The sequence below is a fragment of the Patagioenas fasciata genome, chromosome 4 (genome assembly GCF_037038585.1).
Source record: "Patagioenas fasciata isolate bPatFas1 chromosome 4, bPatFas1.hap1, whole genome shotgun sequence".
NCBI classification, from domain to species: Eukaryota; Metazoa; Chordata; class Aves; order Columbiformes; family Columbidae; genus Patagioenas; species Patagioenas fasciata.
Genome location: NC_092523.1, coordinates 23211059 through 23787774, shown reverse-complemented (window position 1 = coordinate 23787774; position 576716 = coordinate 23211059). Strand labels below are relative to the sequence as shown.

The 576716-nt window shown below is 36.1% G+C and overlaps 2 long non-coding RNA genes across 4 annotated transcripts; both read left to right on the top strand.

Moving 5' to 3' along the window:
* The first annotated feature begins 66119 nt into the window (after window positions 1-66119).
* Window positions 66120-72249, top strand: LOC139827907 (uncharacterized). 3 transcript variants are annotated; one of them, XR_011739034.1, is made up of 3 exons: window positions 66120-66293; window positions 70525-70630; window positions 72119-72249. It is a non-coding gene; the product is annotated as an uncharacterized lncRNA (long non-coding RNA). The 3 variants fall into 3 exon arrangements; XR_011739035.1 differs by having other exon boundaries at window positions 70525-70634; XR_011739036.1 differs by having other exon boundaries at window positions 66123-66191.
* Window positions 72250-193263: 121014 nt separating this feature from the next.
* LOC139827906 (uncharacterized) lies at window positions 193264-439885 on the top strand. Its single transcript, XR_011739033.1, has 4 exons — window positions 193264-193384; window positions 307554-307593; window positions 336152-336246; window positions 439805-439885. It is a non-coding gene; the product is annotated as an uncharacterized lncRNA (long non-coding RNA).
* Window positions 439886-576716: the final 136831 nt, after the last annotated feature.

Sequence of the window (576716 nt, the reverse complement as noted above, 5' to 3'; positions counted from 1 at the left end):
TTGAAACCATATGAGAAATAAAAGTGCCATGGGTATTTAACTGCATACAGATAATGCTCATCATTTTTGCCAGCCTTGAAATGAAGTACAGCCAGTTTTCGAGATCTAATAAGATCTGACATATTAATTACAGGGTTGTTTTTGTTTTTCAGTTTTAATTTCAGGGCAATTGTAGTTCAAGCATAGATTTAACTACTAGCACTATTTTGGCAGATACTATTGCTCCTGGCACATCAGTGTAATAAAACTAGATCTTAATGAAACTGGAGACAACTTGGGCAACAGTGCCACATTCGATTTTGAAATGGTTTGAAAGTGAACAGAACAAAACCAGTTTTTCTAGGGAAATGTTGGGAACTTACCCATTTCCATTATTTTATGATTTTAACTCTCTTTTTGTGGCACTAGTACTTTCCTTGATGCGGTGCAATTATGCAGATGCTACCCAATTATTTCCATGTCAGGAAAAGTTGTAGCAATTCTTGCTGGTACACTGAGGTGTACGACATCCCTTTGTAGCAACAGTCACAGGATTTAAGGCAGAGCAGAACAAATAAACTGCCACCATTATGTGACCCAAAGGGAAAACTTAATGTAGTGTAACTCAGAGGAGCTTTGGCTTCTTCCATTAACATGAAAGTTCTACCTATCATTGGCTAAGGTTCAATTTTCAAAAAAATAAAATAGGGGTCCTTTTTACTAAAAACAAACAGGCGCATTTCCTCAGGCTACTCTCATATTAGAATATAGTTTCAATACAGAAATGTTTTTGGCTCAACACTCACTTGGGTTAAGACAAAGTAATTGCTGATAAGCTTTGAAGTTTTCTTAGATTGCAGTGACTGTTCATCAGGAGATTAAGATAAACAGCAAATTTGTAGCTCAAAAGTTTGAGAATACCTCACTCAGTTCTGCTATAATTAAAGCCACTGGGACTAAAACTTCCAAATAGCCTGGGTATTTCCTGCAGGTTATTTTATGTGGGTTTTGTTCAGTGTTTTACTTAAATTTTCTGTGGAATTTTTACAGTTGTGTGAGCTGTCTCTATTGAAGACTAGAAGAACTTATGTGGAATTTCAGTGCCAATTAATGTACTTCATCAGTTGCATCTAAATTCACCTGCAAGTACATGTTGCATGTACCCTGTCATTCTGGTTAGCAGTTAAAATAGAGCAGAGGACACACAGTCACACTTCAGCTCTTATCCGGGTCACCTTCTTTGGTTTTATTTCTGGTCAAAACCTAGAAGAGAGTTGTTCTGTGGCCAGATCAGGTCCTCATATAGAGGCTGAAGCTTATCAAAGCCATCATCAGCTAGATCTTCAAATAAGGATCTAAAGCTAGTTTAGAGTTTCCTTCTTGCCCTTTCCATGATAAATCTCATGATATGCACATGCAGACCTGACATGACAAGAATAAAAGTGGCATTCTTCAAGAAAGCTTGCAAAGGAAGATGACATTTACCCTCTGTGGACCAGAAACAAAATACGACATAAGGGAATAATTTTGGAAGATCTGTTGGGCTTCAAATCCATAGCCTTTGGAATGGGGAAAGATGTTAAATAAATAATCATAAGAAGATGTCAGTAGCAATATATCTGAAACAATAACAAATTCAATAAGAATCTTTATTTGCTGAAAGTTTTGAGTCTCATAACTACCAAATTTGTCTCATGTTGATTATTTGTCATTGAAAAATGTGTGAAAGAGATCTTAAAATGTAACTTACAACTTTTTCTCTCAGTTCTGTACTGAGTGTAGAAAGATAGAGCAGTTAAAAAACATGTTCCATCACTGAAATTTCATGGTTGGAATTTAAATTGGATTTCAAAATTGGGGAAATAATGTAATAATGATTGTTAGTATGCAGAAAGTCAGAGAAAGTTAATGAACTTTAAAAAACTGACACATTGCTCTAGAAGAGTCATTAGTACAGTCCTTGGCTTCATAAGAGAAATAACTAAAGATAGATGCATTGAATTAATTAAAGGAAGGAACTCAGCACAGAGATGTGTAGGTAAGAAAAAACAGTGATAAACTATGGATTAGAGGAAGAAAATAGACTTTATGTTAAAAAATATTATTGAATTCATTGTACTTCGATAAAATTGCAACTCTTTTATTTAGGTTCAGAAGATTTTGACATTCATTTTGGAACTTCTTTGAAATTTTCATTTCTGAAATTAAATGACAATATATTGAAGCATTAAAAGTTTTTCAGTTGTCCCTGAAACCCAATTTGAAGGAAGAGATGGCGCCATAGTAATGTATCTGCATATTTAATGGCAGTGTTGCCCAAACTCAAGAGATTTCAATAATATGCCTGAAAGAGACAATTACTTCACTGTAATATTGCTCTTTAAAAGATGTCATTATACTGGTTCTCATTATCAAAGTTCAGAATTCTACCATGGGAGCTGGAAGAACCATACCTGTTCTGTTAATATAACTGGAGTAAATGGGCTTTGAAAATCAAAGGTGTCAGTATCATCCTAATGTTTTATAGTATGAAGCAGTTTAACCTGATTTGGGAGAATTAATGATAAAATTTGAAGTTTTGTTGTTTGGGATTCATAAGGCAACAATAAATAGAATATACAACATTTGGAAACATAAGGCAAACAATCAAAATACATAAAAGACAGTCATTAGTCCGTTTTACTCACAGACACTTCTTTCAGATAAGGTTGGTTATTTTCCTAATTTTAACAGAGGGAAACATAAACACATTTTTTATCAATCCCACAACTAATTTAGTTAATGGCATCACAGTCTGTTACCAATCAAATTATTTTACATGTATAGAATTTACTACCGCAACTGCTGTCTTCAGAATGAATCTTGACACCTGGTAAGAATATGAGATACAACTCTAAATCAGAAATGTATATATCACATGCATGAGAAATAAGCACAGTCATGGTATGAGCATTAAGATTTTCATGTAAAAAGAATCTGGTGGATTAAAGATAAACCATCAGGTAGCTCAGATAAGGACCAACCTGACATTTTGCATATTCTGAAATCCAGAGCAAGCTAAAAAAGCAAAGAGAATGCACAGATGCTGTAAAACTCAAAATAGAGATCCATGATGAAATTAGATAAGAGCAGTCAGCTAAATAGTCATGTCTTGATTTACATTTAGATCTCTGTTCAATATGTCAATGTTACCTCTCACAAACAGAGAGGTTTTAGATAGATGTTACAGGAACATAGTTGATCTGGTCAAAGTTCCCAGCCCAATCAGTTACAATTTTCTGACTGTTTCAATAACTGAAAGTAAAGTTTATGGTTAGAGCAAAGCAGATGCAAAAGTCTCCAATTCCTCTTAGTCAAGAAGCTCATTGACAATGAAGAAGAAAATTATCTGGTGCTTCTCTAGAAAAATTTGCAGACTTGCTGAAGACAGGTCCAAAAGGCCAAGGTAAAATTCCCAGGTAAGCCATAATACTTGGTGGCTACCTTAGAACAGATCAGTTACATAGATGCTGAGTGATGCAACTTTGGTCAAATTTCTTCAACTTCTAGAGACTGGCATACTCATTACTGGAATCACAAGCTCTACAGTGTGCAGATATGAAATAAAACTGACCACAGGATTTCTGATCTCCTTTCAGAAGGAGTAGTTACGGCTGATCACAGGACCAAAAAATTGTGATTCTTGTGTGTTAAGCAAAAGATAAAGGCATGGATGTTGAACTCTGTTGGATTATATCCCTCTCCCAGCAGGCCAGGAATACAACATCAACCAGTTCCCTATAAAATTATATCTTTGGGAGCTGCAGAAAGTTGTATACTAAAAACTGAAAATACAGAGTAATATAGTTTTGACAGTGTATTTAAAGTAAGAGCTCTCTCACACTATCTGTGTGTTAAATAGTATGAGATAGTGTCACGATCTGGGACAAAGTGAATGTTTCTGATCTTTTACATAGTTTCTTCAATATATCCTCTCATTCTTCTATTATAACTCACCTCAGCTCTCTGATTCCATCCATCAGTGCCAGGACTTGGTGTGAAAGTCTGACACTAGAGCTTTTGTCTCGGTCTGACCCTTGCCAGTATCTATCACCTACAATCACATGAAGCTTTTTTGTTCATTTCAGAGTTTGTACATCTTGCAGTCCCTGAGCCTGGTTAATCTGATTTTATGTCTGTTACTTAGTAGTGTCAAAAGCAGATTTGGATTTGTGGATTCACTCCTTAGGCAATTAGGCTGCTTATCGGCTACCTTTCTTCGCTGGAAATCAGTTAACACTTTCCATTCATGAGGGAAACATATGAATCACACAAGCAGAGATGTGTTCACTACTTCATAAAGTTCTGCTGGTATTTCTTATTCTTCACAAACTTGTTTTTCTGTCTTCTGTCTTCTTTCTACAGAAGAATTCTGTTTCTCATTTTAACTAAGGAATTATGTGCCTTTAAGCTGTATTTTTCTGCTGGAAACAGACAGAAAAAAAATATGCGAATGAAAAAAAAATAAGGTCTTTTGTCACAAACATAATCATACTTTAGAATTTTGTAAAACATGCAAGTTTTGTCAGATTCAGTAGTTGTTCTGAAACTACCTGAATTTTGCAATAGGAATGACAAGTTCAGATATATGTAATTGAGAACATAATTTTCCATGCAAGAACACTCCACAAGTGTACACCATGACCATCATTCACTCTGCCAAGGAAGGAGCTGGACAGTGTTCCTGCATTCTGTATAACCAGTGACATTCAGGTCCTCCAGAAATGAACATAAGGTGTCTAGGGACTGTAACAAAGGAGGTGTCACTGAAGGAATGCATTAAAGAGTATTAATTCTTACATTGCATGATTATTTTTTAAGAGTTAGCTGCAATAAAAATTACCAAACAGAAGATTTTTATCACTATCTCAAAGTGGCCAGATGTACATATTTCATATGAAATACTTCAAGAAAATATATTTGAAATAGAGTATTCTCATTCTCATCTACATGTTTCACAGAAGAAAAATCTAGAATAAAATAATTACGGCAATATCTAGATATGGATTTTGTCTCAAATGTATAAAACCTCTTTCCATAAATAGATTTGGCTAATGAAGACCATTCAACATCTGCAGTAACAAAAGTTAGTTAGGGAGCCAGGTAATGTTATGTGGGTTGTTTTTTTTTTAAACAGTGTGGGTAATTTTAGTACAGACTGCATAATTCAACACTGTTGCCCACAATTGTGAAAGCTTGGCTACTATATCGATTGCTTAGAGTTATGCTGGCAATCAATTCACAATGGCTCATCCACACCTCACAGCAGGATCCCAATTTAAGGTCAGTCATGCATAAAGAGTAGAATTCTGACAACAGGAGCACAGTCTTTTGAAAAAACTGGCAGATCAGCAGATTCTACTTGCTCAACCTTCATAAAGACTCACAGCAGCAACTCTGTTTAACCAGCAGAGTTCAAAATTCAAAACCTCGTCCTCTACAGAAATTGGTCCCAGATTGCTCCAGAAGCTGGCCTGGTAACACAATAACCAATCAGTTCCTACAAGCACTATTACCTTGGTGACCCATATAATGACTGGATATTATAAGGTACTTTTTGGTGCAGTGTCAGTCAAAGAGGTCAAACAGGAGACTAATTTGTAACTTTACAATTTTGGAAACCTGTCACTGGAAAGGCTTTTGCATGTGTATGATATTTTCATGTAAAGATAGTCATAACAGTAAGGGAAATAAGACTTAAAAAAAAATTTGGTTGAAGACATTCCAAGCATCTCGAACTCCTTTATTTGGTATTATTCCATGTAAATATTGTCAGTGCACTGGTATTTTTAAAGTATATTTTTGTGAGAATGTCACTGTTCTTTATTTTAAAAGAAATGTACATAAAATTTAAATGCAACTGTAAGGCTGTGTTTTTATTTTTCTCCTCTGTTTGTATCATATTTCTACAATTTAAAACTGTGTTTTAAACCAGGTTCTATTCAGAACTGTCCAGGTAAAGAAAGAAAAAGTGAGATCTCTAAAGTCCATTACCGCTACCCAAAAGTGACTCACAGTAGCATAAAACAACTCATCACATTCCTTTTTAATTTCTGACCAAAAACTGAATGTGTGACATAAAATCACATTTCAGAGACTGATAATTATGGAAATGGAAACTTTTGTTCATGCCTTTCTCTAGCAATAGTTACAATGATGCAATCATGTCTAAATCATTTTAATTTTATCATGATGAATTACATATTCAATAGGCTGTACACATCCTCGGAAGAGTTTCAGAAGATTAAACAGAAATAGTAAGCATCTCTTACCGGTGACAAAGCTGTAAGTTGTAATATTTGGTACTCTAAAGGAGTACAGTACACGCAAAATAGTGATACCAGATGAAGAGTGTGCAGTTTTTCTTAGAAGACTATTGAAATACATGGTGAGGCAAGCTGGACAAACAAGGCAACAGAAGGGATTGGGGAAAACATAATTTGTTACCTGTCATGGTGATCTTGGAATAAAACCAAAGGGAAGAATGCATCTGAACAGAGATTAAGAACTTTGCACAAAAGAAAATTAATAATTTTGTATTAAAGTGATACATACAAGGTAGGACTCACATTGGTAATACCTGTCATGTATTAGAGGTGGTGGGATTTTTTTCATTAATTACAATATAATTAACCTCTATTGCCTGAAGAACAACAGACTACTGATAATGAAAGGTCTGCCCTACCAAATGTGTTTAGGGCAATGCTACAGAGGAACAGACAATATCTATACTCCACTATAGATATTGAAAAATATAGAAATCTGTACTTCAGTGGTCATGTTTAAGCATCTTAATTATACAAAATGACTGAAAGTATTCTATTTTCTTGGACAAACTGTATTGCACATAAACTTAATTCGAGCTGTGGGATTTTCAGAAAACATCTAATGTCATTGATGATAATTATAAGAGTATACCATACATGAAAAAAATACAACATGATATATACTGTGCAGAAACTATATTTTAGTAGTTTTTAAATGGGAAGGCTTCTTTTTATTCAGACTTTTTAAAAATACTTGTAATCTTAGGCATCCTTCTGTTGAGGAATGAATATCAATTTAAAATAACTAAAAGTGAATAAGTGATTCTAAACAAAATAATTCTCTGGTTGGCTATAATCAATAAAGTTACAGAACTCAAGTTATAAGTTACGGCACTACTTAACTGTAACAGGATGAATTGATCCTACTTTAGAGTGCTGCAAAACACTTCCATGTTAACATCAAAAAGTGACAGATAATTTATTTTTTATAGACTTGATTATCTTCTCACACTTGTGTAACTCAAGAGTTATTCTACTGAAACAAATTGTAATAACACTGTAAACATGTTCAAGGTGAAGAAAACAGAGGTAGTATCTCTCAAGGGGACTATCAGAAAGGTTTACAATAAAAAAATGAGAACATGGAGATGTATATCATAGATAGGAATAAATGTAAAATAATCCTCTTGCTCATCATCTTAGTATTCCCATATGTCTCAGAATTAGAGAGGACAGATGAAAAGTGCAGTGCTATTTTGTTAAGTGTAACAGAAAATTCTAGGTAGGAAATGTTCCAAAGGTCAATTCCCATAGAACAAAAAGTATAAATATCCTAATCAATAGATTGCAAGCTAACTGATACGAGTAGCAGGAAGCAGCTAGCAGAACCAGACAGTATGTTATTGCTTGTATAGAATCTTCCTCAGAAGAAGGGTAGTGGAAGGGTTTTCCTAAATATCAAGAAACATTCAGAGACAACAAAAATGCTTTTCTGAATGAAGGTAGACCGAAGGCGTTTTCAAGAAAAGGAGCGAGACTTCATGAGAACAAATATTCTGATCTGGGAGATTCCTCTGGCATGCAGAAAATGTCTTAGAATTTCAAATTGTTTATTCCCATTTGGTTTGATATAAACTCGTATTTGGTCTCATAAACCCTAAGAGAACACACAGACCATCGAATATTTTGATAAGTTGTGTTGAGAGTTTTTTTCATTGTAGTCTTTTTAGCCTACTGAATACTCTGCATAGTTTGGAAATGGCACACAAGTGAGCTACTAAAACCTAGGTTAAATTCCACTAATTAGTACATATTTAATACCTAGATTGTAAAAGGTTTGGCAGAACTCTGACCTGCAGTAACCATTTGTTGGATCAGGACACCCAGATGGTGAGAACTGTGTTACTGAGGCCAAAATTTGAACAGACCTCAAACAAATGTCTTCTGTACGACTTTTGAATGTCCTGATCTCAGAGCTGTTTTTGATTGCCTGACAAGAAATTTTGTCCTTATTGCTTAGACTGATAGAAATTCTGTTGTCAAGTTGAAAAAACGTGCTTTCACACGTAAGTTTTTTCAAGGTTCCTACACTAAAATAGTCTGACAAAAACCTCATTGTTCTTAACATCCTCTTGTTCAACAAAAACTAATACTAGGGTTGACTACAATATTTTTTCCAAATAGTTGTAAAGATTGATATGTAGCTAAACGTCACTGGAAGATGTCTAAACTTCAGGGTTTCTTTCAATTCAGACATATTTTCTGTTGTGGGCATATTTGAGCCAAAGAAATACCAATAGTGATAATAAATCATAGAATCCCAGGTTGGAAGGGACCACAGAGATTATTTGGTCTGACCTTCCTTGCCAAAGCATGGTCTAGACAAGATGGCCCAGCACACTGTCCAGCTGAATCTTTAAAGTGTCCAGTGTTGAGGAATCCAGCACTTCCCTGGGGCGATTATTCCAATGGCTGATGGTTCTCATTGTGAAAAATTTCCCTCTTCTGTCAATCAGAATCTCACCAGGAATAACTTGTACTCGTTGCCCCTCATCTTTTCCATGTGATTCCTTAAGAACTACGACAGCATAGGTCTCTAGTTTAGCATAAGCAACTCTTTCATTACTTAACTTGGTCAGGTATAATTGCTTAAAATACATGCAGATAAGGTAATGAAACTACTATACTGTATGTCTGTATCTTAATTTACTCTTAGCATTGAAGCTATGCAATTGAATTTATTCTGAAGGCTGCTAAGTATTTTGCAAGCTTTGCAAATAAAGTTTGTGTATAATGTGGTAATCCACACTCTGTTACAACAGACTTCTAGGCTTTTCTGATGTGTCTCTAAATTCTAACTATACAGTTTATATATTAGATGGGATTAAATAATGACTAAATCTGAGGATCTGTCAATCAAATTGTGACACTACATGTCCTTAACTTTAATGGCCTTTCTTTCTTGTAGCTGTGCAAACAGAACAGCAAAATCTCTTAGACACTTCTTTTCTTCCTGCAGGATGTAAATATGTGAAGAAATCTTTTCAGTTTCTTTCTTATCATTGAGGAAGAGTCAGTGTCAACTATATTTGGCCATCACTTCTTCTTTAAAGTTAGTGAGCACTTTGAAATTCACAGTCTTTCCCTCAGAGACAGGAAGGTCTTGGCATGTACAGAGACCCACCAAATGTATGGCTCATGGTTACTTTGCCCTGTATATGACTTTCAACATTAAGGAAATTCTGTTAAATGTTCTATCCCACTTTGCCTCATGCTTCATGTAAATGTTTTGAGCCTATCTGTATTTACTATAGAAACGGGTTCATTATTACAGGGTTAAGAGACTTCGAGTTTTTCTATATCATGTAACAGAGGATAGGATGGTAATGTTCTCCTTTGTAAAGAATATGGTGATGATACTACTGTTCAAAATAGCTGCTGGGAGGAATACTCATCAGATAGGATGTAGTATCACTTTAACATGTATATCCTGCCTTGTATGCCTGAAGCTGCATTGTATCACTGGCTGTATATAACCTTGCTTGGATGTAGTGCAAGGATCTAACTTGCAATGGCCAGACATGCCAGATTAGGTGTTATATGTTAATTCTGCAAATACATTAACGTCTTTTGAGTCAAAGTGTGAGTATTCTCATTTGTGAACAGTACCATATACCTAAGTTTTTATAATAATGAAATGGTACTCAAAAAGTCTAGCACACTGTGTTCAAGTTTTGGGATTTTGTTTTTATTTTCACAGTTTCACCCTTTCTTAAAATTGTGAAGAAAAAAGTGTAATTCTGGAAAAAGCTTCACTGTTATACTGAAACTTACAAAGCCATATATTAGATTTTTACTAGACTCATATTACATGTAATTCATGCCAACAGCCCTAGCTTGCAGTTAGCTGCTTGGAAGTATGACTGACACCACTGTCACTTTTTGCTGAACAGAAAACGGTGGCTCTCACTTCATTTTGTAGAGAGCTTCTATTGTTAGGTAAGCTCTGAAAATACCTACTAGATTTAATTACTTGTGTGATGTAAGTAGAGTCGATCGAGTGGTGCCAGTGCTTAATATAAAGATTTGTCTGAAAAAGGGGACAGAAACTTCCCCCCCCCGCCCAGCTCTGAGGATATTCGAAACAGCCAGCTAGTATGGAGTTCAACCCTTAGTGTTAGTGAAAGCACCCTTAATCTTATCTACTGAACTTTGTCTAAATTTAGCTATGTAGCTCCAGTCTTGGACAGCAAAATTGTTTGGATGTGGCCTCTGGTGATCCTGAAATTCTGACTGGGAGAATGAAGTCACTGATGTAGATTCAGGAGGCCCTTCTGGCTGTCTGGATCTGACCTTTGCTGTGTCTGAAGCTGTGGCTGTTATCCTTCAGCCAGTGTTAAGAACAAGCAGTCACAGTGTTTAAACGCAGCTGAGAGATTTTGCATACGTTTCTCATTTGAGAAAATGTGAGAGGTAAACATCACATATACGATGGCAGGACAAAACTCTTGGTAATGCTGCAGAAGTACAGATCATAACTGCTATAAATTCTAGAATGAAGTGTGCAAAGGAAAGGTCAAAATGTTTTTCCTACAAAACTATGAAGATGAAACATAGATAAAATATTTGAGGAAGATGTGTTTGATTTCTGTCAAATTTCTGTGAAACTCATTGAGATCAGTCTCCAGCACTGATTGTGTTACAGTTACATACTGGTCTTGAAAAATTATCTGGTAAGCAAAGAACCCGGAGTGTTCTCTTTTGATGGAAAAATATTGCTGTGCTAGCACTCTCAAGTTTCATTTTATTCACTTTCAGACAGATTTGTGTAAACAAGAGGTAGAGCACAAAGTGTCATCTCCCTCTTTTTCACTTTTTCTTTTAAAGAGTTCTAAGGTTATGCTCTTCAAGCTGCCCATTATGAATATGACCAGGTGTGCCTGATGTTTGTCATTGTCCTTTTTTAATATCAGCTGGCTTTTATGGCTTCCTCTTCTATGTTCTAAGTCATAACTGTGCTTCAATTAACACAAAGCAATATCAAATGCGTTAGCTGAGTCTTGCCTACTCTATCTTAAAAGTGCATTAAGAACACTGATGATCACACAGTTTCAAGCCTAATAAATCTGAGGGCTTCCTGGGGCTAGATTGGCATTCAGCGCAACCCTGGTAGAATAAGCATATTGACAAGAAAGTTGAACTGTTTTACAGAACTGCTGAAACTGGAAGCAAAGAGGCCTCTGATAGAGGCTTTTAACTCAGTATGTGACAGAAATCTGTAATGTAGTGGACAGATCTCTCTGAAGCAGCAACTTAGAGACTATACCAGGTGAATACTGAATCTAATTATTGAACAATGACAATAAATCCTGGAAAATGGCAAAAAATCTTATATGAATTTCCTAGATTTATTCTGTAGGAGTCTTATAACGGGCAAGGTGATAGACATTGGAAGAAGGAAGGAATGTGAAACTAAATATTTTACCAAGAGTTATGGAGAAATAATTGTTTGACAACACATGCAATCTGCAGGTAAAATGTTCATGACATGTCTGGCCCTTGCAAGTTAGATCCTTGCACTACAACCAAGCAAAACTATATATGTAAACACACAAGCCAGTGTAACTTCAGGCAATATAAAAGTATTAAAAAAATGTATCAGAACATTCTGTGTGACAAATATGTGAAAGACTGCTGTGAGACTGTCCCAACAAATTTGCTAGGTTATAAAATAGTTCTGTTTTCTGGTAGTCATTTTAAGAGTATGAAGAAATCATTTTAGTGAAAACTTTCCTTTACAGGAAGATCCCCCAATATCTATCTAGCAGTTACATGAAGAGAAATGGAAATACAGAAAAAAACAGATATATACAGAATGTTACTCATATAATAAAGGAAAATAAAGAGTCTGAGTAGCTAAAAAGCTAACGTTCATATGACGGATTACATGTCTTTTGAAAATTCTTGTTACATACATAAATGATGATTTTCTGCAATTGACATTTAAAGTTATATTTTGAACTTGATTTCAACTTGATTTTATTAAGACCCAATACTCTAATTAAAATTTGTTGTCCTTAATCAATTGGATTTTCCTTTTTCAAGCCTAAATTACCTCCAGATATCAGGTAGGTTTTTATTTTGGTAGAAGGCAATTGAATATATTATTTTACTGGGGCTTGGAACCCCTAGAACATCTATTTGGATATTTGCAATAAGTTCTACTTAAATTACTTTTTAAGGAATCCTGCACTTCTCTCCCTTTCTTTACCCTGTCTTTCTTTTCTGTAATTCATTGGGCCCTCCAGATTATTCATCTCTGGTGATGCTGTTACTTCATGCAAATGACGGAAAAGACAAAGTGCTCTGTAATAAAAATAGCACCTGAATAGCACAAATCTTGGTGCAGAAGTCTTTGTGTGAAATTTTTGTGACATCTTATCATAAGCAGTGTACTTTGTTAGGTTGTTGGACAGATAGTTGTATTTTAGAATTAACAGAGGGACTACTAGTGGCAACTTGCTAACAGTCCTTATCCCTTGGACATCAAGCTGCTTCAAGTATGAAAACTAAGTAATTTTTTTCCTCTGATATCAGTAACAAAGTGACCCCACTGCCTGTGGCAGTTGCACACCCTCATGAGATCATGAGCTTTCAATAAGGGAGTTGATGCCTCTTTAGCACCTTTTATGCCCCACTGTGCCTGCCCTCAACTCCAGGCCTTAGTTGATGCTGAAAGTCATGTCTCCCCACCCCTGGGCACGTGATTTCTCATGTTCACCTCCCCTGGCTGGAAGAGCAGGAGGGGTGGGACCATCAGTCAATAGACAGGGTTGTCAGCCAAGGAGGTCTGGAGAAGTTGAGAAGTTTCTGGACCATGCTCGTAATGACCACAGCCAGGCTGTAAAACGGGGCCCCTGCCAAAAACCCCTTTTGAGTGGTCTTCTCTGAGCAGCGAGACTGTGAACAGACTCCTTCCCTGAGATCAGGGACACCATGTAAGGAGACTTCCCAGGACTGAGTGCCCTCACCTGCTCTCTGGTGAGTGATTATTTTCTTCTGTATATATCCTTGGGTGAGCCCTTGCCCACACCAGGCAAGTGATTATTACTGCTGGGTAACCTTGGGTGAAAGAGGCCTCTGTTTTTTGTGTGTGCACACTGTGGATCGTTATTCTTGTGTTGTTGTATGGTAATAATATCCCCAATAGGCATATTCAACCTGCAGTCTCTTAAATGTTGCTTCAGTGCTGAATAATTTTGTATAAGCCTCATTTCCGGCTGGTTCTATACTTAACAGTTCAGGTTAGGATAAAGCTTGTTTGGAGCTCATCACTTGCCTAAATTAATTTCTGGGGTGCCTCAGAGACATTGATTTACCTATATAAGTTTCAGAGACTAAATTTGGTAATACATGGATGATTGGAGAAAATACTGGCTTCTGTGCAAAAAATGGATTTGTCAAAGATTTGAATAGAACTTAGCTTCTTGCTTCTAAATTGCACTTCAAACATTTGTTCTTTTCACCTAAACTTAATTCTTTTGAGCTGGACTCCAACAGATTCCTTTGTTTCTCTACATAGATGTCCTCAGTAAACAGTGGCTGACATATATTCCTAGTCCATAACTCTAAATCTGTGCAGTAATATCTTTGAGCCAACAGGCAGCCGGTATTTGCTCTAGCTGAGAAATGAAAAATGTAATAATGATTATCAGTGGAATAATCTGAGCTAGTGAATTCTCAGTTCCCTTGAAATCTTCAAGAACAGAGAGATTTCTCTTCTGAGAGAGATGTTTTAGTCAAGTTACTGAGATGGCTAAAAAGCTGGATTAAAATTGGGCAGTCTTTCACAGAGAAAGCCACACTAGGTTAAATGTTGAATTATAGATGAGCAAACTTGTATGATGAATTATGGCAATCGATATCTTCAAATAGGACTGCTTTTGGATGATTTTCCTGCAGTTGGGTTATTATCTGATTATCTGATTATTTTCATTGATTATTAGTAAGCATCTTACATTTTTAGTTCATGTCAACTGATATTCTGTGAAAACATCTGTAGAAATCTCATTCACACTTCTATTGTCATTATGCCTCCTTCTTTCCCGCGCCCCCCCCCCCTACAGCTTCCAAGCAAACACAGGGGTTTTTATCCCTAAATGTGACCTTTCACTCTTTTAAAAAGGCTGGGTTTTTGGTTTTGTTTTGTGGTTCATTTTGTTTTGTTTCGAAATTCTCAATAGTTGATATTATTGGTTATCTTAAATACTTTCTGGATATGTTCTCTACCAATAAATCGAAGCTTTCTACCTTTCTTCTTACTATTATATGTCCTTTAATTGAAGATTCTGCTGCTCTGTGAACCTTGATGCTGACTTCAGGATCTCAGGGATAGTACCATGGCATAAGCATTCACAGATTGTAGAGCTTGGATGCTTATTATATTACTTCAAAATTGGAGCATTTTAAAACAGCAGCTCTGCAGTTATGTCAGAGGGATCTAATGTTAACTGTTATGGAATTCTGTGAAGGCTCAACATTTTTCTTTTTTCTCTTAGGTTATTGTAGAGGCACTTGATGCAAGAAGACAGGGATATAAGAAATCCAGTTCTAGATTAAGATGATGAGAGTTGGTATTGCTGTTGAAGGAGTAACTTATGGAAACCACAACAGCCTGGGGTTCATCACCTTTTGCAACAAAGCTATTAATAAATCAAGACCCTTGGGTGTGTGGTTTTTTTTTGTTGTTGTTGTTTGCTTGTTTCTGTGTTTTTCTGTTTCATTGTTGGTTGGTTTTTGTTTGTGTTTGGGTTTTTGTTTGTTTTTTACTTTAGGACACTGCAGTTTCTATTTCATTTATAACATCTCATGAACACATCTCTGTTGCTTCATGTTTAGACAACTGTGAATAAAAACACCACAGGGAAATATATTCTGTAATACATTATCCTAATATTCATGGAAATAACTTCCACCACTAGACACTAGCCCTTTTGTAAGATTTTTTTCTGCATACTCCCTGTGGTTTCTGAAAATGATGTACATATGCCATATTTTCATGTATGTGATTGCACACAGAAATACGTTTTTGAATACTATCTGTCTTTAAACACCAGCACATATTTAAGATTCTTAAGAAATTTATTCCCATTTCTAGAAATATTCTGCAATGTGTGTTCTGTGAATTTTGTTCGGTACAGTGTCACAGTCCCAAGCTGCTTTAATTATTAATAATTATGGGCAGAACGTGCTGTGTGAGGTGGAAAAAAAGAGCATTCCTATCTTTGTGTTTCTCTTTCTCTCAAAACAACTACTGAGCACTGTGTGAAATTATCATCTCATGAAAAGAATCTAGAAGTTGATCGGTAAATAATAGTACTAGCAGCATGCGTTGCATATTTTAGTTTTACTGTCTTCTGTGTTAATTCCTTTCATGCTAAGGTTCTAATGGTAACAAAATGTTTCAAGGTTGATTAGAAATGTTATTAATTATTTCTCATTATAAAGACCACAATTCACTGCAATTCATTTTTTTGAGAAAAAAAAGTTTGTTTGTTTGTTTGTTTTCTCTTTTGATGGCAAATTTGTAAGTAGTTTATTTTCATACATGTGTATATATGCATATACCTGTAAGCAGTACTAAAACCACACAGATCAGTTTGCATAAGCTGGTTGAAAACTTGCAGAGATATTAATCAGAGCTTGAAATTCAGACAGGACAGGAGAATACACTGTAAAAGCAAAATCACCCTTTTGGGAACTCACAGCTGTCTGGCTGGAATTTCTGATCCTTTGCTGGCTTTTGGGATGTGAAACATGGTATGTTCAGCAGTTAAAGTCTTTTCAGTTTAGGATGATGAATTTCTGAATAACCTGACAAAAGTTAATGCAACTTTTCCGACTTACATTTTAGGACTGTTGATTTAAGTGATGTAAATACCACCTGGAACATTTATTTCCTTTATAAAGAGACTTATTTTCCACCAAAAACAGTGAACAGATGGGCATTCAAAGAGATAGACGAAAGTTCATACACTCTGTTTACAACTGAGCATGGCATAAATCTGGCCTGCTGTAGTTTCACTGAAGTCCCGACAGCCCTGTGTAATCTTTGTAGTATAAAGAATGTGTGGATTAATGCTGGAGAATTAGATGTTATCCTTACCTTGTAGCAGCTGTAATATCACTGCTTCTGGAAGATAATAGTTTTGAGATCAATTGCTTAAACTTTAGACCACAGGTATGGTGATTTAAAGCTTGTATTTTATGATGGCTGGGAAATGTACATTTAGTTTAAAAATTTCACACAATCTGTCTGTATTTTCTGTCATTGGGTAGTTAGATAGATAGAAGACAAAACAAGGATTTAAAATAACTAGCATAGAACAGTGCTTTGTTTTATTTTAAACTCATGTTTGAGGAAGTCATGCAGTGCTTGCACTCAAGTCACTTTATTAGGTGATTTTTCAGTCTTTGTCAATGTCCTGGTTTTGTTTAAAACAAGACCAGTTTCTCTTTAGTGGATTTTCCTTTCAGCTCAGTTCTTCTAAGTAACTGCGCTTTTCTGAATTTGTTTTTCAGACAGTGTTAGCTCTGGAGCTGATAACTGTAGCAATAGTATGCAGGAGAGGTCCAGGTTTAGACTTATTGCTGTGGCAGCCAAGGTTACTGATAAATTTTGTACATCCCATGAGTGAGAGGGGTGTATTTGCAAGGAAGGGCAGACAGAACAGGTGACTAAAATTGACCAACTAAGTATTCCATTCCATCCACGTCATACACCCTATATAAGTGGGATATCACGAGCGTATTGCTCTCTTTGACCATGGCCAGCATCTGAAGAGGACATTGCCAGTTCTGCTTGTCATCCCAGGCCTAGTTCTGGACCCTGCATCCCTGCATCCCTGAATCCAGTTCCGGTTTATTGGAGGGTCCAGCCCAGGACTTGCAGGTACCTGCCCTGTAGCTGCTGGAGCAACCAGCTCCGCCTCAGGCAGTGCTGCGCTACTCCAGGAAATTCAAGATTGGTTTTGTATATTTTGTATTATTTTCTCTATTTATTAGTATCATTTGTTAAACATTTTAAACTTTTTCCAATTTGTAAATCCCTTTTCCTCCTATTACCTTTCCTTAGGGGAGAGGGCAGGGGGTTAACAGAGAACATCTGCCACAGTTTATTGTTGCCCTGCAGCAAACAGTTGCAGTCAAAACACTCAGTATTTCTCAATTTCACACCTGTGAATAGTGTATGAGGCAATTTTTACATGCATATCTAACAGTATACATGATGTGTACAGATATATTCATACCAGTCAAATACAAATTAGGTAAGAAGACAAATGGAGAGAAAAGGAGAAAACAAAAATCAGTGCAATTTGTAATAGTATATAGTGATATCTCCCATAGAATAGTCATTAACAACTGCTAGGAACATGGAGAAACTTCTTCAAAGCAAAGTGGATGACACTGGAAACACACTTAAGCTTAACTGGTTCACTTCAATCTTTCATGGAAGAAGAAAATGTGAAGTGCATTTCTTTCCTCTTTTTTGCAGCCTGACATGACCATTCATATGTTTCATTTGGCAGGTTGCACTGCAACTATGGGCCAAAGAACTATGCTCTAGGGGTGAATAGAAAAATCCCAATTTTTGAATTCACGGAGGAAATATCTGCGTACTGGTGCCTACCTACCTTTATAGGTCATCTCCTATTCTATAGAAATGTTTCAAATTCTTTGAATCTTATGCTGTGCGCTAATATCAGCCTCCTTTGTAGTTTATTGGAAGTTTATTTGAAATGTGTTGGCATGTGTAAGTGAATTGTTTTCCAATTGTATAAATAGTGTTAACACAGAACCTCTGGAAGAACTGAAGAACATTGCCTCACTTGGGTAATCTGAAAATTTTCTGTTTGTTGACATATGTGTCCCAGTCAATCTGATTTTCATTAATCAAGTTGTTGTAGTAAATACTTCTATACAGTATTTTACTTATGAAGTATTACACTCACCTGCACATCTAGCTGGTAATTACAACAGTATTCAAATTTATGCAGAGATTTTCTACCTAGAAAATATAGTCTCATAGAATCTCATGACTGATGTTGAAATTACCTATTGTACAGCTAAAGCCCTCTTAATATCCTCTAAGAAGAAAATTGGGCTTTTTTTGATACATTTTCTGTGTAGTAGTAGATTGTCAGCTGACAGAGAAACAGTACTTTGAACTGGTGGCTTTGTGTTTCACACAGCTAATGTCAGGCTAACTTAGTTTTCCCTTAATTATATTCCTTCTGAATACTGGTACAATATTCAAAAAGAACCTCAACCCTTAATATTGCTATGGTGTGGCCAGATTGGCTTTCTTGATACAAGGCATGGGCTGTTGCAGGTGCTGCTATGGTTGAAAATATATCTAGCCCCTCTATACTCTTAACTTTTGTTCAAATACCCTCTCCTTTTCCTTTGCATACATGTATCCCTGCAACTCTTGTATTGTTCAATTGTTCCAGAATTTCATTGCTATCTCTAATGTACTAAAACCAGACTTCAGTAAGTTTAGTATTCAAATGACTTAGTGTATTGGAACTCTGAGGTTTAAGTTGTGAAAGGGTGTTACATGAAACAGGATGTCCTTCATAGTGCTTAATGTCTTATCTGGATATGGTTTAGAAAAGGTACTAGTCATATGACACAAATAAAAACCATTTACTGCAAACCTTCTTTTCTGTATCGTTATGAACAAGTTTAACATACATTTCTCTGCAATTATTTTAAGAAATTTTTGTTCCTCATGCATAGACCTCTTTGTATAGTGCTAATGCTGCCCGTCACTGATTTTCTTTCTTTCACGGCTCTCTCTTCTTTCCGTATAGATTTCCTACACTTAGCAGCTTCTGTTTTCTTTTTGGTACTACATACTTCCTTTATTGTCTGTTTGTTAAAATATGTATTCTTGCTTTCATTTCTTCCTCAGACTGGGCTTTTACTCACAGTTATCATCTTTCTTTGTAATAAAAATGTTAAAACTCCCACTTTTATTCACAGCTATATCTACTTTGCAATGAATTTCACTAGTAATTTTCCTTATTCTTGAAAAACGAGCTCTTTGAAATATTAGCACTGTGTGGAGACTCTTTATCTGTAGTTAATGCAACCAAGAGAGGATTTCTGATCCTTGGGCAAGAACCAATCTAATCCTTCTTCCAATCTATTCCTTAAAGAGTGACCATTACGATATATGGTTAGTGAACCAAACGAAAGTTAAACTGTGAAATGTGATTTGGCTAGAGTCTCAAACCAAATAAGCTGGAGTTATAAAATCAAGGACATTTCAAGATACTTTTTGAGAACCAGGTGGAAAGAATCTAATCTCTGCAATTCAGGGTTTTTTTGTGTCATGTTAAAAAATTGTGCTGGTCATAGTGACTCTGATGACAGAAAACACAATCTTCAATGCCTACCTCTGATCATTGAGGATGCCTTCTCTGTATTTCATATAGCAAGATACACCCCCATGCTTCAGTTTTCTCTTTCTTTTATATGAATTCACATGCACATGTATGCAAACACAATGTGGACATCCAGCACCTGGTGTGAGAGTTTGCAGAAGCCATATTAGCTCCCTGTTAAAGATGCAAGGAGAAGTGGACACTGCCATAGTACTTTTTTTTCCTGTTTTGTGGATCACCTTGGTTGGCTAGATTGGCTGGGTTGTTTGCAACAACAAACCCAGCAAGTTAATTTAGGAAATCTTATCTAGAGGTAACATAGGTCAATGACAAACTGCAACTGCTGCAGTTGTCTCAGCAAGAGAAAGAGTTTTGCGTTCCTGAAGCATGTTTCTTAAATCCAATGCCACCTAAAGCTATGACCTGAGTGAGAGAGCTTTTAAATTTCATCTTGTTGAGGGCTGTGCTTTCAAGCACTGTCTCTAAATACAGACCTATGGTGGTATGACCACTAGTGCCCCTGGCGGTATAATTACCTGTTTGTATTCATCTCAGCAATTTTTTTAGTGCTGTAGAAACTTTTTGGAATATTCTTTAATGTTTGGGATCAAACATGAACACCAAAGATAATGCGGGGAGAAGAAAAATTCGCAGTCAGGAGAGAATGATACTTGTTTAGTGCATGACTGATATAATTAATTTTCCTATTACTGAAAATGCATGCCCTCTTATAACACCTTACTGAATGTCCCTGACAACAGAAAGGTCAAGTTATAAGATGTGACTAATACTGTTGTCAAAGAGCTCATATATTTCAATGCCATTTTTATCGCGCCTTTTGTTTGTCACCTATTGGGTGAGAGCAACATGATTTTTCATCTGTTTTTAAAAGCAGATAATGGATGACGCTGGTTTAGAGGCACAATGCTTTCATTAAAAGCATTCTGTGCTAGATGTGTCATACCTATCTGTTTTTCTTCTTCTTTTTCCTTTTTTTTTTTTTTTTTTTTTTTGCAAGTTGCCTAGGGACAACATACTAGTGGCAAAGAAAGATTTCCCAAACAAGGGATGTACGGAAGCCTGTGGGTAAGTCAAGTAGTTATTCCCTACTCATTCTGTTTCTGAGACAGTTATGTATTGCTTACTGTATTGACAGGCCTCTTTTCTAAAAGTACCCTGAAGACAGTACATCAGCAAAAATCAGGTCATGTGAGTAGCCCCTTCAGTATGCTAATTGAAGGGGGTTACTTCATAATAGTAGTGTCACGATGATTGATATAAAGACACCTTCTATGTGAAGGCAAGTATTTGGAAGATGCCTACAGGTATCTACTGCAGATAAATCATGTCCTTATTTCAAGCAATTTTTATTGAAGAACAGGACTAGATAACAATTTGCTGTAGTGTTCAATTACACAGAAGTGTTTCTTTGTGAGATCTGCATTAAACTATAGAAGACCTAAAAGAGTGAAGAAAGAGCAAGTATTCTGCCATGGAGAAATACAGGGAGTCTTTTGAGATTAGAGATTCCACAAGGAGTACTGGATGTACTCTTATCACAGAATCATAGAATCGTTTGAGTTGGAAGAGACAACTTCCACTGGACCAAGTTGCTCAAAGCCCCATCCAGTCTGGCCTTGAACACTTCCAGGGATGGGACATCCACAAGCTCTCTCTCCTGCTTACATCTTAGACAAAATTCTCTATGGATTTGTGTGCGTTTTTCATGTGCAAGATTTTTCTCTTCTCCATTATTTGTTTTGCTTATATCTATTACCTAAAGCAATACATATGGAGAGTATGATCTGTAGAAAGTATTGTAACATTTTACAATGATACTTACAAACACTATCTGTTATATTCCATTTAAATTATTGCTGCAGTACAGTAATTCCTTGAACTGTCGCTACAGTAGAACAGTAATTGACGACAATGCAACCCAGGACTTTTTTAAGGTCATCTCTTCTATGACCATTGAGGATTCAGCTGTTTGTCTAGTGGGATGTGGATTCAGGTACTTACTGACTTAATTTCCAAAATCACTTTTTTCCCCCTTTTGATCGTTTCAGACATCCAGACACATCTGAAAGGCAGGAAAATGTGGGAGCACAACAAAAAGAACTGCAATTCACATATAGGATTATCTTTTTGTTTTGAAAGTCATACTATTCTTATATTTTGATAACAGAGAAGTTTAGGATGAAAACGCTGTTCTGCCCCAGGGAGACCCTGTTGACATTACTACAATAAAGTGATCCTAACTATAATCATGTTATTATCAAACTAGGCACTAAATATGAACTGTCATTTCTCTAAACCTCAATATATTTAGTTACCCAACAGTAATAACAATAAAATAGGATTATTTTCCTACTTAAAAAATTGCAAATTCAGTTTTATACTTCTGTTAACTCAGTAAATATTACACTTTGTATACTAAACCGGTTTTCTTGGTACGCATGTGTAAGAATTACAGAAGTGGCTAGTACATTAGGGAAATCCAGGAGACTAGATCTCATTTCGAAACTGAACAGGAATAATAATCTTTGTCACTGTTTACTGCAGGGTGACAATAAACCGTGGCAGATGCTCTCTGTTAACCACCTCCCTCCCTGGCCAATCCTCCTCACCAAGGAAAGGCAATAGGGAGAAAAGAGAGAGAGAGATGTGCAAGTTGGAAAAAGTTAAAAATGCTTTACTAATGCTACTAATAAAATAGAGAAAATAATACAAAATATACAAAACTAGTCTTGAATTTCCCCGGGGCAGCTCAGCTTTGCCTGGCAGTGCCGACTGCTCTGGCAGCTGCAGGGCAGGCACCCGGAAGTCCTGGACTGGACTCCGCAGCAAACTGGAACTAGATTCAGGAATGCAGGGTCTGGAACCAGGCCTCGGATCACAGGCACAACAGGCGTCTTCAGATGCCGGCCATGGTTGAAGAGAATGAGACCCTCGTGATCTCCCACTTTTATAGGGTGTATGACGTCGATGGGATGGAATACTTACTTGGTCAATTTTATTCACCTGTTCTGTCTGCCCTTCCTTGCAAATATGCCCCTCTCACTCATGGGACATGCATTTTTATCAATCACCTTACATACCATTTACGTTATCAGCTCCTGTCTGCAAAAACATGTAATCAAATTCAGAAAAGTGCAGTTACTTAGAAGAACTTGGCTGAAAGGAAAATTCACTAAAAGAGAAACTCATCTTGCTTTTAACAAAACCAGAACATCTTTTATGTATTTTTTTTAAACTAGGAACCCAAACATCCATGAAGCTGACCTCAGTTTATTGAGAGAGGCTCATACACCAATTGGTAAATCAGATTAGAGTAAATTCAGATATGTCTTCTCACTTTCTTACAACTTGCTCTGGATCTGTCTTGGGGCTGTCCAGACAAATCTGGAGTGAATTCTGGAATTAAGCCACAAAGTCAAAATTCATCTTTTTAACATAGAAAATTTCTGAATAGGTTTATACTCTTCTGTAATGAATCCTAATGATGATTGGAAGGAGGTGTTAATGAGCGTGAAATGGAGCCTGGGGCAACAAGTGAGACTCCCTTGTTAATGTGCTGAAGTGGAAGCTACTACAGTAATGGAAATGGCTGTTAACTATACAATGCCAGGTTTGAGGTCTGAACTAGTATTTAACTTTTCTCATCCACCCTAAACTTCTCTGTTGTTATCATTCCTTGCTGAGAAATATTGTATACTCTGAGTGCACTTTTTGGAATTGTCTCTTCTGAAAGTAGTCTTTCAAATCAAGAGGTATCATAGGAGGTTACAGGTAAACAACCAACCAATCAACAACAACAACAACCACCAAAAACTTTTACCCATGGAATTTGGAACATTACAATCCATATGACTGTTCAAATTAAATATTACACAATGTGATGTGCTGTGGATTACTAGGAAACAAATGGAAACTTCTGGAAATGAATCCTTTTTGTGTGTTTACTTTTAACTGAGTTTTAATGGTTCAAAGAGAAAATCAGATTCTTCTCATTGTTTAATCCCAGCCAGAAACTGAGCATCACCCAGCTGCTCATTCTCTTCCCCTGGTGGGATGGGGGAGAGAACTGGAAGAGTAAAAGTGAAGAAAATCCATGGGTTGAGATGGAGACAGTTTTAAAAAGTAAAGCAAAAGCTGTATGTGCAAGCAAAGCAAAACAAGAGATTCATTCATTACTTCCCACGGGCTGGCAGCTGTTCAGACATCTCCAGGAAAGCTGAACTTCATCATGCTTAACGGTTACTTTGGAAGACAAATGCCCTAACTCTGAACGTTCCTCCCTTACTTCTCCCCGCCTCCCCCCCAGCTTTATATGCTGAGCATGACATCATATGGTATAGAATATCTCCTTGGTCAGTTGGGGTCAGCTGCCCCAGTTGTGTCCCTTCCCTGCTTCTTGTGCACCCCCAGCCTACTCACTGGTAGGGTGGTGAGAGCAGCAGAAAAGGCCTTGACTGTGTGTAAGCCTGGATCAGCAACAATGAAAACATCCCTGTATTATCAGCACTTTCCAGCACAAATCCAAAGCATAGTACCATACCAGCTACTGTGAAGAAAATTAATCCTGCCAGATCCAGCACAATTCTATAAAAATAAAATTGAAAACAGAAATAGAAAAACTGCATTCTTCATTAAGATAAAAAAGATTATCCGCTCATAAATGTGGAAGCCAGACCATTGTGGTCTTCTATCTTTTGTTGAAAGCAGCTCTGGTTTACCCTCTCTGCTTTTTTCCATTCTATGCAACAAGTCAACTTCCCTAAGGTATTTGACCAAACAGTGAAAAACATGACTTTTGTTTTGCCACTTATCTTTAGGTGAGCGTTTTTCCACATAAACTTTACTCTTTTCTTAACCAGCACTGCTCATTTCTGGTAACTTTATTTTTCCTTTGCAGCATATAACACTGAAAAATCTGAACAGTTAATTTCAGAATAGTTTGTGGGAACAGCTCTATCTGTGTTTCATCCGTGTGACCATCCTTCAGCCCCCTTCAGTTATATTTCGATTGAACAAACTTACACTGTCAAAACAAACCTGAAACTATCAGATGTTATAAACAATTGTTTTAAATTAATATTTTTTAAAAAATCAGTGAAAAATAAATGCTTATTAATAAAGATATTGATTGGCTTAAACTTATCTAGACTTTTTTGCCTGGAGTTGGATTCAAATGGAATGATTGACAAAGGAGTTCTATGTTTGAGTTTTAAAAACTTTAATTCTGCAAAGGGTAGATTCTAAGGAAAATTTTTCTGGTACTGTGGAACATGAATCACTTACAAAATAGGAATCTTCAGAGGGGTGACAGCAGAGAGACAGGAAAGCGAAAGATTGTCCCAAACATACTGTATCTGCATATTTTAGCCCAGATTAAAGATGCTGCTGCCATTTCAAAAAGACCAGCTACAATTTTTTCCAACATCTCAAAAGGATTCAATTACCTTTGATCGGCAAGGCCATTTCAGTATGATGCTTCTACCAGAATTAGTTTTCCCAGATAGGACAATGGAATTTGGTTATTGATGGAGGGTGTAGATATGTTACCAAGAAAAAACAAACAAAACAAAACAACCCCACAAAAACAACAACAAGCAAACAAAAACCAAACAAACAAAAAAAAACCCCCAGAAAAACAAAATATTCCCATAGATATTAAATCACTGGTATATCAGTGCCAGAATTCAGTGACAATGAGAAATTTTTACTGCTCATCATTTTCACCACTGAAACATTTGTGCATAACCGCATGACACAGAACTGGCAATCAAAGATATCTAAGCACAGAATTACTTTTCACTTTATAAATAGTTGTGGCTTTTTTCTGCTTCTGAGGCTATTCCTCCCATCTTTTAAATGAATCTATAATTTTTCTTTTTTTTTTTTTTTTTGCTTTGCTGTATGTATACTTCAAATCAAAGTCTCTGCCATTACTTTTTGCTGTATCACAAGGTTCTTATCTCAGTTTCTGTGTTATTCAATACTGATATAATATATTATGTCACTTAGAAAGATCATTCAGTCTTTTTATGACTTTTATGCATATGATAAATCACTCTGGATGGCAGTTTTTCCCTGTTTAGAGCAGCACTCTCTTCCATCTCTGCCTAGCTTATTGATAACTACCACTGGATGAAGAGCTTGCAGAATCCCAACCTGGCTGAAACTGAAATAGTATAAATGAATAGTTCAAAATACAAACTCAATACTGAAAATACATTTTTAAATTGCATTTTCTGTTCAATAACTGAAGAAACATGTCATAAGAATATGAAAATATCATTTACTTTCAGCTCTGGAGAAGTTTAAAAGACGTATCATTCGGTGACAAACATTGAATGAAATATCATTTGCAAAATCTTCAGAATTTCAAAAATATTTTTGCCTGATGGATGCAAAAATTTATCTTATTTACCCTTTTTCTTCTGTTTCTTGTAATCTTTGATATAATATGAAGAAACAATTAATAAGAGAAGTGAGAAGGGTGAACTGGAGTGGATTAAATTTAAAATCTTTAAATCTTTAAAATTTAAAATTAACTTTGCTTGGGATTTCCTTTTTCCTTTTCCCAGTTCGAATACTGAGACAGGATGTCTTTTTTTCAGTGTATTTCAGCTTAAACCTAAACCTTCTTCCCTTTTCTTGTATGTCAGAATCAGACAGCGACACTGAAAATACAACTAATCCAATCAGTGGCAAGTTGTCTCCCTTTCCCTGTCTGTTTCCTCCCATGTGTTGTCTCCATTACACTGTTGAATACCTGAGCTGGAGGAGGAGATAATTTAATTAAGAAGGTACCTGGCTGGGCATGATAATCACCTGCCTGCCTTTCCAGTCACCAAAATCCCCTTCTCTCTGCATGCACCAGAAAGGATCAAAATACAGAGAAGTGAATTGTTCCAGCTTTAGTTAAGAAGTGTAAGTCGTTAAGCAGATCTGTTTGGGAGCCAAAAAGGAATACCAAAATGTTAATGTTATTTTTAACCCATGACAACAGTCATTCATTTTCAACACGAAACAGTGACGTCTTCTCAAAAGCACAAAGGTTAAAATAGCTGCTGTCTCAGTGTTGACTATATTAATATGCTTGCAATCAGGAGGTCAATCATTAGCTGGTATGTCAGAGACAAGTCAGAAATACAAGATCACCAATCAGAAAAGGCCCTGTGAAAAAGCTGGAAATCTTGGAAGACAGTGGTGGCATTTGCTCAGAAGATAGGTTTCTGAGAAAATAAAAAAGTGGTGCTATGATACAAGCGTTGTGGTCTTTCATGAATTTACCATAAACCGGAGGCTTATCAGCTGCTAGATATTTGCACATACCTTGTTTAATACCCTTCTCAAAGGCTCCAGGTAAGCTGTTAGCATGCACATCCACACTCAAATGAAGGATTTCAACTGTGGCCTCAGCAATCTACTCCCCCCATCCTGTTTGTGACAACAAAGGCACTAGTGTCTGGTTATTGGCTAATACTTTGATCTAAGGAAACTGCAAGTGTCTTTACAGGGAGCACAAGTACTAACTAAGCTGAGCCACCTGGAGAGGAGGTCAGCTTTCAGCATAAGGGCAGGCAAGAGAAACAGCAGCTACTTACCTGTGAACTGTGATGCTGCTCAGGGAGCAAGGCATGCTAGTGTAAGTAATCAAATCTAATTCCCTCTCAGATTTTGAAGGCATTAGGTTAAGAAAGTAACCAGAAACATTTGACCCACCACAGCTATGTGATGTATAGATACAGTATGCAATTACTTGGTGTAGCCACAGAGTTTTTAGTGTTTCCTCACCCTAAACTCCCTTATGCTGTTTCCCTCCAGTTACCAGGTTTCTGGTTTGTACAAATGTGCAGAAGAAGTGTAATATCTGGACAGGGATAGGAAACCAATTTTATGGTAAGCTTTGTTTAATATTGTATTTTAACCTGTCTTTCTGAGTCCAAATCTATCAACAAAACCTTAGCATGGAAGGTTTTCTTGATTAACACACTTAAGCACTGAGGTTACCTGTCTGTTCTAGGAACTACCATCAAAATGGCTTTAGTTTGAACACCAAATCTGGGAGTTTCTATATTTAAATTTAAACATTTATAGCATTTCAATAATTTCTAACATTATTATTAAACTAATAAATGTTTTAGTAGCTTGAAATATCTCCAGACTTAAAATCCAGTGTTAGGTCCATAGATTACAAACAACAACAACAAAGGAGCTGACAAGTAGTGAGTTAAATAGAATTAATTTCATCACAGTTTCCCAGTGAAATCATAAACCAATCAGATTTTTTTTTTCCTCATGTTATATGATATCACCAACTCAAAGTCCCTCAGTGAAATTATTTCCTTGTAAATCATTGCAGTCCATCCACTATGCTCAAGAAATATGACTTTTTTTTAAAGTGGTTAATATAAAGTAGAAGAAATATGTGCTGCTTTGTCTCCTGATATTTGCAGGAATAACTGGGCTGATCTAAGGCTCAGAGCTTCTGAATACTAGATGAGTTTAAAAAGCTAATGAGTATTTAGTATAAGAAAATATGAAAAACTAATTAAAAAAAAAAGAGGGTACAAAGCAGAGATATAATAAAAAGGCTTCTCTTTCTCTAGCTGCAGATGATTGCCACACAAATAAATGTTTTACCAGTAATTAAAGCTTACTTATATTTATGAGTAATCCCCAAATAAAAATATAAAGATAATTTGTCTCACTGAAGGTTAGAGTGTAGGTGTTCTTGTTCCTTATCAGAAACATCCAAATTAAGTATGGAAGGAAAGGTACTGATCCATTCAATCAGGCAAGTAAACCTGCAGTCCTTACTACCGCAGTTTAGTATTTTCTTTATGAGTGTAGATTATGGAAATGAAAACACATTCTTGTCCTGGTCACTTGAAACAGGAATATTATTATATTTGATCTTTTGATTAGATTTTTTTTTTTTTTAATTTGATCAAATCAGAGGAAAGATGGGAAAAGGAAACCGTGGGAGTAAGGAAGAAAGAAAGTTAATATGTTGGTTCAGCTACATTTCCTTTAACAAGCCTCCAAATCTTTTACTGCAAGTGACAGTTACTTCTTCACATCTTGATGGTCAGCTGGACACATGGAAACACTATGTAGCCATGTAAGAATCTCTTTCTGGTTTCTCGTTTAAATTTGAATAGTGACTGAGAAGTAGCAGATGACAGTTCTTGCTCTCTGAAGAAATTTTTATCTCCCGACATAACTAAGAGTCTCCAGAATGAAAAGTCTGTCATTCTCATATCCATGTATAACATCTGCAAGTTCTTTGATTTGATTAATACATGCAGATGTTCCTTTTAAATACTGTGGCTAGGTTTTTAACTGGTAATGTGAGGTGATTGTTGCCACATCAGAAAAGTTTCCTGGTTGTAAACAATATGTTTTGCTTTGTGCAATGACACATATACAGCAGCTCATAAAATAATTTAATATTCTTTGAAGATCTGATAAGAATTATTGAAAGGTAAATGTTCTCCTATCTCCTTTTGATACTTTATTAAATTCATGAGAGATAATGTTGTTTCCCTGATAACCTATGTTCATGTTTGTTCCAAAGTTTAATTTCCTAATAATTTCTGAGAACATGAAGAAAAGCCTGAACAACAAGAATAATTTCCTTTTATTCCATTGTTGCCTATAGTTTTATCTTACTTGGAACTGCACTACAGCAACAACTTTGCTGCTGCCCTCTAAAGAGGGCAGCATGCAGGTGTCTTTTCCCAAAAAATAAGGTTACTAAAATTGGGTCTTAGAAAGTGACAGTCTTCCTGACAGTGTTGCGTAGAGAAAGATTGATGAAAATAAAATAATTAAAAAAAAAAAAAAATCTCCAGCTATTGAGCTGAAACATATAATTCTTTCTGAACATCTAGCTCTTCCACCTGGATTGGTGGGAGGGGATTTACTGAAGATCTGCCTCACCCACCCATATGAAATCCTTTTCCCCAGACACTATAGAAAGTGATTTCCCAAAAGGTTATAACATAATGAGAAAGACTTCTGCTTCATCTTTTGTGTGCCCTTCATCTTCTTTGTGCACGCTGCAGTGCATTAGAATAATCTATAATCCAGTTCAAAACTGGATTCAGAACTGCTCCTGTTCAATATTAGTCCAAATAACTTTGTGCTCATTAATCTTGCTTATCTTGTCCATCCATTCACTGAGCAGAGCTCCCTCCATACGGTACTAAATATTCCTCACTGCAGAACGGTGAATAAACTCACTGCTAATTTGTTCAGTTTCAGTTCCACAATGATGAGATATTCTGTTCTTTAATTTACTTATCAAAGCTGGCTTGAGTATTTCTCAGAGCTGTAAAAATGATATAGGTCTTTCTGAAAGCTAAAGATGGTGTTTGGTTGCTGGACATCCTATTTCAATTTTTTCAGGATTTTAATATACTTCACTCATACTTTTTGGTATGTCAGAATTTTGAATATTGTGCATTCTGGTTATCTCAAGAAAGGATTTAAAGTTTCAGTTTATCGAAGAATTAAAAAAAAAAAAAAGATTCTGGAGAGCTAATACAGAATTACGAAAAATAAAGTTAATACTTCCAAGGTATCTATGGACTATCATACTTGTCTAGCTGTGATATCAAGCAGTAATTTGACCTATGAAGCCAAAAATGTTTGTATTACCAAAAGCTACTGGACATCATTTAAAAACACACTGCTTTATTTCTAAGGGAGAAATTTGGACATTGTTTTTAAAGCTTAATAGCATGTAAAATACATTGAGTGGGATTTCTTTTTCTAGCAGTCTGCCTAGTGAATTTTCATTCTTTTTGATTGTCAGACATCTCACTACCTCATAAATTATTTGCAAGGTGCCTGCAGGTGCAGTTAAAGAGGGCAAACTTATGTTATGAATACATGTTTCTTAAAGCTGCACTAATGAATTGGTTTCCCTGTTGGGTACAGGAGATAGTACTTCAGTGTAATGAATGGAAAGCATTAAGCTTCAAGCATCTTTTTACTAAGAATAATACCACTTTTTACACAAAATTTAGAAGAATAAGAAAGCTGAGAAACGGGTCTGATCCTGTGTTGCTCTACTTGAAAATGAAGAAAATAGGAACACTTTCACCTTTAAATGTAAATGGAAAGGAGGGAGGCTGTTTTATATCTGGAAGCAGTGATATCTGTTACTCAGATGCTGAGGTCCTCTGGCTGTTGACTTCATTTTGAGCTCTGCTGTTGTAGTGGCCTCTGGTAGTTCAAAGGAGGCCTCCTGGAAACAAACAAACGAAAAAATACCCAAAACAACAACAACCACACCAACCACATTAAACCCAGACAGGAGAGTATGGAAAGGATTCTCAGAATTTCATAGAGAATTCCTTTCAGTTGGTGGGTTGTGCTAATTAAGGATAAATTTTCTGTAGCTGGATTGTAGTGGTAAGACTAGCATCTGGTCTCATACTCCCAAATGAAAAGCAGTATCATTGATAAATGCTTTCTTCCATGATGTAGCATTCATAATGGCTTCACATACACAGTTTTCCGCTGAGGATTCAGTGACTCAGATATTTATGTCCCAATTTGCTCTTATTTAAGTATTTTTTTTTTTTTTTTCCCACTGAGTGACTAACTATCCTCTTTGATTTGGGATTTCTTCAAGTCTGCTTTATTAATACTTTGAATAAGTCAGTCCCTTAGCTTGCACATGCTTATCAAAGTTTGTCAAGGTGTTCAGTTCTAAACAACAATCTTGCTTAGTACTGTGACACATGTGGTAAACAGCTGCATTTATGCAAAATCAGATCACATTTTTGTCCGGATTGCTGAGTTATTCTTCCCTATCTCTTTCACAGACAGAAACATTCAGAAGAAAATCAACCATGCCCAAACTGCTATCCATTTTTTCTTGGATTCCCCCACCAATAAATCTTTGTTTCAGTTTCCTCCTGTTGTTGTTTAGCACTTTTTCCTATACAGCTTAGTTTTCAATTCTTCCATTTGTTTGAATTTCCATTCCAAACTGATAACAGCTAGCATTCATAATGTCTTTTCTTATAAAAACTTTGATATTAGTGTAAAGTAGAATAGCTTTACATGTATTACTGAAAAAGTAGGTATATGGTTAAAAAAGTTGCAAAACAAAGTGCACAACAGCATAGAATATGCTTGGCTGGATCTTGGAGGCAGAAGTCATGGGGAGTAGCTCAAATAATAGGAGGCTTAAAGTCAGAAAGGTATCAATGAAAATGGCTAGTAAAGAGTGCAGAAAACAGAAAGGAGAAAAGAACAGTTGTCATGGTATATGTAGAATTCAGTCCTCATTAGTTAGTTAATGAGACAGTTTATTCTGCATATGTAATTCCATTTCTTTTTCTTGCTTACGTGTCAGAAAGACTCTGATTTGTTCTAATAACTCTATGAACCTAAAATATGAGTATGTGATAAGTCACTATCATGTGTGATAACTCACTGTCTGGTCAACAGGGAGTCCTAGAACCTCTCTGCATGTAATAGGAACTGTATGATTTTGAATCAGTCTCTGAATATTTATTAAAATTTGGAGATTACTCAAAGTTCCATCCCTCATTTCTGAACTGGATGGACTAAATCCAAGCTAAAAGGGTCCATGGATGTCTTGCATCTTCATAAAGAAAATAGAACACAGAATGAGTAGAAATTAAGGGAAAAAATACATTATATAAACTCATACTATTGTTTCAGAAAATCTTCTAAGTGTAATATTTAATTACAGGATATTACTGTCAGAGTGCAGTTCTAGTTAACTGATTTTTAAAATAGATACAATAATATGAAAAATTCTAGCAAGTTTTCAGGATCATCAAGGCAAAGATAAGGCATCAGACACCACTTCAAAATGGCCATGTGCCATTTCATTCTTGGTTTTTTGTCATTTATATTTGAAGCAGAAGAGCAACAGAGTGTGGGGCAGTTTAGAGGCAGAAGTCCTAACACAGCTGAAAGGAACCAGGCAGCAGCTTCACAGAATCATAGAATGTCCTGAGTTGGAACAGATCCACAAGGATCACCGAGTCCAGCTCCTGTCCCTGCACATGACAACCCCACAGTTCGTATCATGTGTCAGGGCATTGTCCAGTCTCTTCTTGAACACTGTTAGGCTTGGAGCCATGACACCTCCCTGGGGAGCATGTTCCAGTGCTCCAGGACCCTCTAGGTGAAGAACCTTTTCCTAATGTTCAACCTAAACCTCCCCTTCCTGCCATTCCTCGGTTTCTGTCATTGGTCACCAAAGAGAAGAGATCAGAACCTGCCCTTCCTCCTCCCCTTGTGAGGAAGCTGTAGACCACGATGAGATCTCCCCTCAGTTTCCTCTTCTCCAGGCTGAACAAACCAAGTGACTTTAGCTGCTTCTCATATGGCTTCCCCTCCAAACTCTTCACCAACTTTGTAGCCCTCTTCTGGACACTCTCCAGTATATTTATACCTTCTTTATCCTGTGGCGCCCAGAACTGCACGCAGTGCTTCAGGTGAGGCTGCACTAGTGCAGAGCAGAGCGGGACAATCACCTCCCTCGCCCAGCTGGCAGTGCTGTGCTTGATGCACCCCAGGACATGGTTGGCCCTCTTGGCTGCCATGGCACACTGTTGGCTCAGGCTCAACTTGCCATTGACCAGAACCCCCAGATCCCTCTCTGTAGAGCTGCTTTCCAGCATCTCGTCCCCCAGTCTGTATGTACAGACAGGGTTGCTGTGTCCCAGGTGCAAAATCCAGCACTTGCCCTTGTTAAACTTCATGTGGTTGGTGGTTGTCCAGTTCTCCAATTTGTCCAGATCCCTCTTCAGGGCCTCTCTGCCCTCAAAAGTGTCAACAGCTCCTCCCAATTTATGGCCATTGGTGAACTTACATAGTATTCCCTCAAATCCTGTATCTAAGTCATTTATGAAGACATTAAGACATTAAGCTTTAGAACAAGCTTCCAAAAGGTAACACTCTAGGAATGCAGATGAGTGGTTTATTTGGAATATTAACACATTTTTGACTGACTTTAAACAATGAACGATCTCCAACTGTTTTGTGAGCTCAGTAATATTCTGAGATCATCATATGCTCCAAAACTACTTATAACTCTTCTTCTTGTGCAAGCAGTTTCTCACTGAAGCCTCTTCTTCCTCTTTGTCTCTAACAAGCATGTTTTGATTTCCCCTACAACCGCTGCTTACACTGGATATACCTGCAGTCTGGAATAGCGTATGATGCAGACATAACTGAGCTATCCAAGACCTAAGCAGATACTATGCAGAAATTTTTAGCTCATCCCAGACATAATTTGCCTTTCTAAACTGACTTTAGACAGACTTAAATACCTTTCTTTTCGTTAACTTGGTTAGACTGAATTTAAACTGTGATGGCAACATCTGCGTGCATCTAAGTGGATTTAGCATTTCAGATTTTGACTAGTTTAAGAATTTGTGTAATACTCTGTTTCAGTGATACTTTCAGTGTGTGATCTATGGCTACAAGAAACAGCAAATCAATTTTGAGGATAACTTGTTTTCAGGCATCTGAGGAGAAGTGAGATTCCAATAACTCCATCAATCACCTCCTGAATCGTTTTCCCCTTAGGAATGGTGAAATAACTTGGTGTCCTGATAGATGCTTAGGGCCAACACAGAAATAAACAGATGAGAAAACCCAGAACAAAATATTTTTGTGGTCACTATTATTGTAGGAAAAATGACTCTTTAGCTTTCTGATCCACATCTAGATTTAGAGAGTATTTTATCTATACACACATCTACATATATTTATCTGTCTTTCAAAGAAAATAAAGCAGGGGCACACATTTTTTTCCTCACATTTGTGATGTGATCTGAGGTAATGTTGGCAGATACCACATATCAGTTAGACTTGATAATCCAGGATTTTTCAGGATGTGTCTTGTGCCCTTCGTGTTTACTCATCTTTAAGCATGGTGCAGCACAAAGCCTATGCATTGCTCATGTCCTATTTAAGTCTTGCAATTTATATGTATCATAAATTTCTTATTAAAATTGCTGACTTCTATGTAAAAATAGAAGTGATAGTTGAATGTGTAACAGTTTAAGATACTGACTTTATCTCAGATATGTACATAATAAGATTCCTGCATCTAAGCAGAGCATATTTTTCTTCTTTGTTATTGTTCTCTGGTAGGGAGAGACTATTCATAACCTCCTCACAAACTACTTCATCACAGGTGGCTGTCATTGCATGGAGAGAGGAGAGACGCAGAAACAAGAATGATTCAGATGTCTGGAAAATGTAGTCTATTATTAACGAAAAGGACACTTTTACTTCTGCATTTCAATGTGATCACAAAATTACCTTACAGGAGTGGAAAAAGTGATATCTAGAGATGGTCTCAACTTGCACTGAAAACAAGAAGCAATGCAAGTGAGTGAAAGAAAAGGAGCATTTCTGCACCATTTTATTTGTTCGGATAGTATTTTATGCATAAAGAGATGACTCAACGCAGAAGTAGAGGCAACAGGAATAAATATTTCTAATAAGCAAAGTTTATAGTAATTATCTCAGAGGACTGGAGTGATGTAGACATGCTGCCAAGTTTTCTTCCACTATATTTCATATGGTTTAATTTCTGAATTATATTTTCACTTGCCTACTTTTCTTGCATTTTGCTGATTAACCAAGATTAAATTAAATAGATTTTTTTATTTGCAAGCATATATTTATAATAAATGCAAATATATTTTTCAGAGCAATATGTGTATAAATTGCAAATGCCAATAATATACATAAAGTGATACTGCCTTTCTGCAGTGATAAAACAGGAAAAAAAGTGCAAAGTTCCATACTACCACTCAATATAGAGGTAATGTCCAGATTTTTTAGTAGGGTAACTTTCACACCTTTCTATTATAAAAGAAATAGAGGAGAATACAAAGTTAAAATATGGGAATGGTCAATGACTTACCAATTACTACAGAGCTTAAGGTTTTCTGAATTGTATAACTTGACTTTATTCCAAGCAAAACATATAATAATTGATAAATCAAGCTATCTATGTGAGGTTAGCACCCTTCACAGAAGATTTGCTGGAGAGATCAGTGAGTGACTGGTTAGGAGTATGGAAATTACTTTCTTTTTTTTATAATAACCAGTCGCCTGTTTTATATTATCTTTTCCGCTTATCTCAGCTCCCTAGTTATTTCTTCCCCTTTCAAGCATGATATTACTTTCTTCCTCTTTCAACACAGTCTTATAACATTCCGTCTGTGCTTCAGCATTTTTCCCATTCTCCAGTACCATCTGTTGCCTTCTTGCTTGTCTTGTTTCCTGTTAAGTATCAGACATAGTTCAGTGCTGTACAATAAGTCTTTTACCACATACTGTATTCACCCTGACAAATCTACTACTGCTCTGCATATGTGAAGAGAAGGATACCAGGAGCTGGGAAGTAAGGTTACAAAGAAAGGTTAGAAGCCATAATTCAGCTTACAAAACCAACCAAACAGTATAGTTAAGAAAAATATTAATGAAAACAGAAAACCAGTGCAGCAAAGAGATTGACCTACTATACAGGTACTGAATATCTAAATAATCAAATGTGAGATTACAGTATTTTATTTGACAGGCTTATTGAAGAGGTAAGTTTTAAACAACTGCTTCATATGTCTGTAAATCAGTAAATTGCAGATAATCCAGAATGCAAACTGCAAGCTAAGGAAATTAATAAACTACTGAGTTAATTTCCATGACTGCAATTACAAGTGGATAAAACTTCTGTAAAAGTGTAAAAACTTCTGTCACTGAAGTTATTCCATGTTACTTCAGGGGTAAACCATACTTCTTCACTTTCATGTCTTTACCTTCTTTCTCCCATACCCAATTTTCTCTTATTTCCTTCTGACATCTTTTTTACATTCTCTTTTTTTTTTTTTCTCATGAGTTCTTTATATGTAACCACAAAATGCCCTTTTGTCAGAATCCCTCCTCCTGAAGCAGCCCTTCTTGCTCACAGTTGATAAAATTCACAGCTGTTTCTTCTGAGCCATTTACCCTGTATCTTGCCTGTATTTGCTCTTTAATTCAGTTGAGGACAATGACCATATATGGCAAGTGTTACTGGTCACACAAATGGAGTCAGTGTGAGATGGAGTTTGGACTTTACCTGCTGTTTGTTGACCAGAGCAGCTCACCAGTTTGGTAGGGGTTGCAGAGCATTCCTTTAGGATGAAAGTGTGGTAACCATTTAATATTTGTTTGCATCAGCAGAGCTTCTGGAGTTGCTAACTAGAATGCTGATATGCAGGGAAAAATGGTCATACTCAGTGTAAAGTATGTATGAGTGATGAAAGAAAAGGCATTTTGCCAATAGCATGAATCAGCAAAAGGTTCCCTTGAAAGACTGAAAGAGCAGTAAAATTGTACCTATCAGGAGAACGTGGAGCATGCAGATAGAGATGGCAGCGGGATGCAGAAATGTAGAATATTGATCTTTGCAGGAGTGACATAGCAGCTATTAATATGTGAGTGCCTCTTTCCACAGAATGAATTTTAACATGTCTAACCCTTCACTTGGTCCTACCTTTGTGTCAGTAGAACTGTACAAAGCATAGGTAAGACACTGACCCAATTATACTTTGCACATACATAATACCTAAGGAATTCTTTTATGATAGAGAAGAATAGATGGCATATATCACACCTTACCTAGGGCTTTGTCACAATCACAATACTAACCTCATTAGCAATCTAGGGCAACAGGGTAACTGTCAAGCAAGTGTAAAACTGCTTGGATACCAACAGTCATTGACTAGATACCAGGGGGCTCCCTGTCAAAATGGAAAAAAATATATCGAATAACATTTGATCCTTGCCATTCAGGAAGTATGATGCAGAGGGCATGCAGAGTGTTTAGACACCTAGATGCAGCAGTGATGACAAGGAACAGTGCAGTTAGTGTTGTATCACTATGAAAGCAGCAAGGGCAAGATAGCATTAGGTGGCTATCATAATATTCCCTTTGCAGTTTTATTGTATGTTTGGTTCTTCCTCACAGCAAAAGGTGACAGAGATATTTGGCTATTAGTCCACCAGCTGCAGATGAAAAATAAAGACACATAATTGAATGTGTTCATCTTCAGTACCTCTCTAGTATATGACTAGTACATTATGTATTTTGATTTTCTTTTAACTAGATGATATTTTGTTCCTCATTGCAAAACTAAAGTTGAAATGGAATAAATAGGAGCATCAATAAATAGACATTAAATGACATAAAATAAAGTAACAAAACATACTCTTTTCTCTTTTTTATAGAGCATAAGTGGAACTGAAAACCTAAAATAAAGGTCTGGATTTTTTGCCCTATGATGTAAATATTGAACAAGTTTGCAGCTCTGTAAGGCTGTCTTCTTTTCTTTTTTTTTTTTTCCCCCTTCTTTTTCCTTTTTTTTTTTAATTTAATTATTATTTCTTTCCACTTTTGCAGTCTCATAAAAATAACTGTCTCTTTCACAGTTACTTGTTCTAAAATTTGCTGCTAAGTGCACTGATTAGCTGAATATGGCTTTATATTAACAAGCAACATATGTCCAAAACATGATTAAATTCTGCTGTAGGTCTTGGATTTCCAACAATATAATAGACTTTCTTTGGTGGTCCTAAAATGCAGTCAAAGTCAGTTTCCAAAAGTTTAATTTTATTTTGTAAGCTGTATGAAAGTTTTGTTGAGTGTCTACAGTGTGTCATTAGTGAGGCAGGATGTGCAAGAGGAGGTATGACATGAAAACAAATCTAGCTTTCATCATGTGACTCCATTATGGAAGTAGTTTTGGCTGATGGATAAGTAAATGATGATTTAAATGAAAGTAGAGCTTGATGAGTGAGGAAATAAAAGGCTTTACTAAAATTAGAACCATACAGAGATTATGTTTTAACATGAAGTTAATTGTCTAGTTGGAATAGCAAAATAATCCATTAGAACAAAGATTAAAAAGAGCTTTTTTAATTTGGCAAGCATGACAAAAAGATGATGAGATATCAAAATATTGTTACTGAAACAGGAGGATGGGACCAAAGATTTACCTGGATTATAGTAGGAAAAAGGCTGAATTATATAAAGTGGAATAGTACTGCTTAGAAGTTTTTGTCCCATAGAATTTTGCATACACACTTTTTCATATACCCAAAATTCATTATTTTTTCTACTGTTTAGATAGAGGTTTGTGGAAAATAAGGATGCCATCACAGAAGGTTTAAGTGTACCTTACCACCTCAAACTGAGTTGACAAGACATAGAACAATACCTCAAAATGGTCGTCAATACCCAAACAGCAACCAGATGAAGTCATCTCTTGTTTGATGGAACGCTATTGAATAAAGCACAGATAACCTCTGTACAGGTACAATATTGCACTAAATCTTACAGAATCCAGTAAGGATCCACTGGAATTCCTGGTGACAGTTAAAAATGTCTGGTTTTATCTTTCACGAAGTATTAAAAAAATCTTTGCATTTTTATTATTCAAAATGAGTTAATAGAGTCTTCCTCAAAATTTTGTTTTTGCACAAAAGTATTCTGAAAGATACATTATTTTCCAACAAACCATTAGGCCAAGGTCAGGTGGATCCTTGTAGAGGTGCAATAGCTCCTGGTTTTAGCTCTGAGCATGTCTTGGGAGGTACCTCTGATCTAGATGTTTTATCAGTTCCCTCGCAGAAGCTGCATAGTGAGGATCTTTCTTTAGAGAAAACAAGTGATGGGGAGGAGTGGTGAGGAAAGAGACATGCTGAAACAGTCAGGAAGAAATGAGAGATTACCTGACAGTCATATGATTTCAAAGGCAACTGGAAAGTAAGTGATTGTGTTTGGTTGGTTAGTCATTTTTTTCCCTTCAGCTGAGAGGCAAGACTAAATGCCTGGCAACTGCCACCCATTTTGCTCAGAATTTGTGCTATGTCTTGTATGACTTCATCGATTTTCCTATTTGAACTCCTGAGTTAGAGGTCTGAAATAGATTCTGGCTCAGAGAGGAAAGTCATTAGTTTAATACCAGTTTACTAACGTGTGGATGTGTTTTTTTCACCAAGGCCAACAGTGGCAAAAGCACCATCAGTTTTGCTTGCCCCTTCACCCCCATTCAGTTTAAGAATATAGATAGGGCCATTGATTCACTGTATTATAATTGTGTCCTAATCCCCTCACAGTCTCAGCCTTCACTCTGAACTCCTGGTGCTCTTCCACAGTCCTCTGCATTACCCGTAAAGAAGTGTTTTCTCTTTGAGAATTGTACTGAGCATTTCATGCTGCTGTTCGCTTGTAGCAACAGCATCCAAAATGTGGTTTTGCATGTAAAAGATTTCTTATTTTCATCAGTTGTAATTGGTATCTTGTCAATTTTGTTAACTATATTCATTAGGGGAAAAAAAAGTAAACAAGATAATCTGTTCATATTCTTCAGAATATTTATTACTTTAGGAACGTATGAGAATAATACAAACTAAAAAAATGCCATCTTTATTTCTATTATGTCTTCTAGAGATTCTGATACTCCAGAAATCACATCCATCTTATTATACAGTTTACATATAGGAGCCTTTCAGAAATGCAGTTATTGAATCCATAAACTCAGAAACCTCATATATTGAAGCCTTCTTGCAGTTGCTGTTTCCCTGCTAGTTACTTCATGTACCTTTTACAATCATTTTAACTGTCAGAACAAAACCAAACTTACTTCTGCAAATCTAGCTATGGTCCTTTGAGAAATAATTTCTCTATGGGTGATTGTACACCTGAGGACTCAAATCCTTCTGTCTCCAGGTGTTTGATTCAGAAGTCTTATCTAGAAGAGGTCGAAGTTGTGTTCATAAACATATATGAAACTAGGCACAGAAGACTTGACTATACTATGTCTATGACAGTTTTCTTTCAGCAAAAATTCTTAGAAATGTTTTGAAAGTTCATTTTTTAACATAAACTTTCAAGATGCTAATACATAGTAAGAATACGAGATACAGTCATACTGTGCCTTTCAGAACAACTCTTCGGAATGTCAAAGGGGACATTAAATTCAATGCTATATGCAAATGTTTTTACTGGAACTTTTGACATCTCTTACAACTAGTCTTATTAGCATTAGTATACGTTAGCATGAAATTACAGAATAAGTCCATTTTTAGCATGATTCATATGACAGTAGGAGTACAGATATAGATTAATGATACTTTCAAAAATATTACAAAGCACTTACATAGCTTTCCACATGTGAATTGGGGAATAAGATTTGTTTGTTCTGCCAAGTAGATAGATGCCGAATATAGTGAATATTAAGCATACAATATGTGCAAAGATGAGTACTTCTCCCTCTGGAATCCATTTTCCAAATACCTTGAAAACTAGTAAAGAAAAAGACCCTACATCATAATTTAAGAGCTACCATGTATACTGTTGGAAAGGCAGAAGACTGAAAGTTTTAATTATTATGGAAACTGAGAACAGACCAGTCACAGAATAACAATGCAATTCTCCATTGTACTTGTTCCTAAGATTTAAGCCATTTTACATTTCCAAGGCTAGTAGTGGTTAACTCCTTAAATACATTGCTATAAACAACTGCAACTAAGCCAGGTTGTAATTCCCTTGGAAAGGACATATAGAACAAAGAATCTCAGAAACCCTTAAAAAGAACAGTTAACTTCATAGCTTCTCCCTGCAATCGAAGATCCTTTTGTAAGTCCTGAAATCTGCAAAATTTTGATGGGTCTGACAGTGATGATGTAATTGGGGAAAAAGTTCCATATAATTTCCCTTTTCTTCATCTTCTTTGAGACCAATGTGAAGACAAATCTGAAACAGAAATACTTAGGTAAATGCATCAGCTCAACTGCAAGTATTTGTCAGTTCTACTTCACTGTGGTCTCAAATTATATCAAGACCTTGCTGTGCTCAGTGTAAGTAGGCGAGGGGAGGGGGAAAAGAAACGGCCTTTTCCCCGGATAATTGGCATTTTACAGGCAGGTCTGAATTGCTGTTCACAAACAAACACCAGTGTGAGCGCTGTTCTAACAGCAAGGCACTCCACTGAACCAGAGGCTCCGTCAGTGTGCTGGCCTCTCGTTGTGCCTGGCGGAATAACCCTCACTGAAACCCCATCTGAGGAACATTCTGCATCTTACCCTAAGAAAAAGATGAGAGAAAACATGCTTCAAACAAAAGCTTCCAGTAGTCTGGAATGGCAGTAACAACTCATGTTATGTTGATCCAATGATCTGTTACAGAAGCAGAGTTTTGTAAGTGGCTCATCAGACAGATTTTTTAATCCAGAGATTAATCCTATATTGGTTTGTTTGTTTGTTTATTTTGAATGCATTTTTCTGTTTCCAGAGAATAGACATGATCTAGCATCTGGTATTTTACTATACTATATACTAAAAAAAAAAAACTGATTGAAAGTTTTATTCATGTAATATATATAAAAAAGTAAAAACAGGAAATGTTTCATGAATAAGATTAAACCAGTCATTATACAATCAGGAGTATAACTCATCAGGTGTATAAAAATTAATCACAGTACAAAGTGCAGTATCATTCCTTAATTTTTGCAGATAAAACAAAAAATCTTTGTAAATAAACGAGGCAAAATTACATATCACCTTAATAAAGTTCTTTGTTTCTAGCTCTGAAGTCTAAGTAATAATTCTAATGGAACTGGAGCTATATATGGCTTATAAATAACATTTTATTTTCATTTTTTTTTGTACCCTATTTATCTTCACAAGCATTAAACCAACCCTTATAATAGTAATAAATTAAGACATGGATCAAGTAATGCTTGTATTCTTAATTTAAATGATTTTTCAAAGCCAACCTGTTTTAAACCTTGCTTCCTAGTAAATACAGTAGTATATATAGTACCAGTTACAAAACAAAAACTTGGATGATAGTAAAAAGTGGATGTAATGACATTTTTGTGAAAAAATGTAGCTCCTGTCCAGGGGCGGATGAGGAGCGAGTTGAGAGTCTGTGGGTGAGAATTAAGGGGCAGGCTGGCAGGGGTGATACTGTTGTGGGTGTCTATTACAGGCCACCAGATCAGGGTGTGGAAGTTGATGAGGGCCTCTACAGGCAGCTGAGAGCAGCCTCACAGTCACAGGCCCTGGTTATAGTGAGGGATTTTAACTTCCCTGATGTTTGCTGGAAGGACTACTCAGTCAGCCAGCCAGCCACAGTCCGGGAAGTTCCTCTAGTGTGTTGATGATAACTTCCTGATGCAAATGGTTGGGATTGAAATGGACCTCTGGAGATCACCTAGTCCAACCCCCCTGCTAAAGCAGGTTCACCTAGAGCAGATCACACAGGATCATGTCCAGGCAGATCTTGAATGTCTCACGAGGAGACTCAACAACCTCTCTGGGCAGGCTGTTCCGGTGCTGTCGCCCTGAAAGTAAAGAAGTTTGTCCTCATATTATTAATAATTTTAATAGGGCTAATAGCTTGTAAACTTACACTCTGGTATCCATGCTACAATTTTAAGAGACAAGATCAGACATGTTTCGAGTGCCACTGACCAGAAAAAAGTACACACTGGGAGTAGATTGTTTTGAAGTACCACAGCACCATTTAAAATCTGTGGGACAAAAGCAAGGTTCACTTATTCCTTTTATGGTGGTAGCACTTATTTCAGAAAAGTGAACATAAAATGCAATTTGTTCAATTTGCACTGTTAGGATAGGATACCTGCTGTCACCAATTTGTAACCTGCTGTCACCACTTTGTTATCTATTTCTTCTAGCTAGCACACACAGTCTTTCCTTTTTTTTCCAAAACCAAATATTTTCAATGTAAGAGAAGTTTTTATATGCCAACTCAAGTATTAATTGGATAAATTGAAAGTAAAAATCTTCCAAAGCCAAATTAACAAAATTGTGTTTATTTCCATTCTCAGTTTCATCTCATTCCTTCGCTTATTTCTGCACTTTGCCGTTATCTTGTGTCTTGCAGTTTTTTAAACCAGTATCTCCTCTGAGACCCAGACCAGGGAATCCTTTATAATATCTGCACACAAATCCTGACAGGCTGCTGAAAATATCTCCACTTCATGCTGTTATTTTAGTCTCATGGTTAAAACGTGAAAATAACTGTAGGTACTTAGATAGGCTGATGGACCAGAATGGGGTTACAGTCAAGAAGAATTCCTTACATGTTACCAATAAAACTATTTTAACTATTCCAGTACTTGCAGGGCAGACTTTTAAAGGAGCAACAGTTATTACAACAGCAAATACTATCTTCATATTGTATATGATGGGAAAACATAAAAAGGTCTTGTGAGGGAGGGGATTTCTGGCAGTATTGGAAGATGCTAGATGTGCTTAACCCTGCCCTTATCCAGCACAAACTGGTGTCGCTCATGTCACATGCCCCAGCCACAAGAGCTCAATTCTAATGCTTCCCCAATTACAAGTGTGGAAGATGTCATTTCTCTCCCCTTGCCATCCCTCCAAAAGCACCAGCCAATGGATCACTATGCTCTCACACACACCCCTTGGTTGACAGACAGGGCTCTTGACAAATGAAATGCCTTGATTGAGAGATGTTTCTAGACCACCAACTTAGATGACTCCATCTTAAATTCAACTAGGGTGTAAATGGAGCCTGCTGGAGATTCATGTTGAGTTGGTCTTCCTTGAACCCTCCCTGGGCTGGCAGTTGGAGACTCTCCTGATTATATTCAGGATGCTGTCAAGGAAATTATCATAAAAATTGGTGAGTGATTATATTTTCTGAGTACCCTTGAGAGTCCACACTTTTTGTGAGTGAATGAATGCACAGTTTGAGTCATCATTCTAACGTTTCGAGATCCCTTGAGTCTGAATCCACTATGTAGTCTAAACTCTTAACCAGTATCCAAATCAGTGTTTTATTATGTTGTCGAAGTGCTGAATAATTCTGGTTAAACCTCATTTCTAGCCGGTTCTCTGCTAAACAGTTCTGGTTAGAATAAAGCCTGTTTGGAGCATAAATTGATTTTTGGCGTGCTTCTGTGATGGTTTCCACATGCCTGCCTTTGCCACTTACATTGTATGGTTAAGCATGTCATTCTGAACTCTGCATTTCTCACAATATTTTCTATGATCGTTGTATTCAAAGTTATGTCACTTTCCTTCTTGATTTGCTACTTTTGGTTTTAGTGACATTTGGTTTGATTGGTTTTTTCCCAAAAATATAGTACTAATTGTAAAATAAAAATTTATGTGGTAGTAAAAAGCAGATGTAATGACATTTTTGTGAAAAAAAATGTAACTTTGAGAAAAGGTTGTAAGTGAACTTATTTAAAATAAAATATAAAATTATTAGCTTCACTAATTTTGCTTTGAAAGCACTTTTTGTAGCTCTTATTCATGCTCGAGGCAATATAATTCATTAGGAAAAAATAAAAGATCAAGAAAGAAATAAAAACTTTAAATCCTCCTTTTCGATTTCAAAATGGATAGGAATTAAAACCACAAGTTCTACATCTGTCTTTGGTGATGACATGTAGCACAGCAATTTGATAGGTACAGTTCATAGGATTAAGAACTTCATTAGACAATATAATTGCTGCACCAGGAAACCTGCCCACACAGGCTTGTAAAATCAGGAAACGCTGCCAGAAGTGACTGCTTTAACCATGCCGTAACAATGATGCATCACATCAGCCACTGTGGGAAAGATTCTGCTTCTCTACAAAGAACTTTACTTCGTTGCTACTAGATTATAAAAATAAAAGCCCCTTCATTCTCTATGTGCCTAATTTACCCCCTAAAGCACAGTTTATCTCACTGATGTTACAGACTTCCTTGTGTCCCAGGGTATAATACATTCAGTTAGGGATAACGGGGAAGTGTATGCGATGGGCCTGCTGGTGACACTTCAAGGTGTGTGACAAGAAAGAATCTTTGAATTGGGATGCTATTTAGTAGAAATTCTTTATTGTGGGTAGCTGTCGTGTGTGTGCGTGTGGTCAGAGTAGGAAAAAGGACCTCTGAAGCTAAGATGCAGCAAGAGAGAAGTGTGAGGTGGAGCAGAAACTATTAGTAATAGCAACTAAAGATATGAAGCACCCAAAAGATATAGAGCATGGAATAAGAAATAAGATTTATATATTCCTTTCAGCCACTATATTGCTTACTGTTGAAATGCCCATACACCATAGGCTTTAAACTCAGACTGCAGGAGGATATCACAGGCAGATAATAAAAAACGTTTCATACTTTATCAACCTTGTACTCACTTTGTGCTTCGTTATCAGTTATACTGTTGCATCAGCATATCTGTCACTATTCCATACATTTGGAAAGCTATTTCTGCCTTAAAACTGACAAAGTGAGATTACACTCTCCTGTAACAGAATCAACTCACTGTGGGTCGAATAGGCAACGGGACATCTCTCTCTCTCCCTCCCTCTTTCTCACACACACACACACACACACACACTTTAGTGGGTGAGTTATACCAGCACAATATTGAAAAAAAAAAAAAAAATTTTACTTATTCAAGTTGAAGTTTAAAGAGGATTGTGGTTTTAACAGAACATCTATGTAAAGATATCTTTACACTATCTGAATTACATGTAGTCACATAATCTAACTGAGTAGTGAGTTATAATGAAACATTTTTTTGTAAGTTGCATAAATTACTCTTATATCTGAAGACCTCTGAATGCTTAATATATATCACCTTAAAGAATATTATTAATGCCATTATTTGTAAGACACAAAATGATTCACCTAAGGTTATTTTGGCAAAACAAGGACTGATTCCTGATCCCCAAATCTCGGCCCAGTGCCTAAACATGGACATTTCTTTCTACTTCAGGTTATACAGATGTTGTAATCAGAAATGCAACAATATTTATAAAGGACACGGGGAGAATTTGGGGGAGACTGTCACTGAAGTATGGAGAGCCAGAGCTTCTGTATTTGGCACATTCAGTGCAGTGGTAAAGGTAATGTCTTACCCTTCATTTGAACCTGCTGTCCTCTTTAAAGTCCTTAACTGAGGTCTGAAATGAAAAGAAATGTACTGAGATAAATTGAGTGTCTTAAAGTACAGTGTAATAGGCAAAATTTTAATCCCTTTTTCCTTAAAAGGTCAACTAGGCTACCGTGCAAATTGTGTGTATATGTACGTATATTTTTAGATCTACATATACACACATATCTATTTTTTCTGGTGAATACATACATCTTTATGGAGATCTGCATGTGTGAATTTCTGAAGGTAGATAATTCGTGCTAGTGGTAAAAAAATGTAATTAATATGAAAATTGTATAACATCTTTATTTTGCTTATGTGCATATGTACATAATACAAGCACTTTTAATTTTTTTTTTGTGGAAAACAGAATCTTAAAACCAATCTTTGCTATTTTTAAATATAATTTTCCACTGGAGAAGTTAGAACTATTTGCATATTTATTAAACATATTTATTTTACCCAGAAAATCCGTAACTATGATGCTGCACCTCATTGAAAGTCTGTTTCTACAAGCAGCTGAGGTCATTATGTAGAAAATTCTGTATAAAAATATAATATATATTGGCTAGATTTAGAATAAACTATAATAGGAGCTGGTAGAGATTTTGAGCCTTAGGCCATAAAATTCAGCAAATGCAATCATTCTTCTGGCAACAGTAACATTAACTCACTTTTGGAAAACTGAGTAACTAGACACACTCTTAAAATTCAGTATATTTTGATAGTCATCACATAATTGAATCTGAAATGTTTCATTTATTCTTTCTTCTGTGTGGATGGTGTGTCAAATCAGTACGATTTGACTGTACATAAATTCTGACATTTTAGGGACAACGACTATGGAAAAAAACTTCTGAAACTTTATGGAATTTTTCAAGTTTGGTAGTAGCCTCTTCCAGGTCTGATTGCAGACCTGTGGATGGAATAATGCCATGGTAGCAGATCAGCTGGTGGAAAAGGTGAGGAGACAGAACATCATACTAGATTCACTGGAAATATTCTCAAAAGGCACAATTGCTCAGTTGTTCTCTCAGGAGTACTTACGTCCTTTTCGTCAGTCGGGCACAGATGTAGAAGGCTACAAGTTGATAGAGCAATTTGACTAGCTTCCCTTTCCTGCCACTGTGGCATCTGGAGCCAGGTTTTTAAAAGATTTATGTCTGGAAATGAAGATACACACCTGCTGGAATGGTTAAAAGAGCACACTAACCCTGAAGGACTCATAGGCAGAACTGCTTACCTCCCCATTCTGTACCGGTGGCTTTCATTACCCCACTTGGATAGAATGTGGATTTTGAATGAAGGAGTTGCGAGAAAAAGGAAAAAAAAAAAAGAGTTGCAAAGAGAGATAAAGAACAGAGATGGATAAAACACAAAATCCTACCTTTTCCTTCTTCCTTGACAGAAAATCTATGCAAAAACAGCATAGCATGAGATAAAATGAGAGTGGATAGCAGAAGAGAAATACCTCAGGACACAGCAGAGAGGGATATTGTCAGGAACCTGCCTATTCCAGAACGAAGATTCAAACCTAAACGCACAGGGTGCATACATCACTGCAACAAGTCAAATATATTTGTACATTTTCAAACATATGACTAGATAACTTGCAACCAGCTAAATAATTAAAAATAATCAAATGGCTAACTAAGGAATAAAAGGTGGAGAGTAGAAAGAGCAGTATGTCAGTTTTATGTAGTGGTTTCAACCAATATACCATTTACAAGGATATGAGGCCACTGTAATACAACAATGTGAGTTAGATCAGACCCTGACTGAGCACGGACAGGAGAAACGGATGTCTTGACTTTAGCCAGTAGCTAAACAAAGGGAAGGCACCAGCATTGTGGGAACAAGTTTGTCAGCCACCCTTTGCAGCTGGTTGTACAAAGATGGGCTTGGCAGTAAAGATGCACCTCTCCCCAGCCACTGTTCTCCATGATTCAGTGCACTTACTGCAGACATCCCTGTATCTCTGGATGCATTAGCTGGAAGAATAAAATTTGACTTTATGACTAAGATATTTACAGTCCTGTCAAAATCCCGACTTTCTTTTGTACTATTAGGAAGAAGTACATATCCTTTGGGAGGCTAGAGGTCTCTATATGAAAACGGTTAACCCAACAGAAAGATGCAGAGATGAAAAATGGGCAGTAAAGAAGGAATTATACTGGTGAATCCTGGTTGTCTATTGCAGAAACTGATAGCTGTCAGGTTGATCAGTGGTGATGACGATGGCCACAGGTCTATGTAAAGGAGTCCCAGAGCTTACATCACTCTCAGTATCTCAGTGACTTGACAGGTATGTGGTTTTTGATACATCCCTGAGTATGACTCTGGAGGTAGTTGAAGAACTTATTTGAAACATCAATCTTTAATGAACACTGGGAATTTTCCAGCAGCCTAGAGAAAGAGAAGTTTTTATTTAAGTTTTCCAGGTTCCTGACATTACACATCAAAGTTGCCCTAGTAAAGGTATTTGTACCTTTTCAATGTATTTTTGAATGTTTTAATTGACTTTTATTCCTATATATAAGAAGAGAAGCTAAAAATCTTTTAATTGCTTCTGAAAAAAAGACGCAAGTCAGCACATATTAAACCTTTTTTCTTCGACTGCATCATATTCCCCTTGAACATCTTTTCTGTCTAATTTTTCTGAACAAGAAAAGGTTTTAACTTGACCAGTCCTGCCTGGGATCCCCATCCCCACCCCTGGGCACCCTGCCTGAGCTCTGCCACAGGCATTCCTGCCCCTCGCTCAGCCTCCAGCCCTGCCTCTGCCCCGGTCCCATCCTCAGACCTTGTTCTAGTCCTGTCTCCTGCTGGTCCTGGGCTGGAGTCCCAGGAAGGACCCTGGACCTGACTCTGTTCTGCTTGAGACAATCTGGGATTGTCAGGCAACTGTACTGTCAGCGTTGTGCTCATCCCAGTCCCCACACCATGGGGCTGTGCCCCGGTCTGGAGGAGCACTGCCCCTGCCTGAGCTGGCAGCTGGCTTGTCCTGCTCTGGGGAGCAGCGCCACTCCTGCTGCTCCCTGGCCAAATTTGAGGTGTGACAGAAAGGTGTTTGGAATGCAATAGTCTGATGCTATGCTGTGCTGTGGTGTTAAATTCACCTCATTTCAGTGCAAGTTAAGTAGGGGATGCTTTTAGCATCAGAGAAAACTAGATAAAATATCTGCTATATTCCCATCTTTCAGCACTTTTTGTAGCTACTTGGAATTAAACACAGTAGTATCTTACAGAATTCCCTGGATTTTATGAGACAGCATTTTTTTAAGAGATGGAGTTAACTTTGGGTGACCTACGTCCAAATTTGTACAAGTGCGGAATTCCAAGAAGTTTCCAAAGAGTGAAATTTAAAGAGGGATTCTGATTTTTGCAGTAGAACTATAATCATTCTTTTTAGTAAGATGAGTAAAATCTTCTTGGGAATACCTTCAGGAATCACAGAATATTGTCTATGTTGTGGTATATTATTATGCAAACATGAATAAAACTCCAGTGTAGGAAAGTTGTTGGATCAATGTTAAAACATTCTGATTTCATAAGACATGAGAGGCTGCTGCTTTAAGAAAAGAACAAAAACAAAAGCATATGGGCGTGTAGGTATCAGTTGAGAGACCATGACCATGTGTACATGAACTGTCAAGGAGTCTGGAAATACTGCCTCTCATCTTGGGGCCTCCGATACAGGGTTAACATTCACTGAAGTTAGTTCAGTGGAAGAACCCCAAGACGGCCAGGGGCTGTAGCAGTTGACCTACTAACAGTACCTGAAGGAGCTGGGCTTGTTCAGCCTGGGGGAGAGCTTGGGAGGGACCTAACAGCAGCCTTTCAGCATCTACAGGGGGTCATCAGGAAGACAGAGGCTCTTCACAGCAATGCAGAGTAGAGGGCCAAGAGACAGCTGGCACAAATGGAAACAAGAAATATTCAGGTCAGATGCAAGGAAAATCTTGTCCTCCACGAGGACAGCCATACTGCAGAACAAGCTGCCCAGAGGGGTTGCACACTGTCCTTGGCAGATTTTGAGATTGCCCTGAGCAATCTGGTCTGACCTCAGAGCTGGCCATGCTGTGAGCAGGAGATTGGACTAGAGACCTCCTGGGGTCCCATCCAGCCTGGATGCTGCTTTGGTTACACTTCACTTCTTATTCAATGCAGTAATAATATTATAGCTGGCAATAAGATGGTTGATAATATATTGTTCATAATAAGATGACTCATATAAATGAAAGAAATTGATGTACACATCAGCAAAATGTTACATTTCAGAGAGCACTCCACAAGACTGGTTTAAGCCAGTTGACCTAACATGGGGCCAGAGAGTGAGCAGGAAGGAGATCATATGAACAAACAAGGAAGTACACAACCAAATGCCAGGTGGAGATGAAAAAAGACTTTGTATCTTTTATCTTATGTTTAAGATAAAAAAATATTTTTTGAGTCTCAGGACAGTACTTTTCAAGACATGAAATATTCCCTTGAATTTTCAAAAGAGGTATCTTAGATTTAAAGCAAAGTGGCTGAAGTATCATTTTAGATTTAAAATAAGAACTAGAGCAAATCATTTTATTGCAGAAACAAGATGGTTTACACAAACTGAATAAACAGTGTGTGCCAATTTAACGTCTGAAATTTCTAAGAAGTTGTTTCCTGAGAGTTATGCCAGGGACAGCAATCAAACATTTTACTCTCCCTCTAAGCATCTGATATATATTTAATGTATTTACAGATTTGATGAGTTCTGAAAAAGGGCTGGCATATTTAAAAAAAATATTTTTGTTAACATCCTGCCTGCAAAGTTGGCAGCAGTTTGTTCATTCACAACTCCTAAGAGATGAAAAGCTTTTATTTTCCTCAGTGCCCCTTAAAGCATTAATTTGCTGCTTTGGATGACTTTCTGAAGCTTATAATTGGACCATCCACAGGAGCTAATCAGCTATCACGAAAACCCATGCACACGACGATCAGGGAGACAAGTTCACGGCTTAGAAGCATACATTTAAGAAATCTAAGAAATCCAGCTCCTTTTTTTTTTTTTTTTTTTAGTAATAAAAACAGCAATTAAAATTATCTGAGCAGTTTATCTTTTTGAAAAGGCTTTGGACTCCGTGGAAGGTGGGGTTGGGGGAGAAAGAACAACCCGGCTCCTTTTCCCCGAAGAAACCCCGAGCAGCGCCGGCCCCGCAGTCGGCCGGAGGCTGCAGGGGGCGCTGCAGCACCGCCAACGGGCGCGGCCGCGGGAGCGTTCGCTGCGCTGGGGCTGCGGCTGCCGGCGGCACCGCTGGGTGTTTGGCTGTCGGCTGTCACATACAGGCCCCCAACCCATTTGATTTCTTACACCGTAGTGCCAGGAGCTTGAAAGAAATGCGCTTCTGAAATAATTATTTTTCAAGAATCAGCTTTCCAGCTTATTATGGCTTTCTTGTCCTCACATTGCTGATGCTTGCTCAAATTTAAGAGGTAGAATTAAATTGAAGACTTTTACTGCAGCTACTGACATGGCTTGCCTTATACAGTGCAAATTTTTCTGGAACCATAGGACAAAGATTAAAAGTGGCATGTTGATTTATTTATATCTTGATTTAAAAAAAAAAAATATTTCATTGTGGCGCGGAGTGCATTCTTTTCTGAAGAAAACACAAAATAATATATTTTCATATAGCGCCATTTGGCTGAGTCTACCTTTTCTATTTCTTTCTATCTTAAGACATTGTTAATGTAAAAAAAAATACTGTGCAGAAGCTAAATTAGTACGATTGACAAAGAAGCTGCTATACTATAACCTTTTTTAAAGAAGCTCTTTTGTTGAATTTCTGCCTCATGAATAAGTGGTGTATTTGCAAACCACTTGTGATTGCACCCCTGAAAATAAATTGCTGTTCCAGATATTCTGTCCTTTCAAATAACATAGTATGTCTATACATTTGTCAGATAGTGTTGCGTGTATCCTTGTGACCACTAAAGAAGTAGGAGGTTGTAAGTATACAAAATTTCCATAGATATTATCTTTTTCCATTTTGCCTTAATGCCAGCCGTCTTCATTTTCTTCTCAGTTTGCCTCACAGCTGTAGGATGTAACATATGCAGTGGACTTAAAATGTGGCATATTCCAGCCTGGATGTGATCTGATTCAGGTATTTTCATGTTTTTTTCAAATACCTTGTGTTGCAAGGAATGGATGTTAAACACCCATGGCTCTCAAGCAGCTCTGTGCAAAATTCTTTATTCAGATCAGTAAAATGGGCTCAAAATATATAAGATTACTGAAATGTAACAATACAGATTAAAATAAAAATCTAATTTTCATCCAACGTGCCTTCCCTTTACTTGTCTTTTGCTACTCAAATGCACTGCCCATATGTCAGCTTCTGGATTGCCTGATTTAATTTTGCAGCTTCACTGCCTAACGGAGGCTAATCTTCCATGTGGAACACCGTTCCACATTGAGGTGGTGCCAAGAATACAGAGATATATAACACTAGTTCCACAGTCACACCATCTTCCCATGCACATATCAAAAAGGTCCATCATAGAGCCTCTGCTGGCATTCACCCACACTTACAGCAGAGAGCATCAGGGCTTACTGGATGCTAGATAATAACAAATGGAGGTGAGTGCCACCTATGATGCCAAACTAATTACTATGCTCTAACTTTTTGATTCAATATCAGCACTGAAAACTGGTATTGATTTATGTATATGTTCCCTTAACATTTCAACAGTCATTTTCTGTGTGCTAGTACTAGTAACAGATGTTAGGAGTTCAGCGTAGTCTTTTAGAAACCAGGAGATATAACCAGCATCCTTCATTTACACTAGTTACAAGAAATTTTTCAAGCTTACTTGCTAAACTATTTAGATTAAATACTACCAGCTTCCACCTTCTGTGTTAAACTGGACACTCATGAGCTGGTGAAGTCATATTCACTCATTCATATGAAACTTTGAATGTAGAAATGCACTCCTGGGAAAAACAAATGTCTAAGATAAGAAATATAATACATGGTTACTAAGGTTCTGGAGCACAGGAGAATGGCTCCAAGTAATAAAAGTCACAGAAATTAGAGCCTGAAATGATCTTGAGTTGTTTATCTTTTTCCATCTGATAAATGTTCGTTTTATATCTAAGAAAGAAAACTTGCTCTGAATGCCAGCTTGAAAGATTTTTGGAAGAATGATCAAGGAAACTGTTGTTTGCTTTCTGCAGCAGTTCAGAAGCTTCCTCATTCTTTTTAAGTAAATAGATTACATCAAAGACATCTGACTCCATCACCACCTTCCTCCTAATCGAATCAATACACAGTGCCCTGAGCTTTGACCGAGTACTCTGGTCAAAGACAGTAAAATTACTCTGTGAAATTTCATCTATACCTTGACTCCACCAGATGACAATTTCAGTATTTTTCTGTCAGACAAAGGTCATCTTCACATCTCAGGAGAGATGTCATAGTTGCAGTTCATGGATAAATGAAAGCTACATTGTGGTGATAATTCCTGACATTAACTAGATGCTGATTGTGGATCAAGATCCTTCAGCTTAATCTGTCTTGCACAATGAACAACTTAGAACTGACTGTACTTTGTAATGGGATATGCAGAGGTTTTCCTTGATGTTACTGCTTTTAGATTAGGTGACTTTTATTTATGTAAAGGATACACCTCCACTAGCGATTGCAATGGAAATTGTCTGTGTGTCTCTTCATCAGACAGTGATGAATACTGGGAACATGTGAAGCTAGTATTCCACACGTGTTAAAAGCAGATGGGAAAACTTCTGTCATGATTCTAACAAAAAAATATGTTTTTAAATTCTGCCTTCTCTATAGAGGAAAAAAAAAAAGGAAAAAAATGCTGTTTGGTAAATAGGACCTTTTCTTGATTCCACAAAACTGCTTTAAAAATTAATCTGACAATGGTCTCCCATTTCTGTACTTATTTCTTTCCCTCTTTCACCAGAGTAACAACTTGTACCGATAACGTACTCACCTGGTGCAGCTGGCTAAGCTTTTCATCTCTGCATTGCTTGCTGTTGCTGATATCTTTTTTCTCTTGATATAGCTGCAGTTTGCAAAATACTGATATTCCTCTATTAACTCTCCCCCTCTTTAGAATGTGACAGTTCCACAAGGTATCCTGATTCTCTTGCAGCCATTATACCCCTTTGGCTGCTGCTTTCAGACACTCGTGCTCTTACATACAGGCTATAGTAGGTGTTGTTTCCTATATGCCACGACTGTTGGTGTGATAGAATAGCTTGGCAATATCTTCTGCCAGATGGAGCACTGCGAGCTGCTGATGAGCAGCGTTGCTCTCTATTTTGAAGATGCATTCTTCTGAACATATATTTAATGTTAAAGGACAGAAAAAGCCTCAGATTGAAATTCCAAATGGTGAAGTGGTACTAATTTACCCCAGTGGGGCATCAAATGCTGCGGGCTTTTCTTTTGTTTGTTTTTAACATGCATATATTTACAATAATCTAGTAACCAAGATAAACTTACCAGACTGTCGGGTATCTAATAAAATTTGCAACTTCCATTAGTGTCAGGAAGAGATGTGGTTCTCAGCTACAACAGATCATGGTATAAACTACGCAGAAAATTCCTCCTGTAATTTTTTTCTATTCTGTGAAGTATAACATCCACAAATCTGGTATTATGTTTTCAAACATAAATATAACAAAAAGGCAAGCAGATTCTAGGTAAAATATCACTGTCCTTAGTCTGCTATATTTTATGTCAGTTGACAAAAGTAGAAATTTCAGAATCCAAAGAGTGATGCCAGGGGTAAAATGGTGGGAGAGTATCCTGTAACATACAAGCCTATTACTTATTAATATAATTTAAATAGTGGTGACTTGTTCTGTCATTGTCACATATTATCTTTAGGGGAGCTGTTGCTTCACCTTTATTGTGGGCTGCCTTTTATAGCATATCTTACTCCCCTTCCTGTCTTGGTTCATTTTTATGTGTGAAGCAAAATCACTGTAGATGATCCAAGCTAATTATATCTTCATAAATATCAGAAAACATATCGTAATAACAAACAGAACAATCAGGAGATTTAAATAAGAGGAAAGATAAAAAGACAATAAAATAGTATTTTTTTAAGAAAATTTGCATTCCCAGAGGAAAAATCAATAACTATATATACTTTAATCTTTGTGGGTTTATGCAAATTAGGGTAAAAAAAATCTTACAAAATATAAATTAACAAGAAAGACCAGGTGTCGAGCATTAAATAGCTAATTCCAAAGGAGCTATGCTGATACATACTCCAAATATAGCTAAAAAATATTTGCACAGATGTATACAATTTAATTTGGCAAATAAGTAAGACATTTGCCTCGATCTGTTTGCTGCCATCGGCATAGACAGCTTTTGTGATGCGGAGGGCTAAAGTTACCATTATTGATGATTCTGAAAATGCAGTCTGTGTGCTGATACATAGTCTGTGAAGCTGTAATAAATGGTCTGTATTTATTCTGTACATGCTAGTCTTCAAGAAATTTTAAAACTGTAATTGATGCCTGCTGTTGTTTCAGAAAGTTTTACTGATCTAACCTGATTCCTTTCTGCATATCCTGGACTATGACATTTCTCCAAAATTCGTTACTTGATACATTGTGTTAAGGCATGTCCTTTAAAAAGACAACAACTGTTATTTTGATGATTTAAACTGAAGGGCAGCCATCATATCGCAAAGTCATTTGATTCAGCGTCTAATTATCCCCACAAGTTTGAACAAATCACCAGGGAAATTAACCCATGTTATGCACAAAGTCCATTGTGTATTTGATAAAAAACATTAGTCACTGAGAAAATGATGTGATTTAAGGAGTAAGAAATGGAAGATGCAATCTGTTTTATACAAAATACTTGTTCATTGGTACTAACTGATCCATGCCATCTTCTTATTATTTCGGTGGATAAAATACTATCAACACATTGATTGTGAACTTTTTAAGTAAGAGCACTTTCTAAGTGCTTGTAAGTAAGGCTTATGATTATACTGTCTTCAGTGATCCTTATTATTTTACTATATATATTGAATGCGTATATTGTATTTTTATATATTTTATTTATACTGCATATATAATTTAAGGAGGGGAAAGGAATGGAGGGAGAAAAAGGTATGTCTCATGTGTTGAAGTACAACAGGGAATTCGAAGCAAAGAGTAAAAGTTGCGTCCCTAACTATGGTGTTATGATGTTTCTGAATTTGCTGTGCAGTTATCTGAATGTTACATATACCTTTGTTATCCGCATGTAAAATATTTTGCAATTGGAGGAAAGGAGTGGATGGTATTTTCTTTTCCAGCTTGGAGCCTTATGCTACTCTTAGGACTCTTGCCATTTATTACTAAATGAGCAAAACAAGGATTTGAGCTGTTCCTAATCAGCTAAAATGGCTCTAAATTTATAACTATGCTATCTCACGCAACAGATTCTGGAAAACAAACCAAACCAACCAACCAACCAAAAAACAAAATACCAAACCTCTTTAAAGTAGATACTTCGTTGCTTAAGTGGCTTAAAAATCACCCAATGTATGTTAGTACTGATCCCATGACTGGGACCATCTCTGGCTTTTTCATTCCTTTATTGTTTTCTAATAAATTCCTCCAGAGTTCCTTCATACTTTTATAGTTGATCTGTCTTAAGTATAAGTGAATCAGGATGTCCAAGGGCACCTTCACAAAACTATATTAACTCCAAAAGTTAATTTCGTCTTGCAAATACTCAGAAACTTTTCAAAGTATCTATTTTTAAATATTTCTTAGTAGGGATGGAAACCGTAAAATCAGTTTTACTGACACTGTGAACAGCCTACATTCAATTTTTAAAGGAATCACTAACTCACTAAAATATGGTATTGGCAGCATATTTTTAATAAAAGCTTTTAAATATGCCAATATAACTCTGCTCTTCTTGCTGACCATTAGATAAAGTCATTATTTTGTTGTTTCTGAAACACTATGAAGTTACAGGAGAGGTTTCCCTCAATATGTAATAAGCAACACAAAATGTAAAAAATTACAAAAAAGCTTTTTTATAGTTTGTCAGCTGAAAAAACAGACACATTTTCCAATGTTTTAAGTTTTTTAAAGATTAGAAATTCAATTAAGTTATTGTGGATGAAAGGCTGCTGCACAGCAGCTGGGCCACGGTATAAATTTGTTAGTGTGCAGTGGCAAGTGCAAGCAATTCAAGTTTCTCTTAATCTTTCACTGTAGATTGAGGTAACTCCAGTTACTTTGTTTCTCATGACAGGCTGACTGTTCTTCCGAATGGCATCCTGAGGGAGTAAAGGTGGAGACTGTTTTTTCCTCAGTATCAAAGCCAACCACAAGTTTCCTCAGATACAGCACACAGTTCCTGTACAAAAATGCATGCAGCATGAGGAACAAACAGGGCCATGATCTCTTTGGGGTCATGGAGATGTGGTGGGATAACTCAGATGACTGGGGTGCTTTGATGGATAGATACAAGCTCTTTATGAAGGGCCAGGAAGGATAGTGAGGAGGGACATCTGTCCTGATGTGAGAGAGCAGCAAGGGTGCCTGAGTTCTGCCTGTGGGTGGATGATGAGCTCATCAGGATTAGTGGGTAGGGCAACACAAGCAATGTTCTTGTGGGTATCTGCTATCGACAGTTTTATACAGTTGATGGGACCTTCTTCAGACAGCTGAAAGAAGCCTCTTGGGGGACTACATCCCTGCTACCTTAGAATGTGTATCTCAAAATACCATGTCACGGGAGCATAAAAACTTCTTTTAATGCATCCAGTATAAATGTGTAATAGAATATTAGATCTGAGGAAGCTACATTTTGAAATATATTATTCCACAAGTGAATTCAGACTCTTCTCTGCGAGACTGATTCCCTTTATGACAAAGAGTTTAAGGCACCTTCTTTATTGTCATATGACCAAATAGAGTGCAGAGACTTGCAGAAATGGGGTTAAGCATTATTAAGTACTATACATGAAACATCAGCTATCACTTGTTACCCCAAATTTCATTCAGCTTGAATGGTTGTAGAAAATTTTTTTCCAGGCAATGAGAAACCAATTGAAGTATAGGAAACATGCAGTAAGGACCAAGAAGTCACTAGTAAAAGTCATGTTACCTTTCATACCAGTTGTGATCGTTAGTTTCCCACTAAAATTACTTCTGCTTATTTCTGATTTTTTTGTGTATTGTTGTTCAGGCTGTTTCTTAGTCAATATATTCTCTGGTGGTACAGTTTCTGTTTTCATAGGTGGTCAGGCTGAAAATTCATACTGGACTTGAATATTTTCAGCTAGTACTTACACTAGAGGCAAATGTCATTGACCGTTGTTACATATATTTTCTGGTGATAAGGACGCAGAATAGCATAATGCTTTATACCACTTATTTTTATTCTGTAGGCAGCTTGGACCTGTGTGAAGGCCATTTGGAAAAGTACAAAAAGTAATATGGGTCAGCAGCTGCCTTAGATAAACAGAAAGATTTCTAGAATCAAGAGCAAACAGTAGCATACTGCAATGGTCTGGTTTCCAAGCTTCTGCAGCCGAGTGATTTTTGAGGCTATTTGATATTTATAGGCACTGTTCCTTGCAGTATGATTTGATGTATACAATGCACTATTGCACCTTTATTGAAAACTGACCTGTGTTTTGTCTGTTTGTTTGTTTGTTTTTCACATTTTAATATTACAACAGTTTTTTGTTCGCATGAGAAACACAGAACGTGGGGACAGGACAGCTGTAAATAGTAATTACATTTTTGGCGAAATAAATAAGTTCTGCTTGAGTTTTCTTGAGGGATGGGAAAAGATCACATTAACTTGCTAGAATGTTGTAATTCTGATTCACTATGAAAAGGCAGCATTACAAGTGAATGTTTCAGTTACTGTAACCACATGCATCTTTGAATTTGTTTCTATATCTGGGGAATAATTTTTTAACACATTTCACATGCAGTCCTACAGCATGGTCTCCAGCTTAGACCTCTAAGGGACCTTCCATACATCCCAACATTATCTTCTGGCATAAAACTCAAGATTGAACTAGATCCTTTATGATTTTAGACCTCTGTTTCAGATGAGGTTATGTCCTTTTCACACTGTCATGGTAAAGGTGAAATTCTTTTTACACACCCTGAAATAAATTTGATTTCACTGAGTCCATCATAACTGAGCAATCTAATTACTTGTGTCTAAGTCATGAGACAAAATCATGATGCCATGAGGCAGGACTTGTATTATTCTCATGAAGTTAAAGAAAAAAGAGATTGAAATTAAGGAGAAAATGTCTTGTTCCATTTCACACAGGACATAAATGTAATATCAACCTCAAGCTATTAAGTATTGGAGATATTTGAGAAGAACAGCAGTTTAACATAGACTTTGGTACACATTGGCTCTGTGCTTCCATTGTAGGTATGAATAGAAAATCTTATACACAAAATCCCTGTACAAGTAAACAAGCCATTTGGGTTCCATTCCTAAATGGGATGCAATTTGCTGAAAAAGAACAGTCCTGACTCATCCTTGCAATGTTTGTAGTGATCTTGTTGTAAACTTCTGGTAGCAAGAAATATCTGTGGCTGTAGGATTTTAGCCTCACCTGAGCCTAAAGGTACCATCTGGGATAGAAGCAACCAACAACACACTCCATTCAGAACCAGTGTCTACAGGGAGATGAAAAATGGGCATATTTTGTCATGGGAATCTTCCCTGACATATTGTATATCTAATGTGTGTACTACTTTGTACATTTTGGAAGAATCTGTGTTTCTTTTCAAATTGACCTTATTTTCAGCAAACTGAAAGAACGGAAATGAGTAAATGAATATTAATTTACTTGGAGCTTAAGGAGCACTCCTTTGTTTATTTGTTTGCATAGCTTCGGTCTATCGTGCTCCAAAAAGCACAGTGGAAATTATTCAAGGACTCAGGGAGAGACAATAAAATTAGCTTCTGGGCTGTTGATAGCACCTGTAACTTTCACTGAAAATTTCAATAGAAGTTGCAGGTGCTCAGCACCAATTTGGATTAGTCACTAAGAACATGCGTGGCAAATCTTCAAGGTGAAATGGCCAAGTAATAAATCCCTTTATAAAAATTATGAGAGAAGTTTAATGATGGTGGAGTGAATACTGCTGCTGTTTAAAAACTTTATGCTGCTTTCAGATTGGTGTATACACTTAGGGCAAAATGTATCTTTTTTATTTGACAAATCACATGATTTTGTGATGGAAAATATGTATTTAGTTATTAATTGTTCATACCCCTTTGGACTGATACTGGCTAAATTAACTAATCCTTTTAACCTGTGATTGAATTAATTTCTCTTTCACTTAATAAAATACACTCACCAATAACAATGATAAAATATGTAAAGAAACTTCTGCTTTTCCAGTGAATTAGTCTAACTAGCCTATTATGTTAATACAGAAGTTATTAAGTCACTCATTAATTCTGTCTGAAAATATGACACCCAAGGAAGCAATTTCTGTTTGGTGTAATTGCCGACATTTGAAAAGCCATTTTTATGGAGCAAATTATTTTTTAACACATTCACTTCCTTATTATCAATCTTATAACTGATACCATTTTCTACTTGCTCAGCCATTTCATCTCCCAGGTTCAAGATTAAATCATGCTGAGGTATCACCTAACTCCTTTCCTTGATCTATAGCTTGCCTTCTGATATTAAATCAGCCTCTGCACCACTATACCATTTGCATGTCCTTGCCATGCTGCATAGCATTGCAAGCTTAATGTTATAAAAACATAAAATCATTCAGCACCAATTACAGCATTGCAGAGGTGCCATTAGGTAGCTGTCACTGATCAATAAAGACTTTCTATCTGGTGTTCCCCTTGGCTCTTGACCTTGCACTTCACACTTCATTCTGTGATATATTATATGTCAGGATATAGCAGATGGTGAGAGAAGCAATGGGAGGTGACTACATTATAACCTGTTCTTGGCTGCCTTTGACTTTAATTGCAGCGTTTACATTACTCTGCCTTTGCCTCATCAACTTGAGCATTGAAACATTGTGACTGTCTCTCTGTCATCTCTGATCATAATTTTTTGCATTAAACTCACTCCTCTGTCTTTTTATACTTTCCTTTCACATAGCATTTCCCTACTGCATTTTCCTTCTTATATGAATACATATTCCAGTTTCTTCCCACTTAAGGGAATGTTCTTTGTTGTGAAATTTGGTTCTTTTAGCAAATCAGCAAATGAGACTAAGAAGTGCGTGACTATTGCAAATTGCATTAAGTGCAAATTACTGTTTTCACAGACCACACTTTTGTTTACATTGTTGTTTTCTAAAAGTGAAGTCTCTCTTTCTCTTCCTGTTAATCATAACTAGGTAAGTAACCAAATGATATTCATTAAACATGCTGCAGGGTGAGGGTTTTCAAAACAAAGTCCTAGGATGTGGTTATGCTACCTCCAGTAATGTCATTGCAACTGCATGGCTGAATCCCCAGTTATCGCTTTGAAAATGTACTAGCTGGTGTCAGACGTATTAGCATGATTATACATGAGGTACTGAAGAGGGAAGATAATCATACAATTGCATAATTGTTCTTCTTTAATATGGATAGCACTGGGTTTCCAGTCAGACATTGAGCAAATGCCTGACGTATCCCCATTTAAAACAAAAGTAAAGCTTCATTAAATTCATGTATTTTTTCACTGGTTTTAGAAGAATTAGGAATACAATTCTAGTAGCACTGGTAAACACACCCACAACAACAAAAACCATAAAACAGCACTTTGGCCACCACATTTCAAAAATCCTTAAAAAAATCCTTAAAAATCCTTTAGAAGCCCTCAACAAGAAAGAAGTGGAATATGATTATACTGTAAGATGTTGTAATCTGTAGGGGGAGAAAAGAGATTGTAACAAAACTGGTCCCTATTTAACTAAAGATTAAGAATTTGCTTAAATTTGTGTAGGCAAAGTGGATGCCATGCTTAAACACCTAGACAAAGACATCAGTTTAGTTGACATAGTTCAAAAACCAGCCACTGCTCAAAATCGTGACAAATGCTCGACTCAATTTGCTTCTGTTCATAAAGAATTAAATATCTAATTCTTCATAAATGTCCTTAGAAGTAACAGAAATCTGTGAAAACATGCATGAGCCCATGAAACTGAACTGAAAACTGGAAAATAAATTGCAGAAATTTGAGACTAAATATCTAAGATTTTTTAATCTTTACAGAAGAAATCTCAGACCTCCAGTCAGAAACAGGTGCAGTTCTGTATTACTAAACTGACACAGAAAAAAAGAGCAGAAAAGATAAAATCCTGCCCCTTTGAAATCAAGAGCAAAACTCATCTTGACTGCGTTGGAAGAAATATTTCCCAGTGATTAACTGAAAACCATACTATGTCAAGCAAGCAACATGTATATATTGAAGCAGATACACTACTGTCAAAACTAGCTACAGGTAATCAAGGGCTAATCACAGGTAACAAATGTCTGTAGGAAAAAGAAGAGCAAGGGAATAAAAATTATTCATTACCCCTCCAATGACTTGTATCCATAATAAATGCTCTCTGAAACAAGGTCTACGAGCACGTGAAGGAATAAAAAAAAAACCCTTTTCCAATTCTCAGTTCAAAAATCTAAACATAAAAGTAAACTTCTTGTTAAAAACTACTTCCTCCTCCCTGCCCCCTAAACAAAAAAAGTGACACATTTCTTTCTTCAAAAGTACTTTTACATTATAAAACAAATTCTGGAAAGTAAGATTTTACATGCATTGAATATGAATGTTCCACTTATTTCACTGGGAATGTCCATAGAATATGCTACTTAAAAAAAGCAAGACTGACAAAGAAAACCTAACTTTTAAGTATGTTTAATTATGTATCTGTTTCTCTCCTTGACTTTCTTCCTAGTAACATTTTAATTGTATAGACATACAACATTTTATTTCGATATAGAAAATACATTTGATATAATGGTGTCAAAGATGAGAGCACTGTAGAGATAATGACACATTTTCACCTAGACCGCTGCCATTCTCACACAAGACTTAACGATTTGTTATACACACTTGTGTGCTTTATATTTGACCATACCTAATTAACCCTTGAAGAATATATGATTGCCAAGGATTCCTTTAAGATGTACTTTCAACCTATGAAGTCTAGCGAGCCTTCACAAATTATAGGAACATTCATGACATTTACTAACCGGCAAAATCAGAACTGAAACAAGGATGTATGCACCTCAAAGAAGCACATCACCTTGGAATGAAAGTTGACTTTAAAGTGAACTTAAGCAGCACTTGATCTTGTTTTGACAGTGTGTCTTTGATGGTATTCAAGTATATATACTTCAGGAAGTTAATGTAGGGTACTTACTTTCAGGTAAGCAGTGAATTTAATATGTAGGAATTATCCTTCCTTAAGGATCTTGCTTGCAAAGTTAATCTCCAGTCACTTACAAAAGCCTTTGCTTTAGGCACTAAAAACAAGTGACCTAACAGCCAACTAACTTTAAAAAAAATAATTTCCCAAAGAAAATGTAGCACTCTGATTGCAGTGAATGTAGAAGATTTCTCATTGATTTCATTAGAACTAAGCTTAGATGCTTTGGGACCAGTACATCTCAAAGGGAGTATGTTCCAAACTCAAACTGGGAGTTATTATTTCTGTATATGTTTGAAGACTTGGCCATTTGGATTGAGGTGACTCTGCTTATGATCTTACACATATTGTTTTAAGTCTGCTTGAACAAACTATGCAAAAGGTGTTTCTACTATATATTCTGTTTGAATTAAAATATACCAGTGCTAAATTTACTGACTCATGTTACAGAAAAATAAATAATTGCAAATCTAACAGAATTACTGGTCCTGTGAAAGGATTTTTGAAGAGTATATGGATGTCTTCTAAGAGGTAAGCTATCTTTAATGTTTCTTCTCTTCTTTAGCACAGGTTTTAATGTTAGTCTTTTTAAAAAGCAATTGTGACATAATTTTTTGCCAGTGCTTGTCAGTCAGCATTCTGTTTTAAGATGATTATTGCACATGGCTCGAGCTTTTCAAACTAATCATTACAGACATTTGGGAGGAGAGAAAAAAATCTCATCTAATTAATTCTCAAAATAGTGAGCATTTAAGGGACTGGTATGTATTTACTTTAAAATACTTGTGCTTGTGGTATGCAATCCAGGGCCAAAACTGGCGTGTAATAAATTGTTAACTGTGGAAAGCAGGCCTGTTTCCTCTTTCACTGCTCTAAACTGTTAGAGTGGGATCAATCTGTGCCCTGTTTTGCTAGTAATTTATTTTTAATAATACAAGAAATGCTCCCTCAAGTCTCTGATGCAGATTTTCTGGAGTCAGGGAAGGAAGTTAATTTGAACACATCTGCACCATCAAACGTAATTGCTTCATAACACACTTGCATGCTGATTCAGTACATCATTCTGTCATTCCATTTATGTGAAATAGGTGGTAGCATACCATGCCATAGCAAGCTATAGGAATGGACATTTGCAGCAGGGGAAAATTCAGAATGATTGGCAAGTAATTACAAAGATCAGTAGATAACAAACACTTTTTGTAGAACAAACAGAAGTGTTTAAAATAAAATTATTACTAAAATAATTAAAGTTCAGTTAAAGTTGATTCAAGACATCAATTTCTGTATGCATACATTTGTAAGATTTCTTTATATTTCTGTATGTTTTGGGTTAATATTTCTGCTGAAGGTCAGATTCGACCTAGCTTGAAAGAAATTGCAGATACTAGAAAATATTTTTCTCTTGCAATTCTTTGGTATTCCTTGCTTCCCTGAATACAGATGCAGATTTGCTGACCCTGAAGGGGCAAGCTTATTATCTCGTCCTGTACATACCTGACATGTACTATGGAGTACAACTAAAAGGATGCAACAGAGAATTTATCATGATCTAACCTGTAAATAGCACAATCCTTGCTAGGGATTCTTTTCATATAAATTCCCAGAGGAAATAATTAAGATAACAACGTAAATATCACTTTTCCGTGTCTTTTACTATGTAGTTGATAATTCCTTTAGAGACTGATTTTTACGTCACACTCTCCACTTGCATTTTCCAGGCACAGCGTGATAATACTATTTGGTTTCACATCATGAGCTGACCTTTAGTAACAGAAAGATTATTGTTTACATCAGCCATAAAAACAACAAACAGTGTTTGGATGCTGCTTTCCCATGGAATTGTACTGTCCCTTCAAAGTGCTGGGGGATCATCCCTGGCACTGCTGCAAATGGCATCATGATGTCCAGATGTTTAGATGAACCCTAAGTGTGTGACATGGATTGCTCTTTGTGTTTTGAACTCTTTTAAGCACAGATGGAATTAACTGGCTCAGTGAGCATGAGTTACCTGTAACTGTGTGGGCTGCTGGAAACCTACGCCTGGCTTGGTAAGTCATGACAATGTGATGGTGAAGCTGCCCAGGGTGTCAGTCCATCCAGAGAGGTCTGTACTGCTAAGTGGATGCAGAGGAGTTTGACTCTCATACCAGGTAAGAGAGGTGTTTTGACTGCGCTACCTTGCAGAAAAGAAGTTGCTTTTTTTAAAGCATAGACTTCCAGCTGAGTTACCTATTGGAACAGACTTTTCTATGACTCATGTAGCCAGTTGGGGTTTACCAATATTTTACGGGGTTATAGGTAACTAAAGATCACCAAGCCATCTGTGCTTAGCACATTTTAGTGGTATCAGCCGGTTCAGTGAACCTGTATACTGTATTTAAAAAGCCTCTAGCCAGTTACCTAATTAAGGCATGAAGGAAGAAATACAGAAAGGCTAATACATAGAATTATTTTCTACTCTGTGATTCACCTGAACCTCCTGTTTCCTGTTTAGCTTAAATAGCAGACTAAGTTTCTGAGCCATGAGACCAAGTATAGAAAAAAATAAGAAATCTATTAAACGCTTCTGAGAAAAAACAACTAAGAATATGGGTGGGAAAAGATCACATCGTAAAATCTCAATATTCAGGAATTTAGTAAATACATAGCATAGAATCATAGAATGTCCTGAGTTGGAAGGGACCCACAAGGATCATCAAGTCCAACTCCTGTCCCTGCATATGGCAACCCCACAGTTCACACCACGTCCCTGAGGGCATTGTCCAGTCTCTTTTTGAACACTGTCAGACTTGGGGCCATGACACCTCACTGGGGAGCCTGTTCCAGTGCTCCACCACCCTCTGGGGTAAGAACCTTTTCCTAATGTCCAAGCTAAACCTCCACTGGCACATCTTCCTGCCATTCCCTTGGGTCCTATCATTGGTCACCAATAGAACTGTTAGGTTGGTATATTTTAACACCTGTTATACAAGAAATTAACTTTTAGAGAAAAAGAATTCGGTCTTTAGAAATACTATACTGAAGAACTTTTCAACCATTTATGTTTTTCCCAAATATCACAGTCATGAATCTTGTGGTAGCAACATCCATTGCAGGCTATAAATTACTTTTAATTCACAGAGGAGTGCGGGTCAAGTCAATACACAAGGTTAATATCAACTTTTAGCAAGTAGCAAAGTATTGTAGGCAAGATGGCCTCTTTTGAAATATGAAAAAACAACACACTGGATTCCAAAACATCAAGCTAAACCTCTAAACTAGGTTCAGCTGCCATAAAAAACCCACAAATATCAGAGGGTCCAGCAAAGAAATCTTGTATCAGACACAGGATAAATTCAGTGCAAGACCCTTATCTATCTGGAAAATTGAAACTCTCAACAAATGGTAAACTGGAGATGATAGAATATGATTTTTAACAGTTCTTTTATGTAATTTTGTATATAGATATTCAGTATCATCTAAATCCTTGCTTTTACCTTTCATTAACCTATTAGTGTTTTCTGACGCTGTATTGCTTGAATTTATATATCCGCATACACATGTGTGTGTTTACAGAAATAGTCAGAATTTTTCGCAGCCAGGTTCTGAGTGCTGTATATTGGCATTCTAGCAATTACTACTGAGAAATACACCCTTGGAAACAAAGCACTTAGTATCCACACATTTAAAACTCAACTGAGAAAAACCATGAAACCTAGGGAAAAGCAGATTCCTTTCATCTAGGCTGATGCCTTTGAATTACCATATGTACTCTATAAACTAAGCAAAGAAGGCTGAAGAAGGTGGGTTACATAGTAATATCTGGTACTAATGGTTGAGTTCAGCCCTGACAAAAAGACACTGTATGGATAATGCCACCTTTTAATAGATTGTTTTTCCTGGTAGTGACTTGTCCTTGTGCATTTCAGATACGGAGTTACACAAGCTAACACCCACACTCACTGGCACCATTGTAGCTGCATATTTTGCACTTTCAGTAGCTTCTGTACAGAACTGCAATCAAAGAGTGCATATTACACTACGTATATTCTTTGTGTCACCTCCATTCAGTTATTTTTTATTCACTTTTTTGTATTTCCTGACAGAACCATGAACACTTTTTTGTTTGTCTGATTTTTCATTTGAAATTAGGCCTATACAAGTGGTAGAGGAAAAAATGGAATGAAAATGAACTACATAGTGGGGGAAAAAAAACTCTGATAGCAATTTTTCAGATATTCTGCACTTCAAAATCACATCCTAGCACTCACATTTAATTCACTGTAACTAATTTTGTGTTTTCCTGGTGTACACTGGAGGAAAAATCAGGACCTTGGAGACAATCTAAAGCATATCAATCAATATTGGCAACTTTAAAAGTCCTCAGATAGATTCTCTGAACTTAATTTTCTTCTATAAAGCTTCTATTGGCACAATTTGCAGCATAGCTTTCTAACTACTGATACATTATGTTGCTGGCATGGATCTGTAATTTTTCATTAGCTAGTGATTCAATATTCCCAGTTTCCTTTACACCAAAATAGAAGGGATGTTCTTCAGTTATTATACTGAAAAATGCTCTTGGGTATATTGTACCTAAAGGGAACAAATTCATTATATATCAGCACAGTACAAAACTGCAGTTACTCCAAGCTGATAATTATATTTTGAGATATTAAAGTTTGCTGTTTTGATGATGGCTCTAGTTCAACAATAAAAAATTCTTGGTAGTATGCAAGATACTCACTTCACATTTCTTATTTGCATTGATTTTATAGTCACTCTTCAAAGGAGATCAAATATAATAAAAGGAAGATGTTAAACAATATTAAAGTCAATGGTACTTCTGGATATTTGCTGAGTGTAACTTCAAAATGCTAATATTTTTAATAGAAAATTACCTTTTTCATCTAAGTTACAATCTTACACAATATATATAAATTGTATACTGGGATCGTCATGTGTTTTACTAGACAGGAGAATGGGAGGGATCAAAACTTTTCAGAAAGCAGGAAAAAACATACAGCAGGGTGCATGAATTGGAAGGTCTTTAAAATCCCTGGAGGTGAATGTGTATGTACATCAATACATACATACACATGTATGTGTATCAGGTAATTAGAAATTTATGTGGTGGGAGTGTTTAGGAGACTGACAACTTTTGAATTTCCAAGCGAAGCCTGACCTTTCCAGGCTGCTGACCTGCTCCCGATGCCACTTCTCTAGGTCTCTTGTCCCCTCGCCCCTTCCCCACACCCCACAATTGCCGCTCCGGTTTACAGCCCCGCCACTTGCGCGGGCCCCACCTGCTTATGCTTGCTTATGCTTAGGTTCAGGGCAAGCCAGGATTAATTGTACAGGTGTCACAGCCCTCTGTTTTTTGCTGTGTAAGAGTTTATCTTAAAAGAGACTCCATATGAGCCACTTTCAGCTAAGTAGCAGCTAAGTACTGTCATAATGTAAAACAGATTAGCATCCTGTTACTGAATGCCAACTGCTGGAGATAACAGGAGAGAAGATGCCTATCATAAAATGTGTCTTGTTTTCTTTCAATAATGTATTCCCACCCCCATTCCACCACTTCACATGAAAATACCTCCCATCATCTACATGCATTCAGCTCTACAGTCATGCTGTAGCTTGTAAATGTTCTCTCTGTCTGTCTCTCCTGGTGTAGCTGTTCAATTTTTTTATAAATGACTGCTCACTAGCTTAGTACATAACGTTATGCAGATGGGTGGTATGGCTTTTATTTCAGAAACACACCTGGAGTGTAGACTTACAAGGAAGGAAGAGGCCTAGTTTATAAAGCTGTAATAGCTACTGATTAGGTCACTCTTTATGAAACTGAGAGCCTCCAGCTCAGTCACCATTCTGACTGGACAATAATAAAATTTGAATCTGAGGCTCCTGCAGCCTGGAAAGTATATAATCATCAAACTCTAAGGTATGTAGAGAAATCTCTATCTGATCAATGGCAGTTAAGCCCTTTTCAGGGTTTAGTAATTGTAAAAATGTATCTCCTTTTCAGGAAAAAAAGTTATTTTTTAGAAAAAAGGAACTATGAAATAACATTTCAACTTGTAATGCCATATTCTTCCTCTGTCTCTCCCCTACCCCCCCACCCCCAATATTCTGTTTCAAAATGTTTCAGGGGGGAAGTAATTGTCAAAGTATGTGTTAAAATCAACATCTACCTATTACAAATTTGACAATAATATTTAACAATTTAGATTTCTGTACAGTAGACAATTATCTCTTGTTAGTACACTTGGAGGTAATAACTCCCAACTTCTGTTGGTTGTTAGTTTACATGATTAGCTCTTCTTGTTGTCATATACTTATATCCAAGATAGCATGACCCCAAAATAACTGTGGTTTGTTGGATTTGTTTTGATTCAGGATGTTACGATTTGCCTCTGAAACCTGAAGACACACAATATGAGATTCATGGAGAACATGAAAAAGATACCAGATGATGCATGAATTAGCAGCCATATTTTCAAGTGTAGGTCTGCATCATTTATCAGATATATTGTTGGTTTTACCCCCAAGATGGTCATCATAAAATGAATAAAAGTTGTTGGAATGCAAGGATACAGCTTTCTCTGATGAGATGACCAGATTGGTGAATGAGGGGAGAGCAGCATACGTTGCTTATTCTGACTTTAGCTTTTGATGCTGACTCCCATAACATCCTTGTAGACAAGCTCATTAGAAATGGGCTAATTAAGTAGGTAGTTAGGTGTATCAAAAAGTGGATGAACTGCCAGGCTGAAAAGCTTGTGATGAATGGGACAAAGTCCATCTGGAGGCCAGTCACTGCTGTTATACCCCAAGGGTCAACACTGGGTCCAGTCCTGTTTAACTTCTTCATTGATGACCTGGGTGATAGCACAGAGTGCACCCTCAGCAAGTTTGCTGATGATACAAAATGGGGAGCAGTGTTTGATGCACCAGATGGTTGCGCTGCTATTCAGAGGAACCTTGAGAGGCTGGAAAAATGGGCTGACAACTACCTCATGAAGCTGAAAAAAGGCAAATGTCAAATTCTGCACTTGCAGAGGAATAAATCCATGCAGCAGTACACGCTGTGAGTAGACTGGCTGGAAAGCAACTTGGCAGAAAAGACCTGAGGTTCTGGCAGACAACAAGTTGAACATGGGTCACCATTGTGCCCTTGCTGTAGAGAAGGCCAACAGGCTCATGAGCTGCATGAGGCAGAGAGTCACAAGCAGGTTGAGGGAAGTCCCCTGGTGGGACACAGCTGCAGTGCTGTGCCCAGTGGTGGGCTCCCCAGTATGAGAGAGACATGCATGTAGTAGAGCAAGTCCATTGATGAGCCACAAAGATGATCAAGGGACTGGAGTATCTTTTATACTAAAAGCTGAGAGAGGTGAGACTGTTCAGCCTGGAGAGGAGAATGCTTCACGGGGATCTTATTAACATGCATAAATGCCTGCTGGGAGGGTGCAAAGAAGGTGGAGCTAGGGTCTTTGCAGTGGTGCTCAGTGGCATAAGAGGAATTGGGTACAAGTTGAAACACAGGAAATTTCATCTGGACATAAGAAGAACTTATTGTGATTGAACACTGATATAGGTTGCCCAGAGAGGCTGTGTTGTCTCCATCCTTGGAGATACTCAAAAGCCCATGGGGCATAGCCCTAGGCAACCTACTGTAGGTGACTGGTTGAGAAGAGGGGTTTGCCTATCCAGGCTTTGTGCCCAGACAATTTAAAATACAAAAAATGCTTTCTGAACTTGAAACTGTGACCAGTTCATCTTTTTTTTTTTTTTTTGTCCTCTGATTGCAAGATTGATTATTTCCACTTATGCATAGTAGTTACCCTGTTTTGAAATTCATCTTCATTTTTTTTTCAGAACATCTCTTCAAGCTCACACAAAAGAATAATTTTGAATTTTTTCTTTAATGTTCTGACATGTCCGCTTATCTTTTTGTTATGCACAAATAAAATTAGCCTATTTCATCACCCAGGTCATTAACAAAAATACTGATGAGAACAAGACCCTGGAAATGTTTGAAGATGCATCTTGAAATATCCTGTACTGTTGACAGTAAGCCAACAGCAACTACTCTTGTGCAGAGTTATGCCAACTGGTCTTGTAACTTCCATGTAAGTCCTCTCTTGTAACTGTTACTATCCTTCTGAGTTTCACTTTTTATCTTTTCTAACTTTGCCAGGTTTTTACAGAGAAGGACATACTGTCTCTTATGCGCCTTGGCAAGATAAAGAGATACTGAATAGAGATAATGTTATACAGCTTTTCAGTATGTCCATCTCTCTTCTGTGAATGACATCCAAATCCAACCGTATTCCATTCTTGTGTTCTCTACTAGTTGAATTGTGGGTGTGTGCTTCATATGCATGTGTGTGTATTTAAAGAACGCACACATGTACAGAAATGACGATACTTCTAAACAGAATTTCATTTTTCAGTTTAGTAAATTTATATTCAAACTTCCATACTACCTTCACATTTCTAATTTAAAAAGCAGGCATTGTGGGGGAATGCATTTAATTTATATTTTTTACAAATTAGGACATATAACAGTGAATTCAGTTCACTGTTTCTCATTTCAGTGTAGCAGATTGAAACAACAGAAAATTTCATTTTCTCAACTGTAATTAATTTCTTTATTATCAATCACTACTTGGAACTGAAAATTTGTAATGTGAAAGCAATGTCTCCCAATGAAGTGTTATGGCAAGTATTTAAGAGATTATGTCTTGTAGTAATGTAAGTGATTGATTTTCTTGAAGTGTCATCTTTCTCATACAATATTCTATAAAAATACTTTCATTCAATAAATACCAGTAAGAAGATAAATAATGTATTTTCATCTGTACTGGTATTTTGAAGGGGTTTTTTCCTGATAGGTTAGTCAGGAGTTAAACTATAGTTAAAAAATAAGACAGACAAATAACAAATGTATTTTAGCTCTCTCTTCAGATACACACTTGTTTTCATTATTATGTAGCTTGGAAAGTCAGATTTTCATTATCCTGTAATGAGGCGATATCTGGTTTTTATAAGACAAAAAAAACTCCAAACCAGATGCCTGTGATATAATATGGGAAACGAATGAGTTTATTATTTTTTGTTTAAAAATGGAATATAGCAAATAAGCCAGCATTGGTTATATATGTATCTGATTGATGTTCTATTTTTTGTCACAGAGATACAGATTTACTTTTAAACTCAACATAGAAAAGGTGATACATTATAGGCATCCAAAATATAGAATATATGCATCAGATAGAAGTATGTTGCCTGCATAAAGAAGGTACAGCAGATGCAAAAGAACTGTCATTTTGAGCACCTGAAATACAAATTCCATCTCATTAGAACATTGAAAATGCATTTTTTATTTTTACCGCAACTCAGATCTTACTGTAATTTTTTAGTACTTCAACACGCACCAGAGACCGTAGTTCTATCAAATTTCTTTCCTTGAGAAATGTTTAATCTTCATGCAATATGCTGAAAGGAAAAAAAAAAAAATCTTAGTTTTTATCAGTGAAGAATATAGGCATAAAATTGAGATCTTGCAATGTACAATGATTTTGGTTTTTTAAAATTTTCAAAAACATTGACATTATTTTGCCTACCACAGTGTGTTGGTTTTGGCTGGGATACAGTGAATATTCTCCATAGTGGCTAGTATGGGGCTGTGTTTTGTATTTGTGCTGAAAACAGTGTTGATAATACAGGGATGTTTTCGTTATTGCTGAGCAGGGCTTACATGTGGTCAAGGTCTTTTCTGGTGCTCTCACCACCCCACCAGTGAGTAGGCTGGGGGTGCACAAGAAGCTGGGAGGGGACACAGCTGAGACAGCTGACCTTAACTGACTGAAGGGATATTCCATACCATGTGACATCATGCTTAGCATGTAAAGCTGGAGGAGGAAGAAGGAAAGGATGGGATGCTCAGTTATGGCATTTGTCTTCCCAAGGAACTTCATGTTACGTCATGGACCCCAGTTTTCTTGGAGACGGCTGAACAGCTGCCTGCCTGTGGGAAGTAGTTAATGAATTCTTTGGCTTGCTTTGTTTGCATGTGTGGCTTTTACTTTACCTCAACCCATGAGTTTACTTTTACTCTTCTGATTCTCGCTCACATCCCACTGCGGGGTGAGTGAGTCGATGAGTGAGTGGCTGCATGGGGCTTAGTTGGCCTGCTGGGATTAAGCCATGAGACACAGTTTCTGAAGTTAACAGTCTGCAATGGAACATGAATCTTTCATTTTTATCTTACCACTGCTCACCATAATATTCAAAAGCAGTAGCAGGTTCTGCTTGCCCATAACAGAACATGTTCTCGTTCACTAGGTCTGGTTGGGATGTTATTTTTCTCCATAGCAGCCCATATGGTGCTGTGGTTTAGATTTTTGACCAAAACAGTGTTGATAACACAAGGAGTTTTAGCTATTGCTGAGCAGTGCTTGCACAGCATCAAAGCTTTCTCATCTCTGTGCTCCCTCATTGAGTAAGCTGGGAGTGGGCAAGAAGCTGGAAGGGAACACAAGCAGGACAGCTGACCCAAACTGAGTAAAGGGGTATTCCATGCCATATGACATCATGCTCAGCAATGAACCTGGGAAGGTAGTTTATCCAAAGTAGCCTTTGTTTGGAGCCTGGCTGGGGATTAGTTTGCTGGTGGGAGATGTTCTTGCACTGCAGCAAGTCCATGTCACACTTTTCAGTGGGATTTTAGGTTATGGCTCTGTGTAGTCTAACCACACAAAATGCATTAACATTTCAGTGTGTCAGTTACTTTCTCATATAGTGAGTACTAGCTATAACAGACAGTCTTTGTACATGGTCTGAGGTTCTCAGTCTTGATTCAGCATCTGTTTTGCATCTTCTGAAATGTGTGAATTTAGTGACACTGACTTTCAAAGTTTTCTTTCCTCATTTGAACAAAACCAAAACACCTTACTCCTTAATTTTTACATCAGAGTTTACTGACCCTTTCAAAGTAGTCTTGTAACTGTTAGTTCTTAGCAGGAAAAATCTTAAAAAAGTTCTGTTGAACCACAGATTGCCAGTATGTCTAAGCAGAATAGATCACTAAGGTGTGATGTTATTTGTATCTTTATCTCACCATTTCTGCCAGTTCTAGGCTCTGTCTTTTCTAGCTTTCCTCCTCCATAGGATTTATGAAAATGACTATTGAAGTGTATTAAATGATTTCAAATAAATGTATAGTCTTCAAAGTGCCACAGCTCTTTGCAGTTCAGAAGCCTAAACACAATCATGAACTGTGAAGCAGGCTTCTTTTGAGCAGCAATGGGTAGTGTACCCATTTTTGATACAGTCTTGGTATATACAAGGTACAATCAAAGGTAGTAAGAAAAATGAGTTTTGATTAATGCTTCTTACTGGAATTGTGGCAAATTTGCAAAAATGGTCTTTGTTAATAAAATCTGAATTATTAATTTCTAATAGTCTATTTTTAATTTTAATGTTCCCTTTGTAAATGTGCACTTTTTTTTTTTTTTTTTTTAAATTGGATAACACATTTCTCATTCTGTGTATTAGGGAATTTGTGTAATAATGTTCCATGGAAATTATCAGATTTCCATAGCAATCAAAATACAGGATCACCTGCATGTATTGCACTTCAAGAATCTAAGTCATTATTTGGTTTTCAGCCAATTATTCAACAGATTTTTTTCGATGAATAAGTTGAACTTAGTGAATACCACAGTCACATTGTTCTCATTTAATTTTGTATATTTTACTCATTTGTATACCTCATTAATTTATATTCTCTATCTTGCTTTTGTAATTCAGGTACAGATAGCTAAAAATATAGTTACATTCAAGGAAAACCTTAAAAATTACTTTTGTGGCTTGCTTCTAGTAATGTGAAGGGCCATCTACTCTGTAGTTTTCAGACTTCTCTAATACAGAAGTTCGAACAAATAGCATGTGAGCTATTATACAGTATTTCTCTTTGCATAGTCTTTACAACTATAGATGCATTTGAAATCGGGATCTTATTTTCTTACATTTTGATACATTTTGTTCTTAAGTCTGTGCCTGCAACTGTTTTTCCCTGCAATGCTTGTGAGTTAACGCAATCAACTCTCATCTTCTTTAGACCAGCATTCACCTTTTGTCTTCAGGATAAGAAGAGCATTCTCATCTTGTGATGTATACTGGATATATTTAGATATTTGTGTTTACATAATAAATATATACAAATACATAACACCAAAAATGGAGTAGCAGAGGTGATGCAGGAAACAATCGAGTTATTTACAGAATATTGCCTAGTCCTTTATTCCTAGTACACTGTATTCAAATCAGTGATGTATGATTTTGTTCATGTCAATATTTAATTTAATTTTAAGATAAATGGTTCTTTACTTCATCATAATTGGTACCTTGTGGGGAGAACAGAATAGTAAAGTATTGAAACTTCAGAAAGCTATGAACAGTGTAGGAAACAAAGATTAACTGGCTTAGAAATAAATAATAAGGTTAAAGAAATACAAAAGAAATCTATAATAGACTGACGTTCAAAGTTTTGTGTAAGGCATGATCAGTAGTGCTTTTCTTCAAAACGGTATGCAAATGATTACTGCATTCTAAACCTCCCTTCCATAATGTAATACCATTAAAAAGATAAAATGCTGTTCATAGGTGTGATTTACATATTAATACATGTAAATTATGAATCAAATCATAACTCAGCAAATGAAAGTATATACTATTTACAGTTCATTGTGTGTCGTGCTAGAGCAACTAGACAGGGGAGTTGATTAAACTTAGGCCAACTCCTGTGGTCATCTGGATTATACTATTGAAATTTCTGAGATTAATTAACCTGAGAAGCCTAATTACTGTCAACTGAGGATTTTAAAGTGATATATTTAAGAGGAAGAATAAAGAAGTTTGAATTAGAAAAATGCTCAAAATTCCATACTGTGAGAGTCAGTCCGAAGATTTGCCTGAACATTGTCATCAAGAAGTTAGAGAACCTGGCCTCTGGAGGTGGTTCACAGAGATAGGAAGCCAAATAGCCCCATTGTATTCCAGGAGGAAATAGTTGGTTACTTACTGAGCCATCTGGATCCTCACAAGTCTATGGGACCAGACGGGATCCATCCTAGGGTGATGAGGGAGCTAGCGGAAGAGCTTGCCAAGCCACTCTCCATCATCTTCCAACAGTCCTGGCTCACTGGGGAAGTCCCGTACGATTGGAAATTGGTGAATATTACCCCAACCCACAAAAAGGGCTGCAAAGCTGACCATGGCAACTACAGACCTGTCAGCCTGACCTCGATGCCTGGCAGGGTTATGGAGCGGATCATCCTGAATGCAATCACACAGCACATTCAGGATGGACAAGGGATCAGACCCAGACAGCATGAGTTTAGGAGGGGCAGGTCCTGTCTGACCAACCTGATCTCCTTTTATGATCAGGTGACTCATCCAGTGAATGAGGGGAAAGCTGTAGATGTGGTCTATCTAGACTTCAGCAAAGCCTTTGACACTGTCTCCCATAATATACTCCTTCAAAAGCTGGTAGTCCATGGCTTGGACAAGTGCACTCTCTGCTGGGTTAAGAACTGGCTGGAGGGCCGGGCCCAGAGAGTGCTGGTGAATGGGGCCACATCTAGCTGGCGGCCAGTCACTAGTGGTGTCCCCCAGGGGTCAGTGTTTGGTCCAGTCCTGTTTAACATCTTTATTGATGATTTAGATGAGGGGATTGAGACCATCATCAGCAAATTTGCTGATGACACCAAGTTGGGAGGGAGTGTCAAACTGCTGGAAGGCAGGAGGGCTCTGCAGAGGGATCTGCATAGACTGGAAAAATGGACCGATTCCAATGGGATGAAGTTCAACAAGGCCAAGTGCCGGGTCCTGCACTTTGGCCACAACAACCCCCTGCAGCGCTACAGGCTGGGCACAGAGTGGCTGGAGAGCAGTCAGGCAAAAAGGGACCTGGGGGTACTAATTGACAGGAAGCTCAACATGAGCCAACAGTGTGCCCAGGTGGCCAAGAAGGCCAATGGTATCCTGTCCTGTATCAAAAATAGCATGGTCAGCAGGACAAGGGAAGTGATCCTTCCCCTGTACTCTGCATTGGTGAGGCCACACCTGGAGTATTGTGTTCAGTTCTGAGCCCCTCAGTTCAGGAAAGATATTGAAGTGCTAGAGCGGGTCCAGAGAAGAGCAACAAGACTGGTGAAGGGACTTGAGCACAAGACCTATGGGGAGAGGCTGAGGGAGCTGGGGTTGTTTAGTCTTGAGAAGAGGACGCTTAGAGGTGACCTCATCACTCTCTATAACTACCTGAAGGGAAGTTCTAGCCAGGTGGGAATTGGTCTCTTGTCCCAGGCAGTTAGCAATAGGACAAGGGGGCGTGGGCTTAAACTCTGCCAGGGGAAATTTAGGCTGGGTATTGGAAAGAAATTCTTTACAAAGAGGGTGGTCAGGCATTGGAATGGCCTGCCCAGGGAGGTGGTGGACTCACCGTCCCTGGAGGTTTTTAAACTGAGATTGGACATGGCACTTAGTGCCATGATCTAGTAAATGGACTGAAGTTGGACCAAGGGTTGGACTTGATGATCTCTGAGGTCTTTTCCAACCCAATAGATTCTGTGCTTCTGTGCTTCTGTGCTTCTGTGCTTCTGTGATTCTGTGAACTGAGGCCCTGACAAAAAGAATGCAGGGACAGTGGCTTGGAGAGAGGCCCAAGGAGAAGCATTGTGTTGCACCGTTTCTCTGATTCGGGGAGGCTGCTACTGACAATGGCTGCTGTGTGGACTTTGCCTGCTGCTTCAGCCAAACAAGCCCCAGCCTCCTGAAAGCTATTGTTATGAGGGTCTCTTCAATCCAGGGACAATAGCTGCCATCCAGAAGAATGTGTTCTCACCTGCAGCCTCAGTTACACGTGTCCCTCACCTGCTCCCTCAAACAATGGCCAACAAAAAGGAGCATGTCCAGAAGTTCGCCAAGGGTCCTGAGGTCACCCAATGGACCAGAAAAAGACCCCTGAATGCTGGACATGTAAGCATTGGCAAAAGAAAGTGTGAATCTTCCGGGCCTGCGCAGTACGAGTTTGGGTTGCTAAATCAAGGCGGAGACTGGCCTAAACGATGGGAGCAAGGGGAGGTGAAGAAGCACAAAAGATGACTTCAGAATGAACACCATTGAAGATCTTCCCACCAGAGTATCCCGAACCATGACGGAGGACCGGTAGGACTCCACGGGACCCAGAGACCAGAGGGATGCTTCTGGAACTGGACTGGTGATAAATGCAACCTTCTCATCTTTACTTTTACTTTTCCCCATTTCTTTTCCCTTTTCTTTTTCTTTCTCTCTCTCTATCACGTGCTGCTTTACAGACAAATTAATGAAGTAACACTGCTTGATTGAATTATAACCCCTTGGCATTCTGGTCACCTTAATTTTGTGCTCTGAGATCAAGGTGAAAGAACCATCACGAGTCCATCGCTGAATGGACCGTGACACATATGTATTCTGAGTATCTTCAACAACACTTGTCTTTTCATCTTTGATCCAGTGTAAACCCTTTCTGTGCTGCAGCTTTTAACTATATAACCACCAAATAATGAGAAATATAGCTTGCTCTTACTGTCTTTTTGCTGCTAAAAACCTGTAACTACCATGTCATACTTCCTAAACGTACTTACATCAGTGCATCACTGACCCTGTTAGAAGGTCCATAAGAAGACCTGGAAAAAATGACTATGTGGTTTGTTCGCAGTAATACCATATATGGCTGATAATACACCATGTTACCATATGTGGGTATGGACATCAAAAATGTGGGACCTATAGAGCAAAAGTAATTACAGATGGGTTGTTGACTTGGGAAGAAACTGAGGCTGAGAAAGGAAGGTACAAGGATGTGAAGAAGTACAGGCAGATAATGCAAACCTTGTGTCCAGGGTTGTCATGGGGTACTAGTCAAGCAATCTTGTGCTTATTGATTGCAGCTGGAGCAGGTCAATAAATTGTAAGAGTTGAGCCTTCTGTTTTTTTGGCAGGAGAACTGGTGTGGAAGTGGTGGGAAACTGCTGCCCCGGACTAACAAGTTTACACACAGAGAAAAGGAGCGAGCACCCCAGTATCACTGTACTGATGACTGTTCCAGACCATCAGCTACCCACCACTTCATAACTGCTAAGCGTATTTCTGTGAGATGAGTGTTAAGTGGTATCCTTTCCTCAATATTTCCTGCTGCTCCATTTAGGCAGCTCCCAGCCATGCAATTACGCGGCAGCTGGTAAATCCTTCCTTCTCCCCTGGCTCTGGCTTTCATACATTTCATTAAGCAATGACTTTATTCCATGCATTTCACTGAGAATACAGCTATCTAGTCTGGACTTACACGTCATACTAACAGGACTTTAAGCAACCATAGGTGCTTTCAAACGAAGTGCTAAAGAATACCCACTTTCAGGACAATCAGAACAAAAGGAGCCCTGGTTGCTGCAAGGTGTTGAGTCCTTCCTAGGATCTCCAGTGAAAAATAACTGGAAGTACTCACCAACTTCTGGTATGCGTTGCTCCTGCCCTGTGTACTGTCTCCATTCCACTTTTCCACATTTGAACCTTCACTGCTGTTTTTCACCCTACCATTTAGTTCAGTTTTTATGTCTGCCCCTCTCCAGTGAGGCTGCCAGTACAGGAGTCTCCCTGCTATGTATCCACAGACCACAACCCGTCATTGGACACAATAGACTTCACTGCAGCCTCTGTTACCAGCTCCCACTAAACCTCACAGGCTGCCAACAGCTTTATCTAAAGCACAGACAGTTTGACAGGGGTTCCCTGGGTCACGTTCCACCCAGAGTGTCTTCCTCAAGCCCACCCATGGTAGATTTTTTTATCAAACTAACATCTCTCAGCACTGATAATAACAAATGCATGACTATATGTAAATGATAATAAGTAACTGAAGGCAAGTAACTTCGTAGACCAAATTATGTTTCTAGGTTGAGGTTGACTTCTTGAAAATTATTTGGAATGGGTAAAGCTTTAGCCAGGATAGTCTTCAAAGTTACTACAAGCATCTTCTATAGAATAGTGTAAAACACTCTGTGAGGGTTCTGTAAAGAACATGGACATACGACAGTGTAGTTAGGTTTTCTCACATCAAATCCTAAATTATTTTTTCTTAGGTATCAGTCTTCTGAAGAATTATGCACATGATCATCTTTAGGTAAGAGTATTCTTACCAGAGGCATAACAAAAATTAGTCTACCGGGTTTTTTATGAAAGTGGAAACAAAATATGTCCTAAAAAATATTGGCTGGGAATAACTTTTATTTATTTTAATATGTTTACAATATAAAATTATTTGGCATGCCTACATGTATGTGTTGAAGGAATAGCTACCTCTGTTGAAATGCCTTTCTAAGATCTTTAATGAACTATACTGACCAAATAACTAAAAAGAGAATGAGATGGAAGGAAAATAAGTGCTGTGTATTGTTGGTTCCTTTTGCTTATACAGAATATATCTAGCAAAACTGGTTTTAATAGAAGTTCATTATACAAAATCAGTTATTACTGCCAAATTATCCACCCGTGATATCATCACTTCTGCTGTAGTAATATACTGTTGTGGTCACTAGGTGATGGTTAGCCCCCCCAAAAGAAGCTGATATTAGAAACTGTAGGATAGCCTGCTTCCCTGAAATGTACAATACAAAGCATAGCTTTCTTTAAAGATTTTGGTTGAGTATTTTTTCTACTGCAAAATACAGAGATGAGGTTAGTGAGTTAAGGGCACTGCTTCAAGAGCTGATTAATAGCCTCTGAGTGAGTGAATATGTGTCTGCCATCCTACAGCAAAGGCCATATGTTACACTATCACTTTCATTCCAAACTGCATCTTAGCCTAGTGACAAGAATAATTTCTGACAAGCAAGGAAATCATCTAATACAAGAGATACCATAATTTGCAACAGCAGAATTTCTGAATGACCTATGGACCTAAGACTTACTCTTAGGCAATGTACTAAGGCTTCATCTAATAGTGCCAGTGTTTGTCATCTCTGAAAGGAGCTGAAGAAAATGTCATTCAAAGTCAGTACTTCAGAGTGCTGATTGCAAGATTTAAATTAATGTAACTTCTTCCAGATCAAATAAGCTCATAGTGGATGTTTAAGAGGCACAATAGGTGATGAAAATTGTTTTCACTGCAGAAATAATAATATGTCATAGAAAGTGTTAGAAAGTGTATTACTTTTAGAACTAAACTACAGGTTTTAAGATGTCAATATGTTGTTGGAAGCAAGTAAGGTCTGTTTACGCTGTTATGCATGCAAATGCTTTGTTTTGCTTTTAAATCATATCTGTTAAAATAATAAATTTTATTTCTGAATGCACAGTTCTTCAGATAAGTTACCTTGTTATTATATTTCTTTCTTTCCCAAGTGGCATAATATTAAATTTAACAAATCAAATAGAATTAGTAATCTTACATTTTTAAAATGTTACAAAATCAAAACTGATCAGAGAGGCTGAAGTTCTGCTTATTGCAGTGAATATGGTCACTGTATTCACTGCAAAACTATCTGAAACTGAAAGAGACAGGTTACCTGGTGTTTCGCTGAATTCAGAACCTAGTTAGTGAATTCTAAACTTTTTGCATTAAGTTAACCCAATAGTTTGGTTCTGGTCCTTTTGTAACGTTCAATTTATTTTGTGTGCTTCACAGCACTTTTGATATTCAGAAGCTAATTCTCACAAGGGCTTTGACATCTGCGGGATTCTCTGGAAACGCAGACATTAAAAGAGAGAGAACTAACCAGAATTTCTGTAACCTGCTAACCTGTATTACCTGTGTCTCAGCAAATATTTTACATAGACTAGCTGATTCCGAAATTCATGAGAATGTCATGGTTAGAACACAATGTTTTGATCAGAATAAGGAGTGTTTATTAAAAATTCTGTTTCTACTCTTTTTTTTTTTTTTAATTGGATATCTTTGTGAATCCCAGTGTATCTGAAGAAATACAAACCTTTGAAGAAAATACACATCTGCAAGGCTATTACTTTGCTTTACCTCCTCTTTCTTGCTTCCCATCATCTTGTGTGTTAAAAAATTATTACTTGTATCCAAAGTAGAAAAGATTCAGATCCAGGAAGCATTTTTTGCTGATTTTATCGTTGAGAACTGAAGGGAGAGCGGTAGCAGAATGGAAAGGAAAACAGTCTACTGGAATCTTCCATCCTGAGCTGAATGCCCAAGTTCCACATAACTCATGGTTAATTCTCCACCAAAGGGAAGCATACCCTTCAGGCTGGTAGGAAACTGTGAAAGTTAGCTAGGCATTCATTAGAAAGAAAAGAATTGGGCAGATTTCAGAGACTGACTGGAGAGAAAAAGGCATCTGCTCATGGCCAGTCAGGAGCTCCCCATCTGTGTACCATCCTAGGTTTTTGAGCCTGTACTTGTTTCTACCATGCATGAAGTGAGAGCAGGTGTGCTATTCCCTGAACAGCTATAATGGCTGTGATTTATGGGATTTACCTTCAAAGCCAAGCTCTGCTTAATTTGGAGTACGAACTTGCACTATTTCTTTGTCAATTGCTATACAGGAGACATCCTGACAAACTTTTGTGCCAGTGCATGTGCCTTCAGTGATTTCTGCAAATATCAACTAGTAAATGTTTCAACGCTGTATGAGACCAAGATGCCTATGGCCTAAGGTGTCAGCTAGGCTGGTCTTCAGTACATACGTGGTGGATGAATTCCCCCAAATACATTTGAAAAGCTGGACTTCATAGGTACTCCAGTTCCCATTTGTAAAGCAGAAAGTAACACTTCTCTGCTTATCTCAAAAGACCATTCTTAGGATAAATAAAGCATTGCAATCAAAAGTAAAGTGTTTCAGTGCAAATCAATATAGGCTGAACAAAACAGAAACTACAGCCCTCAAATTCAACATTGCAGTCCTTAGGGAATGTTAAATGCTTGGAGAGTGAAGCACTAATACCCCAAGCAAGAGGTCAATTGCAATAGCTCCCAGGAAAAAGTCATAGGCAGAAAACATCTTTAATTTAGCCTGGCCCTGGACCCCTTTAAGCTCTATCTGCACTATCCACACAGGACAGAGAAAACAGCTTCTCTATAGAGCACTTGCCCTAAGGGTGGGAAACATGATACTTCTAAACCAAGTAGGAAACTAAAGAGTTTTGCCACATCTCCTCTCTCATCCTGCCTCTAAATCTGTGCTGTGCTCATGCATCCACCAGTTTTTAAGCCTCTTTTTTATTAAGCTGTTGGTTTTTTTTGTTTAATGGCCACACAGCTCACATGAGCTGCTTTTGTGATTGCAGCATGATGCACAGGGCAAATATACCCATACACACACCATCCTACCAGATCTAGGTTAACGGTTGGACTTAATGATCTTAAAGGTCTTTTTCAACCTAAATGATTCTGTGATTCTGTGATTTTACCTGCAAGGACCCAGCCTCATGAGATCAGCAATCTGACTGTTGGAGCTATGGTGTCCAGCCTAACAGTGGAAAATTCATATGTTTAATCAACATTGCTGCAAGGCAAAATACATGAAAAACGTATGGAAACTGAACCTTTCCCTGGAATCTTTGTCCTAGTAAGCATGGGTATGGTGTTCACTTTTTCTCTGCAAGATGACTACTGACCCCTTCAGATCTATTATTAGTAAGGTTCCTTCAGAAAACATATTGGCTTGTGGGTCACATTTACACTTTATATCTTTAATAATCTAAAACAAATTGACAATATTGCTGGCATATTTCTAGCCTGTAGAGGAAATCTCCTTCAATAAGGCTTTGCCTGTTTAAATACTTGTCATCAGATTTCATGAATGCAGAATGTATAGAAAGAAGTCTTTATATTTAACTTTCTATCATACATATGCTCAATGAAGCAGCATGAAGGATCTTATTACTATACCAAAATAAATAATTTCCTAAGAGAGTTCTCTAATTTCATATTAATTTATTTCCCCTCTGAAACACAGTGATTACTGCACCAAGTGATACATAAAAACGGGGAAAACAGCAGGCTGCATCAGTTTCAAAGGAGTCAGCATTACTGGTGTTCTTATTTGGAAAAATAAGTGTCAGCAATGACACTGAGTAGGACAGGAAAAGTATATATTTCATATGCACCTAATATTTATGTAGTGCACAACTTCTTTTCAGATTATCTGTATTTTTCTTGAATTTAAAAAAAATGTATCTTGTCTTCAAAAAACAGCCTGTAGCTAGCTTTCATCTCATCTGTAATTCTGAGTTTCAGTGCCATCAGCTAAAGTAATAAACATTTCTGCCTGAAAGTGTATTATAAAGAGAATCTTCTCAAAAATCATGCCTTTAATTTGGGAAAGCATTGTTCAGGGCTTAAATAAATCTTCTGCTGATTTGAGTGGTAGTTACATGGATGAATTCACAAACAATTCTTTGAAAACACAGAAACCAGAAGCTTCCCAAAGAAAAACAACAATGAAAAAGAAATATATGTAAAGCAGATACATTTCTTGAAACAGGAAACTCACTTGTTCCCCAAGGCACAGAAAACATTTCTTTAAAGCTCATTTGCTTACTCTTTCCAAAACTCAGAATAAACAAAATGGTTATAATTAAGACAATTATCTAAGTCTATTCTGATGAATGAAATATCTGCAAGCAAAAACCACTTTTCAGTCACGTGGGACAAAGTTAGTTTAGTAGAGCTAAGTAGAAATCAGAATTTCTACATTTTCTTCAAATCAGGAGAAAATGTTGAACTATTAAGAAGGTGACGAAACAAAAACATTGTGAAAAATCTTGCTTTATTTATGTCTCCTGTCATGCATTATGCATTCTAGACAGAATTCTTTAGATCATATGAAATATATTATGTCTTGAAAGCAGAGAATGGGGACATTTGGTATCCACATGGTCTAACCTTGTTTAGGTTATAGCTGTAAACAAATGTAATTAACTGGGGATGAAGAAAAAAAACAACAGCTGAACAATATAGTGTTGGAGAATGTTTTTTCCATTCAGCTATATGCATTAGGAATATGCCTATGTTGTAGTGTAGTAAACTGAAGAAGGATATATTCAAATGGTTATTTTTCATTGTATTTGATTTGGTTAATCGAATATGGTTAATTCCTCTTTCAGTGGGAGATTTCCGCATTCTGTGTTAAGGTGTATTTTCCTAATAAAAGAATGTTCCTTTTCAATTCTTATGATAGATGAAGTAGCATTCCTTAAGTCATTACAGCTTTAGAGGAACCTATTCTAGCTGTCTAAAGAGATAAAAATGCCTTCAATGGCAGGCATAGTCAAAGTAATTGAAAATTAAGCTCTGTTGATGACTTATCCACAGGTTTAGCTTTGTTATAAATTTGTTTAACTAATATATCTCTTCTGACTTGCACTTCCTGGCCACTTGCACTTCCAAATCATAGCTGTTCAACTTCTTATTTGAACAGCACTTGTTTCAGCTCTGTAAGTTTATAGATCTGTTAGTTGGAAAGATTCCACATTGAGAAGATCTGTTAAGAAATTAAAAGATTATTTGAACAGAACATGGATGGATATTCTGTTGCACAGGTATACTTGTGCTGTATATTAATCAGAATTTCATTACAAATTAAGGCCAGATCTAGACAGAGTAGTTCAGCAGGCACTTAGTGCACTATACGCATTATTTTTGGTCACACACAGCATGATAGGAGATGATTAACATTTAATTGTTAGTTTATCACTCTCCAGAGTCAAGTAAACACCTACATTTTCTGTGTTTGTGCTAGTTTGTATAGTTAAGTTCAGTTTTGTGGTACTGGATTGAAAACAGCTACTGTGACTTGCAAAACAAATAGCTATTAGCATGCAGTATTCAAAAATTATAGCAGAAAAATTTTATTCCCAACCATCACAGTATCTTCATGTTTTACAAGTCAGAAAAATTGTCTGTGACCTTTTCTGGATAATGATGTCCCAATGTTTGACCATGTTGTAGGAAACTGTTAAATCCTTAACAGTTAGCGAAGGAAATGTTTTTGTGGTATCTTCAGAGAAATGCAGCTGCATCACGATCTTAACTTTCTGAATTTTTTTCTCTCCTTATGTAGTGAACTCTTAGAAAAATGGGAAATGTTTTACGTGACATAAGATTTCCAGTCAGAACACTTCAATAGAAATGTATTTACACAAGGTCAGCCATAAGAAAAGTATTTTCTTACCCATGTTGTTGTTTTTCCTGTATTCAGATGTAGAGCTTCTTGTGACTGAGATAAGTTCTTGGGCAAACTTTTGAATTATAAAGGGAGAAGATCTGTTTTCATCCTGACTCCTGCAGGATAGAGAAATCTATAATAAAACTAATTTTTCATTGTCTTAGTATATTGGAATAAAACATTGTAAAACTATTTTTTTCTAATTTAGAGTGATGTTGAACTTTTCTAGAAGAAAGGTAATCTTACAGTGGATGTAAAATATATGAGTGTTATTCCTGATTGTGCCAGTCACCTTGACTTGGAAAAATTGCGTAGGGCGAGGGTAGGTGTTCAGGGTGGAAACACTATTTCTAACTGACAAAAGTTTTCACGACACAGAAGTCTTTTCTCATGTGGAATCTATATGAGAAGTTAAGTAAGAGTTAAAAAAAAAAAACAAAACGGTCTTTGAAGTGTTTCCTCAGATATTGCTTTAAAGTTTTTTTTCAGTCTTAGTTATTTTCATCAGATTGTCAAAATATAACTGAAATCAAGTTAATTTTCATTATGCAGTTAGAAACTTTTAATTTTTTGTAGCTAGCACAGTCATTGTTTGGATTTAGTTTGAGAATAATAAGATAATACCCCAGGACAGAATTAAAGTTTTTCTTCAAGTAACTTCCCAGTGTTTTTGAGTTGGAACGAAGAGAATGTAAGAATTTGCTGTTATCTTACTTCTTGTCTGGGAGACCAAGGTCTTTCTGGGCTACCTGCAGATGTGAGGTAGCGAGGAAGGGGGACATGGATGGGACAGTCCTTGACTGACATCCAGGCTGATCAATGAGAATATTCCATGCCATTAGCATCATGCTACATATTTAATGAGAGTTGGATTTCATGGCTCAGGAGACCTGTTCTAGTCCTGCTCTGCTCCAGTTCAGTTCTATTCTGGAGTTCCTTTAGCTCAGCTTTTTGCCGTTCTTCTGTTTTGCAGTGGCCTCTGGGCCTTTCTACCTTCTTGGCCTTTTCGCTCTTTCTCCCCAGGATCAGCTGTTCAGGACCAGGGTACTCTCTTCCCAGAACTAGCTGCTCAGAGTGGATGGAGTTCATGAGGAATTGCACTATCACTTATTTTCTTTTTTATTTTTATTTTATATATACATACATATATATATACATATATAAAAGTAGTAGTATATTAGTATAATTTTATTATTCTATTAAACTATTTTTATCTCAATCCATGAGTTTATTCCTTCCCTTTCAGTTCTTTCCCATACTTGGGCATAGCAGGGGGGAGCAAGTGAGCAGCTGCTGTGGTTTTTGTTGCTAGCTGGGGTTAAACCATGACAAATCTTTAACTACAAAGTTGTCTTTATAGTAAAACTGGGCATTTAATTTTGGAAACAACAAAATAAAAGTTGTTTCCATGAAAAATACCAACCTGTTATTTTGGCAAGCTTGGAATTATCATTGATTCAGATGGACCTCTTTGGGGGATGCTTAGTCACTGACAAAATCCTTCACATAAATCCACGAAATTATTTCAGTGTTCTTTAAGCAGTGAGAATTACATTTAAATTAATTCTGGTACCTGTTTGAGAAGAACAACTTTTTATTTTTTCCTGAAGTAATGCCTGTGTGGAAATGGTGAATGTTAAACTGATCTCTCTTTGCTAGAGCAGGGCATAACAATATATCATCTGTATCTAATTTGCCATGGTATTGTAATGATTCATTATCACATAAAGCTCCCTTTATGTTTTAGATGAGATCTTTGAAGAATGTGAAAAATTTTAATTGGCCAACTCTCCTTTGTGTTACAGTTAGTCTGGCATAGGTTTTACATGGGTCAATCAATTACTCTAGATCCTAAATGAACAAATTTAGTACTACTTTCTGCAAAGCAGGGTTAAAAGTCTTCCCTTTACTTGATTGGAATTTGCAATATTAACAAAAGTAGTGAGAAAAGTAATACAAGTAAATTGCTTTTTATTAAGAAGTAATGTCTAGAGAGATCAATGACCATACACACTCATCTGTGAACATTTAATACAATGTACTTGGGTACTCAATGACCATAACTCCATAGAAAAAAAACCTATAATGCAGAAAATTGGCTGATGGGTCAGAATAACATACCATTCTGTTCATGTTTTAGCCATAGATCAGAAAGAGCATGCAACATGTGAACACCATAAAATGTTTTTCAAGACAGTTTTATGTATGTTAGAGACACACCAGCAAAGAAAAAAATATAAACCATGTCATTTAAAATTGAAGTCCACAGAGGAAATATTTAAATTAATGCAAATTTTTGCATATTAACTAAATTTTACTCTGAGGTATAAAGCCATTGAGTGTGTTTTGCTGGGAAAAACAGTTTTATTTCCTCCTCATAAAACTCCTGAAATTTCAACTCTATTTCTGAATTGAATGCAAAAGTTTCAGTTCAGTTAATTCTCATCCATACTTTGTAGCTTTTCAGGACCACAAACCACTATTATTCTGTTAAGCTCTCGCAATTAATTACAATTGTAGTGATTTTTATATTTTTATGTATATTATTCTTATATTTTCATTTTGTAAAATGGAAAGTAAGAAAAATAATTATATCTTCATCCTTTTATTACATGCAGAATTTTAGAAATTAAGATGGAAAACTATCAATCCCATTCCGAACTAAAAGCAGTAAGAGACAAAAAGGGAGGAACTGAAAGAACTGTGTGTGAGAGCTATGTTCATACTGGATTGTTTACATCTACAAATCATTGATAAAGCTCATAACTTTTTTGTTACAAGTACAGAATTCTCCTTCCAGGTTCCAGATATATTTATTTGTTTGAACATACAGTCCAAAAATACAATTCTAAAATTAAGCCAGTATAATTCAGTATCATAGGAAAGAACATAACCTTCATATCTTAATTTTATCATTGTAGAGGTATTCTTGCAAAATTATTTAGAAATAGAATTTATATTTCAGTTTCAATTAAGATACAAGAGCAGTAATTAAGATACAAGAGCGTGTGATTCATACATTCTGTGAAATTATTCAAGGGGAACAGAAGTGTTTACTATTTGCCCCTTTACAATAGTGTGTGGAAAGTAAATGTAAAACGTTACAAAGTCCAAAGAGAAGACTGAATTCTCAAAGTGACACTTTTAATCTTCATTTAGGCAGTAATATCCAATAATGCAATTCCTATAACTGTTATCTGTCCTTCTAAGAACTTCTAAGTAACTTAAAACTTCATTTTAAATCCATGAGTCTTTCAAATCACAAAGATCTCCTTCAGCTCAATAACCATTTAGGCTTTGTTATGTATTACAAGTTGCATTAAACTAAGTGCTTTTCATATAAATTCTCTGATGAGTTTGACTTGGTAGGGGTGAACACAGCACACATAATATCAGTTACAGAACTGAGTTTTACAGAAAACAGAAGGACTAACATCTTCTGCCTGTTTTAGCAAACAAGCTGTAGGAGGATGCTGCATCTCCTTTCAGAGGAATCTTGTAGACAGTAGAGCAATCTGGCAGGATATTTAAGACTCTGATTATGCATAGTTCTATCATGAGTTCTGCAGTTCCATGTGTTAGGGAAAAATGGTTTGTATATACCAGATTTTATTATGCTTACTCAGAATGAGCTGTAATTTAGTAGTCTGGACTATAACTGTATAACATGTAATAGATGGTGAGTTATGCCAAACAAATGGGATAATTCTACAAATACATAGTATGACACATCATCTTTACTAACTTGGCTGCTTCATTTTAAAATAAATGCAAACAGTTTCTTTGTTGCCAAATACAGGACTTGGTTCTGTTATACTCATCTTACTGGATGCAAGAATAAGATTTCTTGGATGGGTAAAATGATGAAGCTTTTAGGCATATATTACAAAAAAAATTGGGTTTTTTGATAGTGTGGTGCATCTCTAAATTACCCTCACCTTAGCACCTCTTATGAATATTTGAATATGGCAAATATGAATTATCTTTTATTTAGACTCTTGATGTTAGAGAGATCAAAGGCCATACAGCTTCTTACAAAGTAAGTTCCTTACTGGCTTATAGCACAAGACCTGTGTGAGACCTGTGCTTTAGCAGAGCAGCTCCTTGTGCCTGCCTGTCACTGTTAATGATGTCTAATTTATGGAAATACTAGATAGCAATTCCTAATCAGCAAAGCTGCAGCTAATAATGCCAGAATGTGTCATATAGAATTGATGTCAGATTTATGAAAAATTGAATTGACAAGTAGATTTTCTCCTATCAACAGCTGTAAGACCTTGCTTTAGAAAAGCATTCAGTATATTCAGTAACACCTTTAAAAGATTAGTTTAAATCTTATTCTGTTTCTTATTTATTTATTAATACAGGCAGGTCCAATATTGAACAACAAAATATTTAGTAAGTGAAAGCTTTGCATTAAATTTTAATATTTTAAAATGTGTCTTTTAATATTTTAATTCTTAATATATGAACTAAGATCCAACTTAGAGTAGTTATTTATATGGAGTAATTAGAAAGGAATTTTTTTTTTTTTTAATTTACGCCTTTGATTTTCATTATGATCTAGTCTAATCATTCCAGTGACCAAAAAAAAAAAAAAAAAAAAAAGAAAAATAATCGAAGAATCAGTTGGTATTTCAGCTACACCTTTCTGTGAAGGTTATATGAATGGAAGTTGGATATAGGTTATTTTTTGAAATCAAAAGAAAAGGCTTCTGCATTCTCACTGATTTTATTCCTTAAGCTACATTAAATCAGTATACAAACACAAAGTTACGAACTCAGCTCTGCACTGTTATCTGCTCTTCTGTGTTATCAGATTGCCTGTATTATTTGAGGGCCACTTTATGATACACAAGTCGAAGTATTTGGGGGACATGACATTGTCACATGAAAACCCCGATTCAGCCACTCTTCCTTCTTCAGGGTGAAATGTTTCTCACTGAACTAGGTTACTTATCAGATTTCTAATCTTCATTTCCTAACTACTACTTATCAACTTTATAATAAAAAGTTGAGTACCATCCTAGAGGCACGATGCAAGAAAAATTACATTTCTCTCTGCAGTGTATATTGGATAGATAAAGACAATACTTTGAATACCTCTCTCATTCTGAATTTGACCACATTACAGAAATGTCTAGGAATATTGGGAACTTGTGTTTACAAAATGTATTCTATTTACAAATTTCCATATATGCTTGTGTATCATTTGAAGTTTGTTGTACATACCTGCATGGAAAATGGCTGAGGTAAAACTCGCTTATAGCTTATCAGAAACCCTTCAATTAGATTATGTCTATCACATTATTAAATATTCACGACTAACATATGTACCCAAACTGTGCAAAATACGGGAAGTAAATAAATCATGGTAGTCATTATAATTTTGGGCTGCATTGAGAAGATGGCAAATGTCTTCAGTGATGGCAGTGAAATAGACAAAATATGCACTGACGAAGTGGAGCAGATTGCTCAAGCAGCTTGACTGATTGACTATATCAGATATCACTAGTCTGGAATAATCTTCAGAATCAACACTGACTGAAAGGAATTCCAATATTCATCTGGCTTCTCTAGAGCTCAGCTGTTTCATGACTGAGAATCTGAAACTTTTCAAAGTTTGACTAGAGAGGGTGATATTCATAGTGTATGTAGGTGTATTAAGATGAAATAAAAACCTAAAGCTTTGATGTGTTTTTGTTGTTCCTGTTGTCTTCTTGCTTGCTTTTGGAAAATATAAATTGCCTTTAGAACCATGCATGAAGAGATGGGGAGATTCAAAAGAAGTCAAAGCTGGACACCTTTTGAAAAATGTGTTCTTGGTGTGACACAGAGAGAAACTAGAGGGAGTTCTATGGCTTGTAATATTGTATCTAGCAAAATAATGTAATATCCCGTCTGGTCCTGAAATTTCTTAGCATAGATGTATTTCTGCTAAGTTTTTTGTATTGTTTACTTAAATCCTTCTTTTCTTTGTCTAGTTCTGTCTCTGAGTTCTGTGTGTTTGCAGACTGTCCAAGGGTCATGAATGAAATTGGCTATAATTTACATTTAAGTCCCTTGAGCCCAGGCATAGATTTTTTGTGTGGTCTTCAATGGGACAAATGGAAGCTTAATTAATAGGAGTGTAACCTACACCTCTCACATTAGTGAATCTTTCTTTATTTTCTGCTGCTAACATCATATTCAAAATCTATACCAATACTGGAGATATAGATAGTGAGTTAACATATTATTCTTAGGCTGTACCAAAATCAATAGGAACTTGCTGACTTGAATGAGCAAAGCATCAAGTCTGCAATGAATATCTCTAAAGGCTTAAAAGCCTCTTTAACCTTTATTGCAGAAGCTCTGTTTTAAAATATGTGCTGAAGGAATAAAGCACGGTACTTTTTATAGAGTGATAATCTTCTGCAGGTCTTCAGAAGAAGGGGGTTATTTTTAGGGGGGGAATAAGAGAGCAAGATTTCATAGCACTAATTAACAATGGTTTAGATCAAAGCTTAAATAAATCAAGTACAGGAATCTGTATAAAATGCTGTCTTCTTCCAAGGCTTTAGTAGGAGATTACACTGTCTGAGAGATAATTACAGATATGAAACTTATCCTGAAGGTAGAGAGATATAGAGAGAATGATAGTGCTACTTTGTCTTACACAATGGCCTAGTTACTGGAATACTCACCTAGAAATGGAAAATCTGGGTACAGCTTCCATTGTAGCAGAAGGGAGTTCAAAACAAACAAGCTCTGTTTTCTTGATAAGAACGATTACTTTATAAGCGATTGGAAAAGAAGGACTTCCAGGGTTAAGCAACACAAGCAAAGGGATTTGACATCTCATTTTTGGATTTCTGTATCTCTTCTCTATTTCAGCACCAGTTTAGGCAATTTAGGTTCTTTCACCAGCTCAGATCTTCAGGGCCTAATTTTATATATTTATACAATACATGCCAAAACTCATGGTTAACATATTTTCTTCCAATATAGTACTAACTCCCTGGTTTATATCTGGGCATGTTTTATTTTCCTTGAAGCTGAAGAGTAGGCTTATTCTGGCAGTAGATCACAACACTAAGGTTCTGAGCTCTGATTTGTATTAGGCTTTATCCAGTACCTACCTTCAGAAGGATATTTCTACAGCTTTACTGGTTTTTAATATCTGCCAAAGAGCAAGTGACAAATGCATCATCTGTGCACTAAGCCATCAATCAGAAGTGTAGTGTTGTTGAAGCTGTAAGTGAAGTAAGTTTCCAGAGGGAGATAATAACTTTAATGGAATGATGGGGAAATAGATTTTTTTGGGGAAAAAAGCCATACAATACTTTGGCCTCAAAGTGGCTAACTGCCTGTCTCTGCCTCTTTCTCACAAGGCCAAGAATTTTAACACCTTATCTCTTACTACTATTCTCCTCCAGTAACTATCCTATTTTCTAAAATTGTGTGGTTGCTTAACCAAATGCAACTGAAAGTATTTGTTCCAGTGTGTGCTGGCTGGAATTGTTTGACTCTATTTCAGACGTCTGCTAAGAGTTTGTTTCTTTTTTTCCAACTGTACCAGCTGGTCCAATAAATTATACCACTTGTCCCTAAAAAATCAAAAGTTTGACTGCTTATTAACCAAACAGACTTGTAAGTGATTGCTAGTCACTTTGCATGGAATAATTAATATCTCCTTTGTACTTTTTACTGTACTGAGGCAAAGGCACTTTGTGAGACTCAACAGGATGACTTTTATGCAAACAAATCAGAATAACCAGAGATTCTATTTGTTTTTGTTTTCTCAATAGTATTTTAAACTGCAGAAACTCAATATACCTTAAGTTACACTTACATAGTTCATGAACTAACAAGAATGGGACAGCAGCGTACACAAGACATTTCTGTTTAGCATGTAAAATCATTACCCCAATAACCTTGTTAATTTGTAACCTATCTAGAGTTATGCAGATGAAGTAGTGCAATTTGAGACAATCCTGTTCACTCCTTCGTGATGTGTGATGGATTTTCATTATATGAACTTTTTACAAAATTTAGTGAAAAACAATATGTTGGTAGAATTGAATTTATGTCCTGTTAACACAAAGGAAGATACGTTGAGAGTCATTAAATCGCCTGTGCACAAGTTAGAAGGATAATGACTGTCTTAAGAAAGCCATTTATTGTTCTAATCTTTTTTTTTTTTTTTAAATTCAAACATAAAAGAGCATTTAGTGGGAACTGATGCTGATGACTTTGAAATATCCTTTATTCAAAACACCTATGTGCAAAGATATTTGTTATGTGTTTGTAAAATTTGTTACTAGACATTTTGTGTATTACTTAGAATTACTTAGAACAAAATATTCTCTTAGAAGAATAGTTTTTAGTATAGCTCACCAGAGGAATTGCAAACGGAAACATAAGGCAGGGCTGATACGTAGTGACAGAGAAGCCTAGGAACAGACTTGGTGGACTTAGTATGAATAATACTTTCAGATGTGACAAGTTACGGTCAGGTGTTCTCCAGAACTGAGTATAGCATGTAAATGGAAAGACTGTGAGACCCTGACAGTGGTTTATGAATGTGATGAGAGAAGGAAGAACCTATGACAACCTTTTATTACTCTGTGTACCCTAGTAGTGTCACAGTGCAACAGTGAGAATAGCTTCCACAGAGTTTCTTCTTGCGCTGCTAAAGTAAACAAGGGCAAGGAGTCATTACACCTTCCTGCTCCCAACTTCTTACTTGAGTTGAAAACCACATGACTTTCTTTCAAAGACAAAGAGGAGGACTGAGGCATAGAACTGGCTTGCAAGTACCATTCACTCAAGATCATCAGACTGCAAACATTTAAAAATTGCATTACATTGGAAAGGTATTTCAAAGGTAGATGTAACATTAATAGCACCTGTATAAGTAGTTAAAACAGCAAGGCTATCAAAAAAGTCTTGGTTGTATTTCTAATGAAGCTATTTCAGGGAATGTCTGAAAGTTATTTTGGAAACACCATGCTTATTCAATAAAACAGTATTGTGTTGTCAGGCAGTAACCCAGCTCCTTGGTGAACAAACATGAAGACAATTACCTTATTCTGAAAGGATTATTGCTTTATGGAACAATATAGTGATGCTCTTTATAAAACAGGACAGCAAATATTTGTGCTGCTAACTTTTCCTGCAGCTTGAAAAAGCACTATAAAGACCTGGTTGGAAGTCAAAAATTCTTTGTCATTACAAAAACTGAGCTGAGAAACCATCTGGGAGGAACACAGCATAGTCTAGGCTGGGGTAACTGAGCATCTGTTCTGGAGTTCTGCCCTGTGCACAGTGTGTAGGGTTTGAAAACACTACAAGGAAAAGTAAAATGATACTTTTAGAGCTGAGTTTTGTCAAACACGCCTAAATGTTCATGCAGGGGAAAAAAAAAAAGTTTGTTTAGAGACTGTTACTCAACATCCTCTGGCACGCAAATAAAACAATGTTGTAAGTTAGTTTCCACGTTCTTTCTTTTCTGTAAATCCCCAAGGCCCAAAATGTCCAAAACGCCATTGTTCTGAAAACCCCCATGAACAACTGTACAAGAAACAACTTATTTGAACACTTTAAAAACAAAAGCAAACAAACAACAACAACAAACTATTAGCAAAACCAGAGCATTTTGGGTCAGGCTAACATTCATCAATCTTCTAGAAGCATGGAAATGTCACACTTGGTTGTAAGACAATCCCAACTACTTGTCTATCAAGTACAGCCACTGTTTCAGTTATATATTCTTTTAGACAGCGTGGCACAGATTGTCAGCCAGTTCTCAGTTCTGTAGTGGTCCACAATTCCTGACATGTTTACTGCCAGGCAGATTTCAGGCCTACACAGATTCAGAGCTATCTTCTCACTCTTTGCCTCTTTACCTTTCTACCTTTCTTTGTACAGCCTGCTTTTTGCAACTTCCATCTCATTGTTCTGTATGGCTTGGCTCCGTGTCCAGAGCAGATATTTCTGGTTGCATCTAGACTTACAGATAGGGATAAATATAACATTTTACAAGATCCTGGTCTTCATCCAGATCACAAACAAACTGAATCACAGCATGGCTCCTGTGTGGTCTGTGTAGACTATTTAGGGAAGTAGAGCATTTGGGGTGACTGGTGCATTCCAGGTTTCACCTCATTAGAGCTCTAGTGCATATCCCTGGTCTTTTCACCTTGTCCCATGTTTTAAAATCACCATTTGCAAAGACTTTGTTTCTCCCTTGTACTTTTCTGTATTTTGAAATATCATCCTTGATTCTATAAAGCAGACAACCTCTTTTCTCTTTTAAAAAATTTTCTTCAAATTTTGTTCAGTTAGCATTAGAGTGTTGATCTCTATGCCCTTCTTTTTTCTATCTTACTACACTCCCAGGACCAGTGCTCTTCCTGTAACTTTGTAGAAAGGGCTTATATGCTGTTTTACATGCCAGGTTGCAAGTCCACATGCTTCCTAATCTACTACTGACAAGTATTGTGTTCCCATTTGACAGCAGATGTCCTGCCACAAGCCTATGACAGAAATAGGCTGAGGCATGTTGCTTCCCAGGAAAACAAAAACAAAACAAAGAGAAGTTTTGTCACAGCAGTCTTTGGGTTCACCAAAGGGCTAACCAGGTGAAACTAAAGGTCCAGTGCATCCAGGAGAGATTGACTTAGGCTGCTTATTTTAATAGATCTTTCTTTTAAGTTTTTTTTTTTTTTTTGTCGTACTTTGCAATGTTATTATGAATTGCATAGTATCTGCAACTTCTAGCAGCATATAATTGAGTGGTTATTCTTTATTATCTAAGGAGAGTTCCTAGAATTCATTGTTATAGAGAATAATTGATCTTGGCATTCTATACATGCTGAACAAGAACATATGTCATAGAAGAATTAGGAACTCTAAAAACTAAGGAGACTGACTTCTTTTCCAGAAAATTGCTTTGTAACATCCCACGTGCATATGAAGACTGCAAACAGTCATTCCTTTCTCCTGGCATGACATGAACAGGAGTTGGAGGACTTCGTTGTCTCTGTTGAACTGGTCCTCTGATGTGACAACAAGAGGTATATATTACCAATATCTCTGGTTTGGGGCATAACACAAAGTGAAGTGGATTATACTTATAGAAAGTTTCTGCTACAAACAAAATTCCCTTGTATATTGAAAGGCTGAAGATAAAGGAAAACACTTCCATCAGTATTGTTACTTACTGCAACAATCTATGTATTTCTCTTGTGTAATAATAACAACATATTCATCAAACTTTTCCAGGCAGTGCTTAGGTCCTGTTGTGCATTTACACCTATTTCTGATTCCTTGTGTAAATGTCACTGAGACTCACTTTTCAGGGTGGTGCAGACGTCTAACTTATCATCACAAACTGGATACAAGCTAGTGGCCATAGCAGTAGTAAATGAACCAGATGAGAAAGAAAGTGTTAACTAACAAAGTCTCAGGTGAAATACAGAGTCCAAGGAATTACCAGTACAGCAATTAAAAAGACGAAGAGCAAGCTTAAATCACATGGATGTAATTTTAACTCAAGTACTAATGAACAAAATATTTCCTAGGATAGGCAAATAGGAAATATAGGCCAGCTTGAGACAGGAGAATACCAGTGCTAAAATTTATATTCAAAAGGCATTTTTTTTTTACTAATAGTTTGAAGATGATATTGTACTCATAAATATAGAACAGATAAAATAAATCTTTCCAGAACTAATGTGCTTTAGGATTGATGAATTGGCAACAATTAATGCTCACACACATTGTAGTAAAATGTTAATGAAGTTTATTATTTGCCATTCTTATCAACTCATTAAAAACATCTTCAGGGTCGGATGTGTAATAAATGGGTTAGAGAAAAAGACAGAATGGATATAAACACATTTTCTTCCCCTGAATACCACAATGACTGTTTACTTGTGGCACATTAATTCATACTACAGAAAAGACCAATAGCAATTTTAAAAAGGCCATATATCATAATATGAACTCTGGGTATATTAGGTGCCCTGGCTGTAAGCTGATTTTATATGTTGAAATATTAATATAATGAATGTGCTGAATTACACTTCTAATGTGGAGTCCACATGAAACTACTTGGTATCGTTGGCTAACAATGAAAAGTGAAAGTTTATTTTACTGCTTCTCAGCAAAACTGAGAGACTGAAGCTTATTATCTTGTCTATTTGTGTAATAAACTAATGAGCTCAGAGATTTCCTACCCACAGAGCCTTTATCATGTCTTTGGGAGCTATTTTCTATGGTGACGCCTGCCAAGTAAAATAGCTATTTTCAGGGCAAGCTTTCCAGTGATGTTTAGAGTAAATAGAAATGTGCAAGACAGAAGAACAAAATCTGAATGAGTCATGACATCCATTAGTTCATCTTATCACTATGAGGCAAAGTATGCACATGCATTTCCCCGATATGGTTTTCCTTGCTGAAACAGACCTCTTGTGAACTTTTGGAGATTAGTCTAGTTAAGGAATTAAAAGACAGTTTATCTATTAAGTTATACCTGTCTATGTGTGTCAGGGTGGGGATGATACTAGTAACATGTTTACTTTTGCAGAAATACAAGGGGAAATATAATAACTAAAAGTTATGCAAAATAATAAAATTGCTTGTTTATACAGAATTATTATCCAAAAAGTTTGCAATTATCTTGCTTACTTCTGAAAAAATGATTTTTTTTTGTTAGAATATTTGTCAAAAATCATGGCTAGTGACAAAATATAATGTTAACATAATATGACAATATGTATAAAAGCAATGTTTTAGATGTGGTCTGATACAGAAAGGAATGTTTTCATGTAGTAGCTAATAAGACTGAGATACTTAGAAAATAAACACATAAACAAATGAGATACAAAGTTCATTTTGGGGAGTAACTCCTAGAAATACTCACAAAGTTACGTTCCTCTTTTGCCGTGCTTCCGAAGAACTGTAGGGCATGGTTTGATTTTCAAAATAAAAACATTCCCTTTGCTTTTCAATTAAAGATGAAATACATTTGAGACAAATTTGGTAAAAATTTTGGTAAGACTTGTCAGAAACACACTGAACAGTAACAATTGTTAGTAGGCACTCATTTTATTTGAATTTTGTAAACAGCATGGTTACAGACAATGGTTCTAAAAATTACAACCTGCTATTTCCAGAGGTCATAGAGGTTTTTCTTTTACTCCTGTGGTAGGCAAAACATGTTTCAAGTAGACTTCTGGTGTACTTGTTACACAATCCGTTTTATATGTCCTATTTCTGTTCCAAATGTGGGAGAAATAGTGGGTAGAATCAGCAAGACAGGAATATATACAAGATACATAGTAAATTAGGGATTACATCCCCCTAATCCCATCCTCCAAAGTAAAGTGTGATATTATGTCTCTAAATGTTTGGGCTTGATTATCACTGCTCATGCTTTCCCTGCTAAAGTAAACAGGCCAAGGGAGGGTGTAATTAAGTTCTAAGAACAATAAATTATGCAGTTGGTAAATATAAAAACACACCACTCCAAAAGAATTCTTGAGCAAGTTAAATGTATGTCTTTTGATGAAGCAAAACTTAGTAAGGATTTTGAGAATAATACTTCGATTGTATAAAAAAATACTTTACCAGAACTAGTCCACTAGTTACAAACGGAATGTAAGTATAAAAAGGTTTATAAAGCCAAAATATCCTTCTGGAGAGATTACCACATTGCTGAAAAGGCCATTAAAAAAAAAAAAAAGAAGAAGATAAAAAGGGAAATGAATCAGACCTCAAAGGTAAAGTCTATAAGCTTGTTTCAGTTCTTAGATTTTTAAAGACAGAAAGTAATGAATTATCTTCAAACAGTGGGGGAAATACATTATACAAGTTAAAAGATTTTGAGGAGAAGATGTATTAGCATACAGGGAGGATGTCAATTTTACATCAGCTTAACATAAAAAAATAGTGAGGGAACAAGAACTAATGTGATTGAATACCAGGTGTCTTTCTTGAATGCTGGATGAGTAGCACAATGCGAATCATTAGAAAATCAGCACTTATTAAGTTACCTTAAAGAAATGCTCAAGAGAGTAAAGTTGCTCACTAGCATAGAAATGAATACTTGCTGAATAATGATAACTGTAATTGATGACCACTGTATCCTTTTACTGTGTGATAATGCTTTTGGTCATATAATTACATTTATATTGTTAGATCTTCTGTTCAAACTGGGGGAACACTATATTTGAAACCACTATGGTTTTGCTTCAGAAATGATTGTGGGATAAATCCTGATAAAACTTATGCAACTACATGAATAAGTCAGGGCTCTCAGTTGTTCATTATTGGGTTACAATACAAAACATGTACATTTTAAAGGACTTGTGTTTCTATAAAAGAGGAAATAAAACATCCTTCTTTCAGGTATCTAGAAATTTAAGTCTCAGAAAAGTTTTCAGAACAAGTAGTAGGTGAACAGGGATTTAGTAAAAAATAAACAGTGCATGAATAATTATTACTGTTGGTTATTTAGACATCTGTGTTGGGAAATAGCTACTTGGGTGTCAAGTTTTAGAATTTTTGTTCTGAGCATTAATATGTACAGCCCTTCTATAAAATACAGAACAGGTTCCAGTCTATGAAAATTTCAGAAATTACTCTGCCATGGAAACACTTGAATAATGGCTTGAAATATTTACAGTTTATTTTCCCTCTTAAATCCATGGAATCAAATTCATACCCTCCAGTTCTCAAGAACCCAGTTACCTGATTATCTAACAGTAGGATTGTTTTCTCATCTTGATAAAGTTGTGGCATGGCCAATAGAAACTACTGTTCTCAGCTGGCGATCAAGGATCTCACCTCTCTGAGAACATCTGTTCTTCAGTTCACTCCGGGCTTCCATGGTTACTTATGTATTTTAATCCGTTTAAGATACATATTTATGTAGGGAATGTCTTCATTAGACAAACTGGTATGGGCAAACTTCGGGGATACAAGAAATTCTATAGATCAGAATCAGAACCAGCAAAGCTCCCAACATTTACCTAACACAACAGTTGAAGTTTCTGTTCACACTTTTAAACTATCCAGCTACAACAACATATGTTACATGTTTAATAGCAAAGGCATGATCATTCCACAACATGTTATGCAACAGAGGACCAGTTGTTGGTTTTTGTTCAACCATCATCAACATGTGCACTGAGCATTATTTGCAAGCTCAGAGGATACTGTGGCAGACTTCATGCTTTTTTTTAAAGCTTTCTATGTACTGTCTTACAAGGTCCATCTCTGCAAGGCTGCACTTGCAGCCACAATCCTTGTGTCTGTTGTCTTTAATAATAACAAGATCGCCAAGGGGTTTTAACTATGTAGCTCATATAATGACAGTTTTCAGTAATGAGAAAAAAAAAGCTTTTTCTCCCCTTTAACTCTTCTTTCTGGTTTCTTTTTAATGACTCATGCATTCTGTAACTCCCTGAAACAATGAAACAAGTAAGTTAGATTTTCATACTTGTCACCTGCTAGGTCAGGAATAAATAAAACAAACTCCACTCATCTGTGTTCTTTTATGAGCCACTTGGTTGAATTGAGTGTAATGAACAGCATTGAACAGAACATAAAAGAAGGTCCTTCATGAAATGCTTTTCACAAGAACACTAATGAAAATAACATATCCTTCCTTTAAACTAAGCATGACTGACAGAAAATGAACTAGAGGTGTTTGTGTGTATTTCATTTGAAATCTATCTAGAAGTCGATGCATATGTAAATGAAAACCTGCTTGCTCCATATAGTACTACTTACCTATGTTATAGAATTCTATTTTATGGAATTATAAAATGTCATCCTTGTATCTAATTGTAAGTTTGCCTGTTCCAAATTCTGTCTTTTGTGTCTCATCATACCATCATGCACCTCTGAGAAAAGTCTTCTGAAGGGATGTGATCTGCTGGTAGAATTTCATGGTTGTCCACTAGCAGCATATACAGAATTTTCAGTTATTAAGAGCCACCTCCATTATTCTTTATCAAACTGGCATGCAGGCTTTCAGACATGTATTATGATGCAATTAAGTTCTGAAATTTAAAAACTCTATGTAAATGTATCTCCCTCTCTGTGTTTTGAACCTGCAAGTTCCTCCCATGCTGGATCATTTTTGTTATCTGGAACATTACTGACAGAGGTGTTCAGTCCAACAGTGCAAAACAAGTATCAGGAAGTTGTGCGGGCATAGAGACAAGGGACTAAGGTCTGCACACCTGTGATCATTGTGGAAAACTTGCAGGGTGAGAAAAGGCCAGCAAGTACAGGCAATAGGAGCAGGTACTGCATGTCTGCTGGAGAATAGCTTTTGCTTCATAGCCTGAGTTATCTGACAGATAGCCAGATGACAGTCTGCTAATTAAAATGTTCTCTGAAAACCAACTTTGGCACTTCAAATTAGTGGAGCTTATTATATGTGCTTGTGGTAGAGTTGTCGTGGTGCGTATAGATCATGAGTCCCAAACTTCCTTCTTGCATCAGCCCAGGGTCCCAGAGAGTTGGTACCCATCAAATCAACTCTGACTCTGCCAGTCCCTGCAGAAGGTCCTTCCCTGGTACTGTAAAGTCTGTAGGTAGGGAAGCCAGAGGACAGTAGACATAGCTTTAGCTAAACTTAATCACAGGATCTGGAAATATTTTACTATGTGTAGTCCAGTCACAGGCACAGATGTTTGCCCTAGCCTGTGGTCAAGTCATAGAAATCTGAGGACTACCATAACCTTCATGTCTGACTATAAATCACTATAAAGGCTTATACTACTGAAAGGGTCACCATCCCAGAATTCTACAACTCTTTGGTTCTATGATTTCTTTGCGATGAGAAAGGCTGCTCTTTTAGCAGCCAGTTTCTTCAGTGGGCTTCTGACAAGGACTGTCATTCACTAAGAAAAATTTCCATTGATTTTCAAATATACACATATTAGAATGAAAAGCCTCTTCAAGCTGTTTATTTTAAGATCTATAAAAAACCCACAAAATAATGTTAGTTAACTAATGGCAATGGTAAAGATTACAATGGTGATCATGGTATATTGAGTTGCATTGCTTATGTACTTGTTAGTATCAGTGACGGTCATCTATGAAAAGGGAAAATAAACTATCCAATGGTTCTGCAAGAAAACAAATTTTAAGTAGAACAAGACTAAAATAAGCGCAAGAGGGTTTTTACTTTTTTTTTTTAGTGTTTACAAAAATAACTTTTAACTAGAAGAAAATTCACAAATATCTGCTGAACAAGATGTGAGATGAAAAATTATGTATGCTGTAAATTGGACATTCTGAATGTAACTCATTAAATGAAACCATTAGTGAGACACCAATTGGATTCAGTATTATTATATTGTTGTATCATAGATATGGTTGATTTAAAAATTCATTCCTAAGACTGATCTAAATGTAAATTAGGCCACTTGTCCTCTGTTACAATTGGTTTTGTTAATAATAATAAATATTTACATAAGAAATGAAGATGTGACATGTAGACTGTTACATACTTTTCTTAGTAATTTCAAATTTGTACATGAATTCAAAGGCAAATTAATATCCAATAATTTAATATCCAGTATAATATCTGTACATTAATTTGAAAGTTGATAATATGGAACATCATGTAGTATTATTGTTCTTATTGACATCGCCAGAAGTATCAACCACATATACGTATTTTTAAAATTAATCCTTGACTGCCTTGTGATTGAACTTTTACTGACAGAGGGAAAATGCATTGTTGGATGCCTCACTTTCATTGTTGTTTTAAGTCAAACCACTACTGTCTCTACATTTCTAACACTTGCACTATCACATCTCAGCCTAGAATATCAACTCTGGGCTTCACAGTAAGTGTATTGTTTAGCAGCAGCAAAGCAAGAAGGATTAGAAAGTCAGGGACATATTTCAACGCTGACTGACTTGAAGCATTTCCTCTTAAATCTCTGTCACTTCAAATTTACACAAAAGTTGTTTTATTTAGTTTTTAAGGGGTAAAAGAAATGACGAAATATTCCTCTCTAGGTAACAGACGTTTACACTCCCTTACTACCTCTAAACTGATGCAAATCCAGGCCTTCCTGTTCTGCTGATGAGAGGAATTACTAGGTAGTTCTCCACTCTTTCTGTAATAATTATCTGAAATTAAATCTTAACAACCTAAACAGACTATGAAATTTACTGAAAAAATACTATCAAATTTTAAACTCTGAATGTGCTGTCTTAAAAATCTGGCTACACAGGAAATAGATTTTATTTCTTTCAGCCACTCTTTTGCCAAAAGAAACAAACAAACAAAAAAGATCTTTTTTTTTTTTCCCAGTAGGATTTGCTTGTCCTTTTCTCAGACATGTTATTTTCTCTAATCAGTGGTATGCCAATTATCCTATTCAGCTATTCAGGGAATACAAAAATTATTTCTTTAGGTCTAAGACAGACATCTGCTTCTCCCAAAATTAAAGGTATTAATATTATGGACTTTTTAGTAGACAATGTAAGTTATTACTAAACAATCAATTTTTCTTTTAATTTCTCAAGATTTGTTTGAAAGATTTTTAGTTTTGGAGGGGAGAGGCAAATTCTCATTTTTCATTGTTCTGTCATGTAGGAATTATCATTGGAGGATGTATAACTGTGTGGAAAACTAGTTGCAGGACTGGAGCCTTCATCTTTTTCACTGTGAGTAGTCTTTTTGAGTCTAGTGAGTAACTCATCATATATAAATTTTAGTGGCTGTGTCAATATTGGAGCTAGGGCTATGGCTACATGTGTAAGTTACAACAGAGTGAACTAGAAAGTAGAGTAATAATGCATATTCATTTCCTTGAAATATTTGTTCGTAGGTATAAATGTGTTTGTTACAGCTGACACCAGGATATAAACTGTCATTTAGCATTCATTAGAAACATGAAATGGTTAATGTTGATCTGACAATACATACTGAAGAACCAGCTTCAGGGTTCACTATTGAAAATGCATGGCATTGAATAACACTCATGTCAGTAGCACTTAAAAGCATTACAAAAGCATTCAAAGAATTTTTTGATTAAAAAATGCAGAATTATCACTGAAATGTATATGTATGAGAATTTGAGAGGACTTTTCATAGGAAAGGTTTCTTAAGCTACAAACCAAATAATGGAAAGATCATTTTTTGGCTCTTTTTAAGAGCTAAAGAAAAGAATTCTACACTTTCAGAAATGTTCTTTCAAACTCAAAAACTGGTCAAAACCTACATGTTCAACAAAGTTTGCCCCTGTAGTAAAACAAAGCTTTCTGACACAGACTCTACCAGAACAAAAGATTGTTTTATGTCTGCCAGTTTCTCAAGGGAAAAGATAGTTTCAGCAGTGATTCTGCTCAAGCTGGTTTTTGAAGAAACTTTAGTCTTACCAGGTGGAACAAAACAAAACAAAACCCCACAAAACCAACTAAAAACCGTACAGAATTTTCTAGGAGTCACTGACTATTCAGGTCTAATACACTAAGAAAAATGGCTAGGTAGGCATACCAAGATTTGTCTCCTTGGCAAAACTGTCAACACAAACTGACACAAATTTGGCCATCCTGCCAAGTTGTAATTGTACATATGACATACGTAAGAGCACCAGAAGCTAGTGATGTGTCAAGTCACAGGTCCAACTAGTCCAGCACCCTGTCTTTGATATGATCAAAACTGGATGTTCAGAGAAGGGTATGTAGAAAGGAGGAGGGATATACAAAGCATCCCCAAGGGTCTCTTCTGGCTGCCAATTGTTTGAGTCCCAGGAAACACCTGAGACTCAGGCACACTTTTGAGTTCAGAAAACCTCAGTTGCTCCCTTCTCTGTGGACATGTCCAGTCTGTGAGAATTTTTAAAATCCACAGCAGGTGCTTCCAATGAGGTCTTTTGAAGCAAGGACATAGTGCAACATTCCCATCACCTATTTGTGAGCAATATTGCCTTTAGGTGATGATGGATAAGATAATGTATACATATAATGGTTCCCACCAAAAAGTAGTGCCACCTGCCAAAAAAGCACGCACTACTTTTCTATTATTATTTTATTTTATTCATCATTATAATTTGGAAATATACAATATTTCCATTGTAATAATTGTAAGGCTGTAAACAAGCATTTAGGTGAATGCAGAAAACTGCAGTTACAAAAGATCATGTTTATTAATGGTGGTTTCTGTTCAGCTCAGAGTTCCATGCATTAATTACTTCAGTATCAAAGGTTTAAGGGTCCTTAATTTTCTTCATAGTAAGCAATAAAAGTTTTGCTTGCCCCCTGTAATGTAATGTTCCAAGTTTCTTTTCTCCTATAATTTTCATTAAGTATTGTGCCATTAATTCCTTATCAGTCTTTAACCTAAATTGAAGCAAAAAGATTTGCCTTCAGTGTGTAACACCAACAAGTCTGTTACAGCATATTTGTCTTTATGGGTAAAAACTTTTTGCTATTCATTTTCATTTTCTGTGTTAGATCTAAATTAAATCTCTTCTGTGCTCTAATTTTTCTATACTGCCTGATTTTTAACACACAGAATATACCTGCTAACCAATTTTATTTCCATTCTTCTTCTCCTCTCATTTTAAATAACCTGCTTATGGAAGGAGCTTACAACTCCAACCAAATCCTTCCTGACCATTTTGCCCTCTCTTACCAGGAATCGAAGTCCCAAACAGTATTTGCACTTTTGAATACAATCAATCCATGCCTCCTCTGCATTCTGTCTTTAATTCAAGTATTGTTTGCCTCATTAATTTTTTGGTTTCTCAAAGTTAGCCTTTGAAAAATACCAGTTTTAATTAGTGATCAGTATTTTGTTATTCCTGCAATTTAGCAAGACCTGAGTCTGTTCATGACTTCATGGTCCAACACTATCTTCTACAATGCACATTTTTGCCACATTTTTGCTATTGCCATTTGACAGGTCACTGATTTTTTTAGATGCATCATGTTCATCATGTCTTAGGACATGCAACACATCTCAGGAATATTATTTCTAGTTTATGTCTGGTAAATAAAATGGGCACTAAATATGTAAAGTATGGCATAAATGGCAATTCTACTAGTTTATCAACAGATTTTTCAAGATACTTAGAGATTAGTTTACCTGATTTAAAATAGTTTTATGTTAAATTGCAGGAGGATTGGGGGATGACACACCTAACATGATGCTCTTCAAGGAACCATGCTGTATTATACAGAAACCAGATACGATTCTTTTCAGTAGTAACTTGACACTTGATATTGAAAATTACCTTATGAAGAAATCAGAGTAGATTCTCCATGTCAATTTATTTGTAGCATCAGACCTCAATTTTTTATGTTCCCAAAATGCTAAGTTATAACTCATTGTCAATTACATTGCTCTATCAGTATAAAACAAAATCTACAGTATGTATGTAAATGTCTTGCTACGTGCAATCTCTCTTTGATTTTTTAAATAAAGGCTGTGAAGTAATCCCTGTTCAGCATTAGGAAGGTCTTACCTGGAGTATTGTGCCCCATTTTAGTTAGAAGATTTAGTTTCTAGTGGTAAAGATAGTTAAGCATTGAAATAGACGGCCTAGAGAGGTTATAGACTCTCTAGTGGTGGAAGTTTTCAGGTTAGATAGACCTGGATCAAGAATTTGTACAGCTGATCCTGCCCTGCAGTGGTGGATGAACTGGATGAATTTGACTACTATCTTCCCAGCCCTATTTTGTGTAAATACTACAAATTCTACATAATGTGAATAAAACATGCAGTTCTGATAGAATGTTGAAATATAGGAGAAAGTACAGAAAAGCTGAAAAAATTGTGTTGAAAAACTCATGTTTCAGTAAGACATTTAAAAGAGCTTGGGCTACTTCTCCAAAGAAAAATTAAAAAGTATCTTGATTATTCTGTTGAAGGTGAAAAACACTTGTAGAGAAAATGCTAATTCTGAAGCCATTGTTAGGTAGGTAGAGAAACAGAACAAAAAAAATCTGTGTCTAGAAGCCAGACAAGGCTGAAAATAATGCCAAGGTGTTAACAAGGCGTTAACCACTGAGACAAATTAGCAAAAGCCCACACCAGGATTTGATGCAGAGACCTTTCTGAAAGGTATGTTTGGGGGAAGGAAATACATACATTTTGGCATGCTGGAGGTCAGATTACATTAAGTTATCTAATGGTCCCTTTCAACTTGATAATGAACATATAAAATACTTTTCCTGTGAAATACATTGTTGTATTTAAAGTTTGATTTTCAATTTTCTGAAAAGTCGTTTAAGACTATATGAATATCAACAGCACTTCGAACACTAGCTTTCTGCTAGGAACAGAAGAAAAAATTAGCTTGAAAATTATTTTTGCCAGACATATAACAGTCTCATAGTTTCTGGCTTTTAATGATGCAATATCTCAATTCTAATTCGCAGATCATGAAAGAACTGTTTGCAGGGTGTGGAACAATTCTTTCTGTTTTGGGAAGAAAAAAATAATCCATATGCTTGCAAGGCAAAGTATGTAACCTGCTTTGAAATTGCACATATTTAACAGATTATATTTGAACTTTTATTTTTTGTCACAGCATGGGCCACATTGTAGGGAAGATGAAACTGGGCACAAAGTGAAAACAATAAATAAGCAAATCCCCTATTACTGGCATTAGTTTCACTGGCATTGCAAGTTTTCAGTGTTTCTCTAGATCAGGTATCTACATTTTATGTTCTTCTTCCTGGAAACACCTCTGTAAGTCTAATTAGTCTTTACTAGGAAATGACAGCAGGGGAGTTATTATTTCTAAAAAAAAACCAGAAAACAAGTTTGTATCTGTTTTACTCTTTTACTTGAGTAAAAATAAATGATGAATTTCATGCCCTCAAAAAACCACAAACAAAAACCCTCCAACAACAAAAACCTTGCTGTTTCAGTGCATCACAAATGAGATACCTTTTCTTGCCTGGAAGATATCAGAATTTTTTAGGAACAGAAATTCCAGTGGGATGGGATGGTTAAACCCCATGCTGTATTTTCCAGTTCTATTGTCATAAGATATATCCATTTGCAGTCTCCTCACCTTTTCCATTTTAGGCATGGTCCACATTTTCCTCACTGTTTGTTCATGTGGGCACAATTGGAGGCACAGTCTTTCAAACCAGATATTCTACTGTAGTATAGAGTAAGGAGAGATATGATTTTTAAATGAGAATTTTTCACAAAAAGCTTATGAATATATTCATAAAGTCAATATTCCTATAGACTTCCTAACCTTCAAAAAAAATCTGAATACTGTAGATTAAGAATTCAATGGACACTTAGGGAAAGAGTGTAATTGAGATTCCAACCTTGTTAGGTAATACAACAGAAACACTGGGCAGAGGAAGAATAGTTCCTATGAACTGAAAGAAAATACATATACGGACAGCATTTGACAGAAGGGAGAAGTTATGAATGTTTATGGAAGATAATGACACCTGCTGCCATTCCATACAGAAAATAGATATCTAAAAAAAAATGGGCAGGATCTCCAGGGAATAATAATTAGATACTTTTTGGCTTTGCCATTTTTGACAAATAAAACCCAGTATTTAACTACTCAGAAAAACCTAATACTACCTTCACAGGTTAACAATTTTAGGTCTCAGCCTTAATTAATCTGCACAGAGTACATCTTTCCTTACCGTATGTTATTTTTTCTTCCAACAATAATTTCACTGTTTCTATAGCTCTGTAGAAAATACCACTCCTTAAATTTGCCATGACAGATTATTCACACTGCACAGATATTCCTTCGAAAGCATGTCAAACTGAAGTCTGAAGAAATTCCATATGCATACTTGACTCAGAAGTCTCCATTAATAGCAGGAAATTGTTTTTGGTAATTTAGAAGCAATATAACCATTGTAAACCCAGAATAAATATTTTTATTTCTCTATAGTGCCTGCTATACTTTCCTCACTGCAGAAAAGGATCCAAATCCAAGACTGTGACTGATCAATAAACCCCTACAATGAAGAATGCTCAGAGATGGGCAAGGGAGATGAGGCTTTGAGCTGTGGGAACAGTGCAGGCTGTGGCTGACCACAGCTCTTGCAAAGCAGCTGATTGCATCTCAACACAAAGGGGACTGGAAGATAGCCTTTGTTTTCCCTGAACAGCTACCCACAGCTGAGGGGCTCAGCAGGTGGTACCCATGATGGAGTGTGATGTCTCTGGAGTTGGCCAGACCAGCACCAGGGAGGGCAGGGAACGGATACCTTGCTGCACCCTGCAGGTTTCTGTGGGACAGTATGCTCACAGTGGGGGTGAAGACAGGTTTGCATTTGTAATGATGGTGGTTAATATTGTGTAGGAATTGGCCATCATCAGTAAGTGTGCTTGTCATGAAGGAAGTAAAAAAAAATGTTTTGTGTGTTCTAACACAGATGCTTTGTAGACAGTTGTATGTCTTGCTCCTATATACTTCACACCATCACCAAACACCTGCTGAGCTTCACTTTTCTGCTAATGTGAAATTACGTAGAACTCAGAGTCCTGTGCCCAGTTCTATGTGTGAATGGTAGTTATGGCCAAGACACCTAAACTACAGCTGCAAAAAGCTTTGTCAAACGTGACACATGATGTGAAAGGATTCATACAATTCTGAATAGGTGTGAACAGGGATCCAAGTGGTGGTGCTACAGGTTTGGGGATTTTTATATTTTCATAAGCGTGGTATATGTTTATTTGAACTCTTAAAGAGAGAACTCAGTAGTCGGCTCTCTCTTCTTTTTTTTCTTTTTTTTAATAGTTTTTCTGTAAGAGTTAAGAACTCTCTTTGGAAAGCTCTTGTGGATAGATTGTCATACACTGGAGATTTTCTGTTGTGGTTTAAGCTTTGTCCATTGTAAAGAAAAAACTTGCAATGTGGACACTGAGTGTCCAGCTGGAATAATAAGCCTTAGGGGAAAAATAGCTAAGGGCATTTTTTTAGTTTAGGTAGCTCTTTATTGTTTCATCTGAATGGAAGACCATGTCATCAAGGCCTGATTTCCCTCTTTACTAGAGGTGAAATCTCATAGTGAACTGAGAATGAAAGATTTGTCCAGGCAGCAGCAGAACACGAAGAAGGGACTGAGGAGCTTGACTGGACTTAGAAACAGGATTCTGTTATTCAGCCACTCTTTCAAAGTACCAGGTCTGCCTTCCCAAAGTGCATGGGGACTGGAGGACTAGGAGAGGAGATGCAGTAACATGCTACAAAACTGAAAAAAATTTCTAGGGAGGCCCCAGATTCTGACCTCTTGCCAAACAGGTAATTAGCCCTCTGGAGTAGTGTAATTAGCCCTCCAGAGCTGTTGAAAGATCTACTATGGCCTTACGTCTTCTGCGGGGGACACAAATTGGTTCATTCCCTCAAAGCAGGAATCCCTGGTGAACTGAAATGTGATTGGAGTGCCTGGGTAGGCAGTTTGCAGTATTATTCCTGGGTCCAGGCAAACGACACGAAGGGGGATTTGGCTCCTCGTGTTTTCCAGTTGCACCCACCACTTGCCACTTCAGTGTGTCAGAGCGACAGCACGAGTTTCCAGCCTGAGGAACCCGGTTTTGGCTGAAACACGATGTGGAGGCAGTTTCTCTTTGTGGCATCATGACCACCTCCTGTGTGGGACAGGCCGGGGGCGGCAGCTGCTCCCCATCTCCCCTTGTCTGGGCAGATGGTAGGTGAGGGAGAGCCGGCGGGGAGTGGGGGGTATAGCAGGGTGAATCCCACCACCTTCTGCTCTCTGCTTGGTTTTGAGGACTAGTTTTCTAATCCTATGGTGCTTAAAATGTGCTGTAAGAAGGAAATTATTATGAGGACATACTGCGCATGTAAATTACACTGCCTGAAAAAGGAGAATAAATGTGTGGTCAAAATGGGAAGAAAGTTCCCCGTTCTTGAAGGCAAACTGATTTTGAAACTTTAGAAGTTTTGTATCTCTGTTCTGCCAGGGCACCTGTGTGCTTCCTTCCACTGCAGGACTTGCATGAGTCTGCCTTAAGATATATCTTGCAGTGGTGTGCTAAGCATGTTTTCCTTCTGCAGGCTGAGATAGCATAATATACTGTATTTTTAAATACAAGTTGCAGTTGTAAATAGAGGAGTCTATAGCTAGTGCAAATGACAGTATTTGCTGTCCAACAGAAAATGCAAATTCTAAAGAGCAGTGTGGCAGATGCACTGCCCTGTGCCCATTTCACCCCCTCCCCCAAAACTTCAATGCTCATCGACAGCTAGGCCCCTTGGTGGACAAGTCATTTGACCAATGAGATGCCTCAGTTGAGAGAAGTTTCTGGAGAACTACCATAAGTGGCCGCAGCACAGATTCAACTAGGGTATAAATGGAGCCCGCCAGAAACCCACTTTGAGTTGGTCTTTCTCAGAGCAGAGGGTGGGCAGTTGAAGTCTCTTGTCCTTAAACTGGTTATCTATGGAATATTCACTGGGGCCTGAGACACTTTACCAACCTGGTAACCAGTCATCTGGGTACCCTTGAGAGTCCTCACCTTGACACAGACTGGGAAGATGCCTATTTTGAACCATCACTCTAGAGTTTTGGGGTCTAATCCTCTTGAGATTTGAGTCGGTTGTGTAGTAATTGAATTCCTAACTGGTATCTGAACTTGTGTTGTATAATGTTACTGGGGTGCCGAATAATTTCTGATAGACCCTGTTTGTAGTTGGATTCTATTCAAGAGTTCTGGTTAGAATAAAGTCTGTTTGGAGCTTGTTGCCTGCCTGAATTGACTTTTAGGGTGCCTCCATGTCAAGTAGTGAGGAGGAAAGATGTATTTTTAGTTTTATTAGTCTTATGTTTAAAGTTAGAGTTAGGTAGTATGAGAATTATGTGAATGTTACTGAACTTGAGAAGGCTGTTCAAATACTGTCAAACTGGATTATCATTAATGAGATACTAAAAAAGGTGCTTATACCTTTATGTATTGTATTAGCCTTTTCTATTAGCATGTACTTAAATTACATTTTAAACCTTTTGTCTGAAATAAACAGGGCTAAATTTTTGTCTTATGTAGTGATAATATATATTTGTGGAATTCCATGGTGAACTGCTCTTCAAAATACACTAAATATTACATGAGTTGTAAAGACTGTATGCCATTCAGATTTTTAAATGAGGATTCATGTGGTGTAAGTTTAACAACTTTTAAGTGGTGCTTCATAAATTGCAGAATTGTTGTCTCTTTGTATTTGGATTACATCCAAAGCAGGCAGAAATTCTAGATGAGCAATAATGAGGTTTTGATGAAAATTGAGTGTTTCAGAGCCTTATGGTGAGTGGTTTATGGGGAAATTCTAGTTTGGTTTTGCTTTTTTTTTTTTTAAGCTTGTGGTAAGTAGCAGTAAAGTATGTAATTGTTTATATTTTAATTCTTCCTTTTTGTGACCCATGCAGATGACGCTTCTTGATGTGCCTACATTTTTTTGCCCTTGCCAGTCTGTCAATACTCTGTTCCTGCTGCTGCTGACTCAGAGATGCAGGAGTAGATTTGATCGATCTTCAGCAGGTATTGAACACTAAGGCTCAGCAACTTCAGCACAAATTCGATGTAGGGAAGAAAAGGCTACCTACAAGACATGGACTGTAGTGCTAGAACTAGAATGCTGTTGCTGGAAAGTTAGTTGGGTAATGTTTTAATTAATGATGAAGAACAAAGGCAGGGTTAGCTCTGAAATGTAGGAGGAGACTGGCATTAACTGGGAAATCTGTGGACTGCCAAGACACTGGCATTAATTTCTGAGAAAAGTAGAATCTGTTTCAATGGACTAATGAGCCATGCTGTATAGACATGGCAAAATTTCAAGATACTCAGTGCCAGCAGGTTTTTCAGATCTTGCATTCCCCTTTTTTTCTCAGCCTGGGAAAATTCCCCTTTTTTTTTCTCAACCTAGGAAAATCTGCAGCTGCCACAGCTCAATCTCAGTGATGGTTGGTTGGGTAGCTTTGAATGGATAAAGCTTGCTTGTCACCTAGAAAGAGCTGACAGTTTTCTAGGAACCTGAACACTGCAGACAGTGGAGATCATAGTGAAGTGAAGGCAGTAATTTTGCAAGAGGAAAGTGTCAGCATGGAGAAGCAGCACCAGCAGTTCAGACAGTTCTGCTTCCAGTAGGTTGTGCCTAACTGTGGGGCTTATATGCAACGAGAGTTATAAGCTGAAGGTAGACATACAAAGAGCAGGTCAAAGACCTGCATATGCTGTAACAGTTCCTGCATCTCTTGCCAGAAGAGCTGTGTCTGGGAACATGGTCCAGGTAGCTGCACCAAGGCAACCGTTCCAGCACCACTCAGAGGCTGGTTGTGAGTTGTTTATCCCTAAAGCAGGAGGGAAACTAGAAATGTCAGTCTTTCGACTCCTTACCATGATAATAATTTACCTATAGCGGGCCTTTAAAGTTTTGACATCTTAGTTTTTCCCAAAGTGCAATCACCTGCTGTTTTTCATGGAGACAGCTCAGAGTTTTAGGGGATGATAATTCAGTGAGGGATTTTATGAAGGAATGAATGATGATGAGCTATGAAAGTATCAGGAACCCATGAGATCCCCATGACTGTTTCACAAAGTGAAGTAGGTCAGCCTTAGTACCTATAAGAGGTCTTTTTCCTTTTACCTGCCAGGTGGGAACCAGAGGCCTGAGCATGCCATGAATTATGCAGAAATGTGGAAAAAGATTCACAGAATGAAAGTGGGAGGCTTAAGGCTCAGACATAGAAGTTTTCATGAAGTCACAAGCTAAGTAACTCAAATCTATAAGTGCACTTTGATGAAAACTTAAATATAATATGATTAATTCTACTTCATCAACTAAAAAAGCAAAAGTCTGAAGGAAGAAATAGAAATGAAACTTTTTTCTAAAATTCATGTGGAAAACAAAGGATTATTTGTACTGGTTTGAGTACTATACTGTTTGTCCTTACCAAACTGCAGTTTCTGTTAAGTATTTTCATTGGACTATACATTATGACCTTTCCTGATTACAAGTTTAAGATACTACTAAATCTATTTTCAATCTCCTGCGTTAAACAAATGCATGCACGGATGATGGATTAGTTATCTATCATAACTACACTATTTGTGAACATTCATGCATTTTGACATCAATGTCATTCTAAAAGTAAAAGGAATGTTACCTCCCTTTCATAAGTGGAAGCTAGAAGCTCAGAAAGGCTGAGGGCATGTTATAAAGTAACTTTCATTGATACTTGGAAGTATTTTGAAATAAATTTTCATACTAATTCACCAGTGTACATGGGAGGAAGAGATTGGAAGTACAGGCTTAGAAACCAGTATTGGGTCTCTCAAAAACTGCTGAACATTGCTCACAGTAGGTCGAGGAGCTACTACCAGGGTCTTAAATGCACCACTCTTTAAAATTTAATTCAAATTTGACACAGCAGACTGAGAAAAGACTTGTATTGCAGTGTAGATTCAGTTGAAGAAAAGCAATATGCACTTCTTTGTGCTGGCATGAAAGAATACTCCTCCCACGTGGCATTTTAAAGTCTGTTATTTCAACTCCATAGTCAAGCATCTGTGCCTACATCAAATTAGAGTACAAACATATGTGACAAGTGGTGCTCTTTGATCCGTTCTGTAGCACTACAGCAATGTGAAGAATCAGGGTGAGGTGTGTGCTTATTTTTCAAGAATATCTGCTCTGACTTGTGATGATTGAAGGCCATATCTATACAGTATTTAGTTTATTTCCAGGTTAGAGAGCCTTTAAAGGCTCTGTAGTGACCTCTGTGAAGATGGCAGCTCCTGGGAAATTATGGGAATCATCCAACTCTCTAGGCCACAGCCTAATTCTGAAAAACCAACTCAGAGGCAAGAGAAAGCAAGCAACCGGAACTCAAATACAAACTGCTTTCAGTTGTTAAAGAACTGGAGGTTCCTCAAGAAATGGCTAGTAAGCTATAAGTAGTCTTGGGAAGAATTTCACCAGGACAGAGCCCTTGTCAGTGCGCTGTGTGCAGGAGAAGCTTCAAATGCAGCTCAAACCTTCTGCACCAGTGTAGCCACACGGCAACGAAGTGTATGCAGTTTGTGAAGAGCTTCAGATACATCTCTGTGCTGACTCAGCACCAGATGATACACTGTGTGGAGCACATGTTTGAGTGTGCAAATTATGGTGACTGCTTCACACGCAGCTCCAGTCTCACCATCCACTGAAGGATTCACAAAGCAGAGAAGCCCTTTATGTGCACATCCTGTAGTCAGCATTTCAACATGGCTCCTGAGCTGGTGGCTCACATGGGGTTAGACGCATTACTTCAATGTGGTCCTTTGTGCCTCAGCAAACTGGAACCACATGCTTAAGGAGGAAGCAATTGCTCTATAGGACCACATAACCTCTAAAAATTCTTGTTTATCCTGTGTACCTTAAGCCTATGGGCAGGTAAGGCGTAATAGTGGCTAAGCAAAAAAAAATCCCAAGGGCCTGGTTGGAATATCAATTAATTGCTGAGAGTCCAGTGGCTGAGGAATGAATCCATTCTTTTCTAGTGCATAAACCTCTGTTGGGGTGGAAATAGAAGTTTGTATGTGTTGAAAAACAGAGAAATAGGATAGGTTACTGTCTGAGATGAGAGCTAAGAACTTTAATGATACAGTTTTGGTTCTGTGTTCAGGTAGAGGATGACCTTGTGCTTATTACTTTGCCTCTCTGTCTTTATGACTCATAGTTCAAAAAAGAAATGTCTATTTTAACTTAACTTTCTCAGCGTAGAGTGCAGACTAATATGTGCCCAGATACTACAGTCATTAGAGACAGATAAGTTTAGTAGCTTAAAGAGCAACTTGTTCTGAAAGTCTAGGTATCTCTGTCCTTTGCTTTTTAAAGGAAGATTTTTTCTAGAACTCTGGGCTTTAGAAGTTATTTCATCTTTAAAGGGAATTTGGGTTCCTAACTTCCAAAGGCACTTCTGAATATTATTCTTTTGTAACCATCCAGGATGTCTGAAGGGATCTGTACCACAGTGATCCATTCTTTTCTGCCCATTGCTTATGGATCTGCGTAACTCCTTGGCATCAGCAGAAGGATTGGTTTCTTGAGTTAAGAGACTTCTACTAGAAATCTTAATTTGCTAGCTTGTGTAAATAACATCTAGTGGGAAGAAAAGGAATTACTTGAAAATGAAACTTAAATCTATAGAAGTGAGAGAGTAGTGTCTGCTATTATGGTAAAAGTCAAGATAGTCATACTGAAGAGGACTTCCATTTTGTTGTACAGTTATGCATTAAATGGAAAAATGGGCAGTTACTGAGAACTGAGGTGATTGCCGCATCTTCCTTGTTAACTCTTAACTTTCACAGAGTAGTTTCTGCACTGAAATTAGACTCCATCTTATGAGTCCACAGAGCTAAAGGCATTGATTTAAATTTTTCATTTGTTGAAGAAATTTTGCTTTTTTCCACTGAGATTAAAGGATGAAGAGAGAAAACCTAGGGTAGCAAAGCATGCTAGAGAAGTTGCCATTATTACAGTCTATTTTTAATGTGAGTCCTCGTTCCTTTAAGGCTGTGTTGGCTTTTTTTTTTTGGTGGATGCAATTATAGTATTAATGCCAGATGACTATTTTTGTATATTAATAAACACAAAGTATTTTGAAGTTCAAGATGTATTTGCTTTTACCTCCTTTCCAGAGCTTGCCATCCAAAGTACCTGGAACAAGGATCTGAATAAGGAGATCCTGGTATTTTTAAAAACTGATTTATAAGAGACAATGTTATCTCTGACTCACCAGTCACTTTATGCATGTTTTAGAAGCCTGAGTTCACTTAACCTTCTAGTGCCTATCTGTCTCCATGTTCCTATTTCTTGTGACAGACTCCTAGTAAGTTGAGTCCTTTCATCTTATTCTCAATATTCTCTGACCTGACAAGTCTCCTTATAAAAATGAGAGACAAATCCAGAGGTTGGAGCACCTTCAGGGCACCCTCCTATTGTTTCCTTTCTATGTTTAAATCCTTTCTCTTCTTTTTTCCCCCCAAATCTTCCGTATATGTAACTGACTGTCAGATATAAAATTGGGTAACAGATAACAGAATATTCTTGGAGCAGAAGGAATGCAGGTCTTTGCAGCTGTTTTAGAAAGTAGGTAGTTAAACTGGTACTACTTGTGGGAAGGTTAGATATCCCAGGTTCCCAGTTTTAGGATGGTAGGTTTAACAAGGTTCAAGACTCCCTTTTTTGTTCTTGAAATATCTTTGATTCCTTAGTGCTCAGTTAAGCTTAAGTAGCAGCACAGAGGCAGAGAGAAATCCTGGTTGATTTGGACCAGTGAGAGAGCATCTTTAAAAGTCCATCTAAAGTCTGAAGTCCTATATTCAGACTCCCAAAGGAGAATGCAGCATGAAACTTTGAGCATGTTGTGGATGTGAATTTGCTGTGTGCTGAACTGGAATTAATATTTTCTTAGAAGTAGACACATTCTAGGTCTGAAGGCAGAAGCAATGCGAAGCCTTTTGCCAATTTCAGAGGACTACTCCTCTTTCTCTTACTCTAAACCATGGATGTAGGAGTAGTTACATTTGTACAGTCCTAAAATTACATTTGACACATTGAAGGTGACCGTGAGGCTGATGTGGCCCCCAGTGAAAATGACACTCCTGCTCTAAACAATGGACTTGTGCAGCAGTTACTTTATTGCTAATTTAGTTCAGTTAATTCCAATATAGATGGTTGACAGGTTGCCAGTTAACATAGACTATGTAGAGAGTTTGAGTAGTGCTCAATATTTCATTATAAAGAGCAATTAGGACAGAAAAAAAATGCCTACTGATGGTAGGTGCTAAACCTTAGAAAATACCAATTTTAAACTAATGTCTCATAAGCCGTGATAGATTTCTATACAGATTTGTTCAATGCTCAAGAGCAAAGGCTGTCTGAGTTCCAAGTTGCATTTTGTCGTAAAGCAACACCGGGCACTGGGTGAAGAGGGCATGAATACACTCATGCTTGAGACAGAGGTCAACCATCAACTGCTACCTGTTCTCATCTCAGCTGGATTACCTGCTGTCTGAGGTGATTCAACAGTTTTCTAAAGGAAGTTACAGAAGTGTCTGAACTTATTCTTACTGGTGTGGATGATGTTATCTGTCTTTAGTTACTCAGATCATCTGTTCAGAAAAAGAAAAAAAAAGGACAAAAGAATTGTCATGTCTACCACCCAGATAATTTTCTGGATATTTCATTTCTTATAGTGTGCTGTCAGTTGCTGGGATAAGATGTAAATTGTTGCTCACTGCTCAGGAGAAGAGTTCTAAAACTTGAAGGCAAATATTGAGGAGATGAACTAATTTCGGACTGGAAATTACCTAAATACATTATTTAGAGTGGAGACAATTGTACTCTTAGGTCAAGAACGATTCTTCTTTATCTGTTCGTGCAAAGTCCTGAAGAACAGTGCAACCATGCTTGACGGATTTCAGAGCAGAGAGTGAGAAGCATGAGCAAGTGTGCAGCTCTGGACATTTCTCTGCGTGGTATCAGGGAGGGTAAAGAGACATTTGTTTGGCAATGCCTCTCTTCTCCTCAGCTGTGGTCTCACGTAGGTGTCTCTTAGCAGTCAGGTTTATCACACCCAGTGCCTTACACCAAAACATGCATCTCTGAACATCTGAAGGTGTCATTACTCCTAGAATCCTCCTAGTTGGGCTATCTACTTCTCTTCCTAGTAGTTTTTCCTTCTAAACCTTAGTTTAGCATTTTATGTTACAGGGAATGTGTAGACCATAATGTCCCTCAGGATGGAGAATTAGATACAATATGGAAAATGAAATAATTCTAAGTTTCACCAGTGTTTGAAGAATGCTCATCTTTTGATGTTTAACCAAATGGCAAGGACAAACTGAACAGTTACTAATTCAGTTAAACAGACATCAGCTCTTACTAAGTAGAAAGTATTTTTGATATTTTTAGGTGTTGGAGTATGCATCTCAGCAACTTTTCCTAAGTGTTATTTTTTTATTTGATTTTTTTCATTAATAAACATACTGGGACTAAAAAGTCTATTTCATGAAAGTGTATTGATTTAAATTCCTGGTAGACATTGCATACCTTTGACACAAACAAACAGAAGCAATGTTTTGTCACCCTTTTGAAATCATCCCATATAACAATGTGCTTTTGTGAACACAAATGCTCCATGTTTAGTGTAGATAAACCGTGCATGAATTCAGGCTCTAAAATCCAATGTCTCTAAATCTCAGTATTTCCCCCCACGAAACAGTGTGGAAGCTGTTGGAACCATTTTATTTTCTATTCAGTGTCAGACAAATAACCCTCTCCCAAATAAGCCTGGCCTGTAGAAAAACTCTCAGTACCTGAAAAAGCATTTTACACAAGTGTTGGAAAAATAAGGAAGAGCTACAACCTGTTCTGGCCTTAACCATGTGAGCAGCAAGCAAAGATTCGTTAATAGTACAAGGAAAAAAGCACTCCCACATGAAAGGACTTCCATCTTTCTATGCAGTTCTTCAGTGGTTAAAAAAATATTTCCTAATATATTTTCTGATTACTTAAGTATTACTTTTTTCTTTAATATAAAGCTACCTCTATTACATATGTACATTTTAATGACTTGCTCTTCCAAATGATATTTATCAAATTAACTTATTCTAGAAAAAGAGGCCATGAAATGGTCTTGCGCAATCAGCCTTGTTTCTCAAATTACTTCCTTATCTATGAAAATGCAGTTATCACTTTTGATTACTCTTAGATAATTAAATAATGACAAAAATGTTTATATTTATTAAGCAGGTTTAGCTTATACTGCCTTTTGATATACAATCTTAACTCCCATTAATGCAGCTTTTGCTTCAAATATTGCAAGCAAATATCCCTTTTTATTTCTGTATTATGGAGTAAATGCTAAAATAGTATAAAGCATTTAGATTACTAAAGGAGATTTTGCAATCAGCACTTTTGTAGATTTTTAAATCAAATGTATATTGACGTAAATATACTTGGGTATTAAAACTTCCCAAATAATTGTCTTTTTGCTTCATTACACTGCTGGGGAGAAGATGTGATCTGGGGCTGTCCCCTTCCTGAAGTGTTTGCAGATTCCCTGTCAGATAGGAGGGAGGATGAGAGGCTGATGTTTCTGGCACTGAATGTTAATGACTGTTCCCTGATAACTGCACTGTTGCTTGGCAGGTCCTGACCTTCCTGTCTCTGTTTGTGACTTTTGCAACTGGATAGGAAATGGGAAGTCAGAAGTTTTTGATTTACAGATAAATTATTGCCAATAATTCATTGCCGCACCTGGAATATTGTGTCCATTTCCAGGCCCCTCAGTTCAGGAAGGACAGGAAACTGCTGGAGAGAGTCCAGCACAGGGCAACAAAGACGATTAAGGGAGTGGTGTATCTCCCTTATGAGGAAAGGCTGAGGGAGCTGGGTCTCTTTAGCTTGGAGGAGACTGAGGAGTGACCTTATTAATGTTTATAAATCTGTAAAGGGTGAGTGTCACAAGGATGGAGCCAGGCTCTTCTCGGTGACAACCAATGGTAAGACAAGGGGTAATGGGTTCAAACTGAAACATAAGACATTCCACTTAAATTTGAGAAGAAACTTCTTCTCAGTGAGAGTAACAGAGCACTGGAACAGGCTGCCCAGGGGTGTTGTGGAGTCTCCTTCTCTGGAGACATTCAAAACCTGCTTGGACACATTCCTATGTAACCTTATCTAGGTGTTCCTGGTCCAGCATGGGGATTGGACTGGATGACCTTTTGAGGTCCCTTCCAATCCCTTACATTGTGTGCTTCAGTGATTCTGTGACAAGCTTACTGGTTTTCACATGCCCACTTGAATTTCTTAGTATGCTCTTAGCTTTAGAATATTGATGATTGTAATTTTAAAATCAAAGTTATTAATCTTGTTTGATTTGAAGGAGTGGATTCAAACAAAATACTGAGTTTCTTTCTGGTTTAGGTTTTGGAAAAAGAGAAGAAGGGAAAAGGAGTGAAATACCTATCTGGAGAAAACAAAGAACAAAATTGGAACTCCAGTAAGAAGAGAAAAGATAATTAAAAAAAGGATGCAAAAGAGAAGATAAAGGAAAGTGAAGTAATTAGATTGAACCCTCCCCAATATAGATTTTCTTCTCATTTACATTAATGGAATTCCAGTGGATATGCTTATTTACAAGTGATTTTCGAATGGCTGTGTGAGTATTCTGTGCATCAGATTTGAGATATGTGTGGTCCTGGATGGGCCATGGGAGAGGAATGCCTAAAGCCTGAAATCCTGTACATCCTTTTTGTATGAATAAATCAGGTCCTTAAAGGGAGGAAAGGGAGTACTCACTACCATTTTTATAAAATAGAAATAATAAGAATAGATGTTTTCTGTCTTAATTTGTTTTAAATTACTTCTGAGTAGTCTATTGAGGAACAGAAAACAATGACCTTACTGAATGGCTACATATTTCTCAGTGTTGACAGTACGTACTTATACAAATGTATTGCTGGAGATTAGAAGTTGTGATTGAAGTCTGTGGAAATACCATACTGTGGAACTAATATACTGAAGATGAAGCCCAAAGGATCTCATCTCAGTGTGAGTTTTGTTACAGGGAATTTAACCAAACTTGAGCTTATTAAAAACAAAACCAAATTATCTGTTCTGTGAGCCCTTTATGTTGGTTGTGTTCTTTGTACTGGAAGTCCTCTCTTTTGCTGCTGTCCATTTTTTTCAGAAGCTACCCTGTGGGAACACTTTTTTAGCATTTGCTAGCATCTTTTTTCCTTTTTCACCTTTCTATAGCATTTATGACTAGCCTACCTGACTTTTCCGATTGCAACAATTGTTGTGAGACTGTGATATGGTGACTTACTATGTTACTGTACTTGCACTCTGTTTTTGTTACTTCTTTGTTTCCTTGAATACAAACAAGATGCAAAGTCTATATTTGTGAAACTATGGTCTCTATTTTGATAACCAATCAAACGCAAAAATTAGAGTCAAGGTGGAACACAGTTTATTAATCAAAACTGGATAAACCTTAAATATTCATTGCTTGATTAATTACATACAATTTTAGTTAGAACAACTTTACAATGGGTGTGCATGCAGTGGAGATGACTAAAAATAGCATGTAAGTAGTGTCGATGTATCCGACTTAAAGTTTTCTATATCTGAACTATCCAGATGCTAAGCACAGATGTATCTGTCACAGCATAGAGATATTAAGGCCTAAATTATTACCAGCATACAATCTAAATAATAAAAATCTAGTTCAGAAATTTCTGCTCTGGCCTATGGTCAAAGTAATATAGAGCCACTTGACACTGGATAGTGGCAGCTGTGCACAGGACAAGAAAATTAAAGTTGGATAAGCTGCTGTAATTCTGATGTGTTTGGATTTTTTTGAGCACCGATTTTTGCATTATTAATATTTTGTTAAGTGTGTGAAAACTGTGCATTAGCTACGTATACTCACAGCAGAAAGTATTCTCCTTGTATTAGCAATATAGAAAAGAGAGGTGTTCATCATGCTAGACAGATCTGGACATCTTTACAGACATACTCAAGAAGTTAAGTTCTATTCTGCAGCAATATGGATCAAATTTGGCTGTCAGATGATTCATAAATGAAAGTGCGTCTCCGAATCATAACATCATTTTCCATAGTTTTCTCTGAAATCGCCTTAGATCTGATTAAGTTACTGCCAGAACAAAGTACCTTTTCTATGCACGAATCATCAGAAATAAACTTATACTTTTAATTTATTCCTTATAAGTAATACATACTGTGAATGATTGTTCTTTGTTTATGGATGACTGCTGGAGCAGATTGAATTTTGTAATAATTCATGAGAAATTAACAAGCAGTCATAATGAATAAACTTAGGGACAGTTTAATGACTATTCATCAGCAGTTCATGCACAACAAATCCAAATGTTTATCAAAGATGTTAATAAACATAGTGCACAGGCAGCTTTAATGAACTGATAAAGAACATGAATGAACATTCATTATGAATTTCCCTTTGCTGAGATCATATGACATCCTCAGAGGAGACCTAATATTACAAATTATTTTCCTTTTAAAGAAAAGAAATGTTTATGTTTCAAAAAACCCTGAGTATTTAGGATAGAGGTGAAAATAAAATAGAGATGAAAGTTTATATTGAGACTGAGAATGAGTTGTGGTGGAGTTGACTAGTATCTGTTCTTGTTGTGTTTCATGTGAGAGATCTTTGAAGACCATTTTACCAGTAGTCCGACAGATATTTACACAGAGTCATCATTTACTTTGTGGGTTGGTACCTTCACTGTGGATATCATGATTGTCTATTTTCCACAGATTATAGAAGAATAGAAATGTGGGGCTGAATTCTAGGAGCTTTTTGAAGAAGAGATTTGAACATTAAGCATAAGAAAAAATTGTACAGGTGTGAAGAAAGGGAGTGATAAAAGGGAATAATATGCAGCAGCTCAAATAAAGGGAAATGTTTTCTAGAATTTCATCTAGATACCAAATGATAAAACCGAGTTCAGAGTCGGACTGCACATTCATGGATAAGAGATCCATAAACACGGTTGCTGAAATGAATATGCAGGAGTGTACCCTCTACCATCTCAAACGGGTTGTGATTGCTTAGAGGATATGAGGGAAATGGCTCTTGTGTTGTCCTTAGATGGAGTGTCCTGTTGCTACTGTTAGAGACAAGAGATTAATCTAAGCCAGTATAATTTATCTTACATTCTTGGAAGATACAATCAGTGAATAAAGAGGTTAATTTTTGGGAGGTTTGCAAAGGATGTTCAAGTTAGGACATGGTGAGCATTGGAGACTTCATGGTAGAGAGACTGTGATTAACATTGTTTTCACACTCTGTGATGCTGAATGGAGGATATGCATTGACATGTATCTCTCAGAAACTAGTACTGTTTTTCTTTCAGATTTCAGCTTCTTGTAGTAGACCATTTGTAATCTCAATAACATATAATTATAGCTTACCATTTGGAAAAACAATGTTGAACTTTCAATTCTGTGTTTCCGTATTGTCAATATACAATGATTATGTGCTTGAAAATTGTATATTATATCTACAGAAACTTGTTTCAGTTCACACTTTCATTAATAAAGTTGTTAACTTCTCCACCTAGCCACCACCACCACATTTGTGGAGGAGTTACTGGGTACTCACTGGTATTTTTGCTGCAACTTTAGCAAGTTTGTGATGGCAGAATATCAGCAAAGAGTCATCAGAGATCCAAACCTATGCTGCTGCTGAATGCTAGCTGGAAAATAAAGGTCATGAAGGAAGAACTGTGGAACAGCCTCAGATGCCAGCTTGGGGTTTCAGAATTGTGTGAAGAAAATGCTTCCTTGTTCCAGTGGGGCAAAAACAGACCAAAACAGTTCTATAACGTAAGAAGACCTTTGAGAAAGACCTGTGAGCGTAGAGACAACCCTGTCTGAACTAAGAACTCCTAAGCCGTTTTTGTTTGTTTGTTTGTTTTCCAGAAAAATCTGTGCATTAAATTCTATCTGAAATGTTATTGGAAGAAGTTTCATTCCTTCTTACCTGTCACAGAAACCAAATGTTAAGTAGTACTTCAATGCAGCAAATGAAAAATCATACATTCAGGAAACCAGCTTAACACTTTCTCAGTTTATGATTTTGGTTATGGATATGTCCTACATAAAAAACATCCTTATAGTTAGAAGCTATACACTATTCCTATTGGTTTTCATTTCACTGTTGAAAAAGGACTGTGTAGCTGTTATATTATTCAAATTGCATTCATAATTTAAAGTAAAAAGTGTATTTATTTATCATGGTTCATTTTCATTTGAGACACAGTGAGAAGTAGACTAATCTCTGTTCATATTCACAAAATACAGTTATGGATTCCATGTTATTTCTAGTAACTTACTAAAGTTTCACCAGCACAGTGATGAAGGTACAGATGAAAGACTTTAACTGGTTCCTTTTCACAGCAAGTTAAAATGATATTCACAGCAAGGTAAAATCATATGCATAGCATATTAATCACAATTTCATTGCAAAAACATTGGAGGTCAACTGAATAAAATCACATTTATCTACAGAGGAACAAAACATTTATTCCTTCAATTGGGATATGCTTTTTTATCTCTAATTCATAGTTACTGGAATAAGATGAAAGCTGTACTAATCATTGTGCTGAATTTGCCTTGCATACAGAGTAACTAAGCTGCTTCTGGTTTCGCTAAGAACTAGAGATACTCATACAACTTGTTATGCTCGAAATAATGTTATGGAGAAAAAAGGGAATTTACATCTATAAAACCAAGAACGTAGTATAATAATTTTAACGGCCTGATCAAGGGCTCGTTATTAGTCCACATCTAATTATTACAATAAAGGAAAGAAAAATAGAATGGAAAAGTCTCAGTAATAGCTATCTAGTTAAAACTGTTACATATAGACTTTCTGGTAACTACCCTTGTCCTGCTGTTATGCTCATCCGGCTGTTGGAAAGTAAAATGTGGGAAAGCAAGATGTGCGGTTCCAGCCACCTGGATGATAAAGAAAGGTCAATACTAACATGACCATTTGGATGGTCGAAGACATAATACTAACATAATAAAATATAAAGGGCCTTGGACAGATTACTTTGAAGTACGTTTCTCGTAATTGTAAAAAGTTATAGCCTAGACTTGTAAGAATGGTATCTCAGGCTGGATAACCGCCCCCAAGTGCATGGGATGTGTGAATGTCCTTGGGCCTGGTCTGTGAATGAGTGGAAAAACAAGTGAGACAAATATCACATGAGTTTAGTGTGTTCTTAATAACAATCAGTGGAAAAGTACCTTTTTGTAAACATCTTAGTCCATGCCTGTATCTGTAAATCCTATAAATTGTCAATGGTGAATAAAGAAAGCAGCCTAAGCCTAGACTTAAGTCAGTTCTCTGCTAGACCAGGCTCTGCGCTGCTTCATAAACAAGACCTCTGCCTCTGTGTGAATTTCTGTCTGCATCCCGGTATGCGTTGTCTCTAATCGCCGCATCTGGCTGCTGCATTTCTAGGTCCTAAATTTAATTACTTCAGCCTGATGTATGTTTGTTGGTGGAGGCGGGGAGTACAGTCAGTCATTAGCAGCAAGTCCTTTCCTGGGAGGAATGTGATGTTGATGGCTCCTTTGTTACTCTGGGATCCACTTGTGGTCATTTTTTATGTTTTCTAACTTATTCTTTGTTCTCTTTATTACCTCTAAAACTTTTTTTTTTTTCCCCAGGTCCAATTCTTTAACTGACCAGTGATGAGACCCCCTCCTTGGGTTCTCCGGTGTTAGTTGGGTCTCCATCTCTTGTCATCCCATGCCTGTAGTCCTGCACACCATGGCCAGTGTTCCTACTTCCCAAGGCCTCTGTCAGGCCTGTGTTTCTGTTCACTGCATTATTATGTTGTAATCATAAGTATTCTACACAAAACATCTGCTTATTACTATCTGTGTAAAAACTATGGTTGTACCATAACAAGTTAAGCAGAAACAGAAGTGGTGTATTCATAAAGGTCCAGCCCAGGTCAAGACAAGTTCAGAGAGAACAAGTCCGGCAAGTCTTGCAGCATTTCTGCTATGGTCTTGCACCACAGTAGAACAGAACCCTCTGTTAGGAAGAGGGGGTAGCAGTGAGGGAAGCCTCTGGTACTGGCACTCAATTAGATATTTAACACTAATTGGTATAGTTTGGTGAAGGAGGTTACCAATATGAAGCTGAATTATATCCTTGAAAAAATATTTTGCATTTCAGAAGCCACAGAGGTACCTCAACTGGAATGCAATTTCTGGTGCATTTAAATCTCTTGGTTCAGTTGAAAGTAATTGGAATTTTTTGATGGAAACAGGTATGGTTCAGAACGTGTAAACAGTGTGTGATATATTTGAGACCCTGACTTATACTTCACCTAAGACAGTGAGTTCTTCCAAAATCTTCACAGAATCATAATAGGATAATGCAAATTGTAAGATATGTCAGGAGGGCCGTAGTCCAACCTCCTGCTCAGAACAGGATGAGCAGCTATGAGGTCCTCCTAGGTTACTTAGGCCTTGATCCAGTTGGGTGTTAAAAACCTCTGGTGTTGGAAACTCCACAGCCTTTCTGGGCAGCCTTTTCCACTGTCCAATTTCTCCTAGTATCCAGTCTCAGTTCACAAAATTTTTCCTTTGGTCCAGTCACAATTTCTCTTGCTTCGACGTCTGTTGTCTCTCAGTCTCCCAGCACACACTACTGCGAGGAGTCTGCCTCTGTCTTCTTGATAACCTCCTTTTCATTATTTGAAGGTTGCTATTAAATGGATTTTTAAAGTTTTTACATTCATATTGGAAGAGGAGTAAAAATATGAATTAAATTTTAATGTAGCAATTACCACTATAAGCATGGAGCTGATGATGCTTTTTTTCACAAACTGCAAATAAGTCTTTATTCTTGTGTAGATATTTTATTTTCCTGCATGGGAAAAAAAAAATAAAGAAGAGAAGTTTTACCCTGGAAGGGTCATTCTTGCTTTTTGTCAAGCTAAGTTGAATATCTGTGGTTCACTTTCTTAATATAATGGATGCACACTAGATGGAAAGGCTTCTCAAGAATACCATTGTTTAAGAAAACAAGTCTATTGTGCAGTTCAGATTCCAAGTTTGGTAGGGTCAGATCAATAACATAATAACTGTTCATTTTTAATTTCATCTAGAAGATCCTGACTATCTACCACAAAATGTTGCCTGCCATACATATCATTGTTTTTGTCTTTGGCACCATGCCTGCAATAAAACATGTCAAAAAGAATTTTTCCCTGAATTGTAGAACAAATCAGAGGTAGACAAGCATTTAAAAGCAGATTTGATTTGCTATATTTTGCAGGCTCTCTGAGGCAAAGTGATAAAGCATAGCAGCTTGAAGTAATGTGATGAGAGCACTCTATCACTCTGTATACGTTTAACTCCATTTCACTATCATGCTGCCTTTAAAGTGTTTGTGAAAATTAAAAAGGACTATCAGTTTGATACAGATTTGTAACATCAGAAATGCTGAATCATGGCTCCAAATAAGCTATATGTATAAAAGCATTATACATTGATTGAGCTAATTGTATATTACATAGTAACATCTACAGGTTGTTATTTTTCCCATTGATGCTCCTATGAAATACATGTGTTGGACTAGATTTTATTGCACAGTGCCTTTTTTACTGTTTTCAGCTCTAAAACTGAAGGCTTTTTAAAGGAATCTCTTAATTGAAAACAGTTGTCAGTGAACTTTCCCTTTTTACCCATCTGTGAGGGAAGAACAAGTGTTTTAGTAAGATTTAAGTTCTGATGGATAAAACCCATAGATTTTAAGAATCAAAGTAGGAAATAATTAAGTGGAAGGAAAACAACATCCAGACCATGGTACTCAGTTCTCCAAGACCCAGGTGCCTAACACTGAACTTGTGTTAGGAACACTGAATGCGTATGACAGAGGCACAGATAAAAAGACACAATAAAACTACATAGAAAGAAATCTTGAGATTCATTATTTGAACACACAAAACTTCATAGACACACAGATGCATATTTCAGCATAACTAATGCTAATAATTTGTATTAATAAAAAACAACCAAACAAAATATCCCAAACAAAAAAATGGAGTGGGTTCAAGTCTGCATTTTTAGCTGGGGGTTAGAAATGAATAACACATCAACGTTAAATCCTGTTGGAAATATATCCTCTATAGATTAGATACTATAAAGAACTTTATTTTTTTCAGGTCTGAAAAACATGCATTATAATATAATTTAAATCATAGAAACCCCTTGTATTACTCAGTGTAGAAGTACATTTATTAAGTAAGGGCTGATAGCAATAGACAGTGAAGAGGCACCTTTCTTTCAGATATGATGAAACTACATGAGCAAAACCTCCAGGTAAAAATACAGTAAACCAGAATAAGCTCTTATCCACTCAAAATAGGATTGGGACTCTCTATTTTTGGGGTGTGAGAAATATATGATAAGTGCTTCTGAAGAATAAATCCACATACAACATAAAATGGGCAGGAATGCGGGCTTTCTGATAATCTCAAAGGGAATTAGTGAAAATCCCTGTAGGCTGCAAAAATTAGGCCACCTCAAAGGTGATATGAAAGAAGAAAGAAAAAGTAAAGTAGCTCATCCCAAAGAGAAAGAAGAATGGTTGCAAAGAAAACTCTGTCCTCAGAGAATATGCTTTAAAAAGATGTCTTTTCAGGTTTAAAAAAAAAAAAAAATCAGATTTATGCCTCTTTGGGCCAAAACAGTCTATTCAAAATCTTTCAGCTTATAATCGCCGATTCAAAAAAAAAAAAAAAAAAAAAAAATCTAAGGGCAGTATCAATTTTGTGTAAATTTCTGAAGTTTCAAACATGCTTGGATTTCGTGAGCTTTTGTGAGCTTTTTGTTCTTCCCTATTCATAATTTAAATGAAACATTTTGTCATTATGGGATATTTTGTTAGTTATTAACTTGCTTTTCTTGTTCCTTAGCCTGTTTTTTCTGCTAATATACACTGAAATTTTAAGGATGTAAGCTGGAGTGAACCACAGTGCACCAACTGGAATTCAGGCAGGCAGAAATTACCAGTTGTGGCAAAAGAAACTTGCTTTCTTCCATGTCTTTCTTCCTTAATAAAACAGTGAATTCCTACTTATAACAGGCAGCAGTATGGCACAGTTGATACTCTTCCCAACAGCATGCTCCAGAGGTAGTAATTGAGCCTGTAATGACAGGTAAACTTGTTATTCTGCCTGTTACCTCATCCCACAGGCCCACTTTCTTGATCTGAAATGTCCTGATAACTGCTTTATTGCAAAAGTGAGGGAGTATCCTTTTGCTTCCTCTTGACATCCAGACTGCCAGATTTTCTAGTGAGAGCAAGTTGTAACCTCTCATATATACAGACATTCACACTTCATTTGGTTTATTGGATAGTTTTTTGCTGTGTGCTGAAGCTTCAGCGAGAGAAGTCAAAGGATGCTGGAAGAGTGTTCTTTGAGGTGATGGGAGATGCTGGATCAAATGCCCTCAGAGAGAGGAGTGAACTGATCCTGAGTAGTGCTCTGCTTTCCGATCAGTTGTCTAAAACAATCTAACCACTTGTTCTGTAAGTAACATCTTGTGTAAGCCTTTATCTTCGCAGGAGGGTTCAGAGATATAAAACCAATTGATTCACTCACTGATTGCATCATTAAAATTGTACATTTTCCATCTTTTTTCTTCTTCATAGTGTTTTTAGAAGTATGCAAGATACAAATGAAGGGCATGAAAAAAATGAGCACTAATAATGATAGACAATTACTATATCTTAATGAACTGAAGGAAGCACAGTTATGCTGGTGAAGCCCATTATTTAATGGAAGACATTGCATTACACAAATAATGCTCTATGAACAGAAGATCTTTTATATGTTTCTATTTGAATCCTTTTCTAACCTCCTTGATAAAATTATTGAATTCTGTAATCACTGTTGGGTGGTGTTGAGGGGTGGGTATGTGTAATCTCAGACTTCTGTGAATTCATTTCAATGTAAGATTTTGCTATTTCCTACAACTAACCAGTGGATAGAACTGTAAATGTCCCTTGATTGGTCTCAAGGTTATGTTTTATCAGGTTGATAGGGGAAAAAAAAAAGAAAAACAATAAGAGCACAATGACATTGCTCTCAGAAAGATGCCATTCATTCACCTTGAAAAAGCAATGCCAATAATCTTAAGTGAAATGATTTTTTTTTTTTCTCCATTTAAAAATCTTTGACAAGGGTTGACTGTGAGCTTTTAAGCAGGTCTGAGGAACCATTCACATGTTCATCACGTTCTTGGCCTGTACTAATACCCCCTGGAGAAGCAATAAGCAAATCCAGGAATGTTTGATGTGATGTCAGTGCTCTTGAAATGAATCAGAACTTTCATCTAAACCCTCAGCCTTTAGTAGAGATTAATAATAAAGTGACATGCTAAGGGAAAATGGTACAATTTCTCTAGACATAATAGAGTGTTCCCAGTATTTAAATATATACAAAAATAACGTTACAAGCAATTAATATATTAGTGGGATCAAGTAATAGCTGTGGACTTCCCTAAGAATTAGCCTTTCCTTGCAGTTCAGAATACTCCCTGATGCCGAGTACTGTTTCTGACTTCTGCCACCTGAAATTCCTGGCACTGCTGGACTGGTTGTGAGCTTTCAGCAGAATCCAGTTGCTTATGAGACCAAACTATTCCACAATATTTCCTAGCATAGTCCAGCTGCTTTTTGTTTTGTTTACTAGGGAGATGCTCTATTCTGTAATGTTGTTTTTGAAGTCTCTCCTTCAAAGACAGCTATTTGGGTCTGTTGATACGTGACCTTTGGTTAATCTTGCTAGATTTTGGTGTGTCCCATGCTTTTGCCAAGTTAATAGTAACCAAACCTTTGATTTGTGGTCTAAAGATGATATCCCTTTCCTCTCCCTCAACCTTTATCAGCTATAAAAATTCTTTGACTTACTAGTCCTTGAAGAACATACCCACCCTACCCATTCATTCAGTCAGCAAATGGGAAAAAGCTGGAATGTTCCTACCTCTTTTGCCGAGACTGACCAACTGTGGCATGTGAGGGTGGGCCTCTTCCACTGTAGAATCTAAAAAATAAATCCCTTAATGTAAAAATAATTCAATTCTCTAAAACATCAGAAGTCTTAATTGGAAGTTATGAAGTTTTCCAACATTTCCATGCAAATATGACTTGATCCTTTTGCTTGGAGACCAATTCTAGGAATCAAAGTTTTTTTGTTGTTTTTCTTTTTTTTTTTTTCCAACTTCTGTAATTGAATTTTTCTCCTCATTACTGAGCCTAAAACCAAGGGGATCAATTAATTCTGATGGGCTTTTTTAGATACCTGCCCACAAAGGAAGGGATTGATGTCATCACATCATCCCATAGAGCTCACAGAAGAACCTAGTAGATGATGAAGACTGAGTTTCTACTGACCTGTGAGGCAAACACAAAGATACCAAAAATAGTCACACGAAAATGTGGTACTTAAACAGCCATTCTCTGTCCTCTTTTCTACTGTTTATGCCGTATGAGTTTAAATGAGACTTTTCACCATCCTACTTTTCCTGCAGTTGAGTCTCAACTTTGTGCTTTTGCTACTTGAGGAAGGGGCAAAACCTCTTTGTCACCAGTGGGCATATCAACCTACTTACTTGCAGGTTTTTTGTATTACAACAGAGGCTGTGGAACTTACATGCAGGGTGTTGCAACAGACCCATTCTCTTAAAGCTATTTTTTACCACTAGCTGTACTCACTTATTGCCTTTTTTTTTACAGTGCATGTAAAATAACCTATTTTTTTTTGTCAACTCATTGTCACTTCTAAAGCATCCAATGTAGTAAAACATAACTGCTATATTTCTTGTGGATTTACAGAGTTGCGTCACCTCTAGCTCTGGTACAAGCCATATTGCATTTAAAGGACTCGTTGCCTGGGATGTGGTTTAAAAAGAGTGGATCGTTCTTTTGAAAAGCTTTGATCACTGCAGTCATATTGTTGCATCTTTTATCTTGCTGATACATTGATTTTAGCCAAAGATTGCCTTTCATGAAACTCTGAACTTTAGAAGCACCTCAGTTTCAAGCAAAAATATTCTGTGAAACATCTGAAGGCTCCGTTTTGATCTTTTTATGTGCATATTACTTCTAACTTATTTTCTGTGGGACAGTTGTATAATGCTTGTGCTTCTAAAAAAAATTGATAATTTTAAAGTGTGTAACAATAATCATATAGTTCTGCCTTTCAGTTTTGATCACCTTGTGTTTTGTTTGTTAATTAGTTAATTGGGCAAACAACCTGTGGCTTGATGTCATTATATATATTGAAACACAGTATTCAAGGGGTAAATTATTTCATGTGTAGTTTTAATTTGTTTCTTTGAACTGCCAGTAAGGAAAGGAAATGTCTGCGTTTAACTCAAGGTCAGTCTATTCTCCCAGAACACTCCCTTGTTGACATTAGATTCCTTCTGAAAATTATATCTCAGAAGTTTTCATTTTAGCCAGGAAAGTTTTCCAAATGGTAGCTGAATGTGAGGAGTATATGGGACTTTCTGGGGCACTGAAACTTCATATATTGGCTGTACTGCAGCATGGACAATTAATGCCTTGATTTTATATTTCTGTATAAACTAATATTCTCAAGACTTTATTTTCTGGGAGTGCCTGAACATATACTTACTGATGTCCAGAATTAAATGAAGGAGATACAATTTTGCTTTGTGTCTCAGTTGTCTAAGATTCCTTTAGTAACACTGGACATAACTGTTCAGTGTCAATTTCTTCATTGAAAGTAATATCAAATAACTAAGATAAATTTCATTTGGATAAGATGCTATAAAATGTGTTACTCCAAATATAGTTGAGACAATTATTTCTTCTATTACCTTACAACAGTACCTTGTGTGTGACTATCACAAATGCTCTATAATAGAGGGTGTCCTGAATCCACCCTCTTCCTGGTAAATCGTGGCCCAAATGAAATGCACCTGAGGATGTTCACTGCTCCAGCTTCGGCAAAGTCACCTGGCTGCATGGGGACGTCCTTCAGTTGTTGCAAAGCACAAGATCTGTCAGGCATCTTCAGGTCAGTGGGAGCTGTTAGGGAACATAACCACCATGTGTGAGGAACTAGAATGAATATATTCAATCACTCTATTAATTTCTTTGCTCAATGGACTTTCTTTTCCATAAAATCAGAAAATATTTCTGAAAAATTGACATCGGTGAAGACAGTAAAAGTAAGCAAGCTGAGAAGAACACTTCCTGATTGCGTGGTGTTTTGTACCTGAAATACAGGATTTTTTTTTATGGGAGGCCCGAGAGGTTAAAGAAAGTAGTTGTAATAGAAATTTTTTGGAGGATAACTAACTATAGTTAATTAGCAGTATACTCTTTTCTTCTTGGGAACAATGAGAAGCAGTTGAAAGGAGGTGAATCATCTATCTTCCAATTGTTAAAGAATTTTTGAAATACAGCTCTTTAATAAGTGGATCTCACAATCACAGGATACTCGTCACATACTGAAATTTTGCTTGTGCTATAAGTTCATTTTGCTGTAGTTTCATCTACCTGTCTCCAGTTTCATGGTCTGTACAGTTAAAGAATTTTCGAAAGCCAATGTATCACTAAGAAGTACGTGCCCCTCTCATTTGCCCACTCTATTTAATGTCAGGCTAATTAACCTTGTTTTTGTCAGAAAGTATTCCAGTTTTCACTAGTGTTTTCCTGGGACTTGCATTTTGTCTCTGTTCTTCAGTCATTTTACATTCTTATTTGCAGGTTTGTTTTTTATTCATTAGACTTGTAACGAATGAATTTATTTCTGCAACTCTGAGATGTAGGTTAGTTTGTCATTATTTTTTAGGAATTAGCTGTTTAACGCTCTTTGAAAGCTCATGAACAAATAAAATCTCTGACAAACTCATGTTAAATAATTTTCCCATCATAGGATTTTACCTGTAAATTGCACAAAAATTTTAATTTTAATTTCTTCTTAGTTATGTTGTTTAGCCCTGTAGGTGAGGTGAACTTCAATGTCAGAATCAACCTTACGTTCCAAGCCAGTCTTGTAAGCACCTTCAGTTATACAGACAGTAGAGATATGCAAGACTTCTTGATAGAAATTACTCTCTTATTTCTTAGAATTCTATCTTAAAATGGATGGAAAAGCATTCCTGGGATATTCTATCATAGGTGTGTATCTTGTGACAGAAGAAACAGTTCTTCTGCCTGTGGTTTGTGTGCTCCAACACACAGTCTGTTTGCAGAGACAAATTCCTTGTTTTCAGAAAAATTTTATAAAACAGGTGATTTTTTTTGAGCTTTTAAAAAATAATTAGTGTTCCCTGTTTATTCTAGGAAATAATTGATTTAGTAGTCATCAGAGTGAAGTGTCACACAATCATTCCCCACAGCAGTTAGTAACATCAGTATGCAGATGGGTAAGAATGTTAAAAGAAAGTTTAAAAATGTTTCAAAAATGTTGAATGTTAAATCTGTATTGCAGACATTCTTGGCTTGCACCCATATTCTATATGCTAATGCCAGACTTAGAGATGTGAATTGGCCAAGTTTAGTAAGGAACAGGCAATATCTTGATGCCTTTTTGATGCCTATATTTCCTAGTAGTGAAGTGTAACGATTCAATTGAGTCGCAGTTCTCCACTCTCATTCCATTAATAGTAATTCCAAATTTATTAAATTTTGTTGTTTGGCAACTTCTGAGTGCTGAGTATTTCCATTGTTACTGAGCACAAATCTATCATAGAATCACAGAATCATTTTGGTTGGAAGAGACCCTCAGGATCATTAAGTCCAACCATAACCTAACTGGCACTAAAACATGTTTGTAAGAACCTCATCTATAGGTCTTTTAAATACCTCCAGCGGTGACTCAACCACTTCCCTGAGGAGCCTATTCCAGCACTTGACAACCCTTTCCATGAAAGATTTTTTCCTAATATCTAGTCTAAATCTCAATGAGGCAGAGAGAAACTACAAAGGCTGTAGAGAATTTTTAGCATTGCTCAGTGTAGTGCAGGCAAACAAAGCCCATAATGCTGTGTAGTCTCACTACTACTGGCCTCACAGCCTGTTTCATCCAGATTGTGGCATTTTCACCTTCATAAAATATTTTTAAGTCTTCCTATAGTGTACTGAAGATTTCTAGGCCAGGGCTTTCCAGGAAGGAATCTTTCAAGTCAGACCACAGAAAACACTGTCAGAACTTAAGCTTCTCAGACCCTAAACACACCTATTAGATTCTGCTGCTGCTGTTAAAAGTCTGAAGCAGTCTGAACCTGAACACCTATGAACATCAGAGTGGTTCTGATATCCTCAACTGCTGAGAAACAGCGTATTGAAACAATGCAGAAAAGATCTCATGAGTTGATAACTCATGGGGATCAGGGCAAGCCCCTTATGCAGCTAGTCTGGGCCTCCCTGGTGTCTCCTGAGCAGCTGAATGGGCTGGAGTGGGCCAGAATCATGGGATAGGGGAGCTCATCCCCACAGCTGTCCTGTCTCCACTCATCTGCCCAACTTTAACCTGCAAACAGGTGCTTCATCTTTGTTCTTTAAGAACAGGAAGCATCCTTCAAAGGACTCCATTGCAGCTGCAAGAAGAATTTCGGGTGTGAACTCTTAAAAAGCTTTTTGTAAGTGTATTGACAGCACATTCCTGGAGCCACTGTGTGCTCTTCATGCATAACTAGAAAAACAGTTTCTGAAACAAGGATAGTTTGAGGGGAGAAGAGCTTAAGAATTTTCTACTTAATTTTCTAAAAATATTAAGGATTTTGTTTTAAAAAAATATCATTCTATAACACTCATTAGCACACCATGGTGTTCATATTTAGACTTTCTAGGGGTTTTAAAGTTCTTTGATGCAAAGGTTATCTTTTAATTGAATGTGTGCATGGCATTTCCTGGAATAAATTCTTACTTTGCCTACAAAGGAACAACACTTTTATGCATTTATTGCATGAGTGAGCTAGAACTGTTATGTTATTGAGAGAGTCACACTACTTCATTTAAACTCAGGTACTGAATCAATAAAACCTTCATCACACTTCTAAGCAACTCTTGAACCCAAACAAGTAGCAAGACTAAAGCCCAGTAAGAAATACTCTTAAGTGTGAAAGTTCTGCTGTTGAAATGTTAACACCAGGAAGAGTTACAGATATTGAATCTATTTCATCCTTACAGGTGATGGCTGCCAGAAAAAACAAGACAAAAAAGCAGCCCTTTGACTGAAGCAGACCTCTGTCAGTTATTTTGTCAGACAGAAAAACAGCAAGATGTCACTGTGATCATGAATAGGCTCATAAATACTCAAATCTCCACCCCCTAGTTATGAATACTTGCTCAGATTCTAAACATGTATGAGCTAATTTAGTACAAAAGAGGGATGCTAATTTGTTGGTAAAGCAGTTGATTATTATGCAAAACTGCTAGAGCAAATCCATGTGAATGTCCATCTGGAGTTCCTCAAAGGGTTAAACATTATAGTCTGAATACAGTAGCTGCGGGGACAAGTCCAAATTTGTGCACAGGATACAGCCTCAGCTCTCCTCCCAAACTCATGCTGCTGCATGGTATAAGGAGGCAGGTCTGCATACAGATGTGCTGGTGTCTGAATCCGGGAGCACTTCCCTGCCCATCTGGTACCTCAGCAGAGACCATCAAAGCTGCAATCTTTGCAGATGGAGAAAGCGGAGAAAGAAAAGCTGAAAGCAGTAGGAAGAGTGTCGTTGGGTTTGTCTGTGTCCAGGAGTCTCAGGGAACAGGGTGAAGAAGCAGGGCCTTTTCACCTCTCCATAGGAGAGGCTGATCTACCAAGGAGGGGATTAACCCTCACAGGTGTGTACCACTGAAAAGTAAATTGGACTCAGAATGGGCGACAGGTTAGGCTGATGGATCAGGCATATGAGGAGTTAATGAGTCTGTTTACCAGAGTACAAAAGTAAAAAATGTTTGGAAGGTTACAAGAACTTTGCAGTGTTAAAAGAACGGACTCAGAATGGGCGACAGGTTAGGCTGATGGATCAGGCATATGGGGAGTTAATGAGAGTCTGTTTACCAGAGTACAAAAGTAAAAAATGTTTGGAAGGTTACAAGAACTTTGCAGTGTTAAAAACCTAAAAATATAGCTGTTATTCACCAGTAAACAAAGTCCGTTCAGTGTAAAGGTTGTCTTATTTTGAGAGAATTTCATAAAACACCAGTGGGGCAATTCATGTGCAGTTTTTGGCAGGATATGAAGGCTTTTGAGTTTGGGCAAGTTGCTAAGAAAGCAGTTATGAAATACAAGTCAATGTAGATGTTCTTCAACAACACACTATGACTTTAGGACAAAAATATTTAAAGCATCAACACCATACAAATGGGTCTTAATGGCATTTTTATTCTGAAAGCTTTGCCTACTGCCTTATGCATATGCAGGCATATATGCATACAAAAAACTTGCAGCAGACTGAGCAACTACCTCCTTATGCTACTCAAAAATGAAGAGAGGTCTAAGAAAAAGAAAGCATGCTCAGGTTGTGATTTTCAACAGATCATGAATATTCTGGTTCCTGCCTTGATATATGCAGTGCTGATTGCATACTTAAAGATGCAGCAATTCATGTCTTACCACTTCCCAATGTACAAAAGCACATTAAAAGGAATCAAGAAAAATCTGGAAAAACCTGGAACTGATTGATAAGAGCCAGCTTTGCATTGAAATTACTTTTCATAAAAAAACTGTTCACATCTGTCTAGCTGTTATAAGCAGTTCATCTCATAAGGCCAAAGTTTTTTATAATTTTAACTCGCTCAAATTAATAATATCCATTGTATTACATGATCTTATGTGGTTAAGAACAGAATAGAAACTTTGCATGTGATTTATTCTTTACTCAAGGATCATAGTGTTCCTAAATAGTTTTACACTTCTTTAGCTATCAGTTAACACTATTAAACTGGAAAGGGTAATGTCCAGGAAGGTGGAAGAGCATATTCGCTTACTTGTTCCTCTTATTCCTCCACTAAACAACAAACCAAGCATATAAAATATAGAAGGAATTGCTAAAAAGACTTGGTAAACTGTTTTCCACTACCTTGTTCAGAAAAGAGTCAAGAAACAGAGACATACAAATAAGCAAAAACTGTGTGTTCAGTGGGATGATGAGGGAGATGTATTTTCTTTTCCCTTTTCTCTATGGTTATCTATCTGTTGCAGCACTACTATAATTTCAACATCTGATTGTAGGTGCTGAGGTCTCCTGTGTGGCAGACACAGCTAGTCAACATTAATATGGATTAAAATTTTCTTCTCTACTGAAGGACTACATGCTGAGGACCTGTATCTAACATGACACTTGTGATATATGAAGTTGGTCCTGCTTTCCCTAGTATCATCATCATCATGTTAAGTGTGAGGGAGGGAAGATTGGAGAAACTGAGACCCCATTAATGTCTCTGTGTTGAAGTATGTGCCTAGAAAGTTGATTTGCAATGATGGGATACTTTTAGTAAAAAATATATTCAAGGAAATAGGGCTGGATATTTGTAGCAGTCAATGAAGTGTTGAAGAGAAATTCTAAATTTTAATAAATAGGTAAAATAAAATTATTTTCTTGCTTGAAACTTATTTAATTTACAGTGTGCATGGTATTATATATTTGAATAGTAAATTAGCAACCAGAGAGAAAATTAATTTATAAAAAGGCAGAAAAGTAGAGAATGTTTCCATGATATGGACTGGTAGATACGTCATGTGCAGCAACATCTTAACTAAGTTTTTAGATTTTTTTTTAAGATTGATTTTTCCTCTTTTTAATTTAGATGTATTATCTACTGGATACTAGATATTGAGTATTAAAGTTCTAAGAAAAATTAATGTTTCATATTATTCAAGATCTGAGTAGATTGAGAATGTGAATATTCAAGTGTTTACCATATAATGCTGATGTAGGATTTCATTTAGAGTGTTGTCATTTAGAGGTCTCAAAAGGCTAGAACGTATCTGAGATATTACCCAGCTGTGCACATAAAAATGTTACATGTGTAGTTTTTTGTGAGGGAGAGGGTCAATGTTTCCTGACAAGGTGTGTTTCCTGACAAATGATCAGTAGGCAAAGGATATCTGAACTGAAGAACAGTAAATGGAAAAAAAGGTGTATGTGAAAGACAAAGAGCAGGGGCACAAAGAGTGAAGAAGGAGCATGGTTATCTCTGAGGATGAGAAAAGAAGGTGTATGGGTATACAACTGCTTTAAACAATCAAAAAATGTGAAATATGGCATTCAAGCATGTTTATAGGGAGAAACAAAATATTCACTTCATTTGCATTTCTTTCTGCAAACCTGTTTTCTGATTCTGGATTATAACATAAAATAGATTTTTTTCCCCCAGTTATAATGGTTAAGGTAATGGAGAGGGTTAAAAAAAAATACAAATATCACTATTCATTTAAATGTAAACATTTTATTTCCATTAAAAATGCAATAGAAATATGAGAAATCATGCTGAAGGTGAGGGTTTTAAAGACAATTATACAACCTGATTTTGCATGAAGTTTAAGATTCTGGAGATCTGTGTAAGCTCTTGTGTCTTCAAAAATAATAAAAACAAGCACCCTGAAACGTGCAATATGTAAGCTGTAAAGCTGATTTTTCAGAAGTCTTGAGTTGAGCTTTTTCAGCTTTCATTGAGTTTGTCTGATACTCATCACAGAGCTGAATTTGATAAAAATATACAGGTGGAGAGAGAGAAAGGAGAGACAGAAATCCATAGAAATCCTAGGAACAGATCCCAACACCGAATAATCATGTTTTGTTTGTTTGGTTTTTTTTTTAATTAAATATTATTCTACTCAGTCTCTCAGGTCAACTTCCTTCAAATATTCATTGATATTCAGTATAAGTATGTTTCAGATATCCTTTAGTTTGGAATTCAAAATGAGAGGGTGGGGAGAGAAATTTTTATTTGATACAGCTGGTTTCATAAAATAGAATTTGTATGTCTGAACAGAAGAGTAATTTTATGAGTGACAGATACCCAGGGCTGTCTTGTTTGACATGGCAAAAGCTGTAGAAGGAGATATGTGAAAAGAGAAGACTGAACGTAAGGCCATGTAAATGTCATAGTGGGTATGTATCATACATTCCGTCAAGGGAAATTAAAAGGTTAATGACAAGCCCTGTTTACCAAAACAATACACTTTCTAATTTTTTAATGTTTTGTCAGCAAAGGGAAAACAATGTCTAGGGGAACATGGGGGAAAACACAAAAAAACTCTGTGACATCTGTTCTGGTTTTTACTCATGAAATAAACCCAGAGAGATGAAAAGGATTTGAGAATGATCGCTGGGCGTGCTATACTATGGCTCAACCTCAAGGGCACAATAAACTTAGAACAAGTGCTTAGAAACAGATCAAAGATCCAATGAATTATTTTGCATTTTTAACCTCTGACCAAAACACCATATCCTGAATACTGTTGCTGTTAATTGGAGAGCTTAAAAGATAAGTAGCATACAGGGACAACCATTGCCATAGGAAAATAAAACTGTGTGATTAATTATGGCATATTCCCCTGTCTATTAAATATGTTTATGTAAAACTTTTTTTATTCTTTCAGCAATATTGGAATTTTCCCCTCTTGAGTTATATTTAAATTCATACATATGCAAATTTAAAAGTTGAGAATGTGCATAAATGTCTATGTGAGCTTATTTCTAACATCTCAAAAAAATAAACAGAAACCCTCCCTTAACCTGCAGTGGAGATTGTTCGATTATATTTCTTACAGTGTAATAATATTAAATATAATAACAAGTAAAATTTATTTGTAAATCTGGGTCCATTTTGAAGAGATCAACACTTAAATTCCATTTTCAATTTACACATTGTTCTGTAACCTAGTGATAATTCCTTTGAAGTTCATGGAAAAGTCAATGTGTTCTTTTCAGTCTTTATTGAATGCAAGACGGCTCTGGATTGAGTTTGGTATCTGTTAAATGTTGATGATCTAATGTTGGTAATTTTTATAAATTTACATGAAATGCTTTGAATTATGTCTGTTCAATTTGAGGACTGGTTTTGTTATTTGCTAGTGTTTTGGTGACTAGTTACCAAAATAATGCAAAATTAATTATAATGTTATAACAAACTCATTATCACAGGAAGAAAAAGCATGTTTGAATTACTATTCCATCAACTGAAATTGAAATTTTATCAGCTAACACATTTCAACAACTGAATACTACTGAATAGTGGATAAACGCATTTATTTGCATGCATAATTGTTTCCCTAAAACATGACGGTAACGTTACTTTCTACTTATGAAAATTGTGGGATATGAATATGATTGAAGTAAACAGCCTTTTGTAATTGAAATGAATAATCTTAAATCCTGTATTTTGTATATTTGACAGGATGTATCTCTGACCAGATGGCTCCTCTTTCCATTGGTTCAACTGGATGCTCAGTGAAGTAGAACTAAGAACTTAAAATTCCCTCAGAATTACAGTATATATTCTTAAGAATTTAGCTGGAAGACAGTTTTCTGATCTACAAAAATCTTCAAATTACCCTATTATTTGTTTTGAAAGAGAAATATATGAATGTAGAAGAAGACTCCTGTAGAGGTTTTGATTGCGGGGTGACAATAAAACCGTGGCGGATGTATTGTTAATGCCCTCTCCCCCTCCTCCCCCTTCAGCCCCTCCCTCCCCCACTTCCCACTAAGGACAGGCGATCAGGATGGAAAGAAGGACAGAGAGAAGAGAGTTGGAAAAATCAAAAATGTTTTACTAATGCTACTAATAAAATAGAGAAAAATAATACAAAATATACAAAACCAATCTTGAAAGTCTTAGCAACTACTTTAGCAGATGAAAGGTCAGCACCCAAAGTCCTGGTCTGGACTCTGCAGCCAACCAGAGCTGGATTCAGTCTCTCACTAGGCCTCAGTTCGCAGGGACGACTAGCAAGGTCCTCTCCTAATGTCAGCCATAAGGAAAAGGGGCGAGGTCCTCGTGATCTCCCACTTTTATATGAGGTATTCACGTGAATGGGATGTTATACTCTGTTGGTCAGTTTCTTGGTCACCTGTTTCTCATTGCCCCTCTCACAGGATGTGTATCCATTCTTATCAATAACCTCACATTCCATTGCTATGTTTACCAAAACATGTATCTGACTTTCCAGGAAAATGAAACTAATATGAAGGCTTTAGCTGACAGGAAAATCCACTAAAAGAGAAACTTGTTTTTAACAAAACCAGGACAACTCCTTTTAAAGTTAATTGTGGTTTTATTTTCTGTTGTTTTTTATTTTATTTTTTTTATGTTATTGTTGTTTGCTTTTTAAAAACAAACAAACAAAACACCTGGATTGTCATACCTTGGTATATGCTCCATAGCTTTATATCTGGGCCTAGATACTTTTCAACATCAAAATATGACTGTCTGTATGTTTTCCTTTTCCCAGCCTTTTGATCTTACTTTTTACTGTATATCGGTGACATATATAAGCATTTTAGAATTTGCAACCATGATTTGGAAATTACATTGTGTAATAAAAAATGACTCAGAGACTGACCTTTATTCATCTGGGGCCTTAGGGTTTGTTTTTTCTTTTTTATTTATTTTTTTTTTACATGAAAAATTCTTGCTTAACATAAGTAGTAGCAATTAAAATAAATACATAAGGTATTTTCCTTTTTTTTATTTTTTAAGAAACGGTCAAGAAAAAAAGTGATAATTTCATTAAAATGTAAATATGTCAATTGAGATTTAGATAATGGAGTATTAATGTTTTAATTAATGGGATTAAACCTTCCTGAAAGCACAGACCACTTATGGGAAGGTCCAATAATACCAATCTGAGCACAAGCAACAACTGATTTTAGTGGAGAAATACTGCTTTCAGTGAAAAAGTCTTTTCATACAACCATGAGCTTGAATATTTAATGGTTTATCTTTAGTGAATACATTCAGGGGAAAATAAAAGGCTGAGTAAATTTGAAAGAAAGCTATCAACTGTATCACAATTCCAGGTTAGGCAATTTAGATTTACTTCAACAGTTCTTCTAAATAAAGCTTTGTTATGTTTCATGAAAGAGAAGTGCAATTTACTATTACATTGGTCTATTTAAATAGATTTTGAGAGGGATAACTGTTCTCAGTAAAAAGTAGGCACTTGTAATCTATATAGCTCTGAACATTAACGATTATGTGCCAAATACATCTTGCAAATGCGTTTGTCTTCTGTTATTCCAACAGAGTTGCTATTATTTACCTCAGAGTTGAATTCAGCTTTGTGCTTTAAGACTAATGGCTAAATCTACAAAAGATGTTAGCCCTCACACACCAATATCAGGCACATAAATTTAAAATGTAGATCCTCAAAACATGTGTCCATTTGTCATGTAATTGTAGAGTCACCTATAGCAAATGGGCAATGATCTTTTCATTGATAAGGTTTCTGTTCCTGGAGACTTCTAGAACTGCTTAAGCATTCACAGTGCTTAATGATCAGGTTCTACAAGAGTGGTTACCCATCGTTGTTGCTGATACGTGTAAATGTTTTCACTCCACTTCAGTTTCAGATGCATGCAATGGCTTTTAACAAAGGTTTGATAATTTTTTGGTTTCTTCACTTGAATCCATTGACAAAGTGATGTCAGGGTAGCTAGGAAGGAGGTTGTGCATAGGCTGAATCAGCTGTATCCACTGCGGCTGTCCGTATGTCTGAACTAAAGCATAAAGCAGTAGGCAAAGCTTTTCATAAAGCTTGTTTGCATATCTGAAGCTTCTGTATTATTTCACAGAATCACAGAATGATTGGGGTTGGAAGGGACCTCTGGAGATCAACTAGTCCAATCCACCTGCTGAAGCAGGTTTACTAGGAGCAGGGCAACTTCCCTAATGTCATGATCCTAACTTTCACTATTTTGTGGTATGCCACTATAGTCTCTAGCACATTATGATCCATAAATGAGTCCATCTCATTTGTAGGCCTGATTTATTAGAATAGCAGACTTCACAGAGTATCTTAGAAAAATTGCAGTTAAGTTGGTCCTGCGTTGGACAGGAAGATCAATTAGAAATGTCCTCTTGAAGTTCCTTTCATGCATATTCTATAGACATATCTATATTCTATGTACGTAAAGCTGTCATGCTGTGTTGGACTTCAGGAAAGATGCTGCTGAAGTAGTTCTACTTAACACCCAGGGAATTACATGAATGAGAGAGGATATGGGAGTTCAAATTTTTGTTTGCTTGAAGAACCTGGATCTTTCCTCTTACAGTATAGTATAATATGTTAAACATAATCTGTATTGCATTCTGGACATTTAATTTTATCTTGCTGAATAGTAAATAGCCGTTAAAAATAGGACGGTCTTATTGGTGGGTGGATCAAATATGCAATTCGTATTTTCATTAATTTGCAGTCCATTAATAAAATAACATGAAAAGAAACACAGATTTTAAGTGGCTGGGGACTTCTTCGCACTTGAAGGACTACTGTTACTGTAAATAAGGCTCCAAGTAAACATACAGTTGAAGACTTTTCACTAGAAATACAGGAATATATTGGGCATAAGTTGATATGGGGTCAGGCAACCACTGAGTGGCTGTTTCAAGGAGGCTGAGCCTGTGTGAGACAAGTGCGAAGACTGACAGGGAGCTTTCTGAAATATCCCTTCAGTTGCTTTAGAAATACTAATATCTTGAAAACTGATTTACCTAGATGAGGCAAAAATCATACTGTGTAGGAAAAACATACAATTTGTGCATTAGATATATATTTACCTTTTGTAATGGTGGAGAATGAATATTGCTAGAGCAATGCAAGTGAAGAATTTATTTAGGGTGCCAGTGAAAAAGTCCATTCCTGATCAGCGCAAATCTCAATTAAAGATTTAAATAAAATCAAATCTAATCCTGTGAAAACATAATTCAACCAGACCAGCGTTGAAACACAGAATATTTTAGTTGGCTCCGAAGTATCATGGTTACTAATATAATCAAAGACACAGAGACTCTGAGAACTTTTAAGAAATAACAATTTTGGAATGATACAAGTATTCTTAAATTATTTTGCCAGATCAATTGCACACCTAGATTAGTCTAAAATAAGAAAATGTTCTCAGCTATTGTTATGGTTGCTCTTTATAAGGTTACCACACAGCAAGATTTTTGGCTCATGGCTATTATTGGGTTCTAGTAGCAACTGCTGATAAATGTTGGTTCTTCTGGTGAGGATGTCTTAATAACAGTCACTATAGTTATGTAAATTTTTTAGTCTTCTTTAGTCAGCACTGAATAGAAAGAAATATTAATTTATGTTAGTTCACCAAAATTGTCACAGTCATGGAGTTTCCAAAGACTGCTCATTTCTAACATGACTGTATTTTAGAAGAGTATTATTCCAATTGTTCATCTCTCAATATGCAGAGATTATTATTTAATATAATACATTTCAGTCAAATTGTGGAAAGAGCAAAACTCACTGACACTTCTGAGACATTTCTATTCTCGAGTCTCTTGATTTCAACAGTTTCTCCAAGGTAATTACTCTGAAATTCATTTTCTAATCCTACAGTTTTCAATTGTTAGCTAAAGATTGAATTAGGAACAAGAGCCTAGATCCTCAAAGGATTGTCTGAGAGCTTGGACTTATGCATTGCTGTGGCGTTAGCAACTGTGTACTAGTCGTGCCTTTGACCTTAGTTTAATTGCAAAAGGTGGTCTGTCATAAGAACTCTGTATGAAATCTAAGTGGCAACTGGCATATTAACAGTTTAATTTATGCATTAGAATAATCATTGTGAAATAAACATAGCACTTATTAATGAAAACCAAGTATGTGTCAAGACTGAAAGCATTTCCAGTGTGTGACCATTCCAGTAAGTGTACTGGCCTGCAAAGTTACAGCTCTGGCAGAGCAAAAGCAAAGGAATGAGGGAGAAAAAACATAACGAACCAGAAGACTGTTAATGCTGTTAGGAAAAAAGGTTTCTCAGTGATCAGTCTGGGGACCAATTTCATTCAGTTTTTTTTAAATAAGCACAGAAGTAGGAAGTTCCACTGAAAATTTTAGTGAGCAGAATTGGAGAACATAGTAGATAAAGGGGTCAAAATATCCATATAGTCAGAAGTGAATGATCTCAAGGATGATGATTTGCGCTTTAAACTAGTAAGTAGAGATGGGATGTAATTTACTCTTATGAAGTGCAAATCATGCACTCAGGGAGAAGACAAATGGTTCTTAACCTTCAGGCAAAATGACCTAGTTTAACTTAAACAATAGTTCTTTGTTAGCATCTCAATTAGGTTGAGATGGATTATGATGGAATGGTTTTTTAGTATACATTAGGGAGAAGTAATGTATGGGGAAGAGGTAGTAACTAGTGCCTGGAAACAGTCAGAGGGAAGGAAGATTTTTACTGTCATGGACAATCCCAGAAGATGCACATCCCCGGCCTTGGTACTACTGGTCAAAATTATTGCCATCAGTTTAGGCCAGGGTCTTCAAACTAATTTTCACTGGGGGCCACATCAGCCTTGCCGTTGCTTTCAAAGGGCCAAATGTAATATTAGGACGGTATAAATATAGGGGTAGTTACATAGGCAACCACGAGGCTGATGTGGCCCCTGGTGAAAATGAGTTTGATGTGCCAGGTTTAGGCAATGTGGTGTTTCAGTTTAACCCAAACATGAGAATGGCCACACTGATGCCCAAACTATGCTTATTGTAAGGGAAAATCTTTTAAGGGTATCTCAACAGAAAACATTTTGGTCAGTTCATTTGATCCATAAAATTCACTTCAGAAATTCTCCCCCTTTCCTCCCCACTCCTGATAAAAAATGCAACATAAAACTTTTGTTGTTTTATAAGAAAAACATTCCGAGGATTTTCTTTCTATTAATATTTTACTGTTCATCTCTACTGACTTGAAGATAAAAGTAATAATAGTTTTAACTTCTGACTAAACAAACTAGTTTTCTGCCATTTATTCTAGTGTACGGTAGGTGAGGGCTATGTAGATTTTGTTGTACTGTTAAAGAATACACTTGCATAAATAGAGATATGATGATTTGCCTTATGTTTTTAAGAAAGTTATGAAAATAAGAGGGGTGAATGGAATGTGGTCTGATTATTTCTGATAAATAAGTCCAAACAAAAAATGCAGCTACTAAAAATAAAGATGTAATAAATAGGGTAGTTCTGTTGAATGGAAGCAACATATAATTCATAAAAGAGTACATTGCTTTTCCATGTGACTAGAGCTACTGGAAAAATCCAAACTAATGTCTATAAACTTAGGGAACTAAACACTAACCACAATTTGCCTGTGTGTAATCTGAGCACACCTTTTTTTTTTTTTTTTTCCTAGCAAACTAAATTGGAATCAGAACAGCTAATCTCAGTTGCCATTAATCGTGTTACTATATTCTTCTATGCAAAATTAATGAATGAGCTAACTAAATAAGGAGTCACTATAAATGAACTAAGTTACACAATTATACCAAGAACCTGAAAGTGAGATAAAGTACACTCATACTAGCAAATATTTGCAATATGTGCACAATATGTGTGAAAATGAAAGAGTATGGCTATTTTGCACTAAATATTCTTGCTCAAAATACTGTAATTGTGAAAGTATGTATCAGCAAACATAGTGTTTTGTAATTGCTTTTTTTTTTTTTTTAATAAATACCTGGAAATGAAACAGGAAGTAAATTTTCAGTAAGGCAGACTGTCAAGGGTTAAGATTGCGGGGTGACAATCAAACCCTGGCAGATGTATTGTTAACCTCCTCTCCCCCCCCACTTCCCCCTTTTGCCCCTCTCTCTCCCCTCTTCCCACTCAGGACAGGCGATCGGGAGGGAAAGGAGGACAGAGAGAAGCGAGTTGGAAAAATTAAAGATGTTTTACTAATGCTACTAATAAGAATAGAGAAAATAATGCAAAATATACAAAACCAATCTTAAAAGTCTCAGCAACTGCAGAGCCAGCACCCAAAGTCCTGGATTAGACTCTGCAGCCAACCGGAGCTGGATTCAGTCTCTCACTAGGCCTCAGTTCGCAGGGACGACCAGCAAGGTCCTCTCCTAATGTCAGCCATGAGGAAAAAGGGAAGGAAAAAAGGGACAAGATCCTCATGATCTCCCACTTTTATATGAAGTATTCACGTGAATGGAATGTTATACACCGTTGGTCAGTCTCTCAGTCACCAGTTTCTCGTTGCCCCTCTCGTGAGATGTCCATCCGTACTTATCAATAAGTTTTCATTCCATTGCTAGGTTTAACCAAAACATGTGTCAGGTTCTCCAGGAAAATGCAGCTAATATGAAGGCTTTAGCAGACAGGCAAAAATTCACTATAAGAGAAACTTGTTTTTTAACAAAACCAGGACACAGACCTAAGAAATCAAAGTGCATGGATAAAATATCTGATGAAGTAAATATTCACAGCAATAAGTACATTCATATAGTCTAAAACAACTCTTGAAAAATTATACCAAAACCCTATAAAACCTGTTCCTAGGCATCCACAAGCTTTAAAGACTTGGGCTTTTCCAAACATACTGTTCACTCACTTTAGAGAAAAACTCTTCACTTTTTTATGCAGTGTGGAAGCTGTATAGGATGAATGGTAATTAAGGGTTTTTTCCCACACGCCAATCTGATCTGCATAGGTGCTTACAGAAACACACCTTCAGATACCTGGTGTTCAGTTGTTTCCAGTAACGCACACACTGAAGTAATTCAGATTTGTGCTTTGTTGTTGTTGTTGGTTTTGGTTTTGTTTTTTCCCTGGTGCTGTAAAGCAATGAACTTTTTTTCAGATTATCCACACAAAAATGTAGTGGAACCCAGAAATGAAAACAGTAACTTAATTGAATGAAGAAGTGAGGGAGGAAATGAATTATTTTTAGTGTCAAAAAATATATATTGTTTCAGTCTGAACAAAACTGCTTGTCAGAAAAACCCATGAGAAAATGGCTGAATGCCTGCAGATAGCATCCTAGCTAAAGAAGGCCTGGTTATGTGACTTCAAGCGATATTCAGTGTCTAGAAGAGGTTACTGTTGTCACTAGAAACACAGGCTAGGGCCTTTTTGCACCTTTTTTTTTTTTTTTTTCTGCCAAATAATCAGCATCTCATTTGTATATTAATTCCACACTTCTGGAAATACAATTTTGGTTTGTGTGATTAAGAAGGATAATGTATTTGCAAGTAAACGTTATCATAACTGCCATCCACCTTCTATTTATGCTATTTAGGTAGGGGGCTGCCTGGCCTCTTTTAAATGGTAAGAGAGGAACAAACAAAGCATCAATACTTATTTGTTCATTTCTCATCCTGATGGCGACAGCATATAATACACATTTTCCTTCAGTCAAATGAGAAACATTCTTGGTGACTGAAAACCAAACACAGGTATGTCATCTGTGTGGAATGTAACTGGTCAAGGCTAAGCAAGCAGCTGGGAGAATTCCTAGTCACCTTTACTTTGCCTTAGTTTGCCTCTCTATAAAAGTCCAATTAAAAAATATTGCTGGTAAGGTTTTGCTGAATTCCAAACTTCATCATCTGACATTATAAAGCCTTATATAAGTATTACTCTAAAGATACCATAATTAAATAAAGATTAGAAACATATATCTGGTTAAGCTAGTTAATATTCCCACAAATTGGCTGGACAGATACTGAATCACTAATCATGAACTGAGACAACGCAGGTCTTGGTGAAATAGCATTATTCCTTATTGTCCACAGAAATCACTGATACTTGTGGATGTCCAAAACCTGGCAGCCACAAAGAAGAATGCAAAGTGGTGAATAACCACCCCCCCCCCTTTTTTTTTTTAGAGTTTTAAGTTGTTTCTGTCACATATAATGAGTGCTATATAAAAATCCATTTTACAACAGTATCACTGAGCCCTGTTTTACATATCTTCCCATGACCAATGAATAACGTTTCATGACTGAGAACAGATCCAGGGAAGAAACCTAATTTTAAGCAGTCACTAATCATGTAAAGAGTTTCACAATCTATTCAGATCCCTTTTCCAGAGTGTTTCTTCTTAGAATATCTATTTCTCGGTAAGCCTGTTTAAAACGCAAATATACTTAATAGCTGTTTGCAACACCTAAGAAGTAATCTAGTCCACTCAAACTCAACACGTACTAATTTCCTCAAGACTGTTGAACATTTTATTACTGTCATTTACTTTGAAATTATATGTGTGCTCCCTTCTGAAACAGAAATCCCCAATTTTGCTTAGTAATGAAGAAAGTTATATTTCAGTAAGCCTTTCTGATCTAATGTTTCTGATTTCATTTAGAAATAATAGGTTTTCTTGTACAAAGAATGGTGACACATATGTTTAATGAAGATAACTGACTGCTTATCAAATTTGTTCTAATTAGATATTTTTGTGTTATAGGATTAATGTAGATACTGTTGGGACACTGCACAAGAAGCATGTGTATTTCGCAAGTGAGATGATTTTGTAAAAGCAATTTTGCATTTTTTTTCACACTGTTTCTTCAATGTACACAGAGTTAAGTATAGTACTAAAAATAGTGTCACTAGAATAAAGCTGGGAAACCTCTGAATCTAGTTAAGTTTGAGCATGATATTGAACCATATTTCTGTATCTTTTGATGTGCAACTATGAATTTGTTCATTTTTTCATGAACATGAATCCCAATTCAATCACCTTTTGTTAAAAAAACCAAAACCAACCAAACAAACAAAAACAGTAATTTGGTTGTGCACTGTAATTCTCATAGTGAAACACCTTTGGAAAAACTGAATTACTAGAAAGACAAGTCTAACCTTCATTTTGTCTGGGAATGAGACAAAATGGCTTTGTACTTGAGGTTTTGTTTGTCTGCTGAAGATAGAGCATCCTTTATTTGCAGTTGTGTCCTCATACTGCAGGTGTGGCTAAAGATGAAGGCTCTAGTGCTGTCCAGGGTGAAACCTTTAAATCCTGAGGAGAATCTAGTGCACATAAAACATCATAAGTATCTTTTTGTTTTATTTAGGATTTATTTTTTTCAGAGAAAGCTAGTTCTTTTTAGTGAGATAAACATGGGTAGGTAATCTTCCAGTATATGATGCCAAAAGGCTGATGTATTTAAGATCTTTCTTTGCTCTACTCTATACTGTAAAAATACTTGAAATTTGTGTAATACCAGATAATCATCTATGCCAAAATGACTGTAGAGAAGGTAAGATGAAGGGGAGGTTTTATCTCTAACAATTACATGAACAAGGAAGGGGTGAATTGTTTTTCATGTACATTTTGGATAAGGTTATGAAGATTTATAAAAAATTCAGGAATTTTATCAGAAAAAAAAAAAAGTTATTAACTTCTTGGTTCTAAAAGGCTGAAGAACAGGAGTTTAGTGGAAGGACCCCAGTCCTAAAAGTCACATCACAGTAAAATAGAGATTTAGGCAAGATGGACAGATAAGTTCAGAATGTATTATTTGCTTCTGTTTGTTTTGCTTTAGTTTGGGAGCTTTTTGAGAGATGGAGATACCAAGACATGATATTATTTTAAAGGCACATACTACAGTTGGAAAGAAAATCTAAAGAAAAAGATAAGAAGGAGAAAGAGCAGCATTAAGAAATTTTTTGGGAGAAACCAGGAAAACAAAGAAATTATACTGATGGGAAAATGGAGAAAAACATTCAAAATCTGATCAATTAGTTTTTCTGAGAATGTTAGAAACACCTGTTTCACAGAAGAAGAAAAAGTGAAGAGGAAGAGACAGACTTTAAGTGAAATTAGAGAAAGCAAGTAGTGATCTATTCAAGTCACCAGAGTTGTGTAAGACTTGAGGCTATCGCTAGGTATTTGATGTACTCTGGTATTCATTTATTACAATGTAATAACAAGAAATGTATCTTGCTGATCTATGTTGTATGACAACATTCACAGCCTGAATAATTTACCTAGAGACTGTAACCAACATATGTATCTCAAATCAGTCTGATCCCTAGCTGAGGGACACAGAGGATATGATATAATAAATAAAAAAGCACCCCAAACCCTAAAAAAAAAAAAAAAAAGAATTATAGAAAGAGGCAGTTAATAAAGGAGAAGCAGCATAATTGGATAACTAATAGAACTCATCTTGTTTTAATAAGATACCATGGCACCTGCTAGTAATTGCAGTTATTTAGCATCAGTAATCTGTTAAAATGTAATATAAAATGAGTTCACTTAAGTAATTTCTGAAGAATTGAATTACAAGAGAGAAGAACCGTGTACATCTTCAGTTTCTATGTATCAGCTGAGGTGTGGTAAAATATTAAAGATAACATGATTATAAATGGTGGTCTAATTGATGCCATAAGGGTTTTGTTGTTCTGTGTTTTGCCTACTGGTAAAGAAAACAGTTGCTGTTTTGGCTCCAGTACAGAATGCCAAATCCAGTATGACTGCCAAATTGTGATGCATTTAAACCTACTTAGGTTCTTCTTAACGAAGTCTCAGTGAAGTCAAGGTGACTCTTCATGAGATAAAGTACTGCTAGTGATGAATAAGGTCATCACAGTTAACTGATTATCTACATGTCACTTTAAAAATAATTCACTTATTATTAGAAAGTAACAAGATCACATCCACCTCATTAAATCTGACATTTGTGCTGAAGAAAATGACAGTAGTTGGGTACCAACTTTTGCTGCAAAGAAGAAACTATTTTAATTCCCTTTTATACAGATGTAACAAATTGAAACAGTTGATTTTACTGAGAGCAACTAAAACAGAAAGGGAAAAATACATTAGCATAACAGGAATATTCTTCAGTCCAATAAAAATCATAAATAGCAGAAAAAAGGAGAAAAAAAAATAAAGTGCTAAATTAAGTGATAAATTAACCATATACTAAAAAAAAGGAACAGGTATAAGAAAATAACTTGATGACAGAGAAGGATTAAATGTCTTAATTAAAAAGTACCAGAGTTATTAATTCAAACAGCAATTGGAAAGCCGGCAGGATTTATAAAGTACAATTTTCTATTAAAAGCAGTCTGTGGAAGCATCAGGAAAAAATGCAGAGAATGCACATTTCATATCCGCATAATGACATCCACCACATCCCTGTAGGGGTACTAGAAAGAGATGTTTAAGTTGTGTACCAATCTCATTTTGCTGATAACACATTTCATCAGAAAAGATGAAACAAATGTGACTTTCAAAATTTAATCATGAAGGACAAGGACACTGGATAACAGTAACCATTTAAATGTCTCAGGAACTTGCGCTGTAAATGTGCACGTTATCAACTTGAAGACAGAGCAACATACTTCAAGGCAAACCAGATTATTTTAGTTCTTGAAGTGGGAAGGACACATAGTACTTTAAATGTATTATACAGGTTACAAAAGAGAGGCATATTCTCAACATCACATAAATATGAAATAGCCTGAGGTGAAAGAGAGCTGTAACCAGAGGCCATTAGACCACGTTTAGCTGGATAAATAACTCTTAACAGCATAGCAAATATACAGCATTTCACTGTAGGTATAGTGTTGCATTTGTAATGGGTCTGAAAGAAACATTTTGTCAACAGAATGATGATATGGTTGCAACTAACACTGGACACAAGAAATTACTTTAAGAATACTTCCTAGATGACAGAATATGGTTTTGCAAGTGAAAGATACAAGTGGAATCGCAAGAATGCTGGCTAAAGTCAGAGAATAATTATAAAGGTCTTACTAGGAAAAATAAAAATTATTCAATGAGTCAGAAAACCCAACTGTAAAAATGACACTGATACAAATAATAATAATAATAATATCTTAATACCCTGCTGAAATATATATTATAATGTACCAATTTATAAGAAGGGCCAAAAAAACCCCACATTTGCCTTTCTAGACTTGTAGCTAAATGGAAAATAAGGACTTAAAACTGGTTACTTTATTTTATTGTGAAAAAATCCCTAACTAGAACATTTTACTGAAGTAACTATACTGGAAGTTGGATTATATTCAGCAACATAAATCAGAGTAAAATATGGTCAAATCTGTATGTAAGAAAAAATAGTTCCTCATTATGTACATACTTTCTCCTATACAACTATGAAGTCAGAGATGGCTATAAAAGGGGTCACTAGTAAAGTGCGTACACATCAAATTCACGTACATCCATGTCACTATCGGCATGGTTTTGTCTCATGTTTTCCTTACTTAGGCCAGTTCTTACAGTTACCAATCTGCTTGGTTGATATGAACAGTTCTTCCCATGTGAACTTAATCATTCATATATGTACATAATTAAGGAATATAACAGTTATCTTCCTGAAATGGAAGGCATTTATCCCATCACTGAGACTGTATGACTGTACAGTTAGATCTAGATCCAAGAACTGGTGTACATTTTCACCTAATTCTCCATCTGATCTTTGATAGAATAAGTTTTGATGTTTGGTTTATCATTAATTCATACTTAAACACTGTTACTTCTTTCAGTTTCATGATAGCATTAAACTGATCGCAACAGAATATATTCTAAAAGGTAAATTTGAGATTCAGGGGTTTTTTTCCCTACTTTCCTCCAACTATGTTTCTCAAAAGAAAATGTGTATCCATGACACTTCAGGACTAATACTGTAAACTTGACAGGTTCAGATAAAACATTCTGATTGCTTTTCTCAAACTTGACCATTTGTGTCTTCATCCCCACTACTACTGAAAACATTGAATACACTGAACAAAACTATCATACCATTCAAAGTAAATGCTGAAATGATGGACAGAATGTAATAACAACATTAAATGACTTGGATATGTCTTATTGATTTTCAATATAAAAATACTAATCCTAGTATATAACCTTTAATTGTCACAGAATATCAGACCACACTCTTGATGAAAACTTGGAAATCTTATGAAGAGAAAAAACTTGGTCTCTGTAATGCATAACTAGGAACCAGCCATTTTACTTCATTCTTCCATCTCTGACAGAGGCCAGAACAGAGGTATTTAGGAAAAGAATAACAGAAACAGGACAAGTACAAAGACATGGACTATCATTAGGTCTGTTTTAAAACTCCCACTGTGCAATTTCAATAGATGCTTTCTGTCATGGATGCACCCCGAAGTTAGTTTTAGGTGGACAACAAGGTCCAAAACAAACTTTTATTTTGGTCAAAAAGGTGCAGCAAATTAACTGGTAGGAAACGGGGTTTATGCAAGAAGTTAGCACTCCAGTAACATAAATACAGGTTCGAATACCAGTTGAGGAAATTATTGGGGTGCAGCAAATAATAACAATGGAGATCCACAGTGTGCATACACGTGGCTCACGAAAAACAACGCCAGAGCTATCCCTAACTTCAGGAAAATACACTCACTTTTTCTAGTGAAGAAAACACCCACAAGTTGTGCAAGGAAGATGCTTGCTTATATTAAAGTAAGGAATTATTTAATACACTCACTTATCTGGCGAGGAAATGCACTTGCCCGATTTCAGCAAGGAAAATATACTCGCTTGTGCAGTGAGGAACTATTGAGTTATCACTCACCCACACGGTGCGGTGAGGCAGTCCCAGTCCCAAGAGGTTAACTTAGGCGGCGATCCAACCTAAGGGGAGGGTCTCTTGGCTGCATTTGGCCAGCTGCTCCAAGAGGACACACACAAAGAGATGTCTTGACAGGATCCCCGTTTTTTGTAGTCTTGTCAGATCTGGCTGTGGGCAGTCCAGAAGCTTCTCTGCTACCCGGCTCTGGCTATGGAGCACTCCAAAACTCCTTGGCACCCCCCCACTCTGGCTCTGGGTGCCTAGAAACTTCTTGGCTCCTTGGCGTCTCTGTACCCCCTCCACCTCTCTCTTAATGACCCTGGCCAATAGGCTCTGGGGTCAAACACAAGAAGCTGTTAGCCCCATTGCAGGAGCGGGGGAGAAGTCTTGAGGGAGAGTGGGATGTGCCTGCACCTTCCACATTGAAGGAAGGGGAGGAGGAGAGAGGAGTGTGTGCAACTGCCACACTCCCCTAGCACATTACAAAAAATAGTAAATACTTGCTTTGCTCACTCCATGCTGTTAAAGAGTCTGTATCTTCTCTCTCTGTCTGTTCCTCAAAACTGCTAGTCAATTAGACCTTTTAATGGAAGAAGTAATATGTAAATTCTGTAATTAAGATTAACTTGTTGCAGAAGTCTGTAAAGTAATATGGACACAAATATTTATGCCAAGATCGTGTGATATCCTTCTGATCCAGACATCTGAGATTGTCCAGCCTAGAGGAGAGAAGGCTCAGGAAGAGTCTTGTCAAAATGTAAAAATGCCCAATGGGAGGACTAAAGAAGACAAAGCCAGACTCTTCTTAGTGGTACCAAGTGGCATGAGAGGAGGCAGTGGACACAAACTGGAAGACAGAAAATTCTGTCAGAAGATACTGTGAGAGTATTTGAATGACAGAGCAGATTGCACAGAAAAGTTGTGGAGTCTCTATCCTTAGAATTATTCAAAGTCTAACTGGACATGATCCTGTGCAACCTGCTCTAACTGATCCTGATTTAAGCAGGGTGTTTTGCTACGTGACCTCCAGAGGTGCCTTCCAGCCTCAGCAAATCTGTGATTCTGTGATTCACTTACTCAAGGGTGAGAATACTTATGAGATCCGCAAAAAATGCTGGACTACAGAATTGTAAATGGTAGTAAGTTCACTGAAGAAAGTAAAGCTTATACTACCTATTGGATCTATGCCCAGGAGTAACAGAAGTTTAGCCTCACCTTTAAATATGCTTCTTAGGCAGAATGTAACTCCTATAATACATATCACTGGCATTAGCAAAGAGAATACAGTTTGAAAAATACTAAAATGTCAGTCTGAAATTTATATATAATGATGTCACACCAAAATCATTATTTCTATGCTGTCATTTGACTTTAAATGCAAAAAAGGAATGTGTACTAAAATTATAACTAATTTCATTTTTCATTCACCTGCAGAAAATTCATCTCAGGGTAAAAATGCATAACTCTGTAGAAAGCTAGAAGTAGTCTGTTTGAAGTAAAACAAACAAAAAAAAGGTATAAGCACATGCAATGGACTCCCAAAATAACAAGTCCAAAGTAGATGGAAATCTAAATAGTGGAAGAAAGGCTAATGATGTGTAAATTCCATGTTACACACCTCACGTGGCCCATCTTAGTCTCAGATTTTTTTCTGCTTATGCTTTTTTTTTTTTCCTATTCATTACTGACTGTAGTAGTATATGGAAAATTAATTAAGAACAGTTAGATCAGGTATATCTTGTATATCCTGCTGGAGTATTAAAATCAGGACCTACAGTACTAGAGACCTTGTAACTGAGTAGCGTACCTGTGGTTTCAACTCCTATGTCTGTGTTGAAGATCTTCATTATAGCACTTGTGTCCTCAAAGTATTTATGGGCATTACCTTTCTTTGAATTCCTTTGATGGGAACCCTAAACCAGTGCTTTCCAGTATAATTTCCTTTACATCACTGCCAAGAAGATCCTAAATGCACAAGTAGGCCATTAGTTGTACCTTAAAAAGAAAAAAATAAAATCCATATTTAAACATCAACACAATATAAAAATGCTTGAAAAGCAGAAATCAAAAGACACATGGAAGTGCTGTTCTGGGATTACAATATCTGGTTTTGCTTATTATTTCCTGTAAAGATTGTCAAGATAATATGTTATACAATAATGCCAATTATGATTAGATGCTATATACACAGAACTAGAGACAGACTTTTTGTCCTTGACTTCACAGTCGGACAAGAGAGAAAGGTTTTGTTTCTGAGCAATTAAGTGGCTTGCTGTTGTAGGAATTTTTGATCGTGCTCAAATTGGAATCTGATTTCCTGAAGCTCTGTTCTGTTCTGTATACACACTTGTTTCTCTCTGAATGTCTGCCCAGGACACCTAGAGAAGCAATGAATATTTATAGTTTAGCAAATCAGGAGAAGAAAACATATTTTAGGTTTTTAAACACAAACTTTCTGATAGTTTTCTGATAGAATGTCATAACAACAATAACGATTCTAATTTAAATAAGAATTTCAGACAAAAAATGTATTAAGAAAATATTCTTAAGAAGCACATTCTTAACACATTAAATACTATAATTAGCTGTCAGTAGAAAATCCAATAGTTTCTATATAATCCTGCATGTAAAAAAAAATGTAATTGTATATTTTGTCTTATAATGGACAAACAATGACATCAAAATAAACATTATAAATAAAATCTAAAAACCAGTTTCACTGAAACACGTTGGCAACTGCAAGCAGAATAATGGTCAATTATGTCTCTAGAATCTAAATGGTGCAATTATAAGACTCTCAAAATTATCTGAAAATAATACATTTGTTTGTTCTACTACATAGGGCAAAATAAACAGGATATGTATTCAACTAACAGAGTTATCCCATATTGAATTAGTTTTCCTCTTAAAAGACAATTGAAAATAAGGGCAGTCATCCCTCTGGGCAGTTTTAAAACACTGTGGCATCTGAAATAAGTTAGTGAACATCACTAGAGAAATGATAGGAAATAAAATGTGCAGATTTTTGGTAACAAAACGACACACTGGGTCGCTATCAAAATCAAACATCAGTCAAAGTAATAGTCTTGTCAGAATTATGACTTGAATTGGATAAGGACTACTGAAGATAAAAACAGACTTGGATTGAAGGTGAAAAAAATGTAGATCTTGAGGTACTGTGTCTATGCAATCAATTTAAAACAATTCAGTAGCAAAAGTATTACATTAGAGGACACACACACACACAAAAAAACCCTACATTTTTCCTCTTTGTCCTTGAAAGCAACAAAAAATGATTTGAATAGCACATATAAAGTGTGTGGGCATGTATAAAACATTTGAACTAGTAGTGGAAGTTGTTGTATTATCAATTTACCTAATTTTTAAGTGATAGCTAGTGCACGTGAAGATATGGGATAAAAGAAAGAAAACAACAGAACACAGTAACCAGACATAGAGCTTTGCTTTATCAGGAAATGTAACAGGATATTTGATTTAACAGATTTGTTTCTCAGGAAAGCAACAATTTAAAGGCTAGAATAAGAAAGTTTGATTGTCATCATGCTAACTTGGGAGTAACTTCATCAGACTGTGGCTATTTTCTCTTACCTACTTTTTATCTGAAAGAAGAATGTATGTACACATTCTTACTCAAACCAGAATTTACCATTTCATGATCAATCAAAATTCAGGATTATCTACAAAATGACAAGCAGTTAAAGTTTCCTAAAGGAAGCTTTTTTCTCAACATGTCTTTGAGAGTGAGAACACTCTAATTATCAGTCCATAGTACTGGTTAGTTTTTTTCTTATGAATTTTTATTTTGTTAGAAAAATCCAATTTCTTGAACCTGGAATGTTGCATTTAAAGATCCTGAATGACCTTTGTGCCATGTACTCTGTCTGAGAGCTACTAGTTTTACTCGGCAACAAGTATGGAAGAATACTACATTTAAAAATACTTGTAAAATAGAGATGCATCAACTTTTTTTTTTTCTTTTATTTATTTAGAAGAGAGATGTTATTTCCAAGAAAACAAACAAACAAAGACACACAAATAAACAAACAAAATACACATGTGGGAATAAAATTCTGATATGATGGAACATTCCTCCTTTACTTGCCAAAATCTGAGAAGTGATAGTTCTTCATATTAGTTACAGAAATCCCCTACCTATTAGAGAAATCTGTGTTGTGCTAATATAATGAGGACAGGTATAATTTTTAAAATTTGCACACCTGAGAAAAAAAATTGGATATGTTATAATATTTTTCCTTAAATACTTGATTTTTGTCAGGAACATAAGGTTTTGGAAATCACCTATGAATTAACTAGAAAGTAGGAGCTAGAATAAACATAGTTCAGTGTTGCCATGCAAATAATGATGCAAATCCTACATTTACATTGCACATAATGGCACAAATACTTATAATCTAATGAGACATATCTGTCACTTTTTCCACTTTCTACCACCTTCATCACCAAATTGTTATCTCTACATTCCTGATGGCAACCAGGCAACCAGCATCTGTATGTTGGAGAGATCTGCTTGTAACGCAGAGGCCACAAAGGACATCTAATATAACATATGATGTTCCCATACATTATTTCTTTTCTACCTCCTTGTGACCTGCAGCAAGAGGATGGGAAAAAAACAAAACAAACAAAACACCAAACAAACAAACAAACAATCAAAAACCCCAAACAAACAAATCCCAGACAAATCAAACCAGTCTCTACAAATTTGTAGAGATACTGGAAGAAATGAAGTCATATGTAATGTTACAGAAACTGTACACAATTAACATCAGCTTTTCTGTCCTTGCATGTTTTCTTGAGCATCTATACTCAGCTACATCTAGATATGAGGTGGGAATTTTGTATTCTATAGGCTGACAAGATCAGGAAGCAAAAAATCCTCCTTGGAGTTTGCATTTCACACAGTTGTTTTGCAAAATCAAGTTGAACCGGTGTTGCATAATGGTGAATTTCTACATTATGGTTTTAGTATTGACTACTATTTGACAGCTGCGAAGGCAGTAACAGTGTGATTCCACTTACAAGAATTATTCGTTAAGGAATTACTGAAACCCTACTGAATTTAGGCTTTTCAGAAGAAAATGCGCTTTTCAGGTCTGAAGTCTGAGGTTTCAGTTAATTTGTTTTCCTGTGTGAACTGCAACCTTTATAATTGTGCAGTACTACCCAAAAAAGTATATCTACCCTTGACAGGAGCTTGTCACAAAATCTCCTAGAACTCCAAAGAAAAAGAACAGCTTGGCTTCCATTCTACAACTGCAGTTTAATGGAAGGATAAAAGCAGGTATCTTTGGTGATTGCCGATATAAATGTATACAGTTGTGTACTGCACTGCAGTGTTACATATACATGTCCCTGAGGTCATGTGGTGTCTACTTTCCATGATGAATGTTTTGTAAGAACCCATAGAGTACAAGTTCTACATATTCTTGCTACCATTATTAGAATTATTCTTGGTTTTGTATCCATCCTATTGTAAAATAGCCTGATTAGCCTATCTTCATCAACTATGTTTTTGTACAATACTCTTCCCCACGCAGTCTGAGTTTTCAAGGTTTTGGCCAAGACTGTGTCACCTTATTACCCATTTGAGATTTCTTCAGTTTCAAACTGGCTGCAAGTTAAATTATTCTGCTGTAGCTCTAAAAAAATAGTCAGATTGTGCACCAAGTCTGACATATTCTGTATGCACCAGATGTGCAGAATATGTGGAGATCCATTGGGAATGAACATTACCTAAAGCAGACCCTTTTCACAGAGATAAATGAGTGCTGTACACTTGCTCTGTGTTAGTGTTGAAGAGTCCTTTGCATCAAAATCACCTCTTATACAAAACAAAACTATGATATGATCCTAAAGATGAGGATCCTACTTTTTTCTTTTTCTGTGCTAGACAATCAAGCTGTAGCCCACCTATCTTTTTGACAGGCAGCTGCTGTCAAATCACATGCAAAAACATGAGAGTTCATTAAAAAGAACACATTTTTCACAAGAATGTCTTTACCTCCAGTGAAAACACAAAACAAAGACTGCAGAATAAAAGGACACATGAAAAGAAAATCTTGAGGAATAGGCTCAGACAAGTAGAAACACAGGGGAGAAGTATAACAAAATGAGCTCATCTAGTAAACATACAAAAAGCAGATAGTAAAATTAGTCAAGACAGTTTTTCAAGCAGAAATGAGATGGCCCAGTTAATGAGAGGGAAAGCAACCCAAAAAAAAAAAGCACTAAAACTGGCTCTCATGCATTTTGTATATGTTGCAATAATATAGAAATTACTAGAAAATTGTTTGCAGTATCAATTTGTTTTGAGAATGTACACCAGATTTTATTTCAAAAGCAATTTCGTAGTAATGACTTTTGACATGAAGGAGATAAAGCAAAATTAGATAGGAAATTCAATACTGAAAGTATTTCCTTTGTTCTATTCCAGCTTGCTTCTTTTCTTCTGGGATGTCTGCTTTTCTTTTTTCTTTTTCTTTTTTTTTTTTTTTTTTTTTTCCTCTGTAGCAGATCTTTATCCTATTTGGCTTACACTTTAAGACAAAAGTTACTGTACCTTTTATTTCATGATTGATACTTGCAAACCAGCGGGTCTTAATAGTGCAGAAAACTGCATATGAACTTGAGAGATCATTGTTGAATCACAGCGTGGAGCCACAGATAATATGGATATATATACTCTAGTTTTACTGAAACAGGCTTTGGATTGTCATAGATTTGGATATCAGTTGATCAAATATTTCATTTCAAGGAAATTATTTTTCTTGTGTGTTTGTGCGCCAAAAGAATATATGATGTTAATCCAGTAAGACTTGGGCCCCATGCTGCTTCAAATAAGGTTAAAAGGATTGCCTCCCAGGGTGAAGTTCTATTAAGTTTATAAATATTCATTGCTATATTGAAAACTTTAAAGCAGACTGAATTTTAGTTAATTTCTCACAAAAAGTAATCTTAGTTGAAAGAGTACTGTTAATTAGATTGTCAAGGAAAGAAGACTGGGAACGCAAGATTTTTGTCAAAAGAAATGGCTTCAGGCAGCTGAGTTTTATGAAACACAGAAGTGATCAGATAAATCATGAGGGTTAAATTAGTTACTAGTTAATTAGGAAGGTATTTTGCAGTTACGAGATACTGTTAGTATTTTTTTGAAAGGATTCATTGTAGATGAATGTTCTCAAACAATCAGAAGTTCCCAAGCATTGGTTTAAAAGCTACAGAAGCCCTGGCCACATATGACAAAAATAAATAAAAGAACTGAGCTACGTTGTGCAAAATTACAGACTAGAGGTGTCAGAGTATCAGAATCATCTGTATTAGAAGGACTACAACAAAACCAAATCAAATAAAAAAACCCAACAACTCCCCCATCCAACAAACCTTGCTCCTCAGTATAGGTAAACAGCACAAGTCATACCAGCACTGCAATGAAGAGAGTGGCTACAATGTGTAAATAATGTTAACAAAGTAGCATTTTCCCTGTAATCCCTTGCCGAGTATACTTCTGAATCTGTGTTTTCAGCAACAGCATTAACAAGGTATATCGATGGAATTCAGTAAGACACGGGAATGTAGCAGTGGTAATGAAAAATACTGATTTATTTTCTTTGCCAAGAATTGCATATATTCAGGGAGATCAAGGTTACAAGCCACTATTTGTCTAATTTTCTGTTTATCACAGGCCAAAATAATCTAACAGTTGTCCATACATAAAAGAAAGTAAAAAAAAAAAAGTTTTCTGTAGTAGAATGTTTTCTTTGCAAACAGGAGGTTATAGAGAGAGTCGCTGTAAGCATGGCAACAGTAAAATAAATAAATTCCTTCTCCTCATTAACTTCTACATGTAGACAGTTTCAAAATAACATGTAGTTAAAACCTGTCACCCAGGCTATGCTGGTGGAAAGAGAATCCACTTTGATTATTTACACCAAAGGTTAATCATCCTTTTAATAAGGATGCTTCTTTTCTCACTTAGAATCTATAAAAACCTTGGATTTCATTCTTCAGGTTTTGGATTTTTTTTTTCAACTATTCAATTAAAGAGCCCTTTAGTAGTCTAACAAGAACCTACATCCTGAACCAAATGAAATGAATTATTAAAGTCAGTGGAGAAAGCTCTCATTAACTTCAGACAATTTGAAACTGCTTCAGAAAATCCTAAAAAGTTTAGTTACTTTTTTTCATTCCTTCCTGAAGTTGTTTTCCAATCTGCTGCATAAAGTATCCATTTTGTTCAACACTTCTGGCAAAGGCACAAAATAAAACTGATTGGCTCTGAGGGTCAGTGCATAACCTCTATACTATTGATGCTTACAGGGATTAAGCTCTTAAAGGTAAGCAATCAGTCACGCAGAAATGCTTATTCACCTCCTGGGCTGATCTCTTCTAGGTTGTTATTAAAGTAGGATTGAGCCCAGAAGACGAATCTGTAATTACATGGATCCAGTGGTTTTGACATTTCTCACAGCTAGTATAGTTCTAGATCAGAAGTGGGACAGGTGTCAGCCCTGCTACTGAGCAAAGGCGAATCACTGCATTAAAGATTGTTCTGCTTGGGTACCTATTATGTTGGAAAAGAGTTTTGTATACTTCTGAAAGCATAGTTTCCTAAACTATGTTCCCTTTAAGTTTGACTTTGGAAGAAACAAAAATAATAAAGACTAATGTAAAACCTCCAGAATTACAATATGAAAACACCATTTATTTTCAGTCACTAATACTCCTCTAATGATAACATAACTGTCTAAACTGCAGTGAGATATACTAGAATCACAGAGTCATAGAACAGTTAGGGTTGGAAGGGGCCTTCAAAGTTCATCTAGTTCACGGCCCCTGCACTAAGCAGGGACATCTGCAACTAGATCAGGTTTCTCAGAGCCCCATCCAGCCTAGCCTTGGATATTTCAAGGAATGGGGCATCTACTACCTCTCTGGGCAATCTGTTCCAGTGTTTTAACCACCCTTTTTCCCAGTGATATATAGTTGAGTTTCTAATAGTTCTCTTTGATGACAAACCTTATTGAAAATGTAAATATTTGCTGGTGAAACAATACATTTCTTTTCAAGCAGGGTCAAAAGAGAAGAACAGGGATGTTCTTTAAGGCTAGCACTGATCATATAAATCTTTCTTTGTGAACAAAAAATCATGATGGCCACTTACTAGAGATGTGTGAAGAACCTTTAACTGCACATAAGCAATAAAAACTGCAAACAAATGTTTTTAGGTTGTGTGAAATTTAAAAGTAATTTTTTAGAAACACTGAGCAATTTTGTATTTAAGTATATATAGCAGTCATTGACTATATATATCAGTCCTTAAGAAAAAGTCATTCTTCATGACCTTTCAGGAAATTTTCTGCAAACTACCTAAATGTGTCCTCTCATATTTTTCTCATTAAATGTTGAGGAAATATCTCAAACCAATTTGTATTAGAGTATTTAGTCCTGCCTTACTTAGTTTAGGTTGTTTGACATTTCTGCCTCATATTAAAAACTGAAAAAATAATGGCAAACTGCCCTTGAAATTGCATGTGCTCTAATCACTAATCACAGTATCACAGTATGTTTGGGATTGGAAGGGACCTCGAAAGATCATCTAGTCCAATCCCCCTGCTGGAGCAGGAACGCCTAGGTGAGGTCGCACAGGAATGTGTCCAGGGGGGTCTTGAATGTCTCCAGGGAAGGAGACTCCACAACCCCCCTGGGCAGCCTGTTCCAGTGCTCTGTCACCCTCACTGAGAAGAAGTTTTTCCTCAAATTTAAGTGGAACCTCTTGTGTTCCAGCCTGATCCCATTACTCCTTGTCCTATCATTGTTTGCCACTGAGAAGAGCCTGGCTCCATCCTCATGGCACTCACCCTTTATATATTTATAAACATTAATAAGGTCACCCCTCAGTCTCCTCTTCTCCAAACTAAAGAGATCCAGCTCCCTCAGCCTTTCTTTGTAAGGGAGATGCTCCACTCCCTTAATCATCTTCGTTGCCCTACGCTGGACCCTCTCCAGCAGTTCCCTGTACTTCTTGAACTGAGGGGCCCAGAACTGGACACAATATTCCAGATGGGGTCTCACCAGGGCGGAGTAGAGGGGAAGGAGGACCTCTCTCGATCTACTAACCAACCCCCTTGTAACACACTCGAGGATGCCATTGGCCTTCCTGGTCACAAGGGCACAGTGCTGGCTCATGGTCATCCTGTTGTCCACCAGGACCGCCAGGTCCCTTTCCCCTACACTGCTCTCTAATATGTAATTTCCCAACCTATACTGGAACCTGGGGTTGTTCCTGCCCAGATGCAGGACTCTACACTTTCCCTTGCTAAATTTCATCAGGTTATTCCCCGCCCAACTCTCCAGCCTGTCCATGTCCCGCTGGATGGCAGCACAGCCTTCTGGCGTGTCAGCCACTCCTCCCAGCTTAGTGTCATCAGCAAACTTGCTGATAGTACATTCAATTCCCTCGTCCAAATTGTTAATGAATATATTGAATAATATTGGCCCCAGTACTGACCCCTGAGGCACTGCACTAGATACTGGCCTCCAACTAGACTCTGCACCATTGACCACCACTCTCTGGCTTCTCTCCTTAAGCCAGTTTGCAACCCACCTCACTACTCTGTTGTCTAGACCATGCCTCCTCAATTTAGCTGTGAGGATGCTGTGAGAGACTGTGTCAAAGACTTTACTGAAGTCAAGGTAGACCAAATCCACCACTCTGCCATCGTCCATCCACCTTGTTACATTCTCATAAAAGGCTATGAGGTTGGTCAAGCATGACTTACCCTTGGTAAAGCCATGCTGACTGTTCCTAATGACCCACTTATCCCCGATACGCCTTGAGATGACACCAAGGATAAGCTGTTCCATTACTTTCCCAGGGACAGAGGTGAGGCTGACCAGTCTATAATTACCTGGGTCCTCCTTCTTGCCCTTTTTGAAGACTGGAGTGACATTTGCTTTCCTCCAATCCTTGGGCACCTCTCCCGTTTCCCAAGACTTGGCAAAAATGATGGAGAGCGGTCTAGCAATGACTTCAGCCAGCTCCCTCAGCACCTGCAGATGCATCCCATCTGGACCCATGGATTTATGGATGTCCAGACTATTTAATTGCTCCCTAACCCAGTTCTCATCGACTAAAGCAAACTCCTCCATTGACCTGGCTTCATCCGGGGTCTCAGGGGTACAGGGCTCCCCAGAACAGCCTCCAGCAGAGCAGACAGAGACGAAGAAGGCATTCAGCAGTTCTGCCTTCTCTGTGTCTTCCGCCACCAGGGCACCCACCCCATTCGTCAGTGGGCCTACGTTGCCTCTGGTATTGGTTTTATCTGCTATGTATTTGAAAAAGTTCTTTTTGCTGTCCTTGATCCCTCTCGCCAACTGTAATTCTAAGGAGACCTTGGCTATCAATGTTTTGCTGTCTCTTTTGAATTAACACAACACTTTTTTTTTCGAAGTACATTACTATTCCTTTGGCAGAAAGAAAAAAAACCACATACCTGAATACTGACAAAGCAACAGAAAATTTTTGAGCCAAATTTCTGACATTAATTTCCTTCAGACATTAACAATGAGAAATAATGTGCACACCACAATGAAGCTAAACGTACTGCCAAATTCTTTTTACTTAAAGGTTATAGCAACTGAGTATAATTTTCCCTGGAAGGAGAAATTGGGTAGAATTAGTATAGGTTGTGGAGAGAAGTGACAGCTGAAGTAAGAGTTAACTTCAGTACATTCACTCTGCATCTTTTAGTTAAGGACACTGCATAAGAGACAAAAACACAATCTGTTTGCAGCCAGAAACAAATTCTGACTTTAGGTGTCAAGAAAACTGGAAAAGTAGCAGAATTTATCCCTGAGGAATATGTTTCCAAAACAAATAACAAAGTAGGAAGCACAGATTTATTTTGCTGAAATACTAAGTACTGAGAACTTCCTTTGAGGTCACTGAGAGATGGAGCTCTCAGAACCCCTGAAAATCAGTTTGACAACAGAATTAATTAAAATTATGCTAGATTAGCATATATAAGTAACACTATTTTATCCTGACACTTTTCTGTATTACTTGGCAACTGTCAATGAGCTACTTTGTACTCAAACCATTGTTTAGAATTTTTATTAGTACAGTGGTAAGGGACCATATTAATAATCTGTAAAAGACAATAGAAAAAAGCCTGGTCTAGGAGATAATAACTGAAACATTATTTATTACAGAGAGAGAAGAACTGACCTAACATCCTCATTTTAAAAGGCAAGGAAAAATCTGCTTTAAAGTTACATTTTAAATGAAAAATAAAGAAGGCAATGTATTTTCCAATATGTATTTTTTTTTTCTTATTCTTTGATTTCCTTTAGTTTTTAAAATGTGCACAACTGTGTTGAACATGGTCATCAAAACAATACAGAACATTTGTCATTAAAAATAGTAATTAAACTGAAATAAAGTATGAAACAAAACCTTCTAATATCTGAGCAAAATAACTTTGCAACATTAATTTTACTTTTCCATATTTCCCATCAAAAATTAAGGGATGGATATTTAAGTTTAATAATCTGCTAAAATTACCTCCAGCAAGGTTTTGAACTTGACAGGAAATGTCTTTCTTGGGAAAACTGGTAAATTAGGCAATTGAATTGAATTTTGGATAAAAAAAACTGAATTACACAGAGTGTCTTTTTCCTGCCCCCAGCATAACAGCTTAGAAATAAGGTTTGTGGGTTGGTTTGTTTGTTTTTTTGTTTGTTTGTTTGGGGTTTTGTTGTGGTTGTTTTTTGTTTGGTTGTTTGTTAAAATGAGGGAGAGAAGAAATACTGTGGTTGCAGATCCCGATAGCTCGAGATACACAAGAAGAAATACCATCAGTATCTCTTTAGAAGTGAGATACATTTTATAAAGCATCCAGTATCAGCCAACTGTCATCTTTTTTACTAGCTCAACTCTAAGGTATCTTGAAAGTTTGTTCCTTCATAAAGGAATTTGATGTTTAATAAATGCAAAATAACCTGAGGTCAAACAATGATATTACATCAGAATAAAACAGGAAATAAATATTTCAAAGAGAAAGACTGGAGTTTATCAGATTAACATATGACACATATTTAGCAGTGCTACCGTAAGTATGTACAGTGACTACAATTTTGAAGGTGTTCTCCATGAATTAGGAATAAAAATTTTGCTTTCTTTAAAGTCTCAAATATTTCTGAAAATTTTACCTAGATTACAAAATTACTGTATGATGTTCAGTCACTACATTGTATACCATATGCCTCCATTGTGGCATATTTAGCATTGTAAAACAATGATAGAGGGAGAAAAGAGCATGGGCTCAACAGCATTTATAACTGAACGAGGTTTCTTATAAATAATCATCAGTAGAACAAACCCCTCCTTTTAGATGTTAAAGAAAATGCCAGGGAAATACATTATGCATAAAGCAATATAAGGACATTTAAGAATAACAAATTCACTGTCTGGAGATCTACTGATTAACTTAATATTTCTAACTGGGAAATTAATGCATTCAAAAGACAGTTCCTATTTTTTAAAAAAACTTATATGAAAATGAATACTCTGATATCACAAAAACATTTTTCAAAATAACTTTATCATAAATTCTTAGGAACCAAACACAGTAAGAGGAAAGAAAAAAACCTACAACCTAAAATGTCAAAGCAAAACAGTTTTGATGGACCAAAATAATGTTTATTCATTCTTATAATTGCATTTTGGTTGTTTGACATTTTCACACCATATTTTTAGATTAGGACTGTGGATTTTAAAAAGTTCTTTAACAATTGTTTAGGTTTTATCTCACACAAAATTAAGGACCACTGCCATCTTCTCAGGTCTTGAAACAGATGAAAACCCTTGTTCTTGTGATGGCACTATAGCAACTGGATTGGCATTACAAAGAAAAAAAAGTGATTGCATTCCCTTAAACTACAGCCAAAGTATACACTCAATGTTGGTGTCATATGTGTACGACGTGTTTTATAGGACTTATGGGTCACCAGTGAATTTTTTTTTAACGTTCTGTGATCTTTATGAATCAGTAGTTTTCTCTTTTGGGTGAGGAGCATGGGACTCAGATAATAACCCTGGATTTTCTGACAGAAAATAATGAAAAATATTACTGTAACTTACAGTTAAAAAAGTAAAGTAATCATTTCAGAACATTTTTTTAGTAACATGATTCATGAAGGGCTGAAGATACTATACTGTGGTATGGAGTTTTACTTTTATGGTCTGGACATATTTCTGAAATATACTCATACCTTCCTCATTTAGAAGAAATGTAGCCTTCCAAAAATGAAGCCAACTCTATTGTATCAAGCCACAAATAATGCTTAAATCACCATGATTTCTGGCTTAGTGACAACAAACATTTCATTCCATCTGCTAGAATAAATTTTCACTCCCTGCAGAACTTCTTTGTCAATATTGCCACCAGGGCAAATAAGATGATCTTTACTCAGATGAGACCTATGTGCCCCGTCTGAAGTAGGAGTTGCAGTATTTACTGGTAAAAAGTGAGAGAGGGAGAAAATTCAAAGATTCTATTTGTTCAGTTAAAAAAAAAAAAAAATTAAAAAAAAAAAAAACAAACAACAAGTGTAAACCTGTAAACCTCTTTTGCTATCTAGGAAAAAATATATTGCTTATGGTGGAACCAGTCAAGATCTTCAAGAGATCTTTTGCGTGGGCTTTTCTGAATGAAAGAAAGAAAAACAGTTTTCAGGTCTATCTTCACTAAACCTGGCAGTAAAAACTTAATTATTCTTTATTAGAAAGGGCAGATATTTTTGTCAGTTATGCGTCAACAGGTTACATCATTCATACCTGCTTAAGACATCCTAGCACGGGTGGTGCGAACGCTCTTCTGCTAAATTTGAGCAACCACAGAGACTGTGGACCAACAGAAGTCTGTTCCGTGTTCGTAATGTACCAAAATCCACTCTGTGAACAAGTAATTCTTAGATTAACTGTTCTGTCTTGACACAAGCTATTAGTATAATGTTGGGATACAGTTGATAGAGATATATAGAGAAAATAAGGTTTTGGGGCCAAGAGACTTTCTTTAGGCTTTCTGTACTGCAGTAAATTTCCTGAAGCTTTTCCAGTTTTATCTCCACTAATGTCATGTATGCTATTAAATCAACAAAAGTCAGAAAAGAAAAAAAAAAAAAAGTAATAGATGGTCCTGCTTCAATTGCTGAAATTCCTGGAATGGAGTAATTTTCAATTTCTGGGCTTTACAATGAGGCTTGGGGAGCCTGAAATAGATTGAAAGGATATTAGATCAATTGCCTTTACCTACTTTCTAAGTGTTTTAATAACTTAGTTAATACTTCAATGGCATTTTATGAGGCAAATGCATACCTGGGCATCAGTATAACATTTTTAAGTGGTAAAGCAAGACTAAATTGCTCTGTGGAACTTTATGATAATTATAGCTAATTTTGAAATATACTCAAGGAGTTTCCAGTGTTTCAAGTTAACTATGTGTGTAATAATGCTACTATGAACTCTGCTTTATAACATAAATATTCATGCAATTACTTCAAGATGTACAATATTATAGTTATTATGTGCATACATACTTACAAGGTTATACCTATCAATCTAATTATTTCATATTTCTCATAGCAGCTGAAAACTATAAACATTCATTCTCAATTATCCTTGTTTACATGATGTGGGGGGTCTGGGCCCAAGTAAGTAAAATATTTTAGATGTTTTCAGGAGCTACATTTTTTTCCTGGAAGACTTTCAGTATTTAGAACTCTTTAGAGTATTCCTCTGATAAATGCAACACTAACATTAAAAGGTCAGAAAACAGGTGCATCTGTAAAATTGCATGAGTTCCCTTAAGTTGGCATTTTGTGGATGTACAATATAAATAATGGTGGGGAAGGAAGGAGTATGTCAGGCAATGCATTGAAAGATTAAGCAGATATTTCCCACCCTATTTTTCTTTTGTCCTCTATTAAATACTTTCATTTCATATACTTTACAAGCTTCTAAACATCAGATTGTTAGAAGTTATACTAATCATTTATTGTTTTTTAAAAAAGAAAACCCTGTATGGAAGTAGTGGTATCAATATTGCATTATCATAAATGTTCCCCTGTTTACACTATATGATTTATAGAAATTTCAAATGCTTAATATATTTTACTGTCTTCAATTTTAAGAGATATATTATTTATTGTTGCGGAGCATCTGCTGATATTAAGTAATTAACTAGAATTCCTCCATAAAGAATGTACTTTTCACTTAACAAATTACCATCTACTGATAGAATTCTAGCAGCACTAAGAGTAAAACTTCTTAAACAAGGATAATCACACAAAATCTACTTTACCCGTTATTGTTATCTACTCTAACACCAGATGCTACTTGCAGTCAAAGTATGAACTTCTGTCCAATAGCCATGTGTAATGATGAATGAAGAGTATTTGAATTTGATGTGCCACTGATAGCATGCTAAACTTAAGCAGGTTCTTTTGTGGCCACAAAAAGTGCTTCGGGAGAATCCAGCTTCCCTATAAGATTACTTAACTAGTGAGTCAATAACGTCATGTCCTAGACAGAAAAGGTTACTTCTTCAGATAGATTATATGCTGATTATAACTTAATTAGCCAGACAGAAAAAAAACCAGACTTGTGTCTCTGTGGTTGTGGATCAATAGGCATGTTACATGAATGCACCTAACCACAAACATGTAAAATCATTTTGTGGAAAATAGTTTTAAGAGCTGTCACAGTATTTCTGTTCAGTTATAGACTGCAGTAGGTTTTGTGGAGATTTCACTTGTGATTCCTTTTTGCAATTTTGTTTATATGTAAAGTTTGTTTAATGCAAACTGTAATACAGAATTCATGTCTTCTTTGTTTGGTTTTAGAAAACCTTAGACTTGTCTGAAAAATTCCTTAGTCTATGGCCTTGAACCTGTTATTTTGGTGCAGTGAAATACACTACTTGGTTAGGATGGAAATTATGTGATAGTTAGTCTATCTAGATAGAAAATAAATATGCAAAGTTTAAGGGCATTTTCATTCTTTCTAAGAACAAAATAAGAGATAGATGATAGTCAACATCTGCCCAAATTCAAAAATAACTACAAGAATAGAACTGAGGATCTATTTTTGCTTTGTGTCAGATGAAGCTTTGCTCTGGGTAACATCAAGGTGCAAAGTCAGTATATACAACTGGAATTCACACAGAATAAAAATATGTAGATATAAGAATTGAATGAGCTCCAAGTAACATTTCTGAAATAATGCAGTAAGCAAGAAGACTTTCAGACTGAGAACCTAAAAGAGTACAACCCCTTCAGTTTGTTCAACATGAATTTAGATTGTGTGGTCTGACTTAACAAAATTGACTCATGGAGCAGCTTCAGGTATGGGGAGGAGAAAAATGGTACATGAAAAATTTCTTATTTAATAAACTCCGTAAGAAAAAAAATTAAAAATCAGACATCTAATAAAAATAGTTCAAAAAGCATAAAATAACACATAAAGAACACTTTGTAAGACATCAAACAATCATCTGTAGAAAGAAAACTGTAACTTCTTTGAGCATGTTAAATTTTAATAAAAATTATCTGTCTCTCAGGCATCTTTTAAACCTCAAATGTTCAAAAAACAATTTTCTTTTGTTCTATGGCAACTCTGCAACATTAAAGACTAAATTAAAAAAAAAACATATATCTATATAGATATCTATACATGTATATTTATATACATTCCATTGTCCTGAGCAAGATACAAGAATAATAAAAACCAGGGATGAGCAGAGAGCAGAAGGAAAGAGAACAAGGAACTGAATGAAAACTAACCAGATTTTGCGATTGGCACTGTGAAGTAGCTGGTATTTATACTGTGCACCACAGCACATTCTAGGACAATAAAATTTTATACACTTAATTCTTTATCAGTATGAAACAGATCACCTAGATCTCCAAGATGTGTTTGCGTTGTTCACTGGAGATAGTCTGTATTCTTAAGGGGAGAAGTTTATTTTCCACAAGCACTGGTTATATAGAAAGTTTTTTGAACCATTTTATTCTTTTTTTTTTTTTTTTGGCTTGGCTCACAGAGATTTATAGTGTTTGAAATTTGTTTTTTATTCCATTTTGAGAATACCAAGATAATTTTTACAGATAAGTGGGGAAGATATTTAAGGTCCATAATAAAGATAATATCCAGATATGAACTGTCTGGTATTAGGAGTAAATTTCCTTGTTGGAATATTATGCAGACAATCTGTTTCAGGCATTTTATAGATTTTTGATTTTTTTTTTGTTGTTGTTGTTTGTTTGTTTGTGTTTTTTAATACACACTGTTCATTGTTGGAGATAAAACGGCAGAGCATCTCAGTCTAATGGCTAGCTTTCCTTCATGACTTGGAAAGCTGACCACTTAAAAATATAATCTCACTTAGCATTCCTCAACTAACAACCAACCAAGTAAAAATTCAACCAACCAACACTTGCTATACCTGTCAAACAGTTTCCATTTTCAGAATATTCACAAAAGTTCCACACAGTGGTAAAAGCCACAAAGTCAGAAGTCTGCAAAAGTTCTTCGTGGCTCAAACTCTGCTGGTTTGTCTCCAAATTTGCTTTATTATTATTTTGTGGTATAGATAAAAATGCAACATATCCCTCCCGTTTTTCTGAGTAAGAAAATGATTAGATCTTGATGAAGTTATTGACATATGTCTTCATTCTTATTTAGTTGTGTAAGACTTCACTTTAGAAACTGGGGAGAGATAAATTATTGGTAGAATACAGTGTTTTATGTAGTAATTACTTTGTTGTTAGGAAACCTAGCACAATCAGGGGAACTGAGCTGAAATTTCTGATGACCCTTCCCAGTTCTGACTGCAATGGGACAATGATGACCATGTGCAAGTCTTGTGTGACTGGGTTGCTTTTAGTAGCCATCTACAAATATTAGCTGAAGTTGAAAGCATTCACAGTGAAGAAAGAAGGTAAAACAAAACATTGCAGTGGAAGACCTAAATGTTAAACAGCTCTGTTACATGACAAAGGATTAACTATACTATACAGAATTCCATTCCTCTTCCTCTTCACACTCACCGCACACCATGTGTGTAGTGTATTAACTATACAAATTTTAAATAAACAGAAGCATTGAAGTCTACCACTAGTTGGATTGGTTTTTTTTTAAGGAAGTTTATTTTTCCTGGCATCTAATTTCCTTCTGTTTGGCAGGAGAGGAAATAAGAGGTCTGATTGAGTATCTTGACTGACGTACGGAAAACACATCACCTACAAATGATTAAATGAAATCTTGTTTCACGTAAGTAACAAAGGATTAGAAAACTGATTTCTCCATTACAGAAGGTTATATTAAAGATTATTCCATTTCTTCAGAATCACACACACAGAATCACACACACAGAATTGGCTAGGTTGGAAAAGACCTCAGAGATCATCAAGTCCAACCCTTGGTCCAACTTCAGCCCATTTACTAGATCATGGCACTAAGAGCCATGTCCAATCTCAGTTTAAAAACCTCCAGGGACGGTGAGTCCACCACCTCCCTAGGCAGGCCATTCCAATGCCTGATCACTCTTTCCGTAAAGAACTTCTTCCTAATATCCAGCCTAAACTTCCCCTGGCAGAGTTTAAGCCCATGTCCCCTTGTCCTATTGCTAACTGCCTGGGAGAAGAGACCAGTTCCCACCTGACTATAACTTCCCTTCAGGTAGTTATAGAGAGTGATGAGGTCACCTCTAAGCCTCCTCTTCTCCAGGCTGAACAACCCCAGCTCCCTCAGCCTCTCACCATAGGTCATGTGCTCAAGTCCCTTCACCAGTCTTGTTGCTCTTCTCTGGACCCGCTCCAGCACCTCAATATCTTTCCTGAACTGAGGGGCCCAGAACTGAACACAATACTCCAGGTGTGGCCTCACCAATGCAGAGTACAGGGGAAGGATCACTTCCCTTGTCCTGCTGACCACACTATTTTTGATACAGGCCAGGATACCATTGGCCTTCTTGGCCACCTGGGCACACTGTTGGCTCATGTTGAGCTTGCTGTCAATCAGTACCCCCAGGTCCCTTTCTGTCTGGCTGCTCTCCAGCCACTCTGTGCCCAGCCTGTAGCGCTGAAGGGGGTTGTTGTGGCCAAAGTGCAGGACCCGGCACTTGGCCTTGTTGAACTTCATCCCATTGGAATCAGCCCATTTTTCCAGTCTATCCAGATCTCTTTGCAGAGCCCTCCTGCCTTCCAGCAGGTCGACACTGCCCCCCAACTTGGTGTCATCAGCAAATTTGCTGATGGTGGTCTCAATCCCCTCATCTAAATCATCAATAAAGATGTTAAACAGGACTGGACCCAACACTGACCCCTGGGGGACACCACTAGTGACTGGCCGCCAGCTAGATGCAGCCCCATTTACCAGCACTCTCTGGGCCCGGCCCTCCAGCCAGTTCTTAACCCAGCAGAGAGTGCACTTGTCCAAGCCATGGGCTATCAGCTTTTGAAGGAGTATATTATGGGAGACAGTGTCAAAGGCTTTGCTGAAGTCTAGATAGATCACATCTACAGCTTTCCCCTCATCCACTAGGTGGGTCACCTGATCATAAAAGGAAATCAGGTTGGTCAGACAGGACCTGCCCCTCCTAAACCCATGCTGGCTGGGTCTGATCCCTGGTCCATCCTGGAGGTGCTGTGTGATTGCATTCAGGATGATCTGCTCCATCACCCTGCCAGGCACCGAGGTCAGGCTGACAGGCCTGTAGTTGCCAGGGTCAGCTTTGCAGCCCTTTTTGTGGATTGGGGTAACATTTGCCAGTTTCCAATCATTTGGGACCTCCCCAGTGAGCCAAGACTGTTGGAAGATGATGGAGAGCGGCTTGGCGAGCTCTTCTGCTAGCTCCCTCATCACCCTAGGATGGATCCCGTCTGGTCCCATAGACTTATGAGGATCCAGATGGCTCAGTAAGCCACCAACTATTTCCTCTTGGAATACAAGGGGACTATTTGGCTTCCTATTCCTGTCAACCATCTCCAGAGGCCAGTTATCCTGAGGGCCATCTGTTTGACTGGTAAATATTGAGGCAAAGTAGGTATTAAGTACCTCAGCTTTCTCCTCATCTTTGTTAACTATATTTCCCTCAAAGTCCAGTAGAGAATGGAGGTTTTCCTTGCCCCTCCTTTTGTTATTAACATATTTAAAGAAGGACTTTTTATTATCCCTAACAGAATTGGCCAAATTAACTTCAAACTGCACTTTTGTTTCCCTGATTTTTTTCCTGCACGATCTAGCTATTTTCCTAAATTCTTCATAGGTAGCCAGCCCTTTTTTCCACAGTCTGTAAACTCTCTTTTTATTTCTGATTTCCTTCAAAATCTCCCTGTTTAGCCAAGCCGGTTGTCTTCCCTGTCGGCTAGCCTTTCGGCACACTGGTATAGAAGTCATTCTGCATTCTGCTTAGTTCACTCCTTATGCTCTACCTGTGCTGCCCATGATCTTAACCTCAAGATTTCCATTACTTTGCAAATTCTAGTGGAGTAAGTTTTTCACAAGCATGGGTCAAATCCTCCTCATTTATGGCGGTCTAATTCTGGGAAAATAATGTTCAAATCAGTGAAATTACTTTATAAATCAGGCATTTAGAAGCATAAGAATAATTAGAATTATGTATTGCTGCTTGAAGGCAAGACTTGTTTCATAATGTTTTATATATCTGCATCTTATTTGATTTATTGTTAAAATCAATTCTGTTAATATTTCATCTCCAGCATCAAATTGTTTCTTTCTGTACTGTGGTCTTCACTGTGGAATCTGATATGAGCATGTGCCTTCCACGAAGATGAAACTTTTTTACAAATGACAGAACAAAAAAATTGCTTATTCTTTTTTTATTTCCAAAACTCAAAGAAGATGCAGTTCAATTAGACTGATAAATCTCACAGGGTCCACATATTAAACTTTTGCATTTATCTTAAATCTTCTGCTGTTGTTTGTCTGTTTATGGGAATCTGCTGCCTATAAAGCTTATCACAACACTACACTCATAAGACCCCTCATGTTCTGTGGAAAAACTGTAACCAGGGACACTAACAACCAGGTAGTGCTACAATAATTGCAACTGCAGCAATTGCAAACATGTCTGAATTTCATCTACATCTTTTGATTTAGTAGTATGATGTCATTCAGAGCTCTATATACAACTAAACGTCACATATACAGAAAATCTGTAATACGATGATCATAGAGGGAAAACATCATGTGATAAAAAACATCTGAATAAAAAAATGTATGAGATGACAGAGTATGCTGGTAAAATAGGTAGTTTGAAAACTATGATTTCAGGGACTGAAGCAATCCATAACAACAGCTAATTAACAAAATTTTTGTTTTGTTATTTTCATTGTCTCCTTTCATGAATTTCGTTGTCTCCTTCTCTCTTTTTCTCATTCCTTCCCTCTCTTTTTCTCTTCACTGTTTTGTTCTTTCTTCATACGTATAATAGACTTTAACTTATTCTTAAAAAAATACTTTCAAGGACTACATTTATTTTCATTTAATTTAACCAAAGAAAGCTGGTTTTGTTGTTTTGGAATCAAGATGAAATATTTGCATTCCAGGCTGAAAATGAAGTGGGTTTTTTGTTTGTTTGTTATTGTTTGTTTGTTTGTTTTCACTATCAATGTTTTTCTTCTCATAGTACTGAAGATTCACTCTAGAGATCATGCTAATTCTTATTATTTTACTCTTCACCACACTCACCACACTCAAAGGTCTCTAAAGATGACAGTTATTACTTCAAATGTGCATAACATCTCTGAAGAGATGAAATATGTTTGCAGGCAATGAGAACAAATTTACTGTGGCAGTGAAGTTCCTCTAAAACCACTCTGCAACTGTGTTTTCATTTTCTAAATACACAGTATCTTTCTTGTAAGAAAGGCCAATATACAGTAAATACGTTGGTAAATCTATTGACAATTTCTTACTTTTTTTTGGAGAAAATAAAATTCTAGGACAATGTGCAAAAGAGAGTTACACACAATATACAGAGAATGTGTGAGGAAGAAAAAATAACTTATGTTTCCAAAAATAATCTATTACAAAATTTATGTATAAAGAGGAATTCATTGTATCAGATATTTTGTCAGGAATCTTGCATATTCAAAGACATTACTTCTGTTTGTTGGTTTATTTATTCATGAGCTTTTTAAAGTGTGAAATGCACTGCTGGACAAAGAATTTTAAGAATCTAAATGCACAGCTGATATAGCACCAGGCTTTTACACAGTATTATTTGCATGCTTTGTTTCCATTCTTTTTATGAAGTGCAGGCTATTGCATTTGTATGGCAGTATATATATTTAAACTAACTTCTCTTGGCAGCGTAATACGGGAGTGTCATTAATCCTGTAAATTCCAGCTAGCAAATACCTTGTTTCTCACCTAACAATAGCCACTAACATGAAAATCAACCCTGTTTGTGTTTTACCATGAATACTGCTGTACAGTCACCATCTCAATCTTCTGACACAGTACAGAACCCTACACTGAAGACTCATGAGGAAACACTGACTCTTCTACGCAGGTAATATGTGAGTGGCTAAAAGACAAATGGTCAAGATATTGTTTGAAAAACATCTTTTGGAAGGTCCTATTGCTATCTAGATACTGAGAAAAAAATTAAGATAGCGCAATTTAAAAAAAAAAAAAGTAAAAAAAAAACAAACAAGCTCTTGACCAGATTTCTATGTCTACATTGTTATTTACCCCTGATCAGTAATTACTTCAGGCTGGTGGATCATATTGTTTGGCACCTCTCTGTCTGACTAGAAAACACTTTAGCATATGGTATTATCTGAGCAGCTAATCAGCAGAGGCCACACCCACTAACTGATTGATTCCAATGTCTTCTCTTTTTTGGTCTCTCCCTTTCTTTTGGTTAGAGCAGACTGGAATCTAGAAATCAAGTCAGAGTCAGTCAGTCAGTCCTGCAAAAACTTAGAGAATGTCTTCCATGTAAGACAGATGTCCTTCAGGAAATGTGCTTGTGAATATACTTTTTATTAAATACTGCAGGGAAAATAGTGTTTGTATACAACCTTATTTGCTAGGTAAACAAGAGTTTTATTTCAGTTACCTCACAGAAGCAGCACCATCACCTGTGACTAAATTATACAAAAAATATAAAACCAGAAGCTATGTGCTGGTATAAATAAGCTTTAGCACTCTAGAGAAGATTTTAAGGAGAATTTCAAGTAAGTAGAACCACTTGTGTAGTTATGGCTTTATTAATATATTCCAGGATCAGGCAGGGTTTATTCTCAGTATCCTGTTACAGTGTGGGTTTTCCCACTCATAAGGGGAATGTCATGTATCAGATTTCTTACATACCAAAAATTTCCCTGTGGTTTCCAGAAAGCCTTAGACAACATCAGGTTTCTGGCTGCAACACCATGACTAGAAACTAATTCCAGCATCTACTAAGTATTGCTTCGAAGACTCTCAAATCCTTTACTGGATATAGCCACTTGTCTATTTGGCTTTTTAGGGTATTGTGGTTCAGTATGTTTAGCTCATCTCTCACTTTGCTTATGGTATAAAGAACTCTTTTTTTTTTTCCCAATGGCAACTTAAAGCCAAACAAACTTCTTGAAGATATGTTGTGTGCCACTACCTCCCTCTAAATTAATTCAGATTTAGATTTTCCTTTTTTCTTCACTTACTCTTTCGAAGTCTATAGTAAATCTGAAACATTAGAACTGAGATGGATAGTTCCCATTCCTTTTAACAGGATGCTTAATGTAGGGAGACTCAAAGATCCTTTTCTGTCCACTTATCACTGCTTTATAAGTTTGTAGGAATAAGTATTTTAGAAACATTCCCCATTCAAATGCTGTTGAAAATTCTGTGGCTCTATATGATACTGTGGACACAGGTTAAATGAACTACGAATCTCTTTTTCTCATCTCTGACTAATTCTAGATGATGGAAAAAGAAACTCTAAAGCTTCTGAAAGATTAGAACAACAACAACAAAGAAAAACCTCAATATACTACATAAAGATCTGCAGTGCTTTGTGTAACTCACTCTTGACATTGTTACAGATCTCCCTCTGCCCCTGCCCTGTTACATGGCCCATCTGCACGATTTGTCTCTTTTGGAGTATGGATTTTACCATCTCTAGAGGTATATTAGGTTTTGGTTAAAAAGCTAACCTCAGAAGTGCTTCAGCTCTAGGTATTTATATATGATATTTACATAGTAAATATATCATATTTACATATATTTAGTCAACTAAAAAAAAAAAGCAAAAGCAAAAATAAATAATGCTCAAATTTAGCTAGGGCATTGTCTCCACCTGGATTGCTCTTGCAAGGTAAAGCAGCTTTTAATTTAATCTATGACAGCTTTCCTTTAGTATTTTTGACCTGTATTTCGAACTGTTACTACAATAAATGTAACTGAACTTATATTTTGATGCTTTAAAATTTGATTGTCTGAGGTAATATTTGTGTGTGTGTTAGGTACCTTTAAATTACATGCCCAACTAAACTAATGTATATACCTATATGTTTTTCAAGCAAGCTGAAAGTTTCAGACACTCAAAAGCTTAGCTGTATTAAAGGGCATTTCTTAGTTAACTAAACCCACATGTCTTTGAACACCTTGTGATTTCACCATTAGTTTATGTTTAATGTTTTGATGAATCTTATAAATCTGGCTAGTTATGGCCAACCAGAGTTTATTTGCAACTAGTGTACTGTTGCAAAAGGTATTAGAATCTGCTAAAATAGTAAGCTCAGGAGAGTTACTTGTTCCCATAAAATAGTACTTCGCTTTTGCATACTAATTGAATTGTGTTTTGTTTTAAAAGTAGAGGCAAGTTATTTACCCTGAGGACACATTTTATTATCATATGAAATATGGAATGTTACTTTGCATCAGGAGATAAAAGCAGTTTTCATCTGAATCCCTCTAGAAACTAGTGCATCAGCTTACCTAGTCAGCTGTAACATCTGTGAGCTATTTTTCAATAAGCACTCTTCAGTATTATTAATTTGTGCAAGGCTTGTACAAACTAAATGTTTCATGAAGAAGATGCTTTTAAAATTTGTTCTGAAGTTAAATAACACTAAATTGTAGCTGTTGTGAATGGATCTTACCTCACTGGATTTAAAATTATAACATCTTGTGGTGGGTTAGCCCTAGCTGACAGCAAACTCCCACTCAGCTGCTCACTCCTTTTCTCATTCAGCAGGACTGAGGGGTGGGAAAATGAGGAGAACAGGAGGAAAGCTTACGGGTTGAGACAAGTCAGGGAGATTGCTTATCAATTATCGTCATGAGCAAAATAGGGTTTACTTGGGGAAAATTAACTGAATTGATTGCCAGTCAAAATAAAAATGTAATTATTAATGCCAGTAGAGGGAAACAAAAAGGCAGAAGTTAAAGCAACACCCTTCCTACCATATTTCCTAGGCTTAATTTCACATGCAACTCCTCTGCTTCTCTACCTCTTCTGTTCCCGTCCTGTCCCTCACACAGCACGGGGAGCATGAGTTTCAGTTGGTCCATAATAACTCACCCTTGCCATTCCCTTTGCTCAGGGCCGGGCCTTCAAAGCCTGCAGGAAATGCCTGCTCTGAGACCACAGAACAATATCTCTTCCTTCTTCTGACCTTGATGTTACCTCTACTATTTCGCTCCAACTTTCTGCCCTTCCTCAAATGAACTGTCCTGGAAGCACCACTGGTTGGGCTGAGGGACTCAGCTGTGCCCACAGTGGGTGCACTGGCACACCTTCAGCCTCTCCTTACACAGGCTGCCCCTGCAGCCCCCCCACTGCCAGCACCTGCACTATAATTAAAAAAAAAAAAAAATTGCTAGCAGTGGAACTTGTACAAACATACAGATATTTTTCACTAGTCTGCTTTCCAGCCTGCAAGTTTTTTCTTTTCTAAATGTCTAATGTATTTTCTGAGGAGTCCTTTAGACATTTAAAAACAAAACCTTATCTGATCTTCTTAGTTTTTGTCAGTTTCACAGTCCATGTGGACCTTAACCAATCATAGCTCTTTGCCTAATGGTGTTAATGGTAATTCATTTATTCTTCTAATTAGACACAGATGTAGATCTAAAATTAAAGAAAATAGGAAAAGCTGTATTCCCTCACCAAGCTCATAATTTCCTTTTTCTACTACACTGCAGGGTCATTGACAGTACCTCAGAGTCTACCACAGATGCACATTAATTACCCGTTCTCTAATTACTAGGGTACCAGTATTACTGTTCAACCATTCATTAAGCTTTTCTTCTCAACTTTGCAAAGCCCCAGAGATGTGTGCAAGAAGTGCACAGTTTGGCAATTTTAATTGAACCCTATTAACTGATAAAACGTACAAAAAGTGTAACTATTGACAAAAAAATCCTTTTTCATTTTGTCCAATAAGTCCACAACATACAAACAATCATTTTTGGTGCAATCTGTTTGGACATCCAACAATGCAGTTGCTCACAGATTCCTAATTATTTGGCATACATAAACAGCATTAGGGAGGAGTCCTGACTGTTCCATCACCAGGCTAATTCCCCATTGAAGACAAGTATGGAGGCAGTTAGCTATATAAGCAAATCTAAATAAGATGATTATCTAGAAGGTTAGAATATTAACAAAGTGAGACATGTGAAGCAAAATTATCAACAACCAGGAAAAAAAAATCTTGAACTGTTCTGTAATATGTTTTATTTCCAGGATCTAAAGTGAAGTTGAGTTTTTATGTCTTAAAACATTTTTTTTTGCCAACATCATTCAGTATTAATATGACTGAAGGAAGCATTATGATGTGAATGAATCAGTTCCAAAGACTGTATTCTTGCTGCTAAATACCTGTTTCTGCCACACCTTTCATTTTTAAAGTTCATTTCTTGTAAAGATACCGCGTTCAACCACTTTTTGTTATTCACACACTTGTGAGATTTCGTAATGATTCTCTTTTCCTCATTTTTGGTTTCACTTGCTCTGTACCAGCAGCATCAAAGTCTGTCTTTTCTTTTACCTTATTGATATAGGAACCATTATTACCTACTAATACAGTTAGTATTTATTGATAATCTATATGTTAATTCATCAATAGTAGCTTGTAATATACGTGTTGTTTTTCCAGAGTCAGAATCCACTGACGGATTCTTGGTATTTCTTAGCAAATTCCCTGTCTTACTTTAAGTAATCACATGTCTTTTCAAACCCGTTTTAAATATATTCAGCAGGATGAATTATGTACGTAAGTGACTTATCAACACAGCAGTAATTAAGACCTGGTGTTGTTATCACAGATATATTCAACACTCAAAAAAACCTTACAGTTGCTTCTTCCTATTTGTTATGTTACCTATGTCCAAGTAGTTGGTAACTCTTGTACTTGGTTGATCTGTTAAAACATTTTTAAAGTTTTCCAATATTCCAGGCAAGGAAAATTTGAGCCTAAATAGTGAGAAGTTTGAAATATATGTATGAATATCCTGTTTTCAAAGTTATAAGAAACTTAACTGATTAATAGTTGTCAGTAAAATAGATGCCTCATCTTTGTCAGTGTAAGTCGTTTGCTAGAACTTACTTTCGTAATAAGTGTAACAACTTATAATAATAAAACACTCTTTACAATAGGTACTTACACAAGTTTGATGTAAATGAATGATTTTTTGCAGCCTATAACAATTAGCTCAATATAGAAATCCTTAGAAAATATGTGAATTATCATTTTAAAAAATGTAAGGAAATTATAAAGGGAGGTTCTTCTCCTTGTATAATATTTCTAAATACCAGACCACCATGTTGTATCCAATGAGAATCAGCTGCACAATTACTTTGCACTAATCACTAAACCAGATTAACTCCATACAGATGATTCTGCTTAAATTTAGCATGTGACACTGCAATTAATCACAAAAAAAAAAAAAAAAAAAGAGAGAGAAGACAACATATATTGATTGGTGGTGTCTAAACTCATCCAGAAGAACCTCACCTATCTTCTGCATTCTGAAGGTGAAGAACTGTGCTGGTGAATTGTTCCATCTTGTCTATGGTCTGCAGCATTTAATGTTTCCTGATTCAGCATTTTATTTATGCTCATGATCAGTTATATTACACTTGATTACAGATTACACTGACAGTAATCATATTGCCTTTATTAGACTTTGGCCTGACTTGGTTATTTAAGTACTAAGATTATTGCAAATCTTTCCTGTTAGAATGAATTTCCTGTTAGAATGAATTTCCCGTGTCCCTCATACTGGGAGAAAAAAAAAACAACAACAAAAAACACAACAATGAATCGGGGAGATAATTACACATATTTAATACCTTAAATTGGACATTGCATCACTGAGAGAATAAAAACCAGGGGGAAAAAACAAACAAACAAACAAAAAAAACCACAACAAAACAAGCCCTAGTAACAATTAAAAGGCTGAGATAACAAAAAAGAGCAAATAAAATTGCATGTAGCACCAGGCATGATTACAAAAATGGCGCACCTAAAGATTTACTGTCCAGTAATTAAACTCTAGACCACACCAGGTTTCCACAGTGGCTAACTCTATAGCTACCACAGGACAGGACAGGACAGGTTTGGGGACCGCACCACCTTTTGTGCTAAATCCCCCTGAGATGCAAGCAGCACCCTCTGCGTGTTCCTGTCCACACTGCCAACCGTCCTGCGCGCCTCCGCGCACCCCAACTGCCAGCTTGCCCTTTGCCCGGAATGCTGCCCCCACCAGCCCCACTCCCGCCTGGGTGGTGGGGGAGGCTGTGGCTGGGGTAAAGCCCTGTCGGTCTCATGGAGACTCTCCAGCACTCCCGGCCGTGTGGGAGCTGCCAACCGCTGCTGTGTCCTTGCAGAAATCAGACGGCAAGTACGTTTTACTTGTTTGGAAATACTATGTGGAATGGTGTCCAAGTTCCGCTTCCTAAAAGTAGTTAGGACCTCTGGTAATTCAGTAGCGTGTATTGTTTGCCGTTAGACATGCTTCATGCATACTACTATTAAAGTATGGAAGCATTGTGAAAGACCTGCTAGCTGAAACATGCAGAAAATTTGCTTTGTGAGTCACTACTTTCACAGCACATATTGTATTTATCTTGAAGACGATATAGTCTCCTATTTCTCTCTGTCAGCAAACTTCTTTAAGTTGGCTTAATAATGCTGGACTATTCTGAAATATTTAAACGCATGGAAGAGTGAATCTTTTTTCAGGGAAAATACAGACTTTAGATAGAGGCAAAGTAAAATGTATGTTAGTTTGTCCACTTAAGAACCCATCATCCAACATTCCATTTCTTTGTGCAGTCTACCTATGTGATAGACTGAGTCTTAATTCTGTTTTAATAGGACTCCTACAGAGCACAACAAATTTAACAGGTTGTTTTAACATAAAGCTAGGAAGGGATGGAAAGTTGGCATGAAGGAAGGGAAGACTTACTTAATATGTTATGTTTCTGATTAATGATGCAGTGGACTGTATCATATTGCTATGGATGTTTTGATGTGAAAATCACCTTTTAATTGGATATTTAGAAGAGCTGTATTCTTTGTTATTCTTATTAAATTGTAGCTGTATATATCACTTTATGTATTAACAACTTGTACAAGGACTTCATTTGCATTTAATTAGTTTCTCTGTAAAATGATTTCTGGTTTTGAAATGATGCATTTGTACATTACAGAACAATCAAATTATCAGCCTCACTGCCAAAGATCAATTCGGAACCCTCAGAAGTGTGATGAGGTAGTTTTTCCATCATTAAAATTGCCTACACATTCTTTAGCACTGTCAGAATGTCAATGGCTGTTGTTTCTTTTGTTTATGACTAGCAGACGTATATGGGATTATGTAGTAAAACTAAATTTTCAAGAAATTTAATGTTTTCACAAGTGGAATGTTCTGCTGGAAGTCTAAGAAATCAGTGAAATAAATGTCTCTAATTTTTGTAGTTCTTTACCTCCTAACAATGCCTAGTCTTAAGATAGGCACAAAACTTACACGGGTTCTAATTGAAACCCGATCGATTCAAACATCAGTGAAGTTTACATTTAGTGCACTGGATCGTGAAACAGAAAATTATGAGAAAGGAAGATCCAAGCTTAATTATGTCTCCTGATTCTTTATTCCTATGAGGGCAGTGCTGAGGATGGGAAACTGAGAATGACATATTAAAATAGCCAAATGGTCTCTTATCCTTTAAGAGGGGAACATAAATAGGTAAGCAGAGCTCAGTGAAATTCTACAGTGATGCATATTTCTGTCTGAAGTGTTAAGAAGTAGTTTTTAACTACTGAAAATGTCGCCATCCTGTCCCCTACTACCTGTTGTACTGAGGGACAAGAGGGGAGTTTCTCTGTGCCTGATTTCAGGAGACACTACATTTTTGTGCATTTTTTTTCATATCATTATCTAAATTTGGATTTTCAGAGGATTAGGATGTTCAGGGCAACTCCCTCTATTAAGTTTGAGACATTACTGTGACAACTATCTATATTGTTTACAGTTACTCATGTTTCATTGATGCTTAGAACTGCTGTATATTTGAGTTCCTTTTTTTTTTTCCCAAATAATTAAATTTTAGCTCTGTTTTGGGCCACTCGCTCACACCCTGCCTGATTTCCACCAGAAGCTGAGAGAATAGGAAAAACACAAGTGTGAAAATTTGTGGATTCTGATAAAGACAGCTTAATAAGTGGAGGAAAGAAGAAAAGAGCAAGTGATGCAAAGGCAGTCATGCACCACCTCCCACAAGCAGACCAATACCCAGGCAAACTCCAAACAACAGGCACCTTGGAAGCCAAGAAGTCTTCACCTTCTTCTCACCTCAGTTTTTATTGTTAAACATGATGTTACATGACATGGGATATCTCTTTGGTTGGTTGAGTCAGCTGTCCCAACTGTGTCACCTCCCAGCTTCTTGTCCACCCTCATTCTACTTGGAGCAGTTCAAGGGAAGAAGGGAGAAGAGAAAGCTTGGTGCTGGACAAATCACTGGTCAGCCATAGCCAAAACCCTGGTGTGCTATCACCACTGTTTTAGCCACAGATCTAAAATTCAGCACCGTATGGGCTGCTATGAAGAAGGTTGACTCCATTCCAACCAGAGCCATTATGATGAATTAAGTGATTTAAATCAGCTGCTGCTCTTAGCAAACATGAAGTCTGAAAAACAAGCCTTAATGAACACAAGCTACTCTTCTAAAGATTTTTCTTGAGCTGGTGCAACTGCTTTACTCTGACAAAAAGGAAGTAATACAGACTGGGGATCTTTACAATAGATGCTGCATCTTGCATAGGAGAATTCCAATGCAGACAGTAAACCTGATCCCCATTTTAACAAAAAAATATTATCCAGTCTGTCCTGGCATTAACACCTTTTGGAAATAGCTTCTGTGGAAATACCTCTTTTTAATGGCCTCACTTCCTTGGCTACCCCAGGAGAGAATGATGATATATAACTGTCAACATCAATGCAAGCTCAGACATGGAAGAATATCAAGATTGAAAGATTTCAGTGTATTTTTAGAAAGAAGGTACAGTGCTGGATTTTTCCATAGTCAGTTGTGTCCTAAATAGAATTTCCTATTAGCAGAAATAAAATATATGTTTTAGATTTCAAATCTGTATTTTAGTTAAATTTGCATTAAATTGGGTTAGAAACTGCTTTAAAAGCTTCTGCAGAAAAATCTTCAAGTAACAGTTTCGAGCCAGGTGGCTGTCAAACACAGTAAGCTAAAAATGCCAAATATAAGAGCAAAGTTTATTCTGGAATACATGTCACAGTTTACTAATGGTGAAGAGAGTTTACAGTTGTGTGGACTTCATGAGGGCTGAATTAGCTCCTAGCAAGTTTTAAGTAGGGGAAGGAAACATGCACAATTTTCTACATTAGTCATACATAGCAGTGATGTGTTTCTATCCTTCTGCTAAACTCAGACCTCTGTGGGGATTGAATGTCTTTGTCTCTTATGAAAACAAAGGCTTAACTGAGAGGAAGCAACTCCTGGCTCTCAGCTCTACTGAGATTAGGGATTTGTGAGTCAGGAGCCCAGAATCTGCCCACAAACTTTAAGACTGCTGTTAGGGAAACATACCTTAGATTCTTTTCTCTTGCATCAAGAAGTTATTTATTCTCAGGTTATCTGTACTAATAACAACCCACATAGAAATGAAATTATTCTCTTACATTTAGGATTTGTCTCAGTGAAACTGAACTGAATGGAAGACATGAGGAAGAAACTGATTTTACAGGATTCACCTTTCAACTCATAGACACTGGTGGTCATAAATATGGTTCATGTATTTCTTGTGACACGTGACATGGTCCCATTTATTATCTTTCTTGTCTTTTGGGTGATTGGTCAAATATTTGGAAAAAAAAAAATTTAAGCAACATTTTAACCTATTTCTTCAAGTGGAAATGGTGACATCAAAATGCAATAAGATTCTTTCTTCTATTAAACATGTTACAGATTTTAAAGCAAGTAGATGCCATTATATTTAACCAATCTGATTTTCTAAATAACACAGAACAGGGTTTTGTCTGTACTTTCAGGTAGCAAGTTTCTAAATTCTGCTTGAGATTTATAGGTCTTTCAGAAAAATATTTGGTCCTAATTTGAAGGCTTTTCAGTGACAGAAAGTCCAGCACATTCTTTACTAAGTGGTTTCCTATGGATAATTATCTTTAGTATTAAAAATTATGCCTTATTTATAGCTGGAAATTTGTCTAGTTTCAGCTTGCAGTCACTGAATGTTGTCATGCCTTTGTTTAGTAGATTAAAAAAACCTTGCCTTTGAAAAGTTAAGTAAATAGAGCTTTTTAAATCTCAAACTCCAGACCTTGAATCAGTCTTATGAGGCTTGTCTGAACCTTTTCCAATTTTTTTTAGAACTTTTTGAAGATTTAGGCAGACTAATAGTTTCTCTAGTGCTGTATTCAGAAGAGATACTATCTTCATATTTCTTCTTATATATATGCGTACTGCAAAGTATCTCTTCTGATGGGACTTATTTGGATTTCTGTTAACTCTTAATGTGACTAATGCTGTTTAGCCAGTGTTTTTGAGGGCTATGATACAGGGTACTTCAATAACTCTTTGAATCACAACAAACATAGGAACTATTAAGAAAGTCAGGATTACTTTGGGCAACCCAACCAAATTCTGGTTAATTAAATATCTGTAAATCTAGTAGCTCTAATTTTCTTTTTATCTAGGAAAGATTCATCATAGTGTTTGAGAGCACAGAACTGTGGGTTTTATCTCACTCATCTGTATTTTTACTTCTAGTGCTAACAGGTATTCTGGAGTTCACTTCAGTCAGTGACAGCACAGTAATTATATAAATTGGCTGCACTAGTCTTCAAAGAGGAGGGGCAGAGGATGGAAAATAATCTTCTGATAGCTCACTCAAATAAATGTAGAACAATCTACTTGGAAAGGGAAAACAGCCTTTCCTGCCCTCCTCCCCTCCTCCCCTCCCCTCCCCTCCCCCCCTCCCCTCCCCCCCCCCTCCCCCCCTCCCCTCCCCCCCTCCCCCCCTCCCCTCCCCCCCTCCCCCCCTCCCCTCCCCCCCTCCCCCCCTCCCCTCCCCCCCTCCCCCCCTCCCCCCCCCCCCTCCCCCCCTCCCCTCCTCCCCTCCCCTCCTCCCCTCCCCGAATTTTAAGCAATGTGGGAAAATAGCTTTCCTTTGTAATGTAACATTGAGAGGAAAAGGTGGTTGTTTCTGCTTCCTATTTCTCCTTCGAATCATAAACAGCCAGCAGCCAGTGGCCTGGTCTTCTAGGTCAGCCAAGCCAGGTATGTTCACATTCTTAGAACTCCAGTACTACCTTTTTTAGATTTGCTTGTAATCAAGTCATTGTCCCTGCATACTTTCAATGATTTATGTTTGTTGAAAGAACAGGCACTTGAATGCTCCAGTATGTTAAAAAAATGATGTATCAGTACCAGACAAATAACTTACAAATATGGTACAGCGAACTGCAAAGTGAAGTGAATTGAAACTGTAGCACATACTTTTGGGAACAGGGAATTAGCATAGAAGAGACAAATGCAGGCAGGTGGCCAGCTGGCTTACTGGCCAGGAGAGTGCTGCACGATTCCAGCTGGGAGTTTCTGCTTAGAGCAGATAGGACCCATTACATGGAGTATGAGGTCTCTCTGAATGTTCATTTTAATTTAAAAGAAGATCCTTTGACCTGGGGTTGCATAGGTTTGCACTGCCTTTTTACAGTTTCTCTGCCAAGTGGGGAAGGGTTAGCAATTACAAAGCTGAATGTGACTTCTGTGATATTTTGTCAATGGAATTTTAGTAAAGCTACTGCTGCTGAGAAAGAAAATGAGAAAAAAGTGGTCAGTGCTATGTTTGCTGCAAGTGATCTAATGTTGATTAGCAAATCCTTCGTGATTATGTCTTTCCTCCTTTAATTTAATGGAGAATTGTAAGGTCACAGTGAGTGAATTGTATTTCCAAACAAAGTATATGACTTGTAACAGTTAACTGCAGTAATGTCACAAGGCTTTTAAAGGCAGATACTGAATTTAGTAAGCCTGTGGTTTAAGCTGTCTTTGTAGATAGGAAGTCTTTGATGAATCATACAGTTGCATTTTAGAAGGCTCACTTTTCAGTTAGTACTTGCTGTTTTCCCATGAGCTCAGAGGTTCTCCTACCAACCACTAAGAAGAACTTAAACGTTATTCCTCCAGCAGTTCTTCTCACCACCTCTCTGCTGTTTTTAATGTAAATGAAGATGATCATACTTGAAGACAAACTGACTTCATGGGAGCATGGGGAAAGACTTTTTATTTGACCACAGATTGTCAAACAATACAGCTATGTAAAATCAAGCACATGAAAATCATTGTGATTGCATTTCTCAAAGGAATGGTCAATCTGACAAATCACCAGCAAAAATGCTACAGAACTACTGCCTTTATGGAGATAATCCATAAGCAAAAACATAGATAGCATACACCAAATGTAATCTAGACCATAGCTGATAGTCTTACCTTTTGGAGATGGGAAGTTTCTAAGCAGTGGTAAGCCGGATGGATTGTGTTGAGTCTGAGGCTGAATGTTGTGCTGTAGCAGAAGGGTGTGCAGGGCACAGAGTTGAGTCATCTACTATGTTAGCTACATTTAACACACTAGCCTTTCAGCTGATATGAAGAGTGGAAGGAGTCCTCAGATGAGGACACCTTTATTCTTTCACTTGGTAAAGGACCTAAGGTAAAATAGATTGTTGCATAGAACCCAGCCTGTTTCATTCAGCAAAGTGCTCTAATGAATTATGCACTGAAGAGCTGTATAGTGTACTCCTTACTTTGTTGTAAAGTGTGATGTGATGCAACTATGAGCCATTTTGTTCTGAGATATCTGGAATTTAATTAGAAATGGAGCAATAAACAAAAAAAGATCGACGAAGTGACCATAAAGAGAGTCACTGGTTTGTTTAATAAATTAACAAATAGAAATCTACATATCTTTATTCTGAGTCTGGTGTCCAAAAAGTGACAGGTGACTTTGAAGTGGTTAACTGCCTGTTCTATCTCCAGGAACATCTGGTAAAATTACAGCCACATTCAGTGCAGTACTCAGCCACATTCAGTGCAGTACTTAGCCATGACAGCAATTAGAACTTATGGCTTTAATGTGTGGCTTGCTAAACTGCATTTCATTCATGCAGGCTCATGATGCAGGTCTGTATGGTTTTTAGCTCTGGAAGCAGTGTTTCTTTGTGCTAGGCAGTGCATTTTTTGTGCTGTAACTCTGTCTACTTACATGTCTACAAATCTATAGACCATACAGCAGGAGAAAAATTCAGCTCACTGCAGAAATCTGAATGCTACATGATAAATCAGAATTCCTTAGGTGGCTCATCCTCTGTTTTTTTAGGAAGATTTTGGATGGAGGAAAACATTAATCTTTTAACTGCATTCAAGCTGGTAATAGGGATATTGAAAAGAGAGAGAATGAAAAACTTTGTCCAGAAACTGAAGTGTGATGCTTCCCAGCAGCACAAGAGGTAGTAACAGACTGATCTGTATATAAGTGAATAACAATGGAGATTCTGGGGCACTGACAATTTGAGTACACGCTGGCAGTGCTGTGTAAGATACTTCATGCTGCAGCAGCACTACATGAACTGAAAACCAGACTTAGCTATGTGATCTGAGGAGTATTTAAGAGTTTGAAATTCCCTCCTTACATAATAGGACACGATTTTCTTATGACAGCTGGAGATCAATAGGAAACAGTAATTGAAGGTACACTTAGATTCATCTGTTTCCCATGGGGAACGTGTGGGGTCAGAGGTGTGTGGAAGCATGTATTATGAGGGTCATGACTCTTCTTCCCTTTCTAAAGGCAGTGATGATATGTCAGAAGTCAGCTAACAGCTAAATTCATTTCTGTGTATGTGACAATCAGTTTGTGGCCCACATGATTAAAAAGCAGATGGCATACGTCCCATGAGTCCTGAGGTCGGTGTAGGCTTTTGTAGTTCATTTTTTATGGCACAATATCCTGTTCTGGGTAGAATGCATAGTGGGACTAGATAATGGCATAGCAGCTGCTTTGTTGTGCTTTTAGGATGAGAGAGAGAGGAAAACTCCCAGAGCACCAGTGATCTAAGTATAATTCTCATTTTGTCTGAAAAGAGTCAGTGTGTATACATACATATCTCTAAAAGATAGTTGACCTCTTTGGTATATGGAGGATCTTCTACACCTTATTAGAAGAAGCCTGGCAGCATTCACTGTTACAAGCTGCCAGGTTTTGTCATGAACTATGAGTTAACATGGTATGAAAGTACTAGAGGGAAAAACTGAAAGATTTGACCCGAAGATGGTGGACACTGGCTTGCTGTTGAGTATCTTCACATTTTGAAGGTCAAGGTATAACTGATATTTGTGGTTTCACAAAGAAAGCAATCCTTTAGAAGATATTTTAACAGCATTTTTGGGGTCATTAGGAAGTAAGCTGGTTCAGCTTTCAGTGGAAGATGTGTCAGAACCGAAAAGGGAGGCGATGACCTTTTACTACCAGCTTCCAGAGAGGTGACTCATGCAGTTAAAATTAATCACATATATAAAAGCTGATGGATGAAATAGCCTAAAGACTAGACAAGCCCAAGCACTTCTTAATTTTTAATGTCCCAGGACAAAGGATCTCTAGGGTTTTGTTTGTTTGTTTTAATTCTCCATATTTCATTCTATTCATGCAATTAATGATTCTTAGTTTGTAAGAAATTAAACCATTAGTGATTTTAGGCACAGTCATTCCAGAGAGGTTAGCTTTGTCAGCTAGATCAGGAGTTGTCAATGGGCTGATGAAGATTTAAGTTTTGCAAGTTCCTCCTGAATGAGAGGATTTTAATAATGGTAAAGACATCCTACACTGACTTTTTTTTCTTATAAAAGTGACTCAGTTTGAGGGTGGCAAGCTTGATCTGAAACCATGCAGTTGTGTGGTAGATGCATCCATTATCTTTTAGTATATCTGGGAAAACAGAAGAAGTATATGCTGTGAAATAGTGGGACAGCAGTGGCATGGTACTGTGCAAGTTCGTGCTTATGAATCACACATTGTCAGCCAGCCATTTAAGATAACTTTAGTGTGTTTGTTGAGAACAACTGAAGAAAATAAACGAGTAAAATTAGAGGAGAAAACAACAGAGGATTTTAGGCTGCTCTCATTTGTTTCCGGTCATACTACTAGCTTATCAGGAAGACTGCTAAGGTGGGTATAGTACTAAGCCCCTTGTATTGGAAAGCAATTCTGGATGTTATGTCACATGAGAAAGCAGAATCTTGATGTGGGTATAGAGGTTGAAATGGACCATATCTGATTATACAGGGACAATTACAATAGGGCCGGGGAAAATGATGAGAGTTTATAGTATTTGTTTTGAAGGAGGAAGAATAACACTTTGGTCAGGTGTTGCATAGCCACACGAAATGACACATGTCACTTCAAATCATCAGATTCTGTATGGCTGAGTGCCTAAGAACTGGCTTCAATGGTAAAATATGTGGTAACAAACCTGGTCAAAGCCTAGGTCCATGAAGAAACAATGAGGCATTAATGGTGAATACTTTAGAGAGGACTTGGTCTTGGATCCAGTGGACCAAGTATGTTCCATCTTTGCTTAGATAATTACGTTCAAGATAAAACATTTGTATGAATGTACAATAATATATGTATATAGTATACATGTCCTCATATGTCATATAAATATATGCACACTATTAAGTTACAGGGTGCATCTTTGTTGCATGTTCACCCTCTGCCCACCTGACCAAGTCAGTAAGGAAACAAGTTTGGTTTTTTTATTGAAAGTCTGATTTTATTTAGGAAAACATGCAAGGAAACAAAGCAGATATGGTTTATGTGTTTGTTGGTTTTATTCTAGAGATTTCATTAACAGAGACAGGAATAAATGGAATAAGTGATGTCATATCCTGCTTAGTCTAACAGATTTGCTTAGGTTCTGTAAAAGCAGAAGGAACTTTGCTGGAAAGAAAATAAGAACAGTAAATACATTAAAACTACAAGTTAAAAGTCCCTATTTTCTTGAAATGTGAATACAAAAACTGAAATCCAAAATGGGGACTATCATGCTTTAACCCCAGCTGGCAACTAAGCAACTACACAGCCACTTGCACACTCTCCCCCTCCCCAAATGGGATGAGGAGGAGAATAAAAAACAAACAAACAACAAAAACAACCAACCAACAATAACAACAACAAACAAACCCCAAAACTTCACAGGTTGGGTTAAACACAGTTCAAAGGACAGTAAAACAACAGTAAAGAGAATATACAAAACAAGTGAGCACAGCGCAGTTTCTCACTCCCTGTTAATTGATGCTCAGCCCGTCCTCGAACAAAGATCCCCCAGGTAACTGTTTTCCTAGCTTATATACTGAGAAAATTAATTATATCCCAGCCAAAACCAGGACAGAGGCCTTAAGAAATAGGCATAACATTTAAACGTTAGGGTCAGAAAAAGGATACTGCAATTGTTTGTGGTGTAAAAGAAGCATAAAAAGAAATCCTGAGATCAAGTTATATGGTTTTCACAGTTCTCTTGATGAATTACAGTCAGTACATTTAGAAAAAAACTAGTGAAGATTCTGAAAGATAGTCTTATGCCCATATGATAATGTATAAAGAGATATACATGGCTGCCTAACTGAAAGAGGATGCTTAATACAGTAGTTGAAGCTTCATTAATCTTTACTACTAGTTCTGAAAGTAAGGTGTAGAAATGTTACTAGACTCATTGAAATTAATGACAAAATCAATCTTTTCATTTCATACTCTAAACATGTCAAACACATGTACAAACTTTTGTGTATGCTTTTTTCAGAGAATAAGTCTTTCCCATTCCCCTTTCCCCCCCCTTTCATGGAAGATCAAAAAAGGCTTTATTTTTCTTGTTAGAAATATTTTCATAGTGATATGTTCATCTGAACACAAGAAAGATATACATCAATTTTAAAGTACACTTATAAATTTCTTGTGTTAGGCCCTGCACAAATAAAGAACAAACAAACTCCCTGTCTTTGAACTACCAATTTCAAATGGATGCAGAAAATCACATTGGTTTCTAGTAATACATAGGTTGATAATTGATTTCCTATAGAAATAGACCAGGTATCATGTCTAATAAAATAGTAGGAGTACATCGTCAATATTTTTTTTTTTTTTTGCATAGATTTGACAAGAAATTACATTGTGACTTCAACCATTCAGCTGAAGAAATTAGATAGTCCTTGGACTTTTTGCTCTAAGTCTCATTCAGGGGAGACCATTAACTTTTTTTTTTTTCTTTTCTTTTTTTTCTTCTCTCCGCCCCTTCCTGCCCAGTAATTTCATTAATCATTTAAATTACATGTTTCCACTTGGCAGCCTCTGGAATCAAAGGTTCTATCTCAGCAATATGTCAAAAACAATGGCGCTGCAAAGGCTTGACTAAGCCTTGACATGACACTAAATGAGGAACTTTATCTCTTGAGACATCTGAGTGGATTAGATTAAATGAACTTTAAGAGGAACTTTAGAGCAACAAGCATAACCCACGCAATCCATAAATATTTAATATATCTGCAAATGTGCACTGTCTAGCACTACTGCTTAATTCCAAATTTATATTAATTCTGTTTAAGAATTGCCCCATGTCTTTATAACTATGGATAAATTAAATTAAGTGGCAAATAATTAAAAGAGGCTTTCACAAAGTATTGAAAAATTCTAAATGTAGCTTAAAACTACTTCTTCTGTAAAATCCATCAGTCGTTTTGGAAATTAGTCATACTAAAACCAGTAAGACTTGTTGTACAGGTAAATATTCTTGTACAGACAGAATACCTGGAAGTTTCTACTGTAACTGTAGTCTTAGAAATTCCATTCAGTTTGTCCAGGTCATCTGTACTTGGGTGAATGTGCGTCTGGCAGTGTGTCACACAGGAAAGAAGTCTTGGGCGTTCTCTTCTGGTCTTCCTGTGGTTTCTACACAGTGTGGCTCTGAGGCACTTTGGCTTGGGAATTTTCCTGAAAATCTGTATGATAGGTCTGCATTTGAAACTGTTCTCTGAAAGAATGTAATAATTTTAGTTTTTCTTGTCATACAGCTTTTACCTTGTATCTATATTGTGGGTTTTTTTCATTGTTTTTTGTTTGTTTGTTCGGTTGGTTGTTTTTTTTCTCTTTGTAAACCAGACATTTTTGGATGGTAGAGATGAGACAGCCTCTTCTGTGGCATGCAACAAGCTAATGTCAATTGTGTGTGGTGTGTAGGTGTGAATTGTGAATAAGGTGTGAATTCAAGTGTGTAGAGATTTGTGTACAATATCCTTTTGTTTGTAAACCTGTAACTTCTGTAGATTAGCACAGACACATAGTTTGTCATATATTTTGTATAGTTAATGTCTTGTGTGTGATGATGTTTGGATCTTCCACATGAGGAATGAATTCCACATGAATACAGCCCACCTAACTTCAGCTACATAAATATGAGGCTTGCATGTTAAGGTTTTTATGTAGGTTCCTTTCATAACTAAGAGAGGACTTAGAATGGATGATTCATCCCATTTATCTTAAACAATTCTTCTATGTGTGTGGGTGTGTACAGGCTGCTAAAGATATTTATCTGTTTTCATTAACTGCAGAGTAAGGCTAGATTACTGGCTTAGACTACAGATCTGCATTTAAAATGGATTCAGGTGAGATGAATCCATTTTAGTTGCAAAATGAAGTCAACCAATTAATAGAGTTAATTCCTTAACTTTAAGGTCATGGTCCTTCTGAATTCATAGAGGTAAAAAGGTAGAATGTTCAGATATCAAAATTTGTAGAAGCTGTGGGTAGATTAAGTTTTGTGTAGGAAAATAGTGACACTGAAAGAGACCTAGAAAATCGGTACTGTGGGCTATATAATTTTCTGAAGTATCCCTCAGCAAATCTGTGCCATAATCAAGAGTGTATATGTTGCTGTTGTTATTCCACATACTTTGCTGAATAGATATCTGCAAAATAAAAATACCAAAGTTCCGCTCTTTCTACAACAGTGTTTTAAAACACAGAGTAGGAGGTAAAGTTATTTGTTAAGCTGTCTGTTTTCGACATAAACAGCCTAAATTAATTCTGGTCTTTAGTTATATAACTACATAGCATGATCGTATGATGTATTATGCTGAGTTCTGACATTAAAAGAGTTATTAATGAATTTTGCTTTCAGATTACTGATTAACTTTTCATCTGCCTTTAGCATTTTACTGATCTTACACAAAATTTCTATCTGTGGGCAATATTATTTTGGTAGGACCTACATTGCACTGTATTTTGAGAAACTAAAATCATGTAAGGCATTGTTGTCAAACTGTAGTATTTCCAGAGTCTAGGTTGTAAGCAAATTATTAGTATAGTTGAAGTTGCAGGTGAAATTGTCAAATGCTTTTAAGAAGGATGGATTTATTACTATCCTAGAGAGGCTATTTTAATATGTGTATAGATATTTTTGTAGATACTTGCATATGTTATTTATATTTCAAAGATTTGTAATCTATGCTCTGACTAAAACAGTGAAAACCGGATCACTGACATATTCTTTTTCTTGGAATATTTGAAAAGGAAAGGAAAAAGCAATAATCTTTCAGCAAATTATTTCCTTATAACTAAGAACATATTAGAGAGAGATTAGTAATCTTTCTAATAAAACACTTTTTTTTGGTCTGCATATCATTGGATATTTACATAGATGCAAAGATGATGACTGAGAAATGGAACTGTAATCTTCTTCCTGAGACATATAGTCAATTGAACTTTCTTCAGTAATAAAATGTATATGTTTCATTTAAAATATAATAATAAATCTGTCTTAATTTCAGAATAGTAAACAAAAGTCCACACATTTCTAGGGGTAGCTGATGACGTTAATGGAACTGCTCACAGAAAAAATACAATGTGTAAGAGTCATGTCTGACAACACTTAGCTTTTTATGCTTTTTCTGATTGAGAAAAATAATTCTTGTGAGATTCAGAAATGTTCTGGAGGTCTAGTTGATTTATGACTGTAAATTGTAGTATTTTGGAGGATCTGTATCTCTCGCCATTTCACCCACTATCTTCTCTTTGCATAGCCATCTCTTCCTTGCTTTAATGAAAGAAATAAACATGCCATTATTCTTCTGAGCCATTCAGAGGTCAACAATCTATTTTCTATTACAGAAATAAGACGTTGTCAGTAACTCATGCTATTATGGCTTCCCTTCTGACATCTGCCATGAAGAGCAGTAGGTTCTGCCATGAAGTGGGTGTACTATACATTTAGTGCTGTTAATTTTATTCTTTAATTAGAAGCCAGAAAGACAAACAGAGTTTTAGGCATATTTATTATCTTCATAAAGGTTTTAAAATTTGTTGTAATGTAGCCTAGTCTCTCTTGGGGTAATCTAAAGCAACCCTCAACCAATTACAATTATAGAAGGATCATATAAAGAAAGAACTTATGTACATATGATCTAGTCTTGCTCTTGGGGTAGTCCAAGGCAATCCTCAACTGCATCCAATTATAGATGGATCATATGAAGGAAGTAATAATTTAAATATAGCTGACAGGTTCACAGATAACTAGAAACTCGTAGATCATCTCATCTGACTGCTGAGATAACATAGGCCATAAGATTTCATCTCTGAGCCCAACAACCTAAAGAAAAATGCCTTCCAGAAGGCAATCCAGCTCTGATTTATAGAAATCAAAAGATCTGTTGCTCCCTTCAGGCATTTTGGCAAACAGTTTCATTTTCTCTGTAATTTGCCTGTACGATACTTTAATTTGGTCACATTTATCAACTTTATACGAAACATATGCCTTCTGGGATAATATTTCTGTATTTTTTTCTATAAATAAGATGTTACAATGCTAACAAAATAATTGTATGCTATGACGGTTTCTTAAAATAGCCTGCAATATGTTCTGCACAGTAAATAGCAAAACCCTCTCTTTGTGTTCTAGCTTCTCAGATAGACAAAGCATACACAATGTAACAGTCTAATTAACTCCTAAGGTGCAATCACGTGTCCACTGGTTGAGAGATGCGAGTAGCACAACTTTTCTTATTTGTTTTTCTTTTGGTCGTTCACAGAATGGTTGGGGTTGGAAGGGACCTCTGGAGATCATCTAGTCCAACCCACCTGCTTAAGCAGGTTTGCCCAAAGTAGATTGCACAGGAATGTGTCCAGAGAGGTTTTGAATATCTCCAGAGAAGGAGACTCCACAACCTCTCTGGATAGTCTTTTACAGAGCTCTATAATCCTCAAAGTAAATAAATTTTTCCTCATATTCAGATGGAGCCTCCTATGCTTCAGTCTGTGACCGTTGCCCCTCATCCTATCATTGGACACCCCTGAAAAGTTATTGGAATACAACATGTTAGTAACACCCTGTTTTGCAAGTTCTCTAGTATTTATATCTGCTTTTTAGAAAATCTTTGATCCTTTGCTTACATTTGTGGAAAGTAAATTATGATAGTTTACTAGAAAGTCCAAAGATTGACAGAATTCATGCATTGGAGAGCAGGACACATTAGGATGTCACAGAATTTAAGATTCTGGCTATACAAGACTGATAATACTACTGTACATATTTCAGCATTCAGATTTGTTGTATTAACTTTATTTTTCTGTTAAGACTGTGATTGCAGAATTAGGCAACAGAGTCCTATTTGGTAAGATGATAGTGAACACGAGCAAGGCTAAACTGATGTATTTTTTCAGGCCATATTCTGCTTAGCTTAAAACTTGCCAAAGATTGAGGGTTTTTTTTGTTCCTTTGGTTTTGATTCTGTGATAGAAATGGAAAAGTAAACACTTCAGACATTGAAGAATGTGTACCAGTAGAACATGAAGAAAGAATCTAATACCTGTGGAAAGCTTAGGGAAGTTGGCCTTGTTGCGTCTCCATATAGAATTTCAGGATGTCACTTTGAATTATTAAAGCGTTTTCTATTTGTTTCTTGAAACACTGGAAACATGACACGGGAAAAGAGAAGAGAGGTCTCTGAGAGTCAAACTATTATGAAACAGAATGGGAAGCGATTTTAAACTCCCTTGGTAATCTTTCACATACCCATAAATACATCTTAAAGGATTCTCTCTGTAATAAATCGCTATAATATAGGTCTTATGTCTGTCTTAATATTATAACATCTGTGAGCAAAATAGATGTGAGCTTGTAAAGGGATTCACATAAGAGACTGTCTTCATAAGTGAAGTGTGTAATATGCAAATGTAATGCTTATAGCTACAGCATTTGCTGCAAAGATTGTAGGAAGTAAAGGCTAAGCACAATGCAAAATTATCTGCTATTCTTAATGTTGATTGGCATAGGACTCAAGGGTTGTCTAATGCATGGCTTTAGAAGCTATTAAAAAACTTCCAATTTTTATCATGATTAAATATTTAATTCACTAGTCAAGAAGTCGTTTTACCTTCAGGCTTAACTTTCTCCAACTTTAACACTTTTATTGTGAGGATTAAGTAGGCAGCTTTTATGTAACACCTTGAAATATAAAGAGCAATATAGAAATTTAAACAACTGTCAAATGTATCTAGAAAAAAATAAGGCATACTAGAATCACTAGTCAACATTATTACCTTTCTTTTTATACAGGGGTTGTATAGTATAGTATATAGTATATTTTACTCTCTCCTCTTCCACTTTTAGTTGAGTAATTTTTCCTCCACTTCAGTATTGAGCTAGATGATGAATTATATGGGAGAAAGAGTAGTTATTACTGATTGTTTTTAAATGTTAAGGGTAAGACAGCATGTTTCAACTAGATTCCAGAATATTCTTAAAGCTGTGGGCTCTAAGATAGTGAAGCGTATGGGTTGAAAAGTAAAAGCTTGAGGTTCAGTGCAATACAGTAGGATGCACATAACTGAACAGCTATGTTCTTACATGGACTGCTTTAGTGTCGGTGTGCTTAGATAATGAAGTAGTATTTGGTACTGTTAAATTTCAATTTGAATAGTAAGAAATTATATGCAATATTTGGTGCAAACGAAAATAAAAATTAATAGTAAACAAAACCATGTCATCAGTCGGTGAGTAATAGGCCTCTGTGTCCTCTGTGTGTTTGGGATACATGCACAGTGTCACTACTGGTTGAACTTCCAAATAAGAAACCAGCAGATGCGTCCATTGACCTGGGATGGAGATCTCTGGATCTCCAGGGGCCATCAGGAGGAGTTACTGGGCCCCAAAGCTGCTGGAGGCAGTGGCCTCTGCTGGAATCCCTTAACAAAATGTAATCAGAATACTTATAACCAGCTCCAAAGCTTTCCATGTATTTTTTTTTTTCTTCACGAAAAGCAATTACAGTGATGAAAAAGCACACTAATCTCCAAAGATTGTTAATCTTTACAATTTTATGCTATCATATAGCAATAAATATAAACAAAATCCCTAAAGAACTGTTAAAAAATATCTGTTTGATGAAAATGAAAAAGTAACTACAGAACAAAGCAGAAAAAACCCATAAAACTTAATATTGTTGTGAGTAAAAATCAAGGTCAAGTTTATCTTGCAGCAAACAGAATGAATATTAATTAAAGATAAAATTTTTATAAGCCAAAATAATCTTGTAATACTTTTCTAACTTACAGATATCATAATCCACTGAATCACTGATTGTTCCAGTTATATGTATATAAATAAATTGTGGGGTACTTTATCCAAACGGATAATTATACAGCCAGTGCCATTAAAGTTTAGAAGACCTGGTTGACACGCAGGGTTTCTGTTTTCTTTTTCCCCCCTGAACAAGAGAATCATAGCATGGGAATCTACCTTAGTAAAGAATCAGTGACAATTTTCAAACACACTTTTATTTATGCTGCATAGTTTATTGGTCTTCATGCTTGTTTTCATATTCACATGTATTTATACATTTATATGAACTCTAATTGGCTGTAAAAAAAAGAAAAAGGAGAAAAAGAAAAAAATAAAAATAAGCTGAATTGCATTATATGAGATATTAGACATGACGTTAGGTAGGTGTTATGAAAGGTTTTAGAAAGTTTATATTACAGAAAGTGGTAACATTTATTTGCACCTCATATATAGAGTGATAATACTAGCAATTAGAACTCCCCTTGATCTTCTCCAGGTTAGACAGTCGCAGCTCTTTCTCAGCCCTTTCTCATATATCAATACTACAACCCCCTAAAGTTCTTCATAGCTCTTCAGTGGATGTGCTAGAGTATGTCCATGTCCTGCTTGTACTGATATGTAATTCCTATAGCAATACCTTTTGCTGCACGAATTATTTATCTGATTTTTATGCTAAGCAGTAAGACAATATACAAAGTGATTTTCAAGTACCCAAACCCATGAAGAGGCCTAAATCACTGCATTTAAATCAGAATTTCTGGTAGCTGAAAATGCAACAAATACACTAAAATCAGAATTTTGACCAATGATCATCAAACTGCAAGGCTATCAAATAAATTCTTATTTTATGAGAACTCAGCAACAGGTGGAGGGATGATATCGAGTGGTGTGGTAGTATTATAATTCAGCAAATAAGAAGTATACAGCTGCCAGGCCAGAGAAGTGAAGATCGTTACAACATGAAAACCTTTGAATGGTCATACTGGTTTAGACCGAATGTCTGTCTAGCCCAGCATCCTGCCTGGCTACTTAGAAAAAATATAAGAATAAACAAAGTTTACAGTGATGTTTTTCCTACATCCTTTCCTAGTTTTCTGCAGTGGGCAGTTCAGTGACTCCCTAAGCCAGGAGTCCTTGCATTTAGTAACTGATAGAATACACAGACTTCACTTTCATGGTTTCTTTTCTTGGGTGTGAAAGGGCTTCATAATCAAATACATATCTTATGAAGAGCCACTATGTTAGTGTTTGTTCCAAAGCTTATGTAATTTCTGGTTTTTTTTTTTTTGTTTGTTTGTTTGTTTGTTTTTTTCATTTTTTTTTCTCAAAGTAAAGAGATTAAATTCACTGCCTTAAATATGTATGAGTCTTTATTTATTCAAATAAAATTAAACTCTCACATTTTCTTGCAGTCTCTCATAAGCTTATAGGATTTGTAAAGCTAAATTTGGTAATTAATTGCCTGTTAGCCATTCTCTTCCTAATGGCCAATATGTTATAAATAGTTAGCAGAAATATGACTGACCTAGAACTGTTTAGATAATGTAATTCTCCAGGAGGGAGGGAGAAGACTTGGCAAAAATTAATACTGGACTTCTTTTTGTCTGAAACCATTCTAAATGGATTTAAAAAAGCTGATGTGGAAAAGTTGTGTAGTCCCTGTAGTCCAATATCCCGAACGTGATACTGACTAAGGTAAAAAGCTTTGTGGTTGTATGCAAGAATATCTAAAGTATCTAGTATTGTAAATATCTGGAGTAAATTAGCCTTGTTAAGACCCTATCTTGAGCTACAGTAACTAAAAGCTGGCATAAGACTTGAACAATTTAACTATGTTCTCCACTCAACACTTTATATTAAATTAATAGGTTTTCTAAAGTGCACATCCAATCCCTTTCTGAATACTTTTCTGTTCCTGTCTCAAGAGTAGTGCCTTAATTGCTTTAATTTCCCTTCAGTGTTTTTCTCTTTTTATTTTAGGAGATAAGAACAGAATGTTCTGCATGTTAGTGTCTGTATATTGTACTTCCTTATTTTGTTGTGTGGTGTGTTTAGAAAAAAATTCCTAGTTTTTTCACTTGCTTTTCATATGAGACATTTTTTCATTTCCTTAATCACGGTTACTACCCTCCTTCACCCTGTATCTGGTATTATTTCATAAACTGAGTGGCAATTTTCTCTCAGCTACTCCAGTGAACTAGAGTTTTAGTTACATCTACGTACCTCAGCAAAAATGCAACAACAATAATTATGGAAACTGTATCTATCATATAAGGTCAATTTTAACTGAGACTTCTATTTAGAATAATCAGCTTTCTCTCTCTCTATGAAAATAGAGGGTAGTGAGCATGCAGAAATGAAGCACAACTATCATGTAAATAGTGTAGGACCTCATCTTGTGTTAAGTGTCATATACATTTATTGTTCATTGAACTTAATAGGTACTCAGGTCATTCAGTGGCACTGTAAAGCATGAGGGCCTTATTCCACATTAATCTATATCTACACTTTCTTTTAACTTTAATATTAAAGCATTTCGAATGAAGAACTAGTAACCATAACAACTACCATTTGCCATGTTTCAACTGTTCTTTCTGTATGCAGTTTAATAGCTTTGGCTTTTCAGTGGTTGGACACTTTTGATTTAATGGTCTTCATGTTTATCTGTGCAATGAGGACAAGAACTAGTTTTGATCTGGTACCTCAAATGTACAACTCCAAACTCTTTGCTGGAATTTCAGCCAGTACTGACAATTATTACCAAAACATTTGAAAGGATGAAGAAACAATTATAAGGAGAGTATGAGAAAGTCATGAAGCAGAAAGACCAAAGTCTGGTATAAAATGTAATGGCTATTATGTTCAGTGATATCAAGTGATCTTCATTAAAATCAAAGTTTTCATTAATACAGGAGTAACATCAAACTAAACATATATGGAATACTCTTTTAGTAATGACAATGTGTTTGAAACGATTTTTTTTTTTTAAGAAGTGGCTGATTTTAAAAAGTCAAACTGCATATAAATGAAAAAACTCACACACTAGTTAGAATTAAAGACCAAGGACAGTTAAGGACCAAGGACAAAAATATTTACAAGTGCTACAGCAGCTGTTTACAGTCATGTTATGAAATGGTTTGAAATAAATTATAGCTAGAAATGTAATCAATGTTTAAAATAGCTTGTCATGTATACATACAATAGAGTGTAGGTAATATACATAAACATATTTTAGATATAGTAAATATTTAATAGTGTAGATATTATGCATATACTCTGAAACATATAAATATAATTAAATCCAAAATAGAAAAAAGAGTGGACAAATATTAGTATTAAATGACATAATAAAAAACTATTAGATGTAAAAATGTAACTTAAAAAAAAAAAAGTAGTAGTGTTTAAATGCTGCTTGTTATACATAAAACTACACTATAAAGCAGAAAGGATAAAAGGTAATTCAGGCTTTTGCAAATACACCAAACCCAGAAAGTATTCCAGAGAGTTTGAGAAGCCGGATAGTGATAAAAGGCCACTTGAATATATGAAAGCAGGGTAAGCTCCTTAAGAAGTGTGAATTTTCTGTAGTGCTCAACAGATTGGATCCGGTTCTTAGCTTATCCTTCAGCATTGTGCTATTAAAAATAAATGGTACCTATGTTGGATTATTTTTTGACAAAACTGGAACAATTTATTTTTTTTTTCCACATTACATCTTTTAATAATGGTTAGAATCACTGGTGTGGGGAGATAATGTGAAGTAATAGATAAGAAATGCAAAGAATACCTCAGGAAGTGTTAATGTAAAAATCTTCAAAAACTGAGTAGTTATCTGCATGTGAATCAACTTCACAGTCAGAATTAAATCTAGTGTGAAATAAAGAACAACAGTAATTTTTTTTCTTATTTTAAGATATGCTTTTATCCTAAGAAGAACTTCATGCTGGTACAGCAGATAATTTGTAAACCTAAGTTATCTGCTTTTAAGTACTCAATAGAAAATTAACTTTGTGAACTTAGAGTCATGACATGCTTGACTTCCATGAAAAGACACAGAACATTGTGCATTTTGGCAGCTGTTTTCTGGTTTAAAGTATCTAACGGCTGATAGAATCAAGAAAATTTAAATAGGTAATTGAAGCGTTTCATTTTTTTACTAATTAATCGATTGTATTTATTATCACACTCAGCTTTCTTATGCTCTATGTGTTCTTTAATCACAGAATCATATTCAGCTGTCTATGATGTCCTAAAGAGCAGTTGATAATATTAAGGTGCAGTTAATTAGAGATGGAAGGTGATCTCGCTAAACTCAGCCTGAAGGATGTTCCTTGATTTTGAAGAGTTAACTTCTTATCTGACTTTAGCAATTGGACTATTTAAATTTATATTTACATTTGTCAAGCTGTTTAAATATGCAGCTTATAATTTTACTTATAGTTGCACCAACTTATTAAAACAGATTTGCTAAGATGATAAACTTAGTGACAAGATGATGGTGGAATCTGAGGTGAATATCTGACTTTCTTCTGTGCTTGACTGAGTGATAATTCCTGAAGCAAGCTTCTTGGCTCAGACATTTACCTCTGTTCATTCCTTCTATCTCATTAGACAAAAGCTCAGTCTGTTTTAACCTCTCACCATGACTGGTTCCTCCATCTCTTGTTGGTTTATCATTTTGCAAATCTGAAATTCTGAAAGCTCAAAGACAAAAAGAATAATTGTGTGTCACAGGAGAACCTCTAGGTAGGGCAAGGGAAAAAACAGAAGCACTCAGTGGTATGTGATTTAATATTTTTTCACTAGGAAAGATGGATATAATGAGTGGATTGTGGTTGGTTTTTTTGTTTGTTTGTTTGTTTGTTTTTTCCTGAGACTTCTAGTCTCTCACCCTTGCACTGTAGTCTCACACAGACCAGCGCTCCAGCCTCTCTGCTGTAGTGATGACCAGTGCCATGGACGCAGGAAACAGGACACTCACTCAGCTGCTCAGCATGCCTATGTCCTGGCTGCTGGCCTGGCCCCTCAGCTTCTGCACGATCTTGAACTGACAGTTGTTTTGACAATGTCTTGCTTTCTAAAGTAGGCTGTTGGCAGAAGCTGACAAGGGCCTGGTTGTTTGTGTGACACTAGGCTAGTCTGTTTACATTCTCCATACCGAAGATATAGTTTTCATAATGGTTTCTAAAATGTTCTGATCTACCACCCCGCATGTGACATGGAAGTGAGGAGTTGGCAACAGTTACATAACAAAGTTAATCTATTGCTTAATTGTTTTTCCATCTTGTGCTGAATTAGTTTAGTGAGTCAGAATTGGGTAGATGTAGTAGAGGTCTCACATATCTGGGTCTTTACTCTGTGACATGCATCTGTGCTATGTGATGGTGATGAGAAATAATTAAAGATCTAAAGGGCTATCCTGCTCTTTGTGTCATTATACAAGACTTCCAGCTCATGCATATGAGCTACATATATGCCAGCAACTGTGGGAAAACCATCTCTGGAGCAGAGATTCAGTGACACAAGTGGAAGTAGCATTATCAGTCTCAGGACAACATCTGCTATTTCATGTCTGACACAAATGTCGAGAGCCTTGTTGTTGAAGAGCAAAGGAAAGAATATGTGTATGGGAGGCTGACATGATCCATATGTCCTTCACTGATAGCACTATTGCCCTGTCTATTGTGCATTTTTGTGGATCTCATCCTTGCTCACAGGCACATACATTCATATTCTGCAGACTGAAGAGTCAATAAGAACAAAAGAAAAATATCTTTTAGTGGATAAACTGTACCTTTACTTGAAAACCAAATTTCCTGGTTTGGTGAGGTATTAAGACATTCCTGCATATTTTCCATGGATGGTTGGTTTGTTTGTTTGTCTGTTTGTTTTTTTTACTATTTACTCAGAAGCCTTTGGTGTGGATGACAAAAATATCACTTTATCTAAAGAAAAGTAAGGTGATGAGGCTATTTTACCATGAGACTATTAAAGCAAATTTTTGCTCAGTTATTTGACTGCTATACTGGTAGGAATTTCCTGCCTTATTTTTTCACATATCTTATGATTCCAGTGTTAATCGCATCTGTCATTCAGCCAATTAAATTCACATTGAGAACAACCGTTGTGAGGAAAGAGAGTGTCAGTCTAATAAGCTCCTATTATTGTTTACATTCTTGTACACTAAGTGGAATTTCAAGAAAGTATTGGAACCTGACAGCAGAAGGAAAGCATTCTTATTAGTGAAAACTAAGATGAAGGCATTGTCCTTCTGAAGTGTTGGGATTTATCTTCACAAACTGTGAATTTAGAATTTCCTTTATGTTTACCTGTAATTGCCAGATCTCTGTTATTCATATTGACATTTTGAATGAATGTAGTAAAATCAATATGTCTCAGTGGAGATGAATTTTTAGAAGTAAATGATGTATACAGGGTGTGAGAATGATTGTATTAGTCTTGATCCAATATAAACTGCTTAGTGAGAGTTACACTATTTATTTCAATTATACTATTCATTTAAAGCTATTTATTTAAATTAAAAATATTTATTTCTAAATGGAAAGTTTAGAATCTTTGGCTTTTTAAAATTGTTGCTACAATTACAAGTGACAAATTAATATTCCATAAACAATACAATCTTTTACTTATGTGATAGCACCCCATTGGCTGACAAGTTGGAGACTGGACCAGATTTAGAAAGAAGCAGCAGCTAGTGCTTTTATTAAAAAGCCATGTTTCTACTGACAAGAACTTCAGCAATTCATGTCTCTGCTGAATGGCAGTCTCCAACACAGTCCTGGGTAAAAATATTTTCTCATGCCATTTGTAATTTGGAATTTTGTTTGCTTGTTTGTTTATTTTGCTCTATTTTTGCATTGAAAAAACCCTGAAGTTTTCAAAACATATTCAAAGTATAATGTAGTAAGGGTTGCAAAAGGAGGAAGGTAAGAAAATAATGAATAGTCTAATCAAAACATGGCTTACCTGTTGTTCCTGTACCTTGAACTATCACAAATATGTGTAAATGTTCTAATCAACAGCAGAGGACCATTCTTCCATTCTTGGATAGATGTCATTACTGGAGAGAGATTCCTGTTATTTAAACACGTTGCTACTTATGTGATAGACTTGGAATCTTTCTTCCAAGTTCACAGTGAAATGTCATAAATAGAAGACAGCTGATTGTTGGAAAAAAACCGACACTATTCAAGTGAGCAGCCTTTTTTACATATTGGTGCTTGCTAAAAGAAAGCACTGTAGTCTACATTTATATATGCATGTATATACATCACACCATTAGTGCATCTGATATTACAATAGGTTGTATCATAAAGTAGGGGAAAAAAAGGCATTTTACCTATAAGCTCATTGTCGGGACTAGCTTTTCCTTTCTTTTAAAAACAAAACAAAATTTCCTTTTTCAAACAGAACAAACTTTAAAAGCAAAGGACTAATGTAGTGTTTGCAAGTGCCTAAAAATCCTAAATATTTCCTTTTTTCCATGTTACAAAAATACTTTGGGTGTCTTCAGAATATTCCCATTACAGGAGGATACCCAGCTATTCACTTGACTGTCTGTGATATGATACTAAATTGAGAAAAATCAAAACCAAACCAAAACAACCGATGAGCTGACCAGCCAAATAAGCAAACAAAACCCCGAAGTCCCACAGTATCAGAAAGAGGAGGAGGAAAAAAGTTTATTTTTTCCCAAATGAAATGAAAAAAAATAGTTTAGGAGTGTTCTTTTTGGTTTTGGCCAGTTCTGACTCAGATCTTAACACTTTTCACAGGTCATCTCTACAGAAGTAGGAAACTTAAATATTTCAGGTATGAGATCTTTCTAGACTTTACATAACGGAAACATTATAAAGTTTACATTTTTTTCCTCTCTTTACCCCAAACAGAAATACGACAGTACAGTTGTAGAAAATACAATCTTTATTAAAATCTAGTCTAGTTATTATATACTATATAATCTACTACAAAATTTAACATAATGACACATGTCCAGACAAATCTACATGTGTTTGCAACATTTTAAATGGCCAGTGATACACTTTGTCAAGAACCAATATTACAGTAGATACATCCTCAAAATCCAGTAGCTTGTACATAAGATAATACACAGACTGTAAATGAAAGTTCATTTTCAATGTAACCTTGATAAATGCAGAATGACAACAGATTAGCCTTCCAGACCCATGAAGTATTGTTTAAAAGAACTTACAGTATTAGTCAGGAAAATCTCCATCTACAGTTTCCTCAACTGTCAACTTTTTAGTATGTAGTTTAACATCAATTCTGTGTTTGAATGACCCAGTTTTCACCAAAAGTTTCAATTAACTCATCCACAGGTGATGCTTGAAAGGGATGCATTTTTAAATGAATGCAGATTTACGTGCTCTTATGAATTTATTTGTGCCCCTAACTAGTAAAACAACAATAAAATCTTCAGGTTTACAGAATATTCATTAAATATACAATCCTTGATACCTGGTATGCTGTCCTTCATCTTATTGCTTTTTAAAAAAAAAAAAAAATATATTTTCATCCACACAAGGGTACAGGGATCAAAATGTTACATGTTTGAAAACAGGCAAAAGTTTTTCCAAATGAATATGTGAAGAAGTATGTGTGAGCGGTAAAAGTAATCTGATCAATAGAAAGGAGAAGTAGGAAAGGAAAATGAAAATTAGGAACACAGGAGCTAACGTGGGAGCACGGAACACAGTTAAGGTTTCCTTTGCTCTGCATCAGAAGCACAGGATCAATAAGGCCATTGCTTACACTGAAAATAAAAATTACTTGTGTAAATATACTCTATTATTCTGGGCCTTTGTGATTACTTGGTTTCAAGACTTTTCTGCTGTTCAGTTCTACATTGCTTAAATTTTATTTATCCAACTCAGCAGTGTGTGCGGTTTGTTTGTGGTTTTTGTTTGTTTGTTTGTAGTGGTTTTGGTTTTGTTTGTTTGTTTGTAGTGGTAAATTCATTGTAGTCTCAGACTATGATTTGAACTTACACATTTTGTAAGAGACTTACTGAACTTAGGAGGCAGCAGTATCTGACGATGATCTCAGTTTTTGTTAATGATTCATATTAGTTAGATTGTATCGTTTACATGTGTGTAAACTGACGAAAGTCAGCAATAGGTGATAGTTCAGTCTTTCTCACCTAAGAAGCCGTAAAACCTTGAACTGAATGCTAACTCATGGAAAAACCATTGCATGCCAATCATACTGTAATCATAGTGGTGAAGGGAATGCAAGCACTTCTCTAAGATGTATTTTTATCGAAAAGGACCTGCTAAGAAGTCAAAAATGGTGTTTTGAGGTGCAGGAACAAGTGGATTATGTATTATATTTTTCTACTTCTTCCCAGGATTGAAACAATAGATAAAATTTTGTGTTTGATCGTGGCTTGCTCCTAAGAGCTCAGAAAAGAGAACTGACAGAATCAAACACAATGCACATCCTTCTGTGGTTCTAAACCTTACTCTTTTTTTTTTTTTTTTTTTTTCAGGGAAAGGTATTTGGAATTTTTAAATACTAAAGAATCTAGGAAATTGATGCAAAAAATACTGAAACAAAGGCTGCAGATCAATATGAATAAGTCTACTGAATCAGAGCAAATTCTGCCCATCTAGAAAATCACAGACAATTAGGGTTGATTGAAAGACTGTCCCCCTCTGCCAGCAAATCTAGTGATGAAGTGATAACCTCTGATTTTCACAGAACACATCTGTGTGGTTCTTTGAGAAAGCAGGAATTAGAAAAGGGGCATCTTTTATACCAAAATGTCTTTCCACATTTGCAGATAGCAGGCCAGCTTTACAATGACTTTGACTGGAGGATTCCACATGTTAATGAAGTATTGTCTGAAACCTCAAGGAATTTGTGTTGAATCATGTCCGATAGTAAGATATTACTTTGTATTGGTCTTGTGAAACACCAGGTTTTTTTAGTGTATCCATAGTGTATACATATTATAATGCTGTCTGTTTTGCTTACACATGCATATTACCTTTCCCTAGAGTGAATGGGCCAGACTCATTCGTCTTATTCCTGCTTCTTAAAGCGATCAACAAAACTTTCTTTTTAATTCCCCCTCAGTCTGCAAAGAAAGACTTTACTCAAACAGATCGTCAAGAGAAATAAGAGAGAGGAAAGGCCTCTTTTATTCTGGGCCCATTTTATAACGGATCAGTCACCCTGCCATTTCTCTCGTCAGGTTTTGTAGCGTGGCAGATTTAATGTTTAATAGATAACTAAGAATTTATTATCTTAGAACAACCTGAGTATTTTAAATTTAGGAATGACTTATCTCTGAGGATTAAATTAAGCTAGTGATACTTGACAGAAACTACTTGTGTTTTTCAGAGTGATTTTTTTTCCTCCAATTTAAATATTTTTTTCCCTTAAAAGCATACTATAGTTCCTTTCATTTAAATAAATGAGGAAATAAGTGAATAAGGAAAATACAAAGGTGTTACTATGGTTTGTTGCAGTAGACTGAACTCTGTTCTGACTTAGCTTTTATAGCTGAGCTTTGAATGGTATTTTGTAGTTACTATGCTTTTCTTATTCTGTTCATATTATAAAAAGATGATTTTCAAATGGGATTTTTGTCTGTTAAATGAGTATTTGAATTAAAAGATTGTTGGAATGTCATGTGCATTAGATTTAGTGACTCCAGCTGTGGAAGCAGAATATCTGAGGTACTAAAGCTCAAGAGCAAATGTAAATAAGAGGACCATTAACCTAACTAGGCAACCTGTCAGAAAAGTAGCTGCTATGCAGAATCTTTTTAACATTGGATAGTTGCCCTTGAAAATGTTTCTGAGCTATTAAAGCATGTATGTGAGCAACCATGGGAGTTATTGAAGCAGAGGATAAAATCCAGTAAACAGTGGAGGGTTTTTTTCTTAAAAAAAAGGTTTTATTCTTTCTCCTGTAAGTCCATGGGGTAAATTTGAAGTTCTTTTTCAACAAGAGTCAGTCCTTGCAAAAATTGAAGGAAGAGGATTTTCTCTGCTTCAAAAGGTTTTCTAATGTTTTCCCAAGTTAACACTTAAAAGTACTTCTTCTTAGGCTTGAGGAGAATTTTAAAATTGGAAAGACTTAACATCTGTCCCTTGTTCTAGAATTTGAAATTTAACCCAGTGGACTAAAGGCATTGCAACTCTCTTCTCTGGTATAAATATGTACCAACAGTTCAAGTGGGTCAAACCTTTTAATTAATCTAGCTACTCCAGAAGTTCCACTGGCTTTTAATCAGAGGTGAGCTGTGAAAGTGTGTTTAAAGTGCTACATTTGCAATTTGAAATTACTAAATCACCTTTGAATGCATAGTTCAGATATATAAAACAGCAGAAAGCAAATAAAAATTGAGCTGTTAGGATAAAGCAAATTTGTCAAGTGTCAACTCTCAGAAAATTTAGAAAACGGACATCACAGGTTATATTATGCTGTATACAGCAGAAAGAAATATGAAAGAAATAAAAGCATGAAATATATTATTTTACAATTACTAAGAAACATAATTTTAGTAAGCAGTGGTCAATAGATGATACACTCAGTTGTCTGGGAATGTTTTTTAACTGAACCTAAAAAATTCCAGACACATTTTACCAAAGGTAAAATTACACTTCTACTCTCACTCTTGTACATAAGATACCATCCTGAAAGCAGTACTGGTAGGAAATTAGGTCTCAGAGGAGCTTTTTTTTCTTTTTTTTGGTCTGTCTTTGCTATAAGGAAAAAGTTTATAGCACTTCCCCGTCTACAGCGAACTACTCATGCACAAGGAAACTCCTATCTGAAATAGGTAGACATCTCCAATGACCATCAGATAGAATTTTTAAAAATGTACAGGAATATAAAGGTGAAAAATGTAGCGAACAAGGGAGGTGTATTAGGACAACAGCTACAGAATTGAAGCTGAAAAAAAAGGATTTATGAAACCAGTATAATTTTTTCAGAAATATTTTTAAATGTGCTAAATATACTGAAAGTGTGCAGCATATAAATCAGAAAAAGACTCCTTGCATTTCCACATATTTTGGGGCAAAACTCAATGAAGTTAGTATAACTGAAATTTCTGAAATTCTGAAGTTCACATCAGTTGTGAAGTTGTCCCTTTGCATCACTCCCAGTGAAAATTTCAGTAGCTCTGTATGGTTTTCTGATGTGAAATGAGAATATTAAGATAAAAAAAAATATTATTTATCTCACAGGAAACTCATACTGCAGGACTAAAAAGACAGACTATCAAACATATCAACTTAATGATTAAAGCTGCCAGTAAAATGCGGCTAAATATGGGTAAGCTAAAATTATGAATCTCTATATGAGGGAAACAGAGTATCTAAACAAAGTTTAAATGTCAAGCATGTAAAATGCAAATAATTTAGCTACAATTTGGCTTATCTTCAGAATAACATAAAAAAGACAGGAAAACAGTGACCATTTAAGAAAATTGCATTCAAAATAGGTGTCAGGAGCACTTTTTTTCATGTGGAGAATGATAAATATGTGAAACAGGCTGTCAGGCATAGTTGCTCAGGCGAAAACACAAGGGTCATATGAGAAAAATGAGATGCCTTCCACAGGGGAGTGGAGTACTGAGAATGGATGAACTTGGACAGGCTGAATAACCTCTTTCCTTCCCTGATGCGATGTTATGTTATCCTCTCAGTTGTCTTTCCTGCAGTTGTTTAATTGAAAAATTCATTATGTTTGCACCTTTATAACATTATCAGAGGACTTCTTAATTCTGTCTGGAATTTGCATTCTGATAGTATATTTTGAGGGCTGGACACTAGTGTAATGTTAAGCAGTGCTGATCTTTTTAGCCTTATTCCTTGAAGTATTCAGATGAATTAGTGTCGCATGTGTGAGGACATCAGGCCAACCTATGTTATGATTAAGTGTCATTTAAATGGTACAGTTTCTGTTCTACTGTGACTTTTGATAGAAGAATTGAGTGCAGAAGAGTGAAGTTTTTAGCTGAACTGCGATGGAATAAAATATTAAGTTATGCTGACATTTTACAAAACTTTACTTATCCTTTCGACAGTGTTCCTTTTTTAACCACAAGGACTTAATGACCTTGCAATCACTACTAATTCCACAGTGTTTTTAGTACTTTACAGGGGAAAAAAAATAAATATCTAGATTATAATCAACTTCATGTGATTAATAGTATTTAATAGTTGTTTGCATATGACATCAGGGTAGGGCAGGAGGTGTACCAGTAGATACTCTTGAGGACAGAGCTGCCATTCAGAGCAACCCAGACAGTACAAAGTCGATCACCAGAAACTTGAAATTTAAGCAAGACAGATGCAAAGTTTTTTCTTGTGGAAAGGGAGAAACTTCTGCAGCAACACAAGCAGTAGCCTGACTGGTGGGGAGCAGCTCTGCTGTGAAGGACCTGGGGTGGGTGATGGCTGGCAAGCTGGGCAGGAGCCAGGAGTGTGTCCTGACAGCAAAGCAGGCTGGGACCAGCCAGGGCTGTACTAACAGAACCATGGCGAGGAGACCAGGGGAGTCACTATCCCATTCTCATCAGCTCTCATGAGGCCACATCTAGTATACTGCATCTAGTTTTGAGCCCTCCAATAGGGGGAAGTCAGGAATTATCTAGAGTGAATTTAACAGGGCCTCCAAGCTAATCAGGAGCTGGATGCTTGAGAGAGGCTTGAGAGATCTGGGTTTGTTCAGCTTGAGAAGAGATGGATTTTGGAGGATGTAACACCAACCTCCTTTACCTACCAGGAGGTCACCAAGGAGGCAGAACCAGGACCCTTCCTGAGGACAACGTGGGAGGGTAAGAGTCAAGAGTCATACATGGAAACAAGAGAGGACTGATCTGGATGTAACAAAACAACACCGAACTCCCTGTTGTGACACTGTTGGGACCTTTGCTATAGAACCTCAGTGGAAGGTGCTCTGATTTCAGAAAACTTTTGTCTTTGAGTATGAATTACTTCTCACACTTTTAACTTGAAATAATATAGATTGTAGTATTCCCCAAGTCACTTCAAAATAGAGGCTGTTTGTAACTTTATCATACCTGAATTTTTTGAATGTTATTTTCTCTGTCACTTCTTGCTTCTTCAGTACTTTTGTTGAGAATCTAGCACCTCTGGAATGGGTTCTCTTTCAAGGATATATTGATTCAGTTCATATTTTCACTAACAATATTTAAATATTTATATTTTTAGGTACTAAAAATGTAGCATATAACAGTGAATAACATGGAGGGATTTAATGCTGATTAAGAAATGTTTTTGTAGTGTTGTGTTGTAACTGCAGCTACTTTCAAAGTGCATGCAGTGTCTCCACGCTTTCAGACCTGTGACTGGCTGTCCAACTTTTGTGTATTTTCTAGTTTTATTTAAATTTCTTTTGATACAACCTTGATACAGAAATTGTTTAAGAACATTTTTTTTCCTTCTCTCTTTTACATAAATAACATGCAGTGAATGAACTGAGCAACTTAAAGGTCACATTTGTATCTTTTATAATGAAAATTTAAGAAAGATAAAAAAAAAGTTCTGCACAAAATCATTTGGTCATTCTGAGTATTTCAAATAATTTGTTTCTTTAAAATATGGGAATTAAATTTAAAGTCTGTAATCCTAGGACTCACCATGATCAGGCAGGTTACCTAATACAAATTAAATAGGAACACAAGAAGATGCAGGATTATGCACAAAAAGTTACTTTGTTCCATTTTCATAGCTCAATAATGCTATTGCTGTTATCAACCTCAGTGCTATGGGCAGTGAGCTTTCATATCAAGCTGCATGTGGCCTGAGTTACGGTTTTATAACTTTTCAGGATTTTATTCCTAAAAAAGCTATAATTTTAATTTAAGCATAAATCAACTACATTGACAGTTTGTAGTAGTGTAAAACCACAAACAAACAAGATGCACAGAGGAGAAAACCAGAAACCAACTGAAACATCCCCACACTGAAGAAAAGGCATGTAGTTCTTAAGGAGAAGTGAACTTTCTGAGCTGAAACACAGGTGGTAGTACAGAGTTGACCTTAGTGATCTTGCCTTCTGGTAAACTGAAATATTTTCTCTTGACTAATTTTCATTTCATGATAGCTGATACTAGTTATCCTGAGGTAAGAAGAAGAGCCTTCTTAACAGAAGGAAAGAGAAAGGTGAAAGTGCATAAAACATTACTGTGCCAGAAAAAAATGGAAATTGTTAAGGAAGGGCTTAAGGGCAGCCCGTACAACAGTCAGATGTTGAAAATACCAGTAATTTGCACGGAGCTATTATATAGTCCTGACACAAGGAAACAATATATGATTCTGCTTAGTTTCAGCACAAGGGACAGAGTTTAGGTAATGATCAAGAGGAAAAGAAGATATTTAGTGCACTATGACATGCGAGGCTTAAGCATGTGGATCATGACATGGCTTAATACTGGAGAATCTGATGTTGCTTTCATAAGTCAGTGGTCAAATTATTATAAACTTCAGAATAAGTAAGATGAAATATTTCATTGTGTGTTGAAAATAACATTCGGTAGTTTGACTTCTTTCCTCTCTCTGCTTTACAAACTGCACAGCTTTAAATAAAGCATTCACAATTTCGTGATTATTTTAGGGGTTAATTGCAGCAATGAGGAACGACGCACACTGGGATGCAGGCAAAGATGCACACAGAGGCAGAAATCAGGTTCAGGAAGGAGCGCAGAGCTGGGCAGAGCAAAGAGCTGAGACAGGCTGAGACCCTCTTTATTAGCCATTGACAAATTAAAGGTTTTACAGGTATGGGCCTGGACTAAGGGGTTAAAGAAGCTGTTTTTTCCATAATGGTCAACAACATTCACAGATCACATCTACTTGGGGGCAGTTACCCAGCCTGAGATACTATTCTTATGAGTCTGGGCTATCACTCTTTACAACTATGAAAAGCATACTTCAGTACAAGCTATCCAAGGACCTTTATATTTTGACTAGTTGCTGTGATCTAATTATGTTAGTATTATTTCTTCTTAGACTGTCCAGATAGTCATGTTACTATTGATCTTCCTTTATCATTCAGGTGGCTGGAACCCCATATCTTGCTTTCACACATCTTGCTTTCTCACATCTTGCTTTCCCACAGTTAATTAGTTTGAAACTCCGTATACTGTTGTGCTTTTATTTTCCTGAAGTACGAGTGAGAAATCTGAATACCTCTATTAACATAATGTTCAGCTGTAAGCATCTGAATATGAGCAGTTGTAACTCCATGAGGAAAAAAAAATTGGCATTCATGAGAAAAAGTTATTAGCCCCAAAGATGCAAAGGAGAGATGAAGAGACACTTTTTTCTTGAATCTGCATAGATATAGACTAAATGGCATCAAATCAGCTGTGGCAGTTACTATTAGCCTGCAGCTATAGCAACACCTTTTCCTCAGCAGGAACAGTTGTAGAGCAAGGAGTCTTAGCAGTGGTAGCCACAGGAGTATACCTTGAGAGAATATTAAAAATGTCTGTATTCAGCATTGACATTTGATGGTGAGTGCTGAAATGTAGAATGATATCTCCAGCACAAAAAAAATATATATTAAAATTAATTCAGAAATACCTCTGGGATAGATTTGGTGTTGAAGAATTCTGCAAGATGTGCAAATTCTTTCAGCTGTGAAACTTCCACAAATTTCTACCATAGCCCAAGACAGTATGAAAATATATTTACTTTATCATTTTTTGTAAACATTTTAATAAGAAAAGCCTCCTTACAATTACCAGATTTCAGGTTCAGTTGTACGGACGTGTAACTGTTTCACAGCTAACAGACTGTTCAGTGCAGTTGTCTAGTAATCTAATGAAGCACTCAGGGATATTGGGCATAATCATCATAGTTAACAATGAAACAGTGTTAACATGAGGGTCACTCCTCAGTGCTCTTAAATCCACTTCAAGATTTCTCTGTGTATTTAAGAGAAATCTTAATTAATTAAAAAAAAAGCCAAACAAATAATAAAAAAAAAAAACAAACCCACCCCCCCAAAAAAAAAGCCACAAAAACAAATAATAAACAAAACCCACAAACCAAAACAAGAAAATCAAATCTTAATTTTATTTCACTGATGTACATCAAGGAAAAGGCTATGCGTACCATTAACTTCCAGAACTAGCAATGTCCATATAATTACATAGGTTTGCAACTCATTTGGAAAAAAGTATGCGAAGTAGGAGCTATGTTATGCTTGTTGTGGTCTGTACAATGCATGTTCTCAGAGGTCTAATGTGCGACAATGTGCAAGAGTTTGAGTTACTATTATATTACTGGTACACCTGGGTTGGTCCAAATTTCCATCAACCTCAAGTAATGCTATTAAGATGGCATAGTCAAACAGTCCACAGTTAAGATGTGATCAAATTAGGATTTTAATCTCAATTTCATTCCGTTTTGTGAACAGTCCTTAACTAATGATGACTTACTGTTTATTGCACAACACCTTCCTTATTAATCATGACTTTCTAGAAGCAGCTCGACAGTATTTTATCTCACTATTGAATGTATGCTAAAGACCTCATTTACTGCAAATAATTGAAATTCTACTCAGAAGTAATTTTTTTATGAGTTTTTTTTTGGTTGGTTGGTTGGTTTCTTTTCAGGGTGCTCACCTCTGTAGTATAGGAGTGCTTCGGGAACATTAATTTATACTTACAATATGCTTTTACCTTAAACTTGTTTTTGCATTTAAAGCTCAGGGTCACAGAGAGGTACAGGGAAATAGTATTCACTAGTTTTCAATGTCCTTTGTTACCTCTGAATCTTTTAGGATGACTCAGTGTTTTAGAGCACAGATATTCATTTATTGACCTGTGATTTGCAGAAGTGCTGGCCACTTGGTTGACCATTCAAGTACAGAGAAGTTAATAATGAACTCTGGAAAAATGGATGTGTCATCTACTCTATATTTCATAGGAACATTGTGAAAAAATAACACATTTTCAAGCATGCACATTTTTCAGGCAAACATTCAATTCCTTTATCTTTGTGAATAGTATTTCTTTTATTGTAATTTCCTGTTTCAGGTGCTGTGTAATTTCCAGCTACTGAAACAAACAATGGAGGGGATCCTACAATTAATTTACACTTCTGTTTCACACCCTGAATGTTTACCAAAATATTATCCATCCTGTATAAAAAATAAATCAATAATGTAATATTAGAGTCTTCTTGTGCACAGATCTCTCAACTATTTCACTTTCCTGCCTCTATATTTTAGGGCTCAGGTTCCTTTAGTGTCAGAATGTCACTCAGGACATCCAGATTTGATATTCTTGCACATCTATTTTCATCGTCTTATACCCATCTAGTCCTACTGTTATGTTTTCCTGGTCACAATCTACTTATTTCTCTCGGCCTCACTTCTGCATATAAATCAAATACCTTGATTTCACAGGCTGCTGATACATGAGTCAATCAAAATTAGATTAAGAAACATCCAGGATGAGAAAAGCAACAGTTAAAACGCAAGTTAGCATTTTTCCTGTTGTGTTTCTGAATTGACCCCTGAAAGGTGCTCACCAAGTACTACCATGAAATCTAGTCGTCACTAGAAAGTGTGGGAAAGTGCAAACATATTCAGGTAATTTAAGAACTTTGGAAGTTTAAGTCTGTACTAAGCACGTTATAATAGTTTGAAAGCTGCCTTAAATGGCAGCACCTATTAAATCATTGGAATATTACAATTTTTCAGTTGAAGCAGCATTTTACGTTCTGGAACAAGGCATATTTCTCTTTGTTCTACTCTCAGAAATAGGTATGATTTTGCTGTAAAGTAAGATAAATGCATTTATTATAGCAGAATGATATAGTCAGCATGAAAGAATTGAACTGAAATGATTAAAGCCTGATTAAATAAAGACAGGTGAAAGTGAGACCTCACAAGAGGCAGAGTTGGCAAACAACAAAATGAGTGGCAGCATCCAATGCTGCAGTTGCAATTGACTGTTGCAAAGAGTATTTACGTTTAGGATTTATATGGCTGACTTTGGAATTGTCAATACTGTATTCAAATAGGTAAATAAGTAAAATTCGATTAATCTGCTTAAACTCTACCACTTTGGAAATGTACATTTTAAAAAAAGATTTGAGTTACATAATTATCTTTAATTTCTTTCTTAACACATCATTCTATGCAAATTCAGATATCTGCACCTAGTAAACACAGGGGTCATTTTTGCTTGAGGATAATCTCTTTCTTGTATTTCACTAGTAAAATATCTGCAGGATTCTATTATTCAAGTTTGCCTCATTTTTTAAGTGGTTATGATGATTACATTTGTTTTCAAAGTATTCTAATGTTAAGACATTGCTTTCAGATAATTAGGTGCTATAGTAAAAAAGCTGTTACATTTGCAAACACGAGATATACAGCAAATAGTTGTTTTTTGTTAAGCTAATAATATAAATCTCCATCTGGATTAACAAACCAAAAATACAAATATTTTAATTGTAAATACAAGTAGAAGTGCTGTTCATTTATATGAATATACACATATATACAGTTTTTATAGGTTTTCAACTTTTTGCAGATATAGAAACATTTCATGTTTTCAGATGAAGAATTAAAGTAGTCCTCTATAAAATTACTGCAAATCCAGCTAGCGTCACATCCTTACATTAATGAAACACAGCTGATAGTGACATATGAGTAGTCCAGTTAATGGACAGGCTTTTTCCCAAAGTGACTAAATATTTCAATTCAGGTGTCTATATGTCAGAAAAAGGGACAATTTTCAAAAACATTGATTGTACTTCCTCTAAAAGTCATATTCTTTAATGTGTTTAATGTTAGCTGTACAGAATAGGGACATCCAAATACATTAGTCATATTTTAAATCCTTGGCTATTATTCATGGAGGTTTGTTAAACCACTAACAACAACTTCACTTCAATTTTTCTTTTTATCTAATCCATTACATTCTCAATCCTCGATCTCTTCTTATTTTGCTGTGTTTATGAAGTGCTTTGAAGTGATATAAAGTTATTCCTTTGGATGAAAGGGATTGTATAATTAAAATATCTCTAAAATTACTGAGACATCAAACATCCCATTTCAGTTATCCTCATTGCATTGCCTGTCTAGGCATACAGGGAAGAAACAGAAATTACAGCACATGAATGTCTCTGTCTTTTCCAAATCACTGCTGAATTTGGGATTTCAGATCATTGCTTAGAATTGTGGGTTATATGAACTGCTCTGATTTGAAACTAACCCTGTATCGTCTTATAGTAGATACAGTAATTGTAATTTTAGAAAAAACGATTAAAGGTATCTCACTAAAACCTCTGTAGTTCTAGAATCCATATTGAAATTCACAGCACAATAGAAGGAGTTTAAGGACATGTAAACACCTTTAAAAAGGATTAGGTTTTTATCACAGGGTAGGAAACTAGTATTCGTCTTTGTTATCAGCTCCACAAATAAATTCTCCAAACTTAAATTGTGATAATCAAAACTCTTCAGTAAGGACATATGTTGAGCACTGCTTTCCCTTTCCAATGAGGATCATACTACTTCATTATTTTGTGTAAAACTACCTGTAAAACCTGTTTGAAAACTAAACTAAGAAAGTATTTGATATAGGGAAAACACAACTTCTGCATGGACATAACTGAAGTCTCATTTGGGCCATCGTTTCCTGCATGTAAGCATGATAGGTAGAAGTAGAGAACTCCATCCTTAGAACTCAAGCTCTTCAGGTTTACATGCTATTGTGAAGGAGATAAATATGGCAATCTGTATCTGCTTTCCGGAGAAAAAAGAACTGCCTTAGCACCCAAGAATGTTACTGTTCACAATAATAATGATGTTTTAACCAAGTCACTGAAGCCCTGCTTAGTTCTTTAAAAAGTAGCACTAAGATTTAAAAACTGATCAGAGTTTGAAATGTTCAGATTTTCTCTACTGGGACAAAAAATTTCAGTAATAACTGAGTAATTATATGAAAAAGAACACCACAGGATTGTGCATATGTAATCAACAGCAACAAGGCTACTTGATTGTAATTCTTAGAGCAAATTATGGTGACATAATCATTTTGATTCAAATCAGAGTAAGTCCTTTATTGCTCTTTTGGAAATTCTTGGGAGAAAAAAACCTATATACTTCATATCCTGGTGAGTAGTGGTTGTTCTCATCAGGAACCAATAAGAACATCATACTTCACCGTCTCCTTTCATACATATATGTATATATAGATATATATGTAAATACATATATGTGTACATGTATAAAACCTATTAACAGAGATTGTTAGATTATCATAGTTACTGACTCAACTTGGTTGTAATAAAAAGAAAGCAACAGATGTGTACAACCTTTTTCATTTAAATACCTTTTAAACTCTGCAGATGAGTTGTTAAAATGTAGAACAGATAAGTATTTTGATGCAGCTGTGTTAAATATAGTAAACAAGACAGACTAATACATGGTATGGTGTCTCCAGTGTAGTAATTTTTCTATGTTCAATTCAGTTTACTGCTATCCTATGAGTGCCATAGTGCAATCTAGTATACATTTTCTTTAAATGCATTACTTTCCTCATTCAAGTTTCAGATTGGCTACAAACTACATTACAGATTTCAGATATGTTGACTACAAAGTAATGAGGACCACTTGCTGTGGAATTAATAGAAATTAGTAGCCAAAGGAGTTTGAGATACATGATAAGTAATTTAGAATCTGCTTTTCAGATCAATGATCATTCATAAATACATTCTAAGTCAATATGAACTTTCATGGCAAAATTGAGACTAGCAATATTTTTTATCTTAAGTAGCAATGCAGTAGCAAGAGAGTGGTTATAATGTGGTTTCACAAAGCCTCTCTTGCAAAATCATAGGCAAGAACAAGGGGAAAACTTTGCTCTCTAGAATATGCAGTGTCCACTCTTAACAGATTCTGATTTGAAGTCGCTTATGTTATATACTGCTAAATATAAAAATAGCCTACATCAGGGGCATCAAACTGTAGGAGTAGTTACATTTACACAGGCCTAAAGTTACTTTTGGCCCTTTGAAGGCAACAGCGAGGCTGAGGTGGCCCTCAGTGAAAATGCATTTGACACCCCTGATGTACACAAATACTGTTACTCTTCTTTTTCCAAACATCTCTGCTGTTTATAGCTTCCCTCCCCTTTTTCTTCCTCAAGGCTTTCCTGCTCTGTTCCAGATTCATCCATGAAAAACTGACAGATTCTTACTTTGCATATTGTGCATGTTGCTATGTAGGTTGAAAAATCACTGCCTTACTATCAAGAAATCCAGAGCAGTGCAAAGAAACACAAATGCACATCAACTATTATTTTCTCTGTTCACATCATAGTATCTGAGTGCTTCACTAGGCTTTTCCCAAGGGTTTCTTTATGTGTTTTTTTAATTAACAACAGAAAAATAAATTGGAAATATGCTCCAAACAAATGACAGTTAAAGTTCTTCAAATAAAAAAATGAGTTTGATAATCATAGATAAAAGGTATAAACCTGAACTCTCAACTCAATATCCTTCTGTTCCAAATGAACCAAGGGGTAGACTGCTAGTCACTATACTCATGATTTGCCAAAGATTTAGTGATTGCACTAGTGTAGGAGTGAGAACAGAAAAATCTGTCAAAATAGTATAAACAGTTTTCTTCAGTCTTTAAGCACTGAGATTAAGTAATATTGAACTGTAACACAAATGAACTTGCAAAAATCATTCTGGATAACTTACTCCAACCTCATAGTCTCTTTTTATGGCCATCATAGCAGGAGAATGTAAATATGGAGAATGAGAAAACTCTAGAAGTTGATATAGTTTCTTTAGGCAATTTTTCAGACATTACAAAGAGTACATGGCTGATTCTAAAATACTGTTGTGATACTTGATTTTGAAAGCATACAAACTCCCTTGAGTTTCTTTTTGCTAAGTGTGTAAATGTTGTGGAGCCTATAAGCATATAAGTTTTTTAATGTGTTTGTGGAATTCTGGCAAGAGTGCTTGAGATTGCTGATGAAGAATGGGCCCAGATTCAAAGGAGCTAATGTCCCGAGTGGGTCTCAGCCTGGCCTCATGCATGGACAGCCCTTCCCAGCTGTCCTGAGGGCTGTGTAGAGCCTGGTTCCCCTCAACAGGCTTGATCCTGATCCCCTATCTGTGGGCTGATGTTCTGGCACAGCTTTGGCCTATCCTCAGAGAGGTGCTCAATGCCTGGGGGTGGGTCTGCCCCCAGCTTCATCTTGGCAGTGTGTATATATGTCTATCTAATTTGAACATTTATCATAATTGTACACTTCCAGCAAGTGATTTTTAACCGAGAGCAATGAAACAGGAAATGCTATAGATCTAAAAGAGCTACATGTGGCATTTTTTGTACTTAAAATATTAGAAATGCAATACGCTCCTAATAAATACCTAGACCCTCTCCCCAGTGTTTGTGCTCCTTTCTCAGTCACTGAAGTTGCTTACAAAGAATAACTCTTTGTTATTAAAGATAACTTTACTATTGTTTCCCTGCTTGTGTATCCATACTCCAACTCTATGAAATCTTCCAAGTTTCATCAGTGGGACAGGTGTTATTGTCTGAAGGTCAGTGTTTGACTTCACTTTATTATGACCTGTACTACGAGTTTAATTAGAAAGTGGAATTAGGCTGAGATGACCAGATGTTCTGGTTTAGCTGACACATCTGGGAAAATCATGGAGCGAGTCCTCCTGGAACACATTTCTGGACACATGAAGGAGAAGAAAATTATTTGGAACAGTCAGCATGGATTTACTAAGGGTAAATCATGCCTGACCAACACGATTGCTTTGTGTAATTAAATGATAGATGTGTGGAGAGCAGCAGATATCATTCATATCAACTTGAACACGGTTTTCAACATCAGCTCCCACCATATTTTTTTATGAAAGCTAGAACATTGTAGTATGGGATGGGTATGCAACTACATTAAAAGTCTGTCTGGATGACCATTCTCAGAGGGTGGCAGTTAATAGGTTATAATCTACCTGGAGGCATGTAAAAAATGGAGTACTACAGGGGCTATCCTGGGACCTGATCTGTTTATCATCTTCATCAATGACCTGGAGGAGGTGAACGGACTGTGCTGTCACCAGATTTGAAGGTCTCAGCCAAGTGTGTGTGTGTGTGAGAAGCAGAGGATAAGCTGCTGACATACTTGAGGGCAAGGCTGCCATTTAGAGGGACCTGGACCTTATGAAATTCAGACAGGATGACCATGATAAATGCTAAGTCCTGCATCTGGGAAGGAAGAGCGGTCCTGTAATGACACAGGCTGGGGAGCAGCTCTGCTGAGAAGGACTTGGGTGTGCTGATAGCTGGCAAGCTGGGCATGAGCCAGCACTGTGCTCTGATAGCAAAGCAGGCCTAGAGCTTTTGCAGTGTACTAACGGAAGCATGGCCGGTAGGTCTAGGATTGTGATTTTTCTGCTCTCCTCAATGCTTAGGAGACCACATGTAGAGTCCTGCATCCAGTTTTGGCCTCTCAATAGAGGAAACATGCTGATAAACCAGCGTGATTTTAGTAGAGGGCCCTCAAGATGGTTTGTGGTTAGAGCACTTGTCCTCTGAGACAGACTGAGGGAGCTGGGCTTGTTCATACTGGAGAAGAGATGGCTTTGAGGCACTTAACAGAAGGTCCTGAGAACTTGCAAGGAAATCTCCAGGAAGACAGAGCCAGGCCCCTCACGGTGATTCATGGTGGGAGGGTAAGAGTAAAGAGCCATGAACTGAAATGAAAGGGCCAATCTGGATAGAAGGAAGACCATTTTTCATGTGAGGACAGTCAAGCAGTGGAACAGGCTGCTGAGAGAGGTTGTGCAGTCTACATCCTTGGAGGTTTTCAGGACTGGACTGTATCAAGCTGTGAGCAACCTGATCTGATGTTGTAGCTGACCTTATTTTAACCAGGAGGCTGGACTAGAGATCTGCTGAGGTCCTTTCTAATCTGAATTATCCCATGATGCTATAATCCAGTTTAAGCAGCATTCCCTAGATTCTGCCAAAATCCTTAGGTCTCTTCTTCCTTGCTTTTACCTAGAACTGAAGGCTTTACCCTTGCATATGCAAAAAGCACAGTCCTCGAAAGTCAAGCATTCATGACACAGTGCAGTGAAACCCAGCTTCTGAGCTGTGTTGTGACCTCTTTTGCGGGATACAGTGTTGGGAAATTGCTTTTGGCACTGATAAATATATCAGATTAAGTAATCTAATGCAGTGTGAGTGCCTTCTCTGATGTCACCTACCACAAAAGCATGCCCCCTGTGTCACCATAAATTACGGCCACTTCTCAGAATGAGTTCAACTATATTTGGAGGGAAACACAAAAGGGGTAACTCCTACCTACATATGGGACACAGAAATGGTAAAATATGGATGTAAAGGGAAAAGTGTTCACAGTAGTAAGAGAAGAGAAACTTTTATGCATAAGATATAAACCAGGATGAAATGCCTTACTAGGTCAGACCAGTGACCCATCTACCTCATTCTGACTCACACAGTTCCTAGAAGAGGTGTTGTTTTGGATGCTTTCTGTGGTCTGTTCCCCTCTTCAGTCATAGCTTTTGTATTAGAGTATCAGAGAGTACATTCATAGCTTGTCCTTTCAGTATACATTTATGGATTTTTGTGTAGGAACTTTCTTCTTTCTGAGCTTGCTAGTATTCTCTGTCTCCTCAATCTCCTATAGCAGCATGGTCCAGAATTTTGCTGTTGACAGTGCTGTGTGAAGTATTAAATTTATTTTTTAAGAGATCTTCTATTAGCCTCATGTACCCCAGGGTATTGCAGCAAGGGATTTGGCAAACAACAGTTCTGCATTCAGGTTATCAATTGTAACGTATGCATGTTGTAATATTAGTGTTTTTAAAGTTTTAAATGTGAAGACAAGAATATTGTTGTATGTGGAAAGATAAATGGGGACATGTTTGATAAAGAGAAACATTCAAAAAAACGAATTCTGCATCCTCTGAATACCAAAAGATTCTTAAATTCTTATCTTAGCACTTCCACCACCCACAAGCTTATATATTAAAAAACAACAGGGAATAATTACAAAATATATAAATATATTATTGTCATTGCAGTGCATTGTGTGAGTGGTAACTTACTATCCTAGTATCAGTAACTTGAGAAATAAGAAATATTTAATCAGTTTTCTTTTTTTTTTTTTCAGAAAGCTAAAATTAAAAAGCTGAATAGTAACTTTGCAATGTTCTAACAAATCAGGTCCTACTACAAGGAAGTTAATTTTTCTGTGACTGTCAAGAAAGGCGCAAGATTAGAACATTTGCAAAAAATATGAATGGGATAAGTATTTAGTTTTTATCAGAAAAAAAGATTTCAGAGTATATTTTAAGAGATTGCAAGATTCAAATGAAACAAAACAAATTCACCTACAAAATAAGACACTAGAAAGAGTTACAGTGAAAGAAAATTATGTGGCCATGTTGCATATCATTAGTACCATGTTAACAAGAGTCCACCACACATTGTTTAAAACCAAACCTGGTAATAAAGTTCTCGAAGTTTTCTTGATTATTCCACAATGTTTATAAAATTTCCCACAGATAATGGAACTAGTTTTTTACTTTCTTTCACTTTTGTAAAATTCAATGTAAAAATTACATGGTAGAAAAAACCAAAACAAAACAACATCTAAGAGAGCTCATAATTCTAAATTGTGAAACAAGATACCAGTGTTTCCAGTAAAGCAGGGGTAGAGGTAGAACACCAAACCAGTTCTGGTCCAGAAAAATAGTTGCTGTTTACATGGAATGACAGTGGGCTAATACGGTTTGCCTCAGAAGCCTGTGACTTGAAGTGCTGCACCATACAATAGTTTTCTATCCCAACCTGAACTGGTTAATTAGACAGCAAATTAGCCTATAGCTACATAGTCAGAGACTCTTTAAAACCCTCTGCTTGTAATTTTTGTTCCATGGTCAGTGTAGGCAGAACTCTGGTTACATCTCTTTAAACAGACATCTGAAATGCAAAACCTCAAGTAATTGTAAGATTTTTTTGTTACCATCAAGAATGTTCAAATTCATTATTGTTTGACATAGTTGTCCTCATAATTTCCTGTTAGTTTTCTTCCCAGATCATCTTTAAAATGCAAACAGTTAAATGTTAAGAAATGGTAGTGTGTCTTCCAGTTCAAGAAATTTCATTTAACCATCAGTATAGAATTTCTAAATACAATTTTAGAATGCAGAAACAGTAGGTTTAAGATCTTTATTTTTTTTGTAATCTATTGTCTTGCTTCCTTATGGCTGTTACTTCCCAAGCAAACCTTATGTACTGTAGAAGGAAATAAAACCTGCTCATATAGTTCATAATATTGTAGGCTTTTATAATTATTATAAATAAGAGCTGAAGACTGCAGTAAGGATTTGTCTCTCACCAAAATATCTGCAACTTCTGGGGTGCACATACATTTATTTTTAACTGATAATGTATAGAAAAGATTATAGCTGAACGTGCCTCAAACTAAAGGATTCCCAGGTTTGGTCTTGATTCTTAAATTCATACTGTACCTCACAGTCAAATCCTATTTCTCCCCCCCCACCTTACATATCACTAAATAAACCCTAGGGGAATAAATGCTGAGGTACAAAATTAATGGATGCAATTGAGTATTGTCTTCTACTGGTGATGGATCTCCTGTCTATTTCAGCTTTGTAGCACACCTTTTTTTCCCCATATCTTTCTTTACTGTTGGCACTTTTGTGTATATGGTGCAGACAGCACCATATATATTCTGTACTATAAAATGGCCAGTGCAAAAACTTTGTAGAGAGATGAATGCTGCACTCAATACCAAGGAATAAGCTCTTCAGCAAGGTTGCAGAAGGCTGCAGTGATATGTGCTAGTAACCTGCCAAAATATGTGTGTTTATCTAACTCATATTCATCTTTGCCTCATTGCTGTTCCACAGAGATGATACAAAAAGGAGTCCAGGAAAAAAAAAAAAAAGGCATTAGAATTCTTTCAAATACATATTTGCCTCCAAGTACATTGGGTATTAAAAAAGAAGATTCAGAACCAAAGTCTGATTTCACATAACCTGGAAGGCATAGACATGTTGAGGAGATCAATTAAAAAAACTGTTGATGTTTATTAGACAATGTCAGATTTTTTTTTTTTAAAGCTATCACAGAGAAGAGCGAGTTATTTTTGAGCAACAGAAAAGACTTAGAGATAGTATTTCTATGGCAAACAACTTAGTTATTTTTTATGATAATTCAAAAAGGTAAAGCTGCTTCATACAATCAGAAAATGAGGTATCTACCTGTCTCATTATTTGTTACATTTATAAATAGATACATTTTGGATATAAATATACTTATATTTATCTCTTTCTGTATGTATTTATATCTACATATTTATGTATATAAAATACACTTCATCTGCAGTAAAAAGATTCTTTAATAGTTCAGGTCCATATTGCCTCCTGAAGAGATCCATTATCTTCGTAGAAATTTCCTGAATTTCAAAGCATTTCTGGAACACCTGGTGCATGATAGACAAATGCTACTAGCAGTACTTGAGTTACAGCAACGAGTAGAGTCAGAAAGACATACTTCAGGGTTCCAACACAATGGACTTAAAATTGAGAATTCAAAAACTTTAACATTTATTCAAAGTTCATTTTAAGTTATGGTGTGATTTTCAAAACCAAAAGAAAAGAAAATCTCTTTCAGGATCATTAGATATCTGTAATTCTTCAGCAAAATAATAAGCCCAAGAAACTCTGTGTTGTGTAATGCATCCATATTTGAGGGATAATACTCATGTTCCGCTTAAAGGTTCAGAATGAAAAGTTAATAATCTACATTTACTGCTTGCCTCCTGCATGGGGCTGATTTCACCTGAAGGACATATCAGCTGTTCTGTCAGTAAGTACAGTGGGTAGATAGATCCTTCTGAAATTAATGACAAAGTCTTTCATTTGGATAAAAATAGTCATCAAAAGTCCAAGCAAATGTCAGCATTCCTGGGGTTCTCATCTTAACATTTTCTGCAGTAATCTTAGTAGAACCCCTAAGTACAGTAGCACTGTTATAGTATGTGATTGATGTTTGGTAATTAAAACCTTATCTGTCTGGAAACCAAGCTTGGTGAGCAGCAGTATTTATTAATGCTGATGCAGGGAGTTACTAGTGTATGTGCTTGAATCTGTCTGTAGCAGCAGTAGTGTTAGAGTTGTTGATAGCATGGATTTATTTGATACCTATTCTAGGCCTGGGAGTCATATATTGATAGACTTTTTCCTGGTAATAAAATGTCAGATTAAAAGAAAACAGAAGCATTCTTATTTTTAATGGGGAGTAAAACTTACTGCCTGCTGCTGCCTCTGACAACATGAGATAAGCTTAAAGGTACATGTTACAAACGAATTGCGTTCCTTATACAAAGATGCTTGTCATCTAAACCCTTGATTTTATTGGAGTGTCTTAGCTTCCAAAAGTATATCTCACAAGAAGAAAAAAACAGTAATTGCTTTGTAGAGGAGTATAAAACACTGAGCTAACATTGTGAATTTAGTATGGAACTGAAAAATGTCCTATCTACTGATACAGTGCAGAAATGTTTGTTAACTAACTGCAGTCATAGATAACAAAGCAGTAGAGATGTCCTATAGTAGACAGGCAATACATATGCATGCATATACATTCAGACACCCTAATATCTAACAGATGTCATGAGAATGACATTCCCAATTCATGTTGCCAGATATTCTGCTAACACTATATTCTTTAAAATAATTCCCCCCATTTCTGCCTATTTTTATAGAAACATTTTTATTGTTTGATCTTTTGAGTTAGAAGCAATCATGATACCACCAGCAGTTCTTGGATTTTTTTCATTTCTTTGTTTTGAAGTTTAAATAATCCTTATTTTTGCATTAGGCTACCATTTTGCATCTCCTAGACGTAAGATCAGCTAGGTTACATACTGAGATTTCTTGGGCCAGAATCCTGAAAAACAAAAGAAAATCCTATCTAGTATCTCATAATAATTGCTTGTTAGTCAAGAATTTAGCATGTCTGTCAATTTTTTAAGATGAAAAATATATACCTGTGTATAACAGCTTGGAGTCAGCATGTTGCTGAAATGAATTTAGATCTCACAGGGCTCTCTCTATCTTCATCTTTTGGTAACTTTTTTTTTTTTGTTCCATGTCCTCACTTGCTTTTAAGTTTTCAGGCCCAGTCCATAAGTCCATAGTAGTGAAAGTTAGCTACATTTCACCAACTTTGATACTCTATGCATTGACTTAACCTTTATATTAATATGCAATCGTTGTAACTAAATGTATCCTAAAACTTTAAGCATGTGATCATGTTTCAGCATGTCTCTTTGGAGACGTTAATAGGGTTATTGAGCAACAAAATGATAATCAGCAGTTTTAGAGGTCATTCACTATACACTATATAAATATTTCATAAATTCTGCACTGTTTACAGGCAGCACTAGTCTGAAAAGAAATTGCAAATGTTCAGTATCTAATGCAGCTGATCTAGTTGTTAATGCTTGTTTTTTCAAAATGCTATCTATATGTTTATGCAAATTATAACCTCTACATGACATAGTTTTATAGCGTGGTCCAGCAGATTGTGTTATTATAGAAGCTCCAAGGATCATTGCGTTCAAGTTTATCTACACCATTAAATCATGCCCAATGCCAAATATCCTTAAATCAGCAAGTAAATCTTGCATAATCTTTAATATTTTTCAGGCATTTACATTTGGATATACAAGTGGTGTAAAGTCAGACATATAATTTTCAAAAGTAATGTCTGTTTTGGAATTTAACAGTTTAATTGTTGGCATGAGGCCTGACTATTTGGCACAGTTGCTGGGTATACACTGAATGACAAGCACACTTTGTGGGACCTTTTGCAATCCGATATCCAGATCCTGGCTTTATTCCAGCTGTGTGTAAGAATGGGACATAGATGTTCTTCTTTCAAAGGTATCTTTAATGTACAAATGTGTGTCAAGGTTTTGATTGTCAACCTACTCTCCCCTCTCTACACGTCAGCCCCTCCCTCTCCCCTCTTCCTACTAAGGACAGACAATTGGGAGGAAAAGAAGGACAGAGAGAAGAGAGTTGGAAAAATTAAAAATGTTTTACTAATGCTACTAATAAGAATAGAGAAAATAATACAAAATATACAAAACCAATCTTGAAAAGTCCCAGTAACTGCAGAGCCAGCACCTGAAGTCCTGGATTGGACTCTGCAGCCAACTGGAGCTGGATTTACTCTGTGACTAGGCCTCTGTTCGCAGGGACTAGTGAGGTCCTTTCCTAATGTTTGCCATAAGTACAAAAGAACAAGATCCTTGTGATCTCCCGCTTTTATATAGAATATTCATGTGAATGGAATATTATACTCCGTTGATCAGTTTATTGGTCACCTGTTTCTCGTTGCCCCTCTCATGAGATATCCATCCATTCTTATCAATAACCTTGCATTCCAGTGCTATGTTTACCAAAACATGTATCTGGTTCTCCAGGAAAATGCAGCTAATATGAAAGCTTTGGCTGACAGGCAAGTTCACTAAGAGAGAAACCTGTTTTTTAACAAAAACAGGACAACATGAAAGGAGGTGTGTCATCTTCTAATCAGCTACTCAGTCTGAACTTAAAAATAGCAGGTGCTACAAAAAAAAAAAAAAACAACCTTCCTAAATTAGCTGATGTCTCTACTGATAAGGGAATCTGTGGGGTCTTTGTTGCCTGCTTTGAAGACCTGTAGAAAAATGAGAACTAAATTCGTATCTTTCCCTGTTTTCCTGAACTTTCCATCTCGATTTGCACTGCAGAGAGCTTGAGAGACAAATGTTTCAGTACAGTAAAAAGTAAGATCTGGAAAACAAACAAACAAACAAATCCCAAACCAATAAAAATATAACAATAATAAAGATCCAAACCAACCTATCTGTTTTTTTATCTCAGTTCTATTGTAAAGCACAATAGGACCTGACCCCAAATACTCTCTACCTCCTGCTTACAGTGTAATTTAAACCTCTTCTAAAGAGGAAAAAAATGTTAGTGTATTGACTAAGTAGTTAAATAATAAGGAATTATGTTTTGGAGAGAGAAACAAAATTTACTCTGATAAACTGTTTTTTGATGGGGTTCAGAGATCTGGGTAATTCCACATAGGACATGCCAAATCATTCTGATTCCAGTAGTTTTCTAAGCAACTGATCTTCTGTTATGATAAATGTATTCTCCAGCTCTTAACAGAAATCAGTTATGAAGCTATGGGTGCGTCATGGAGGCACTAACTCAGACAGGTGGCAAACTAAAAAGGGAATTTATTTTTTTCCTTTTCCAACCAAAGTTGTTTAACCCATGATCTTTTCATTGAATTTTGGATGGAAGAGACCCTTAAGATCATCAAGTCCAAACACAACCTAACTCTAGCACTGAACCATGTCTCTAAGAACCTCATCTACATATCTTTCAAATACTTCCAGGGATGGTGACTCCACCACTTCCCTGAGCAGCCTGTTCCAGTGCCTGACAACCCTTTCCATTAATAATTTTTTCCTAATATCCAATCTAAACCTTCCCTGGTGCAACCTGAGGCCATTTCCTCTTGTCCTATCACTTGCTTCCTGGGAGAAGAGACCAACACCCTCCATGCTACAACCTCCTTTCAGGTAGTTGTAGACAGCAACGAGGTCTCCCCTCAGCCTCCTTTTCTCCAGGCTCAACAGCCCCAGCTACCTCAGCTGCTTCTTATCAGACTTGTGCTCCAGGCCCCTCACCAGCTTTGTTTTCCTGCTCTGAACTCTCTCCAGCACCTCAGTGTCTTTCCTATAGTGAGGGGCCCAAAACTGAACACAGTATTCAATGTATGGCCTCACCAACACTAAGTATAGTGGCACAAACACTTCTCTAGTCCTGCTGGCCACAATATTCCTGATGCAAGCCAGGATGCTGTTGGCCTTTTTGGCCACATGGGCATGCTGCTGGCTCATATTCAGCTGGCTGTCAATCAACACCCCCAGATCGTTTTCCACCAGACAGCTTTCCAGCCACTCTTCCCTGATTCTGTAGCACTGCCTGGGGTTGTTGTGACCTAAGTGCAGGACCCAGCATTTGGCTTTGTTAAACTTCATACAGTTGGCCTCAGCCCAACAATGCAGCTGCTCCAGGTCCCTCTGTAGAGCTTTCCTACCCTCCAGCAGATCAACACTCCCACGCAACTCATCTGCAAACTTAATAAGGGTGCACTCAATCCCTTCATCCAGATCATTGATAAAGAAATTAAACAGAACTGCCCCAATACTGGGCCCTGGGGAACACCACTTGTAACCGGCCACCAACTGGATTTGGCTCCATTCACAACTCTTTGGGCCAGGCCATCCAGCAAAGAGTATGGCCATCCAGGTCATGAACTGCCAGCTTCTCCAGCAGAATGGCATAAGAAACAGTGTCAAAGGCTTTACTGAAGTAAAAGTGCACAAGAGTGTACTTTATGCTCCAACAAACAATCAGTAAAGCACAGGTTTGAGATACTGAGGGGAATTCAATTACTACACAGCCAGCTCAGGCTCAGGGGATCCACAGAACTTTAAATGATGATGAAAAATGCTCACTCACCCATATAAGATGAGGCACTCAACCTCAAGGAGTTTCCTTAGGCAGCATCCTTGACACAGGGTGGGAGTCTTCAACTGCAGACTTGATGCAGGGCCCCATTTATACCCTAAGTTGAACTGAGCAGGAGTCATATATGCTCAGTGGTCTAGAAACTTCTCTCAATTGAGGCATTTCATTTGCCAAAGGCCCTGTCTGTTAACCAAGGGGCGTATACATGAGTATACATCAGTCTAGGCGTTTCCCATGCTTTGAAGGCGGGGTGGGGTAAGGTGCACCTGCCACAGGGTGGTGTAAGAAACACTAGTCAGTTCAGCACACATGTGACTAGAGAGATTGTGTATGTCACTAAGATGGATACTAGAATTAAATATTATAATAGAAATAACTGTTTCCCCATCAACAGATGTCAGCTTTGTGTTCTCACATCAAGTTTTCCTTATCCCAAGCTGTTAAAAATCACTGTTGCTTCTAGAGCTGAAACGAAGATAGAGCATTTCCAATCTGTAGAAATGTAATGCCCAGTCAGACTATGATTTGTTTTCAGTGGGAAGGTTTGTAAAGAAATTAATAAATTCACTGATACGCCTTCATCAGCAAAAATACTTTTAGTTATATACAGAGGTTGTAATGGCAAGTTATTATTTCGTTCTGTATTCTTACTGCTCAATATTTAGGAAAATTAACAGTAAAGGTCAACAAAGACTAGAGATGAGTTCTAGAGCTTCTATTAGAGTTATTTGCTTGAGCCGGTTCAGCTACACATTATTCAGTAATGGGTCATTTTGAGTCAAATTACCTTCCTAAATGAGCTGAGCAAATGCTGGCTCAATTTAGTTACATACTATGAAATTTGTACATTGAGTTATTCATTTTAGTGAATAGTTTGCTGAAGACTGACATTCATATAGCATTAACCATTTTCTTGTTAATAGGCCTTACTGCTTTAAATCTACTAAGAATGCAAATAAATGATAATTCTGCACTCATTAGGGAAATCTCTAGTGACTTACTTTGGTTAAATGTTCCAACAGGCATGTTTAGCACTTCTTTGGGGTTGGTAAAGTTCCAAAAATCTGTAAATTAAAGTTCTGTGGAGTACTATAAAATATGCATAATGAAGCCCTGGATGTAAATGAAGAAGATTTATATTGCGGCATTCTGCTTACATTATTCAATCTGAATGCTTCACAGGTTTTTATGAAGAAAATAAACCGTTCTTCTTCTTGAAATTCGTTTTGAATGGTCACCATGGATTCATTGTTACATTACTTAGTTCACACATTAAAGACTGAATTGTTCTTTTTAGTCTATATATCATACTGTTTTATTGCACAGTGCTTTTGAAGCCTGGGCACTCCATCTGTAGTAGCAGTACACTGAAGTTGCCTATAGACATAAGTAGTTTAAATAGAGCTGAAAACAATGTTTATGAGCAGCATTCTGCTTTAAACGCATGTATTCACTTGAGTCACAATTATGATTCCCATAATTCATAACCAGTGAACATTAACTGGAAAAAAAAGTTTCTTTCCAAGGGTCTTTAAGTATTATTTATGGAAAATAAATACAAATTCTCATCTAAACTAGAATGCTGCATGGTTTTTCTGTGTGGCTTTCAGAAGGAAAGAAGCTAAAGCGTAAGTTTGTGCACAGCTGCCACCCAGAGCTGTAGATCTGTTGAAGAGATGACATCAGGGTTTTGGGTGTGTCTGTGCCTTTAAAAAGGGCAAAAACATTAAGAAATAGAATCTGAGATGCAGGTATTTTCTAGGAAACTTGATGCTGTGGAGTCATTTAATTCAGGAAAATACTATTGTCCACTGTGGAAAATCATAATTGGTATTTTAACAGATTGCTTCATTGATGATTCAGTTCTAGATCAGCTAAACTAAATGGTGGTCAGGATATTTCAGATCTGCACTGAAACAGGATTATTTTGGTTATATCCTTAATCTTTTAGTCTTATTAAATTAAGCAATGAAAAGCAACTGCAGCATTTTACTTTTAGGGTCTACATGCATATCTGTGTATACCTGTACCATTTTTAGAATAAAGACCAACTACAGAACAAACTGGCTTTGGCTTTTAATTATTTAATTTCTGCTTAGTATTCTATGTTCCTTTTAAGATGAAGAAGCTCACATTGCAGAATTCTGAAACCAGTGGTTTGGAGTAGAGCAAGCAAAGTTAAACTCAAATTTTAAATTACCCACAGAATTATGTGTAAATAAATAGCAAGAATCCTGATAAAACAAATGTTGTGACCACAATGACAATTTTGAATGGTTGATTTTTAAATTTTGCATTATTAAAAGACAATTTGCAAAAAAATTTTTAGAATTTTTTTTAAAATAAAATATTATTTTAAAAAATAGATTAAAAAAAATATTTCCAGGATTTCAGAGATATACTACAATATTTTACATCATTTTATCAAGCTGTTTTATTATACTGTATTAAATATAGGTCAGATGTATTTTGCAGTGTATGTTCAATATAACCACTCTTATAATTCTTTATAATAATAATGCCAAAAATTTATATATATATATATAATAATGTGCTATGCAACTAAACCACCATGGTTTTACACATAATCCAGTTTGAACACCAGGGATTATAAAGTGGCTTTGGAAATTAAAGCCAGCTCAAATTGTTAAACTGTGTTTTGTAATGAAGAATAGAGGAACAGATTAGTATTTGAGCTTTTGGTTCACATTACACTATGATGATAGAGTACATCTAGAAACAATTAAGATAGTGATGAATATGAGAACACAGAGCTTAATTGAGGGATACTTTTTATAAGAAACAGCGTATGTAGAGCACTTTAGATTCAGAGTAGAAACCTGAACAATTAGAGATAACCGATGAAGATAAAACCATTTAAAATTGAATAGCTACACATACATTTGCATGTTTATGCATATATTCATGCAGAAAAAAGTAACTGGCATATTCTGTTACAAGAATTATTAACAGTAAGGGGCAGAATCAAAATGAAAATTCAGTGGAAAGTGTTAAGAAGGGTCCAACTGGATTTAATCTGGCATTCCATCATAAAAAGCATTGTGACTTCAAAAAGTGTCACTCATAATTGATGGGTCCTGGCATAATTCCCAAACTGTTTGTAACTAGAATATATGTAAACGGATAGCAGGGTAACATACCTGGTATGATACAAGTAGACCAGAAATTTCGCCAAGGAGTGGAGAACACTGTATTAGTTTATAAGACCTTGTGGGAGATAGATTTTTGATTTCTGATTTTATGGACTGGGATAGAATCTTCCTGCTCTAAATTTCATCTTGAAATAAAACCAGAGGCAAGCCACAATTTAAAGTTACAATTTTAGCATTTAAGTTTTATATTACAAAAATACACACAAATTAATAAAGCTGCACTCTAAGCATTATAACAAGAACAGCTAATGAGAGCAGCAATCACTTTACTTCAGAGGGATAAGGATGTGACTGAACTGTGCCAGTTTCACCAGGTATCCAAAGGTTCTTAAAAGTTCAGGTCCATGAAATACACCTGCCTTGCATATGCCAAGAAGGAGACTGTAATTCAAAATAAATATTTGTCTGAAGTCTATGCTCATATTCAAACTAGGACTTTCCAAAATTAGAACGAATTAGTGACGGTTAGTGTTTACTTTTTTAAATTCCTGTCATTCTTTGGTGTTCTGTTGTAATTACAGGTTGAGATTCAAGCGTGACAACAGAAAAACCAAACATCTCTATTTGGTGAAAGTTAGACAGGAATATTAAAAGGCAGTTTGTGTCTCTGAAGGAATAAAAGCTCAGATGTTGACAGACTTTATATTGCTAAGAGGGATGGCAGGAAAAAAATATTGTTCAATATACTCAGTGCTTTGCCAGACACTTCAGATAATAAACCTTACTGAGAGGCAAAGTTTATTAGCTCTGTATAGCCTTGTATTAATTAATTAAGTTTTGAGGTTCATAGAATCAGAGTGGCTGGGTTTGGAAAGGATGTCTGGAGGTCATCTTGTCTGTCTGCCCTGCTTAAGCAGGGTCACCTAGAGCCCATTTTCCAGGACCATGTTGAGACCACTTTTGAATTTCTCCAAGGATGGAAACTCCATAACCTCTCTTGACAATGTATGCCAGTGCTCAGCCACCCTCACAGTGGCAAATTGTTTCCTGATGTTCAGATAGAAGCTTGTGTGTTTCAGTTTGTGCCTCTTGCCTCTTGTCTTGTCACTGGTTCTCACCAAAAAGAGCCTGGCTTTGTCTTCTCTGTACCCTCTAAGGTCCCCCCGAGCCTTGCCTTCTCCAGGCTGAATAGTCCCAGTTCTCTCAGCCTTTTATCATAGGAGAGATGCTCCAGTCTCTTCATCATTTTTGTGTCTCTTTACTGGATTCTCTGCAGTATTTCTGTATCTTTCTTGTACTGGGGAGCCCAGAAGTGGACACAGTGCTCCAGTTGTGGCCTCATCATTGCAGAATAGAGGGAAAGGATCACCTCCCTTGACCTGCTGGTAACACTCATCCTAATGCAGCTCAGGATACTGTTAGCTTTCTTTGTATCAAGGGCACATTGCTATCTTATGTTCAATTTGCTGTCCACCAGTGCTTGCAGGTGGTTTTCTGCAAACCTCCTTTCCAGCTGGGTTGCCTCCAGTGTAGATGGATGCCTGAGGCTGGGTCTCCCCGGGATTATAGGTTAGTATTTCCATCAAATGCTATACTCCTTAAAGTGAACACAAGACTCTTTAAGACAAGCTTGTGTGTCTTTGCTGTGCATTCTACTGCATTCTGTTGATGTTTCTCATAGGGAGAGAGGCAAGTAGAAATTTAGTAGAAGATTAGGCTAAAAAAACTATAATTAACAATGTTATTACATAGTATTAACAATGTTAATACGTTGGCACATATGAGCAGTCAAGTGCAAACACGTATTTGTCACTGTTTCATCAAGCCATCCTGGAAGAAAATTTAACATAATGCTGAAAACAACTCTTAAAACTGTTGTCAGTGTTAAGGTTGCTTATGTTGTTGTAATCAGATAGTGTAATACTAGCAGCAGTGGATAACTTTTCTAAAATGGTCAAATGTAAATGAGGACAGTGCATGTATTTTTAAAGATACTTGCCTTGCTTATTAGTAAGTATTAGAAACGTATCATTGGTCTTTGGATAAAAGAAAAGCATATAGTTCTTTGTGTGTACAGTGCTTAATAAATTCCAAGTTGTTGTCAGTATATATTCAATGATCTATTTTGGATGCAATGACCCTGGTTTTCCACTCTTGTGAGACTCTGATCTTCAAGATGAACCTGTTTTCAAAGTTCAACTTTGATGAATTTCTAAATGACCAAACCCATAGATCTCTCTACAATTTAGTTTTTCTGTTCTCACCAAGTTCTTTTCTATAGTGGGCACAATTTTAGCAGTTCACGTATTTTGGTGAATCAGGGTATAGTGAAGGAAGGCTCAATATATTTGAGTGTTCTGTAGCAGGTACTGATTTTCACCTTATTTATATCAGAGGCTAACATTAACACAGTAGATATCAAATAGGGAAAAAGTTTCAGTGATATTACATGCACTCCAAGCTTCTTAGGCTTCATTTGGAAGGGAACTCCAGGGGTTATCTTATCCAATCTCCTGCTAACAGGTGAGTGAAATGACATTGGTTTCTCAGGGCTTATTGAGTCAAGTTTTGAATACTTCCAAGAATGAGGATTCCACAACTGCTTTGTGTAACCTGTTTCAGTGTTTGGTTACCATCATCATGAAATGTGGTTGCATGATTTGTTTTTTTTTTTTTTTTTTGGTTTGGTTTGTTTGTTTGTTTGTTTTTTATTTCTCCAGAATGAAAACAAAAATCACCCATAACACAGTTCATACTTACATATATACACATATACACTTTCATACAATTTATTATGGCTGGATTGTATTATATTCAGACACAAACAGGGGGAAGCTTATTTACTGTGCAGCACTAGAAACAATGACAAAACTAGACTATAGCATTGGTCAGTTCCTCAGTGCTAGTAGAGCTTAGAGAACTTCTCAACATGTGTGCAATTATTCTAAGTTCAAGCAGATTCAAGCCACACATTCACTTCTATTATTACCAATGCTAGTTATATTAGGTTGCACAACTGGAGGAAATATATGCATTAAAATTACATGTGTTTGTAATCCTGCATGATAAGGCAGGAGAGATATCTTATGAAGTGAGACTCAAAACTAAATGCTTAGATTGTGATCTTAATCCACATGAAACTGATTTTTTGTATTATAAAGCTAAATACCTTGTTTAATTAAAAATGTCTCCCCATTTTTTTTTAAATTCTTAAACAGAGCTCAATATTGGTGTTTTACTGAAACTGAAATATAAATAAAATTATCACAGTATTTTTGATTCATATATGTAGCTTTATCTATCTCCTGTAAAGGACTGTCTGACACTCTTGTAGGCATTCTAGAAACAAGATGAGGTTTTCTTTCATTGTTTGTTTTAACTTCTGGTTATCTTTTGTGTTGTTGTCTGCTATTGGTAGGAATCTGCCAGCTAATGGAGTGCTACAAGCTCTCCTTCCTGTAGGTATTTGTCTGCTGGTAGCCAACATTTTGCATGTTTGTTATTCAGCACCAGCTGATTCCCCTGGACAATTCTTTGCTTCATCACTTGGCAGGTACATGCCATTTGCATCACCTGTGGGGTTTTTTGGTTTTGTTTGGCTTTTCTATACTTGCTGTCTTTCCTCTTTGGTGACCTCTTACTGCTTGAGAACCCTGATGTAACTTCTTGAATCAGAAGAGGTACATACAGCAAAACAGAAGACATTTCACAATTAATTGGTTATGAAGGGACCTCAAATTATCTGTTTGCCTGAGGGAAATACTGTATTTCCCCAGAACACTCACAAGCTGTTGTGCTTTGAAGATTTACAGGAAGAGAATGATATGGGAGATCTTGATTAAGGGACCAAGGGCAGATGTTGCTTGAGTAATGGGATTTGTGCCACTCCATTATGTGCAAAATTCAAAACTCAAGATAACATATGACTTTTGTCATTGTCCTTTTAATGAAAACTATAGTGTGTGGCTGTGAACACAAATCCGGCTAAGTAAACTCAGGAGATTTAGTTCACTGTACACTGGAATTCCAATTACTGTGAAAAAATGACTAAGCAAGAAGGAATTAAGCCACCAAAACACTACAATATTTTACAGTAATGACATTATCAAGTGCTTCGTTGTTCCATTACTGGATTTCTTTATTATTCTGCCTGCATTATACAAGAATAAGAACAAACAATACAAATTTATATAGCAGCACTATCTTTCAGCCAAGTACCTCAGTAGATTTGCAAGCATTGACTGATCAATTCTCACAATTATTATGATAATGGAACAAAGTACAGATGCCCTTAAATCACACCTGCCTGCCTTAGAAATTAATTACAGACAATACAATATTTAAGAATAGTGAGAGGTAAAAAAAAAAAAAAACAAACAAACAAAAAAACCAAAGCTTGGTTTCAAGAAAATATATTAATAGGGAAATAGTTATCAACTCTAAGTTTGAGTACAGCTGTAAGGTTAATCACCTTCCTGAGAATTACTACATAGTTTTTGCAGTGACCACTGGTAACCCTGGTTTACTAGTTCCTGGACAAAGTTAATTGAGAACATCAAACAGACACTTGGAATGAAATTTAAAACTGCTTATTTCTTGTTATTATTTTGATAATCTACCTCACCAAATCAAACCACTATTCATTACATGAATCCATAAGAATATAGAAATTTGTTGTTTTGAAATGTATATAAATGATGAAGTGTAGATTATCGATAGCATTATTAACTACAGCAGCAATAATAACCTAGCATCTTATCAAATGTACTTGTTTATACTGCAGCGTAATGCATTATTCTCAGAAGGATTTGTACTGGAATGTCAGATATTCAATAACACAATTTTATTGGCATAGTATAAGAGTTCATGAATTTTTGTTTTCAAGAAACATATGAGAAAAAATATATTATACTGTACCTTTAGTTTTTTCTACTGGCACTGACTTTCTGGATGTGCTTTCCCACGCTGAATTAGAAAGAAAAGGTTCTAATCTATCATTTATGTAATGAAATTCTGGATATTTATAACTTCATTTTTATGTTTTATAAATTCATTTTTATGTTGTTTCATTATTGACAAGTGTATATACTTCTAACCAAATCAAAATATTGTTCTTATTGACTTAACAATTTTAGTCAATTAGTAGACAGGAAATATGATTAGCTAAGTCTTCTAACAGTGTCAATGTATTTGGGCAGATAGGTTAATTCCTGGCTTTCAGTATTCCTTTGAGCATTGTTAAAAATCCTACTATGAATTTCAGTCAAAATTGTTCACGTTCAGGTTACAGTCATTATCAGCAATCATTATTATATGTTTGTAATATAAATTCATTCTACTTGTATATCCATGCACAGAGAATCTATAATATACCAGTGACATTAATTACAGAAATTCCCACATTCACCACTGCTATGACTGACTATACATTTTAGAAAGTAAGGTTCATTTTAAAGGCATATTTGCCCAAAGATTTTTAAGTTTCTTGATGCTTTAATCCAATGTGATTAAAGGGAAGGTACGTAAACAAGCACATTTGACATTCCAGAAATACTTTTACATTTACATATAAATTATTGGATTACCGAGGAAAGACCTAGAATTAAACTACAAGCAAAAACTCAATCTCAAATATCAGGGCAACATGAAATTTACCTGACAGTTCTGTTTCAAGACAGTACAGAAATGGGCAATTACCAACTGCTTGAAGAGAGAGACTTCCAATAAAAAACAAAACCAGTACACTTAGAGATACATCAGGGTGACTATGCAAAAGAAGTGATTGCCTAACAAGTGTGGTTTCTCAGATATATTTTGCTACATGTTAGGAAATTACCATATGCAGTAACAACAGGAAATTAACTCACTATAATATATATATATATATATATATACAGTCATATGTTTGTATATTCAGTCACTGTTTGTTTGCTTTGGAGAAGAAGAATATAAATAATCTGTGTTTCTGAATTTCACAAATATGATTTATGGTGAAAATATACTCTGTGTTCATGGTTGTTTTGTTGGCAAACACGGAGGATACTCATTGTTGGCAAACACAAGGATACTCGCATTCCAGATGTCCAAGAACTTATGTGAACTAAAATGCAGTCACTTTCGGATGTTGAGGAGAGTATATGCTAGAAATATACTTGCTTGCTGGCATGTTATATAAACCGGAGACAATGTCTTAGCTGTAGTGAAATGAACTCAAAAATTTTCATTGATTTTTTTTTTTTTCCTCAAAAATTTTTCCTGTTAGTAGCTTGAGGCTGAAAAAAGTGAAGGCATTTAAGGCATTTTAGTTGGCAGGATAAGGTGCCCACTTAGTGTCAGGTGACAGCCCAAACATCATTTTCTTTAATAAATAAAGCTAGGACTCCACAGGAGTGAAGAGGTGATGAAATGGCTGTGGAATGTCTTTCTGAACTGGTAAGTAAACACCTCAGGGACAAGTCACTTATCCTTGGTGCCATCTCAAGGCATATCAGGGATAAGAGGGTCATTAGGGGCAGTCAACATGGCTTCACCAAAGGGAAGTCATGCTTGACCAATATCATTGACTTTTATGAGGACATAGCAAGATGGATGGATGATGGCAGAGCAGTGGATGTGGTCTGCCTTGACTTGAGTAAGGCATTTGATACAGTCTCCTACAGCAATCCTCACAGCTAGATTGAGAAAGTGCAGTCTGGATGATCGGGTAGTGAGGTGGACTGCGAACTGGCTGAAGGGAAGAAGCCAGAGAGTCGTGGTCAATGGGACGGAGTCTAGTTGGAGACCTGTATCTAGTGCAGTGCCTCAAGGGTCAGTACTGGGGCCTGTATTATTCAATATATTCATCAGTTATTTGGATGAGGGAATAGAGTGTACTATCAGCAAGTTTGCTGATGACACCAAGCTGGGAGGAGTGGCTGATATGCCAGAAGGCTGTGCTGCCATGCAGCGAGACCTGGACAGGCTGGAGAGTTGGACAGGGAAAAATTTAATGAAATATAACAAGGGCAAGTGTAGAGTCTTGCATCTGGGTAGGAACAACCCCAGGTTTCAGTATAAGTTGGGGAATGACCAATTAGAGAGCAGTGCAGGGGAAAGGGACCTGGGGGTCCTAGTGGACAGCAGGATGACCATGAGCCAGCACTGTGCCCTTCTAGCCAAGAAGGCCAATGGCATCCTGGGGTGTATTAGAAGGGAGGTGGTTAGTAGGTCGAGAGAGGTTCTCCCTGCCTTCTACTCTGCCCTGGTGAGACCACACCTGGAATATTGTGTCCTGTTCTGGGCCTCTCAGTTCAAGAAGGACAGGGAACTGCTGGAGAGAGTCCAGCGTAAGACAACCAAGATGATTAAGGGAGTAGAGCATCTGCCTTATGAGGAAAGGCTGGGGGAGCTGGGTCTCTTTAGCTTGGAGGAGACTGAGAGGTGACCTTATTAATGTTTACAGATATATAAAGGGCGAGTGTCACGAGGATGGAGCCAGGCTCTTCTCGGTGACAACCAATGATAGGACAAGGGGTAATGGGTTCAAACTGGAACACAAGAGGTTCCACTTAAATTTGAGAAGAAACTTCATCTCAGCAAGGGTGACAGAACACTGGAACAGGCTGCCCAGGGAGGTTGTGGAGTCTCCTACTCTGGAGACATTCAAGGCCTGCCTGGACGCCTTCCTGTGTAACCTCATCTAGGTGTTCCTGCTCCAGCGTGGGGATTGGACTTGATGATCTTTTGAGGTCTCTTCCAATCCCTAACATTCTGTGATTCTGTGATTCTGTGAAGTCTTCACTGCCTTGTCTTCATGCTATCTTTAATAGTGATACAACATATAATGCATGCCAGGGTATTTATAATCTAACTGAAAGAATTTTGCTAAAGACATAGTTTTCTAATTTCTTTCTTTTTTATTTTTGATCAGATGACAGACAATATGGTGATGACAGTCATAATAACCATAATAAACCTTTCTGCAAGCAGATCAAACTCAGAGCACTTGCCAAATAAATGCCTGCTAGGGTGGCAGCCTTTAGAGAAAAGCAAGAACTACTTTTCCAGTGCCTGTCATGCTGGAGTTAGTCTACTAAACTTGAGTAGCCTACCTTCTTGTGCCTGGAAGTGTGAGTGGAAATCTTACAGAGATAGAGTGTAAAGAAAGTCATAAATTAAAAAAGAGATTTTCCCTCATGCACATCCTTCAAGTCTCTCTGTCTTATTAGGGGAAGGTAAGGAAGAAACAGAAAAAACCTCCAAATGCTAACACATTTTAAATTTTGATATTAAATTATTACAGAGTGTGGTTGCAGCAGATTTAATTCAAAGAGCCACAGAGTGTCACTCCAGCTGTTCTCATGGCACCGCATTTCCTTATTTTCAGCTGTTTCCATGCTTTTTGTTGCACAGTATCAATCATTTCTAATCAAATACTGACTTGGCAAATATATTAGAGAATATGTTAGTCTTTAAAAGACAATAACATGCATTTGTGGAAAAGAAAAAGCCAACAAATCTGAAATACTGTTCAAGTCTGATGTTAGGTTATAAGCATGCACAACTCTTTTAATGACCTTAAAAACAGGAACAGTTTTGGCATGGTTTCTTCAGTATATCAGATTAAAGGTTGTTTTGATCAGCATCAACCATCACGTCTTATCAGCTTGTAACACATCATTAAAAAAAATACTGTATACAATGTAGTAAGGGCATGAAAATACTGCTGTCCAAAGGCTTTTAAGAACATAGCTTGCAGAGAATCCTATGACCCATGCAACAAATCCAATTTTTATTCACCTTAAAACTTGCAAAATTTTATCAACTACTGTAGGTCACTGTGGAAAAAGCAAAAATACAACCCCTTCAAGTTTTTCTTGATCTACATCTCTATTTATTACACTTTGGAAGAAATAGACCATATAAGTGTAGCAGTTCTTGCTTGTGCTTAGATTTATTTTTATAGTCTGCATGAAGACAAATAAGAAAAAGCTATTGATTGATACCTTATGCCATTTGGCAGATACATGATTGAAAAATTGAAGTCATTGGCAGTCTGCTGAAAGGACATGGATCCTTATTACTTGTTATTAGCAGCTTGGAAAAGCATAATTTTTACAGTATCAATGTAAGAGTAACACATGCATTTGTGGACATATACATACCAGGCATTGTGTACAACCCTTTCACAAAAGCTCATGGCAGTACAAGCCTACAGTTTCAATAGGAATAATGTTTTTTCTTTTATCACTATATAAATATACAAATATAAACCCTGTTGACATCATGGTAAGTTTCGTATCTTACAATGTTTCTTTGGTGTCCTTGAAATAATAAAAATACAAATGATATTTTATGCATTTTAAATGCCATATACAGTAACTGCACTAAAATGATAAGATAGATTCTTGGGTAGCAAATTATGTTTTTCCATCCTAAAGTAACTTAGTTTTTTTAATTAAAAATAAGATCTTTTATGTAACATCCAGGGTTAACCTACTGATTTGTCACAACTTTGTTATGTGAAATGAGAAACGGTTAAATGTTTCAGGCTGAAGTAAGAGAGAAAATAGAGAGCTCAATTTTGTTCTTTGTGTTATGCTTAAAATGTTCTTTGGATCACCAGTGACCAGAGACTGAACAAAAATTTAGTAGACTTCCTGATACACTAGCTCAAGTTGCTAACTGCATCTGCCAAGTGAAGCAGGACTTGGCACAGCAAGCAATCATGTATCACCTCCATGAGAAGCTGAGTGCTGTAAGAATCGTGTCATTAGAACTATTTATTGTAATGTCAAGAAACACTATTTCTTTGTTTTTACCATTTCAAATGACATAACATAATGGCCCTGATCTAATAATCTGATACCATTTTTGAAACAAATTGTTAATGTTTTCAAAATTCTAACAGAGAGATCAAAAGTTCCTCCATCTAAAATAACTTCAGCAGTTCTAACAAGCCTCTCTTCCATCTCTCTCATTTTCCTAGAGCACTAATTTATACTATTAGATATCTGACAACTCAACCTAGAAAAGGCTGTTCTCATCAAGAAATTTCTGTCTAGATGCCAGTGATATGTCAATGGTACTCAGTGAAAGGATAGGAGGCAGTGGGTGCAAACTGAAGTATGAGGAATTCCAGTTAAACAGAGAAAATGCTTTTTTCACTCTCTGAGGGGTCAAACACTGGCACAGATTGCCCAAGAGAGGTTCTGGAGTCTCAACTGGAGATATTTGGAACCTAACTGAACGTGGCCCTGAACAACCTGCTCTAGGTGATGCAACTTTGAGCAGGAGGGTTGAACTACACCATCTTCCAAAGGTCCCTTCCCACCTCAGCTATTCTGTGATTATGTGATACTCTGACACCATGGATTTGCTGTCATGAATGGGGAACACATGTTGTGCAGGTAAAAGTAAGCGGTTTCATTTGCAGAACCCTTCAGATGGTTCACATTGTATACAATTTACTTCTGCATTGACAGCAAATAGTCCATTCAGTGATAAAAGAAGTCATACATCATATAGTCACATTCTTTGCCCCAAATAATTCACCCCTCCAAAAAAGCGCCTCAGTTTGGGCAGGAAAGAAGTATAATATCCCCTTTAATGTTTTCTTACATTCACATTTCAAAGATGTGTACGCTTTTTTTTTTTTTTTTTTAAATGCCAGAAAATTAACAGGTTTCTGTGAGTAATAACTAAGCAATACATCAAATTCTTTACGCACTCATTTGTGTCACTCTTCCAGATTTATGTTGTGATAAACTCTCATCTGAACTAATTCATCCAGACACATACCAATAAGGTATTCAGTTTTATTATATTACTGCAAGAGTATTATAATTATGTGATTGAGCCATAGGCCAGATCTACAGTTAGCGATAATGAAATCAACATCTTACAGGATTTTATTTTGTTCTTGTACATTGTGTGAAGTTGTGAGTAAGCTTCAGAATCTTTCTGGTCTGGTAAGAATATTAATATCAGCCCATATTCATCCTAGACTAGGGAATTTCCCAAATGCCTCAAGAGAAATAAATCCAACATATTTCCCACATGCATAAGTTGTCTAAATTCTCAATGTAAATGTAACTAAAACTGACTGGGAACTCTAGATACATATCACTCTGCATAATAAAACTTCAAATAATGCTAACAATAGATGCATAAACACACTCAGTATCTCGTAGCAGTAAAACTTACGACTCGCCAAAACCCCATGTCACTTTGCGCTTTGCCATTTATCAAGACCTATGGAATTATAATGTTTAATAATTTTTTCTGACCGTGTAACAACCTGTTAGTGGGGAAGGAAAGACAAAGTTAAAGATCCATCACAGAAGATGACTTGCTGGCAATGTCCTTTCTTTTCTGAAACAACAGATCATGACTAGTATTTCTACTTGGTCTAGGAATGACAGTAGTAAATGAGGAGCATGGCAGTGTGTTATGTAGCTCTATACTTATCGATAAGGAGAGCTGTAGATGACAATAAGAGCTAGTGAGAAAATGGGGAACATACGATAAAAACTGCCTAGTCTTTCTTAAAATATTTTGATTTGAAAGCAGTGGACCAACACTTTTGAATAGGCCATAATTTCTCCAGTGATTTTCAAAATTTGCTATCTCTTGTTTCAGAAGAGATAAAGCTTCTCTCCTTTATGGAGAATTGTGCATCCTAATATATACCACTAAGGGGAAAAAGTAGGTTCTTGTGTTTCTCTACATACTACATACACTTTAATAAAACTACTAATGGCCCCATAGGTATTACTGAATGTAATGATTTTTTTTTTTTTTTACTAATTGTAGTTCATTCTCTCTCTTTTACCAAGATGTTTTTAAAAATATTCAAATCAAAACTGAGCTCCACTAATCCTTCTTAAAATTAAACTCAGTTCATGGGTTCAGAATTTTTTTAATAATAAAAAGGGCCATTCTGCTTATATATTCATATTTCCTGAATAGACTAGACCATGAACTTCCATGTAGTCACTTTCATCAGACCCACTAAAGAGTAGCTAAACTGGAATACAGTAGTAAGAAGCAATTCAGTCTCTGGAAGGCAATAAGATCCTGCATGTGGGGCCACAAGCATAATCACAATGAAAAAACAATAATGAAAACCCAATACTTTTAGATATTACATTGTGCTTTAATTAATTTGAATATTTCAGTGAAAATTCTTTATACACAATTAGTGAACTGAAGTATTACCAGCAAAGACATTTGACAAACAGGCATTTTACAATCACAATGAGTGTAAGTATTTATATTCACAATATATCTAAATATCTTAAGGTCATAACTTTGCCAGTATTATGAAGAATGGCAGCTCTCCTATTTTTAGAGGGGGTTTTTTGTTCTTTTTTTTTTAATATCCAGTAGCTGTTTCATTCACCTTATAACATTATTATGAATCTCTACTACTAAATGAAACATTTATTGTGCATCGGTTGGTTATTCATACCCTAAAATCCCTACAAGAAATCTTCTGGTAAAGGAATTAAAGAAGTAATTATGAAAGAAAGCAAGTAGTTCTGTAGGTTCTTAGATTTTTGAGAAACTTGAAGTGCTGTAGAGTAAGTTTACAGTATGAGCAGGATAATGCTAAAATTTAGTTGCTTATTGAAGTAACAGATCTTTCATGTATATGTACAAAGATGTATGTTAACAATATATCAAAGATTTTGTTTTGAAGATTGTTGAATATTGGTTTCTGTTGTTGTGTGAAAGTGGAAGATGAAACAATGAGAGAATCAGTTCTAGGTAAAAGAGAAGTGTCAGATACAATGGAGCAAGCACACTAATGGCCGGGGAGCTGTTTCTCTTCCCTAGCCCCTCTCCTGTTGGAGAATGGCTTAAAAATAAGGGACATGGGTCTGCAGAGCAGTAGTACGAGCAGAGCCTGTTCTGAAGACTTTAGCATAAGTAGCAAGACTAGGCCGCAATGGGAACCTCTGACTGTTTCAGTAAAATCAGCAAGGTCACTCAGACCTTGGTAGAGTTTCACAAACAGCTTTCAACAGCACAAGAATGTAGAATAAGCATAGCTAGCAGCTGCAAGTAGGAGGACCATGCAAATGTGACTGTTAGAGCTTAAGCCAATTAGTAGGTGACAGGTATGCATAATTATCATGAACTGTATAAGTATATGCTGTTCGGGCTAATAAATCGAACTATACTTTATCACTCATACTGAGTCGACCTGCGTGTTCCTCCACCACTCAAACCTCTCCTTAAGAAGTTGTGAAGAAGTATAGTCATGAGTTGAAAAAAAAAACAAAACCAAAACCAAAACAACGAACTAAACAAAAAAAACAACAGTTTTGAGAAGAGCTAAAGGAAAAATAAATTTTAATTAGACAATCAAAAGAAAGATCAGCATGCACCTCCTATAAGGAGTTAATGGGCAATAAGTAGCTATGATCAGATTGCTACATCTGTTCTTGTATTTATTCTACATGTATTTGAATAAATAGACCATATTTCCTATTTAAGTAGTTTTATTTCTTGATAAAGACTACATTGTGAGTCTTTGCTACCTTGTGCTTCATCAATTTTCTCATCTTAATCCAGTTTTAGTAACTTTTGCACCTGTGGCAGTTTGTGACTTTTAAACTTTTTTCTACTTTATTTTCAGTAGACTCAGTTTTCCTGAGCTTACTAACAGGATGTTCACTGAAGATTTATTTGGCTTTCCTACTATTTATTTATTTCTCCCCTCTACTTTCTTTCTTGTTGGATCTTTCCCAAACTCTTTCCTTCTTTCTGTCAAATCTGAAAGACTTGCAGACACTGATGTCTTCAGTTTCCAGGAGAATGTTTTGCTCATCAGGCTTGTGAGACCGCATTTACAGTTCCTGTTGTCTTTATGCATTTTACGGCCCAGAATCTCCCTAAAAGCAGTGGGTCAAAGCCTTGCACATACTGTCCTGCCTTGTACTGTCCTGGGCAGGAAATTTGCTACTTTAAGACTATAGGGTTTTTTACTTTCTAGTAATGTTCTTTGTCTTCTTAATACCTTTCTGATGTTATGAGTATCCACCACAAATCAGTGTACTGTGAGAAAGCAGGACAGCCCTACAGTGGTGTTTCCCCTGTGTGGGGAGATGGTTCCATCGTTGAAAACTTGCATATGCACAGTTGGCAGAATTTTCTGAGGTAAAGGGAGAAGAATCTGCAAGGATAAAATAATAGATGCTGTAGCATAATCAGATGAACAGGTTGAGCCAAGAGTTTGACCACCTAAGATTGTGCTACTCTGGTGACACGTCTAAGAGTAAGGGTCTGCTCTGCAAGCATAGCAGTGAGTTAAATGGAGTTTTATTTACAATATCTATTCTGTATTGAATGTGTTTACTTGTTTTTTCGGTTTCTCTTTTTATTGTATGGAGTTCTATTCTGATAAGAGCTAGGTTTCAAGATTCAAAGCCCTTGTGTGTATATTTTGTCTTTCTCATAAATTTTAAAGTCCAGTCTTTGTGCAACTTGCTGTACTGATCCATAGTATTACTGTTGTCTTGTTCTGTGGCTTTGTTTAAGTTGTTCATATTGGTAGCGAGAGAGTTATTTAACAAACACATCGGTTCAGCAACATGAAAACATTTGGTCTCTCTGGTAGAACAGAAAAACTGTTGTAGGATCTTCTGATATTTTTTTAGCAATGTTTCAAATGAACTGTGAGCTCCAGATAAGAATTATCCTGTTATTTCAGGTCAGTTTTACATCTTCATTTCAGATGTAGTCTTTCTCCTCTGCTATAAACTCAATGAATCTAGTTACGCAAAACCTGGAAAGCTGTATGGCACTTTTGGCAGATTGCACAAAATACATTCACAGAGTACATGGAAAAAGAAGATACTCTACCTAGTACTGCTGATTCAAATTTAAAGTCTGTGAGACCCCAATAATGTCATTACTTTGGAAAGAACATTCTTGAAAAATGAGTTGGTCAATCTCAGAACACTATGGTGATTTGATATTTGTATCTGTGACATCCTTTGGCCAGATTAGACATTCTGGTGTTGAGTAATCTACCCCAAAACTCAGTCTGAACAAATTCTAAATCTTCCAGTCAGCTACTAGTGTCTTTTTTTTGTCTCTCCAGAGGGCAAACCAGACTTAACTTGGGGAAAATTAATTCAATTTACTGCCAGTTAAAATAGATTTGGGTAATGAGAAGCAAAAAGACAAACATTAAAACAATGACATTAAGTAGTTCTTTGCGGATAACTGCAGTAGCATATTGAAACTGATGTGTTCAAAACACACTAGAGGATACTCGGGTTATAAAAGAGAATAATTTCTGAGTTCTACACAAATGGGAGGGGAATACATGGATTTGGGTTTTGCATATACCCCATGACACATACAGCTGATTCCAGCTGGTTTCAGCTGGCTCTGCAACGTATCTGAGCTGAACCTGTCAGCAAAGCTGGTGCTGCCTCTGTAAAAAGATATTTGGGAAAGGGCAAGAGCACCAGAGAACAGTGAGGAGTGAGGAAAAAGGTATGACAAACAGCCTTGTGAACACCAGGGTCATAGAAGGAGGAGAGGGAGGTGCTCTGTGCATGGAGCAGAGGTTGCTCAGCAGCCTCACCATGACCCTATGCTGAAGCAGATGGACATTCTCAGAGGAATGGTGGCCTGTGGAGAGCCCAGGCTGGAGCATGGCAGCAGCGTGAGAAAGGGAAAGTGAGTGGGAGAGAAAGTGACTGATAACCCACCATCCATTTGTCCTGCTGGGGGCTGGGCTAGAAGAGCTAGAAATAAAGGAGGAAAGTCGAGCTGGGGAAAGGGGGAGGGAAAGGGTTTCAATGTTTGTCTTTTTATTTCTCACTACTCAAATATATTTTAATTGACACTAGATTAAATTCATTCTCCCCAGGTTGAGCCTATTTTGCTTGCAATAATAACTGTGAGTGATCTTCATGTCTTCATCTTGATCTCTGACTTTTCTCATGCTGTTTTCTCTGCCCACCTGGTGGGGAGAGAGCGAGCACCTGGGTGGATGTTTGGCTGTGAACCAGGGGAACCCCCTGTACCTGTGCACACACTGCCCACAGCCATGAGAGAGAAACCTGAGGTGGTTAGAGCAGCAGACCAGCACAGAGCCAAGTGGTAAGCAAATATAGAGCTGGCTTGGTATTTTTGATCTATATTGTGGAACAGTTTAGCTTTTTAATCCAAAAGAGTTCAAAAGAAATACGTCTGTGTAACATTTTACAGAGGCAATAAACTCTTCTCACATATAAGCAGTGTGACGTGTTAAACATCTAGTAGAGACAATGCATATTTTGTGTATATAGATATGAAAATGACAGGTTTTGGGGGTCCTTAAAGTAGACCAAGGACATATCTACTCAGTTATATTACTATTTAATGTATCTTGAAAAACAAGTTTATTTCACACATAGAAAGTGTAAACCAATAAGTGCCTACATAAACTATGTTTTGTCCAGATATCTTTAGTCACTGTTGTATTTATTCTGACCTTATACCTTTCAAGGCTCAGAGAATGCAAAACCTTTGCCGGCAGGATCCCTTTGAGCGCGACGTGCAGGCCAGCGAGAGTAATGAATCTAGTTCAATGTGAATTTAACATAAATACCCTTTAACGAACTCTTAACAACACTGAATATCAATGTCCGCCGGACCACGTTTTTCCAACCCTTATATACTCTTTACCCAAAGGCCATGTGGCAAGTGCAGGCTATGATTGGTTACGCTCTGAGGTCACTCTTCCCCCCCACTATGGTGATTGGCTGCAGGGCGCTGTCCACAATCTGTTCATGCGCAGCGACGACGGCGCCCCTCCTGCAGCCTGGGTCGAGGGCAGACCAGCTTCTGTTTACTTCCCTTCTGTCTTTGGTGTCTCCAGGAAAAACCTTCCATGCAGATCTTAGCCTGCACCACAACCACATCAAGCTCTGGCTTGTTCACAGCACACAGCCCATGTCCTCTGTCTTCCAAAAACTCTCCACACAAGGCTTCATGAAAGTATTCATAAAAGCATGTAGTCACAAATTTACTGAAATGAACAAGTATTCAGCTCTCACAGACAAACGTTTGTTGTTGGTGTTTGTTTTTTTTTTTTTTTTTTTTAACTCAGTTTAAGTTCTTTGTATTTTTTGCTTTCTGGGTACATATTTATTACTCTTAAAAGACAAAATGGCACTAACAAGGAAAATTTACTCCAGCCACAATGAGTACATTTATGAATTCAGATTCAGATACTTCCATAATCACTAGAGAAAAATGAATTGATGAAATGTGTATATGGAATATGTCTGGGATTTTTCCATTAGTTTGTTTTGAGTTGTGTAGATTTACATTTTTAACTGTACCAAGTTAGCTCTTTCTGCATGTGGCACAACTACTTTGACAACAGACTAAACCAGACATAAATGGACAAAAATAAATTTTTTGTATAGGGAGTAACTTTATCTTCCAGCTGACTTGCATCAGAATGTTTTTTATACAGGTTTCATGTCTTTTATAAAGTGCACAAAGTAAGGAGGCTCATCATTATCATGCTATTGTAATTTCAAAACACTGAAATGCAAAAATTAGCATTATCATTAGTTCCACAAGTTATTTCCACATAATGAAAACCATTAATCAGTATAAACTGAATGTTTCAAGTCACTGGCAAGGAATGAATTCATGGACTCTCTGCAAGTAGAACTTGCGGAAGTTTTTACTTCCTTCATTATGCGGGTATTAAGATTTTATATGTCTGTTCTGGTGTCAAATCATAAAAAATGAAGGAAAACTAGAGCTCACTCAAGCCATTTGCTTACCCTAAGACAGGATCAAGTATATCTTTCTCAGTCCAGGTTAGAACATATTTAGACATTTTTAAGGGTGCTTTATATAGCTCTGGAAAATCATAGCTTTTCTAGGATACGTATTTCTATGTTCCTCTTCTTATTGGAGTTAAACCTGCTTGGATTTTCATGGACTCAGAAGCATTTTATCCTTGAAAGTTTGTCCTGTTCTTTCCTCATTCTTCTCCCTGAGCTTAGCGGGCATCATTCATTCAAGCTTTCTTCAACAGTGATACTTTATAAGCCTCTAATCATCTATGTTTTTCTCTCCTGACTACCTCCAGCTGATGTCTAAAACTAAATGCAGCACTCTAATGAGTCTACTAATGTGAAAGAAAAAGATTGCTTTTTTATGTTACAAATGCAGTATGAGATCTCCTTCGTTTGTGAGATGACATTTCAACTTCAGTTTGCATGTACTAAATTCCCAGGTTGCCTCAGAACTACTGCTACCTGGCTGGTTACTCCCCGCTGTATGTTGGCAATTTCTTTCTTTTGCTCAGGTATGGAGTGTTTTAAGTGCTGAGTTCTGCCCTGCTTCCTCCTTGCATGCCACTCCTCTGGCTGGTCTGTCTTGGACTCTCCATTCTAGTCCTCCCTAGGACTTCACATGCCACCTTCATAAGTATTCCCTTTATTCTACCATTCACAAAAGTAATAGTAAAAATAGATCCTTGCTTTGCAAGAACCACTCTTGATATAGCCCTCCCTTTTCACAGGGAACTACTAACAACTGCTTTCCAACTACAGTTTTCAGCTGGTTTATACCCCTTTCATCTGCACCATGCTTTTCTAGTTTGTTTGTCAGAATGTCACATCAAAAGAATTAGGAAAGTCAGGTTATGGCATCTGCTGCTTTCCCTCTCTTCTTATGGTCTCCTGTCATATCAGAGAGGGAGATTAGATTGGTTGACAGTATGTGTTTGTGATAAATCTATGCTGACTTCTTCTCATCTCTGTTTCGCCCCTGTACTTAAGGCAGTTTGTTCTAGTATTATTATTATTATTTTTTTTAATAATTGATTTCTTGCAAGAGGTCTATAAATATATAAAATTAGTTATTACCTTTTAAAGATGGAAAGTATGATGCCATTTTTATTTTCTTAAATTTCAAATGTCCTTTAGATTTCTCCAAGACAACTGCTGAACACTCTCACTTTATACCAACCATTCTAGGGATCTTAGGTCTGCATCAGCCTGAACAGACTTAGAAGTACATAACCTATTTAACTTCTCTCTAAACTACTACTTTCTTCTTCTAACCTATCCTACAAACCTAACTGCTTTGTATTATGATTTTTTTTTAATTTACTGGTGAAATATTTATAAATAGATATATAGCTGTAATATTCAAAGACAGTCTCATCACAGTTGTTTTCCTCTAGCTTTCAGGTACTTTGTTTCAGCTTCCCTGTTTATTTTCTCTTCTTTGAATGAACACGATTTACAGAGAATAATAAACTAATATGATGTATATAAAATAAGCTTATGAAGGCACTTAGTCATGTGCAATTTGCATAGAATATTACCCTTTTCATGAACTGTAGTAATTGTTTGCACAAGAGTTAAAACTGGTTTAAGATTTGGATCATCCACATATTCTTCAGGTGACTGATGCATTTGTCTAAAGGTATTCAGTTTTTATTAGATAAGAACTGCTTATTGTTTGTCAGGTAGTTTGATTTCTTTTTAGAAGTTATAATCTCTAGAGAAAAAACACTTTTTAGTGAATCTAAGGTAAGACTTTCTCTAATTCAGTCTTTTCATATGCAACACGTTAGATCACTTGACAGTATTTATTATTGTAAATAATTTTAAATGTTTTCTGGGAGACTCACAAAAACATAAATTACATCCCAGATCATGTTATCAAACTGTATCTTGCATTTAGGATTGGTATAAATACAGTTGAATATTGAAAGATTACAATGTTATTTGTATTAAGCATTTATGAAGATGGGAAAGAAGTCTGGATTCATACCAAAACCAACAAAAAATAATATTGAGGTAACATCACTGAAATGTGTAAGAGTTTGGGCAAGTCAGCTATGATTTCTTTACATATTTAGTAGTATGGGAAATGGTTTTCAGTCTTGGAGTTGTAAGAATAAATGGTATTTCATCGGAAGATACAAAACAAGCAATCATTTAGTCCAAAGTTAATGTACACGTCTGAGTGTGGACCAAAACAGAATCAAGATGTCTTCTTAATCCTTGATTCTGGAAGATTGTTTCAACCCCAGTGACAGAAGTAAATGTTCATATATATTTAATATTAACTTAAGATTGTTCTCTTTTATCATTTACAAATATATTTTTAATCACTTTGCAGCAACAGTCTGTCTGAAAATAATGTAAGGGTACACCTCTTGGATGTTTGAATACTAAGGCTAACCTCAAATAGAGGGTCTTTATCTAACACGAACTGAGTGAAATGAAGCAACCTATGTTCAAATTGGCAAATTCAAATTAAAATGGTAGATTCTACTTCAAGGGAAATAAACAGGGATTTCCCACCCCCCATTCCCCTCTGATTCATCTGTGTTTCTGTTACTTCAGAGTAGCTGCTTGAAGCTCCTTGAAAGGCTTCACTAGAGTGATGTCAAGTGCGTCAGGCCAAGCTGAACCTGCTGATTTAAAGCATGATATAGTTTTAGAAATCTGTGGAATTCCAGTGGTTTGCATTCAGAGCAGTTTATGAGCAGCTCATGAATCAGTCCTACTGCTGAAATACTACTTGAATTTATTGTACTTTGCAGGCAGGGTTTATCTTAATCCAACATACCTTGCTGACCAGATCTGACGGTCTATTCAGAGGCGTGAAGCAGCACATAGCACTATGAGGGGGCAAATACATTCACAGAAATATATTATTTTAAAATCTTCTACTTATGTGTTCTCCTTTTCTGTGAATTCATATCTGAACGTAGTGTAAGAAGTTTTTTTTTTCCCAGACTATCCTGAAGTGCTGCTCAGCTAAGGCCTGGCACTATTAAGTCACAAAGTAATCAGCTTTCTATCCCTATGATTTTGCTTCGCACCTTTATTTTGCAAATTAGTCAAAACAAATACATCCTTTGAATCCTAATCCTGCAGACTTTCATTCAGATGCATTTCCTAGTGACAGGCATTGATAATGTAATCATATATGATATCTATAAACTAGGTATATGGAGAGTATAAATTCTATGAAAATAAATTTGATAATGATGTAATTGACAGTACAAAGGGCTCCAGATCCTTTTAAACATTGTTTTATTAAACCTGCCAATAACGAGAGATGGTCAAATTGCTCTATGATTGTTGCTGTAAACTATATATTTCTATCTAAATATATATTTAGAATTACAGAGTCATGTAGGTTGGAGAGAAGCTTCATAGGTCATATAGTCCAAAGCAGCTGAACTACAAAGCAGTTAGAGCCGGTTACTCATGACCTTGATGTTGTTTTACCTATCAAGTTAACCCACTGGCTGTTTACTCATCCCTGCTATTTTGCACTTAACATTGACACTGGAAAAGGAAAAGGAAAAGAAAGTATGAAAATTTCAAGGAAGAAAATTTCCAAAACCACATTTTTTTAAGGATTATTACATTTTGCACCTTGGAGTGGTTTTCTCTAATTTAGTAGTTAGGGGTGCCTACACACTTCCACCTCCTCGATCCTCCCCTGTTCCTGAATGTGTCATTAACTGATTGCTTGTTAGTGAATCTATAATAAACTGCTTCAGTCCTGGTTTAATTAAAAACACTACGGTTTTTTCCTGTGGCAGGTAGCAAACAATCCTTTGCTCCGTGCTTGTGCAGACACCTATGTACAACTTCTGTTTGCTACAAAGGCACAGCAGGTGGTGGTGATGGTGTCACAATCTGAGTCACTTTTGTTGGGGCATGTTCTGGTGGCCTTGTAGTTTCATGAGACCCGGTGGACTGTGCCTCACCTGAAAGTGACAAGCACCTGCACGCAATTGCCATTAGCTCTTTCCTTGCTCCTTTGCACAGGGGACAGTGTCTGCAAACAAATTAGTGTGCAGTTTTCATGGCAGAAGCTGTGGAATTGAAGATCCTGAGAGGAGTGAGAAAGACAATACCAGAATTATAACTCTGGACTTCAGAAGAGTGTAATTCAGGCTGCTCAGGGAACCACTTAGGATGATCCCGTGGGAGACTGTCCTGGAGGGCAAAGAGGCTAAGGAAAGCTGGCTAATCTTTAATCGCACCCCTTCAGGGAACAAGAATTGTCCCTTCTGGTCAAGCAGGCATGGCAGAAGATGAGCATGGATGAACATGGAGCTTTTGACTGAGCTCAGACACGAAAAAGAAATGCAGATATTGGAAGCAGGAACAGGCTGCATGGCAAGGTTACAAAGACATTGCTCAATTAGGTAGAAATGGAGTGAGGAAGGCCAGAACTCAGCTGGAGCTGACACTAGTAAAGCAGGTGAAGGGCAGCACAAAAGGTTTCTTAAAGTATATTGTCAGAAGAAGCAGGGTTAGGGATGGGATGGACCCATTGCTCAGTGGGGGAGGTGACCTACTGGGAGGAGTCAAGGAAAGGAAAGGATAAGGTATTAAATACTTTCTTTACCTCAGTTTTCACTGGTAACACTTGTTCTCTGGACCCTTGGGTCCCTAAGCCTCCAAGTAAAGTCTGTGGGAATGTGCGTATACAAGTTTTTGAACATCTGTAGAAAAAAATCAAGAATGCTTATAATGACATTGATTATCTGTGCTTAACACTTTGCTTTATTTAGCAAAAAATAGAATGACTCAATAATGGATTGTAAGTTCCAGTCTAATTGATCTTCTTTCATCCAATAAGATTGCCTCAAACAGTAATCAATTCTGGCCGTACTTTGGGTATCCAAGTGGAAACACTGAACCGTATGTCTTACATCATCACAGACCATGTATAAACAGAGCTGCACAAAAACGATGTAAAGTTAGTCATTCCATGTCAGAGGGAAAGCAACACTGAAGAAATCAGAATTCTTAATGTCACATGGTACTTCTGTGGGGAAGAGACAAGCTGAATAGAAAAGTTTGGTTTTGAAACATAGCACTTTCTGTCCTGAACACCACAGTCAGCTCCAGAAGTATAAATTATCTTTCCACTAATGAGCATCAGGGTCACACTTCACTTGAGATTCTAAATCCATGTCATTATTCTAAAATGTGTTTGTGAAGAAAGATTCATTTGCTTTGTAGTGAAGGAGCTTTAAGGGATTGCTTTTAAGTGACTTTGATTAACCTCAACAACAGCTTAAGATACTTCAGTGTCAGAACTTTTTATGAAGGTTTAAGATTTCCATAAATGAATTGAGGGAAAAAAGAATCAGAAAGCCATAGCAGCTGTGGGGTGATTGTGTAAATTAAAAGAACTGACAAGCTATAATTAATAGTATTATAATCTGTTATAGAATTCTTACCAAATGACAACCATAATTATACACTTCTAACCCTTTCTGAATAAAATGGCTCATTAGGCAAATATATTTCTATATATATGTACACATACATGTGTTTATATGTATCTCTGTGTATATAATTTCTGAACTTTAAATGTGACTTCAAAAAGTTAAAATCTAGCAAAGGAATTAATGAAGGCACATTGGTGAACATCAAGTTCACGGAATGTCAAATTGTGTTATTTCCCAGTGTTAAAATGGTACTTAATAGCCTTTGATGCAGCAAAATAAAATAGATGTTTTCTTTGATATGCATGTGCAGAACAAAGATGGCTTTGAAGTCTGTTTTTGTGTATTCCTTTAGCAGCAAAAAACTGACATATGATTGTAAAGTTAGATTATTTGAAAATATAAAAGCACATGAGGCTTAAAAGGAAAAGTAGGACAATTTTCTTGACAGAAAAGTAATGCTACCTCTAGCGTCAGTGGTGTTAATTGACTGTACTTGAACTTTCCCAGGACTTTAGGTGATTAGTTTAACTAAATGATTACTATTGTGAACAGACTTTATAAATGATTTATAAATGATGTAGAGAAACAATAAAACACAGTTGGCAGAATTAATGATTTAAAAGTGACTTCTGATTCAGTTTAGATATTGATATTTTTTTGTCAGTATGTCTTTGAGAACACCAGTCACTACTGGCTTGCAAAAAGTAGGTAGGTCCCTTTTTCACAGTCCTAAGAGAGACACAGAATTTGATGCATCTCCTTGCCTTGATTAACCTTTTGTGAAGTAAGCAAGCAGATATTTGAAAGCATATGTCTCTTCCACAACGATGAAAAATAAACAACAAAGAAATCCCTCTACTGCTCCATGTATTTTAGGTATGATCCTAAAACTTTCTGTTCATTATTTCTGCACCTATACAAAATATTCGGTAATAAAACACATTTCTGAAGCTCTTGCAAAACTTTCTGTGTGACAGCCAAGTAGCTCTTCAGATTCTGTTTCTCTGCAAATCTGTTGGAAATCTGCAGAATTTCACAGCTGTTTTATATTTAGATTTTGATGACTGATGAAAACACTGTATTTCTTTAGCTTCTCTTGTGTCTCTATATCCAAAGCATATGATCATGTTTCTTTGGAGAACTTTAGCTATTCTTGTTATCCTGTTCAGCGGCATTAATTATATGCTTATCTTGTGGTTTTCAGCCAAACCAGTCTGCAACAAATAAAAGAAATAGCAAAAATAAAGTGCAGGTTGTACTAACCTGAAGATTTTATCTTACTTCCTCCAAACACTGGCAAAATATGATTACTCCTCTGTGTCCAAGAATCTTTCCCACTATTTTAAGATTTGGTAGAGCACTGGTGGCTCACAGATCTCTGCAACCTCTACTCATCTCTCAGTCTACTTCTGTGGTACTCTTGGCAGTGGTGTTGGTGAACATCTCACAGATGATGCAGACTTACTCTCTTCTGTCATAGTCCTTTTTTCTTTCTGCCCCTTCCTGACCTCCCATTTGTGAACAGAACTCCTGCTCTCTCTGCCCTCTATAAACAAATATGTTTCCTGCTGGCTCAAAGTAGCCTCTCCCCATCTTGCAGATATGGAAATTCCTCTCAGTTGTAATTCCCAGTGGCATTATCCAGGGTCTGGGGCCTGAGTGTCTTGAAGGGGCTTTCCCACAACATTTACAGTCTAAAGTACATGCAGAAGCAAAAATAGCCTGGCTATCTTCATTAGTATCAGCTTCATTAATACTTCCCTGGACTTATGAGTAATCTGTGAGGACCAAAATACGCAATTTAGCATGTAAATGCGTAGGCTACATCTGTTTTTTTGGAAGACTGTAGGAGGAAGAATGCTTGTGCAACAATTCTGCAATTCTGCATTAGGATGTCCAAAGTGAGCACAAACATGAAAGAAGTGTTAGGTCAGTGTTAATGATGTATGATTCTGTTCTGGTCTGTAGCTTAGACTACAAGATAAAAGGGATCAGACAAGGGCAGGCAGGGCAAAAAAGTGAAAGAAAGAGATGATCCCTCTCTGTGACAAGAGAAGTACAGGCTTCATGGTACTTCCTTGAGGCTTCTTCAGGTTGCCATTGTATTGCCCTAGAAAATGGTTTGGGCATTTAGAGATCAATGGTAGCCAACGTGTAGTGCCACTCCCAGTAGATCCAGTTGTGGATGAATGTATTGTCTTCCAAAGGATACCATGGTCAAAGCTAGTTTTTAGTGGTTCAGCGGTACCTAGAACCACAGCTGCTTTAGGAATTTAGTTAAATCCCATGTTTTGAGTGGGCCCACTTATGGCAGGCAGTGAGTGAACCGTGCAAATAAAAATTCAAAGTTCAGTCAGTCTCTGACATAACCTGGCCTCACCAGCTGTGAATGGCATGTTGCTCAATGGCTGTCCCTGTCCCTTACTACTGTCTGTATATGGATTTGCTTTTATCACAGAGCCTTTGTTTTTTCTGCTGGTTACTTTGCTCCTCGGTAAACTTACCCAGCTCTAGCCAGATCACTATTGGAGAACGAGTGGTCTGTGCATAAAGGAAATGGCCAGTATGCTTAGAAGAGGGGATGGTCATTTCTTGGGAGCGGGAGTACGTGTCTAAGTGAATCTAAGGCTAAAGTGGGATGCAGATGAAAGGAGAGCTGTACAAAGGAGAAGTATGCAAAAATGTCACTGTTTCACTGGAGTCTTATCCTACAAACACACTACACAGAAAAACAATGAGTTTTTGTTTCTATAGTATATCGAGGTGACAATATAGACACAACTCTAGATAGTTATTATTCAGGCTTATTGATTATATAGTGTCTGACAATTTTGTCACTTGTAAGGTGATTTATTTTTGTCAGAAATTATATGTCTCTCAGAGTCCAAAGTTTCAGACTATGACAATTTCAAATTTGAATAAGAAAGTTACCTCACTGAATGCAATAGATGCATGGTTTGATAATCTTCTGAAAGTCTGGATTTTCTAATTACAAACCAAAACTAAACCAAACCAAACCCCAAAATTACCTCAAAAAAGCACCATCACTGATTTATTTTCAAGCACACAAAATAGATAGTGAGGCTTTTAATGATCAGGAAACAGAAGCAAAATAGAAGGGTGCTTAACAACAGAAAAAACATAACTCTGTTTCCCGAGGACCACCTGATGAAACTGCCCATAGTAATACTGAATTAAATTCCTGTGAGTCAGAATGATATTTCCATAGCAAAATGTGCACCTAGACATTGAAATGGAGAGGAGAGGAGAGGAGAGGAGAGGAGAGGAGAGGAGAGGAGAGGAGAGGAGAGGAGAGGAGAGGAGAGGAGAGGAGAGGAGAGGAGAGGAGAGGAGAGGAGAGGAGAGGAGAGGAGAGGAGAGGAGAGGAGAGGAGAGGAGAGGAGAGGAGAGGAGAGGAGAGGAGAGGAGAGGAGAGGAGAGGAGAGGAGAGGAGAGGAGAGGAGAGGAAAGGAAAGGAAAGGAAAGGAAAGGAAAGGAAAGGAAAGGAAAGGAAAGGAAAGGAAAGGAAAGGAAAGGAAAGGAAAGGAAAGGAAAGGAAAGGAAAGGGAAAAGACATGTCTTTATTCTTAAGTATTTTGAAACCTTTCATGTTTTTTCTGAAAACACAACGTAAATATAATACTAGCTCTTCTGACAAAGGGGAATGGGGAATAAATGAGAGAGGCATTACCCGCTGGTAGTTCTGACTTACGTAGTGTATGTGCAGATAGTAGTAACTGTTACTTTAAGGTGTTTAGGGCTACCTGAGTCTCCTTGAAGTATCCTAGACATTTGTATATATTACTTTGAAAATATTGTCAGACACTTAAACAACCAGTGGCTATTTACTTCTGGAAGACTCGGAAAGACATGTATTTTACTTTTAGCCTTGGTATTAACACCTCCTTAAACCATTTTAATTAGTCTTGGTTACTTTAGTATTTGAATTTTCCTGTTGGAAGGAACAGGATGCAATTACACTTAAATGAAAGAGTGAAAGAGTGAATCAAGTCCAGAAAATATGAATTATGTAACATTTGAAGTATTTTTACAATTGATTGAGAACTTGTCCAAGAAAATTAAAGTTACGTGTGGTGCAAAGATGGAAACAAATCAAGGTCTGCAGTCATAGTTCCTACCCTAGTAAGATATTTCTGTAATAAAAACATGTTGACAGGAGACTTGGGTTTACATTTTGTTTTAAACTCTAAGAAAATTACTTCAACTTGAGGTAAAAGATCTTGATGAGATGAAAAGTTAAATAAAAAGATTATGTTATATTGAATTCTCAGTGGAAGCTACTGTCCTACATAATTTATATCAAGTTTTTCTTTGATCTTTTATATTTACAGAGGTTGTTAGCAGTGAATGTAAATTTTAAAGCTAAAATTCTCCCATTAATTCTACAATTTAGACTTAGAGTAATTATTTGGATTTAGTTTATCTTGATGGAATGTTGTAGTAACAAACCTGTCATTAAATGTAAGTTTTTGCTTCTACATGTACTTGTAAAATCTGCCTACAAGGTTTCCATCTCAGCATCTGGATCAGATTCTGTAGTTGTGACAAGCTTGCAGTTAATTAAAAATGAAATAGTCATCATTTTTAAGCTAACTAAGTACCCGATTCATTATCTTCCTGCCATTTAGGTTTCCACTTTCTTGGTACTCTTGGGAACTCTGACTAGCTAGGCTTACACACTTGTTGGTGTTTTTTAAATTACCAGGAGAGCATTCCAACAGTACAATGAAGTTTGCAGTTAAATGTGCCTAGTTCTACTTGGTAATGGAAACAAAAAAATGTCTTAAAAGAACTACATACCTTGACTCTGACTTGGCACATGGGCAAGAAAATTAATAAAGTCATATCATTCCATCACTGAGACACACAGACTAGTAAATTCTGCAAAGTACTATTTCCAACAGGCATGTCTGGAAATTTGTCTTAGTCTTCATAGACGGTTACAAGTCAGAGGAAAATCACTGTATCAGATTACTTAATTTAGATCCGAATGTTAACATTAAAGTAAAGGACAACTTAGCACTTATGAAATATTTGAGTCTTCCAAAAAATTGGATAAGATTCTGGCCCTTTATTTGAAAGAAATAAATCCACAACCATCATTAATTACTCTTTCCCATTTTCTACTTAATGCAGACTTTTGGTGGTTTCTTCTGCTCAAATGTCTGGCAGGGGTTTTGTCAAACAGCAAATGTCTAACTTTAAAGGTGCCATTAAAGAAACTGAAATTAAAGGAAGCTAAGTCTTAAGATACTTTCCCTCTCACTCCTTGGTACAGAAGAGTGATGTCAGGACTCATCCAAGTATAACCCTGCTCAGATAACAATATATGTATTAATAGCTATATCAGTTATAGACTCAATCTAGCTCATGACATTGAAGACTATAAACAGTTCAGCTTCCCTTGTACCTGAAGCATATGGTGATATTGTTCTTTGGGAATGTATGGAGCTAAAAAAAGGCTTATAAACCTTAAATATTTGATTTGAAAATTAGAGTGTCAGTCCATAATTCCTAAACCTTTATGCATGAGAACACAGTTCTTCTGAATGGACTTTAGATTTCCTCTGTATTAATAACCATTCAGTATCCCTTGTTCTGTGCTAGATACATATTTTAAAATATTAACTACTATAGATAACTTGCCTTATTTTTTAAATCAATAGCCCTATTTGTAAACTACATTCCTTTTTTAAAACTGGATTAAAAAAAGCTTTCACAGGGATAATACTGATAGCTGATTGTGGATCACTGTCCCACTTTGCAAATTAGATGTACTCCATCTTTTTCATTAGTAATAAGCACTTGATTCTAACAAAATGAGTAAATTTTTATTGATTGTGAAGAGTAGTATAAAATTCAGTATATTACTCAAGTATTACAAATAGCATAATAGTACAACAGAGAGCTAAACTCAGGAAATAGTGTCAAACCAAAACTGTTTAACTTCTCTGGATTCAGATCTCACCAAGACAGTGAGGTGTGACTCCTTGATGATGTATGATGTGGAGAATGCAAAATTGCCGGCAGGATCCCTTTGAGCACGAACGGGTGGGCCGGCGAGAGTAATGAGTCTAATTCAATATGAATTTAACATCAGTACCCTTTAATGAACTCTTAAGAACACTGAATATCAATGTCCACCAGACCACGTTTTTCCAAGCCTTATATACTCTTTACCCAAAGGCCATGCGGCAAGCGCAGGCTACGATTGGTTACACTTGCAGTCACTCTTCCCCCCCACTATGGTGATTGGCTGCAGGGCACTGTTCACAGACTGTTCATGCGTAGCGACGACGGCGCCCCTCCTGCAGCCTGGGTCGAGCTTCTGTTTACTTCCGTTCTGTCTTTGGTGTCTCCAGGAAAACCTTCCATGCAGGTCTTAGCCTGCACCACAGCCACATCGAGCTCTCGCTTGTTCATAGCACACATCCAAAAATTCTCCACACCTTGACACCTCATGAAAATATTTTGGATGAGGTCTAATTTGGCACAGTTAGATCCCCAGTTCTCCAGCCCCACCACAAGCTGGGTGCTGGACTCCATGCAGAGGTTCTCTGGAAGCTGTTTGGTTACAGGTTCACACAGCAGGGTCCCACAGGCATCTGCTGTATGATCGGTTTTGCACTTCCGACTAAAGACCCTGGAAATACTCATATTTGTTTCAAACTTTGAGCCAAAATTTGCATTGTTACAGCATTCATTAAACTAGCTTAATAAGTATCCTATAATATTCTGAATCTTTTCTAACCTATCTACTTACTGCTTTGTCAAGGTGTAGGCCACAAAGTTTGAGAGTATTTTGAGCACTTTATTGTATGAAATGCAGGTTTTATGTTTTATTCAGATTAATATACTTTAACTCAAGCAAATTTCTTACTCTTTGCTAGAGAGAGTGGTATTCTTCAACTCACAGTTGTAACATGGTGCTTAGTATCAGCAGTCTCTTCCATTTCTGGAATCATAAGTGTAATGAGTCTTTACATATACTGTGACAGTATTGCCAAATATGAAGTATTCTTGTGGTTTTGCTTTAGAAACTGCAGAAGTGGAAAAATACAATAATAATAAAGATAGGAACAGGGCTGCATATTTAAAATACCCTGCAGCTGGCTTGCAATACTCTCTACAGTATGTGGGACAGATTTAGCATTATAGTGGTGCCAGAACTTTGATCCTGTTTCCCTCTTCTGATAACTCATCCAGGAAGAAGAATTGACTTATGTAAGTAGTTTCCAATCAAATTGTTGCCTGAAAAGTTGTGGCAACCTGTTTTGTACCATAGCTTTCACAGCTCCCACAAAGGAACGAGCCTGATAACTACAGCAAGCTTTAATAGATTGGGGCCAATTCTGATTTTGAGTAGAGGGAAAAGTATGTTTTGAGTTTTATTTTTAAGCCATCAGATCAACAGGAAAGATATGGAAAGCATTGCAAGCCATAATTTGAATGTAAGAAAGCCACTGAACTAATTTGCATGTTTACATCCATGTAAGGGCATATTTTCTTACAGCCAACCATTTAAAGCTGGAAACTAATCCAAGTGTGGCCTCAAAAGTGCTGAGCAGCGAGACTAATCACTTGACTCAATTACAGGTTAAGATTTTGTTGGTGCAACCCAATATTCCGTCACTGCAGCAGTGTATGTTTACTTCTTGACCACCAGAAGTCTCAGCTCCTTTTCTGTGGATGTGCATGATACCCAATCATTGGTGGTGTCTGTAGCAGTGCAAAGTAATCTGTTCTGGATGTTGGACTTATAATCTATCTTTATTGAACTTCATGAAGTTCCTGTCAGTCCATTTCTGTAGCCCGTCAAGGACTCTTTGAGCAGTAGCTTTACCTTCCCAGCATACTGGTTGATCCCCATTTTGATGTGATGTTCAAAGATGTCGTGGGTGCATTTTTTGAAAACAGGTGTAACATTTGCCTCTTCCCAGTCACTACTGGACCTTAATGGAATATAAAGGTCTTTCAAGGCAGATAGAGAGCAGCCCTGCAACTACAATGCCTATTTTCCTTAATATCCTTGGATGAATGCTGGTGAGTTCCAAATTATTAATACCAAATAATTTGTAGACTCTGTTCTGCTAGACCTTGCAAGTAAGTTTCATCATATCCTATGCTGGGGAAAGCAAATGAGATAAAAAACTTAAGAAGTCAGGTTTCAAGGTCCCAGAGGAGAGAGACATCTGAATTGTGTGATCAAAGTTCAATTTTCTTCTTAAAAATAGGATATAGAGTATGGATTAAAAGACACAGTTATATAAGATTCTTAGTAAGCATCTTTGAAATCTTAATGACTTTGAAGTGTCTGTCCTCTATCTGTGGCAGTAGTGTCAAAGCTCTGATGTGACATAGAAGAAGCTTTCATCACAAGACCATGCATTGCTGTTTCTCTTTTCTTCAGTGTTGTGAACAAGACATCTGGTGCAGGAACTGGCAATTTGTGAAGGCCTAGGGGACAGGACACCCCCCTTAAGGATCTGTCAAAATTTTCTGTGGTTTGGCTTAAAAACTTCCATGTGGCTGAGACTCCACCCTGATGAGTCTTCAAGGTGCCTAGGGCCATCAGGAGTTTTCTAGATGTCCTTGAGAAAGTGTTGGGTATCCTCTGGTTGTGATACATTTGCAAGCAAATTTTATAGTGGAAATTGTTCTTCTGTATGTCTCTAAAAATCTTCTTTAAATGAGTTTAAGAAAGTAAAGGCTTTTATAGAAACCTTTGCTGATTTTCAAATGAATAACTTCTCCCCTATTTTAAAAGAGAAAAAAATGTAGTAAGATACTACAGATCTATTTTTAAAAAAATAATTATAATGAGGATGGGAAACAGTATAAATATCCCTTGTTTTCAGTATGACAGTTCTAGAAACTGCTAAATCGTCATATTCCTTGAACTGCATTCACAAATGGGTTTCAGTGTAAAGATATTAATACTACAGAATTAAGTGGCATTCTGCATTTTACACAGTGATTTTGGTTTTATGTTAAATACAAAGCACTCATGATAATAAGTAATTAAGAATCAGAAACATGTTCATTTAATGAAATTATATATATATATCTATATATGGTATGTAAATTTAAATTATTAGTAGACATCCAAGCTGGCCTCTTGTTCGACTTGCTACATCTGTATATATGAGTCAGCTCCACGCATTTTTGTAAGTAATTTTAATAAGCGTTTCTTTAAGGATTCCTGAGGTTCCAAGCTAAAAGAGACCATAGATCAATTGAATCTTTATCCCTCAGCATAAATATCATAATGGGAACCAAAAATGAACATCAGAAGTGAGATGCTTAGGAACTGCGGGTACAAAAATTACCAAGGTCAAAAGAGCTAGCACTTGCACAGTCAGATTGTATAAGAGTTTCACAGAATGAATCCGATTTTGACACAGTCTGGTTACTAATAGTTAGGGATATGGAAACTCACTGGCACCACACTACTTTGAAGAGTGATCTAATGAAGGTACAACTGTAGGCTCTCTCTGAGGATAAGATTTTTAAAGGACTTTTGTTGTCTGTTTTTTTTTCATCAAAAGAAGCAGAAACAGCCAATCAATGAACCAGGAACTGTTTATCTGATTAAAGTTCTGTGTTAGGCCTCTTAAATAATTTCTTAGAACAATAAAATGCACCTTAGATGTGGTGAGTGGAAAAACAATCCTTTGATGTCAGTCTTTTCTCCTGGATAGATAATCTTGACTTTTCTAGTGGGTAGGAAAGAGAAAGTAAGTTCAGGCTCAAAAATAGGTGTAGACTGTGGCACACTACTAACTTTTATGATGATGTTCTACTTGAATAAAATAAATATTATATTAAAACATTTTATGATGTTCCTCTGTTGATAGTATAATTGGCTTCCTAGATATTTGGAAACCTAGAGTTTTATTTTATTAGAACGACACTTTTAACTTTAGTTAATCTGCTCTACAATACTGTAAGGTATATATCTTTTGTTATAATTATGTTTTCTAGAAGCATAGTTTTCTGCCACAAAATAAATCTTGCAGATAGCAGAATTTGACTTTAACCATGCAACTGTGTAGCTAATAACAGCCAGTCCAGGTGTCAAATTAAATTTAGGTCCTATGATCATTCATTAACAAAGTTTACACATAGGCAGAAGTAGAAACCTACAGGAAAATCAAAACTATTTTTAATCACTTTCAATTATTTTCAAAACCAGATTTTTTTTTCTGTTATTAAGATGCTTATCCTACAAGACTTTATCTGCTTTGAAAATATGTACATTAATTTTGAGCTTTTTAATTTTCAATTACCGTTCCTGAATATTTTTGTAGATGGTTAAGTAATATGAAATTTTAAAAAAACTTGCATTTTTGAATAAAACAAAATATTTCTCACTGTCTCAACCTGAAGGTTTGTCCTATTTCTTTCTCCTTCATTATGCTAAAATATCCCACCAAAGTAACATCTCAAAATTATTTTTCAAATTAGGTTCCCCACAAAATAATACCTCTTTTTACTTGCATTTCAATAAGTATCTTTTTTTTTTTTTTTTCTGGAAATATTGCCAGATAATCATTGTGGAGTGACATAATGTCTTATGACATGCCCTGTTAAAAGGAAGGAAAAAAATGAGATGGATACTTTTTTTTTTTTTTAATAATATACTTTAACTACCAAATTTTAAAATATACTAACAGCACATGAAGAAAATTTGATGAATTTGTTAATATATTTTCAATAATTCATTGATAGAATGGTATTACACTAGTTTAATATGGAACTTGTTTTGGAAATAACAACTTCAACATGTCTTTTTACATGAATTGGTAAGCAACATTAACTATTGGACAAGTTCTGATAATCTGTGATGATTTGTTATTTAGTCATGTACGCTATGTAATGTGTGCTACTTGGAAGCTATTCTAAATATGCAAAAGAGTTCTACCTTCCCTTTATTCCTATAAATCAGATCCCCAAAGTCTCTTAGTAAAATTAATGGAAAATCTAGTTGCATCATACTATTGCAGTAGCCATGCTCTGGGTTTTGGGATGTTTTTTGTTACATGCCTTTTTCCATCTCATTTCCCATTCAGTAGTGACTAATTTTCAATTTCCTTTTTTTACTTTCCATGAAATAGTACTAAATGAATTGTATAATATTGTAATAGTGAATTTTAATCAATGACTTAAGTAATTTGAAATTTGATTTCTTCAAATAACGGTTTTACAGGACTTTTTCCTCTTTGTCCAGAGGGGGTGATTTCTTCTTTAAAAACAAACTAACATTAATGAGTCTAAGATAGTATTTTGCACATCCAAACTTATGATTCAGCGTTGATTTTCAGAAGTGACAGCTTCAAAATGTATTTCAATTCTGCACTCTTTGTTAGGAAAATTAAAGTGAATTCCTCATTTTTAGTTGCAGCAATTAGCAGTTAAAAATATAAGCAAAGTCTAAACTTTCTTAACATTAGCATTTCTAATTATCTAATGTCCCTTTTTTACCGAGGGTTATATAGCAATTTAATTGCTTTGTAATAACTTATGAGCTATATTTGCAGAATGATTTTTCTTTACTTCTTTGCTTGATTTACATAATTCTGCATAATGTAGGTTAGGGTTCATGTTCTTCTGTAGGATTTCTAAAATTCCTTATAATATCAAGTGCTGAGTTAGATAACTTCAGATGATTCATGTTTTTATGGGTTTTTTTTAATTTTTTTTTTTTTTTTTTAGTTTTACATTATGATCTATATTTGGGGCTATTAATCATTCACCAAGTTAATTAAATAATCATTTGGAAAAAAACAAGGATAAAATCATATAGGGTTTATATACCATTTCAGTCTTAATCTGATGCTTTTTGAAGGCTAATATGTGATCACATTTTCACATATGTATCTTTAAACTCTCAATGCCTGTAAAAACACAAGCTAAGTAGAAGCTACAGAATTTTAAAACTACAGTTTTATACTTCAGTCTGAAATGTTGGAAAAATTTCATAAAACAAGTATATTTTAGAATATTTCTTCTGAATTCTTTATTCTTTTTGCAGATATTTGGTGTAATGAATACATAATAAACATTCAAATCAGTTTTCTTTTGTATCTAGAAACCTCTGTGAAGTGTGAAAAAAAGTTTTAGACAGAAATGGACTATAATAGGCAATTAAAAATGTGAGAAACTCTACAAGGAAAATTAAGGTTCCTATGTCCAAATGGCAAATAGAACATCACATGAATTAGAATACTATGCTGTTCTAACTAAGGATTGTTGCACATTTTGAGATTAATAGCTCCTGAAAAAAATGACCTTTTTTTTGTACAATTTGAAATGTTAAAAAATTTCAAAAATATAAATAGAATGAAACACTTTTGACATCAAGTCTAATCTCAAACAAATTATTCCATGTGGCTTACATCTCTGTTTATTTGGAAGTGTGATCACAGTCTACGTCACAAACTGTCCAATTTTTGATAAATCTTCGTGACAAGGTTAGAATATCTCATTCCTCAATCTGTAGTCCCTAGTTCTTAACTGTACCTTGATATCTGGAGAGCATGAAAGTGGGGGAAAGGCAGAAACTTTTGGAAAACAGACATTCTTCTTTGTTTCTTAAATGTGGCTGACATACTGCCATGCAGAGAATAAAATGAAGGTAAAATTACGGTGCCAAGGCAAATGAGATTGCTGGAAAGATTTCCCCTGTGTCATATAGAAAGACAAGATCATATGGCTAATTCTTTTTTGTGGTCATTTTAATCTCTCTACTGATTCCCTAGGTGTTGTATTTTTGGGGTGGTGGGGTTTTTTTTGTGTTTGGTTTTTTTTTCTTCATTAATTTGTAAGTTATGACAGGGAGTATGGAATCTCATCTGTAGGCAGAGGTACTGGGTACCATCCTATTGGGAGAATAATATTGGGCACATACTTTGCGTGCCAAAACTCCATGAGCTCTGATGGAAGCTCTATGCATTCTACTGGGATCTAAATGTTGACTGAATGGGAATTGTGTGGGTTTTTTGTTCTAGCTTATTAGAGTATCTATTCTAAAAACTGTCATAGACAGTAGAAAAATATTGTGGTTATTCTAGATAGATAGATCAGCATAATAAAAGAAGGGGAGTTTGCCTTTAGACTGTATAAGGAAAGAAGAAAAAACATGCCACATTAAAACTATTCCATTCCAGGTTTTTGCTGAAACCAGTGTATAAATGGTATTAAAATATTAATCAAAGAACTTCTTTTATTTTAAATATAACAAGCATTGAGGACCCACTTCTACTAGTGAAACATGTAGGCTTCATAACATCTCCAGATAGATTAATCTGTTATGTGATGCATGAAAGAAACCATATATAGACATAACTGGAAACAGATGGACATCATAAGTCCCATGTAAGCATATGTGATTCAATCCATTTGTTCTCCAGAGGGCTTGGCAAAAGACTACTAGAATTTAAAAGACATTATCATGTTAGCATGACTATATTCTTGCATTAGTGAGCCCTGCCTTGAAACAAAACCTATTGGCTTGAGCAAAGACCCATGCTATGAAACTTGCTGATTCCAAGTTTCTTCAGTTTTAAACATCCAGTGCATCATATGTATCTGTAAATAGATATAAAGGCCTATCACAGATGTCAAAAATATCTGCAATTACCTATCATAAATATCAGGAGTACTGTGTCCACTTCTGGGTTCCCCAGTACAAGAGAGACTTGGAGCTACTGCAGAGAGTCCAACAAAGGGCCATTAAGGTGTTGAGGGGACCAGAGCATCTCTCAAATGAGGAAAGGCTGAGGGGGAAGGCTCAGAGCAATCTTATCAATATACATGAATACCTTCAAGGGAAGGTACAAAGAAGATAAAGCCAGGCTTTTTTCAGTGGTGCCCAGTGACAGAACCAGAGGCAATGGACACAAACTGAAACACGGGAGGTTCCCTCTGAACATCAGGAAACACTTTTTCACTGTGAGGGTGACCAGCCATGGGCACAGGTTGCTCAGGGGTGTTGCTGAGCCTCCATCCTTGGAGATACTCAAAAGCCATGTGGACACAGTACTGGGCAACCAGCTCTAGGTGACCCTGCTTGAGGAGGGGAGTGGACCAGCTGGCTTTCAGCCTCAACCATTCAGTGATTCTGTGTGTGATTTTCATTGGGTTAACCTGCTTGGCAGTGATTGAGTCCTTGAACATCCAACTCTGGCCCTTCCAGTCTTAGTTGCAGTGATACCCTAAACAACATCGGGAACACAGCTGTCCAGTGTCAATTCTTGTATTCCTTATAATGGGATCATCTTAAATGGATGCAAGATTTAGATGTAACGGCATTTGATGAAATATATTAAACTAATATAGTTGTAATAAGTAGACCACAAAATGTGCAAGGTATCCTCCAAGTGGTATGGTTAATACAGTTATTTGCTTCTCACCTGCCTCTGCAGAAAGTGTGTTCTTAGACGTTACTTAATTGCCACTGAAAGGGCCTTTGCATCTTCCCTTGGAGCCTCGAGTGGGAGAAGTCTACACGGCCTGTTATGTTAGCCATTTGGATAGGCCTGTGTACATGTAGACAATTTCTTACTGATATTGTAGGAGTAGTTTTTTTGTGGGAGAGAGCTGCGTTGGATACATACTTGCAGTTTTCTTTTCCAACTGTTTTTTCCTAATGGCTAAGCTTCTTGCATTCCTGTTTTGCTAATATCTCATTGTATTGGTTGTGAAGGAGCAAACTTACATGTTACTTCAATTCCAAGTGTGTATTTGGATTTTGCCAATCTTATTACCTGTGTAAAAAGCATTCAAAGATGGTTCTTGTTGTTTTAGCAGATCTGCAGTGATATGGCTCAGCCTATTCTTCTGATTCGATGAGCAGCTTAAGTTTACACCTGTTTTTGTTTGTGTCTTTTGTTCAGTTGGTGCTGTTTTTTTTTTCTTTTGTATTGCTATTCATTAAAACTTGTTTCTTCTGATGCAGGACTAGTTGATTTGAAGTCAGTCTAAGGGGAAAAATATTCTTCTACAATCCTTTGTGCTTACAGAAAGGCTTTATAGTGAAATCAGTAACGTGTAGTTAAATTCATGTGAGACTTCATGCTGCACGTTTCAGAGCACGGTATGTTAACACATTTGGGTGTGTTACAAACTACATACAGCAGCTACTGTAATTTCCTCAAGCGTACCTTGTCCATAAATCTGAGAAAAATGTTTTACTTTGCTGCTGTGTGGTATTTCCTTTGATTAAGTATGTTGATAAATCCTATACGCCTTTTGTAGACAAGCTGATATTTTATGAAAGCACATCTGATGTGACACACATACATCAAATATAATTTGTCTGTGAAGTGACGCAGTAAGGTAATGAGTTGAGACTCATGAAAGATATTTTTTTTCCCTTTTTTCCTATGTTTCCCCTTCAATAATACAAGTAATTCTAACAACTAAGATGTGGAATAAAATTTTAACATTACTTGTATATAAACGACTAACATACATGGACACAAATATTATAATATATTTGTCTACAATGCACTATTATAGTCACAGCACACTGAGTGTTTGTTGTTTCTAGTTTGAGCAAGTTCTGCCTCCCTACAACCACCCCCCTTCCCCAAATAACAGTGACTTACTTTGCGGGAAATGGAAGTAAATGATCTGTATCAATACTTACACCCAGAAATAATCATATTATTGCAATAAATATGTTGATGTAGACATCACTGTTGTTAACAAAGAACAAATGCAGAAAAGAGGTTCTGACAATCTGTGAGTGATCAGTCTTTAGAGGACCTGACTCTTCCTGTCTCTGGTTTAGACTGTAAAAATTAAGGGTGTTTTCTTTTTTTTCTGTATTGAAAAATACAGAGTATGGCTTTCTCTGTATTTTACAGGTTAAATGACTAAAAATGTAGTATGTAAAAATAAGCTGTTTTAAGTAAAAAGTTAAATAATGTGAATTTTTGAGAATGCTGTAAAATATGAAAGTATTATCCTCATTTTACAGAGGAAAAGTAGAGATATAAATGTTAGAATAGCAGTATACAAACTGAGCTGGGTAGAGCTGGGGCCAGGAGGGAAGAAAAGCAGCTCTTTAAGCATTGTGTCACAGTCCCTATGCTGACGCTGCTGAGGTGCTTGAGGGAGATCACAGGAAGCTTTACTTCACCGTGATTAGTAAGAGTTGCATTTTCTTCTGGACTGATGATCCTCAGTAAAGGACAGTAAATGCAAAAACCATAAAAGGCAGTCCTTAATATTTCAGAGGTGATATCTTATTTTTGCCGCTTCCACATATTATCTGTTGAGATCTGTGGTGTGGGCTTAGGAAATGATATTAATGCTCCTGTATGCATTTGACCTTCTGTTCTTTGAGTGATTCAAATAAATCTCCTTGCAGGAGATAGAAGTACCATGTGTGGGAGATCCTGTGTTTTCATAAAAGCTGTAGATCCATAAGGCAGATGGTAAGATACAAATAAAGGTAAAAATGTCCTCTGAACTGTCAGGAGACCTATTGTTCCTGTTTTTTGAAATGGCATATAAAGAAGTGGAGATGGAAGAAGTTCATGCCTAGACCCAGAACTCAGTAATACCTTGCTATTTAAGCCATGCTTAAGAGAATGAGGTATATATTCTGTGACACAGCAGAGAACCTGCTCTGCTTAAGCAGTGGCTCTTTATCAGCAAAGCAGATTCCAAGGCACTGACCTGTATCCATTAGTCAGACTAGCTGAAAAACAGCAATGTGACTCTAATGGATTCAAGAGAAATTTCATCCTATTTTTCACCAGGATGAAACTGAGAAGTCTGCACATTCTCTGGTAGAAATGTTTGCTTATGAGTTCAAATCAGTAGAATTAAATTTGAAGTAGTATGGAGTTACAAAACTTCCAAAGTAAACAATTGAAACAGGATACTCTATACAGGATACTCTATATTCCATATGCTTCATGTCATAATTCTTTTGGGGGTCTTAAAAAAAAAAAAATGTTTTCATTGCTTCATTTTTGTTTTGATAAGGATTTCAATCCAAAACTTGAAGGTATATTTTAGTTAAAATGTTTTTGAACTTAAGAATTTGCAAAGTAAAAAGTTTTCCTCAGCTTTCCTAGGTCAGTTTCTGAGGAAAACAGAAGAAACCCCTTAATTTATGTAGAATATCTTTTGACCTAATTGATTTCCTAAAACAGAATATTCTACAATCTAACAGAAATTGATTACATTACCCTCTCTTCCAAGAAGCGTGAATACAATAGCAATGAAAAGCAAAACTGGACCAAGCCAATAGTAGCTGCAGTGGTAGTATAATATTAGCATACAGTCCTATTTGTAGTTTATATCACCTAGGGTGATCTGAATATATCCTTTGTTACTTAAGGTTTTCCTGAATACTGCTTTGCTACTTAAACAATTTTACTTCATTCTTTTTGTTCTCTACATATTTAGTGCTGAACACACTTCTGTTTAGAAACTTCTGTAATCTGGCAAGTAGTGTGATAAAATATCAACATTTTAAACTTCAATCGGACAAACAAAGCACTAGGTTCAAAAGACAAAAAGAGGAAAAGATAAACATATATAGAAGAAAAAATGATATCACATATAAATAAATCTGGTGTGCCTTGTGGATACTGATTCAGAAAGGAAGATCATACAGCTCTGGAATTTGTTTGAAAAACTTGCCACTCAGCTGATGTGTGTAATGGCTGTTCTTGTGGTATACAGATACAGGGCTAAAAATCAAAGCACTTCTGTTTTGCAGGCAGGGAACTGAGGAACAGAGAGAATTGCTGAAGTCACTTCTCAAAGCATTTGAACTAATAGTTTTGTAATTAAACAATTTAATCTTAAGATAAAAAGGATCATCAGCTTCCTCTGACTAGGTGGGAACTGTGCATTCTTATTTCTACAAATAAGCTTTAAAAAGATGTGTTCAGGTATATCAACATCCCAGTTTAAAATGTTGTAGAATTTTGAAAATCCATCTGGACTTGAACTTCTCCATATGCTTGTCACATGCTTCTGACAGGCCAGCGTAACGATGATACCTTGAGTTCACTGAACAATCATACATCCTCCAGGGAGAAGGCCAAGGGTAAAGCCCTGGACTGCCTTCACTTAGTTATATTTTTCTTTACTGAACATATACTAATAATAAAAACCTTAAAAGCATGTTCTTTTTGCTTTAATCTTATAGCCAGTGTAAAAGCATATTCTTGACATGCCTCTCAAACTCCAACAGGCATTAAATGAATCAAGTACTGCTAAGTTACCTAGAGAAAAACATTGCTTTATTCTCACACTGTTCTTTCAACTCAAATGAAAAGATCACATAACTGTTTTCATCAACTACTTTCTAAAAAGACTTTGATGAATTAGGATGTTAAGAATCCCATATGTGCCACTGTGGATATTTCTGGGTTGATGTGTGGAGCAGATTTACCAAAACTGGTTGGTTAGTGCAGACTTGCAAGTCTGTGCGTGGCCAGCTCTGGTTACCCTTCCTAAATCTTTCCACATTCATTACTTCCCTTCACTTGTAAGGCATATTTCCTTTTCTTTCTTTTCTCTAATAGAAATGGAGAAAAACATGTACATTTTAAAAAGAAGCAGAAGCCTATCAAAAAGAAAACACTCCAGTGCACACAATTCTTCCCTCAGGGACAGACTGAGAGGAAGAATGAATTGCACATGACAGCTGTTAGGGTTTGGTTTTGTTTAATGCAGTGCAGGCAGACACTGGAAAGTGTAGCATGAGAATCCCAAACAAAATGAAACCTATCAACGAACTATCAGGCAGTTGTGTGGAAGTTCACATTGCTACGGTTGTATTGTGCCCATAGATAAGAGTTAGCATCTAATAGCTGCCATCTTCTTCTTTAGCTGACACAATATATTTTTTACCTGCTTATGTGCCATAAAATGGCTGGGAGAAAGTCCAAAGAAAATATTCATCTGCACTCCTCACATCTCATCCTGCAGCATTTACTACATGCAAGTTGTTGAATTTAAAACATAAATATCTCGAAGTAAAGTTTCTTTATAAATTCCTTTTCATTTTTAATAATGAAATATTAAGAAATATACTTAAATGAAATGTTAAGAAATATGGGTAAGTTTGAGCACTGGTGATGGAAATCTGTTTAAAGAATTTGTTTATCACTCCTTAAAAGAGTTGAGGGGTTTTGTGGCCCTTTGTGCATGTGTCGTTCCTCCTTTGTGTTATTAAACACTTTTAGAATCAAGATCTGAAGATGGTGGGGGAAAAGAGAGTCAACATGGTGTAGATGGAAAGCAGAGCAAAATCTGAGACCAGCTGTCATACCATCTAAAAAACCATTGTAAGTATTCCTGAGCATTATTTTCATGATAATTAATTCAGGCCCTCCCATACACCTCCAAGAAATGAGTGACTCCCTTCCATTAAACCCTGAAGAATCTTTGATCTGATATTTGCAAGCGCAGTCTTTTGTAGATGAAATGAGAAAAATTATCTTCTACCCTTCCCATCTCTTTCTCGCCTTCTGTCTTCCTCCTGCTGGAATATTTTGGCTGGGTTGCCAGCTGACTGCAGGCCTCTCTTGGACAAGCAATACAGCTTGCTTTAAACACAATAGTACCTGCAGTTTAGCCAGACAAACAGATGGAAAAAGTTTAAAATAAAGCTGCGTAAGCTCCAATGAGGCAAAAAATATATACTTGTTAAAGTTTTGCTAGCTTTCTACAAAAACGGCACCCCAGGGAAGGTTCTGTCACTGAATTTTGTAGGCCAGGTGTTCTCCTGAACAAAAGCAAAAAGGAAGAATTGTGGGGTTTTTTGGTTTGTTTGTTTGTTGGTTTAAAAGAGGGAGGAGTTTGCTGTTTTCTCTGTTATGTTAATGCTTTCACAGAAGAAAACAACAGGGGTTCGAAAATGCAACTTTAAAACCAGCTTAAAGGCTTTTATAAAATATTTAAATAATTTGAAGGTTTATTTCCAGTTTCCATATGCCCCTGTATTTTTTCTGTCATAGAATAATAGTTGCTTCTAAAGTGCTGAAAATTACCTTTAAGGAGGCTTTTAATGACAATACATCCCCTCACCCCCCTTCACTTCAGTCTTCTAGATGTGTTTTAGAGAAAGATTTCAAAAGGAAAAAGAGTAGCTATGAAATGGAATTTAATTTAAAATTATTCAATTTTTTTTTCCTTATTCTATATTTTTACTTGGTTCTTTAGCTTCATGACACCTACTGAACTCTTTTGACTATGGCAAAAGCATACTGTTGAAAACAGTGCAGCTGCTCATAATGCATAGAGTTAAATGACCAGGAGCAGGGCTGGAGCACGTGAGTAGCTTATTTGAGTCAAGATGAAAGAAAGACAGCATCTTCTTTGCAAAAATAGATATAAAATGAACAAACTGCGGAGGAGATCCATTCTTGTTAGACCATTGACTGAGTTTGCTTTTTTCTTTTTTTAATAGTATTGCATAAGAATTGAGTGACTTGTGGAATTTGGTGAACACATTTACATTTCATCAAAAATTTTCTGCTGATTGTATAGGGATACTGCTGCAACACAGGTTAGATATTTGTGATGCTGTTTCAAAAATGGAAGCTTTTGTAACACATTTGTTTCTCCATGGGTTCTGAATGTGATTGCTTTACTCATCTAAGTAGATAAAATTGACAGCTGTGGAAATATCACCTTATGAAAGATAATCACAGTTTAGCTAGTGGTCTCCTCTTGCTAAATAATCAAAATACTAGTTGGCTTCCCCAGTAAGCATAATTATAATTTTGTCCATATTAGTTTTCCCAAAGCTACTAGAATATATCCAGTGGCTGGCAGGTAAGTACAAATACATATTGTAATCTTTTCCCAAGAATGATGTTATAACAGTGCTTAAATGTTTAGTTCTGACTGATTCCAAAACTCTGCAGCACTAAGGCTCTGAAAGTGGTGTGTGTAAGTCTTTTTTTTAGTGTTCCTACTGGTGCAAATCATGGGATAGAGCTTATATGGAACAGAATTATGATTAAGAGTACTATTAAGGGATAATGTTTGATAGGAGCAGGATCTATAATTTTAGTGTTCTTTTTCCGTAGTGACAATTTTTCTGAAAAGCTTTAGAAAATAATTTTTTCTTGTCCTATGTAAATAACAAATCTTTTATATTGTTTTTTATTCTTTCAGTTTTTAGAGCTTTGAAACAAGTTGAATAATAAAGTTTTCTGTTCTGAGTTTTAAAAATAAAGAACATCTTTTTTATCTGGAAACTGAAAAAAACACTGAAGGTTCTTGTCTGTCCCAAGAGTTTTTTGTCTGATATTGTTCATATTGAAATTCTAAGGCCATATGGGCACAGTAGGTTTCACAGAATGATTTTCAATTTCCATCTATGTCTAACATATTGCAATGCAAAGTTGTAACTTGAAAGGCAAAAAGTTTCCTTTAAGGTTTTTAAAAGTTAACAAATTTCAGTAGATTTTTAATAGGAAGTTGTAAAATTTTCCTGGATGAAATAACGTTGGTGACAATTATGAGGTTTATGACATGGGTGTTAAATCCCTGAATTAAAAAAAAATATATATTTTGTCCTTAATGAATGCTTATTTTCTTCTCCCTCTGCCTCCCACACCTTACCTCATGACCCCTGCTGTCTTTGCAGTCTTGCTGTGCAGGTGCTATATTAGCATATTTAAATCCCTTTGCTTGCATACACAGAACATGAGGCAGTTATTCAACTAAATATCTCCAGGTCTTCTAAGTAAACAGAGATAGAATGTAGATGTAGATTTCTCCTTGCAAAGAGAAATATATTTGAATAAAGTCTTTTACATGCCATACTCTTCTAACAGAGTCAGAACTGTTTGGTGATGCTTGCTTCACAGGTTAGTCCAGTATTTAATGAGAGAAGTAAGTAGGCTGTGATAACACCCTGGAGATCTGTGAAACAGATCTTGGGAAGATGTTATTTCTTTTACATAGTCATCTGCTCTGAGCTTCAGACACAAAGAATATCTTTCATAGCCACTGTCAGTCTTGTGACAGCATTTGCAAATAATGACCTTTAAGCAATAGCGCACACAGTAAATGAGGTTGGTATTAATGATAAGCAAACATAAAAGGGACTTAAAATTTCACCTAATAGTTTTGGACAGGTGTTCAAATACAGGTTAGAGTTAGACAAGCTCTATGCTATATGGGAGGAAAGACTTTTCTCATTACGTTTCCTCCACCATGTCTTTATCTTCTTGAGCTAAAATACTACAGTAATTCCTCTTAGCAGCATTGCTGCATAGATATCTACTCAAATCTTAGTTTTATCTCCTGACCAAAGAACTGGCGAAGTTGAACTCCATATGCAAGAGCTGATTTTCCTTTGAATTTGTTACACAAATTTAATTATCCAATTGTAATTCCTTTTGACAGAAACTATTCCTCTAAGATGTGTTCTATGAGCTGTTATTCTGGCTGGGTTTTTTTTTTAATTGTACAACAATATTATTTATTTCCTTGCCTTTAAACTCAGGAAATACTTATTTTTTTTCTCATTAATTTGGTCCTTTACTTCTCTCACAAAAAAATAATTGAAATAAAGGGGTCTTAATCAAATATTACCAAGTTCTTACAACAACTTATTGTATATTTTATATACTCCCATTTAGCTCCAAGCAATTTTAAAGGCTTCATGTGGCTGCATCTTAATAATGCGAGGTCCATTTTGCCTTCTGCAATGAGAGTTAGTTAATCTTCAGAGCCTCTCCTGCCTTGATTAATGGTAGTCTATTTTGTTCTGGTTATATCAACCCCACTGACTTATTTTAACCTCCAGCTAATGCCATCTAACTTAATGCTGTTGTGCCCGTCCCTGTGTTTATACAGGATAAAGTAGTCTTGGTTCCTTAGATGAAAGAGTCTGTACCCTATAAAAGCCAGGTACTTCTGCTGATTCCTTTCCTTTTCTTCCAGTTTATTTTTATAGAGAAGGGAAAACAAAATAGAAAAAATGAGTCTTTCAGATCTGAACAGCTCTTCGTGAATCTTCCTTGCTGAGCCAACACAGTGTCCACAGCTAGAAGAGATATCAAGTAAACAGCCACCTGGATTTCTTACCAAGGGCTACATTTTACTGTTACTTCACAAACATGTATGCAAGATTTGTGTCTGTTACAATGCATTTCAATCCTAATTTTAATATCTGATGATTTTGTGTTCATGTTCATGTTATTTGTGTTATAAGTTTGATATCTCAGAATGTATGTTCGCAACAGCTGAAGCATTTGGGAAATGGGAAATTCTGGCTCTATTATATATTAATAACAAAACTCTGACTATAGTGGGTTAAAGTTAATGCCAGTCTCTTGCATGAGGTTTGTATGATATTTGGAGGTTCGTGATTAAGTAACTGACATCTGAAACTATATATTTATCTACATGAAGGAAAACCTGGTAAAGGTTGTAGATTGATTTATGGATACTTATTTAAAAAGTTGATCCCAAATGAGCAATTTCAAATTAGGAAATAAGTGTTCATGTCTCTTGCTTTTAGGAATTGCTAGTATTAATGTCTGTAGCCACAACTATCTCCTAAAATGCCTTGACTATTGGACTATTTTTAGTAGACATACAAGTTGTATCACTATATTTTGAATTGCCAGGTAGTGTTGTCATTACTGAAACAACATACGCTATACAGCAAGACAGTCAGATTTCCAAACTGTTCCTGATATCCAGAGGCTACTTGCGATTTACATTTAAAGAGCTGAGCAGAAATAGAAAAAATAGAGCAATATGTCATATGTCAAATTGAGTTTGGACACAATCTGAAGCAATTAGGATTAATTAAGTTAATAAAAAGAACAGTCATGAAGACTGATAGGGTATAAAGGTATTAATTTGAAGCTGAAATTATAACTTTATTTTGACATATGCTGAATATTAGCCAGACATATCACAGAAAAAGCAATTTTGGGATGACAGTGTGCAGTCTGACAGCATTTACCTGAAGCATTCTGCGGCAAATTTCAGATTCTAACATCTGTCCGAAAAAGAGGTAAGGTGGATTTATTATTAAAACACTAGATGGGTATTTAGAGTTCTTTATTACTTATTAGTTCTGCTGATAAAGAAATGAAAATGAAATAGAGTTATGGTGAGGGGCAGAAAGGGCTTGTCCTGGGTTACCACTTTCTGTTTCATTTTATTTTTTCCAAGGCAATGGTAGCTGTGCTCTATCCGTGAAAGCTCATACCAAATACACCTCTGCCCTTTTCAAAGCATTTTAAGCTCCTGCCCAGAAAACCAGAGAAGTCACTAGCACAAGGCCATGCGAATATGTCATCAAGGGACTTACCTTCTAAAGATTTTCTGTAATAATATCTATATGCAATAATTTTCAATAAGGGAACACTCAACAGCTAATATATCCATGCAGATGTGGGTATGACCAGGAGATGACCGAACAGACCACTCTTCTAGATAAAGATCTGTTTGCTCTCTGTGGTGTGTACCGGTTAGTGGATGTATGTATTTAATTGAGTGTGTTGGGCTTGTTCTGCAGGCTGTTAGTCACCAATCCTTTGCTAGGACTAAAATAGCTGGACTGGTTTAGGCTGCCTAAGAACTAGGCCTTATGTATATATGTATACGCTAATGTTAGTTAAAATTACAATAGAGAAATGAATGCAGAATATGTGAAAGAGATGAATGATGTGATGAGGTATTTGTAGCATGGAAGACAGGAAATTTTTTACCGTTGGTTTATGGAGTGTAGTGTCTAAAAACAGAGTCAACCAAAAAGAGATGGAAAAAGTAGGAAAGGGGAATAAGGAAGAAGTCAATTGAAATTCAGTTTACTAGAAGCTATTTGTTAAGTAAAAATTCTTGTATACAGACAACTCTTCCTTAATAAAGATTTTATATTTTTTTAACCTTTCACATTTTAAAAAATTCATTCATGTATTTCTGTTAAACTATAAACTCTTCCAGAAGCGCGGTGTTAGAATAAACCTGTGAAAAAATAGTGTTAGGTATGTGATTAGTCTTTTTTGAGTTCTGTAGAGAGGCATTTAATTGACAAGTGGTTTCTACTGATTCTTTTATGAGTAGAAAAAGAACAACATGGGATTAATTACTCCATTACTACTGATCTGTTTGTGGGTGCTTGGTGCTGGTTTTTGCTGTTTGTTATTTTTGTACTTTTTTTTTTTTTGGGGGGGGGAGGGATTTGTTTGTTTCTTTCTTTTGATTTGGTTTTTTGTTTTCTTTTTTTTTTTTTCCAGATATATATACACACACACACACACAAACAGAGGAGAAGGAGATAAAAATACATAACTTGATATATTTTGTTGATATTCCCAGACTGTATGGGACAAGACTAAAATGCAAGACAGTAAGTGAATAAAATGTTGGAAATCAGTTTGTTCTCTAGAAACTAATTCACTATGACTGACCCTCTTGTAGGCTGTTTGTCAACATTTTTTGTTCTCCATTTCTGCAGCCACCACTGCATAACATACTAATAACTTCAGTGAGTTATTCTGGAGATACATTTTTTCCAACACATACTGCCTCAGGGTTCTCTTGAAAGCGTAATTCTTCAGATTTTGGCAATCACTTAGTGTCCGTCATTCTTATCCATCCTTTCAGTCTTTCTCTTTTCCTTTTGACTACTTTCCAGGCAGCTGTTCTCATTGTCTGCTCTTAAATTAATCTCCATTTGGGAAAATGCATCAAGTTTGCAGTAGATCAGTCCATTTCCAGCTCACTGCCATCCTTTGTTTGCAATCATAAGTCTCACTGCTTGCAAAATGTAAGCAATCATATGTGACTCACTTATGTAGTACTTGTCAACTTTTCTTCTTAGAGCGCTTCTCTAATAGATCTTTTCCTCAAGGCAAATGTAAATCCCACGTGTTCAAGATCAGAGGAAAGCAATGTAATCACAAATTGGAAGAATAATTTGCAGATGGGATGTATTAATTGAAGAAGGAATTTAGGTTGAGTTATAGGCATAATCTTTAAGACATTCACTGGATATCAAAAGCAATCCTTCACACACTTAAGATCTTCATAACTGAGCTATTAAAAAAGCTCCCCAGAACAGAAAGAGGCAAAGCTTGGCTATCCATCAAAGTATGTACTGGTTTATTGAAATGCAGTGTTCAGTCATGTAGGTAAAAAATTAGTAATGTCTTCTTCATATGTGAGAATGAAATGTCACAAAAGATAGAGAGAAACATTATCACTGCAAATATTCCAAACCACATTTCTGTTCTTGGCAGCAGCAGGAGTGACAGCTTTGTGTACTACAACAACAGACTTCCGATGTATTTATCAGCATGTAGTAACAGTTAAATCTTACTCTCATAATCATCTGTATTCTCAGGTACAGTGTCATATACAAGGAAGGAAAGACTGAATAACTGGCTTTTTTCTTTTTTTTTTTTGTTTTGTTTTGTTTAGACTAATTAGCTGGATGATCTAAACTATTCCCCAGTGTTAGTGGTTCAGTTGCTCTTAGGAATTCATTTTTGCAGCACTTCAAACAAACTCTGAGCTTGAACATTAAAGGTTGGTGGAACGGGCTTGAGTTAGTCTTTGCTGTCTTTGTCCAGGAAGAAAAAATTATTCACTTTGACAGAATGAAAAGGTGGACGTGTATTTTTCTTTCACTCAGGGAAAAACAGAATCTCCAAAAATCATACTCTGTTGCCTTGAATAATACTTGCTGGTTTTTCCTTGTCAAATAGTTGGAAGTATTTTTCCTCCCTGTTTGTTTATGACTGCCTTTTTTCTTGTTCTACATAGTCGATACTTTGCAAGCATTTCATTTAACACGAACTTTTGTTCAAAGAGCAAATAAATAATCCAGATTCTCAGATGCTGGAGTGGAAATGAAAGGACAGTACATTAAAAGGGCATGTCCATGTTACTGAGATTAGAGATTATAACTGTATAAAAAAACAAGTGCTATTGGACTTAGCTTTCTCTGTCTTGTTTTCTGAATAGACCCCTGACACAGGTCCTAAAGATCCCCCATACGGTGAAATCAGGACGGTTATGTACCCTTAAATATGATTAGAAAAACTCATCACTGTACGAGTGAGCCATGTACATCTATGCAATACTCTGTTAGTTCTGAAGTGGTCTCTGTGGTCTTTCATCTCACTTAGGAGTCCAGGCAGACATTTCATTTGATTTAAAGAATCCACTTCTGCAAATAACTCTGAACAACACTCCATTTTCTTAAAGGCACTTTTTATATAAAATATTTCACTGACTAAAGAATTGCAGAGAAAGTAGAAACATTAGGCTGTTTCTAGTACCAAGGATAGCATCACAGGCTTGGAAGTCCCAACATACTCTTTTGCTGAAGATGTGCTGTTGCATAGCTTAGAATTGTAAGATAAAGAAGTGGAATGAATTTTTTTTTTCTTTTGAGCAATACTTATTTATCCATCTTCCATTAAGCACTTATTTAATGAATTCTTCTTTTTAAAATAGAGAAATTCCACCTACCCCCATTTAGCAAGTCTTCCCCTTCCTCCTTCCCCCTCCACTTATGTTGTCCTTCACTTGAGTGGATTCATTTTTGCCAATCTTCTGTTGCTTTGTGCTAATGACAAAGAGAGGGAGTTAAAATCACAAAAACCTGGTTGTCATGAAAACTAATGGCAGCAATCTACTGGTTTCACAAGATGTACTTATTGCCATGGGATTTGTTTCAGCATTGAGGGAGGAGAAGAAACTTTCTACATCTTTATTCTTAGCTTTTTAAACTTTTCAGACATTTACAAATTTTTCATGGAAGAGATCAACCCTGAAATGAATTATTAACAGAATAAAACATGAATGAAATTGTTTGGGGTAAACCAAACCAGCCAAACAAACAAAACCACAACAAACAGGTTGTGCAAAGTTTTATTGGTAAGTAGTCATACAGAGTCCTAGACTCAGTAGCTACTAAAGCAGTAAGGATTACTTTAAACACAATTACCTTGTCTCATCTCCTGAATTTATGGAAATGCATAAAAAATATTTTTTTTAATAGTAACTTTGTTTCATTTTCACTTTTTTTCCTCCACACAAGCCATAAAGAATAACCTTTCGTAAAAATCCATTGTTGTTATGATAGGCTATCAAACAGAATAAAAAAGAAATATTTGATACAGAGAAAAACTGTCTATAGAAAAAGTGAAATTATTGCAGTCTTTTGCAATCAATTATAAAACAGAGAAATCATTTCAGGAACAGTCCTGGTGTAATTCAACACACTAAATCATCATGATAGTTCTAGAAAGACCCTGAAGACACACTTACTTGAAGTACTTAAAGCTAAAGCAACTAAAATCAAATAAAATTAACCTGAGGTTGATAGCATCATATTTCCATTTATCTAAATTATTTACAGCGTGACTTGCATTTTTCTGTATGAAAGATTTTTTAACTACTTTTTAGATAACTCAATTGGAGTTTTTTTCTGTTTGTGTACATACTCTCTTGAAAATCAGCAAGATAATTGTAGTTTTGGTTTGGCTAATTAAACTTCAGCCTGCACTTAGACAACACTTACAAGTACCTGAACCATACTCAACAGAACATAAAGTAATGTCTTAAGAAGCTATTTCTGAAAAACAAAAACAAAACAACAAACAAATAATTTGTGTAACACCATTTTCAAAATGAGGCAGTAGCGGTCTTTATTCCCTGGCAGAGAAGCGATTTCCCCAGTTCACACACAGTGTCTCTGAGGCGGTGTAGCAGAGTGCAGGACACAGATACCAAGTTTTCTGGCTAGGTACTGTTAGAATACTGCCTGTATTCTATTGTATTAATTAAATTCTTATTACTATATTTCTTATATAACTCTTTAAATAGGCTTTGTTGTTAGCATTTGTTCTTGTATGGTTTTGATTAGATATAGAATGAAACCATATAATTTTAAGGTTTTTTGTTTTTAATATTCTTTCAAACTATTTTATGTGACTATTAATGTGTGTGTGCATACATATGCACACAAAATGTAAGTAATAATAAAACACTAGATATATTACTATATTCCTATGTTATTTGGGATATGTGTAATCATTAAGCTAGGTAGAGGTAATTAAATTCCATTCTAAATCGTACTTTTAGTTTCCTTACATCTTTTGTGTGGGAAAATTCATTTATGTTGGCTTCCAAATTGACAGATATACCATGAAACAACAGAAAAAATGTTTTTTTGAAGTTTGAGAAAAATTCAGCAGACTCTGTCTGTGGTCACATCATTTGAAAAATTACCTTCAAATGAACTGACTAGTCTTATTTTTCTGTGCTTCTGATTCTAAAGCGGCATGAAACCTCTTTCACATAAATTAAGCTGCCTAAGAAGTAATAGACAAATAGTACTGGCAAAATATTAAAGTCAAATAAATCAAATTTAATGTTTTTATTTTCCCTCCTGTAGTCCTAATTTAAGTGCTCATGATTATTGAATTCAGTGGGGATGTATTTAGACCTCAACCCAGAAAGCCACTTAAACACTTTTTTTTTTTTTAAGTTTAAATTATATTCATCAGATAGGACTGCTGCCTACTAGTTAATTTACTTTCTTTTAGTGTGTGATTTGTCATTCAAGAGTTATAATTAATATTTCAAATAAAACCCTCTTGAAGTCAGTAGGTTTCAAAAGAAAGAGTGCTTCTGAGTGCTGGGGTAACCACTATGTTTCAACTGGCAATTTGAGATATGCATGTATACAGCTGGGGACCAGAAAGAACTCTGAGACAGAAATTACCAAAAAGTATATGTATCAGGGACACGTATACATAGTGGCAAACTTGTGCTGAGAAGAAATTAAAAAACAAACAAACAAAAAACAAAACAAAACAAAACAAAAAAAAACCCAACCCTTTAAAAAAGTCATTATAAAGTAAATGATAATTATACATTTATATTGAAGTTTCATAAATAGAAGTGCTTCTACTTTAAAAGGACTTTTTGTTTGTTATATATTCCAGAATGGTACCCTGTATTGAATGCAGGTTTCAGAAATTATCTGCAATGATCAGGCCTCACTTAGTCTGAAAAAATGAATCTCTGCTAAGACAAGTAACCTGCTTTTCGTTTAGCATTCTTTTTTTTTTTTTTTTGAATTTATTTAACAAAAGCTGAAAGCTGAGTATTTTATAGGTTTTTATATACTTCAGATTTTTGTAAATTCTTATGCATATAAAATACTGCATAAAATAGTTATTTTGCATGAGGAGTACAAGAATTCATGGCATATTAAGCTTACATCAAAGTAAACATACAGATATTGGCAGCCACATGGGGATTACTAATATCACTTGGAAGGTCACTCTGTAAAATATGCTGGTTTAGCAACCAATAGAAGAAATTGACAAAGGATATGTTTTTGATATATTTCCCTTGGGAAGGTTTGGATCACTAGAGACTTGACTGCAAAAAGATATGTGTAACTTTAAAAAAAAAGATGCAAAAGAAAAAAAAAGATTGAAAGTAGATATCTGGTTTTATATAACAAAGTCTTCAATGTTGCTGTTTTCTCCATAACATGGAGGAATTGTACTAAATTTAGTAAATACACAGGATCCATTTCTACAGTATTACACCATTATTACTTATTAAAATTCAGCAAGGTCATGCCAGTTAGTGCAACATTTGCTCTTTCCAGGTTATCATGACTGCAGAGTAATTTTTTTTGCATACATCAATTTATGCCTGGAAGAAATATCTTTTGTATCAAATATGGAAATTATGTTGTAATTTTAACAAATAGCTTTGTATCATAATACATAGAATACCCAAATGTGTGTATGTATAAATGTATATGCAGATGATACCTATCTATAGATACAGATGTCTATCTCCAGTGTCTCAATGACTGCCCATTAGCTTCATATTGTAAGTTAATAGTGTGGCAAAGGAACACATATGTATCAAATAAGATTTTATCTTTCTTTTATTTTCAGTACTGGCTTGCTCCATGTAATACTTCAAGAAAATGTCAAAAGAGTTGACCTGGAAAAATATGCTGCTTCATCAAAATGTGATCATAATTAGCATCATTCAATTATAGAACTATGTTAGTGGTGCCTGACAGCTTTCTGATATTTGAAGTAACATTTAAAGCAAATAGTAAAGGTTGAGGAAGACTTGACTTTCTCAGAGTTGTTGTCACTTTGACATAAGATCATTTGCAGAGAAATCCTGATGTTACACAATATTGTTTCAGCAAGACATAGGTCATCAACTGTGACCATGTAAACACGGAAGTAAACTGATACAGAGGAAGAAAGGAGATGTTAGTTTCTTACCCTGTGTGGGAAGGTCTTGGCTGGGCAGTGGGCAGAGCCCACAGGAGGGCTGAGCACTGGCATGTTGAATAGCAAGGGTCTACTGTTACTTGACAACTGTGGTAATTATGGCTTGTGGAATAACTGCAAGAGCTAGTAACAACACAGAATGAATGAGGAACTGAGCAGTCTAGAAAAGTCATTAACTATGAAAATGAACCAATTACATTAATTGGAAGAATGGTCTCAAGAATGGTTTGTTTAAAGAGTTTTCCAATAAGTAGTAGCAACTGCTATCCGCAAAAGCATAGTATAGTAGCATGTTATTATTTGTGATGCAAGATTTCTGCAGATTTCATAGCTTTTTTTAATGTTGCTCTAGAAAGAATAGGGCAGAGAGGGGAGGGTTTATGAGTAAAGCAATGCTCTCTGTGCCACTAATGACTTCTAACAGGGAACTGACAAGAGTTAAAACCAGTTATTGGGCTCTTTACAGACTGAATCAGCAGCTCCTGTGTTCAGAGGTTACATCCATTCATAATAGAGTTTCCCTGCCTGGAGGAAAAACTGTCCAGGATGGGACAGAAAGTACATGTTAAATGAGACTGAATTTCATCTGTGGTTGCATCTGTGCCACAATGAGTGGGTGGAATTTTATGCTGACATCTTAGATAATTGCCTTGTATGTACCTGACATTAGGTGTGGTAGCATTGTAATATTTGACACTCAGTAGTGATCCAGGAGAATGAGCAAGAGTCACCCTTCTCTCTGTGGTGGAAAGCTTTCTTCTGCAATACTTAGATATCTGAAACTTACTGTTTCAGAGAATAGCATCAGAAGGCATTGAATGCTGGATCGCTCAGCTTGCACAATGGTTCCATTTGCTATCAAATGACCTTAAGGTTTTCTTCACTAGTTTAACTTGAATAATATGAAGCCTGAATTCAAATGTCCCTATGGTGGCCATGAGGAGAGAAAATTATAACATCTTCAAAATTAAACTGTGATTCCTGTATCCTTTGACCCCATAACTGACTTTTACTGCCATCTCCATAAGTATGTTAGCTTCATCATGTTGAAGAGATCATAACTTCTTCCAAAGCACCTGGGGGAAGCATTTCCTTTCAGTTCATTGATTAAGCTGTTCTCTGGGACAGCAATGCCACACAGCTGTGTCTAGTCTTTTTATGCTTAAGTAATTATAATTAAGGTTGTAGTCTTCTTTATTCCGTTGCACTAGTGCATTAATATTTTCAACTACTTTAAATTAAAAAAAAAAATAAATAAAAACCAACTTAGCTAGGATTAAAAGTGAGTGCATGCAGAAGATGAGGAGTTACCACATCTATTTAAATAACATTTATGTAGTAGAACTATGTGAAGAACTTATGAAAAACAGAATGGACATTCCAATATAGCACTTTTTTGCTGTTTGTGACTTGTAACATACTCAAGTTCTGCGTTTTTAGTTACTAATCTTCAAAAATTAGCTTCCTGTCTTATCACAGTGAAAGTCTGAATATCAGGATATTGCAGAATATGTAATAGCCAACTAGTATCTCATAATAAAGCTTACACTGTAGCAATAGTGGCAGCCTCGGTTTCTTCATTAAACTCAAAAGCATTCGCTGTTTCTGTGATGTTAAAAAGGACAAGTCTTTTTGTTTAATTTGAGATAACAATTGTGTAGAATTGCTACTTCTAGACTGAATTAATTGCTTTACAGTATTTTCACCTGTTTCAGTGAAAAGTGCATTTTAAAGGATCTGTGGATTTTAGAGTTGTTCCAGAAGCAGTCAAAACCAGTCTTCCTAAAATAAAGTATATAAACTCATTTTAGATACCAGATTTTTAGCACTGTGGCTGGAAATATTTTTCCATTCATATATACTATAAGGTTCAATCAATGTAAGTGTAGGTTAGCTTAGTGAGGTAAGGAGTTCCTAACTCTTAATGGTAGATTAAACTATATATCTTTTCACTATTTGCTGGATGTGACCTTGGGCTACCTAGACAACTTGTGTGGGTCTTTTTCCCAAATATACAGGAGACGATCTTTTCCTTGGCTAGATTTTGGATAGGTACATTGCAGTAAGTGGCATTCATGCTAGTTGCAAAGTGTGTAATTCTTCTGGGAAATGGTAAATTCTTCAATAAGAAAAATAAGTAGTCATACAGGGTTTTTTACTTACTATTTTTGAAAGAGAAAGAAAGAGAAAAAGATAAAGCAGGGGAGAGGGAGAGGGAGAGGGAGAGGGAGAGGGAGAGGGAGAGGGAGAGGGAGAGGGAGAGGGAGAGGGAGAGGGAGAGGGAGAGGGAGAGGGAGGGGAGAGGGAGGGGAGAGGAGAGGGAGAGGGAGAGGGAAAAAAAAAAGCAGATTTGTAAGCTATATTCCACTTAATCAAATTTGTATGCCCACATTTGTTTGGAAGATGGAACTTAAGTTGGTTAATAGTCTACTTTGAGACAACATGTAAGAGATACAGTGTGGGGGACTACGGTGGGTCCGTGGATTCCCTGACGGAAGGCATGGGAACAGAAATTAGCCTTGAAGATATGAAGGCCTACCCATGAGTAAAGGAGTATCTGGAGATGTTAAGGATGTACCTGTGAGAGAGAAGGGAGTAGAAGAGTAACATTGATGATAGCAAAATTAGCCAATGAGATGTTACTGCTGTAACTTGTAACCAATAGTGAAGAGACATATGAATTGGTAAAACTGTATAAAAATGCACTTGTGGCAATAAATGGCATCTACTACTTTCATCCTGGAAGAACTTGGTCTATGTCGTTTGTCTGTCTCAACCACGACAATACAGAAACAAGTGCTAGGCAAGGTAGCTTCTGCTGGATTTATGAGGACCTCCCATAAACTAACTGGTGTCATGTTTAAAATTAAGGATACATTTTCTGGGTTAAAATATACTTATGGTTTAAAATACTGCATGAAGGTAGTCCTAGGTGAGGCAAAGTTGCTTGGCTTTGAGAAAGAAACTTAATCAGAACTGAAACAGACAAAAAACTTGAAGTAGATCTGGGACTATCATGCATTTACATGCTCTTGGTAAAAAGAGACTTTCTATTTCCTTCTTTCTCTGTTTGAAAAGTATTAAATTTAGGGTGAATAATGAATGTAGATCACTTCAAAAACATGAAGCCATCTCTGCCCCCAGGAGAAACCAGTAGCAACTGAAAGCTATCTAAAAGAGCAACTGTTTTGTCATTATATTTATTCCTACAACAATAAGTTTTGACATGAGATCAGGACCTCTAGGCACTATTTCTAGACTAATTTATTTAATACAGTGAAAGAATTCATCTTAAATAAAGAGTGCTTTGACACAGAGCTGAATTGATGACTCTGTGTCTTATTTGTCTTTAACTGGGCTTTAATCATTACAGTTTTGTTGCAATCTATATCATTACCTTCACTTAAGCTTATCCCCCATTAAGTGTTGTAATGATGTGTTAAGCACTTCAAGGAAATTAATATTTGTATGCTATTTGTGGCCAGCAGGACTAGGGAAGTGGTCGTCCCCCTGTACTCAACACTGGTGAGGCCCCACCTTGAATCCTGTGTTTGGTTTTGGGCCCCTTACTACAAGAAAGACATTGAGGTGCTGCAGCGTGTCCAAAGAAGAGCAACGAAGCTGGTAAGGGGCCTGGAGCACAAGTCCTATGAGGAACGGCTGTAGGAGCTGGGGCTGTTTAGCCTGGAGAAAAGTAGGCTGAGGGGGGAGACCTTAATGTCCTCTTCAACTCTCTGGAAGGAGGTTGTAGCATGGAGTACATTGGTCTCTTCTCCCAAGTAGCAAGCGATAGGATGAGAGGAAATGGCCTCAAGTTGTACCAGGGGAGGTTTTGATTGGATATCAGGAAAAATGTATTCACTGAAAGTGTTGTGAAGCATTGGAACAGGCTGCCCAGAGAAGTGGTTGAGTCAGAATTTCTGGACATGTTTAAAAGATATGTAGATGTGATGTTAAGGACATGATTTAGTGGTGGACTTGGCAGTGCTAGCTTAACAGTTGGACTCAATGATCTTAAAGGTCTTTCACAATTTAAATTATTCTGTTCTTTGATTCTAGACATTTCTCATTGTCTTACATCAGCTGGAATATTTTGGATACCTGCAGGATAATTGCTAATAATAGAAAACAAATAATGTTGAAGCCTCATATAAATTCACTACTTTATTATGGACTAGTCACAGTTTTTTGAACATTAGCTATGTCTCATAATGAAGATCAGCTGGTCTCTAGCATTATTAAAATTTCACAATACTATTTTTTTCAGAAGGAGAAAATAAAAGGAAATAATGTCCTTAGTTGAGAGGAGGAGCTAGCTGCCTATCAGAGATTGTGGAGCTTTTTAGCATTGTGTAACACAAATGATTATGAAGTGTTTAATTGCATAGGTATTCTTTAATCAGGAATATTTAAACAAGGTCAAACTAAGAAAATGCTGTTTTGGGAATTAGAAAAATTCTATGCATAAATATTTACCTACCGGAGTTCAAACATAATAATCACAACTTTTCACTGTCATAGTTTCCTGCCAGATCAATAAAATTTTAGTTAGACTATTGATCTGTGCATGTCTTGTATTTATGACCATGATTTCCCAGTGCAAAACTTGTATAAAATATTCTGCTCTTAAATAAAAACCCATTGCATTCAAAGCTAATATTAGCTGTAATCAGTGAGTATATTTAAATGAATACTGACACATGGGTTGCCACTATCTAATAGTTTGTCTTCTGTTTCTCAAAATGCATTTTCTTGAGAAGATGAAAAAAATATCGTTGCCATGTATCTTATTAGAAACATATGAGTATTTTCTTCAGTATTTTTCCTCCCAGTAAAAACAGGTGAAAATACTGAGATCTAAATGTGTGTGAGGTACCAGTATATATTCTGGCAATTTTCTAGCATAAAAACTGACCTGAATTAGAAGTGTTTGGCCTTGCTAAAAGATAAGTCTTTGAGTCAGGAACTTCTGGGCAGGAAGGAACACACCACCAAAATGGGAAAAGGAGAAAGATATAAAGGAGGTATTTGGCTGAGATCATTAGTTGAGTGAAATAGCCAAGCAGTATATTGGATGACCCTGGGGACTCAAGTAATAGAAAAGGGCTGAAATTTAATAGCACAACATGGAAGGTCATACACTAGGGGACTAACAACAAACATTTCTGCAATAAGCTAGGAGCTGATCAGCTGAGGTGGAGTAGTCAATGACAGGTTGACTCTAAGTTCCTAATACAATACAATCCAAGGGTGTGTTTGCTAATGTATTTCTAGAGAGAAAAGTAAATCCACAAACCAGTATAAAGACCTTACTCATCATATTAAGTATTATTTTTGTCATCTCGTTTTCAAAATAGATGGATTTAATAATTAATAAGTGTAGAAATATACTACTAAAATATGTTGGCCTTTAACCCTTAAAATAAAATCTGAGAGCAGGTATGATTTGTTCCATATAAATGCTTTAGGGAGGCAAACATCAGTGCTAGACATTAAGTGAATGTTTTTTGCTGGGATATGAACAAATACATATTAACTGTCCATGGAACAAATTGCGTGGCAATTTAAAGGCCAATAACTATCAGAGTTGTGATATTCTAATTCAGCCTTCTAATATAAGACAACAAACAAACCAATAAACAAACCCCAAGCAAACTAGATGAAGTGAAGCTTTATCAATTTTATATGTTTTGGTATCTGGTTATCTGTGTCCTAATGGAAAAGAAACCATTATAGATAGGTCTGTGGCACTTTTTTATTCCTGATCTATGTGTGGAAAATTGCATTAAACAACGATTTAGCCCCATCCTCTGCATGACCAAGAATATGGGCAATGAATTTTTTTGTATTCATGAGCAGCCATTAATATGTGTCTCTGATAGATGCAAAAATGTTACGGGAGGAAGAAGAAGCTGGGAGATAGTTTTAAAGAGGAATGATTCAAAGAGCAGTTTTGGCATGTAAATAGACAGATTGAGGATTAATTTTTTCAGAAGCTCTTGTGAGTGAAAGCAAAATAAGAAAAAAAGCTCTTTTGGAGCTAAATATATAGGACGAGGTAAGTGCATGGATTAGGGTGAAAGAATAGTTTCTCATAAATGCATAGTTGTTCAAAGACAACTTCAGGAGTTTATTTCTGATTTGGTAACAGAGTAATCATCAATAATATTGTGCTTATTGCTATGAACCAGCTCAAAGAGAACTACTTATTTGCTACTTATTTGTGTGTAATACAGAGAGTGGCAGGCTCATTAGCTTTGCCTTTAGTCAGCAGAGCAAAAGGATATGATGGAGGAAATTAGCTCTTCCAGTGGTGGAAGGCTCTGACACCTGCCATGGCTCTTTTCCTGACTAGCAGTTGCTGCATCAGTTCACTACTTTAGCTGAATACTTCCCCTAACTCTGGGCACATGGTAATTCACATGTGAGCACTTAATTAATTGGTTCATTTAATCAGTGTATGTGCAGAAAAGGCCTTATGCTAGCAGTATTGCTCCCCAGGAGAGATTGCCCATTTGAGAGGCATGGTCTCTATGTCCCCTGATAGCAATTAACAACTACCAAATTACTCCCACTGAATAATCACGAAATTTCTCTGCCTCGGATCATTTCATGTAGCCTAATAGTGCTTAAATTTAGTATCTTGCCAAACTGGGGACCATTAGAATTGACAGTGATTTTATGTGGTTTTGGAGCTAATTTAAATGAGTGTCTTAGCTAGAGATGAAACTACTTCATGCTTGATGTTTACCTATTGATACTCATTTGAATATTTTTACAAATATTTAGGTAAAATTTAATTTTTTTAATTTAAGATCCTTTAAATTAAAAACCTTTTCTAAATTTAAATTAAAAAAATAAATAATAGTAAATAGATTTCTGCTTCCCTTTAATAGCTAAAAGTTTAAAGTTTCATATTTTTCTGCATAATTATAACATTAAGACTTGATTTTCCTACCAAATGTGATTACTTGAAGGCCACACTTGATTTATTTATTTGTTTTTTTTTCATTTCTCTTCAGGAGAGCATGGTTAACAAAGATATCTAATAGACCTTGCATTTTTTCTCTGAAAAACTTGTTCAGAAAATAACACTTTGTAAAAGTGTTGTTTGAACCAGGCAGCCCAGACATACTCATCATTTGACACACTTGAGTGAAGCCTCTTTCCAGTAAGGGTCATGCTAAAATCAGAATCTTAACATCTGAAAAAAAAATCACAATGATAGTTGTGAATGAAAGCAGTGTTTCTTTAAATCTGCTGCTTTTTGAGTTTATAAAGAGCTCTGACCTCTAAAGCTTCAGATTCTTTCTGTAGAAGAGGTGTTGTCTCCACTAACTCTTGTCATCCAGAAAAACAGTCATTGAAGGCTGAGGTTGTTTGAGTTTGCATGTTACTTCTAAAAATCACATTCCAATTAGATCCAACTTGGAACTGTTTGAGGTTTTCTTTTTGGATTTCAATGCTATGAATAATCCACGCAACAAGAACTGAGACCACCAGTCTGTTTGGAAAGGTCATCAGCCACTGTCAGAATTTTGGAGAGAACATTCTCACGGGCCTTTCAGATCATGTGTCCAGCACAGAGTATGTTCATTTGTTAAACAGGAGACTAAAATTGACATTTCAGTTTAATAATGAAAGTCAATGTTGTACCAAGCAAAATTTTAAGTATCCTAGTAATATGAAAATGCCATTGCCTTTCATCTTTGGATCACCAGACCTGCTTCTCCTCAAGCTACTTGTCTTATTTTGAGTGCACTGACTCCAGGTGGTTACATCTAATCCATACCAATGTAAATCAGGTGTATTGAGAAACACTTTAAAGCAACACTGACTTACAACCAGAGAAGAAAATTGTCCCATTATGTAGTGCTCTTTTTGTGAAGTCTCTATATTCTTGATTTTCATATAGCTGCTCTTATTTTGAAGGAAAAGATACTACTCTAGCAGAGAAAATATTGAACTAAAATAAGGAAAAGTAAGAATAAGAGAGGATAGTTAAAGGAAAGACTTCTATCACTTTTCAAACTTTAACATAATTTTTGCTTTTTCTTCAGTTATTTTTTATTTCTTTTTTGAATTGCCTCCTTTGGTATTCTTTACCATTATTCCCTAGATAATTTGGGTTCTTGTTTTTACCTAACCCATATTGCCTCAAGTGCTTTCTTACAGGTAGTGTGTATCAGTCATTCTCAATGACTTTAGAATGACCTCTTCTTCTTCCTTTTCAAACCTTATTCTTACATTTACTGAAAAATCTTCCAGAAATAGTCTAGATTTGTGCTATCAAAGGCATCTTCTTACCATTTTACTGGGAGAGCAAAATATGTTATTAAAAACCATACATTTTGTTTTCCCTCTGTCACTCAAAAGCCCGCCCCCCAATATTTTAACCTAAAAATTCTTCTGAAGGTGAGTTCTCTTAAGAAGCTTGATAGTTGAATCCAGATGCTTGTCAGATGGAATAAATTTGAGCCCATCTGAACATAATTCCTCCCCTACTCATATCACAGGCTTTCACTTTATGTACCTACTTAAAATACAAAGTCACAGCAAAACTGACAAAATATATGCTCTGCAGTATTTGTGTCTCTCTGAAGTCAAACCTAGAAAAAACTGTCAACTAACCATTGGCAGATTGAAAAAAAAAATGGGGGGGACAGAAGAAAGGATTTAGTCTGCTAATTGATTAGTATTTTTAACTTAAAAAAAATCCAGCAACATTACTTACACTGGTGCAACCACAAATGTCCTTCAGAAGAGCTAAGCTGATATGAAACAAAGGGAAGACAAAGGGTTTAAATTAAGATAATTTTGTTCTAAGGTTTTTAATATCCAACCATGCCTGACTTCAGATAAAACTCAAAGTAACACTCCCTGAATGGACTAGCATACAGCATTAATACACAGGTACACAGTATGTCCTCCTTACAGTCAAGAAATAAGGTAATAAGCTCAAATCCAGTCTTCTAGTTTATATATTGTGAACATTTAGCAGCATAAATAACTCAGATTAATGGTGTTATCAACTCTCTTTTATCATCTTAAAGTTGCAACAGCAACAGAAACGAGAGATTAAAAGAGAATGAACCAAAAGGAGATGCCACTTCAAACAGAGGAATGGTATTAAATGGTTGTTGTGGTACACTTAAAAATTACCTTAAAAGTTCTTCCTATATTCAGTTCTCAGTGGCAATTTCAACAACTAAACAAAGGTTACACTAATAGTAAGAGCTAGTACTGCAGAAAGGGAAGTTGCACAGATTTGTTTCAGTTAGTTTGTTATTTCTGTCTATTGTGTCAATAATTCAGATTCATGCTCATTAAAATGCTGAAAACTATGATGTTTGTAAAAATCAGCTATTTTTAAAGAAAGGTCAAATATTTATTTATTTATTTATTTATCTAATTGTTTTCCCCAGAAAACAGTAAAAACTGTTTATTTTCCAAGTTCAAAGATAATGATAAGTAGTTCATGTGTGTTCATGTCTTTTTTAGAATAGAAATTAGAACATGTATTATAATAAAAAATGGCAAACAGAAATCTACCCTTAGCCACGGGTTGTGCAAGTTTATTTAAGCACACAATGCCTGTGAGAGTTCTAGATCTTTGACAAAAAATTCAGCATATTGAAAATAATTAATGAGTACCCAAGTTTAAGGGAAGATGACAGACAGATTTGAAGAGATGACTGTGTCATCAGCCTGATTTAATTTGCAGGTTAAAGATTAAAACAAGATGAAGAAACTCTAGATTAAGAAAATTATTTTTATTTATTGAAAATATATGAGTTAATTATTCAAAGCACTAGTGAAGTCTTAAAGACATTTTGAAGATATTAATATCCTATTTGCTTTTTCAGCCATTTATTTTAAACTGATTTTCTGTCTTTAAAAGTGATTAATGCATGAAACCTAGACACACTGACTAAATGAAAAAAATTCCCCTTAGGAACACTTCAGTGAAAACATTGTCCTAGTTACTAAAATAGTAATTATACTTAGAGTTTCTGGAGATAAAATATGCCTCTGAGCTTAAAACTTCTTTAGTCAAGCTAAAATTTAGCTTGACCCAAAATTTATTGAGCCGAACTATGTGTTTACAGAGCTCTTTGTTTGAAGAAAAAATAACCTGATAATATATCTGAGAATAAAAATACAAATACATGCCATATAGGAAAGGTCTTCTATGAGATTTTTTTAAAACAATCAATTTTTACATACGTATTCTGTCTACAGTGAGATTCTATTCTGATCTGAAGCACACTTACAAGATAGAAGAAATTATAATAATTCCCAGAGATGCAGTCTTTTTAATTAAATTTGCATTCCACCTATGTGTGATAGATGGGTAAGTACTTGACACGAGATTAAAGCTAAATGATGTCCCTTATTCGATGGTTAGTTATTTTTGTGTGTGATTTTGCAGGTTTCTTGGACAATACCTTTGGATTTTTGAAGTGACAAATGTGAGTATCTATGTGTGCATGTGTTTACACATTTGATAAACATTAAAAATGCAGTTTACACCAAATTGTCCCTGTATGAATCCTAAGATTATTTCTAACTGACTGAAGACATTATGGCCCTCTTGCATTTTAAATACTAAATGTATGTTTAGTCTGAACCTCTTACACAATTATTGTCATCCAAGTTTTTATTTCTTCATATTAGGAGACACGTTTTTCAGTTTTTTTCCCCAGTTTCACTGATGGATTATTCAAATATTACATTCAAATATTGCATTAAACTCAGTTTTATGCATAATTTGGTTTAATGTTTACTCGCAATTGTCCACCTGTTTTGGAGCAAATTTATAACAGATTTTTCTCAGCTGATATGCTCTTGGTAGTTGGAATCACAACTGAAACTTCATTTCTGAAAATTTATACTGAAATTCTTGTCGAAATGTGATTGCTATAATTTCCAAATCAGGATTTTAGAACCTATGGCTAGAGACACAATATTTACCTAGCAGATCCTGACAGTTAAAGAAACGTGGAGAGCTTCATTAACTCATTGCTTTACAGCTACAATTCCAGAGGTGTACTGTACCGTATGACTGACAAAACACAATTAAATCACAGCTGTTAATCCACTGGGTTAAGAACACGTCATAAAAGACTACCTATTGCCTCCAGTATGTATCTTTGTCTCATATTTATGTATCTAATCTGATTATTACCTTAGTAGGTATAGCAAATGGATCTTGCCAGACAAAGTATCAGTAAGGTATAGAAGCTGTGCAGTTGTGCAGGTGGAAAGAAACAAAGGACATCAGGCAAATCCAGAGAGCAATGTAAAGCTGATGTGCTTATTTTATTGTGTGGTTGGTTATTAATTTGCTAATTTGTAGATTTAATGTTCTGAATCCTTGTTGCATGTCCCCCATTCCCTGTTCACAACTGTTGTCTCTCCAGCTCTTACACCTCTGTGCTAGAGATTCCATGTGAATTCTGTTCTGTCACTACAAAGGAATCTCACAGTGATTTGGCATTGTAAGCATAAGAAAGAAATGTAAAGCTTATCTCAGTTCAGCTACCTAAGGTATTTCTTTTCCTTCGTTGATGCAAACCATATGAAGAAAGTTAGATCCAAACTGAGTCTTGTACAAGGAGTCATTTTCTATACCCAGTCTAACTTATCCCAGAATCTATGCTGGTAGGAAGTGTGTTTAGTGAGGATGTTAGGAGAAGAACATTGAGTGATACATGAGCAAGAAAGATACTTAAGTTCTATACACTGGCACATTGGACTTGTCAGTCATGTCACACACTGAATTCAGTCAACCACATTAGCATCCTTTCAGGCATGCGGACAGATTAAGATAACCTTGAAAACCACTGCTTGTTCAAGATTTTTAGACAAGACTGTTTGACACCAAATATAAGAAAACAGCAGTTACGGATATCTGCATTAACTGAAGATGTAGCTGATCATACATTTCCAGTTCAATCTCTCATCTGGAAGTATTACATACATTTTATTACATTATTGAGATTTAATAGTATTGCTAGTAGTGTAATACAGAATTGTTCTTTTTTTTTTTTTCCAAAAGTAGGGTACCTCTTAAAAGTTAAAAATAACTAAGGAAAATTATTTTGTGCATCTGCTGTGGAAAAATGCAGCAGGAAAACAATGGGAACAGAGACATGCCATTTGTGAAGAACAGGATTTTTATTATTTCTATTTTAGTCTCATCCTGAGACCTAAACCGAGATTGACTATATGAGAAACTAATTTAGCAATATATTTATACCTTATAAATAGGTAAATATTCTGTGACAACGTTATTTTGTTCATATTTTTCCTTTTATCAGTTTGGGCAACATGTAGGTAACTGGTCTCATTGTGCTATTGTAAGCTTACATAGAAGATGTATGGCTAAATTCACAGGACGCTTAGACACCAATTGCTCTCTTGCTGCCTGATTTTAAACACACAGCCAGGACACGCACCTGGAGGTAATGCTTTGAACCAAATTTTTTTCTGACTGGTAACTTATTTTACCAATAGGGGAATCAATAAACTTGTGTCCCTTCTCCTGTTCCAACTAGATGGGTCCAAAACTGTAGTGCTTCATGCTGTCAAGGAGCAAAAGAGTTTCACTAAAGTAATAAAAGCAAATATTATGCAGGTTTTAGAACTATGTTTTGATGGAGATCGAAGGGGGAATGTGGATGTAGATTTAGTAAGGACATAATCAAGGTAGTAGACAGAACAATGAAATGAAAAAAGGGGAAACAGCAGAATAGAACTGAAAGAAAGAAGAGAAGGAAAGAGAAGAGAAGGAAAGAGAAGTAAAGAAGAGAAAAGAAAGGAAAAGAGAAAAGAAAAGAGAAATGAAAAGAGAAAGGAAAAGAAAAGAAAGGAAAAGAGAAAAGAAAGGAAAAGAGGAAAGGAAAGAAAAGAAAAGAAAAGAAAAGAAAAGAAAAGAAAAGAAAAGAAAAGAAAAGAAAAGAAAAGAAAAGAAAAGAAAAGAAAAGAAAAGAAAAGAAAAGAAAAGAAAAGAGAAAAGAAAGGATAAAAGAAAGGATAAAAGAAATGAAAAGAGATTTGGAATATAGTGCAAAATGTAAAAGTACAGAAAACCTAGCCGGAAAATAAAATATGTAAGAAAGATTAAGTTTTGTCCTTATGTAAGAACTATAAACATTTTAACAAGATTTTTTTTTTTTTAAATAAGCCTTATGATCCAAATGTATTACATTTTGGGACAGGATAACTTCTGGAGTAAATCAATATATCAGCAAAGAATTTATTTAAATTTATATCAGCTTTTTTCTTCAGAATTATATATTTTTCTTTTTCCTTCTGACTCATTTTTTCCCATTCTTCATGCAATTACAGGTATTGGTGGAAATCTTGCCTTCCCCATCCCCCTGTGAAAAAATCTCTTTCATTTCAGCCTCTATTCTCCTGAGCAGTCCTATTGGCTTTATGAAGAAGATAAAATGGAAGAGCAGCATGATGAAATGCAGTACCTATCTTGCTTTACATGCTTGTATTACACACTTTTTTTTAAGGCATGTGTCATTCTCGTGCAGGTGCTGTATGTCTGACTAAAATTAAAGCGTTGTCACATGGAGAAAACCTCTTCTGGCAGTTTATTTACTGTCTCAGCTCATTCTTTTCACAATATCATAGTGAAATGGTTTATTTCCAAAATTTTTTCTCTTGGTACAGCAAAGGGGGAAGAAAGAAAAAAGTACGAAAAGGAAAATTAAAATGAGACAATTTTTCCCCTTTCTATGCTCTTCCAAAATGTATTAAAAAATAATTTAATTATGTATTTTTCTGCAGTTCTCATTAGAAAATGAGTTTAGGAGCTGTGAGGATGACCAACTTTTTCCATATAAAAAGAGCTATGTTGTGTAGTCCATGGCATATTTGAACCCAAATCTTGCTTTCAGCCTCGCTGACATAATTTTGTGTTCTGCCTGCCCCTGCAGCTCTTCATTCAGCACTGAGTTTGACTGAAACAAATGACAACGAGTGGTTTGACCTTTCCCCTGCAGGGAATTCTTGGCTTCACTTTAGGCTCTATAGACATTAAGACTGGGGACCTCACTCCTGTAACTGTTTCTGTATTACTTTGATCACAAATAGTAAGCAAGGCAGCATATAGACTTCTTCAAGGTTAGCAAGCCCGTGCTGTGTTCACTTCTTGGGAAATATATTTGAAAAAATAGAATTACTGCCTGTGCAGACAGTATTACTATCAGTGTTGTCTTCTACTAGTTAGTGAACAAAACATAGTTTTTACACCCTAGAGAATGCAGGGTAACTCTTTCCTGTTTTTTTATGTCATTAATGTCAAAGGTATTTCAACCTCTCTCTTAGGCAGTACCTGGTTCATAATGCAGGCGAATCTTAATGTTCACAGAACTTTGTTTATTTTTCAGCACTATTCTTATGAAACATGTGCTCTGGTTTTTGAATACATCCTTAGACCATGACTCTTCTACAGCAGGAATGAATAGGAGAAATAACTGTCTTTTTTTCCATTTTCTTCTTCACTTAATGTAATAGTTTTCTCTTTGAATACCATGGTAATTGTATTAGGCCAATAATTCCTATTGCTGTGCAAGTCTGAGGGTGAGATGCCTTGACCTAAATATCCTCTGGGCTACAAAAGGCTTTGTTTTTCCAGATTCATTATTCTTTCAGAATTCTAAAATAAACCCTAGACTTTCTCGATTTATTTTGTTGCTTGGAGGACCAAAGCACATTGATCTGCCATCATAAATACATTACACTACTACATTACATTACTACATTAATAAGAGGAAGAGCGGTAGCCCAAGTGCATAACTCCCCAAATACATTTCTGAAATCAACTTCAATGGGATACTTATGGTACATGTGAAAAGTTGTCAATAATAAGTGAACTATCCATACGTTTGCATACAGACAATAAATCATGACTGAAGAAATTTATTTTTGAATAATTGTGCGCCTCTGTACCCTGAAGTTATTTTCAATGGGAAAGAAAACTGGATGGGCCTGGTGTTCTGTGGATATGATTAAGAGAGATGGACTAGGCTTTTTGACATTTACCTAGACTACCTGAATTTTGGTTCATACTGTGTTCCAGTAAAACTATTCATGCAATGTGAAACAGTTCTACTTGAAGATATTGAAAGAGACCTACTCAAGTATATTTGATGTAAACATATGTCTTCTTATGTCTGCTTGGCAGATTTCTAATTGAAACAGAATACTATATTCATAGTACAGGTAAAATAACTCTAGAACAGGCTGAGAATGTTTTGAAAGTGTTAATATTAAACATCTCTTTGTCAAATCTGAAGCTTTACCAGGTTGGGTTAATATTTTTTTATTCCAAAATAGTATTTTCTTAAGTTCTTGGCATGGCATTGAGCACGACCTTCCTAGCCACACGTGTCATGCAATTGAAGGAAGTTCAGAGGTTTCTAAACTGGCTGAGACCACGTGAATTCCTTGATGGCAGTGACATTACAGGTCAGAAAGTTGTTGTGCTTCTGGGCACAGGCTGACAAGGTTGTAATACTGTTTCCAAGGCATTATACTTGTTCACTTATACTGCCCCTTCCACTTGTACATACCTGTTTTTACTAGCCTGCATTTAGCATGCTGGATTTCTCTATGGCTTGTTCAGCTAACATCCTTAAAATGATTTTTTTTTTTTTCTTTAATGAAGCTGGAAGGAGTTGCTGCATTTTCCTAGGTTGTCTTTTGTTTATCACATAAAATATGGTCTTTCAGAATGTTTTAAATACACTGTCAGTGAGCTTCATCCTAAGAACACAGCCATTTTCAAAGCAATAAGTAAATTATTGTGGAGGATTTTTTTCTTGTTTTTATTATAGTGCACTCCAATATAATTTAATGTAATGATTCAAACATTTTTCTTAGTTGAAGTGATGCTATTTTTTCACTGCTTATTTGCATGGGAGACACAAACTAAACTAGAAATATTTACCTGCAAAAAGAACAGCCTGTGAGCTTGCACAAGGGATTTATTTGTACTTATGACAAGGCTCTGTGCTATAGCTTGTTCTGTCACCTGTGGCATGGCATCTGTTATTTTCATGGGTTGTTCACTTTTAAATTTTAGTTTTGAGGAAAAGATATCTAGGTAAATTTTAGATCACATTGAAGATTACAAATTCACTCAATATATCCCAGGACAGAATGGGAGCAACATATAGTGTTTATGTTAGTATTCAAACTTAGCTTTTGCTGTCTGCATATGATGGCTTTTCAATTTAGTTTGCTAAAGAGCTGTTTAAAAGATTTGTTATAGAATAAAACTACTTCACTATGCTCTCCATTGCAGCTAAACCATTACAAATTATCTTTTGTTCTTGAGTTTACTCTTTCCAACTGACTTTTTCAGTGGCACCGAACAGTGTATTTTCTGTGGTATTTTGAGGAATATACCTAAAACTGTTAGTTTCCAAAAAATAAACATAATTTTTATGGAGATACTGGTTCAAGACTGTTTTCAGTAGCATGAACATTTTAAGCCCCAATGAAGCTTATAAAACTCGAGTGGGTTAGTAAGCTGAGTTCTATATTTTGATGAATAACAGCTGAATCAATTGTTAGTTGCCCGTACATACTAGTCATGACATCTCAGTTAGCTGTGAGTGCAATGTCATGAATAAAATGTGCAATAAACTGCGTACCAATTCCTGAGAGGTTCCATAGCTTGTTTGGTTCAGTTCAATATATTGAACGGTAGGGAAAAATCCTATTATTTCAAGCAAGCAAGTAAAACTTCAAAGGATCACAAAACTATTAAACAGCCTTCAGATAAGTAAGTATACTTAGGAGGTTCTAAGAAAAAAAAATAATCCACATATTATCACTCGGGAAAGACCTTTATACATAGACAAGTGTTTATCAAGAAAAAACTAACATGAAATTAATCCAAAAGGAAAATTACAACCCTATTCTCCCTGTCTTTGTATACTAAACAAAGAGGAATTATTTATTTTGTTCTAATAATGCTGAAATTAGTGGTATACATTGTTATTTTTTCCTATCTGAAATAGTCTTAATTCTGCAGTATTTTTTTGCTTTTCAGTGTTAAGTGCTTTTACATGCCTTCCCTTTTTTTCTCCATGTGTATATTTACACTGGCATGGAAGCAGCGGTCCCACTTACTCTCGGGTTTACAGTCTTGGTGTATGTAGGTATTGTGTCTTGTATTTGTGTTGTAAAGGAGGTAACTGCTTGAAGAAACTGGAATTGAGAAAGGCATTCCTCATTCCCCACTAGAAGCAACTTTGGTTTAAGAAAATATGGAAATGTATGAAGAACTATGTGTGTGTGCCCAATACCTCAGTATGAATGTGCTTTATGCCTTCTGAAAGCCTCTGTTTTCAGTGAGATAGCTGAAAGTGTTGTGTGGAGAATGCTGAGTCATGGGATTGCTGGCTGGGAAGGACCCCTGTTACACTCAAAATTCTTCGGGGCAAAAAAAGGAACAAGGGAACACTGCTTACAATACAGTCAGTAATTTGTTGCTAGTTCAATTGTTCAGTATTTCTGTTCTCTTTATTGTCCTTAAAATTGGTTTTAATTGAACTGTGCAAGGTTGCATTCAATAGTGACTGAGTATTGTCATTTTTAGTCACAGTCTAGGGCCTCTGGTGCCATCATATGTATGTTTCCTTCCACACCATTTTATTCTAGATTCATAGACAATTCAAACTACGTTCAATAAGCACTTATTCTCACACTAGACTGAAGCTATAATTTTAGACAATACTTACCTGACTTCTTGGCAATTGTTACCTCAGCTAAGCAATATAAAATCAGCTCAGGTCAAAACAAGCCTAGAAAAATTCTGAGACCATGCACTGTCAGGTCAGTGCAGTCTTTAGCCTTTTACTAGTAAGGTTAAAAATCATTTTTACTGGGTTATATTTTAGCATTTCTGTTCTGAACAGACAGTTGGAAATGGGGTCTACACAACCCCTGCCTTCACATGAATGGAGATATGCAAACTTTATAAAATTCTCAGTTTTATATATTAAGAGTACTCTACCTAATTAGATGGTTATATTGTTATTCTAATGCAATTACAACTGATCTGCAAACAGAGAGGGTTCCTATTGATCACAGAATCATAGAATCACTAAAATGATGTCTCCAGCATGCTAAGGTAAGTTCTGAAAGCACAAGAGTATTGCGTTGCTTCAGATGGGTCTTGCAGTAGTCTCTATGGAAATATTACTGTGTTTTCTATGCAGTTGTGGATGGGAAGACTAGCTGCCATCATTCTCCATGATGGGTAACTGTGAAGTAGACTGCATTTTAAATTCTACACATCTCATTAGGTGCTCTATACTTAATGTTGTGACTATCTGAGTAAATCTCCTTTACTAGCTCAGTAAAGATGTTATAGTCAAATTTACCAACAGATTCCAAAATACTCTGGGATGAAGCAGCTTTGCTAGGTCAGTTATTTTTTAAAGGAAGAAGAAGGGAAAGAAACAAGTGATTTATTAACTTGAGGTGTCTGAGGAGTATTCCTTCATGTCAGTGATCTTACAGTCATAAAAATCTTCTGTGATACAGTGAGATTGCAAGTGATGGGTGGATGATGTTGGGCACCTTGCCCAAATGTCCTGACAGTGTAATATGTGTGGAGTATGTCCTACCATTTGAAGACTATATAGCACTACATAAAGCTGGCGATGATGATTTAGCCTATACTGATTGTTTCAGTCTGATCTTTTCTGACTAAATAACAATTTGAGTTTCCGGCTACAAACAGACATTTCAACGTGAAGAAAAGTGCACTGCAGTCTCTACTGGAATAAGCGTCTTTAATATGCGTGAAAACTTTCCTACCATTGCCTACTCTCAAACCCCTTCAAATCCTGTAAATGTACTTATTTTTATGTTTTATATTTTTTTAAATGCAGTCTCTTTTTAGGTGTTTGCTGTATAAGAAGACTACAGAAAGCCCAGTCTTCTGCTTTTACCAGAATGTCAGACATTGAAATACCCTATCATTCCCCTACAGAAGTAATTTAAAATATACATATAGGAATTATATACACACAAGTTAGATATAATAAGGGACATGTTTGGATGATGTCTTTTTTTTCATATTCCTTTTTGTGTGTGTCATTTCACACCAATAGGTCTTTGGGCTATAGAACACATCGTCTTAAAGAGAGTTCTCCAAAATATCAAGATATCATAAAAAGACTAAATATTATACTGCATCTTACTCATTTAGTGGCCAGGTGCTACACAACTGCATATTGAGATTACTTAGCCTTTCAATTCTTAAAAGGGGCTTAAAAGAAAGATGAGAATAGACTTGTTTGTAGGGCCTGTAGCGATAGGACAACGGGTAATGGACTTAAACTAAAGGGGGATAGGTCCAGACTAGATATAAGGAGTAAATTTCTTATGTCGAGACTGGTGAAACACTGGAACAGGTTGCCCAGAGAGGCTGTAGATGCCAGCTGTGGGTTAGCCCCAGCCAGCAACTAAACACCATGCAGACACTTGCTCACTTTCCCTCCAGCAGAATGGGATGGCAAAAGAATTGGAAGGGTAAAAGTGAAAAAACTCATGGGTTGAGAGGAACAGTTTAATAGTTGAAACAAAATAGAATATAATAATAATACTTTGTAATGAAAAGAAAAACAACAAAAAGAGAGAAAAATAAAAACCAAGAAAGACAAGTGATGTAAATGAAAAACAATTGCTCACTACCAACTGACCAATGCCTCACCAGTCCCCGGGCAGTGGCTCCATAGGTAACTTTTCCCCAGCTTTATATGAGCATGACGTCACATGGTATGGAATATCTCTTTGGTCACTTGGGATCACCTATCCCAGCTGTGTCCCCTCCCAGTTTCCTCTCCACCTCCAGCCTACTCACTAGACAGAGCAATGTGAGAAGCAGAAAAGGTCTTGACTCAGTGTAAACCCTGCTCAGCAATAACTAAAGCATCCCTGTACTATCAATGCTGTTTCCAGCCCAAATTGAAAACATCGCCCCATACTAGCTACTACAAAGAAAACTAACTCTACCCCAGCCAAAACCAGCAGCATCCCATCCCTGAAAACATTCAAAGACAGGCTGGATTGGGCTTTGAGCAACTTGATGTTGCTGAAAATGTCCCTGCTCATTGTAGGAGGGTTGGATTAGGTGGTCTTTAAAAGTTCCTTCCAATGCAAACCATTCTGTGAACCCATGATTCTACTTAATATATAATCTGTGATTACTTGAAAATGCATATACTGCACTAATTTTATTTTTGCTTTTGAAAAACACAGTCATGTCTAAAGGGAAATGTTTCTAATTTTTCTTTCTCTATTTTAAAATGCTTCTGCAAATATTGGGAGAGCTCTGCTTATAACCTTATTTTGAGTTGCTCAGGAGTAACAAGCAAAGAGGTTAAGAATCCAAGCTGTTCCAAGGGGTAAGAAAAGAGAGTGATTATTTATCCTAACAAGTTCATTGAAAGGTTGGGATGTGGTTCAAATCTCTTAGGGACTCCTACTTCTAAAGGAAACATAATTTTTGAGATAGTTTTTTAAAAATAAATTGAGTTACATGCATGTACAGCATGAATACTATCTTGTGAATAAGTAGCATTTGGTAATGAAATACCGAAGAACCACTTTTGCATCGCCCAGACTCAGAATAAAGTGTCCTGATGTTGCAACAGTGTCTGAAAAGTTAATTACTCAACTAATTAATAAGAAAGAATTATTTTTTTCAATTATTTCTGTTGGCACTGCTATGGCAAATTAAAATAAAACCACAGTCCTACCATCCTAATGCTATGCCTGAGATGCCTACTGTGAAGGTGAAATTCAACATTTCCTGATTTCTTCAGCAGCACTGCAAGTGAAGTGTGAAGAGAACCTCAGAAATAGTTATCTATGGCAATTAGATGGGGTGACATAGATCTTACAGCCTGCATCATATATGATTTTTTTTTTGGGTGTTCTGTAATGTGGTGGTTTTTTTTTTTTTTTTGGACTGGATTCAAAATGAACTGTGATATCAGTATGTTCTGTTTTAACAGTAAGGACAAACCAGTAAGCATGTTTTTGCTTAGTCAACATCTCCAATTGACTTTAGTAATGGACTTTTACTTTGAAAGATTCTCAGAGCTGTATGATGTCTCACTAGGTCATAGGCTGTGACCTTTCCTAAAGAGAAAGTAAATTATTGAGTCTTTTCCAGCCCTGTAATTGAAATGTAAAGTAATTCCTATTGCTCAAAGGATAATGTTTAGGGCTTGTAGTTGTAAAGTTGCAGCTGAGGGAATGTATCTGCTTAGAGACAATACTACATAAAGGATGCTCTATGCTGCCATTATTTTTGATGCGTGGGACAAAGACATTTTTCTCCTGTTCTTAAATAGCGTCATTTTTTTCCACTCAAGGATGAGGTTATTGCTTTAGTTGTGCAAGAAAATCTCAGTTATGACATTCTATAATTGCATTTTGAGAGAATCCAAATTAAAAAGGCATCAGGTGCTATTAAAGTGAATGTGAAATTACCAGGACTCTCATGATGATTCATTATTTCATTTGAAATAGTTTTGAGGTTATGTTGATAGACTTGTAGTTGCGGTGTGACTTTTTATAGCAAGAATATGCATTTGTATTTTCAAGGATACAGCAGATCACTTCTCCTATTTTTGCAGCACAATTACAGATTATTTTATGAGAACCTCAGGAGTTTGGAGGGACTAGAGAAATGCGGTCAACTACTTCTGATTATATTCATTATATTAATTGCCTTTAGTAATGGTTATTCACTGTGCTAAATCTTTAAGAAAACAAGAAAACAGATATTTTTTCTCTGTTCTTTAAAATATGTGAAGCTGCTGTTAGTTATTAAACAACAGTTAAAGAGCTGATAGAATATTTCAACAGTGGAGCAGCAAGGAGGAAGGCAATTAGAAAATAATCATGAGGCTGAATGAGCAGCTGAAGATGTTGTGCCTATCATGAATAGCAGGTGATGGTTAAAGAAATTTTATAATTTATCTTGTGTTTAGAAAAGAGTACTTGCATGATGAACAGAAAAATACAGAAAGGCTTGTGCAAGAAATCCATTGAGCATAGATTCTAAGGACAATAGGACACAACCTACCATGCTTTTTCATATTCTTTACTCCTACTCTTTACTCCAATCCTTTTTTCCTCTCAAGTTTGAATAAGGGAGAGGGAAAATAAAGGAGCAGATGCTACACTGTAAAAAAGAGATGTCAGGTACCCCCCACAGTGTCTGGTCTTTTTATATCTGTTACAAGTGCCCATGTGGCAACAGAACACTGTCAGGATGAGAATATGAATGAACAGTTCTGCATACCAATAGTAAGTGGGCAGTTTTGCTATATCTTTCTGTAGTAAATGGATAATTTACATAAAGATAAATATCCCTGGCCAATGTATTATTCTGTTTTTTCTAACTGATTTGGATGTCCACCTCAGCAAATCTTTAAGTATGTAGGCATGCCTCACTGACAGGGTTAATGTTTTTCTATGTCTGGAGCTCACCTGTGTTTCTCTCTCCCCTGTTCCATTCTTTGTTATGCCTGTGCATACAAAAGCCTTATGATATGCTGAGGCAGAAAATTCTCTGCCTCATCCCCTCCTAATCTCCCATTACTTGATCTGAAGAAAAATCATACTTTGTGTAATCACCCGATGAAGGAGACAGCCTATGCATCAGCTCTCCTGTGCCTCTTAGAATTTGTACTTTATGGACAAGTCAATTAGCTAAGCTAAACAGAATAACTATTTGATAGATAATTTATTCTTATAGTTAATTTATTCTGTGTTGAACCAGGGATGAGCAAACTTTGCAAATTCTAGATTTTGTAAATCTTTTGCACTACATTATAATATAGTGAGAAAAGAGGATGGATTCTTTCCCCTTAGTCTGAAACTTGTTCCTTTGCACTTTGCAGTGTACATTACTTCCTAAGAAGGTTATATTTAAAATAAACTTTCAATATTTTTCTACCTAAAGAGATATATTTTGGATTACAGGAAAAAAAAAAAAGCAAGCAAAAACATGACATACATCTATCATAAATGACATGTATTTCCATCATTCTTTTCCTGTCCTCTCTACAATCCTCAGTCTCTGATGAGCGGAACATGACAATTCTATCATATTAAAATTAGAAATGAACTTCTGAACCTTCAATGCTGAAAATTAATAAAGCATCTTTGTACTCTTTGGTTGCTGCAATAAATGATCTAATGCTACTAAGAAGAGATGGTATTGCAAAATTATTTTGAGCTAGAAAGATTTCACTGCACCACCAAACACACTGTAGTAATCCTATTAAGAAGAACTGGAAGTATGAATGGATACATTTGTTAAAACCAATATACGCACAGGAAAATGAAATAGTGCAGTATTAGTTTCACAGTGTAGCCTTATTTTGTTTTTAATCATGCTGTTACCTCTCCAGAATATATCCAATTTTTTTCTAATATGGTAATTAGAATTCTGTTCCCCCGTAATAACTTAACAATTGTTTTTGTGTAAAAGTATGTGTATAGTATTGTATAAAGAGTATAATCTCATAACTAATTATTTGCTTAGTCTATCGGTTTGTAGCTGAAGGGAACTGAAGCTTCTATTTATTTATTTATCTATTTATTAATTTTTCTGTAAGGCTATGTAATAACCTGTATTTTTCCATAGAAATTGCTCAACTGGAAGGTTCTGGTGATTAATTTTATCCTGATTCTATCCAGACCTCTGCCAGATTAACAAAAAAATGAAAAGTGAACATCTTTCTCAGCCTTCTAAAATGAACCAAGATGTCAACTATGGGCTTTGTTTTGTAGGAAGCTGGTGTCATAGAAGTCTCTGTGAGATCTTAAGGATGGGGAAAATTTTTTGGAAATTATTTTAGTGAGTTTAACATACACAGTACATAAATCATCATTAACTCTTCTCTTAGAGTGTGCACTTGTTTATAACAACTCCATTATAAATTAAAGTAATTGTAGAAGGAAGTCTATGTTCATCTGTTGCTAATAGCATCAACCATCTACTTCTAATAAATTGGCTAATAGTTTTATTTTAGGTTGCCTGATGTTTAAGAATTTGTTTTTGACTGACTACATACATTCTCATGCATCTGTTTCCCTTTAGTTTTGTTTGTTTGTTTTGTTTTTTTTGTTGTTTTTTTTTTTTTTTTAGCTACAACTTCAATATTCATGAAAATCTGGTTTAGAGGAGGGGCCAGTCTGAAACAGTTCAGTGTTATGCAAATTCAACATATATTTTTGAAGTCTTTGATCAATGTTAGAAAATCAAAAGTAATTTTCAAACTTCTCCCATATATACTCATTTACAAAGTCAAAGATGGTCCATGGATTTTTTCATTCTGGAAGCTTGTTCTGGTTATCCATATCTGAAATGCTATGAATGACAGCTGTTATAGACGGAGAACAAAGAAAATACACTAAATATGGAAATGATTTTTCTCTGTCCTATGCTGCCAAATTGATGAAAATTCCTTTGGATATGTATGACCATGACCTTACTGGCACAATAAGTCTAAAAAATGGATGTTTCTCCCAGTGCTGGCAACTGCATTGTTGAAGCACAGTATTATTAATAATTTCTTCACATCAGTATCTTCATATGAACCTCCTCAGGCTTTGCATGTCTTAAAGCATCAAATGGTGCATTCAGGTGAATTTGGATTTTGACTTTTTCTGCCTTGATATTGTAGTTCTATTAGGAAAAACAAAAGGCCATGCTTTTCATTTAAGCCAATGTGCCTTTATTATGCTGAAGTAATGTGTCTATCTATCACTATTAATTCAACCATCTTTTTAAGTTAACTGCAAAAAGTATTATCTGTTAGGCTACTTCTAATTTAAAACAGAGTTTAGTAAAAAAGACAATTGAACCCGAACTTTTAAAAAGTGAATGCAAAATCTGTTTAAGTTAAACATACATATGGTTTAGAAGATACTCAGTATTTTCTTACTAATTTCAAACTACATTTTTATGTCACAGTGATGCAATGTTTCTTTCTTTATTACTCCTTGACTTTTTTTTTTTTTTCTGTGAATGAAAAATTGTCTTCCTAGGCTAATACAATCAATTTGTACCTCTGCAATAATGAATTAAAATATCCATGCTACTACATACCTTGAGAAGAAGGTAGAGAAAATATAAGCATAGTGAGTTAACCTGCATACTGCATTTTTTTCAGTGTTGAAAAACGAAGGGGAGAAACAGAAGAAACACTGGGTAATAACTGAAGTATTATTAGGATCAGGTGCAGGGCTCAGTCAGACTATCATACTCATCATCTCCATATTACAAGTGACCGACCCCTTTCATACCCTTGTCCCGATTCCCTTCACCTGCTCAGTCTCCCATCAGTTTGCATATGTCTAAAGTCCCCAGAAGCACCCTGGACCTCAGGTTTGCACCCTTACCAGCTGCAGACTCCTGGTTTGCCAGCAGTTTCTTGATAGCCTATCAGTATGACTGACCAAGTTTGTTTCTGGTTATTGTCTCCTTTGTGTTTGTCTGACAGGTTTGTGTCACCATATATCTTGTTTATGGCTTCTCCTTTCTCCTTAAGTATCCCATTTGGCAATGTCCTAGATCAGGTAATACAGACATAAGTGTTCCTGCATTCTCTGTACCTCCATCAATTAGTGTGACTGGCCAGGTTTGGTTCTTCTTACTGCCTCCCTTATAATTTGTCAGTCAGGTTTCTGTCTTTCTATGTTCTCATTTATGGTTTCCCTCTTTTTTTTATTATCCTCTATCCACTAGTATTATAGACCAGAGTCTATTATTCTTCCTTTTAAAGCTGACCAGCAAAACATGGAATGATTATACTTTTTTTTCTTTCTAACGTATTTCAAACACTGTGTGTAATTTGATGTCATTACTGAAATGATTTATTGTCAGTTGATCAATGTGTAATTGATCGATCGATCACTCAATACAGAGAAAAGGTCTCCCAAATCAATTGAAGGATCTGGACTGGAGATTTTATAGAATCATAGAACTGCTTGGGTTGGAAGAGACCAACCATTAACCTAACACTACCAAGTCCATTAAATCATGTCCCTAAGCACCATATCTTTTAAATACCTTCAAGGATGGTGACTCTACTACTTCCCTGGACCTGTTCGAGTGCCTGAAAACCCTTTCTGTGAATAAATTTTTCCTAATATCCAATTTGTACTTCCCCTTGCACAACTTGAGGCTATTTCTTCTTGTCTTGTCACTTGATATTTGGGAGAAGAGACTGACACCCACCTCATTACAAGCTCCTTTCAGGTAGTTGTAGACAGCAATATGGTCTCCCCTCAGTCTCCTCTTTTTTCAGGCTAAACAGCCTCAGTTTCCTTAGCCACTCCTCATAAGACTTGTGCTCCAGGCCCCTAACCAGCTACACGGCCCTTCTTAGGATCTCTCCAGAACATTGATGTCCTTGTAGTGAGGGGCCCAAAACTGAACACAGTATGTGAGGTGGGGTCTCACCAGCATAGGGGGATGATAATTTCCCTAGTCGTGCTGGACACAGTACTTCTGATTAAAATTATTTACATCTCTTACTGTCTCAAAAACTTGATAATGTTTTATTCCTTTAAGGCAGTTTACTGCAGAATTGCAAAAGCTTTCAAAAATAGATGGGACTGTAACTCCAGGTCAGCCTTACTGCTTTAGCCATGGACATAGTCTGCCTAAGAGAAACCTTGTAAAGGGTGGTGGTTTGTGAAAGCGGAGGGGGAGTTTGAAGGAAATCAAGTGTACTTCATTTTCTGTTACACACACACACACACAAAAACGGTTCCAGAAATTTTCAGCAAAAGCATGTTTTCATTTAATCTTTCTTCTACCCTTGATAGGAGTCTCAGTGTACAATGAACTATGTAGACTAATTGAAGTATGAATGAGTAAGTGCACATACTTAAAGAGGAATGAAAGAACACATTGGTCTTTTCAAGTGTGCAAAATTTATGGACCACAGATTACCTTTAGAAGATTATTATACTTATAAGAATGAGGTCATATGAATCAGAATTTTATTAATGCATAAAACTGGGAAATATGGCAAGAGAGTTATTAGTAAATATTTACTGAAGTGTAATATTTCACTCATCTACTTCAGCAGCACTGCTTTTTTATGCTTGATCTTCCTGATCGAAACCATATTATAACAACAGGAACAGTCACTATATCTTTGTCATATATTGATGGTGACTAAATCTTGAATTGCCTGTACCAAAAATCTGCCTTTCATTTTTCTTGATCACCAATCGGGAAATGGAAAATTGCCACAAAAATCATAAATCTTCAATCACAATTACGGACCACCACTTGGATATCACCTAGCAACTGTAAATGTTCAGCACAAGCTTTCAAGATAGAGAAATGTTTGAACAGTTTTTAATAACGAGTGCCTGAAGGACTCACAATTTTCCTGCAGATATTTTGTGAGAGGAAGAAACAGAACTAACTGAAATACACATATGCAAAAGTATCTAAATCTTTTGCTTATAGTCTCAGACAATTAGCAAAGCTCGCTGTTTTAAATGAGAATCCCACACATGAAATTCTGTTGAATCAAAATGAAATGGATGATTCAAGTGCAGTGAGCTCTATAAACTCATATTCCTCTATGACACATCTGTTATCCTGAATATTTGCAGAGAATGAAAAGTTTTCTAACATAATACTGGTGAGCTGAGCATGACCAGAATCTTAAACAAAGATTTGTTTGCTTCTGTTCTCCAAAAATAGAGTTTAATGATGTCTCCTAATGCTGCAAGTTTTTATCCTGTTTGTTTTTCATCTTGCAGTGTTAATAACATTCTGCCGATCAAATTCACATACAATTATTTTGAAAGCCCCTGATGTTGGCTTCACTTTTTATTGAACAGATAATAAATGCTTATCTTTTTAGTACACAAAGGATGAATACCTCTCAAATGCAAAAACACTAATTTTAGAAAAAAAATTATGTCTTCTTTCTAGACATATGTTGTTCCTTCTGAATCTCCATTAAGTTTGGCAACTTTCAACATAAAACACCGATCCTTCATTGTGTTTTGCATTTTGTTGTTCATTGGATAAGCAGTGAAAGAGGTGAATATGGAAGGATGGATAGGTTAAAAGGCCCCACAACTTAGCTGTTACATTATAGGACAGCATATTCACTTCCCTTATTGTTTAAGTTTTTATTTTGACTTCAATGTTTTTGGCCAAGTACTTACTTTGTTAGCTGAACATGCCTATACCAAGAGGTGGTTATTTATTTTTGATAGCTTTGAAGATACTTCAACAACTTTTCTTTATTTTTAACTTACCCCTGAAAGAACTGAACAGACGATGAGTGAGAAACTGGTAACGGTGTATGATTTGTCATGAAAATAATGTCATCCCATTACTTTAGACTTATCAATGATATTTTTAGCAATTTTGAAGGTTCAAATGTGCCACTTCAAGGTGTCAGGTATTCAGAAGTCATCATTATGGCTTAAATCTTACTTTTTTATCCCTACCTCAACTTTTAGAGGTTCAGATTTAATTTGAAAAATCAATAGTTTGCATGACAATTTTGATGCCATTCTTTTAACAAATCAGTACTTTTGTTTGATGATATCAGTCCTTTCCCCCTCTACCTTGTAGATCACACTGCTCCAGGAAGCTTATCTCAAAGTTGAACAAGAGCAATAGTATTGCTAATATATGTAATTTAAACAATAAAAACAAACTTTGTCTCTAAACTTCAGTTCTTCTTGTGTTAAATCTAAAGGATATTTACTTCATCATTTTACTATTAAAATATGTATGTTATATAAATAATATACATCTCATACTTTTTCACTGTGATGTGCATATGCTAATCAGTCACAAATTTGCTTCTCACACAGTATGTTTGTGCACCCTTCACTTTGCATAAACATTTTGGGTTTGGTTGTTTTCTGTGCTTTTTGTAATGTTCTTTTATGGTATTTTGCATAATTTAATCTGAACTTCATACACCCTATATGCAATTAAAATATTGTGAAGGCTAAGAACTATAGGTAGTGGAAGTATTTCTTACTAACTGCTGTATAGATTTTGGATGGAGTCTTTCAGATACATACTTTGCTACAGCAACTGTGTTTTACTGAATCAAGGTGTTAATCTGTGGAGGTAAAACGTATGAAAAAAAGTCCAATGATGAGTGAGGAAAAGGAGAAAAACAAGTTAAAAGGAATTTAGCGCAACCGTTTTGTACTGTGGCTGTGCTTAGGAATTACAGACATGGCTTTACCTTCAGTTCAACTGACGAGCATCTTCGTTGGACCTATCCTAGTTTTACCACCAGCAGTACTTCGTAATGCCACCAACCATGAAAAAAGATATCCAAACACAGCCAACACGCACATACTGAGCTCTATGAACTTGTTAAGGTAAGCAGACAGGTGAACAGCGTGGAGAGGGAGGTGGAAAAACTGAACATTCCCTAACAGAAGGTATTATACAAAGGAAAACAAAGCTTGAAAGAAGCATTGTGGCATATTAATGAATTTTAAGCTTGAGATAAGAGCATATGCACATACTTGATGGATGTTGTGATGTTTAAAAAAAAAAAACATAAGGTGATGGGTATACTTTGTTTTGTTTCTATTGAAGAAGAGAGTAATTTGGAAAACACAAAATTTATTTGATTAGGTAGACATTGTATTGATGTAAGATTATAATGAATAAACCATAGAGATAACATGGTAAATGAAAACAAGGTCTAGAGCCTCCAGAAGGTAACATTTCATCAATAAGCTGTTAGGATTGCTGAACAGTTTGTAATAGCAATTAATAAACCTTCTTAAGCAATTAAAGATGTGCTTGAGAGAAAAATCACTGCACTATCACACAATATTCAATAGTTTTTACCTCTACTGTGGAATGATTTTTTTTCTTTCTAGGGCACAGAATCTGGCTGTTTCAAAGGATGATGGAACTCATAAAGCCACACTTGTGAAAGAAAACTTTATTTTTTGTTCTAGTTGCAAGGAGACTACATGTCTTCTCTTTAAAGTCCGTGACAAAAGCCAATCAAACAAACAAAATCAACAAAACAACAACAAAACAAGAACAAACAAACTACAACAAACAAACAAACCAACCCATCCTCCAAAACACAAAAACCAAAAGCACAAACAAACACACACACAAATGGGAACCTCTTCAAAAGTATTAAATGATTCAAGTTATTGAACTAAAGCCTGTAAGCTGCTTAAGCACAGAAACCTCTTACTAACTTTCTTTCCTTCCCACCTCCCAAGAACACGGAGGAAAATAGCAGTGATACTGGTATTTCTTTGCATAAAACAAGGAACAACATATACCATGGGAATTCTGAAAAAATGTTTACTTTGAAATATAACCTTCAAGGGAGAGTGCACAGGGCACAGTGGGGAAGAAACTGCAGTTCACATGATTCATTTCCCTCAGGGGTCCTTCTAGGGAGAAAATAACTTCTAAAAGATGTCTGGGATTTTTCTGAGATCCCTGAAAATTCTGAATCACCAGGACAAGTGAGAAAAGAAAGAATCAGAGGACCGGAGCATTCAGTTGGGCAATGTGTCATTGTGTATAATTCATGTAACTGATAAAATTCAGTTCTTGAAACATGACTGATTTGCTTATGTCTCTAGTAAGGAACTTACTACAGACTGTGACACAGGCTTGAAAAGTGATGTGTGACTGTTGACCTGCTTTCTATCCAGGTTTCAGCCAGTGACAGTTTTTTTTCTCAGGTGATATATCATGAGCAAGAGTTTATTGCTATTGTTGGTATAGATAAGGCCACTCTATTTTGGGGAGAAGAAAACCAAGGCATGAGGAGATCAGTATCATCTGTGCCTGTGCACAGAGAAAGCATCATAAAACATTTTATTTTTGGAGATGTAGAACATCAACACTGCTTTGGGGTGTTTTCTGAAAAATTGAGCTTTAGGAAAGAAATCATATTTGGCTCCTTCTCATAAAACAGTTGTTATCATTTTGTTACTTTAAGGACTATGTACCCAAATAGGACTGATCATTGTAAGTAAAAAGTAGGGTTCCGCTTGAAGTAGACACATCTGCTATCAGGCATTTTTAGTTTCTCAAATCTGTACAAGTCCCTCTCCTCATTCCAGAAGTAGAAGGTTCGTATCATATTCACAAATCATTACAACAGCATGAAAAGTAGTTTTGTTACTTGGAAACAACTTCTTATATCTTTTGTTGATGTAAAAATCAAACTCAGAGAGAAAGTACAGCTAAACGGCATGGTTTATAAATCACTTGAGCTAAAGTAACTTTAACAAAAGTTGAGATTTTGTGATGTTTCTCTAAACAGTAGACAAACAACCAAGCACAAGAAAACAAACAAACAAACCAATCAACCAACCACAAAACCAACATAATAAGAACACAAGAAAAACTGGTGCGCATAATTATGATGAGATTTATTAATATTCCTGACAATGAGTTTCATATCATACTTTCCCAGATATCACAGTATCACAGTAGGTTTGGGGTTGGAAGGGACCTCAAAAGATCATCTAGTCCAATCCCCCTGCTGGAGCAGGAACGCCTAGGTGAGGTCACACAGGAATGTGTCCAGGCGGGTTTTGAATGTCTCCAGGGAAGGAGACTCCACAACCCCCCTGGGCAGCCTGTTCTAGTGCTCTGTCACCCTCACTGAGAAGAAGATTTTTCTCAAATGTAAGTTGAACCTCTTGTGTTCCAGCTTGATCCCATTACCCCTTGTCCTATCATTGTTTGCCACCGAGAAGAGCCTGGCTCCATCCTTGTGGCACTCACCCTTTATATATTTCTAAACATTAATAAGGTCACCTCTCAGTCTCCTCTTCTCCAGACTAAAGAGCCCCAGCTCCCTCGGCCTTTCTTCATAAGGGAGGTGCTCCACTCCCTTAATCATCTTTGTTGCCCTATGCTGGACCCTCTCCAGCAGTTCCCTGTCCTTCCTGAACTGAGAGGCCCAGAACTGGACACAATATTCCAGATGGGGTCTCACCAGGGCAGAGTAGAGGGGAAGGAGGACCTCTCTCGATCTACTAATCACCCCCCTTGTAATACACCCAAGGATGCCATTGGCCTTCCTGGCCACAAGGGCACAGTGCTGGCTCATAGTCATCCTGTTGTCCACCAGGACCCCCAGGTCCCTTTCCCCTACACTGGTCTCTAATATGTAATTTCCCAACCTATACTGGAACCTGGGGTTGTTCCTGCCCAGATGCAGGACTCTACACTTTCCCTTGTTAAATTTCATCAGGTTATTCCCCACCCAACTCTCCAGCCTGTCCAGGTCTCGCTGGATGGCAGCACAGCCTTCTGGTGTGTCAGCACTCCTCCCAGCTTAGTGTCATCAGTAAACTTGTTGATAGTGTACTCAATTCCCTTGTCCAAATCATTGACCTGGCTTCATCTGGGGTCTCAGGGGTACAAGGCTCCCCAAGACAGCCTCCAGCAGAGTAGTCAGAGACAAAGAAGGCATTCAGTAATTCTGCCTTCTCTGTATCTTCTGCCACCAGGGCACCCGCCCCATTCATCAGTGGGCCTACATTGCCTCTGGTATTAGTTTTATCTGCTATGTATTTGAAAAAGTTCTTTTTGCTGTCCTTGACCCCTCTCGCCAGCTGTAATTCTAAGGAGGCCTTGGCTATCCTACCTGCTTTCCTGCGTTCTCTAACAGAAGCCTTATATTCCTCCCAAGTGGCCAGCCCCTGGTTCCATGACCTGTAAACTCTCCTCTTCTGTTTGAGCATACCCAACAGATCTCTATGCAACCACGCAGGCCTCCTGGCTCCCTTCCTTGACTTCCTACGTGTGGGGATGCTCTGATCCTGAGCATGGAAGAAGCAATCTCTGAATGCAATCCAGCTCTCTTGGGCCCGTTTTCCTTCAAGCAGTCTTGCCCATGGGATTTCCCCTAGCAATTGCTTGAAAAGGCCAAAGTTAGCCCTGCTAAAGTCCAGGGTTGCAATTCTACTTGCTACTCTGTTCCTGCCACACAAGATGCTGAACTCCACCATCTCGTAGTCACTGCAACCCAGGCAGCCCTCAACTTTTACTGCTTTGACCAGACCCTGCTTGTTAGTGAGGATGAGATCCAGCAGTGCACCTCTCCTAGTCGGCTCCTCCACCATCTGCATGAGGAAGTTATCATCAATGCACTGGAGGAACCTCCTGGACTGTGGCTGGCTGGCTGAATGGTCCTTCCAGCAAACATCAGGGAAGTTAAAATCACCCACAACAACCAGGGCCTGTGACTGTGAGGCCACTCTCAGCTGCACATAGAAGGCCCCATCAACTTCCTCAGCCTGGTCTAGTGGCCTGTAATAGACACCTATAACAGTATCACCCCTGCCAGCCTGCCCCTTGATCCTGACCCATTCACTCTCAACTCGCTCCTCATCCGCTCCTGGGCAGAATTTAGTACATTGCAGTTGCTCTCTCACATAGAGAGCAACTCGATCACCACGCCTGGCTGGCCTGTCTTTCCTGAAAAGGGCGTAACCATCCATGACCACATTCCAGTCGTGTGAGCTGTCCCACCATGTTTCTGTAATTGCCACCAGATCATAATCTCCTGACCGAACATAGGATTCTAACTCCTCCTGCTTATTCCCCATGCTGCACGCATTGGTGTACAGGCATTTCAGGGAGCGAGCAGAGTGCACCAGTTTCTCCCTAGGGGCATAGGAGGCCACCCGGTCCTCATCAGTTTTAGAATACTGCCCCACTGGGACAAGCCCAGCTACAACCCCATCCCCCTTCGAGCCTAGTTTAAAGCTCTCCAAATGAGCCCAGCTAATTCCTGCCCCAGCATCCTTTTGCCTCTGCGAGATAAACCTTTCCTGTGTAACACTGTCTGGACTGGGGTCTTATAAAACCAGCCATTACCAAAAAATCCAAAGCCCTGCCTGTAACACCAGTCTTGGAGCCAACCATTTAGAGACTAAATTTTCCCATTCCACCCCACATCGTCACTTGAAGATGGAAGGAGTGAAGAGAAGATCACTTGAGCCCCTGAGTCTTTCACCATCCTTCCCAAGACCTTGAAATCGTTCTTCATTCCCCTTCATCTGGAAAAAAAAATACCGAATGACTGCCTGGCACAGTGGTAACTTAGTCACCTTAGTGACTCAGGTCAGCTGCAGTTTCATTCACAGACTTTCAATTTGCTTGTGTGTAGACAATGGGAGAAAATGACTGGATGTGACTTCTCAGCTGTCTTGGTAATAATACAGTTGGACGTAGGAAAAAAAAAAAAAGGCAAGTCTAGGGAAAGCTTTAGTTCCTGTACTTAATTATTTAAAAAACCTGACTAATTGTAAGCTTTATCTCTGACAGTTGTCAGATGTCTTCCTGCAAGTGAAGATCAAAAGGAATAATTAGTATGTAGTCTCTTTGTCCCCCTGGCTAACAGAATTTTTTAATCTGCTAAAATGTGCATTGACGAAGTCCTTAATGGAAGGCCGTGATTTTCTCAGGTGAAAGTTTTCTCTCGTTTTATCTAATTTTGTCTAGTTCCTGTTTTCAGACAAGTGGAAGAGTAAGAAAAACTTGTCTTTGTGTAGTTTTTAGCATAATTTCTTCAGCAAATTGACAAAAAGCTCCTACTGTGAGAGAAATGTTTTAGCATAGTTCTTTTTCTCTAATGTAGCACAAAGACCTCCCTGCAAATGTAACTTCAAGCTTTGAAAATGTTAATAATGTGTGAATCTCTTATTATTTTCCTGTTTTCTTCCTAATTAAAGCCTTAATTGACTCCCAGCATTGAATATTTTGGACTCGATCCTTATCTGAAATATGCAAATATATGAGTTAATTCAGTTTCTGGGTAAAGCGATTAATATTTCACATACCTCTACCTTTAAAAACTGGGAAAGCAAGAGATACTCCTCCCATGGGGACTTGAGGAGTGATGGGAGAGAGGATGAAACATCTGTAGTGGATGTGGAAGGGTGAATTCCTTTGGCATGGTTTGGCACTTCCATTCAGACAACCTTCCTTAACCAGTCAGTGCAGCAAGAGAATAACAGGTGGCTGAAGGAGATTACAGCTCATCCCATGCCTTGCATACTGCTACCTCCAGGAAAAGACAATGTCTTCACCATAGAAGTCTGGGAGACTGTTAAGCTTGGTCAGGCACTTGATCTCTCTTGCCTGCAACAGTAGTATTTCACCTGAACCCGCAGCTTTCACCTGTTCTTCTCTCTGTTCTGTGTGGTCTTTTACCTCTGCTTTCCTGAGCTCCTCCTAAAATTCACTCCGTGTTCATTAGTCACTCCCAAATTGTTTTTTCTGAAAAAAAAATAGCTTTAACATGGGCTGTTAGAAGAAGCCCTTCAATGACTTTAAGTTCTACTTCTATTAGCAAATAATGCATATCCAATGGAACAGCATATACTGTTTATTGTATAGTAATAAAATGTATGTACTGATCAAAATATAAATTCAGAACCATCAGAATAGGTACAAACAGGCATGCATGCTGGTCGTGCTACACTTCATAACATTGACAGGCATAGCAAAAGCCTGAAAATCATTCAAGACAGCTGAGTGCCAGACTATGTCAGTTCACAGTATTCGTGTATTAATAGAATTAGTCTACATCATACCATACTGTTATATCAAAGACAACCAAAGGGTGAGAAAGTGAAGCCAGCCTGACAAGGGTTCGTGGGGTCAGAAGGAAGAGAATGTCAGAAACCATCAGAAAAGTTTGGAGACACAGAAAAATAGCACATGGTAGATCGTAACTCAGTCATTGCCTATGCCCAGTCCCCGAATTCCTTATCAGAGATTTAGGTTGAAGCTCTGAAGGTTTGTATCATGAGATGTATTTTCTTCCCATGTAGAGATTTTCCCTCATCTATTTCTATTTATCTCTCAAAATATGCTTATTCCTTTAGCAATTTTGTCAGTGTCAAAGTTTTTCATAAGTCTTGAAATCCTGAAGCTGAACGCTCTGTTCAGCTTGATAAAGGATAGAAAGTTGCTGTTTATGTATGTAGAAAGCCACAAAAACATGACTTGGATATATCTTAAAAGCTTAAGAAGCAGAAAGCACATAGTAGTCATATTATACTGAAAATGAATGCCTCATAAGTCCAAAATAAATTTCCTCATTTATTTACATGTTGTTCCTGTATGCACATACACACATGCACATGTAAACATGTGTCTTTTAAAAATATGCATTTTATTTCAGAATAGTTTAGAATACTTTGACGCTTTTCTATGGACAATAAATTTGTGCTTATAAAATTATTTTAAATAAGGTCAAGTGAAAGACTCAACAGAAATAGAACATATAATCCTATTTTGATTTGTAGTATGTGTGCAACTATGGGAGGCAAGAGCTAAGTCTTGGGGAAAACAGAGAAGAAAACATAATTATGTCCTAGTGCTCCATTGTATTTTCAGCAAAGACTAAATTAAGAAAGTCAGAACTTAAGACACCTCATAGGCTTTTTAAAATTTGCTTTAGCTTTTCAGTGTTTCACAGTTGATGGTCACTTTCTATTTACAGAAATGTTACTTAAAGGTTTATTAAAATAATTACATTTCTCAGTGAGAAAAAAATATATTTTTCAAGACAAGGATAAACATAAAGATATAGAGAAAAAACTGACCAAAGCAATACAGAGAGATACATTCTTCTGCATTTGTCTATAGTTCTAACAATGCAAAATTGTTAAAACTTCACAGGAAGATAGAATATTTTTTCTAGAGACAGGAAAAAAAAGAAAGAAAATATTTATCTGTATAGTAGTTAAATGAATTATGAGTATTATGTGATACATGTGATGCTGACACGTGCCTATTATGTTACAGTCATAAAGGCTATTGCAAACAGAGCTGTATATCTAAGAAAAAATCATCAACTTCTTACCTGAAAAACAAACAAACAAACAAACCCCACCAAAACAGAAATGAGAGAGATAATATATTGTCTGGCTGCTGTGCCTGGGCCGCTTGACATGTGTACCCCCTCTGTGTCTTGCTGCACCCATCGCTCAGCTGTAAGGGTGAAATGGCTATAACTCCTCTGGGTGCAGGCAGGGAATGCTCTGAGATGCAGGAGCCTGGAAGCAATGCAGATTCAGGTACTTCCCAGCATGAGGGCAACGTGACATGAACAAGAAGTTTAGTTGTTTTAGAGAAACATGATTTGATATCTTTGCTTTCAGGTCTGACACAGTCCTCTATAACAATTTTGTCCTATGTGTCTACATTTCATAGTCCCCTTTTGCTCCACAAAAAACTCAAAAACCAAAACCACATATGCAGATATTCGATTTTTGCTGTCCTTAAGTCTTAGCATTTCTAATTTTTACCTTTTTTTAAAAATTATATTTCAGTGATGAAAATTGTATTCAGTTACTGTTTTCAGTCCTGTTTATTGTCATGCAGCTTTCCGTTATTCAGTTAGACTTCTTTTTTTCTGATTCATCAAATTCCACAGAAAAACTTTGCCATTTATTTTTTCTGTTCTCATTTCTTTCAGATATATTGAAATGTAATATGGTCTACTGGGCCAAGTGAGTTAGCATTATTTATGACCAGAGAAACTTTCTGGATAATTTCTGTTACCTTTTGCTTTCAAAAGTAATTGGTGGCACTATTAGTAGTTTTCTTGTATCAATCCATTAATCATTTATAGCTTGTCCATTGTAGTTCGTTCTCTGTCCTCTAGAGACAATGGCAACAGTTCCACTCATAAGTCTCCCTTCGTGTTCCACATTATTGTGCCAAATGTGTATTGATATTTGGAAGGCCAAGGCAAATTTATGCTTGGGCAACTAATGTGATTTCGTCTTATTATCCAGCCATGTTAGTTCCTGGGAGGCATCCAAATTTCAGCATGTGACTGTGCCTTTTCATATCCTTAATATTTGCATTTAAAATGACCATATGTTAAGTGTATGTAGTCCAACAAAAGTAATCAAGAACAGTAAGAAAAGTAGGTTTTGTACAGCAGAAAAACAAAAGCGATGCTTCCAGTTCACAGAATCACAGTTACATAGTTTTAATTTTTCCACACACCTGAAGTTTATTGTGGCACTATGGAAAGCACATAAATTGTGTTTCATTGTCAGTAGCTTTATTCTACAATCCTTTCATCTCGACAGCTGTTTTGAATGGATTACAAGTAGTTGAAATGGACTCTCCCTAGAGAATGCTTCCTGCTGTTTCATCTGTGAAGACATTTAGGTGTTTTTCTACCTAGCCAGTGGCTGCCCTTTATATGTTGGAAGAAGCCGGATCATTTTATTTATTTATTATTATTATTATTATTATTATTTTTTAATCTAAACCAGTCAGTGTAGTGAAATACCAAGTGTCCTGATCACCTGTGATGAAATCTGTGAGTTAATGGAGCTGTAGTTGCTTATACTCAGACGAACTTGTCATAATTCCCAAAACACAGTAAAGTTGAGGAATGGAACAGAGAATAACAGTTCAGTGTAAGGAAATTGCTTTGAAACTACAAGCTGTCCAGTGTATGAAGTTCTACAGATTATTAAGAGCAGCCTTTCAAAAGTGCGATGGGGATTTAGGTGACCCACACCTATTAACCTGGGTTTTTTTTATAGCCTTGTCATAGGCATATACTTAGAGAAAAGACTAATTCTTGATCAGATTTATGGAATATGCAGTGTTAGATATATAGGTTACTCAGGGGCAGATAAGTAGAAGGTCTTGTAGAATTCAGTGGCAATCAAAATGAGGCTCTTACTGACCCTGTCAAGTGAGCTGGTGACTAATAACATCATAGTTCTATAGAGTAAATTGTCATAAATTGGTTCTTCTGTGGGTCCTGCTGTTCCCTCCATGCATCTCACTGATAGCATCTCCGTTGTGCTGACACTGGCATTCATTCAGCCACACACTACACAGGGAACAGATTTGGGTTAAAACTGTTTTGAAGAGGTTATTTCTCAGTGTCCATTATTTTGCTATTCCAGTTCATCATGCCGCTTTGCAAACACCAGGCGGTGGCACTCGGAGGAAGAGCTTCACAGTGGTAGGAGAAAGCATCTTGGAGTAGGGGCAGCAAAGGGTAAGACCTCTCTCAGTGTTACAGATTCTGGCTCGTTTTTTCTTGAGAAGCTTGTTGAACAACATTGTTAGTCATAACAGTTTCACTTTTTGCTGTGTTATTCCATGATCTAGCAAGGTAAGGTATTTTTTATTCTATCTGAATAAATCCTTTCTCCCAATTAGAAGTAGCTCTTATACCACAATACATTATCACAGAACATCGTCTGAATAGAAATTTGAAAACATTGGTTTTCTCCTTCTGAAACTCCTTCGTTTTTTAAGAATACTTTCCCCTTTTACTCATCTGTTAAATAATTGTTCTCTTGTCTTAATGGAATAATATAATGAAAAACTTTTCCTTCTTGTTGTTATTTTCCTTAAAAAAAATAATATTCAATGCAGAAATATTTATCGTCATTATTTGGAAATAAAATAACACCAGACAGATGCACTGAGTGATGACAAAATTGTGAAATGATATTGTAACCTACTTCTGTGTTCACATGTAACTTATTCAATTTATTTCTTAACTAGTCTGTATTCTTTTTCATGTGGCTCTACATGTGGTTCATGTAGATTTTATATTTTTAACCACTGAGGCATGGGACAGTGAATGACACTGAGTAGTTATTTTAAATTTTGTGCAGTTCTTTCATTTGTTAAGAAAACATATTTTGAACATTTTTGGTGATATTTCACTTTCCAAAGCACGTAGGCAGACTGTTTGACAAAATTAAATCTTTGATGGGGTAAATAAAGAGGGTGGAAAGAATATCAGAGATTCCCAATAACTATTTGTGATAAAATGTTTTTCTAAAAATTAGACAGACTCATTTGAAAGTAATTTCAGAGTATTAGATTCTGAGCACTTCTGAAATTTGCCTGTTTAATTTCTTAAACAGGAGCCAATAATTAAATACAATTAAAAATGACAAGATATTGAGGCCACAGTGGTACATAACTGAGGAGACGATAAAATCCTAGTGAGGCTGAGTCCTGTCATCCACTGCAAGCATGAGGTGTCACTGAAGAATATCAGTCCTCTCCTCTGTGTATTTTACATTGTGTGTACTTCAAAAATGAGTGCTGTAGCACCAGCTTAGGATTTGTTTTCCTATAATGGCTTTTCTTTTCAGCATTACTGAGTATCTAATCAAGTAGTTTAACTACAGGCAACTGAGGACTCTCATAAATAAAAACATGAAGGACATCAAGGTAAAAGAGAAGGTCAAGTCCTTCTGGAGTTGCAGGTGGTTCAGTGCAAGAATGTAATAGTCTTAATAGATCTCTTTTGCACTTAAATTCCGCTGTGCATATACATGCCCTTTTACTTCTTGGCAGTTGCTGTTTTTTAATTGGTACTGTGGTTATACCTCTATACCTCTTCGTGGGAGAAAAGCCTTGTTTTCTGTTTCCATGTTTCCTGCTGCCCTGACTCTTTTTCACTGCTGAATATTAGACTGCTGCCTTGGTCTGGCTGGATCTGCTCCTGGACAGCTTCTGACTCTGTCAAACCACATTTCTTCAAATCTCAGAGCATCTCCACCCCTTATATTCTAGGTTTTACAAAGCTTTCCAATAGCTGGATAGTAATGTTTTTGACAGGATATATTCAGAGGTTTTCTCTTTAACTAATGTGAAGTTAGAGAAAAGGTTAGTGAAACTTAAAGTGATCAAGCTCATCTAGGCTTGAAATATTGCAGTCCACTTTCATCCTGATTAGGAGTAAGCAAAAAACAACCATAATCCTCCATGAAAGAAAATTTCTTTGGAAATAGATACCTAGTTTTATCTTCCTAATTTTTGTGTATCTAAATTGATGTAAGAACAGCAATGACAATATGCAAAATAATTCCTTTCAAATAAACTTTTTTTTTTTTTTTGTAATTGGAGATTATATCCTTCTCCCCAGGACAGATTAACTGTACTTCCTTGGATCATACTTAGTGCAAATTGTGATCATGGTAGGTCCTCTGGCCATGGACAGAAAGGATTCTCAGCTGTAGGATAGGGTGCCTGCACAAAGACTGCCAGTCTTTGAGGAGTATTGTTCAGAAGTTACTGAAGGTGAAAGGCAGAGTAAGGTGAGAGAATTTGCTGATAAGTGAAATATAATCATACATTGATGTTATTTGGTTTTAGTAAGACATTTTCATTTAACACTAAGGTTTTATTTGAGTTAGCAGTGCTTTTGAACTAAAGCTAATGTTCAATAAATTCCCCTTGCACTGAGGGAAACTTGTTATGCTATGAAGGTAAGATTCAATCATTCACAAGCACAATGTGGTCAGACTTTTTCTTTTTTTTTGTAAAAACTTCTAATTATAGAAAAATAACCTCCCTTTCATGGTTTCTAAGGTGATATTGTAAAAAAAAATGTATTATTTAGTTAGTAAAATAACCGACAACAACAGCTAGGACATATGGAAACACTGTAATAAATGTTTTATGGTTTCTAAAAGTGTTCTGGTCTAACTAGTAATCTTTTATTATCAATAAACCAAATTATGAAGGAACACTTGCTTTCTTAGGCACTTGCACACCTACTACAAGCCCTTAGAGACAAAAAAAAAAAAGGTATGAATCTTGTTTTGATCTTGTGACTGCAAGGATGTGAAAATGTGAAAGAATTGCAGAAAGAAAAAGTAGAAAGTACCATGTATTTGAAAACAGAGAATTAACAAAAAAAAAAAAAAAAATCATACTGAAATAAATTGTTTGCACCCTTCCCAAGCATATTAGACATTTCATATTGCTTTTGTGCTGAGGGATGGTGAAAGAATTTCACCTTTTGGGGAAAGCCCTTTCCAGTTCCATGCTGGGGTGGTGTTAGATCCATTCTGTGCTTGAGCAGGGCTCTGAATAGATGCCATCTAGTGAATGAAACCACAGCACTGATACACTTCTGTGAAAGGGAAGCAAGGAACATGTGTCAAAAGGATTGTGGTACAGATTACAGTGCTGTCATACTGTATCAGGTGTGTTTTGAATGCGTCAGGTATAATAAGAAAGAAGGGGAGGAGGCCAGAAGGTAACAGGCATTATTTCATTTCCATTCTGAAGCACGGGATGAAGATTTAGGGCATTGTTCGGACATTTTTCTTCAGAGAGAATCTCTTTCAGTCTGAATGTATCAAATTTTAATGTTTGTCACACTTCAACCTAACTCAATTTGTACAAGGGACTTGTAATAGACCAACCTAAAAGATTCTCATTTCAGAGACAAACCAACTACTGAAATAGGTTAAAGAGACATCTGAGCAAGAAACCCCAGTAAGGTTTATCAACAGAAAAGAGCCCCATCAATAGTGATGTCTAGATGAGGCATAGCTGTACCTTGTTATCACCTCAGCTGGCTTAATGAGCAGGGAGAGTTCAGCGCTCAAATTAGTTCCTGGGCTAATAAAGGTAGGTGTCATTCAAGATCTCAGTTAGATGTTTAGCCAGCTTGATGGATTCAACCATGTGTGCTGTCAGACTCTGGTTCTGGGAAATACATGTGGCGTCAGCTTTCATATATCTGTGTTGGATATGTCTATGATCCTGCAAGAAAGAGGGACAGAAAAGGTAGGAGAAATATGTGTTGTCTGAGCATTAGTGAACCTCTCTGCATTGAGTTATCTGAGGCTAATCATTTCATGTAAAGTGTATACCTGACCTATTCCAAATTTAATTTAAAATGTCTTAAGGTGCCAAGGTTTTAAGCTGTGTTTGCCAACCTAAGTTATGACTGTTCCAGTACTTCAATTTCAAAATAGTTTCACTTTATATTTTTGTAATTGAAAGATCTAGCTTATGTTCTTCTCAGGCGTAGTGTCTGGGGTAACAGATACTAAATAATCAGAAAGTGTGAAAGGAAACTGAAAGTCACTACCTCCCTCTCATGCAACTTCCTTGTATCTGTTCTCTGTAGCATATGTTTTTTGTAGTTGTTTTTTTATAATAGGCCCCCAAAACTAATAATTTTGCCATTGAAGTGTTGATGGGCTTTGGTAGTTTCCTTTGTTCCCTGTTTGTGTTTTGTTTTTAAGTAATGTGTTCTGAGCCCAAACTGTATCTGTCTCTCCCCTGTGCTGTAGATTCAGCCTTTAGGTTAAGGGGCGCCCCCCTCTGCTCTTGCAATCCCTTCTCTGGTCTGAGTATTCCAGCTGTGTCTGGACTTCACGGGGAGAGATACGGTCTTTAGCATACTTGTGCTCTGGGGTATAAAGAGGCCCTTTGCCTTAATTTACCCACAATTTCTCTGAGGGGAGGCCTGGATGAGCAAGGGTGAGGCATGCAGCGTGGCTGCCTCTTCTTGTGAGACAGGGTCTGGCTGGAGCCAAGGCTGTGAAAGTGTCTGCCACATACTAAATTTTCAGCTTATGACATTAAATCGTAAAAGCACAGTCGTGTTAAAGGCTGTCCCTAATCACAATAGTAATTGTATAAATTCTTAAACTGAGTATCTTCTTAAATAGTATCTTGACTACAGAGTACTTTCACCTGAGAGAGGTAGATGAAACTCAACCTCAGGGAAGTCTTCAGAAGGTGGAGAAAAGAAGTCTAAAATGTGAAATTCTGGGTACCTGTGGAGTTCTGTAACCATTTCCAGTTTCAGACAGAAGTTTAAGAAGTTTAAGCCATCTAATTTCCCATGCATTTCTACCACTTGAAATAATCATATGGTACATATGTTTCATATGGTACATACTTTCAGAGTAAATAGCGAATTGTAGCACATGTTGATTTACTGTCTGTCTCGCCTTCAGAACGTAGTGTGTATAGGATCTTTTTCTACCTATAGGTAACAGTAAATTCACATGAACAAGTCATTGTGCTGTATGAATATGATCTAATGATTAGGCCCTGTAGATCCTTAGGAAACATCTGTACCTTAAATACGCAGTGTCAAATGGGAGCGCACAAGATACACTGACCTAGAATTTGTCTGTGTCAGTGTGCTGCATGTAGAGGCTGGCCTGCAAACCCTTTCGATTTTGAGTGTTCAAGTTCATTCTCTGTGCTGTGCAGCCCAAACCTTGCTGTACTCACAATGCATTATGCTACCTGAATGCAAAAGGTTGTCTCCAAAGCAGGTGGGATGATACAGCCCAGCAAACCTTTAAATGAAGCAGCTATATTGATAGACAAGAAGACAGAGTTCCTTGAAACCCAAGACACTAAAATGACATAGCTGTTTGGCAAGACAGATGAGATCTGCAAATACATACATATATATATATATATAATTCCTATATTCTGTTAAGAGTAGTTGTAGTGTTATTTCAGTACACTGCTGTATTGCTCTGCTAAATCAAAAGCCCTGGTGACATCAAGTGTCTACAAATGAGTAAATTTGGTATGGATTATCTTAAAGGAACTGGTCAGACTATTGAACTCTGACGGGGAATACTTTCCCTAAATCCACTCCATTTCTATTCAGGGAAGCCAAGTGGATGTGTATTGACATTTTTCTGTTGTTTTAAGTTAATTTCATGAATTATAGGAACTTCCTCACAAAATAAATTAAGCATTATTCTGAAGAGGCTGTCTCCTATCTGTGTGTGCTGTTATTGTTGACATGCTCCCTGTGGGAGCTTACTGTTAGCCTAATTTGATTGCCAAGGTGTACACCAAATAGTCTGTCAGGAAGTAGTTAGTCAAATTTATTATATAATCTCATCCACATAGTGCTGTATATATTCTGGTGTTCATAGCAAACATTCATATATATTTGAAGAGGGAGTATATGTTAAATATACTAATATGAACCTTCATTTCAGTATATGTTTCACTGGTCTTTTTTTTTCTTTTCTGTGCAAGGGTGACATTAAAACCAGACCATTTTACTATCATAGCACATGGACAGATAAGGTCCTGTTAATGCCCAGTAAAAATGAGTTCTATTCCAAGGTCTGGCTACTGGAGATTTCTTCAGACTTTAATGAGCGTCTGGAAAGTTTTGTCCCAAGAGAGATAAGAAAATGGCAGAAACTTTGTAAGGTTTTGATTAATGAAAGGGATATAACGTTGGTCTGTTGTTGTTTGGTTTTGAGATTTTTTTGTTTGCTTTTAATTGGAAAAAAAAAAAGTGGAAAATAAATGTGTCAAATCGTACTGGCATATTATTTCTTGTCTATTGGTAACCTACAGCTCTGCCCTGTTGATTGAATTGTTTTCATCAATTCATTAATTGATATTCTTCAATTCGATCTTTTTATTAGGATAACAGTAAGGTAATACAGATATTTTAAGACTGAATTTTATCACGCGAGAAACCAATACATTGACCTGTCAATTAAAAGGCTATGTGTTAGAGAGAAGCAGGTAGCTGTGAATCCACTTGGTATTTTTTTTTGGTCACTTACTGAATATGATCCAGCCATACATGAAAGTTTTGATGCTGAGTGCAAACAAGTATAATCAGAGTACAGAGGTTTTACTAGGCTGGATACATGTTCCTGTTCTAACATTAAGTAATAACAATTGGAGTATTTATTTTCAGAGTCAAGATATAACAAAGTTTCCTGTCTCATTAGTGTTAGAAATATCTCACTTATTGCCTAATGACCCAAGATGACTTGTTCAGTAACAGGTTCTTTCATCCATAAACCAAAATCAGTGGCTATGTTGTGGACTCCTCTTTCCCCCCTTCCTTTATTCGGCCTTTTCACTTCCCAATGTGACTCCAAGTGACTCTTTCAATTCAACAAATCATGTGTGCAAGTCAGTAACTGGTTATACTCTTTAGTTAGTGTCACATATTACAGAGAAAAAGCCTTCAACCCAACAGCATAAAAAAAGACGTGGTTATGCTATCTGGTGGTTTTGCTACAGCGTCCAGTATTCCCTTTTTAGAAAGTATATGTGTATCTCAAGCTGTATACCTGATGGAAAGACATGCTGCTGCAAATGAATTCATTAGTGAAAGTACCACCTTGAGAATTTGTGTTTTACCATGATCAGGACAGTTTATCATGATCTTGATGGCATGGTGTAAGACCTGCTTTTCCACAAGCAAGTATTCTTGTGAATGAGACAATTATAAAAATACTGACATGTAATAATTATTTTTAAAGATTAAATTCAACTAGATATTAAGAATTTCTGCAAAAATCTCAAGTTTCCAAAACATGCAGTGGTGAGGTTTGATAGGAGTCTCTCTGCAGAAACTTCTTACCTCTTCACAGAAGAGTTGTGTGTGTTGTCTGCTGAGGAAAGCAGACTGTTCAAACTCACCATGATTTCAGGGATTTGAATGTAAAACACAATACTTATTATTTTACAATTTAAATTGCCTCCAGCAGAGAGGGCAGAACTCTGTCAGATTGCTATCATGTCTACTTGCAACAGTAAGTTCATGCAGTTCTAGAACCTGGGAAAGCAAATTAAAAATAAATTAAACAAAAATCTGTTGCACTTACAGCAACAATACTGTAACAACAAAAAGCAATTTGAGTTTAGCATCATTTAACTGCTGGAAATGAACTTGCAAGCCTTGAAAGGAATCTCTAACGTAATGCTGGAAAGGGAAAGAATTTTGTGTAATTTGCTTTTATTTCTAAGTTTACCAGATTAGATGTATAGTTCAGTGTCGGAAGAACCCTGGCTGGGCCTAAGAAGGTATTTTGGTGCTATTTATTATATTGTTTGGGCAATACACTCTGTAGCAGTTATGTTGATATGAGTGGATCTTACAAGAACAATAAGGGACTGGTGAGGTACTTTATCTCATCATCTTCCTTTACAGAGAATTTATTCATGCTGAATAGCATTTTTTTGTCTCTTATTAAAAATCCATATCTCAGTCTCATTTGTTGATGTCATATATGTGATGTGAGATGGTAAACTAAATCTTGAGTTTATAAGACTATATCTTTATAAGTGTATTGCCACCAAAAAAAAAAAAAAAAAAAAATTGCAGGGAGACAAAAATGGGAGCTGTTAAAAAAAAAAAAAAAAAATGACAACAACAACAACCAAACAAAAACCCTTCAAATCTTACAGGCTTCTTAAAATTATGGTCTTTGGAAGAGATCTGAGAGTATTGATCACAGTAGTAAATTCATTATTTCTCTTCATGTTTCTTCTTAATTTCATTCTAATACCTCTGGTTAATGTGAAAAGCAGTGTATTGGAAATCAAATGCATATGATGACCAGTATCCTGCCTAGCAGTAGATTTGAAAGGAAGCCCACAGGGTAAGAGCAAAGCAAGCACACAGATTTTATCGAAGTGCATTCTCAGTGCTAGAAACATGCTGCTCCAATGCTTCCTGAGCCTGAGATAGTTTCTTGTGTTTAAGATGGATTATTCTTCCATGCATTTATCAAATCTCTCATTAACTTATCTAAATGAATGTTCCGTGAATATTTATCCTATGGACAGGCAGAGGATGTGATATTGATTTTTTTTTTTTTTTTTTTTTCCTAAGCACTATTTGTACTCCAGGTTCTTGGAAATGCTCATTTACTCTACATACTATAAATATACCTGACAAAATTCAGTCTTTCCCCATGTTCTGTATCTCACTTTTAAGCCTTCCTCATCCTTCTATCTCTGAGATCTGTACCTAAAGGCATTCTAGCCCTTAATTATCTAAACAGTTAAAAATCTATTAAAGAAAATATTACTGAAATGCATTAATTGTGGTTTGCTTCCCGCATTGTGGCAGTGGATAATAAACAGCAGTCTTCAGATGTGAGCCTTGAAAGTCTGACGGAGATGTTTCATACCTAAATTGATATTTGCAGTGGCAGATTCTCAGTCCACTATCATAATTCATCAAAGCCACTGAGGAGCACCTTGCAGTCTCTGTAACTGAATATGATGCTGCACTTTCCTTGATGGTCTTATGCCTTGCTAGCTTAAAATTCAATGGAAATGGAAAAATACACAGAAATACAATTTTGTCTTCATCTTCAGTTTCTTTTCACCTTTCTCATAAATTCTCCTGTGACGTGTTCCTATATCTATTCCCTGAAACAATATTTTTTGACAACGTCAAAAAGCTTAAAGTGATTGGAAGGGTTTACCTGGAATACAGGAGAGTCTAGTAAAATGCTGTATTGTGACATTGACTTTTTGGGATAAACTTGACCAATCTACATAATCTTTCTGTTTCTCATCTGTCTAAATTAGATATAATAGTATTTTACTGAGATACTAATCTGCTGATACATTTTAGTAAGTCTGATCGGGTTGGTATGAAATAGTAGATATTAGAAAAAACAAACAAAAGTATAAACACTTGTTTCAACTGTGAAGAAAATATATGGAAAACATCCTGTTAGAATTTGTGTCAAATTGCCTGTGGTGCAGAATCGTGTTCTTCAGGAGCTGCTGGAACTAATTCTTCCCTCATACCAATTCTACATTGTCCAGTGGTGTGGCAGCCTGTGATAAGAGTCTGTTCCACGTTTAGAAAATGAGAATAGCAGCTGAGCTAAGGATGTTGTTGGAGACTTAACTTATATATTTTGACTTTAAAGGGCTTAAGTCAGACCCCCAACTTTATTTAAAAGTATTTTATATTGAATTATAATCGTCATCCTACTTACCTCCCATCTGCTAAGCTGCTTAGAAAATGAACAGTATGTACTGCCTAAGCATATGCACTGAAAATAAACTATCAAAGAGCCATTATGGGATGATTATTCTGTTTTAGCTATCATTTGGTGTGATTTTCCTCATATGTTTGCAAAATTATATGACTTTTTAATATACTCCTTGCTTTATATGCCAGGGTATGCCTGCTCACTTGTTTTATATAACACGCTACTGAAATGAAACAGAGAAGCTTGATTCTGCAGTGTTCATTCCTGCATGCCAGATGGCTAAGGGACTTCTGCTTCAGAAGTCTCAACATTTTCATGCCCTGACAACTGGATTTACAAGGTGTGTGAAATGGCTATCTTGAAATGAGAAGCAAGCAGCTATTAAAAAAGAGAACCTACTACCTGCCTGTTCTCATTTAATTTTAAGTCTCCAATGTGATCCTTAGACACCTCACTCTGTGACGATCTGACCAGAACCTCCTGTATGTTATACCAGCCCTATAGAAATCTCTCCTGGCTTTACTTACTGATTGAAATATCTGGGTAAATTAGATTTTTTTTTTAATTATTATTATTATTTTCTATTACCTTATCCTCCATAGCTTGTTTTCAAAAGTTTTATTTCCCTTCACCATCCTTTTGAGGGTGTTTCACTGGAAACTATCCATAGAACTTATATAACTAAATAATTTATACTTGACTGTTTCCTTAAAAAGAGGGGTATTTTGTAATGACTAAATTAATGCTGTATAGGGTTCCGCAGAAGAGAGCTACAGGAACATTCTGAAATAAATGGAGAATGAGAAAACAATACAGAAAGAAATATTTAAGCCCACTAGCCAAAATGTTCCTTTTGGTCTATGTAAAGACATGGATTCAGGAGAATGAGAATCACAAATAAATACAGGTCAAATGTGACACTTATCAGCTAATGAAAAAGAAAAAAGTTATAGGTAGCAAGAATTCTGAAATAAAATTATTTTTGTTTTCGTTTTTAAATAGTTAGGGAGGTTACTTGTTTCTACAATTTCAACAATGCAAACAAAGTGGCATTATTTCACTTCAGGTCAGTCTCTATGGCTTGAGTCTTGTGAAATAGAATATGGGGGTTTGGTTTGTTTTCTTTTGTTCATGTTTTTCTTTGCATTTGATTGACCTGAAATGATGTTGTATTATTTGGGGTAGAGCACTGTGCAGAAGAACATGTTCTCATCAAATTCAGTCCTAGCAATCCCTTAGGACCTCCGCTCTGCCAGAATTCACTGAATATTCTATAGCAGGCACTGTGCTACTAGGTTGTTGTAGTGGAAAAACCTGAGTCAGTCTTAACAATATTATTAAAGCATAATTTTGCTCTAAAAAAGCAAGTGAACAAATCACTGTCTTCAGGCCAATGATATTGGAATGTTGTTCCAAGAATATTTCCATCCTTGTCATGTAATGATGCTGTTGCAGGAATGGATATTTTCGCATACCATGAGCTACTACCAGACATGATAAATTTGCAGGGGTTGATACCAGTGATACACTAGACAGCTTTAAAAGAACATTTCAGTCTCCCTTGACAGTAGACTTATACGACAACAGTCCTCAGCAGTTCCTCACTTGGTACCTTCTTCTGTGTCAATATCTATTTTTCTTCCTTCATGCCTGGAACTGGAGAGGTCTTTGCTAGAATCAGATATCAGTGGTTGGACAGATTGTATTTAAATCTCTCTGGTCTTTAAATGGGTGTACAAAAGCAGCTAGAATTAACCTGCTGCAGTAAAAATGAGTAAAAGGATCCAAAGATTTCAAGATAGATGTTTTCATCACATATTGAATGAAGCTTCAGGTTTAAGGAACTACAAAGTATAGAAACCATTGTCTTGTGTCAATAGCTATATTATTATTGTTAAGATAACAGTGTTCTGTGGACAAATGAACCATAATTTGGTCAGGATTTTATTTATTTATTAATATGTATTTGTTACTGCATCATCCTCTAAAAAGTTGCTACTGATCACTGTTAGTATCGTATACTATTCATAAACTCATGCTGATGTGTTTATCAGTTACAGATATAGACATTCCTATAAAAAACAAACTTTGGGTGCTTTTTTTTTTTTTGTCATATAAATTATCTTTCTTTCTCTGTGTCAAGAATGGACAATAGATTAGTACCTTATTCATCCTCTAAGCATTAACTTGTTGGGATATATTTAGGAGGTCTGGAATAGCTGTTTGACTGGGGTTAAATATTCAGTTTGGAGCAGTTTTTTCAGGCGTTGAAGGGTGGTGATAGAAATGATGCAAACAAAAATACATTGCATAACTAATTGTAATTATTCTTATTTTAAATAAACTATTAATGTTTCATTTGTTAGCAACTATTTACTAGCTCAAACAACTGTCTGTAGTTCATCTGTTAGAGCAGTTACCGTACTGGCCTACACTGAGTCAGGCCACATCTGCCTTGCGGTATAATTTTAGCTTGCGATACCCATAGGAAGTTTTGGAAATCAAATGTGTTGTTTCTAGTCCTGAATCTAATCCTTTTCTTACTTCTTATCCCCTACTGGTCTCGTTCTCTTAAAATCTTGTTCCCTCTCTGTCCTTCAGAGGATGCTTTCCCTATAATTGCAGTGTTATAGTTTGCCTAGAGGTATGTAACTGCTCCCAACCCCCTGCGGCTGAAATTCTTGCTGTAAAGATGTTTTATTTTCCCCCTGAAAAGTGTCTATTTCATGACTTTTGCAACCTTGCTTAAAAGTAAAATTGGACAGTAATCCTTCAGAGTGCTTAGATAAGCCCCTCAGGGAATGATAATGATATTGGTCATTTTCTAAATAGCTGAAACAGGGCTTCTGTTTGAAGGAACCATTAAAGAGATGAGTAATCGCTGGTGACAGATCTTCACAATGGTATTTCAACAACTAATTAGGATTGTTGTCACAGTTAGTGGCATTTCTTCTTGGTAAAGCAGCATGCAAAATAGCCTTTATATTACAAAGTACTGTGGCTGACAGCCCAGAAGCAGGTGATGGCTATGAGGTCAGCATGCTGCTGCCCAGAATAGTGAAGAAATGATTAAATGTCTGCAACCTCGGAGACAGAGATGTTCTCCGACTAATTCTTGTGAGACTCTGACATGTCATCTGGTGCTGATATGAAGAATCTTCCTAGACTTGGTTCCTTACCTAGGAAAAGGAAGCAGTCACTAAGGAAAAAATTATTAAAGCAAACCCTCCACGTTGTGCAGTATATATGTAACCTCGAGTGGTGAAATTAATTATCATATTTTCCAGACTAGCAATCCGTTTGGAAATAACAGAATAAAAACAGTACAGAGGGCAGGAACTAAAAAAATCAAGATTTGGGCTGACTCCAAATATCTTCCCCTTTTTAATGACATACTTTCACTAATTCAGCAGCTGATTAAGAGAACAGCCTTGTGATATTCCTGCTTTCTTTAGTGATTATAATGTGCTATAGTTAGAAAAGATTAAAGCAGGAAAGCAATAACAAAAAGTGTATTGTATTAATCATGGGGTTTGGAAAGAACTCACTTTTTCTGAGCATATTTTCAGGCTTTTTTCAGGCATAAAAATAAGAAAATGTGTTAATATAATTCCTTGAGACAGTAGAACAGGATACATCTATCATCAGCTTGATTAATTTCAGGACCTGATTAACTTGAATAAGCCAGGCCAAAGTCAGCTTTTTTTCCTGTAACAAAAGTTTTCATTAACATTTACTTTACACCAGTGTGGGGATGAAGCAAAACATTTTTCTAGCTTTGTTTCATCCCCGCAGACTTTGCAGACTTGAAATTGATAGATAAACTTTCTTGTCTGTGTTTATTAATTTGGTGAAACTCTATTAAGCTAAATCGAATTACCACTGATTTTTAGTTTATAGTGTTGATTTTATTTTGAATTGAAGAGTAAAGGAAGAAACATTGTTATTAAAACTGTTTGCATTTGTGATGAAACAATGTTCAATTTAAAACGTCAGGTATTCAAGTAAAAATAGTTTCATGGGAAAGGATTTGCTGTTCAAATTTCTGAACTAAGAGATTGCTAGATTTTTACTTTATTGCCTTCCTGTGCACTTAGTTACTGGAACTCCCAGCGATTCCAAAGCTTTGAGGCATCTTGGGTTTGGGGTAATGGGTAATCAGATCGCTGCCTCTGAAGTGAGAAGTTCTGGGGAAATCTCCAGTCTCGTTGGAAAATTTAGACCCCGCCTTGAAGGGGAGTTAGGTGCCTAGAAGACTGAGGTGTGGCCTCCTCCAGCCATGCTACAGAAGTCCTGAGGTGATCACCAGCTTGATACTAAAACTGAAGTGCATTTTCCTTCTGTTTCTACTTAATTTTTTTTCCAGCCCTCCAGTGGCATCCTGTGCAGTTTCTGTGAGTGTTTATAGCCATGTCTGCATGTTTGTTGAGGAATTAAGAGATGACCAGGATGGGAGTGTTTAGAAAACTGATAAATCATGCCAGTTTTAGGTTTTCATTTTAAACTTTGCTGGACTGACATTCACTGACAGCACACTTTGTAATAAATTATGAGATCTTAATCATCATTTATTGTCCCTATATAATCTAGGCAGTTTGTCCCCAACAATCCCATCCTAAATTAATGGTGAGTGAACAGTGCCCCTGAGGTGATGCCCTATTGCCCTACATGTTGCTGTATGTGGAAACAGTCTTTTATAACTAAGGTGTTAAATCAGACAGGCTCAGAGCTCTTCCAGCTGGCAAGACAGAGTTTATGGAGTATACAAATCTATAAAACAAGGAAGAGGAAGGTATGTAGGAATACAGATAAATAATTTACTTAACATGTCTTATGAGACAGAAGTTGAAGCACAGAAAACAACAATAGCAAGTTTCAGGTCGAAAATCATAAGTGTATCGAGATACTGAAAGATGCAGGCTAAACAAATAATGTGTGGCATTAAGTTTGAATATCTTTTGGAGAACATGCCATGGACGCTGAAACTGTGACCTTTTCTAAGGCAATATAAAAGTTTGGCTCTACTCCTTATTTATATGCTCTCGATTGAGGCTGCAATCGACAGTGAAACTTTAGTGGAACCAACATTCATTTTGCAGTAATGTTAACTATGGAAAAAATTTTTTTTTCCTTCAAATATAGAGGGATTTCTCTCTTTAGTGTCTTCATAATGTCAGACATCAGAAAGTGAAATACTTTTTATATAAACCAACATTTTGAGTTAGACTTCAATGGCTAAAAATGTCTTTCTTTGAAACAGAAAACTAGATGCTCCTAGAGAATTAGTATGTTTAAAATATCAGTTACAACATGGCCCTTCAAAGAACAAATCTTAGTAGGATTCCTAATTGAAGATCAAACCTGAATTTAAACAGAAGCCTATACATAATTTCAAACCTTTCTTTTATCACTATATTTTTCACCTAGTTCCAGTAGTGAGCCGAATGGCAAGCTGTCAGCATAATAAGTAACACTGGGTCATAAGGACACACTGATATAAAGATTGATGTAATGACTTAATAGTGCTCTATAATTTGCCAGAGTTTTAGGGAATATTTTATGTGTATATAGTTTTATCTATATTTTAAAAATTAACTTCAGTTAAAATAAAATTAACTTCCTGTGTCTTTGTCTTCCTCTCAACTATATTTTCTACTATATCAGTATCTTGTGATGTTAATGCTATCTCCTTATTAATTCAGTCTTTTCAGTTAATCCATATGATTAATTCACTTTGTATGATTACAGAATGACCACATTCTAGAAATATGGGTACTTTCAATAAAATTCACATTTCTGAGTTCCCTTCATAACTATTGCACTTATCAAATTGCATGTGTATTATCTCCTTTAGAAATTCTAACACTATGTACCTGGAACATATAATGTATGGAACACAGAACATACAGCGTTTCCTGGATGACATTGATTATGTTGAGATTAATGAAAGAAAATAATTCCCCACATGATTTCTCATATTTATTCTTCAGTAACAAATATTCCTCTCCAGATTTCAGCAGCAAGATATTAGACTATTGAAAAGCGTCTTATAATCTGAAAGAAATCTTTTTAGAAAGCAAGGTTGCTGCACTCTCTGCAGTCATAATTCCATGTGAAGTAATTTCTTAACAAGGATGTCCTGTTTCACCCAGCATGGAATTTCGATTTTGAAACACACAGAAATAATTTTTGTGGTTTTGTTTGTTTGTTGTTTGTTTGTTTGTTTACCACCTTAGTCTTGAAATTGTCTCAGCTTCAGGATCTGCTGAGACAGCTGGGAAAGAAACTAGAGCTGAAAAATAGCAAAAAGTGAGGAGAAAAAAAATTATCTATAGAAAGATAATGACTGTAAACCAAGATGAGGAAGGTTGGAACTGGTTTAACCAGGGACCTGGGAGACTGACTGAAAAGATTTGGAGGAAGGTTTAGAAGAGTCTTAGGAAAGGGGACATGACCTGGAAGCTGGGTAGGAAAGGGAAGATTATAAGGGCTGTTCTGTGTATGTGAACTAGAAAGCAATTGGCTTCATGGAGCACCTCAATTGGAAGGGAATCGCCCCAATTAGATCAACAGCTAGAAGGTGGTATATAGCAGATTGTTCAGAAATTGAGGGAAGAACAGAACAAAATAAGGTAGAACAGGAATAATGCAGCTGTGCATTAAACTAAGAAAGTTATTCTGATAATAAAAAGCCTCTGCAAAATCTGCAAGTATAAGGCTATTTTATTTTGAGATCAGTCTATGCTTTTTAATGTATTAGCAGGTGTTTTAAGAAGCCTATATAAACCAATATGCATGGAAAACCCTTTCTATGATTGTTTGGAGAGCTCTAGACTGATCTAATGAAATAACCTTAATTACATAACCATATGCTCAATCTCATTTATAAACAGTGGAGAGGAAATAAAATGTATTTTTTGCTGCTGATACTGCTGTTGTTGTTACAGCCTGCTGCTGTGGGTATCACTGAAGCAGTTAATTCCCTTTTTTCTTCTGTACTACAGTATGTTAATTCCTGGAATACATTATCTGTTCTGATGTGTATTTGGCAAACCAAATAGCCTTCCTGCAACACTTGCTTATGAAAACATGTTTCTAAAGACCTATGGCTGCAATAAAAGCACGTCTGGCTTCTAACACTTGCACACACTTGTGCACCCACATTTTTCTTGAATATAGTCCCTTAAACAAAAGCAAGCCAGAAACATGCAAACTAACACAAACCAGACATAACCACAGAGAAATGGGTTGTATCTCTGTGGAAGAATATGTAGGTTAATTTGGCAACATTCTTCTAAAAAAAAAAAAAATCTTGATCATTTGCCTGGTTATTCAATGGAATTTGGAATTTGAAAGTTTAATAGGAATGCAGACAGATTTTTTTATTTGTTTGGAAAATTCCTCACTGTTTCACAGTGAAAGAATGGGAGCAGAAGGAAAAAAGGAAATTATCTGCAAAATGTCCATGCTTCTCCTTTCTCAAGAGGAGACATTAGGGGCTGTGATACCCCTGTTTTGCTCTAAACTGTTGAAGGAGAGTTTGATGCCCCATCTTGATGAAAGGCATGGAAATTATATACCAGCAAAGAGTGAAGAGAAACAGATCTTGGGTCCTTTTTATTTTCTTAACTTGGATTTCTAAACTAGGAAATTTTTTTAAATCAGTATTTAATATTAATATAGTGTCTTTACAGACACATGAATGAGCATTTTGTTTCAAACTGAGGAAAGCACACATACATACACTTATCACAAGATTGCATAAAGCGGTGTGTAGATGTCAGTGTCACAGATTAGATTGTTTTTAAGAGGAGGAAAGCGGAGTTATTTTCCTCCAGCTTTGCAGGCTGACAAGGCATAAGAGCACAATAAAAATGCAGATTATCCATCAAAAAGCAGTCTAAAAGCATCTTACAATGCTTAGTTAGCTTACAAAATATTAAGGCAGAGAAGAAGAGAAACAAATACCATTTACATTAATTTCTATCTCACTTTTACCCATAGAAGAAATAACAAAAAAGCAGACAAGCAAAGAGGATAAAATTAGGAAGTCTGATCTTGATAAAGAAGTATTTATTTTTTCATGTCCTTCAGTTCCAGAGTGCTAAAGTCAGAAAGAATGAGATGTGTCTTGTAGGACAGGGACAGAAATCTTAGTCGATGACTTAAATAGAACTTAGGCAGTTCACAAGGCTTGTGTGCAGCCCTGTTGCAGGTCAATATCTTACCTATTGAAAGGTCAAGCCATTCCATTGCTTCAAAACAAACTACTAAACAGGACTGTGTCATTCAGTGGTGTTACAGAAGTGTAACAGGCTTAATCTAATAACAATTTGAAATTCTTAGCCACGGTTGACCTTTAAATATTTATTTGAACCAGTAAAGGATTTCTAATGCCAAAATATGAGACCTGCAACAAAGTTTTAGCCTTGGAAATGTAGTTTGGACTTTTTGTAATTTTAGGTTTACAAAAGTGGAAAAATAAGATGGAAACATCCCAAATATCTGAGGGTTTCAACATATTTAGCACTCTATTCTCACTAGGTCTTTCAAAAATTCTACATTGAAAGTGTGTTATACATTGCAGTGGTATAAAGTCCTTAATATACAGTATCAGTCTTCTCCAAAGTTAAATGCCTGAATTCCTGTGAACAAGTTTAGACAGGAAAAAGTAAGTGAGAACTGAAGCCAAACAAAATAAATCCTGTCCCTTCCTCACCCTCAAACAACACTCAATACCCAGATAGATAGATAGATAGATATCCAAGACAACCAAACAACAAAACAGGTAGTCAGGTAGTTCCTCTAAATTTGTAATTAACTTCCCTCAAAACTGTGAACAGTGAGCTAAGATTCTTTTGGGTCAATGACCTTCAAATGAAGTCAGTGCTTAGAAAGATTAGGAAGGTCTGTAAATCTGAACAAGTTTTTCCAGTTTGGTTTTCTCAATGGAAATAATAATTTTAAAGGGAATTTATTCTGAAACACACAAAATATCTTGTTCATTGTCAAGGGTGTTTGAATTGTGAACGTAAGTCTGTATTTATCACCATTAACTTTAGGTAAAAATGTCTTCCTATTAACATTACTATTTTATTGATACTCTTTGGACTCATCTAATAAAAATAGAGCATAAGAAAATGGTTAACTTCATAAATTAAGACTAACATTTTTTATATTACTTTGTTCACCAGATATAAGTCAGCAAATTTACTTACTGATGTAAATAAACACACACTTTGACGTTCCTAGAAGCTGTATTGTCTTTTGTATGTTCTGATTACACTTTTTCCAGATGTCTTTTACCAGTACAATCCTAAGACACCTCCTTTTGATAGTAAGGGTGTTGGCTGAATGATGGGTTAAATGAGTCATTTGCAGAAGCAGAGCCCTCATTGTGAAGTTGCTCCTGTCTACATACCTTCTAAGGCAGGGCTGTCAAACTCATTTTCACCCGGGGCTAATACACCTCGTGGTTGCCTTCAAAGGGCCGAATGTAAGTAAGTACTCCTACTTTTATACAGTCCTAAAATTACATTCGACCCCTTGATGGCATTCACGTGGCAGATGTGGCCCCCGGTGAAAATGAGTTTGACGCCCTCTGTCCTAAGGGAACAGTGACCTACCTGCACATTGGTGCGGTGGCTTTTCTCCCAGATTGGGAACTTGTGGGCTGGATGCAGCTGATCAAGGAACTGCTCCCCTGTTGTGAAAAGGCAGTTGTGGTCAGCTGCACAGGTGTGAAATTTCAGTGCTACACTGGCAGAAGAAAGGGTAGGACAGAGAAGGTCTTTCTTAATACAAGACTTGTCTCTTTGTTATTTTTCATTTTCGTTGAATTTTATCTATTCAGCTCTCAAAGGGTTAGTGTTACACAACAGACTATCAAAAATAGCATGTGTGTTCCTAAATCAAATTAACTCAGAGCTACGCTTTAAATGTGTTTAATGACTGCTTTTCTGAGCATTCCATATTGTTGCTGTTTCCAGAGGCTTGTTTTTCAACCTTCAAATCAGGTGATAACTGAAAAGATACCAAACTTGAGTATTCAAGCTTGCTGTGTAAGTAGCAGTATGCTTTAATGGAGCATAGTGTTTATTGATCCAAGTTTTTAACATTCTAGTAAGAACTTGCAGTTTTTCAGGAGTTTCCTTTGCTAACAAGGTCAGTTTTTTTAGAAGATAGTCATGACAGTCATTTAAAACAAACAAGTAAACAGAACCTTTTAGAAAATGTATTACTCTTATTTAATAGTTGTACAGTACTTATTCTTTTCAGGAATAGGTGAATTGCATGTGCCAAATGCTATAGAGATCCAGGAGGATAAAGGTTTAGGTCATAGGTGTGGCAGTTGCACAACTCCCTGAAATTCGAAGTCTCAGGGCAGTTGATGGCTTTTTAGCACCTTTTGTGCCCCATTGCGCCTGTCCCCAGGTACACATCCAGGGTGGCGCCAAGGTGCTGACAGTCACATCCTCCCCTACCCTGGGGCAGGGTGACTTCACCTCCACCAGCTGGGGGGCAGGAGGGCTGGGATCCTCAGTCGATTGACAGGGTCCTCAATAAAGGAGGTGCCCAGGGAAGCTGAGAAGCTTCTGGACTATGTTGTAATGGCCACAGCCAGATCTGACCCGGCTATAAAACGGGGTCCCCGCCGAAAACCCCCTTGGAGTGGTCTTCTCGGAACAGCGGGTCTATGAACTGGAGCCTTCCCCTGAGATCAGGGACACCGTCTAAGGAGACTTCCCGGGATTGAGAGCACCTCACCCCCTCCTGTAGTGAGGGGTTATTTTTCTCTGCTGGATATATCTTTGAATGAGTCCTTCCCTAACCCAGGCAAGTGTGAGCCCTTACCTAACCCAAGCGAGTGATTATTTCTTGTGGGTACCCCTGAGTGAGAGTCCTCTGGTTTTTGTTTGTAAGAGTGTATGATGTGGATCCCCATTATTCTTATGATGTCGTACCCAAATAATCTCCTCAACTGATATCCGAACCTGTATTTTATGTTGATGGAATGCTAAATAATTATATTAACCCTGTTCCTCGTTGATTTATTTGCTACACTTTTCTGGATGGAATAAAGTCTGGTTTGGAACTTATTGTGCATCTAAAACTGACTTTAAGGTGCTTCCATGACAATAGGTTTTTCTATGGAACAGGTAGGAAAGACTATAGGGATATAATGAAAATGGTATCATTGGATGTTAGACATCAATGAAGAGTTTGAATAGAAGATGGTAGGCTGATTACAGGTCTGAGAGATTGCTGCTTAACGCAATTGTAAGAGCATGAGGGAGCTGGGAGGTGTTGGCAGGTAAAACACTGAGTGATTCATATTTTTACACATTAAACTTGAACTCATAGCTAGTCATCAATGAGATAAAAAAGTCAGAAATATAAGCCAACATCTTCCTGAAGGCCTTGAAAGAGCAAAGGTAATTTACTAAGACTGTGAAAAATATTTGTTTCTTGAGGGGGAGTAGGGAAGAACTTAGAACTCCTTCATATACATATTTTTACATAATTGTATGCTGCTAAAAGTATTCAGGTAAGTATTACATGAATACAAGTACCACACTTAACAAGGTTGTTTCACATACAGCGATTATATAGTAATGAATGGAAATCAAAAGGAGAAATGTTTTAGTAGTGTGCAAATTCTTTCATTCTTTCACATGAGGTGTTTTTATGTTCCTGTGAATATTATTATAATTATTATCATAGCAACTAATTATTTTATGTGTGTGTGTGTTATAGGAGTTTCTCAAGGCAAATACTAGTTTTTATTTCTTCATATAAATATTTATAATACTTCAGTCAGTAATCAAAGACCTTATGGTGCTAAGAACAATGCTGAAAAGTAGTTCTTTCCCTTTGAGAAGTGAAACCAGAAGAACGCCATTCAATAGCATTCAAATAATGAATGAATGTGAATGAAATTTTGTAACCATTTTGCTTTATCACCAAAACACTGTCCTTCATATTATTGCCTACTTAAATCCAATGTGCAGTCCATAAGGCATGGTATCTTGAAAAAGCCAAAAGCTTCCATAGCAACTTGTAAGAGCACTTCACTGTAGGAACTGATGACATTTTCCATGTCTCTTGGTCATTTCCAGATCTATATAATGTGCCAGAAAAGTACCGAAAAGCAAATAAAACAAAGTTCAAAAAATAAACAAATAAACAACACAAATAAACCAACAAGAAAATAAACCCTCAGAACTAAGCATGAGAACTTTGTTTATGACATCTTTTTTCTCTTGGAAAATGAAACTATAAAAGCAAATGCTGTCAGGTTCTTCTGGAGAATGAAAAACACATTACAAGCTTGATTTTGATCATGTACAAGGCCACTCAAGAATGTCTTAAACTGACATGAAAAAGAAATGTTGCTGTTTTCTTCCTTGTTTTTCTACCAGATGAAAAGAATGCTTTATTGTACTCGATGTTAGTCTTGGAACAGAACAGAAGCCTAACTATAATAAAAGAAAAAGCAACAACTGATGTGCAGTTTGAGTTCTAGATTTTAATTATGTATTTTTTTTTTAAATTTGACTTGAAAATCTAATATTTGTATCCAGATTTTTTAAAATACCAACATGTTTTCAGATTTATCAATTTTTACTTACCTACCATTGATAAGTAAATTTAATGTAAACATGTTCCCAAAAGACTGTGATGAAATTCGTGCTGAGTCAATGATCTCAATGCATATCTTGGTATACATTACAGGCATAAATATGGAGAAAACATTTAGAAGGAAAATCATATCCTCATTTCTACAGCAAATGAAATCCTTTATACATCTTGATAGCAAAATAATGGTACCTAATTGAACACTTCTTATTTCCCACTATGTCTTTAAATGAAAGTAGCATCCTTTATAGTTTCTTATTTGACAATCAGTCAGTATTGTTTACTGCTGGGGAATATTTATCACAAGGCAGTGTTGAGACACCTAGAAAAACATTTACGTTTGCATTTGTCATGGAGGAACCCCAAAATCAGTTTTAGGTGGACGAACAGGTCCAAAACCACGGAGCACAGTGCAGTGTATGTGGAGTGTATGCACCCCCCTACTGTGACTAGGTGCGCCCACTCCTCTCTCTTCTCTCCTAATGACTCTGGCCTGGATCTCACAATAAGAGCCATTAGCTGCTCCGTTGAAGGAAGGGGGGCTGTGGACACATGCAACTGTCACATCAGTTCTTAGCGGGGGTAGGGGAAAGAGGGGCGAGTGAGGGAGAGTGTACTGCCACAGCATTCTACAGATATTACTGTCTTGGTTTTCATGACTTTGGGAGAACATTAAATACTTGGCTAATGATTGGATGCTCTATGTGACACTTTTTGTGCTAGAAACATTTCAGATCCATGTGCTGGTTGTCTCATGCATGTGTTTTTTTGTGTCTATTCTCTGTTCTCACAATTAAGATAAATAATACTAAAGACATAAGATAAATTAATTTTCAGTTGATTAAGCAGAATAATTTTAATATTTTTTTAGAGTGTGTGTCCACCCATCACTAAAAGTTTGTAGATATTGTATTTATCCACCTCAAGCACCCCTGTAACTGTCCTGGGAGTACACCCCTCTAACAAAAACCTGAGAGATTTTAGTTTAGATATCTTTTTTTCACTCATGAAGAGACTTGTGCAAGGATTTATGCAGTTTATAAATTCAGATCAGTTATTTATTGTTTTGTACAGCAAATAAATAGGTAGCACCGACAAGATACTGGGATATGTATGAGTGTGCTCACCACACCCAGTGAGGCACTTGAAATAAATAACTTATGCTTTTTCCATGAATAAACAGTGTTTAATCTAATTCCTTAATTGTATTCCTTAAACACGTGTTCATTAAAGCATAAGCAAAACAGCGCTGGGTGCGTGGGGGATTCGCTCCGCCCAAAACACACCCCTTCTAACAATAAAAGGTGTGCTTAAATACAGTAAGGTATTACATATTCATAATAACCCCAGGAACGCCTATACATATTCATAACCTTTCCCCGCTTCTTATTAAAATGAGTTCCAGGTAATCGTTTCCATAGTCTCCTCCTTGACTGCTCCCCATTGCGCCTGCACAGTGTCACTTGGTGGTCTTGAGAAGGGGTCTTTGGGGTCTTTGGATGAAGATTCCTTCAGCTTCATCACAGTGAACTTTTTACCTTTTTGGCTCATTATGATGAATTGTCTGGAACCCAAGCTGCCAAGTCGACCCAAACCAGACTGGCGCCCCCTTTTGCTGTAAATCTTCATTATCTTGTCTCCTCAAGGTTACAGCTGGTGCTGTAAAACTTCTTATCTTGGCATTCGATGGGGTTCTGTTTTTTTCTCAACACAATTGGTTACATAGAGTTCTAAACTAGGCATTAATTATGTGGCTTAAAGTGTTAGTTCATTAGTAGGCATTATGTAGTTGGTTAACCCTTAAAATGTTAGTTCCCTCTATCAATATAACTTCATAAACAAGTTTCACAACTTTTTACATAGAACTTAACCACCTTTTCGTTTTCTCAGGTTCAGAGCTCATGTCTCATTTGATTATATCTGTAAACATTAAACATCTTCTCAGCACGAATCACAACTGCATTTCTCACACACTGGTTGAATTCTTCATTCAGCCACAGAAAAGTTAGGCTGGAGTATTGCTTGGTCTGCATTGCTTTGAATGCTCTGTACATTTGTAGTATATTACTTTTTTTTTTTCTTTGTACTTTTTTTTTTTTCTTTTTAATGTCTTTTCTCTTAAGCATTTCCCTACCCCGTGCACTACTGTTATTCTTTCAACAATTACATGTCTGTGCTTTTACTTTTTTTTTTTTTACCTTGCACAACTTTAGCTTATGGGTTTTCTCAGACCTTGGCAATGTTTTTGTCTGTAAGGCACATGATTTTGTCTGTAAGGCACATGGTTCTTCTGTACCAAACTGTTTTCTTCATTAAAGACCTTTGGACTTAGAATTACTCACCCTTGAGATGGACTTTCCAATTCAAATAGCTACAATAATGTAAAACCTTATTTTTCTTATAAGGCTATGACATTTCATGTACTGTGCATTGTGACTATCTTTAGGTATTATTTTCATTATTTTCAAAACTCTTAATGTTTTGAAGTTGTGAACTTCATTTATTGGAGAAAAAAAAAAGACAAGTAGACTTTTACCTGTTGTCTTCCATAAATGTTGAAAATTAACACATTCTCATGTTGCTTTTAACATCATGGGACTTTAAAACCCAGACAGTACGAAAGATGCATTTCTTCGAAGGAAAGCAGTGATACCATTGTATTTGAGTCAATGACATTAATTTCAGAAAATACATGTATTTTTGCAAAGACAGAAAAAAAGAAAAAAGTATTTTAAAACAATTTTCCCTGTTTCATAAACAAATTAATTTTACTTCTGCTTTAGTTTCTGCAGGTGATTAATAACATGGTCAGGTCAGATTTTTTTCCTTCCCTGAAGCAGAGGTTTACTGCTCCTAGAAGATGTTTCTCTACTTTTTAAGCAATGCAGTCAGTAGAGGAATATAGGAATCCTATATGATACGGGGTGAGTAGCAGCCCTAAAAAGAGAACCTTGATAAAGCTGATGTTACAGAGTCATAAAATCTAGGAAGATTGCAGCAAGAGCTATGTTGAGACAGAAATCCTCTCTAAGCTGAAACATAGCTTTATTGGTGCACAAGTTCTGTTTTCCAAAAACCTAAGTTTGGTCTTGTAATAATGAGGAGCTATTCTGTGTTTTAACATGCAATGTTTGCCTTTATGTTGTTTTTTTGAAGAGTAACACAGTTTGGTAAACCAAGTTAAGCCAAATATACTCACTAAATCTCAAGTGTATAAATATTCTTATTATTACATGGCTCTTGAGCCATAATGAAATATATTTAATTTATAATGTGACTAAAGAATTGAAGATCTTTCGGTGGTTTTTATTTTTACAAGTGTAATCACACTTGACAACCATATTGTAAAAATATTTGGAGCTGCATTCCGTATTAATATTCTGTGATTTCCAAATCACGTGCTTTCTTTGTAATATGATTTAATATACAGGTAGAAGTTACATATACACATAGTCTGTTACATACTTTATGTTTTGAAAGCTCTCTTCCATTAAATAAAAGTTAGTAACTTTTCTAACCTTTGCTATTACTTTGCTGTTACTCCTCTTATTCATCCAAGGCAAGCAATATTATGTCTGGTTATTACTGATAGTTACACTCAAAACTGCTAAAAAAAAGGAGAAGAGGAGGATACAGAGTTTAACTCTAGGAAATGCAAAATCCTTGATTTCCAAAATGTCACTCAGGGAAATATTCCTTTCACATGGATCGTATTCTATGTGTTTCAGGCCTTTGAACCACTAATATAACAGTTAATACTTACAGTATCTTCATATCTTGAAGTATACGTGTTATTCACTGACTTTTGCAACAGGAGACTTGGGAAAGCGATTGAATTATGTAAATACATGTTAGCACTGAGAATTCATCCTTATACTTTTTTTTTCTTTTTTTTAAATTTTATTTTATTCTGTTCAGAGATAACGAAATAAAACTATAAAGCAATACACAGAAAAATGTTCAGAAGCCAAACTAAACAAAACACAAAAACATGGGAGATCTGTTGGCAGCATGCACCTCATAAGTGACTGCTTTTCAGAAGCTGTTTTGAGAAAAAGAATATACTTTAAGTCTGGAGAGATACAAGACAGCAATAGCAAAGTGTAACCTCTGGGCAAGTTTAATTGCATAAGAGTAGATGAGGCACTATTGCATGTTCCAGTTCAGCAAATCCTTTAAATGTCTGGGAATTTTTGTTGATTTTTCCTGTTTGATGTGGTAAACATCCATTACACGTTAAAAGAGTACACAAATATGCCACTGATCCTCTGGTCCTTGATACGGTGCCAGCCACTCAATATCAGCATTTGCATAAACAGCTGGAGTTTTTCTGGACCTATTCCTATCGTGTAGCTGGATACCTTCCTGATTGTTTGTACTTCATCGTATCGCCAATGTGCTAGCTTGTTTATGGTGTATCTGAAAACTTCATAGAGAAATATGGATACATTATTTCGTCACATTTAATTTAAGCAGAATTAGAGATAAATTTAATGGGAAGGATGGTTTGGAACATTAAGAGTAAGCTGTTTTCTACATTTTCATAGGTTTATTAACAGACATGGGAAATCTCTGGGTTAGAGTAATTGTTTCTCTGAGTGTTTTTCATTTTTTTTTTTCTTGAACAGAATTATTGTATGCATCAGTGGTTTAAGCTGATCTCTGTGAGGAAAAAAATTCTAATACGTTAAAAGTTTCTTGATCCTAAAATCACAAAATTGGTAAGATGAATGTTACTATGTATGAAAAGAGTTTGCATACTAGAAAACATTGCTTACTTAAGAAATTATAGCAATTCTTCTTTCCTAATTTCATGTTGCATTATGTATTGAGCAGGTAGTGTTTTTGTTCTCCTTCCTTTATATCTGATAAAAATTCATGTGACAGATTTATACTTCGGGAATATACAATGGACCATACTAAACACAGGGTGTTTTTTGGTAGTCTATGATGATCCACGAAAAGTCAATGTTCCATGATCTCAAATTGAAAGAAAGACAAAGGTTTTTTTAAAATTACTTATCTTTATTTTCCCCAACTTTAATAGAGTGTTGTCACATTGTACAAGGTTAGTTAGATGAATAGGCTCTATCCTTAGTTCAGATTGCAATAAAAATGTATAAAAGTACAAGAAATGTAAGTAAACTGTTTTGTAACAGATGCCTTCAGTTCTCAAAAATAAAAACAATGCAATTCTATTTGGACAAATAAAAGCAGTGTATTTTGGGAATGTTTCAGAAGCTGGAGAACTGTATTTTAAATGAGTACTTGGAGTAGGAATGAAACCTTCAGAAGTGGGAACAAACAATTAGAGAATGGTCAGTAGATCTGTGAAGGATGGTATCAAATGACACTGAGATTTGAGAGAATATGCATGAAAAAATAGGAATATGAAATGTTTAAAGCAGAAAACCAATTGAAATTAATTTAATAGAAAAGATTGGTTATGGCCAAGGATAGTATCAGTTTATCATAGTGTATTGATTTTGGTCATATCATTTAATATGGAGGTCATATGATGGAGACAGACTAGAGAGATCATGCTGAAAAAATCCACGATAGAGAATTTATGGTAGGAAAAGTCACTCTCAACTAAACTTCCCTGACTGGGGACCAGCACAAGCTTAGAGGTGTGTGCGAACCTGGAAGAAATGAAATATTTACTTGCTAGCTTTTGAGGTTTGTCATACATTTTTATTGTCTTACAGACAATAGAAGTCCAACAGGCAGTCCAATTTTTACAATGCTGAAATGGAAAAACTGGCTTCTGTATTTCAACCAAATGTCCCTATCATAATTTCTCATTCTCAGCTATAGAATGAATTAATTAACTGTTCTCTATTCAACTACACATTAGGGAAGAAAAAAGGAAGTAGGAACACAGACGAAAAGAATTAAATCCTTTGAAGATTATTTCCACTCCTAACTAATTTTCTTTTGTAGTATAAAACCTAAACATCTGAGAAGTGAAATTTCAACACCCAGTTCCAAAATCTTTAGGCATATATCTAATTAAAATCACATAAAATCACCCAAGTTTGTCCTCAATGAAATTAAATGGAAGTTGTAGAAAACAAATCCAGTAAAAAGCAATTGCTGATATTACATAAGTGGATGTTAGTTTTATAAGGGGGCTAGCTGTTTTAAGAAGCAATCTCCTCTGAAGGACTGTAAACTGTTTAAGAATAGAGCTGCTCTTTTAATTTGATTTCTCAACACTGCAGTTTTAGTTATCTATCTAGATATCTATAAGAAAAAAAGTATTGACAAAAAACATTGACTTCACTACAAGATCAAAGAATCAAGATTAAAGCAGGATATGGCAGGGTGTCACAGGGAAAAAAATAATTAGATTCTTATTCTGCAAATATTCAGTTATAGTATTTCAACAATACTCCATCCTGAAGCATAGTCTAGATTTTCCTGTATTTAATTTCAGCTCATCAGCTATTTACATGGGGTTTTTTTTACTATATTTAGTGATGTTTCATAGAAGTATTAAACTGTCTCTCCTGATACCTCTTCCTCACCTCTTTCACTGTTTCTTCACCTAACAGAAATCTCATGGTCACAATAATCAGAAGTTTCTTGGTTTTGATGTTCCTCTCTTTTTAGTGGCAGGTCCATGAAGAACTTTAAATATTTAGAACTCCCCTGAAAGGAATGCTTTTTGCTGCTTAGTGTATCATACAACCGAAGAAACTCCCTCTTTTTTGGTTGCACCTTGCAGTTGTGGAAGTCTCCCTTTTCCTGAACCACCATCAGCAGTTCTAGCTGATGTTAGCACTAGATATGTTTGTGCTGCTCATGACTCAGGCATCTCTCTGTGAAACCCATTCTGCTTTCTGACCTGGAGCTTTCTGGCATTGAAAATGACATTAGAGTTAAATCTTGTTGTGGACAAAAGAACACACTATATGAAGCTAACAACTTGGTATTAGTCCATTTTTTTTTTTTTTTCCAGTATAGTAGTCTACTTTGTTTAATTAATGCTGAAAAGACCCATTAATAGCACAGCTATGATCAATAAAAACACAACCTAGCCACTCTCCCTTCCTTTTTTTAACAGCTACTACTTTTCTTTGGTGTTATGGTCACCTTCTCAATGTCTTCCTGGATCTCAAGGTTGACAGATTCAGTCTTTTTCAAGCAGAAAAGGGCGGGGAGAGGCGTGTAGGGGGGATGCTGCAATAAGTTGTCACAATCACTCCAAAGGTCCTCGCTGGAAGGCTCATGATCCTCATTAGTACAGGTTTATTCCCCCTCAATCTTGAGGTCTTCTTGTGGATATTTATGTTTTCCTGTTACAATCTGCTTCCATCTCTTTGGTGTACAGCTCAAGTCTGAAAATTGCACAAGAGCCTCCCTATAGTGGTTTCACCCCCCTGCCATCCCCACCCCATCCTGGGCAACTTAACCACTTGGATAGCAGAGCAGGTCAAGCATGATATGGGAAGAACAATTCCCATTGTGCAAGTGCAGTGAGACAGGACACTGAGACGCACCCCTGCCCCATCCTCTTGCAGCTCCTGCTGAGAACAATTACCCATTGTGCAAGTACAGTGAAGCTCGGAAACTGAGGCACAAGTGCAGTGAGTCAAGACAGGAAGACATGCCCTCTGTGCTCTTGAAGCTCCTGCCATATTGGATAAAAAACCCTTTCTGCCCAGGAAAGGTAGCGACCATCACTCACTTTTGAGAGTTTGATACACCTGCTTCCTGGGACTCTGTGTGAGTGAAACAGTACCTGGAGGGTTCTGGATGTTGCCAGAGTATTACCTCATCCTGAGAGTGGCTATAGTGGAAAAATATTGACTAGAGTCAGCGATCTTGCAACCCTATAAATAGTGATTCTAACGTGAGGCCCTTTGAGCTCCTGGATTGCAATAGGCTGTGACTTGGCATCTTGATCTGAGGTTGGACACCCCTCAGAGACATCTCGTGATGAACAGACATCGCAAAGCCTTGGATGAGGACAGGTTGCTTGAGTCTCAATGCATTAATTAAAGTCAGTAATTTGCTTAACTTGAGAGGGAAATTTTAACTATGCACAAAGCTATAGGTTAGTGTGTGCAAATAAATTCAATATCTATAGATCAATGTGCTTGGTTATATGTGTGTTTGTAGATTTGTCTGTTGGTATTTAATCACATATCTGTGGTATTAGTCCATTTTTAAATCAACTGTTTATCTATGTTTAAGTGAATTAACTTTCTCTTTTTGGAAGTACAGTGTGGCCCTTGACATAATAGAATCAGTAATCAAGTTGCTGTTTCAATCATAACAAATCCCATTGAATTGCTTTAAAACATTTTGTTAATCAGCTGTTGATTGAATGTTATTAGAAATTGTATATTAAACTTGTGATACACCCCAGTAAATTATAAAGCGCTACTAAACAAAGCAGCGTTAACGTTCCTTTCTGCAACACTTCTGTTTGAGCGGCGGAGGAACACGCAGGTCGACCCAATATGAGTGATAAAACATAGTTCGATTTATTAGCCCGAACGACATATACAGTTCATGATAATTATGCATACCTGTCACTTACTAATTGGCTTAAGCTCTAACAGTCACATTTGCATGGTCCTCCTACTTGCAGCTGCTAGCTATGCTTATTCTACATTCTTGTGCTGTTGAAAGCTGTTTGTGAAACTCTGCCAAGGTCTCAGTGACCTTGCTTATTTTACTGAAACAGTCAGCGGTTCCCACCACGGCCTAACCTTACTGCTTATGCTAGTCTTCAGAACAGGCTCTGCTTGTACGACGACTCTGCAGACCCATGTCCCTTATTTTTAAACCATTCTCCATCACTTCTGCAATCTCAGTTGACTGCAAGGACAATTGCTTGTTATACCATTACCCCCTGCACTGGTCACACTTGGCTGTGGTTGTCATTCACTAGAAGAAGCTGATGAGACAGTAGTCACTTGGCCACCAGCCCATTGCTCAGACAAGCTGACAACAACTCAAGCCAAGGAAAGCCCAGAGGTCCTGTACTGTGATGTCAGTCCAAAATCTCTGGCCTTTCACTAATAGGAGCAAAATGTTACTTACTGTACTACAGTAGAAAATCCACAGAAAACTATCTGCTTCATTTTGCATTCTCAGCCTTTTTGAGAGTAAATTCTATAGCTTTTAATAGCTTTCAGCATCTCCCAAGAACTCATGAACTCTAAATCTTTCCTGCATTGTTGTATGTTCTCACTGCTTGTTAGTTATGATTTCCCTGTCCTCTCTGAGTTGGCACAGGTTAGACAGAACTTGTCCATCATAAGGCAGCTATACTCATTTTACTTGACTGGTAATCCCAAAGTCGTTTTCCATATACTACTTTATAATGCATGCTGGCTTTCAGAAGCAGCTACGTGTATTTCGTTTGGTGCTTTGAAGACAGCTGTTTATTTTGGCAATCTGGCTCATTCCTACACAAAATAAAATGAGGCTTTGAGGTAGTATCAGCCTCAAAAATATTTTCCGCTTTACAGAATATTTATGGAATCATGTCCATTTACTTGTCCCTGTAGAGAACTACCTGGGACTTGGTAAACATTACTCAGAAGTTGTCTCACAGTAGGCAGCTTTTTTTTTTTTTAATTTAGCTGGTGTTTTTAATTTTTAACTTCTTTTTTTTAAACTTTTTTTAGGGGTGCTTATTTCAGAAAAATATGCTAGTAAGCCTCTTCCATTTTGAAGTCAATATTTATCTAGACTCTTCTCAGGGTGTAAGCATACAATACTTGGGAGAGCCTCTATTTCTTTTTTTTTGTGTTCTGCGTTATCTTTCCTGCATGGATTCTGCTGGCAGTTGTTAATGGTTTTTTCCCCTTTCCATTGTATACCATTTTGTGCTTTACCAAGGTAGTAATTCGTTCTAGTGGTGTGTAATTTACGTTTTGAAGCACACATCCAGCCATTAATGTATGTGAAATTTCTTTCAACTCACATGCAGCATATTTGCTTCCCTCTGGTGATCTTTTTTACTTTTCTGTGTTTACTTGATGACTTCTCTCTGAGACAGGCTTTACTAGTTGGCTGAACTTCAGGTGATGGTTCATTAGCATACAGAGTTTTATTATATGACTCAAGCTTACTAAATTCACCAGTACCATTATAGGAAAACAAAATACCTCTGAAAATAATATTATTTCTCAGTCTCTTCCAAAGTTCATAAAGTAAGATGGTTAGTTAATATTAGTGGACTCCATTTGAAGCTCCTCATGTGCCTACAGGCCTGACTGTTTGTGGCCCCTGAGACTATTCCCCCTGACCATGGCCCAGGACGTGATTTTGGCCACACCAAGGCTGAAAGAGGCATAGAAAGATGCAGAGCAAAGCTTCAGATTATCATTGCTGAGAGGATTTCCAAACAAAAGCTTTTATCTCTTTAGGTTGTGATGTATAAAAGCCTTTAAGAAATGGGTATGAAATCAAACAGATATTTTGAAGCTTCAAAATGCTGCTGATGAAAATATTAGCTGATACTATGAATAAATTAGATTTATTTTTAGAGTGGTGATAATACAGGCTCCAAGTGGCTTAATAGTTTTTCAGGTATTTGTGTTACAAGAATATAAACTAGTTTCTCCATAGTTGAGGGAGGAACTGAGGCTGTCTTAGCTTGTCTTTCAGCAGCTGCATTACCATGGTTAATCTATTTGTGCTTCTCTCCAGAAAAGCTAGTCCTGCAGTACATTAGTCATAAATTCTGACTTATCTGATTCTCTTGCCTTTTCTAGCAATATAATAGCTCCAATAGAGTACAAGGTTAATTGTGGGACTATCTAGTGCACTTTATCATAGGTGATCATAAATATGACTGAAGTTCCAGGAACTTGTGATTTATAGGGGAGAATAAATCAGATTTCATACTCATTCTGATTTTTTTCACTGGAAAGAACATGTATTAATAGAAACCATTTCAGAAATAAACAGAAGAATATGGAAAAAAACCCACATATACAATTGGCATGATCCTTTGAGAATAAGACTGAGATGATTTTTAATATGTTAGGGATCACACCCATTTTTTTATTGATCTGAAAATATTCTCTGTGAACAGCATGCCATAGTGACTGAACAGTATTAAATATAGCAGGAGAGCACATGGGTACCCCAGCAATGCACCTAGAACTGCGCTTGGACACTTTGTGTGTGAGTTCCACATAAATCTCTCTTGTTCAGTTTGCTGCTTTACAGAAATGTCCTATGCTCTTAAGCTGTCAAGCAAAGCAGAGTAGCTGGCATGGCTGAAACATTTCTGGGGCTTGGGTTAGTATCTCTGCTGGCAACACTTTCTGCTGTGGTAGCATACTAGGTTATTTCAAGCTAGTATGAGTGTCCACTTCTTTTAAGATTTACCTTTGAGTGAAATGCTTTCTTGTACATTTTATATTTAATGTGATTATCACTCTCTTTCTCAATAAATAATATTTTACAGTAAGATGGTAGCATTTTACATTACCTTGTGGCTCAAAAATCTTACTCTGGTTTGGAGGGTTTCTGTTTAAAAACTTCACTTGTATTTATCTTGATATACAGGGCGTCAATCGCTGCTTCACAAATATGTTATCTCATTTAACAGACTGTTCAGGACTCTGAGTATATTCTACTGATTTTAACTGCCTAAAAATTGAGAAAATAAAAAAATAGTTATATTTATCTTGCTAGTCGCAGCTAGTTACAGAGAAAGAATAAATAAATGATTCATTTACTATATTTTAGAGGCATTCTTTCATATCCAGAAGAATTATCTTTATAAGATGCCTCTCAATTGATGACAAGTGCAACTTAAGTTTGCTAATACAGAAGCTTAATTTTTAGATTTCTATAATGATAGAAATAATATATATTTCTATAATGATAGGTCTCCTCCTCCACCTAATTTGGAGACTAATGGTTTGAAGTACACAGCATTCTGAATCTTGACTTCTTCTTGGCTGCAGTTTAATTCACTCCTTGGAATATTTATCTCACTTCCTAGCCCTAGAACTGCCCAGAAATCAAGTATCCTTTCTAGGCGCTTTCATCTAAAATATATTGATTTTTTTTATTCTTCATTTTTCTTTATCAAGGATGGATTTGGCATAGTTATTCCGAAAGCAAAGCATGTTTATTGAGGTTTTGAGAGAACATAACATATGAGCCATTCTATTCATTCTGTGGCTTCATAGAACCCTGGCAAAAATAGCAGGATAGACCAGGGTGTGTAAATATTTTCTTTACTAACAAAAAAATACTCATTGTGTGAAAATGATTACTCAAAATTTCCTTTTTTTGTCCTGACTATAATTCGCTTCTCCATACAGTGCTAGATTATGTCACCTGAAATGAGGCCTGGTAATGCCTGCTTAACCTTGCTTACAATTACTATTGTGCTAAAGGTCACTACTGCTATGTATTATTGTAATGAATTATGTCCATTCCTTCTATGCACCCAGGTAAAACATTCTTTGATTTTGCTACTTAAACTTAATGAAGACAGTGAACCCAACGTGCATTACCATAAAGGACGAGCTGAAAAGTTAGATTTTTCTAATCTCTATAGATACCTGTCATTTCATTTTACACTCTCTGGATGATGGATGTTTGCAGAAGAGTGAATTCTCTTTAAAGTTTCACACTGAATCAAGACATTTGTTCAGCATCCACTGTGTCCCTCTTGTACCCAGTATACTCTCTAAGGATTAAAGAAATGCTATTGTCACCTTCATCTGTCAAATCAAGAAAAAAGTACATGTACTGTTGCACTTGATCATTAAAAGATTTGACTCTCAGTCACCTTTGAAAGACTCCTTCTGTTTATAAAAGATGAGTCTTTTACTGATGGCATAGGCAAAGGCAACAGAATATATAACTTTGTATTCTTCCCTATGAAACTTATTGCTGTGTTTTAGAAGTATCTTAAAATTTGGGATTGTTTTTCCTGATGATAACACTGTCTAACTTATGTGTTTCCTCACTGGGTGAATATAAAGTAGACTAAAACAACAAACATGGTTTTTACCCTCTAAATCAGCTATTTTATTAAATTAAAATTTATTTGTAAATGTATTAAAATTTATTTCTCTCTAATAATCCATTTGCAAATTCCTTCCTCGGAATTCAAGATCCAGAGAACCAGAGAAATTGTTCCTCAGCAACATGTCCATAGTGATTCTTTTTAAAAATGATCGTAAAATTATTTATATTTGATTAAGACTGGAGTGCCTTCATTAACTGCTGTAAAATTTCTCATTTGAAATGAAATGGTAAGAACAAATTAAGGGCAAAGAAGAGGACAAAACCACTGGCTTCATATTATCAATGAAAAACTAGTTCTGAATGAATTACCAGCAAAAATAAGTGGAAAAATTATAGCAAATCTAGAAATTGAATCGTTCTCTTCTATGTCACTTTCCATAGATACCTGTCTGCAGAATAAGAACTGAATTAGGCTTCTCTTTTTCTACAGAAAAACAGGTTGCAAAAACTGACCAAGCTGAAGTGACTATGGTGGTTAGAAATAGACACTAGTTACATTAAAACTAAAACACAATTTTGTCTTGGGGAAATAATATTCTTCTCGTCTTGGTGTCCTTGGAATTAAATTAGATGTTCTTGTTAAAACAAATGTCAGTCACAGTTTAAACTGGTAATTATGGTCATCACAAATTATTTGGTATATATATAGGGTTTGCTATCCAGGAGTTGGACAAAATTATCTTCATCACCCAACTTGTCCTTATAAGATATGAATTTACAATTGCTAAGGGAAAAATTTGGATGTAGGAAATTTAGGGAAGAATCCTACCTACTGAAGTCTATTAACGATTATACCCCTTCCCTCCCCACATTTTTTATGTCTTTATTTTTGAATTGTAAAATGCTAAGAAAACCTTTCACTTTCTGAAAGAAGAACTTTCGTGAGAGCTGCCATCCTGAAATTTTTAAGTACATTGTGAGGAAACTTCATACAAGTAAGAAAAATGAAAGCAATGGATGTCTTTCACAAGATCTCATCCTATATCAGAGATGACTTAGCTATAGGAATACTTTGCTTAAAGACATCTGAGTTGTGGAGATGAAGTCAGAAGATTGTGCAGAAAGCTTTGGAATGTGCCGAGCAACCATGACAGGATTTCCTTGTGGCCATTCCTTTCCACGTATTGTGTATACTTGTGTTTACACAGCGTCTGGTAATGTTTACGTGCAAAAATCTACATCTGTTACATTACATGGGGTACATTAAATACCTGTGTAATAGTTCAACCAGTGTAACCACCTGTATTTAAAAAAACAAACAAGAATTTTGCGCTGTTGTGCTAAAGCAAGACACAAACAGTAGCTGTATATAACCAACTTGGTATTGAATTATTTCATTTCGATTGAGACCTATATGTACTAAAAGCCAAAGAAGGATGTGATAAAAAACTTGTGCAGAGCTTTTAATTCCGTTTAATGTCCTATAAGCAAGGACTTACAATGAGGGATTTTTAACATAAAGAAAACAAGAAATACTGCTTATTTGGGTGTTCGGGTCGAATCAGGTAAAGATTATATGAGAAACAAGTTAATGGACTGAAGTTTATAGCTATGTGTATAACTGTCAAATCTCTGTGTAAATTATCTCTCTTCTGCTGGCTGGAATGCAAAAATCCAATAAACTGTTAATAAAAAAGGAAAGGTCATATGTAAATACCGCAGATCTTGAAAATGAACCAGAAAAATATGATCGTTTGCACACAAATATCATTTCATATTCTGTTTCATGGTGGGATGGGACTTATGAAATGTGTTTTTATCAAAGTACGGTGATAAAAGATTCTATTAAAAAGAGATTTACTTTAAATCTGAAAACAAGTGTTTGATCACTAATTGGCTGTTTGTTTTTCCAGCTTAGAAAGATTTTTTTTTTAATCTTATTAAGAAGACTCTAAACAAAAAATACTGATTTAATTATTCTAGTAATTTATCAAGAGAATTTACAGCAGAATATACATTCTGTCTTTTCAGTCCACCTGAACACATACTTGCCTATGTATTTTTATTTACACTGTAATATATTGGCAGTGTACTTCCTAAAAGAAAAGATGAAAGACTTTTCAAGAAGTCTGATTTCATGCCCAGAAGGCTGAAATGTATAGAGGTGCCAGCTTCAACTGTCATTATTGCCTGTATTTTGTTCCTGGAAGCTATATTATATCTTTAAAAACTGAGATTCTCCAGATGCCTGAGTGATATGCATTTTTTTAAATTTGAATTAAAAAGAATATATGTATGTATTGTAAACATAGTGTTCTATAAGTCTGTGGTGATTGATGAAGGCCCATATCACTCCATAGTTTTGTTTGTTTCCTTCTCGGCTTCCATTAAGGATATAGTATAAATGTACTGGGTGCTTTCACAGTCCTGCTTGCCAATTTAAGGAATTACTGTTTTTCTCCTAGGCCGTTAAGCAGTACTACTAAGGGCTATCACGCTTAGTATTTGTAAGTATAAGAGATTTTTGTTAAGAAGGCAATTTTCTATTAAAATGAGCTTCAGGCAGTGGATTAGTTATCTGTAAGATGGGTGCTTTGTAATCAACACATTAATAAAAAGCCCTACTGCTTACCCTCGAAACAGCATCTTGATATCAAAGATGCTCTAAAATTAGACTGATTACCCACTTATTTCACTAAACAGAAAGATAAATGATGGCTTTAATCAGGAATAAGCATAAAAAATAAATCGGGAAAGACACAGGATGTGTGGCCATAGAATTACACACAGTCACAATAAAAAACACCTACTTGGTAGCTTGTTTTTAAAGGATTTTTTAATTACATTTTTTAATGAAGCTTAATTTTATGTGCCATTGAACTGAGTGGTAGAAGGCAAAGGTCACTAGAACCTTTGAACACTTTGGATACCTCATTCTTCTGTAAAAATAATATAAAAATGTTCTTTTTTCCCGATAAAGTTCTGCTTTTTCCTCAAATACTGTAACTTCTAAATAACAGAAAATGTAGATCAATAAAGATATGTTTGACCAAAACAAAAGCCTAGATCAGACCCACACAGTATGTTTTGTTTGGGAAAACTACTGGCATATCCCATTGTATAACTGAATGGAAAAAGTAAGGATAGGATAGAATAGGATAGGATAGAATAGGATAGGATAGAATAGGATAGGATAGAATAGGATAGGATAGAATAGGATAGGATAGAATAGGATAGGATAGAATAGAATAGGATAGGATAGGATAGAATAGGATAGAATAGAATAGAATAGAATAGAATAGAATAGAATAGAATAGAATAGAACTTCACTTCCTACTTGTATTAATTCTTTTCAGAAAACAAGATGAAATGTTAACCTATCATCAAAAGCCTCTGGATGAAAGTGACCTCGAATTTTGAGAGGCTGAAAGTACCTCCCATGTATAGACCTTCATTTATGTAGACCTTGTACTTTGAGTTCTACTGGCAATACAAAATTATTCTAACTGCAAATAAGCATAGAGCCATTGTAAAGATACCTCACAGGCTGTCAGAAAGCTGGTGCATCCTCATAGTACTGCTCAGGATTATGCAGAATTGTAAGGAAGGATTCATCTTGGAGTATGTTAATATCCCAATGCAATTTTTCTTCTGTATTTTATTCAGTAAGACAGATCTGTACACTGGAAAGAAACCTGGCTAGAACTAAATTATTATGAATTCAAATTTTCTCAAAATAAAAAGTGCATCTAGTTTATTATAAAGAGTTTTAAGGATATGTGTTATACACTGTCATAAGGATTTTTAGGCTTACTGAGTAATATGTGACTCTGTCAGCGACTCCATAATTAAAAACATTATCCCAGCTCTGTTCAGTGGAAGGCTTTTGAGAGCCTTGAGCTCGGTGACTTTTGCAAACACAGAAAGTGAATTGATCAAATAATCTTCAGAACCACCGTGCTGTCATTTTTTCATTCTCTGTGCAATTCTTTTCTCTGTGTGCTAAATCTTGTGGAAGGGAAAGAGGCACGTTCTATAATCTCAGTAACAAGAGCTGCTTTAAACACCTCTTTTTTTTTTTTTTTTTTTTTTTAGTAACTCTCAGCATCTTTAAAATGTGATGCTTTGAAGAAGCATGGGACTATTAAGTATAAACTTGCAAGTGTTTTCAATTTCCATTTCTGTGCTGCAGACTTTCAAGTACTGTACAAAAAAATGTATTTACAAAACATCTAGAGAACTAAATGTTCATGGTGCCTAATTTGTAACTGCATGGAAGCCAGTGAACAATATATTTTAGAATACTCAGACTGGAAATGATTGTGAAAAATGCAAATATGTCCTGGACTCAGAAGATCTGGTCTTTTCATTATTTATTTTAAAGGTTTAGATGATGCTTTCAGTAATATGCATAGAAGCACAATTTATATTTTTCTATTGTAAACTGATCATCTTCACAAAGCATACCAAAACTCACTGCAATCAGTAGAGACTCCTACTCTAGCTGGTACTAAAGGAAATGTCTATACTGCATATGCTGTAGATTTTTATTCACCTACTGATGCTATGTCAGGTTCTGAGTATTATAGATCAGCCACTGTTTTTGCCATTCAGAAAGAATGGATGGTGTTAAAAATACACAAAGGAAAAGATACCTTGGGATTTATACAAATATTTTTTAATAATGAAAATATCTAACGGGAGTTATTTTATTTACATTTAAAAATTTCTAGGTCTAGCATAATACTTGACTTTAACCATTTCCTTTCTTTTGACAGTTTTCATATTTTCCATTTCTCTCAGCTCTCTCTCTAGGAAAGCTGGTTAAAGAACTCTGACGATAAAAACAAAATTAAAAAAAAATGAAAAAGAAGGACATTGACAGTCAGGCTTTTGTGTTGTTTTTTTTCTTTTTTCCTGTTCAGAGCTCTCACACATCAGTTTTAAATAACATTAAAACCACCAGCTCTGTGATTTTTTTTCAATAATTTGAAAGACAATTAACTGGGGGCACTGAACAAATGTAAAGCTCTCCATATTCCTAAATCAGATCTGCTTGTGTAGTACCACATTATCCATAAACTAAAGTGGCTCAGTGGACACCTTTTACCAGATGTCTTGTGGGGTCAGACTATCAGACAGCACTGAAAGAGCTTCCAATATTTGCTGAGAAGATACTTGTATGAGAGACACATACATGTATGGAAAGATGCAGGAGCTGATGAACAGCTTCTGAGCAATATCCCATTGTTTTGCCATGAACATTCTTTGTTTGCACTTTATGATTGTGGCCTGGTTTGTTTGTTTCTTTCATTAGCTTTTCTTCTGTCTTAGGAGAGATCTAGTTTAATTGCGTATTTGTTTTTCATGTACAACTACAATGCTGAAATGACACCAGGTGTAGTGGTGTGTTGCAGCTACTGAGCCTGACACACAAATGGACCCCACAATAGTATTACAAATGGTTAAGGACATAGTTGTTATGAGGAGTAGAAAACAATGACATAACCATCACTTTGCTTCATAAACCAAAGCAACTGGGCTCCTATTAATGTTTTGCTTAATGTCTTTAATTATTGTGCTCTCAGATGGAGCAATATTCCCAGAGACTTCAAGTCCTGCAACAAATCTCACTGAACTGTGTGAACTCTGCAGTTCTCTGAGGCCTCGGCACTGCAGAAGTCTGCTCACCAGCTCTGGAAGCTGATGTTGCTGACAGCTGATTTTGAGTAGCAAAATCTGTGGTACAACAGAGGTATTAAAATACAAATTGGATTTCTTTGTTAAAATAGAAATCTAATATCAAAGGAAACGTGCTAACAGCTTGGAGATAATAATTTCTGTTAGTAAACAGGGAGACTGTTTTAGGATAGAGTTGACATTGTTGAAAGATATTGATACATTTCTGTTGCTGCATTTGAAAGATTCACGTATTTTACAAAAGGTATGAATTAAAGATTTTTTTTTTTTAGTGTTTGAAAAAAATTCTGAATGGTTATGGAAATGTAAATCTAATAACTTTTTTAGTATTTGAAATTAATTTGTGGTCACTTAGTTTTAGCATTCATTTGCAAAATCCAATAGGTGTAGATCACCTGAAATGGATGTCACTAAAATAATTTGGCTAGGGGTAAGTTTGATTTTTATTTATTTTTGTTTTGTTTTCAAGATCAGCTAACAGTGGTGATAAAATGAGTCTAACATCTCTCTCACATATAAATATTTATAAATTATTTTTCTCTTACGTTAGGATCATAAGTTGACAGTAATTTAGGATTCATTAAACTAGCCCACCGAGCATTGGGGTTACTCAGTCTGAATAAAATTTCAAAGACAATGCTCAGCTGCAGTCAGCTAAGAAAACCAAATGGCACAAATTATTAGAAAGGGGATAGGGAACTGACTCAGAAATATCAGTGTGCCAGTGTTTTGCCAGTGTCTTTGGATGTTTTCTTAGGTTCTGGTCTGTCTGATCCCAAAAAGGATATAGTGCCACTGAAAAACTTTCGAAAGGAGCATCAAGAATGATAAAAAGCATGACATGTTTTCTGTGGAAAGGACAACTCAGGGTGCCAACTACATTGGCATTGTTTCTTGGTTGGAAATGTTCTTTGGGAGTGAATTTTCAGATTGTTTCCATTTACCATTCACTTAGTTGATGAGCAGTTTCCACTGATCTTTGACTTCTCAGTCCATGTATTAGTCCAAAGTAAAGCATTGCTAAACACACTAAGCATCAACTCTTAGCCCTTGGCATCAACTGTTTTGCTCTTCGTGTCTGTTACCAGTGTACTACGTGCTAGTGTCATCATATCATTAAACAGGCTAGGGCTCATCGAATTGGCAAAAAAGACAACTGAGTGAGGAGGGGTAAGTATTACAGAATTTTATCAGAGAGAGAATAATTTAAACAAATGGCTTGAAAAACTTGTTTTGTAATTTTTGCATCAGATGATAACTATTGACTCAATTGCTGCTATCAGTAACAATTAGAAGTAAAAAAACCTCAATGCTATTTTTAACAACTTTTTAATATATAAAAAATATATAAAAACAGAAGGAAAAGACCAAGAAAGAAATCAAGAGAGGGAATTTTACCATGACCATGATTTATTTTTTTCTTTCCTTATGTGTTTTTTTATGTTGCTGAGTTTCATATTCACCAGGGCTATAAAGAAGATTTTTGTCATATGTCTCTAGGGTGTAGCCCCACTTTCTCCAGAAAAACCATTAATCTGACCAACACAATGTCTGTGGGACTGAGCTTCATTAGAGATTCTGTAAACTTCTGTACAAATTGTGTATGACCCACATTCCCCACTGCCTCCCCTTGCTAGAATCTGAGGTTCTGAAAAAGACTGAAGCAATAGTACAATACTACATTACTGCCTGATGGTTAGCAAGCTTCAGCTTATTTTACAGCGTATGTGGAATATCACTACTTCGCCTTTTTTTTTCCTTTCTCTTTTTCTAGTTCTCTTTAATATATTCCCTTAAAAGCATGATTACTTAAACTAATAACTATTATTTGAGGCCCCAGTATACTCGAAAACCTCTATGATTCATAATAGCTTTTCTTCTGGCAAGCTTTCATAAAAGTTTAGTGCAGCACGTGTGCTCTACAACAAATCTGCACATAATACAAGGAAATTTCGCTCTTTGCCCCTAGCAAACTTGTTATTGTGTCGCTTGGAGATGCTTATGGTGACAGTGACCACTCTGTGGCAGTTGTTCCATGATGTTGAATAATAAAGTCCCTATGGGAAGCTGCATATTCTCTTAATGTCGATACCTTCCTGCCAACTTCAGCTTTTGAATGATAAATGATGCAATTAAAGCTTTTGAGATGTACATAAAATAAGGTGCCTGATTCCTGTTAACCCTAAATAGTTCTGTGACATTATGAAATAAATCTGTTAGTAAGAATACATTTTTTTCAAACCTGATGTTATTCACAGCTTCTGAGCAATGAAAGGAAAGAAAGCAAGGAAAAATTTTAAAAGAAAGCTACCATTTCCAAAGATGTGTCACATATCAGCCAAAAGTAGTGAAACATATTGAGAATTCTAGATGTCATTTTCTCTAATTCTTCTCTTAAATTACTGGCTTAATGTTGTTTTTATGTTTGACCAAAAATAAATTTTGTTTACCCGTTTAGTTGGGGCCTGAAAGTGTCCAACACTTGTTTTCATATCATGAATGGTTTTTAAGGAGATCTCATTCTGCTTATTGCTCTCCTTCTTATTTTAAAGTTATTATCTAATTTATACATGAAATTAGAAACTGTGCCTGTGAGTGACTGAAACAGCCTGGTAAAAGTGATAATAAGGGCATAAGTTTATTCAACTGGATAGAAAAAATGGGATATTTAGCAGATAACCTAAAACTGCATTAGCTCTACTACTGTTTATTTCCATGGCGTTTCATCCATTGATCATATAATTTGAAGCTATATCTTTTATGTTATAGTTTTTTATGTCAATTGCAGATTTGACTGAAATAAATTTAGCAAGAGTTTAAGCTGAGAACATAAGAAGATCGTTAAGCTTATGGGAAAAGAGTACAAAGTGGCCACCCTGAGTCCTGGGCAGTTGGAAGGCAAGTGTAATTGGGGAAAACTAACACAACGGAGGCCTTTCTTGGCTAAATGATCAAATGTTGACCATTAGGAGAACATATATTTTAATGGCCTCATTCATCAGTTGATATGTCTCATCTGGAAAAATTCTGATGGAAGAGGAATAAGTTTACAAAAAGAGTAAAATTTAAGCATAATTTAACATTAGTTCATCCTTGTGGGGATAGACAGTATTGCAGGTGTAATTATAAAATTAAAGTGTAATTATAACTTATTTTGTTATCACTTCTGCATCTTTATATTCCTGTTTCTTATAAAGCATGTTATGATGGTACTCAGTTGAGATGTTGTTTGTAGGAGTCTTTCTTATGACACAGAGGGTGAAAGGTGTTTATTAAAAAAGCAATAAATCTTTACTTAATAACTGATGATTCTGGCCCTGGCTTTCTTGTGGTACAGAGGTCACCTCTTTCATTGACTGTAATTGTATTTGATTCAGCTGGAAATCAAAACCACAAGAACATAGCAATATAAGAAATGCTAAGAAGTAAATGGGATTGTCTTTTCCTTTATTTCTGAAAGATCTGGAACAATAACCTCATCAGGTGAAAGCATCGCTATTCAGTTTACACTTGTAATTCAAGTATGAAGTTAAGCACAGGAACTCTTGCTGAGTCAAGATCTAAAACACTATGTTCCACTTCCCTATTGCTTCTTTAAATGTCACTCCCCCTTAAAATACTTGAGTTTATCATACATGTAATATGGATGGTACATGCTCATTTGCTAAGAGGTCTGCCAGGAGACAGTTATCAATTTGTGTGGTGCTTTTTGATCTCTTTCATAGGAAGCTGCAATATAAAAGACAGTGGCCCATACTGTTTCTTCTGATCATAATGAAAACCATTATTTATAAAACGCTGTCAAGGCAGTCCGAGTGTGAATGTTCCATTTTTTATTCTCTATTTATGACAGATATGATTATGTTAATTTAGAAGTGTTTTTTTCCAAAGACAAATAAGAAAAAAAAACAATTATACAAAATATATTTTTTTCAGGGAAACAGGTCTGTAGGTGGAGACATTAGACCGTATTTGAATTTAAAGCATTTGTATTTATGTACAAGATACAGCCTTTTTATGATCATAACTCAGGATTCATCTTTTGGAAGTGGATTTTCATGGCAAAGGCAAGGGGAGCAAGATAGACTGTTAAAAACTAATTTGTTGTTACCACGATATTAGAGGATTTTATGGTTATAACCACTGAGTAGGTGCATTGCATGCAACTTATGAAATATTATGAAATTACAGAACTTGATTTTGGTTAATTTTCCTCAAATAAGACTCCTTTTGTTCACAGAATGTAGTATTAGTTCTGACCTTCACATTCTATTTAAAAAACAAAGTTGAATTAACTTTGTTCCTCATTTTTCCTGTTTTGAATGTGTCCTGTGTTAGGAAATTTCTCATAACACTATTTGTTGTTGTGTATAATTAGGATACTTCTCTTGCTTTGTGTTATGTGGAAAAGAACATAGTGAAATATTTAATCTTTGTTAATACCATGAAGAAACTGGAAGTTAGAATCCTGTTTTTGTAAATGGTATCCTGGTAAAAGATGTGTTCTTAACCAACAAGGAATAATAACAAACAATACATAAAACGTAAGAGACTCTGAGAAAAAAGAGTACACCTTAACCACAGATTATGGGATAAAGCTGTTCAGTATAACCCATCACAGGGGAAATGAAAACCTTGAAACAGTAGGAGAAGTAACAGCTTTGTGTGTGTGCATTCAATATGAACAAGTACTAGGTGAAAAAAACAGTCTATAGATAAATTAGAATGAGTAAAGACTGAAAAAAAAGTCTCTTGCAAAAGAATAAAGTTTTTTCAAGGCACATGGAAAAAAGAGCAAGATGCATGAGTGGAAATTTAATTAGGTAACAGCTTCATTAAAGTAATTCTTATGGGAATCCCTTACAATAATTTAGTATTTAGTATTTAGTGCAGTCCATGATTCCTCTTAATCATCCTTACCAGATGGAAAGCTCTATATCACTCATGTTCTGTGTGGGACCCTGCTAATTCCCTTTTTCTCAAGCTTCTGTTTTGGTTTTGCTAGATCAGACAGCAAGGGATTACAGATCATTCCCAATCTGCTTTTGAGAGTCCTTCACCTAAAGTCAAGTTTTCACTGCAGTTTTTTAGAGAACTAGATGCCCCGTGGAATAACAACACTTATTAGATAGCCAGGTCAGGAAAAGACTCCAAAATTCATATCCTACTTACATCTGAAAATGCTAATGCTTACATAACATTGACCCTAAACAGGTAAGTTACCGTGTGGAAAATTTAGCCCTCATCTGTGATTAGTATCACTGTGAAGTTAATTTTTTCATTTTTCATATAACCTTTCTGGTTTCTAATGATTCTTGCATTTCCTGGGCATATATTTATTGATAACATAATATACACAATTTTTCTATTTCCTAGTCAATAATATCTACTAAAGAATTCAGGACTTTACAGCCAAGCAGAAAATGTCGCTTTATTTGCTCTAAACATCTGGTTCTGTTTATAAGGAGCTTGAAAGATCAAATTCTCAAAGACCTCAAACTGTCCTTAGTGGTTGGTTGCTTCCCAGCTACCAAATAATTTCAAAATAGAGTTTTGTACCATGCAACATCTATCCAATGATGTTCTAAGAAGAACTGGAAATAAGTATTTACCCTTAACTTCCCATTTATTTTCCTCTGTATTTTATCCACCTGCTCATATGCAGAACTGGTGCAGTAATGTTCTGAGGGGAATCGGGTGTCTACCTGAAGGCAAATTATATAATTTTTGTATGTGGATCAATTGAAAACATCACTCAGAAGCTTTCTTTTCTATATTGAACGTCTTGCGATTATCAGCATATTTATGATAGTGCCCTTTATAGGCTGAGAGCTTTCCAAATAACAGTGAGAGGGGGTTACATTTCTAGGAGATTCACAAACTAAAGTGTTCTTTATAGTAGAATGATCAAGAGAAATATAGAAATACGTTGGATAACTTTGTTCTCTACAGGTGGCATGGCACAAAAAAAACCCTCAATGTGGATAAAGTGAAAGTAATAGTAATGCATATGGTAATGTGTTGCAGCAAAGTATGCTAATGTCATCTGTTTCTGCATGACATCCAAGCAGAGAACTAGAAGAAATAACCAGACCATTAGAATGTATTATATCAGTACCTTCAACGCCTTTCACCTCCTAAGTTAATCTTCTGGCAGGATGGAAATCCATTACTACCAAAGCTTGTGTTCTGGTTCACTTTGACCACAGAGACAGATGTATAAAAATCACCGTAGTTCCTACCATTATGGTAATAGATTGACGTAATACAGCTTGCTGCAATACTAAGGGAACTGTAGCAGATTTCATTTTACTATCCCTTCCTAAATGCTGTATTTAATTACTTGGATGACATTCCTCCTGCAGTGAGAAGATTTTTTTACCCTATCGGTGAAGTTACATGAGCAAAACATTTGGCCTAGGACTAGAGAGTACTAGAGAGCACTACCCTAACTGCATAAGCACAGGCACTTTGAAAGAAGGAAAATAGAATTCGTTATTTAAAAACAGACTTTCTGTTATTATGGGACAAAAGTGACTAATGAATTGAATGAATAATATGGAAGCTTTATCTGCCTACTGTTTTCCTAGCTTACTGACAAACAGCAAAAGATGCAGTGACAAAATTATTCTTAAGTCCATTTACTTCCAGTTGCCTGTATCCTATGCAGACTTAGTAGCTGACAAAGTGCTACTTGCCAAAAGCTGATGTTAGCCACTATTGTATTGGCCCAAAAGAGAGATCATCATTTTAGCTAATAAGGTTATAATGACCCTTCCTGCCATTACGGTTCACAGTTGGCAGAAGACCTACAGCAGGTGGATTGAGACCTTTTCTAACAAGCTATCGTCAGTGTACTCGTGTTGTGTCAATAAGAAAACTGCTGAACTGCTGTCCCATATTCCCCCCTTCACAGATTTTTCTTCACTTGGATGCCTTGCCTCTAAGTTAAGCATTTTTGCAGTTGACATTTGTTTAAGCAATTTAGAGCTTTACTGGGAATAGATCTCAGAATTAAAGTACTTTTGGGAGAGATTTTTTTTCTCTACAAAGATTTAGAAAGGAAAAAAGAAAAAATCCTCTGCTTAAAGACAGAACGGGGATGGCAAAACTAAGATGGTGGACAAGCAATATTGGTATTATTGGCAGATTTTCACAGACTAAATTTGAGTATTCTAAATCATGCCGGTGGAGATTTGGACCAGTACCTCTGATAAGAAAATTCTTTGCAGTATGCACTGTTATCTTACAGTAAGTGCTTCATTTAATTTTAGTTCAAAACTGAAAATTATTTGGCTGGCATGTAGACTGACTATAATATCAAATTCAAGTCAACAGATCATGTCTGATGTTACTGATATTTATTCAAAAGCCTTGACACTCCAGTGTTTTTTTTCTTTACTGACCCCCTGCTATTCTAAGTCCAGAGGGAATTTTACTTTAAGATACAAAGATTTTTTTTTAACACATTTCACACATTTTCCGCTAGCTTTTTGTTCAGATGTTGAAGTGCCAAACATGAGATTGTTGTCATTTTGACAAGCACATCACGTTCTCAGATACACATGAATTCCTACTGCAGAGGTGAACAGGCAAACAGTTATTCTGTGACAACAGTGTTGATAAGAGGAGGTGAACAGAATGTCTTTATGTCTGTATTTGCCTGTGTACCATGTATACGCCAGTGATTGGTGGCAGCTTATGAAAAGAACCTGTTAGGCTGCCCTTAGTACCCCGTATTTTACCTGTTTTTTCTCTTTCCCCTATTGATTATTTTACCTTGTTTCTGCAAATAGAAATATCAAGAACAGGCCTTCATTCACTTAATAATCAAAACATAAAATTGTGATTTATTTTTTTTTCTGTAGGACCCATCCTTCAATTATTTTTTTCTGTCTCTAGAGATATCACAATACAGTTATTTAAGTTTTTTCAAAGCTTCTCACTTTTTTGTTCAGTAGCTCTTTCATAACTTAGGAACAAACAAACAAATATTTAAGTATTTGTTTCAGGGTTGGTCATATTTTAAAAAATAAAAGTAAAGACATTTTAACAAGCTGCTTCACACAGAAAAATATAACATTTTCTTTTAAAACATTAAAGGAAATACTGCATTTGGCTAGTCTGCATTTTTTTTAACCTCAATACTTGCTGTCTTTTAGTCTTTTTATCAAAAAAAAAAAAAAAAAAGTTTTGAATTATTTTCTCCCTCTTATCTCTACCTACTGTTGCTTATAATTAAACAAAGTTCACGATAATGGCATTTTTCATATGAATCCTTATTTTATTTATACTAGAATAATTTGATTGGTACTTCTAATGTGATGGTGATAAGGACAGGGATCAAAACTGCCTGAAAACAGGACTCCTACTACTACTTCCCACCTCAAGATAGTAAGTATTTTTGCAGTTTTTATATAAATGTCTTCTGTTATTGTACTATCACTTTGATTATTCTGATGAGAAATTAGGAGTTAACTTCCTATATGTAAATCATTATTTCCTTTCATACAAAGCAGCTGAACAAAGAAATACAGAATAAGTAAGTAACTTTAAACTCAGTGTAATTAACTGCCTTTTTGGAAAATGGCCTTGGGTTGTTGTTGTTTGGAACAGTTACAGTAACACCAAGGTGAAAAGCTCATCCCTCACTCCTAAATTTGTATTTTCACTTCGCTGTTACCCTGTTGAGCATCTGGATAAAGGTGAAGCTTGAGGAGGTGACAATGAAGGTGACTCTTTCTGCCGAAATTGATGATAGAGTAGAGCTCTCTTCAGTCAGATTAATGGCTTGAATCACTGGCTCAGAGTTGTCCTCCTGTATCCAGAAATGCGAGTAGTTTCTGGTGTCCTTTTGTATACATCTTTTACCACAAAATTAAACAGTTTGAGATAAGTGAACCTTTGGGGTTTACAAACCAAGTAAAGGAAAAATATGCCAGCTGTAGCCTCAGCAGAATTTATTTAAAAATCAGGTCCCAGTAGAAAATACTTTTAAAAAAATATAATCAGATTTCACTATTACAGTTATGACTTTAAAGATGTATTATATGGGCACAGTTCAGCAGTAGTTTTTCGTTCCATCTCTTCCCTTTTTGGCAATATTTGGTAAGATACAAAAGAATCAAACGACTTACTCTAAGATAGAGGCTAGTAATAATTCAGTGGTATGCCAATAATATCGTAAAATAAATTGTCAAATACTTTTAAAAAATATTCAGTGATATGACAATACAAGATTATTCAGTGACTATAACAAAAAGGAAGTAAATTGTTATGTCCTAACATAAGGCTTCTTCATAGCCTAGCTATGGGAAGTAGAAATTGACTGTAATAATTTCCCAAACCTTTGAGAGTTTTAGAAAAATATATTTAAAGTGAAATATTCTCAAAAGAACAAGGTGTTCACCGGTAGAAATATAAAATGACAATTTGAAAGAAAAGCATGTGTAAGGATAAATTGGCTGATGCTTGAAAATACAAATGCATCAGTTAGAACATCTGATCAAAAATATAATTTAATCAGTACAAATGATGTGAAAGAATTTGTTTCATGACAGTAGGTCTTCATGGAAAACAAATATACAAATTTAGGTTTCAGAAACAAGAATAATATAGTCAAAGCCAGTCCTTTATCAATAACAGAGGTAGCATATTGATATGTCGATCGTTCTGATCTTTCATTTTCAAATTTAATTCAAAATTTATATAATTTCATTCCTGTATTAGTCATTAGAAAGGAGACTTACTACAATGACATTTTAAGTTTATTTCAAGTGCTGGTTTCTTAAAAGGTATTATAACTGAGAGAGGGGTGAGAAATGAAAATGATGTGATCAAATGGAGTAGATCTCAAAATGGCATTTCAAATATGTATCCTCTGGTAGGATCTATAGCCTTGAGATGTGTTACAGGGAGACAATCAGGACTTTTAAGAATGGGATTTGCAAAAGCAACTCCCTCATTTACAAAAGCTGCCTAAAGAAGTAAGGAATGTATGGAAGAACAAGATGCTTGTGCCCACATGAAAGTCTCTATCTTTTTCTCTCTCTTTCTGAATTATTTGCTGTACAACATTTGTAACTAAAGTCACAGAATCACAAAATGGTTGAGGTTGGAAGGCACTTTTGGAGTTCATCTGATCCACCCCACTGCTCAGAGACACCTAGAGCCAGTTGCCCAAGACCATGTCCAGATGGCATTTGACTATCTGAAGGATGGAGATCCACAACGACTTTGGACAACCTATGCCAGTGCACAGGAACCCTCACAGCAAAAAAAACCAGGTTTCCTGTTGTTCAGACTGAGCCTTCTGCCACTGGGCACCACTGAAAGGAGCCTGAATCCATCTTCTTTACATTCTCCCAACAGATATTTTTATACAATGGTGAAATCTCCCTGGAGCCTTCTCTTCTCTAGGCTAAGCAGTCCAGGCTCTCTCAGTCGATAGATATTCCAGGCCCCTCATCATCTTCCTGGCACTTTACTGGACTCTCTCCAGTGTGTCCACATCTCTATTGTACTGAGGAGTTGAGAACTGGACACAGCACTTAGGTGTCCAGTGCTGAGTAGAGTGGAAGGATCACTGGCCTGACCTGCCAGCAGCACTCCTCCTTATGCAGCCCAGGATACCATTCACTTTCTTTGCTGAAGGGGCATTTTGCTGGCTCATGTTCAGTTTGGTGTCTGCCGGGGTCCCCAGGTCCTATTCTGCCTAGCTGCTTTCCCCTTGGCCCCCAGTGTGTACTGGTGCATGGGATTGTTTCTGCCCAGGTGGAGGACTTTGCACTTTTTTTTTTTTTGGCTGAACTTGGTAAGGTCCTGTCAGCTCATTTCTCCACCCTGTTGAGGCCCCTCTGGATGGCAGTGTGACACTCTGGTGTAACAGCCACTCATCCCAGTTCTGTGTCATCAGCAAATTTGCTGAGGGTGCACTCGCCCCCACCATCCAAATCGTTAGTGAAGATGTTGAACATGACTGGACACAGTACTGAGCGGTACACTGCCAGTTACTTGTCTCCAAGTAGACTTCATACCTCTGATAAGTAGCACTTACGGTTATGATTCATCAACCTCTGAATTATTAAATTTGCAAGGACTAAATAACTAAAGCAGAAAAAAAAGCAAACAAAACCTACTGGAATTATATACACTATGGCTTGCTACACAAACCTACATTCCAGGCCCCAGTAAAAAAAAGTGAGTTTTGGTTTTGTTTGTTTTCAGCAGTTAATCTTTCATCGAGGGCTATAGTCGAAGATATAATTCCAGCTCTGCTGCTGTCTTGGGATAAAAGAAGTTTAGAAATTCTGAAAAGCTTTTAGAATGTCTTGAGAATTAATCAAGGTAGATCAAGACTACGGCAGATAGATCAAGACTATCTGTCAATTTAGCCAGGTTTTTATTTCATTCTTGATTCAGATTGCTATGATTATGGATATGTGTTATTTAGGAATCTTTGCGGTGTTGTCACATATTTTAGCATTGTGAAAGGTTTTATCCTGTTGGATCTTAAAAAGCTTTCAAGGGTAGACATTTTGAAAACCCTCAGTTTCTAAACCTTTTCCTGTAATGACTCTACTCATTTTTTTTTTTTTTTTTTTTCCTTCTATCTAGACAGAATCAGTCTTCTTTCTTTTATACCTTTTTCCTCCTGCCATGATGCACTGTGAAAAGCCTGGCTCCACTTTCCTGACGACATCTCTAAGGTACAGGAAGGTCCCCCACTAAACTTTTAAAATGAATAAAATTTCAACTATGGTGAATGATGTTTAACTTTTGCTCCAGACTTCTTTGCTCCCTATGCAGAATCAGTAGCATGGATTCATTTCATAGGTTCATTAAAGAGACTGAGGAGGCGTGTTATTATTACTCACCTTGGGATTCAATAAAATTTATGATAAAGATACTTGACCTGCTTTCAATGGTTGTCCATGTCACAAGTGAGAGAACTGAAGAGAAGCAGTATGAGTGCTCCAACCCCCAGTCTTCAAAATCCTAAAATATAAACAGCTGAAACAAAGGTGAACATAGATGAAAAAGTGATTTTTTAGCTTAGTAAAAAATAAGAAAATGGCAGGTTCTGTAAAGACAGCTATTACTCTGAAGTCAGTTTATGGAAGACTGGAATAATAAATCAAATGAAAATATGTAAGTTGATAAACTATGTCAAAAAGTATAGGTTTTGACAGGTCTGAGTTACTGCAAGAATGACTGACTGGAATACAAATTACTCAATACATAAATAGGCTTCTGTGTGTATCAGTCTCAGATTTTCTGTTATTTTTATTTTATTCCACTGCACAGAAATTCTTGAATGACCAAAATGATCTAAAGGAATCTTAAAGACCTATTTAGGAAATAGTTTACAAGACATCTATGTTGAACAAACCTGAAAGGCTTTGGAGGTTTGACTTAGATAAGTGTACAAAGAGCGAATATTTATTTCAACCTATTTAACTTCTTGTTGCTTGTTTTTGTTCTGGATCCAAATGACTCTTTCAAAGCTATATTGGATGTGTGGTTGTAATAAAGAAGAAAATATTAACAGCTTTTAAAGTGTTTGAGATTGAGCTGGCAGGGAACAGTATTCTTTTGCCAGTAAAATTTGCAAGACTTTGACTTTTTTTTTTTTTCTGTGTCTGTAAAATATTGATGCTGTGTGGTGAAAATGAGGAAAAAAAATGGAATGAAGAGGGAGACAAAGTATACTACAAAGTGTTGAAAGGGTGAGGTTAGTTACCTAGGGTATAAGTAACGTGGGCTCACAGTCCATGTGTTATTTTTTATAGGCTAGCAAAACTGCTAATTGATCATGAAGCGAGTCCGTGATAAAATGTTGTATTCCTCAAAACTAATTTTTAAACTGAAATATACATGAAAAGAAATACTGGAAAAATTTTAAAATAAATTCTTGCAGGTATTCACTGATAGGAACGATTCCTTAAAATTCAAAAAAGACCAGTGTACAGAATCAATTGAAGGTAAGACTTATGTGAACACTAGGCTATTTCCATATATTGTCTTGGTCATCAGTTGTGGGTAAAGGCTTAGAAAGCATTTAAAGAGATAAAATGAGAAAATACTTTCAAGGACTCAGCTTGATTAGGAACAGAAAATATAGTTTTAGCAAAAAATGAAATTTAGATATTACTGACTTGTTTGTTTGTTTGTTTGTTTGTTTTTAAGAAAACCAGTAAAGCTTCTGAGATGGAAAGAGAAAATTGAAGCTGTAAAGGTAGAAATATTTTTGCAACACTTACTTTGCAGGTGTAGAAGTTTTATATATATAAATGCCTGAAACAACAGGTTGATTCTTTGGGCTAAAGGAAAATTTGGAAAGATTCCTACTGAGAATTTCAGGACTCGTTAGTAGGCAGGGATACTTGTCTGCATGGTGTAAGTGGTTGCATTTTGGGCCAGCAGTATGAAAGCTTCCCCAAAGCTTTTTGTTGATTCAGTCACTTCAGTATATTACAAGACACTGAAGGTGGCTCGGTTTCAGCAGGACCGGAGAGAGGCATAAGGAGAAAACATGACCTCTTGAGATAAGGGAATGAGACCTTTCATTCCATCATTTGTAGAATGAGCAGAGATTCACTTGAATGTGTTATGAGAAAATAATATTGAATCTCTTAAACTTTATTATTTTCAGAACTGGTTGTCAGTAGTTCTTAGCATGCGCTTGATATTCAGCATCACCTTTCAGGCTCAGTGACTGAAGAAATGTCATGTTGTGTTATTCCTGTTTCATGAGCAGAACAGCAAGTAAGCAATGTTTTTGTGGTGCTGCCCAGTCCCACTGTTACAGCTGTTGGACTAAATGAACATATATTTATTTCGTGCCAAATAGTCTTCTTGTTTTCTCATTGCCTTGCCAAGAGTGAAGGACAGAGTGATCGTATGAAATCTCATATTATTCAGACACTGTAGATCATGTTACTGAGCTCCACAAATTATTGAAATTGAACTTCAGTTATCAAAATGAGTTGATAAAATTTGAGGACATGGTTTGTGATAAAGTTTCCTCATTTAGCTAATTATGCCTGGTACTTACAAGCTCATGCATAAAATCCAGAAATTGACAATGGTTTTCACCATTGTTTTGTAAATTATCATAGGAAACAAGAAGGATTAAAAAAAAAAAAAAAAAAAAAAAAAGAAACAAAACAACAAAGCACCAAAGCTACCACGAAACTGTTAACCTGCAGAGGCAAAAGCTGTAGATCTTTTCACCTACATACTGAAATTGTAGACCATAATAATGGAGAAATGAATCATACAGGCTCCAACCTTCCAGCAGTGGCTTAATATAATATTAGAATAACAGAATTGTTAGTGAACATAACTGTATCCCATGTGCATTTGTCATTTTACTAAGATACTGTGCAAGGCATACCTAAAAAACATATCACCTGCTTTTGTTCACACAATTGAACTTTGAAAATTATTGCCCCTCTAGATAGTGTTCACACCAGCTGACACATTGCCAACCAAAAGTTATTGGAAGAATATCCATATTACTATGGAATTGTTTGTTTTCCAAACAGGAAATGAAACAATCACAGATTATATAAAATGCTGAAGGTATTGAGGTAGGAAACCCATGTCTTCATTTCTCTTCTGAATTATGAACAACGAAGACATAAATCAGCATATGTTTTATCTGACTGAACTTTACCTGTAGGCCTATTGGCTATCCAAGTCTCTATTTACTAGTAACACTACATAGTTTTCAAATACTACAGTATTTTTAATTTTTTTTTCCCCATTAATCAATAAGATAGTCAGCTTTCAGATTTTTTGTTTGTTTTTGTTTGTGTTTTATTTGTTTGATTGTTTGTTTGGTTTTACATGAAACACAATTGTTTCTTTGCTGGTTCTAAGCACAGTAACATTGTATCATTGCAGCAATTAGTAGTTTAAGAAAAAAGACCTGCAGGTACAAGAAGGTTCAGGTTTAATATTATTAAAATATTTTCTGAGTGTATTACTGTATCAGTATTAGTTTGCCAAAAAATGACAGCAAAGCTTGCCTTTCTCCGATGTTTCACAGGAGTGATCTCATGAGAGAGAGAGAAGCTGCTGCTGCTGACATACTTTAATCTAAGCAAAAGTAAAAAATGGCTTTTATGTACATCTAGCACAGAAACATTACAGAGTTGAATTTTTTTCTTCTTCTGAAGCATGTGACTAAAACATTCAATAGAATAGATCCAAGTTTAAAATGTCCCAAACTTACTATGTGATTTTCAAATATCTGGCTTGGGATTCAAATTTAGAAACAGTAGTAGCAGCATTGTCATGTGCTCTCTTCAATCTGTCAGGATCAGCTTTCTGTTTGCCAGGTCATTTGCAGAATTCATACGCATCAGTGGTTAGTGCAAATCAGGATCTACTTTGATAAAGAAAGAAAAATTTGAGCAAAGCAAGAGTTTTGGGTAAAGACATACTTTTCTAGCCTTTAAAAAAAAAAGTAGATATTTTTGGTCAGTATGATTATTATTATTGGGATAATTAGAGGCAGAGATTAATCTATTTGAGTATTATCTTGCTAAATAAAGAATTGACTATAAATCCTACCTTTGTATTTTTTTCTTCTTGCCTATTAACTAATTGTTGTTAATTTTAGTAAAATACATATCCCTTTGATTTAAATCAAAGTTTCTTTACAGCTTGAACAGAATCAATAAGCAAAGTTGTCAATAACAGAAAAGCAGGTAGCTGGATGTTAGTGTTGAGTTACTGGTATCACAAACATTTACATCTGCAAACTTACTCAACTTACATATCAAACAAAAGAAAGAATTGATAGCTATACAGTCACTCTTGCAGATAGTCTAGAGATGGATCTTTGGAATTCAGCTACAAGGAGTTTTGGTTCGTATTTCCTTTATACTACCTTTTTTTTTTTTTTTTTCATAATGAGGGTCAATCTCAAGGTTGTTAAAGACACTAATAGATATTTATTTCTTTAAAATACCATATATATTGAGAAGGAACCTGAGAAATGGACAACAGCTGTTGGCAAGGCAATGTTTATGGTAATGTTATAGCATATTTTATTCCAAAACCATTAAAGAAGGTAATGTAGAGAAAGCATGATGAGAATAGCTAGACAAGTGCAGTTTAACTACAAGCTATGAGAAATTAATCATTCCTGATACAACAGTTCCTTAATGGAGATTGCAGGTTCTGAAGGTGTTTCATTGTGTCGGATGTTGTGTTTTAATTTAGGAATAGAAGCAATTCGTAGAACTGGTATTTAAGAAAACAAATTATTATAGTTTCCATTTGATATTCATAAGGTACCATTAAAAAGGTGGTGTACGAACGAGTACAAAGTCAAATATTTTGCTGTCAGTGCTTGAATTACGTCTATGACACAAATATTTTTTTTGTAAATATCAGAACTTCATCGTGTAGAGTAGTAACCAAAAGGTCCTCTAAAAGCTTGTTTCAAAAGTAATTTCTGTTTGGAATTGAGAAGTGTGCATCATGAAAAATGGTCTTCCCCAAAATATAATCATAATTAACTCTGATTCTTGGTTTGAATACAGTAAATATAATAAATACATTCCATAAATATGACTTCAAAGTCATTGACTTGTTTTTACTGTTAGGTAAAAATTGCCATATTGAACTATGTCGTGACTTCTTTGTATCATCAAGAAACAGGTAAAAGCAAATGTTTTAATTCTAAATGAAAAAGGTAAGAATTTTCCGAGATTATGTGACTAGTTCGAACTAGCACTCTGTTTCTTTGTTTCACAAAACAGACTGAAAATTATATTTTTTCATTTCATTTCCAGACCACTTTATTATTTTATTGCAATAAATTCTTAATAATATACTGTGCTATACACTACACAGGTATTTATACGTACTCTATTGGGAGGAACATTTGTTTTTAAAAGCTAAAAATATTCTGATTATTAGATCATAGAATTCCGCTAGTCATATGTAACTTCCATTGCCTTGAAACTAATAGACATTGTGCAACTGCATGTATTATATGTTTTAGTTATGTGCTTTTAATTTAATAAATAGGTAAGGATATATTTAAAAAATTCATTATTTTGGAAAAGAATAAAAACTACACTTTCAGGAAAAGTTTTAGTAGTTTTATAATGTCAGTCATGTCCAGTTTTCTATATTTCTAGGTGGTATACTTTAAATTAAATTACTGGCAATGAACCCCTGTGAAAGATACATATACTTGTCTTTATAATATTGTTTACTATAGTCTCTGTGTGATGAAGTAAACTGACATGAAAACAGCCCCTACATCTTCATTTTTTATCAAATCTGTTGTTGATATTTAGAAGTAGGTGGGCACACTTCACATTTAAGAAATGATCTCTTGTGTAATTTTAATGACACACACACCTCTGTGTGGTCTGCCATTTTCCAGGCAGAGCATTTATCCCCGTCAGCACTGCTGTGAATTTCTGCACATCAGCCAGACAGAACGGAACTCAGTCTTTTATCTGTCGTGGGAAACCTCCAATGCATTTTGAATTTTCTCTGAAATGCAGCTGAGTAGGAGGCAGCGCACCTTAAATTAACGAGGAATTATCAAGGCATAATTGTTATCATGTTGACCCCATGACTCTTTCCTATTGTGGACACTTGGTCACATGTTCTTGCTTTATGTTTTCCGTAGAACATGCCACAGCCAGCCATGAAGGGAGTTTGTGTGTGTGAGAGACAGGATGATATCGCTGTTCTGATAGCTGGGATGAGTGCAGACACCAGAACTCTATTGATGTGAAGCTGTTTGGAAGCACCTGTTGTGTTGCTTTCTGCATTGATTTGGCGTGTATTTCATTGTACATAATAGATACACATGTTGCCTAGTATACTTTTGAACAGAATTTGTTGATATACCCTTGTTTATTTAAATCCTGTTTTGTAAAACAAAAAAAGAAAAAAGATAAAATAACAGATGAGTTATGCTATGAAATATGTTACTCACAAGTATACAAACCTACTTTCAATAACCTCTGCTCCTACTTACATGAATGCATATTCCGTGTATCTCTTATAGCAGGCTTAGGTATAAGCCTGGCACATACAGATACCAGACTGCAGCTGAAGTCTTGTCTTTTCCCTTGGGTTTTCATGTGAACAGCTGAATGCCATGGGTGGTATGACCCACTGTCAGGATTAGGTGTTCCATTCAGGGAAAGGGAAGAGAGGTAGAGAAAAATCATACAATAAAATTTCTCATGAAATGGAACTGCTAAGTCCAAAAATGGGTCCTTGCAATGTCATCATATGTTATGGATCATTGCTCCTATGAAGAGTAGAATGAATCTAAGCTTGTAGGCACTCTTTTTCTCTGAATTACAGACGTCTTAGGTTAGGAGATGGAGGTACTGAGTTTTATTCAAGTTTTAATTCCACTTGAGTTCAGTTTTTTCAAAATAGCAGGTTCTGTCCAGGGACTTTTCTGTTTATAGCCCATAACATTGAAGAGGCAGCAAAAAGGTGAAAGAATGTCTATATCATTGCTTTGAGAAAAAGGTTCTTGAATGAATATCCTTAAACTGTGGACTGTTGGTTTTGTTCCTGAGAAATATAACAAGGTTTCTCTTCACCCTTCATCACAAATTCTATTTTTTTTTTTTTCCTGACCTGTGGGTATTAGAAGGAAAGAACAAAATAAAAAGAAAAGAAAAGTAAACCACTTGGGTCCTGCAGTCTTACAGAGCAGCATCAATTCTTGGCTTACCACCTTTCATTGGATAAGAATTAAAAAATACAAAAACAAAAAACAAAAAACAAAACAAAAAACAAAAAAAAACAAAAAAAAAAAAACCAAAAAAAACAAAAAAGTTACTACGAGAAAATAGGATAAGGAAAATGAAGGTAATGTAGGCAATAGTAGTTTCTCTTCATTCTTGGCTGAAGATATTTAGTATTCTGCCCATACTTCCAATCTTTTATCCTGCCTGCCTCCTGTTTCTTGTTTTCCTGGCATTCAGCAATACTTCGGATGAGTTGATAAGAGGCAGCTGGTGCAAAGAATCATTTGCATCCTTCTTTACCTCTGCAGTGACTCAAAGTGATAGGTAACAGCTATGAGACTGGGAAAACTTGGGATAAGCTAGAATCCTGGAGGAAAGGCAAAGAAGGAGAGAAGAAGTAGTTACAGAGATGGAAGGTGAAGGCAGCATGTGCTAAAGAGATCAATGCTTCTGAAAATACAGGGGGAGAACAAGGACTTTGTAGCCTTCAGAGGAGGAGACTTATTCTCTGCAAAAATCTTCGAAAGAATGAGAGACTAGATATGGTGAAGGAGAAGAGATTTATTTGGAAACGGATTCTTAGTTGTTTTGTTTCTATTTTTCAGATTTTTTTTGTCTTCCTTAATTAGTGTTCATGAAAGCAACAATAAGATCATGTTCTTATTTTTCAGTTTACATTTTTATTTAACACATAAGTAGTAAATCTACTTAGCAAATCTAGTAAACATACATATAATGAGGGAAGAGAAAGGAACATCTTGACATGTCAGGCAATTTGCAGTATTTTCTAACCTATAGTCTAGTGTATTTGTTGTTTTAATTTTTTAGTTGGCTTTTAAGTGAATAAGGAATACTTTAATATGCTTTAATGCTTTCTCTGCCTGTGGATCTATGGTTTACCCCTTATTGTATACAGAAGTACATTCATGGATGTTTCTTCAACTCCTAATGTGTGGAATGTACTTAACAGCATAAATTACAGAAGAGACTGTATCTATCATGAATAAACTACGGTCATATTTCTTATGTTTCTTAATGTCTTTTTCCTGAATTATTCCCAGGAAGACTTGAATACTAAGTGCCTGAACTGGAATATTTATCTCTAAATAGTCATCTTGAGTTCACTTAGCAGATCATTACAGGAGTTAGAAATGTTTCTGATTGCCAGCTGATTGTTAGTGTCCTCAGTTTTTACTGGTGATGCTTGTTTTGAGGATAAATGTCAGAAAAATCTTTAAGCAGATACTGAAGTTGTTCCCTTTGACATGACTAAGAATAAATCTTATACTTAGCATGTTAAAATAGTATAAGAATAAAAGAAATACTCTTCTGGACCAGATCAAATGGTCCACAAAATTCAGTGACAGTAAGAGATAATGTTTAGTAAAGGCACACAAATCCGGCCAATATCTGATTTTAATTTTCCTCCTGCTTATCCACAGTCATAGGATTAATGAGCCTGACAGTTCACCTCAGCAACTAGTTTGCAAGCCTATCATTTATGAATTTGCCTAATCCCTTTTTGAAGCAGCTGAAACCAACTACTTCCACAATCTCCTGTAGAGATTCTAGAAAATTTCTGCACACTGTGTAAAGAGATATATTCTTTCATTTGTTTTAAAATAATCTCCTGGCTGTCTCAATGGATATTCCCTAATTCTAGAGTCAGAGGATTAGGTAATGAACAGTTACATGTTCATCTTACCTACACCATTAATGGATTTGAAACCACAATCTCACCACATTCTTCTTCCCTGCAAACTGAAGGGTACCCAGTGGTTTTCATTTCTCCATGTAAGGAGGAGAGATGCCCTTCATATCAGTGGCCCTCTTTGAGCTTATTCCATCTCCAGGATAACCTTTTTTTGAGGTACAGGTACAGGTACCACTACTAAAGCAAAGAAAAAAGCCAGATACTAATGTTTCTATGTCTCTTGGGAGGAAAAAAAAGAGAAGAAAAAAAGAGAAGAAAAAAGAAAAAAAAAAGGACAAAGTATATTTAATAGCCAATGTACTTACAGCTGAAATTTTACACCACTGAATAGGATTTGAGAAAGACAACATAATAGAACAAAGATCAAGTTTTTAATTTGCCATATAACTTATACAATGTATGATTATATAGTTATTTCAATTGCATGCAAGAATTTTTTTCCATGGGTAGGCAATATATGATTATTTGCAAAGCTGCAGACTCTGTGGTTGATCTAAATAATCTTTCTTTTATTTTTTTCTCTGTGATAATTGCTAGTTATTTTGTCACAGAAAATTTTGGCATCAGACACTATCACATAGTGACAGAAATTGTATCTTATACTTCGCTACAGAGTAATAGTTCACCAAGAGTGTAAATTGCCAGGATATCAAGCAAGGGTTTCAGAGTTAAGAAAGATGGTTCTTTCTGGAGACAGAGATGAGTGTTTCTCAGGCTCCAGTATCTTCAACTGCTAAGAGTTGGAAAAGGCTCATACACTACTCGAAGTAACAGTTGGTATTACGGAACTGTCATTAGAAAGTCATTGACATACTGCCCCTCCCCGCATGCTCCCCCTGCAAAAAGTGTGTCTGATGATTTTGATTAGATGGTAAATAATTTCTAGCATGAATAAAATATGGTGTGTTCCCATAAGGACTTGTGATTCTATTTGTGCAGTCAGTGTGAGTCTGAAAAAGCAAATTATTTCACTTATAATTATATGTGGTTTAATTTTGGAAAAAAAAAAAAAAGAGAGAGAAAAAAGCCTGAACAAAAACCATAAAAAAAAAAGCTTTTCTAAATTCTTTGCTTTCTGTGATCTGAGTCTGGAAGAAGGAAAGAAAAAACTGGTTTCTGAGTTATTTCATAAGGCTTTCCTTCTATTTTTTTCTTGTAAAAGTGTGACATTTCAAAAGTATTTTTAAAAGTATGCTTCCTGTATGCAATATCTTCTCTGGACTTCATTATTCATTGGAAAATCTTAAGGATTGGACAGCTCTTTCTAAATGACTGAAATTTTTGGCAAGACTTCTGAATGATTGCAGTTCTCTCACAATAAATCAGTGTGCAATGTGCTCCTTGCAACATACCTTAAGCCTGTGTGTTAACTGCTGAGTGCTGAGACTTTTGGTAGGTGAAGATGATGTTTAATCTTGTTATGTGGCAGGATCCTTTGTGTCCAGTTTGCTGAATGCATTTTAGCTATTTTACTTCTGAGGCACAGATATGGATCTTTTGTCTTAGGTAATCTTGATAGGCTTCCTGACACATATTTTACTCAGTCTGAAATAGAATCTTGATGCTTACAGTTTTAATATTCTTCTTTACATCTTAGAATCATAGAATGAATTGTAGAATGTCCTGGGTTGGAAGGGTCCAAGTCCTGCCCCTATATATGACAACTCTACAGTTCACACCATGTGTCTGAGGACCTTGTCCAGTCTCTTCTTGAACACTGTCAGGCTTGGGGCCGTGACACCTCCCATGGAAGCCTGTTCCAGTGCTCCAGCACCCTCTGGATGAATAACCTTTTCCTAATACCCAGCCTAAACCTCCAACCTCCCTTGGCACATCTTCCTTCCACTCCCTCAGGTTCTGTCACTGGTAGCCGAAGAGAAGAGATTGGCACCTGCTCCTTCTCCTCCCCTTGTGAGGAAGCTATAGACCACGATGAGATCTCCCCTTAGTCTTCTCCATGCTGAACAAACCCAGTGACTTTAGCCACTCCTCATACAGCTTCCTCTCCAAACCCTTCACTAACTCTGTAGCCCTCTTCTAGACACTCTCCAGTAGCTTAATACTTTTTTTATAGTGTGACACCCAGAACTGCACACAGTGCTCCAGGTGAGGCCGCACCAGTGCAGAGTAGAGCAGGACAATCACTTCTCTCACCCAGCTGGCAATGCTGTGCTTGATGCACCCCAGGAGATAGTTGGCCCTCTCAGCTGCCAGGGCCCACCCTTTGCTCATGTTCAACTTGCCATCAACCAGAACCCCCATATCCCTCTCCGTGGAGCTGCTTTCCAGCATTTCATCCCCCAGTCTGTAGGTACAGTCAGGGCTGCTCTGTCCCAGGTGCAAAATCCAGCACTTGCCCTTGTTGAACTTAATGCAGTTGGTTCATCAGTATTGATAGGATAGGTCATGATTTTCTCTTGTACTGAAGAAAATATGACATAGGGTACTTTCCTCCTACTTTTTTGTCTTAGCACTTGCAGATGAGCCAATTCTGAACCACACTGTAGGCAGATAAGCAAGGTCTGAATTACTGGTGCACCTCACAAGAGGCTAAGGTAAACCACTTTCAAGGCTATGCAAATATTTTTGATTGGCAGATCCACTCTTGAAGTGGTCGGTTAGTTTCAAGTGCTTGGTAGAAACAGTATTCACTTCCGAAATGAAATGCACAGGGGAAATAAAGAACTCCTGAGATACGATATCCTTCATGTAAAGATGTTCAAAAACAATAAAAAAGGAATTTTTTGTTCTTCATAATTTGTAATACAGTAAAAGATCGGTACACCAGAGATGGAATGCACCCAATTGTTCAGTCGGTGGGTTCTTGTTACGAAAGATGTCTGGATATAAATGTTCTTAAAAGACAGGTCTAACACTGATATTTTATGTGCATTGACAACCTGGTGACACAGTTACTACTATTATAATTTATTACATATCTGGAGAAACATCATATCTTTGCAGCAGAGATAATGAAAAAGAATGTCTGAATGTCTCTCTGTTCCTGCTCTTTTTTTTTTTTTTCCATTTTCCTTTAAATATACATTTTTCACAATTTTGAATTCTATTTAGTGACCTATAACCTCATCTGTCTTCAAGGGCACTTCAATTTAAGAGCAGCAGTAACAGCAACAGGAATAGCAGAAGTAGCAGCAGCAGGGATTTTACCCATGTAGCTACGAGAAGTATTTCAGTAATGAAAGGGATAATTGTGGCTCCCTGCCTCTGCTGTAATTGAAAATCTAGTATAGTGCCTTTTCCATTTAACTTTATTGCTTCAGTTCAAATCGTAGTACTGGAGGGAAAGCAACACTACTATAATGTCTCTAATGGTGCTTTCCTGTTCATTTGCCAGTTTGAAACTTAGCATTAAACTTAAAAGAAAGAACAATTAGATATATTCAATTATTGTAGAGGAAAAGAACTATAATTATAAATTTCACTAATGAAAAAGTACTGCTTACCAAATATTTACTTACTAGTTCTGTCTACCAGGTTATGTCTCATGAGCTGGAAAACAAGTAACATGTTAACACAATGGTCCAGATAGTTTATGCTGAATTACAATGAAAAACCTTTTCAATATAGTAATTGCAATAATGTGTAAACAAAACGGCTGAAGCTGCTATATCCACTGACAAAGCACAACCTTAAATCTGCAGTGTTGAATATTTTCACTTCCTATGGTCTTAACTGACAATGAGAGTACATTGCAAAGTACTCTTGATAATAACTATACTGATACAAAAGGATTTTCTAACTTTTTAAACTTTCTTTTGGTGACCTGATAACTGAGTTTCTATAGCAGCATATATATGAACAGACACACAATGGTTTTAACCATTCTAAATGCATCTGAAATATATGCTTATTGTTTAGTCTCTTGTATCACTGTGAAGAAAAGAGCAATTCTGTATAAAGGTGCTAATTATGCATTTTAAGAGTATGTTTATTGTCTTATAAGAAACTCTAGACCCACAACACCCAGTCTTCCATCCACTCTGATGTGGCACCTATTGGCTTCTGTTTTGAGAGTAAAACCCATGTGGATATTCTGCAGTGATTAATCCATAAAGTCCAATTTTGTCCTTATCAGTACTTATTTTGGTGTATTTCAGGTGAAATTAATAGAGCTACTAGGGATTTACATCCTTGACAATTAGAGGAAAAATTTTCTTTGTATTTAATGCATGGGAATGGGGAGAGCTACTTAATATTTTGCAGCAGCAGGCAAAATAAGAAATGCAGGGAAATAATCTTCAAGGGCATGAAATAAAGAGGAGCTATCAACAACCATACTCATCCTCTTCTGCCTTAATCAAAAGCAACAAAGAACCATTTATTTTTTTGTTTTGTATTTTTTTTAGCCACTCGGTAAAGGAAACGGTGTTTTTAATAGGTGGACATTTCTAGTATGTGTAAGATGATGGTGTCTTTCATTTAGACTTTCCATTCTAAGTCAGTGAAAGGTTTTTTGAGGCATCCATACGTGTCTAATTCATATCCTGTGAAGAATCAGTCATCCTAAGCTAGTGTTAAAAATCTTCATGGAAATACAGATGTGAAGAGAAAAAAGCAGGACAAATTAAGATCTCAGTGTGACATATGAGGGAGAGCTCCGACTAACCTAAAATTTTGGGGATATCATTATTACATAGCCATCTGTGATAAGTATTTCAGAGATTATCAATGGATTTAAATTACTCAATAAATCAAAGGATATTAAGTCAATATAATATATTTAGCAGATTTTCAGTAATCCAAAGAGTATGAGCGTCTGGTTACGTTTAACATTTTTGTTATTTACTACTTACCCTGTAACAAAAAGTTTCATGTTCTTACAAGCCATTTTGTCTCTGTTCACAGTTTTCTGCAAATAGTTCCAGTAAATAATCTAATTCTTCTTGAATTATACTTTGTTGTGGGTCAGTTGCTGAAAGCTTTCATGGATCGTTACTTAACATCAAAGGCAATGGCACCTGTCTCAGAGCAACTACTTCCTAACATTACTCAGCAGAGCACACAGAATTTCAAATTATTGAACAAATATGCACAGTTGACTCCTGGTCAAGATTTTTTGATGATGGTGAAAAAATTTATGGTTGCAGTTGCATTTTATATATACTGCTTTGGCACTATTAAGATAAGGAAGCTCTAAAGAATGACATCAAAACTCTAACGTGTATTTCTGTCTTAGTCAACTAGTGCTCTGTTGCCACAGATCGTAAAAATGGGGTGAGACTTTTGACACATCTTCTGTCCTAAACATCCTAGAAACCTAGTAAACTGCAATTCAAAAGCGATTTTACTACTGAAAGACCTTACAACAATTTTTTCAAGTTCCTTCTGGGCAGGTGTCATGGAGGCATCCCAAAATCAGTTTTAGGGGGGACAAAACAGTCCAAAACAGACTATTACTATGACCAGAAGAGTCCAGCAAAACAACCAACTAGAAACAGTGTTTACAGAATTAATTACCACTTTGGTAACATAAAATACAGGTTCAGATATCAGTTGAGGAAATTATTGGGGTGCAGCAAATGAGAATAATGGAGATCCACAGTGTGCATGCACTGGGAGGGCTTTGGCAGCACAGATCTGCGGCTCCAAGACCACACAAAGGGGATCCTCAGTGGGCACCCTGTTTTTATAGTCTGATCAGATCTGGCTGTGTGCGTTCCAGAAGCTTCTCGACTTCTCTGCACACACCCCCTCCCCCCACTCTGACTATGGGCGACCCGGGAGCTTCCCGACTTCTCGGCATCTCCCCTCCTTTCCTGGCTAAGGAACTCGAGGGTCTCACAAAATGAGCTATTAACTGCCCCATTGAAGGAGAGGGGGATGCGTTGAAGGAGAGAAGGATGTGCAAGCAACTGCCACATTGAAGGAATGGGGGGTTGGGCGAGAGTGCAACTGTCACAGCGGGCCAGAGAAAATAATTGCCATTGTCATCAGAAGGTAATGTCCTGCCTCAACTGTGCTGCACAATAGAAAATATTTTTTCTGCAGTGTCTTTAAAGACAGATATGACAGACAACATCTAAAGTTCACTAGCTTTATTTGTTATTTTGGCTCCAGCACAACAAATACAAGTGAGAAAGATGTCTGTTTTCTGCCCACTGCATTTTCTTCGGATAAGATATAGAGACTCAAAGTGGTTTGTCCAATTGGATGACTAACTGGAAATTTTAGCATTGAAAATTGCTTAATATTTTATTGAAAAAAAAATCAATTTTCCAGGATATTCCTAGTTTCCATTAAATCTGAAAAAAAAACAGCAATTGAAGACTATATATTTGAAAATGGGAACTGAAATGTGATTGTGTACAAGTTGAATGAAAATATTCTCGGTACTAAAAAACAAGCAGAGATCAGCAAATAGTAGAAACATTTATTGAACATTCATTAGAATTTTAGCTGTTGGGAAGCTGTAGCTTTACTTCCACAGTGGAATCTCTCTCATATGGGAAACAATTTGAAATTCAGATAATTAATGGAATTGTAGAATTATTAAATGAGAATGGATTTTTATAACATAGATATTGATTGAAAAGAAGGTTTTGTGTATGTACTGAATACAGTTTTGCACACCAAATTAGCTGAGGAGCTTTATGCTAAGTTAGCTGTAAGATATATGAGGATTTTCCCCTTTCATCCCCAACAGGCAAAGCAGAAATGATTTTGCCACCACCATATATGTCATGGATTTTTTTAACTACAAAGAATGTGTATTCTAGATTCCTGATAATATTCTGTGAATGGTGCGGGAAGAGTCTATTAAAAAAAAGTGATGAAATTGTACTCAATACAGACCAAAATTTGGAGAAATATGCTTAATATCAAGGAGTAGAAAATGCTGTTTTCTTGCACAAACTGGAGAGAGTGGAATTGCATTTGGGATTATGACTGTGTGCACATTCTGCATATCCACATTCTGTACAAACACTGGGTTTACTCCAAGATGTGGACTGAATTGCAGACTGGTCGCTGTTCTAAATTAGTGATCTTATTCTTTCCTATTCTATCACTTCAACTTCTAGACATGCAGTTTCAGTTTTGGTGGAAGTAACATGGTTAAAAATGCACATAACAATAGGTATACTTCGTTTATTCTGCAAAGTATAGAGGTCAAAAATGTTGTTTTTAGTGGATGGATGCTTACAAAGTTGCACTTTTCCTAATGGAACAGCTTTTGCAGCTGAGATTGGTTCAGCTTCATGACATTCTGAAATGCATCAGTACATGTCATATTCTTCACAGCAGGATATTTTATGATTGTGTACTGTAAATTACTCTGTGAACACATAGGTATAAAACATTGTAAAACTTATGAATGAGGAATGAGAAATTCAGTTCAAGAATATTGTAAGCATAAAACAATATAATATCTAGAGGAAAAAAGCATAAACATAATTAACTGAGAATTATAGCTTTGTGAACAATTTAATTTCTTCAAAATAAAATCATTCCTATAAATCAAAAATTAGTATTATTTCATTGGGCACCTCACATATACCATAAATCAGGGGTGTCAGACTCATTTTCACTGGGGGCTACATCAGCCTCATGGTTACCTTCAAATGGCCAAATGTGATTTTAGGGATGTATACATGTAACTACTTCTACATATATATAGTTACATTTATACAACCGCGAGGCTGCTATGGCCCTGGTGAAAATCAGTCTGACACCCCTGCCATAAATTATGATTTTTTTTTTTTCACAGAAGTACACTGACAGGGTCTTCTATCTCTCCTGATAAAATCAAGATGAACCTTAGGGATACTTTTCCTTCTTTCAGTTTGTAAGGGTTATGTCTTCAGCTATGTGAGATGAAGCAGCATGTACTGGAATTACTGTACAGTGTTTGTCAGTAAGGAATAGTAGTCCCAGGGATGAGTAATTTTGCCAGGTACTACCTGAGGTGATTAATTATTATTCCTTATTTCAGTAAATTACTTATTTTTGTTGTCAGAGATTTACTGCTTGCTGTTTGGCATGTGACAAAGTGATTCCAAACTCTACTCTCTGAATTACTTCAACTTTGGCAAGACTGGAGTAATTACTGTGTTGTGTAAGTGGAATTTCAGTGGAAACTGTAAAGATAAACCCAGAGAAGTGGAGAGGGCTCTTTCTTTTGCCTGTGTATATGATGCTGCTGCCTTACCTGATGTATCTGCAAAGAAATCCTACTAAACTGAATACAAAGGTTTGACTTATTTTGTTTAAATCCAGTAATCACACATACCTTATCAACTTTTTTAAAGTATAGGCTATCAGGAACAATTCTTTGTTAATTCCAACAATTGTGTGATAAAAATTGGAAGGAAAACCTGGGACCAATCATATCTTTTGAAGTGTACACTGGAATAGAATGTTAGTGTCAGACACGAAGAGAGCTATTTCCTAGTCCCATCCACTTATTTAGTTTTTCCCATTATGCTAATAGAAACATATTGAAAGTGTTTCTACAAGTGAAATTCTAAACATCATCTTCTGTGCTTTAGTTACATTAATAAAGCCTTTCAGCCAATATGCAGTAGATCAACTTGATCATACACCCACTTTTGTATTGTACAACCTTGGCTTGCTCTTTGAATCAGTACTTGAGAAACATAGATAGTAGAACGCCACTATCTGTCTTTCTCAGCTCATTCAAGTCACATGTCCAAGAGTTTGTGGTTTTTGTTTGGTTGATTGGCTTTTTCAGCCATAAGGGACATACTTTTTTATGTAATGGGTGGAAGGAGGAAAAAACATGCATAGGAATATGTACTTTAGATAAAGTTTTTATTCATAGTTTTGCCTACAGCAGACAGTACTGTGAGGAGATCAAAGCTGAAATTCAAATCTTGAGCTAAATACTATAAGATTTGGGACAGAATCACCAGACCCAGAAACACTGTGGTTTTTAATGGGTATTTATTTTTTGGAAAAAAAAAATTTTTTTGGAAACATGTTATTTTCATTAGTTTTGTAGGACAAACAGGAAAGAGAAGCATTCGAAAAATGAACTGACCTTCAACATGTGCCTTTGAAGTTATTGTGATAAACTAGTAACAGAGTTCCTCACAGAGAACCTAGTTTTGATTAATAGAAGCATTTGTAAGAAATTTTTCCTCAAACTTAAATTCTACAATTGAACAACTATGTATATTGTCTGGAACTGTCTATGAACATAACCAATTTCTCTATTCCAAAGTGAAACAGATAATTTTCACAAAAACAAGTTTGCAACTAATCCTAATTCGGGATTTGCATACTGGTAAAAGGGTAAACAAATCTCTATGTTGTTAGTATTTTTAATTTACGTATTTAATGAGCTGTAGTGTCACCAGAATTGCTGGTTTGACTCTATTTGGCTACATAGTACTTTACTTTTGATATACTTGCAATCATCTCAAAGTGAAGAAAATACTCAAGTGCATGAATTTAGGGGGCAAAACTCATACAGATTTCCTGTTCACCACAAACAAATTTATGCACAGATAGGACATTTCCACAGACCAATCTGCTGCATGCAGACTATCACTAATAAGAATATTAGAATTTCTGTTAATTACAATTTTGTAAAGTTTGAAATGTTGACATACTAAAATTCTAGACTAGCAGGATAATTTTTATCTTTGCAACCAGAAAGTGCCAAACGTATTATGTATTACTTTTTATAACTCAAACACTGGTTTGTAACTCACTATTAATAATATTCATGTACAAAAGGCCTGGTTTTGTTCACTTTCACTTTATGAATGTAAGTAGAATCTTTTTTGAATACAAGGCTGGTGTTTTCCAGTGAAAATTCTGGTGAAGATCAGTGCAAGTGCTTCATGGGAATATGCCTTTTAACATGATTATTCTAAAATCACTAAGATCAGAGAGGATAATCTGTTTATGAACATGTGACTATTAGCAGATGTATAGCTCTGATAAAGAATAGCAAACTAATATGAAGAACAAATAGTTCTGTCTTAAATTACTAGTTGAGCCTTACTAGGACATTTTGACTTTCTTAATTTGCATTTATATCTTTTTTTCCCTACAGACTAATTTTTCATTTACTGAATTTTTTGTAATAATTTTTATTGTCCTTTCAGGAAATTAGGGAAAAAAAGAAAAAGAGGAAGAAGAATAAAGTAGTAATGCTGGATAGAAATTATTGTCATGAAAGTCCGGAGGAAAGCAGAGAAAAAACTAAAAGAGAATACGAAAACATTTTGTAAAGTTGTATAGTAGTGTGATATTTCTGTTCCATAAATAAAATATGGGACACTTGGATTTAGTGAGTCAGTGAGAAATATAGAAATTTAAAAATTGGTGGTTCTGGCATTTAGACTCTTTATTTCAATGTGTCTTCACAATCAAAGGGGGTATTACCAAAAAAAATAACTAACTAAATATATATATATATATACACACACACACATATATATACATATTTAGTGACAGTTTAGCTCTTTAATAATAGATTTCATATTGCATATGTTCCTGAGAGCTTTCATCTAAGAACCTCAAAGTATTTTGCAGTTTTAAATTTAATTTCCTAGGATCCCCTTGAGAGTGGTCAATGGGTTTCTGAGAAAGTAAATATGATGAAAACAAAAACTTACATACCATTCACATTTAAGACTTACATATGGTTGGTTTGGTTCTGAATTATTTAGAGAACATTTCCAACCAATTGTTGTTAGCTTTTAGACTTTTAATACTAATATTCTATATGAATCCTTGGAGGAAAAAATCATAATCCCTTGTGAAGGGAACAGTGGGCCCAGTATCCCGACCTGACTCAACCCACAGGGAAGTCTGCTACCTCTGTGGGGCCAGGGTAAGAGATGTGGCTGGTAAGGTCCTCTGACTATTACCTGCTATTGTTTTTTTTAATGTTGGCAGGGAAGAGGTAGGAAAAATAAGTATTAAGTGAATCAAAAGGGATTTCAGAGCTTTGGGGCAGTTGATCAATGGCTCAGGTGCTCAGGTGGTTTTCTCCTCCGTCTTTTCAGTAGCAAGTGGGAATATGGAATGGAACAGGCAGGCCCAGCAAATCCACTCATGGCTACGTGACTGGTGTCATCAATGGAACTTTGGGTTTTTTGACCACGGGATGGTCAGTCCTTTGCAAGGCCTTCTGACACTGGATGAAATGCACCTCTCACAGAAGGGGAAAAGTGTGTTTACTCGGGGGATAGCAAGGCTGATTGATAGGGCTTTAAATTAGATTGGAAGGGGGAAGAGGGCAGTACCAGGTGAGTCAGTGATGAACAGTGGGATGGCACGCCAAAGTTTGAAGAGATACTTGACAGCAAGATTCCTTAAACTGCATCACGAGGTGAAGGGCACAATCAACCACACTTGAAGTGCTTCTACACTAATGTGCACAGCATGAGGAAAAAGCAAGATGAACTAGAAGCCTTGGCCTGGTTCCAGGGATATGATATTATCGGCATTAGTGAAACCTGGTGACATGATTTCTTTGACTAGTGTGCTACAGGCTATTCAGAAGGAGAAGTGGGGGGCGGCACTGTATGTAGCAGAGGGGCTGGATTTCATGTAGCTGGCAGTTGGAGATGGCAAAGTTGAGAGCTTCTGGGTAAGGACTAAGGGTCAAACAAATGAAGTGGATGATGTTGTGGATGTTTACTACAGGCCACCCAGCCAGGACAATGACACTGATGACTAATTATTTAATGAACTAAGTGAAGCCTGCAAGTCATCTGCCCTTGTCCTTATGGGGGACTTTGACTTGCCAGATGTCAACTGGGAATATCACATAGCTGGCACCAACAGGTCCAGAAGATTCCTAAACCATCTGGACAATAACTTCTCGGTACAGATACTAAGGGAACTGACCAGAAAAGGTGCCTTCCTAGATCTGATACTCAATAACGGAGAGGATCTTGTGGGAGAAGCGGTGACAGGTAGCTCCCTTGGCCACAGCAACCATGAAGCAGTCAGGTTCAAAATCTTTGGTAATAGGAGGAAAACTGCCAGCAAGACCTTAACACTAGATATGAGGAGAGCAGACTTCAGGCTGCTCAGAGAAATACTTAGTAAGATTCCCTGGGAAGAAGCCTTTGAAAGTGTTGGAGTCCATCAGTGTTGGTCATTTTTGAAGTATCGCCTACTAAAAGCACAAGACCAGGCAATTCCAAAATGCCGAAAGTCTCACAGGCAAAAAGCCAGCTTGGTTGAGCAGGGATCTTGAAATATAGCAAAAAAAAGAAATTACATGTTCAGTGGAAGCAAGATCAGGCATCATGGGAGGATTTACAAAGATGCTACTCGCCATTGTAGGGAGGAAATTTGTGCTGCCAAAGCTCAATTAGAATTGAAGCTGACCAGTACTGTGAAGGACAATAAAAAGGGCTTTTTAAAATATATTAATGGCAAAAGGCAAACTAGAAATAACATTGACCCATTACTCATGAGCAAGGTCACCTTATAAGCAGAGACACAGACAAAGCTGAGGTGTTTAATGCTTTCTTCTCCTCAGTCTTCAACACCAAAGATGGACTTGGGGCCCCCATAACCCTGGGCTGGAAAATCAGGACTGTGAGAGTGATAAACTCCTGATGAATCTGGAACTTGTATGGGATTTTCTGTTCCAGCTAGATCCCTACAAGTTGATGGGGCTTTATGGGGTTCATCCAAGGGTGCTTAAAGAGCTGGCTGACATCATAGCGAGATCCCTCTCTGTGATTTTTAAACGCTCTTGGGAGTCTGGAGAGGTTCTGGAAGACTGGAAGCTGGCAAATGTTGTCCCAATCTACAAGAAGGGAAACAGGGATGACCTACAGGCCTGTTAGCCTCACTTCTGTTCCTGACAAAATCATGGAGAAGACTGTTCTGGGAGTTATTGAAAAACATCTGAATGACAACGCAGTCATTGGTCCCAGCCAGCACAGGTTCATACAGCTGGGTAAACACACAATGCAGTGGCTGATGGGCCAGGCTCAAAGGGTTCTTGTAAATGGGGTTATATAGGGCTTGTGACCAGTCACTAGTAGGATTCTGCAGGGATCCATCTTGGGGTCAGCGTTCTTCATAAATGACATAGATTCAGGACCTGAGGGACTGCTTAGTAAGTTTGCTGATGACACAAAACTGGGAGGAGCTGTTGGCAGAGAGGCCCTGCAGAGAGATCTGAACAAATTGGAGAACTGGGCAATCACCAACCAAATGAAGTTCAACAAGGCCAAGTGCTGGATTCTGCACCTGGGACACGGCAACACTGGCTGTACATAGAGACTGGGGGACAAGATGCTTGAGAGCGGCTCTGCAGAGAAGGATGTGTGGGTTCTGGTCGACATCAAGTTGAACATGAGCAAGGAGTGGGCCCTGGCAGCTGAGAGGGCAAACCATGTCCTGGGGTGCTTCAAACACAGCATTGCCAGCTGGGTGAGGGACGTGATTGTCCCGCTCTGCACTGGTGTGACCTCACCTGGAGCACTGTGTGCAGTTCTGAGTGTCAGACTGTAAAAAAGATATTAAGTTACTGGAGAGTATCCAGAAGAGGGCTACAGAGTTAGTGAAGGGTTTGGAGAGGAAGCTGTATGAGGAGTGGCTAAAGTCACCGGGTTTGTTCAGCCTGGAGAAGAGGAGACTAAGGGAAGACCTCATTGCAGTCTACAGCTTCCTCACAAGGAGAGGAGGAAGAGCAGGTGCTGATCTCTTCTCTTTAGTGACCAGTGACACAACCTGAGGGAATAAGAGGAAGATGTGCCGGAGGAGGTTTAGGTTGGACATTAGGAAAAGGTTCTTCACCCAGAGGGTGCTAGAGCACTGGAACAGGCTCCCCAGGGAGGTGTCATGGCTCCAAGCCTGACAGTGTTCAAGAAGAGACTGGACAACGCCCCCAGACCCATGGTGTGAACTGTGAGGTTGTCATGTGCAGGGACAGGAGTTGGACTCGATAGTCCTGGTGGGTCCCTTCCAACTCAGGGCGTTCTATGATTCTAGATGGAGGGAAAAATAAATTAAAGCTTTCACAAATCATTCTTCAGAGGCTGATTATTCTGTTTTGGTGGGGGTTTTTTGTTTGTTTTTGTTTTGTTTTTAGTTTTTTTTTTGTTGTTGTTTGTTTGGTTGGTTTGGTTTTGGTTTGGTTTTGTTTCTTTGTCTTTTGGTGTTTTTTTGTGGTGTTTGGTTGGTTGGTTGTTTTTTCTTTTTTTTTTTTATTCCCCAAAATACTGGACAGCTATCTGGATATTTCCATTATTTGGCCTGGTTTAAATAAAATCCTAATAAGTGTACATAGAAACTATAAGTATTGAGGTTGTTGATTATCAGTACAGAATAACATTTCATGGCTTCGAGTAAATACAATTTTTCTGACTTTTACAGGAATCTGGAAATCATTTTTGTTTCCCTACTTTATCTTCTAACACCCTGTGTGTGATTTGATGAATAAGGTTTTTTTTTTGTTGTTGATATAATATATAATGAAAGATATTTTAGTTTGGGGATTGATTATTGTACATTATTTTATATTTCCTGGTATTTTTCTTCTTAGTATTCCAACTGTCAGTATGAAACAGCATAAATTTGTGAGATTTGCTCAATGTTGACTTTTTTACTGAACTATAGTGGATTCATTAGACACCTAAGTATGTCAGTGTCTTAATTTTTAAGCAATTTAACATTACACTACATCATTTCAAATATCCCTGAACTGTCTAGATTTCACACTAAAGGCTGGCCAAACTTCATCCTTAGAAAGACAGTTGAATCTACAGTCCCTGGAGAAAGTGGTGCAGTCCATGGAAAGCTTCACCCCTCTACGATGGGATGAATTATTCTTTGGGGGGTCTGTTTTATTATCTGCAAAGGAATCTAGACAAATAACATACACTAGCCCACTACTTTTTATTGGATATATTTCAGGAATATTTTAGATGCTTTCTCTTTAAGTCAGCTTATGCATAAATTTTTGCTATAAGGCTCAGAATGATGATTAGGAAAAAAACACCAAACGAAAGAAATTATGGGAGTCTTCTGTTTATCTGATGTCACTCCACTGCACCGTCAAAGTTAAGCACTGAAGCACCATTAAGAGTCTAACAACTACTTTCCCTCTAACTGTGCTGAAACTTCAAAAGTGAAAAAAAGGAGCCTAAACTGAAGCCTGTACTCCTCATTACCTGTGACAAATGTGCAACATAAAACAGAATAGCGTCAACTGTGCATTGACTGTTTTTCATGTGAGATGAATATAGCAGGGTTTGATGCATATTCCCTGTTCCATATTCCCACATTTCTCTCTTGTGGTATTATTTGTACAATATTGGACCGGGTGCTTATGTTTGCAATTCTGTTTTCTTCTGGGAGTTGGAAGGTGTTTTGACCTTAGAACATACTGAAATTACTAAGCTTTACCTTCAGCATCCTCTGGGGTCTCAGATTTTGCAGCATTATGAAATGAAGCTGCCAGGAGTTTAGATTTATGAAACTTGTTGTAATACATCAAGCTGTTATGGTTTAAGGCAAGGCGGCAACAAACCATGGCAGACGCTCCCAGTTACCCCCTCACTTCCCGCCACCCCTTTCCTTAGATCGGAAAGTTGATAGGAAAGATAAGGTGGAAGGAGAAGAGACTTAAGACTTCAAGTTGGAGAGTTTTAAAGGGTTTTACTAATGCTACTAATAAATAGAGAATATATACAAAATACACAAAACAAAACTCAGATGTTCGATGTGGAGTTGGCATCACTCCGGCAGCAGCGGAACTGGGTGTGCGGAGCTGGTGGCTCCAGCAGGTGCAGCTCAGGCCCCTGGAAGTCATGGGCAGGACTTCACAGCAAACCAGAACCTGGTTGCAGGGATGCAGGGCCTGAGGCCTGTAGGTCACAGGCAGACAGACAGGGTCCTCTCTAGATGCCGGCCATGGTCGAAGAGAGCTCAACACTTGTGATCACCCTCTTACATAGGGGGTATGATGATTATGGGATGGGATACTCAGTTGGTCAGTTCTAGTCACCTGTTCTATCTACCCCTCCTCAAACACGCCCCTCTCACAATGGAACGTGGGAAAACTTATCAGTGTTTCTTGGCTACCATAGTAATAAAATTAAACATGAACTTCTTCAGCATTCCGTTGGTCTTCTTATCAGCACTGAGTACAGCATCCTAGGAAAAATTTGCAGGCTAAAACTCAGAAAAGTACAGCCACCTAGAAGAACTTAGCTGAAAGAAAAATCACTAAAAGAGAACTGGTCTTGTTTTTAACAAAACCAGGACACAAGCAGATAAGCTAATATTTTAGCATGTTATGTTTATAAATCTGATCTCCCTATCCTTGTTCTTAAAGTATTTGTTTGTTTTTTCTAATATATCCGCAATCAGTAACAAGATCTGGACATTCAAAATAGGTTAGATTTACTACAGTTGAAATTCTTTTTCCTGCTGTCTTTCCCCTGGCTGGCCTGAGGTCTAGTGCAAGCCCCTAAGAAAAGAAGATCTTTAAAAAATGAAGGCTAAGAGGCAAAGCCATTAGCTCAAATTCTACGAAATCCTCAGGGAAATGTTGCTTCATCTCAAAAAACAAAAGTACAGGTGCTCTCAAAAGGTATGCCCTGTCACAAAGGTATCACTAAACTTGGAGTGAGTTTCTTCTGCTGTATGTAAGATGCCGTTAAATATAGGGTGTGTAGTTAAAGTTCCTGTTAATACCAAAATGATAATGTAGGATGATGTAGTATATTCTTAATACTAACTGTGGTCATTTGTCTTATTCCTAGCGTTTATTTTTGCTTAGCAATGGCACTTGCACATTATCACAAGTGCATATGTCTACACATATACAGAGTAATAAAACTATACCTAGATAAAACATGCTTAAGCATCAACTATTAAAAGTAAATAAGGGCAATAAAAATATGGCCACCAGATCATGCTAAACCGGATTTTATTGTTAACAGTGGTAGTCATACATAATGAAATCTGAAGTTTCCCACCCCTCCTAAAATAACACACAGACACACAAGGGAAAGGAGGAGCTGAAGACATTTTCTTCACAGGGTAGCAAGGTTTGCAAAAGCAATACTGGCATAAATGGGCTCACTGAAAGAATTTGAAACTGGAGCTAGCAGGGGACTTCACAGATGAGTTGTCAGAGACTGATCCATGCTGGTGAGAGTGGGGAAATAAGGGAGAGATAACAATTTAAATAGAGGAAAGGATTTTAGGTTCCTGTAGAAAAGAAACAGGGACAAATTAGGCAGATTTTAGTGGCCACTGCCTTCTGTACCGTATGGTCCAGTGCAGCAGAAGTGTGATTGCCTGCTGACGCGAATGGAAACACTGAACAGCTGTGAGTTTGAGAACTGATAGGCATCAGCACAAGTTTCAGTCAGTGCACCTCAGATCTCACTAAAACCAATCCCAGGCCAATCCCAGCAAGTGATTTTAAAACTGCCTGTGTCATTTTCAAATCAATCCCTCAGTCTGTAGGTAGCAATGTAAAGAATGCACAGCCAGCACACTTGTTCCAAACAGTGACAACTCTGCTGGTGCCTTCTGAGCAAGCCACAAGCAATTCAAAACCCCTGCAAGGAAAGAGCTTGAATGATGATTGCAAGGAACAGGAAAAAACAGTATTGCTTGAATAAGGAATAATGCATTATAAAAATAGGTGCATAAAAAAAATAGTCTTGCATACAGATCACCCTAGCTTATTATAACATTCACCTTTAGAGTAACTTTTCTTTGTTTTTTCATGGAACCTAAAGCTAAGGGAAGAAGTATAATATAAATCTAACAAGCTTATTTTCCTTACTGTTGCACCTTTTTTTGTTGTTTGTTTTTGTTAAATATGCAGACAGAAAACCAAACATTTCAGGGTAAACTGAAATTAATCCTACAAGGTATGACCCATCACTGAAATTTATCCCTTATGTGCAAAACAATGAATCCTAGTTTGGGTGAACAGATAACTAGTTGCTATTGCCCTTATGACAATGTGCTGTAGAAGAAGGTGGTAAAACAGACATTAAAGCCAGATTTAGTAACAGTATTAAAGCAACTAGCTGTCATTTTTAATCGTGCTTTCCTGTTAAGAAATCTGTGTAGGTGAATACTGAAATGGACTTTCTTTTCTGAGAGGTGGTATTCAATTGAGAGTAAGAATCTACAGGTATTGAAAGGCCAAGACTTCTCACGCAGAGGATTCTGTGTCTGTCAGTGGTTGAAAATACCTAAACTTTTCTATATACTTACATTTCCAGGAGTCTTTCGGCAGACATCTAGTTTGTTTCTGCTCTATGAATGGTCATTTGGTTACATTTTTCAAGCACATTTGGGATTTCTTACCTTCTTATCACGAAGTAGCCAAACAGCCAATACAAAAGCAGAAATATTTCAAATATCTCACCTGTGCTTATTTTTATTTTTTCTAGGCAAAATCCAAACAAAATGGAGAATATTTGTCTTGAAAGTCTTTTTTAATGGAATGATGTTTCACTCAGCATTTTTGTTCTTGAGGGCCAGTGTCTATCTGCATGTACAGTGATTAGCACACTGATAAACAGAACTTTAAACTTAGAAATACCTTCCAATAAAACCAACAACAACAAAAAGCAAAAAAAATGAACCAAAACAAGCCAAAACAAAAAACAATAAGTATAATGCATTTCCTCAGTAAAGTTCCATATTGAAACAAATGTTCACAACTGAAAGAGCATTTTATGAGAGTCATATTCAGGAGAATTTTGGTTAATGAGGTTTTCTAAATCAAGTCTTACTGCCCATTTTTCCAACATTGGCTTGTAATGCTTCTGAAACTGCATAACTTAAATTGGTAGAGATCAAGCTACAGAAAAATAAGATTTTTACTTTATGTATTGCATTAGATTATTTGGTGGCACTAGTGTAAAAGTTTCTGTAAGCAGTCCCACCAGACCAAAGGTAAGAAGCTGCATTTAGATGTAAGCGGGATAGTGTCAATTAGTCTCTTTGGCCTGATAATTCCTGAAAATGTTATTATTTGAAGAAATATCAGAAAAAAACTGTGACTGGATTACCAATAAAAGGAAAAAAATGTAGCTTTTAGGAAAAAGTGCTGGCATTAAATTCACCTGTTATCTGGCATAAAGCCCACATGGGATTAAGAGAAGAATGGATTAAGACACCAGAAAATAGAAAAGCATGTTTGGTTTTGCCCCTTATGCATATGTATATCAACATTTTAATCTCTCTTATTGATTTTTCACTCAAGCTTTTGGTTCTCTTGAGCCCTAAGTCTGTGGGGATACCTGCTGACATGCAAGTCTGCTTGCATGTTCCTGAAAGACCCTTTGCTTAAAAGTTTGCAATGTTGAAATTAGATTCCCTTTCAGGTTATACATGTCTGACCATCCCTCACATTCTTGGTAAACGTTTTAATAACGTTATTTTTTGTTATCTGGAAGATAGAATTTAGGAAAATTCCATCAGAATTTTTTGTATAGTTGTTTGGTTTTGTTTTAATGTTTCACTTTGTTTCTAGTTCCCCCCAGCCTGTTCAACTTCATTTCTTTATTGATTTTGATCACCTAGATTTTTCCAGTCCAGGGTGCTAGGACCTTATACAACTTAATCCTTAAAAGTTGTCTTTTGCATGGTCAGGTGTTCAGTAAATATCTTTAGATAAATTCCCATGTGATTACTGGAACAAGAGATCTATTTGAAATAAAAAGTAATAACGGGCAAGGAGTTTCTTAGAAAATGGACTATAAATTTCTTCTATTTTTGCACAATTTGCCATATATTGTCACCATGTCCATTTCCATTATTACTCTCTGTTCCAAAAGCAAATTACATCTTATGCTGTTACATGAATGTAGTTATTATGACAGCTCAGCATGTAGTTTTTGTAACAGAGCAGGAAATGGAAGGTAAAAATTAGAATGAAGTTAAAGAAGTAAAGAAGTGATATTGAAATTTAAAGCTTTTGTCAAATTTAATTCTTTCCATAATCTTTTCCATTAATCATTGTTCTATGAAATGCATAATTTTGAAGAACATAGTATTTAGTTCCATAAAATCTAAGGAAAAAAAAAATAATAAAAAAATAAAATATTTACTTGGTGCTGGCAATGCCCACTGTAATAGTTCAGTAAAAAGTGACAGCTGTGCTTTAGTGGTTTACAATGATTAATTACAATCATATTTTTCTACCAGTACATTTTATTTTTGCTCTTTTATTAGGGTAAGCTGGTTTTGAATAACAACTATTTGCACCAAATAAACCAAAAGATTGGGTTTTGTTGTGGGTTTTTTTTTTTTTTTTCAGTTTTGTTTACTACAAGTTTCTGCATGTCTAGAAATATACTTAAAAATGTTCTGTACTCTGATATGTGAAACACATGTATTTTTAAAAAATACATTCACTGCAGTCTTGGGATAGCAGTCCAAGGAAACAAAGAGGAAAAAATAGTTCAAGGGGACAAAAGTATATTGGGAAAAAAAATAGGCAAGAAAAACTGTTTTTAATTGAGTCTTAGACTCAAAGAAGGATGTAGACTAGGATTATGGCAGGAATGGGTCTTTTTCTCTCTCTCTGAGATGGAAAAACTGAACCAAAACTGAAAAACTGCGCAGTGATGTCTAGATCTGGCCAAGTAATATACTGTAAATAGATCAGAGAACTCTACAGTTTATAAGAGAAAAATCAATCTTCTCAGAATGTTATTGTAGTTTGTTTTTTTTTTCCCTGTATGTAGTTCTGTTAAAAAAATGAAGAAAAAACCTTTAAAAATTTATGAGTTTGGAGTATTTAACATGCAGTAAATGGTGAAGATTTCATGACTGTTTTGGAATCATCCAGAGACTACACTAAGCCCTTCTACTAAAATCAGCAGTTCAATACAAAAACATCTCATGCAGGTCATTGGCAGACCTGGCAAAGAGCGTGGTTTCTATAAACAAGTCATGGAAAAGTATCACTTCATGGATGACTAATTTATGATTTCTCTGTGAAAGAACAGTCTGAGATTTCAATAGTTTCAAGGTGTTAGGCATCTTGGGCCTAGGCACCAAAGCAAATTGTTCTCAAAGCCATGCCCTTAAATACGTTGACGTTTCAATGTTTTTAAAGCCATTAATGTTCGAATGTCATCTGTTTAATTTAAGAGTGGAGCAGCTAAGTGTCTTCATGTAAAATGTGCTCCATATCGCCAGAACTGTTCCAGTTCTACTCCTGAATTTGGCTGTGCTAAATTCAGGGATTTGCAAAACCTGAATCATTCAGCACTGGAATGAAAAATAACAGTGTTCTCAAACCATAGCTACATTGCCACAGAACAATAGCTGTTTAGGAACAGCTATTGAAAAAATACAGCATAGTAATAGTCAGCACTTACTGATATGTTATCCTTTTCCTTTTCAAAACACTTTACAAACACTAGCTAATTAATTAATATGTATAACTCATCATTAGACAACATTCCAAGAACTTGGTATATAATTCTCTAACGACTGTTACTAAGAAGTCTCTTTGAGAGGCACACCGAAAGGTTAATGCTTCATGTTGGAGAGCTCATTAGCCCAGCCTTTTCTAGACCAGTTGCTCTTGTATATATTTAAGATGTCCACATACTAATAATTTTATATGAATTTATGGTTTTTCCTATTATTTTCTAGATATTTATTTGGTTTCTGTGTTGTACAGCCTTTGAGAAGATAAGCATAGCAAAAGGTAGAAGTATAGGGGTACTGCACAGTCTGCTTTGTAGGATTCTTTTCAGAGTTATGTGATGGGAACTAGAAACGAGAAAATATTTGATTGCAGTGTTGTTGCTTTCTGACAGCTTCCTGAAATGCTCTTTAGAAACTTGCTTCTTTCAGTTAATTATAAAATCACAAGTTGCTTGGCTGTAGTTTCCCAAATCTGGGGCACATTGAGTTTCAGCCTGTTGGTGAGATGCGACAAGAATTTATGTTTGACTGAAGAAGTCCTTAAAAACTCTACTTTAAACATTTTATTGGGAAAAAAAAAATCTCCTTTCTAGGCTTTTATCTGGGGATTAGGTTAATATAGCTCATTTGCCCTTAAACATGCCCCACAGCAATAGTGTGCTGAAGCTGACAGCTGGGATGTGACAACATCTTGTTTATCAATCTTTTACTAGCATTTGACTACATTTGTGAGAGAGGCTGGCATATTTTGTCAAGAAGGTTTATATTTAAGCTTCTTGTCATATAAAAAATGAGAAAAATGTGTCAAATGTGGAAGTGTAAATATCTACTGCTCCAGTTTGAAGAATTTCCTTTTTGTTTTCAATGAACAGAACCTAAAAGATTCCTTCAATTATGTCTAATTAATTTTTTATTAATCATGCCAGGGGACTTTAAATTAGTGACACACGTAGCTGGAGAGGCTGGATCTGTACCTTCTCTCAGTCTGAGCCAGCCTTTTCCATTGTCTCCTTCCAGTGCCTCAGTTTTTCTGCCTCAGGATTGAGTTGGTTGGTCCAGAACTGAACCAAACTGCAGTTTAGGTGGTATGAATGATTAGGCACAGAGGGACCCAAGCAGAGCTGACTTTGTAATCCCATGTTTTCTTCAGCTGTACTAAATCCTCCTAAAGCAGATTTTTTTCTTGTGCACATTAGCCTTTCCTTGGAAAAAGATTGCTTACAATCTTTCATCTCACTAGAGGGTTTTCCTCAAAAAGAATAAAAATCAGCATACATAAAAAAAATGCCAAGTGAATGACCTGATAAGTTTCTTGAAACAACTTATGTTTAAGGAAAAAAAAACCCTCACATTTTGTACGGGCAATACTAAAGATAAAAATTCAAAACCTATACATGAATTTGTGAAGTTAAGCCTCTGAACAAGGATCTTATAATCTTCTCAGAGATACAGACCTCAGCTCCAGATTTCTGTGGCACAAGCATAACCAAAGGTTGTTGTTATAACCTCAGGATCTTTTTCACTGGCAACAGCTCTGGACTTCTCTATTTGCTCATACTGTCTAAATGTTCTGTTTTAGCTTGAGTTGTGCATTAAAGTAAAAAAAAAAAAAATAAAAAGTTTGTTTTTCTTTATGAGACTTTAAAAATGGTTCAATCTGCTCACATTGCCTTTATAACATTTATTTAATTTAATTTAAAATTGCTTAATTTAAATTAGATTTGTTTTTCATTACAATTTACACAAACTCTTAATAACAGATAAAAGAAAATATTAAGTTAAAATATATTCTGGCTGTACTTTGTAGTGATAGAAGGGTAACTATGTACCCGTAGATTACGTTTGCACCAACTTTTTAAAGGAAGATGTTTTAGGAACGTAAGACCAGATTTCATTGCCAAGCACTTTGCTCATTCTTCCCAAGCACATAAATTCCAGAATAGATTAAGTCAGTTTCTCAGGTGAAAGCAAAAACTTGGGAATATTTGAAAAGGCCATTTATCAGGCAGTCTTCAGCTATTATTTAGCATTTACAGATGGCAGAATAAAAAGCTCTACTTTTCTACAATTTCTTCAGTGTTTTCTTAAACCTTTAATCTAGAGTAATTTTGGTGGTTTTGTCATATTTTTTCCTCTTATCTCTAGGAAATAAAATTCATTGAGTTCTTTAGTAAAGTTCCTTTGAAGTCGTTATGAAAAAATAAGTGGCAGGGGCCTTCTTTTTTGCTTCCTCCTTTTCTTTCTTTCCTTTTTCCTTTTCCTTTTCCTTTTCCTTTTCCTTTTCCTTTTCCTTTTCCTTTTCCTTTTCCTTTTCCTTTTCCTTTTCCTTTTCCTTTTCCTTTTCCTTTTCCTTTTCCTTTTCCTTTTCCTTTTCCTTTTCCTTTTCCTTTTCCTTTTCCTTTTCCTTCTCCTTTTCCTTCTCCTTCTCCTTCTCCTTCTCCTTCTCCTTTTTCTTCTCCTTTTTCTTCTTATTTTTCTTCTTATTTTTCTTCTTCCTTTTTTGTAAGGGAGAAAGAAGTAGTACAAAGACTAAAACTGTTCCATACTTATTGGCCAAAACCAATGAAATCAGATTAAAATAAAATCAAACCACAACTACTTATTGCACTTATGTCCCTGAAAGGACTCTTGCTTGGTACTAAATTTGCCATTGTTTTACCACATTCCCCCCAAATTCTTAGTTTGGAGAGCTGCTGCATGGTAGCTAACTCAGTCTCAGTTCTGTCAGTATGAAAGAGAAATGTTACACTTCAGAAACAGGCATTCTTTCAGCATGATAGTCCATGACATTGAAGAATTAAAAGATTATTTAGCCAAAAGAACCTTTCATTTGGTCAGAAACTGTGAAAAAATAGTGTCCTATTCATTAATTCATGCTATTTATTGTAGTAACATTCATCATAATGTTCCAATTAGCTATTAATGTCCATGTCACAAATATTAATATTAGCTTTGCACTGTAACTCATCATTGATTAACTGGACCATCATTTTAAAGTGCTACAGGAATTATACAAACTAGCTGTCTTTTGCTTTCAGCTATGTTTAATTTATGTTCATTACAGTTTCCAAGGATACATTTTTTGCTGCACATGCAAATGTTATGATCATCTGTTATTTAATAAATCCAAATAAATCTTCTGACAGTGGGAGATTCAAATGAAACAAATAGGACTCATGCACAAGTAATGTAAAATGTTGTTAAACAGAGGAAAATGTTCCTACCTTCCTCTTAATTTTTAATGAGCAAAAATAAAAACTAATACCTACTACTGCAGTGCTTGGAGGTGATTTAAACTATAGTTACAACCAGAAAAAAAACAATGAAAAAATTAAAAAAAAAAAAAAAGAAAAAAGAAAAGCAAGAAGGGCTGTGAAAATATGCATGTGCAAAGCTAGATAATTGTCTTCCCTTTACAAAAAATGGTCAGCATGTGATGGCATTGTTTTTTCTTTGAAAGAAGGATTTGAGGACGGCCTAAAGGAGCACTCAATAGGCTAGAAGGACACTAAAAAAAACAATTAAAAAAAAGTTTTGTTGCTTTTAAACTCCATAGGATTCAACAGTTTCCACCTGGAACTGAAAATCCAGTGAGCCCATCCACTGAAACCTGGATCAATGAAATAGGACAGATTACATAGTACCCAGCTATCTGCTTTAGATGGATAATGAAGAAGTTCTTCTGAATATGTTACCATAGCAGGTTAAAAAGACTTCTGCTTTACTTCAGAGCATAAATATTTTCCAAACTTATTAAAAACAAAGGTTAACGAACTGCAGGAATTCAGTGTCTGTGATGTAGATGTTAAAATTGTCAACATGTCCAAAAATAGTTTTTTGTAGTAAATATTGAGATGTGTCTGGAGTAGTCTTCACCATGCATAGACATAGAGCTTTGGGAGAAAAGTGAAGGTCTAAAGTTTCATTTTTTTTTATTATTTTTTCACTCCACTTTTTCTTTTCTTATGACATGATCCCTAACAGGGACTTTGGTATTCTTAGAAATTGTGAGTTTATGACTATGGGTTAATGACATGAAAACAACATCCAGCTATTAAATAGGTGTTCTAGGGGCCAAGCTGTTATAAATATATGATGAGTCCTGCTACTTAATTTTATTAGTCCTTTGCACTGAATTAAACCCAAACTACTTAATTTATTCTTCTACGTCATAACCTTCTTTCTTTTATTGGAGGGATAGGAAACATGGAGTGGTCTGGTCCATCCCTTAAAGGCATTGCTTCAGCTTGTTGTAATGTTTCGTAGTCTGAATTTCCTCAATGTTTTCACTGACACAATGGAATTCTATCCACTAATAATAGAAGACATTTCTGTTTTCTATGGGATGTGGAGTCTGGGCTGTCCCCAGGGTACCAGAAAATAAATATATTATAAGGAATCTTCTTTAGTTCCTGTAACTGCTACTTAGGACTGTTACTTGCGTTCAGCTGCAGAAACAGGTGCAATGCTAGCATCATCAGAAATGAGTATTTTTTATCTTCTGGAGACAGAACAAACTATTCTGTATTTTTAAATGATATACTCTTTTGACTGATAATACTTCATTCATTAGGTAACAACAGTAGCGAAAGAGGCAGAGTGAACCTCATAATCTATTAGGAATTTAAACTTGTAGAATTCTCGTAAGATAAAAAGTTATTTTAAAATGTTCCTTTCACTCTTTAGACAGGGACATTGCGTTATGTGTGACATTTTGTTCATGAAGAAAGAAAAAAGTAGCCTTTAAAGTTTCATTGGAAAAGCTTAACCTGTATCAAAGTGATTAAAAGAAATCATAGAAAAAAGTGACTATGCAATGCGCATTTCAGCTAATCTTCTAGCAAGAATGTTTTATGATTAGCTAATTCCACTTTTGGGGACTGAATGGTGATTTAGCTGCAGTGTTAAGTCTGATTACTTTGGAATGCTCTTTCAGATATTTTAAATGTAATTGAAAGAACTTGAATGGCTCTAAAATAACTTACTGCTTTTTGGACACAAGCTTGTATTCAATTATTTAAAAAGGAAATCTATGAAAAATATCAAATGGGAAAAAATACTCCAATTTTGTGTGTACCAGAAAATGAGAGACATCTTTTATGAATTATTTTACGAAGAAAGCTTAGGAATTAGCAATCTCAAAATACCATATGTAAAGTAAGATTAAATTGAAATAATACTTATTTAAGTATGATAGAATTACACTGATTTAAGATGACATAAACTTAATATAAAATCTTTTTTTCAATTAATTTCTATATTGCAGATACATAACTGAATTTTGAAAGAAAATACAAACAGTGATGCAGTTCTGATTAACAAAATAACAAATCTGTAACACCATGGAAAGCACAGTTACTGAACATCTGAAGTTATAGTTACTCTGTGAATGTTGTTATTGCCACAAATGTAGTGGAGTATCTGAAGGTATAAAATTAAAGAGGTGTTTCTTCTTCTTTTTTTTTTTTTTTTAAATAATTGAGTACTGTAAGAAAAAGTAAATATTCCTGTAGTAAATTGCCTAGAAGGCAACTCACTATGCAACACATGCAAGTATGAGTCTTTTAATACACAGGTGCCTTTACTTCTGGATCCAGTGAACCATATAATTAAATATTTACATCACCAAGAGCCATAACCCCCTAACTTCTGTGTTGAGGAGACTATGGAGAGAAGACTGAAAGAAAGTTAAAAGGCTGGAATGCTGGTGTGGCAAAGGGTTGTGCTGTTTGTGTTCCCCATGTTGACTCAAGAGGGTGTCTCAGCAGCTCTTGGTGCTGGATATTTATATGTCTGGTACTATAACAGCATAATTTTCATGTTTATTGAGTAAAAGTATCCTCTCATAGGATTTGAAGGTGAACTGAATCTTATGCCTGTTTTCAGGAAACATGTCTTGGCAGTTCCTTCGAAAGATCTTACATTGACGGGAAAATTTGAAGGCCTTTGGTACAAATATCAGAAAGTATTTGTATCTGCTAATGTAACTATTCAGTCATAAATCTGTCCAGAAGCTTCAAAATGGGATGTATAATTTCTTTTACTTCCTGTTAATGTTCAAAACGCTATTACTCTCTTTAAAAGGTTTTAGATTTCCAGCTTTTGATCTCTTTTTCTCCTTTTGTTTTTTTGTTTTACCTTTTCATCCCTTTTTTTTTTTTCAAGGCAGGATCACAGTAAACCCAGTTGTCTTTCCCTTTACTCAGCCAATCTACTGATGATATGATCTGCAGCAGAGTAAAACTCTCAAAAGTCTTTTACAATGCCACTTTTCTACTCTTCGAACTCTGGAATTAACTTCATGCCTTGGAGGTTTCCCTTAATGTGTACAAAATTATTTGCTACATTTTATCTTCAAAAATCCTTAAATATCTTGTTTGAAAGTCCAGTGATATATTCAGAGTTTCGAAAAGTGAAACTTTGGTACCAAAGGAAAATGTTGTGACTTAATTGTTTGTTCCAGTTTGCAGGATTGCTTACTTTATCTGATTGGATGGGAGAAGCATTAGGTTATACAGTACTGAAGGTAACAATCTTTTAAATCTATCTTTTCAGTTAAATAGCTGGTGTAGGACTGATACTACCTTAAGAGCAAAGAAGAGCAAATGTTCAGATAGTGAAGTGATTTCATTGACTTCGAGGAACTGAGTCAGTATTAAAAAAAAAAAAAACAACATGAAAATCAGAAAATATTAACTTTGCTTGCATTCTTTACTTATTGCAACTGTAAATTACAGTTTTAACTTATATTAACCATGTTTCAAGACATTTTTTTTTAAATTGCATATTTATAGCTGTGAATAGTTACCCTCCATTTTCTACTATTATATTAGTTTCTAAAGTGGTATATAAATATTCTAAAGCTGTGCACTATCAATGCAAGAGAAAGACTTTAGAGGTTAGACTGATGTGCTGTGCAGATGTAAAATCACAATCTTTTATTTTTTAGAAAAGATAGGTAGCACTGTTTGTTTCTAGACTGAGCATTTAAAGCACAATAAAATTGCCAAGGCTTGAAAAGCATTGTGAGTACACTAGATGTTGGCATGAATTTTTAAAATTATCTTAGGTAATGTCTCATTTGAAATATCCCAACCTTACGTGACAATTTTCAATTAACACAATAATTTACTTATATGTATAAAAAACCTCTTCTATTAGTAAGAAGATGACTCCAAGAGGTATGTTTATTATAAGATAATAATACTCCTGAGAGAAAAGAGATAAAGTAGCTTTTTCTTGAAATGCTTCAGGAGCCTGACTGATCTGTAATCAACAAAGTTTGAAGAAAATACGTAAGAAAGTAATAAAACACTCACAGAGAGGAGCTGTCTGAGAACATTACAAATTCCATGCTTCTGGAGACATTTTCTACATATGATATCTTCAGCATTTCTGAATTAATTAAAGTTTTTCATATCTGCTGAGAAGTTAGTGTCCAAAACTCTCAGCTCAGAACGACTAGCCCCCAAAAAAGAAAATGAAGGTCTAGGTACAATTTAACTGTGTAATGTACACTATATTCTCACTAAGTGCGAATGCAAAAAAGAAACCCAAAGGCTATCCAAAAGTGTTCAAAAGGACCAAGGCTGGAGCAGTAATGTATAAATCAGGACTTTTATGACCAAGGCTAATGTCAAGGACAACAGCATGCAACATTGATACATCTGTTGAGTTGTCAGAGTGTATCATATGTGTCTCATAGAGCTTTCATACTTTTTAAAAAACTCTAGATTGAGATGCAAATTAAAAGCAGAATAGTATTTTATGTGGTGCCATTATGTAAATTATAGCAGTTACATTTTAATTTGAATACAAGCACACATACAATTTCCTCAAAGTTCTTATTGCAAAGTAGGAATAAAGGAGGAAGATCTCTAGTAGGTAATTTAACAGGTCATTTAACTAATTTGTGCAACAGTTTTAAAAATATTGTGTTCTTCATTTAACTCTAATGGAAAGCTGAGTGTTTGAAAATCTCTTTCATGCAGTAAGTAGTGATTTGAAATACTTACTAAAATATGGGCTGTTTAGACTTCTTACTTCATTGGTGCCAAATATTTTCATTTAGCCACCTACATTTTTTGTCAAATCACTCCCTCCTTCACTTCCTCAGTGTGGTAGGAAAGTATCGTACTATTACTAGTTTCGTGGAACATTTTTGGATTTATGACAACGTAAGATTTTTTTAAAGGTAGTGATTGTTGGTTTCTTCTTAGAAGAAGATGAGGACTACCCCTGCAACATGCTGAAAGATTGTTAGTTCAAACATGTAGGCAGCTGACTGAAAGGATGATCATGATATTTTCTAAAGGAAATTCTTGATATATTGCAATTTGCATTAAAAATTCCCTACAGTGTGTATATTTGAATTAGTGAGGATTCAAGAACACACTAGCTAGTGTCATGCTCTTCCAGTCCCATGAGATTCTCTTAGTGGTACAAATACAACAGTTTAATTTTGATAATCATAGGTCAATAAAAAGTCTTTTTGCAGGAAAATCACAGTGAGAAACTAGAGCTTTCTTAAAGCATTAAATTATAATCCCCCTTTCCATTCAAAATTAGTGTAGCTCGTTTTGATTTTTATTTTTTGCTCCAGACTCTGCGTAGACTATTTGTATCAGCCTAAAATATTTCTTGAATCTCATGTATATCCAAACATCTACTCTCCAAAATAATACAGCTATTTTGAAAAACTCTTGCTGTATGCAAGACCTGCAGTTCAAACATCTGTGTCAGTGCCTCATATTGCAGGTGCATTTTTCAAGTTATCATGCATTGTAAAGGAGTCTGAGAAAAATTATTGCAGAATATATACATACTATTCCTACTATAAAGAACTATTAGTCATATCTCAGTGAAACTGAAGAAAATTAAAATAACTCAGGTGAGGAATATACAGATACACCATTACAGGCTGCAGAATTACTGTGTGGAAAGCAGCTTTGCAGGGATGCTCCTGGGGACCCAGGTAGACAACAAGGTAACCAGGAGCCAGCAGTGAACTCCTGTGGCAAAAGTGGTCAACAGTGTCCTGGGCTGCGTTAGGCAGAACATTGCCAGTAGTACTGGTGAGACACACCTGGAGTGCTGTGTCCAAGCAGGGGTTCCCCAGTATGAGGGACACATGGGATGAGTTCAGTGGAAGGCCACAAAGCTGATGAAGAGGTTGGAGCATTTGTCATACAATGAGATGCTGAGAGAGCTGGAACTGTTTGGGCTACAGAAGTTAAAGACCATAGGAGAATCTTATCAATGAATGTAAATTCCTGAAGGGTGACTGTAGAGAAGACAGTGGTGGGCTCTGGGACACTCTAGTAATTTTGTATTTGCTAGAAATGTGTTTATATCATTTCTCTTGATCCTTTGTCTTTTTGAAGTAGAAGTTTTATTGTAATATTGTAATTGTGATAATTTTTTAAAAAGCCCTCTGTACTACATCTCAAACATCAGTTCGCATACCTGCACAAAATTTTGAAAATTAAATCAGGACAAATTTGATTGTAGAAGTGCTGTGTTAGGGAAACTTCTTTTCCCTAGGTTTCCCAAAGCAGAAACTCAGGCATGGATTCCAGAAATTCTTAAATAAATAATTTATTTATAAGCCACAGCACAGAGAGCAGCCCTGAGCAAAGGAAACCCTGGGAAATTTTACCCTTACAAGGTAATCTTCCCACCCCTCGTGTATCAGTTTCAGCCAAATTAAAGTTGGGGGTTTCACCATTCTTCATTGCATCTCTTCATTTTCATCAGCTGGGCCATTTCTTATCTCTGTGGGTAGTTGTTTGGCTTTTACCAACCATACGGGACATCAATTCTAGGTCCTGTTGCTATTTTGCACCTGCAGCTGTGGAGAAAATAAGTGTTTGGCAATAACCAAAACATACTTCTGTTTCTCGTTTGCTTTAGATGTGCTGTTCCATTCCTTATCTCTAGGGATGCAGCTCCTACTGATGATCAAAAGCTCCTTTATCTTCTAGCTTAAACCAACTCTGGGGCCCTTCTAAGCAGAAGGTTTGAAAAGTCACAGCTTGTGGCCTAAGCAAACTTACTTATGCTAAGAGAGTTATGCTAAGCAAGTTCTAAATAAGCAGTTTCTAAACAAGTTCTATGAGAAGCAGTATCCCAAGTAATTTAATAAGCTAAGGCAGTCTATTCCCTAACAGATGCTTTTTCTAACTATCTTAATACAAACAATTGGCTTGAATGGATAATCTTTATAGGACAGCTGGGGCCCTGAAATTAATGGCAGCAGCAACAAAAACAACAGGTTTCCCATGTAGATGTCTGCAGGCAGAAAAGACAATCTCTGGCAAGGATGACAGTCAAGTAGTACTGCTGACAGGGATTGCACCTGAAAGTTGTTGGTTTTGTTTTTGTTTTTTTCCAGTTGTGGGATTTTTTTTGGTCAGTTGGTTGGTGGTTAGTTGGGGTTTGGGTTTTTTTTGTTTGTTTTGTTTTGTTTGTTTGTTTGTCTGTTTCAATTGCTCACAAAGATCTATGCCAGGAAGAACACTGTGAGAGAATTGAAGTACTCTGACAAAATTAGAGATGGATAAGTGCCAACATATGTCTGCTTTTTGGGAACTGAGGGAACTACTGTGTTGGCACGTAACAACATAGCTTCACACCAAAAACATTTATAGAGAGCAAGGGAAAAAGTCAAGATAAAAATATTTTAAAGGCAGTTTGCCAGTGATTTTAATATGATTTAATTTGCTAATTGAGAAAAATGCTGGTGCAATTTACCCAATTTGCACATGCTGTTGAGTCTTAACAGTCCTATATAAAAAGGAATATATATTTGAATGAAATGAGTGCTGTTAACTTGAAATCAAATTTTGATTTCCAATTTTGATATAAACAAAGCTTAGACATTTAATAAGAAACATTCAGGATGTTTTACGTATATAACTACATTTGCTAACATTTTTGCCCAAGGTTGTTTCCTGGCTTTTTGGCTTCCAAGGTGCCAGTTGAAATCCAGGCATTTTGAAATCAATCAGGAAAGAATATATCATATGCTTCCAAGTTCAGCAAAAAACCCAAACTCCTTCTGCATTCACATATGCTGGGGACAACTGGCTACAGAAGTTATGTGAGGGAAAAATGGGGTTTGGGGGTTCTCTTTGAGAACAAGTTGAATATGATGCAACAGGGCACTGTTATGGTGATGACGGTTCATCATTTTTTGGATGGCATTAACAGGAATGTATGCAACAGGTAAAGAAAGAGGGTTTTTCTCCTCTACTCAGTATCTGTGAAGCTGCATCTGGAATACAGTGCATTTTGGTCCCTTTATTGTGAGAGCTGTAGTAACAAACTGGAACAAGTCCAGCAGAAGGTCACTAAGGTGGTTACAGCTCAGCTGGATGATACAATGTTCAGGAAGAGGCTGGAGGAGCTGAGATTCTTGTTTAGACTACAGAAGGAAGCAATAAAGACAGAAGAGGTGCCTAACTACAATTGTCCACTACCTAAAGGGACATAAAGATAATGTAACCAGACTGTTCTCAGAGGTACACAGCTGAAGGACAATGGTGACAATTTGCATCAAAGAAAACTCCAAGTAGATATGAGGAAAAAAAACCTTTCACCTTGGGAATTACTAAGCCCTGGAACAGGTATCCTAGAGAGACTGTGTGAAGTTCATCTTTGGTGATTTCCATAACTTGACTGAAAAATACCCTGAGCAATCTGCTTTGATGTGGAGGTTAGTCTTCATCCAAGGAAGAGGTTGCATTAGAAGACTACTAGCATGAAATCTGTATTTTTCTATGATTGTATATAAAATTTTCTTATACTGTGCATAATTTTACCATACTTTTCTAATGTGGTCATCTATTGCCATGCATTTGTTGCTTGGTTGGCTCTTTTTTTTTGATTCAGGTATTAGTTTTCTCACTGTTTATTTTGATAGAACCAGTCCAATTTCTTTTGAAATAGTGTTCTGATTTAACTTTGTTTACTACTTCAAATACTCTTTACTGATTATGTTCAGAACTTTGAAATCATAGAATCAAAGAATAATGCCTTTTGGAAAAGGCCTTTTCACTATCTTTGTCACCAAGTCCCTTGTCCCAGTGAGCTGCTAACCTTCCTTCTCCTGACTGTATTATACTTAGAAAAACCTTTCATGTTGCCCTTCTCCTCCTTTGCCAGCATCAACTCCAGCTGAGCTCTGGCCTTCCTCACTCCATTCCTACTTGAGTGGGCAATGTCTTAATACCTTTTCCATCCAGCCTGTCCCTGGTTCCACCATCTGTGTATTTCCTTTTCATGTCTGAGCTCATTCAGGAGCTCCATGGTCATCCATGTTTGCCTTCTGCCATGCCTGCCTGACATTTTGCCCATTGGAATAGACCATCCTTGTTCCCTAGGAAGCTATACTTGAAGGACATCAAATAAAGTAGGCCCAGGTTATAAACCCCTTTTCTTTCCTTACACAGTGATTACCCACATTTTCTAAACTTTATCAGGGATTTTTAATTAATATTCAACCCAGGTAAACGTTTCATTTTATTATGTTATTTATTAATTCATCTAATTTTTCTTAGAGACTTTGGAAGCTTCTGCTAAGTACTTTGAATACATATACATGAATGTATTTATAAGCCTTGTGCATTAAATCTCATTAAAGCAGAAGGCATGATTGCCTCCCGAATTGTAAATAAATACAAAATAATTCATGGGGACACCTCACAAGTTTTTCTATCCCAGCTTGGTGCTCCTAAACGTAGTAACTAAAACTGGTAGATGCTTACTTGTTTTTAATGAAATCCCATAACTCATATTCCAGTGCTTACCCTATCTTACATCTAGTTTTTTTTTTCTTAAATTTTAGCTCATTCCTTTTTGTTTTATTCCCCACAGACATGCAGAACCTTCCTGTTTGCAACAAACTTCAGCATATACAAACATTGTTATTTTTGATGTCTTCAAGCTTTCTCCATGCTAAATAAAGGAAACTCAATTCATTCTTTTCCTCTGGGGATTTTTCTTTTCTAGCTTGCTTATCACTATTAGTGCTCTCTTCTGAACTTTCTCTGATTAGTGCCCACCTTTTCTGAAGCACAAAGCTCAAGTTAAACATGATATTCCAGTTGAGACCTTTACTTTACAGAGATATGCTCTGCATCAGTATTTCTGTATCATGAAGACATTTTCTTTGTTTGTTTTTAAATACTCTGACAGTTTCAACTTGGCTCAAATGGAGATCCCAAAGGGCAATTTTGGTGTTTGATTGAATTTACTCATGATGTTTCTCAAAAATCTCTTTCAGCTATTTGGTTTCCGATTATGACAGGTGGATGATACATTTATATCAATAATGTATCAGCAATCAAGAAGTTGCACAGAAAGTATTGGACAAGTTTGAGAAAATAAAAGTCTTGATATTTGTGATCACACAGCTAAAACCAAATTTTTAAAAAGTGTATTTGCTGTGTTACAATACATGTAGGAGTAGTATGTTGTAGTTAACTCTCTCACTTTTTTTGTCATGGTGAGGTGGTTAAATGTTGTTGTAACTACTGACATCAATCAAGAGCCAGTGGTGAGCTGCCTGCACTAGATGTTTGAAATAAGTACCTTTAGGAAGATGTAGAATAATATTAAATGTACTATAACACTAGATTCAAGAAATGAGACATTTTCTTTGGAACAAAAAGTGAGTCTGCAAAAGCAAGTAAGAGAACATTTACTTTTCAATGATGCAAAGCATCAGTCAAATACAGGAGATTAATCTGATCTCTAAAAGTCGTTTGCATCTCCAGGAGCTGATACTGAAATATACTAAATTTGAGGGGAAAAGATTAAATTTGTCTAGAATGAGAGGACTTCAGAGTGCAGACTGACTGGTCCAGCAGGTAGATATATGTGTTTAATAGCTATAGTTTGAGACACACACTGATATTTAGAAATGATTTTAAATGGGGATGCCTAGGAAGAAAATGGAGACCTTTAATCGTAAATGGTGGCTCTACATTTCTTCACCTGTGTATCTTATGAAGATTTTAACTGCATTGCTTAGTTTAGATGCTGTAAATACAAACATTTATTTGCATTTTACCTTACCTGAACTTGAGCTAAGAATTATTTTAGAGTAAATGGCTAGACAACAAGTCTTCACCTATTAGCTACTTAAGGACTCATTCTCCTCAGTTACTGGGCTTGGCCTGGAAAGTGTTTAGGTCCTGGGAATGTCACCAAAAGTGAGTCTGTTACCAGGGAGGCTGTGCAGGTCAGATGGAGAACTGGTATTTCAGTCAAAACAAGAAGTTATTTTTCAGTGATAATCAGGAAGTCTACTTGCATAAAGGTGTTAGCGAACATGCTTAATTCTGGATGGTTGCCAGGGAGTGTGCCACTGATTATCGCAGGGGAAAAAAACGTAACAGGAGGAGCTTGATGACATGCCTAGAGGAATATTAATACAAGATGCCATATTATGGAGCCATAAAAAAAAAAGAAAATGGGATCTCATTATTGCATTCACTTTGATGTTTCTTGCCTGTATGAAGGAAGTTTTAGCATTGCATACAGCTTCTTGGAAAGGCTTTGGACTCAAGAATATAGTTCTACTGTTTTGGTTAATAAGCTTAGGAAGTGAGCGCAATGACAGACCAGTGAAGTAATAAAGGTATCAGATATCTTACATTGCAATATTAGAGCATGTCTAAAAAAAAAAAATAAAAAAAAATAAAAATCCATCAGTTGTAAACTCTGGAAAAGGCAAAAATAACTTCCTAATTAAAGGACTATGGTGATACAGTTATAAATAACAAATGAGGATATTCTAATCATGAATATATTTATATTAAAAAGAAATTCTTAGCCATTGAAGCAGGAAGAGTCTGGAATGGAGTCTTATAAAGTAAAAATAATAGGGACTAGAAAGCCTTATCACTACTAATATTGAGATTAATAGATATACAAAAATAAGAGATGATTTGGTGTCTCAGTGTCAGGGACTATGCTCAGTGACCCTTATAGTCACTCATATATTGTATAGAGACTTATCCATGACAGCCTTCCCCACTTTTTCCTCACAGTATCAGGGAAGAAATTAACATTGTCAGGTTAATATTTAGGATACCAGTTGCTTGCTTGTAGATACATGAAGAACAAACCAAGGGAGTGCTTCTGACCACTTTACATTTTCTTACATCAGTGTGGTCACCTTTTACTGGAAGCTAATAGAGATTAGCAGAGGAGATGAGGGCTTTCCTGTGTCAGGAAGTGGTTCTGAGCACACTGCATTTACTAGTATAAGCATAACCTGTATGTCTTAATTTCTCAGATATTATTTGATAAAATCTACTCTTCCCATGCTTATACATATAACAGCAGTAATGTGATTTTTATTATTATTATTATTTGGGAGGAGAAAGAAGTGTGCTTGAGCATCTAGGGAAGGAGAAGTAGCTTAAGACTGCTTCACATGCTTAGGTGCATGAACCAAACTACAACACTGAGGAAGATGGTGAAAGGTGACAGAGTCACCCTTCATCTTCCATCAAAAACAGCTTCCGCAAAGCAAAAAAGGTGGGTAAAGCAAAATAGGCAGTTTCTGATCACAGGAGACTTCTTTCTAAAGGGAACAGAAGGCTCAATATGCAGACCTCACCCACTTCTGAGGGCCAATGTTAAAGGCATAAAGAACTTCTACTGCCCTGGTTAAAGCCTCAAACCATTTAGGAACATTTAGAGTTAGATTGTGGTTGGACTCGATGATCCTGAGGGTCTCTTCCAACTGATATGATTCTATGATGCCTCTTCTATGTTTACTAACTTTTAGCATTATTTATTCTGTAGGTTTTTTGTACCTGTAATGATATTGTAACTAGAGAACAGCAGCACCGAGATTCTCATGCAGTTTCCCTCTCCCTTGTTGCTCTACAACAAAGTAGCAAAACTCCAAGGAACCTGTTGTGGTGTAGAATGGATTCTCCTCATCTGTGTCTGCTGTCAATACTTTTGTGCTATATCAAATTTTCCCAGATTTTATCATGTGAGGTTGGCCGTCCCAGTTAAAAATAACTTCAGGAATTATAATCTTCAGTGTTGTGTTGTGTGCATCCTAATTCATACAATTTACACAAAAAAAATTATTAATCATACATACTTCGTTATTCGTGCTAGATGTGAAGGTATATGTATATGCTCATACAGTATTCTCTTATTCATGTTGTTATTCTTAACAACATTAAGCAAAAGTAAATGAGATAACACCAGGCACTATCTCATCAAGTTAATAATTAGGCACTAGGGATGAACACCTGTCTCCATGGTCTGAAGATCCCATTTTTTATTCAAAATTATGCCAGAGATGGTTTACATGCATCTACTTATTTGAAAGTGAGTGCAGATTCGCTATACTGTACATATTAGAGAAGAAGGCAGAGTACAAGGTTCTTTTTCTCTCACCACAGCAGCTGTAAATGGAAGGATATGGAGAAAGAGTCTGGGAGTATTTATGCAGAAATCAGAGACTGGTATAGGCAGAAACATTTGATTGAAATGCTCCAAAGTACTTATAGGACTGAGTACAATATGTTCAGTTCACACCCAGTTTACAGAATATGTACTTCTCAGGAAAAATGTGAGTATATGTTATTGCTATAATTAGTAGTAATGATGTTTTTAATTTCTATTAATAAAAATATCCATATTATTTTATTTCAAATATAAATCAATAACTTAAAAAAATAAAGTCTTACCCTGACAGGAAAAGAAAAAGAGATATTAATTTTTTTTTGCAATGGTGCCTGGAGCAAGATAAGTCGTAAATTAAATATCTGCCATAGATACAATGGTATTTCAATGTGCAAAAGCCAAGATAATGAAAAGCTGGGGTTTCATCAGTGAAATTAGAAGACCTAGAACTTATTCTTTATATTTTCATTTTGGTATGCTTTTGCCTTAACTGGCAAATCTAATGTATTAGATTATTTAATTATTTGTTTCTTAATTTATTTAACTGAGAACACAGATTGCACAGAAATACGATTATGGAGTATGCTCTCAAATTTGGTGTGTGATTGCACAAATACATTTATGTACAAAAATAAAGGTCTATATGCTTACATGTACTTTCATGTGTGCATCTGCATATGTGAAAGTTAATACATATTAACATATGTTAATATGTATAGGTGTGCATGTCAATAGAGGGGTGAACAATATCTAGTGCATTGGTATGTGTCTTCTACCATTTATACTAATAATTAAAAGAATCAATCTATCCAGCCAAGGATGTTTTTGAGCAGAGGAAGGAGAACTGTTGTACTGGACTCTGGAAGTTCCCAAGTCTTACAAAAAACCAGTGTTCCATGTGATCTCTTATGTTTCTTGCTATAGCCCCCAGCTATAATACATCAAGATACCTCAAATTTGCACCACATCTTTTAACTCTGGGGGTTTGCACTAAGTACATATCAGAGTCTGCCCATTAATCATTCCCAGTGATAAACAAAAATTAAAAATTAATTATTAGGTGGGGACATTTACAGTTTTACATCTAACCTGTTGCAGAAGTAGTACTGGGAATCTAACAACTAAACACATTGTACAACATTGTGAAAAAACCTCTAAGATAGAGTGGTACTTGTATTAAGCTCTATAATACTCAGGTTGATTGACATGATGACGAACAGATATAAAACTACTAAAGTTTGAACTCACAGGTGAAATGTAACTATGACATTATTTGATTATTTGGGCCATTTTTTTCAAATGAGGGAAACCACTGGGCAAAAATGAATGTTGAGTACCTTTTTCTCTATAATTGCTCATCTTATTACGCATCTTTTTCTCTGTAGAGGGACAGAATTTATCTCAGGTATCTGCAATTTGTGAAAGCTGGCAAATGCACTCCAAGTTTTCCATCTATTAGTTCATGGAATGTACTTATGGAAACAGTCACAAAATAGATCCATTACTAAAAAAACTACATAAGGATATTTTTGGCCCAGACCACTGCCTTCCGGTTATCTTCAGAATATAACCTTATCTATGCTAATACACTATGCTAATACTAGAAGCTCTTGTGCCTAAGACCCACATTTAGATTTCCCTGGATCTGATAATTTATAAATAATATATGTACTTTCTAGAATCTTCCAGTCGATAGCTTTTCTTTAGTGGAGATGCAGATCTCTGAAAACCAGAATTTAAATAAACTTGCTGTCTTCTCTGATGTGCCACAGTAAATCAACTTTTTGTCATTTGTAGTTAAAGTTCATAAGCATTGGGTTGACTTGAAATCACAGGATCTCAGCACTTACCTAGGCTTGCCTTCAACCAAGCTGTGTTTAGCTTGTTTTTATGACTGGCCTAGTGATTGCTGCCTCACCTGTTTTATTTAACTGAAGCTCTGTGCATGTCATCCATAACAAAGGTCTGGCTGAGATATTCATGGCTAAAGAAACAATTGCCCTTTCTGTCACTTGAAGCTGGAGGAGGCTCCTGTGCAACTTTCATGTTTAGCTGGGCATCAAAGAGAAGTAAATTAAGAAAATTTAGAAATAGGCCCATGGTAACCCCAAGCTGGAGGGGATTCTCAGCACTGAACTTCCAGAAAAGAGGGACAACTGACAACAGGACTTCTATTTTAATTCTGGTAAAACTCTATCTGAGGTAAATAAATGGCTGTGCTTTCTTCTTACACTTAACGTAATTTTGTCCATACTGCTTCTGTTCCTAGCTTTGAGCAATTGAATCCCAAAATTAAGATTTCTGGAAAAAAAAACAGCAATAGACTGTGAAAGACGGACTTCAAAAACGTTGAATTTTGGTAAACCTTGTCATTCTCTGTGTGATATTCAATGAAAATTTGAAACACCTTTAAAATTAATACTTTACACCCACTTTACGGCACTTATATCTGGAAAAGACTGATGTGATTTATAGGTCAAGTGAAGATTATTTAGGTCATTTGAGGTCTAGTGATAAAATGTCATGATCCTTTTCATGGTCTTACTCCTGACTCCTCCTTAATAGCTACTGAAGAAGCTAAATCGTTTGGGTTTATTTCTTCTAACATGCAGGGGAAAATGAAATTTACCAAATTCATTTTAAGTTTTATTTAGTGATGGAAGGTACAAACAAAAAACCAAAAATATCCCAGTATTTAATGACCTCTAAATGCATCACATCTTTTGTCCATAGGCTAGTGTGCAAGAGAGTCAAAGACAAAGGAAAAGAGAACAGAAGAGAAAACATATTAGCAAGAGGACTAAGTTATGAGCAAGTTTAGTATCAGAGATGTCAGCTCTTTCCTTATAGGTTTATGTGTCTCTTTGTCTCCTCTATGTAGGAAGGTTAACTGAGGAAGTGAGAGTTCTCAGCTAGCACATGTGGAATAAAAGATAAAATGCACAAAAGATAAAGATTATTATTAATGTTGCTGTAAGGGATTGTAAAAATTAGGGAGCTGTAATATACTGTTCTAACTGTCATAATTCTATGCATAACTTAAAGGCTTAAAGGTGTCTTTTAATCTAAAGACTTACAGTAGTCTTTTTTTTTTTTTTTCCCCCCTTCCCTCTTTCTTCTCTGTGGAGGGTATATAGCATCACAACCATTTTCCAGGTCAAGAAACTTTTCATCACTCTAGCAATATCTTTTCATGGATCTGTTCAGTTTAATATCCTTGCAGTTATTCAGCTTCAAGTAGGATTTTCTTTACTTCACTAAGTGATGTGGAGTGTCTCAGTCATTATCCCCCAAGGACAGTGTTTGTGGTTTACACTGATTTCACAAACTTTGCCTTGTGCTTTGATTTTTTCCTTGTGTTCTTATGTGACATGTACACCTTCTGTCGACAGTTCAGTCTGCTGTTAACTCTGTGCAATATAAATGTTTTGCTTTCTCTTCACTAATATATGCACCGTGACAGTTGCGTAGAAGAGTTTAAAGAGACATAGAGATTTTGTATTTTTGAAAAAAAAATTCTATAAATTGAGGTGGTTGATTACGTTTTTAATAACAATACTACTGCTTATTTAATTTTCCAATTCTAAAAAGTGAAATTGCATTACTTAAATCCCTGTACATACATAAAAATATGTATGAAATCTTAGAATACTTGTGAGATAGCAAAAATGTGGTATGCTAAGAATAAGCAAAAGTTTTATTTTTTTGTTAAAAGTATGTGTTATAGAATCTTGATTTATATGGGAATTGTTCAACAGCCAGAGTCATTAAAAAAAAATGGAAATTCTAAGTTTAATTCTGGAATCCTAGAATATGTTCTAAGTATCACTTCTGCAGGACTGTCAAAATGACTTGGCAAGGGGAACAATGGAAAAACCTACCTTTTCAGTAGAACATAAAAAAACCAGACATTAAAACTTTTTCTATTTAATGACTTCCAAGAAGGGAAATTCCATTATTTAACATTTACATTTCCTTCCCTTCTTCCCTCCTTCTTTCCCTTTTGTTTTTAATAGGCCACATTTTGGTGTTAGATTAGATTACCTTTCATATGTAATTTTCTTCTCTCATCTGTAGACAGCTAGGTCAGGCGTTCAAATTAAGGCACTCAGGTGCAATACATAAAGCAGGAAATAGCCTGGCCTCCATTTTTGTAGATGAAAAGATTCACTTCTCCAGATCATCATCCAGATCTTGCAAGCATTGTATCATCCTTGAATCTATGGACCTTTGAAATGCAGTCTAAAGTTACTGTATCCATGTATTTTTGTGATAAAAGGATTTTATCCATAGAAGACAAACATTTTGGAAGTTTCCTGTACTAAAATTTTGTTTAAAAATATTTTGGACAAAATGTTTAACCATATTTTGTGGGGAAAAAAAAAAAAAAAGTTGCTCCAGTTTTGTTTTGTTTTATTTTGTTTTGTTTTGTTTTGTTTTCAGTCATTTTTCTCAATATCTACCAGGATACTGACAATTTGTTGAAGGTACACTTGAGCTACAGTGAACTTGAGAGATTAATGGCAGTAAATGGGTATGTAGTTGGAAGGAAAAGCAATTGTGCAGTAAAAAAAAAGATATTCTGGTTGTCACTGAAATTTTTCAAAATTCAAAACCAAGTAGTAATGAAAATTATTCTTCCAAGTTCTCTAAGGCTGAATTAGCTCATTTGGAGCTCTGAGCTTTGCAACAGAGTGTTATATTTTTAGCTTCTGTTAGTTCCAGTGAAGATTGTTCTTCAAAAAAAATCCCAAAATGACAACAACAATAACAAAAAAACAAAACAAACAAAAAAAACCCCAAACTTGCAAATATCAATTTGGGAGTCCTCAAAAATTAGATTAACTAATTTTCTTAATTTGATTTGTTTGTTTAATCCACAAAATTGGTGAAACTTAAAAATTGTTTGATTATCCCAAGATTTCTTTCCTGTTGGCTTTCGGGTCCTCCCTGTTTAACAGAAAGTATTTTCTAAAATGGAAATGTTTTAACTTTTTTTTTCTTCTAGAAAGGACTATTCAGCTGGACTTCATCTCTTCACTGACATCTTTTACATATATGTATCTAGCATTCATCCTCATCAAAAATAATTTTTAAAACCACATATACAACCTATTAAAAAAAAAAAAAATCACTCTCACTTATCTGCATCTTTAGCATGTTGCATTTCAGTACAAAGTCTGTGGGCTGGTGAATCCATTGCTGGTCCTTTACATTCTGAAGCAGAAGCAGCTTTGGTATTCTTACTCTTTTGTAAGGTGGCTGGCAGTTACATGTGAACTGGAATAGCAGAAACAGTTTAAAAAAAACAAGCAAAAATACACTGCATGTTAATTCTTTAGCAAAAAAAAAAAAAAAAAAGAAAGAAATACAGAATCAGAAAATATTCAGAGGGTAAATTCAAGATTCTTCTTCTACTTCGGGAGTTGTACTGCTATATTCTTCATTCAATAATAGTTTGCCAAGTTTTGGTCTTTCCAAGGCACCAAAACATTTTAAGTTCCAATTTCTGTAAAAGTTATCTTACTCTGTAGACCCTTTGCTGAAGGCTCAATGAAACTGGCCTGATCTAGGAGGACAGTTTACTTCCTACAGAGTTACAAGATTTTGGTTCACCTGTGAAACACATGATGACTGTCTTCCAACTTCTGTGCTTGTGTTTCCCCTCTGCAACAGGGAAGTGGACCTTTGTGCATGCAGTCTTTGGTCCAGCATCAATGTAAGGCCCTGGAGGAGGGTCTGTACCCCAGCCCCCAGAGCTTGGAAATGCTCTAGATTTCATCAGCTGAAATACAGTCTCTGAGGTGTATGTTTGCATGCAGCTGTCAATCTTTTCTTTCTAGATGCATAAGGGAGGATTAAAGAATAATGTAAAAAGAAAACAGTAGGAACTGTGATGATAAATATATTGTGTAAAAGGCAGAAGTATATATCTCAATAGAAAACATTGAAATACTTACCCACAATAATTTCTATTTTATTTTGACTGATTATGCACTCTTTGCACCTGTCATGAGAAGTCAATTGCAAAAGAAAAGGGAAATGGAATCTGTGGAATTATCAATTGAAAGGGACAAATATACAGCATAAAATGGGACTATGATGAGAAGTTCTAAACTCTTATTCTGCTCTGTTACTGGTGAAACTATGTCATTACAGAGAACTTTGTTATATATATTTCGTTTTTGCGTTGTTTATAAACCAACAATCCTTATGGTTTCAGTTTAGGCTCAATTATCCTATTTTATTCTTGATGCTTTGTTGCTATGAAACCACAAAGTTTTAATGAAAGTCCTGTGCCATTGTTTAAGACCCAGGAAAGGACACCAGACTTTGTTTATTAGGGATGTGGACAAAGTATTTCATATTTCAGTTCATCACACACAATGCCAATAACCCTGCAGTTTCACATGTCTATTCCTGCTGAAGTGGGCAGTGGTTTCCAAGGAGTTTAGCTGTTATATACACTGAAATAATAAATTCAATCAGAAAGAGAATATAAAATTCATAAACAATATTAGACACAGAACGGTCTAGGAAATGGAGTTTCACCTATGAATTTCTTGACTGGAAGTGGTGAAACAGTAGAAATCATAAATAATACAGGATTTTATGTTTTGCATTGTGTGAGTTTTATAGAGCTCAAATGGAACATGATAAGGAAACAGCAAAGCTCTCCCTGGGTACTTCTTAAGTTGTGGGATGAATTTTCCTCATTGATGCCAAGTGAGTCTTTTTTTCCCCTACTCCAATATATATAAGCAGCAGGGATGCATTAAATTTCCTAAAAGCTATTTATAACTGCTAATTATAAATGACAAGAATTGATTGATATATACCTGCCATAAATTCTATTTAAAAGGAAAAGCCTCTGTGGTCCAAATTCTAGGTTTTGAGAAGTCCTTTAATGCCTTGCAATTATGTGTATGTTTTGCTGAAACATTTTCTAAAATTTAAATGATAGTTCTTCAAAAACACATGGGACAGAGGGTAACATTATGCAGAGACAATTAAGGAAGTATTTAGCAGGAAGGCTCTGGGTTCAGGGCTCTGCCAGATAAGTGTACAGATCAGATCCATTTTACAAGTGATTGACCCCTTTTATACCCCCTTTTGCATGTTCTTTCTTTGTTCCTCCCTCATCCCCTTCCCCTGCACATTCCCACATCAGCTTGCATAGCTCCAAGGAGCCCCTGCAACACCCTGGACCCTTAGATTTGTATCTTTATAACCTGTAAGCTTCTGGTTTACCTGCAGTTTCTTAATAGCCCATCCATCAATGTGACTGACCAGGTTGGTTTCTAGTTATTTTCTCCCTTACATTTGTCTCTTTTGTTTATTATTTTCCCCTTCTTATTATTATACCATTTTGACAAGGTCCTTGATCACACAATCTTACAGAAATAAATGTTCCCACATTCTACATACCAGCTTTGGTTCTCCTTATTACCTCTCTTATCTGTTGATCATGTTTCTGTCTCAGTATGTTTGTTTGTGGCTTCCCTCTTTTCTTATTATCCCATTTTGCATTAAAAAGATCCCTGACCAGGTACAGGAGGAAAGGAGGGAGTGGACACTCTGTCTTTCCACATACCATTACACTTGGACTCCCTAAAATTTCTCTTCAAGTAACAGAATGTCTTCCCCTTAGCAGAGCAGTGGTCAGTTGTACAAGCAAGTGAAGTCACAGAAAGGCTGAGGTTGGAGGACACATCTGGAGATCATCTTTTCCTACTACCTGCTCAAAGAGGTTCAGCTAGGGCAGGCTGCTCAGGTCTGCGCCTTCACAACCTCCTTGGGCAACCTCTTCCAGTGCTCAACCATCTTCACAGTGTGGTTTCCACCTTGCCCCCTCACACCCACAGTCCCCTCCCTGACCCCTTGATATTTAAATGGAATTTCTTGCATTTCTGGTTTTGTCAGTTTCTTCTTCACAAAATCACAGAATCACAGAATCACAGAATGTTAGGGTTTGGAAGGGACCTCAAAAGATCATCTAGTCCAATCCTCCTGCTGGAGCAGGAACACTTAGATGAGGCTACACAGGAAGGTGTCCTGGTGGGTTTTGAATGTCTCCAGAGAAGAGACTCCACAACCCCCCTGGGCAGCCTGTTCCAGTGTTCTGATACCCTTACTGAGAAGAAGTTTCTTCTCAAATTTAAGTGGAACCTCTTGTGTTTCAGTTTGAACCCATTACCCCTTGTCCTACCATTGGCTGTCACTGAGAAAAGCCTTGCTCCATCCTCGGGACACTCAGCATTTATATATTTGTAAACATTAATAAGGTCACCCCTCAGTCTCCTCTTCTCCAAGCTACAGAGACCCAGCTCCCTCAGCCTTTCCATCCTCATCTTTGTTGTCCTGCACTGGACTCTCTCCAGCAGTTCCCTGTCCTTTTTGAACTGGGACCCAGAACTAGACACAATATTCCAGCTGTGGTCTCACCAGGGCAGAGTAGAGCGGAAGAAGAACCTCTCTCAACCTACTAACCACTCTCCTTCTATTACACCCCAGAATGCCATTGACCTTCCTGGCCACAAGGACACAGTCCTGCTGTCCACCAGGACCTCCAGGTCCCTTTCCCCTACACTGCTCTCCAACAGGTCATTCCCCAATTTATACTGGAACCTGGGGTTGTTCCTACCCAGATGCAAGACTCTACACTTGCCGTTGTTTTATTTCATTAAATTTTTCCCCGCCCAACTCTCCAGCCTGTCCAGGTCCCGCTGGATGACCGCACAGCCTTCTGGCATGTAAGCCACTCCTTCCAGCTTGGTGTCATCAGCAAACTTGCTGATAGTGCACTCTATTCCCTCATCCAAATCGTTGGTGAATATATTGAATAATGCCAGTTCCAGTACTGACCCTTGAGGCACTGCACTAGATACAGGCCTCCAGCTAGACTCTGCCCCATTGACCATGACTCTCTGGTTTCTTTCTTTGAGCCAGTTCACAGTCCACCTCTACTACCTGATTGTCCAGACCACACTTCCTCAGTTTATCAGCAAGGATGCTGTGGGAGACTGTGTCAAATGCTTTATTGAAGTCAAGGTAGACCACATCCACCACTCTGCCATCATCTATCCACCTCGCTATGTCCTCATAAAAGGTGATGAGGTTGGTCAAGCACAACTTCCTCTTGGTGAAGCCATCTTGACTGCCCCTAATGACCCTCTTATCCTTGATATGCCTTGAGATGGCACCAAGGATCAGTTGTCCATCACTTTCCCAGGGATGGAGGTGAGGCTGACCAGTTTGTAGTTACCCGAGTCCTCCTTCTTGCCCTTTTTGAAGACTGGAGTGACATTTACTTTCCTCCAGTCCTCAGGCACCTCTCCTGTTTCCCAAGGCTTGGTAAAGATGATGGAGAGTGGTCCAGCAATGGCCTCAGCCAGCTCCCTCAGCACCCGTGGGTGCATCCCATCTGGACCCATGGATTTATGGAAGTCCAGATTGCCTAATTGCTCCCTAATCCAGTTTTCATCAACTGAGGCAAACTCCTCCACTGTCCTGACTTCCTCTAGGACCTCAGTGGTACGGGGCTCCTCAGAACAGCCTCCGGCAGAGCAGACAGAAACAAAAAAGGCATTCAGAAATTATGCCTTCTCTGTATCTTCTGTCATCACTGCACCCACCTTGTTCATCAGTGGGCCTACATTGTCTCTGGTGTTAGTTTTACCTGCCATGTATTTGAAAAAGCTCTTTCTGTTGTTCTTGACCCCTCTCGCCAGATTTAATTCTAAGGAGACCTTAGCTTTCCTAGTTGTCTCCCTACACCCTCTGACAACAGCCTTATATTCTTCCCAAGTGGCCAGCCCCTCCTTCCATGATCGATAAACTCTCCTCTTCCACTTGAGCTTACCCAGCAGTTCCCTGTTTAACCACGCAGGTCTCCTGGCTCCCTTCCTTGACTTCCTATGTGTCAGGATGCTCTGACCTTGAGCTTGGAAGAAGCAGTACCTGAATGCTAACCAACTATCTTGGGCCCCTTCACCTTCAAGCAGCCTTGCCCATGGGATTTCCCCTAGCAATTGTTTGAAAAGGACGAAGTTTGCCCTGCTGAATTCCAGGGTTGCAATTCTGCTTGCTATTCTGTTCCTGCCACACAAGATCCTGAACTCCATCATCTCATGATCACTGCAACCAAGACAGCCCTCAACCTTTACTCCTTGTTAGTGAGGATGAGATCCAGCAGTGCACCTCTCCTAGTCGGCTCCGCCACCATCTGCATGAGGAAGTTATCATCAATGGACTGGAGGAACCTCCTAGACTGAGGCTGTCTGGCTGAGTAGTCCTTCCAGCAAACATCAGGGAAGTTAAAATGCCCCACAACAACCAGGATCTGTGACTGTGAGGCTGTTCTCAGCTGTCTGTAGAAGGCTTAATCAACTTCCTCACCCTGAACTGGTGGCCAGTAATAGACACCCACAACAGTATCACCCCTGCCAACCTGTCCCTTAATTCTCACACATAGACTCTCAGCTTGCTCCTCATCCGTGCCTGGACAGTACTCAACACATTGTAGTTGCTCTCTCACGTAAAAAGCAACTCCACCACGATGCCTGGCTGACCTGTCTTACCTGAAAAGGACATAGCCATCCATGACCACATTCCAGTCATGTGAGCTGTCCCACCATGTCTCCATAATTGCCATCAGGTCATAATCTCCTGCCTGAACACAGGTTTCTAACTCCTCTTGCTTCTTCCCCATGCTGCACGCATTGGTGTACAGGCATTTCAGAGAGCGAGCTGAACACACTGATTTCATGCTAGGGGTACGGGAAGCCTCCCAGTCTTCATGAACTCTAGAGTGCTGACCCACTGATGCAAGCCCAGCTACAACCCCATCCTCCTTCGAGCCTAGTTTAAAACTCTCCAAATGAGCCCTGCTAATTCCTGTCCCAGCATCCCTTTGCCACTGCGAGATAAAACTTTCCCTTCCTTCTTCTCTTACTGGGTAGCAGAGTTATCCGTTGTCTTCTTTTCACCATGTCATTAGGTATTTATACACATTCATAAGATCCCCCTGAATCTTCTTCAGGATGAGCAGTTCCAGTTCCCTCAGATTCTCTCACAGATGCTCTAATCCCTTAAAAATATTTCTGGCTCATAATGGACTACCCTACTGTCATGTGTTGTTTTAATCCACAAGTGATTAAACATACTAAGCCAAGTACTGATGCTGAAATACCACATTTGAGTCTTACCCTGCCTGAAAAAAATATATCAGTATATTCCAGAGTTCAGCCTGAAAACTGTAATTCTAAGCCTGAACTGGTTAGTTATTTTTCATGATGATCTCAGAAGGCAAAAACAAATACATTTTTGTCCTTCTTAGTTCGGATTCTCACATCTCTCCCATATAACTTTATATATATTTTAATGTTACTGAAAGCTTGGTTTAGGTTGCCCGATCCTCTGTACTGAAATCCAAGGGAAACTGGGAAAGATAAGCAGCCTTTGTCAGCCTGTGAAACAAGTGTCAGGGCCCTGTGTGCACCCACAAGTCTCACTGGCCTTGCCCAGTCTGCCCAGCAGCTTCCCCCACCCCTGCTCATGGCCCAGGTTCCGCTTCATCTCAGTTCTAGCCCTGCTCCTGAACTGGTCCCTCTCTCACCTGGGGCCACTGGACACAGGGATGTGGTGGCCCCAGGTGAGACTGGTTGGGATCACAGAGGCCATGTGCTCTCAGGCTCTTGGCAGCAAGTGAAACTAATTAGACTAACCACACATGCAAAGCATGTATGAAAAATAGTTGTGTTTTAAAAAAAGAAATTGGGACGCGATGCTCAGTAAATTGGTCGTTTTCTTAGGATTTTTATATATTCTGTGGGATTACACAGTGCAATGTGGGACCTTTTGAATGTTATGCAGCGTTTTGCCCACATGGCCAAACATACAGACCATGGATGGATCAGCAGACAAGCAAGGACTTCCAGCTAGATCTGTTGATACCTCAGGTACAGCAGTAGGGCTGAAAGATAAAACTGGTAAACTCCAGGTAACTTGTTATATTCCTTCCATTCATAGCCTTTTCCTTGGGGTGTCTGTATAATAAAAGAGAAAAGTAGTCTCCATACAATTGAATCTGCTGTGACTAGGACTGAAGAGCAACTTCAAGTTTCTAGTTAAACAACAAAAAAAAAAGTAAGCCTTAATATTGACCCTTCATATAGGATTAAATTCTTAACTCTAGTGCACAAAGGACTGACTGTCTAAGAGCAGAAATTGATTTTCTCTTTACTGGAAGTAGGCAAACTGAAAGTTTTTTTCAGAGTTTATACTAAATGTGTGTGTGTTAGAGAGAGACTAGAGAAGGTGATGCTAGCTCGTTACTATAGTTACAGGAAAAAGGGAAAGCTATGGTGGCAACCAATTATGTAGCATATATCTACAAACAGGTTCTGTAACTTAATCTGCAGGGTAACTGGGAATTCAGCATGGAATAATCATGCTGATAATGTCAATGTCTCTATAATTTAGCTCTAAAAATAAAGTTTCGTAGCAATCACTTTCTTTTTTTTCACATAATAGTAATCTATCTATTTTTCAAAAACCAAGCAAACACTTGAATGTAGGTGTAAACGTAAAACTGCAGAAGACTGAAATGATTTTGTCCACAATGTTTGATTTAACCAGCTCAATTTTTTTCTTTAAGTAGGGCTGAGTCAATACGCTTTATGACCACACTCTTATTCCAACATTTAAAGCACACTGAAAACAGGGTCTCCATACTTCCTTGTAAAACTAGTGGTGATGGCATTTTAAGCATCCATCTCCAAGTTCTCCAAAGACTTTAGCCTGCAAATATAAATACACAGTTAATAATTAAATTACTTGGATAATTGAAAAAATAAAATAGTGCTTGAATATAAACTCAGTCATGCAGAATTTTTTTTTTCCTTTGGTTAGATTGAGAAATTGCTTTCCACCATCCTCAACAAAACAGGACACAACTACCTCTGAAGAGCACATGGATGAAAGTTGAGTAAATAATTGCCTGGCATTTGAAGAACGTAAACAATTAGTAAAATTAATTATATGTGATATTCAAGAAGCCAGAGATATCTGCCTATAAAATCAACAAAAAATAAGTGTACCCCTACCCATATTTTCACATTTTAAATGATACTAGATCAGCAAGTAGGTTTCAACGTGAGAGTATTTCCAAGCAAACTAAATATATTTTAAAAGTCAAAATTAAGCACTTATTTTTTTTTAACTACTTTAAATTCTTTCCACAACACACATGTATTTTTTTCGTAATTAGCGTGATTCTGATAGATGATTTACTTTTGATAATCTGTGAGGGTTTTTAATGGAAAACAGTCCTTTGGAAAAATTTCTTCCTTTTATTCTCCTGTCATTTCAGGTGTTAAGTGTTGAAGTACACTGTAATTATCAATCTACTTCTGACTTCTTCACTCAGCAATACCACTCCTAAAATCTGCTTTGGCTAACTGTTCGTGTTATTTTTCTTTATCAGGAACTGAACAAATTTCTTCCTCCTCTCCAGATGGGGATTGTGTAAAATATAAACTGTACACATGTGCTCCTTCTAATGAGTAGATCTAAGTAGGCCTCAAAGTAGATATGTTTCTGGTTTTTTGTTTTTGTTTTGTTTCTTTGTTTTTTAACAAAAGATTGGCAACTATAAATTGTGAAACAGACTAGGAAAAGTTTCATAAATTGAGTTTGATGTTACTGTCCGTTTTAAAGTATTATCTCATGAATTATCAGAATATCTTTAATTGAAATGCAGATTTGTAGTAGAAGAAAAGTTTCTCCACAAAGCATACACTGTTTAATCATGTTATTTAGGTAATCTGTATATCAAAGTGGGGGAAATTTAATGGTATTTTTAAAAACCCTGGGGATATGTTATAACATCTCATATGCAGGTGATCCTCAGAGAAGTTGCTTGTGTTATAAATTACAGATTTGCCTTTGATGGAGATCTAAATTAATAGGGAAGAGCTACCAGAGTAATCACACAATAAGGGTGTTCACAAGCAGGAGCATGTGTATTGGTAGCTCTGCGTACAGTCAAAGCTTGCGGCAAATCAGCCAATCTAAACACACAAAAGACTAAATTAAACTCCACTTCTTAAAATCATATCCGTATGATTTATTTTTCCTATGCCGTGAAGTTGGTTAAATTAATGATTTGATGCTAGGATATCTCTACTTTCAATACCATGAAACAAGTCAAATTTGTAATAATAACAATTTCAATAATGTTTATGTGCAATTTGTTGATAAATTTGTAGTCTTATGTCATGGAAAGATGATATTTCTGCTTTATGACCAGTTTCTGAAATTGCTTAGAACTATTAAGTGTTGTTATAATTTTCAACTGGCTTTCCTCATTTTCATTTGAGATTTCACCATATTTTCCCCAGAACATAATTCCTTTGTCACAAGATTCAATGGTAAATTCTCAGTGAAGAACAGTGAGAAGAAGTATAAGAATAATTTGGTACCAAATTTTTTCTCAGAAGAGTTGAGAAATCTTGGTCTCTTTGTGGCTTTAAAGGGTATTTGAAACAGGACGTTTCTCTCATTAGTCAAACCAAAATTAGATCAGATCTAAGACTTCCAGTCATAAGCAGAAAACAGACAGAACTACTCTGAAATCAAATAGAGTAGCATCTAGTAATGACATACTTTTCTTGCTATTATCAGCTGTTGCTTGATTGTGAAGTTCACCACTTTCTGCTTCACTGGATGGACATTACTTACCTTGTGTGGCCAATAAGAGTTCTGTGAATGTGGTAGGAAAGGAGACAATTCATTATGAAGCACAAGGCCGTCAGTAGAAGTAGTGTCTAACTTACGTTTTGTCTCAAGTGTTCTTGTTAGCCGATGGGAGCATTCTAAAGTGACATTAAATATCGTATTCCTATGAAGGCAGGAGCATCTGAATGCTACAAAAACTAGAAGTGTCACAAACTTCAGGCTTCTTGATGTTCAGATTTTATGGTTTCTTTTAGTTAATTAGACTTTTTTAATATATCATGTACTGATGTTTCTTTTTATTTTTTTTTTTTTTTTTACACAGAGGAAGCAAGTATGCTACTTTTTTTTTTTTTTTTTTTTTTTCACCTCACAATTAAAGTTTTGGAAAAAGGATAAATGCAGAGAGAAACCTAAAAATATCTCATGTGTTTTGTAAGTCATCAGAAGAAAATGATTTGTGAAACAGCAGGGTAGTGGTCTTTAATGTCATTCAGAGGAGATTATCTTCTTTCAGGTTAAGTGTTTGGTCCTTGAGAAAAATTATCTTGACACCTGGTAAGACCATCTGTACTTGTAGCTCTGTTTCCTCTCTGCTCTTAAAATTCTTTGGTTGTCAGCTTGTTGACTGTGCAAATATTACTTTAAAAATAGTAAAAAATAATAGCTTGTACATCCATAGTCATATGTAGCCTAGCAACCCAGTAAATGTAGTACTGAGTTAACCTAATAACAGAGACCACAAGGCTTTTCAGACTTTTTAAAACTTGCTTTGGTCTGTCTGGAGCTGTGTTTTATGTTACTTAGCTGTAATAAAAATTATCTAATGTCCAGATTTCTGTTATTTACTTCATTTTAGCTGTTGCACAATTGTCACATAAAGCTTATTACCATGAATATTTTTTTAACCCATAGATAGTAGTAACAAGTATTTCTTCTGTACAGAATGAACTGTCTGTGACCCTTGAATAATATGCAGTGTAGTGGAATATTTTCCATGGTGTGACAGCAGAAGCCTTGAAAATACTGGCACAAGATAATACTGGAATCCCTGAGGTGTGAATAACCAATGGTCGCTCACTGATTATTGAATGATGCAACTTTGGGAACTGCAATAAAAACAGTAAAAGCAGTTTTAGTGGTAATAAAAAACCCTAAGAACAAGTATCCAAAATGTGTCAAACACATGATACATGTTAAATTTGCAGGGAACTGCGCACCAGTGAAGAAAGTACAAGTTATTTTTCTATGTTTGATAACATGCTGCGAGTGGACCTAAGGGTCAGGAAAAAGAAACTATGAACACTGTAGTCTTCCTAGAAAAGTATTTAGAGTACCAATGACCTTTTCTACACCCTCCCTGAGTGAACCCATTTACCCCAGGACCCAGAAGGTCAGAGGAAAGCTAAGCATAATACAAGAGAAAAGTGTATCATTTGTAACTGATGTGGAGGTACACTTATATTATCTAAAAAAATATTCTACTCAGTTATTGAAAATTACTTTTATCCATTGTCAAGTAAGTTTGAGACCTGTGACCTTATGGCTAAACTCTTTAGTGACAAATTGCTTATTTGTATCTTAACTTTCAATTCCATGGTTTTGTGACTAAGTCAAGTTCCCAGGTGCAGTCTGAGTCTCCTAATTAGTAACTACTTTAGAAAATTAATAGAATGTTCATTATCTACTCCATTCTGGGAAGATCAGAGGACACCAAACAATTATGTGTACAAACATGTGCATCATCATCTTATGCTAAATTCTTGGCTATAGCTTTGAAACTCAGGTAAGGGTAACTATGTAGCTGCAGATCCTATTTTTATGCTTCGCTAAGTATTAAAAAAATTAGGAAGTTTCAAGTAGAAAGGAAATATTTTGTTTTCCTTATTTAGTGGCTTACACCTAATAATTTAAAGATGTATTCCAAAATAAAATCCAGAAGAGAAACTGATTTTTCAGGCTACAGAAAGCTAGCTTGAATAGCAGCCCGGAAGGCAAATCATATCTTGGGCTGCATCAAAGACAGCAAGTAGAGGGAGATGATTCTGATCTACTTGCAGATGTCCTTGCTCATGGCAGGGGTTTAGACTAGATGACCTTTGAAGGTCCCTTCCAACCCAAACTATTCTGTGATTCTATGACTCTATAAATAATTTGGTATTTGCCTGTTCATTTATCATAACCGAGGGTCTTTTATGTGTTAGGAGTGACATGTCATTTAGAAATGTGATCTATACAAAAAACAAATCAAACCAAAAAGAAAGAAAAATAATTTGCTCAAAGAAGTTGTTACTATCTATCTGCAGACAATAAAGAGGTCTTTCTTTAGGAAAGAGCTTTTATAAATTTAGATTGCTTTCTTGAAGGTAACTGACTGTTTACCTTGCCTGTCATTTAAAGCTAGGTCTGCACATCTTACATCTAAGCCCTTAAAAATTAGGGGGTGCAGCAGCCTCTAGGTAACTACAGTAGGAAAGGTGCTTATACTTCTCTGGTATCGTATGAGACTCAAGATTGTCAAATCTTTTCCTCTCCTGTTTTTTAAAGTCTGGTTTGAATATGTGAAAAATAATTTGGATAGAGTATGTGAAATGGCCATTTGGAGTACTGCAGGAGCATATAGAAGATTGAAAAGCCTGTCTCTAAGGTATTCAGTCAAAGAGAGCTGCATGTAGTTTGAGAAGATATGTATTAGTAAAGATTGTAAACATTTCAGAAATATTTTTAATGTAACATTTTTTATCATATTCACTGGACATGTCTTTCCCAAAACATACGATTATTTCATCACATTTCTTCAGTAACTATAGCTTTTCTGTGATAATCATAAATTAGCTGTATAGGTGGGTCTTCTATACTCTGACAATAATTTCTGTGAAGATCAGAAAGACTGCAACCTTGTAACTGCAGACATTCCTATGGAAAAAGATCATACCCTCTCTTAATAGTAAATCAAGAAATTATATTTAATTCACCTTGCACCAAAGGCTTATCCATCCACTCCAGCACAACACAGACTTCAAAACAGCAGGTAATTTGTTGAATTACAGTACATGCTGTATCTCTGTTCTATGAGAATCCATTAAGAACAATTAGTACTTCTCTTTCCATAGAACCTTTCATAACCACTTTTTCAAAATACTTTGCAAAGATTAATACTGCACATGTTAATGTTACTTATAAATCATTGTTTTGTTATTACTTGCTAAATCATCTGTAACAGTCTAAAATTTAGGTTCTGAATTGTCTTGGAGCAAAAAACATAGCACATTCATTGAGGATACTAAGTAATATAACTTCACAAAGCCTTGATCAAATGATTTCTTCTTCCTATCAAGACTGAAGGTGCTGGTGGAAGCATCTGGTTAAATTTGCATCAACTGTCTGAGAGGAGGGTGAGAATGAGTAACTAATTCAATTAATAAGTTCAGTTGATTTCACTTTTCACACCACATACTTGAGCAAACATGGATTTTTTTAATGGGTTCGGAGTGTTTGTTTTTTTTTTTTTTTGCCTTTTTTTTTTTTGTTGTTTTTTTGGTTTTTTTTTTTGTTTGTTTGTTTTTTGTTGTTTTTTTGTTTTTTGTTTTTTTCCTTGGTTGGTTGATTGGTTCCTATTTGCTTGTTTTTTAAGGCAGGCATGTTTAGGTACTATAATGCTTTAATATTTTACGAGAGCTTCACTCAGTTGTCACCTGAAAAATGCAATGAAAAGCCGAGACTTTCTTCACTTTCAGTAACTGTAAAAATTTGAATCCTGGCACTACTCTTGGTAAATATTCTCTTTCCAAAAATGGTGTACATAAGAAGCAAAAGACTGCTGAAGGGAGTTTTTTTACTTTTCTTTCACAATTGATTCTATTACAGCTCTCTGATACTACCAGTGAATTTGTTTGTTATATGAAAGGTTAAATATTTTCATTGCAAAACTCAGGTACAGACACAATGATATCACACTATACGTATTAGAAAAATGAGAATATACACAAACAAATACAGAGGGAAAAAGCATTTTTAACCAATAATCTCATGGAATACTGTAGTTTGTCACACATTTGTCTGAGTTTCTCATTTTGTTGAATTCAGAAAAATAAAATACACTAATACATCTGTATTTTTCGTTAGATGCTTGGCAGGCACATGTTCATAATTTAGATTCTGAAAGTTCTGTATAAAAATATTACTGTATCTTCACCCTTCTCATTGATTTAACATTCACAATTAAGCTACACAGCTGTAGTATATATATGAAGTTTGAATATTCCTTTTTGAAATGGTGGATGCTGACATGCAGAAGTACTTTTGTTGGTCTGAAAGGGGCAAATATTAAGACAACTTGTATGTTCTTTGCAAATTCTTAAACTTTCTTTCTGTAAAAAAAATATGAATGGATGGACTTATAACCCCATGAAATGAATTAACTGTACTAAAATTCAGTTGTGTTGGCTATGTCAATTTTAGTAGATTTTTGCTTAAAATTAGTGAAGAGACAACTAAATTTATAACTTGATGTTGCTAGTCTTGTCTCTGTTATAAGATTTTAAAGGTACTATATCCACATATTAATATTGGACTAATTTCCTCACTTTCTACAGTCTGTATAACTTTTGAAAATAAAACTCACACAGGAATTTTAAGACCAGTCAGCAATGCTCATAATCCTCACTGGGTTAACAGTAAAACAGTTGGTGACTTCAATAGGAACACAGATTGATAATACGCATTTTTCACTCCTCTCCCAGCTAAATCCTGAATCCTTTTAGGTAGCTGTTTCTGCAAACAGTATGACTGTAAGCTCTATACATCAGATTTAAATGTATCTGCCATCTGATCTACTCATCTAAAAATCTACTACAAGTAAAAGAACTTTCTGATTAATAATTTAAGGGAGTATTTAAAGGAAACTATTATGTTTGTTTCTAAATGATCAGTGATAAGGAAGGGACAGGTAATTTAGATTGCCTCTGGCAATAAAAAGTACAATATAAAGCACTGCAGTCTTAAAGAAATACATTTTAAAAGCTGAAATATTGTAAACATTTTACTGCTTAAATTTTCTTGCAACTTCTGTGGGTACTCTAAAAAAATGCATTCTTTTTTCAGGCAAGTTCATCAATACGCAATTGATGAATAACAACAGCACAAAGCCTATAAAAAAAATGGAACACACAACCTCATTGAACAACTGTGGCTCATGAAAATGATGTTCAAAAACATGCTAGTTGCTCCACAAAGTTTTTTCTGCTGCCTTGCAATTTGTATAATGAATATCTTCTAGTAGTGTAAGATATTAAATTTTTAATTTTCTAGGTATTTACATTGACCTTACTGAGGTAAAATTTACAAAAGCAGTGGAATGTGTGGAATGTGAAGAATTCAATAAGTCTTGCAGTTTTAGATCAGTGGAGGCCATTCTGGTTCTCTGAGGTCTAAAATGACAGAACCAAGAGATAGCTAGCTACTTTGAAAAATAAATGCAACTCTTTTTTATTTTTTTTTTCTTTCTCTTCTCTTCTCTTCTCTTCTCTTCTCTTCTCTTCTCTTCTCTTCTCTTCTCTTCTCTTCTCTTCTCTTCTCTTCTCTTCTCTTCTCTTCTCTTCTCTTCTCTTCTCTTCTCTTCTCTTCTCTTCTCTTCTCTTCTCTTCTCTTCTCTTCTCTTCTCTCCTCTCCTCTCCTCTCCTCTCCTCTCCTCTCCTCTCCTCTCCTCTCCTCTCCTCTCCTCTCCTCTCCTCTCCTCTCCTCTCCTCTCCTCTCCTCTCCTCTCCTCTCCTCTCCTCTCCTCTCCTCTCCTCTCCTCTCCTCTCCTCTCCTCTCCTCTCCTCTCCTCTCCTCTCCTCTCCTCTCCTCTCCTCTCCTCTCCTCTCCTCTCCTCTCCTCTCCTCTCCTCTCCTCTCCTCTCCTCTCCTCTCCTCTCCTCTCCTCTCCTCTCCTCTCCTCTCCTCTTGTCAAGCTTCTCAATGCCATATGGAATCTAACATTTTAATTTAGTTTAAGCAAATTTAATGTGAGTAAACCCAGGATGATGTCAGTGGCTTGGGGTCTTGTTCTATTGCTTTTCTTAACCTATTTTAACCCCTATTTGGTGATAACAGGCATTCTTCTCAGTCTCAAAATATGAATCAATTAAGAGAATAATTTTCATCAACCATATTCACCTCAGTTTGGAAAATATCTGTGTCATTTTAAGTAGCCTGTAAATGCCATTGCCTTAAAGAGTAAGTAATCATATAATCTCTCTTAGCATTGGTCGTAGCATCTGTCTGGGCATTCGAAAGTTAGAATTGTAATTTTAAACTGCTCCTTGGTTTATCACTTTTATTTCTGTGTGATGCCTTTCTAAAGAGTCGCTTATTAACTTTGTATAATAGATTTTATAAGTTGTAAACCCTTTCCAACAATCAATTTTTATTTTAAATCCAAGTCATTTCAGATGACTGTGAAGGACTAAAATATAGTCATGCTATAGGTACAAATTATAACCCGTTCTTCACTGGCCATTGCAATAGATTGGCATCCACTGAAAGAGCTGTTCAGCCTTTGTTCACTTTCTCTAGGTTGAAAGCATTCACTTTTCCTGCTCCAATTCCACCGTAAGAAAACTGAAATAAGATAAAAAGGCTGCCACTGAAACATGTAGCAGATCTGTGCATAGGAAGGACCACAGCCAGTGTTAAGGGTATGTGGCTTCAAGACTGCAGAGTATACAGGGCAGTCTGTTATAGCCAAAACAGATGTAGGGATTGTGAATCAGGTCTTCTACAGGGAATTTCTACCATTGATTGCATCCCTGTTCTTCTGTTACCTCATTTTTAGTTCTCTAAAATATTTCTGTGTTTTTCAGAAAGAACACTGTTTGCAGGGAGGCAATCCCCCATCAAAACAGAACAAACCTTCTGCAGGCTGTTTACACATGAAACGGGCAAAAAAGTTACGTATCTTTATTAATAATATACATGGTTTTCATGTAAGTGCTTTGTTAAGGGTGTTTCTGTGTCTTTGTACATTTGTGTATCTAATATTTCATGAATTAATACACTAACAGCTACAAAAGTACTGGTTTGAATGACTCAGCTTCTGTTTCAGCAGAACATTTGTTTCTATGGTTGTATCATGAAATGTCTTGAGTTTGTGCAATCTAGAAATTAAAATGTCAAAAATCAACATGAAGAGATAATAATCTAAATAAATCAGCTTATTTTTGTTTCATCTACTTTTTATCTGCTTCCTATTCTTACCACTACAGCTACTACATAAAGACTTAACAGAACTTCAACTTTTATATAACAATTTTCAGTACCCGTCTGTAATTATTTCCACTCAGAAGATTAAATAACTCCACAAATTGTAATTATTTCCACTCAGAAGATTAAATAACTCCACAAATGTGTGCTATTTTTCTACACATGCACATACACAGCTGCTATAGCTAGCAATCCCTTAAAGAAACAGTCCCTGAAAAAAATCTGGAAAAAAAAAAAGAAAAAAAAATCATGAACTTAGAGGGGTTTCTATTAGATAAAATCTTTTAATGTCAATATTACATCATTTCTAAGTAGTTTTAAAAATACAGTGTTGTGCTGTCACCTACTAATCTTATTTTCAAGGTAAATTATTTAAATCAGAATACCATATCTTTATTATATAAATTACGATTACCTGTTTGCTACCCATTAAAAAATGACATCTAGTTTTCGTAGTCCACAATATTAAATTCCTATGCAGAACTGTTTACTACAGAAACCACTGGCAACATGTTTGTGTTTCTGTTGATAAAATTAGAATGTTGTACACATCATGAAGACCTGTCTGAGAGATATGACTAGGAATATTTAATTTAGCTGATTGCTACATTGTCACTTTATAAACATCAGGAAATCTTTAATTTCCAGAAAGTGTAAGAGTTGCACTTAGATTTAAGTAGAAATATTCTGTGATGCTTTGTGTGATAGAAGTGGTGGCAATTTTTTTTCCTGCTAAAGGAAAATAATTAAAACATTAAGAGATTTACACATCTCACCAGAAGACAAATCTTGTTTTTAATACTGTTCAGAATAATTAGATCTTATAGTTTCACAAATACTAAAACACAGTCTTCAACAATTTTTGGAGGAACAGGTCCATGCTACATTTTAGAAGAAATACACTCTCATAAGAACTATGCAAAACCTTCGGGTTTATTTTTTGTGTCTGTGTTTTTTTTGTTTGTTTGGTTGTTTTTTTTGTTTGTTTGTTTGGGGTTTCTTTTTTGGTCTGGTCTGGTTTGGTTTGGGTTTTTTTGTCTGTTTTGTTTTGTTTTGTTTTTGTCATGGTTGTTGTTGTTTTGTTTGGTTTTTAAAATCTGCTCCAGCTTGACTTCATATTTACCAAAACCACAGAGCAGACTCTGTGTAAGATCCCAGTCCTACCAGAGCTACTAAATCAGCCTTTGCTGCTGTCTGCATGGGCTTTCGCTGTTGCTTTTATATAGGTCAGACCCTGGAGCTTTGCTTCAAGGCTCTTCACCTGGAATGAAGGAGGTGATCAGACACAGGCAGGAAATAATCTGATGTTTATGAACATCGATATTTTCTTCCATGTGACTTGTTAAGTGAAGTGGGACGACACTGTTTATTCAATGTTGAACATAATTCCTCCTTCATCATGCACATCCCACTACAGGCTACGGCAGAACCTGCAGCATAGTCTGATATTTGCCCAATTTAAATTCAAGAAACATGAAGAGTAATGTATCTAACTGATTCTCATTTGGCATGGCTGGCAACAGGTCCAGAAATTGCCCATTATGCAAGACTTACCAGATATTTAAGTAGTGCTTTTTTTTTTTCTGGGTCCTTTCAGAATTTTCCTGAGCTGTAAGTATTTTGAGTGCCTCATGTAGCTTCCTGTTTCCACTGTAAAGTTTATTGGCCACTTGGCTGTCAGAGTTGTTGCTGTTACTTTACCCTGCAGACATCATTGCAACTGCAGCTTTGTGCCTTCCTTTCAGCTCCTCTCACTGTAGAGAAAAGAAAGAAGAAAAAAAAAAAAGAATTTGCTCCTAATTCCAAAGCCTACTCTGGAGATCTGAAAGTAAATCCTGTGCTAATAGTGTCAACCTGAGTATTAGATATTTTATTTTTCCAGGGAAAAGTGGCATTCATTAGAGGCCAAAATAGGAGATGAGACAACTAAAGTAGAAAGGATCGACTCTTGTTTAGACTGTTCAGAATATGAAGAAGGGACTGAGCTGAACCAGTTCTGAAAGTGGGTTTGTATTCGCAAATAAATAGAATCTCTATGCAGACACAAATGATGCATTTTTTTTTTTCCAAATGGAGATGTCCAGAGTCTAAAATTTCTGTTACAAAGACTCACAATACTACAAAGTTATGTGCCATTATAATCTCATCTGAATTGTTTGCCCTAACTATTAAGTTCTGGTCTCTTAATAACAAAATATCTTCTATGGCCATTTCTGTTAGTCCATCTGACATCAGTTCCTGAAGGGAAGCCAAAGGTCGCAGCCCAACTGAACAGAATTCAAGGATGCCTGAGCATCTGAGGCTCCACTTCCACACTGAAATACTTCAGAAGAAAAATTATCATAGATTTTTTTTTTTCTTTTTAATGACATTTTCACATGGATTAAAAAATAACACTGGAAACAGCAAAATTGGACATCACTGATGTTTTTTGCCTAACATGACTTAAGTATTAGAAATCCACAGATTTCTGTAAAACAGACTGACAGCTTAAGCCATTGTTTTGGTGAATTTGCTCTACAAAAACACCACAAATAACAACAACAAAAAATCCCAACAGCAATCAACAACCAAAAATAATTAAGCACACAGGGGAATAAACAACAGGGTCTTGGCAACGTTATTCTCCTATTGTTCACTGTGCCAAATAAATTCAGGCTTGAGGGATTTTGGATTTGTATCAAATATTTGGAGACAACCCTGTCCATTTCCTCATTGCATCTGATTTTCCACATATTACCAAATAGGGCATAAAATCTGAGAATTCCTCTCTCACAGGAAGATTTGTTAGGGCTTGCAAATTAGAAATGGTGAGAACATGAATGATTTAGTTGCTTCTGAAAGCAATATTGCCTGAATCAAAAGGAATATTTAAATATACCTAGCAAAATGAGTTTCATTTAAAAAGGTTTAATGTCAGTAATCAGATATTGGAAGCAGTCTGGAGATCTTGATACTAAAATGCAGAACTGATGTTATACATTTCTGTATAGAAACGCATATAAAGGTCATATTCACAAAAGCAATGATACCAAATAGACCTTTTGAGCTGCACGTGGTGTAGTCCAGGAATATTAAAATGATGCTTTTATCTGCTACACCCTCAATATTAAAATATCATACTGTAAACAAATAGATGGACAAATGGAGGCTAGTGCAGATTTTCGCATTCTTCTGACTAAACCAGACAGCTCATCTGGGTGTTATTATTAAGCTGTTTTGATTTGCATTTTGGTTTTTAAGTTCAAAGGCACTAAACACATGGGAAAGGCACTCATTTTTATTACTTGTATAAAACTAAATAAAATATTATTTCAGATGAGAATAAAACTAATATACTGGAGATAAAATTAATTCCTTACTTTTGTTCTTGACTAGATGAAAGGGATACGTCATCCAAATATATGCTTCCATATATTTTGTATTAATACAACTCCAAATGTGGCTGCCCAGCTAAGATTCTGAAAGCTTGTCCAAATACAATATTTGTTGCTGACTTTAGACAATTATGTTCGGCTTTTAATGACAAGTCAAAGCTATATAATTTATACATCATGAAATTATTTTAAAAGTGTTATTGTGCAAGATAATCGGTATCATGTAGCATGAGAACAAAAGAGGGACAGAAGTTTGAGTTGCCAAAAGCAAATATAGAAAATGAAATCTTCTCTGATGTGAATAGCTGTATTGTTTGGTAACCTGGCAAAGAAGTAAATAGCTTTCCATTTCTATGAAGATGGAAAGGTGAAGAATAGCTACTGTTGAGTCAAATAAAGATTTTCAATTAAAAGAAGGGCTTCATACATTAAAATGTATTCCTGTAGAGCAGGATATGAAATATCAAACAATTGTAGCCGATATGAGGGGGTTTTATATGGTATGTGACTCAGCCATTAGTGCAGGAGGTAATTATAAACTCCTTGTTAGACAGAAAAATATAAGACTTGTTAAAGATTTTTGTTGCAGATAGGCAGATTTTTTTCATAATTAAAACATGTTTTTAAAACATGTTTTTTTAATATTTAAGTTCAACTGTTTACATGTCATATTAACTTGCACGCTATAGAGAGCAATGGAATATGTAGAAAGGTGAAGTATAAGATTTAACCACTTCCATGGTCCCATGGAAGAGCTAAAATCCAGTTGTCTATTTAAAAATTATTACTGTTCTATACTTTCCAGTTTGAGGCATACCTAAATGTTTTTGTCTCTGCTGACCTGAGGCCTTGGTGATCTGTATAAAATAAGTAAAATGAAATAAATTAGGTAAAAGTAAATGAAGAACCACTTTTTTTTTTTTTTTTTACAGAATATTCTCTGGTCAGGACATTCAGAATTCAGTTTCAATAGTTTCTTCATAGTCAATTATAAATTTTTAATGTCTGGCATATGTATCAGAAGACTCAAGGCTTTCATAATATAGATAATTTAGATGCTGTATGAATGGATCCCTTAAACTTACTTAATTCTGTATATTTGCTTTCAAGACCTTTGCTTTCATTCACGAAAGAAAGAGAAACAAAGTCTTATAACAATGTTGTCTCCTATAAAGCTTAGGCAGAGCCAGAAAACACATGATTTTAAGTGATCTAAGAAACTGCGGCATAAATTCAGTTCATCTCATTGCTGTTCACTTTTAAGACTGCTTTATCTCGCCAGAAGAGAAAAAGGCAAATGAATAATGATGAATGAGCTATGATATCATACAGAATTAATGACAATTCAGCTGAAAAGTTTAATTAATATGGCACATAAACAGTTTTACCTGTCACTGAAGTTCTGACCTTGCAGTTTCAGGTATAGGGAGATAACTTAAAAAATAGCAACACACAGTCCAGTAGTAGGAAAATTTGTATCCTTGACATGTGACAGAACAGCTATAAGTGTAATTGAAATGTATGATGCATTTGGCATTGATGCAGATACCTAATTTTGATGGTGTAGGAGAATGACCGATGTGACATTTTGCTCATTTTCCTCAGCTGGAGCTTGTACAATTTCTCAGGAGTAAATGACCTTAGAGTATTATATAATATAGTCTTGACCCTGACTGTTACGGCAGCTCAGCATGTGAACATGCAGTCAGAAGAACAGCCCTACTAAAAGTTAGCCAATAACTTACAATGGGACAAAATCAAATGGAAGTTTCAATGATAATGTCTGGTGGCCTTGACATCCTTCTGTGGTGTTCCCCCTGCTGTTTCTAACTCCTTCCTTCTACCTCTCTCTGTCTTGTGTTTTCTGCACTTTCTTTAATTGTTATCAGAGAGGTGCCACCATCTTGGGTGATAAGTTCATCAATGGGTCCGTTAGAGCTGACTGGAACTGGCTGGAACCGTCTGTGTCCAAACAATAATGCAGGACAGAAAAGTCATCAAATAAATTTCTACTTTTTAGTTAAATGTACAGAAATTCTTACTTTTTGTTCACAGAAGAGTGTCTTAACTGAAAGCCTATGCCAGATTACATGTCAGCTGATTTCAATCTGAAATTTTAAAATAACCCTTTCCTCCAATATTCCTTTTGACTATATCTGTTTTAGCTCCATAAGGTGGATTTGCTGTTTTGGTTTGTTTTTTTTTTTTTTTAATTCACTGTGTTTTAGTGAGTCTAGAATTAGAATTTTGGTTTCTTTGGATAACTTTAAAATCGAATTTAAAAATAAATGGGTATCTTAAAAATAGACATTGTAAAGATAGAATAGACAGATTAAATTCTTTTAAATTCTGTTCTGAACAAAAATCCATATTTTTCAGGAATTATAGTTTGTTTTTTCATGACCTTACTTTTTATCAGAATAACTACCAGCAGAAGGTGAGAACACTTGCAAAGATCATCAGTCACTGTTACCCTCTGTCAGAGTATGTGTCCCAGAATGATGGAGTACACAATACAAAACTGTTGTGTGTTGCTTTTTTTTTTTTTTTTAATTATTATTAACCTCCTGATCTTTAGCATCCATAATGAACTTCTACCAGAGCATATTTTTCAGTCTACCTTTCTGAGGGCTGTGTTTTAGTAGAGAGGCTTAATTTTGCATGGAGACAGCTGCAACCCTTAATTGACCACTTGACAAAAGGTACTTATAAAAACATTATTTCATTTAGCTAGCAAGTATTTTTACCTACTGCCATGTTTTCCCTTAACAGATTCCAAGTATTTGGCAAGGATTCTTATATTTAGAATATAAAACAAATATCAAATCACCTAAAACATTGACAAGAAAATGCTGATTCTTACCAATGGCAAGGCAGCTTTAAGGAAAATTTTATATTTTTGCAATTACTTTTCTGTGTTGTCATCTATTTGCATATTTGAATATGTTAAGAATAGAAGAAACCAATAATGTTTTGGTTACTCAAATTTGTTAGCCTTCTACAGCCTATATATGATTTCCATTAATTTCAAATGTAACTTGAAATAATATCTGGACCCAGATTTTTATTTTGACCTTCACACCCTTTTTTGGCAATCTTGAAATCACTTTAAAGGAAGATATATGTGGTTTTGAGTGCTGTGTCTTTCCCTTAACCTGCGACATGGATATTGCTTAATATAATTTTTACAACAAAAATAATTGTCCATTTTTTGTTACAAAAGTTAATTTGTAAGTGGGAAGAACATTATGTGAAAAAATTTGGATTGCATTTAGTAAAGACAGGAATATGTGGATCTTTATTGTGAAAAAATAAACTCAACATTAATAGTATCTACCGAAGTTATTACCATTTTTAGTGTATTTCTTTTTGGAATTATACTCTCTGATCCAGATTTTAATTCCTTAATAAGTAGGTTTTTAATGATACTGAAAACAATTTAAGCAAGCCATTTTAAAGACTCGGAGAAGTTCCTTGAAACGTAGTGTTGGATTTTGTGTACCCGTTAGTACATAAAAACTGCTTAGTAATAAAATAAGATAATGAAGTGAAATATGAAACATATGTTTTTGTCCATTCAAATGCAACTCTTTCCACTTTATGCTGATTAAAGATGAGTCAATTAATGACCTTATCAACTGGCTTTTCCTTCCATTGTGTTATTGGCAAAAAACAGCTGATTAAGCCATTACGTATAATTACATGTTGGTTTGGAACAAGACTACTCCAGGTCCACTGTATTTGCTGGAAACGTATTATCTCAGAAAAGGTTCTTACTGCCTTGCGTAATCAGCGATTTCTTTTTTCTTTTGATTTCTTAATACAAAACACCAAACTAACGTCTAGTAATACCGTACTTAAAGCATCTGCATTCTAATGTGTTTTAACATGTCTATAGAACTAGCTTATGAACCATCAGAAACAACATATTTCAGGATGTGTTTTGCTGTAGAAACAGCGGCTTCCAGAGAATAAGCCACTTCTTGTGTTTGCTGTTAGCCATTTCATAATCTTCTCCTTCACATCAATAAACTGTTCAGCTGCCTAAATACATCCACCTAATATCATTTGATATATCCAAGGATGGTTCAGATGTCTACTTAAAGTTGACAGATATGACACTGACTACAGATTTTTTTTGGACCAGCAAATGGTGCCAGGTAAAATAGACTAGTAGCAATTACTGTCAAATAAAAACTAGTAACAAATACATATATTTGAGCAATCAAACCCAAAATGTGATTGCAAGTACAAACTTGTGTTTATTGAAAGGTATGAGTTGGAGATGTATGAAGAGAAGAGAATGGGATGGAAGAACAATAATGGACACAAACCCTGAACTTCTAAACCTTTTACGTCCATGTTTAGAGCACTTATTTATGTATTTGTTCTGCTGTGATATACCTGATCTTGCTTCAGTGATGAGGTACTGCACAGTGAACATTAATTAGAATGATAACTGAAACACAAATATCTCTGCTTCTGCAACACCAATCTAACCATTAGGGTACCCAGAAGCTTGCTCATGTGCTGACTTTTTCATACATTTCTAAGAAGTATGTCATTCAAGAAGAGTGTGAAGACATAGGTGGTGGAAGTAGAAGGCAGAAGCTCGGAATGTCACATCACTGAGATGGTCTGGATGTATTGAAGCTGCTCCAGCTAGCTGCCTAGACAGCCTTAATGCCAAACATTTGCAGCAAAAAATTCAGGCATCTCATGGATTTTTAGCATTTTTTGTATTAATGGATTTAGTATTCAGTATTTTTAAAATGTGGGCATGTAAAAGACAAAGTTAATGTCATTTCATTTAAATAACCAAGCTCTTTCTAACATCAAAAAATATCTGATATATTAAAAATTAAAAATAGAAACCTTCAAATGAGATACTAAAATCAGCATAGAACTACGGACACATTTGGTCTTTTTACTTATTACGAAACACTTGTCGTCAATTGACTGGTTAGAAGTCTTGTGCAGTTTGAAATATGTGATGCGCTTTTCTTGACATGCTACCTCTGACATAATGATAATTTTCATTACATTTTACCTACGATAGTGTCTTTGCCCAGTCCTATTTTGTGATGTTATTTTATATTCGTAGCTCTTTAATATTTTCCTCTCAGTCTTCCTGTTTCCTACTACATTGCATACTTACATGTTCCCTTTTTTCTCTGGCTGCCTCAATATAAACCTTGGGTTTCTTTTTGTTATGTTTTTCGGAAACAACAAGCCTTCTAGGCAAATGGAAGAAAACTTCAGAGCTGTAATTTTTGTAATGGCTGTTTGCTTGAGCTTGATGTAGCACAAACAGCTTACTCTAATTGTGCTAGATAAATCACTAGGAAAAGGTTACTGTGGTTCTTAGATTTTATATCAGCTAAGTGTCCCCTTTGGTGTTTTAATTTAATGAAAGAAGTTAATTGATGCAGAAAAAGCTTGACAAGGTACAGGCAGCACAGTTATTTGGAAAGTCTGTGGCAGATCTAAGTGTGATTTCTCTAACTTCTGAGTCTAACATGAACTTGATTATAAACCTGGATCTGCTGAGACAGAATAAAGTGATCATTTTCTTCTAGTGTTCATTATTTTGGTTTGTGTCTTCATTATTTTGGTGTGTTTCTTCTTGAGATCTTCCCAGAAGTGCAAGTCTCTAAATTATAGTCCCAGTCTTGACATTGTGATGCATGTTACCAAAAACTTCTGCTTGCACAGTGGCGGACTTAAGTCTACAGAGGTCTGCAGTAGTTTGGTGATATTCCCATGTGAACTGCTTTATGGTATTAGTAGCCAAAGTCTAAGCAAGTGCTTAAACTGATTTGAGAAAAAATGGCTTTACATCATGCCATGCATCTCTATCCTAATTCCGCTACTGTTCTTTGCCTTATATTTGCTATTTTTTGTTGAATGACATGATCACTAACTTAGTTATCTTTTTTATCTGCTTTTTCATAAGGTCCCTGCAGTTCTCACCCTAGCTGTCTGCATATGTCTCTAATTATCACGCAATCGAATCTGCTCTTCAGGGCAGTTTATCTGACACTTTTCTAAATTCAATTTTGCACTAGCAGCTGGAGAACTGAACAAATATCCGTACAGTAAGAATTCTGCCACTGTTCCGTCAGAACTGGAAAAACATCATTATTGTGCACTAGTAGGAAAATTGCTTACTGTCCTGGTTTTGTTAAAAACAAGACAAGTTTATCTTTTAGTTAATTTTCCTTTCAGCTAAAGTCTTCTTGGTAACTACACTTTCCTAAAGTAGGATACATGTTTTGGTAGACATAGCAATGGAATGAAAGGTCGTTGATAAGGTTGCACTTCCTGTAAGTGAGAAGGGCAAGGAGGAGCGAACTGAACAGGTGACTAGAACTGACCAACTAAGTATTCCATCCCATTCACATGATACTTCATATAAAAGCAGAAGATCATGAGGATCTTGTCCCTTTTTTTCTCTTCTTCAACTATGGCTGACATCTGGGAAGGACCCTGCCTGCTGTCCCTGCAAATCTGAGGCCTAGTGACAGACTGAATCCAGTTCTGGTTTGTTGTAGAGTCCAGCCCAGGACTTCTGGGTGCAGACTCTGCTGCTGCTGGAGCAGTGCTGATCTTTGCTGGGGAATTCAAGATTGGTTTGGTATGTTTTGTATTGTTTTCTCTATTTTATTAGTAGCATTAGTAAAACATTTTTAATGTTTTCCAATTCTCTCTCTCTGTCCTTCTTCGCCTTCCTATCACCTGTACTTAGTGGAGAGGAGGAGCTAAGGGGGGTTGGGGGTTAACAAAGCATCTGCCACGGTTTATTGTCACCCTTCAATCAAACCTTGACACTTACTCAAACATTACCTGAATCAGGATGTTCCAGCTCATTGACTCTAAACTTATTCTGTTTGAGTGAACTAAGTCCAGTGCATAATTATACATGCATGTATAAGACTGCCTAAGTGAGGCCTATTCCACCTTACACAATATTACAATTTTATATTATTTCCCTTTTCGTGCCTATTTAAAATGATCACGTAGAAAGTAATAGCTTTGATGATGCTTAACTTAGTTGTTTTCCCATAATATCAGCTTTTTTTTTTTTTTTTTTTTTAAAGCAGAAAAATTACTTAGGAGCTCTTGAATAATGTTTAGCACTGGGACTCTCTGGAGAATCCTGACTGGCTGGTACTTGACAGAGAAAGTTCTTTGACAGTACTACATTAAATTTATTGTGCAGGAAAAATGAAATGTCACTACTTTGAAACACAGAAATTGATTACTGAAGAAGTATACTCATTTACAAGCATTATTTTTCATTTTAATTTTCTTAGTGTTTGCATAATAATTCATATGTGCTCATTTAACAGGATTTCAGGGGAGAAGGAGATAAAAAGCACAAAGAAATGTTCTCAAAATACAGAAATAGAATTTTAATAACTCACTAATTAGGAGTGACCAGTGGCAGAATGTTGAAAGTAAGGTAACAGCAGATACAGTAGAAGTGGTGTCCTGTAGTGCTGCACTCTTCCTGTGACCACATTCGAGAAAGAAAGTGGAAGCAAAATCAAAGTGAGAGAGAAAAAAAGTGGTGCAAAAAAAGTGTATACCTACTTCTCAGTTCTGTAAATCAGAATCTCATCTGAATGAAAGGAAAAGATCCACTGTAGTCTTTGAGGCTAGAAGTGAAAGATTTTGTACTTTACAAGGAACTGAATATTTTTAGAAAATAAACACCATTCATTTTTAAACACTGATACTAATGTTTCTACTTTTCTTATATTTTCTTATATTTTTAAAAAATATCAGCATAAATATAAATAACCTACAAATAAAATAATACAAAATTAATAAATACGATATATTTTTTTCTGAAAATCATCTGCATGGAAGTAGATAGTACATTAGAGGTTATTCCAGCACTGGATATATGCTTTTACTGAGTTCCTTCTGCTTTTCACACAATAATTAATGGGAGGAGTTGGCCATAGAGAAAGCACAAGAATATGATTCTGTTGATCAGACTACTTTTTGTCTGAAGTAGTTTATGAGGAATTTAAAACATCTTGTGGTATGAAAGACTTACATATTAAGCACTGAGGAGAACTTCCAAGTTATCTGCTCTATCAGAATTAATGACCAATATTGCAATATGACAAAGTAAGTAGTCCCTACAGTTACAAATTATCAGCAATTAAATATTCCCTTAAGCAGATACATTTTTAAGGAAGTTTACAACCTTTCATACTGTAGATTACTGGTGGATCAGTGCGGTAATCAAACTGAGGTCAAAGTTAAATAAATAAATTTGAGGTTCATGTAAATATAATAGATAATTAGACTGACTTAGATAGTTTTGTCATCAGAGGGCAACATCATTAAAGTATGTTAACATTAATGTTGGTATCCATAAGATCCAAAACGCAAAGCAAAATTACTCAAGCTGGAAGCAATTACATTATAGCTTGGATTCAGGAAACTGTTCCCTAAGAGTGTTAGCTCGAGAATTTATTCCTAAATCTCACTGATGTTTTCTTCTTTGGCGGTTTTTCATCCCTCTGCCACAAAAATACAGTTGTTTTCTGTGGGCTTAATCAAATGGAGTTCAATTAGGCTGATGGGACATTACGGTGAGAATTTAGGCTTGACTTTTGAAAGGATACATTAAAATCCCTGTTTATTAAGTACATCACTGAAACAGGGAAAAAAGAAAAAAAGCTTCCCTTCCTTACACAGAATTAGAATCATAGTATATTGTGAGTTGGAATGGACCCACAAGGATTGAGTCTAAGTCCTGGCTTCACACAGGACAACCTAAAAGTCAAACCATATATCTAAGATTTGTTCAAATGCTTCTTAAACACTGACAGATTTGGGGCCTTGACTACTTCCATGGGGAGCTTTCCAATTCTTGACCATGCTCTCAGCAAAGAACATTTTTCTAAAAACCAATCTGAACTTCCCCTGATGCAACTTTAAACCATTTTAAACTCTGGACATCAGATAGAGATCAGCACCCCCTCTCTCAGCACCCCCTCATGAGGAAACTGTAGACAGTAATGAGTTCACCCCTCAGTCTCCTCTTCTAAGCTGAACAAACCTAATATCCTCAGCCGCTTCCCATAAGTCTTGCCCCTAGTCCTTTCACTGTCTTTGTTACCTTTCCTTGGATATATTTTTAGGATTGGCAGGCAAGAAAATCTTTGTCAGAAACTTTCAGTTATATTTTTTTCAAAGTGGAAGCAAATTTCCCAAAGAAGACCAGTGCTTTTAAGGTAACTTTTAAATATTTTCAGGCAGAAATGATATACTGGGATAGCATAGTCTTCTATGACCCAATAGTTGCTATAAACATTCCCAATTTCTTATTGGAAAATAAGAGAAATTGAGTCTTTCAGTACTGCTGTTTAATATCACCAGTGCACACTGAGGACCAGCCAACTGGAAAACAGCTTTGTAGAGGAGGGCCCTGGGGTCCTGGTGGACAACAAGCTGATGACAAGCCAGCAAAGCATCTTCATAGAAAGGAAAGCGAGAGCATGATGGGCTGTATTAGGCAGATGTTGCCAACCCATCAAGGATGTGATCCTTCCTGTCTGCTCAGCATGGGTGAACCCAGCTCTGCAGTTCTGTGTGTTCAGATTTTAGTTTGAAGACTACCATGAGTGTCTTAAATAAATTAAAGGTAAATAAACTTTTTTTTTCTTTTTTTTTTTTTTTTTTTTTTGAGTCAGGATGAGGAGGCTTGCATTAGAAAAGAATATCTAAATCATCCCTGAAAGAAACTGATTAAAAGACTGTGTGTTGAACCAGGAAGTTAATTAGTACGATCTAAAACAAGGTCTGCACAAAGACCAAATGTCTGATAAAGTGAATAAGGAAAGAATCTAAGGCAAGTGACCAGATTATTAGGAAGGAGATTTGGCTTGGTATAAGATTTGGCAAAAAAAAAAAACCGAGGCATGATTTCCTTTAATTTTACATATTTCTTTCAGAAACACTTTTGACAATATTGTTTGTTTCACAAGTAGTAAGTTAGCATTTTAACATGCATTTACCTTGTCTTGGTTAAAGTTAAGGGCAATTTCTAGCAATTAGTAAATCTTAATGCATTTGCATGTAACCATTTGATAGTTGTACTGCAGCTCTGATTTCTCAGCACATTCTCCCCTCGGTGTGTTTCAAAGGAATTTCATGGGCCACTTGAAAGCAGCAGAAGTGCTTTGCAGTAAACAATGAGTATTAGAAAGTTGTGGGTACATGTGTGACCCTAAGTCAAATAAATTTGTTAAGGCTTTTGAACAACCTGAGAGCTATCAGCATTACCCTCCACATGTTACGCAGTGTCTTAATAATCTCATCACCACAGTTATGTAAACAGTGGGAACACCCTCTTCAGGTGATATATAAGGTCATCTAAGGAAAAACTATCACAGGGTGCAACTTTATTACTGTTAGCTAGCACAATTTTTCATCATATTTAGGAAAACAAAACAAGCAAACAAAACCTAAACTCCATTTCTTCTGAGGTTCAGACTACAATCTGATTTTATGCTCTTCATTACCATAATAAATTATTAAAAAGAAATTCAGAGGGTATTTGCTTTCCTTAACAGCTACACTGGAATAAGCAATAATGTCTGTTTAAAGGACCTTTCATATTAGTGAAGTCTTATAGAAGAGAAACACCAAAACAAGCATTTGTTTTAATGCATCTGATTCTGGTTTGGTTTTCTATTTTTTTATTATAGTTCTTCCTATAGTTAAAAAAGGATTGAATGTTCTTCCTAATACTTCATTCTTAGGAATTCTTTATTAAGCCCATTACTTTTCTTTCGAGCTGCTTGTTATTCTTTGAAGTTATGTCTCCTCAGGCTCTTCAATATTTTCTATTGACTCTTCTCACTCTAATTTAATTACTTCTTTTTCTGAGACTTTGCAGAACTGGAAAGTATTCTCTGCATATACATGCTATACTGCATTACATTTCTTACTTGACCTTTAAATATTTAAAGATGAGCAAAAGTATCTTGAAATAGATCTAAACATTGGATCTGTGATTTTTAAAAAATCTCATTGAAAATGAATGTCCTTTTTGAAGTAGAGTTGCTGTTGCATGCAGGAGCTATGAATAAAATCAATAGCAAACAGAAGATTTAGTCATAATACAAAGAATGCGAATTCCTGTACTGGTATGTGATCTCTGAAAGTGAAACAAAATGAGACAGGGTAAAGGGGGCTTGAAAAATTCACCTAGAGATATTACAGGAATTCTATAATGGGTATTCTTCAAAAAAGAAACTACACATCAGCCAAAATTTTGATTGTTATGGCATTAGTCAAGTGAATAGTTTCATTTTGCTATCTCTTTCACAATGGGGCACATTGTCAGGACTCAAAAACTGAAGCTGTTGTAAAATTTTGGCGTGATAGAATAAAACCAAGGAAATCCCCATTTGGAAGGTCAAATTTCTGTTCCTTTTTTCATAATCATTCAGTAAACAATGGTCCAGTCCACTCTCACACAAGTAAAAATTTACTTAAATCTCTCCTACTAACTTAATTTGGTAATTTGGGGAGTTGTTATTCATACAGGATAACCCTTTAAATATGAAAAAAAATATGCATGATTTTTAGTAAAATCTGAAGTTTTGGCAAATTCAGGAATTAAAAACAGTGGTAATAATAGATCATTTTCTGTTTGGGTAGGCAAACCTAAATTACTCTTATTTTTATTTTATTTGAAACATTGGGCAATTTGACCGTGAATTAATGCTTTTTCTCCCTTGCAAATAATCTTAAAGGAACAAAAGTGTGCACTTAAATGATTGGCTCCTGAGAGAATGTTGTCCAAGAGTTAGCAGTGAGAATACAAACCCTTACTCCCTGAATACTGACAAAAGTGTGTGTTTCTGGCACTAGTCACGGTAAATTAATGTCATTCAGTTATTTGTTTAGGCAACATGGATTAAATTAAAAAAAAAAAAAAGTGGATGCAATGCAGCTATAGTAAGGTGAGCATATGGTGTAATTTTAGGTGGCTTCTGACTAGCTGCTGCTGAAGAGTGTGTTTCTCTGATAGAAGGGTCATACCTGCCAGACCCATGCCGACATAGTAAGACATCTAAAATGTTTCTTCATGCTTGGGTTTGGCAACTGAATCACTCCTCATTTTTTTCCAGTATTGACATTTGTTTGTGGGTGAATTTGAACTCCGAACAGATTATTCTCATGAAAAGAAGAAAGCAAACTGACAGTTGACATTCACGTTACTGTTGCTCACCTAGATTCCCAGTGAAGGATACTGACTCATCCCTTACTCAGAGCAAGGTCTCTGTCATAATTAAGGGCTTCAGAACCTTATTAACTCAATCGTTTATATCCTTGAAAAATCTTATTCAGATGACACCTAACTCTTAAATTGTAAAGCATATTTGTATGATAAGATATTCCAAGAATCATATGTTCTACTCAGCTAATATCTGCTTCTGGAAATGGAACTTCCTTTCTTTTTAAAGTCATGGAGTCCTTTCTTTTTGAAGGCATAGACATCCTGTGAGAGTATGACTATGCTCACGTAATTCCGTGTCTGATTAGAACTTCTAGACAATTAGTTATAGAAGGCTGTTTAGAAGATTGTAGATGTTTGTTAATGTTGACGCTTAAGCTGGCAGGCAGCTAAACACCACACAGTCATTTGCTCACTCCCTTCCCTTCAGTTGAACGGGAAGAGACTAGGGAAGAAAGGTAAAACTTGTGGATTGAGATAAAGATGGTTTAACAGGACAGAAAAGTAGAGGAAAATAATGATGAAAGAATATACAAAACAAGTGATGCACATTCCAGTTGCTCACCACTCACTGACTGATGTCCAGCCTGTGCCTGAGAAGCAGGCCTCCAGCCAGCTTTCCCCCTAGCTCATATACTGAGCATGATGTCATATGATATGGAATAACCGTTTGGTCAGTTGGGGTCACCTGTCCCAACTTCTTGTGCACCCTCTGTGCAAGCACTGCTCAATGTCAACTAAAACATTGGTGTGTTATCAATATTATTCTCATCCACTGTATCAACTACTAGGAAGAAAACTAACTATGCAGGCCAAAACCAGCACAATTAACAATTCATAAGCACCTATTATCGTGGCTTACCTCTTGTATTGCAGGTATTGATCCCAAAAATGTAGTTCACAGACTGTCAGTTAATTATGTGTAATTAAAAAGTCAATAAACTGCTTGAGTCCTGATTTGGTTTAGACTACAGGAATTAAACATTTTTCCCTGCAACAAAAGCTAACACGTATGGTAGATATATGTATGTATATATATACTCAAAATCTAAGTGAAATGGGAATCACAAATTGCTTAGGCCATTTTTAAATTTTTTCGTTAAGGTCTATCTCTTAATTTGGGTCTGCAAAATCCATTATTCAAGAAGGTATATGAGTGCTAAGTACATCAATACTAAAAACTGTAACATCTACATACTTTTAAACTTTGAGCTTGTGTTAACTGGAGTCTAGACTACATGCTCTCTACAAAGTATGCTGCTGTGTAAGACCTTGTGTCATTAAAGTCGATATGCATAATTTTAGTAACTATGTGGACTGTACTTGGTATGCAACTGATGTGCAGCTATCAAGAGTACTTTTAATCTTTTATTTCTTTTTCATCACAACACAAGAAAACAAACAAAACCTCCAAAATCCATTACAGCTAACATTTATGTTCTCCTTGGGATACTTCAATTTACTGATTAATAATCAACCAAATCAATTCAGTCTTTAGTTTTATTTCAGACAAACTCTATGCTGATGTTTTACTGTTTTCAGAAAGCTACTGTCAGTGTAGACCTATATAAATCAAACCTTTATGATTTTATCATTTTTCGTTGTAAGACCTGTAATTATATGATTATAGCACACCAATCAACGATGATGAAAAAATAATTTAGAAATGTATAGACCATAATTCAGCTCAGGAAGTCTATAGTCCAACCACCCCGCTTGAAGCAGGGCCAGCTTTGAGCTCAAATTAGGATGCTCAGGTCTTCATTCAGATAGGTTTTGGAAACCCCGAGGAGGAGATTAAACAGACTCTCTGCCTTACTTTTTCCAATGTTTGAAAGTCCTTACGATAAAAAAGTAAAAATAAATTCAATTTAAAATTCAGTTTCAGAATGAGACTACATGAGTCACTTTTGTGTTGAAATAATGACATAAGTAACCTGAATACAGTGAGGGAATCATTAAAAGAAGGGTCTAATTTAATTGGCATAGTATCCAACCAATCCATCATGCTTTATTTTTTTAAGAGGCTGTTTTGCTGGAGGAAGAAATCTTTGTGAATTTGAAACATTGATTTATTCTGTAGGTTGGGTTTTTTTTTAATATTAAGTATAATATACAGTGTTAAAGAGCTAATTTCTTATTGATTTAGATTAGATTAGATAAACTAACAGGCAAATCTAAGTATTCGCAGCACATTTTAGTAATCTACACTTTGACTCAGTTTTGTATGAGAAAAGCTTACCTAAAAATAATGTCACTTAACAGTAGAACATTTAAATGTACAAATAGTTTTCGTTACTTAAAAATAGTCTAATTTTTTTTCACTTTTAGTTTTAGTTATTTATTTTTCTTAACTAATTGAGATGTTAAAGCATTTTTTTTAATTAAAGTGCTATTTTGAGTGACAGATATTTATAGTGGCTATTTCTAAAGGTTTAATTCAGAAGTTTGTGATTATTACTTGATGCTGGATTTTTCAGACTGTCCAATAATATAAAGGCTCTGTGAAAGAGTAAAATGTCAGTTCAGTCCAGAATAGCCTTCTGCCTTTCAAAAGATTATGGTAGAAATGCTCTACAGAACTTTCAGACTTCTTTTGCATTGTGGCATTACTAGAGACACTTTATTTGACGACAGTTTGTTTAACTGTATATCCAAAGTGTGAAATTCCAAAAGGGAATGTCAAATGTCACCCACTAATGGTGAGAAGGCAGTTCCAAAATATAGGAAGCCTGAGTTCAATTCTTGCTTTATTTGGGCAAAGCCTGGTTGGTCACATTCTTTCATTGGTTGTTTTCTTCCTCTCTACTTGTATAAAAAAAAAATGTAAAGAGCAAGGTAGATTTCCCTGTGAGTGCTTTTCTTTTTTATCAAAGCATGAACAAAGCTAAACCACTGGATGTCCCCCTCCTTGTTTGTAAGGGTAGAAGATGACTTTATGCCTACTGAACCTATTGTTTTTCCTGGTTAGTCCTTTTTTTTGCTTGTTTGTTTCAGTAAAGAATCCTAAGCGTAGAAGGTAATCTTGAAGTAGGAACCAGGCATTCAACTCAATATTTCAGCATTTTTCAGTTTTCTGACAAGAGCTCATTCAAGGAACTGATCCTGTCTTCCTGCTGCTAGAATGGCCATTGCCATGCTTATATTGCTTCTTGTCTTTTGCCTTTTATAATTCATAATGATTAACAGTAGAAATATACTGCCAACACTTTTATTTATCATTTCATTATATTAATCATGATTATTATCTAGATCTGTGAAGGATCTTGAAAAGAATGCACTGTGGAACCAGGGCAAATAGATGATATAAGCTCAGAAACATAAATAATGATATAAATAATAGCGTCTTTTTTTTTTTTTTTAGCTTTATCTGGCAGTAAGACTACTTACTATTTTGCTGTGATACAATTAAACAGGTTCTTTTTTGAGTGACAGTTTAGTTAGTTGATCCTTTTGTTCACTCTCATGAATTAGATCAGAACTTCAGAAACCATCTGATACTGTTGAGGTCATTGTTACATTGTTACGTCCTCAACCACTGAAAATCGAGTTGAACAAACAATTGAAAATGAAAGACTGCCAGTGAGATAATGCAACTAATTTAACAACAATAACAACAACCGATAATACTCCAGGAAACTATGAAAATCGTGTTACCTAAAAAGATCTACCAAAATTATTTATTTCAAAATGTTTATCTTTGGACAAAGAAAATTTGGGCCCAAATGAGAAGTGAAAAATGAGAGAAGGAAAAGACAAAAGTCAGTAGAATGAAATGCAGAAAAGGCCTTTACAATGAAAGACAAAGTGTTTGATGTTCAAACAAATATCATAAATGCATCATACAATTTTAATAATGCATAGGTGTACTCAGGCAGAGGCTGTTAGTCTGTTATTACAGTTGTAAGATTTTTTTGTTTACAAATACAATAAATTCTGGCACTTTTCTGAGTAATATAGAACAATTAATTTAAAAACACCTTGGTGGTTCTAGAGTTTCTCAGACTTTAATGAAGACTTTTTATCACCTTACCAGAAAGGTCAGGTCATTTTATACTGGAGGGCCTTTCTACTTACGTTTCTCTACTGTTCTGCCAGATGGCAACAAGGAACAAAAGATCTCTTCAATGCCAAGTGTGGGTCAGACAAATAAAAGTAGTTTTATATGCATAACATCTGAATTAAATATGACAAGTGTTATCATCCGGTGTTTTGTTTGGTTAGCTCTTTTTGGTTTTGGATGGCCTTTTGTAGGGATAGAAGGAGCAGGCCTTTTTTGTGTGTGTATGTGTGTGTTTCTTTCTATTTGGTGCCAAATACTAGTGCAGAAGGGCAAAAATCTCAAGCAAGTACAAAGCACTGCTTAAAATATCCCATAAATTCCATCCCTTAAATATAGCTATAACCATAAACCAATTTCCTACTATATAATATTCTGTGTCCTATGAAGTCTTTGTGTACCCCAGATTCTTAGATAAGGATGATATTCGTGTTCTTTGTGGTGAGTACTACTGATGTTTTTGGGATCGGGTTTCTTCCCCTGCATCTCTGATAGAGAAGGTTAATTTTTCTGTTTTGTGTGAAAAGCCAGAGTTTTGAACAGTTTAGCACTCAAAAATAGATGATCAAGTTTAAAACTTTTTTTTACTGCCATACTCTCCACCAAATCACAATGACCTTCTTGCAGTTTCCATTAAAAAATTCAATCTCAGTACTTCATACTGTGAATGTGAATGTAAACTCTTGTTTATAAGGAACCAGAAATTTGAAATTCCTTCCATATCTACTCTAGTCATTAGTATTGTGGCAGTGATTAATAAGCCCAAAGCCTCCTTTGATAGTTTAAAAAACAGCATATGATTATAGTTACGTAAACAATTACTTTTATGACTTCTAGTGATTTCAGATATGACTAATTCTTCTTAATCTATTTAATAATCTTGTGTCTTTTAGTAGAGAAATTTATTGACTTACTATTTACAATATACCACCAATAGCAATAATAAATTGTATCCACACAATTGCTAATGATATTTTAGACACCTGTTGTTTAAATAAAAAAAAGATTTAAGAATAACTTTTTATAGTACCATTATAAACCTAAAGAATAGGTTGTGTGCAATGTTTTTCAGTTTTAAAAAGACTATGCTGTAAAAGCTTTAAATCTTATATTTGTAGTAACCTTTTGATTAAGAAATATACCTGAGTGACCGAGAAATTGCAGTTCATCATATGAGAAATGTCATTTCAGTCTTTAAGAATGTAATAGAACTTTTTATAATTATATTCTAGACTATTAATTCCTTACTTATTATATCTGCAAATATATATCTACTTTAATGATAATTTTTACAATTTACCAATAAAAGTACTTTTTTATTCCAGTAGCTTTATTCCATATTGGTAATATTAATGCTTTTTAAATGATGGGAAGAAAAGCAAAAGTAATATTTTTTCATAAGCATAATCTTTTGATAGAAATACCTGGTATTTCTATCCATTTCTGAAGAAGACTTGTATTGTAAACCATTATTTTCTTCAAAGATTTGTAGATTGCATTAAGAACCCTAGCATTGTTTAGGAGTTGTTAATGAATGTTAAAAAGGTTGCCCAACTGTCTTCATTATTCTGGCTTATATAACAGCATAACATCAAAGCACTATAAAAAATTATTTCAGTTATTTGAATGCTGCCTGTATCATACACTAATTTTTGTTAAATCTTCACTGCCTCATGACAGCATCCAACAGCAAGGGGAGCTCTAAGACAAGTTGGAGTAAACTGAGAAACTTGAGAGAGGTTAGAAATACTGTCAGGAAAACAGAGTTTGCAGACAAGGTTTGGAGTGGGGGAGAGACATAGCTCTTACTCACCATAACTGAGGCATCCAAAGATGTTTACAAAGTACATGAAAAAGAAGAAAATTGTAGGAGACTAAGAAAAGCAGCCAAGTGACTAAATAGAAATGATCCAAGCACTTCAAAAATAACAAGCTCACAATGTGAGATGTGCCAAATAGCTAAGAAAACCTCCTAGATATGATATGGTATGTAGAAAGTGGTTGAAACAAATAATAAATAAGATGTAGATTGATCTATACAGGATATAATAGCACCTATGAATTACAAATACAGTTTAAGTCTGACGAAAAGGCCTATATGAAGGGATGTTATACTGATTTTGACTCAAAGGCATGAAAATTTTTATTAGATCATTTTGTCTACATAGAAGTAGTCTTTCATAAACATGCATAGTTGGTTCATTTGCACAGCATTCTTTGTGTTAAGCTCAACTTCTGACGCAAGTCAGAAAAGGTCTGCGATCTAGTAAGGACTAGATTTGTAATAGCTTATTAATTACCATTGACATAAAGGTTCTAATTGAAACATTTTAAGAACACTTTCTGTTTTTTACATTTATATCTAGTATATAAGTAATTGAATAGTAGAGTACTGTGATATAGTAATCACACAAAATTATTTGGCATATTCTAATTTTAAATTTATTTCATTCATCCAGCAAAAGCAGCTTTGTTTCCAGCCATTGTAAACCTATACTGTAGGTTTCAGCAAGCACATGCTTTCTTGTAAAGGGCTGCCTAGTACACAAAGGCCATATACTTGTGTATATGAAAATACATAAATAGCAATATTTACTAGATGACTGTAATGGTAAACAGGATTTGTTATTGCATCATATTGTTTTAGATATACTCTCAAAGCAACAAGCAGGACTTTTCAAGGCAGGCAAAACAGTGGATAGCTAGACCAGGCACAGAAAGTAGTGTATCACTCTGTCCTCTCTCAGTGCTTGGACCATCGATTCATACTGACGATGGACATTTACACTCTAGACTACATTGTTACTAGCTTGTGACAGAAGAAACTCTTGAGTTTGATGCAGTCTAAATGTACTGAATTTAAAATCTTAAAGTCTTTTTCATAAAAATCGACAAAATTAATCAAAGATTGAGGAACCAATTAATATCCAGAACAGAACACAAGTTGTTAGACTATAGTTTGTATTAAGTCTTCTGAAAAGGTTTAGTACAACCTGTCCCAGATCTTTCCTATAACTCCTCAACTCAGCGCAGATTAAGTGGATGTCTTTGTTCTCACTGAGACTTTGTAGTCCAAGCTGAACAGGTTAAGAATCTTACATTTGTTTTATGTACTTGAAACACTAGATAAATTCAATATAACTTCTTTTTTTTTTCCCCCCTCTCAAAATGCAGTATGTTACTAGTATTATCAAGTTTATTGGACATCATGTGGAATGAACCATATGGTGTCATTGAACTTAAATACAAAATCAATTGAATAAGGAGAGGTGTTCTGACAGAAATCAGACTAAGTTAGTGGGAGTTATTAAATGTTTTCTTGCAATATATTTGATAGTCTTCCCTATGAAGTACTATCAGATCATTAATTATTTCACTGAATTTTTTTTAGCCAAAATGTGTATTGATAAAATACATACTAACCTTGCCCCTGCAGCTAAAAAGGTGCTAAAATTAGTTCAGTGTACTACTATGTTAATGACCAAGTTTCCCTTCTTATACTGTTTGTACTTCTATTTCTATTAAGGGAAAATTTTACCCGAGAAAGGAAGTCTTTTGATTTGATGTCTGAAAATTACATGACTTTTTTTTTTTTTCTTGGGTATGAACGCTATATTTTGACAGAGTGAGAAGGCAAATTTGTTCAGAAAATAAAGTTATGATTAGTGAACAAAAAATTAAAAACAAACAAACAAAAAGCTAATCAAAATTTAAAGTAACTTGTCTCACATTCAAATTAAACATTTATCTAAAGAAATCCAATATCCTCTGCAAAATACTGTGTATGGTGCTGTATAAAGAAAAGGAATGTTCTATCACAAGGTATGAATGACTTTAAAGTGAAGATGAGAATTTGTTTTCAGCCTGTGGAAATTACTAAATCAAAATGACTAGCACTAATCTTACACTATAGAAATGTGGGTAGCAAGCAGGATCAAAAGGTTCAATTAGGTGATTTTTTTTTCCAAAGAAATGTCTTACAGAGGAATGTATATATACATTTATATAGGAAAGTATACCACTTTCATACAGCTAAACAGGAACAGAACATTTAGGGCTAATGCTTCTAGCTACTAGAAGTTTCTTTGCTATTAGTAGTTTCTGACAGATACCGTGGCTTGTCACATAAAAGAAAATGCTTAGGGTGAGTTTGTCTGAAATTTACATCCCACAAAAAATAACTAAATCCGTCCCAATTTATACCACATGGTAATATTTCTGTGAGTACCAGCTCAAAATGATTAAATATATATGTAATATAGCCATTTGTTGGGTGGTATTTGCCCTAGGTAAGGGAGCTTGCCCTAGTTACAATATATTGGCTTGATACAATAAAATAATTTGGGATATGTTTCTATGAAAATGCACTATATCATATGTGATCTGAGGTGTCAGTCGATAAAGATCTACTCTGCAGGTCTCACTTATCACAGAGTTAAATTTGGCCTCCATGAAGCGGGTGTGAATTTATCAAAACACATTCTCTTAGACCAAGGTTGGTTGTTTTGATTGATTGTGTTCTTTATTTGTTTTTTGTTATCCTGGTGCAAATACAGAAAATATTAAAATTTGTGAAAATTTTCAGTTCACATTTTGATTCAAATATGTTTTAGGTACATAAGGATATATTTTACCTTATCTTTGTCTTGTGATCATAGGAAATATTCTTCCAAATAAGAGTGGTAGCAAGTATAATTCATCAACTTAAAAAGAAACTCTTATCACTCTGGTGTGTTGTTTTGAACACACTTCCAAAAAGCAAAAGACTGAACATTCTTGCTATTGAATGCCAGCAGCTGATGACTTCACAAATCTTTCATTAATTTATTTTAAATTGACTTAATTCAGCATTAACCTTTTATTTGCATGTGATTCAGAAGGAACACATGGAAGAGAGATTGATATTTTGACAACATTTTTCTATATAATAAACTGAAAAAATGCAAAATAATCTTTCAGTCATGGTTAGATGCCCAATCTGACACATCTAAACTTAAATATAGATACCCTGAATCACAGTAACACTGTGACCCATCCTTCTTGGAGGCAGCTAAGGGCTATCAAAATGTTGACAAATATTTTAGTTATGTTAAAAAACCTGAATGTGACAGTGTGTGAATTTACTCAAATGCAAGGAAGTTAAAGAGAAATATAGCTGCCCATGAGCTGTGTAATTAGGCTGAACTGTGTCTATTCCCGAAATTCACTGTGAAGGTGAGGGGAAAAATTTGAAATGCTACTTTCAAATTTAATTTGAGCCTTTTAAGCCTGATTTAAGCTTAATTAAGCCTTTTAGTTTACACAATGCATTAATGTGATAATTTTACTGGCATATTGAAAGGTACAGATTTTTTTATCAGGGCCTGGTTGTATTATACACAATGGAGATGGAATGATTGGTTATAGATTTTTATATCATAAACTATTTGGAAAATGAAAATATTAAAAAATGTAAACCAGAAAAAATTAAGTTTGACAGGTCTGCATTTAACAAATTCCATGATTCCCACTCTCTATTTCTACAGTGGAGAATCTGTTACTTGCCTTAGAGTCTTAACTGACATAAAATCCCATTATATGTGAGAGAACTACATTTAAAAGGCATGTATCTTGAGGTTATTTAATTTATTTATTTATGTGGGAGAGGGTGAGGTTTTTGTTTGTTTATTTAAAGCCTGATTCCACTTCTTTTCAAAACAGAATTCATCCAAGATCTGATGAAAAATGTATTTTTAATTTATTTGTTTGTTTGTTTTCTTCCCCCACATAAGCAAGTAAACAATCTCCTGGTTCAGTAACTGTGAAGTAACAGACACTACTGCCATAACTGATTCCTGACTTTGCTTCACTGGTCTTGGAAAATACGAACTTGGACTTCTCTGCTTTCCACTGAGAGGTGTTTCCACAGGAAACTGGTTCCTTCTGAATCTTTTAAAGGATCACAGAATCACAGAATATTAGGGATTGGAAGGGACCTCAAAGATCATCTAGTCCAATCCGCCTGTTGTAGCAGGAACACCTAGATGAAGTTACACAGGAAGGCATCCAGGCAGGTTTTGAATGTCTCCAGAGAAGGAAACTCCACAATCCCCCTGGGCAGCCTGTTCCAGTGTTCTGATACCCTTACTGAGAAGAAGTTTCTTCTCAAATTTAAGTGGAACCTCTTGTGTTCCAGTTTGAACCCATGATTCTATACCCTCTGCTAGGGTATACCTTTCCAGTTAGCTCAAGTATTGAGTCTAGGATGCCTCTTGTCCTCTCACAAACTTCTTGCTTGCTGACATCTACCAAGGGAAACTTCTCTGGCCAGACCAGTTCTTGTGGCTGCCAGCTTAGTGGCAGAGTGCCCCACTGGCGTTTGAGTCTCCTGAGTCTGAGCAATCCTTGGAGACTAAGCCAGGAGGCCTGTTTAACTTTCCTGATACATACATACAAGCTTATCTCAAAAGGTCCTTACTCATAGTACCAGGGGAAAGTGAACACCGATTTTCGTTTACTTGTAGGCACTCTAAGAGAATGTAACCAAACAGGACAGTATGGCCTATGTAGGCAGGCAGATGAAAGAAAATATTATTTGTGATGTTGTTAGAATTGGGACGTGCATAGATAAGTCATGTCTCTAGGCAAAGTCTTCCTGCATTGGAATAATTTATTACAGCATTGTTCCAGAGCACACAATATGCTTCGATGATGAAGCTGTTGTCAGCGTCTGAAAACACATTCCTAACCTGGTATGGAGACTTGTCTATTTTTCTGCACTGTCTGCACAAATACTGGCAAAGCCACACTGTAATATTCCGTAGTATGTAAATACTACCTCTCCCCAGTCTTAATGGAGACTTATTTTTAAAATGAATCAGTGCAGCAATTTTATTGATAGATTCCAAAAGACCATTATTAACGGAGGGCATGCAAGTAGAAGTCACTGGGAATTAAAGGGCTAAGAACATTGAAGTAGGGCAACTCACTGAAGAAAACATATCGATAAATAAACTCTCATCTGCATCTTCTTTATTCATTGTGTAGCCTACTGAATGCAAGTGTATTTCTGTGTGTTTTCTTCTGCTTTCCTCTGCACAGTTGGTGTGCTGTGTCTAGTTCTGGGCTCCCCAGTACACGAAAGATATGAACATACTGGAATGAATCCAGCACAGGACTACCAGTATGATTAAGGAACTGTAGCATCTTTCATAAGAGGAAAGGCTGAGAGAGTTGGAATTGTTCAGACTGGAGAAGACTAGTCTCAGGGAGGATCCTATCAATGTGTTTAAATACCTGATGCATCGCTGCTAGGGTGGTTAAGCACTGAAACAAGTTACACAGAGAGTTTGTGGAGATATTAAAATCCCAGCTGGACACAACCCCGAGCAACCTATTCAAGGTGACCCTCTTCAAATAGGGGCATTGGACTAGGTTATCTCAAGAGTTCTTTCCTGCTCTCAGTTATTCTGTTAATCTTGATCATTTATTTTAAATACCAGATCATGATTATCTTGTTAATTATATTTTACTTTTTTTTTTATATGCAAAAGTGATTTTGAAATGTTCTTTCTGGGCAGGCACAGAATACATTATCATCTAGTTTGCTAACAAACAAACTTTATTTAATTTATATAATGCAAGTTTGTTTTTCTACTATGAAAGCATAAACATTTCAGAATTTTTAATAACATTTTTTGCCCTATAAATTTTCTTTATATAAGATTATAGCTTTTTTTTCATTTTACAGACATATGAATACAAAAAAATACAGTTTATGACAAATTTTAACTAGAGTAGGACTTTCAAGTACCAAGACAAACTTGGGCACATCTGGGTTGAGAAATGCCCCTTATCACTCCGCTTGTTTTGAAGACTACAAAGGTAAGCTAAACAAGGAAGAGACCGAGAAAGATTTAAAATTAAAACGCCAATTATTTCATTATTTGAAGGAGTTGGTATTAACTATTGTAATAGAGAAAATGTTTATCTTTGTATACAAAATTAGGAAATTAAATAGTCTGAGATAGAAATGAAATAAAAGTATTTGAGATGTGAAAATTATTACATTTTGTATTCTTTATGTTGTTAAAGTTTCAAAATGTAACTTCATTTTTTTAATTTTCAGCATTTTGAACATAAATTTCCCCTTAGTCTCCACAGATGACTTTCCTAAATAGGAAAGCTAATCACTTGTTTCTGTGCTAAATTAGTCAGTACTCTACAAAATGGCCTTTCTTCTTATCCCATAGTACCTAAGAGACTTTGAAAAGCCTTGCTGATATCCTTTTGGCAATTCATTATGCTATAGCAATCATCATTCCTGTCTATGTCCATTCCTGTTTCCTGTTGAGAAAACCAATACACGTATGAGACACAATTTCCTCTTACAAAACACCGTCATCTCTTTCCTATTCTATAATGAACCTACCTATCCTTTATTGTGATCTCTAGCAGTCTGACTAGGCTCTATGGGACACAGTTTCCTGACCAATATCTTAGAACTGTTATTAAAAAAAAAAAAAAAAGGCATTATGTTTGCTCTCTTCTATGTCCCTGGCATTTCTGGTAGTGAGGCCTTTTTAAAAATAGTAGTAAAAAAGAAATATCTACTTTACCCTATTAAAAATTCTGTATACTCTCTTGTCTTAGTATTTTTTGCCTCTGTAGCTGTATTTTGTTCATAGGAAAGGGTTTTGAAACTCATAAACAGGAATAACTTTATTTAAAAAAAAAATTCCTGTCTTAAATCTTCTGACAGTATACTAATATGACAATGACAGACCATGAGTCTAAAACTCTTTAAGAAAGAAATAAATTTAAAATAATTTCTTCATAAGTATTTTTTTTCTATATCTCATTCTGCACTAGTCAGTGAGACCACTTACTCTGGAAAAAACATGTATGTAGATATCATGAAGATTTTTATTGTACCAGATTGAGTGGAACGTATTTCTCTACACATAAAGTCTTACATTAAAGTAGGAATTATTAACAATGTTCACCAGCAGCATGTCAGTTAAGAACCACTAAAGAAAGACTGCAGTGAAAAAATGCAACAAATCACTTCATCATCTACAAGCATAAGCCTGAATGCTTACAGAGTAATTTATTATTCCTTAGCTACTGTAAAAAAAGATATTTTCTGCAGCTGAAATTTTGAATTGGTTACATACAGTCAGCCTTATTATAAGCCTACTCCCTCCCAGTACATTTGGTCTGATTTTCTTTTTCCTAAACCTTTGTAAGTAGGCAAAGGGGAAAGTGAAATCTTAAGACAATTTGTGAAATGTTTTTTGATTTACAGGCCAAAAAATGTAACCTGTTGTGAAATTAAGACCTTTGTTCAATGTTCTTTCTGTCCAGTGCTTGAAAACTGTTTATTTTCAGTCTTCAGGTTTCTTCTGTACTTAACTCTCTGTTTGAAGTCATTCGAAGGCTACTCTTGACTAGAAGTATCTGAAATTAATCAAAGTAATGTTTATGTTTTGTATCATTTTTGTTGCCATTTCTGGGATAGCTACACACTTGTAACTGCTAATATGAGAAAGATTTTTGAGAAAACAGAAAAGGAAATATTTGGGGGTGGGAGGTGTCTTTATTGTTGTTGGCTTCAGTAAGAAGAAAATCTGGAAAGTGTCCATTGTTTCTCCTCCCAAAAGAGAAAGAACATACACCTCAGCTGAAGTTAATATGTTTTCTTTAAATTAATGAAACACAGATCTGTGTTTCTGAAAAAATGCAGGTGAAAAATTTAGTTCTATCTTTGCAGGTATATGCTACAAACTAAATGTTGTAATATAGTTTAACATAATATAAATACCTTATTCATCAATAAGTCACACTGTGAGTGTAACTTCTATTTTTTCTGTAATTCTGAAGATACTTTCAAATCATAAAACAAGGTAACTAGAGTTTGTTCTGGAAGAGGTTAATACATCTTAGAAAACTTCCTCTTTTGAAGTTCTCTGCTTTAAAACAATGACAACTAGCCAACATTTTTGAAAGAGAAATTGTTAGAAAATTTTATTAGCAATGTATGCACTGAGACAAAGTCTCAGTCTTTGCAAAGTCTTTATTCTACCAATTAAATAACTGAAATATAATGTGATTTTATAATATCAGTTTATGTCATAGTGTCATAGTATGATCATGACATCTAAAATATTTGTGTGAAAGAGAAATCACTTATCAGATGCCATTTATTTGTTCTTTCAACATACCTTAAAATATAATTTCTAGGTTTGCTGAAGTATTTGTTATTAATTCAGGTAAATATGAACTTAAATTCCCCTCTGTCCTCAGTTTCTTCCTGATGCTTATTGTTTTTCTCCATTTGTCTCTAAATTTTACAGAATATTTCTCCTTTTCTGTATGAGGACTTCTTCAGTAGTAAAGGAGAATGTTTTGTAAAGGTTATTTAAATTCTAAGGAACCACTACTTTATCAGTTGATACAAGAATCTAACCTTTTTCAGTCTTGGTCTTCATTTGGTGTCTGGAAAACTGGCCTCACTAAAAACAGCAGAAAAGAGAGTACTGTGACTGTAGCCAGTTTGTGTGAAAAGAACATTCAAAACTGTCTGAGAGGGGATTTGGCTAACACTGATACGACCGAGAACTGAAGATGACCATCAAATGTTCTGGAAGAAGGTGTGCATCTGCGTGGGCATGTGTTTGTGTGTGTAGTTAAAGCTTTTGTGGGTAAGCTGTTTAGAATGCTGTAGCCATTATCAGTTCATAAGACTTGAAATGAAAGATTTTTCCTTGCAACAGTAGGCAAATTTAAACATTGCTTTGTGCAAGAACAGAAATAAACCCAAGCACTGGAAAACCTAATTCATTTTGTGGTGCCTACCTGCAACAGTAAATGAAGAATGGTGAAGTTAGTTTCAGTTTCCAGTCATTTATAGTTTATATTTTTGTATGTGTTACATATTTATGAAAGTTGCTTATTTTTGTCTGCCCCAAGTTTCAATTGTTTCATACGTAGCAGTGCTAGCTTTTTCAATGTTATGACTGGGAATTCAAAAGATTTTTTAACATTCTCTACCTGTATACCTAATGCAAGTATCTGATAAGAGAATAATTAATACCTGTGTTTTATCCATTGGGATGTGTAACCAAATAAGAACAAGCAGTTCTACTATAGTTAAGTGGCTAATAGTCTAAATTACTACTGTCTGTTTACTACAATAATGTTGACCTTATATAGTCTGTGTCCCAAACTCTTAGACTATTAAAAAAAAAAAAAAAAGTGTGGAGGTACATGTTTAATAATGGAATCAACCTCAGATACGTTTGTGTTAAGCATTTTGCACCTCAATCTAAGCCTTGTTAGCATAAATTTCATTACGCGCTAGGAAAAGCATACAGGAGCGATGAAAAAAGTTGAGAACAATGATGAGAAGCTTTCTGTGTACAAGCCCCTGCTTCTAAATCACAAAAGATCAAGAAATATTAAAGAAATAGGTCTTAACAGGCGTGGAACAAAAGCAGTCAACAGCATTATTTAGCAAGCTTATACTAGCGAGTTTTCTGTTGTTGTTTATTTTATAATAGCTACGTTTTTTTCCTCCAGTCTCCTGAAAATTAATGACATTATGTGCTGCTTTTTCTGTGGACAGCTAACAGAATCTGTCAATGCTTTGTTCGTGGTACTATCCAGTCACTTGTCACAGTGTTGCTGGGGCTTTTTTTTGTAGTTTGTTTTATCTTTTTTTGTGAATGTATACTTCAGTTTTCCTAAAGTTTGTGTTGTGAAGGAGCAAGGAGCTTCTGACTGAACTCAGAAGTACAAACCAAGGATGAAAGGAGTGAAAGCAGGGGTAGATGACCCAGGAGGAGTACAGAAATGCTGTCCAGCTCTGCAGGGATGGGGTTAGAAAAGCCAAGGCCAATGTGGAGTTAAATCTGGAGAGGAATGAGAAAGGCAACAAAAGGATTCTACAAATATGTATCATTTAAATATCCTATTTTATTACAATAATTGAAAAGCTAGAGGGTAAAATCCCCTGACAACAATATTATTTTGTCTGAGCGGGCCTATTGTATCCTTTCTTATTTCCTTCTCTTTCTCTAATTGCCTTAAATCTATTGCTGTTACTTTGTTTCTGAATTATTCCTCATGCTTGCTAATGCTACTAAAAGTGTAAGAACTGAGTTGGGTTTTCAAGAGACTTTTGAAAGTGAAGAAGGAATGTTGTCCCAAAAGATAAGCTCAGAGAGGATTGTTTTTGTTTAAAAGATACAATCTGGAGATGAATCAGATTGAGAAGTTATTATGTATTTTACACTGTGCCCTATATACATTGAGAAAAAAAGTAGTCACTCGAAATTAGGAAAGCCTGATAATCTGAGAAGCACAAAATAAGTTTCTTCTGAAATTATGACAAACTGCATGGTTTTATTGAATGCAGACAAGGTCTAGACAAAAACTTAAGGTAAACAGATGGCCAAAAATAGAAGAGGAATATTATTTTTTTAAATCATTGAATCATTGGCTGCTGTTCAGTCATCTAATCTAACCTCCTACTCAGGTTGGGTCTAGCTGGAGCAGGTTGCTCAGGGACTTGTCTAGATGAGTTCTGAGTACCTATAGAAACAGAGAACCCAAAACCTCCCACAGTTATTTTGAGCAGCCTGTTCCAGTGTTTGATCACCATCAGGGAGAAAAATTTTCACTACAGAATTTCTTCTGGTGGCTGTTGACCTATTGTAATGTGTTCATATCCTTCACTAGAAGAGTGCCAGGAAATTCAAAGAGGTTGTGGTAACAGAAGAGCCTGCTGGCATTTCCCATAAGTGCGCACATCTGTAAGTGGGGGGAGAGAGCAGAAAGGAAGAGGCAGAAGAGAGTGATACCAGTGAAAGAAAATGGTAGAATTTAGCAGGATTCAAATACATTTGAAACTGTATCATGGTTTATTCTTCTGATAAGCCTACAAAAGTCTAGCTATACTTTTGAATAACCACTTGTTTCAAGAAACAAGACTGTCATTTTTTAAAAAAACTTTAGGTCAGAACTTGCTATAAATATATATATATATATATTTGTCCATTCACTATCAATTACATTGTAAGAAGCAAATTGACTGCCAACCAAAATGTTGATTTGTAACTTTTGCTCAGTCACGTATGCTTCTTGCTGTATCAGTATGTTAAAGTGCAGAATAAGATGTAGAACTGTACTTTTATCTAGATATTTCACCTCAGGAGCAGGCAGCAAAACATATTTAGTGTCATTCCTCAGCACCAATTTGTTTTATGAGAAAACTGGAATTGATTTTCCTGACAAATATGTGTTTCTCTTTCCAGTCTTCCATAAAAATCAGTACCACTAGCAAAAGAACTGAAGATGCAAAGCAGAGCATACGAAAGTAAAAAAGCATGTTAGCCCTTCAATATTTATTCCAATTTGATTAAACTACGGGACCATTTGCTTTCTGTACCCGTTGATAGAATCTGATTTTTAATGTAAAATGTGAAGTGTATTATTTTGGAATCTCCTTTGCTAAAACAAATTATTAGCAGTCTTATTCATCAAACATTTTCTGCATGGCAAAATGAAAATTCTTCTGCTGACATGTTAACTTTTGATATTCAAAATACAAAGCTTACAATAGAACAATATGCTTCTTTAGTAATTTCTGCAAAATTAACAACAATTAAGACTCAAATTTCAGACACTGACAAAACAGAAGTATTTTGTTAGGAAAAAAAATGAGAAAAATTTTTCTTTGCTCCGAATTGAAAATTTTGGTTTTATAGCCATAAAATATCTTGGAACTGTTCAGTAAGATATTAGACTGCATTTACATTTTTGCATATATTTTCAAATAATTCAAGTCTGGTTTTCCGTTCTCTACTGACTATTGTGTTCTGGTGAAAAAGACTCATAATGAAATGTGTTTCCCTGTTGATAAATATGAGTTGTACAACTAATTATAAATGTGTGTATATACTTATTTTAGCCATGAATGGAGAAACAGAAAAGGGATCTAGTCTTTAAACTGCAACCAACAAGATTTTGTCTGTATTCTTTGGAGGAAAAAATAGGGTAATATTTAAAATAATTTAATTTATTTTTTCAGTGAAAAATTAATGTGTGAAATTCATTGTTTTATTTTGGGGAATACTGAAATATTTTATGAGACAAGTTTTCACAATAAAATTTTTGCACATTTTTCATACTACTTCCATAATCGTGAACATTTTTTTTTGTCCTTTAATTTGTAACATATCCTCAATTTATATGAATACAAAGGCTAAAATACTCTCTGTTCAATCCTCTATTAAATATTTTTAGTGGATTGATTTGAAATTATTTTGATATTTGTTTAGCTTTTTATGTTTTTCTTTTCATCATTATGTAAAGTTTTGTGTGGCAAAAGTATGAAAGCTCATTCTGACGCAGCCTCCAGTAACTTTTTGAGAGGTTTACGGAAGGGTCAAAATTCAGATTAACATGTTTCAGTCAGGAAATTGAAAAAAAAAATATCTTCAGAAATTCTGTGTGCATAGGGTCCTGTAGGGCAACCATGTGAAAGTTTTTGTCATATTTACATCCTTGAGTATGTTGAAATAGCAAGGCACAGAGGTGATTTTGCTTTAGCTTCCTATCCATATGGACAATGAATTTGAGAGCAACTAAATACAATTTCACTCCAGTACTTGGAGAAGAATGCCTGTGTTTTTTGCTATTGTGATTTATAGACCATAGTTTTGAACACAATAAATTCCTGCATGTAGACCTAAGGCTATTCCAAATTAAATTAATTTGAAGAATCTGTAACTAACAGAATGTGGATTTTTAAATTTTTCAGTTATGTCGAAGAAGTATTAATTATGGGGTTTTTTAGCTTATGGCAGTGTTATACCTGCTTCGATTAAATGACAATGAAGTCTGCATATGTAGTTGTACCTTGGGATCAGAGGAGTAAATTTTTTCATCTACATGAAAGAGCATCTGTTTGAAATTCTGACAGCTTTAAGACAAATTTATTGTAGTTATTAATCACTGTCAATTATTTAAATATTATGATCCTTATTTGATCTTATCCTAGACTTTATTAATATTATTCCATCAATAACAATTACTGCAAGTATAATTAGCAGCTCAATTATATAGTATTTAGTCAAGGCACCTAGTGGGTCAAAAATATTGCATTTAATATAGTGTCTTGAAGACTAATTTGAAGACAATGGGCAGTCATTAACAGTAATTACATCTGTTAATGTAGGAGGAGTTAAGAAGGAGAACTGAAAACTTCTTTAAGGAGGAGAACTGAAAACTTCATAGGAAAGCTTTTGTGTCATAGATCTGGTTGCACTAAGATCACGAACATAAACTCAGGGTGTAATGCTTTTCAACTCCATAAACTTATTTTCTGTCATAATACTTCTGCCTTGCAATTTTTAGTCTTGAAAGTGTTTCACAATACACTCAGCTTAACTTTGTGACAAACATCTAAATATATTATAAAATGACAGCCCTTCAATAAAAAAATGAAACTTCATATCTCACAGAACACAAAACCATTTTATTATGCAAGCTGTTTTACCTTCTGGTCCCCTTTTTTCCAGGTAGGCAAGGTTTAAGGAAAACAAAATCTGTCCTAACTTTTGAGTTTATAGCCCAAAGAAAACCGTACCTTATGTAATTTTGATTGAAAAGAAATGCATTTACAGCTTATCTGAAAACATGCAAATGGTTTTTTTTCAGAAGAACATGAATATGTAAGATTTGAAGGTGATCTCTAGTAACTCTTTAGTGTTCAATAACAGACAAAATGTTGCAATAGGTCATTACTTGATATTAACGTAATAATAATCTATTAAACATTAGATCTTCATGTAGCATGAATTATCTTATTGACAATTACTTTAAATGGAGCTGAATTAATTTATACCAGGAAGGTGGCTTAGTCAGTGGTTTTTTTAAATTATTTTTTTTCATTTATTCTGAGGACCAGACAGGCAGTCCTATGGAAAATTGGAGATCCAATAAAAGGCAGATTTGTTATTCCAGACCGATCAATGTCTATACTTAGAGAGAGGTGTGATCAGATTGATTAAATACTATGAAATATATATACATCTTTGTATGTTTAGAAGGAAAGCATACAAGAGCATTGTGATTATTTCCTTTAGGGAAAAAAAAATAGACATGGCTTTAATTAATCAATGTTGCAGTAAAATGACATCAGGGGATTCTGTTCTGCTTGCATGGCAATGTAGCAAAAATGTTCTATTAAAAACCATGGAATTATACTTCTTCACATAACTTTCAGACTATGGAACTTGCTTAAAAGGTAATTTTTTGACAACAGTAATGATTGGATATGTGTCTGTGAGTATAAATTTAATTGCTACTGAAATGTAATTCAGGTTGACTTTCACTTTTTAGAAGAATGAGGTCTTCCTGTTATTGAAGCTAAAATACATAGAAGAATCATTAATATGTTTGACTGAAGCAGAAGGCTAACACATTCTGTGTGTTGGATAGTCATCAGTCTAGAAGCATTGAATGACATCGATCTTATCTCACCTACCTTGAAGGATGACTTAATGAGAGACTTTTGATATTCTAGTAGTATAATTTTTATATTTTTTTTTACTATTTTGGTTACTCTTTTTAACTTGACCTGAAACTTAATGAGTAAATTGGAGAGAAATGGATTTGATGGATAAGGAATTGGCTGGATGGTCGCATCCAAAGAACTGTATTCAATGGCTGAATGTTCAAGTGGAAACCAGTAATGACTGGTGTCCCTCAAGGGCCAGTACTGGGACCAATATGGTTTAACATCTTCATCAGTGGGACTGAGTGCATAGGCTGCATGTTCTTCTTCATGAGCTGCAGGGAAATCTCTGCTCTGGCATGTCTCTGCTTCCTTCTTCACTGACCTGGGTGTCTGCAGGGCTGTTGCTCTCACATTTTCTCGACTCCACTCTCACACCTGCTGCACAGGCTTTTTATTCCTTTTTAAATATGTCATCATGGCGATGCCACCAGCACTGCTGATTGTCTCAACTTTGGCCAGCGGCGGGTCCTCTCAAAGATATCTAGAACTGGCTGTGCCTAACATGAGGACAGCTCCTGGTGTCGTCTCACAGCAGCCACCCCCACAGTCCCCTGCTACCAAAACCTTGCCACATAAACCCGATATACTTTCCTGGGGAAAATATAAACATATCCAAGTCTTTCCAGTTGCTGACCTTCAGACTTCTCACACGTGCACGTATACCACACACATCCTGGCCTCACAAGTTGCTGGCACCCAGACTTACAGACCATGAAATTCATGAACTCTTCTCTAGCTGGTTGCAGGTAGATTTGGCAGAATTCATACACAGCACAGAGATTACAAACGAAAAACCGTCAAGAAAAGGATTTGACAATAAGATAGGATAGACTGCAGGTATCAAACATAGATCAGCTGAAAAGGAAGAGAAGCTACCTCAGCTTGTATAACTGAGGGACAAGTCTTACTCTCTTGACAATGTTGTCACTCAAAAGCATAGAAGTACAAGGAAAATGTATTACCTATACTTTCCCTTTGTAGGTTCTTAAAATCTTCATCTAAATAACTTCCTCAATAGAAATTACAGCTTTCAATTTGAATATCTCTTGATTAATTTTCTTTGTTAATAAATGTAAAATTCCTGTGAAGCCCACTGATACTTTAGGCCTATGACATCCAGCGACAATTAATTCTACAGTATAATATGGAAAAAATATATTTTTTATTATTTTAGCCTGCTGATTGAAAATTTCATTGAGGGACCACTCTTCTGATTTTTCTAAGAAAAAAAATTATGTCAAATTCCATAATTCTGTGTATGTCCTCACTCAACACCTTCCTTTTTTATTCAGGTGAAACCTTCTAGATTATTATCAACATTCTCTTCTGGAATAATTTTTAAAATATTTTCTAACTTCTTTAGTAATACCATGTCCTTCTTGTGGTGAACAAAATTGCATGTAATATGACTATGAATCTTCATATTTTGCTTGTGTTTCTTATTCTACATTTCGTTCCATTCCTGAGGCTTCCTGACATTCCAGTTGCCCTAGAGGCAGAGAGAAAAGTACTTCACATAGCTCATAGACAATAACAGTTTTTATATTACTGAATCACAGAGTGTTAGGGACTGACAGGGACCTCAAAAGATCATCTAGTCCAATTCCCCTGCCAGAGCAGGAACATCTAGATGAGGCTACATAGGAATGTGTCCAGGTGGATTTTGAATGTCTGCAGAGAAGGAGACTCCACAACCCCCCTGAGCAGCCTGTTCCAGTGTTCTGTTACCCTTGCTGAGAAGATGTTTCTTCTCAAATTTAAGTGGAACCTCTTGTGTTCCAGTTTGAACCCACTACCTCTTGTTTTACCATTGGTTGTCACCGAGAAGAGCCTGGCTGCATCCTCATGACACTCAGTCTTTATATATTTATAAACATTAATGAGGTCACCCCTCAGTCTCCTCTTCTCCAAGCTAAAGAGACCCAGCTCCCTCAGCCTTTCCTCATACGCGAGACACTCCACTCCCTTAATCATCTTTGGTGCCCTGTGCTGGACTCCATCCAGAAGTTCCCTGTCCTTCTTGAACTCAGGGGCCCAGAACTGGATGCAATATTCCAGATGTAGTCTCACCAGGGCAGAACAGATGGGAAGGAGAACCTCTTTCAACCTAGTAATCGCTACCCCTTCTAATACACCCCAGGATGCCATTGGCCTTCCTGGCCACAAGTGCACAGTGCTGGCTCATGGTCATCCTGCTATCCACCAGCACCCCCAGGTCCCATTCCCCTACACTGCTCTCTAACAGGTCATTCCCAACTGGAACCTGGGGTTCATTATCATATGAATGTTTCTCTCTGCAACAAAATATGTTCTTTTTATTTATATGAAGTGACTGAAAACATGTCTTTTAATAGTTTTGCTATGATATTTATATGAAAGACATATAGCATAAAAGACACTAGATATTTGTTTTGACTAGTACAAAAATCTACAAAGAAAGAATTTATTCTCCTGAACCCTTTGATGGTGTAATCAAAAGGAAGCACTTTGGCTACACCGTGATTTACAAAATTTGCGATTCATTCATATCCCAAAATATGAAATATTATTATTGGATAATACATTTGAAAGAGTATTTAGAGATTACATTTCTGTTTTGTGGGTAAAATAAGGCATAGTTTTGAAAAGAAGCTTTCACCTGTGTGATGAAGTCTGTGAAGTTTCCAGTTGAGTTACCTGCTCTTGAATACCACGTCTAAATCATTAATTAAAATGTTAGAAATAATGATTTTATCATTAGCTTTTGATCTTTCTAACACACATAAAGTGCATGTCTTTAATGCCAGACATACCATCTTACCTTTTTTTTTTTTTTTCTCCTGGAATCCATAGCTTAGCTGAAAAACTAAGCTACCTATACAATCATTCTTGTGAATTTTTTTTAGAAGATTTTGGAAAACACAACCAGAGTGCCCACAATTCTGAAATGTGAATATCTGTGTTTGATTCAAAATATTAGCTATTTTACATCAATTATATATTTTCAGAAGCTTGTTCTGAGTAATCAGTGAGCTTAGGTACTCACGACTGTCAAAGCTGATGTCCACACAGATTCTTTGTGTTTTGATTCATTTTTATTCTTTGTGCATCATTCTCTCTTCACATACTGCTTTGTGAAAAAATGGGGAAAAGCTACCCTGATTCATTGCATGAGTTAATAGGGAGATGATCAACCTTTGAAAGCCTTTTGGATTTGACTGAAGGATAGAAGTGGAGCGTTAATATTTTTTAATAATACACATAGCCAATGATTACCTCTAAATCTCTCTTAGTCATTATAACTACAAAATGAAACTGTGAGTCCTTAGCAAGTTTATTCTACATTAGCTGAGAGTATACAATACCAGAGAACTGATCCTGCTTGCTTACCATTTATGGCTACTGTCCCTGACACCCTCGGTTACTGAGGATGAGGTGGTCAGTCCTGAGAGGTGTGTGATGAAGGCAGATGGGTGTAAGTCACACAGAATTTTCCATTTCTTCTAGCTGGTATTTTATGTTTCTTGGCCCCTTTTCCAAATCAAAAAGGTGGTGATCTCTTTGTTCTTGTCATGCTTCATTTATTTTTGGAATCACAACTTGTGCTGGTTTCTCCAGGGATCTGTCTTACTTATTCTTCAGGTTTGTTCTGGATCCACCAGCCACCTTTCTCACGTGTTCATTGTTACAGATATTACTACTTTACCCTGTTTATAGAATCACTTGACAGGTTTCCCTGTGCTCCTTTGGGATGATGTTTTTTATACATATATTTATGCTTAGCTGTTACAAAATGTTATTACTATTATACAATAGTTAGTGGTTACAATGTTATGGAGTACTTATACAGTGATTACATTATATTAGTGCTTATCTTTAGGTTTAAGTCAAACACATACTAACATTTTGTTTAGTGTGCTGTTTTGTCAGTGCAATAAGCCTTTGCTTTGGATAGAGTCACCTTCTGCATGATCTTGGACAAGACACTTCCTGTTTGTGTCTCTGACATATCTTTTTATGTGTCTAATTTATATGCACATTACAATTTACATTACGTTTCTGGAACAAAGACTGTCACTCAGCAGTTGTGTGCATAATGTCTGTCAAAGTAATGTAGTCTGAGCATACCTTATACTTCTGTTGTTATTTATATAGTAAATACATCCTTTAACCTCATAAATATCTATTGATTCTCTTGTATGTACTATGTTATCTCATTTGCTTTTAATGCTTTAAAAAAATCTTAACCGTCTTGTATTTTCTTTCCTCCAGTGACTAAGAATCCATTCCTACTGCTAAAAGAGAGGCTCAGTTTTATTTCAGTCAGATTGAAGAGTAGAACATAGAAACTCAATTTCATTATTTGGGTTATTTTATACCTAACTTCCTAACAGTCTTTGATCTTGCTAGCGTAATATTCTTGCAGTGTATTAGGGATGTGATGAAACAGAATCTCCTAATTTAAAATAAGTGGCTCCCAATGCACAGGTAATTGGGTCTAAATAATTTTAGACCCACTTATACCTTGCAGCTACCTCTATCAAAAAGACTTGGGAGACTTGCATAATGTACTGAATAAAACTAAACTCTTCTAGTGCACTAGTTAACAGTACTATCAGAAAAAGAAGATTGCTGGTATGTGACAGTTATGTTTCATCCTTGATCAAGAATATGCAGGTTTATTAATTAAATAACACATAAAACATAATCCATTTAAGGAAGAAGCAAAGAAGTGAAGTCTGAGCATCATTAAGTAAAAAGTAGCTATGACAGAAAAAAGAAAATTAAACTTTCTTATTTTTATAGTAATCTGATCTTTCTCACTCTATTAAAATGAATAAAAAAAAGAAACCAACAAAACTTCTTACATCTGTATTTTACTTCCCATCTAGTTCAGTCTGCCTTTTGCATTTGGAGAGCTGACACATTCATCTGAGTCAGCAGATGTTCATGTGATTTGATCCTTTTATATCTTTTTGCTCTGTCTTTCTTTCGTATGTAATAATACCCTGCTCATTCCTCACCTGTCATCTTTTGCCTTTTGTATCATCTTTTGCCTATCTCTGAATTGCAGACTCCTAATTACCTCCTTGCCTATCAAGCTTTCCTAATGTCTTACACCTTACTTCTCCATCCTGTTTCTTAAATGCACTCTGCTGTCCTTCATTTCTGCCATCATTTGAATATTTGTATGATTTGGCTTGTTCGTTTTTCCCTTAGTTTGGGTCTGAAAATAGGTTGAAAAATGTACGATAGCCATTGGAAGTTTGTGCTAAAATTAAACATGCTATGAAATGATAGAGATTCTGAAGTTTTTCTACTGTATTTAAAGTATTAGGAGTTTTGAAAGCATAAAGGAAAGAAAACCATACAGCAAGTCCTAACAAGATACAGACTCCGTTGTGTTACTCAGTTCCCAAGAGGACTATGTTATCAATGCAATACAATCAGCTTCAAAAACAGGTTATATAAAATCAACTGCACTTGTTTTTTCAACTGGACATGATTTGTATAGTGCATGACACACAAGGTAGCCCATAGTAAAATAAAAATGTTAAAACATACTAGGATTCTAGAGATAAAATCCTGAAAATCACTTTATATGCAAAGAGCTCATATTTTTCTTAGATTTGAAGGGAATCTATGGCTCTGCAGATCATGGACTAAGCTTTTGGTTGCAACTTTAAGACAGTAAAGTGAAAAAAGCAAAACAAAACAAAAACACTGTAATAAAATATTTTCTTCTAGGTCCTGATTCAACCACCTAATTTCAGTCATTTGAATGATTTCATTGATTGCAGAGTCAAATATAAGTGTAATCAGGTCTATATCTGAGAAAGGAGTTTATGAAAATTTGAGATGGAAACATGAGGCTTAGTCTTCTGACCAGTCTTCTTAATAAACTGTGTATTTAAAGAGGGGAAAGAAAAGCACATCAACTCTCATCCAACAAAGTTCTAACAAATTACTTCAGTGCAATAGAGGTCACAAGCTGTCCATCTTTAATTAATTGTGATATTCAGGCAAAGGCAATTTACTTAGGTGGAGACAAAGGGCAATAGGAGGTACTCAACTGATTTTTTTTAGCCATGGAAATAAGGAGGGTGAATGTCATCAACTATAACACCATATTTTCCTTAAAAGGGAACTACTTTTTACGTATTCCAATGTTCTAGCTAATACTGATAGTTGGTAGCAAAAGAACATCAGAGCTAATGGTTTAGCAAAATGAACAGTAATTTTTACCAGAAACAAAAAACAGCTTTTCACTTAGACAAAGTGGCATGAATTTGTGTGCAGGATAAAGATTACCCTTGAGTAGAACTGGTAAATGAATATTTTAGTGATTTGCTTGGTCTGCAAAATGTGTCATGACTGTATTCAAACTTAGTAGCTAAGCCATACAGAAACTGATCAGGAATACTCTGACTGACGGGATGCTTTGTTTTGAAAAAGTTATGTCTGAAAGAGGCCCAGCACTTTTTACTTCTGTGTATGCATTTGGTTTGTGGGTTTGTTTGTTTGTTTGTTTGTTTTGTGTTTTTGTTTTGGTTGGTTAGGTTTTGTTCAGCTTTTAAATTTTTTGCCATTTGCTTTAACTGATGTTTAGAGACAGATGGCAGACAGATATGTAATGAGAATTATATACTCTCCAAAAACATTTCACCTTTTATTGTTGATTGTGGCTGTATCATAGTGGTATTTATGATGGATAGTAAAATACAGGGAATTAGGACAAACCAGAAGAATACCATATGCAATAAAATTATAAATTTATAAATTTAGGAAGTAAAAAAGTAAATACATGAGTACGAGATAGGTCTTGAATATTTCAAACTTCTTTTTGATAAACTATTAAGATGTATTAGTGGTTTGTAGTGTTAATATCCCTGTTTGTTGAAGTATATTTGATCTTCGCTATAACTATACTTCTCTCATTCCAGTGATGTGAATCTCTCTTCTCTCTACGAACCTTAAGAAACAAAAAAATAAACTATAAAGTTTATACTCATTAACATTTTTCTGTAGCAAAGAGTAGATTAAGTTATTTTAATATAAATATACATATATATATGTATATATATAACAGCTATCAAGAGATCACATCAGAAGTATAGCTGTCTATAGCTGCTATAGGTTTCTCTAGAATCAGTTCATCTTGATTTTTTTTTCTGAGGTTTTTTGCTTTTTCAGTGTTTTGAGATTATTATTTTTTATTTCCCAAAGGAATACAGCTGTTATGTAGATTCAGAGATTAAAATCTGGCCCAATATCAGGGCCAAAAGCCTAAAAACTAGGATCAGGTGCTTAAACCAATATAAGCAATTGAATCAAGCAAATCTCTGGCCTGTGATGCTGTGTCCCATTGCTAAGCTGAGCATCCTTTTAAGCAAGAAGTTTGTTCTTTCTTCCAAGCTGTCTCTTACTCTAGGAACAATCAAAAAGAACTTCCACTCTGTTTCTTACAACTTCCTCCTCAAAATTTTCTTTGGTATGCTGTCTTCAGAAGCTTTACAGCTCTTCGGATTGATGTACTGTGACTTCTACCACAGCAAAGGTACTGTTTCATCTTTTCTTTTTTCCTAGGCATATAGTAAAATATATTGGTTTATGATTAAACATCATGTTCCTTGGGGCAGAAATTGGTTTTCTCTTGTGCTTGTATAGTATCTATACAGCAAAATCTCTAATAATAACCTATAGTTCAAAAGAAATACAAATAGAGAATAATAATGTTGTGTGATGGATTTTTTTTCTTATTCTCACATTTTGCAGAAAATTTTACATATCTGTAGCTGACATGAATTAATTCCACAGCAGAGATAGCTCATTGTATTAAGTCCCCATAGTCTATTGCTAGTTTTTACTGGTTTGCTTTGGTTAATTACTTTGTTAAACTTTGATTGTACATATTATGTATTGACATTCAGAATCTCAGGAAGGTGAATTATTCAAATATATGCTTTTTTTCCTGCTATATATAAAGCTGTTTTGCTTTTCCTATGCTTTATGCTGGTACATTATTTCAAGATTACAGTTGAAGATTATGAATCAATTATTGCAAAATAACTCTTGAACAAGATGGGAAGAAAGGATATTTTCTCATGTTTCGCTTTTCATGTTTTGGTAGTAACAAGTAATATATTTCCCTCCTGCGTGTGCCACATTTGTTAATAAACAGCACAGTGGATGATCTTATATGTCATTTTAATTATCAAATGTCTGTTACTGAATATGAAAATTTTCTTCAAATTCATAATTTTATTTTTTAAGATTACTTTATAAAATTATTCACCTGTCACCGCTAATACTATCGTTGTTTTTATGTTATCTAACATTCTCTTCATATTACTTCAGTCTCTATTTAGTTGTTTTATTTTTAGTAAAAGCAGTTTGCTAGTTATTTCAATGCCCTTGTTAAACCTCTTCGTATGCTATTGCACATATATTTGTGCATCTTTTCCTACTTTTTGTATCCTCACAGAAATTGCTGCCACCCTTTCTCAGTATTTTAGGCTATTATTATTGGGGTTTTTTGCATGCATTATGAGGTTCTAGATTTGCATTTGCTGAAGAGGGATATGGGTAATGCAGCTATCAAACTCCTTAAAAGTTACTAAAACACATGCATGTTGCCTTATAAGCATTAGAAGACATAGTTATGGCTGTGTAGTTTCCCTATCTTCTCCCTGGCCCTGATCTGTTCAGGACAACATCAGCCTATGCAAAGTGAGTATTTGATTATGCCTACGCAAACAGAATGATCAGAAATGTGCTTTTGAAGCAAATCTACTGATTATCCTCATTTGCTGTGCTTCAGTTAGCCCCACAAAATTATCACAGAACCCAGAGAAGGAATTCTTTTTGGATTAAATTGAACTCAAAGTAACATCTATTAAAAACAGTCTGCATATCAGGTCCTGAAAAATAATGTTTTGGTCTGCTCATATAATGCTGCATTACTTGGTAATGTTGATGTAGATGAACAGAGTAATATATAGGTCTTTTATCATTCATAAGTATGTATGAATAAAATATAATTGATGGAAAAAAATGTTAACAGCTGTATTATTCAGGTACGACCTAAATGAGCAAATAAAACATACGTAGAATCTTCAAATTTTACACTCTTATGATTAATAATTAAATACAGTTGTCATTTAATGTCGTTACGTTTATGTTAAGAGTAAGGAATATGTTAACTGTTTTGCTTAGAGAAGTATGGTGTTGTCATAAACTTTAAAAGTTGTATACACTGATAACACACAGAATGAGAACAATCTATTTAAATACACAAAAACAACCAAACAAAACCCACAAACCAAACAATAACAACAACAACAAAAAACCCACAAAAACATAACCAGCACAAAACTCTCTTACACTAACAGTCATGTTCTGCTATGGCAAAACATGATGTCTTGAACAGGCATATCTAGTTCAGTCTAATACTTCAATACTTTATATAACTTTTAAAAGCAGGTCAATGAAAGATTCCCATAAAGAAGGTACCCAAGATTTGAGATTTTTCATACAGTATGTTTTAAACAGTTTTTGTTTCCTGACTCCTTACTTGGGTACAGGTTTGTAGTGTCATTCTTCAGGCATCCAAGTGCTGTAAACTTCATGGTATAAAATAGCAAAGCATATCCTCTTAGTAAAATTCAAATGGCTATGGTTCACATCTTCTATAAACAGTTTAATTCAACAAGCTTGTCAACTTTATGTTTAATGCCATAAATTGATCCCAGAGTTTCCTGCATATAGGGAAATAGAAGAATTTAGCCTCGCATTTTTTCTCCCAATATTGGTGAAAGCCAATCAGCTTCATTTTTTTTTTTCACAGTCCCTCAGAGTAATGGTTAGGATGGTGCAGGGTACTCTGGACACATCTCTCCACCTGGAGTCATATGTGCTTATTTGTTATAACTGCATATAAGCAACAGTGCAAAAGAGAGGTGCAAATGTTTTTTGACACGCCTTTCAGAAAATAGGACTAGATTTGCACATAATTGTAGTGTAATAAAAAAGAAAAGTCCTTTGTTATTCCTATAGAATAAGAAAGCAAACGTGTTATTTTATCTGAGAAAATGGGAGCTGTATCATGACTGTATTATATGACTAAGTTACTGATAAAATCTATTGTAGGTTTTCAGAAAAGCAACAAAACACACCATTGCTAGAGTTATTTGCTTGGTTGGAAAGTGCTTTTCTGTGGCAATTACCTCCTCAGGGAATGTATATATAACAGTAGTTGTATTCTGATTAAAAGGATACAAAAGGATACAAAAGACAAACCTTACTGATTGAAATACAAATGAGGTCTTTCAAATCTATCAGACACATAATATGATGAAGTTTCTTCAGGGCACATATTATTTCTTATACTTCCAAACTACTCACAAATCTAATAAACTGATCCTCCTCAGTTTTTTTGAGGACTACAATAATTATTTTCAAATTGTGTTCAAAACTGTTGAAAGATCTTCACATGCCTATTTAATGAAGAAATAAGACCCTCTTTGGAACAGAACAGATATTTCATTTCTTTTTATGAATAAGGCCAATTACATTTAATTCCACTTTCTCTTTCTGCTCTCCTTATACCTCTGACAGTATATGAAACTGAAATGCCTCATTGTAAATGACTATTGAAGGAAAGCTTACTTGCTTGAAAAGTCTTGAAAAAATTAAGAAGGCTAAATCCATCTAAACTTAGTGTTGTTTCCAATTGAGATGCTGGAATTGCAACTTCATTACACATGCTTTTCTTATTAGTTGTAAACACATGCAATTTTGGAGGTTTTTTGTTAGTTTAAAATCTTGTACCAAAGACTTACTGTGTTCTTACAGGTAGTATTTTCTGCAATTACAGGAAAATCTTTTATCTCTCAGGACAATTTAAAAATTACAAATAAATGCATTTGACTATAATTTTGGGGGAGCTGCTGTCTAGGCTTCAAAGCTCCTCATTGCTAATTTAAAAGAACAGTAAAATGATAGTCTAAGATTTATTTCTGTATTACTGGAATCATGCATGTTATTACCCTTGTAAGTTAAATTTTCTGTACGATTACTGATTTTCTTTTTTTTTAATGTAACACTTCTGTCATATTTGTCCAATAGTTGCAACACTCTTGCAGTATCTGATGTTACTAGAGCATGGTCTCTGTCTTGAAGATTTTGAGTTACGGTTGCTTCTGAACAGGCTAATCTTCTACAACAATTGTGTTAAAGCTCCTGAACTATGGGTACATAGTACCCACAGCTTTTCACATCTAATTTTTCATTTGTTTGTTTTTGTAGTACTAAATTAATGTAAATCTTTTTGTTAATTCTATCCTTTATTTACCATCATGCTCATGTTCCAATATGCTGTTCAGAATATAGACATCTGCAACATAACTCAGTAATAGGCCATCGGCTGCTGAAAGGTGCTTGTAAGCCTATGATGTAACATTACAGAGCAATGGTTTGAGAAGAGCAAGTTATAAGAATGATATGTCTCAATATATTTTCTTATGTTACGATGGTTTTAATGTAGATTAACACATATTTTTCTATAAAATTGCAGCATAGTACATTACTTAAATCTGAGGGGTGACTTAACACTATGATGTCAATGTTAGTTTAGAAGAAAATATCATTAGTTTAAAAAGCATGAATTTTATAAATTATGGTTGATAGACCGCAAACTCATGCAAGGAAGCCTCCAAAACCAAGCAAACAAAATTATTAGAGAAAACAACTATTTAAAAAGACTGAAGTGTGTTAAGCTTGAAGAACACAGTAAGGATTTAGTAGTTTTGCTCAATGAATATCGTATTTTTCATTATCAAAATACTGATTCTGATAAAAATATCTTTAGTGTACTATGTCAAATCTTAATATTTTTGTAAACCAAAAGACTAAAAAGCAAGTGTAGATTACATTTAGATCACTTTTTAAACTTGCTATCACTCTATGACAGAATAATAAGTTTTGGAGATCCACTTGCTACTTATCATACTTTGGAATATGTATATGTTAATATTATATTTAATTTCTGCTGCCAGTAATTTAAATAGATAATTTCTAGCAATTTATAGAATGTGACTTGAAGTCCAAAACTTTACTCAAAAGCAACTCTTTAAGAAGTGTTCCTACTTTATTCAGCTTCATTGAAATTTTGCTGTTTGCTGTTCTACAGGTAGTTCACTTCCCTGTGCAATAGTACAAATTTTAATAAAGATTGTATGCATCTGTAGTCATTAATAATATGGAGATTAATTGCCAAATCCTTTTTAGGAAATGGGTGCTAGAAAGAGTTATAAATTAAGCCTTAATGATAGAAGAGGAAAGTGATTATCCAGAAAAATAGGGAAAGAAAGCAGAAGGGAATAATTGCATGAAAAGACAAATGCTTGCTAGAAAATATTTAGTTGATATAGTGAACAAAATGCAGGAAACAGAAGAACTTGTGATTAACTGAAGAAAGAAAGAATGGTAAGGAATTTAGAACTTTCTAATTGAGCACCCGAGGATACTTCATGATTTTCAGCAACTGTTCACATATACTGTGCACTTAATTGTATTTTTATCTGTTCGTGCGAGTGATGGACGCTTGTTTTACACATACATGCTGCTGTATTGTGTCCAAGGGGAGAGAATGAACCCAGCAGAAAAATCCCTCTGTAAATGCATATTCTAGTTATCCATTAGTAATGAAGCTGTTCCACTCAACAATTTTACCCAAAGCAATCAATCTCTGAAATATTTTTTTTCTTTAATTGTGACATATCTCATGAAGACACCACAGGGTATTCTGTTGTCTGAATACAGGCCAAGGTTCAAAGCTAGATTTTGTTTTGTCAGTGTCCACTAAGGATTCAGATCATTAACGAAATAAAGAGATTTCAATATAATTATTCACAAGGCTTTCAACCATCGCGAATATATTTTCTGATTTTATGGCAGTCTATAAAAACACAATCTAAGCATCTATTTTTTACATGTATAAAATTAACATTGACTTCTAAGTCTACCAAATTTTATTTTATATTTTCTGTTCAGACCTAAATGCTCTATTTTATCAAGAAGTATCTTAGGTTTCCAGATAGTGTGCCAGTTTCTTTAACAATTGTCTTTGTAACTCTTCACCTATGTTGTTTACCATTCCAAACTTTTGTCTGAGTTAAAATGCCAATATAAGATGCCCCCACCCTTTTAAGAAATTAGTAACAAACTTAGTAGTCACTCTACATCTTTAATTTCTAAACAACATCTAATAATAATTATTCATATTGCAGGAAAAATCTTGCGGAGTTACTAAGTTATGTCTCTTTCCTCTTTCTACTTCTCTTTCATGACCACTACCAAATTCATCCTACTATTTGATCCCAGGTACTGCATCATTTGTAACAATAGGTTGGAAACCTTTCAGGCTGGTTCTCTATGCAACTTCTGCAGAAATTTCTAAAGCACTCAGCACTGCCATAGATCTGTTTCTGTTAGTTAATTGTGAAAGCTTCACTGACTCAGAAAAGAGCAGTATTAGGTCAAAGATTTCTTAAACATCCCAGTGAACATGAACTTAGCATTGACCTGGCACAATTTTTGGTGCAGGTAAATCATGAATAACGATGAAAAATATGTTGTGACTTTCAAATTACAGTTCATTCTTCTGTATATAAAAAAGGATAAGACTTTCTCATATGCCTTTTCCTTCTAAAAATAGTAGACCTCTAGTACTACCTGAAACTGTTTGTTACATCTTACAAAAGAAGCCCCTAGACTACATTATATATGCCACAGTGCCATACAGAATAGAAAATGCATGGGAAATTAGTTACGCTTATTACAGTGGTACCATAGTTTCAAATATATATTATATCAAAATTATTTTTCAGCAATATTATTGGATGAAGACTGTGGTTCCTGTTCTGGAAGTGGCACCTACCAGTCAGTGCTGCTGCCTCTGCTATGTCTTTGCTTTCTATCCAGCCCTTCCCCTGCCTCTCCTATTTCACTGCTTCAAAACACACTTGCAGGGAGCAGAGTTGACTTTTTTCCAGTTCGAATAATAATAATAATAACTACCAACTAAGGGGTGGTACAACTAGATGTTGTTATTACCAGCATAAATAGATGAGGTTCATACCAACAACTGAGATGAGGCTCATACCAACAACTGAGTCTCACAAAATATGATGCTTTTTGATCAGCTGAGTGAATTGATCAAAAATACTTACAATACTAATGACTACTTACAATGATAATGCATTATCATGGCATCTTTTTGATGCATTCTAATAAAACTCATTTCTTGCACTTGTCAGCTTTCATTAGTCCCTAAAAAAAAATATTTGTGGTTTTTTTTGGTTATTTCTGTCATGAGAGTTTTTTTTTTTAAATATTATTTTATAGTTAATAAAGCAGTATTTGGATATAAGAACAAGAGTTCAAAAAATTGAAGATTGAATGAAAAGAAAATGAAGATTACAGAGACATGTAAGCAAAGACTTGGAAATACCAGTGTTTATGTTGCTTAGCCACTTCTAATTACATCCTCTTTAAATTAACACTATAATACAGTTTTTGATCATATGATCAAAAATATTTATTTCTACACAGGCAAAGCAAAAATTGATAACAAAATTTTAAGAGAAGACGTTAATATATGATGAATATGGCTGTGGACTGATCTCATGGTTGTAAAATAATACCCTGAGAACTGGATGCTGTATTATCACTTCTGACAAAATTTCTGTATGATGCTTGGCAAATTGCATATGACAATAATTTCCCAGATTGCCACTAAATGTGGATCCTTCTTTTTCTAAACACTGAACTTGAAAACCTGTGTGACTTGACTTGCAGAATTGTTGAATACTTATATTTTCCTCTGCTAGTAGATAAGAGCTTACTTCAAGGTACCCTCATAAAGATTAATCAAGTGATGTTTGCAAAACACTGAGGTATTGGTAGAATATCTGAGGAAAGACAAAATGAATAGTTCTCCAAACAGCTCAGGATTTCAATGGCATGCAATCAGTAAAGCTCAAGATCACATACTGAAAGACAGAATAATAATAGAAACTCCCAGAGGATATTCAGAGCACTAAGGCAGATACAGAGATAAAAGAGATATAATCAAGAAAAGAAAAATTGAATCAGAACATGATAGAGGGACATTGCAGAAGGGTTGAATGAGATGAAAATATATAGAGATAATTGTGATCAGAGATATTTTTCGTTGTTCTATACTGTTAGCAATTTATTTTTTTTTATGCTGCAAATACATCATTTGATTTACAGAACCCCTTGTATGAAAATGAATACAATTTTACTCTTAGATTAAACATAGCACTCAGCAGTAACTTGGCATCTTATATTCTAGTTAAGAATATAATATTTTAAATGTAGCCTGACACTGCTGTGTTGAAACAATTTGCTTTTTGAAATAAACATGATTTTTAAAATAATGTAAGATCAGTTCTGAAAAATTGCATATTCAAGGTAAAATATCTAATAAAAGTAATATTTAAGAATACTTTTGCTATTCTCATTCTCTTCATAGACTATTTTTGTTCTGAAAGTATTCCTGTTGCTATACTTGTTCTTGACCTTTTCTCAGTAATTTAGTGGTATCTTAATCTGTCACTGGCCTCATTACCATCTACTGGAATATTTTCAGAATATTGAATAGATTGAAAAATAAAGCGAATTGCTACGAAAAAGGACAGTAGAATTTGTGAGTTTTAGAAGCCTAAAGAAAAATTTGAAAGTCTGGTTTCAATGTGGTCTTGAGTCCCTTAAAATACGTATGAAGTATCTGAATATCAAATTTATTGCTAAACTAGGAATTACTTAATGTCATGACACCTGGAAAGAAAAGAATCATTAAAAAAAAAAAAAAAATGGCTTAATTTAACTTGCCTTTAAACCTTCTGAGTTTAGATATCATGCACAGAATTGGCCATACTATGCTTGATATATGTATATATACATGTATCTCCAAGCATGGTGTTTTAGATACTCTTTCGTATAGCAGTATTTGAGCTATCTTTCAAACAACATGGATCACACACAAAGGGTTCCCCTGTTTTTTAACAACAGCCCAATAGATTAAATATTTTCTAGGTTAAATGATACCAAGACTGAAATCTGTCTTCTGCTAAAAGTGAATTAAATTACATCTCTTGCCTTCCCTGAGGGTTCTACAGCCTGTGTGGCGGTAGCAAATTCGACGAATCCAGACGCCGGCATAAGCTCTTTGATCGAACGGGCGGGCCGGGCGAGAGTAAGGAGTCTAATTCAATGTGAATTTACCATCCGTACTCTTTAATGAACTCTTAAACAACACTGAATATCAATGTCCCCGAGACCACGTTTTTCCAAGCCTTATATACTCTATACCAAAAGGCCATGCGGCAAGTGCAGGCTACAATTGGTTACACTCACAGTCACTCATCCCCCCCCCACTATGGTGATTGGCTGCAGGGCACTGTTCACAGACTGTTCATGCGCAGCGGCAACGCCCCTCCTGCAGCCTGGGTCGAGAGCAGAGCAGCTTCTGTTTACTTTCCTTTTGTCTCTGGTGTCTCAGGGAAATCCTTCCGTGTAGCACAGCGGCATCAAGCCCTGGCTTGTTCACAGCACACAGCCAGAGACTCTCCACAATTCCTCCTTTTTTTTTTCTTTTTGGACAAGCCAGGATTGATTAGCTGTGTGTACTAATCCTTCTTTGATATGTGATAAAAAACAACTTATACATAACATATAAATAACAACAACAATCAACGTAAACAGTGCACTTTGCAATAAACCTGAGGTATTCCATTGCCGTTTAAATATCGCAATGGATTGATTAAACAAATTCCAAGAACTTTGGTTTAAAGATACTCAACTTAAAACAAACGATGTGCTGGGTGTTGATAAACTTACTCAAGAGGTAGTGGTGTTTAAAGATCTACTTATATAACTATAGTACGCATACATGTCACAGCTAAATCAATGCAAAGGTTACACCTCACTCTGTGACCTCCGAGGGTTCTGCTGCAGGGAGTTGACTTGGTTGAGTTTGTTTCAACTCCGGCTTTACTGCTCGGCTTGGAACCCACAATGGACCTTGATCTGTGGAGAGACACATATACCCTCTACCATTAAAAATAACAGGTACTGGTCCCTTCCACAGTCCAGTGGTGGGATCACGATATCTCACCATGAATTCCGGTAAAGTGTTTTTCCTTCCTAGTCTGATCTGATAATGATGAATGATCACAGGAGGCTCCTCATGATCTCCAGTTAGACATAAATAATTCAAGGTAAACAACACCTTTGCTAAACGCTGTTGACAATCTAACTCTTCCTGCTTCTGTTTGCTCAAATACCCTTTAATCATTTGATGTGCTCTCTCGATGATTCCTTGGCCTGTTGGGGAATGAGGTATACCTGTAACGTGTTTCACTCCCCATTTCATTAGAAAAGTTCTAACTTTCTGGCTAACATAGGCAGGGCCATTGTCTGTCTTAATCTTTTCTGGGACACCCATTACAGCAAAACAAGCTGTAAGATGTTTACATACATGTAGTGCTTTTTCCCCTGGTAAAGCAGTAGCCCACATCATTTTTGAAAAAGTATCAATTGTGACATGCACATATTTAAGTCTTCCAAATTCTGGCACATGTGTCACATCCATTTGCCATACTTCTAAGGCTTTTAAACCTCGAGGATTGACACCGATTCCTATACCTAACATCTGGCTTCCACACTGAGGACATGCCTGTACAATACCTCTTGCTTCATTTAAAGTTAAATCAAATTGTCTTTGGAGACCTCTGGCATTCTGATGAAAGCTCTCATGACTTTGTCTCGCTTGTTGGAATTTATCTGTTGGAGGCATGTGCTGTACTGAACTTACTAAACTATCTGCAATTTGATTTCCTTCACCTAGACCAAGATTCCATTGATGACTGCGGATGTGAATCACACAACAGGGTTCTTTTCTTTGATTTAAAATAGCTCTCAATTGTACAAACAATTTTCCTAATCGAGGATTATTCGATTGTCTTAACAGGGCATTTTCCATTCTGGGTATTACACCTGCTACATACAAAGAATCTGTGACAACATTTAAAGCAGATTTCAGCCAATTATTTAAGGCCCATATTACTGCCGTGAGCTCTAAAGTCTGCAATGAATCCTCTTTTGAACCTTCAATTAAATGCCGTTTCCATTGACTATTCTCTTGCCAGACACATGCTGCCTGGTGTCTTCGTTTTCCTGCATCTGTATATACTGTAAGGCCTTCAACAGGTTTTGCTTTTACTTTGCTTCTCTCTAACCACTGATTTGTTCTAAGGAATTGCCATAGTTTACCTTTTGGTTGTCGTGAATGTACCTTGCCTATAAATCCTAATAATGCATTCTGTATAGGCATCGAATGTCTCAGCCACCATTCTAAATCGGCTCCATTTATCGGAATACTGATATCATCTGGTTCCTGACCGCTAATTTCTAATATTCGAGATCTTCCTTTTCGAATCAATTCTCCAATTGCTTCTGGTCTCGTTTGAATACTGAATTTTGGTTGGACACTGAGAAAAATCCACTCTAATAATCGCAAATCATTTTCTGTTTTTGATCTGACAGTGGCACAAAAGGAAGAATCTGTAGCAACATCTATGGGGAATTCCCCGTTTTTGTTTTGCCACTGGCAGATGATTGCACACGGATGTTCTAGATTGCTAATAAGGAGGGAAATTGGTCGATCAGAAAGTCTTCGGCTAGACCAATTTGTCTGTACTTTTTGTATAATATCAGAAAGACATTTGAGATGCACGGACTCTAAGCTTATTTTCTTAGCTGGATCACCTCCTTTTAGAAGTGAAGTAAGAGGTGCTATATCATTGTTAGTAATGCCTACGCAATTTCTAATCCATTGTATGTCCCCTAACAATTTTTGGACATCATTTAATGTTTGTAAATCAGTATGTAATTCAATTTTTTGTGGACGAATCTGTGCACCACAAATGGACCATTCAAGGTATTTCCAAGGTGCAGACTTTTGCACTTTCTCTGGAGCTATAACCAACCCCTTTTCTTTGAGTTTGATCGTAATTTGGACTATGGAACTTTCTGTGAACTCAGCTTGTTGACAGAACAGAATATCATCCATATAATGATAAATAATTGTTTGTTTCCATGATGCACGAATAGGTTGAAGTGCCCATGCAACATACATTTGGCACAGTGTAGGAGAATTTTTCATACCTTGCGGTAGCACTACCCACTCATACCTTTTAGCTGGTTCCGCTTTGTTTACTGAAGGCAGTGTAAATGCAAAACGCTGTGTATCTTGTTCATGTAAAGGAATGGTAAAGAAACAATCCTTTAAATCTATAATTAGAATATGCCAATTTTCTGGTAACATTACAGGTGATGGTAATCCAGGCTGTAAAGCACCCATGGCTTGCATTTGATCATTTACCTTTCGCAAGTCATGTAATAATCGCCACTTTCCACTCTTTTTTGGTATTACAAAAATTGGGGTATTCCATGGACTAGTAGAAGGCTTGATATGGCCTGCAACTAATTGCTCTTCTACTAATTCACGTGCTTTTTGCAGTCGCTCTTCTGTTAATGGCCACTGGTCAACCCAAACTGGGCTATCTGTTAACCAGGTCAATGGAGGGTTGGGCAACTGCTTTCCAGTGACCACTAAGGAAAAGGTGAAGTAGTTAACACAGCACCAAGTTGCCCCAAGACGTCACGGCCAATAAGCGCCTCAAGGCTGCTTGGCAATTCCATTACATACACCCTAAGGGTAACACATTGACCTTCAGGGAAACTAATCGAAATGGGATCAACACTTATATTTGGAGTAGTTTGACCCCCTACTCCAGCAACAGTGGAAGAGATTGATTTTTGAAGTTTCCAATTTCGTGGCCATTTGAATTGACTAATGATGGAGACATCAGCTCCAGTATCAAGCATTGCATTTACCTCTACAACAACAGTAGAATCAGATTGAAATAGTTGCACACGTAACATGGGACGCTGAGTCATTGATGAGGTGAAGCAAACTGCAGGACCTGTCGATCCAAATCCTTTATCATGCCTTTGTGTTGAGGATGCTGGAGGAACTCCTGGAAGCATTGGTAGGCAGTTTTCCAGTGCTACTACCTGAGCTATTCTACTCCCAGAAGGAATAAAAATTGGCGGATGCAGAGTGTAGGCCAGGATTTGAACAGTTCCTGTGAAATCTGCATCAATTATACCTGGTATTACTATAAGACCTTTGATACTAGCAGAAGAATGGCCAATCAATAGGCCTCCAATGAGACTATCTTGTCTAAATAAAGGTCCTTTAGCATTAGTTGGTATTCTATGAATTGCAGTATTGGTCAATGTTATATCTACTGCTGTCTCCACATCAACTCCGAGGCTTCCTGCGGTGCTTGGCTTGTTGAGGTGAAAGAAGCCTGGTTCACAGTTGGTCGCTGATTGTGATACAGGTTCGGAGATGTTCTTTGTGTCCGGTAGCTGCTGAACGTATACCATAGTTTGTGATTGTTTGTTTTGCTTGCTGCAAAATTTTCCAATCGTGTGGTTCCCATACCGCTGTCTGAGTGTTCATATTTTGAATTACCGGTAGGGCTAATTTTGCTGGAGACCAATCACCTTCTAGAATGGCATCTTTGATGACCCCTGACCATCTGCTACGTCGGGGCTGTGGCTGGTCAGTAGAATCTATAGGCACCTTTGATTGCATTGTTTGTGAAGGGCAAGCTGGTTTTTGAAACTCAATTTGTTCCTTATTTTTCTCTACATTTGACACTCTTAAGTTAAGTTGTTCAAGCTTGTTGGTAATGACTTGCAGTAACTGCTCTACTGCTTGGGGCGAGCCCAATGATGTAGGAGGAGGCTCACAAAAAACTTCCGCGGGTGCTTGCGGAGGCAAAGTTTGATGCGGCCCCGGCCCCGGCGGCTGCGCCGCGGCCGGTCCGGGCCGGGCCCCCACGTTTTTCTCGGAGGGAGGTGGAGCGTCCGGCTCGGGGCAGGGCAGAGGCGGAGCGGTAGGAGGAGGGCGGCACTCAGGGCCTCCCACATCCGGACAGTCGACTAGTTGCACTTCCGCCTTCTTGGCACATTGCCCCAGAGACTCGGAGGGGGAAACTTCCGGTTCTTTGTTTACGAGCCGCGCAGTTTCTAATCCGCGTTGCAGATCGGATTGTGAAAGTATTGGCTGAGCCGGGACCCCGCGACCACCCCGAACGGCAGGCAGACCCCACAGAGTAGCCCACAGGCCCCTCTTTTCTTTTGGACGACAAGTTTTATCAGTCCAGGTTTGTTCTGGGACAAGCGCCTCCGCGGCTCTTAGGGCGGCACGTTGTTCCGATTTCAAAACTTCTAATGATTCTAATACGGTTTTCCACAATTCTCTCACAGCTTTAATTTCTTTCTCTTCTTCCCCTCTGATAGTTTTGTCCCACATAGTGTCCCCCACTGATCTCCATTCCGTTGGGGAAAACAAAAGTGGAACTTCCCCAAAGTGTCCCCACTTCTGAGCTAAAAAAATCAATGTGATTAGCTTTTCCTGTGACGATTCAATACCTCTCTTAGAGAGAATAGTCGTCAGCAGTGCCGCGGCTGTTTCAATATCCATTATCTTATCAGCGCGGTCTTAACGTAGGATGCGAGTGGCCAGCTCGACTGGTGCCCGTCTTTTGATACCGGACTAAGCACACTATCCCACACCCCGGCTTGGCTCCGTTTTTATGAACGCTGCTCACCGCAGTAATTTCGATCCGGAGCGATATGCTTTGCTAACGATCCATCCTTCTGCTACCAAATGTAGATCCGAAGCGTTATGCTCTGCTAACGAACCATCCTCTGCTACCAAATGTGGTGGTAGCAAATTCGACGAATCCAGACGCCGGCATAAGCTCTTTGATCGAACGGGCGGGCCGGGCGAGAGTAAGGAGTCTAATTCAATGTGAATTTACCATCCGTACTCTTTAATGAACTCTTAAACAACACTGAATATCAATGTCCCCGAGACCACGTTTTTCCAAGCCTTATATACTCTATACCAAAAGGCCATGCGGCAAGTGCAGGCTACAATTGGTTACACTCACAGTCACTCATCCCCCCCCCACTATGGTGATTGGCTGCAGGGCACTGTTCACAGACTGTTCATGCGCAGCGGCAACGCCCCTCCTGCAGCCTGGGTCGAGAGCAGAGCAGCTTCTGTTTACTTTCCTTTTGTCTCTGGTGTCTCAGGGAAATCCTTCCGTGTAGCACAGCGGCATCAAGCCCTGGCTTGTTCACAGCACACAGCCAGAGACTCTCCACAAGCCTGTCTTAAGACATGGAAATTTTTGTTTTCTGGAAGTATTCAGAAGAAAAGTCATGATTGTCACAAAAGTCTGAATCCACTAACACTATCCACTATCAGGTCACTCATTAGCAAGTGATAAAAAGTGTGTTTTGTTTTGTTTGTTTGTTTTTCTCCAATGGTTCTGTTCAACACACAAGAATAGTCACAAGGGAGTATAATGTCCTGTTCTCTTGGACGAAAGAAGAAAACTCAATTTGTATGTACCAGATCCTGGAAGAGTTAAAAGCACACTAGAAACATGAATAAATTACTGGTTTGGGGAAAAAAGTTTAGGGCACAGAGCTCAGTTCAGGCTCCCAAGAACATCAGATGTGCACATACTTACTGGTACTCATCAGTACTTAGGAGTAAAAATAGCTAGGAGTATGACATATCCTTTTAACTGTGTTAAGATTGAAGCCTGCAACACTAGCAGCAGAATTTTAGTTACCTACGGTACTTTAAGATTAAAACATGAGGAACTTGTAACGTTTGGACATTTCCAGGTTTAAACATCAGACAAAAAGGTCTCGGTCTTGCATTGTGTGGTTGTCATAGTACTTTTCACAGTAAAGTAATATGTGGTCTCAGTCCAAAGAGGAACAGTAATATAGTGGCTGTTGAAATAAGAAAAATATTAATGATCTTGCAATCTGCTGCCAGAGGCATTTCTCTCTCAATATACAGAAGATCAAACCCAATTACCTGAAGTAGTGGTTGTGTGATAGTCTGTTGTAAATCAGTTTTCAAGTTTCAACACTCAAGATGTAGCTAGAAATTAATATATTTCTAATATAATAACTAAAATATGTTTCTCATTTATTCGAATCAGCTGAAACCAATACAAATTTATATTTTCCTGGGTGTGTTTGAATGTCTATGTTGATTTTAGAAGTGGTCTTAAACAGATTTATCTTTGTTTTTCTCGGTCAATATTATCTGTGGAAAAACTATGAAACTAATAACCACCAAAAACTGACTTTGAATTTTGAGAGGTAAAATTAAAGCAGCAAATATCAAGTTGAAAATGACCAATAGCTACCGATCAATCTGTCCTACCTCCGACATTGACAAGAATAGAATATTAGATTATGAACTTATCCATGTAACAAAGGCTGAAGTCTTCAATTTTGTTTCCTTATACTATGAGCAATTTATAACATTAGCTTGTGTTACATTTTATATTCATCATTGTAGTCATAGATCTAATAGACCTACAGGGCTTTTTTAATGTACTACTATACAGAAACAACGCTGTCAGGAGAACACAGTATCCTTATATATTTTAAACCAATCTACTGTTGGTATCTATTGTAACATTAAAATAGAGCATAACATGTCATAGCATGTTTTAGCATTCTCTGAATATTGATGAATTATTGTCACTGCCCTTAGTCTTTTCAAAGATTACTTTAATTGAAAAGCATGTAAGTTTGGAATACAAGATCTTATAGCAAAACAAGCATCAGTAGGAACCAGTTGGTGTTGGTTTGTGGTGTTTTTTTGTTTGCGGAGGGAGGAGACCACTCTGAATACTGCAGCTTATCAATATGAACAGAAAAAACATTAATATAAGTAGAGATAACTGGTGGCTGTCTTCTGAGTTGACAGGAGGTCTTGTTTTCTATATCTGTGCTGTCACAGTAAGTATGATAGGGAAAAGTAGTCTTATTTTTAAGAGAATAAATGTTTCACATAGTTATTTCATAGATGGAACTTAAACAAAAAAGCCCACACTGCAACAAAGGCCATATTGCAAAGAAGGTGGATAAACATAATGAAAAAAGTTAATTCCTCCCTATCAAAGGAGTAGGACATAGTACAAAAATATCTGTAGAGAAACTATGTTCCCTTCTACACATAGTTCATTGAAATGATTACACAGTCATGTTTTATTTTTGTTTTTCATTATTAACATCTGTTTCTAATCTGACAATATGATTCCTTTTCCACATCTTTAGACCAGTGAAATTTATTTAATTAACTCAAGATTTCTCAGGTTTTGCATTTGTTTTGGTTTCACAGGATCACAGAATGTTAGGGACTGAAAGGGATCTCAAAAGATCATCTAGTCCAATTCCCCTGCCAGAGCAGGAACATCTAGATGAGGCTACATAGGAATGTGTCCAGGTGGATTTTGAATGTCTGCAGAGAAGGAGACTCCACAACCCCCCTGGGCAGCCTGTTGCAGTGTTCTGTTACCCTTACTGAGAAGATGTTTCTTCTCAAATTTAAGTGGAACCTCTTGTGTTCCAGTTTGAACCCATTACCCCTTGTTTTACCATTGGTTGTCACCGAGAAGAGCCTGACTGCATCCTCATAACACTCAGCCTTTATATATTTATAAACATTAATGAGGTCACCCCTCAGTCTCCTCTTCTCCAAGCTAAAGAGACCCAGCTCCCTCAGCCTTTCCTCATAAGGGAGATGCTCCACTCCCTTAATCATCTTCGTTGCCCTGCGCTTGACTCTCTCCAGCAGTTCCCTGTCCTTCTGCAACAGAGGGTCCCAGAACTGGACATAATATTCCAGGTGTGGTCTCACCAGGGCGGAGTAGAGGGGAAGGAGAACCTCTCTCAACCTACTAACCATCCCTGTTCTAATACACCCCAGGATGCCATTGGCCTTCTTGGCCACAAGGGCCCAATGCTGGCTCATGGTCATCCTGCTGTCCACCAGCACCCCCAGGTCCCTTTCCAATGCACTGCTCTCGAACAGCTCATTCCCCAACTTATACTGGAACCTGGGGTTGTTCCTGCCTAGATGGAAGACTCTACACTTTCCGTCATTTCATTAAATTTCTCCCTGTCCAACTCTCCAGACTGTCCAGGTCTTGCTGCATGGCACCACAGCCTTCTGGCGTGTCACCCACTCCTCCCAGTTTGATGTCATCAGCAAACTTGCTGATAGTACACTCTATTCCCTCATTCAAGTCACTGATGAATATGTTGAATAATACTGGTCCCAGTACTGACCCTTGAGGCACTGCACTAGACACAGGCCTCCAACTAGACTCTGCCCCATTAACCATGACTCTCTGGTTTCCATCCTTCAGCTAGTTCACAGTCCACCTCACTACCTGATTGCCCAGACCACACTTTCTCAGTTTATCAGCAAGGATGCTGTGGGAGACTGTGTCAAATGCTTTACTGAAGTCAAGGTAGACTACATCCACCGCTCTGCCATCATCTGTCCACCTTGTTATGTCTTCATAAAAGGCTATGAGGTTGTTCAAGCACAACTTCCTCTTGGTGAAGCCATGTTGACTGCCCCTAATGACCCTCTTATCCTTGATATGTCTTGAGATAGCACCAAGGATCAGTTGTCCGACACTTTCCCAGAGATGAAGGTGAGGCTGACCAGTCTATAGTTACTCAGGTCCTCCTGCTTGCCCTTTTTGAAGACTGGAGTGACATTTACTTTCCTCCAGTCCTCAGGCACGTCTCCCGTTTCCCAACACTTGGTAAAGATGATGAAGAGTGGTGCAACAATGACTTCAGCCAGCTCCCTCAGCACCCGTGGGTGCATCCCATCCGGACCCATGGATTTATGGAAGTCCAGATTGCCTAACTGCTCCCTAACCCAGTCCTCATCAACCGAGGCAAACTTCCTGTCCTGACTTCCTTTGTGGCTTCAGGGGTACAGGGCTCCTCAGGACAGCCTCCAGCAGAGTAGACAGTAACTCTGCCTTCTCTGTATCTTCTGTTACTGGGGCATCCACCTCATTCATCAGTGGGCCTACATTGCCTCTGGTGTTAGTTTTATCTGCTAGGTATTTGAAAAAGCTATTCCTGTTGTCCTTGACCCCTCTGGCCAGGTTTAATTCTAAGGAAGCCTTAGCTTTCCTAGTTGCGTCCCTACACCCTCTGACAACAGCCTTACATTCTTCCCAAGTGGCCAGCCCCTCCTTCCATGATCGATAAAGTCTCCTCTTCCACTTGAGCTTGCCCAGCAGTTCCCCGTTTAACCACGCAGGTTTCCTGGCTCCCTTCCTTGGCTTCCTACGTGTTGGGATGCTCTGATCTTGAGCCTGGTAGAAGCAGTCCCTGAATGCTAACCAACTATCTTGGGCCCCTTCACCTTCAATTACCCTTGCCCATGGGATTTCCCCTAGCAATTGTTTGAAAATGCCGAAGTTTGCCCTGCTGAAGTCCAAGGTTGCAATTCTGCTTGCTGTGCTGTTCCTGCCACATGAGATCCTGAACTCCACCGTTTCATGGTCGCTGCAACCAAGACAGCCCTCAACCTTTGCTGCTTCAACCAGACCCTCCTTGTTAGTGAGGATGAGATCCAGCAGTGCACCTCTCCTAGTCAGCTCCTCCACCATTTGTATCAGGAAGTTATCATCAATACACTGGAGGAACCTGCTAGACTGTGGCTGTCTGGCTGAGTAGTCCTTCCAGTAAACATCAGGGAAGTTAAAATCCCTCACAACAACCAGGATCTGTGACTGTAAGGCTGCTCTCACCTACCTTCTCACCCATAGACTCTCAACTCGCTCCTCAACCATGCCTGGACAGTTCTCAATACATTGTAGTTGTTCTCTCATGTAAAAAGCAACTTCACCACCATGCCTGGCTGACCTGTCTTTCCTGAAAAGGACATAGCCATCCATGACCACATTCCAGTCATGTGATCTGTCCCACCTTGTCTCTGTAACAGCCAACAGATCATAATCTCCTGACCTCTAAAATAAAGATCAAGAAGGGTTAGACCAAAGACAGATCATATTTATTCCGGGTTTTCCAGTTCTTACATTTATTTTTCTAAGTGTCTTCTGTTTTTTTTTCTTTTTTTTTTTTTTTTTTGCTGTTATTATAGAAACCTAATCTGTCACATGATCAAAAGTTTAAGGTCTCACAGGTAGAAAAGGGTCTGACTAGGTGATTCCATCTCATGACAAATGCATTTTGCTACATGACCAATTAAAGCAATTATTGTTGTCTGACAAGATGTAAAAGCTGTTGCAGATATACTTCCAATGCACATGCTGAGACTTGAATTTGAGGCTCAGGGAGCAGACACTTGGGTATAAGATGTCACAACATTTAGTGATTTGCATAGAATAATTGTAGCAGTAACAGTATATTAAAATACATATAAGAAGCTACAAGAATGAGATAATAAATAAGTCTCTAATAGGAATTTCTTACTTTTAGAATAGGTATGAGTACTTCATGAACTATAAAATAATTTGTCACAATTAATGGTATTTCCATAATGCGATACTTCAGATGATTGCTTTAAGTTGTATACTGCAATGGACTCTAAAGTTGGATCAAAATTTTTTTCAGTATTACATAGATGCTAATAAAAACACAAATGTGGTGGTTTGTTTGTGTTGTTGGTTGGTTGGTTTTTTGTTTGTTTTTGGTTGTTGTTGTTCTTGGTTTTAATCAGAGATACTGTTCACAATGCCAGGAAACCTCTAAGAATCTGAGAATCCATCAAACCTGCCCTGTAGCAAATTCTAGTATATACAGAGACAAGCTGCAAACTAATTTCTAGTTGTGGATATTCCAACTTTAAATAAAATTGTTCAGATTACTTATATTGTCTTCTGCCCTTGGTTTTATTTGGGTATAGATTTCCACATTCAGCTATTGAAAAGAACATATTGTTCATCTCTATACAATTAAGATTTCCCCAGATTCTTGTATTTCTGCAGTTCAGCAAAAAGCGAGACCCTGAAAGTGTATTTATTATTAAATAAACACTAATACATAGTGGTTTGTATTGTTTTCATAGTAATTCAGTTCTATAGTTTACAATTTTTCATGACTGAAAGACAACAGAAAAAAGTAATGGTTCATAAATGGAACTTTGGACTATCAACAGAAAACCTTCCATTTTTAAGAAGAATACATAAATAAAACCTAGTGTCTTACCTATCTCAGAAAAAATCATTCATACTATAGCAAAGGCATTTGTTCCATATTTTTGTTCCTTAATTAACAGGCCATGGTGTGTCACTCAGTACCCAAGCTCAGTGAAGAAATTGAGAGAAAACTCTCCTTCCTCCTTGGGCTTTGAATCAAACCTTATATTCATATCTTGTCAAGGTTTTTATCCTTTTCTATCTTCTTACTCACTTGGTGATTGAGAGTACCTCATACGTTTCCAGATATTCTGTGGAATAGACCAACCTATTGTTATAGTATAAAAATCACTCATCATGCATATTTATGATCAAGTCTGCAATGTTTATTGTAGTATATTTTAGAATCTATTTTCAGAAAGATTCATTAACTTCATTAATTTTTCTCCATTTCTGAGATTCAAATTGTAAGACTACTTTATTTCTGACATAACCCGTAGAGTCAAATCACATAAGGATGCCAGTAATTGGTTGGCTAGGAAAGAAACCCTTTATATATTTATACAGGATGGTAATGTATTATGAGTTAAGCTTTTGTAATACTTCAGTTATTTCTTGAGTGTCGGCAGCTAGATATATTTCATCTGATGGTGTAAATGTGAAATCCAAGACTTAAAACTGAATTATACATTCTTTTACTGTACAGTTTCTGTTTGTCTGTTTGTTTTCTGGGTTTATATACAGTAATGAAAGGGAATACTGAGCTGAAATAGTATAATTCCTCATGTGTTTATCAATACAACAGTTAAAGGACACACAGGTTAGGTTTTATTGACTTTACTCAGTTTTAAAGGAATTCGATTTTTTTAGTCCCAGAAGGACATGTATCTCTTATTTCAAGTTATCTCAAAGCACTCATTTCTAGCATTGCTATGTTCATTACAATGTGTTATCTTTATTCTGAATGTATTTCTTATCTGTTAGCCTTCTTAGCTTTCCATCAGTAGATGAAAAGTGAAGAATGTAGTATGTACTAGAATCACTGCCATACTCTTCTTCTGAATGCAGCTGCACAGAATGGAAATGAGAATGCTGATCTGGCAAGAAAATTACCTTATAAAATGTTTTTGCAGGTTATACACAAATCTAATCTGTGTCCTCTAGCATCCCTAATTGTGTAGTAGAAAGTGGGGGTCAGTCAAAATAGGAGGTCACATTTAAAGAACTAATCCATGGTAGTGAGAAAAATAACCTAGAAAATAACAAGATGGAAATCTCTTTAGGCAATGAACATGAGGAATTTTTCAAGTACACGATGCTTCAATCATTTATTTATTCACATATTTGAGCTTTAATTATTTTTGAAATGGTATTTACATTTTCTTTTACTTGATGTTATTGCTGATATTTTTGAGTAATAATCTTCAGAAATGTCATGAATGATCTTAACAAAGAAATTCATGTTATGGAGACTAGAAGCCATATAGATGTCCATTAGATACAGTATTTTACTATCAAGCTTCTATTTAAATGTTAGGAAACAATTCCTTCTGAAATATTTTTTTTTTTTTAGGAATAATTATGATTTTTAATATGTGACCCTTGACATTCTTTCAAAACTTATTAATTAGATTGCTTCTGAAATTACGAAAGACATGTATATACTCAACAGTTCAGAGAGTTACGTGTTACAATACAGATCAAATATGTAATCTGATAAATTCTAAATCAAAAACCAACATGGTGATGAAAATGTACAAAAACCACAGAATGCCCAGTCCTTGAAGATAAGCATTAAAAATGTTGGATTTTTTTTTGTGTTCTTTTGTTCTGTGGCTCCCAAACAAAATGTTCAGCCAATTTCAGGCTGGGATTTCCAGATGTGTGCTTAGTGTGGAAAAATATTTGTTCAATGATGCCTGAGCAGAAAAGGGTAGGCAGAGCAAGCTCTACCATGTGTTTGAACATTTCCTGGTAAGCTAAAGGCCTGAAAGAAATATACATTTGTAAATGAGAATTTGTGCTTTGCTCAGCTATTGGGGAAGTACCACATATTCCACCCATTACACGAGGAAGATTTTATTGCTGTAACAATGCACATTGAATTTAATATTCACTGAGTGTGGCGGTAGCAAATTCGACGAATCCAGACGCCGGCATAAGCTCTTTGATCGAACGGGCGGGCCGGGCGAGAGTAAGGAGTCTAATTCAATGTGAATTTACCATCCATACTCTTTAATGAACTCTTAAACAACACTGAATATCAATGTCCCCGAGACCACGTTTTTCCAAGCCTTATATACTCTATACCAAAAGGCCATGCGGCAAGTGCAGGCTACAATTGGTTACACTCACAGTCACTCATCCCCCCCCACTATGGTGATTGGCTGCAGGGCACTGTTCACAGACTGTTCATGCGCAGCGGCAACGCCCCTCCTGCAGCCTGGGTTGAGGGCAGACCGGCTTCTGTTTACTGTCCTTTTGTCTCTGGTGTCTCAGGGAAATCCTTCCGTGTAGCACAGCCGCATCAAGCCCTGGCTTGTTCACAGCACACAGCCAGAGACTCTCCACAATTCCTCCTTTTTTTTTCTTTTTGGACAAGCCAGGATTGATTAGCTGTGTGTTCTAATCCTTTTTTGATATGTGATAAAAAACAACTTATACATAACATATAAATAACAACAACAATCAACGTAAACAGTGCACTTTGCAATAAACCTGAGGTATTCCATTGCCATTTAAATATCGCAATGGATTGATTAAACAAATTCCAAGAACTTTGGTTTAAAGATACTCAACTTATAACAAACGATGTGCTGGGTGTTGATAAACTTACTCAAGAGGTAGTGGTGTTTAAAGATCTACTTATATAACTATAGTACCCATACATGTCACAGCTAAATCAATGCAAAGGTTACACCTCACTCTGTGACCTCCGAGGGTTCTGCTGCAGGGAGTTGACTTGGTTGAGTTTGTTTCAACTCCGGCTTTACTGCTCGGCTTGGAACCCACAATGGACCTTGATCTGTGGAGAGACACATATACCCTCTACCATTAAAAATAACAGGTACTGGTCCCTTCCACAATCCAGTGGTGGGATCACGATATCTCACCATGAATTCCGGTAAAGTGTTTTTCCTTCCTAGTCTGATCTGATAATGATGAATGATCACAGGAGGCTCCTCATGATCTCCAGTTAGACATAAATAATTCAAGGTAAACAACACCTTTGCTAAACGCTGTTGACAATCTAACTCTTCCTGCTTCTGTTTGCTCAAATACCCTTTAATCATTTGATGTGCTCTCTCGATGATTCCTTGGCCTGTTGGGGAATGAGGTATACCTGTAACGTGTTTCAATCCCCATTTCATTAGAAAAGTTCTAACTTTCTGGCTAACATAGGCAGGGCCATTGTCTGTCTTAATCTTTTCTGGGACACCCATTACAGCAAAACAAGCTGTAAGATGTTTACATACATGTAGTGCTTTTTCCCCTGGTAAAGCAGTAGCCCATATCATTTTTGAAAAAGTATCAATTGTGACATGCACATATTTAAGTCTTCCAAATTCTGGCACATGTGTCACATCCATTTGCCATACTTCTAAGGCTTTTAAACCTCGAGGATTGACACCAATTCCTATACCTAACATCTGGCTTCCACACTGAGGACATGCCTGTACAATACTTCTTGCTTCATTTAAAGTTAAACCGAATTGTCTTTGGAGACCTCTGGCATTCTGATGAAAGCTCTCATGACTTTGTCTCGCTTGTTGGAATTTATCTGTTGGAGGCATGTGCTGTACTGAACTTACTAAACTATCTGCAATTTGATTTCCTTCACCTAGACCAAGATTCCATTGATGACTGCGGATGTGAATCACACAACAGGGTTCTTTTCTTTGATTTAAAATAGCTCTCAATTGTACAAACAATTTTCCTAATCGAGGATTATTCGATTGTCTTAACAGGGCATTTTCCATTCTGGGTATTACACCTGCTACATACAAAGAATCTGTGACAACATTTAAAGCAGATTTCAGCCAATTATTTAAGGCCCATATTACTGCCGTGAGCTCTAAAGTCTGCAATGAATCCTCTTTTGAACCTTCAATTAAATGCTGTTTCCATTGACTATTCTCTTGCCAGACACATGCTGCCTGTTGTCTTCGTTTTCCTGCATCTGTATATACTGTAAGGCCTTCAACAGGTTTTGCTTTTACTTTGCTTCTCTCTAACCACTGATTTGTTCTAAGGAATTGCCATAGTTTACCTTTTGGTTGTCGTGAATGTACCTTGCCTATAAATCCTAATAATGCATTCTGTATAGGCATCGAATGTCTCAGCCACCATTCTAAATCGGCTCCATTTATCGGAATACTGATATCATCTGGTTCCTGACCGCTAATTTCTAATATTCGAGATCTTCCTTTTCGAATCAATTCTCCAATTGCTTCTGGTCTCGTTTGAATACTGAATTTTGGTTGGACACTGAGAAAAATCCACTCTAATAATCGCAAATCATTTTCTGTTTTCAATCTGACAGTGGCACAAAAGGAAGAATCTGTAGCAACATCTATGGGGAATTCCCCGTTTTTGTTTTGCCACTGGCAGATGATTGCACACGGATGTTCTAGATTGCTAATAAGGAGGGAAACTGGTCGATCAGAAAGTCTTCGGCTAGACCAATTTGTCTGTACTTTTTGTGTAATATCAGAAAGACATTTGAGATGCACGGACTCTAAGCTTATTTTCTTAGCTGGATCACCTCCTTTTAGAAGTGAAGTAAGAGGTGCTATATCATTGTTAGTAACGCCTACGCAATTTCTAATCCATTGTATGTCCCCTAACAATTTTTGGACATCATTTAATGTCTGTAAATCAGTATGTAATTCAATTTTTTGTGGACGAATCTGTGCATCACAAATGGACCAACCAAGGTATTTCCAAGGTGCAGACTTTTGAACTTTCTCTGGAGCTATAACCAACCCCTTTTCTTTGAGTTTGATTGTAATTTGGACTATGGAACTTTCTGTGAACTCAGCTTGTTGACAGAACAGAATATCATCCATATAATGATAAATAATTGTTTGTTTCCATGATGCACGAATAGGTTGAAGTGCCCATGCAACATACATTTGGCACAGTGTAGGAGAATTTTTCATACCTTGCGGTAGCACTACCCACTCATACCTTTTAGCTGGTTCTGCTTTGTTTACTGAAGGCAGTGTAAATGCAAAACGCTGTGTATCTTGCTCATGTAAAGGAATGGTAAAGAAACAATCCTTTAAATCTATAATTAGAATATGCCAATTTTCTGGTAACATTACAGGTGATGGTAATCCAGGCTGTAAAGCACCCATGGCTTGCATTTGATCATTTACCTTTCGCAAGTCATGTAATAATTGCCACTTTCCACTCTTTTTTGGTATTACAAAAATTGGGGTATTCCATGGACTAGTAGAAGGCTTGATATGGCCTGCAACTAATTGCTCTTCTACTAATTCACGTGCCTTTTGCAGTCGCTCTTCTGTTAATGGCCACTGGTCAACCCAAACTGGGCTATCTGTTAACCAGGTCAATGGAGGGTTGGGCAACTGCTTTCCAGTGACCACTAAGGAAAAGGTGAAGTAGTTAACACGGCACCAAGTTGCCCCAAGACATCACGGCCAATAAGCGCCTCAAGGCTGCTTGGCAATTCCATTACATACACCCTAAGGGTAACACATTGACCTTCAGGGAAACTAATCGAAATGGGATCAACACTTATATTTGGAGTAGTTTGACCTCCTACTCCAGCTACAGTGGAAGAGATTGATTTTTGAAGTTTCCAATTTCGTGGCCATTTGAATTGACTAATGATGGAGACATCAGCTCCAGTATCAAGCATTGCATTTACATCTACAACAACAGTAGAATCAGATTGAAATAGTTGCACACGTAACATGGGACGCTGAGTCATTGATGAGGTGAAGCAAACTGCAGGACCTGTCGATCCAAATCCTTTATCATGCCTTTGTGTTGAGGATGCTGGAGGAACTCCTGGAAGCATTGGTAGGCAGTTTTCCAGTGCTACTACCTGAGCTATTCTACTCCCAGAAGGAATAAAAATTGGCGGATGCAGAGTGTAGGCCAGGATTTGAACAGTTCCTGTGAAATCTGCATCAATTATACCTGGTATTACTATAAGACCTTTGATACTAGCAGAAGAACGGCCAATCAATAGGCCTCCAATGAGACTATCTTGTCGAAATAAAGGTCCTTTAGCATTAGTTGGTATTCTGTGAATTGCAGTATTAGTCAATGTTATATCTACTGCTGTCTCCACATCAACTCCGAGGCTTCCTGCGGTGCTTGGCTTGTTGAGGTGAAAGAAGCCTGGTTCACAGTTGGTCGCTGATTGTGATACAGGTTCGGAGATGTTCTTTGTGTCCGGTAGCTGCTGAACGTATACCATAGTTGGTGATTGTTTGTTTTGCTTGCTGCAAAATTTTCCAATCGTGTGGTTCCCATACCGTTGTCTGAGTGTTCATATTTTGAATTACCGGTAGGGTTAATTTTGCTGGAGACCAATCACCTTCTAGAATGGCATCTTTGATGACCCCTGACCATCTGCCACGTCGGGGCTGTGGCTGGTCAGTAGAATCTATAGGCACCTTTGATTGCATTGTTTGTGAAGGGCAAGCTGGTTTTTGAAACTCAATTTGTTCCTTATTTTTCTCTACATTTGACACTCTTAAGTTAAGTTGTTCAAGCTTGTTGGTAATAACTTGCAGTAACTGCTCTACTGCTTGGGGTGAGCCCAATGATGTAGGAGGAGGCTCACAAAAAACTTCCGCGGGTGCTTGCGGAGGCAAAGTTTGAGGCGGCCCCGTCCCTCGCGGCGGCGGCGGCCCGGCCCCCACGCTTTTCTCGGAGGCAGGGGGGGCGTCCGGCTCGGGGCAGGGCAGAGGCGGAGCGGTAGGAGGAGGGCGGCACTCAGGGCCTCCCACGTCCGGACAGTCGACTAGTTGCACTTCCGCCTTCTTGGCGCATTGCCCCAGAGACTCGGAGGGGGAAACTTCCGGTTCTTTGTTTACGAGCCGCGCGGTTTCTAATCCGCGTTGCAGATCGGATTGTGAAAGTATTGGCTGAGCCGGGACCCCGCGACCACCCCGAACGGCAGGCAGACCCCACAGAGTAGCCCACAGGCCCCTCTTTTCTTTTGGACAAGTTTTATCAGTCCAGGTTTGTTCTGGGACAAGCGCCTCCGCGGCTCTTAAGGCGGCACGTTGTTCCGATTTCATAACTTCTAATGATTCTAATACGGTTTTCCACAATTCTCTCACAGCTTTAATTTCTTTCTCTTCTTCCCCTCTGATAGTTTTGTCCCACATAGTGTCCCCCACTGATCTCCATTCCGTTGGGGAAAACAAAAGTGGAACTTCCCCAAAGTGTCCCCACTTCTGAGCTAAAAAAATCAATGTGATTAGCTTTTCCTGTGACGATTCAATACCTCTCTTAGAGAGAATAGTCGTCAGCAGTGCCGCGGCTGTTTCAATATCCATTATCTTATCAGCGCGGTCTTAACGTAGGATGCGAGTGGCCAGCTCGACTGGTGCCCGTCTTTTGATACCGGACTAAGCACACTATCCCACACCCCGGCTTGGCTCCGTTTTTATGAACGCTGCTCACCGCAGTAATTTCGATCCGGAGCGATATGCTTTGCTAACGATCCATCCCTCTGCTACCATTTGTAGATCCGAAGCGTTATGCTCTGCTAACGAACCATCCTCTGCTACCAAATGTGGCGGTAGCAAATTCGACGAATCCAGACGCCGGCATAAGCTCTTTGATCGAACGGGCGGGCCGGGCGAGAGTAAGGAGTCTAATTCAATGTGAATTTACCATCCGTACTCTTTAATGAACTCTTAAACAACACTGAATATCAATGTCCCCGAGACCACGTTTTTCCAAGCCTTATATACTCTATACCAAAAGGCCATGCGGCAAGTGCAGGCTACAATTGGTTACACTCACAGTCACTCATCCCCCCCCACTATGGTGATTGGCTGCAGGGCACTGTTCACAGACTGTTCATGCGCAGCGGCAACGCCCCTCCTGCAGCCTGGGTTGAGGGCAGACCGGCTTCTGTTTACTGTCCTTTTGTCTCTGGTGTCTCAGGGAAATCCTTCCGTGTAGCACAGCCGCATCAAGCCCTGGCTTGTTCACAGCACACAGCCAGAGACTCTCCACAACTGAGGACATCATGAAGTTCACAGGACTGAGTCATATAAACTGTGGTCAACCTAGAGTTTTTTGAGCAAACTAGATAAAAGGAAGAAAAAAATCTTTCTTCAGATACTTGCTGGATAGTAGACTTACCTAAAGGGGAACTTGGAGAAAAAAAAAAAAATAAAAAAACCAAACTCTCTCACAAAGGAACTTGGAATTGAAAGAACTACAGTCATAGTCATGTATTAATGAGAAGAACATTCAGTTTCTTATCACTCGAGTTTTCTAGTTGAGTGCCGTTCCTTATGGTATCAACTGCCAAGAACTGAAAAATGTGCTGGGAAATTACTGAACTCATTAGGATCCTTCCCTTCAAGCTGCACTTGCAGTAGTGACTGGTGACAGACACCAGTACAGCACCATGAAAAATTTTCATTTTGAAGGACTAGCAGACTTCAAGGAAATTCAATTTATATGGAAGTCTTCTGGTCAGATTTAATTCACATGTGTCTGACAAGCTGTGTCTGCACATTGTTGTGGTACCTTGGGCATTTTTCTAAATCCTTCAGGGACTTTCAGAAGTGGAAGGTAGGCAATCTTGCAGTGAAGAAGTAATCTTAAGGAATTGTTCATCAGGCAGTATAACTTTTAGAACGTGATCAAAATCGTTCTTTCTGGTATGTTTTTGCATGCTCTCTTTTTAGTTTTACATATGATAGAAAGGTACAAAATGCAATCCAATAAATGCTCTGTAAGTACAAATATTGTTTTACCTGGAAGAATCAGGCATCACTGAACAATTTAATATTAAATAATACTTTTAATTAAGTATTATGCTCTCAAATGTAAAAGAATAAATGATGGAAAAATTTTTAAGTCCTCTAACATTTTGAGGTGAAAAATCCAGGACTTCAAGATACTGTTGGATTGATATCAGCAACTCTACATTACTGTAAAAAACCACAGAGTAGTACTCAATATTAAGCTGAGCCTGCAGTAACAGAGCTAGTGCAAAAGTGCAGTGATGATGTTTGAGTTTCCTTTATCTCAGTCCTATTGCAAATAAGTGGCTGCTGCTTAGTCACCTGTTTAGGACTGTTCAAGAAATGTACATTCCCCCCTTATAATGTTTAATGTATACAACACAGGTTTGTTTTTTTGTTTGTTTGGTTTTTTTTTTTTTTTTTTTTTTTTTTAAGTATTGACATGTGAAACCAAGTCCCTAGATAACTTTCACCCTTTATAATAATTTGGGTTTTATTATAAATAGATTACTGGAGAGAGTGCAGATGTCATTCCTATCTTTCCCAGCAACAATTCTGATTTGATTCTTTAAGGTTCTTTCCTTGATTCTCCAATGTTTTCTTAAAGGAAAAACAGAAATTTGAAGGCTGCAGAGCTTCTACTGATTATTCTGTCATGGATGTGGCATACTCTTAATGAAATAACTAGATAGGCATTCCAAAATCGCAACCAAATCTGGATTCCACCCCTATAGAAAGAAAATGTCCTGTTAGTATTTGGGACTGTCAGCCTTTCCACTAATCAGAGGGTGTAGGTTGTGTCTATCAGAGTTGCAGGATAGTAGGGTATCAATTATGAGATGATATCTAGAGCTGATCAGAAGAGACCAATCTCATACCCTTTTACATGGGCATAAGCAGGTAGATAGATGATGATAAAGCAGTGGATGTGATCTGTCTTGATTTCAGTAAAGCATTTGACACAGTCTCCCACAGCATGCTCGCAGCTAATTTGAGGAAGTGTGGTCTGGATGATCAAGTAGTGAGGTGGACTGTGAACTGACTGAAGGAAGGAAGCCCAAGAGTTGTGGTCAATGGGATGGAGTATAGTTGGAGGCCTGTATCCACTAGTTCCTCAAGGGTCAGTACTGCGACCAGTACTATTCAACATATTCATAAACTACTTGAATGAGGAAATAGAGTGCACTGTCAGCAAGTTTGCTGATGACAGAAAACTGGGAGGAGTGGCTGACACGCCAGAAGGCTGTGCTGTCACCCAGTGAGACCTGGACAGGCTGCAGAGTTGAGTAAGGAGAAATTTAATGAAATATAACAAGGGCAAGTGTAGAGTCTTGCATCTGGGCAAAAACAGCTCCAGGTTCCAGTGTAAGTTGGGGAATGACCTCTTGGAGAGCAGTGTAGGGGAAAGAGACCTGGGGGTGCTGGTGGACAGCAGAATGACCAGCACTGGGCCCTTGTGGCCAAGAAGGCCAATGACATCCTTGGGTGTATTAGAACAGGGATGGTTAGTAGGTTGAGAGAGGTTCTCCTTCCCCTCTACTCTGCCCTGGTGAGACCACACCTGGACTATTGTGTCTAATTCTGGGCCCCTCAGTTCAAGAAGGACAGGGAACTGCTGGAGAGAGTCCAGCACAGAGCCACAAAGATGATTAAGGGAGTGGAGCATCTTGCATATGAGGAAAGGCTGAGGGAGTTGGGTCTCTGGCTTGGAGGAGACTGAGGGGTGACCTCATTAATGTTTATAAATCTGTAAAGGGTGAGTGCCAGGAGAATGGAACCAGGCTCTTCTCGGTGGCAAACAATGATAAGGCAACAGGCAATGAGTGCAAACTGGAACATAAGATGTTCCACTTAAGAAACTTCTTCACAGTGAGACTCTTTCTGGAGACATTCAAAATCCATCTGAATGCATTCGGTGCTATCTGCTCTAGGTGTACCTGCTTTAGTAGGTGGGTTGAACTAGATGATCTCCAGAGGTCCCTTCCAGCCCCAACCAGTCTGTGATTCTGTGATTCCAAACTTAACAGAACCTTAGCTGAAAATTAGATGTGCCTCTCAGAATAGTATCTTTCAGGTTGTTTATTTAGAGGGGAAAGTATTAGAGGTTTAAGCATTGCTCTGAAAAAAATAAAAGGCTTAAATTTCTTACTTTTTCTGTCTAGCAAGTCTAGAATATCCAACTAGTTTCTTTTTCTGATCTTGAGCGTATTAATAAACTGTGACTGAAACAAATGAGAACAAAAAAACTAACGCTACATTAATTTGTGACTCACCTTTAGTAATTCATTGATATGGATAACAAATAACCATCCACAGTATTTCAATTAAAAGAAATTTAGAAATTAAGGCATCTAATATGTGTCTTTTCAAAATGAACTATATCTCTAGTCAGGAATCCTTACCTGGCTTTTCTTATTTCTGTTTAGCTACAGCATGATACTGTTTAGTTTCCGGAATTATTTTGGTATTCAGCTTTCCCAGAGTCCCCAGTAATAAGTATGATGTTCTTCCTTAAGAGCCCCTGATACCTTCCGTATCTTTTCTCTGAATTGTAGGGCATCCTGAAGATCACAATTTAATGTTTAATTTTATTGCTGATAAGAAAATATGTTACCTTACCTGCTGGATATTTTTCACACACAGACACACACACACGTGTGAGTTTAAGAAATATCATCCAAAAGTTGTTTATCGCAGATTAAGTTCTGGTGTCCTTGTTAACCTTTGATACTGATACAGAATTTTGCCTTCATGAAATCTGCAGAAAGGAAACCACATAAAATTAGAAAAATGTTGCTATTTTACATAGAGCTGAAAAAAAAAAGGGTTACGTTAATTCCAGTGCAATCACCTTAGATACAGATTAAGAGCAGAAAATCAAATTAAATTGTGCCATTGCTCAGGCTTAATAGGAGAATCAAAGAATTATCATCCATAATATTACTCTTTTTACAATACAGAATTGATGAATCATCCTGTATTGAGTACTAACATTACATTATGATAGTAATGCAGCTCTCATCTAAGAAACTACATTGACTAGACAGAACATGTGCAGTGCAGTATTTTAAATTCAATGGCAGCTTTTTCTTTTTTTTATATTTACTGGCAGTGCCAGGAGTATGTCCCCTATTTTTTACATTATTTTATTATTACTGTTAGGATGAATGAGCATGTTTTACACCTTTCCAGTTCTTTGTGCTTCAGTCTCCTTCAATGAAGAAATTTGTTCTTAAGACATCTTCCTGGAGGAAAGAAGTGAGGGATAAAGCAGCACATTATTTCTGAGGATTTCTGCAGAAGCACAGCCAGTGTGCTTTTAAAGATGCATCACCTAGCTCCTCAATAAAACTGACTTATATTTTGAACTAAACATTTATTTGATTATTTCACCACTTCCTACTTTTGCTGAAAAATTTCACTAGCATGTTATTTCTTTTCTTTGTAGAAATATATTATTTTAAAACATGTTCTCACAGAATCACAGAATGTTAGGGATTGGAAGGGACCTCAAAAGATCATCTAGTCCAATTCACCCTGCCAGAGCAGGAAGGCGTCCAGGCAGGTTTTGAATGTCTCCAGAGGAGGAGACTCCAAACCTCCCTGGGCAGCCTGTTCCAGTGTTCTGTCACCCTCAAAGTAAAGAAGTTTATCCTCATATTCAGATGGAACCTCCTGTGCTTCAGTCTGTGCCCATTGCCCCTCATCCTATTGTTGGGCACCACTGAAAGGAGTCTGGTCCCACCTTCTTGACATCCACCCCTGAGATATTTATAAACATTGGTAAGATCCCCTGTCAGCCTTCTCTTCTCCAGGCTGAACAGACCCAGCTCTCTCGGTCTCTTCTCATAAGCAAGATGCTCCAGACCCCTAATCATCTTTGTAGCTCTTCAATGGACTCCCTCCAGTAGTTCCTTATCCTTCTTAAACTGGGGACCTCAAAGCTTTCTGAAAATACATTATACTGTTAGGTTGAAAGGGGAAGCAGTGATATTGGTAAACCTGGCTTTTCACTAGAACTAAACAATATCAAGTGACAAGTTTCAAGGTTGTGTCAAGTCCCTGAATGCAGAGTGGCAAGTGTCTGCTTCCATTTCTTCCAGTATGCTAGATTCAAGAATTCATGGGCTATATCTGTATATAGGACTGCATTCACAGCAAGTATTCACAAATATTCAAGGAAAATTCTCTATTAATTTCATCTGAATGTAATTTTTACAGCTGTCATGGAGGCACCCCGAGGTTAGTTTAAGGGACAACAGGGTCCAAAACAACTTTTATTAAACCGGTGAGAAACAGGGTTTTAGTCCTCCAAAAGTGACTTAAATACAGGTTCGGATATCAGTTGAGGAAAATTATTAAGGGGCAGCAACTAATACAACAGGCGGTCCACTGAGTGCATGCACATGGCTTCACCCAAAACAATACTGGAACCATCTCTGAGTCCTGGAGGAGTACACACTTGCCTGAACACGGTGAGGGATTATTTTTAAAGAGATACACATACTCATAGTGAGTACGGAAAGTTAGTACACTCGCGATTCTGCGAGGGTAAATTTATAATACACTCGCAATCCTGCAAGGGTTAATTTACTTAAACATGCAAATGTGCACGGAATATTACACATGCTTATGTGGAAGCACGGGAGGAGAATACACTCGTGATTTTGCGAGGAAATGATTTATACATGTGCTTGTATTGAGCACGGAAAGTTACACATGCAAATGTGCATGAAAAGTTACACGTGCAAATGTATTAAGCATGGAAAGTATGCGTGCAAATGTGCACGTAAAGTTACACATGCATATGTGCACAGAAAGTATAAATATACTCGCAATCCTGTGAGAAATTTTACTCACACCCGTGGCGGCAAGGCAAGCGGAGTCTCCGTCCCAGGGAGGGGTCTCTTGGCAGCAGCATCTTGCACGTGCTCCGAGAGACCCGCAACAATGGACGGAGTCTCAACGAGAATCCCGTTTTTATACTGGCTGATCAGACCTGACTGTAGGCATTCTAGAAGCTTCTCTGCACTCTCACACTGGCTGTGGGGTGCTCCTGAAGCCTCCAAATATCCCCCACATTGGCTGCAGTTACCCAGCGGCTCACTGGCACCTCGGCACTCCCTTCTCCTAATGGCCCTGGCCAGGGTGCTCTGGGGCCAAACAAAAGAAGCTGTTAGCCTCAAACGGCAGAGAGAGAGGGAGATGTGCCTACTCCTTCCATACTGAAGGAGGCGGGGGGAGAGAGGGGAGCTTGCATCCTGCCACAACAGCTTATAACTGCAGCTTATTTAGCTAGTAATGAAAATAAGACTTGTGCATTTGCATGTAGATAAATACATGCCTACCTAATAAAACTTTCAGCAACTTAGGGTCAGAATTTATGTAATTAAGATGGTATTGCTAACACTATAGTCAAATACCATGGAAAAGTTAGTTCAGTTTAAAAAAATGCAAATAACAGTGAGTCTCATGAAGAAGTAGAAATGATTGTGGATGGATTTTTGATAAATAATGGTGTTAATTTTCTAACCCAAAGTTAGGGGGATAGTATCTGAGGATATCAATATGGAGTAGGCTAATTTAGAGACAAATAAAATAATCTTATAAAGCCTTTTTTTTTGCTTTAACTGTCGCTATTAAAATCACAGAGAGTGAACTAGGCTGAAATCCAGAAGTCAATTCATATCACTAGAAATTGTTTGATATTTTTAAAATATTATATAACCAACTATTTAAGTTCCAAATTTAGACAGATTACAAAATCATGGCTTATTTGACTAAGAGTAAGAATCACATTTTAAAGGATTGTTAGGAGATGCAGTCTGCCAATTCAATTTTAAATTTGTTTGCCTTTTTTTTTTTTTTTACTTCAGAAGATAATACAATGTATCATAACTTCAAACAAAAAGAATTGGGACTAACCTGTTAAAAATAATGTGCAGGTTCTTCTGAAAGCAATTTATCACTACTTGATACTTCAAACCTGATTAATGTGTATGCTAGGTAGAAAGAAGTAAAGAGAGTTAAGGATAAAGAGAAAAGATTTGAAAATATAAGGCAAGAAATGAACAGAAGAGTAAAAGGAAAAAGTTTAAGAAGCAGTGGCAATATGAAGATCAAGAAGCCAATTAACTGAGGAAGGGTTATAAATAAATAAAATACTCTCATTTATTTCTTTGGGTGAAGGAAGAGTTCTTAATTCATATCTTTGTTAGACAATTGACAGTTGGTTGTCAACCTGAAAGGAAGTCAAATGACCAACAATCACAGAATTCTCTCCAGGGTGCAGATTCTCTCTTCCACCACAGAAGGTTGTAAATCCCTGTTGCTGTCAGATGACAACTGCTACTGATATGCCACTGATCTATGAAGGTCCCTCTGCACAGTTGCATTGCCTTATTGGTGTGGTACAAAGTGAGAGTTAGTAGGATTGACACAGATTTACAGGAAGAAAAGACTGAATCATGGTAGAACCAAATGCTCCTAGGAAACAAGGCTACATGGAAAACTCCCAAGTAATTGAACATGTCATATTCTGTTCTCAGACCAAAGTAAATCTCATAAAGGCCAAACAGACAACCTAGATTTATAATTCAGAGTTTAATTCTATATGAATAATTCAGTATGAACACTGTTATTCAGCACCATGCTTGCTAGTTGTGCTAGTATAATGTGTCATGTTCTGTACAGTACAATACCAGAGCACCAGCAAGTTTGATCCCTTTTCATTTTTTTTTTAAGCATTGCTTAAAATCAATGATATTGCAAAAAAAAAAAAAAAATCTGGAATATGGATCAAAATAATTGAAACAGTAATATTTATTGTTATAGCTTTACAGGTAAAAGAAAGTGGAAGAAAATAGTAAATGCTGTATGTGTTAGTAGTAAAAATCAATAACATTAATCTGGATTGTTCTGCTGTTCATAGTTTCATGTAAATCTTTTTATTAGTGGTTAATCTTTAGAAAAAAGAGATAAAATAGAAGGACTTTGTCACTACTAAACCAAAGATTGACAAAGACCGACAACATGATTGTATCCCCAAATAGTTCTGAGAAATACTTTGAAAACTTAAAAGGGAAAACAAATCTAATTAATAGTGATATTACATACTGTACTAAAAAAAAAAAAAAAAAAAGTGTTCCTGTCTCCTACATGTCTCATAACTAATTTTATAATTTCAGTGAAACAGTCTACACATAACAGTATCAGTCTACTATGGTAATAAGGAAATATAACAGCAACCATATTCTCTAGACAAGATCTGAAGCTTTTATAAGTCATTACTATACTTTTGTAAGTGCCACTAGCTCTAAAAAAAAATCCATAGTTTTTAACAACTGAGATTTGGACCACATATGTATCCATCTGTATATTCAGTCTTGATTATCACAGTTATTAGTTATGTAAACAATACATAGAAATAGTCATATATGCAATTTCTAATATTATGATTTACACATACTAAATGCCTTTTTCATTTGCGAGGTTTGGAAAATACTTTTCATTGTCACGTGTAAGAGGCAAAAAAAATAATTCTCTGAACAAATACAAAGGAATGTTAATGGTAAATATTGCACAATATTTATTTTCATTTACAATTGCCATTTGTTCATTTTTTTATGTTAAGACTGAGAAGAAAATATTAGGCCTTGTTGAGGTTGTCAGACTGTGATGTTGATACTATTAAGATGTTTCCAGTGAGACTTTAAAATACGTTCTTTCCATTATGTTCATATGAACGTATTATATACTCTTCTGTCAGAGTATCTCTGACCAGGTTCTTTTAGATATTCCACACATGGAGGGTGTAATGTTTAATGTCAAATTTTCTTATTAAAATAGTTGATGCTACATGGGATTTATGACTTAGCAGAGTGATACAAAATAAATTGCATAATATAGTACAAATTTAATTTACACTTAATGAAATATATAACGAATGTAACACACAGGTCAGTCACAATACCAATCTGATTTCCATTACCAGTCTCTAGAATATGCTCACCATCATGATTCTGGGCATCACTGAAAAGGAATACAGGAGTTGAATCCTGTTACTCTCTCCAAAATCCTTTTGCTATAATAGTTGTCTAGATTTTACACTCTATGTTGGGCTAAGCCACATATTCACTCCTTCCATTCTTGTCTGGCTAATTCAAGGACACACTCACACTCTTTTTATGAAGTCAGGGAGAAATATTTGCACCACGTGTTGATCCACTCCAGTCCCCTTTGTACTGAGGCACAATCAGACTCTTTGCAACAGGTGGGATCAGACACAGCCTGTACCATTCCCTGAGCTTCATTGGCTCATCTCCCTTGCCCATCTCCTCTGAGTGTTCTTCCGTTGTAGGGCTTTATTAGTTAGTCACATCTTCCTTCTGAAAATGTTTTGAAGTCAGGAACCAAAATTTTTATGAAGAGGGCAAAGGTAAAGAAATTATCTATGTACTTGAAGTAAAAAGTGATGAGATTTGAAGTAGCTGTTAATTCATGTTAATTCAGAATGGCAGATGAGAAGAAACTGTAAAACAGCTTAGTAGTTGTTATTGCTGCCATATTTTTATTACTATTTATGTTTTTAGAACAAACAGTGTGGGAATAACAAATAGACCTTGAATTTGGATGTCTTGATATGCATCTATATAGGCTTTAACTGAATAGTGTCTCCTGGGTGGCCAGCAGGATGTGGTAAGTGTTGTTTGTCTGCTCAAAACAATTTAAGCTCTTATGGCTAAAGCGAACTTTGGGACGTTAAAATCTATTCCTTCTGAAGAGCAAGACATATGCAACATTAATGAACTATGTTTTTGATGAGATTCTACTCCACACAAGTAAATTTCTGAGATGTGAATGTTTCTAGCAAAATTACTAAAAGCATGCATATTCCATTTTTCCCACCCTAGCTTGGAATATTATAATCATTTCCAGGTGGAAAATGTTCAGAAGACATTCATCTGCTTGGGGCTGACGGAATTCATGGCATGTTTCTCTATTTCACTGGCAAGTTGTCTTTGAAATGTTTCATTCCACTTTTCTAAGTATGTACTCTCTTATTACTGTATTATATAACTGGTCGGTAATTTGAATTTCCGTTGAAATGCTGGTAACATATATGCAGTGTGTGCATGTGTGATTTCCTCTTTCATTAGTGCACTTGATGCTATGAAGATTACATAAACAGAAAAACTGACTATTTTGTCATCATATTTTGTGGATACTTTATCTTGTGGGATACTAAGTGTATCCCTCAGGTTCAGTCATTCACAGTAAACCAAAAGCTATATTATTCCTACATTCTACATTATTTTTCTAAATAACGACCAAAACATTCCAGCAAAAAGGGTAATTAATAATTGCATATAGAAACAGAAGAGCAAAAGCAAAACATGCAAAGGCTACAGTATGAACTAAATATACAAACCTGAAAAAGATACAGATACTGAAACACAGGAGGTTCCATCTCAACATCAAGAAACATGTTTTTATTTTGAGTATGATTAAGCACTGGCACAGGTTGCCCATAGAGGTTTTAGAGTAGTAGATCGTAGAGTAGTAGAGAATGAAGAACCTTGGGAGATACTCAAAAGAGGTTTGGACATGGTCTGGGCCAGCTATTGTAACTGACCCTGCCTGAGCAAGGGGATTAGACCAGATGACCTCTGGATGTCTCTTCCAATATCAACCATTTTGTGACTCTGTAAGTTTCTTTCTGCCTGTAATTTCAAATAGGAAAGGGAAGACAGTGAATTTGCCATTGTTAGAAAAGGTCTAATGAATCTCATAGGAAAGATTACAAGAATCAGTTAAATCTATGAAGAAGCAGAAGTGATTTTGTTGATAAACAGTGAACTAACTTAGGTGGTTTTTTTTTCCTTTTCTCTTGTACCTTTATGCTCCAAAGTTTTTAAATGTATGACTCAGTCTTGTCATTTTGCCTGTGATATTCCACCGGGACAGACTGTGAGGTGTTTCAGATTACAGTGTTATAGTTCTACAAAATACATTCAATTTTATTTCTTTATCCTCGACTCCATATTGTGATGTGTGGTCCCTTTTTGAGTGACTAGCTGAGACCCATATTTATGGACACTAATGAATAGATGAAGACTGAAATAATGTGAGAAAGAATTTTACAGTCAGGAGTTGTATATACAAAACAGTAGATAGGTCATTCAGCATATACCACGACTCTCTGTGTTGGGTCTTTCTGACATTACAAATAACCATAGCTTGTGGTACGTTTTTGTACATGCCACTAGTTTGTTGTTGAAGCAAGAATCTATTATGCCCTCAGTTATGTATGTCTCAATTAACTAACCTATGCCTACAGTTGTTCTAGAATACTTCTCCGAGAGCTTTACACTGTAGGTAGATAGAAGCATGTAACCCATATGAATACCAAAATGTTTCTGTTGACAGTAATAGCTGGAGTTAATGTAGCAGATATTTATTTATGGTAGGAAGAGCTAGATTTATATATAAAGTAAGATCAATGATACCTATTTGTATATGACATGACGTCATATTTTTTGAAGTAATTGAAATGTTATTATACCTCTTTTTCTCTTTCACATTATTCAGGAATCATGTCATTAAGATGAGAAATCTATAACATCCAAACTTCTAATACAGCTTATAGCACAGTATCTTTTCAGAGGTTCTTAAAATATTTTATGATGAGAGTGAAATAGTATACAAGGTGTAAGCCAAATTTATACATGATTTTTGATAGCATTAAACTGTAGGTAAATCCTACTGTATTTCATCTTGAATACAGAAATCACCTCTAGAATCTAACAAACCCTTTGCACTGACCAGAAAAACAATTCAGAGTAATTATGACTCAAATATAAAACCACATCTGTTAGCAAAGAGCAGTTCATTCAAATGCTGTTGGTGTTCACAAACTTTTCAAGTGTTCTGAGGAAACCTAATCAATTTACCATTGCTGAAATGAAACAACTGTTCAACAAATCACATAAGTCCTGCCTTAGGCCAGTAATAAAAATAGGTAACTTCTGCAACTGAAACTGCAAGAGGGATTTAAGAGTTCAGAAGGTAGTTGTCCCAACATGAATTTGGCCAGAAGACTAGAGTTAATAATCTTTTTTTGGTATCCTAGTATCTTAAAAGAACTTTCTTGTTACATTTGAAAAATATCACCGCTAGCAAGAATTTCTCATGTCAAAAATATCAGTAGAAATTTTGTAGAAAATAACCGAAGTATAAAAAGGGAGGAAAAATAAAGACAGAAGTCTCTAAAAATAAAAAAGACAACTAGAAGAGATATAATGACAGTTCACACTGTATTTGAAAGTGTCATAGAAAAAGGAATTCCATGGTAGGTACCATTTCTGTAATAGCAGATTCTAACACATTTTTTCAACAGTTTTTAGTTAATACAATAGAAGAGTATGAAAATATGATGCACTGACTTATATCATCCTTGCTTGTTTAACAGGATGACAGATTATCTTCTTTTTCTTTTTCCCATATGTGATACCATATTTTTCTGCCTAAATTCAAATATCATCTCTTTCAGATAGTCTAACTGATTGATGTAATCTACTTAAACCAAAATAGTTTATTCCCAGTTTACAATACATTTTGATGACTGATGTTTCTGTTCAGTCTTGGAGAACACATAAACATGAGAGCTGATTTTCTTTTTTGTTTTCGCACACCGGTTACCTCAGTTATTTTAACAGAAGACATTACATTTCCCAACTTGCTTTACATATAAGACAGGAATTTTGACCTGAATATACAAAAAACCCCATGAAATAATTATTAAAAGCTTTTTCAAGTCTAAAAAAATAGCTTTTGTTTAGAAGCAGAAGTAGGTGATCAGATACTGTTTACCTAATGAGAGCGAGAGAAAAAAAAAAGGCAAAATCACCCCAGCAACATTTTATAGAGTATTAAAAATTCCAGAAATAATATTTCATTATATATTTTGAATTTTTCAAGTTAAAAAATAAATACAATCGAATAATGTTTTGATATCATAGACAGCCACTTGATTAAAAACAGGAGAAAAAAAAAATTCATAGTGCTATGCTAGAGAGAAACAAACAAACAAACAAAAAAACCCAAACAACAACAACCTGTCATTCAGCCTTCCTTATATAGGAAAAGAAATAAGAAATTGAGTGAATTACCTAAGCTATTTATTGTCCTTAACTGCGCTGACCATATCCTTTGTGCCTAATGCAAATCCCAGACCTGAAAATCTGAAACTTTGGTACAGTCTCATTAACTGTAATGGAGCTATTCATACACATAATGTTGGTTCTATTACTGGAAAGACTGGATCCTTAACTAAGGAGTAATTATACACTCTGAGAAATACAAATCATTTCTCATTGGGTGATTACTATCATCCTTTTATTATCACAATCTCATGACCACATCACATCACTGAAAACATAAGTATCTGTTGAAGAAAATGAGACAAGGAAGAGAGATTAAACGTAAAAAGGTTAAAAACAAACAAAACCCCCAAACAATAACAAACCCAAACAAACAAAAAAATAGAATTTCCGAAGGTGTAGCAAGTCTTGTCACCAGTAGTTCAGTTGGACAGTAATGAAGATTGACAAATTCAGATCTTCATTATATCCTTAATATACATCATTAAGCAACCATATTCTTTCTAAGTACTGGCAAATGTAAGGTCAGCATATTGCAGTTTTATTAGCACTTCCAGATACAGGGTTGTTTTTTGTTTTTTTTTTTTTTATTGGAAAGTAAAGGCATCTGCCAAAGCACACAAAACCAAATAAACCTAGACTCCAACAGTTACAGTGCAATCAGAATGCAGAAATTATGGCTAAAAAACTACAATTTAAGACAATGGTAAATTGTCAAAAAAAAAAAAGAACAGATACATTTTTCTAGCCCAAGACATTACACTGTTTTCTATGAGCAGAGAAAGATGGAAGTTTGCTTCCCTTTCTGTTTCTTCTGCAACCTCATGGATCTTTAAACCTTGTTGTTAATATTTGAAATTTCGTATTTTGCTGATGCAAGATTTGTTTAGGCTCAGGACGTCTAGCCTGAAAACATTTAATCTTTCAGAGCAGGTTCAGTATGTTCAGTCTGATGCAATTTATATTTATTATTCATCTTAAGAGATGATTGTTTTCATATTTTGAAACCCAGTGGGTTATTTAGATTAGCAGATTACCATTTTCTGTTCAAGAACAAAACAGAATGTAACTCAGCCAGACACAAGTAAAGAAGAACATCATGTGCTTGTACCATATATATCAATATAATATAAAAAAATCCAATAGATAATTGTATGTCATTTCATGTGTTGTGTTTATAAGGCTTTCTTGAGTCACATAGAAGTCCTGACACAAAGACCTTATAATTCATGATATAGTACAGGATTTTTTGCCATGTTTCTAAGTTCCTCTTTCTTATTAAATATTGAAAAAATTGCTAAAACCCCTAGGTTGAAAAAAACATTGCCAAGTCTTAGCAAAAGGATATTAAGGTGTTACAAAGCCAAAAACGTAGGAAAAGCTGTGATTAATAGCATTTAGGCACTTTAATAAGACCCCTTTATGTACACACCTTCTGTTAGAGTTTTACTTACTTATGACACACCATTTATACTGTGGATTCCCTGATCTATTAAGTTTACACAACATATCATTCTGGAAATAAATCACAGTTGTTAGAGGAAAATGTTTACTGCTGGATTTGATAGCTTGAGAGAGACAAGGCTGCTAGAGCTCCTTACCCCCATGCCCACCCTGTAGTGAGGCTGAAAATGTGTTCCCACAGAGATACCCAGATATACCACATATATACTTCTATACACAACTGGCCACACAGATCACAGACACAGAGCATGCACACGAACACAGACAGCACCAAAGGCCTCATCCTGCTGTCCTTTCTGGCTGAGAAGGACAGAGGTTGTGCAATATTGATCCCTGCAGAATCTTGTCTCAGACACCCAGTAGCTGTCTCTGGATCCCAGTCTCCACAGTTGCCACAGCAGCAGGTTATTCTTTGTCTGGTTCTCCCTGCACCCTGCCATTGTCTCTCTGTGCTCCTTTGTGTCTGTGCAGATGAGCTTTTACCACATAACCTAAAAACAGTAACATAAGGGAGACACTCTCTGCAGGGCTCCTGCTTCAATTGTTGCAAAGATTGGAAGACATTAAGTAAATGAGGCAGAGACCTGCAGGAAGAAAAAGGACGGAGTCATGGATAAGGCAGCTGAGAAATGCCCAGGGAAATGATCTGGATCCAGGTCTCTGCTTCACAATTCCCATGTAATTCTCGATAAGTCACTTAAAGCACATTTTCACAGGTGGACAACGATTGTGTATTCTTCATTTTCTGGGTGACTGACTTTATTCCCTGTGGTCTGATTTGCAAAACAACTGGGTACTCACAACTGCACCAGAAGCTAGTTAGAGCTGTGCTTTGAATACATAAAGTCTAATATATCGTTATGTTCTCTAAAAATCAGGTCCAGGTTATGCGAAATTGGGCACATAAAATTAGTGGCTCTTTTTGACCTTATTATCTCTGTGTCTTGGTTCTCAACCTGTATTTTATTAATGATAATAGGACATTAATAATAATGATATCCTCCATTGTATAATGGTGCTATGAAAATCAGTTTGTATTTGGGAAGCTGCCAGACACTATTACTATTGATGGTGCTATTTTAAGTCTCCTGTGTCACTGATACCAAAACATTTTGTGATATAATCAAATACTATAGGGGTATAATAAAAGCATTATTAGCATAACCTTCCTTACCCTTGATTTTCTAATACAGCAGATATTACTTATCCTGCCTTTAACTTGTATTTGAGAGATTCCGTTTTCTAAAGATCCCAGGAAATTGAGTTCCTTCCCACAACACACCGTCCCACCCCCACAGCTGTCTGAGTACATGGCCTGTCACACATGTGCCACTTCTGCTCTACCGAGGTTCTTTGCTAGGAAGATGGAGGCATGTAATTTAATTTTAACTATGCTTTTGACCCAATGCCAGAGAAGAATGTCCTTGTGCGGTTACCATTATGTTGCTGTATCATATACATCAACATATATATGCAACTAATAGCTCATGGAAGTTGGTGAACAATAGCTTGGTTTAGAATAATGTAGAAACCCACTGACAGAGGAAATGAAATACAAAGTAGAATGTTGTTCCGTCCCAACAGATGGGATGAGGGATGAGTTAACTCTGAACGTGACACGCGCTCTGACTCAACAGATGAGATCAGGTGTGAGTTAAATCTGGGTTAATTCTGCGTGGTTATGTGAAGTGAATGACAGACAATCACTCCAGGGGTCCAATTCAATTATGAGTTTACTAAAAGCACATGGTGGAAATACTAATTACAGTGATTAGTGACTTGACAAAAGTATTTTATGATATCACAGAACTTGCCATTAACAGCAAAAGTCCTTCTACAAGCGATGGATTGGCAACACTTAGTAACTGTAATACAAAACTTGACTTTAACAGCAGAACTTCAAATGATGTTACTTTTATATGTTCAAGAAAAAAGAAGAGAGTGAGAGAAAGGGAAGGAAAACTAAGGTATAAGAGAGAGAGAGAGTAAGATATCACTACTCACACAAGGAGAGACAAAGAAATAGGGATATAGAAGAAAAAAGAGAGAAGGAAAGAGCAGAGAGAAAGGAATAAAAAAAGGGTGGGGGATCCAGCCATTCTTACGGCTCCACAGTGTGGATGACGAGACTTGTCTGATGATGTGTGGCCTCTGGTGTCCTGGTGCGAGGATGCTGGGGTTTGTAGTTCAGGAGTGCAGTGTTCTCCTGTGTCTGGTTCGGTTCCCGTGATGAGGCTGGTGGGAGGAGGGTCCTCAGGGTGGTGGGTTCCCTGCCAGTGCTGTTTTAGGTGAGCTTTTTTATAGCCCCCCAAGTAGAGGAAAGTCTGGGGGGAAGGGGTAGTTGCGAAAGATCGACAAGTCTTGACAAGTCCTGAGCCATGTTGAAGGGTCTCAGCTTTTCCCCTTCCTGTGCCCTGCTGGGCATATCAGAAGATGGAGCTATGTGCCCTCCGGCATGTCCCTCACCTCCAGTATCAGCCAGCTGGCTGGGCTGTGGCTCGTCAGCTTGTCGTTCATATGTAAATCGCAGTTAACCCTGTACTGAATGTATCATTTCCTGTGGCTGGATGAACTGGTTTTGCAACAATGTTTTGGCCATGATCCTTATCCGTACAGGACAAGTGTCTACTCTGTAAGCACCATGTATTTCACACACTAGGAAAATATGTATTTCTAATATAACACAGAAGACTATGTTTCAATGCATGTGCATAAGACAGTAAGATTAATCCTGTTCTACTATTTCTTTTGATTATTCAGCCTTGCAAACACTAACTTTCAATGAAGTTTTCCTGGTTTCTAATAAATAAAGAGGCACAAGATTCTCATTAAGACTCCGGGTTGAAGGTATCTTAATTTGCTATTGAAAAGATGTAGCTTTTAGTAAAAGAGACAAATGCTAAGAAAATCATCTATGTCAGGTTAACACTGACTTAACCATGTGAATAAAATTAATGAATATCCAATTGAATGATAACAAAGAAAACTGACTCGTGTAATACCAAGAAAACTACAGGGAAGTATGATAAGATTGAAATTGAAAATATGCTCATGTGGTTTTATTTAAGCAGATTTTTTTATATACAATCCACGTAGAATGTGATTTTAATATTTTCTTGGAGATATATTAATAAATAATTTAGTTCAGATTTAAATTATTGTGATCAACACTGAAAGCTGGAAGCATTATGCCCATTTTTAAAATTAAAGAAATTATTTTATTTGCATTCTATACTTCATTTTTCAAACATATCTATTAATACCTGTACTTATTCTAATTCATATTGTGTTTCTGAGGAATAAGAAAAACAAAACCTTGTTCAGCTATGATTCTCCAGAAATATCAACAAAATTGTTTGATCGCGTAATAGGAGAAAACAATATATTAAAACAAACAAACAAACAAAGAGCCAAAAACAAACAAACAAACCAGATATCTAACATATAAAGCATGCCAGTTTTGAGGTATTGATGCCATAAAATGTACAGTACTGAATGATTCCTTAGCTTAGTGGGGATAAGTAGAAAGATTCAAAGAGAATGTCTTTTGGTATCGCAACTGAACAGGCCTTTACATAACGGTTTATAAGAGGCATTTGGATTCTTACTCATTTAAATACATCTATAGTTCTGTTTGATTGTAGAGATGAGATTAAAAGTATAGAGATGAGGCCCTAAATGGCAGTTTGCATTGACAAAATAAAATTATGTGTTTTCTTTCCAGTTTCATGCCTTTTTTTTAACTTTTCATGATGTAGGGCAGGGTCCAAACAGTGTTTACCACTATTTTAACAATCTATTGTCCATTTCTGTATATTTATGAGGTATATTTGACACATAAATGAGGTAACGTTTGGTAGCTAGTAAATACTGAAAACTTTTTAGAAAATATTCTCTTTTTCAGAGTACTTCTTAGAGCTTTGTGATGAATTTATGATTTTTTTCTTTAGGCATGCCAATTCCTATTCTTTTCAACTTAATTTCATGCACCTGAGTAATTCATAACAAAGCCCCATATTAAACTTGTCAATGCATCACTATATAACTACCATAATTCTTGTTTTACTCTGTCCAGCTCTGTTAGTCTCATCCCAGTTCTTTTTTGGCAATTGCTTACCCATTGCATTATGTAAGTCCTATTTGCGTTCATAAAGAATAGCATGGCCAGGAGGACTAGGCAGGTGATCATCCCCCTGTACTGGGCACTGATGAGGCCTCACCTTGAATCCTGTGTTCAGTTTGGGACGTCTCACTAGAAGAAAGACATTAAGGTGCTGGAGAGAGTGAAGAGAAGAGCAATGAAGCTGATGAAGGGTCTGAAGAACAAGTCTTATGAGGAGAGGTTGAGGGACCTGGGTTGTTTAGCCTGGAGAAAAGGAAGCTGAGGGAGACCTTATCTCTGTCTACAACTACCTGAAAGGAGGTTGTAGCGTGGAGGGTGTTGGTCTCTTCTCCCAAGTAGCAAGTGGTAGGATGAGACAAAATGGCCTCAAGTTGCACCAGGGGAGATTCAGATTGGATGTTAGGAAACATTTCTTCACAGAAAGGGTTGTCAGGCATTGGAACAGGCAACCCAGGGAAGTGGTTGAGTCACCATATCTGGAGGTGTTTAGAAGACGTACAGACGAGGTTCTTATGGACATGTGTAGTGCCAGAGTTAGGTTAATGGTTGGACTCAATGATCCTGAGTGCCTCTTCCAACCAAAATGATTTAATGATTTTATGATTCTGTTTCAGCAAAAATGTTTGTTCTATGGCTTTGCGATTTATTCTCTCCTAATAAATAACAATGAAAAGGTAAATAATGTTACTACACAGGATTTTCAGCATTTGTTGTGCCTGCAATAAAATAAGTGAAACTACATTGATTCATAACAAAAACATCTGAACTACCACCTTTTACTTAGTTAAGTCATGTTGTCTAGGAAACAAGGATGAACTTCTCAGGAGAGAAAACATTATTGTCTTTCTGAGGATTTCGGTAATTCATCAGTATTTTTTTCATTAAAAGAGACTGATTTTAATTTTTAAAGCGTGCATTAGTACAGAGTAAACTTTTAAGTCAATTTGCATCAGATAGAAAGAAATTCTTAATTATTGACAGGTAGTTTGATAGTGGCTGTTTTATGTTTAAATGAGAGAAGTTAGACCTTTTTGTCATCTACTTTACAAAGAATTTCTGCCCATAAACACCAGTAATACTTGGGTTTTTTTTTCTGTTTCATCAAGTTTTTACACTCCTTTAAAATGTGTCTTTAAAGAGGTGGTCAGTGCACCCTGCATCTTATGAGCCATCTTTGTAGCCTGTGAACTTGGAATCCTTGCTTCTGATGTAACTGAAAGTTAAATACTACTTGATGATTGAGGTGGGCAGACTGGAGGACACTAAGCTCCAGTCAGAAAAGTCTGTGTAAATACATTATTCTCATATTACTGAAATTCCCATAAAACAGACTTTGTTTCCCAATTCCTTCCCTTTTAACTGAGTAAAACAAGATATAAAATCAGATTATATAATGGAAAGGTGCCATGGTCAAGGACTAGCATGTCACATCCCTAACTGTTCTTCAGCAGACTGCCAGGTGGATACTTCTGGTTAATCTGATATTAATAACCTTCCCTGCTTTCACCTAAATTAGCCTAGTATAAGCACTAATAGTGCTGAAACTTGCTTTGAATTTATCCTTAGATGTTTGCTACAATAAAAGTTGTGCTGTCATAGACGGCTACAAAAGCTACTTAATGGCTCAGAGATATCTTCAGTCTAAGTATACTGTCTGCTGTTATGATCAGAAGAAATGCCTGACTAATCCTTAGCTCAAGGAATGCAGTTAACTACCAGCTTTTCCTCTGTTCCACTCTGTGAGCCATCTCAACTTTAAAATATCATACATTGCCTATGCAGAGAAAAGCCCAGAACAAGAAACAAGGACTGAATAGTCAAGAGGGCAAATCTAGATCCTTTGATTCAATACAGTTCTCAAGAAAGCAAACACATTTAAAGAAAGATTTGTTTGCTATTTTATTGGCATTAACAATTGACGTGGAAAAAAGTTTCTTTGGGGAAAGGAGTGCCAAGTGAAAATAACTTAATAGTAGAAGTAGATTTAGATTAACCAGTGAAAACATAGAAGGATTAAAAGTGCAGAATATTTGTTTCTGTCCTAAGGAAAGACTTAAATAGATGTTCAAAATTTCACCCTTTTTCTTTTAATTGTAGATTAATGCAAATGAGCGAAACAGTGCTGTATCTTGCAGTCACAGACTATGAATTTAAGTAAATCATTACTGGAAGTAATCCATGCTGAACCAGTGAGCTATGGAGAGATATCTAGGAATGTAGAGATGCTAGATAAATTGGGTTCCAAATAAGCAAGACTAACAGTACATTTCTCTATTTATTTCTATTATAACTGCAGCTTACTTTTTGTATAGATACTTTCTGTGGAAACAAACCAACCCAAACCAAACCAAACCAAATCAAACCAAAACAACAACCAAACCAAACCACAATATTCTAATGTTTTATGTTGGCATCTTGACAGCGTTTTGGGACAAAAGCTGCATTTGTGACATTCCCTTTCATGTTTTTGTTTCCTTTGGAAAAGCAAGTGTGCTGTTTTCTCTGTCTGAAATGACGAAAATCGGAGTAGAAGGAACTGATAAAAGGGGAGATGAATTTATCGGCTCTTCCCTTTCCCAGGTTACCTTGAAACAGAGAAATGGAACAAAGCATGAAGCATGCAGTGTGACCTCTCTTAGATTTCATAACTTGGGAAGTCCAGTCTCATGGTTTGGACACAAACTTCGTGATATCTTCATCCTGAAGGAAACAGAGATCAGCTCCATTACAGGTTGTCCCATAGCTCTGTGAAACTGCTAATTAAGAACAGAAAGTTGGATACTGTCTTCATTTGACCATTATGGTGTTTCTTTTGAGAAAGTGGTAGGGAGGAGCTGCAGAAAATCTACTCTAGTTCTCAAAATGAAATTAACACAGTCACAGTCATTTGCTTTCTGCAAGGGAATATTTCTTGACTTCTCTTTGTAGTGTTGAACAGCATCAATCTACACAGTGTGAACACTGGACAGAGTTTAGATTGAACAGTATGACAACATTTGTATGAATAAGCATCATGAGGTATCAATTTCATCTGACATTATCTAAACCAGTTTCATTATTTCCATGATATACATTGTTATTTGTGTAATATATTACCTTCGTAACCAATTTTAGATCACCGCATTTACCTTTGTTTCTCCTTTGTTTCTGTCTTCCCACAACAATATCTCTGCCTTGACTACTTTTGTGGGTTAACCCTAGCAGGCAGCTCAGCCCCACACAGCTGCTTTTTTAGTCCCCTTCAGTGGGATGTGAAGAGAATCAGAGGACTAAAAGTGAGAAAACTTCTGTGTTGAAGACACTTTAATAGGTAAAGCAAATGCTGCACGTGCAAGCAAAGCAAAAATAAAGAATTCATTCACTATTTCTCATTAACAGGCAGAGGCTCAGCCATTTCCAGAAAAACAGGGCTTCCTCATGCCTAATAGTTACTTGTGAAGATTCCAGAACTCCCAATGTCCCTCACTTCCTACTTCTTTTCCCAAGCTGAACATGACATCATATAGTACGGAATATCCTTTTGGTCAGTTGGGGTCAGCTGTCCCAGCTATGTTCCCTCCCATCATCTTGTACAGCCCCAGCCTACTTGCTGGTGGGGTGGTGAGAGAAGTAGAGAAGGCCTTGACTGTGTGTAAGCACCATTCAGCAATAACATCATGTTATCAACACTATTTTCAGCACAAATCCAAAACATAGCCTTGTACAAGCTACTATGAAGAAATTAACTCTATCTGAGGCAAAACCAGAACAACTACTTTCAGTCCAGGTTTTTTTTCCAGTGCACTTCTTTTACATGTAAATACCTGTGGAACCAGATGTATGTATGTATGTGCATGTGTGTATTCAGACATCTTGTATGTAAACACGTGTGGACCTACAACAAATATTTAAATATGCAAACGTTTCATTAAAATATCAAAATTAGTGTTTTGGTAGACAAAGTATAACCAAACTGCCTATTGCTTTCAGTCTCTTGCAGTTCATTTTTCTGTTCCTTTTTTCTTTTCTCTGTCTTCACCCATCTGATTTTCCTTTTCCTATGCACCTGACCAGACACATACTACTTCATACATTTTGTCGTCTCCAAAACTTCCTCTCATTTTTTTCTTCTTCTTATATCTCTTCATTTGTCATACTACCTGACTGTCAGAGGCATGTCTCTTAGCTATTCATATAGATTAATGCCTTTATTAAGGCTTGGCTTCTTTGATGATAGTAATGAATTTCAAGTAATGTCAAACAAATAGTGTGTGGTAAGATTTACTTCAGTTGAATCTTGGCAACAAATATTGTTTGCCTTTGAAAATGATGTTTTATATTTCTGGTTTCATCATTCTGAACTTTCAGTTCAGGCAAGCACTTCATTTTGATTGCTGTTGAACAAAAACAAAAAGAAAATACATATTCTAATGATTCATAGTTCAGTAAGCTGGCTATAAAATGATTGTTTCAGGGTGACCTCTGATATTTCACACATAATTAGGTAGCGAACAGAAAATGTAATGAACGAACTTACTGGAATTCTAACTTGTAAACCCATTATTTTTCTTTCTGCAGTCACAAGATCATTATTGTTTGCAAAACATGTATAAGGAAAAAGAAGAGTACTTTTTGATCATACATATTTTTAATGTATTTCATTCATTCCTCTCTTCAACATCTTTGACTGAAACCAGTTATTTATACTGCTCTACTATAAAGTAATATTTTCCTAAACAAATTTCTAGCTAATAAAGAGAGTAATACAGTTGTAACTGGGTAATTATGTTGAACAGGACAAGGAATTTTTACACTAATAGTAGTCCATTTGTAAGGAAGACTTATCTCAGGCAATTATACACTTAGATTAATATAAATAATTTTGTTTTGTCAGAGACTTGCTTATATGTTTAAACATCATCCTTTGTCTTAAACTCCTTCCTTAATTGTGCAGTTATTCTGGAATTTAAGAAATATAACCTTAACGTTTTACTCCATTAACTTTTATAGAGCTATATCCATTAACATTGAGGATTGTCTCCTATGTACTTTTGTGTCATGAAGTGCACTTAAAAGTGCAATAAACAGGCAACTAAGATTTGTCCCAGTTTGGAGGGGTTTGTAATTACCAGTACAAACACATCCGTGTCAATAGGATGCACTTTATTTGTTTTACTTCTAGATCTCCATAGCTTATTTTGTTATTAAAGGAATCCTCGGCAGGAGCTTAAAGGAAACTTTTCTTTTACCCATGTGTGACCAGAGTCTCTAATTTCTTTTTCAATAAACCTCTCAATTCCTATTAGTGTTTGCATTGGCTTAGTTTAGCAGAAGCATTTTTGCATGAAAGAAACTTTGCTTTTCATGTCAATATGTGGCCTGTTATGGAAGAAATATAAAACCAGTGAGTATCTAGTGATTCTGATTGATGGCGGTATGGTAGCCTGAAAAGTCTCTTCTGTAGTGATCATGATATATTCCAACATAACATCAGTGTAGCAACATAGGGAAAATTAACACATTAAAAATCCGCCTATTTATTGATTTTTAATATGACCCAGAAATTATATACATATCCATAATAAGGCGGCAAGATGGAAGTGTTGAGGAACAACTTGTTAAAGCTATTAATATTAAGTAATTATAAATAACAATAAATAACAATAATTTCAAAAGCACCTTCCAGAGAACTGGCAGTGGAAAGATAATTGCAGTCTCTTTGCATGGTAAAGTAGTACTGAAAAAAGACAAAATTATAGCAGAAAAATTAATATAATTCTTTATATTGATGTGTACTATGGAGAAGCTAAGGAAGATTTCTACATCAAAACCTTCATAAGAGAACTGTCTGAAGAAGTGAGAGGATAAAAGCTTTAGGATAGTTTGATATAATAGAAATAATAAGCTGCCAGAATTCAGATACGAAACTCCTGTACTAGTTGTTGTATGGAATATGTAGTCTGATTCAGCCTCCACACAAGAAACAAGAAAAGTGCCAACAGTTATAACAAAATAAAAGGACACACTTAAGTAGGTCAAAGATATGTATATTGTGCCTCACATCTCAAAGTTCTTCAGAGCTGATACTGGTATCCAGTCCTTCTTTAAAAGACTTTACTTAATTTCTCTAAGCTGCTATAGGGTGACAGATAAAGATACCCTTTCAGATTACTGATGTCAGTGAAATGTAGTAAGTGAAGAATAACAATAATGGTCAGTTTTCATAGTGACTTATGGTCACCAATGGAACCTCTTACAAATCAGTCATGGAATTAGGATTGCTCTAGAAATTAATAAACCATCTATAATAGGTGTGAATAGTGAACTTTGTTGCCAATATAAAGTATTTGGGGGTCTGCAACGGTAAAACAGAGGAGAGTTAGAGCAGGATCTCACATATGAGTAATTGCTCAGTGAAACAGTAGTTTAAATGCAATATCATAAAGTAAAACACAGAAAAAGAAAAACAGAAAAACTTCCTGTGTGTGTACAACAGCCAGCATGGAACTAGGTATTTCTTCCCAAGCAAAGTATCATGAAATCATTGCAGATAGATCACTGAAAACCTCACCTCACTGTCGCGGTGCAGTCAGACATAAGTAAAATTTAGAAAATTAACAGAGAAATAGTATTGAAGGAATCAGGAGACATAATTTTGTTATTGTATAAATCCAAAATTAAAGAAAAAATAATTAATTTGCCTTTCTTTTGGACTCACTCACTCCTGCCATTTCAGGTCAAAATGATTACATGACAGGTAATTGTCAATATAGAGAGTTAAGTGCTTCAGTTAAGAAATTTGGTTGCCCTTTACAAGTACTTAGCCCCCTCTGTTGCAGAAAGAAAAAGAGTCCGACTTGATTTATTCTAATTTATTTATTCTTACAGAAAATTATTTTGGTTGGTTCAGATACTCAATGCCTGCCACATTAAGTCAATAATTACCTTGACAAATCATAGCAACCAAAGCCAAAAGTCATGTCCATCTATTGGGAAAAACTGCTCTCAAAGTGTGCTTTTAATTATCTAATTTAGTAATATTAATACAACTACCTCATACTTTTCAGGTCCAGATCCCTTTTCAACTCCTAATAGAAAAAGTGAGATGAAAAAAAAAAAAAGTTTTTTGTTTGGTTGGTTGTTGTTTTGGTGGGGTAGAGAAGACAGGTGGGGGAATAGGAGAACACTTTCAAGATATTTTGAAAGCTTTCTTTAGATAGGAAATCTCACATGTAACTTTTTTTTTTCTTCAGGAAATCAGGGAGAGGTGGTAGGTTCTTAGGCACCCCCATGTAGGTTATGATGTTTTGATGCATACCTAAGGCAAAAAAGTGCATTTTGGATTATCTTACACATCAGCATTAGTTTCATATATGTAATGGATTACATAATTTGTCATGAATGGATAACAACTGACAGCTGTAGCTCTTGTGCGGTCTCACACCACCTAATTACATGTGCTGCAGGATGTTTCTATGTGTCACAAATATCTTTGCAGTCATGCACTTAGTTTTGAGAATCAACATAATGGATCTAGTACATTTCTTTCCTTTTGTGAAGAAATGGAAAGAAAAACATGCAAGTGATAAATGTGTCAGACTTGAACACATTTTTTCAGTAGTTCCTCACCATATGTAAAGTTGTTCTCAGTCTTTTCCAGTTTTGGACTACTACTGTCACCAACAGTTCAGTTGTTGTCCCTCCTACGTATCGTTACATATGCATGAGATATCACATTGTACTTCATGCCCAATCCACAGGGAAATTTTAAAAAATAAAAAATTGTTTCATTGAAGAATTGCTAGATTTCCCAAACTTTGCCAATCCACCCAATTTCCATCAATATAATTTCAGCTACTCAAAAATGGTAAACAATTGCAATAGTTGCATTTTTCAGTCTCTGATACTGATCTATATTATGGGTTTTTTAGAAAAAGACATCTTCTTTAATCTATTTCGAAACTGTATCATGTAATATAAGCCTCAGACTCCATTGTAGGTCTTACAACACTATGTCACTGTGATAGTAACTTTCTGAAGCGTGTATCCAAAGCTCACAGATATGAGACATAATATAGCTTTTAGACAAATAGTTGGCTAGACCAATTGTGTATAATGGGATATTTATCATCTCTTCAGGACATCTACGATATCTAAGAATAACAGCAAAGACAAACGGCAACTGTTGATATAAACACTATTTACTCTAGTGTAGTGTATATCACTGCTTTGCAGTTTTCCAATGCTAGCCTCAAAAAGCCTACTAAAGTAAGGCACATCTATTTCCTTCCTCGTAGTGACTCAGATAGATCTTTACCGAAGATGAAAAGATCTATCTGTGCACCGAATAGTTCTTGTAGATGAGCTTTTATAGATCTTAAAGTTCTGTAATTACTTCTGAGTATATGAAGTCAACACAAAACTGGGACAGTACATATAAAGATTCCAATGTGATTGTAAGAACCTACTGCTTCAATGACAATGTGGTTTAGTACATCAGTACCTCCAAGCCAAGAATTCGTTCTGTCAGCAAGAAACACACCATATATGATACTCAGTTGCTCAATCTATTATCTCATTGAGCCTAAATATTTCTGGCAGCATGTAGTAAGAAAATAACCTGAATCAGCTGGACAAAAAGGAGATTTTTAAGGATATCATCAGGCTTTTTTATTTTGGTTTGCTGTCCTATCACTAGATTCTGGTGGTCACTTTTTACAGATGGATTAAAATTATTTTGGACACCTGTGCAGAAAGCATCCAAGTGGAGGTTAAATCCCCTCTGAATATCATGGGATATTTGCCCATATCCTTGCTTTGACCCTCTGTACCAAGGATGTTTCTGATTGTTGTCAAGCAAGAAATTCTTCGGATAACAAAGGACACAAAGGGGCGCATTTTAGAGTGTAACAGGGAAATCAGTACTGCAGGATGAAAAAGAAATAACCAGAGCAAGCAAGTACAATCTGATTTGAAGCTTGTGAGTAGCTTAATAAAATGACTTAATTGCTTAATAGAAACCTCAAGCATGGGAAAAGACTGAGTGAACTGATAATACTTTAGGAAATATGGGTAACAGAGTAAGATGTTTTATCTCCACTTTAATAATTTTAATGTTTGCATGCTAATATAAAAGCTGTTAACTGAGCTGGGAATTTTGGAATTTAAATAGTGCATATTTTTTTATCAAAGCTTTTAACAGCTTATGTGTCCCAAGACCTTGGTAAAAACCTGGCAGCCCCAGCAAACTGTCCTGTTAGATCATCAAGCCTGAGGCAAGCATATACAGGTACATGCTTTCACCAGCTTTCACCAGGAAAATAAGTAAATAAATAAATATCAGAAGCACTTTGAAATCTGTTGCATTTTCTTCCACATTTGTTTTTTACCTAATGCAGTTCAAAATAAAATGTCTTTCTGGAGGGCATTTAGCAAAGTGTCTTGGCAGTGGAAAAGACCTCTCATGCTCCTTTGCTTTCCGTTTGGAAAACAGTTAATGTATTGCTGTTATTTGTGCTAGGCTTTTGTTTATTTCTTGACTCTAGGGTAACATACTGAGCATGCATTCCCCTTTCTTGTTTTTCTGCTGTTTGTAAAAGGCCAACTGTTGTAAGTAGCTATTACAGATGTTATTTGAATGGCATGGAGCAGTGCTAACAAAAACTGTTGAATTACAATATTTTTGACATTTGTGGCAGGCCACATTGAACAAAAGCTGCTCTTAATCAACTAATCAAAGTATCTAAACATTTTTTCTCCAAATTTCTATAACTACTTTAACAATTTTTTTTTACTCAGGTGTTAAACAATGAGGGTTTTACTAAGGTTTATTCTACATTGTAATTCATTAGGTTGTATTTAACTCCAGACCTTAAACAGAAGATTTTCTTCATTGCAAGTTTCTAAAATCCATTTCTTTGAGACTGTTGTAATTTATTGGTTCTATTTGTTGATGCAAATAAGCTACTGAGGAGTTCATTAAGTTATGGATAACTGAACTTTTCCTGCAGATGGACTATATGCCATCTTTATTTTGTAGATGTGGCTCATGAAGTCTAGAATCTACCACCTTGATAGTATTTTGGTTCAGATGGTAATATTAATCAGAGTTGTTGTTGTAACATTCATGCAGCAGCCATAGTGTGTGGAAGCTGGAAAACTATTGCCAGAGCTTCCAGCATTGTCACTGGTTTCATGATGGTATTTCTGACAGCTCTGGCCATTACCTGGTGAATAAGTTGTACCAGTAAAAAGATAATATATCATCTATTACAATGTCTACAAATGAATATATAGCTTAATTTCTGCTGAGACAAAGGTTTTGTGATCCTGAAAATAGGGGAGTTTGGAATAGGGCTAGATTAGTACAGGATTTACTATGCAAACAGTTTGCTACAAAAAAAGAACTCTTTTTAGATGTGTTGAGCTGAGTGTCAGGGACAAGCTTTGGGGCACAAAGTCATTTAATCCATTGTGACAGAGCAGGAAGAGAACTTCCTAAGCAACAAAAGGCCAGGCCACAGGTTTGCCATTTCAGAATAAGAAGCAAAGGATAACATTTCCCGCTTCAGAACTTTGCCCTTTAGATTTTTTAAGAGCTCTCCTTTTTTTGTCTCGCTGACAATAAAGAAAGTTCAGTGCAATCAAGGGGGAGACATTACTGCTTTCCAGGTGTTAATACAGTCACACAACTGTATTTATGACCAGAAATCCGGCAAAGATTAATTCCATTATAAGCCTTTTCAGAGCTCAGTTTAGACCAATTAAGTCTATTACTGCCTAAATAAATGCTTCTGGCCCAATGAGAATCTCTTATATTGCTTGAAAATTATCAGAGGTTTCCTCTTCCACCTTTATTCTCACACGTTCAAAACTGCATTAGCAAAATTCTAGTCTTCTAAATCAGTACAAACACCACCTCTGTGTAACACTTAGTATAGACAATGCTATAGGAAGAGGTAGAGTTCACATTTTCAAATGGAACATAATGGTAAATCTAAACCACTACCCCTTCAGTCTTATAGATAAGGAAATACCCTTACAGTCCAATAGGTACAAAAAGGCAACTGTGATTGGGATCTAAATTGCCTAAAGGCTCTTGTGCGCTCTTACATTTTGTCTAACTGCATCATGGAATAAAGAGCAACAACAAAAAAATCCTTGCTTAAAGCTATTTTCTCTCCAGTAGGGTCATTTGCACTAGGAAAAAAACCCTTATGTTTTTAAAAACACTGGAGTTTTTAAAAGCACTTCTGTCTCTTGCTGTCTAAAATCTTTGTCAACTCACTTGTTGTATTTTCAGACTTCATGTCTACATTTGTTTCCTTCATGTTTGCCTAGCAGGCATATACCCAGACCCCCATCTCTCTCACTAGGAGCTGGCTTGTGTCTGGTGTATTCAAGCAGTTGTGGTGAGCTTTGGGAATACACCTGGTGGAAACAGCTCTGATAAACAGGACTTCCTGTGAATTTTATGCAGTTCCATACACCATCTTCTTTCTTGACAGTTAGACTTTAACATACAAGACAGCTCTGCATTTCATGAAATGTTCTCTAGATTATTCAGTATACGTGGGATATGATTAATCATTGAGGATATATAAAATGTGTTGCCTGCCATTAGAATCATGAGTCTGAATACCATTGTGCTTTTAAAATTTTTAATTGAAAAAATTTGATACAGAAATACAGAATTTCAGAAGTGTTTTTCTGTACAAATTAAAAAAAAATGGTGTGTTCATACATACCTAGGAAGATGTGTATAATTATGTTGTGAATATCAGTTTAATGAAGTCAACAAAAAACTATTCACAGATGATGTTTGTTTTCTAATTTGTTTCACAAATTTTCAATATTATTTAGCATAACTTTACACTTGGTAATATTTTGGTGAAATAACTGAACTGTGTTAAGAAAAATTATGTCTGAAATTATTGGTTGAATAGAAAAACCTCATAATGATTTTAATCTGTGATTTATATCCTGGAAATATTTCACAATCTTGAAATTATACTCAGTTTTTCTGCCTACCCTGTGCGCAATACGTATTCTTATGTGAAAAGCATTCAGTGAACCTGTGTCTACAAGCATTGCTACTGTTTTCATTAGAAAAGGTTAGCGTAATAGATACTTGTTATCTAATCATCCATCTGTCTTACTGCTGCAGTCCCTGCTAACTGCGAACACCAATGATGTCAGAGTTAGAATGTATTTTATATCAGGAGAATGTATTTTATATCAGGATTTCAGAAATGGTGAAAAATAAAACAAGTTAAGTCATTCTAATTAAATGTCCATTAATAACTTGCATGCCAGTTTTTACATCAGTTGCTGTTTATCAAGAAGAGAAAGATTGGTCTGTGTTTGTTTCCTGACTATTTATGTAGTGTTCACGGTGACACAGCTAGTTTGAGAGTTTCATACAAGCATTTCTGAGATGAAACAAGGTAATTGTTAAATAAACACTCATAAGAAACGAAGGTTTGAAGGAGTATATTGAGCAGAATCGGCACAGACTTTAGTCACAAGATGCATATACAGAAATGCATAAGGAACATTTGATGGGAATGGACTGAATAAACCAATCGGAGTGATCTTTAGACCTTTAGGAGGAAAAAATAAGAACATGAAACAATCCAAACTCATATATATATATTAAATATTTTTTTTATAAAAATTCCCATAGATAATTGTTAGAACCTTCAATTTATGATTTTGTCCAGTGGACAACTCTTAAAATAATATGATTGTCTAATGTTTTGCCATGCAATGCTAATGTTGGATGTGAATCCCATTTTGGAATGAATGCAAATCTATCCACTGAGCCAGTGGTAATAACGTGACTGAATATCATATTACCACTCAGTAACATTTTTTCCTTCTCTCTTTCTTAATAAGGCTTCAGAATGCTATATCCCATAGTGAGTAAAGAGATGTGAAAAAAACACTTCCAATAACAGTATTTTTATTTTTAAAAAAATCTTACTAAATCAAAAGAATAAATGAAAAGAATAATTTAACAAAACGGCATGTTATATCCTTTATCCACTTCTTTTTTTTTTTTTTTTTTTTTCCCCCTGGCTTTACAAAGAAATTTGTGTTAAAAGTTTCTGTCAAAAGTTTGCCTTCTTTTCTTTCCTCTTGAATTTATGTTCTTACACTTTTCAGCTCTCAAAATGGATGTGTCCTTTGGTTTGTTATCATTGTCATTTTGGTAGAGAATTTCTTTCATCTGTTCCTTCTTCTGTTTATTTTCCGTTCTAAAGAAGACTTCACCAGTGATCTAGATATTCTCTCATCAGATGGAGTCTCTTGTTCAGTGTAGCTTTTCTTCTATAATTGGGAATACTTTATTGCTAGTGTTCTGTTTTACTCTATTTCTGCATTCAAACAACTTTACTCTGAAGCCAAAAAGTAGGCATTTCTTTTAGCAACAAGTTTAATTACATATTTTTATTAGTAGTACAAATAGATTTATACTATTTTCATTTTTGGTTTTTTGAAAGTGCTAGTGGACTTAGTGGACAATATTTTAAAATTAAATGTCTGGAAATAAACTACCAGATTTAATTTAAATCCATATTCTTTTACCAACAAATGTAATTTTAACTATTAGCTTGCTAGCTTACCTAAGTTCAGCTCTTTTTATGTTAGCTGAAAGGAATTGACAGTTGACAAATGTGAAGGAAAGGCAAAGCAATACACAAGTAGAGAATGCTAGATTTGTAGGTCATAACTAACTTCAGAAAGGAAAAGAGAATTCAGTTCATTATGTTATATTTAAACATAACATAAAAGAACATTTCTGTAAAAGGATTTGTGACTATCTCAAGGCATATCAAGGATAAGAGGGTTATTAGGGGCAGTCAGCATGGCTTTACCAAGAGTAAGTCATGCTTGACCAACCTCATAGCCTTTTATGAGAATGTAACAAGGTGGATGGATGATGGCAGAGCGGTGGATGTGGTCTACCTTGACTTCAGTAAAGCCTTTGACACAGTCTCCCAGAGCATCCTCACAGCTAAGTTGAGGAGGTGTGGTCTAGACAATAGAGTAGTGAGGTGGGTTGCAAACTGGTTTAAGGAGAGAAGCCAGAGAGTGGTGGTCAATGGTGCGGAGTCTAGTTGGAGGCCAGTATCTAGTGGAGTGCCTCAGGGGTCAGTACTGGGGCCAATATTATTCAATATATTCATTAACGATTTAAACGAGGGAATTGAGTGTACTATCAGCAAGTTTGCTGATGACACTAAGCTGGGAGGAGTGGCTGTGCTGCCATACAGCGGGAGCTGGACACGCTGGAGAGTTGGGCGGGGAATAACCTGATGAAATTTAACAAGGGAAAGCGTAGAGTCCTGCATCTGGGCAGGAACAACCCCAGGTTCCAGTACAGGTTGGGAAATTACATATTAGAGAGCAGTGTAGGGGAAAGGGACCTGGCGGTCCTGGTGGACAGCAGGATGACCATGAGCCAGCACTGTGCCCTAGTGGCCAGGAAGGCCAATGGCATCCTGGGATGTATTAGAAGCGGGGTGGTTAGTAGGTCAAGAGAGGTTCTCCTTCTCCTCTACTCTGCCCTGGTTAGACCACATCTGGAATATTGTGTCCAGTTCTGGGCCCCTCAGTTCAAGAAGGACAGGGAACTGATGGAGAGAGTCCAGCATAGGGCAACAAAGATGATTAAGGGAGTGGAGCACCTCCCTCATGAAGAAAGGCTGAGGGAGCTGGGTCTCTTTAGTTTGGAGAAGAGGAGACTTATTAATGTTTAGAAATATATAAAGGGTGAGTGCCACGAGGATGGAGCCAGGCTATTCTCGGTGGCAAACAATCATAGGACAAGGGGTAATGGGATCAAGCTGGAACACAAGAGGTTCCACTTAAATTTGAGAAGAAACTTCTTCTCAATGAGAGTGACGGAGCACTGGAACCAGCTGCCCAGAGAGGTTGTGGAGTTTCCTTCCCTGGAGACATTCAAGACCCCCCTGGACATGTTCCTGTGTGACCTCACCTAGGCATTCCTGCTCCAGCAGGGGGATTGGACACATTCGCAGTGTCCTTTGAGCAGCACTCTTGGCTTGATAAAGTCTAGGAGAAAGGAAAAATGAGAAAGAGAAAAAAAGAAAAAGAAAAACAGGAGAAAGAAAAAGAAAATATAAAGAAAAGAGAGAGGGATAAAAAGGTATTTTGCATGCAGATAGTGAATAAATTTATCTTCATTATGTTCTTCCTCCTTAGGGTACCATTTCCATGCAGTTTACTTGTTTCAAAATAGTCAAGAGTTTTGGTTTGTTGTAGTAAAATATGTTTTGAATCATAAGCTGGGGGATAAACCACCACCTTTTTTAAATTACAGTTAGAGGGCATTTAAAAAAAAAAACAACACACACAATGCTGCATGTTCAAATGCAGTAGTATATGGCTATTGACAGGGGAAGACATTATAACAATAAAAATCACAGGGCAAAATGGTTTGAAAATGTTACAGTAAATTGAGTCAAGCTTTACTTTTAAGATTTTTCTTTTAACACACTCCAGCAAATAGATTTCTCTTCTTTCATTTCTGTTAGCTTTAACTTGCTACAACACCATAAGCAAATAAAAATTTGAATTTATATACTGGCGTATATCTGTATAGTTTTCCACAGTGATTTACATTCACTCAGGACAGGAGTCCATAGAATACCCATCTCTAAAGAAACCTGAAAATTGCTGTCATAATGATGTATTTGATCATCTAAGGTAAATACTTCTCTGAGAGAGTAGGACTTTTTTCCTACTCTGTGTGAGTGTCTGATAGTAAGTTCTATAAAATAATATTTTTTTTCTCATGCTACTGGAAAATCCTTACTTATATGAACATAATTAATAGATAAATTAAGATGACTAATGTAACCAATTGTTTGTGACACACTATTGAAAATTTACAAGAATAAAATAAAAGAAGAACCATGTAACTGATTTTATAGAAGTTTAAAATCTTCAAATTACTGCCAACAAATGTACTTTGCAACTCTTAAGTACAGCAGTTGGATTTGTATCTTTACTTCAAAGTAAATGAATATTAATATTAATAGTAAAATAAAACAATATTATGCATTCAATTACCAGTTTAATTGAAGCTCAAATTGATAGCTAATCTTAGCAGTATCTTGCAGCTGTGGAAATACACTTTTGAATTTGTTCGTATCAACAAATAAATAAATCTATTTCCTATCAGTATATTTATCTTACAGTAAAATAAAAAGTGCTTTGTAGTGACTTTACAGTCAACTCAGAGGAAGCAACACATGACTGAGTTATTTTAATATCTGGTGAGAGGCCACAGTTTGAGTTAGTCTGTGTTTGTCTACCCAGGAATGAGCATCTCTTGTAATTCTAAATAATTTTCTCACTTGCACCTAACTGTACTGAGACTGTACATATGGAACTGAAGGATGAATTTAAACCTTCAGTTTAATTTTTCCAGGTCAGCCATTTTAATTTGCCTATATTGTTAGATTTGAAAATGCAAATACAACTATCTCTAACTCATTACTTAGCCAATCTTTCTACCTAATTTACCAGATACTGAGAACAATGCTTTGATTTATTATCAGCAAGGATAATAACTGTCAGTGTCCAAGACTGCTATGTTGTACCTGTAAAAGATGCTGAACTCCTGCTGAACAGATGCAATCTAAAAGCTCATTTGAGTACTCATTTATACATTACTACACAGAACTCCTATCATAATATATTTAGTGGTTATCTGATTTGACAAATATTTCATTTGTATTTGAACATACATATAAGTTAACTATGAATAAAAGTGGACCTTCTCTTTTTTCTTTAATACCACACATAACGACAGTAGGAAAAGAGGCAACTTTGTGAGTTCAAATAGACTCTTTTCACTAGAAGATCATAAATAAGAATCATTAAGTTCAATATAAAAGGCAGGTGTGTATCCCTGATTCTAAGGTTTGAATCATTAATAGAATAATGGTAAAAGTTTAAAGGCACTATCCTTATGCAAACTATTCCAGGGCAAATTAATCTGAACCTTTTTTCAATACAAGAGTTATTGACCTGATTCCTTTATGCCCCATAGACTCTCCTCTAAAGCTTAGTTTCTGTGTTACCTTTTGAAGTTGTTGCAGGATAGGTGTGCAGTTTGCATTACCAACAGCCTAATTAGGAAGAATAGTGCCCCTTGGGACAACAAAACCTTCTTCATATTCAATCATCCAGTCCAAAAATATACAAGGTGGGGCAATGAATCTTAAAATTGCCAATTTAGTGAGTTTCTAATCACAGATACTTCATCAGCGGACAGACGAAAAACCTCAGTAGGTGTAGCACTTCAAAATCTGGGACAATTTACATGTAATTTCGGGAATCAGCAGGGATACACAGCTGGATAAAAATAGAAAGCTTGTTGTAATTGAAAATTGCCTTGCAGCTTGTTTATGATTAAAATGAAGTTCAGTTCCTTGAAATCTTGTTTAGCAATTAAATCTGTTTTACTTAGGCAGAGAAATATTGTCTATTGTCCTTGAATGATAAAACCAGTACAGACGTGCTTTAACATTTCATGCTAATTGGACATGTGTATATACAAAAACTTGGCAAAATCCATATTCAAAAACTTGAAGGCTTTCATTTGAGCATAATCAAGGAATGCTCTCTCTCACTAGAAGAGAATGTGGTCATCTATATTACTTATAAAGAATCTTGGTGACAGCCTGTTGTGTTTTGCACAAAAAAAAAAAAAAAAGAATGTTTGCACCTCTCTTCATCCAATAGAACAATTCTGTGCAAAAGCCACTGTGATAACTTTGCTTAAAACCTGATTGAGTTAAAGTTTGACTGAAATTTTAAGTTAACCTCTAACGGAGTTGCTGTTTATTTTGCTCTTCCATTTTCATATATTTTTGTTTGGTGTGTTGGATAGATTGAGAAGTGTGAGAGTTGATTCTGTTACAGTAAAACAGGCATTAGAGAATTCAAAACTTTTATTTGTTTGTTTGCTTTCTTAAAGCAGTTTATTAGGTTTTGAGTAAAAAATAGTGTTAAGAAACAGTTGCAAATAAAACTTGAGATATTACAATACTTGGTGCTATTCTCACTGTTTTGTTTGTTTATTTGTCTGGTTTTTATATGAGACCCCAGTCCCCAGTAGGTTCACCTAGGAAAGATAAAATTTCAATTAGTAAGGCAAAAAGTTAAATAATAATGATAACTATTGAATCAGAAAGAAAAGGGTTGTAACGTTAAAAAACTAAACCCCCCAAAACCCGAAACCACGGGGAGATTAATCTAAATTCTAATCCTGAACAGACAAATCACCTTTCTTATGCATAACCTATGTTAAAATATGCACATAGACATAGTCATACCCTAATGCTCATTTAATTTTCCTTATATGTAGTTTTTCAGTATATATTTCCATAATTATGATGTCCCAAATGATATTATAATTTTAATAAGATATATGTTCAGAAGAGATAAATTATATTGAAATAATTTACAGTATTTAAATATGTAACTGAATTAGTAACTATAAAGATTTTCTTTTCAACCTTCTGTTTAAACCTGTTTCCAGGATGTATTCAGTTCTAGGTAATCAATATATCGTTCTAGTAATTCTTCAGAGCAGATGAATCAAAAAGACTAGGCCATAAAGGAGTTTCCTGTCAAAGAACAGATGACATGCAAAACCTCACTTGCTATTACTGCACTGACTGAATTAGTGGAAATAGCTTGAGAGGACAAAGCAGTGTGTTTGCAGCTTAAAGGCAGCCAATTTTGGCTTCAAAATAACTTGAAATTAGAAAAAAAGAAGTTAAATTATGTGGGAAAAGGTTATTTAAAACAACCTGATTGAAATGTTCTCTAAGATGTGCTGAAAGATCACTTGAAAGACTCAAGTGAAAAACAAAGACGTTAAGGGAGGCTAAATAAGAGAAAATGACTCAGTCCACCAAAACAAGGAGGAGGAAAAAGATTTAAAAATGAACAGAGAAAGAAGATACAGAAAAGAAAAACAAACCTGAAGGAACTGAAAAAAAAGGTACATATACATCCAATAAGTAGTTTGGGAAAAAGTTCATTAGCTACATAAATAAAGCACCCACTGCCACCTTATTTTAAAACTGGGGAGAGAAATCTGGGAGTAATGTTACACATATAAATAACTGAAGCTGTACAGCAATGCAATTTCATTATTACTGTGGCTGTTAGCTTTAGTTTAATCAAGGAAATGTTTCTGCCCCTGTCACTGTTACAGAAACTTCAGAAGGAGGTGGCACATCAATTGCAAGCTACCATACTGTTAATTAGTAAGTTTGTGTCTTTTCAGATAACAACATCCAGGTGCTCCAAATGACAGAACATATTCCACAAAAAATAAATGCACAGCCCCCACCACACACACAAAACCAAACAAAACCAAGCAAAACAAAAAACACAAACCCAGTTAAAACCTCAGCAACAACTACTTACCCACATATTTTTAATCTATAATTCTCTTTTCTGAGGAATTTGTGGAAAAATATCTGCAATTCGAGGTGTAACAAGTAACACTGTATTTACAGATCAGTATGTATTCCTAGCACTGTTCTAATGTACTTTATAGTTACTGCCACTTCTACTTATACTATTAGCACATTATAAAGCTAGCATGCAGACAAATAAAATGTGACAATTGATGAGGAAAGATAAATTAATAATTATTTTCATTACAGTTGTTAATTTTTAAGTTTGAAGAATTGTTCTTCAGCAACGAGTTTTGGCAAATAGCAAATATAACCAATGGTTTTAGGAACCACACAAAGACAAAAAAAAAAAAAAAAAAAGTCTAAAGAACTTAGTCCAGAAAGTAATTCAGGCTACTGAGGTATTCTCAGCTGATATTTGGATAAAGTATGAAACATTTTAACCTTGTATTCATTTAGCTTTTGAAAATGTAACATTTCATATTTTTCTCCATTTCTATTATTGTTTTAAAATATTTGTTTCATAACAGAAGCACGGAAATATGTTCCTAGATGTACCAGAAAGACACTGCTCCAGGAAACAGCTCTTTGGGGTTTTTTGTTATAGATTCTGCTGGGATCAAAACTAATCTCTCGGTGTGAGGTAGCACATTTTCGCAGCTGCAGTGAAGCAGGGGATCTCGGCTTTTAATGTCATGGTTCAAATCTTCAAAATGAGCTTAAAATATTTTGTAGTTCTCCAAGAACTTGAGCAGCTGTATCCAGAATATATTATCTTTGGTGTTTTGTAACAGCAATCGTCCCTTTAATTATCAACAATTTTTCACTGCATTTGTTCAGAGTTGAAGGAAAGATTGAATATTACCTTTTTTTCCTCCACAAGGTACGCAAAACAAAGCTAGAGGGGTGTGTTTATGTGTGTTGATGAGAATTGGGGGAAAAAAAAATAATTAAAAAGCTTCTTTTTCATGCTATGGCACAAGAAGAAGCAGTGAACAGCAGAGCCAGTGTTCACAGGTCAGCCTATGACCAGAATCCCACAGATAGTGTGAAATGTTCCCTGCTGTGTCCAGACTCATTTGAAAGTAGTGAGCAAACTTATGTTTGACTTCTGAATTTTTTCAGCACCTGGAGAGTACGAGAAGTTTTCCGAATAGCTGTGACAACCTTGAAGCACTTCCCTCATCCTTTGCAAAACAAAAGGCTATGCCATGCCTTAAACATCTGTTTTTTGCTACTTTGGACAGAAAAGTTAGATGGTTGTGGAAGCAGACACTTTGTTTTTCCTTTCCCAAGGTTCTGTGAAACGCACAATTTTTTGAGATAAAGACAATTAACAGTGCTGCTGTCAAGGCCTCATGGTCTGATTGGGATGATCAGAGATGAACCACATGGTGGACAAGCAACTGCTAGAAGAAATTGAGAACCAACAACTAGCCCTGACAGCCCATACAACTCACTTCTAGTCAGTACTGTGAACTTTCCCCTAGTTTCCCCACCCCTCCAGAGGACATCACGGGACCAATGAACCTGTGGAGTGGTGATATCTTACACTCTTTCTCATATCTTAATCTAAAATATCTACCTCATTTTTCTCCTCTCCCTTTTTCTCTTTTTTTCCTGAACACATGAAAGTAATATCATTGTAAGTTCTGCTGTCCAACTCTTGTCAAGTTTTACATTACAGTTACCAACTGTTGCCAAGCCACTGGTTTTAGTTGGGTTTTGTTGTCAAAGTATTGCTAAGTTTTATGATATACTTACAGACTTTTGCCAAGCAAAACCACTGATTGCTTTTAGTAAATCCGTAATTGAATTGGACCTCTCAAGTGATTGTCTGTTGATACTTTGTGTTGCCATTCAGAGTACCCAGAGTTAACTCATACCTGATCTCACCTGGTGGGACAGGACGTGTGGCATGTTCAGAGTTAACTCATCCTTAATCTCAGCAGGTAGGACAGGCCAATAACCTGTAAAATAGGACCATACAACATGGCAGTTTTCAAACAGTATAATGGAAGCCCAGAAATGCCATTTTTAAGAAAATATTAAGCACAAATTACAATAGCACACCACAAGATGAATTATTTTGCCTCAGCTATTGCAATCGCCTCACCTATTGCGATCACAAATAGTGCAGCATTCTCCGTCCAGATGTAAGTCCTGAAGATGGATCCCACCATCTAGGTCTTGGACTGCAGGGAAAGCTTGGTGCTCCTTGTTGAAGATTAATATGGTGAGGGTGCCTCATACTCAGGAAGGTGTAATCTGATAGAAGTGGTGCAAGGTGTGTAAGATGAAGGAGATACATGAGAAAGGGAACAGGCTTCTTCACATCAGGAATGATAAACAAGAAAACAAAGACTCTGAGGTGGCAAGAGTCTAAGACCACAGGCATGTGAAGTTTGGTATGGCCACTGTTGAACAGGAACAACAGAGGACATGAAGCAGTAGGAGTATGCAAGCTTGTGATTTTGCAGTAGAAGGAAGGCTTCATCTCTCGATCTGTTTAAGTCCATGGTCTTGACAAAGAAGACTCAATAAATAAATTCAGACAGGAGGTTTCTGGGTCAGATTTCAGATTAGAATCAGTCCAGCAAAGAGGAAGTGGAAGGTGCTAGTGGTTGCTGACTACCTCTTGTCTGGGACAAAGGCATTCATTTGCCAGCTATACCTAGCACCATTTGAAGCAGCAATGTATCTACACCAGGATCTGTAACATTGCATAAGGCTCACTGAGTTTCACGTGCTTCCTGTTACTACACCTTGCTGCTCAACCATGATGGCACCAATGATATGGCCAGAGAAAATCCTGAGCTGACCACAGTTGTGTTAGAGACTTTATGGGCAGCAGCAGGAGGACAGAAGGCCCAGCAGTGTTTTTATCAGTCCTTCTGGTCAAGATAAAATAAAAGGTAGATGCATCCAACAGACTAGTGGTTGGCTGTGCAGCTAATGTCACAAGTAATTTTTTTTTTTTTTCCATAGTGGCACCTTATTTAGAATTAATTGCTGTAAGAAAAAATTAAATTCAGTTACAAAAGAACCAAGCTTAGTTGCCCAGAGAGAAGGTCTTTAACTATGCTTATTGGAGGATAGGACTGAAACCCAATAGTGAGTGAGGATGCAAGCAGAAGAGGTATGTGAGGGAGGTTACAAGAGCAACTGTCACATTCATGCTTAGAAGAAAGGGCATCGGAAGCTTATGTTGGTTATCTGTACACAAATGACCAGAGCCTGGACAACAAAACAAAAATAGTCACTGGTCTAAGCATGATCGCAGGGTATGATGTGATTGATATCATGGAGACTTGGAGGGACAGAGCATGTGATTGGAGCACAACTACTTAAATAGGAAAGAAAAAGAGGTGGGATCTAGACAGTCCTTCACTTTGCAGAATTATAATACAAAGCCAGAGATACGGTCTCTTAGACATCTCTAAGGGTAAGGAACACAGACAAGATGACTGAGTTCAAGAACCACAAGAAGGCTTGGAAGGTAAGCTGGAGAGTCAGGACTCTGGACTTGTGGAGAGCAGACGTTAGTTTATTCACGGAATTACTTGGGAGAATCCTGTGGCAAGTGTCCATGAAGATGAAGGAAGCCTGGGAGAGCTGGTAACTTATTGACAGATCAGTGCTTTGTTCAGGAAGATGAAGATGTTTGGGAAAGCACAATTATTTTGTCTAAGCAAGGAGATTCCTGATCAACCAAAATTTATAAAAAAAAAAAAAAAAGTTCTACAAGGACTGGAAACAAGAAGAGACAAGAAAATGTTGTAAGAAAACTACTCAAGCACTGAGTGACAAAATCAGAAACGTCAAAGCACAATTCTAGCTAAAACAAAGGATATTTGCAGAAATTTACATTCCTATAATGCTTTGTTAATTATATATTACTCTCATGTCTAGATTCCTAGGTATCTCACAAGGTGACTAGATTATACCCTGTCATAAAGGATTGCAACATTACATTTCTAGACGTATCATTGAATACAAGAAGACAAGCAATGGAAGAAAATATGGTTATGATAACAGTTTAGTAGTGTTAATTAAACCCTGTAAGGAATTAATGAGCCTGTCTGTAAGTCTCTTGCTATTTGATATTGGACAAAACTAATCTTAAGGATAGATGATCCCATGGACCACATTCCTATTTTTTCTCAATATTTATTAAGCAAAGCTGAGAGAAAGGGCTCAGCAGTGAGAATAGTTGCTGTTATGCCTGAAAGATTGTTCTGGCATTATTAAAGAAAATGTGAGTTTTATCCCACCTGCAGTGATTTTTAGGACTTTCTTAGGCACTCAGCAAATCTTGAGTGCTAGTTTTGAGCTAAAAATAATGCTATGTGGCAGGTTAAAGCTGGAGATTTAAGTTCTTAGAAAAGCTAGTTGAAAAATACAAGTTTCTGAAAAACAAGTCTTTTTGTGACAGGCTTAAAAAGCTGCTGTTCTCAGTTGTAAAATGGAATACTTGGCTAAAGCAGAAAATAGTCTGTTTCTCCTTGTAATATTAGTACGTTCTCTGGAAATTCAAACCCTGATTATTCCCGATTCAGTTCATGAACTTTACTGTCTTGTCTGCTCTCATTAGGGAGCTATTGACTGTATTGTAGAACAATCCTCCCAGCATCTTCTTTGGCTTCACTTTGCATAAATAGACAAACATCCATTCGGTTGATTTCTCAACCACTACTAAGGTAGTTTGCTAAAATGTCAAATTAAAAAAAACCTCTTCCCACAATAGCATGGGTGACTACAAATCATCCAGGGTACTGTCAACTAAAGTACCACTAGATAAACTAAATTAGACAAAGGAAGAATATATCTTTTACTGAAGTGAGCTTTCCAGTTTTGAGGGCAAACTGTCTGCTCTAGTGGAATTAAAAGTTCTTGGAGACTAACAAGATTATAAACTTATTGAAAGTTCATGAAAAATCTTCCGTGATAACTCAGGAATGAGACACACATATTTATAAGTAGATCTAAATGACCAACAAATGTCAATACCAGTGAGGAAAATAAAGAGTGGTAAATATTTCAGAAGATTAATTTCCCTAGGGAAACATTTTCTGTCCATATTACCTGAAATAATTTGAGACACAGTGAAGACAGAGACAGACACACAAGTAGTGCTTTTGAAATAAAAAGCTGAGGTCTAGATGGATTTGGGACGTCAATATTTGATATGGTGTTAAAGAATCTGAAAAATATCCAAAACAACAGAGAAATTGTATTGGTTTTAAAATACTGACCTCTTTCAGAATGTATGTGTGTTTTCTAAATATATTGCAAACTAAAGCAAAGACAAACCCCTTTATTTGCAACATTATGTATGGTAGATGAGGAACGCTTATCCTAAAATGCAGCTGCCAAGAGAGAATGCTGTGCAGTGTTAAAATATGACTTGATAGAAACAAAGACATCTTTATATGATTCTAAGGATATTTTCATCACTCTTTCATGTTTCTTCCAGATCTCCTGTTTTTTCCTCTAAAAGTTTACTGTCATAAGTGGATAGAATTCAATCATAGAAACAGAACAGATTAAATTACATTCTTTCATTAAAAAAAAAAAAAAAAATAGTAGGGCCATTTTAAATTAGTGAAAGCAACTTCCAGTATAACAGTTTGTTCATTACGAGCTTGGAGCTGCTCTGAAACTATTCATGAATCCTACATATTGCTCTACTTTACCAAAGTGTTTTCTATGTAATTGCAGTTTTTTGATGTAACAGAAAATATGAAGATTCCCTTTCAGGCACCTGTAGAATCTCCTTATTTCTGGATTCATACATCACACAAAGAACGCCTCATGGGAGGTCTGACCCATGGCTTCCTCATTACACTTCTTAAAAGAAAACTATGCAAGTGACCTGACATTCTGCTCTTCTGCATAAAAGCGATTTTTTTTTCCACTCTTTTTTGCTTTCCTTAATACACTTTTTAAAACTCTGTTTAAGCTGATTAGCCCAGATGTTTTAAATCAGATGGACCAGGTGTCTGCCCTTCAGCTACAATAACCTGCTTAGCATAAGTTAGTAAGAGTCATAAAACAAGTTATTACTACTAATTTATACTTGTGTAGTGGAGAAGAGCTGGCCCTTATTTTTAATGAGTAACTTTTCATCATAGCTTTTTAGAAATCAAGTCTAAGACTGATTCTATAGTGTATTCATTCCATTAATTGGAAGGATGTTTTGTGTACAATTTGTAAGTATAATTTCCATTACATTATTTTCTGATTTTGATGTTAGTTCAGCTTTTATTTCTATCCAAAGTCAGTGTTGTGTTTTTCCTTAAAATGTGTAATTCTGCTTTGTTTCCTACTGTATAAAATATACTGTAGACAATATGGGGTTTGTGGCTACATTCACTTACTTAGATGATCATAAAATTAATGTTTTTGGAATTAATGTTAGTTGTTAATTTAATGTTAATTTTTCACAAGTTAATATTAAATGTTAAAGCCAATTGAGAATTATCCAGAGGACTGACTTGTGTCTATGTATGACACACTTATTTAAAATATTATGAATCAAATTTTGTCACATCCTTTTGTAAGTTTACTGGGGAACACCCACTACCCAGATAGTACTGTCAGGTAATGAGAAAAGCTTTTGCAGAACCAGTGCAATTCACATAACAAGTGAAGCCTGTTGTTCATCCTAATGGCTCTATCCTCATGTGTATTCTTTTGCCTAATCAATTTCCTCAAGAAGCCCTGTGTAGTGGTGACAAAATGAAGAATCTGCTTTCACCTTTAAAGAGCATAACTTCCTTCCTTTTTTCTTGGTGAACTATGGTAACAACTTCATTTACCTTACCGTTCTCTCAGGAATTTCTTCAATGATACTGCGTTAGAAACATACTCAGAATAAGTTGAGTAACTGAGTTGAACCATTATATAAGAAAATTATTCTTAGTTTACATAAACTATATTCCTTGAACAGCTTAGGAATGAGGACAGACAAAAGGGCTAACAAACTATTTAGAATTCAATATTTCCTTTTTCAAAAATTTATTCTAATTTTTGTGCTTTCAAGTCTGGTTTGTTTATTGATTGGTTATATTTAATTCTAGCACTGGTCTTTCTGGGTTTGAATGAAATCTTTTGCATTTTCTTTTGTAGGAAAGCAGTAAAATAAGAATGAGAAAGATCCAAGAGTCCATAAAAGCAGACAGAAAGCTAGACAATGTCTACTGCATTCCAGATGTGTCTATGTCCATCTGACTTTTCTCTGATATACTAGTTTAATTAATAGGTATAAAATCTTGGACAAGCCTAAGAAGTCAAGTGCTGCTGGTAATCATCCTTGATGTGGTTCAGATTCCTGCTCTGAATTAAGGGAATTTTAGTTTTGGAGATTAATTATCCAGTTAGAATCTATATGTTATTCTAGGATTTCATTTTTGTCTTCTAAACAGAAATTCGTTAATAGACTTTGGAAGAAAATACATTTGCATTTCAGTGAAAAGGAATGTAACCATCTGATCCTGAAAACTTTGCCAAATGGTGTTAAATTGCTCAAGACAATTATGAATCTGGGTCTTTTACTGGAGGAGATTTCTAAATTTCTGGAAACGGATGATAAAGATGCATCAGCAAAATATGAAAATTTGTTGTAGGCTGTACCTTTTGTTACTTGTATAGGATAGATCACTTAGCTATGATTGTGATCAAAACACTCATTATGTGGACATAATGTGAGGATTTCTGGTAGTCAGTGATCCAAGACATAATTGGAGTTCGTTTAATCAGAAGTATGACATTTTTAGAGGCTTTTTTTTTTTTTTTTAAATCTTCTTGAGGAAAGATAAAGGCAGAAATTGTAGTAGTAACCCTTATGTTGAAAGCTGTGATTAATAGATGGTGGTAAGACAGTTAATACTCTACAGACATCCTTTTTATTATATAGGTATTTTGAAAGTCATTGTATCAAAATAGGAAGAACCCAACTCTTTAGTGTGAATTAATTTTCTGTGGAATATTATTCCAAAGCAAATTTAGTAACTGTGGTGGTGTTAGCTGAGAATGGAAACAAGGAAGACAGAGAGGAAAACAGAAAGGCCCTAACTGTAATTCTTAAAAGGGGTACATTATATTGGCAATGTGTTTATCTTCCAAAAACTCTTACACAAGATGTATTGATATGAAAAAAATTATGATATGTGGAAACAGAAGTACTTTGTCCTGATGCAGGTGCAAAATGCATTTCTTGGACATTCTGCTTTTCTCTAGAGAGTCCTGATGTGATGTTCTGATATTTTAGCTTGTATAGCTATTGAGGTTTCCAGGATACTGTCAATTATTTCTCACAGTGTGAAATTTCTACTGAATTTCTAAAATGAAAGGTGACTGCGAAAGCACATAGTAAACAGCTGCGTTTTTTGTGAAAAACTGCATCTACCTCACTAATGGAGATTAAATGACATGCTTGAGCCTATCCAGCTCTTTATGCTGTGCATTCAAATATCAAAAAATATAACAAAAACCTTTGAAAACTTAAATTTCAGTCCATAAGCATATCAACACTTTACTTTTCAGTAAACCTCACCTTCCTTCTGAAATATATCAGAAGTCAAATTTTAGCTAACATATATATTGTTCTTTTAAATTTGAATTACAGTGCTTTTGACTTTATTCTGTCTGTTTTTCAATGAAATGAGCAACAGTAAAAACAGTTTTTCTTCTTTTTTGACCTGTTTTATTGTGCGAAGGAAAATGAGACATTACTTAGATGTGACTAGGATCGGTTATAATTATCTAAGC